At 42.1% G+C, this 576,716-nt stretch overlaps 5 protein-coding genes, 8 long non-coding RNA genes, 2 other non-coding genes and 6 pseudogenes across 36 annotated transcripts, besides 34 other annotated features; 12 read left to right on the top strand and 9 right to left on the bottom strand.

The window, feature by feature from the left end:
• Positions 1-8,273: 8,273 nt before the first annotated feature.
• On the bottom strand, positions 8,274-15,645 carry ING2 (inhibitor of growth family member 2). 3 transcript variants are annotated; one of them, NM_001564.4, is made up of 2 exons: positions 15,336-15,645; positions 8,274-10,421 (listed from the first exon to the last, which is right to left on the bottom strand). In NM_001564.4, exons 1-2 carry the CDS (start codon positions 15,505-15,507, stop codon positions 9,751-9,753), a joined length of 843 nt encoding a protein of 280 aa, NP_001555.1. In that variant the 5' UTR covers positions 15,508-15,645; the 3' UTR covers positions 8,274-9,750. The 3 variants fall into 3 exon arrangements, with proteins under 3 accessions (NP_001555.1, NP_001278888.1, XP_011530229.1); NM_001291959.2 differs by lacking the exon at positions 15,336-15,645 and adding an exon at positions 14,385-14,605; XM_011531927.3 differs by lacking the exon at positions 15,336-15,645 and adding an exon at positions 13,686-13,852.
• Positions 10,557-11,057: an enhancer, noted in NCBI's record as "H3K4me1 hESC enhancer chr4:184430799-184431299 (GRCh37/hg19 assembly coordinates)". NCBI's record gives its function as "activates a minimal SCP1, AML or CMV promoter by ChIP-STARR-seq in naive H9 embryonic stem cells {active_cell/tissue: H9 hESC(naive)}" and the evidence as "EXISTENCE:reporter gene assay evidence [ECO:0000049][PMID:30033119]".
• Positions 11,058-11,558: an enhancer, noted in NCBI's record as "H3K4me1 hESC enhancer chr4:184430298-184430798 (GRCh37/hg19 assembly coordinates)". NCBI's record gives its function as "activates a minimal SCP1, AML or CMV promoter by ChIP-STARR-seq in naive H9 embryonic stem cells {active_cell/tissue: H9 hESC(naive)}" and the evidence as "EXISTENCE:reporter gene assay evidence [ECO:0000049][PMID:30033119]".
• Positions 14,294-14,343: a silencer, noted in NCBI's record as "silent region_15830". NCBI's record gives its function as "represses an Ori minimal core promoter by ATAC-STARR-seq in GM12878 lymphoblastoid cells {active_cell/tissue: GM12878}" and the evidence as "EXISTENCE:reporter gene assay evidence [ECO:0000049][PMID:35858748]".
• Positions 14,584-15,303: a silencer, noted in NCBI's record as "silent region_15829". NCBI's record gives its function as "represses an Ori minimal core promoter by ATAC-STARR-seq in GM12878 lymphoblastoid cells {active_cell/tissue: GM12878}" and the evidence as "EXISTENCE:reporter gene assay evidence [ECO:0000049][PMID:35858748]".
• Positions 15,524-16,563: a silencer, noted in NCBI's record as "silent region_15828". NCBI's record gives its function as "represses an Ori minimal core promoter by ATAC-STARR-seq in GM12878 lymphoblastoid cells {active_cell/tissue: GM12878}" and the evidence as "EXISTENCE:reporter gene assay evidence [ECO:0000049][PMID:35858748]".
• On the top strand, positions 16,188-25,966 carry ING2-DT (ING2 divergent transcript). The gene is made up of 3 exons (NR_033995.2): positions 16,188-16,527; positions 23,034-23,143; positions 25,636-25,966. It is a non-coding gene; the product is annotated as an ING2 divergent transcript (long non-coding RNA).
• Positions 36,275-37,353, bottom strand: VTI1BP2 (vesicle transport through interaction with t-SNAREs 1B pseudogene 2; annotated as a pseudogene).
• Positions 37,251-37,751: an enhancer, noted in NCBI's record as "H3K27ac hESC enhancer chr4:184404105-184404605 (GRCh37/hg19 assembly coordinates)". NCBI's record gives its function as "activates a minimal SCP1, AML or CMV promoter by ChIP-STARR-seq in naive H9 embryonic stem cells {active_cell/tissue: H9 hESC(naive)}" and the evidence as "EXISTENCE:reporter gene assay evidence [ECO:0000049][PMID:30033119]".
• Positions 37,752-38,252: an enhancer, noted in NCBI's record as "H3K27ac hESC enhancer chr4:184403604-184404104 (GRCh37/hg19 assembly coordinates)". NCBI's record gives its function as "activates a minimal SCP1, AML or CMV promoter by ChIP-STARR-seq in naive H9 embryonic stem cells {active_cell/tissue: H9 hESC(naive)}" and the evidence as "EXISTENCE:reporter gene assay evidence [ECO:0000049][PMID:30033119]".
• On the bottom strand, positions 41,612-48,204 carry LOC124900823 (uncharacterized). Its single transcript, XR_007058411.1, has 2 exons — positions 47,971-48,204; positions 41,612-41,749 (listed from the first exon to the last, which is right to left on the bottom strand). It is a non-coding gene; the product is annotated as an uncharacterized LOC124900823 (long non-coding RNA).
• On the bottom strand, positions 71,639-76,067 carry CDKN2AIP (CDKN2A interacting protein). Of its 2 annotated transcripts, none has more exons than NM_017632.4 (3): positions 75,634-76,067; positions 75,038-75,168; positions 71,639-74,615 (listed from the first exon to the last, which is right to left on the bottom strand). In NM_017632.4, exons 1-3 carry the CDS (start codon positions 75,903-75,905, stop codon positions 73,276-73,278), a joined length of 1,743 nt encoding a protein of 580 aa, NP_060102.1. In that variant the 5' UTR covers positions 75,906-76,067; the 3' UTR covers positions 71,639-73,275. The 2 variants fall into 2 exon arrangements, with proteins under 2 accessions (NP_060102.1, NP_001304272.1); NM_001317343.2 differs by having other exon boundaries at positions 75,069-75,168.
• Positions 75,613-75,762: an enhancer, noted in NCBI's record as "active region_22184". NCBI's record gives its function as "activates an Ori minimal core promoter by ATAC-STARR-seq in GM12878 lymphoblastoid cells {active_cell/tissue: GM12878}" and the evidence as "EXISTENCE:reporter gene assay evidence [ECO:0000049][PMID:35858748]".
• Positions 76,043-76,592: a silencer, noted in NCBI's record as "silent region_15827". NCBI's record gives its function as "represses an Ori minimal core promoter by ATAC-STARR-seq in GM12878 lymphoblastoid cells {active_cell/tissue: GM12878}" and the evidence as "EXISTENCE:reporter gene assay evidence [ECO:0000049][PMID:35858748]".
• Positions 81,507-82,706: an enhancer, noted in NCBI's record as "P300/CBP strongly-dependent group 1 enhancer chr4:184359150-184360349 (GRCh37/hg19 assembly coordinates)". NCBI's record gives its function as "activates an origin of replication core promoter dependent on BRD2, BRD4, P300/CBP, MED14 and CDK7 cofactors, with strong dependence on P300/CBP, by STARR-seq in HCT116 cells {active_cell/tissue: HCT116}" and the evidence as "EXISTENCE:reporter gene assay evidence [ECO:0000049][PMID:35650434]".
• Positions 89,197-89,947: an enhancer, noted in NCBI's record as "OCT4-NANOG-H3K27ac-H3K4me1 hESC enhancer chr4:184351909-184352659 (GRCh37/hg19 assembly coordinates)". NCBI's record gives its function as "activates a minimal SCP1, AML or CMV promoter by ChIP-STARR-seq in naive and primed H9 embryonic stem cells {active_cell/tissue: H9 hESC(naive and primed)}" and the evidence as "EXISTENCE:reporter gene assay evidence [ECO:0000049][PMID:30033119]".
• Positions 89,948-90,697: an enhancer, noted in NCBI's record as "OCT4-NANOG-H3K27ac hESC enhancer chr4:184351159-184351908 (GRCh37/hg19 assembly coordinates)". NCBI's record gives its function as "activates a minimal SCP1, AML or CMV promoter by ChIP-STARR-seq in naive H9 embryonic stem cells {active_cell/tissue: H9 hESC(naive)}" and the evidence as "EXISTENCE:reporter gene assay evidence [ECO:0000049][PMID:30033119]".
• FBLP1 (FBL pseudogene 1) lies at positions 100,898-101,818 on the top strand (annotated as a pseudogene).
• Positions 101,025-101,525: an enhancer, noted in NCBI's record as "H3K4me1 hESC enhancer chr4:184340331-184340831 (GRCh37/hg19 assembly coordinates)". NCBI's record gives its function as "activates a minimal SCP1, AML or CMV promoter by ChIP-STARR-seq in naive H9 embryonic stem cells {active_cell/tissue: H9 hESC(naive)}" and the evidence as "EXISTENCE:reporter gene assay evidence [ECO:0000049][PMID:30033119]".
• Positions 112,055-112,893: an enhancer, noted in NCBI's record as "H3K4me1 hESC enhancer chr4:184328963-184329801 (GRCh37/hg19 assembly coordinates)". NCBI's record gives its function as "activates a minimal SCP1, AML or CMV promoter by ChIP-STARR-seq in primed H9 embryonic stem cells {active_cell/tissue: H9 hESC(primed)}" and the evidence as "EXISTENCE:reporter gene assay evidence [ECO:0000049][PMID:30033119]".
• Positions 113,130-113,309: an enhancer, noted in NCBI's record as "active region_22183". NCBI's record gives its function as "activates an Ori minimal core promoter by ATAC-STARR-seq in GM12878 lymphoblastoid cells {active_cell/tissue: GM12878}" and the evidence as "EXISTENCE:reporter gene assay evidence [ECO:0000049][PMID:35858748]".
• Positions 121,959-122,750: an enhancer, noted in NCBI's record as "H3K27ac-H3K4me1 hESC enhancer chr4:184319106-184319897 (GRCh37/hg19 assembly coordinates)". NCBI's record gives its function as "activates a minimal SCP1, AML or CMV promoter by ChIP-STARR-seq in naive H9 embryonic stem cells {active_cell/tissue: H9 hESC(naive)}" and the evidence as "EXISTENCE:reporter gene assay evidence [ECO:0000049][PMID:30033119]".
• On the bottom strand, positions 138,801-140,359 carry LOC100533630 (chimerin 1 pseudogene; annotated as a pseudogene).
• Positions 162,078-162,578: an enhancer, noted in NCBI's record as "H3K4me1 hESC enhancer chr4:184279278-184279778 (GRCh37/hg19 assembly coordinates)". NCBI's record gives its function as "activates a minimal SCP1, AML or CMV promoter by ChIP-STARR-seq in primed H9 embryonic stem cells {active_cell/tissue: H9 hESC(primed)}" and the evidence as "EXISTENCE:reporter gene assay evidence [ECO:0000049][PMID:30033119]".
• Positions 171,196-172,395: an enhancer, noted in NCBI's record as "BRD4-independent group 4 enhancer chr4:184269461-184270660 (GRCh37/hg19 assembly coordinates)". NCBI's record gives its function as "activates an origin of replication core promoter dependent on BRD2, P300/CBP, MED14 and CDK7 cofactors, and independent of BRD4, by STARR-seq in HCT116 cells {active_cell/tissue: HCT116}" and the evidence as "EXISTENCE:reporter gene assay evidence [ECO:0000049][PMID:35650434]".
• Positions 185,823-185,992: an enhancer, noted in NCBI's record as "experimental_76759 CRE fragment used in MPRA reporter constructs". NCBI's record gives its function as "activates a minimal promoter by MPRAs in K562 erythroleukemia cells, with activity observed for the introgressed 4:184255949 variant allele {active_cell/tissue: K562}" and the evidence as "EXISTENCE:reporter gene assay evidence [ECO:0000049][PMID:34662402]".
• Positions 191,302-191,405, bottom strand: LOC124900894 (small nucleolar RNA U13). Its single transcript, XR_007058536.1, has one exon. It is a non-coding gene; the product is annotated as a small nucleolar RNA U13 (small nucleolar RNA).
• Positions 198,277-198,939, top strand: CLDN24 (claudin 24). Its single transcript, NM_001185149.1, has one exon. It carries the CDS (start codon positions 198,277-198,279, stop codon positions 198,937-198,939), a length of 663 nt encoding a protein of 220 aa, NP_001172078.1.
• Positions 199,926-421,446, bottom strand: WWC2 (WW and C2 domain containing 2). 5 transcript variants are annotated; one of them, NM_001410864.1, is made up of 23 exons: positions 421,081-421,446; positions 326,995-327,104; positions 312,547-312,750; positions 311,678-311,754; positions 280,441-280,520; positions 275,158-275,287; positions 271,843-271,989; positions 270,710-270,783; positions 266,704-266,946; positions 260,975-261,064; positions 259,171-259,793; positions 255,596-255,725; positions 254,935-255,015; positions 254,752-254,838; positions 251,540-251,732; positions 249,462-249,623; positions 239,734-239,927; positions 237,797-237,995; positions 236,313-236,477; positions 234,644-234,736; positions 231,068-231,310; positions 208,235-208,362; positions 199,926-205,040 (listed from the first exon to the last, which is right to left on the bottom strand). In NM_001410864.1, the coding sequence occupies exons 1-23, from the start codon at positions 421,209-421,211 to the stop codon at positions 204,974-204,976; spliced, it is 3,651 nt and encodes a 1,216-aa protein (NP_001397793.1). In that variant the 5' UTR covers positions 421,212-421,446; the 3' UTR covers positions 199,926-204,973. The 5 variants fall into 5 exon arrangements, with proteins under 5 accessions (NP_001397793.1, NP_079225.5, XP_024309993.1 ...); NM_024949.6 differs by having other exon boundaries at positions 239,806-239,927; XM_024454225.2 differs by lacking the exon at positions 326,995-327,104.
• Positions 200,427-202,603, top strand: CLDN22 (claudin 22). The gene has a single exon (NM_001111319.3). It carries the CDS (start codon positions 200,485-200,487, stop codon positions 201,145-201,147), a length of 663 nt encoding a protein of 220 aa, NP_001104789.1. The 5' UTR covers positions 200,427-200,484; the 3' UTR covers positions 201,148-202,603.
• Positions 224,597-225,796: an enhancer, noted in NCBI's record as "P300/CBP strongly-dependent group 1 enhancer chr4:184216060-184217259 (GRCh37/hg19 assembly coordinates)". NCBI's record gives its function as "activates an origin of replication core promoter dependent on BRD2, BRD4, P300/CBP, MED14 and CDK7 cofactors, with strong dependence on P300/CBP, by STARR-seq in HCT116 cells {active_cell/tissue: HCT116}" and the evidence as "EXISTENCE:reporter gene assay evidence [ECO:0000049][PMID:35650434]".
• LOC124900896 (small nucleolar RNA U13) lies at positions 246,139-246,242 on the top strand. The gene has a single exon (XR_007058538.1). It is a non-coding gene; the product is annotated as a small nucleolar RNA U13 (small nucleolar RNA).
• Positions 263,746-263,805: a silencer, noted in NCBI's record as "silent region_15826". NCBI's record gives its function as "represses an Ori minimal core promoter by ATAC-STARR-seq in GM12878 lymphoblastoid cells {active_cell/tissue: GM12878}" and the evidence as "EXISTENCE:reporter gene assay evidence [ECO:0000049][PMID:35858748]".
• WWC2-AS1 (WWC2 antisense RNA 1) lies at positions 280,069-287,075 on the top strand. The gene is made up of 2 exons (NR_126473.1): positions 280,069-280,179; positions 286,783-287,075. It is a non-coding gene; the product is annotated as a WWC2 antisense RNA 1 (long non-coding RNA).
• Positions 336,483-337,277: an enhancer, noted in NCBI's record as "OCT4-NANOG-H3K27ac-H3K4me1 hESC enhancer chr4:184104579-184105373 (GRCh37/hg19 assembly coordinates)". NCBI's record gives its function as "activates a minimal SCP1, AML or CMV promoter by ChIP-STARR-seq in naive and primed H9 embryonic stem cells {active_cell/tissue: H9 hESC(naive and primed)}" and the evidence as "EXISTENCE:reporter gene assay evidence [ECO:0000049][PMID:30033119]".
• Positions 337,278-338,072: an enhancer, noted in NCBI's record as "OCT4-NANOG-H3K27ac-H3K4me1 hESC enhancer chr4:184103784-184104578 (GRCh37/hg19 assembly coordinates)". NCBI's record gives its function as "activates a minimal SCP1, AML or CMV promoter by ChIP-STARR-seq in naive and primed H9 embryonic stem cells {active_cell/tissue: H9 hESC(naive and primed)}" and the evidence as "EXISTENCE:reporter gene assay evidence [ECO:0000049][PMID:30033119]".
• On the top strand, positions 343,763-343,943 carry LOC124900923 (uncharacterized; annotated as a pseudogene).
• Positions 397,453-397,953: an enhancer, noted in NCBI's record as "H3K27ac hESC enhancer chr4:184043903-184044403 (GRCh37/hg19 assembly coordinates)". NCBI's record gives its function as "activates a minimal SCP1, AML or CMV promoter by ChIP-STARR-seq in naive H9 embryonic stem cells {active_cell/tissue: H9 hESC(naive)}" and the evidence as "EXISTENCE:reporter gene assay evidence [ECO:0000049][PMID:30033119]".
• Positions 397,954-398,454: an enhancer, noted in NCBI's record as "H3K27ac hESC enhancer chr4:184043402-184043902 (GRCh37/hg19 assembly coordinates)". NCBI's record gives its function as "activates a minimal SCP1, AML or CMV promoter by ChIP-STARR-seq in naive H9 embryonic stem cells {active_cell/tissue: H9 hESC(naive)}" and the evidence as "EXISTENCE:reporter gene assay evidence [ECO:0000049][PMID:30033119]".
• On the top strand, positions 421,504-423,682 carry WWC2-AS2 (WWC2 antisense RNA 2). Its single transcript, NR_024008.1, has one exon. It is a non-coding gene; the product is annotated as a WWC2 antisense RNA 2 (long non-coding RNA).
• Positions 422,393-422,687: an enhancer, noted in NCBI's record as "tiled region #7903; HepG2 Activating non-DNase unmatched - State 1:Tss". NCBI's record gives its function as "activates a minimal TATA promoter and a strong SV40 promoter by Sharpr-MPRA in HepG2 cells {active_cell/tissue: HepG2}" and the evidence as "EXISTENCE:reporter gene assay evidence [ECO:0000049][PMID:27701403]".
• Positions 422,393-422,687: a silencer, noted in NCBI's record as "tiled region #7903; K562 Repressive non-DNase unmatched - State 2:TssF". NCBI's record gives its function as "represses a minimal TATA promoter and a strong SV40 promoter by Sharpr-MPRA in K562 cells {active_cell/tissue: K562}" and the evidence as "EXISTENCE:reporter gene assay evidence [ECO:0000049][PMID:27701403]".
• Positions 424,033-424,327: an enhancer, noted in NCBI's record as "tiled region #13144; HepG2 Activating non-DNase unmatched - State 6:EnhF, and K562 Activating DNase matched - State 9:DNaseU". NCBI's record gives its function as "activates a minimal TATA promoter and a strong SV40 promoter by Sharpr-MPRA in HepG2 and K562 cells {active_cell/tissue: HepG2 | K562}" and the evidence as "EXISTENCE:reporter gene assay evidence [ECO:0000049][PMID:27701403]".
• Positions 425,753-426,047: a silencer, noted in NCBI's record as "tiled region #10146; K562 Repressive DNase unmatched - State 23:Low". NCBI's record gives its function as "represses a minimal TATA promoter and a strong SV40 promoter by Sharpr-MPRA in K562 cells {active_cell/tissue: K562}" and the evidence as "EXISTENCE:reporter gene assay evidence [ECO:0000049][PMID:27701403]".
• LOC105377578 (uncharacterized) lies at positions 428,303-461,923 on the top strand. 3 transcript variants are annotated; one of them, XR_007058410.1, is made up of 4 exons: positions 428,303-428,519; positions 442,913-443,026; positions 443,351-443,467; positions 447,240-447,566. It is a non-coding gene; the product is annotated as an uncharacterized LOC105377578 (long non-coding RNA). The 3 variants fall into 3 exon arrangements; XR_001741938.2 differs by lacking the exons at positions 442,913-443,026; positions 447,240-447,566 and adding an exon at positions 461,179-461,923; XR_939537.2 differs by lacking the exon at positions 442,913-443,026 and having other exon boundaries at positions 447,240-447,334.
• Positions 455,633-455,927: an enhancer, noted in NCBI's record as "tiled region #3150; HepG2 Activating DNase matched - State 8:EnhW". NCBI's record gives its function as "activates a minimal TATA promoter and a strong SV40 promoter by Sharpr-MPRA in HepG2 cells {active_cell/tissue: HepG2}" and the evidence as "EXISTENCE:reporter gene assay evidence [ECO:0000049][PMID:27701403]".
• An 18,660-nt stretch (positions 461,924-480,583) lies between the features above and the next one.
• Positions 480,584-483,038, bottom strand: CIBAR1P2 (CIBAR1 pseudogene 2; annotated as a pseudogene). Its single transcript, NR_003612.2, has one exon. The product of NR_003612.2 is annotated as a CIBAR1 pseudogene 2 (transcript).
• Positions 483,039-483,573: 535 nt separating this feature from the next.
• On the top strand, positions 483,574-490,059 carry LOC107986328 (uncharacterized). Of its 3 annotated transcripts, none has more exons than XR_001741937.3 (3): positions 483,574-483,652; positions 488,395-489,319; positions 489,427-490,059. It is a non-coding gene; the product is annotated as an uncharacterized LOC107986328 (long non-coding RNA). The 3 variants fall into 3 exon arrangements; XR_001741936.3 differs by having other exon boundaries at positions 488,395-489,677; positions 489,781-490,059; XR_007058409.1 differs by having other exon boundaries at positions 488,395-490,059.
• On the bottom strand, positions 483,594-506,687 carry LOC112268472 (uncharacterized). Of its 10 annotated transcripts, XR_007058405.1 has the most exons (7): positions 503,066-503,226; positions 502,825-502,902; positions 502,666-502,720; positions 501,856-502,068; positions 500,255-500,327; positions 485,193-485,706; positions 484,066-484,151 (listed from the first exon to the last, which is right to left on the bottom strand). It is a non-coding gene; the product is annotated as an uncharacterized LOC112268472 (long non-coding RNA). The 10 variants fall into 10 exon arrangements; XR_007058404.1 differs by lacking the exon at positions 484,066-484,151 and having other exon boundaries at positions 485,099-485,706; positions 503,054-503,226; XR_002959817.2 differs by lacking the exon at positions 484,066-484,151 and having other exon boundaries at positions 485,099-485,706.
• On the top strand, positions 491,632-492,103 carry LOC100132090 (survival of motor neuron 1, telomeric pseudogene; annotated as a pseudogene).
• Positions 506,688-534,668: 27,981 nt separating the features above from the next.
• On the top strand, positions 534,669-552,261 carry LOC107986327 (uncharacterized). The gene is made up of 3 exons (XR_001741935.1): positions 534,669-534,707; positions 547,841-547,994; positions 552,050-552,261. It is a non-coding gene; the product is annotated as an uncharacterized LOC107986327 (long non-coding RNA).
• Positions 541,706-541,755: an enhancer, noted in NCBI's record as "active region_22182". NCBI's record gives its function as "activates an Ori minimal core promoter by ATAC-STARR-seq in GM12878 lymphoblastoid cells {active_cell/tissue: GM12878}" and the evidence as "EXISTENCE:reporter gene assay evidence [ECO:0000049][PMID:35858748]".
• Positions 541,906-541,955: an enhancer, noted in NCBI's record as "active region_22181". NCBI's record gives its function as "activates an Ori minimal core promoter by ATAC-STARR-seq in GM12878 lymphoblastoid cells {active_cell/tissue: GM12878}" and the evidence as "EXISTENCE:reporter gene assay evidence [ECO:0000049][PMID:35858748]".
• Positions 542,186-542,275: an enhancer, noted in NCBI's record as "active region_22180". NCBI's record gives its function as "activates an Ori minimal core promoter by ATAC-STARR-seq in GM12878 lymphoblastoid cells {active_cell/tissue: GM12878}" and the evidence as "EXISTENCE:reporter gene assay evidence [ECO:0000049][PMID:35858748]".
• Positions 551,103-551,162: an enhancer, noted in NCBI's record as "active region_22179". NCBI's record gives its function as "activates an Ori minimal core promoter by ATAC-STARR-seq in GM12878 lymphoblastoid cells {active_cell/tissue: GM12878}" and the evidence as "EXISTENCE:reporter gene assay evidence [ECO:0000049][PMID:35858748]".
• Positions 552,262-576,716: the final 24,455 nt, after the last annotated feature.

Raw genomic sequence — 576,716 nt, 5'->3', positions numbered from 1 at the left:
ATGAACGTATACGAATTCTACCAATTAAGAAGCCAAACAAGTTAATTTATTTTCAAGGTTGAGCTAGTGGGTTATATAACCCAATTGTATTTGACACACAATTCTTGAACAGTATTGTTACTTGTTGCACCAGATTTGGTTAGGGAGGCTTTAAACACTTATACTTCTCCTCCACCCAATTGAGTAGTACTGTCTAGTAGAAAGAAGATACCAGTCCTTATGCCTGACTGCTGTCTTTAAACAATGGTACAAATGGCACCAAGACCATAGTGCTGGATATGGGAAAGTAGGGAGCTGGGGTATAAGTCCCCCTACAGTAGGATTACTCAGTAGATTTGAATATGATCCATCCTTTCATGGTGTAGTGTAGGGCAACATTTTCAAACCATTTGAAAGGACCCTACTTCCTCAGAATAGTAAGGTATTATGGGGGAAAAGTGGCAGTATTTCTCAGAACCTCTAATATGTATGTGCCTTCTGAATCTCCAAGAGGAAGAATTTTATATGCAAAGTATCCCAGCTTTCTTGGGCCAGTTAGCATTCTAGGATCCACGGAACGCTTTGGGAAACCGTAGTTTGGAACACAGTCTCACCCCAAGCCGAGGGACGTCGCCTAGTTACTACAGGATTCCTCTCCACGTTCTACATGACATGCTTTTGCAAATTATCTTTCACATTCTGCTTAAGTTATCTTTGAATTGTCATATCAATGTCGAAAGTCAGGATGTGGCAGGTCTGAGAAAATGTTAAGGAAACAAGTGGCACTGTGTTTACACTTGGGGATTATTTACGAATGCTTATGTATGGGAAAATTCCTTTCATGGCATAACAGTTGCTTCTCTTGTCCCTTTGGTAGGACAGACCTCAGTGGAGCATAACAAATAAAACAAAGATGTAAGTATCTAGTAAAAACAAAACAAAACAAAATAGTAAACCCTCTACCTTAATCCTGGATGTAAAGTAGTATAAAAATCTACTTTTAGCTACTATTTGCAACTCACTGGACTAGCCACTTGTTGAAATACTTAGGGAGGTACTGCAAACTCTCACACATAAGGTACTTTTTTACAAAAGTGCTTTACAAAGAACCCAGACTCACTCTTGTTAGCTTAAATGGATAAAAGTCTTGTTTTGAGATCTTCAAGTGACATGAAAATAATATAAATTTTTAAAATCAATTCCAGATAATTAGGCATTTAGTCTACTATTAGGAGGGGAAATCTAATTTAAAATAAATTTAATACAGTGAAGACTAAAATAGAAAGAGAATACTTTAGGCCGGGTGAGGTGGCTCACGCCTATAATCCCAGCACTTTGGGAGGCCGAAGGGGGCGGATCACCTGACATCAGGAGTTGGAGACCAGCCTGGCCAACATGGTGAAACCCCATCTCTACTAAAAACACAAAAATTAGCCAGTGTGGTGGTGCATGCCTGTAATCCCAGCTACCTGGGAGGCTGAGGCAGGAGAATTGCTGGAACCCGGAGGTGGAGGTTGCAGTGAGCTGAGATTGTGCCACTGCACTCCAGCCTGGGTGACAGAGCAAGACTTTCTCTAAAAAAAAAAAAAAAAAAAAAAAAAAAATACAAGGCCAGGCACAGTGGCTCATGCCTGTAATCCCTGCACTTTGGGAGCCCGAGGCGGGTGGATCATCTGAGGTCGGGAGTTCAAGACCAGCCTGACCAACATGGAGAAACCCCGTCTCTACTAAAAATACAAAATTAGCCGGGCCTGGTGGTGCATGCCTGTAATCCCAGCTATTCGGGAGGCTGAAGCAGGAGAATCACTTGAACCTGGGAGGCAGAGTTTGCAGTGAGCCAAGATCGTGCCATTGCGCCATTGCACTCCAGCCTAGGCAACAACAGTGAAATTCTATCTCAAAAGAAAAAATAAAAAAATTAGCCAGGCGTGGTGGCACACACCTGTAATTGCAGCTACTTGGGAGGCTGAGGCAGGAGAATTGCTTGAACCTGGGAGGCAGAGGTTGCAATCAGCCAAGATTGCGCCACTGCACTCCAGCCTGCCTGGGAAAGAGTGAGGCTGTCTCAAAAAAAAAAAAAAAAAAAAAGAGAGAGAGAATACTTTAGGTAACTCTAGCTTTTCTCCCTCTCTTAACTGGGCACAGGAAAATGTCCTTATTTCTCACTGGGTAATTAGAAAAGTGCTGGGTTGTCAATTCCACCAAGTTGCACCTTAGTCAGAATTATCCTGAAGTAACAATGACATTGATGAAGAAAATAGTCTACGCAATACTCAAACACTATAAACTCAAAGCCAAAGCTACTGCAAAGTTTTTGCTGTGAAAATTGAATTTCCCAGTCATGATTTTGCTACGGTGCTTTATAATTGCTTAATCTATGAGAATTTACTTTTTTCAAGTTGATGGGAAATGAATGTAACCAAAAAGGAAAATGTGTTCTAAGATTACAGAAGAAAATTTCTGAAATTTGGAAGATGTTATCACATCTCAGGAAGGCACAGAAAAGCAATGGAAGTCTGTCAAAAAGGCTTGAAATTGCTATGTTCTACCATTTCATATAGTTGGTAAACCACATTCTTCTATTAGAATCAAAAAGATTACTTCCCACCAAGGGTATATGATTCCATATTACTAATCTAAAACCTGAACACCTGGAGAGAAAACTAGCCAGCTGGCCTAACATCTGTTTCTGTGTGGGAAGTTTCTAAGATTAGAATACTGTATAAATAAGTTAAGTCCTCTTGTCAAACAAAGCAATTAGATCTTGCTGTTCAAAGCTAGTAGATGGTGAAACACTGCTATCTGACCACAAGAACAGGGGAGAAAAAACAATCCACATATTAAAAAAACCAAAACTGGTTGGGCACGGTGGCTCACACCTGTAATCCCAGCACTTCGGGAGGCTGAGGCAGATGGATCACTTGAGGTCAGGAGTTCGAGACCAGCCTAACATGGAGAAACTCCATCTCTAATAAAAATACAAAATTAGCCGGGTGTGGTGGTGCATGCCTGTAATCCCAGCTACTCGGGAGGCTGAGGCAGGAGAATCACTTGAACCCAGGAGGCGGAGGTTGCGGTGAGCCGAGATCACACCATTGCACTCCAGCCTGGGCAACAAGAGCGAAACTCTGTCTCAAAAAAACCCAAAAAAAACCAAACAAAAAAAACCATACATTGAAGTCAAGCACTAGATACTCTCTTAGAATCTATTTATTCTGAAGCTAGACACAGATTCAACCAAATGCTTTTCCAACACACAACAAACTAAGAGGGATACAAACTACAAGGCAGACAGTTTTAGAAGCAAGGAAGCATGAAAAACATCAAAAGCAGCCAAATTTATTTTAAAAAACACTCGGAAGCAAGTACAGAGGCAAATGGTCCTCCATACTGGAGCAAGATTTAAGAATATCACTGTATAATCACATGGTGTTGAGTCAAAGGATGAATACATTAAATGTTTGTTTGTCCTACTATACGCCAAGAAGAATTTAAGGACATATTTAAGAAGGCAGGAAAATTTTTATCCAATACAATTAAAATCTGAAAGACTACTTTTAGCTCTTATAGGTACACAGCTATCCAAAATACCAAAATATGCTGCTGCAGTAAAAATCTCATTCCTCCTGTGTTTATGACATGGACATGTTGCTTTTATCCAATTTGTAAGGAAATTGGAATTTTTGTTTTGATAATAGAGACTGCTAAATCAAGAACCCACTAGCTAGTGGATAACTGAGGAAATTAGCTGGGTAATTCTAAGGATTTTTCAGGTCTGGAATGCTGGGCCCAAGAGTGATGGTATTGCAAGGCTGGCCCAGGAAACCTCTCTCAGCTCCCAAAGAGATGCACTACCGCCCGGCTCAGGCCTGTAATCCCAGCACTTTGGGAGGCCAAGTGGGGGGCAGGGGGGCGGGGCGGATCGCTTGAGGCCAGGAGTTCAAGACCAGCCTGGTCAACATGGTGAAATTCTGTCTGTACAAAAAATATAAAAATTAGCCAGGCATGGTGGTACACGCCTGTGATCCCAGCTACTTGTGAGGCTGAGGCAGGAGAATTGCTTGAACCTGGGAGGCGGAGGTTGCCATGAGCCAAGATCGCACAACTGCACTCCAGCCTGGGTGACAAAGCAAGACTCCGTGTAAAAAAAAAAAAAAAGAGAGATGCACTGAGGAGGTGCCATTTTTAATCCTCAGATGAAAAAAGAGGTAAGACTAGAAACTCCTTTGGGGTCAGGATAATGTCACTCTAGTACCGATATAGACAATGTTGGCAAATACCTTATGAGGTTTACAGAAACCTTAATTAAGAGGCAACATCCATCTGCATGCAGCTAGACAAGTGCTGTTAAACTAAGAAATGTTAATATTGTTTTATACTGATAGTCAAGGAACTGCACTGGTTAACCTTTTGTTAAAAGTGTTTTCCAGAGTAGGATGGTAAGGTAAGTACTCAAGAAAAGTCTCAAAATCCATTTGATCACATCATGCAGAAAGACTCAATTTGGTGTTTACGTGTCTTTTACCCTTACCTAACGTTACTTACTTATCACACCTTTTAATTAAAAAAAGGATAGACTTTGGGCTCTCTTCACTGGCCATACTGCATAGCTAGTGTTTAATAACACTGTTTTTATTACATTTTAAGGTAGTCTTCTAGTTGCAGAAAGTGATACTAATTTTCCATTTGCCAAAGTGATATGCTTCCTTTTTAAAATAAATTTACATCAAACAGTGAGTTGACTTTAAAAGTACTAAGCACATAGTAGTTTTAAATATAAAATTAGAATGGTGTGCAGAAATGGCAAAATCCATCAAGATCTGTCTGTGGTGTCTGAAGTTTAGAAAGCCCTGCTTTAAAGTGTACTTACAACGCACGTGAATTAAAGCTGTTATTTTATAAACTACCCAATTAGTAAGTTTGTGACCAGGAGACCTCTTTCCTCGGACTAATGTTAAGACATGAATAACAGCCACACTTTTAGGTAACCATATATTAAATCAGCCATTTTCCAGCTGAACAAACTGCAGGCCAAAGAGGACAAGTGACCTGTCCAAGATCACAGGTTGAGTCCACATCTCTGGAATCTTGGTCCAGACCACTTCCCTCGCATTGAAATAGGAGACGATGAAGGAGCTGTGGTTTCTCTGATTGATGTAGTTTAGGCAATATAGTAAAGGAAGTCCCAAAATAACTAACTTCACTTAAAATGTATTTTGAACAACATAAAACTACTAAGTACTTGATTCAGACAGCGCTGAAGAGCCGTCTAGCCGTCTAGCTTACTTACATTAACTGCTCCTTGAAAATTTGCTCCTTCCATTTCAGGAGGGGGAATGAGGACAGAACCCCAGAGGAAGCCACCTAATAGGTATATGAAAAGGACTGGGGAGATGCAATTTTTCTGGTGTACTGTAGAGATTTCGAAAATTTGTTATTTTTTGTTTATTTTTTCATGTCTGCATCCAGGCAACAAAATGAGTAGTCAGCTCATGTGAAGTTTTGACCCAAACCTGCAGCTTGGCCACAGTCCTGGCATTCCGGGGCCATTCACTCTCCTACTCTCCCAGGTGATGCTCCACACCTCTCATTCCTACAGACTTGCAACTCCCTTCCCCATCACTTCCTCAGCTGGGAAAGTGGAAGCTATCATTTTCCCAATAACAAAGTTAGCAACCTACCTGCATATACGCCCCATTCACTCCAGAATCTAAGCTCCACAAGGTTACAGATTGTCTCATTTTGGTCACTGCTTTATCCCCAGTACAAACGATGCCTTGCAAATAGGTGCACAATAAATATTTGAGTAAGTGAATAAAAGTGCTGCCCTCCCTGTGGACATGGACAAGGCACTGCCTCTTCTGCCTACTGAGACCAGCCTCTCCTGAGTCCTGCATCCCACTCCGTCTTGCCTATTCAGTTTCCCCATCAACAGCATTCACTTGCCCCTCCTAACGGGATTCCTCCAGCATATAGTCAATCATGCCATACTATTTCCCGAATAGCTTAAGTCCTCCCTTAGCTCACCTCCGCCTCAGTTATAACCCATCTCTGTTCCCCTTTGCAAGGCTTGTCTGCAGTTGCCATCTCTATTTCAGTCCCCTTCTGCTCACAATCCAGACTCCAAACGTGCAGCTTGTTAACGACAATCCCCCCAATCTAACAGTTAGTTGTGTTCATCTTCCTTCAACAGCACCTGAATGAGCCGACGACTCCCTTCTTGAAACACTTTATTTCACATCACGGAGAGCTCTCCTCAGGTTCCTTTGCTGGCTCCTCCCCATTTTAGATGTTGGAGTGACACAGGGCTGACCCTCTCTCCTCCCCATCTACTTGGTTGCTACTCAAAATGCGGGCCCCGGCCCAGCGGCATCAGCATCACTGAGAAGCTTGCTAGAAATGCAGACCCTCGGGCCCCACGTCAGATCTCCTGAAGCAGAATCTGGATCTTAACCAAACATGCTTATTAACATTTGAGAAGCTCTAATTTCCTGAGTAATTTCAGTCACATGGCTTCAAATGCCATAGAGATGACTCTCCAAAATGTTCACCTCCTATTACCCTAACGGTCATATGCCGGGTTCCATGCTGGATTCTACTGGAAATCTATTAGGCATCTCAAACCTAAGTGCAAACCATAAATTTTTATTCTTTTTCCCCCTTCAGGCCAAAAACCCGAGTCACCCTTGTCATCTCTTTGCCTTCCAATCCCTGGGCCAAAGTTATGTTGGCTGTACCTTTAGTACACAGAGTCCTACCACTAGCCACTACTGCTGCTGCTACCACCCTAGGCTAAGCCACCAACACTCGATGTGAAGACTTCTGAGTTGCTATTAAATCTTCTGAGTTGCTTCTCCTAAATCTATTTTCACCCAGGTTCCCTATAATATTGTATACACAGTATCCAGAGTGACCTTTATGTCAGACCATGGCTCAAACCCCTCAATGGCTTCCCAAGTTTCCTACCATGGCTTCCAAGAGTCCCCAGTTCCCAGCCCCTTGTACACTGTGCTCTAATGCCCTGCTTTAGTCAACCTGCCAAGCTTGTTCCCTCCTCCCTCCCTCAAATCTTTGCCTGCCTTATTTCTGCTCTTAGCTCTAAGGATTACTTCCTTAGGGACACCTTTTTAAATTACCATAAATAAAAGACTTGCCACCCCCCCTTCCATTCATTTCCAGCCCTTTACTCAGTTTTCCTTTCACTTTAGCAATTTACCTGACATTTTATGTATCTGACTCCTCCACTAGAATGTATCGTCCACAAGCAGGGATATTTCCTTTTTACACCACAACTGCTTAAAACGGTGCCTGGCACATTAATTAGCACTCAGATGTTGAGTATTCAGGCACTGGTGGTGGAGCCACTGGGGGCAGGAGATACTCTCATGTGTGTATAAGCATCTGTATCTGCTTCAGATTTGCATAAATCTGGATGTAGATAATCCACAGCAGCTTTCAATAAGTTGAAAACTGTGAAATGTGGCAGTGGTTCCAAAACATTTCCATATATTATAATGGGGATCTTTTAAAAATTCTAATGCTTAAGCCACATTCCAAATGAATTTAGATCACAATTGCTGAGGGTGGGGCACAGATATCAGTATTTGTTGAAACTCCCAGGTAATTCCAACGTTAAGTTTGGGAACCACTGGTGTATACAGTATGAGTTGGTAACCATGATATGAGATCCAGAATACTCAACAAAAGAAATTCCAGTCCTAATGCTACGCATGCTTAAGACTTCTATTTCCAAGATGTGTAGAAAACAAAACAAAAAAGTCATAAAACTGTTTCAGATATTAGGTCTTAAAGAGAGCACACCTTCCAGGATTTTCCAGGTTCGTTTTCCCGTCAAGTCTAATCCAAACTTTGGCATTTCTATTAGGAAGTCGTTTCTTTTCTCCCATCTGCCAAGGCAGATTTACGTATGAAAAAGTGGTGACTTCTATGTAAGTCGCATCTGAAGGCTTTGGGGGTTTTGTCCATACTGATATTTTTAATGGTGTCAAGTAAAAAGCTCCATTCTGGTAACAAGGTTGTAATCACTAAAACAAAATGCCATATTCTCAAAAGGATTTCCTTACAACTCAGCTAAGTTATGGTGATGAGAAAGGATTTGCTAAATTCTTAATCATGCTGTCTAACATTTCTCACTCAAAAGGTAATAGAATCAACTAGCTCTAGTCATGAATCCAAATATTCTTAGGACAGAAGCTAACAAATATTGCACATTTACCCATCTCCAAACTCACCTTTAAACTATCTTTATACCTCAGAATGAAGGACAAAATTAATGAAAAGAGAAGTCATGTCATTATTAAAATCCTCACTATAGTGCAAATAGTAGAAATTTCCAAGGAATCTCGGAGATATTTAAGCCAACTCATTTTACAGGTGAATGACCTGACACCCAGACAAGGTGAAATGACATGCCTAAAAGTCACACAGGAGAGCTAGAAGAGAAAAAAAGCATTTTTTTTTCCCAAAACAAGCAGACAGGATTTTTCATGTTAATCAAAAAGAATCAAGATCATCAGATTAGGAAGAAATGAGGAATAAAACATACGTTACACACAGATTTAAAGAACTAGTCAATCTGCTGCCCCCAAAACCAAAACCTTCTCTAAACATATGGACATATATCCATCAAGATGCTTACCCTTCAAATATCAGAATCTTGGAAAATTCAATTTACAAATACATTAATTGCATTATGATGATGAAATAAGTTAATTAAATGTGAAAACATCAAACAGCACCAATACTAGAAGTTAAGACAGTAAATACACTATTATTTAAAATAGTCACTGATTGGGACAGAAATGAACAATAACCACTAGCAAAACCATTTAAAACAACTCTCTGACATAAAGGCAATATTTAAAGACTACTATATGCCCCTTTCCACTGATAGGCCTGTGGCTACGCATCCTGGCAGCAGGTCACATGGAAAATACTATTAATTAAGATGTATTTTTAAATTGTTCAACCTTGAGCCGTGATACTATATAACCCAAAGTTTGCCAATGTAAGCCAATGTATATTTTTGGTATGCTAACTACTCTTACCTGTCCCAATTAAAAGAAAACACAAAACAACTCCCTTATTAAGCACTAGACTAAGTATATCTACAAAGCAGCAGCAAGGCATTGACAAATGGGCTACTGACAGTGGATCAAAATGCTACTAAGCAAAAGACAGCAGCACGTACTCTCATAAGAGCACATTATTCCACATGGAATCCCAAATTACTCTTATCTCCAGTTCCTTAAACTCCTAGAAGACTAGAGATGAACAAGCCAACGTATAAATAGGACTAGGGAAAAAGCAGCTCAAATGGCATAGTGTCTGTATTTTAAAGTACCCAAGATCATTTGATGCTTAAGAGAAATCCCACTACATCTAACATTTTTTTAAGCATGTATAACTAAAATGCTAGTGAAACTTTTGTGTTTACCCAAAAAATAACATTGCAGTTTTAAGTGAAAATGAAATAGGCATGGTTTGTGAAATTTTTATAATGTTTACACCACCCTCTTCCTGTTCCCTGCTCCTTTCATCAGGTGATCTGAAGACTACCTGGTTGGAAATATTTGGTAACTCAGTGCAGAAAATTAAGGTCACAGACAAAGTACAACAACTTTTAATACACCATTAATACTAATGATTAAAAATTATTGCATAGTCTTATGCATTTACCCTAAAACATTTTCTGAAAGCAAACGAATTATATAAAAGACAAATAACCCTTTAAAATGTGGATGGCCTTTACTACCTCGATCTTCTATCCTTTTTTGTCTTTTCAGTACTTTTGTCCATTGTTTTCTCATTATCTCCCCTGCACTTTGGGCAATACCATTTCCCCTTTGGTTTATAGGTAAGTGAAACACATGAAAAGTGAAACCATTCAATTGGACACTGTTCATTGTCACATCCTATCATCTCCCCATAAGACACTTGGTTGCATAAGCAGTATGTAGGTTCATTAGGATCTATTGCAAACTCAACAGGTGAAGCTTCCCTTTCCTGCTTGGCCTTGGAGCGTTTCTTTTTCTTTGCTGACTTGGATTTCTTTTCTTTAGGTGGCTGATCATCACAGTCTTCAATCCCATTTGCCATGTGACATAAATCACGGCTTTCACTGGTCCGCTGCCTGCGGGGTCTTCTTGAAGATCTTTCTGGTTGGCTGGAATCCATCTTTGCTTTATCTGAGGCTCGTTCACTTTCAGCAGGATCTTGGAAACACTGTGAGTGTAACTCCATTTGTCTTGCCCGATTTTCCACCAATTCGAGCATTTGTGTAACAATCTGTATTTTTTCATCTCCCAATTCTTGACTATTAATTAGTGCTCTCTGGAGAAGCTGCTGTAGACGTTTCTTCTGGTTTAAATCATCTTCTTTCTTATATTTTTCGTAGACATCATCAATTTCCTTTAACGTTTCTAAAAAAAGGAAAAGAAAAATGAGAACGTTATCATGTGTTAGCAGACACAACATTTCCAAGGTAGTTATTTTTTACAGAATTGAAATTAGAACTCAAACCATGAAACCATACTCCTCTTTGGTACATATACATTAAAAACTATTTCATACAAAGACCACATTATCTAATATGAAAGTATAGTTAGAAATAAAGTAATGAAAAGAAAGAACACAAAACTAATACTCATTAATCTATATTAAAAAGAGGCTGGGCGCGGTGGCTCACGCCTGTAATCCCAGCACTTTGGGAAGCCGAGGCAGGTGGATCACCTGAGGTCAGGAGTTCAAGACCAACCTGGCCAAGATAGTGAAACCCTGTCTCTACTAAAAATGCAAAAATTAGCCGGGCATGGTGGCAGGCGCCCCTCATCATTTCAGCTACTTGGGAGGCTGAGGCAGAGAACTGCTTGAACCCGGAAGGCGGAGGTTGCCGTGAGCCGAGATCGCACCGCTGCACTCCGGTCTGGGCGACAGAGCAAAACTCCATCTCAAAAAAAAAAAAAAAAAGGCCAGGCGCGGTGGCTCACGCTTGTAATCCCAGCACTTTGGGAGGCCGAGGCGGGTGGATCACGAGGTCAGGAGATCGAGACCACGGTGAAACCCCGTCTCTACTAAAAATACAAAAAAAATTAGCCGGGCGCAGTGGCGGGCGCCTGTAGTCCCAGCTACTCAGGAGGCTGAGGCAGGAGAATGGCGAGAACCCTGGAGGCGGAGCTTGCAGTGAGCCGAGATCGCGCCACTGCACTCCAGCCTGGGAGACAGAGCAAGACTCCGTCTCAAAAAAAAAAAAAAAGGATAAGAGATGTTTGGCTAATTAATGATCAAAAGTATTTCTCATGGGCAGGAACACTGAATGCCACTTTAGTCTACTAAGTACTGTAACACCTTCAAAACAACCCTATATATAAAATGTGCAGGCTGGGGTCCAGCTCTAAAACTTGAAAAGGTTACAGGACTAGGCTACAGATTACTGCCCAACTGTGTTTACAGGATTTACAGTCCAATCAATGACTTGTGACAATGACTTGTGACATGACTCCGGAGATATAGCTTCACTTTCACATCATACATTCTTAACAAAGAAGGCATAAGCAACTCTTAGCTTCCCATCATCTTACTTTTAATGGCTCTACTTTAGCCTCACATGGGAAATTCTGAAAATGAAACTATTTCCAGAGTAGGTTCTGGTTCTGGCATCAACTGACCAAACCACTAACAAAATTACAATAAAGTCAGCACTCGATCATTCTGCCTTTGTAGATAAATCAGTAGTTGGTTCTGAGCTTTCTGAACTGCTGATTTAGTTGTATGGCACGTGGAATACACTTACTTAAATCAAGTAAAAATAGCTGAGTCACTAGAAGGTATCCAAAAATCTGAAAATATAATTTCAGATGTCACCAAAAATTTACTTAAGATTAGTTTTGCTCGAATCCGTTTTATTTCTTATTCTTACAAGATGTAATGCTATCTCAAAGAGTTCTGTCCGCATGGTATTTTTCATACCACATGGCATACTAGTTTTATATTCCAATATTATAATTATTAAAAACAGAAATGTTAGGCAAGTAGATATATACATTGGGGCTGTCTGCAAGTAAGGCACACAAAAGCAAATATTCAACAGAACTCATTAATCAGCTTCTCCCTGGAAATCGCAGGTACTCGTACTTGATGTACAACTGTCTAACTTGGAATATATAACAAAGTGCCACCACACAGTTCAGAGTACTTACACCTGCATAGCATATTTTCGAACAAAGTTCATGTCTATTCCATTTGCTTAGCTCGGCATCTAAGCAGATTTCTTAAGAACCTCATTTCCCTACAGGAAAAATAAGGAAACTGGTTCCCTCAGACACATAAAAAATTGAGGATTAAAAAAAAAAGAGGCAAACCTCTTTTCAAATATTTTGTACCTAATAATCAGGTGTTAGAGGCTAAGTACAGTATATATCATACCAGCACATTGATAGATGAGATAAAAAATTTGTAAGATACCGTATTATATAGTGAAAGAAGACAAGAAATTAACATTTACTCAGCCCCTTCTATGTGGTAAAGATTTTCTCAGTTAATCTCCACAGCAACCCCATGAGGAAGCCATCACTTCTGCTTGTGAAAAAAACTGCAACTCAAGAGATAAGAACCCCAGACTTTGAACTGTGCCAGATCTGTATGTCTGACCTCGCAGTGTAAGCACTTTCTATAAACTATATGAAAGGCACTTGAAATTAAGTATCAAAGTTTAGTTTGAAGGTTGTTATTTATCTAAGAAATTATGAGTGGGAACACTAGAATAAAAATAAAGGTTCTCTAATAACCCTATCCCATAATAAGTACTTCAATTGTGAAATTGTTTTCTTCTTTATTTCTCATTTTATAAGTTTTTCAGCAGTTCTGAAAGTGTCTCAAGTAGGTTAGAAAGAAATTTGACTGCCTATATAATTTATATCACTAAATATTGCTAGAAATATTAGATCCAAAACCAGAAAATACTTAAGCACTAGTGAAGATATAAAAAACATGAAATCTGAACCCAAAATATACATAAACATAAAACTGTGAAAGTTGAGCTCAGTAACCACGTGCAGAGTGAAAACTAGATGAGTTTTTAATCACTAATCACAAACTTCATAGAGCTAAGAATTTGTATAATCTCTCAATCTTGTAAGGCCTACTATATTACTAATGTTACCAGAGCTATTAATACCTGACAATTATAGATGATCCGAAAGATTTCCCTGTCAACAAATTATAGTATCCCTCACCAACTTCAAATAGCTTAACTCTTGTGAAAGGAAACATGTGCCTTCAAAGAAATGTAAAAACCTGCAAGCTTGCTGGGCGCGGTGGCTCACGCCTGTAATCCCAGCACTTTCGGAGGCCGAGGCGGGCGGGTCCCCTGAGGTCAGGAGTTCAAGACCATCCTGGCCAACATGGTGAAACTCCGTCTCTACTAAAAATACAAAACTTAGCCCGGCGTGATGGCAGTTGCCTGTAATCCCAGCTACTCGGGAGGCTGAGGCAGGAGAATCGCTTGAACCCGGGAGGCAGAGGTTGCAGGGAGCTAAGATCGAGCCACTGCACTCCAGCCTAGGGGACAGAGCAAGGCTCTGTCTAAAACAACAACACAAACTACAAGCTTTACAAACTTTGGTGTTATCTGAAAAACTAGAAAGGTTCCATATACAATTATTAAGCACGTATCATTTTTAGGTTACCATTCATGTTTGTGCTCCATATCTGTAGAAATCCCCTTGGACAGTTTTTATTAAAACTTAAATTGTTTGAAAACAAAGATATGCATCTACAGTAGCAGGCTCTGGAGCCAAATATTCTACATCGAATTAACTGGACGAGTTACTTGAACTCTTTGTAATCTGTAAAAGAAATATTTATATAATGGTCTGGACCCAGCGCATCAGTTTTAATTCCCTCCCCACCCCCTCCCCAAACACGGATCAGTCCTATGAATCCTATGGATTCAGAAAACAGAAACAAATTTATAAACTAAAAAACATCAGACACTTATGTCACCCAAGAAGTGGATTCCTTAGAGACTTTTAAAGTATAGGATTACTGGCGTGTCTACAAAAACAGAGAATGGGTCCAGGAAATTATCTTTAAAGTTCGTATGGCTGTTTCCATACTATGTTCAAGGTCTGTTCCTCGATTCAAGGTTATTAAGCGCAACACATTTCCCCTTTTAAACTGCCCTCCTAGTAGCACCACCGATAGTAGGTGGTAACACTGTAAGGAAGGTCGATTCTGTCCCGGGTTCCCGGGTCGGCCGGCAAAGGGTGGTTTCGCCTCCACACTTAAAGTCGGAGAAGGAGGGGCTCGGGGACGCCAGGCGGTTGCCCAGTCAACCAACCCACTTCCTCCTGAAGCCCGGAAGTGACACATGTCCCGGAACCTACGCGGAGCCAGGATCCGCGACGGTCCGAGCTGCTGATCGCCGTCCTGATCCATTGACTGGGAAAGAGGTTGGAAACATCACCGCAAAACATGCTGCAAACCCCGATTCGGACTCCGCTGGGGCCGAACCAACGCCCCCGCACAGCCCCGACTCCCTCCCCAGCAGCCAGCTCGCCACCGCCCCTCTCGCGACCAGCCATTTTCCAGGCCCGCGGGAACGCGCGCCGCGCCCCTCCCACGCCCCTCGTCAAGCCCGCAGGCCCCGCCCCCGGCGCGGGGGCCCTCCCCGCCACACACGCCCCTCTCTTCCTCTCCCGCGGGGGACCCCTCCCCTCTTAACCATTTTGCCGAAAGAACTGGGCTAGGGCTACAACGCGGGGCGCCCGCGAACTTTCCCGGGGCGAGAGAGCGGAACGGACTGCTCTCCTCCGGGCCGGGGCAGGAGCGCGGAGGAAGGCCCCCTCAGTCCGCCTCCGCGGCCTCTCGCCCCCTCCCCCCGCACGTTCCAAAGCACCCGCACTCCGGGGTGGGGGCGAGTGAGGTGGGGAAGCGCGCCCCGCAGACCAGCGGGAGCCCGGCCGCTCACTCCCTCCGACCCTTGCCCGGCTGCAGTCCCGGGCCGGGGCCGCAGGGTCTGCGGCACGGGGCGGGCCAGCGCCTGAACAAATGCTTGCTGCTTAAAATGGCTGATTCCCCTCAGCGGCAGCTGCAGCCGCTGGGTCTGCAGCGGGGGCTGACAAGCGGCCCCCACCCCCACTCTGGGGACCCCAGAGAAGTACTCGCCCACCGCGGGGCCACGGAGGGCCGCCAACCCGGTCTCCAGTCCTCCCAGTCCCGCTCGGCAGACCCTCGGTGCGCTCGGGGAGACTGTCACGGGAGAAAGGGAAGGTGGCACTCCCCCGGACAGGCTCCCCGCCACCGGCTCCCGAGGCCGGCAGCCCCGCGGCTCCTACCTTGATATTTGTTGTCCAGCTCTCGCAGCACAGACACGTTCCTCTGCATGTCGTGGGGCAGCGACTCCACGCACTCAAGGTAGTCCTGCACGTAGCAGGTGAGCAGCCGGCTCCGCTCCCCGGTCAGGAGCGCGGCCGACGAGTACAGTTGCTGCTGCTGCTGCCCTAACATCCTGCCGATCCGCGCCGTCGCCGCCGCCTCCGCATCCAGCAGCCGCACATGCACCGGCCGCGGCCGCCGCGGGCCCTCAGCTCAGCAGCCCGGCGCCGCGGGGACCCCGCAGCCGCTCGAGAGGGCACGGCCGCGCTCCCCGATCTCCACTCCCCCCAGAGCAGCCCTCACTCCCCGCCCCCGCAGCACCAGCCCAGGGGCGGGGCGAAACCGGGGCTCCCTCCTTTCTCCCCTCCCGCTCCAGGACCGGAGCAGTGGGGATCCCCTCGGCGGGGCCGGCGCCGGGGTCCCGGGCGCTGACACTTCCTGTCCCCCTCGGAGTCCCCAGATGCTACGAGTGCCGTCTCGCAGCCCGGATCCCCATGACAAGCCCGTCGCCGCCCGCCTGTCCCCAGTCACCCTCCGTGCCTCACGGAGAGCCTCCCGCTAGCCTGCCCCCGCCCCTCCGCCCGCGGCCGCCTCTGCGCCTGCGCAGCGCTCCCTGCGAATAAGGCCGGGGCCCGCCCCTACCGCCTACCGGAGGGTTCGCATTCTCCCGCCTTCGCTCCGCCGCCCGGGCGATTGGTCTGCCGGCTCTGGGCTAGCGGGGGAGGGTGTGGGGGGCGGCCAAACGGCAGGCCGCGCCCCGCCCCCCTTAAAGGGGAAGCCCGGGGAGCCAGTCTCTGCGCCTCGCGTCTGAATGGGACCCGGGAGGGGAGGCGGCTCGGTCCTTCGTGCCGTCCTCCCCGCTGGGAGGGGCAGCTCCAGCTCCGCTCGGCTCGCTCCGCCCGGCCACACCGGCTTTTTCCCCATCAGGCGGTCCGAGTGCGGCTCCTCGCGAGCCTGCAAAGGAGCAGCAGGCGGTTCCTTTTCGGACGACCTGGAGCGAGGCCTGCGGGACTGCGCGCCCCGGCGGGCGGCGTGCGGCTCCCGGCATGCGCGGCGGCTGCGTTCCCGCCGCCTCCGAGCTCGCCTGGGGCTGCCGCCCGCCTCCTGCCGGGCCCTCGGGCTCGCCCGGCACCGCGGGGCTTGATCAGGGAGGTAGGCGGTGCTCCCTCCGGCCCCCGGCGTCGTGTGCCCTGCGGGTTTCGTGGCCCTTCCCCTACGCTGGAATCTTCTGTGTCATTTAGGGGGAGGGGATGCGGGACGGCATCTGTTTGACAACGCATTGGTCCCACAGACAGCCTTTAAAAACAACTGCTTTTGGGGGGTGTCAGAACATTTAAGCACAGGACGTCGGTGAGGCTTCCTGGCGGAGTGGGGCACACGCCAGCTTTACGGGACTTTTTGCTCAGTCCTGCCCCAGGACTGCAATCGGAGGGGACCTGGGGCATGGAGGAGACGCGAGTGAAAACCTAGTCAGCGGGCGGGCCCTCGGCCCCATAATCTACGTGATCTCCTAGTGGGGTTTAATTTCGGTGTAGTGTAAATGAGATGTCAGGCAGAGGAGCTGATTTTAATTACAGATGGACATTTTTGAAAGAAATGGGTGCAAATAGAATGAATGCATGGATAATTTTAATGGAATGCCTATGTAAACAAGGCCAATTGTGAGTACTACCTTTGAGTTAAAATGTGAGTGAGTGGTGACAAATTTGGATCTTCTTAGATCCAGTTTGCAGCGTTGGTACACCTGAATGGTGACCTATTTAGAGCACTTTTGAAACAGCTGTTAATAGTAACTAGCCTTTGACTTGCAAAGAGAAATCTAGATCTTTATCTAGAGGAAATTTTAAATTTCAAACCAAAATAAAGCACTCCAGGCAATTTGACATCTTGGGACGTCAACTATTTCAAAGGACTGGGAAATTGTCTTGGGTTATTATCCTAGGACACTGAGGTTTGGGCCAGTATTAAGCAACCCAGACAGTACAGTGGATAGTATTTCTGAGAACATTCTGGGATTTTACTGTTCGTGAAATCTTTCGGCCGGGTCTTGTCAAAAAACCGCCACTGTGAAGAACTGAATTTTACTGGTTTTTACTTGAACCCTGCTATTTTTGTTTTCTCACAAGTTTGAATAAGCTGGTCTTTATCAAAGGCGCAAAATAATGTGGGGTGCCTTGTTACAGGTCAGACACCGAATGTACCTATGGATTTTATTCAGTCTGATAAGTGATCTGCAAGTAGATAAGAAATGTGTTTAGAAACTAGAAGGGGAAAAAGGCAAAGATGCAGAATACCTAGAGTACTCCAGAAACAGAGCAAGATGAGAGGAGGGATGAGCATGGGATAGGAGACATTTATAGCATTATTGTCACCTTTTATAATTCTGTTGAACAGGCTGGTAAAAAAGCAAAAACAATCCAAAGAATATTTTAGCTGGTACTGATCTAAAACTGTAAAACACTGTAATATGATAATATATGTATATGTATGAATTATTTTAGGCATGCTTTTCTTGCTATATTTATTTTAAGAGATTAATCTACGGCTTATTCTTGCCACCCCCAAAAAAAATCGCCACAAACCCTAAACCCAACTCTTGACCTTGGTTATTGAGCGCTGTCCTTCCCTTCTGAGTGGTCACTTAACTGGAAATATGGGGCCTCTTCAGATTGAATTTCTTGTCTTCTAAATGCAAAATTTAAAATCTCCCGTTCTCAGCAACTAGAAATTAATTTATGGTATTTAATCCTGTGAATAAAGCAAAAAGGCATTTTATTTGCTCTACAGTGTATTATCTACCATAAAGCAACCCTAAAAAAAAGATAAGTAACTGATCTCCCCAAATTAGTCTGGGATTACCTTGAATTTCTAAGTCTGACTTTAAGAGGTCCCTGGCAGGAAATGTGTACGCCTCCGTACCTGTCTCTTGGGGAGAGCAACAACTTCAAACTGGTTGAAAACAAACTGGCAAGTAATGGTGAAAGATTCCTAAAGATGCCTGCTGAGAAAATTCAGCTTCTGTTTGAGTCAGATCAAATAAATGAAATCCTTTTCTTTTTTCTACTTTTTAATATTTTTAAACTTTTATGGAAATTTTCAAAGGCAAAAGTAATACTACAATAAATCCTTATATACCGTCTACCCAGCTTCAACATTTAGCAACATATGGCTAAGATTATTTAATCTATAGCCCTTCACATTCCCTCACTCTTGCTGGATTTTTATCATTTTATCTGTAAATACTTTAAATATGAATAATATGAATAGGTAAAATATAATAGTTGTTTTTTGTTTGTTTGTTTTTGAGACTGAGACTTGCTTTTGTCGCCCAGGCTGGAGTGCAATGGGGCGATCTTGGCTCTTTGCAACCTCCGCCTCCCAGGTTCAAGCGATTCTCCTGCTTCAGCCTCCCAAGTAGCTGAGATTACAGGTATGTGTCACCATGCCCAGCTAATTTTTGTATTTTTAGTAGAGAGGGGGTTTCACCATGTTGGTTAAAGCTGGTGTGGAACTCCTGACCTCCAGAGATCCGCCCGCCTTGGCCTGCCAAAGTGCTGGGATTACAGACGTGAGCCACCATGCCTGGCCAAGATAACAGTTTTTTAAGCATATCCGTAATACCATGTATTCTGCCTCCCCAAATTTTCTTACTATCATTTAATAACTACACAATTCAAATTTTCCTATTGTCTCAGTAAATCTTTCACATTTGGTTTAACAGGATCCAGCAAATCCCATGCATTTTATTTGGTTACTGAGGTCTTTTCCAAACCAGTAAGAGGCAGTTAATTCCCTGTTTAATTCAGTGAAGCAGAGAGCAATGTTTTTCTGAGGAAGATATTTAAGTAGTTTAAAATCACTGCTTTAAATATGGAGAAATTCAAGAAGAAATCCTCATATGAAAAGTCACCAATTGATAGCGTGTTGTAAGAAATGTAATTGTACCTGATGCAAATAAATAAATCCTTAGTAATCTAGGAGGCTGTGTTAGAGTGTAATTTGTTCTAGAAGGTCCAGTGAAGCATCTTAAATTATAGTGAAAAACCCTAAAACTTTAAATCAATTCATTAGTACAAAAAGCAACTAAAGAAAAACCTAATAGTCCTGTAATCCCAGCACTTTGGGAGGCCGAGGCGGGCGGATCACGAGGTCAGGAGATCAAGACCATCCTGGCTAACACGGTGAAACCCCGTCTCTACTAAAAATGCAAAAAATCAGCTGGGCGTAGTGGCGGGCACCTGTAGTCCCAGCTACTGGGGAGGCTGAGGCAGGAGAATGGCATGAACCCGGGAGGCGGAGGTTGCAGTGAGCGGAGATCATGCCACTGCACTCCAGCCTGGGCGACAAAGCGAGACTCCGTCTCAAAGAAAAAAAAAAAACAAAACCTAATGGTGTGCGTCTCCACTGAACTCAGTTTTAAAGCATTAAAGCATTTTTTATTACTTTATTACATAAGTAATACACATTATTGTAGAAAAAATTTAAATAGAAATAAAAAGATATATAAAAGTCACTACAAACTGGAGATAACTCTTCTCAATATCTAAATATACTCCAAGATGTAATTCCATTTTAGCAGTTCTTTTGCTTTAAGAAAACACTTTGGCTAGGATTGAAGTACAAAGTTAGGCCAGGTGTGGTGGCTCATGCCTGTAATCCCAGCACTTTGCCACGAGGTGGGCAGATCACCTGAGGCCAGGAGTTCGAGACCAGCCTGACCAATATGATGAAACCCCATCTCTACTAAAAATACAAAAATTAGCCGGGCGTGGTGGCATGTGCCTGTAATCCCAGATACTCAGAGGCTGAGACAGGAGAATCGCTTGAACCCGGAAGGCAGAGATTGCAGTGAGCCAAGATGGTGCCATTGCACTCTCCAGCCTGGGCAGCAAGAGCAAAACTCTGTCTCATTTAAAAAAAAAAAAAAAAAAAAAAAAGGACAAAGTTAAGAAAATATCAGATTCTGTAGAAGGAATATTAGAAATCTGAGCAATATCACCCTGTACTTGGAGTTTATGTGTTAGACTGCACAGATTTAACTGGTGTATACAGTCAATCCTACTGCTTTAGATTATAGTACTATTCAGCATTTAGGATGACTACTAAAAGCAAAATATGATCCTAAAACGTTTTAACGAAGGGACCGTGTGAATGACTGGGATTGTAGTGAAGAGGAAATTCGGTATAATAAGATCTCATATTTTCATAAACAAGAAAAAAGGCAAACGTAATATCCCCTTAGCTATCCCAAAGAGAAAAAATAGCACATATGGTATACTTTGCATATTGCTGACCAGAAAAACATTCAATTTTCCCTGGTTAGTTACCATAGTTACATGAGCCCTTTATAACATCAAGAGGGGGAACTAGGTCACAGTTTTGAAGGAGTTTGAATTATGCAATTATGTTTTCTAAAAGCAGGGGAAAGGGTTTTTAATTTAGAGAAGAGAGATTTATACTCTGTTCAAAATTGAAATTTTGGTCTAATTTTGCTGGCAAAGCCTAAAAATTTGTCCAAAATTTAATAGTTGATATAGTACATATAAATTATTCAACCTATACAAATAACATAATAGCTAGATCCATAAAAATGACATATTCTGTCTTTGTAGATATCCCTTTTTCTCAATGAGCTGTTATCCAAAAATGTTTTTGCAGGTAATCAGGAAACCCAACAATTGCCTAGCGTCTGAGAGTAGCCAAACCATGTGTAAACTAAAGCCTTGAACTCTTCCGGTCTTTGAAAGTGTGAGGTAAAGGTTGGCACAGTGCCTGTCAGATGCTACTCTTTGTTGTACAGCAATTTTCCTATTGATTTCATCAAATGGAAGTGAGTGGCAGGAAGGGAATGTATTGAAAGTTGTGGTGGCACAGCCTTCACCCTTTATATATATTATTATTATAATTATTTTTACTAAGAACCTTACAAAAAAGATGTTTTTATTTAAAAAAAAAAAAAAAGGCCGGCCTTGTGGCTCACCTGTAACCCCAGACTCTGGGTGGCCAAGGTAGGAGGATCACTTGAGAACAGGAACGTGAGAACAGCTTAAGTAGCAGAGAGATCCTGTCTCTGCAAAAAATTAAAAAATTAGCCGGGTGCAGTGGTGTGTACCTATAGTATCAGCTACTTGGGAGGCTGAGGCAGGAGGATCCCTTGTGCCCATGAGTTTGAGGCTGCAGTGAGCTAGGATCGTACCACTGCACTCCAGCCTGGGCAACAGAGTGAGACCCTGTCTCAAAAAGAAAATGCATCTCAAGGTTGCATGATTTCAGATAGTTGTTTTCAATCTCATGATCACTCTAGACTCGTAATTTTTTAATGCTGAAGTTATCTTAGATCAACGATTTCTCCAAAGGAAGGAAGAGCAGGCAACAGGCAGCTCAACTGGGTAGCTGGAGGAGCCAGTGTTGCTGATGGTAGTTTATCCTAACCATCATCTATGTAAGGATGGGGAAGAGGATGGAGATCACTATTACAGATCACCTACAGACCAGCTTTTTTACAGGTGATAGTATTGGGACGCAGAGAAGTTAGCTTGCCCAGTGTCATATAACAATCCATAAAATAAGTATATACCTAAAAGTTTAAGAGTTAAACAAATAATTATCTTTTTTCTGGCTGACAATTATTGAGGGGAGAAGCAGGCCCATGGGAAAAAATTAAGAACTCGGATATCATAAAATATTTTTCTGTGAAGTCTCGCAGCAAATTTAACATCTCTGAAGGAAAATTAGAATTTCCTGGAGAATAATGTTTCAAGTAACCACCCAGTCAAAAGTACTAGAAACTGTGTATCCTTTATTCTTATTTTAAAGGATCAATGCCTTATGCTTTCAGCACTAGCTAAAGAATAGTCTTTTAAAAATGAAACTAATGCTGTCGGCTAGGTGCTTTTTGCTAAATCTATTGTTTATTTGAAGTACTTGATTATTTAATGAGGTCTTATTGGAGCTATTGTTACATTAATTGCTCTTAGCATGGTTAATCCAATATTTGATAGGTATTGATTATCTTTCATGGGTAACAGATTTTTTTTTTTTTTTTGAGACGAGTCTCGCTCTGTCACCAGGGTGGAGTGCAGTAGTGTGATCTCAGCTCACTGCAACCTCTGCCTCCTGGGTTGAAGCAATACTCCTGCCTCAGCCTCCCAAGTAGCTGGGACTACAGGCGCACGCCACCACACCCAGCTAATTTTTGCATTTTTTAGTAGAGATGGGTTTTCACCATGTTGGGCAGGTTGGTCTCGATCTCTTGACCTCATGATCTGCCCGCCTCAGCCTCCCAAAGTGCTGGGATTATAGGCATGAGCCACCATGCCCAGTAAGGGTAACAGATATTTAAAAATTATTTATTTCCATAAATTGACATTCTCTGACTGTTTTATACATGAAACCAGTATATCTCACTTTACACAATACATACATTTCTGGAAAATTGTATTTAGATCTTATTTTGCTAAATCAGGTAATTTTAAATGTGCCAGTTCTATAAAATGAGACCGAAATTTTGAAAATGAAAATATTCATTTAATACAAATAATTTATCTTATTTTATTTATTTTTCTCTGTTGTTACCTTGAGAAAACATAGGTAGTGTTCATTAACTGCAGTCTAGATGTACTTTCATTTTCTTGTTCTAACTATACTGTATATTGCAGATATTTTAGTACAACATCTTTTCATCACAGAAATGATATCTTCAGGGAAAAGACTTCGAAAAAGTGCCTGAAGTGACACAACACATGTTTTCTTCTGGTATCTGGCTAAAGTAAGTACGAAAATTAGATTAAAAACAAAGATATAAAATATATGGGGGAAAATTATATGGGAAGTATTAGAAGCTAAAAAGCTATATATTAAGGGGAAATAGAAGAATCAGAGAAAGAAATGACTATTTGAGCCATTACTGATGATGGTAGAACATTAAAATTAAAATTTAGGGACTGAGATATACAAATTTTATTTATGGAGACTATTTGTGATACTTTTTTTAAATAACAAAAAATATAGTTGCTGGCCAGGTGCAGTGGCTCACACCTGTAATCCCAGCACTTTGGGAGGCCAAGGCAGGCGGATCACTTGAGGTCAGGAGTTTGAGACCAGCCTGGCCAACATGATGAAACCTCACCTCTACTAAAATACAAAAATTGGCTGGGTGCAGTGGCAGGCACCTATAATCCCAGCTACTCAGGAGGCTAAGGCAGGAGAATTGCTTGAGCCCACAAGGCAGAGCTTGCAGTGAGCTGAGATCGCGCCACTGCATTCCAGCCTGGGTGACAGAGTGAGAGACTGTCTCAAAAAAAAAAAAAAAAAAGTGTGTGTGTGTGTGTATGTGTGTGCATATATATATGTGTGTATGTGTGTGTGTGTGTATATATAGTTGTAATACAGGGTTAGAGCAATAGCATATCTAACCTAGTCTTTGACTTGATAATTGGTATGTTGATTAAAAAATAACTTCAAAAAGCCAAGTGACTTCCTTATATGATATTACATTTAGGATATCCTAAACAATGTTAACTTTGTATTCAGATTAAATATCTCTGGAAAAATAGTCCGGCAATATCTAGAGGCTTCATTTATCCTTTTGCACATTTGTTTTTCTTTTTTTGGTATATGTATTATTTTAACAAAAATCTATGCTTCATCTAAAATATAAAAGAAACAAAGAACTGGGTGGGTGCGGTGGCTCATGCCTGTAATCCCAGCACTTTGGGAGGCCAAGGCAGGTGGATCACGAGGTCAGGAGATCGAGACCATCCTGGCCAACATGGTGAAACCCCATCTCTACTAAAAAAAATACAAAAAATTGCGTGATGTGCGCGTGCCTGTAGTCCCAGCTATTTGGAAGGCTGAGGCAGGGGAATCGCTTGAACCCGGGAGGCAGAGGTTGCAGTGAGCCGAGATCGTGCCATTGCACTCCAGCCTGGTGACAGAGCGAGACTCCGTCTCAAAAAAAAAGGAAAAGAAACAAAGAACGTTATGCACTTTCTAGAATAACAAAATGCAAATGTAATATTATCTACCAGGAAAAGAGTAGATAAGTAGATACACCAAATATTTGGATTTAGTTCACTTTTATGATAATTTTTTTTACTTATTAGTCATGTCTGATCTTTGTATACCAGCATTCTAATAACACATAAATTATTACACAAATTAAAGCAAAGAAGTACCACAGTTGGTAAATTTGAAGCTTCTGAAGACTTCTCACTTTAGGAATTAATCTAGGCAGTTTTGGCTTAGAAACACATTTTTTGTGAAAAATTTTTAGCAGTTTAAGAGAAGTTGTAGGTAGCCCTCTTCTCATTCAGTATAGCCCTCAACTTGCTGCTAAGAGCTTTAACAATTTTTGCAGGATCTCACTTGAGTATTTTAGGTTCAGATGGAACAATTCTTATCACTTTTATGAATCAGATGTTTTAAAATTCAAATTTAGATTGATGTTATATGTTAACACCGTCTATAACATCTGCCTACACCCTCGGAAGGGACCTATGAAATATTAACTAGCCAAGGAATCCTTTTCTGACTGTGGGCTTTTCTGTAGGAATGAAATCTGGCAGAAATATTTAATGAAGAGGAATCTGAACATAGCAGTTGAGAAAGAAAGATTGGGAGAAGACTCCAGATGTCGTAAAGCAAAGAGAGGATGAGGCACAGGAAGCAGCTCTTATTATTTCTGTTGCACTTTGGCTCAGAGAACTCCAAGCAATTGATTCTATCCTGAGGACATATTTTTTCAATTTGAGATATAATTAATTTGTTTTCCAGTAAAATAGATATTAGTAGATCTATGACATACAGGAAACAATCGAAAATAGAGATAAGTGGTAATAATACCTCATTACTTAAGACATCTTTTTCAGAAAATTATTCTTCAGTGTGTGGTGCATTGGCTTTCTAGGAAAGAACGGGAGGGAGAACCCTGCTGACATGAATAATGGCCTGGGGGAGAGGGGGAGAGAAGCAAGAGAAAGGAGCAGTTAAGAGGAAAATGATGTCATATGGAAAGAAGGAAATAGATCAGGGCGTCTTTAAGAGCTAATATCAATTGGGTTTAGTGTCTGTATTTAGAGGATGGGAGAGAAGAGGTATCATCTAGGGTTTTGGCTTGGGCCACAGGTAGATCTTGTTAAGGCTGTACGAAATAGAAAATCCAGGAGGTAACGCAGGTGTGTGGGGGAAATGATACAAATGTAAATCATACAAGGATATGAACCCTGTAGATTTTACAACTTTGAGCTCTATCCTTCTTAGGCCTTCTCTTCTAAGCAGCATAAACTACTGCTGCCTACATGTTGCCTGTTCATAAAGGCTGAGGCAGGGGAGTCGCTTGAACTCGGGAGGCGGAGGTTGCAGTGAGCCGAGATCATGCCATTTCCCTCCAGCCTGGCGACAGAGCAAGACTCCATCTCAAAAAAAAGAAAAGAGAAGAAAAAAACAAAGAACTTTATGCACCTTCTGGAATAACAAAATGCAAATGTAATGTTATCTACCAGGATAGAAATTGGAGGCTAGAATATGTTGGGTAGGGTAGAGAGACTAGAGGGAATGATTTAGCAATAAAATAGGTTTAAATATCTTCTCACGTGCCCAGACTTAATTAGCTTTGTATTATTCCTATTAGTAAGCCAGGAATTAGTACTAGGTGATAAGCAAGGATGTGCAGGGCCTTGTGAGGAAAAGAGTTACTGTAGCAGTTCTGGATGCTTACCCCTTGCATGTCTCCAGGGGAACCATCTTTGACCTTGGCCAACCCCTGGATTGCAATCCTTGGAGTGTTCTTTATGTTAGTGATGATGATTTTGTTGTATACACCTGGAGCATTGGACCATTCCATACTGGCTCGCCAGGTTGCGTTGCACAAACACCAAGACTGATAAATAGGCACCTGGTTTTATTATTGGGCCCCTGAGTTTTGGTTGCCGTAGCCAATTCCATAGCAGAGTATGAGTACATGAACAGCCTCCCACAAAAGCCTTAAACCCTGAGACTCAAGTGGGATTCTGTGGGCAGAGACATTCCACACGTGTCTATAGTTTGCTGAGAGAGAGACAGAATTCCTGTGTAGCTGCAGACAAAGGACAACAGAATCCTATGTTGGACCTCTCTGGACTCCACTGATACATCTTTTCCTGTTGCTTTTGCCCTGTATCCTTTGCTGTCATTAATCTGAGCCACGTATTAATATATAACCTGCTATTGAGTCTTGTGAGGCCTTCTGGGATCACCAAAGGAAACAACCATATACCTAGTACTGAAGAGATTTTTTTAAAAGCCCAATTTGTCCATCTGAGTCTTGATAGGATTCACTGAAAAAGAATAATCAACATATGTGAGTATCTGCAGTGTCGAGGTTTAAATGAAATCAAGGCTTTGGTCTTTGTCCATGAGACATTTATAGTCTTTATAGGGACATGACACATGTTAGGGAAATGCTTATAAGCATAAGTATAAATAAAAGCAAATTGGCAATGATGGCAGAATTAAAGAGAGATTAAAATTGGTAAAAATCAAGCAAGGCTAATGAAAGATGGTAGGTATTTAAGAAGAGATATAGGACTGCATTATCAAATGATAGCCATAATTTTCCCCCATATGTACTTTAGCAGTATGTAAAAACTGTAAAACAAAAAACTTTTTTCTTGGATTTTATCTGATATATTCCAGGCTCAACTCAAGTTTGATGAATTATTTGTACGGAATCTAAATTTGTACTAAATCAAAATTTAAGTGTTTTATGCAACAATTTTTTATGAGCCCTCCAGTTACGGATTTCAGCTGTGGGATAATGTTCTCATGTGTTATTATCCCAGAGACTCCATGCCAAGTCCTGTTATAATTAGTCACACCTGATAATTCCTTCAGTTGTGTGGTTAAGCTGCTCGTGTCCAAAGCAGTTTACCTGAACTACACATGTGCAGGGCAGACTCTAAGCAGCCAAGATTAAGAAGGAACTTTGAAGGTTCTGCTTCCTGTAATGGCCAGATAGCTCCTGTCAGATCAGTGTTCCTGCAAATAACAGCTATACATTCTGAACAGAATTTAAAAATCTACCAAAAGGCACTGGAGAGCAAGAAAAAGAAGGCAAATTCTGGATGGGAGTCCACACTTGGAAGAAGGAAATAGCAGTTCATGAGTTTCATCATATAAGAATGTCATTTAGCCTGGGGGCAGGCCCTCATCAGTACCATGTGGAATGACTATAACTTTCAAACTTGCAGACTTACTGGCTTGAAGAGCCAGAGGTTGGAGTCCAGGACAACCACAGGTGGTGTATGGTCTAAAGTTAATACCATGTATTGCCTTGATATCTGGTAAAATCAGGAGGCCCTTGAATGGCCTAACTACAAGTTCCTGTCCACACTCCACTCCTTAGCTCAAGGATCAGGCACATTTCCTGCTTATTCCTGAGTCACAGGTTTTAGTTCCCTGACAGCTTATGGAATTATTCATCCACACCAGTCACGTCCTCCCTCAGGAACCAGGAGCGACCTCATCCTCTTGATACTACAAAGCCTGCACCCGTGGTTGTTCTCTATTTCCAAGTGCAGGCCCCACCTGGCCCCGTGTGGAGTGGGTGTTCTCTGCTAGGCTGTGAGTATATGTGACTAGTACACTGCTGTCAGTCTCATCTGTGTAGTGTCTTGTGTTGTGTTTAGCTTATTCCCATAGCCTTACAGTAGAAATCCCTCCCTCACCAAAGAGGCGAGGAGGAGGGATGCAAACGCACAGCAATGGGAAGTAGAGGAGAAATCACAGAAAAGAGAGATTCACAAAGGAGGAGCCTTAAAGACTATATAGAAAATGCCCAAATTTCTTGCCGAACCTAAACTACACATGTGCACAGCAGACTCCAAGCAGCCCATATAAGCCTTAAATAACTGAACTGAGAAGTTTGAGTTCATCCAAGTGTCCAGGTTAGAATCTAAAATTACTAGGCATACGAAAAAATAAGAAAATGTGACTCAAAGTCGATCAGTTATCCCAGGATGAACCAGATGTTGGAATTAGAGACAAAAATTTTAGAGCAGCTGTCAAAACTATGCCCAAGGATTTAGAGGAAAATATACTCATAATGAATGAAAAGATAGGAAATCACAGAAGAGAAAAACCATAAAAAAGAACCAAAGGTTAATGCTAACATTGAAAATATAATATTTAAAATGAAATTTTTGCTGGATAGCCTTAAGATCAGAATAGAGGCCAGGTGTGGTGGCTCACATCTGTAATCCCAGCACTTTGGGAGGTGGAGGCAGGTCGATCACCTGAGGTTGGGAGTTTGAGACAAGCCTTACCAACATGGAGAAACCCGGTCTCTACTAAAAATACAAAATTAGCTGGATGTGGTGGCGCATACCTATAATCCCAGCCACTCAGGAGGCTGAGGCAGGAGAATCGCTTGAGCCCAGGAGGTGGAGGTTGCAGTGAGCAGAGATCACTCCATTGCACTCAAGCCTGGGCAACAAGAGGAAACTCTGTCTCAAAAGAAAAAAAAGATCAGAATAGAAATAACGTAAGAAAGTATCTGTGAATTTGAAGGTAAAGCAATAGAAATTAATTCAATCTGAAGATCAGAGAGAAAAATAAAATAAGGAATGGTGCCTAAGAGACAGGACAATACAAAAAGATCTAACGTGTATAGGGTTCCAGAAAGGAAAGAGAAAATGGATGCCCATTATTTGCTGCTGCCATGGCACGGGGGTACCCCTGTCCCCAAATTGCGCCCAAAAGGCAACATAGAGGAGACTGAGGAGGGGGTGGAATAGGAGCCACAAGGAGCTAAATGAGACCCATCATGACAATGGCGCCAAATGGAGATGCTCCCAAAGAACTCTGGTCTGTAGCTGGATCCATTTCTGATCTCTCCCTCTTCATGGCTCAAAAGATATACGGGTTTTCCAGAACAGCCTTGTGGATTGCAACCACTTTCTTTATACTCCTGGCTGTTCTGTTGTCTTGGAGACTAAGTCACAAGTGGAACAACAGCAGCAACTAGAAGCAGCAGTGGATACTTTCTAGGGCCTACCACGGGGCCTACCACAGGCTCTCCCTTCACTCCTGGAGAGATCTAGATTGTTACTGCCATATATGAGCCATCCTGGTGGGAGAAGTTTGAAATTCAAGTCTCTAGACTGCTGATTATTTGGACTTTTTTTCTTTTTTTGAGACGGAGTCTCGCTCTGTCGCCCAGGCTGGAGTGCAGTGGCGCAATCTCGGCTCACTGCAAGCTCCGCCTCCCAGGTTCACGCCATTCTCCTGCCTCAGCCTCCCGAGTAGCTGAAACTACAGGCGCCCGCCACCACGCCCGGCTAATTTTTTTGTATTTTTAGTAGAGATGGGGTTTCACCGTGTTAGCCAGGATGGTCTCGATCTCCTGACCTCGTGATCCGCCCGCCTCGGCCTCCCAAAGTGCTGGGATTACAAGCATGAGCCACCATGCCCGGCCGGATTTTTTTTCTTTACTTTGGCACATTGATCTATCTAAAGCAGGTCAGAAGAATCCTCCTCACAGCGTTTCACAGAGAGACTCCCAACTTTCAACTGTGCCCTCCATGCTTTTCTGCCCCATTTTTTCTCTCCTCACTCAGATACCACAGTACATCAGTGCAGAGGGCTACTCCATCTCTAGCCACCCTACCCCTTTGACTAGATTTTTCCTAACTGGTTGATCTCCTCGCTATCCCATCGTAGGGCAGGAACTGATGCTAGTGGAGGGATGTATCCTTGACCATCAATCAGAATGAGGAAGGATGTGCACATGGCATGAAGCAGACAAAATGCATTACAGCTGTAGTGTAAAGTGGATGCTGTGGATTTCTATGCATGTTGTAAAGGAGGAAGGCCAGCAGCAAATTCAGCCACAGAATGGGAACCTTGGAGGACAGAGTAGGAGATCATTTCCTCTGTGCATTTTGGCTGTTAGACTTGTACGTATGTTTTATTTGTTTTTTGAGACAGAGTCTCGCTCCCTCGCCCAGGCTGGAGTACAGTGGCGCAATCTCGGCTCACTGCAACCTCCACCTCCCAGGTTCAAGCAGTTCTCCTGCCTCAGACTCCCAAGTAACTGGGATTACAGGCACCCACCACCATGCTCAGCTAATTTTTTGTATTTTTAGTAGAGATGGGGTTTTGCCATGTTGGCCAGGCTGGCCTCAAACTCCTGGCCTCAGGTGATTCACCCACCTCTGCCTCCCAAAGTGCTCGGATTACAGGTGTGAGCCACCATGCCCGGCCTGTGTGTATGTTTTTAAAAAGCCAGTGCTCACTTTTTGTATTTAAATTTCAAAAATGAGGCTGGGTACAGTGGCGTGCACCTGTAGTCCCAGCTACTCAGGAGGCTGAGGTGGGAGGATCACTTGAGCCCAGGAGTTTGAGACCAGCCTGGACAACATAGCAAGACTTCCATCTCAGAAACAAAAACAAAAAACAAACAAAAACAAAACAGAGCCAAACCATTGAAAAGGAAAAAATAAAAAGAATATCTTTAGAGTAACCAAAGGAAAATGACATTTTATGAGGGGAACAAAGATTTGAAATGCCATTGACTACTCATCAGAATCAAGTGAAATGACATATTTAAAGTTCTGAAAAAAAAAATCAACCCTTTATCTGGAAATAATCATACAGATGAAATGAAAATATCATGCAATAATGAGGGCAAATTAAATACATTTTTACTTAAAACGTAGAATCTGTCACTAGCAGACCTGTGCTACAAGAAATGCTAAATGAAGTTCTTTAGACAGAAGGGAAATAATACCAGATGGAAACCTGAATGTTCAGGAAGGAAGGAAGAGGCTCAGAAAGGTAAATATGTGGGTAAGTATAAAAGACTCCTTTTCCTCATAATTTCTTTAAAATACGGGACTGTTCAAAGCAAAAATTATAACAAACCCTGTAATGAAATTTATAACATGGAAATGTGATGCATTTGACAGCTATAGCTTAAAGTACAGGTAGAGTGCAAGGGGCTTGTATTTTTATGTCATGTGGCACAATATTAACTTTAAAAACACTATGAAAAGTTAAGGTTGGTTATTGTCATCCCTTGGGCAACCACAAAAAAGCAACTCAAAGAGGTTTTCCTAAATTCGTCCATAGCAATAATTACATTACATTTGAATAAACTAAAAACTCCAATTAAAATGCAAGGATTGTCAGAATGCATTAAAAAGTAAGGCAATTATATGCTGTCTATCGATGATATTTAAATATAAAAACAGATAGGTTGAGAGTAAATGGATGGAAAACGATAGGCACAAAATATAAGCATAAGAAGGTTGGAGTGGCTATTTATCACATAATGTAGATTTCCAGACAAAGAGAATTATCAGGGAAAAAAGGGACTTATTTTTTTTGAGATAGAGTCTCGCTCTGTCGCCAAGGCTGGAGTGCAGTGGTGTGATCTCAGCTCGCTGCAGCCTCTGCCTCCCGGGTTCTAGCAATTCTCCTGCCTCAGCCACCTGAGTAGCTGGGATTACAGGCATCTGCCACCATATCCGGCTGATTTTTGTGTTTTTAGTAGAGACAGGGTTTCGCCATGATGGCCAGGCTGGTTGTGAATTCCTGACCTCAGGTGATCTGCCCACCTCCGTCTCCCAAAGTGCTGGGATTACAGGCATGAGCCACCGTGCCCAGTCTGGACATTTCATAATAAAACAGTCACTACATTAGAAAGATAATTGTAAGTGGGTATGTACTTAACAGCACTTCAAAATACTTGAAGCAAAATTTGACAGAATTAAACATCTCTTCTTCAGGAAGTGATAGAACATGTTTAAAAAATCAGTAAGGACATAAGAGCTGAACAAAACCATCAGTCACCTTGACCTAACTCACCTAACTGCACTCAACACCTGCAGAAGAATGAACTATAATTTTTTTTTTTTGAGATGAGTCTTGCTCTGTTGTCCAGGCTGGAGTGCAGTGGCATGATCTCAGCTCACTGCAAGCTTCGCCTCCTGGATTCATGCATTCTCCTGCCTCAGCCTCCCAAGTAGCTGGTACTGCAGGTGCCTGCCACCACACCTGGCTAATTTTGTTTATTTATTTATTTATTTATTTATTTTGTATTTTTAGTAGAGACGGGGTTTCACCGTGTTAGCCAGGATGGTCTCGATCTCCTGACCTCGTGATCCGCCTGCCTCAGCCTCTCAAAGTGCTGGGATTACAGGCGTGAGCCACCGCGCCCAGCCAAAAATGTTTATGGTGAATTTGAAATAGGATGTCCTTTTTTGATAATTGAATCATTTTTATGTGCAAAGTTAGATTTCCATTTTTTTTTTTTTTGCTGGTTAAAATAATGTAACATACATTAAAAATTTTACATATTCGAGTTTCTTTGTAATGTGATAAATAACACTTGTCCTGAAACGATGAACATTTCTCTCTGAGGGAAGTACTGAGTTTATTCTAAAGAGCAAATAAAGGCTGGCTTATAGCCAACTGTCATTCCTTAGTATCTTTAAATTCCCCAGAATCTTCTAATATACACATTCCACCTCCTACGTTGTTTGAAAGTAACTGACCAAGACACATTTTTTTCTTAAATAGCACGTTTCCCTTTAAAGTTTTGTGTGAATTGAGTTTTATAAATCCATTTAAGAAAATGATTAGGAGAGCTAAAGAAGAGTTTTAATAAATCTTTAGGTTTTTGTTTATAACACTACATTTCACTGAGTATTTTTGATTTGTTCTTTACACTGACACTGAGGTAGGCGGCTTTTCACAGATGAAGAAATAGGCTTACAGAGGCCAGATTCTAACATGGAGGTCAGATAGCTACTGAATAGTGGAGCCAGGTCTTCTGGTTTCCAATAAAAGTCCTTCCATTATCCTGTACAAATTAAAAAAATCTTTTTTTTTTTTTTTTTTTTCTTTTTTTTTTTTTTTTTTTTTGAGGCAGGTTCTCACTCTGTCGCCCAGGCTGGAGTGCAGTGGTCTGATCACAGCTCACTGCAGCCTCGACCTCCCAGGCTCAAACCATCTTCCTGCCTCAGCCTCCTGGGTAGCTGGGACCACAGATGTGTGCCACCACACTAGATTAACCTCTATTTTTGATACAGATGATGTCCCCCTATGTTGCCCAGGCTGGTCTCAAACTCCTGGGTTCAAGTGATCTTCCTGCCTCGGCCTCCCAGATTGCTGGGATTACAGGCATGAACCACTGTCCGTGGCCTAAAAGGATCTTTTATTTTTATATTTTTATTTTTAATTTTTTTGAGATGGAGTTTCACTCTTGTCATCCAGGCTGGAGTGCAATGGCATGATCACGGCTCACTGCAACCTCTGCCTCCCAGGTTCAAGTGATTCTCCTGCCTCATCCTTCCAAGTAGCTGGAATTACAGGCACCCATCACCAAGCCCAGCTAACTTTTGTATTTTTAGTAGGGATGGGGTTTCACCACATTGGCCAGGCTGGTTTTGAACTCCTGACCTCAGGTGATCCACCCGTCTCGACTTCCCAAAATGCTAGAATTACAGACATGAGCCACCCCGCCCGGCCAATTTTTTTTTTTTTTTTTTAAATAAAGATGAAGTCTCACTGTGTTGCCCAAGCTGGTCTCAAACTCCTGGGCTCAAGCGATGCTTCTGCTCTGGCCTCCCACAGTGCTGGGATTACAGGTGTGAGCCACCATGCCCAGCCAAAACCAATTGTTAAACAAGAAAAATATTTTTAAAACATCAGAGTGGAAAAGATTCTTAAACAAGATCCTCAATTCATAAATGAATAAGAGTACACCAAAATTAAATAGTTTTGTTCAAAGAAAGATAGAATAGACCATGTTAACACATGGGTAACAGACTGGAAAGAAATACAACATATAAAAGCAATAAAGGGATAAATAGCTACAAAGAACTTCTGCAGGCCGAGCACAGTGGCTCACGCCTGTAATCCCAACACTTTGAGAGGCCGAGGCAGGTGGATCACCTGAGGTCAGGAGTTTGAGAGCAGCCTGGCCAACATGGTGAAACCCCATTCTACTAAAAATACAAAAATTAGCCCTGCATGGTGGCGGGCACCTGTAATCCCAGCTACTCAGGAGGCTGATGCATGAGAATCGCTTGAACCAGGGAGGCGGAGGTTGCAGTGAACCGAGATCGCGCCGCTGCACTCCAGCCTGGGCAACAGAGTGAGACTGTCTCAAAAAAAAAACTTCTGATAATCAGCAAGATAAAACAGGAAACCCTAAAGGAAAATAGTCAAAGGCTATGAGTAGGAATTTTCTTAAAGAGATTCTCAATCTCACCAGAAGATCACTTGAGGTCAGGAGTTTGAGACCAGCCTGGAACATGGTGAAACGCTGTCTACTAAAAATACAAAAATTAGCTGGGTGGGGTGGTGGGTGTCTGTAATCCTAGCTACTCCCGACGCTGATTCATGAGAATGCTTGAGCCTGGGAGGCAGAGGTTGCAGTGAGTCAAGATGGCACCATCACACTCCAGCCTGGGTGACAGAGCAAGACTCCCTCTCAAAACAAATGTAAATAAATACATATATATACTGTTTTTATCTTTCACACTTCTAACCTAATTAAGGTTTATTTTTTATAAGTTGTATATAGTAGAGACATAATTTATTTTCTCTTCCATGAAGCAAGCCATTTTTCCATTTTCACTAAATGACCATTTCCCCTAGGATTTGTCATGCCACCCCCAGGTGATTCAGCTATCGTGCATACTCCATTCTTTTTTTTTTTTTTTTCCAAACAGAGTCTTGCTCTGTCACCCAAGCTGGAGTGCAGTGGCATGATCTCGGCTCACTGCAATCTCCGCCTCCCAGGTTTAAGCAATTTTCATGCCTCAGCTTCCCAAGCAGCTGGGACTACGGGCACGTGCCACCACGCCCGGCTAATTTTTGTATTTTTAGGAGAGACAGGGTTTCACCATGTTGGCAAGGCTGGTCTCGAACTCCTGACCTCAAGTGATCCTCCTGCCTTGGCCTCCCAAAGTGCTGGGATTATAGGTGTGAGCCACTGCTCCTAGCCCACATTCCGTTCTGTACCATTCCTGGCTCTGTGCCTTGACTCTCTCCATTCCCTTGCTCTTTCTCTATGCCCACTACCCAAAATACAGAAATTTAAAATTTTGTTGGCTGGATACTGTGTCTTTATATTGATAGGCAATTCTTTTCTCTTTTCTTTTTCAATTATTTATATAATTCTTATACATATAATAATATAGATAATTCTTTTTCGATTATATTAGCTAGTGTGTAGAGGTTTATTTATTCATTTATTTGTCAAATTGTTGCAAAAAAATCTTGATAGGATCTTTATTAGTATTGCACCACATTTATAGATTAACTTTGGAGGACTGAACAATTCTACAATGACAAATTGTCCCAACCAAGAGCATGATATTAATATCCATTTATGCAGAAGTTATCTTCTCCTTATTTATATATTTTTCTCTTTAATTTATTTGAATTTTTTTGAAGTAGTACGTGCGCATAGTACATGCAAACAGTAAAAAGGGATATCAATAAAATAAATATAGTTCTGCCCCTGACCTCAGCCCCCGCAGCTTCTCTTCCCAGAGGAAGAGCCAGTTTCTTCCCAAAAGAAGCCAGAGATTTGCTGCGCATATGCAGGCGTTTATGGATGTTATAGGATGTTAGTTGGGACCCTTCCTGTCAAAATTTCAGTAGAGGCAATGAGTCTGTGTATGTTATTTCCAAATAAACCATCATGCAAAAACCTTAGCATAGGTGCATGCGTCTTTTTTTTATTTTTTATTTTGAAACAGAGTCTTGCTGTGTCACCCAGGCTGGAGTGCAGTGGTGCGATCTCGGCTCACTGCAACCTCCACCTCCTGGGTTCAAGTGATTCTCCTGCCTCAGCCTCCCACGTAGTTGGGCTTACAGGCCTGTGCCACCTTGCCCAGCTAGTTTTTGTATTTTTTTAAAAGAAGTCATAAACAGCATTTATTACCTTGGTATATCATACTGGTCTTCTTGCTGTTCCTTCACATTTAAGTGGCTTTCCATCTTTCCTGCCTCCTCCCACAGCCTGGTTACACAGTGCATGCCTGAACTGTTAGCCCTCAGCAGCAATATGCTTATTCCATCCACATCCCTAACCTCATGCATTCACAAGGTGAAAGTTCTGGTCCACAAACCCTTCCCTACAGGAAGTTCAATGGTTGCGAAAGAATCTGTAGTAAACCAGGCCTCCCAGGACGGCGAGCTCCAGTAAGATGATGATGGAAAACAGCAGCTTGTTGGTTGTCACTTTTCTGGACATTGAACGGAGAATCTTTCGACTTTTGCTCAAGTTTTCAGTTGTGTTTATCAGTCTACTCTTGGTGCGTTCTAAATGGTCTCGTTGTTCCCCCAGCTCTTCTATGGTTTCTGAGCCAATCTGGTCAGTCTCCGTGGCAATCTGATGAGAACGTTCAATACTTTGGGTGGCCCGGTTCAGGTTTTCAGGACCTTGCAGAAGCATTGCCCTTTGAGACTGTAGCCGATTCATATGCTCATTCTCTACAGCATATATGTCATATTTCATGTCTCCTCGCCCTCCTGGTGTGGCTGTCAAAGGCGTGCTTCTCACCTCCCGATGGAGTTTGGCAAGGTCCTTCCGGTAGTTTCGAAGCTTAGACGTCATGGTGTTATGGAAAGACAGGGGTGCATAACGTAGCTCCTCCTCCATCCCTGCCAGCATTTCATTTGCTTCCTGTTGCTTTTCATCAAAATCCCTGATCGACTTATTCTCTTCGGTCCCCGCCGTCCCCAGCAGCTGCTCGGGCACCCCTTGTAGGTCTTCGTGGAGGCCGCGGAAGATTTCGTGCAGCTTCTTGAAACGCTCGGAGGAGGCGGCGGAGGTGGCCATGGCGCAGGCCGCGCTCCAGCAGCGGCCACCAAGATTCGGGGCGCTGGGCCCTCTCCTAGCCCAGCGGTCAGCCGCCCAGCCCCGTGGCTATCACAGCGACCGCCGCGCCACCGCTGCCCAGGACGAGGCTCTTCTGGGGCGCTATTTTTTTGTATTTTTAGTAGAGACGGGGTTTCACCATGTTGGTCAGGCTGGTCTCGAACTCCTGACCTCAAGTTATCTGCGTACTCCGGCCTCCTAAAATGCTAGGATTACAGGCATTGAGAGGTGACAGCGTGCTGGCAAGTCCTCACAATCCTCGCTTGCTCTCGGCGCCTCCTCTGCCTGGGCTCCCACTTTGGCGGCACTTGAGGAGCCCTTCAGCCCACCACTGCACTGTGGGAGCCCCTTTCTGGGCTGGCCAAGGCCGGAGCCCGCTCCCTCAGCTTGCAGGGAGGTGTGGAGGGAGAGGCCCGAGCGGGAACCGGGGCTGCGCGCCGCGCTTGCGGGCCAGCTGGAGTTCCGGGTGGGCGTGGGCTTGGCCCTGCCGGCCCCGGGCAATGAGGGGCTTAGCACCCGGGCCAGCGGCTGCGGAGGGTGTACTGGGTCCCCCAGCAGTGCCAGCCCACCGGCGCTGCGCTCGATTTCTCACCGAGTCTTAGCTGCCTTCCTGCGGGGCAGGGCTCGGGACCTGCAGCCCGCCATGCCTGAGCCTCCCACCCCCTCCATGGGCTCCTGTGCAGCCCGAGCCTCCCTGACGAGCTCCACCCCCTGCTCCAGGGCACCCAGTCCCATCGACCACCCAAGGGCTGAGGAGTGCTGCAGGCGCACGGACCCGGGACTGACAGGCAGCTCCACCTGCAGCCCCGGTGGGGGATCCACTGGGTGAAGCCAGCTGGGCTCCTGAGTCTGGTGGGGACTGGAGAATCTTTATGTCTAGCTCAGGGATTGTAAATACACCAATCGGCACTCTGTATCTAGCTCAAGGTTTGTAAACACACCAATCGGCACCCTGTGTCTAGCTCAGGGTTTGTGAGTGCACCAAACGACACTCTGTATCTAGCTACTCTGGTGGGGCCTTGGAGAACCTTTGTGTAGACACTCTGTATCTAACTAATCTGGTGGGGACGTGGAGAACCTTTGTGTCTAGCGCAGGGATTGTAAATGCACCAATCAGTGCCCTGACAAAACAGACCACTCGGCTCTACCAATCAGCAGGACGTGGGTGGGGCCAGATAAGAGAATAAAAGCAGGCTGCCCGAACCAGCATTGGCAACCCGCTGGGGTCCGCTTCCACACTGTGTAGGCTTTGTTCTTTCGCTCTTTGCAATAACTCTTGCTACTGTGCACTCTTTGGGTCTATACTGCTTTTATGAGCTGTAACACTCACCGCGAAGGTCTGCAGCTTCACTCCTGAAGCCAGTGAGACCACGAGCCCACCGGGAGGAACTAACAACTCCAGACGCGCTGCCTTAAGAGCTGTAACACTCACTGCGAAGGTCTGCAGCTTCACTCCTGAGCCAGTGAGACCACGAACCCACCAGAAGAAAGAAACTCCGAACACATCTGAACGTCAGAAGGAACAAACTCCAGACGTGCCACCTTAAGAACTGTAACACTCACCGAGAGGATCTGCGGCTTCATTTTTGAAGGCAGTGAGACCAAGAACCCACCAATTCCGGACCCAGCATGAACCACAGAGCCTGGCCAATAGATGCGTCTTGAGCCCCTAGTCTCCATTAAGTATTTTAAAAGGTAAATAGATAGGGAAGATGACTATAGAGATGGCTGTGCGGTGGAGTCCTCCAGCGAAAGAGGGGGCAGAAAACCTCAGGTTGGGAGGGGAGGACTTAGTGGGACCTTTCAGAAAATCTAATATGTTCACCTGTAATTAAAAAGACAGTGCATTAACCGAATCTCACCTAGAAATCAAGAAAGACAAAGAAGAGATGACTAGCTCCTGAAAAGGCAGGCACGAAGAAGGGGTCGTCGATATTTTGGGATCAGCCTACATTCCTGAGTTTGTTAGGCCCAATGTTGCTTGAGTATTTCCTGCAGATCACATGAAGGCCCCAGAGTCGGGAGCCATTTAAAATCCTGACCAAGAGGCACAATGGGACTCCATGAGAAAAATGTCCATGTGGAGTGGGCCATGGAAAATCCTATTAGTGGTGGAAATGTCAGCAAGAGGAAAATACATTGTCTCAGTCATGGGAAATACACCCATAGATTCCTAGTAGAGGCCTTTGAAGGACAAAAGCATTTACTATAGAAACACTTTTAAACTCCTGCCAGGCCCAAGGAATGAGAAGTCATTTTAGTTTTCAGATTTAAATCCCTAATGATCAACCATATGAACACAGTCCTGTTTAAGAATCATTCTCTAATAGTCATATCAAAGTCTTTTTATGGTAATGTGGAGTATTAGTAACAATAGGGCCAGACGCGGTGGCTCTTGCCTGTAATCTACCACTTTAGGAGGCTGACTCAGGCAGACTGCTTGAGCCCAGGAGTTCGAGACCAGTCTGGGCAACATGGCGAAACTCTGTTTCCACAAAAAATACAATAAAATTAGCCAGGAATGGTAGCTTGCAGCTGTAGTCCCACCTACTCAGGAGGTTGAGGTGGGAAGATCACTTGAGCCCAGGAGGTTAAGGCTACAGTGAGCCATGAGCGTGCCACTGCACTCTAGTCTGGGTGACAGAGTGAGACTCTGTCCCAAAAAACAAACAATAGTCCTCAAAGTCCAAGCCATGGTTTTCTCTACCATGCTGTAAGGTATAGAATTTTTATATTTTTATTTGTTACAGGGTCTGTCTCTGATGCCCAGGCTGGAATGCAGTGGGGCAATCATAGCTCACTGCAGCCCCCAACTCCTGGGCTCAAGCAATCTTTTGCCTTAGCCTTCCAAGTAGCTAGGACTAGAGGCACAGGCCACCACACGTGCAGAATTTTTAAATTTTATGTTGAGATGGGGGCTTCACTATGTTGCCCAGGCGAGTCTCAAACTCCTGGCCTCAATCCATCCTCCCTCTTCAGCTTCCCAAAGTGCTGGGATTACAGGTGTGAGCCACCACACCTGTCAAGTACAAAATGTCGAGGCTGTAGTTGAGAACTTTTTTTGCTCAATACAATAGATCTAAACCTACTATTGAAAGTATGGCTGGGTGCGGTGGCTCACGCCTGTAATCCCAGTACTTTGGGAGGCCAAGGAAGGTGGATCCCTTGAGCCTAGGAGTTCAAGACCAGCCTGGCCAACATGGCGAAACCCCATCTCTACTAAAAATACAAGAATTAGCCAGCCATGGCGGCACATGCCTGTATTCCCAGCTACTTGGGAGGCTGAGGTATGAGAATCATTTGAACCCAGGAGACGGAGGTTGCAGTGAGCCAAGATCATGCCACTGCACTCCAGCTTGGGCAACAGAGCGACTGTCTCAAAAAAAAAAAAAAAAAAGATGTTGACTCTCTTTTGCGATCCCTCTGCAGTCTTCTTCCATGTGGAGCCATGGAGGCCTTCCACCCTATAGGAAACACAAATTTCAGGCCCTTTAATTTGCATAAAGAAATTTCCGGCCGGGTGCGGTAGCTCACACCTGTAATCCCAGCACTTTGGGAGGCCGAGGCGAGTGGATTACCTGAGGTCAGGAGTTCGAGACCATCCTGGCCAACATGGTGAAACGCTGTCTGTACTAAAAATACAAAAATTAGCGGGGCGTGGTGGTGTATGCCTGTAATCCTGGCTACTGGGGAGGCTGCGGCAGGAGAATCGCTTGAACCCAGGAGGTGGAGGTTGCAGTGAGCCAAGATCGTGCCATTGCTCTCCAGCCCGGGAGACAAGAGCGAAACTCTGTCTCAAAAAAAAAGAAAGAAATTTTCATCTTGCCACCTACAAATCTGAAACCTGAAGTGATTGGATCTTTTTTTAATCAATACAGATAATTTCCATGCATTTATTTTTTGAAAAACTTTTGTATTATGGTGATCATTTTTTTGTTGTGGGTTTTTTTTGGGGGTAGAGAGATTATAAAAATGACATTGTTAAGGGTAGAAATTTTCAAAATAGGAACTAAAATGAATATTGAAATTCCACAGTCATAATTCACCATACAAAAATTAAGTACTTATAGTACTGTTTTGTATTTCTTTCTAGTCTTTGTTCATCAGTATCCTTTTCAGAAAACATAATTGAGTTGATAATGTATATACTAAGTTGTATTATTTATAATGGCTAAATAATATCTCATGACCACCTATGTGCTTGTTTTTATGTATTTAGGATTATTTCCTTAACAGAGGCCCCTTAAAGCAGAATTATTGGGTAGAAGCTCTTGCTACATATTAAGAATCGGGCAGATTCTGCTCCTTCCCTTCCCACTTGCTGCCCTGTGAATCATTTGGCAGTATCCACAATGGTAATTGTGTCCTTCTGTGCTTTTATTTTATACTCATTGGGATCTTGTATTTTTCTCAAATTCCTCTTTCAGCTGCAAAATCTTGTGCAAAGCCTGCCAGCTAGCACAATGGGACCCCTGCATATAGCTATGACAGCCCCACCTAAAAGAAAAGAGAAAAACGCAGGACTTACATTTTATCCATCCAGCTCTCTAAATGCATCTCTTTCTAGCAATCTTAGCCACAGAGTTACATATCAGAATTCAGGGACTAAATGTTACCAGTCTTCTACTTTGTGCTAAGTATTTTACATGTTTCATTTTATTGAACCTTCAATAGCTGTTAGATTAAATAGGTCTCATCTTTGTTTTATAGATGCAGAAATTGAGGCACAGATTTAAATAACTTGCACTAACTAATAGGTTCGAGATTTCAATCCAGGTTTGTCTAACTTCAAAGTTCTTTCTCCTACGCCAGTATCCCTTCATAGTTAAAAGAAAACTGTGGTTGGGGGCAATAGCTCACGCCTGTAATCCCAGCATTTTGAGAGGCTGAGGCAGGAGGATTGTTTGAGCTCAGGAGTTTGAGACTAGCCTGAGCAACATAGTGGGACCCCCATCTCTACAAAAAATTTAAAAAAAAAAATTAGCCGGGCATGGTGACATGTATGTGTAGTCCCAGCTACTCGGGAGGCTGAGGCAGAAGGATTGCTTAAGCCAGGGAGATTGAAGCTGCAGTGAGCTCTGATTGCACTGCACTGCAGCCTGGGTGACACAGCAAGATCTTGGGAAAGAAAAGGAAAGAAAAAAGAGAAGAGAAGAGAAAAGTAGAGGAGAGGAGACGAGAGGGAAAAGAAAGGAGGGAAGGAAGGAAGGAAAGGAAGGAAGGAAGGAAAGAAGGAAAAGAGGGAGAGAAGGAAGGAGGGAGGGAGGAAGGGAGGGAACGGAACGGAAGGGAGGGAGGGAGGGAAGGCTGTGAGCAAATGCCCAGTGGATTAAGTTCCCAAATAATATTGTAGGGGAGGAAAAACTTTCCTGTGTTCTCTTAAGCTCAGTGACTGGAGCCTGTGAATTAAACTGGCAAAAGACAAAGGCATACAAACGTATTTGATGTTAATATTTTAATTGTTTTTTATGTGCTCAAAAGCGTTCATACGAAGTAAAGACCCAAAGAAGTGGTTAAACTCGGGGCACTTAAATACCATCTTAAAAAGGGCAACAAAACGTAGAGAAGTGATAAGACCAAGGAGAGGGCAGTGGAGCTTCTAGGGTGGCAAATTCTGGGAAGGTAAAATATGGGGGAAACTCATGGGAAGATAAGGTTAATTCCCGCAGCCGCATCCCGGTACACCTCCATCTCCAGAGATAAAGGCTGTTTTTCCCTTCCTGGTACAAGAGTGGGGGATACTTTCACAAAGGGAAACTTGTGCCCTGCTTTTAGGTAGAAAAGGGGAGGACAGAGAGTGTTTCCTGCACCTGCTATTTCACAGTTGCTTTCAGTTTAAAATAATGCTTTAGCAAAGTGGCATATTTTGGGGTGCCAATTCTGAGCTTCTTATATTTATGGCTTTTTTTTTTTTTTTTTTTTTGAGACAGAGTCTCTCTCTCTCGTCACCCAGGCTGGAGTGCAATGCCACGATCTCGGCTCACTGCAACCTCCGCCTCCTGGGTTCAAGCAATTCTCCTGCCTCAGCCTCCTGAGTAGCTGGGACTATAGGTGCTTGTCACCATGCCTGGCTAACTTTTGTATTTTTACATTTTGTATTTTTAGTAGAGACGGGGTTTCGCCATGTTGGCCAGGCAGGTCTGGAACTCCTGACCTTAGGTGATCCACCTGCCTCGGCCTCTGGAAGTGTTGGGACTGCAGGCGTGAGCCACCACGTCCGGCCTATGGTTGTTCTTTAATGTGCTTCGATAAATAACTCAGATCCAGTTTCCTCTTATTCTTTGCTTTCTTCTATTACATTTTCCTCATGTTCAGGCCACTTATTCCTGAGGTTTTCCCTTTAGCTTTAGCTCTATTGCTGTGAAATTGGAACTTTAGTTGGTAGCATAAAATTATTTTCTAAGAAGATTGCTGTTGATTGCTATTAGTTGCTGTTAATTAATAAAAAGCATTGCTGATTTAGGTTCTGGGTTTTTTTGTTTGTTTGTTTGCTTTTGTTTTTGTTTTTGCTTTTGTTTTGAGATGAAGTCTTGCTCTGTCAGCCAGGCTGGAGTGCAGTGGCATAATCTCAGCTCACTGCAACCTCTGCCTCCCAGGTTCAAGGGATTCTCCTGCCTCAGTCTCCTGAGCAGCTGGGATTACAGGTGCGGGCCACCACACCTGGCTAATTTTTTGTATTTTTAGTAGAGACAGGGTTTCACTGTGTTAGCCAGGTGGTCTCCATCTCCTGACCTCATGATCCGCCTGCCTTGGCCTCCCAAAGTGCTGGGATTACAGGTGAGAGCCACCGCACCTGGCCTGTTTTTAAATTAAGAAGATTCAGGCAAATTGTTTTTGTGTTCCAACAGTAAACAAGCTGATGCAAAAGAAATGACTATTACCAAAATGGATAATCTTTTCTTACATTTTTCCTCATCCTCAGTAGTATTAAATATTCACTATATTATAAATTGCTCAGGCCAATGCCATCTAATTTTAATGTTACCGTTCGTTGCTCCTGGAAACCGACAAAGAAATCAAATCAGAATTTACAAAGACCATGAAAACGAATCATACTCACAAGTGAGACAATATATGATCATGAAAGCTGTGGGAAGAGTGTGCATCATTCAAAGCAGAGAATGGAAAGAAAGGCTGTGCTGGGTTATGGTATATTTATCTGGTTGGTACATGAAAATCTTCACTGAAGAGAATACTAAAAGGCCAAATTTTAAATGGCCAAAGCCAGGGAGCAAATTACTGCCAAACTTAGCAAAAGGGTTTTCAGCCAGTGTTGCCCTTAATGGGGTCTCAGACCACCTCCATCAGAATCACCGTCGGCACTTACTAGAAGTGCATGTTTCTGGACCTCAGCCTAGACCTAACCTGAAATCTCCAAAAATGAGGCCCCGGAACCTACGTTTTAAACAAGTTCTTTCCGGGCCTGGCATGGTGGCTCATGCCTGTAATCCCAGCACTTTGGGAGGCTGAGGCAGGAAGATTGCTTAAGCCCGGGAGTTCGAGACCAGCCCAGGCAACATGGTGAAACCCCATCTCTACAAAAAAAATCCAAAGATTAGCCATGTGTGGTGTGCACCTGTAGTGCTAGCTACTCAGGAGGCTGAGGTGGGAGATTCGTTTGAGCCCAGAAAGCGGCTGCACTCCAGCCTGGGTGACAGAAGGAGACTCTGTCTCAAAAACAAACAAGCAAACTGAGTTCCCTGTGACTCTGTCTCAAAAACAAACAAGCAAACTGAGTTCCCTGTGATTCTTTCACCAAGTGGAGAGCCATGGACGTAGTCTCTGAGCCCCCACCAGTTACTGAAAGAAGTATAGTCACCTTGTAGTCCAACAATTTTTATCTTTCTTAGTGACTAATTGTTGACAAATATTTTCCTTCAAAATTTGCATTCTTGAAATAATCAGGCATGTAAAAATCCTTCTAAAATATTCAATTTGAAATTTGTATTAATGAAATGCTTTCTACCATATTATATGACAGATTTGCAGATAGGAATCTGATACCAAATTCAGCTGAAAAAATCTTCTTCATAAAATGCTAAGACATTCAAACCATTTACTAATCTGTCAGGAAGGCATTTGAAATACAGACAACATGACGTGATTTGCTTCACAGTGAGCTGATAGTTGTTAAGCTGGGTGATGATTATATGAGGATTTGATGTATTATATTATATATGTATATTTGATATACTCCATAATTTCAAAGTTAAAAAAAAAAGCTGCCCACCCAAATGCTTTTAAAGACTCTCTCATTAAGATATGTAATGTACCTGGTATTTGTTATTACTCCCTTTGTTTTGCTAGTGAGTAGGTATTTTGCATTTGTAGTAGAGACAGAGTTTCACCATGTTAGCCAGGCTGGTCTCGAACTCCTGACCTCAAATGATCCGCCCACCTCGGCCTCCCAAAGTGCTGGGATTACAGGCGTGAAAATTAAGAAATTAAGCATATACTAACTGAACGTTTATTGTAATTGTAAAACTCAGTTAAGCCAAATGGCATTTAAAAGCCCCAGGGAATGTTGACAATTGATAAGATATTTGTTATTATTATTATTTTGAAACAGGGTCTTACTCCTTCTCCCAGGCCAGAGTGCAGTGGTGTCATCATGGTTCACTGTAGCCTCCATCTCTTGGGCTCAGGCAATCCTCCCTCCTCAGTCTCCTGAGTAGTTGGGACCACAGGTACGTGCCACTGCACCCAGCTAATTTATCTATTTATTTATTTTATGTATTCTTTATTTTCTGTTTATTGTTGGTACACCCTTGTAGAACACCGGCTAATTAAAAAAAGCTTTTTTTTTTTTTTTTTTTTTTTTTTTTTTGTAGAGATAGGGTCCCACTAGGTTGCCTAGGCTGGTCTCAAACTCCTGGGCTCACACAAGCCTCCTAGGTCAGCCTCCCAAAGTGCTAATCCCAAAGTGAGATTACAGGTGTGAGCCACTGCACCTGGCCAAGATTTTTTTTTTTTTTTGAGACAAGAGTCTCGCTCTATTGCCTAGGCTGGAGTGCAGTGGCTTGATCTCAGCTCACTGCAACCTCCACCTTTCGGGTTCAAGCGATTCTCCTGCCTCAGCCTCCCGAGTAGCTGTGATTACAGGCATGTGCCACTATGCCCAGCTAATTTTTGCATTTTTAGTAGAGACAGAGGTTCACCATGTTGGCCACGCTGGTCTCGAACTCCTGATCTCAAATGATCCGCCCTCCTTGGCCTCCCAAAGTGCTGGGATTACAGGCGTGAGCCACCACACCCTGCCCCAAGATTATTCTTATTCTTATCATTATTATTATTTTTTGAGACGGAGTCTTGCACTGTCACCCGGGCTGGAGTGCAGTAGTGTGATCTCAGCTCACTGCAACCTCTGCCTTCCGGGTTCAAGCAATTCTCCTGCCTTAGCCTCCCAAGTAGCTGGGATTATAGGTGTATACTAAGAAAGTCTTACAGTGTCCATCAACAGATGAGTGGATAAACAAAATGTGGTATGTACATAAAAAGGAATATTAATCAGTCTTAAAGAGGAAGGCAGTTTGGGAGGCCGAGGCGGGCGGATCACCTGAGGTCAGGTGTTCAAGACCAACCTGGCCAACATGGTGAAACCCTGTGTCTACTAAAAATACAAAAATTAGGTGGGCATGGTGGCAGGCACCTATAATCCCAGCTACTCGGGAGGCTGAGGCAGGAGAATCGCTTAAACCCGGGAGGCGGAGGTTGCAGTGAGCTGAGATCGTGCCACTGCACTCCAGCCTGGGCGACAGAGCCAGGATCCATCTCAAAAAAAATAAATAAATAAAAGAGGAGAGAAAGTCAGTTACATGCTATAACATGGATAAACCCTGAAGATATTATGCTAAGGAAAATAAGCCAGTCACAAAAGGACACCTATTGTATGATTCCACTTATTTGGGGGACATAAAGTAGCCAAATTCATAGAGTGCAGAATGATGGTCACCAGGGTGGACAGGGAAGGATGCAATTAGAAGTTATTGTTTAATGGGCCAAGAGCCTTAGCTTGGGAAGATAAAAAGTTCCGGAGATGGATGGTGGTGATGGTTGCACAACAATTTGAATGTATGTAACGCTGCTGAATTATATACTTAAAATGGTAACTTTTGTTATGTATATTTTACCACAATTAAAAAAAATATTGAGTGCCTGTTATGTACTAGTCAGTGTTGAAAAAGACAGTCAGGTGCCTGAGCTCATGGAGCTTCCATTCTGGTGAAGGAAATAGACAATAAGTGAGATAATTATGAAGGAAATAAAGGGGTGATTTCACGACATAGTAACTAGAGAAGGGGATATTTACTCTAGATAGTGGTGTTGGAGATGAGATTTAAGGGATAGGAATGAGCCTCTAAAGGCATTGCAGTTAAAGGATGCAGCAAGGATAAAAGTCCCGAGGAAGGGAAAGACTGTCTGAGGAAGAGAAAAGAGGCCAGGAGGTTGAAGAAGCAGACACACGGCCTGGAATCTTTTGTTGTGCAAAGAAGAGAAGATGGTGGGGTAGATCAAGGGGTTGACAAACTTTTTCTGTAAAGGACCAGATGATAAGTAATTTAGGTTTTTCAGGCCAAGAGAAAAAAAAAGAAGGAAAAATGAAATTTCCATAATGACATTGGTAGGAAAAAAGTCTGACATAGTGTCTATAATTTTGAGAGAGGAGTGGCCAGTAGTGACAATTTTTTGTTCCACTTAGGAAATGATCAGAGGCTCACCTGAACTATTATCCATCCAAAAGTGGGATTCAAAGAAGGAAGAGGGCCTAGAAATGAGAAAGAAGCGAAAAATATGTTTGTTGAAAGGTCAACATGGGTGTTTGGAAGAGGTAATGCTAATGAGGTATTCGTAAAATTGGAGGTAGGCAACTTTGCTTTTGATACCCGTTATCACCATTCCATTGCCCCAGTAAATGTAAATTCCTTAAGTGTTTGGCACATACGATACGACGTCCAATAGATACTTGTTGAATAAGGTAACTTTTTCCTTCTTTTTGATTATTCCCTGAGAAATAAGTGTCCTGGTGCTGCCCCCTGGTGGCTAAAGGATCCCTTCATTGGGAGCCCAAACCCTCCTTGGCAATGCCGTGGGCTGGGAACCATGGCTCTGTTTGACTGTATAGTTCCCCTTCCTCACAAAGGATATTAAGGATGTTAAAGGGTATCAGTGGTATAGATAAGAGAAATACGTTTTTCTTTCTTTTAAATTCTATATTTGATTTTTAAAAACTTTATCCAAGTGGGCGTGAAAGTCTTAATAAAAATGCCTACGAATAAAAGGGTTACATGGACATGTGCAAGAGTAGTTCCTCCTATTTAAAACAAACAATTCCCTTTTAGCCAAACTTCCTTTTTACAAAACCGCTATATTTAGCTTTCCTTTCTTGAGATGAATCTTTCCTTTCCATAAAATTTTGAAACAAAATAAGTAACTGGCTTAAGCCAAAATTGGGATTTAATTTTTTATTTTATTTTATTTATCTATTTAGGGACGGAGTTTGGCTCTTGTTTCTCAGGCTGGAGTGCAGTGGCGCGATCTCGGCTCACTGCAACCTCCGCCTGCTGGGTTCAGGCAATTCTCCTGCCTCAGCCTCCCGAGTAGCTGGGATTACAGGCATGCGCCACTATGCCCGGCTAATTTTGTATTTTTAGCACAGACAGGGTTTCACCATGTTAGTCAGGCTAGTCTCCCACCTACAAAATTATTGTTTCTTGATCTTTTTTGTAGGCCTGTTTAGGCGTAAAATATTACTTTTGAAATTAACAATAAAGAGTAAAATTTGCCTCTTTAAGTGGATACCTGTGCTTATTTTTGGTAGCACAAATACTGGATCCTGGGATGAATTTGGACTAAGCACCTGCAGATTTCCTTTTCAATTGAAATGAGAATTTCTGTCTGTGTTCTTCATGCTTGTTATACTGGAAAAAGTTTGCTTACGTAAGTAAGAAATTGAACATTGTAACAAAATTTTCATTTTAGGCATACGAATAGCAGGATACTCTTCTTTCACAGAAATCCAGAACTCGCCTAGGGAGAGATCAGTGAATCTCATCTTGAATGTACTATCAGACTGCAGTTTACAAAGTTCTTTCTCTCCTCTCAAAGTCAAGTTCTCAAGCTGAGTAGGTTTAAAGGAAAAGTCCCTCCGCTGGTCATTGGTGTTGAAATGGAGAGAAAACGCCCTTTCATTTTGTCCTGAAGTTCTTCCAGAAGGTTTTCAATAAGATGTGAGACTTACTGATGTCTTTCCTTGCTCATAGGGCCAAACGACATTGGAAGCATTTTAAGATTTTTTCAGCATGATTTTTTCAAAAATTCAGTTTCCTTTTAAATCCAAGAATCTCATTACTTGGAGTCAACACGTTTTCTCCTGGGGCCTGCAAGATACTTGTTCAACTAGTTTATGTGATAAAGTATTTGCTAAGTAGGCTAGTTTCTGCTGACATTCTTTATCTTCAAAGCACTAAGAAAAATCTGGCTTTCCATTTTCTTGAAAGTCCTCCTGCAAGTCACCTTTCAGCTCGAACTCTTCCTTTGTTAAGCCACCTGGTTTCTCTGTACTGGGAGATTCATGTACCTTTGTCCAGGTTTTCTTAGTTTTTAAAGCGTACTCAAGTGAACTGGGCTTTTTAAAATGTAGTTTCTCATGTTTGAGAATCACTCAGAACTTTGGTCACTTCACCTCCAAGAGTTTTTTACTTCAATACCTTTCTATAAAGAAAGTAGTGTGTTGTGACTTTGTCAGAATTTTCTTTCTTTACAAGAGGTGAAAATTCTTTTTTTTTTTTTTTTTTTTTTTGAGATGGAGTCTTGCTCTGTCACCCAGGCTGGAGTGCAGTGGTGTAATCTCATCTCACTGCACCTTCTGCCTCCCAGGTTCAAGTGATTCTCCTTCCTTAGCCTCCAGAGTAGCTGAGATTACAGGCGCCCGTCACCACGCCCAGCTAATTTTTGTATTTTTAGTAAAGACAGGTTTTCACCATGTTGGTCAGGCTGGTTTCAAACTCCTGACTTAGGTGATCTGCCCGCCTTGGCCTCCCAAAGTGCTAGGATTATAGACGTGAGCCACCACACCCAGCCAAGAGGTGAAAATTCTTATGGAACCATCCATGCGTGGGACCCTATGGTCCAGATTGTGAGCATGGTTCCTCCAAGACAGAGCTTTTGTTTCCAGGTAGGAAGACAGAACCTTAAATGTGTCTTGGCCTTGAGGTGAATTTTTACAGCAGGAAGGTTTCTTGAGATTCATCATTACTTACAGATCTTCCCAGTGCTACCCAGTGATATTTATTGGTAACGTCTGTTGACTCATCAACCTGAATAAGGAAGCTATTGTTTTCCAGTTCATTACGCAAAATTCTTCAGCATCACAGGAAAGGAATATAAACTTTTTCCTCTGCTCCTTTAGGTTCATTGTCTGGGGCACTGAAGATTAGACTGATGAAAGACAGATTAACAGGAGAAAAGACATACAAATTTTATTTGATCTTAATCTTTATATATAAGGGCCTTCCTGGAAAAGAAGTGAAGAGCCAAATAAGCAGATAGATCTGAGAGCTTATATACCATCTTCAACAAAGAGCAATAAATTGTGGAAAAGTGACAAGACAAAGGACTTTTTTTTAAGAGAGATGGGGTCTTGCTATGTTGCCCAGGTTGGCCTGGAACTCCTGGCTTCAAGCAATCCTCCCACCTCAGTCCTGAGTAGTTGTGACTACAGGTATAGCCACCACACCAGCAGGAAAAGGGTTTTAAGCTTCTAGGGGCTGCCCTCTGTGGGATCATAGACATATGGGGAAAGTAATGGAAGATAAGGGTTAATTTAGTAAGGTTGGTTTGTGCAGGTCCATCTTGGTGCCAACTTTCTGTTTTCTTCATGGTCATAAAATGTCCCTGGGAGAGGAGATTTATGGCAGTTCTCATTTCTCAGGCATTTCTGCTTTTAGTCAGATAGGGAAAGCCCCAGGAAGGTTCTCTTTGCATCTGCTAATTCTCAAATGCCTTCAGCTCAAAATAATTCATATGCCACAGTGGCATATTTTGGGGTAGCATATTCCAATCCTCTTCCACATCATGTGACATGTCATCACTATGTTGAGCTATACTGTTGAAAGTGGAACCTTGTCAACTTCTTATACTGCATCTTATCTTGTCGTTTTACTCACTGTAATTTTACATGCTGGCCTAATGAGATTCTCACCAATGGTGTGACTTTTCCTTTTTTGAGCAATTAGTCCAGCTAGTAAATAAGTTGCTGTAAGCCTTTCCACTGAATGTGATTATCTTTTCTTTTCATTCTTTCTTTCTTTCTTTTTTTTTCTTGCGAGAGCTTTCCCTGTTTGGAATTTCCAATAGTCATTTAAAAAACATCAGCACTTTTACTATTAAATGGCTGTGATTTGTAGGTAGGTTCTTTTCCAATTTTTTGGAGCCACTGCTGTATTTGTAAGATGACACTCAACATATAACAGACTAGGCCAACTTGAATTACCAGACCACCTAAAACTCATCAACAAGTAACTTTGATTGTTACTTTTTGGTGCATCCTTAATCATATTAATGCTGAATCATGAAATGACTCAGAAGGTTGTAATTAGCTTTAATCAGAATTATTCACAGGTATAAGCCTATGAATACTGCTCTTCCATTTAGTATATTTTCCTTAAAAACTGCTACATTTAACCATCAGACTTTAAAAAACACCAACAAACATGAACAGAGGGCATAATAAATATTAGACGAGAATTGCAAGCAAAAGTTAATAAGTAATAATACAGTTCACTTCTACCCTGCACAATCCATGTGTTGCAATGTTTACAGCAGCAAAACAACAGGAATGGGCAGCTGAGTCACAGTGCATTAAAATTCTTCTTTTAGAATGAAACTTTCACTCCAGTTTTCCAACGGCGAGAGCTTATTTACTGCTGTCAGTCATGGCATCCGAGAGGAGATTGGGGGACTGAGGTGATTCGGTATGCAGAGGGTGATGTCTCAGCCCACTGTGGCACATGCATTCTGGAACTCCTCTGTCCCATAGAGACTTCAAACATTTATTGTCCACCCCCCACACTGGAACATAAGGTTTGGTGATGTGCAAAAGCAGGTCATCCCTGTCCACAAACACTTAACGCTTAGTGTACTTGTGTATTTTAAACTTGATTCTTTAAAATGCTACAATTTTCTATCCACAAAGACGGATACTCTGTCAAAGGATTTTGCCTTGCAGATTTTTTCTATGTAAACAGATATATTAGTCTGTTTTCACACTGCTGAAAAAACATACCCAAGACTGGGAAGAAAAAGGCTTAATTGGACTTACAGTTCCACATGGCTGGGGAGGCCTCAGAATCATGGCAGGAGGCAAAAGGCACTTCTTACATGGTGGCGGCAAGAGAAGATGAGGAAGAAGCAAAAGCAGAAACCCCTGATAAACCCATCAGATCTCATGAGACTTATTCATTATCATGAGAATAGCATGGGAAATACCGGTCCCCATGATTCAATTACCTCTCCCTGGGTCCCTCCCACAACATGTGGGAATTCTGGGAGATACAATTCAAGTTGAGATTTGGGTGGGGACACAGCCAAACCATATCATTCTTCCCCTGGCCCCTCCAAATTTCTGTCCTCACATTTCAAAACCAATCATGCCCTCCCAACAACCCCCCAAAGTCTTAACTCATTTCAGCATTAACCCAAAAGTCCACAGTCCAAAGTCTCACCTGAGACAAGGCAAGTCTCTTCCACCTATGAGCCTGTAAAATCAAAAGCAAGCTAGTTACTTTCTAGATACAATGAGGGTATAGGTATCAGATAAATAGAGTCATTCCAAATGGGAGAGACTGGTCAAAACAAAGGGGTTCCTGGGCCCGTGCAAGTCCAAAATCCAGCAGGCAGTCTAATTTTGAAGGTCCAAAATGATCTCCTATGACTCCAAGTCTCACATCCAGGTCACGCTGATGCAAGAGATGGATTCCCATGGTCTTGGACAGCTCCACCCCTGTGGCTTTGCAGGGTACATCCTCCCTCCCAGCTGCTTTCATGGGCTGGCATTGAGTGTCTGTGGCTTTTCCAGGTGCACAGCGCAAGTTGTCAGTAGATCTACCATTCTGGGCCCTGGAGGATGGTGGCTCTCTTTTCACAGCTTTGCTAGGCAGTGCCCCAGGAGGGAGTCTGTGTGGAGGCTCTGACCTCACATTTCCCTTCTGCATTGCCCTAGCGAGGTTCTCCATGAGGACCCCACCACTGCAGCAAACTTTTGCTTGGGCATCTGGGCATTTCCATATATCTTCTGAAATCTAGGCAGAGGTTGCCAAACAATTCTTGACTTCTGTGCACTTGCAGGCTCAACACCATGTGGAAGTTGCCAAGGCTTGGGGCTTCCACCCTCTGAAGCCACAGCCCGAGCTGTGTGTTCGCCCCTTTCAGCCACAGCTGGAGGGGCTGGGACGCACAGCACTGAGTCCCTAGGCTTCACACAGCACAGGGACCCTGGCCCTGGCCCACAAAACCACTTTTTCCTCCAGGGTCTCTGGGCCCGTGATGGGAGGGGCTGCCATGAAGGTCTCTGACATGGCCTGGAGACATTTTTCCCATGGTCTTGGGGATTAATATTAGGCTCCTTGCTACTTACACAAATTTCTGCAGCTGCACTGAATTTCTCCCGAGAAAATTTTTTTTTTTCCTATTGCATAGTCAGGCTGCAAATTTTCTGAACTTTTATGCTCTGCTTCCCTTACAAAACTGAATACCTTTAGCAGTACCCAAGTCACCTCTTGAATACTTTGCTGCTTGGAAATTTCTTCCAGATACCCTAAATCATCTTTCTCAAGTTCAAAGTTCCACAAATCTCTAGGGCAGGGGCAAAATGCTGTCAGTCTCTTTGCTAAAACATAACAAGAGTCACCTTTGCTCCAGTTCCCAACAAGTTCCTTATCTCCATCTGACACCACCTCAGCCTGGATCTTATTGTCTATATCGCTATCAGCATTTTGGAAAAAGCCATTCAACAAGTCTCTAGGAGGTTCCAAACTTTCCCACATTTTCCTGTCTTCTTGTGAGCCCTCCAACCTGTTCCAACCTCTGCTTGTTACCCAGTTCCAAAGTCGCTTCCACATTTTCAGGTATCTTTTCAGCAACACCCCACTCTAATGGTACCAATTTACTGTATTAGTCTGTTTTCATACTGCTGATAAAGACATATCTGAGACTGGGAAGAAAAAGAGGTTTAATTGGACTTACAGTTCCATGTGGGCTGGGGAGGCCTCAGAATCATGGGGGGAGGTGAAATTCACTTCTTACATGGCAGCACCAAGAGAAAATGAGGAAGAAGCAAAAGCGGAAACCCCTGATAAACCCATCAGATCTTGTGAGACTTATTCACTATCACAAAAATAGCAAGGGAAAGACTGGCCTGCATGATTCAATCACCCCCCCTCCGCCGGGTCCCTCTCACAACATGTGGGAATTCCGGGAGATACAATTCACATTAAGATCTCGGTAGGGACACAACCAAAACATATCAGCATAGTAATTGGTATTTTCCTTTAATGGCTTCTGAATTTTGTGTCAAAGTTAGAAAGCACCAGCCCCCACCCCACACCATACTTCAAGATTAATTTGCTCATGTTAGTACTTTCATAGTTTTACACTTTATATTTAAGTCTTTGAATTTATCTTGGTGTAAGTTGGAGAGCAGAGATGGATCTTAATTTCATTTCCAATTTGCTACTTAATTTAGTTTTTGATTAAGCTATCTTTCTCCCACTAGTTCAAAATGCTGCTTTTATCATATTTTATATTCCCTAGAAAATTTGACTGATTTCTGAACTTTCTATTTTCTCCCATTTATCTCCTATCTTGTTATGCTCCACTACTATACAATTTTAACTTTTATGACTCCAAGGGTTAAAATATGTTTTTATTTATAGGGTTAAAATATGTTTTAATATCAGGTAGGGATAATACCCCTTCATTATTCTTTTTTTTTCTGAGTTTTCCTGACTACTTATATTTTTTTTCCTACAAACTTTTGAATCAGCTTATCTAGTATACAAATCCTCTTGGTATTTTTCTTGGGATCATGTTAAAATATAGATAAACAAACATAACTATTACACTTATGAAGTTAATTTTTGTATCTAAGAGCTTTATGTGTTTTCCTGTTTGTTGAAAAATTCCTTCTTGTCCCTTAGTATTTCAATGTTTTCTGCATGCAGATTTTAAATGCTTCTTTATCACTAAATAGTTTATTTTCTGTTGCTATTGTAAATAAGGTCTTCTCTATTATGTCTTCTGGTTGGTTATTTTTATATTCTAAAGCACCAGATTTGTATTGGTATTTGGCATTAATTTCATACCCAGGTACTTGACTGAATTCACTTATTTATTTAGATTTTTAAATTGATTATGGGTGGAAATTCTAGTATACAATTATATCTAAATAACAATGATTTTACCTTCTTTCCAATGTTTAAACATATATTTCTCTCATTGAATTTTTTTTTTTTTAAGACAGAATTTCGCTCTTGTCGCACAGCTGGAGTGCAATGGCAGGCTGGAGTGCAATGGCACCGTCTCAGCTCACTGCAACCTCCACCTCCCAGATTCAAGCAATTCTCCTGCCTCAGCCTCCCAAATAGCTGGGATTATAGGCATCCACCACCATGCCTGGGTAATTTTTGTATTTTAGTAGAGACGGGGTTTCACCATGTTGACCAGGCTGGTTTTCTCTCATTTAATTATATTGCTTTGTAGCAGGATGGGCTGCAGGCAAAACTCCTCAGACACCGGCTGAAAGAGGGAAGAGGCTTTATTTAGCTGGGAACCTTGGCAGACTTGCATCTCAAGAACCAAGCTCCCTGAAGAAAAAATTCCTGGCCTTTTTGAGAGGTGAAGCGAGCTGGACTTCCTGGGTTGAGTGGGGACTTGCAGAACTTTTCTGTCTAGCTAGAGGATTGCAAACGCACCAGTCAGCACTCTGTGTCTAGCTAAAGGATTGTAAACACACCAATCAGCACTGTGTAAAAATGCACCAGTCAGCGCTCTGTGTCTAGCTAAAGGACTGTAGACGCACCAATCAGCACTCTGTAAAAATGCACCAATCAGCACTCTGTGTCTAGCTAAAGGATTGTAAACGCACCAATCAGCACTCTATAAAAGCGCACCAATCAGCGCACTGTGTCTAGCTAAAGGATTGTAAACGCACCAATCAGCATTCTGTGTCTAGCTAAAGGATTGTAAACGCACCAATCAGCACTCTGTAAAAATGCACCAATCAGCACTTGGCATCTAGCTAAAGGATTGTAAGTGCACCAATCAACACTCCGCAAAAACACACCAATCATCACTCTGTGTCTAACTAAGGGATTAAATGCACCAATCAGAACTCTGTAAAAATGCACCAGTCAGCACTCTGTAAAATGGACCAATCAGCACTCTGTAAAATGGACCAATCAGCAGGACATGGGTGGGGACAAATAAGGGAATAAAAGCTGGCCACCCCCCAGCCAGCAGCGGCAACCTGCTCAGGTCCCTTTCCACTCTGTGGAAGCTTTGTTCTTTCGCTTTTCACAGTAAATCTTGCTGCTGCTGACTCTTTGGGTCCACACCACCTTTAAAAGTTGTAACACTCGCTGTGAAGGTCCGCAGCTTCATTCTCGAAGTCAGTGAGACCAAGAATCCACCAGAGGGAACCAAGTCTGGACACACTTTTAAGGGCTTACAACTCTATGGGGGTCTACGTGAAAGATATCCAGCAAGTGATCTATAGGTAATACACGTAGTTAGAGTGGGGGGTTAATCTTTAACCTCAGGCCTGGTCAGTGGCACCGGTTGGTCTTGCCACTGACTTCATTTCTGTTGTTTTTCAGCTTTTACTTCCTCCTTCTCTTCAGGGACAGGAAACAGTAAGAGAAATGGCGTATCTCCTCAGCTTAAGATAGTACTTGCCAGGCAGGGTGGCTCACACCTGTAATCCCAGCACTTTGGGAGGCTGAGGTGGGTGGATCATGAGGACAGGAGTTCAAGACCATCCCGACCAACATGGTGAAAACCCCATCTCTACTAAAAATACAAACATTAGGTGGGCGTGGTGGCACGCGCATGTAATCCCAGCTACTCAGGAGGCTGAGGCAGGAGAATTGCTTGAACCTGGGAGGCGAAGGTTGTAGTGAGCCGAGATCGCGGCATTGCACTCCAGCCTGGGCAACAGAACAAGACTCCATCCCCCCACCAAAAAAAAAGTGCTTATCTTGTCCATAACTTAGCAGGAGTGTTTCAATATTACATCCACGCTGTTTCCATATTAAACAGATTCTTTGTGGTTGAGATAAATATATTTCATTATGCTAACAACGTATTTGTATACTCCTGTTAAGAACTTACATCAAGTATGAATATGGAATTTTTCCAATGTCTTTGATAGCTTTTTTAGACATGAGTAGTTATGTGCTGCATGACGATGTTTTGGTAACAATGGACCATGTATACCGTGGTGGTCCCATAAGATTATAATGGAGCTGAAAAACTCCTATCACCTAGTGCTATCATAGCCATCATAACACAATGCATTACTCACGTGTTTGTGAAGATGTTGGTGTAAAGAAACCTACAGAACTGCCGGTCATCTAAAAGTATAGCACATACAATCATGCACAGCACATAATGAAAGGCTTGATAATAAAGGGATATGTTATTGGCTTATGTATTTACTATCCTATATTTTTCATTGTTATTTTTGAGTGTACTCCTGCTTTGCGGTGTCTCACGCCTGTAATTCTATCACTTGGGGAGGCCAAAGCCGGCGGATCACTTGAGGTCAGAAGTTTGAGCCTGACCTGGCCAACATGGTGAAACTCCGTCTCTATTTAAAATACAAAAATTAGCCAGGTATAGTGGCGAATGCCTGTAGTCCCAGCTACTTGGGAGGCTGTGGCAGGAGAATCGCTTGAACCCAGGAGGTGGAGGTTGCAGTGAGCTGAGATCACACCATTGCACTCCAGCCTGGGCAACAGAGCAAGACTGCATCACAAAAAAAAGGAAAGAAAGCTGTAGAATAGCCTCAGGCAGGACCTTTAGGAGTTATTCCAGAAGAAGGCATGTTATTACAGGAGATGACAAGCTGTAGGAGTGGAAGGCAGTGATACCGATCATCCTGGCCCTGTGTAGGCCTAGGCTAATGTGTGTGTTTGTCTTAGTTTTTAGCAAAAAATGTTTTAAAAGTAAAAACATAAAAAATAAAAATTTTAAAAAACATGAAAAAGCTTATAAATATGTTTGCACAGCTATGCAATGTTTTCATGTTTTAAGCTTTTATTACAAAAAAGTTTAAAAAATTAAACTCGATAAAGTAAGTTACAGTAGCCAAAGGTTAATTTATTATTGAAGAAAGAAAAATTATTGTTTATACATTTAGCATAGCCTGCGTGTACAGTGTTTATAAAGTCTATACCCATGCCCAGTAATGTCCTGGGCCCTCACACTCACTCCCCACTCACTCGCTCACTCACCCAGAGCCACTTCCAGTCCTGCAAGCTCCATCCATGGTGAGTGCTCTGTGAAGGCGTTCGTTCTTTATCTTTTGTACCATATTTTTACTGTACCTTTTCTATGTTTAGCTATATTTAGATATACAAATACTTAGCATTGTATTACAGTTGCTTACAGTATTGAGCACAGTCACATGTTGCACAGGTTTGTAGTCTAGGAGCAGTAGGCCATACCTATAGGCCAGACCATAGATCCTAGGTGTGTAGAAGGCTCTACCATCTAGGTTTGCGTAGGTACATGCTATGATGTTTGCACAATGACAAAATTGCCTGACACATTTCTCAGAGCATATCTCCATCATTAAGTGATACATATCTGTATAGAATTTTTCTTCTTATACCTATTAATAATAACAATATATTTCTGTAGAAATATACTTGGTTCATTAACTAAACACTGGAAATGTTACCTCTTTTTATATGCTCTGAAAAAATTAAAATAAGATATGGGAGTTGTCTTTTCTTTAAAGGTTTTACAGAATTCCTCTGGAACTGCTGGAATTTGAGGGGTCTTTTTTTTGACAATTTCCTATTTATTTTATGGTAATTGATCTGTTTAAATTTTTTTCTCTTCTAAATCGATTGTGGGCCCGGCATGGTGGCTCACGCCTGTAATCCCAGCACTTTGGGAGGCTGAGGCAGGTGGATCACTTGAGGTCAGGAGTTCGAGACCAGCCTGGACAACATGGTGAAACCCTATCTCTGCTAAAAATACAAAAATCAGCCAGGTGTGGTGGCGCACACCTATAATCCCAACTACTTGGGTGGCTGAGCCAGGAGACTCACATGAACCCAGAAGGCGGAGGTTGCAGTGAGCTGAGATGGTGCCACTGCACTCAATCCTGGGCGACAGAAGGAGACTCTGTCTCAAAAAAAAAAAAAATCGATTATGGTAAATGACACTTTTCTAGAAAACAATTTTATTCATTTTTATATGAGATTTCCACTATATTTGTGGTTACTTTCCTCTTATCAGTAATTTTTTTTTTTTGGAGACAGAGTCTCGCTCTGTCTCTCAGGTTGGAGTGCGGTGGCTGATCTCAGCTCACTGCAACCTCTGCCTCCCAGGTTCAAGAGATTCTCCTGCCTCAGCTTCCTGAGTAGCTGGGACTACAGGCATGTACCACCACGCCCGGCTAATTTTTTTGTATTTTTAGTGGAAACGGGGTTGCACCATGTTAGACAGGCTGGTCTCGAACTCCTGACTTCAGGTGATCTGCCCACCTGGGCCTCCCAAAGTGCTGGGATTACAGGCGTGGACCACCACACCCGGCCTCAATAAATTCTTATTTGCGTACTTGTTTTTCTCCTTCATTAGGTTAAGCAATGGCTTGTCCATTTTATTGTTTTTGTTTTGTTTTGTTTTGTTTTGAGACAAGGTCTCGCTCTGTCACCCAGGCTGGAGTACAGTGGAGCAATCACAGCTCACTGCAGCCTCAACTTCCCAGGCTCAAGTAATTCTCCTGCCTCAGCCTCTTGAGTAGCTGGGACTACAGGTATGTGCCACCATACCCAGCTAATTTCTTAAAATATATTTTGTAGAGACAGGATCTCACCATGTTGCCCAAGCTGGTCTTGAACTCCTGGGCTCAGGCAATCCTCCTGCCTCAGCCTCGCAAAGTGCTGGGATTACAGGCATTAGACACTGCACCTCGCCTATATTATTGTTTAAAAAAAGATTTCGAATTTAGTTTCCAGTTCTGTGGATTTAAAAAATTGTTCTATTTCATCAACTTATGATTTTATCATTATTCATTTCTTTATTCTGCTTTCCTTACATTTATTTTTTATTCTTCTAATTTGTATTTTCCTTCTTATTTACTTTGACTCTGTAGCTAAGCTTCATATCCCATACATACAAATATGGAATGTTTTCTATTATTTTTATTTGCTATTTTGCAGTTTCTACTTTGATTTCATCTTGAATTCCAGAGCTGTTAAGAAAGTATTTTAAAGTTTCCAGATGGCAGATAGTTTTTGTTTTGGGTGATGTTATTACATAACTCCTAATTTCGTTGCATTGTGATTGAGATTGTTGTCTGTACGTTTTCATTTTTGTGAATATTCCATGAATACTTGTAAAAACAGACCGTTGCCTTTTTTCAGCAATCATCATTTGATATATATTTGGATATATAACTGAGATCTGTTTCATTAACTGTGTTATCTAGCTCCTCTGTAGCCTTGATTTTTGTCCAGTTGATCTGTCACGGACCTTGAGAGGCGATTGAAAGTCATCAGTGCACTGAGGTCTGTTTTTCTGGTCTCTCCTATAATTTTTCCTTTTGAATATTGAATGTTAACTCTCTGCTATTTGGTGCTTAACTGTTCATAACTATTAGATGTATATTGTGAATTATGTCGTCTGCCATTATGAAGCGCTCTTCTTTGTTTTGTTTCTTACTTTTGAACCTGAACTCAACCTTGTCTAACAGTAAGAGCTCAACTCCTGCTTTGTTTTTGGATAGTTTGTCTATTTTTGGTTGATATTTTAATACTACACATTAGGTGCAAGGCAATGTTGTAAGCACTCTACACATTACCTCATTTAATATTTTTTACTTTTAATGATATGTTTTTGCTTATCCTTTTATTTTCAAACTTTTTGCGTATTTTTAATTGTGTCCCCTGAATGCAGCATAAAGTTGTATTTTGCTTTATGATTCAATCTGAAAATTGTTTTCTTTATATAGGTAAGTTTATTCATTTATACTTTTGATGAGCCACATACATTTGGTGTTGATTCTGTCCTATTTATTTTGTGCTTTCTCTTTTTACATCTTTTAAAAGATGTCACTGTATGACCTATTTTCTGTGTTGTGTGTATATGTTTTTCTTTTGAAAGGTAGGAAGATTTGGGTTTTTCCTCCCAGAGTTTACCCTTCTAAATGTGACTTTATATTGTGCCCTTAATCTCTCACTTCTTTAGAGAGTATCTATTTATTTATTCTTGCATTGTGATAAAGGAATACCTGAGGCTGGGTTATTTATAAAGAAAAGAGCTTTAAGGCCAGGTGTAGTGGCTCACGCCTGTAATCCCAGCACTTTAGGAGGCCGAGGCGAGCGGATCATCTGAGGTCAGGAGCTCGAGACCAGCCTGGCCAACACGATGAAACCCTGTCTCTGCTAAAAATACAAAAATTAGCCAGGCGTGGTGGCAGGCGCCTCTAATCCCAGCTACTCGGGAGGCTGAGGCAGAATTGCTTGAACCTGGGAGACGGAGGTTGCAGTGAGCCAAGATTGTGCCACTGCACTCCAGCCTGGGTGACACAGCGAAACTCCATCTCAAAAAAAAAAAAAAAAAAGGAAAAGAAAAGAGGTTTAATTGGCTCACGGCTCTGCAGGCTGCACAGGAAGCATGGTGCCAGCATCTGCTTCTGGGGAGGCCTCAGGAGGCTTCCTATCATGGCAGAAGGCAAAGGGGAGTCAGTGTGTCACATGGTGAGACTGGGGACGAGAGAGAGAGAGGACAGTGCCACACTTTTAAACAACCAGATCTCATGTGAACTCAGGCCCCACCTCCAGCACTGGGGATCATATTTCAACATGACATTTGCAGGGACCAAACATCCAAACCATATCAATACTATTCCCAAATTTAGTTTATTATCTTTCTCATTATTTACCTTTCAGCGTGTTTTTTAAAAACCTAAAACCCTCTATTATTTGACTCGCCAGCATTGAATGGTAAACGCTGACCTCATCTATTAAAGATGAGTAAATTTGCACACTTATTTCTACCTACCTTCTTTCTCTTTTCTGCTCCAACTTTTATTAATTATATCATTTCTACATTATCAGAAAATATAAAATTTACTTTCTTTTCTGTCACTTTAATCCCTGAGTTTGCTTTCATCTTGGTTATACTGTTAAATAAAGTTAGCCGGGCGCAGTGGCTCACACCTGTAATCCCAGCAGTTTGGGAGGCCGAGGCGGGTGGATCCCAAGGTCAGGAGATCGAGACCATCCTGGCTAACATGGTGAAACCCTGTCTCTACTAAAAATACAAAAAATTAGCCGGGCGTGGTGCGGGCGCCTGTAGTCCCAGCTACTTGGGAGGCTGAGACAGGAGAATGGCGTGAACCTGGGAGGCGGAGGTTGCAGTGAGCTGAGATCGCGCCACTGCACTCCAGCCTGGGCGACAGGGCAAGACTCTGTCTCAAAAAAAAAAAAAAAATAGAGTCAGTGATTGCTTCCCATCCCTTTGTGCTAACTTTCCCGGTCAGCTTGCTGGTTAAAACTTCCTTACTTATGCAGAGTTCATGGGACAATATCCTTGAGTTCTTGGGTATTAAAAATTGTGTCTGTATTGGAATCATCATTTGCCTGGATAAAATTCTTCTTCACAATTTTTTCTTAGTGTCTTCTGGTGCTTCGTGTTGCTATGAAGTATGAATTTACCCTGAGTTTTTTCTTATACATTACTTGAACTTTTTGCCTGGACACCCAAAGGATCCCTTCTAAAATCTATGAAGTCCAATAATTTTATTAAGATACATGTAAATATTTAGAGCTGGGCATGGTGCATGCATCTGTAGTCCCAGTTTTTCAGGACGCTGAGGCAGGAGGATCTCTTGAGCCTGGGATTTCAAGACCAGAGTGGGCAATATAGCAAGACCCCATCTCAAAAATATATATATATATGAATATTTAGTATTATAGGCCAGTTTTCCCTGAAATATGGTGTGCTCTTTCAGCATGTTGATCCTATTTTATTTTATAAAAATGTTTGAAGTATTATTGTTTGTCCTGTTCAACAATTCAACTTTATTTTTTGAGACTCCAATTATGCTCTTCACCTCCTTTGTCTATTTTCTCTGTCATTTCGCTCAAATTTTAAAATCCCAAATTGATACTTCCTTTGATCCACTTTTATGCTTTCGACTCTGCTCCTGTGTCGTCAGCAGCATCTTCTCTGCCTGTGCTTCTTCCGATCTCGTTTTCAATTCTATGCTGACTTTACTGCTTCCTCTCAGTTCCTGAGTCCCTCCAGCCTATGTTTTATGTATTCCTGGTGCTCATTCTTTCTTCCCTGAGCTACCACACTTCTGCTTTGAGCTCTTGCTTCATAGAACTGATTGCTGTTTTAAGTTGCTGCTGCTGTTTTTAATTCATGGAGTAATGTTTGGTCCCAATTTTCAGACTGTCATTGTTGGCTCATAATGTGGCCCATAGGGTCTACGAATGTGAGACTGTCCGCTGTATACCTCAGGGCTCCGCAGACTCTCGGGTTTCTGGGATTTTTTGATAGATTAAGTATTTTGGAGGACATGGGTGAAAATGCCTGATGTTAGGACAGGCACCCTGTGCTTAGGACGTGCTAGCATGCTTTGAGCCTCATTAACACTCAAGAGTGGCCAGTTTTCTCCCTGCTAAGTATTCCAGCCAGTGCCTGAAAACAGTGTTGCTAGAATACTAACAATTTCTCCTGAAGAGTGGAAGAAAACCAAAGAGCTACACCGCTACCGGACTCTCCTGAGATAGACTTTGTCTAAAAGGGCGTAATGCTGTGAGTCTGGCTCTTTCATCTCTTGAGGAGGCAGCAATTTTCATTTTCATCAGCGTGACACCCATTGGCTCTAAGTGATATCACAAGTAATTTTTTGCTAATGATAGAATAAGGAAGATTGAGTGATCTATTCTTTTTACAGATTATATCAGATTTAAAGGCACGTACTGTATTTGTGATGACCATCTGTCTAACTGTTGGAAGGAACAAAACATTACAGATTATCTTAGTGGAAACAGCTTTCCCAGGAAGGTAGTGATAACCAAAAAATTAGGGTAGGAAACTAAGAGAGACCAAGTCCACTGTAAGATAAGATTGTTGGCATCGTTCAATGGCTCTTACCAGTGGTTTTAATCGATAGACATCTGGTGAAAAAGCTGCCCATATTGGCAGCATTGGCAGCAAAGAGTTGCTTTGGCTGGATGTGATGGCAGCTTGGAGACCAGTAGAATGAAAACCACAGGAACCAGGGGGAGGAAATCCGTTGTGGGAGGGCACCAGCATCACCCTATTCTGATCAGTTGTTTGAGTTTCTGAGGGAAATCTCCTGACCATTTTTCTTTCTGAGGCACAGTGTTTGGGGAACTTGCTAGGAGAAAGACCTTGAGAATGGGGAGAGTGTGCTCCAGGACCTGGGAGTGCTGGATGGCTTTCATGACCATCTTCGTACAGCGTGGACCATGGCAAGAACTTATTGGAGGTCTCAACGGCTGTTTGTTCACCCTGAGTCATTCTACAGGACATCTATTTTGGCCTGCCCAGCACATTTTTTCCTTTTATGGTTAAAACATCCCTCTGGAAAGTCATCCCTGAGGCAATGAGAACTTTCAGGAATTCTCCCCACCACCACTACTGCCCAGCCACCCATACCCAGGTCATATGGTCTCAGTGGGGATGGCAGTCAAGGTGCCCAGCTCAGGATAGGCGCTTTAGCTGCTTCAAGGGTCTGTTGTCTAATGCCCAGGGACAGATAGGTTAACCAACCTTCATTCTGGTCCCATAGCTTTGAATTCAAGTATGTTCTTGGCTCAGGCCATGTTATCTTGGGAAAGCTAGGAGCAATAGATGAAAATGAAACTGGGCAAGAGATGGTGGGTTTACACCAAATGTTCAGAAACAAGTGATGTGATAAATTAAGGGACATTATCTATTTGTAGGAGAGAACACAAAGCAGACACTCAAGTTTTATTCCGTATCTGAGCCAACACAATTCTTCATCTGTCTAGTTCCTGATTTTCCCCCAAGGTTTGGGAATAGAAACAAAACAAATATAACATAATCTAAGCAGCCTTACATTATCTTATGTGCTTTTATTTTAGGACAGTCTTGAAATAATCCCTCCTGTAGAAGAATATGTTGGGCAAAGTAATTCATGACCAAGTATAAATAGTGCCCCCAGTATCAGCACATAACTAGCATATATGCTACTTCCAAGAAGAGTTTCTTAGAATTTATGTGCTATCAATGCTTCATAGACCTTTAATACTATTTTTTTCAAAATCCTTTCTTTAGCAGCTCTTTCCATATTACAGAACCAAATTCCTTTTTAAAGTAAGGTTTTAAAAATAAATTCACTATATACAGCAATCACAGGGATTCCAAAAAGGGCCACCTTCTTCCACAACTTCAGGGGGCACCACTCATTGTAGTAACTGATGTCTATTACATTGCTTGTGAACGGCTCCCCGTGGTGTGTACAGCTAGGTGGCTCTGTATTTAAGGTCCTGATGCTTTCACTATTTCTTACTCAAGCCCTCTTTGCTTTGCTCTCTTGGAACCTCCTAAGAAGTGATGCATTCTTTAATTACAGCCAGGGGATAAAAGAAGCAGGATCGGCCGGGCGTGGTGGCTCACGCCTGTAATCCCAGCACTTTGTGAGGCCGAGGCGGGCAGATCACGAGGTCAGGAGATCAAGACCATCCTGGCTAACACGGTGAAACCCCGTCTCTACTAAAAATACAAAAAATTAGCCGGGTGTAGTGGCGGGTGCCTGTAATCCCAGCTACTCAGGAGGCTGAAGCAGGAGAATGGCGTGAACCCGGGAGACGGAGCTGGCAGTGAGCCAAGATTGCGCCGCTGCACTCCAGCCTGGGTGACAGAGCGAGACTCCGTCTCAAAAAAAAAAAAAAAAAAAAAAGCAGCAGGATCATTGGATGAAAATTGTCATCACTCTCATCTCTGCTATATTGACACAGGTGAAATTCATGCTACACCATAGAGCAGGGGGTCCCCAACCTGCAAGCCTCCAGTACCAGTCTGTGGCCTGTTAGGAACGGGGCCACACAGCAGGAGGTGAGCAGCGAGTGAGTGAGCAAAGCTTCATCTGTATTTACTGCTGCTCGCCATTGCTCACATGACCGCCTGAGCTCTGCCTCTTGTCAGATCAGCGGTGGCATTAGATTCTCATAGGAACACAAACCCTATTGTGAACTGTGCATGTGAGGGATCTAGATTGCACACTCCTTATGAGAATCTAATGCCTGATGACCTGTCACTGTTTCCCATCACCCCCCGATGGGACCATCTGGTTGTAGAAAACAAGCTCAGGTCTTCCACTGATGGTGTATTATGGTGAGTTGTATAATTATTTCATTATATATTGCAAAGTAATAACAATAGAAATAAAGTGTACAGGCTGGGTGTGGTAGCTCATGCCTGTAATCCCAACACTTTGCGAGGCCGAAGCAGGTAGGTAATATGAGGTCAGGAGTTCAATCAAGACCAGCCTGACAAACATGGTGAAACCCTGTCTCTACTAAATATACAAAACTTAGCCAGGCATGGTGGCTCATGCCTGTACTCCCAGCTACTCAGGAGGCTGAAGCAGAAGAATCGCTTGAATCTGGGAGGTGGAAGTTGCAGTGAGCTGAGATGGCACCACTACACTCCAGCCTGGGCAACAGAGCGAGACTCTATCTCAAAAAAAAAAAAAAGTGCACAATAAATGTAATGTGCTTGAATCATACCAAAACCATTCCCTACCCACCATCCGTGGAAAAATGGTCTTCCCTGAAACTGGTCCCTGGTGCCAAAAAGGTTGGGGACCACTGTCATAGAGGTCAGGACCCTCAGGTCTCAAATGCCTGCCTCTTTAACCTCCTCCTTGACATCCTTCCCTATGAGAACCATAGTGGCAGAATGATTGCTAGAGAATGCAAATTACAGGGGAGTGTAGTGAATATTTTCAAAATAGTATCCTTATTTTACTCCATCTTATTTCTCTTGTTAATCACATACAATATTATTTTGAAACAAAAAACAAAGACAGAAAGGTGCACATATTTCTACCCCATACTAGTTTCCAAACTGCAGGTTGAGCATTCATGATAAACTCCTGCATTAAGTATATATGATCCACTATCAGTGCACATAGCTAAGATACACTAGAAATGCTTCCCGGGAACTCAGATTTTATTTCATGAGAATCATTTTTTCCTTAGCTAGTATAGAAAATTATTTAATAATATGCAAGTGGTGAAGAGTAACAGACAGCATTCCTAAGATACATCATGCGTCTCGACGCATTGGTTATATCATTGCCTCTGTAAATTGTCCCTGAATTCTACAAATAGAATGTCTAGAAAAATTTTCTAATGATTCACATCAAGTTTTCTTTAAAGTTTACTTTTTTAGAAGCTTCCTAAATAGTTGAACATAAAATTTCTCAAATTTTCCTCAAAGTGTGCATTTCGCTTACTATTTTCTGGAATATAGGAAACAAGGATCATGGGACAGCACGTCTCACTGGCATTTACATTCACTGCCCCAAATCAGAACCAAACCACTGTTCAAGTCTTCTGTAAGAACACTGGATTTGGGTCCCTGAGGTGCTGATAAAATTTTATTTTTTGGCTTACATAATTATTATATGGGCATTCAGTAATTGTTGGACTTTACATGTGTGGACTTTATGGGTTTTTGCAATTGTATTTCACAATAAAAAGAAACAAAAGGCAGCTATTTTTAGTATTACTTAAATGTTAATTTATGTAATAATCCCTTAAACCCGATCTGAGTCCCCACTCAAGTAAATTTTAATATGGCATACTACTTTAAAAAACTAATTAGTTCAACTTTGTAGTAAACTGGCAGCTTCGACCCACATCCACTCTAACACCTATTGCAGAAGGAGGCTGGCTGTTTACACTAAGCCTCCTAGTTGCTGCATCCCCTCTGCTCATAGTCCAAGGAGGTAGCTCAGAAATTGAGTCTGAGAACAGAGGCTGGGTGTGGTGGCTCACGCCTGTAATCCCAACACTTTGGGAGGCTGAGGCAGGTGGATCACCTGAGGTCAGGAGTTCGAGACCAGTCTGGCCTAGATGGTGAAACCCCATCTCTACTAAAAATACAAAAATTAGCTGGGTGTGATGGTGCGCACCTGTAATCCCAGCTACTTAGGAGGCCAAGGCAGGAGAATCGCTTGAACCCGGGAGGCAGATGTTGCAGTGAACCGCTGCACTCCAGCCTGGGCAACATAACCAGATCTGTCTCAAAAAAAAAAAGAAAAAGAAATTAAGAACCAAACGTATAATTCAGTTGTAGGGTGTGGCCACCCTCCTTTGACCAAAGTAGTTCTCTGTTTTACATACACAATGCCCCCATTTTTCTTTGAAGAAATATGGCTAAAGTTTGAAAACCACTGATGACATATTCAGAACTTGGGTTTTATCATTTTTAAGTGTCTAAGCCCTGGTACACTGAAAACAGTATAAGGAAATCACTAGATGATTCCCTCCCAAATCACCTTTTTGTACATTTGTCTCTAGCTTCCAAGTTATATACATTGCACATGATAGTCCCACTTCAGTAAAATGGTAGTCTTTAGTGTATTTACTACTTATATTGTTTAGTTTGGTTGCTTCCTAAGACCTCCAAGGATTCTGATTCTATTCAATAAAGTTTCAAATTCACAAAGTATTTCTGATTGCTTCTTAAGTACTGGCATATGTAATCTCTAGTTTTTACTCAAAATGTCCTGTATCCAACCCTTTGTGTTTAGTATTACTTTTTTTTTTTTTTTGACACGGAGTCTCACTCTGTCACCCAGGCTGGAGTGCAGTGGCACAATCATAGCTCACTGCAACCTCCACCTCCCAGGTTCAAGCGATTCTCCTATCTCAGCCTCCCAAGTAGCTGGGGTGACAGGCACGCACCACCACGCCCAGCTAATGTTGTAGTTTTATAAGATAAAGTTTCACCATTTTGGCCAGGCTGGTCTCAAACTCCTGACTTCAGGTGATCCGCCTGCCTTGGCCTCCCAAAGTGCTGGCATTACAGTTGTGGGCCACCATGCCCAACCTAGCATTACTTTTCTTTTTTCCCTTCAAAGTTAAAAGTCCATTTAGTTTGGGGCCTTGTCTACTCTTTTTCTTGCTAGATGAATAGCAAAGGAACAGAAAAAGAACTTTAAAAACTAATAATTTTCAGATAATGACTTTTAAAGGAGAAAAATCGGCTGGGCACAGTGGCTCACGCCTGTAATCCCAGCAATTTGGGAGGCTGAGGCAGGTGGATCACAAGATCAGGAGTTCGAGACCAACCTGACCAACATGGTGAAACCCCGTCTCTACTAAAAATACAAAAAAATTAGCTGGGTGTAGTGATGCACGCCTGTAATCCCAGCTACTCAGGAGGCTGAGGCAGGAGAATTGCTTGACCCCAAGAGGCCGAGGTTGCAGTGAGCCGAGATCACGCCACTGCACTCCAGCCTGGGTGACAGAGCAAGACTCCCTCTGTCTCAAAAAAAAAACAAACAAAAAAACAAAACAAAAACAAAAGGAGGAAAATCGAGAGATATTAAAATTAAAGTTGGTAGTAAGAAATGGTTCTAACTGGATGGCAACTAAGCTGTGTGCAGGGATGCCAAAGAAATATGATTGATATTTTTCTTGGGGAGGAATAGTTGGGCAATAAATGGCTTAACCCTTCATTCAACTTGAACATTTTGTTCTAGTAGAAAGTGAAATAGTTTATTCATCAATCACAGAAAATATTATTTAAAAATCATGCAGGAATGGATAACCAATGTCTAGAAAGTAGGTCAATATAGGACTTCAGCACAATTTTTGAGGACAAAGTCCACAAAGTAGTAACACAATACCTGTAGGACTGACCTGATTCCCAATTGCGGCTTGTTTTTGTTACTTTCTCACTGCTGTTACTCAAAAATCTAAACAGCAAGTAGAAATTTGTACCAAGAAAAGCTGCACTTGGCAGGGAAAACATAATTCAAATTGGAGCAGGCTCCTGATAATACATATCAAAGGCCTTAAAGTTACACATATCCCTATGACAATTATCCTAGCCAATGACAGCAGTGACAGGCTCCAAGAATTTAGGTCAAAAACTCATGACAGTATCATTCTTACAAGTCAACTAATTTTACCATTAAAAAAAAAATCTCATTCTAACATCAAGAAAAATCTTGATGTCTCAGGAAATCGTCTCCCCTCACTCATCTGAAAAAAGCAGTATATCCCATCTTGGTAGCCGACTTTATTCACTCAACTTGATTATACACTATTTTAGGCAGGTGTGTTTGGTTTTTTGGTTTTGGGGGGTTTTTTGTGCAGATTTCTTTTGTGTGTGTATGGTCTTTTTACAAAGTTCAACTGCATCCATATGGGATGATTCACTAGTTGAGGATATTCAAGATATGCAAGTATTAGAAGCATTAATAATAGAAGAGCCTCTGAAGTGACTCATTTCAAGGAGGCTTTAGAAAGATGCGGTCACTTAATCTGGTAAAAAATCACGTTCTGGGAGGGATTTTCAGAAATTTCAGCATATAGAGAAGTGACAAGGATAATAAGCAGTACAACATACTTGAGCTTGGGTTTTGAAATCAGATATGGGCTTGAATTATCTGACCGAATTACTCTGTGTAAGTTTCTCCATCTGAAAAGTAGGCCAAATGAGAAGAGCTCCTTGTAAGAGGAATAAGAATATATAAGTGAACCATGGGATATCTGCACCATGCCGGGCACTTTGAATGTATCATCTCATCTAACTGCCATGCTCTATGAGACAGCTATTAGTCCTATTTCACAGACGAAGTAAGGTTAAAAGGTTAAATTCCCAGAGGTTACATGTCTAGTAAGAGACAGCCAAGATTCACTCTCAATAATAGAATTCTAAAATATGCATTTCTCTTAAACCAGGATTCTTTAAATGTTATTAACCAAGAGCATTTTTCTAGGTTTTTAAATAGGATTATCATAAATGTACACTAAACAACTTCCTCCACATCAAAAGTCACTATAAAACATTCTCAATAACCTTCATAGTAACTTGAAACAAGCCAATTTAGGAAATTACCAAACCACCTAATTGGATATATTATATAAATTTATTTGTTCGTTGTAATTTTTTGCTTTTCTGATAATCATTATCCCACAAAATACACATTCCAAGACTGAGGAAAGTGAGGTAACTAAAAGTGCTTTCACAATACATTCATGTTATTGTGTCCCGCAATCTATAAAGGCAACCCACTTACAGTATATGGATTTTAGCTTTGGTATCCAATTAAATATCCTCAAAAATGAATCATTTTTAAAGGTTATATGGTAAAATTAAAACATCTGATTATGTAATTATGTAATTCTAGCATAAAAAATTAAAGTATCTTTTTATTCCTAGAATACAAAATAGGAATAACTGCTACATACTTAAATTGTGCTTACGTTTGATTTTCCTATTCCAACACAACTGGCCCATGAAAGGTCTTTCTTTTCTCTCTATATTATCACCATTATTGCTCAATGGGCAGTATCTAAAAATAGAATCTAGAAAGCCAGAAACCACAAAAATAACATCTTGGGGCCAGTTTGAAGCAAAGTAAACAGAATATACAATGACAGACAAACAGGCAGAATCACCTAAGACGAAAACAAAATTCCACTTCATTTTAACGAATGTAGTTAAATTGAATAGGCTCATTATCAAGAGCTGAACACGGCTCTCTGTTCTTTCCGGTATTCTAAAAGATGCATAAACACAAAAACCATCCAGTTCTAGATTTGAAAATTGAAGGGAATCGCTTTTAATCTATTCTGGCTCAGGGGATTGCTGTAAAAAAAAAAATTAAATAAAGATGTATATCACACAATTACCTGGTTGTCTAATTTATAATGACAAGTCATGGGAAGCCTATTTGCAGGAATTGGTTCTGACTTGGAGAAAAAAAACACAACTTCTTGAAAAGGTAAAATAGCTTAAAGCATTTAATATCTAAACAAATCAATCTGTTAATAGTAGTCACAAAATATGCTTAATATAGAAACCCACATTCATGTTTTTAAGAAAAAAGTGTAAATTGTATTCCACCTCAAAACATAAATTAACCCGCTTAAAGAATCTTCAGCGGTCAAAGTCATGGTGAATTTTAAACAACTTCAGAGTAAAATAACAAGTACTTTATACTGCTTTATATCTAAAAAATGCTTACAACTTCTCATAAAAATAGTTTGAAGCAACTATTTTTTCTTTTATTTTTTAACAGACACGTTCAACATTACGGGCAACATTTTTAAAACCTTAAGCTTTACAGACTTTCAAACATTCAAATACTGTGGTCCCTTTCCTTTGATGTGGTTTATTCAGCTAGAAAAGAAAACATGGTAGACAACTTAATACATTTTCACCAAATTGAAAGTAGTACAAAAATTTTAGGACTCTACCGAACTACACATCGTACCTAATGTATCATTAAAAATAGAAGACAGTATTTTCTTCAGCAAATAAAACAGCATACTAATATGCTGCTAATGCATACCTTTTAATGTGTACTGTCATTCATAAATTATTTACAACTGCTACTGTGTGAAGAGAACTAGAATGTAAATTTTCTGCAAAACTGGAAAAAAAGCAATACAAAATTTGTGAAAGCCTGTGTTTTATACTATACAAAAGTCAGTTTTTCTCTTCAAATACCAGATATTGTATGCAGTGATATTTTGGACACATTATAGTAATTCTTGAGGATGTTTTAGTGCTGGAGGTAAGTTTACAGGCCTCGATTCTTCATCAAGGAGTACTAGATCTTCTATTTCACTGCCTCTGTATTTCCTTTTACATATTTTTACCACCACCTTTTTCTTGAGAAATAACTTCAATGCTTCTCTTGATGCAACTGCTTTTGCATTTTCTTTGCTTTTTCCACAGCCAGTGCCCAAATACACAGACTTGCACCTCAATTCACAAACAATACTTTCTTGAGAGCTCTTATTTTGAGGCAGATCTGCCAATTCTTTTAGTGGGACAAAAAATACATCCAGTGTTGCTTTCAGAGCCTCAATAGCTGCATTTAGGAGCTCTCCATGATTCACATTGGGACTAAAGCCACCAACAGCTACCAACTTCCATGCCACCGTTTTATATAGTCTATTGAAAAAAGGTTGCTTCTGTTTCACATCTTCATTGGTTAACTTGCAAGAGAATTTGACAGAACTCTCACTTGACTGTGAAGTACTTTTAGAAGGCAACTGTGAGGTGCTAGTCTGAGAACTACTCTTAGAAGCCAACTGGGACACACTTGCTAAGGAAGTGCTTTTGGAAACCAGAGATCCACTGGTCTGGGAGCTGCTCTTGGAAGCTAGTAGTGATGCAGCTACCTGGGAAGTGCTCTTGGAAGTTAGCAGCGATGTATTTGTTGAAGAGCTGCTCTTGGGAGTCAGTAAGGATGTGCCTGATGAGGAACTGTTTTTAGCAACTGATGATGAAACACTTGCCTCTGAACTAGTTTTGGAAGTTAACCCACTTGAAGCTGTCTCTGAACTAGGTTTGGAAGACAATAGTGGCAATTCTACCTCTGAGCTTCCTGAGGAGCCCAACAAGGGCACCTCGATCTCTGAGCTGCTTTGAGAAGCTGAGGCTGAAGAGCCTTCCAAAGCACTCTTTTTAGGTGATCCACTTTGTTGTCTAGAATCAGTGGATTGGGTCATGTGACTATTCACACTGGATTTCAGCAAGGAAACAAATGATGCAGAACCGTGTTTATCTGGAGCTTCTGCTTCAGAAGCTTTCCCAGATCCTGCCGTTGTTACCTGAGAGGAAACGCTGCTGCTGCTTTGGCTGGAAACAGATCGATCTCCATCACTTGTAGAGCTATTCTGACTGGAGATGCCAGAGCTCCGAGCTGAGTTCCCACTCTCTGATTTGATGGCCGACCCTATACACGTTGAACTGTTTTCCTGCTGAGCTGATGCACGTTCTGTCTTGGCAGAGGTTTTTGCGTGATCTTGCTCAACTGCAGAACTGTTTTTTCCTTCTATAACTCGTTTTTTGGATGGCTCTTCTACCCCTTCTAAAAAGAAGAAAAACATAGATATGTGACTAAGAATACCTCGTACAAAACGGGTGATGAGACAAATACACATTAAAATAAAGGCACAAAGTGAAAACATTTCAAGACTAATCGTTTCTTTAAAAAGTGTGGAGTCATTAATTTCTTAAAACAGTGTTGAATAACATCATGAATGTCTAATATTAAAAAAATAACAGCATCAGACAACAGTGGACACTTCAAAATCTAAAGCAGTCAAAGCAAACTATCAAATTCAAAGCCTAAAGACACAGATATATACTTTAGGTTTAACATTCCAACTTTATTACTTATTAATAACATAAAAATTCTGGCTTGTTAAAAAAATTAGTAACAATAATTCCTAATTATATCAAACTTATGCTCTAAACTCCTATGTATGTTCACATCTATGATCTGCTAACCATTGCTACTCGATATCCCTCTTTTCTTCACCTTGGCAACCAGTTCATCTCTTGTTGTATAGGTTGGAGCATCTGTCACTTTGATGCCTTCAGCCATACTAAGTATTTTATCCATAACTTTTTGAGGGTATCTGAAAAAGAAGGAAAAGTCATTTTTAAAAAGTGTTTTTTCTAAGGTCCTACTTGTGCAAAAAACAGGCCACAGGGACTGCATTTCCTGGCTGCAATCAAGAAAGTGAACCAACCGCCAAGAACTGTTTCCTGGAACCCCATAAACAAGTGCCCCAGGGTCTGGGAGGCAGGGCACCTCCTCACTAATCTTAAATCTCGCACCCGTCCCCAAGAGCGTTGTTCCCTAACACAAGCAACCCTACCAGCAGCTGCGCCCACACCACCGGGCACACAGACGTCCGGGAATCATGTCGGCTCCTCGCAGGGACGCCCTTCTCCCCCTTAGAGGGCAGCCGGGCCGGCGGATTCCCGCGCTTCACAACTTCCCCTCCCCGCCGAGGCCGGTCCCGCGGAGGGCGCCGGGCCCCGGTCTGCAGGTGGCACACAAAACGAGGCGTGCTGGTTAGGGACGCTGCCTCACTCACCGGCACCCGAGGAAGACGTGGTTCGCCCAGGCCATGGAAAAGGAGATGAGCTGCTGCAGCTGCCGGTTTCGGGTCCCGCTCTCGGCGTCGGCAGCTTCATCCGTGCTAGCGGAGGCAGCGCCGCCAGCGGGGGCCAGGTCCCCGGCGTTGCGAAGCAAAAAATCCCGGCGGTGGCGCCAGTGTTTGTCAGTCTCGCCGTCGCAGCGCAGCGCCTCCACCCAGGCTGCCACCCGCGGGTTCTGGCTCAGGTACTCCGACACCTCCTGCGCCATGTTGGGCCTGCAGGCCGCGAACACAGCTGCACCGGGAGACAGGCAGGACTAGCGGGGCGAGCGGCCCTGTCACTGCGGCCTGCACCCGCGGCCCTCCAGATAACGCCCCTCCGCAGGCCTAAAGACCAAACAACAGCGCCCAGAGCCGCCGAACCGCCCACTTCCGCCCACCGCCGGCTTCTTCCCTTTTATAACCTCGCCGCCGCCGCGCGCCCTCGCGTTCTTCCGGCGCGAGCCGGCGCTCCCAAGACGCTTTGCGGCGCCGGGGCCGCTGCGACGCTGCGTCCCCGTGAGGCCACGGAGGGCACCCCGGGGGTGAGGTGGGCGGGCGTCGGGCGTCTCCCGCCCCACGAGGGCGGACTGCAAGTCGAGCTGGCCTGGGACGACCGAGTCTCGGCGGAACCCCGGGCGTTCTGTCCTCGCTTTGTGACGCCGCGCGCTCCTGCCGTCCTCCTCCCCCGCCGGGTCAGCTGCGGCGCCGGGAGCAGAGGCGAGAGGGGCAGGGCCCGGGCAAGGGAGGCAGCCGGGCGCGGCGGCCAAAGTCCGCTAGGGGGGCGTCCCGGGGGACCTTGAGCCGCCCGCAGCCGCGGGGCCTGTGGTCTCCGCCCTGAGACGCCTGTGTGTGAGCGGGGCCAAAACAAACAAAAGCCGGCCTCCATGTTAGAGTGTTGGGAGCTGCGTCTCGCGCTGCTTTCAGTGTGCCCGAGCGAAGCGTTCCGAGGCCGTCGGGGTCTCCGCGCCTTCAGGAGGGCGGGAGTGCCAGTCCCCTTACATAGCAGCAGTAGACAGTAAGGTCACACGAGGACCTGGCTCCGTGTTGCCGTGAGGCTTGCAGCCTTCGAAGCTGGCCCTGGCCCCGCAGCGGTAGGGCTTGTTCCCGCAGTTTATTAGGTCTCTAGTTAATCCAGGCATTGCCTTCCTGTTCTGGTCAGTAGGAAAACAACACCCCGACAACGCTCTGTCTCTAGAATTTCCTAAAATCAACAGCTTTACCACCAACCGGCAGATGTCCGGAGGTGGAGTGGAAATGTACCTATTTATCTATAGGGCCCCAAACCTCTCTCCCTGTTAGAGCTGTTTTTTCCTTCTATATATTTTTTTCCACTTTACATTTCCCACAGTTACGTACTCTAACTGCTGGCTGGCTTATTGTTACGTTTCCCATTCCAGGTATACATGCACTGTAAGATAAATACGTTAAATGATATAAATTATGAAATTTTTCTTTCAATAAATGTAGACTTTGATGTAAAAATGCATGAATCAGAATAAGCAAGCAAAAAAAGGTCACTTTAGGTAAGATCAGATAAGGTTAACTGTGTAATTTATGTGCATGCTGGAACAAAATACAGCTATTGTATGAAAACAATATTGCCCATTTTCCTGCCATACCAAAAGAAACTACATAAAAACGGAGGCACAAAGAAATTTTGAAGCTTTGTGATTTTGCTTCTAGTTTGCTGTTCTTTCCTCCTTTTCACAGATAATTGCTGAAAATCTAGAGGGGGTGGACGGATTGCAGAAATCTGGCTATTTAAAAGGTGGAGAAATTACGATTTCTCCTTTCATGAATTCTTTGGCAAGGGGACCATGGCAAGTAAAAGAAGCTATGATCGCATACCTAGATTATATATGTGCATTTTAAATCAAGAATGTTCTCACGGCCAGGTGCAGTGGCTCACGCCTGTAATCCCAGCACCTTGGGAGGCCGAGGCGGACGAATCATGAGGTCAGGAGTTCGAGACCAGCCTGGCCAATGTAGTGAAACCCCATCTCTACTAAAAATACAAAAGTTAGCCAAGTGTGGTGGCACGTGCCTGTAGTCCCAGCTACTCTGTAGGCCGAGGCGGGAGAATCGCTTGAACTCAGGAGGCAGAGGTTGCAGTGAGCCGAGACCAAGCCATTGCACTCCAGCCTGGGTGACAGAGTGAGACTTCATCTCAAAAAATAATAATAATAATGTTCTCACTTTTTTTCTTGTTGCCCTGTAGTCTTCTTCCCACTCATGGGCTTCATTGCCTTGAAAGGAGAACAAGTAGAGCCTGAATTTCAAACAATTTTTTTAATTATAATAAAAGCGATAGAGTCTGAAAGATGGAGTACTTGTGCAAAAACCAGGTGCTTGGAATAAAAGATACATGCATTTTTCTTTTTTGATTCTTAAAAAGTTGACTTTGCATATAAAGATTCAAAGACTATGAACCACAAGTAGCTGGGACTGCAGGCGGGTACCACGACGACAGGCTAATTTTTTATTTTTTTGTAGAAACAAGGTTTCACTGTTGTCCAGGCTGGTTTTGAACTCCTAATATCAAGCAATTCTTCTGCCTCGGCCTCTCAAAGTGCTGGGATTATAGGCATGAGTCGCTGTGCCCGGCCTCATTTTTTTTTAAAGACCCTCCCACCTACAGAGACAAATTCCTCTCTAAGCTGGGGGAGACGTTCTGAGAGAAAAGGTGAGAGGAGAATTTAGGTGATAACTAGGAAAGTCTATGGGAGTAGGGAATAAGATGCAGGGTGGGAAGTGTTGGCTGTTAGAAATTGCTAGGTAGATTTTGGGTCTAAGAGCAGAAGGACTTGGCTCTGCCCGAGTTTCTGAGAGAAGACAGCCCAATCGTGCCCTGAGCCTGTATGCGTTGGCCTTTAGAAATGAACATAGAAAGGGCCTTTTATAGCTTTGATAACCAACTATACAACTCCCTCCTCTGCTCCTAACACACGTGTGTATATATATATACATATGTGTGTGTGTATATATACATAACACACACACACGCATTTACGCACATATATCTCACAGGGCCTAGAGGAGATCCAAAAGGTTCCCAAGAAAGAGTTGAATGGTGAAGTGCCTACCAAGCACCAGGGTCCAAGGTGAATGAGGCTAGGGGTGGTCAGCTTGTCAGCAAAGGGAGATGCAGCTAGTTTTCAGCAAGTCATCAGACCAGTGCCCGTCAGGCCGCATCAATAGGAGAGGACCCTCAACCTCTCCTGAAATGATCAGTGTGCATTGCTTGTGCTGGTAGATCAAGCAGTTATACTCCCAGCAGAGCCCACAGGGAAGAAAGCACAAGACAATGCTAGGATGATAACCAAGCCTCACCCCACCACTGCCCTCACTAGAAATCTACTCAGAGGAGAAAAGGGAGAGAATTCTAATGAATTGAGAAAGATCCACTATCATCCCAAATTGAGTTTCAAACAAGTGACTGAGTTCACAGGATTAAATTTTCTGCTGTAAGTGGAAGCCCATTCACTGAAACTGGTTCTGTAGCATATCTCTCTGAAGACATCCAATAAAAATTCCAGCGGCAAGCTGGCTTTTCTGCAGATGGCTTTCCCATGGAGCAACATGAAGGGATTGCCCCTGTTCCTGGATGTGACTGTGGAAGCAAGAAAGCCTTTGGCAGGAAGGTCTGCATGTGGAGAGGCTTGTGAGGAGCAAATACTCCAGTTATGGCCAAGGTTATGACTTGATGTGAGAAATACTTCATGGTGAGGGGAAATATTTTATGCTAATGATGTGTGAGGACACAAATCTGCCAAATTACAGTGATAAGGTGGGATGTTCTGAAAAAGTAAGAGAATGTTTTAAGAGTGATCCCCTCTGTTAGAAGCTTTGAGAAATCAAGTAGGATGAAGATAGGTAGTAACAGTCTGATTACGGACTGGAGCCACCTGTGAGCTTGGCAAAAGCCGTTTTTACTGCAGTGATGAAGACTCCATATCAGAGTGAGTTCAGGAGTCGGAAATGGAGATATTTGGCTGTAAAGGGGAGAAGATAGAGGAAGCTGGACAGGGTCATGGGGTCAAGGTGGCTTCAATTTCAGATGGGAGTAGCCTGAGCATGTTGCCCACTGCTTGAAGGCAACTCACAGAAAAGGAGAGTTTGAGGATCTGAAGAAAAAGAGGGTAATTAGCAATTTCTGCAGACATAGGTGTGGCTGGGATCCACACACAGGTGGAGAGATTAACCTTAGGTGGGCAGACACTTCCTCTGTTTTAAAAGAAGACGTTTGTAAGTTTGGAGCTGAGACGTTGACATGGAGGCCATCTGATGGTGCAGAGAATGCTCGCAATGGATATTTTAGAGGGCAGAAGAGCAGGCTGCCTAGATGAACATAGTCTTTTTGGCCAATTTAAAATTACAGGCTGGGCGTGGTGGCTCACACCTGTAATCCTAACACTTTGGGAGGCCAAGGTGGGCAGATTACTTGAGCCCAGGGGTTCAAGGCCAGCCTAGTCTACATGGCAAGACCCTGTCTCTACAAAAAATACAAAACATAGTTGGGTGTGTTGGTACATACCTCTAGTTCCAGCTACTCAAGAGGCTAAGGTGGGAGGATCACTTGAGCCCACGAGGTCGAGGTTGCAGTGAGTTGTGATCGCACCGCTGCACTCCAGCCTGGGCGATAAAGGGAGACTGTCTCAAAAATTAAAATAAAATAAAAATATAATGTGTGCACACAAAAATGAAACATCTAAGTAGAAAAAAAGAGGCATAAATGAAAGCAAACAATCTCCCTCACTCAACCTGGTCCCACTCTGTGGACATCAGCATTCATGTCATTTCTATCTTGATTTCTTTGGGTGATTATTTTCATAACTCCAAATTAAATGCTTATACTTCCATTTCTTATTTTTTCAACTTTAAGCAGTACTTATTTCACTCCTGAATGTTGAAGCTGAGAAATCCATATCATTTACACTACCCCTTTTTTCTCCTAATTTTTGTTATCTTTTATTGTTTTCCCGTTGGCTACCTGTCATAAATTCAAATATTATACTTAATCATCATTTTTAAATCTATCAACTTCAGGCAGGTAGCTCTTGATTTCCACATCATGTAAGAAAATTCTGGAGAGACCATATTACAGATATTTAGATATTCCCAAAATATGCGTTCAGGATAAAATCTAATCTCTAGTGATAAATCGACAGCAGATGGATAATTCTGAAGTTTTCCTACTTACCTGCAGGATTTATGCCATTGTTTTTACATTAAGCCTTAACATTAATAAATGTTAATAAATTTGTTTGCTGCTGTGAGGATTAAGTAGATTGCGAAGTTATATCTTTCATGGGGGTGAGTTTCTAAAACCAGCATGTAAATGGAAGTCAGATGTGACTCCACTTTACCTTCTTTTCCTGTAGTGTCGCAATTGACCTCTACGCGGTGGCTCATGCCTGTAATCCCAGCACTTTGGGAGGCTGAGGCGGGTGGATCACCTGAGGTCAGGAGTTCAAGACCAGCCTGGCCAACATGGTGAAACCCCGTCTCTACTAAAAAAATACAAAAATTAGCCGGGAGTGGTGGCGGGCGCCTGTAATCCCAGCTACTTGGGAGGCTGAGGCAGAGAATTGCATGAACCAGGGAGGCGGAGGTTTCAGTGAGCCAAGATCGCACCACTGCACTCCAGCCTGGGTGACAGAGTGAGACTCCATCTCAAAAAAACAAAAACAAAAACGAAAAAACAGAAAGGCCCCTTGGGCATCTACTGATGTGAAGTTAGAGAACTATGGACTTTCTCTACAGGTTCACAGATTTTCGTTTGATTAATTTCGGTTGCTAGTGACAAAAAATTATGATTTAAAATGGCTTGTGCTGAAACAAAAAGGGAATTTATTGGCTGTGTTATTCAGAGTCCCGAGGGGGACTCTCCCCCGACTGTGGGATCCAGGTACTGAAACAATATAGTCAGGAAACCTGTTTCTCTTGTCTCTACAGTCTCAGGCAAGCTCTTCCTACGGAGTGGCAAAATGCTTCCTATTAGCTCACAGCATACGTTCTTCATAGCTCAGCAACTTCAGTAGCAAGAGAGCTTCTCTTTCCTGGTAGTTTCTGCCAGCGTCCTAAGGTTCTGTTGGGAGTTCTTTTGTCCTGTTGAGTCATATATCCCTTACATAAACACTATCCAGGTGTATGAAATGACTGTACAGGTCTGAGTCATGCACTCGCCCTAAGAATGATAAAATATCTGAGTAAGGTCAGTATCATGCAAGGAAAATAACAAACTCAATAAATAAAAGAATTTACACTCAAGGAAATGGAGATAAAACAATATGAATAGAAGGATGGCCAAATACCAGAAAAGATGTTAAAGAAACGATAGTAGTAAGCAGGTTTAAATGACACAAGGCAATTCTAAGAGGCACTGCTGTCAGGATGGCTTCCATTTTAGCCAAAGTGAAAAACCTTTTTATACCAATTTTTACATTTTTATATGCTGTTTCGTAGAGCCTTAAGGAAGACAATTTCATCTTTTTAGTCTTCATGTTCCTCCTCATGCCGACAAGGTGAGATATTATTATATTTTATTTTCCCATCCCTTTGTGAAGCTCTACACCTATCCCTCATCCCAGAATGTGGGGGATTTAAATCTACGAGAGAGATGGAGATCAGAGAAGAGTTGGTATTTGGAGAACTGCAGTTCAACTTCCCATAAACCAATAAACTTGATCCTGATTCTTCAGAATCATGGAAAATTTAAGCTGGAGGAGGACCTTAGAGATTGCATTTATTTCGTAGACAAAGAAACCTAGGTTCAGAGTGGTTAACTTACTGTCCAAGCTGATTATTGTCCAATGATTAACTCACAAGGTGTGGTGACTGAAAGATAAATAAGAACTGAGCTAAGACTTGTTAAATCCAGGCCAGGTACAGTGGCTTACGCCTGTAATCCCAACACTCTGAGAGGCCAAGGCAGGCAGATCAGAGGTCAGGAGTTTGAGACCAGCTTGACCAACATGGTGAAACCCCGTCTTTACTAAAAATACAAAAATTAGCCAGGCATAGTCGTGCGCACCTGTAATCCCAGCTACTCAGGAGGCTGAAGCAGGAGAATTGCTTGAACCCAGGAGGCGGAGATTGCAGTGAGCTGAGATCGCGCCACTGCACTCCAGCCTGGGCAACAGAGTGAGATTGTATCTCAAAAGAAAAAAAAAAAAAGACTTGTTAAATCAAAAAACTAAGATTATGACCACAATAATCCACTTAATTGTTGGGCCCTTTGGGAATTAGGAGCAGGAAGGATAAAAAAAAAATTGTGCTTCTTTGTACCCAGGGCTCCAGTTCATCAATGTGTGATTGCCTTGTAAATGTGAGCAGCCAAGGAAGCAGAAAGGAATGTTCCTGGAGGGATCTAGAAAGCCAGAGGAAAGAACAGCATAGAGCTTAATTTAGTGATCAAAAATATAGACTTGGGAGTCAGACATTCCTGAGTTGGAATTCTGGTTCTGCTAATTACCATCATTGTGTCCATGGGCAAATTATTTCACTTTTCTAAGTCTTCGTTTCCTTACCTGTAAAAGGGGATACCAGCACCTATGAATCATAAGAAATAAACGAGATGATGTCTATAAAGGCACATAGTTTAAATCCAATTAATGAACTTTAGAAACATTTTAGGTTTTATTTGGTAATATTGACAAAGTTTAATAATTGTTTGTTGTTTATGCAGAGAACATTTTTTTTCAAATAAATTCTGAGTATGGTAGGTACAAATCTCTGTCCATAATTTCAAGGTGTGTAAACAAATGTAGCTACAGTATTTTCCTCTGATTAAATTTTTGTTCTTTTCTTTTTTTTTTTTTTTTTTTGAGACAGAGTCTTGCTCTCTCGCTAGCCTGGAGTGCAGTGTCACAATCTCGGCTCACTGCAACCTCTGCCTCCTGGGTTCAAGCAATTCTCCTGCCTCAGCCTCCCTGGTAGCTGGGATTACAAGTGCACACCACCATGCCCGGCTGATTTTTTGTATTTTTAGTAGAGAACAGGGTTTCACCACATTGGCCAGGCTGGTGTCAAACTCCTGAACTCAGGTGATCCACCCACCTCGGCCTCCCAAAGTGCTGGGATTACAGGAGTGAGCCACGGCGCCCGGCCTAAATTTGTTTTCTATTTTAAGGTCCCATCCTACCAAATGGTGGAAACTTAATTTCAGTCACCTGAAGATTTTACTTCCTTCTGTACGAATTTGAGTATCCATTCCAGGGAGCTGACACAGTGCTGAGGCACAAAGGCAGGGTCAGGGACAAGGTGAGGCGCTCCCAGGCATCCCCTGAAATAGCCATCTTCCCACCAGGTTTTGGCCCACAAAGGCCACTGCTGCTTCCTCCTCATCCCTGTAGCAGCGCCTCTTTAGGTCAGGTGACTCTCCCTGCTGTGCTCATGCCCCTCTCAGGCACGGGTGAACATTCCATCGCCTACTGCACTGTGCTGGGGAGCACAGGTTCTCTCTGAGGCCCTCTCAGTCCACTTGCCCACACATGGCACACTGTCATTTCTAGTCTACTCCTCTGTGCCGTGCCAGGGAGAAGGGATGGATGCTCCAGATCTTGCAGCTTCGCTGGCTTCTGCTGGGAATGGGCATGGCCACCTTACTCATGGGTCCCCCAAACCTTTTAAAATTGCCATCATCCTTCCCCACCTCTCTGCTTCCCTTTCTCCCCGCACCACCCGCCCCCCCCCCCCCGCCCCACCCCACCGCCGCGTCCCCGCTGGCCAGTTGCAATTCGGCCTTGGAGGTACAGGTAGGCAGGACAAGGGGCCTCTCTTCTGGGAACCATACCAGCAGTCGAATTCCCTAGCTTCCCTCCTCACCCTTCAAGTTTTCCTTTCCATTGGATAATTTCTTATCTGGATATGAGGTAGCCTGGGTCTTCATTTGTCCTCCGAAACCTGTTATTATGCCCATAAAAGCCAGGGCATTGCTTCTCCTGCCTTCTCTTCTCTGCTGCATCTTGTAAAAGGCAATGGCCATAGAACTCCCACGCCTCGAGCAGAGGCAGAAGCAGGCAGAGGCAGTTTTAAAGGTTAGAGCCGCCCCCGGAATCCCCTGAGGAAATGAGGGAAGGAGCATCCTTAGCCATATCTGCCAAAGCCCCCTTAGGTATTAATACTACAGGCTGATTTTTAATTTTTCATAAGCAATTTCTTTAACCTTATAGAATAGATAGAGCAGCCTTGTGGAAAATTTGCAAGCTAATAAAGAATATGTGGATCAGGCCGGGCACGGTGGGTCACTCCTGTAATCCCAGCACTTTGGGAGGCCGAGGCAGGCGGATCACCTGAGGTCAGGAGTTCAAAACCAGCCTGACCAATACGGTGAAACCCCATCTCTACTAAAAATACAAAAATTAGTGGGTGTGGTGGCATGTGCCTCTAATCCCAGCTACTTGGGAGGCTGAGACAGGAGAATTGCTTGAACCCGGGAGGCGGAGGTAGAGGAGAGCCAAGATCACACCACTGCACTCCAGCCTGGGTGACAGAGCAAGGCTCCATCTAAAACAAAACAAAACAAAACAAAAACACAAAAAAACCAATACATGGATCAATGTAGTCATTCCTGCAAAGATCTTATGATTAGCTCCCTACCAAGGACTGCACCGATGAGGCCAAGGTTATAAAATATAATGGGGGAGAAATGAAGCAAAGGCGAAGAAAAGTGCTCAGCAAGTGGCCTAAACAGGAAGAATGTGCTGACAATCTTTGATGGGCCACCAAAGACAATATTTTAAAATCCCATTTTCGTCTCTTCTCCCCTTTATGCGACAGTTGGTTGAATAAGGATAAGTTTTTAAAAACCTCAATTAATTTTAAGAAAGGAAACAAAGTAAACGTTTTTCTTCCCACCAGGGAAGACAATTTTGATGTTAAACACCTCATTGATAGTGGTAATACTATGCAGTCAATTTTAAAAACGAGAACAAAAGCAGTGTTTTATTTCTCACTAGGGAAGGCAGTTTTAAACACCTTATTGAGGGTTGTACTGCCAGGCTCATTTGGGACTTGATAATAACTGCTCTTGACAAGACAATACTGAAAACACAGGGTGAAACCTACCAGCACTCAGACGAGTTTTCACTCCACCTACTAGCAAAGGCACATTTTCTCTGTTTCCTGAAAGGAGTGTTAGAGGGCAGTGCCATCCAATTATTTCCACAATGCCAAGTCTCATGGAAATGAATGCAGGAGCTTACGCGGTTGACTTCAGTGAGACTCAGTGTGGTAAAAATGGATTCCCCAGGGCTTTGATACAGAATGAAGAGTGGGGGATGTCTATTCACATTCATTTATTTTTCCAATCTAGAGTTTAAGAGGAGGAGAACACTCCTTTTATCACTGCCACCTGAAACTAGAACCAGAAAGGAAGGGAAAAGAACACGGTTATATCACCCCCAAGGCTGTGAATTTACTTCTTATCGTGGGGGAAGGCCTCTGGTGGCACATTTTAGTAAGCAAGTAGGTAGAGTCATACACTGTGGCCGAAGGCTTCAGCTTAGACTCACGAGAGGAGCTTGATGTGTGTGGACTGTCCCGCTGCTCACTGGGCGTTGGCCTGGCCTCAGTGGCCCTGGGTCATAGTATTGTGGACTTAGCATCACCATTGTGTGTCCGGAATTGGTGGGTTCTTGGTCTCACTGACTTCAAGAATGAAGCCGTCGACCCTCGCGGTGAGTGTTACAGCTCTTAAGGTGGCGCGTCTGGAGTTTGTTCCTTCTGATGTTCGGATGTGTTCGGAGTTTCTTCCTTCTGGTGGGCTCGTGGTCTAGCTGGCTCAGGAGTGAAGCTGCAGACCTTTGCGGTGAGTGTTACAGCTCATAAAAGCAGTGTGGACCCAAAGAGTGAGCAGCAGCAAGATTTATTGCAAAGAGCGAAAGAACAAACCTTCCACAGTGTGGAAGGGGACCCCAGCAGGTTGCCACTGCTGGCTGGAGCAGCCTGCTTTTATTCTCTTATCTGACCCCACCCACATCCTGCTGATTGGTAGAGCCGAGTGGTCTGTTTTGACAGGGTGCTGATTGGTGCGTTTACAATCCCTGAGCTAGATACAAAGGTTCTGCACATCCCAATTAGATTAGTTAGCTACAGAGTTTCAACACAAAGGTTCTCCAAGGCCCCCCCAGAGCAACTAGATACAGAGTGTCGATTGGTGCACTCACAAACCTTGAGCTAAACACAGGGTGCTGATTGGTGTGTTTACAAACCTTGAGCTAGATACAGAGTGCCCATTGGTGTATTTACAATCCCTGAGCTAGACATAAAGATTCTCCAAGGCCCCACCAGAGCAGCTAGATACAGAGTGTCGATTGATGCACTCACAAACCCTGAGCTAGACACAGGGTGCCGATTGGTGTGTTTACAATCCCTGAGCTAGACATAAAGACTCTCCATGTCCCCACCAGACTCAGGAGTCCAGCTGGCTTCACCCAGTGGATCCTGCACCGGGGCTGCAGGTGGAGCTGCCTGCCAGTCCCTCGCCATGCGCTCGCACTCCTCAGCCCTTGGGCTGTTGATGGGACTGGGCACCATGGAGCAGGGGGCGGTGCTCGTTGGGGAGGCTCGGGCCGCACAGGAGCCCATGGAGCGGGTGGGAGGCTCAGGCATGGCGGGCTGCAGGTCCTGAGCCCTGCCCCGAGGGAAGGCAGCCAAGGCCCGGTGAGAAATCGAGCGCAGCGCTGGTGGGCTGGCACTGCTGGGGGACCCAGTACACCCTCCGCAGCCACTGGCCCGGGTGCTAAGCCCCTCACTGCCCGGGCCGGCAGGGCCAAGCCCACGCCCACCCGGAACTCCAGGTGGCCCGCAAGCGCCACGCGCAGCCCCGGTTCCCGCTGGCACCTCTCCCTCCACACCTCCCTGCAAGCTGAGGGAGAGGGCTCTGGCCTTGGCCAGCCCAGAAAGGGGCTCCCACAGTGCAGCGGTGGGCTGAAGGGCTCCTCAAGTGCTGCCAAAGTGGGAGTCCAGGCAGAGGAGGCGCCGAGAGCAAGCGAGGGCTCTGAGGACTGCCAGCACGCTGTCACCTCTCAATTGGTTGTCTTTCAAGACAGAGATCATATATGCTTGAGTTACTGGTTCAGAGAGAGGAGATGTAATATACCCATTGGGGGATTGGGGGAAGAACTATTAGAAAAAAACTGAAAGTAATTCAAATCTAATTACTCAATTCTAAACATTTCAATTCTCTTATAACAGGGGTCCCCCCGCCACTACCTCCAACCCTGGGCCACACGGCAGGTGGTGAGCAGCTGGCAAGTGAGCAAAGCTTCATCTGTCTTTACGGCCACTTCCCATTGCTCGCATGACCACCTGAGCTCCACCTCCTGTCAGATCAGACAGGAGCGTTGGATTCTCACAGGAGTGAGAACCTTACTGTGAACTGTGCATGTGAGGGATCTGGGGTGTGTGCTCCTTATGAGAATCTAATGCCTGATGATCTGTCACTGTCTCCCATCACCCAGATGGGACCATCTAGTTGTAGAAAACAAACTCAGGGATCCCACTGATTCTACCTTATGGTAAGTGTATAATTATTTCATTATATATTACAATGTAATCATAATAGAAATAAAGTGCGCAACAAACATCATGTGCTTGAATCATCCTGAAACCACCCGCCGACCCCCCTTCCATGGAAAAAGTGTCTTCCATGAAACCGGTCCCTGGTGCCAAAAAAGTGGGGGACTGCTGTCTTACGACATCATAGATTCATGGAATTCTTTTATAGGCAGGTTCCTTGGGGGTAACTGAAGCTGTTTCCTCGTTTTTAGGAAATTTAGGAAAGACTAGGAAATTGAGGCTCAGAGAGGCCATTTAGCAGTGACTAACACAATTTCCAGGTCAGTATTGTTTCTACGAGCCCTGGTCTCCAGAAGAGAAAAGGCTAGTCAGGACTACCACTTGAAGTCCCCTAGTCGGATACAAAGAAAGGATCCAGGATCCAAGTTGATTTACAGTTAAACTCACTTGGGGAATTCACAATGCTTAAAAGGCAAGAAGAAAACAACGCAAGACTGTACATACCACAGTATGAAAAATCTTAACCACATAGCAGCACCTCCTTCAGAGCCACACTGGCCACTGCTGTGCGACTCCCTCCCCTGGCCTCCCCCTCACCCCGAGGTTTCAGCATGGAGACCCACGTAGGCCCATGGGGAGAGCTGTGTGGAGCTTGGGAACTGTATTTAGTCTCCTTCCTTCTGGGGCCTTTTACATTTAAAAATGCAATTTCGGCCGGCGCAGTGGCTCATGCCTATAATCACAGCACTTTGGGAGGCCAAGGTGGGCGTGTCACCTAGGTCAGCCGTTCAAGACCAGCCTGGCCAACATGGCGAAACCCCATCTCTACTAAAAATATACATATATTTTTACACACATATATATATACACACACACTCAAAAATTAGCCAGGTGCGGTGGTGCGTGCGCGTGTAATCCCAGCTACTTGGGAGGCTGAGGCAGGAGAATCACTTGAACCCGGGAGGTGGAGGTTGCAGTGAGCCGAGATGGTACCATTGCACTCCAGCCTGGGCAACTGAGTGAGGCTGTCTCAAAAAAAAAAAAAGAAAAGAAAAGAAAAAGAGAGAGAGAAATGCAATTTTATTCTTACGACTTTCTGGAAGCAAGAATGTGATTTTGAACATTCTAAAGAAAATTTTTATAAAGGAATGTGAGAAAGCAACAAGATAATGTTGGCTGCTGTGGTATTAAAATTCTTAAAAAGTAAAAGCACTGTAGAAATATAAGGTATATCATTCTACTTATTTTGTTCCAGAATAATATGCATGATATTAGGTTAGCTTTTTCCATAGGAGGCCATTTTTTTCTGGGTATGGTGATACCACTCTCGATGAAGCTGAGCATGAGCCTCAGTAGCTTCGAGTGTGAATATAACCTTTTTGTGAACTCTGTCACATTACTGAGTATAGAATCTGCTCCTGGATGTTTTAGTTTCTCCCAGGGTTAGCGAGAGACTTTCATTTCTTCTTTGTGCTTTCCTCACTCTCAGGAATCACAGGGAAGCTGTGATTGTTCTAGGCGTTAGTTCTTTATTAGTGCTCAATCTGCTTAACACTCCTCTTGTGTGCCGCCTTTGAAGTCTCAAGAAATCTCCTGCCTGGCAGGAAGTGCCAGAGGCCCAAACAGTGCAAAGGAAATCACACCCATGGCGGCCTCTCCAAAGTGCAGGCCTGGGGCTCAGTCCATTTCTCCTGGTCGTTCTCACAGTTCTGGATTCAGAAGGGAGGAGAGAGGCAGTGGGGGGCGCTATGCATTCCTAAGGGATTGCATTCGAGTCTGCTGACCAGGCCCTGAGCTCCCCTGAGGCCAGTAAACCTCTGGCCGGTAAACCCCTGCTCCTGGGGGGCTGAGAAAGCCGTCCTTCTTGGTGCAGACCCTACCCAGCCCTATGTCTTAAGAGTCCCTTCTCTCTGCTGTCCCACAGTCAAGCCAGCCCTGCTCTGCCTGCTCTGCCCTGCCCATGGAGAAAAGCTTCCAAGCCTACGAGGATCTCCTTCTCACCATGCCAGCTGTTTGACCTCAAGGGAGTTACTTAACCTTTCTGAGCCTTGCTTACTTCATCTGTAAAATGGGACAACAGTGGTGACTACCTCTTAGGATTGTTGTGAGGATAAAACGAGATAATCCAAAAACTGGCCAGGTGTTGTGGCATACGCCTGTAGTCCCAGCTACTCGAGAGGCTGAGGTGAGAGGATCGCTTGAGCCCAGGTGGTCGAGGCTGCAGTGCATCTTGATTGCACCACTGTACTCCAGCCTGGGCGACAGAGTGAGACCCTGTCTCAAAATAAATATAAAAAATAAATTTAAAAATGAGATAATCCTTATAAATATCTCAGCATCTTGCCTAGCATTTTGTGGATGTTTGATAAATGCTGCTACTATTAATAATAAACCATTTTTATTAGATTAAGGAATGTGTATTGACAAGAGCTGGACTTAGGAGATCACAGTGAGAAAGAAAACAAACACCTAGAACATTTGCGAAAGAAGAAATCCTTGGTGAAGGGTGTGGCCCGAGTGGTTGTGCTTTTCTCCTGTTTGTTTCACCGTTAACGTTTGTCACATGTGAATTCTTACAGCCCTCAGTGTGTCTGTGTCTATACATTTCCTTGACCTCTTCCTAAATGGTTGAAGCAGGCTGACCAAAGAGAATGGATTTGTGTTCTTGTCCCCCTTCGTCTGATAACAGTTCCTGATTTCCCCAGGATTCTGCTCCTTTCCCTCTGGCAGTCCCTGTGGTCTGTATGGGGCTGGCCCCAATCACTGGATCCAGCGGACACGTCACCCAGGCCTGGCCACTGAAAGCCAATTGTGAGACTTTTGCTGGAGCAACCAGGAAAAGAATGTGTGTATCCTTTGGATGCATAGAATGCAGAGCATGGATTGCAATCGTGAAGGAGCAGGTAGCTCCAGAACCCAGAAATGGAGAGAGCGAGGGTCAGTCCTCAGCATCTGCTCTGTGCAGGCACCGGGATTCAGCAGTGAACAAGTCTCGGTCCTTGTGAAGCTCTGGTGAAGAAAACATCAAGACATAGTGATAGGTGGGTGGGTGGATGGGTGGGGTACATGGATGGGTGGATGCACGCATGGATGGACATGTAGACCTATAGATCATTCTGGTAGTGATACGTTCTATTAAGGAGAAAGGAACAGAATAAGAACACATTAGGGGCCGGGCGCAGCGGCTCACACCTGTAATCCCAGCACTTTGGGAGGCCGAGACAGGTGGATCATCTGAGGTCAGTGGTTCGAGACCAGGCTGACCAACATGGCGAAAACCCCGTCTCTACTAAAAATACAAAAATTTTTATGGTGGCGGACTCCTGTAATCCCAGCTACTTGGGAAGCTGAGGCGGGGAGAATCGCTTGAACTGGGAGGCGGAGGTTGCAGTGACCCGAGATCGCGCCACTGCACTCCAGCCTGCGTGACAAGAGCAAAACTCCGTCACAGAAAAAAGCAACACATTAGGGCAGTACTGTTTTAGATAGTATCATTAATGATCCTATTGACCTAAAGAAAGAAATTGAGGCAAAATTAATATAAGTAGAGAGTTTATTTGAGCCAAATTTGAGGACTGCAACCTGGGAGACACAGATTGCAGTTGCCTTGAATTTATGCTCTGATTAGCAGCAATTGCCAGTAAGTTTTTAAAGAAAAAAAGAAGGGGCAGTTCTTACATTGGTTCATAAAATAACATGAAAATAAGCTACTGATTCGCTACACATTGTTCTTTGTATCACAAATTCTAGGAACAAGAAGATGATGGGTGAGGGTCACATTATATAACTTGTAATAACTTTTTTTTATTATTATGGGATATGATGAAGTTATTAAAAAGAACAAGCCGTTGTGTATGTACTCTTGTTCTGGATACATTACTTATTTATTTATTTTTATACTCAGAGATGGAGTCTTGCTCTGTCACCCAGGCTGGAGTGCAGTGGCGTGTTCTCGGCTCACCTCTACCTCTGCCTCCTGAGTTCAAGCAATTCTCCTGTCTCAGCCTCCCGAGTAGCTGGGATTACAGGTGTGCACCATCATGCCCAGCTAATTTTTCTGGGCCTGATACATTTTGCATCTTTTGCGTAGGATTGCTTTGAGTTACTTTTCTTTCTCACACCAGTGAACTCCTTTTTTGTTAAAGCTAGTTTTGGGTGGATTTCTGCCACTTGCAACCAAAGGATTTCTCATTGACATTCTGTATAGCCAGGATTTTAAAACTACGTTTTGGCTGGGCGCGGTGGCTCACGTCTTTAATCCCAGCACTTTGGGAGGCCGAGGAGGGCAGATCACCTGGGGTCAGGAGTTCGAGACCAGCCTGACCAACATGGCGAAACCCTGTCTCTACTAAAAATACAAAAATTAGCCAGGCGTGGTGGTGGGTGCCTGTAATCCCAGCTACTCGGGAGGCTGATGCAGGAGAATCGCTTGAACCCGGGAGGCGGAGGTTGCAGTGAGCCAAGATCACACCACTGCATTCCAGCCTGGGTGACAGAGTGAGACCCTGTCTTAAAAATAAAAAAAAAAAAAAAGCAAGTCATAGAAGAGGACTAGAAAATGGCAAATAAATATGTGAAAAGATGTTAAGCTTTACTAGTAATCACGTAAACACAAACCAAAACAACAGTGGGATAACTTCTTTTGCTTATCAGATTATCAAGCTTTAAAAGTTTTGCCTGCAGGCTGGGTGTGGTGGCTCACACCTGTAATCCCAGCACTTTGGGAGGCCGAGGCAGGCGGATCACGAGGTCAGGAGATCGAGACCATCCTGGCTAACACAGTGAAACCCTGTCTCTACTAAAAATACAAAAAATTAGCCTGGTGTGGTGGCGGGTGCCTGTAGTCCCAGCTTCTGGGGAGGCTGAGGCAGGAGAATGGCGTGAACCTGGGAGGCGGAGCTTGCAGTGAGCTGAGATCGCGCAACTGCACTCCAGCCTGGGTGACAGAGCAAAACTCTGTCTAAAAAAAAAAAAAAAAAAAAAAAAAGTTTTGCCTGCATCTCAGCCAGGCATGGTGGCTCACACCTGTAATCCCAGCACTTTGGGAGGATAAGGCGGGTGGATCACCTGAGGTCAAGAGTTTGAGACCAGCCTGGCCAACATGGTGAAACTCCATGTCTACTAAAAAAATGCAAAAATTAGCCTGGTATGGTGGCAAGCACCTGTAATTCCAGCTACTCAGGAGGCTGAGTCAGGAGAATTGCTCGAACCTGGGAAGCAGAGGTTGCAGTGAGCTGAGGTTGAGCCACCGCACACCAGCCTGGGCAACAGAGCAAGACTCCGTCCCCCACCCCCCGCCCCCCCCCCCAAAAAAAAAAAGTCTTGCCCTCATCCATGTTAGTGAGTAGGGAAATAGATCCTCTCATTCACTGTTGCTGGGATTCAATTACTGAAGCCTTTGTTGAAAGTATCTATCAGTGTTTATTAAAAATGTTTAAATGCATGTACCTTTCAATATAGCAATTTTACTTCTGGAAATTTATCTGACAGAAATAAGAGCAAGATGTTTTCTGATATCCATCCACCCTGCCTTCCTCAGTAACAGAGGAACCTATGATGCTGAGCTGGGCAAATGGTCACCTGGAATAATGTCATTTCCCAGCACACGTTATAGTTAGGTTTGATCTTGCACTGCCGTTCTAGGCAATACAATATACTTCCTGGAAGTAGCAGCTTCCAGGAAGTAACCTCTAAAAGGAGGAGTAATGCTCCCTGGGACTTGTTTCTTTCTTCCTCCTGTAATACAGGCTGCTGGCTGGAGCTCTGGCAGCAAGATGGGCCATGTGGGGACTTCGGAGTGGAAGCTGTGAAGGGCAGAGACGGCAAGGTAGCAGGAGCTTGAGCCCCGAATCCAGGGAGCTCCAGATCAGTTCTGACCTGACCTCCTCCAGACTTCTTGAACATAAGACAGTGAAATATCTATCTTGGCAACAAACGTGAAAAAAATGTTCAATATCACCAATCATCAGGGAAATGCAAATGAAAACCACAGTGAGATACCATTTTACTCCAGTCAGAATGGCACTTATTAAAAAGTTTTTAAAGAAAGAATTTGGCACAGATGTGGTGAAAAGGGAACACTTAGACACTATTGGTGGGGATGTAAATTAGTACAACCTCTATGGAAAACGGTATGGAGATTTCTCAAGGAACTAAAAGTAGACCAACCTACCATTCAATCCAGCAATCCCACTACTGGGCATCAACCCAAAGAAAAATAAGTCATTATGTCAAAAGACACTTGCATGCATATGTTTACTGCAGCACAATTCACAGTTGCAATGATATCAAACCAACCCAGGGACCCACTGACCAATGAATGAATACAGAAAATGTGGTATATGTATACCATGGAATACTACTCGGCCGTAAAAAAGAGTGAAATCATGTCTTTTGCAGCACTTTGGATGGAACTAGAGGCCAGTATCCTAAGTGAAGCAGCTCCAAAATGGAAAACCAAGTACCAGATGTTCTCGCTTATAAGTGGGAGCTAAGCTATGGGTCTGCAAAGGCATACAGAGTGGTATGACGGACACTGAGGACACAGGAGGGGGAGGGGGGGAGGGGGTGAGGAATAAGGAATCACCTGTTGGGTACAATGTACACTATTCCTGGGAAGGGTGCACTAAAAACTCAGACTCCACCACTACACAATTCATCCGCGTAACCAAAAACCACTGGTACCCCTAAAACTATTGAAATAAAAATAAATGAATGCAAATATTTAAAAAATCTGTCTTGGCTAAGCCACAATTATTTGGGTCATTCTTTTACTCTCCAAGCCCAGTCCTAACTAATTCGAGTGCATAAAGATTGAGGGTTGGCCCTCCATATCCCTGGATTCTGCATCCATGGATTCTACCAACCTCAGATGGAGTTTTTTTTTTTTTAATGGTGATTGTGTCTGAACTGAACATATACAGATTTTTTTCTTGTCATTATTCCCTGAACAAAACAGTATAACAGTAATTTATATAGCATTTACATTGCATTAGGTATTATAAATAGTCCGGAGTTGATTTAAACTGTACAAGAGGATGTGTGTAGGTTCTATGGAAATACTATGCCATTTTATATCAGGGAATTTGGTATCTGACGTGGGGCATTGTAGAACCAATCCTCCATGGTTACTGAGGCACAACCGTAGATACAGATAGGTTTATTGAAGTGTTGTCTGAAATAAAAAATAACAATGTGTATATCTGTTGATAAGGCAATGGTTGAGTCCATTGTGGGCCATTTGTTTGTTCATTTGACAGATATTTTTAAGCATCTACCCTGTATCTGTCACTATTCTAGACTCTGGGGTATAGTAGTGGATAAAAGGAGACAAAACTGTCCCTTCATGGAATTCACATTCAAATGGGGAACATCCAAATTATGGGATATGATGAAGTTATTAAAAAGAACAAGCTGTTATGTATGTACTCTTGTTCTGGATACATTACTTATTTATTTATTTTTTATACTTAGAGATGGAGTCTTGCTCTGTCACCCAGGCTGGAGTGCAGTGGTGTGTTCTCGGCTCACCTCTACCTCTGCCTCCCGAGTTCAAGCAGTTCTCCTGTCTCAGCCTCCCGAGTAGCTGGGATTACAAGTGTACACAATCATGCCCAGCTAATTTTTGTATTTTGGTAGAGATGGGGTTTCACTATGTTGGCCAGGCTGGTCTCCAACTCCTGGTCTCAAGCGATCTGCCCGCCCCAGCCTCCCAAAGTGTTGGGATCACAAGTGTGAGCCACTGTGCCCAGCCTGAACACATCATTTAGCTTAAAAGTTAGAGATATGCCACATTAACCTTTTATTTTTATTTTTAAATTTTCTGTACTCTTGCTAATCTGGCATCTTAAGGTGTCGCTGATCCTGGAGAAACCAACCCTCCCAGGGCTGGCTAGTTCCTACAACAGCAAATGACTCCCCTAGGAGTGCACTTTGCATTTTCATGAATCCAGAGCCCATCCCTGCCACCTCCCTCCTTTACTGACCTCTCCCAGATTTGGCCACTGTCTCTCTGCTCTAATCACACCAGGGCCAGGCACAAGCAACTAGGGTAGTGCCTACATCCGTTATTCAGACTAAACACTCCCGTACCTGCCTGTCCTGCTGAGCCTGCCTTGCCCATTTCTTCCCAGGAAAACCACAATAGAGGCTCTTGGCCAGCCTTTCCCCTCACTCCTGCTGCCTCCTGATTGACCCTGGCACCTCCCCAAGTGGCCCTGCCTGGTATAGTGTCTCCCTTCCTCTTGGGAAATGGGAGTAATAAACTATCTCTTTTCTTTGGAGACAGACAGGCTGTCGCGCTGTCACCCATGCTGGAGTGCAGTGGCACAATCATAGCTCACTGCAGCCTCCAACTCCTGGCTCAAGTGATTCCCCTGTCTCAGCCTCCTGAATAGCTGGGACTCAGGTGTGCACCACCATGCTTGGCTAATTATTTTCATTTTTATTATTGTAGATATGAAGTCTCAATATGTTGCCCAGGCTTGTCTCAAACTCCTGGCCTGAAGTGATCCTCCTACCTTGGCCTCCCGAAGTACTGGGATTAGAGGCACATGCTACCGGGCCTGGCCAAAACTGTGTTTTTAATGGCAGTTGTTTCCTGATTAGTTGGCCTCACCCTACCTGAATAATAATGAAACCTACATTTTAAAACATATAGTGTGATCCCATTTTATGTTTTAAAAATCTACAAATGCACGTGTTTACATGTGTTTCAAAAAATAAACTAAAATTCAGGGATAGAGATAAAAAAAAAGTGTTAACAGTAGGCTGGGCACAGTGGTTCACGCCTGTAAACCCAGAACTTTAGAAGGCTGAGGTGGGTGGATTACTTGAGGCCAGGAGTTTGAGACCAGCCTGGGCAACATGGGAAACCCTGTCTCTACTAAAAAAATACAAAAATTAGCCAGGCAGGTGTGGTGGCACGTGCCTGTTATCCCAGCTACTCTTGAGGCTGAGTCAGGAGAATTGCTTGAACCTGGAAGGTGGAGGTTGCAGTCAGCTGAGATTGCGCCACTGCACTCCAGCCTGGGTGACAGAGCAAGACTCTGTCCCCCACCACAAAAAAAAATTGTTAACCATAATTATGCCAAGGAAGTACATTCCAACTATTGGAGGGTGACAGGCAAAGATGACTCATTTTACTTTAGGCATTCCAGCAGTAATTGAATCTTTACAGAAGCATGTGTGACGTTTGTAAGAAAATAAAATATACATATATATGTATATGTTCCATTGCATTTCATTATTTCACTCTCCTCTCACCTCCTGCCCCTGTCATACCTGAGCTGTGTATACCTGGGGCTTCTGGCGCTGTGCCCGGCAGGTCAGCCGTCTGCTCAGCCACATGCCCCCTCTGGAGGGCAGCTTTCCCTGCATCGCTTCAGACCCTTCCCATCTTCTCTAAATGTGTTGAAATACCTAGCCTGCTGAATGCGCCTCTGTATCATTGGTATTGTGGGATTAGTGCTATTTTATTACTTGTAATAACTTTAATGGGATTGCCAGGAGGAAAGGAATACAGAATCTCGGAAGCCTGGTGATCTCTGTCCCTGCACAGGCAGTAAGTCCCTGCACAGGTGTCAGCCATCCAGCACCTTGTCCTGTCTGAGAATGTAACTGGGCCTAGGATGTTTAGCCACAGTCAAATGGTGGGAGGAATAGGCCCAGCCCTTGACAAAGACCCTCACGCTGAGATGGGTCAGGCCCTCGAAAAACGACAAATCTTCACTTGTAGGGACCACAGGGAAATTCAGTCCAGCAAACTAAATATTTGGAACCCACCTGCCTGGAAAACCGCTGGTATCACAGCCAAGCAGTTGGTGGGGAAATGGAGGGGGTTTCCAATACAAATAGGGTCCCATCAGATAGTGGGACAGAGGAGTGGGGCTTGCAGGATGGATAGTTTCAGGGAGGACATTCTGGGGTCAGGCAGCCTGTGAGAGAGAAGGAAGCTCAAGTTCAGGGGCAGGTAACCACTCCTAGGTAGAGGTATCATGCTTTCACCAAATGTTTGTGGAGCACCTTCCCTGAGGCTGCAGGCCCGGCAGGAGCCAGTGCTCATCACGGTGATGACCTGGCTGGAGCCTGGGGCAGTGCCAGAGTGTGCCTCCTGTCACAGACAGGATGCTATCGGCCACAAATCACAACGATGCCACTTCACCAGTCGTGTGACTTTCTGCTACCTAACTTCTCTGAGCCTCATTGTTCCTGTTTCAAAAATGAAAATAATGAACCCCAGCTCGTGGAGCTGCTGGAGTGTTAAGCGAATAATCCCATGTACTGAGCAGGAACTCGATCGTCCAGCCAGCTCACCTGCTTGCGCTGTGGGCCCCTGAGGTGCTGGGAGGTAGACGGGCTTTCCTGTGGAGTAACTGGTTTCCGAGATTGGCTATGAGTCCTTTGGAGACGACTAGCTCAGACTCCTCAGAGCTCAGCTGGGCCTGAGGGCAGTCTCCGGATTTGATTCAGATTATTTCAAGGAAAGGGAAAAAAAGAGACATCTGAAGCCGTTGAAACTTATCATGTCAGCCAGCGCGGTGGCTCACACCTGTAATCCCAGCACTTTGGGAGGCCGAGGCAGGTGGTCACTAGGTCAGGAGTTCGAGACCAGTCTGGCCAACACAGTGAAACCCTGTCTCTATTAAACATACAAAAATTAGCCGGGTGTGGTGGCACGCACCTGTAGTCCCAGCTACTCGGGAGGCTGAGGCAGGAGAATTGCTTGAACATGGGAAGCAGAGGTTGCAGTGAGCCGAGACGGGGCCATTGCACTCCAGCCTGGGTGACAGAGCAAGACCCTGTCTCAAAAAAAAAGAAAAAAAAAAAGAAACTTATCATGTTAACCTGCCACATACATGGAGTGAGAGAGAAACAACAATCTTCCAGGCTCCCAGGCCTTTCCAACGTTGGCAAATTCCAGCACAAATAGGGAAGGAAAATGCTGAGGGCTGTCTCTTGAAAATGAAGGGTGGATAAATAATAGTGCTCCTTTATCTGGACCCTCTGATCTCAGGATTTCGAAGACTGCTAGACAAGTACCTAGCGGCAGATAAAATTTTTCTCTATTTTCTAGATAGGTAGTTGGAGGCTCAGTTGATAGGCGGGAACAGAGCCAAGAATGCAATGTAGGTCAGATGCTTTAGAGCTGAGAAGGGGTGTCATAGATGCGTGAATGCAGTGGTTTTCAAATTTAAGTGTGTGTCCAAATACATGAGACAGTCTTTCAAAATGCATACTCCTGGGCCCTACCCCAGCAGACTCTGATTCAGGAAATCTGGGCAAGGGCCTTGGATTTTAAACCTTAATGTATGCTTTCAGGTGCTGTGTTTATCATACTCTGAGAAACTCTGGTCTAGGGAGAGTCGGGAGGCTGTGCCTTCTGTTCCGGGCTTGGCCCCAGAGGGACGAGGCACATCTCTGGGTATTTTATCCAAGGATGGAAATCTATAACAATTCTACTATCAAATTTTATCTTCTAGAGGGAAAGGCATGACAGAATACACACTCAAGGGGCTTAGGCACACTCAGTGTTTCTTTCTCTTTTTTATTTTATTTGAGACAGGGTCTCACTTTGTTGCCCAGGCTGGAGTGCAGTGGCATAATCATGGCTCACTGCAGCCGTGATCCTCCCACCTCAGCCTCCCAAGTGACTGGGTCTATGGGTGTGCACCACCATGCCCAGCTAATTTTTTTCTTATTTTTTTTTTTTTAGAGATAGAGTCTTGCTATGTTGCCCAGGCTGGTCTCAAACTCCTGGGCCCAAGCTATCCTTGGCCTCCCCACGTATTGGGATTACAGGTGTGAGACACTGCACCCAGCAAGGACTCTCTATGAGGCCACATTCACAGGTCTCAGGTGCACAGATCTTTTTGGGGGACACCAATTAACCCATCACACCTCCCCCAACTCCCTGTCACTCTAATCATTAGTAACTGCAGTGTCACTGAGGGTCAGTCTCCACTATAGCGTAACCTCACAGGCAGGAACCACATACAAACATAGGTTCTGTAGTGCCCACTGCCTGGAACATATTAGATTCTCAATTTTCTTTTCTTTTCCTTTTTTTGAGACAGAGTTTCTCTCTTGTTGCTTAGGCTAGAGTGTACTGGTGCGATCTCCACTCACTGCAACCTCCGCCTCCCGGGTTCAAGCGATTCTCGTGCCTCGACCTCCCGAGTAGCTGGGATTAAAGGCATGAGCCACCACGCCCAGCTAATTTTTCTGTTATTAGTAGAGACAGGGTTTCTCCATTCTCCATGGTAGTCAGGCTGGTCTCGACCTCTCGACCTCAGGTGATCCGCCGGCCTTGGCCTCCCAAAGTGCTGGGATTACAGGCGTGAGCCACTGTGCCCGGCCAACATACTCAATTTCATTCAATACATTTTGTTTCATTGATCTACTTGTTGGATAATCCAACAGCACTACTGTTTTATTAAGTATTTATGTAGTTTAATAAAATGCATTACTAGCATTAGCAATTATTGGATTTAGTTACTCCTCAAATTGCATAACTGCTTTTACTCCTCAAATTGCATAGCTACCGCGGCATTCTTTAAAAGACACACTGTACTGCATGGTGGCATAAATTGCTCCTCAGTACTCTTGTGTTTAAAAATGTCTTCCACTCTTTCCCACGTGCGAAAGCCCCAGACTTGTGGCGTTGTGGATTCTGGAACTGCGCAAGTCAGGGCTCACTATGAAGCCAGGTTTTAGTCCCTGTGGGGTGGCTTCAGCAGCTGAGGGGACATTGGTGACCATGGCGGTTGTGGTGGGGTCGAGGAGGCTTTGGTGAAGGCCGAGGTCCAGGTGGAGGTGAAGGAAGAGAGGGAGGAAGTGAAGGAGGAGGAAGAGGTGGTGGGGGAGGAGGAGATAGGGGAGGAGGAGGAAGAGGTGATGGAGGATTCCTTTCTGGTGGCCACCGGGGTGGTGGTGGGGTAGAGGAGGAGGAAAGCAGTCTGGGAAGAATGTGACAGTGGATCTGTATGGGCTGAGGTGTCTTCATTATGGAGGAAAGGATCATGCACTAGTCACTGAGAATCTGGTCCCTGGAGAATCAGTTTATGGAGAGGAGAGAGTCCCCACTTCGCCGGGAGATGACAGCATGGAGTCCCAAGCGTGGAACCCCTCCCACATCAAGCCAGGGCCCAGGTGCTCTCCCTCGGGGCTGCCTCAGGCACCACCATCTCCCATGTCTCTGACATCGTAGGCCCAGGTGGTCTAGTCTAGGCCATGGAGTCCTCCCACCGCTCTGGCCGTGCCTCGTTAACTTGACCAAGAAGAGGACCAACATCCTTCCTGTGAGGGAGGGTGCTCGGCAGCAGCACAAGTACCATGTGCTCATGGCCGTGGTGATGTGACTTTTGCTGACGTGGCCCTGCCAGGCCAAACCCGGACTGTGGTCCTGAATGCCCACCCCTTCCTGCCGATTGGAGGACACGGATTTCCACTGAGGCCAATTGCAGGGAGTCCACAGCCCAGCAGAGGCCGTGTTTGTGTGCGATGTGAAAAGGATGGAACAAGAGAACACGAAGCCCCGGAGCAGCTGGCCTGAGAGCCACACCAGAGAGACCAGCTTGTGGTCCTGGGAGTGGACAGGCCACCCGCCAAGGTGAGGAGCTGAAGTTCAGCACATTCCGGATTGCGATGAAGTGTGTTGATAGTGTGGCAAGGGGGCTTTCTTTTTCTTTTCTTATTTATTTTGAAGGGTGAGGGTGGGAGGGGCTGGATTGAGGGACTCACAAGGCGGGTTTTCTATTGAAAAACTCATCTGTCACGAAAACATCTTCCAGGCCAGGCATGGTGGCTCATGCCTGGAATCCCGGCACTTTGGGAGGCTGAGGAAGGAGGATCGCTTAAGGCCAGGAGTTCAGGGCCTCAATTGTTTATAAATTACCCAATACAAGCTATTTTGTTACAGCAGCAGGAACAGACCAAGACAGGACCCATTTGCACTATTTTTCGCTCTTGTCCAAGATATGTTTTCTAGTTATTTATTTATTTATTTATTTATTTATTTATTCAGATGCAGTCTGGCTCTGTCACCCAGGCTGGAGTGCAGTGGTGCGATTTCAGCTCACTGCAGCCTCCACCTCCCGAGTTCAATTGATTCTCCTGCCTCAGCCTCCCGAGTAACTGGGATTACAGGCATACACCACCACGCCTGGCTACTTTTTTTGTGTTTTTGGTAGAGACACGGTTTCGCCATGTTGGCCAGGCTGGTCTCGAACTCCTGACCTGAGGTGATCCACCCTCCTCAGCCTCCCAAAGTGCTGGGATTACAGGCATGAGCCACCTCACCTGGCCTAGTATTTTATTTAGAATGTGTGCATCTATCATAAATAATATTGGTTTCGTGTTTGTGTGCCCGCAGCAAGGTATTTGCCAGATGTGTTGGTGCCACAGTTGTTTTGACATCAAGAAATGAACTGAGGCCAGGCGCGTTGGCTCACGCCTGTAATCCCAGCACTTTGGGAGGCCGAGGCGGGCGGATCACGAGGTCAGGGGATCGAGACCACGGTGAAACCCCGTCTCTACTAAAAATACAAAAAAAAATTAGCCAGGCATGGTGGCGGATGCCTGTGGTCCCAGCTACTCAGGAGGCTGAGGCAGGAGAATGGCCTGAACCTGGGAGGCGGAGCTTGCAGTGAGCCGAGATCGCGCCACTGCACTCCAGCCTGGGCGACAGAGTGAGACTCCGTCTCAAAAAAAAAAAAAAAAAAAAATGAACCAGAAAAGCCTTCTTTCTTTTTCTGTGTGCTGGTGTGGTTGTAAAGCATGGACTATTAGTAATAACCACTTGAGCTGGCTTCACTGAGTGTGTGCAGACAGCCCATAAAAAGAACAATTGGAAATACTGCTTAGGGGTGGTATTTTGCACTGGTGGACAGACCATTTTGTTCCCAGATGTTTGCGGAGTGAAACAGATTGTGTCTCTGCCTTCCCATCTGGCGTAGAGGGTCAGCACCGCTGGCCTCATAGCCAGCTTGCCGGGATTTTGCAGGATCCTCCAGCATGCATCCATGCCATCTCCCCTGAGCTGTCTCCTTCAGCAGCACAGCCTGGAAGGAAGAGGAGAATGCAGGGCGGATAGAGATGGGCCTCAATTCAATTCCTCTGAATTGCTTCATTTGCCAGGACTGAAGGAAATGAGCGAGGCCGTGATTCAAAGTCAGCAGCATCTGTGTTTTTGAAGGCCTAGGTTGTATTGTGGAAGTGTAGAGTTTCATTGTTGGCTTTAAAAATAATGTTCACAGAGGCTCTTAAAAAAAAAAGAAGAAGAAGAAGGTTATAAGAGGCAAGGAGATTAGACTCTGAATCTAGTTTTCTTTATCTTTGTCGAAGAGAAGTTTTTATTTGAAAGGTTTTATCACCAGCAGGTTGACAGGCTACTGCAGTCACCAGCTCCATTTAGAACGGGACTGGAAAGTAATAAAAACCTCTTCCTATTTTATAGTTGCACCTGTGCCTGCCAGATGGACTAGACATCGTGAACTGTGGGGTGACTGAAATCAATGGAGAAAGGAATCAGGACTCCAGGTGACTTGTTACAGCCCCTCTCTTTTCAGCTAGAGCCTGACAATCATTCATACTTTAACATATAACATGACAAATGTATATAAGAGAAAGCGAGGAAGTGTCATTTCGTGCAATAAACACTGAACACTGTTCATTTCAATATATGGACATTTTAAACTAAATTACAGAAAGTTTTTTCCCCCTAAATTTCACCTCAGGGATTATGAATTAAATGTCATTCTGACATAGTTTTAAATGACCAGATGAAGATTATCATCAGATTGTCATGTGGCTGGAACAATACTGACATAGAAATAGTTGCTTTTTGACAGGTGGTCCGACAGTTTCCTGATTAGACCTACAAATTAGATGTCAGCAAGCCGCCCATACACGCCCTCCCTGGCCCTCAACGAAGAATGCCCTGCTTCTCTGAGATTCCAACTTCTTGAAGCTTAGAGACTTTAATAGTGAGTAACCAAGGGCCTCTGACAAAGACTCTTCTATTGTCTAACATTATAGCGCCCATGTGATATAGATCCATCTTTAGTTGCAAATGAGACTATAAGGTGAAGTGAATATTCTTAATTTTTTAATACTGTACCAATGAAGGAACAGAGTAACAAAGTCTTGTGAATTAAAAAAAGAAAAAAATCCAGCTAGGTGCAGTGACTCACGCCTCTAATCCCAGCACTTCAGAAGGCCAAGGTGCGCGAATCACCTGAGGTCAGGAGTTCGAGACCAGCCTGGCCAACATGGTGAAACCTCGTCTCTACTAAAAATACAAAAATTAGCAAGGTGTGGTGGTGCACGTACCTGTAATCCCAGCTACTCAGGAGGCTGAGGCAGGAGAATCGCTTGAACCCGGGAGGCAGAGGTTGCAGTGAGCCGAGATCGTGCCATTGCGGTGCAGCCTGGGCAACAAGAACAAAATTCCATCTAAAAATAAATAAATTGTTTAAAAAAAAATCCCTCTCTCAGTCGATCGACAACACATAAGTGAGTAATGCATTGTCTAGGCAAACTGCACCCTGGAAAGGTTCTGTTTTGGCTGAAGGACAGCTAGCAACCAGCCATGAGAAGGCGTGCACACACGGACAGCAGCTGCCTCGCAAAGACTGATGAACAGGGCAATGAAGATTTCCATGGGTTCGCGAATTCCAGAAGTATTCATGGAAAACTCCTCTGTGTCGGGCACTCTTCTAGGTGCTAGGGATACAGCACAGAACAGAACAGACACAAATGCCTGCTCTCCCGGAGGCTTTGTTCACTGAGGGATACAGACAATAAATCAGTAAGAATGTGGGGTGTTAGACAGTGGTCTGTGCTCATCAGGGAAACTAAGGAGGGAAGGGAGGGGGGCTTTAGGGGGTAGAGGTGGCAGTTTTAGCTGAGGTGTCCAGGAAAGGCCTCAAGACAAGGCAACATTTGAATAAAGACCTGCAGGAGATGGTGGGGCAACCATGAGGATATCTCTCAGGGACAAAGACCACCAAGGTTGGGGCATGTCTGGGGTGTTGGAGGAAGTGGGGCAAGAGAACCAAGAGGAGGAGGAAGAAGGGTCAGAGATGCAGCGAGGGTCCAGGTACTGTGGGTCTGCGAGCCTTGTATGGCCTTGGATTCAATTTCAGTAACAGAGGAAGCTCTATTGGAGGGTTTGGAGCTAAGGAATTCCGCGATCTAATCATATTTGAACGGAGTTGCTTGGCTTGAGTTGAGAAGAGACCACAGCAGGCAAAGGTGGAAGCAGGTGACGAGCCAGGAGGATCGTGGGAGCCAGGGAGAGAGTTAGCCGAGGGTGGATTCTGGACACGTTTTGAAGGCGGAACTGACAGAATTTGCTGAAGACTGGAAGTGGGAGTGAGAGAAAAAAGAGAAGTTGAAGATGACTATATAAAATATATCTCTTAAGATATTTTATCATATATATAGATTTTGTCTGAGCAACATGAAGAATAAAGTTATCATTTGCAAAGAAGCCCAGAGGAGCAGGGGTTTTTTGGGAGGGATCGCGGGAGGAGTTGATAGAAATGGCTGTCAGGCCAGGTGTGGTGGCTCACGCCTGTAATCCCAACACTTTGGGAGGCCAAGGCAGGAGGATCACTTGAGGCCAGGAGTTGGAGACTAGACTGGGCAACATACCAAGATGTTTAGCTACAGAAACATTTTTATTAAATTTATACATATATATAATTATATATGTGTGTGTGTGTGTGTGTGTGTGTGTGTGTGTGTATATATATATATATCTTTTTTTGAGACAGAGCTCTGTCACCCAGGTTGGAGTGCAGTGGCACGATCTCAGCTCACTGCAGCCTCTGCCTCCCAGGTTCAAGCGATTCTCCTGCTTCAGCCTCCTGAGTAGCTGGGATTACAGACACGTGCCACCATGCCCAGCTAATTTCTGTATTTTTAGTAGAGACGGGGTTTCACCATGTTGGTCAGGCTGGTTTCGAACTCCTGACCTCAGGTGATCCGCCCGCCTCAGCCTCCCAAAGTACTGGGATTACAGGTGTGAGCCATCGCGCCCAGCCTCAATTTATATATATTTTTAATAGAGACAGGGTTTTGCCATATTGCCCAGGCTGGTCAAAACTCCTGGGCTCAAGTGACCCTCCTGCCTCAACCTCCCAAAGCGCTGGGATTACAGGCATGAGCTGTACCTGGCCTAAATTTTTTAATGTACAAAAATTAAAATAAACTTAGAAATGAATATCAGGAGTTTGGGCACTTTAGGTTTCAGATGAGCGTTAGACAACTGAGTGGAAAGTCGGCAGCCGGGAGTCTGCAGCTGGAGTTCAGGGGGAGGCCTGGGATGGAGGTGTAAATTCCAGTCATCAGCGTGGAGATGGTATTCAAAGCGATCAGACCAATGACATCAATGAGGTAATCAAGGAATCTGTAGCCCTTGCTTGGGGAACGATAAAGGGAGGGGCAGAAGAGTGAAGGAGACCAAGAAAGGGGCTGCCGGGAGAGTCAGGCGGCGGCAGGCGAGTGTGGTGTCCTGGGGCCGAGCTTCTTCCAGGAGGAGAGGGAGACAGCAGGTCGGATGCCTGCGCAAAGTCAGGGAGAACCAGGCCTGGAAATTGGCCATCAGACTCAACAACACGGAGGACCTTGCTGACCCCAAGTAGACCAGATGAACGGATGCATAAACCCAAATAGAGGGCAGAGGAAAGGCTCCTGTGCCCCGGGCTGTTGTCCTGGATGTGTCCGTCACAGCCCCTGCCGCGCTCAGCCTGCTCCTGAAACACAGCTGCACCTGCGCAGAACCAGGCTGCTGCTGGCACCTGGTGTCTTATTCTGGGCCACGTGGTAGGCTTGTCATCGGCCCTGCAGGGGCCTGACCTGGAGAGCTCTGCCTTGTCCACCAGGTCACCTCTCTGAAATACGCAGAGGCAGGCTGGCAGCGGTGGAACCTGACTTTGCTGAGAGGCTGCGCAGGAAAGGCGATGAGGCAGGAGGGCTACGAGGGATCACTGCAGGATGAGGCTTCCCTTGGGCAGGAGACATAGACAATGACAAGCAGATGACAGTACAGCGGCTGCCTGGGGGCAGGAGAACTGAGAAGCATCACAAGAAAAAGAGATAGAGACAGTGGCGGAGTCAGGTGAATGGTGGGGCACTAGAGTCATTAGTTTCCAGAACCACCCACCAGCCCCAGACCCTCCAGGCTCCTCCAGATCCTTGCTCACCCATCACGGTGTGTCTGCACATGAAAGCCCCAGTACTTGAGCTAAACTCGAGGGCAAGAAAAACACCCCAACGCCACAGCGGCCACTATTTTACTAATGCAGAGCATGAGCTGGGCACGATGCGGTCACAGGGTCTTGAATTAAAGCAAAAGGACATAAACAAAACAGTGAATATCACAGGAAGACCTAGGATCACGGAGAAGGTGTCAGGATTGATTTACAGTGTGATAACTAAACGCGGGTCTTCCTGGTTGTCTAACAGGAAAGGCGTCAGTGTCTTACTGACTTCTTCCTTCCTGGCTTGACTGATCATGGGATGAAGTGAGGAGAATGACGGGAAGGCCAGCTGTTCATAGTGACGCTATGGAATGATGTTTTGCTCTTTTAGAGAGACCAGGTAGATGTCACCCTCAAACTGTGAGCACCGAGTGAGCCGGGGCCTTGGATTCCTGAGGTTTAGTGACCAGGTAGCAGGCAATTTTTTTTTTTTTTTGAGGTGGCTTTTCGCTCTTGTCGCCCAGGCTGGTATACAATGCCGCGATCTCGGCTCACCACAACCTCTGCCTCCCGGGTTCAAGGGATTCTCCTGCCTCCGCCTCCCAAGTAGCCGGCACCTGCCACCACGCCCAACTAATTTTGTGTTTTTAGTAAAGACAGGATTTCTCCATGTTGGCCAGGCTGGTCTTGAACTCCCGACCTCAGGTGATCCGCCCACCTTGGCCTCCCAAAGTGCTGGGATTACAAGCATGAGCCACCGTGCCCGGCCTACAGGCATTTTTTAAAGATATTCTGGTGTCACTAGATCTTTGACTGGGGTTGTTATTTTTGTTGAGGTCAGTGGTAAAATGTGTTTTTTTACACACTTCCTGTACAAAATTCAGAATTTGTTATCGTTCTGAGCACTGGGGTCAGCTATCAGGAAGATTCTACAAGGGATCAGGAAACTTCCCAAACGAAAGCATCTTAGTTTTCTAGGATCTCTGTTTTAGGGCACTAAAGGAAGAAGTTTCTAGATCCATTCCTGAACCATGGACATTAAAAAAATATTAACTGTAGCCCCTAGATTTTTGTTTTGTGCTATGTGTGCTGAGTTCAATACTCACTATAATGATGTTTATCTTTATTTTATTTTAATTTTTTTTGAGAGAGTCTCGCTGTGTTGCCCAGGCTGGAGTACAGTGGCACAATCTCGGCTCACTGCAACCTCTACCTCCCAGGTTCAAGTGGTTCTCCTGCCTCAGCCTCCCAGGTAGCTGGGATTACAGGCACGTGCCACCACACCCGTATTTTTAGTAGAGACTGGGTTTTACCATCTTAGCCAGGCTGGTCTTGAACTCCTGGCCTCAGGTGATCCACCCGCTTCGGCCTCCCAAAGTGCTCGGATTACAGGGGTGAGCCACTGCACATGGCCTTACAATGATGTTTATTGAACACCTGCTTTGTACCAGGTTGTATAACAATAATGGGAATGCCACATGAGTCAACGATAATGCTATTCCAGTCATGGAGTGTGGCCTAGAAACTCAGTGCCTCACAGTACAATTCGAGGCACTCACATGCTCCGCAATAAAACCACCCAGGAATTATTCTGGCTTACAGCCTATTAACTTTTACCATTGCCTTAATACAAAGAGAATTTTATTACCAATTTACCCAGAGGGTTAAATTAATATTTACAAGAGTCACGGAGGCTGGGAAGTATTGTGAAATTTCTAGATGTGCCTTGTCAATGCTGGATTTTTCTTTGTCATCTTGCGGTCTCTCAGTGGTGTTAAATTAACCTAAACTTGGCCCGAGGATGCCTCCGCACTCGAGCCCTGACATAACAAACTGCCGCCTGGCTTAGTTCAGAAACTAACTGAAAACCTAACGTAGGAGCATACTTCTGTAACTAACAGCTGAGCCTCCACTCATTACAGCAGCTGAGCTTCAGTCAACCATGGGTGGTCAACTGAGTCAACTTAGGCAAATGCCCAGCTGCAACCATTCAGCGCTAGGCTGCCCTTCCATTTTCTATCCTCTGCTACTGCCTGACCACCGTGCTGTCTGGCCACAGTGCTTTGAACCTATTCCAGTACAGGGGCTGCCTGATTCTGGAATCACAAATAAATAATCAATTAAGGTTTTCTTTTTTTTTTTTTTTTTTTTGGAGACAGAGTCTCGTTCTGTTGCCCAGGGTGGAGTGCAGTGACACGATCTCGGCTCACTGCAACCTCTGCTTCCCAGGTTCAAGCGATTCTCCTGCCTCAGCCTCTTGAGTAGCTGGGATTACACATGCACGCCACCACACCCGGCTATTTTTTTGTATTTTTAATAGACATGGTTTCAACATGTTGGCTAAGCTGGTCACGAACTCCTGACCTCAAGTGATCTGCCTGCCTCGGCCTCCCAAAGTGCTGGGATTACAGGCATGGGCCACCATGCCCGACCACAATTAAGATCTTTAAACTAAATTTGTTGTCATTTTTTGACCATTGGGACAAAAAATACTTATTACATTTCCCTTATTGAAATAGAATCAATGGGAACCCCTCCTGGGGCCACCGTCTCCCCAAAGCCTCTGCAGGCAGCTGGTCTGCTTAGCTGGGTGTCTTCCTCTTGGGCTGGGAAAGCTCTTCAGAGGTGACTGAGTGGGGCCAGTTCTGTTTTGCCCACACTCTGTGGCCAAGCTGGGAATCAGTCCCTTTAGGAGAGGCAGAGAATGGGGTGGAGACCCGGGCTTCGGAGCCCCTCTGGCACTGCAGAGATAGGGTCCAGGGATGAAGGCGCAGGGTCTTGTTCTGTGTCTTCTCAGCTGTGTGAACTTGGGCATAAGCTGAACATGTTACTGAGCCTCAGTTTCCTCATCTGTAAAAATGAAAAGGCCAAGTCAGAGGGTTGTACAAGCACTGATGAGACGATGCAGCTCATGCCACACGTTCATGAAACGCCAGCTTTTTCTCTGCGAGGCTCAGCCCTCTCTCCCCTGTGGCAGTGATCAGTGAGGAGGGGCCAGGGCTGCCCCAAGCAGGAGGTCCAGGAAGCCAGTGGGGTGGTATGGAAGAGAAGGAAGGTGGGATAGAGACAGGTCGAGAGGCCCCAAGGGATGGTTCCACAGCCCCCACTCTCGGCAAGTGGCAGGAGGCTGGGAGTAGATGACAGAGATGGTTGGCCCGGTCACTCCCCATGGAAGAATGCAAGCTTGAGGCCAGAAAGAGGCATGGGCTCTGAGTTTCTGTCGCGCCTGGGTATCAGGCTAGCACGAAGCTATTTTGTGACGTAGGGAATTTCAGGCATTGGCATTTCCCTGCTCACGTTATTATCTGAAATATAATTACCTCGTCTGACAAGTGTTTTTCAGAATGTGTCCACTGAATATCCTGTGACCTCTTTTGATCCCAGGGAGGTAGGCAGGGAAGGTGGGATCCCCTGCCTCCACCCCATCTCCCATCAGAGGAGAAAAACCCAAGATAGTGAACGTCAAGGTCCCAGTGCAGAGGCCGAGCACAGAGCCACCGAGGGCTGAAGGACAGCCCAGACCTCCTGACCCGATGCAATTCTCTCCCCTGGAGTACAGTTCTCTCTCCTGTGGTTGAAAGATCAAATCTGCAGTGAGGGCTCACCAAGGGCAGGTCACTTACACAGCACAGTTTGTTTGAACTGATTTATCTCTGTAGATATTGAAAACACACACACACACACACACACACACACACACAGCAGAAACTCACATAGCAAAGGCTTAGGCAGGTCCCCTGAGTGAGCTCTGAGCAAGCTGCTCTCTGCTATCCAGAGCCTACATCCAGACCAGTAGGGCACCAATGGGCAGGTAGGTCCATACAACAAAAGGAACAGCTGAGTAGGCCGCAGCACAGCAATAATACAGCACTAATGACAATAGTTTATGTGTCCCCAATCCAGCCTCTTACATCGATGACAATTCCCAGTTACTGAGGATTTGCCTTGTACATGTGCTATGGTTTTACAGGGTGATTCACTGAGGAATTAATCTGTGTTTTCCACGTTGTCGTTCTTGCTGTTGTCTTTGTTTCTCCTTTGCCATCCCAAGTACTGGGCTCTCCAGCCTCATGTTGGGGATTGTGTGAAATCTCTCCTTCAGGGCACAAGACAGAGCCCTTGGAGGGCAAGAGGTGGAGGGTGCAGAGTGCCAGAGTCTTGGAGACAGCTCCTAAGGCTGGCAGCGGAATAGATGTGTGCGTGCGTGTGTGTCCGTGTGTGTGCGTGTGTGTGTGTGTATTCTGCTAGTAATAAAGACAAGCCCTGCCCCACCAGCCCACACTCAGCCCCCTCAGGAAGGAGGAAGTAACCCAGAGGGCTTGGTTGGGAGGGGGCCCTGGGAGGCCTGGCCCTGCCCTCCATGGCTGTCAGTCTTAGGGACTGGGCTGGGCCGGGGTTTGGCATTACCCTGATGGACTAGAGCTAAAGGCCCAGCACTGGCTTTCTGGACACGACAGGGTTACCAACGACTCTCATGTGATCCTAGAGACAAGAAGGACACCTCAAATTCAACGGATTGAATTTCTCACCATACAGGCAAGCTGATTTAATATGATTTGGGAACATTCTGAATGTGGCACTTTTTTTAATACTCAAGTCTATGAGTAAAATTGATCACCGTTAAATGTATATCACCTCAATAAAAACTCACAACAGTCTTATGAAGTGGGTGTCATTGACATCCCCATTTAGCAGAGGAGGTTGAGCCTCAGAGGGTTAAGTAACTTGATCGCTCACAGCAGAACTTTCAACGCAACCCCCCTGCTTGGGAAGGCCACCTTCCCTGCATCATCGTCTTTGGCTAATAATTGGTTCGGAGTTTTCATTCTTGAATTTGGTGAAACCTTTATTCTGACATGGTTTCTCCTGAATTCCTTTAGGAGAAATTGAATTCATGGTCTAGCACCCACTGTATCGCCTCACTTGGTCACAGCACCTGGATGCATGGCTGTCTGGGGGAGTGGGGGACGGTGGGCACCGAGGCCTGAAGAAGACCAGGGCCCATGGTGCCTACTGGCTCCCCGCCCCAAACACCCTCCTCACCTGGGCCCCCTTTGGTCCCGTGCTGAGCTTCCTGGCATCTCCCCCCCAGAGGCAGAAGCTGTTTCCCTCCCTGACAGGAGGGCACAGAAGGGCACTAAAGGTGTCACTCATCACGTACCCCCAAGTCTCTTCCTCTCAGCTGTGCAGGGAAGGGCAGATCACGCTCAGTGTTATTTAAAAACTCAAAAAAAAAAAGAAAAGAAAAGAAAGGGAGAGAAAAAAATGAAAGAAAGAAAGAAAAAGAAAGGAAGGAAAGGGAAGGAAGGAAAAAGGCAGGAAGGAAAGAAAGAGAAAGAGAGAGAGGAAGGAAGGGAAAGAAGGAAGAAGAGAAAGAAGAAAAGAAAGAAAAAAAGGAGAGGAAGAAAGAAGAAAGAGAAAGAAAGAGGAAAGGAAGGAAGGAAAGAATGAAAGAAAAGAAAGAAAGGAAGGAAGGAAAGGAAAGAAGGAAGAGGAGAAAGAAGAAAGAAAGAAGGAAGAAAGAAAAAAGAGAGAAAGCAAGAAAGAGAAGGAAGAAAGAAAAAGAGAAAGCAAGAAGAAAGAAAAAGAGAAAGCAAGAGGAAAAGAAAGGAAGAACGAAAAGAAAGAAAGGAAAGAGAAAAAGAAAAGAAAAGAAAGAGAAAGAGATCCATAAGAGAGTTCTTTGTAACAGTTTGGTAACCTGAACAGAAAAACCTTTGATGAATTCCCTGAGAGAGCTTCAATCTTTCTCCTGTCTCTCTTGGAGGGATGGCAGCAGGTCAGCCCTGAAACAAGATGATCCGCATCAATAAAGCCCTGGTCCTGGAGGAAGGAAGTGGGCTCTGGTTTCCCCGGTGGCTATAAAAAATCGGGGCTTTGTTTCTCAGGACTGCTCTTCCAGTAGCTGTAAAGCACGGTGCTTTGCTTTGGCAGGACAAGCGCCTTCTGAAGACAAAGGGTTGTTTTACAGGCGCCGCGCTGCGCCCCGCCACCCCGAGCCCCTCCGAGCTCGCCCGCGATTCCGCCCCGAGGCCACTGGGTGGCGCCCGAGGAGCCGAGATTGCGGTTGAGGACGTCGCTTGCCGCTTCTGTGGGGCCCGACTGGGCACAGCGGTCACAGAGGTGACGCGGAAGGAGACTGCGCGGAAGGGGCGCGGGCCAGCCCCTCCACAACCACTTGCAGCGTGGATAGGCCAGGTTTGCTCTCTTTTACATAAAGAAAGAATAGAGCACATCTTTTTTTTTTTCTTTTTTATTTATTATTATTATACTTTAAGTTCTACGGTACATGTGCACAACGTGCAGGTTTGTTACATATGTATACATGTGGCATGTTGGTGTGCTGCACCCATTAACTCCTCATTTACATTAGGTATATCTCCTAATGCTGTCCCTCCCCCTCCCCCCTCCCCCCACCCCTCGCCAGTCCCCGGTGTGTGATGTCCCCCTTCCTGTGTCCAAGTGTTCTCATTGTTCAATTCCCACCTATAAGTGAGAACATGCGGTGTTTGGTTTTCTGTCCTTGCGAGTCTCGCTCTGTCGCCCAGGCTGGACTGCAGTGGTGCGATCTCGTCTCACTGCAAGCTCCGCCTCCCGGGTTCACGCCATTCTCCTGCCTCAGCCTCCCGAGTAGCTGGGACTACAGGCGCCCGCAACCACGCCCGGCTAATTTTTTTGTGTTTTTTTAGTAGAGACGGGGTTTCACCGCGTTAGCCAGGATGGTCTCGATCTCCTGACCTCGTGATCCACCCGCCTCGGCCTCACAAAGTGCTGGGATTACAGGCGTGAGCCACCGCGCCCGGCCTCCTTTTTATTTTTTTAACTGCCCCTTGAGGAGCAGGGCTACCCCATAGGCAGTGTGCCCTGGGTAGCCAAAAGCTACCCTTTATTTTTATTTTATTTATTTATTTATTTATTTTTTTGAGATGGAGTCTCACTCTGTCGCCCAGGCTGGACTGCAGTGGTGCGATCTCGGCTCACTGCAAGCTGCCCCTCCTGGGTTCACGCCATTCTCCTGCCTCAGCCTCCCGAGTAGCTGGAACTACAGGCGCCCGCCACCACACCTGGCTAATTTTTTATATTTTTTAGTAGAGACGGGGTTTCACCGTGTTAGCCAGGATGGTCTCAATCTCCTGACCTCGTGATCTGCCCACCTCGGCCTCCCAGAGTGCTGGGATTACAGGCGTGAGCCACCGCGCCCGGCCTTTATTTTATTTTTTGAGACAGAGTCTCGCTCTGTTGCCCAGGATGAAGTGCAGTAGTGCGATCTTGGCTCACTGCAACCTCCACCTCCTGGATACAAGTGATCCTCCCACCTCTTCCTCCCAAAGTTCTGGGATTACAGGTATGAGCCATCGTGCCTGGCCTACATAAAATTATTTTAAAATATTTTATAAAATTACCCTCAGATGATGTGTATAAGGTGTATATGAAACATAAATGAATTAGACTTTGATCCCATCCCCAAGATATCTCATTATGTATATGCAAATATTTAAAAATCCAAAAAACATCCAAAATTCAAAACACTTCTCGCCCAAGGCATTCTAGATAAGGGGTAATCAACCTGTTTTTGGAAAATGCTATTTTTATTGGTCTGTAGAAGACCATCTGAGTTAAGAGTTAGAGCTCAGCTGCAGGCACATGTTGCTTCCAGGCCCGTGGCCTGGCGAAGGCTTGCTGCCCCACAGCCCCTCCTGCACGCGGGCACGGAAGGCGCTAACACAGTCCTTTGATTAGGCACTTCCTTCCTTGCTTGGCTCCCTGCACCCCGTGGGTCCCTTCAGCCCCCAGCATGTCCACGGTTGCTCAGGGACAGCTCCTGCATTCTGGACCAGGAGACGGTCCAGGGACCAGGCCTTAGGGTCAGCCCCTCCTCTCAGCTGTTCTCTTGAATAAACTTGCTTAGCAACTTCATTCTTTTTTTTTTTTTTTTTTTTTGAGACAAAGTCTCGCCCTTTGCCCAGGCTGGAGTGCAATGGCACAATCTCGGCTCACTGCAACCTCCGCCTCCCCGGTTCAAGCGATTCTCCTGCCTCAGTCTCCCAAGTAGCTGGGATTACAGGCGCCCGCCACCACGCCCAGCTAATTTTTTCTATTTTTAGTAGAGACGGGGTTTCACTATGTTGGCCAGGCTGGTCTCAAACTCCTGACCTTGTGATCCGCCCGCCTCAGCCTCCCAAAGTGCTGGGATTACAGGCGTGAGCCACCGCACCTGGCCAGCAACTTCATTCTTAAAAACCAAACTATCCTAGAAACTAGAGATCTTCCCTAGCCCTCCACCTCCCCCTTGTCTGCTTCATACCTTTTCCCTTCCCTTCTCCACAAGCTTTAGGATGGGCTTGCCTGCGAGCACCCACCGGCTCTACCTCCTCCCTCCTACTCACTCTAAGCCACCCCAAGTTAGTTTCTGTCCCTTCTGCTCTTGGAACTCATGTCCATTCTCCCATATCTAGATGCTTTAGTCTCTTTTCTCTCATGGCCTCTCTATTCTACGTGATATTAATGGTCCTGATCTCCTTGAACTCCTTCCTGCCTGGGCTCCTGCAGCAATCACATCCCTTGGATTTCCTCCTAGACCCCAAACTCCCCTTGTTCCCATTGTGAATCCATTTTCCACAAAGCAACATGCTAGGTGTGGAAGGGAGCCCGCAAAAGGCCCCACGGCAGCGGGGGTAATGGGCTTGGACTTGGGAGAAAAGGTGACTGGGGCTCCTACTCCCCATTTATATTTACTAAGTTACAGCAACCGTGGTCAAGTCTCCCAAATACTGAGCAGGTTCCCAAGATCCAAGGATACGGGTGAGGAGTAGTGGGAGAGGGGGCTGGAAAGCATGAAAGGTGTGTAAAAGGTGTTCAGCGCTGGGCTTGCCGTTTGGATGCCATCTCACAGGCTTGTATCGTCTTGCCTGTGCGAGGCTGGCCAGTGGCCCCTTCCTGAGGCGTGCTGAGTGGTCAGCATCCCTCTGAGCTGCCTCAGGGAATGCTGGAACCCTGGTGTTACGGTTATCTGTTGCGGAGTAGCAAGCCATCCCAAAGCTTCACTGAAATAGCAGATCATCAGATCTGCAGCTGGGACACAGAGGGAAAGCTCATATGAGCTCCACATGGCATTGACTGGGCCCCAGGGCAGCTGCACTGGGGGCTGGAGGATCCATTTACAGGATGGGTCTTGCACATGGCTGGAAAATCAGAGTTGGCTGTTGGCTGGGAGCTCAAGCTAGGCTGAGGGCCAAGGGCCTTGGTCCCTGTCCCCGAGGGCTTTTCTATGATCTGGTTGGCTTTTCTCAGTCTAAGCCTTCTCAGGCTGGGGCTGGGTGGGAACACACACTAGAGTTGAGCCCAGAAGGTTCTGAGCATGGCTTATACCTTCTTTTCTTTCTCCATCCCAGCTTTAAGATGACTTCCCTTTGGACGTGGCCAAGCTTGCAGAGGAAAGAGAGGCTGTTAGAAATTTGATTCATTGCCTCTGCCAGGAGGGTGGACAGGAGGGTAGAAAGACGAAATGCCTGAACTTCAAGGAGTTTTTCAGCAGTCTGACACTTGCATTTGGGGGCAAGAGAATTCTCTGAGTGAAGGGAAGAGCGATGAGGGGCAGACTGAGCTCCTGAGTCAGCGTGTCTGAGCGCCCGCCCAGCTGCCTGCTTCCCAAGCACAGTTTCGACATCCTGCTGCCTCTGTCGTCCTCATGGGTACATTCTTAGTACTGGGCTGATTTTAAGCTTCTCTTTCTAGTTATTTTATTGTGTTTCAAAAGTAATGGAAATTCAGCCGGGTGCAGTGGCTCATGCCTGTAATTCCTGTACCTTGGGAGGCCGAGGTGGGTGGATCACCTGAGGTCAGGTTCCTCAGGTGAGGAACACCTGAGGTCAGGAGTTCAAGACCAACCTGGCCAACTTAATGAAACCCTGTCTCTTCTAAAAATACAAAAAATTAGCTGGGTGTGATGGCGCGTGCTTGTAGTCCCAGCTACTCGGGAGGCTGAGGCAGGAGAGTCGCTTGAACCTGGGAGGCAGAGGTTGCAGTGAGCTGAGATCACGCCATTGCACTCCAGCCTGGGTGACAGAGCGAGACTCCATCTTGGAAAAAAAAAAAAAAGTAATGGAAATTCATAGTCATGAGGCCCAGCCAGCCCAGGCATTTTCCTCTGAGGGGGAGACAAGGAAGTGAGATGTCACGCCAACTAAGGTGGCCATCTGTGCAGCAAGTCTTCAACTGAAGACACTAATTTACCTTCCAAACGCTGCCAAGCAGCTCTCAGGGTAATGACACCATCTCACTGCAGACCCAGACCAATTCTGAGCCCTTGACCTTGAGTGACACTACCTCCCACGGCTCTTCCATAAAGGGGAGAAAGATGGTGAGTCAGTAGAGTGACTCCTTCCAATTAGGAAGGTGACAAAGGACATAAATACACTAAGCACTGAGGCTGGCAGGGTGAGTGGCTTAGTGCCAACAACCACAGTGGCCTTTTACACCAATTAGGTATATTTCCTGATAGAATCTTCCTTTTGCGAGCATTGAATTAATTTCCTTTTCACACACAGTCCCTCCTGTCCCCATCAGACCAGGGGCTCCACGTGGCCTTCACCCAGGGAGAATTTATCAAGCCCAGTGAATAAGGTGAACATTTGTTTTAAAAGAGTTTCCACCCAGAGGAACACGTGACTCTGGGGATGTCACTAGAAGTCAGCTTGGGGCCCAGGAATTATTCCTTTGGAGATCCCATCTATCTCCATCAAAACCTTGCCAGATGACCTTGTGAAAAGTCTACCAAAGACTGTGATTCAGCTTCCCGGAGAAATCTCAGCCGGGAGGATTTGGGAAATTTTGTGGGCTTTTCAGCTGGACCTTGATGGATGGATAAAACCTACATAAAACCAAGAGGCAGGCACTGGGCAGAGAGGGAGGGTGGTCCCTGCGGGAAGAAGAGCAGGACATGGGGAAGGACACCCTGGCAATGAAGCTGCCCGTGGCAAGGGAAGGATGCCCACACAATTTGGGGTCTGACATCCCTAGGTTCAACTTTCTGCCCCATTTTTAAGACCTTTGGCAAGACCATCTTTGAAGTCAGTGTCAGTATCTAAGGAGGGAAGATTAAAATAACTGCCTCAACAGAGTTGCTGTGTGAGTTAAATGAGAGAACGTATGTATGCAGCTGTCTGAGGAGTGGGAGGGGTTCTGATAAGATATGCCATCAGTAGTAAACACAGTGTATTTTTGCATTTGGAGGCCAGGAGACTAGTCTGATGGGGGCACAGGGCTTGTGTTGGGAAGGAGAGGGAGGTGAGTTTACAGGGTGGTGGCGTGTAACTGTGGAATCACTCTGAATATTGGCACTGGAAGATTTTGGACACACCACTTTCCAGGTGCATAACCTGAACCCCAGATTATGTTGGAGTTCTTATCACATGACCGCTGTATTCATAATATCATCTGAATATCTGCCCTTTTCAAGAATACAAGAGCATTGAGGGCCAGAGACTGTAACTTACACATCTTTGCAAACTCCTATAAAACCCAGCACATCATACTGCTGCTCAGTCACTACTTTTTGAATGGGGGGAGCATGAGCTCATTAAAGAAATGTGGTAACTATACCAATGGCTTAGTACTCTGCAGCTCACCAGTTAATCAGATCAAAACTGGTGATCAAAACGAATCAGATGGCTGAGGTATGAACGTAGGTGAGTCAGGCGGCTGGATGAGATGGCTCCATAAAGAGCTCTGGAATTCGTTCTGTCCTGGGCACAGCCCTTATGAAAGAAACCAAAAGAAAAAGGGACTGGAAAAATATAGATAATATCCAATGCCAGCAAAGGTGTCGTTAAACAGGCACTCAGATGCGATTCTCAGTGCAGGATCAATTGGCACAAACACTTAGGAAGGCAATTTGGCAATGTGTATTCAAAGAGGTATGGCCTTTGAGCCAATCATTCCACACAAGTGGATTTATCTTTATTTTATTTATTTTATTTTATTTTTTGAGACAGGATCTCACCCTGTTGCCCAGGCTGGAGTGCAGTGGCATGATCTCACCTCACTGTGACCTCTGCCTCCCGGGTTCAAGCGATTTTCCTGCCTCAGCATCCCAAGTAGCTGGGACTACAGGTGCCTGCCACCGTGCCTGGCTAATTTTTGTATTTTTAGTAGAGACGGGGTTTCATTATGTTGACCAGGCTGGTCTTGAACTCCTGACCTCATGATCAGCCCACCTCGGCCTCCCAAAGTGCTGGGATTACAGGCTTGAGCTACTGCGCCCGGCCGCATTTATCTTTAATGTCTGAATTAACGGAGGGGCCAAGCAGGGAGGTCACCTGCATGGAAGGGAAGACCCACAGGGAATGTACAGCCAACAACGTCGAGGTAGGTGTACATGTGGGGGCGGGGTAGAGAGGACACAGTAGGGTGGCAGAATCTACATGGTTAGAGGGGGCATCTGTGTAGGGGCAGTGGAGGCAGCAGCCAGAGAAGGGTACCCAAGTCCAAGCAGTAGGATAGTGGGGCAGAGGGAATGGGAGACTGGATACATGGAGGGGGAGGACTCCGTAACTAAATATATTGAGAGTGACGGGAGCCGAGTTTCTCACTACTAGAGAGAACAGTTATAATTATGGAAAACAAGAAAACTAGATTGAAGTCTCCGGTGCAGAACTGAAAATGGGGCAATTGATGTGAACTCACAGTTGCAAACGTTACAGGTGAAAAACGCCCTCCTGGCCGGTCACGGTGGCTCACGCCTGTAATCCCAGCACTTTGCGAGGCCAAGGTGGGTGGATCACTTGAGGCCAGGAGTTCGAGACCAGCCTGGCCAACATGAGGAAATCGCATCTCTACTAAAAATACACACATTTGCCTAGAGTGGTGGCACATGCCTGTAATCTCAGCTGCTTGGGAGGTTGAGGCACGAGAATCGCTTGAACCTGGGAGGTGGAGGTTGCAGTGAGCCAAGATTGTGCCATTGGGCAAAAGAGTGAGAATCCGTCTGGAAGGAAGGAAGGAAGGAAGGAAGGAAGGAAGGAAGGAAGGAAGGAAGGAAATTGAGCACCTTTTCAATTTGCTTATCCTCCATTTTTAGTTCCTTCTCTGAAATGTGTGTTTACATCTTTTGTCATTAAGAGTTTTGGGGATATTAGTAAACTTAGCCATTCATTCCTAATAAGTATCATGAATATTTTCCCAGTTCTTCAGTTTTGGTTTGGTTTTGTTTTTTTGGAGACGGAGTCTCAGTCTGTTGCCCAGGCTGGAATGCAGTTGCACGATCTCGGCTCACTGCAGCCTCTGTCTCCTGGGCTCAGGCCATCCTCCTGTCTCCAGAGTAGCTGGGAATACAGATGTGCACCATCGTGCCTGAGTAATTTTTGTTGTTGTTGTTTAGTAGAGACGAGGACTTGCTATGTTACCCAAACTGGTCTCCAATTCCTGGGCTCAAGCAATCCTCTGTGCTGTACCGCGAGTACTTCCTCTTTTATTTTTTTTAAATAAATAGAGACGGGATCGCACTGTGTTGTCCGGGCTGGTCTTGAATTCCTGGCCTCAGGCGATCCTTTGGGAGGCCGCTGTGGCCTCTCAAAGTGCTAGGATTACAGGCCCGAGCCACCATGCCGGGCCCCAGTTCTTCAGTGGTATATTATTTTATAGCCAACCTAGGTTTAAAATTTTGTATTTGGTCGGGCTTTTCCATTTTTTCCCCTGATGTTTTCTGGGTTTTGTATCGTGCTTACAAACAGCTTTGCCTTCTCATTACTCTACATTGATGCACCCGTATTTTTGTCACGGTTTCTTATTCTCGTGCGCGTGCACAGTGTTCGATGCATTTGGGTGCTGCGTGGAAGGCGTGCCCTGCTCAGCGACAGAGCCTGGGCGCGGGCTTCCTCCAGCACAGGGGGCGAGGGGCTTGCCCTGGAGTCACTTAGCCACCGCCTGAGCTTGGGCCACTTCCTCCACCACTTCTATCTGCATTTCCTCATCTGTTAGATGGGCTAACAGTAGAACCCACCTCAGAGGAGACTCTAGAGGTCATCGTGGTGATCCGCACCAGCTTAGAGCTGAGCCTGGCCCAGAGTACATGCTGAATCTAAACGCTCAGTGTTATGTTGTGTTGTGTTGTGTTGTGTTGTGTTGTGTTGTGTTGTGTTGTGATGTGGTGTTGTGATGTTATGTTATGTTATGTTATGTTATGTTATGTTATGTTATGTTATGTTATGTTATGTTATGTTATGTGTTATCATGCACCATGATAGGTTTGAATCCGGGGGCCAGCGTCCCCGGTCCCGGCGCCTGGCAGCGGGAGGTTCTGGATGGAGCCGCAGCAGGGTTGCCCCGCGGGCTGAGAAGCCCTCCTAGCTCTGCCCGCGGCCGCGGCGGACCCGGGAGACGCCGGACCTGTGGCGGGGTGAGCGGGGGCGGGTTCACCGCAGGCGGGGCGAGGCTCGCTGCCATCGCTAGGAGGCTCTGTTGCCGCTAGGACCTTGCGATCTCCGACTTCGGGGCTTGCGGGCTGGTTCTCAGAATGCAGTCTCTCCCGGGCCCGGCGGCCTCTTCAGCACCGCGGTCCCAGTGGGCTCGGCGTGCTTTTTAAATAAAGGAAATTAAACACACACGCTCTCTCTCTCACACACACACAGAGTGCTTAAATAATTAACAAATCGAGGCTTAAGGACAGACATTTCCTGGCTTTGGCTGGGTGGAAGCCAGCCACTAAGGCGGGGGCTGGTGAGCTGCCGCCCCGGGAGGAGCTAGGGGCGCACGCCACGTGCGGGTGCTCGGGCCTGCACCCCTGCTCGGGAGACCTGGAGCGGAGCGAGCGCCCGGGCTGCCCAGGACCTGGCCGTCTGGCACTTCCTCCGAGTTTAGGGTGCGCTGAGTCAGCTGCGGGGGCCAGCGGGGGCCAGTTAGGGGTCTGCAAACCAGCAGTTCTCGGCCTGTCCTCTTTTGCTGACACTCGCAGCCTCTGCCCACGTGGTCACTGTTGCCCCAAGGTTTCTGCTGTGCCGGCCAGCACTTCCTCTTTTTCTTTCTTTCTTTCTTTTTTTTTAATTTAAATTTTGCCTTTTTGAAAAAAAGAGAGACAGGGTCTCGCTATGTTGGCCAGGCTGGTCTCAAACTCCTGGCCTCAAGTAATCCTCCCACCTGAAGCACTTGGTTTGTTGCAGCGACTGATCGCCTCTCTTCCTCTTCCCCACTTGGTTCGGATGGTAAAGTGCATCCTCCCGAGGCAGCCTGGGCTGGAAGGCTCTCCTTCAGGGGGCCCTGCCCTAATTACCCTAACTACCCTCATGTCTCACGCCTCTCTGGTCCCCGTGGCTGCCAAGCCCCCTCGGAGAACCCAAGGGCGCCTGCAAGTTCTGCCTCCTCCAGAGCCTTCACAGCGGCCTGGGGTCCCCCTCTCCCCTCTTTACTGAGCAGCAAACTTCTCTGCTCTTTCCTGAACGCCCCAGTCTAACATGCTTGGCTCTGAGCCTGCTCTTCATTTCAGTGTCCACTAAGCAGACACACCTATATGTTATGGCTGGAAACAGGCCGCATGTCTTTATTAGAGGGCAGGAGGCGGTCGTTCCTGTCTTCTTTATTAGGTTGTATATGCCCATCTCCATCGCGCCCAGAGCATCCTGCCCCGCTGAATCTTTCTAGTCGACTCTTCTCTCAAAACTCTGTGGCTAAATTCTCTTTAAAACCTGTCCTTGTCCCAGCTACTGGGAAGGCTGAGGCAGGAGATTCACTTGAACTCGGGAGGCAGAGGTTGCAGTGAGCCGAGATGGCGCCACTGCACTCCAGCCTGGCGACAGAGCGAGACTCCGTCTCAAAAAAAAAAAACCCAACAACAACAACAACAACAAAACCTGTCCTTATGCCCTCAGATAGGGTTTCTCACTCTTGCTTCTCTGCACATCCTCTGAGGCCTGTACATTCTATTACTATTATTATACTAAATTGGTAGTTATTGAGTTACTTGTCTGTTCCATTTCCTAGACTCTAAGATCCCACATCTTATTTATTTTATGATCTTAGTAAGATATCTCACTATATGGATCTTTGTATCTCCAGGACCAAATACAGTGCCTGACCTTGGGGTCTCTCTTTTCTTTACATTTAGAATCTTCCTTCCACTTCTTATACCGTACGCCTCCCCTGCCTCACTCATTCTGTTTCTAGATGTCTGGTCATGGGAAAGCCGAGCTTCTTAGGGACTGCCATGGGGAGTGTGAGACTGCAGGGATTCTCCAGCTGTTTGTGTGAGTGTTTGTTTCAAGGGCACAGCACCTAATTGATCATAGGGATCTTGTCCAGCTGTTGAACACGTCTAGAAAAACAAATTAAGGCAGAGCAGACCAGAAGTGCATTCCATCGTCAGCCCCCAGAATAGGTGTAGCACCTGTCATAAATCCCAACATGGCTCCCGGCACTTCCAGATAGTGGCTGTCCTTGTCTCTGTGCATGGGAGTTTCTGTAGCAGGAGAAAGGCATGGCTGGGTGGGAGAACGGGGTGGCATAGTTTCCTCAGACCAATTTTAACATTAGCCTAAGGAAAATATTGTAAATAACTAAGAAGGTGGGATAATGCATTTCAGAACCAAACCAAAACGATTATCTTAATTAATCAAGAAGAATTGTCTGTATGATAGATATGATGAAACCAGTCCAGGAGGAGGAAAGAACTAACTGATCTGGAGGAAGAAAGTTAGGACACAGAAAGTGGAAACAGAAACAGGAAGGAAGTGGGAAGTGTCAGCTTCTTCAATCTGAAGCAATTTACCCAGAACAAATTTAACCTGTGCTTCAAGGAACTTTCAGTGCCAAAGTGGATTTAACTACTTGTTTACAGGTTACCTATGACTTGTCCTTTGAAACCCATCTTCTCATAGGTCTGTGATATGGCATCATGAAAAACCCTCAATCAAGACACTGTGCTAGCCTGCCCATGCAGCTAGCCTGACTCAGAAGGTACTAGAACATTCTATACTTCCTCTATGTGTCATCACAGTTTCCAGTGATAGTTCTCATTTAGATAAAAATCTCCACTTTAAGCTATCAATGTTATTTTCTTAAATACATTTGTATCTTCAAATTCAACATTTTATGAGAATTTTCCTTTTGCTATGAAACTCAAATAGCATTCAAAATAACTGAAAACAGGCCGGGCGCACTGGCTCACACCTGTAATCCCAGCACTTTGGGAGGCTGAGCGGGGATGGATCACTTGAGGTCAGGAGTTTGAGACCAGCCTGGCCAACATGGTGAAACTCCATCTCTACTAAAAATACAAAAAAAGTAGCTGGGTGCTTGCAATCCCAGCTACTCGGGAGGCTGGGGCAGGAAAATTGCTTGAACCTGGGAGGTGGAGGTTGCAGTGAGCCGAAATCGCACTACTGCACTCCAGCCTGGGCGACAGAGTGAGACTCCGTCTCCAAAAAATAAAAGAAAATAAGTAAAAACAAACAAAACAAAATCAAACACCTGCCCCTTACTACAGAGCTTGCTACCTGGGAACTCATAAAATATGTTACCAGACTAGAGATGTGTTTGTTTGTTTGTACCATGTTTTGTTTTGATTTTTGCATGGATTTCCAAATTAAAAATTTTGGACATTTCTCATAAACATCAGGATGTCTGACTTCTCTTGAAAAATCGGAAGATCTTGCGTCACTGCACCCCCAGCCTGAATGGCAAAAATTGGCAGGTGCGGGCTGAGTGGCTGCTGCCCCCCGAAGCTTATCTTCAGTTTACAGGCTCTACTGGTCCTGTTGCCTATACTGCCTGTTCATTCATTTATGTAACTGGCCTGTTGCTTATCGTTGGGAGATTTTATTCAGCCAGTAATTCTCTAGCTATTTTTTTTGCCAGGTAAAAATATCCTTATGTAAATGCTTTATTTAATTGTGGATTATAAAAGAGAACATGGGTTAAGGAAAAACAAAGGTGAAACCAGGTGCTGCTACAGTTAAAATTAAATCTCTAACAGGATCTCCTTTTCAAAGCTGCATGCCTATTAATTTGCATACTCATGCTATATACATGTTCTCTCTCCTATGTTTCACCACTGTATTAATGTACTGGAATATGAATTTTTGATGAACTATAATATTCCTACATGCAAATCTGGAGGGTCGAAGTTAGGAAAAGGAACTTTCAAATTTGAAAATAAAAATTTGAGCATCGTCTATGCTTTTGAAAATTCCATCTTTATGGCCAAGAGCTATGTTTGTATTGTTGTATTGAAATATATCTTGGTTTTGTGAACGAGGACAGCATTAGAGTTCCACTATGGAATTCTCCATGTGGCACTTTCTCCTTCCTAAGGTGCTTTGTAAGGGAGCAGGGAGAATAAAGACATTTTGAAAGTCTTAGTTATTCACGGCCTTGCTCCCAAGCCAAGAATCCAAGAGACCCTGAAATTTCACATCAGCCACTTGGAATACGAACCCTAAATCTCCCTCTTACCTTGGAGAACAGTAGTTTTGCTATCTTGTACCACTGCCAAGGCAGGACTGAGCCACGTTGAAATACAACCCCAGGATTGTAGCATTTCCCCGGGGGGATACCTGAAGAAGCCCAGGCAGAAGAATAAACATGTTATAGGGTAGGGCTTGTTTTAGACAAGATCAGGGGAGGAATGCTAGCAAGATTTCTTAGTTTTCATTAATTATTTGGGGGTTCAAGGAGACCTTTTTTCCGGTCTTTTTCCATTGCTTCGCATTGGCTCAAGAGACAGGCCAGGTAGGAGTTTATTAGGACTTGGTGAACCATACCAGGTGAGCTCATGAAGCGTCAGCGGGAAGTCCTGCAATGCAGTGCGTTTGGATGTCACAAATAAAGACCCACAACATGTCCATAAGAACAACGAGAAGTGAGAGTTTCCTGATCCTGAGTTCTCCCCAGCCTTGCGCCCCCGGAGTCGGCTCAGAGGAGAGATTGACTGCCATGAGGGTGAGGGCAGTTGCTGTAAACCTTTGACGCAGGGCCAGTCCTGCACCGAGGCAGCTCTCCCGCTGGCCTGTGGGGAGTGGGTTTTTCCTCCAGTCCCAGCACAGCTGCCCCTCGGTAGACCCGGCTCTGGGCCACCTTGAAAGGAGAGCCATAATTACGGCTGTTTATTGAGAGCTGCCTCTCTGCCCAGGTGCTGTCCTGAGGACTTTGGTCCTCACCCCTAAGAGAGGGGTACTACTTTAATTGACAATCCATAGGTGAGGAAACAGAGGCACAGAGAGGGTAAGTGACCTGCCCAAGGTCATGCAGGTCTTACATGGAGGAGCCGGGATCCCAAACCATTCCAGGGAGCCTGGAATCCCAGATGGGTGGCAGGGATGGCAAGGCCTGGCTGAAGAGTATGGACAGGGAAGCCAGTGTTGGCAAAGGTCTGATGCAGTGAATAGGAGGGAGCTGGGCTTCCAAATGGGAGCTGGGCAGTTGATACAGGATCTAGGTTCCGATTGCAGAATTAAGGCCAGACTTGGGGAAGCACCACACAGGGGTTGATTATGTGCTCAGTTTTTCTCTTAGGTGAATTGTCTGCTCATATGCTCTGTCCATTTTCTTGCTGGGGTTTGCTGCCCCTCTTAACAACTTGTCCACTGTCTACTCCCTCAGGGCAGGTGCTTTTGCCTATATTGTCTGCTGTTGCACACCCAGCACATAGCAAGTACCTGGCATATAGTAGGTGCTCAAGAAATATTTGCCGAGGCCAGGCACAGTGGCTCACGCCTGTGATCCCAGCACTTTTGGAGGCCAAGGCAGGCGGATCAGGAGGTCAGGAGTTTGAGACCGACCTGGCCAGCATGGTGAAACCCCTTCTCCACTAAAAATACAAAAAATTAGCTCGGCATGGTGGCACTTGCCTGTAGTCCCAGTTACTCGGGAGGCTGAGGCAGGAGAATTGCTTGAACCTGGCAGGCGGAGGTTGCAGTGAGCCGAGATCACGCCACTGCCACTGCACTCCAACCTGGGTGACAGAGCGAGACTCTGTCTCAAAAAAAAAAAAAAAAAAAAAAAAGGAAAAAAAGAAATATTTGCCAAATGAAAGAAGAAACATTAACTCCTTGTCTGTCATTTTCTAGCTTATTGTGTTTTAAATTATTTTTTATGTGCCTACGTTTTACATTTTTATGTGGTCAAATTATCTTTTTCTTTGTACTTTCAATGTTTTCAAAGTTCTTTCCCAGCCATAGGTCATATAAGTATTTAGCTATTTTTTCCCCCTAGTTTTCTTATTGTGACCTTTTTTTTTTTTTACATTTACTGCCTTACTTTACCTGGAAAAAAATGGGCCTTCAATTTTTTTTGTATCACTATTTATTTAATAATTCACCCTTCCTTCCATTGGTTTGTCTGTTCACTCTTGTGCAAGTATCACATCCTATGTGTGCACATGTGTTTAATATATAATATGTATTTAAATATGTTTCAGTACACATCTGCCCTCATTTACAAAATTGGATTTGTTATTATGTGTTCCGACTCTAGAATTCAACCTAAAATATCAATTTAGGAATCATTATTATTTTACAATATTCACCTGAAGACAAGACTAGTAAATTGGTCAAATTTTTGACCGATTTTCTTGGGTTTCCCAGGTAGACTGCAAATAATGACAGATGTGCTGCTTGCTTTCCAAGGGTTCTAAAGCCCAGATCTGTCAGATCAAAAGCCTGTGCTCCTAACCACCACACAGAATTGCACTCTGGCGTGTGGTCTGGACCTAGAAGTGTTGTAACTGTGTGATCCTGGGGAAGTCACTTCCTGTTTTGAAAATGACAGAGTTTCATCAGTTTCTCTGACATGAATGATTGAAAAATGAACTTGGATACTCAGTGTAGCCCAGACTTACCTGATTCTGGGATTATCCCTAGAACCCAGCATCTCTTCCAAAGTCATATGCATCCGTGCAATATGGGAGGATGTGAAACTAAAAGGTGCTAGAGATGGTGCTGGCTGCACTCGCGTGTATGGACCCACACCTAGTTCCCCAACTTTTGAGCTGCATGAGGACCCAGTCATACCTCAAAGATACAACTGAGAGCCAACTTACTGAATCCTGTGTTCTCTGCTTCAAGCCCTGCAATCCCAGTTATACAGGTGATCTCTTCTTGTTATGATCTTTTTTAGGATTTGACTTTTGAAGCCTTATTTATTTATTTCTATTTAAAATCCCAGCCTCTTAAAAATACCCCAGATGTTGGCTTGTTCCCACACACCCCACATCTTGTGAGGTGCTCTCCATCTTACAGACAGAGAACACCAAGATAGAGAGAGGCTGGGCGTCCTGCGCCAGCCAAAGCTGTAACTAAGTGGGACTAGAAGGCAGGAGTCTTGACCGAGAATCAAGTGGCCAACCATGGAGCGCTGCTCTTCCCAGCTGCCATCATGGTGTAGCCTGGAGAAGTAACGGTGGGATAAGAGTGTAGTGTGCACATGCAAGTATGATTGGATACGAGTCCCCTCCTATCAATGCCTACGTTACAGAGAAAAGGAAGTGCAAGGTTGCTGACTGTCCAATAGCCAACTATGAGCAGGAAAGCCAGGTCAATCTGCAAAGGAAAACAATTACTTCAACAGTTAAGAGTTCAATAGATGACACTAATGTCACAGGCGGGACTAGCTGGGGCCAGTGGCAAGGGTGGTGAAGGAATTTACCAAGACCGTTGTAGGTAAAGAAAGGCAGATTTATTAGAGAAAGTATGAAAATATGTTGCAAGAAAGCAACAGGCAGCACGGCAGAGAAGGGGCTGCCTGCAAAGAGGCAGAGGCTGGAGGGAAGTTTTATAGGGTCGCACTGGAGGGGCTACCTGCAGAAAGAGGTCGTTGTGCCCATAGAAAGAGATCATTGTACCCAGGAGTTGTGATTAGCTGTTTCTTAGAACAATTGTTCATTGTTCTTCCCCAGCTAGGGTGCTTCTCCACCTGGGGTCCCTTCCTCTTTGTTGCTTACTTATCTTATCAGGACTCCACAACTAATTCCCCTCCAGTAAAGCCAAATCCACAGCCATTACTGCCAACCCTCATGACAAATGCAAACTGTTGACAATCAGATTGACAACAGTAAGCACTGATTATTAATGCTCTTGGAAGGGGGAGGTATAGAGTGTAACACTGTTTACACTCTATCCACCACAATTTATCTACTAACGAGAAAGAGGAAAATGATTTGTACTACTAAATTAGAAAAGACAAAGAAAAAGAAAGGAAGGAAGGGAAGGAAGGAGGAAGGAAGAAAGAGATGGAGGGAGACAGAAGAACAGGGATTAAATTGTAGTTTGATCTGGCAAATTTAGTGAGGAAATGAAGTGAACAAGATTAGATTTAACACAGATAGTCCCTGATTTACTATGGTTTGACTTACGAGTTTCAGCTTTACAGTGGTGCAAAAGCAATACGCATTCAGTAGCTCCTCCACTTACCATGAGATTACATCCAGGTAAACCCATGGTAAGTTGGAAATATTTTATATAAAAAATGCACTTTTGATTTAGCATAATGTAATCCTAGCATAAGTGTATAGGTTAATGTAAGGTAATGCACCTGGGGAGAAATAATATTCCACAGATATCTAACAGGGAAGGCTGCTGTTTAAGAAACAGCAATGTAGTTTCCTCCTTCTTTCGAAGAAGGAGTAATAGTGAGTAATTACTTAGGGTACATATGAGCCCATAACATCACCACTGCGAAAAAGGACTGATGCTGTCTTAGGCTGTATGTACAAAAGGATCTCTTAGAAAATAGAAGTGGTAATAAGTGATAAAGGAAACCCCTGAGGCCAGGCGTGATGGCTCACACTTGTAATCCAAACACTTTGAGAAGCCAAGGTGGGAGGATCACTTGAGCCCAGGAATTTGAGGCCAGCCTAGGCAACATAAGGAAACTCGCTCTCTACAAAAAAATTTAAAATTAGCCACTGTCATGATGCATGCTTGCAGTTCCAGCTATTCGAGAGGCTGAGGCAGGAGGATCACTTGAGCCAGGAGGTTGAGGCTGGAGTAAGCCAGGATGGCACCACTGTAGTCCAGCATGGGTGACAGAGTGAGACCCTGTCTCAAAATTATTAATTAATTAATTAAAAAAGAAATTGTGCCTTAATTGTTCTTGTGAGTGAACGAAGACGGCTCACCTTCCCGAAGGCGTCAGTGGCTTCCTCAGAGCCAGATGCCGCTCTCCAAGGCCACGCTTCAGTCTGGTTCCAAAGAGCATTGCTGCAAGTGGGTTGGAACGCTGGTGCCTTACCCCACATGCCCTGCCCCCTCTTGCAGATTCAGGCTTGCTCGTCCACATTCTGCTTCTGCTGGGTGTCATTCTCCTTTCCGTCCCTGCTACTCTCTCAGAATGCCTGCCCCGGGTTGGCCACAGCTTGTTCCACTTCTTTTTTTTTTTTTTTTGAGACAGAGTCTTGCTCTGTCACCCAGGCTGGTTCAGCGGTGCGATCTTGGCTCACTGCAAGCTCCACCTCCCAGGTCGAAGTGATTCTCCTGCCTCAGCCTCCCGAGGAGCTGGGACTACAGGCGCCCATCACAGCATTCCGCTAATTTTTTTTTTTTTTTTTTTTTTTTTTTAGTAGAGACCAGGTTTTACCATGTGGGCCAGGCTGGTCTCGAACCCCTGACGTCAGGTGATCTGCCCACCGTGGCCTCCCAAAGTGCTGGGATTACAGGCATGAGCCACCGCGCCCGACCTGTTCCACTGCTTTCTGTGGTTTCAGGCTGCCCCTCACTGGCCTCTTGCTGCAAATCTGCGGGCAGCTCGGCCATAACACAGACCATCGTGGGAAGCTTGGGGCTCAGGTGGCTATGGGGTCTCCGATGAACATTTTACTACAGGGCGCTAGTCCGTTTATACTTCATGTTCCTTGTTTCCTTTTTTTAATTGGTCGCAATTATTAAGAAACATTACCCTGAAAGACACACTGTGATGTGACTGTTGAGTTGAAAACAAGGACCAAATAATATTCTAAACTGAGAATCTTGCTTAACTTCTTCCAAAAGAGGTAACTCAGCCATAACAGTGAAAAATATGATCTTCTGGACTTGTTAGCAGAACAGACCACTGAGGCTTACTCTCTGATGCCTGAAGCAGTCAGGCTCCTGGAGAGTTTGGGCTAACCTGGCCCTCACCCCTCCAAACGTCATTCCCCTTCCAAAAGAGGATTTCTCAAACTCTGGGAGAGGAAAATCGCCAGAGGACTCCTCAATCCTCTGAATATTTTCATAGCTTTTACTCTGTCAGCTTTCAACAGGAGTTCTACAGGCATTTTGCGTGGGAAAGTTCTCGGTTGTGAAGGACTGTCTGGCACATTGTCGAACATCAGCATCCCTGTACTGCACACAGTAAATGCCAGTTTGTAGCCTAAGGCAGATAACAAATGCTGCCATACATTTCCAGGCACTCCCTGAGAGGAAGGTGCTGCTTATGGTTGGAAACCATTGGCGGTGCCTGGGGCCAGAGTGTGAGAGCAAACTCTCCCACGCCTTTGTGAAGCTCAGGGCTTTGGAGACAGCCTCCACCTATTTGAGGGTCCCTTCTATGATTATTGAGTTGTGGTGTATAAGCTTCCAGCGAAATGGCTAGGCTAAATACACACTCTGTAAATATTTGCTAATTAATTGTCATGTCTTGCTTATTATTATATGCTCATCGAGACCAGAAATTTCACATCCTCTATGTTGTGAAAAGCCCTAGGAAGACTTAATGCAATGCCATGCTACTGGGAAGCACTCAGGAAATATTAATTGCTATTGATGAAAGGAGCGACTACTTTAATTCAGATGCAAACAATCAAAAAGGGCTAACTCCCCTTGGCTCTGTGCCTTGACTGCATTTGGAGAGACTGATTAATATAGGCCTGCAGCTAACTAATTGTCTCTCCATCTCTGTCATGTTACCTGAACTTGGGTGCATTCAGGTCACCCAGCAGTTGTGTGGGTGGGTGAGAACATTTCTCGAGCTGTAGCCAGAGAGCCAGACGATCTGCAGCAGCGCTAGACTTGTAAGAATGGAAAACTTCGTAAATATCCCAAAGTAGTAGAGAAGAACCAGGCCAGGTCAGGCCAGGTCAGGCCAGGCCAAAAGATAGGGGCATCCCGAGAGGCTGGGGGGCCACAGGGTGAGGTATGTGTTGCAAATCCCAGAACCTGGGCATTAGTTAGAGCCAGGAAAGGAGTTGGAATAGGGTTGGGGCCAGTGGGATGCATCCCTTTCCCAGCCGCCAGACTCCTTGGAGCTCTAGTTCCACCTGAAAATTTGATCATTGTCTTGCTGCGTGCAGGCAGGATAAGATCCATGAAGAGCAGCAAGGATCCAAATTTCCATCATTCTCAGGAAGTCAGAATCCGGGGTCTGACTCCTTGCCCGTAGGTAAGGCATGGCAGGTTTATTTCCCAGGATGATCTCTGAAGTATCAGGAAAAAAGTCCAGTGCAGGACTAAAGCTTTAAAGAGAGTGAAAGCCACTGCCAGTTTTAAAACAAAAAAGAAACTGATTGTCATGAGCAGTCACGGGTTTATGGGTTTATTGATTTCTGCTGAAGATCTGGGTGACCTGGGTTCATTTGCAGATTTGAAGACGATACTCTCATTTTGTCCTACTTTTATACAAGAGATAATAACATTTGCAAATGGCTTTGACTCACCTGATCTGAATATCCTCAAATATCTGGCAAGATGAAATCATGCCTTTTTCATCTAAAGAAAAAGTAGAGGGAGTGAAGGATTGTGTTTTAAGTACAGAGTTTACCTAAAAACCAATCACCTCCCCTTCAACTTATTTCCCCCAGGTCCAAATGGCAATTCCTTTTTAATTAGCCTGGGGTGTTAAAGAAGGCTGTATTTTCTTCTTCTTTCCCAGGTGGTCAGGATTCAGTGCAGTAAATTTTGGCCGTTCCCCCGTCCTGGAGCAGAGTGACAAGAACCCAAGACAGGAGATTCGAATGACTTTGCTAGAGGTCACTTTGGGGAAAATGTTTCAAAGGCAACCCTCCCAGCAGTGAAAGCTAACGCTAGTCTTCTGTGCAACAGGTAGGCGTGGGAATATGCGAATGTGTGTGGCATGCGAATTCTTGGGAAATGACATGTCAAGGAGACCTTGTCACTACATGGAGTAGAATGAGGGTACCTGCCCCCAGAGGACTGTCCCTACTTTCTATCCCCTTAAGCCAGTAGGTTCTCTAGGTCGCCTCCTGAGAGTGTCACCAAGGTGTGCGTGAAATAAGAGGATTGTTCCCATATTTGTAGAAAAAGGAAAATGTTCTGGGCTCAGTGGTTCATGCCTCTAATCTCAGCACTTTGGGAGGCCGAGGCGGGTGGATCACCTGAGGTCAGGAGTTCGAAACCAGCCTGACCAACATGATGAAACCCCATCTCTACTAAAAATACAAAAATTAGCCGGTGTGGTGGCATGTGCCTGTAATCTCAGCTACTCGTGAGGCTGAGATAGGAGAATCACTTGAACCTGGGAGAATCACTTGAACCTGGGAGAATCACTTGAACCCGGGAGGTGGAGGTTGCGGTGAGCCGAGACTGCGCCATTGCACTCCAGCCTGGGCAACAAAAGTGAAACTCCGTCTGAAAACAAAAACAAAAACAAAAACAGAAAAAGGAAAATGTATAATGTCTTTAATTCCATTTGTATGTAAACCTAGATCACAGGCATCATTCACAGTCCAGTCTAGATTTAGGTTTTTCTAATTATTTCCTTTGAATTAAGTAAACTTGGTTTGGAATTTTATCTTTATGCCACTTAGTAGTTATGAAAACTTGGGAAAAGTTTATAAACACTCAAATTCTCCATGTTCTCATTGATAAGTGGGGGTATTAAAACCTCCCTCATAGTGCCAGGAGGGCATAAAGTATTTTGTCAGAAAGCACCTGGCCAACATCTTGCTGCATAGTAGGGGCTTGAATTGGCAGCAAGGGTTACTCTTTCTTCCCAAGCCACAGCTTCTTGCAGAGATGTGGCCATTGTCCCTGAGGCAGCACAGGGCCAGAGGGAAGGAGAAACTGCCGGACATGCTGCCCATCGGAGGCCTTCTCAGGAGCTTATAACAAAGATCTGTCATGGGACAGGGACACTGAAGAGAGTAGGCTTTCTTTTTTCTTTCTTTTTTTTTTTTTAATTTGAGATGGAGTCTCACTGTCTTGCCCAGGCTGGAGTGCAGTGGCACAATCTCAGCTCACTGCAACCTCTGCCTCCTGGGTTCAAGCGATTCTTCTGCCTCAGCCACCCAAGTAGCTGGAATTGCAGGCATCTACCACCACAGCTGGCTAATTTTTGTATTTTTGGTAGAGATGGCGGGGGGGGTTCATCATTTGGCCAGGCTGGTCTTGAACTCCTGGCCTCAAGTGATCTGCCTGCCCCAGCCTCCCAAAGTGCTGGGATTATAGGCATGAGCCACCGTGCCCAGCCTTCTTTTTTTTTCCTTAACTTTTATTTTAGGTTCAGGGGTAGATGTGCAGGTTTGTTATATAGATAAACTTGAGTCACAAGGGTTTGTTTTACCAATCATTTTGTTACCCAGGTGCTAAGCCTAGTGCCCAGTAGTTATTTTTCCTGCTCCTCTCCCTCCTCCCACCCTCCACACTCCAGGAGGCCCCAATGTCTGTTGTTTCCCTCTTTGCATCCATGTGTTCTCACCATTTAGCTCCCACTTCTATGTGAGAACATGTGGTATTTGGTTTTCTGTGCCTGTGTTAGTTTCCTAAAGATAATGGCCTCCAGCTCATCTATGTCCTCCGAAGGATAAGATCTCATTCTTTTTTATAGCTGCATCGTATTCACAATAGCAAAGACAGGAAATCAGCCTAAATGTCCATCAGCGGTAGACTGGATAAAGAAAATGTGGCACATATACACCGTGGAAAGTAGGCTTTCTGTGGTGCCACAGATCACTGGAATCTGTATATGCCCCTGGAACAGAAGCACAGCAGGCCATGGCAGTGTCATAGGATCCTTAAGGTATCGTTTTTCTAGCCAGAAACCTCTGAGGCCAGTGACACCTTTGCCCAAGTTTTGTTTAGGCCTCCTGGGCTTATTCCACCCACTTGGCCAAGCAGGCTTTGCTCAGCCAAGCTACCAGCCAGGATCACATGCCTGCCAAAGGTAAGCCAGGCACAGAGTGGTGAGGGGTGTGTGAGCGAGCAAGCGCAAGGTCCGGCCACTGCACATAGCCAGGCATGCCAGCTGCTGCAGTGGGGCAGGCAGCAAGAGGCACCAGCACAGATGCTGGCTCTATGAAAGGCTGCGGCTGGATCAGATGTAACATGAGTGGCTTCCATTGAGGGCACTCGCATCTGGACAACGGGAATGCAGTGGCACCTGGAAGCTTAGAGATTCCAGGAACCACAGAGCCCCAAAGAGGTGTCACTGCCCTGGCTTGGGGAGCCCCTAGGTCTGGGCTCCCTGAAGGGCTGCAGCCCTTCTCTCCTTCTCATCACCTGCAACATGGTGAGAAGTGGGCAGGGGGGTATGTTTCAGCCTGTTTTTGTTACAGCTCTTTCAGTTCCACCATTCAGCAGGTCCCAAGTTCTTGTCCCACGTCCAGGAAGAATGAGGTATGCAGACAACTGGAGGGTGAGCAAGGTGGAGAGGATTTTCACTGAGCAACAGAACAGCTCTCAGGAGACCTGAAGTGGGTAGCTTATTTCTGCAGGCAGGTTGCCCTGATGAGTGTCCAGATCTCAGTGGAGAGGAGACTCTGCAGTGGGTAGCTCCTTTACACAGGCAGGTTGTCTCAATGAGTGTCCACCTCTCAACAGAGAGGAGACCCACAGTGGGCAGCTCCTTTATGCAGGCAGGTTGTCCCAATGAGTGTCCAGCTCTCAACAGAGAGGAGACCCACAGTGGGTAGCTCCTTTACACAGGCAGGTCATTCCAATGAGCATCCAGCTCTCAGCAGAGAGGAGACCCGCACTGGGTAGCCCCTTTCTGTAGGCAGGTCATCCAGACTAGTGTCCAGCTCTCAGTGGAGAGGAGACCCATGGTGGGTAGCCCATTTCCACAGGCAGATCATCCCAATGAGTGTGTGAGCCTAGCTGAGTCTGGGGTTTTTATATGCTCAGAATGGAGGAAGTGTGTGCTGATTGGTCCATGGGTGGCCACAGGCAGGCCTGGAAAAGGCACCATCTGATTGGACAAATGGTCACCGATGAAGTTCTCACTCTGGGCCACTAACTTCACCTGGAACTGGCAGCCCAGCCCCCAGGCTTCAGGCCATTCCTGGCTTGAAGAAGAGGTTTCACCAGGGACCTACCCCTTCCTACCTAGGAATCTGTCTGCTTCCTGCAGCCATCAACATGCCATTGCAGCACCCAGGCTGTCTGTCACAATGGGTGCCTGCAGGTCCACACTGAGCTGCCCTCAGTGCCCCAGCCCCCTCCCATGCTCATTGGTGCCCAAAGTCTGGAGGTGACTGAGATGGCAGGGGGCTAGTGTGTCAGTGCCACTCTGAGTGCGTGCACACCCAGCTGGGTTGCGACAGTGCCGAGGCTCGGCCACAACTTTGCTCACCCCAGAGCAGGTGCCAGAAGTGGGGAAAGGCCCGGGAGTGGGAGCAGGCACTTTCAAGCCTGCAGGGGCAGGGGGCTTCCTAGGCCACTGAGAGAGCAGGGATGCCGGGGTCTGAGCTGCTGCTGGGTGGCTATGGCTGTGCCCGGGAGCATGTGCTCCTGCCCTGCCAACTTAGGAGTGGGGCCCTCACCTGCCCTAGCTCCTGGTGGCTCCACAGAGCATGCAGCACCTGCCATGCCCTTCAACACCTGCTACAGCCGATGTCCTCGCAGTGGCTGCTCCAGATGGGACATTGTCACCATCAGCAGCACCCCAGTAAGTCTGGTCAGGAGCCATGTCAAAGAGAAAATGAAGGAAGTATGAGAAAATGACCTTCAATACCGTAGGTGCTATGGTGTACCACAATATTATAACTGATGGTTTTCCCTTTCCCCATGTGCCCCATCCCCTGGGTTAAAGGTAGGGATGTGCATACTCACAGCTGAATCCCCAGTGCTTATCATGTACATGGCACTTGACAAGAGTAAGAGTGGGGGACCCAAGGAAGAGATCTGAAGCAACCAAATGGCTTTCTGTTTGTCTTTCATGATGAAATTCCAGAATGGTTTCCCTAAGGAATGAAACGTGACCAATAAACTCCCAGAATCTCAAAAAACACCAGTAAAAAGCCACCTTCCCTGCTGTCCTCAGCATTTGACACATACGTGGCCAGTGTGTGTCCTCACAAGCCTTTCCTTTGCCCTCCATCCTCTGATTCTGCTGGAGGAAGTACCAAGTGCTTTGGAGCCATGGCTTCATAACCAGGGTCCAGTTGCTCCCTCTCCACCAACAAAGAATCTTAATCTTTCTTTTTTTTTTCTGTGTTGTACATTTTTTATTGGTATGGATAACTTATTAAAGTAACAAATCTGAAAACACATTTTGCTTTTGCTGGTGGTGGAAAGAAAGTGCTATGTTGGCCGGGCGCGGTGGCTCACGCCTGTAATCCCAGCACTTTGGGAGGCCGAGGCGGGCGGATCACGAGGTCAGGAGATCGAGACCATCCCGGCTAAAACGGTGAAACCCCGTCTCTACTAAAAATACAAAAAATTAGCCGGGCGTAGTGGCGGGCGCCTGTAGTCCCAGCTACTTGGGAGGCTGAGGCAGGAGAATGGCGTGAACCCGGGAGGCGGAGCTTGCAGTGAGCCGAGATCCCGCCACTGCACTCCAGCCTGGGCGACAGAGCGAGACTCTGTCTCAAAAAAAAAAAAAAAAAAAAAAAAAAAAGAAAGTGCTATGTTAGGCCGGGTGTGGTGGCTCATGCCTATAATCCTAGCAGTTTGGGAGGCGGAGTCATATGGATCATGAGGTGAGGAGTTTGAGACCAGCCTGGCCAAGATGGTGGAACCCCGTCTCTGCTAAAAATACAAAAATTAGTCAGCCATGGTGATGGGTGCCTGTAATCCCAGCTACCCGGGAGGCTGAGGCAGGAGAATTGCTTGAACCTGGGAGGTGGAGGTTGCAGTGAGCCAAGATCGCACCACTGCACTCTAGCCTGGGCGACAGAGCAAGACTCCATCTCAAAAAAAAAATAAAAAAATTAAAAAAAAAAAGTGCTGTGTTAGAGAGGATCTAAGAGAAACCAGAAGTCATTTGCAAAAAATAGGCATATGATATAGTCTGGTAACGTAACAGCCAGAGGTACTGTTTTATCCATTTCAGTGTGCATGTTTGTACAAGCATCAGAAACCAATGACACAGATCCTAAAGCAAAGTCACAACAGGCTTATTCTGAAACATGCTGGATTACCACCACAGATTACGCAGGACACAGAGGCTGTGCTGGGGCAGGTTTTTTGTGTCTTCTGTATGGAGTTTCTGCCAGATGGGGGCTAATCATGCAATAGCTTGAGTTTTTCTTAATGTGATAAACACCCAGCATTGCTAGCACCAGAAAGTGTGTGTTCACTGTTGTGTAAGACAGTTAAACAACAGAAAGTTCCTTCATTTTAATCTGGTTATATGCCCGAATCTCTAATCAAGAAATAATTCAGCTATAGGAGCCAATTAAATTACTATAAAACATGCCTTCATCTGTAAAACATTTATTTTCCCCTCAAATGTAAAATTTAAAGTAAAATGTCGCTGTTTTTGATAGGCAGCTCCACCACCAGTCTCTGATATTGTATATCGTTCAGTGTGGGCATGGCTTTTTGTTCTGGAGGTCTCAGAAGGGATGGGCCAAAGACAATTCCAGGGTTCTCCGCATTCATAAGATTCTCGTTTTCATGGAGCGTCATTCTCTTTAGACGCGCCATCAGGGATCAGAGGGTTTCACAGCGAGCAGGTGCCAGTAGTTTCAATGCTTCATGAAGGGTTTCCAATTACTCACTAGGATCCGTAGTTTTGGCAGATTCTATAAACTTACGGTAGATATCCTGCGCAATTAGTGAAACTGGCAAATCCCTGAAGTGCAGTTTCGGAGTTCCAGTGATAATGTTGGTATCTTCATATGTGTTCACAGAAATAGCTGCTTTCTCACCATCTGTCAAAAGCTGTCTTGACATCAGTTAAGTCACTAAATCCTGATACATGGTATAGTCCTTCAGAACTGGAACTTTCAGACTCAATCTCCCTGTTGCACATGTCTGCCACCCTTGGCTGCTTAGCAGTGTGTGCTTTTGACAAGCATTGTAAGGTCACAGCTGGACACGTTGGCATGCCTCAAGCCTGGCTTCCAGTCATTTGGGACCATGTTGGGTCACTGCTTGTGAACACTGAAATCAATCCACACAGTTCACTCCCTGAGCAATGAGACCATACATGAGGATGGCACGGTATTCATGCCAGCGTGGGCCTCTCGATGCATGGACCTTGAAATTGTGAACCTTTTCATATTTTGGAATTTGCTTGTTTTCTTTCAGAGTTGCTCTCCTAACGAGTGATGTCACCCTTTTCTCCGACACCTCATCCTGGCCTATAGAATCTCACCACGTGTCTTTTTCAGGACTGGCATATATTTTTTGCAAACAGACTCTCTGTTTAAGGTTGTGCATCCTATGTGCTCATAAACTGGGTTTATCATCATCTTGGCAATGTATTCTGCTGCCTTGTTTCAATATAGAGAGTAATCAAGCCATCAGTTACCAGATTGTGGATGGACACACAGTGTTTCTTCCCAGCAAAGTGATTTCCATCGCACTAGAACCTGAAGTTTCTTGTTTGACTTCCCAATCTGAAAGCTAAAGTGTAGGGCCCTGCCTTTTGCTGCCTCTCCCCATGATGTATCTCCCTCAGCCACACTCAAGAGCTGGTCAGCTGCTTCTCCAGAGATCATGCCGTGAAACTCTCTTCCATGATACTTTGGGCTGTTTTCTCCCTTGAAAGTACAGATAATCCTTCGAGGATTAGGGTCTTCCTGTTGTAGTTGATATAAGTAAGATTTCCAAATAGGAAATCGATTTTCATCTGTATCAAACAGGGTCAGGGCCGATCTTTTTTTTTTTCCCCATAGACTCAAGAACATGGATAGCATCACAGCATTATTTGCAAAAAGACTCTACTAGAAAACAAGACTATTGCCCCAAATTTTTTCCGTTTTTGTTTTTTAAATATTGAGTTGGTCTTGAACTCCTGGCCTCAAGCAATCCTCCTCCTTTAGCCTTCCAAAGTGCTAGGATTATAGGCCTGAGCCACTGCACCCAGCCATAGCCAGGTATTTTTTTTTAAATGATTGCCCAACTTATTTTGTTATTTACTTATTTATTTAGGATGTAAGCAACAAACATTTATTTTGCGCAGTTTTGGAGGCTGGGCACCAGCAGACTGGTGTCTGGTGAGAGTATCCTCCTGGTTTGCAGATGGCCATCTTCTCACCACATCCTCACACAGCCTCCGTGAAGCCTATTTGCTCCTTCTGGAAGCTTCCCAGGGGTCTGATGAGAAAATCACTAGCATGTGTGCTATCGTCATCTTCTCTTCCTCTACCTTTTTGAGCAATTCAACAAATTCCTTGAAGGATTCAGTGATGTTAATATCATCATCAAGTCAGAGTATCTCCAATGAAATCAAACTGAAATGACCGCAGCATCTGGGAACATTTCTGACCTGCAGAAGAGTAATGCTCACCAGCTCATTATAAAGGATATTACAAAGGATCCAGATGAAGAGATGCATGGGGTGAGTATGGGGGAAGGGGCGGAGAGCTTCCATGCCACCCTCCAGGGACCTCCACATGTTCAACTATTGGGAAGCTCTCCCAACTTATTTTGAATATATTTTTGTTTTTTTGAGATGGAGTCTCTCTCTGTCACCCAGGCTGGAGTGCAGTGGCACGATCTTGGCTCACTACAACCTCCACCTCCCAGGTTCATGCCATTCTCCTGCCCCGGCCTCCTGAGTAGCTGGGACTAAAGGCACCCACCACCATGCCCAGCTAATTTTTTGTATTTTTAGTAGAGATGGGATTTCACCATGTTAGCCAAGATGGTCTCGATCTTCTGACCTCATGATACGCCCACCTCAGCCTCCTAAAGTGCTGGGATTACAGGCATGAGCCACCGCCTGAATAATTCTTTATGATAGTGCATGTATACCTGAAGGAACCATTGGATAGGCAGTTGTTAATGTTTGAAAAACAGAAGCTTACACATAGCTTACAAAAAATAGCTATGTGTAAGAGCATGTGGGGGAGTCCTCACTGGAACTGTGGTCTTCTGCAGTCCACAGTGCAGAAGCAGGGCAGGCCCAACAGAAATGTATTTGCTAGGGTCTGGGGAGCTTCCCAGAAAGGGGCTCAGCCTGGGTTTCTGCTGGAGAGCTCCATGTGCAAAGGCTGGGGAGCTTCCCAGAGACACTCATCCGGAGAGAACAAGAAACTGGCCCCAAAGAGGCCCTGAATGCCGGGGAGGGTGGAGCTCTTACTCCAGCCAGTTCCTGGCCCAGGCTACTGCACACACATGAGCCTAGAGAGAGAGAGAGAAGGTCAGAGTGAAAACCAGAAAGCTCTGCCTCCATACGCTCTATCAACTACTGGGGCTGGGCAATAGCACCTTAGGACCCACGCCTGTTGGGAACAGGCCCCCCAAATCTGGCCATAAACTGGCCCCAAAACTGGCCATAAACGAAATCTCTGCAGCACTGTGGCATGTTCGTGATGGCCATGACACCCACGCTGAAGATTGTGGGTTTACTGGAATGAGGGCAAGGAACACCTGGCCCACCCAGGGCAGAAATGGGCTTAAAGGTGTTCCTAAACCACAAACAATAGCATCAGCGATCTGTGCCTTAAGGACATGTTCCTGCTGCAGATAACTAGCCAGAGCCCATCCCTTTATTTTGGCCCATGCCTTTGTTTCCCGTAAGGAATACTTTCAGCTAATCTATAATCTATAGAAACAATGCTTATCACTGACTTGCTGTCAATAAATATGTGGGTAAATCTCTGCTCGAGGCTCTCAGCTCTCAAGGCTGCGAGATCCCTGATTTCCCACCCCGCACCCTATATTTCTGTGTGTGTGTCTTTAATTCCTCTAGCGCCACTGGGTTAGGGTCTCCACGACTGAGCTTAAGGGAGGAGACCACCCCTCATATTGTCTTATGCCCAATTTTTGCCTCCAAAGATAAAAGAAGTAAAAACTAAAAGGCAGAAGTGAAATCCACAAGCAGACAGCCCCGCGCCACACCCTGGGCCTGGTAGTTAAAGATCGAGCCCTGACCTAATCGGTTATGTTATCTATAGATTACAGACATTGTATAGAAAAGCACTGTGAAAATCCCTGTCCTGTTCTGTTCTAATTACCAGTGCATGCAGCCCCCAGTCACGTACCCCCTGCTTGCTCAATCGATCACGACCCTCTCACACGGACCTCATTAGAGTTGTGAGCCCTTAAAAGGGACAGGAATTGCTCACTTGGGGAGCTCGGTTGTTGGAGACTTGAGTCTTGCCGAAGCTCCTGGCCGAATAAAGCCCTTCCTTCTTTAACTTGGTGTCTGAGGGTTTTGTCTGCGGCTTGTCCTGCTACAAGCTGGTCTTGGCACACTCCCCTTGGAGGAGTGTGGAGTTCACTGCTCCACAGGTTTGGAACCATGAGAACTCAGGGCATCAGTGACATCCCTACAGTTGTGCCCTGGGGACATCAAGATGAGGCATGGTGCTTGGCAACACAGTGGCAGCTCTAGCAGGAAGTCCTAGAGCTGGCTGGGCATAGCGGGGACTCCTCTGTGTTAGCAGAGTTAGCAGCTCTGCTGACAAGCGTGCACTCTTGTGTTAGCAGGTAGAGGCAAGAGCCTTTGAATACCAAGTAATTATTCTTTACATTACCTCCTCCAGACATGGGAGGCCTAGGAAAACTCGGGTTCCATCACCTGCTGCCAATCATCTATGCCTTGGAAATAATGTTATCAGTAGTGGTTAGGTTTCCAAATGAGAAAAGAAAGAAGGAAGGGAGGGAGGGAGGGAGAGAAGAAGGAAGGAAGGAAGGGCTGCTTTCTCCCATAATCAATTATATATTTGTTAAACACTATACACAAATAGTTCTTTTTGTTTCTAAACCCATAAAATATATTTTGCAACCAGATAACTGGCCTGCAGTGCCTTCACCCAATCAGCCAAGCTGTTCCCCCTAATCTGAGGGGTGAATGCAGAGCTTACTTAGGGCTGTGCCCATTACCCAGTCCCTGAAATGCACCTTTACGGCCTGGGAGAGGAGGGAGGGGGTGTGGAGTGAAGAGTCCCAGCACCAAATGACGGGCACAAGGAGCAGTCAGGCAGGTACGAACTAGCTAAGGTCTATTGGGCATCTTTAGTAGGTCTCATTTGATCCTCCAAATATTCTCATCTAGAATGAGAAGAGGCTCAGAGAAGGTAAGCAAGTTGCAAAAGTCACACAGGTAGTATCAGAGGTCACCAGCCTGGAGGAAGAGGAAGGGCAGGAGCAGCTGAGGCATCTGGCAGTGGGCAGGGACACCCCGGGAGATGAGATCGCAGAGGGGGGTGGCAGAGAGGTGGGGAGTGGGGGATGGGGCAGCACCGCAGGGGCCGGGCGGGGTGGGGGTGGAAGGGGGACAGGCACGTGGGGACCCCCACAGAGCCACTGCGCTGGGGGCGGGTAAGGAAGAGGGCGTGGGGGAAGCCTGGGCACCGGGCAGAGGTGGACAGTGGGGAGGGGGAGGAGCGGGGGAGCAGAGGCGAGGAGGAGGGACCCCGGTGGGGAGCGCAGGAGTTCCTGCTGTGGTCTTTGCAGAGAGGCCAGAATAAGAGATAAGAAAGTCAAGGTGGATGGAAAAGAAGGAAAACGGATCATTCCCGGCAACGTGGGTGAGCCGGGCGGGGCGGGGAGCCGGGGTCGGGGGAGCGGGGCCTTTATGTGAAGTGGAGTCAGTCAGGCACAGAAAGACGGGCCCCGCGTGCTCTCACTTCTGTGGAAGCTGAAAAAGTGGGCCCCAGAGGGTCCACTTGGAGGGCAGAATAGCGCAACAGCAATAACACAAAAACAAAAACAAAAAGGCTGAGTTTCATTCACATTGGAAGGACGTGTGAATCGTGTGTCCCCAGACAAGCCTTGTCCCTGCTAATAAACGTGGTCAAATATTCCACTTTTATTACCTTTGAAGAAAATTACCTGCTGAATGTTTCAAAGCCTGGAGTCTCCAGGCCAATACCAATTATTGTAATTGTCCTTAAAGGATTAATTGCTTGAGTGTTTTAGTTTTTATTTTATAGAGAGGATTTCTTCTCCCGACCCCCGCCTTACAGACTATTCAATACGGGATACCAATATCCTAAGGACTACACGTTCCAGGAATTCCCTGCGGGGTTCTCAGGACCTGCCGCTAGTGTTAAAAAGATCATTAAGAGCAGAACATCTCTTCCTTCCCTGGAGCTCCTGCTAATTTGTGTTTAAAGACCTAGACTCTAGCAGAGTTCATCTTTACAGCGAGGTAATATATTATTTACGTGGACTCCAGACACCAAAACATCTATAAATTCACACATAGTTAACCTTCTTCTCCTCCTTCCTTTCTTTCCTTATTAAGCAAATTCAAGACCTGGTCTGTTACCCGATATAAAGATCTTTCAACAGCTTCACCCACAATTTCTTTAAGAGGAAAATAGAAAACAAGGGACTTGGCGATTTTTCATTTAATGTGAAGCATTATTGGCATTTTGTCTGTTGGAGTTATATGCAAATTGCAGAAGAGGAATTGGATTCCAAGGGGTAAAATCTTCCAGAATGTAACAAGGTATTCTGAAGGATTTCCAGGGATTAAAGAGTGAGCACATGAACAAAACCAGTCTAAAGGGCAAAAATGATACTGTTAACAGTATGTGAGTTCATTAACATGAATTGACAAATTGCATATCGCTAGGAATTCCTAAGCAAGGGTTTCCAACCAAGGAATAAAACTCTGCACCTGCTGTGGCTTTTTCTGGACCTCCTGCAACAGCTCAGGGACTCCCAGGCCAGCTTGCCTGAGCCTTCAGATGTCTGGGGCCCCTCAAGGTTTCGCCCCAGGCTTAATCCAGCTGAGGCTACATGATCCCTTGACTCTCAGGGACAGGAAGCAAGTGAATCTCTTAATTACACAGCAGTGAGAAACTGAGACTGGGTGTAACTGGGGAGGTCTGTTGGGATCAAACCAGTTTAAATCAAACTAGCTAGAGGAGTCAACACGAGCACTTGTATGTGAATGTTTAGAGCATTGTTAGTCATAAAAGCCAAAAAGTATTAATAACTCAAATGTCCACCAGTTGATGAATGGATAAAGCGGGTGTGGTATATTCATACGATGAAATAGTATTCAGCACCAAAAATAAATGAAGTGCTGATGTGTATTACAAGATGAATGAACACAAATTAACACTATCAGGAATGAAAGCAGAGTTACGGTTGCTACAGATCCTACATTAAAAGAATAATAAGGGAATGTTGTGAAAAGCTTTATGCCAACAAATGTAACAATTTATTATTTTTTTTTTAATTTTAAGATAGAGTCTCACTTTGTAGCCCAGGCTGGAATGCAGTGGCACAATCTCATCTCACTGCAACCTCCACCTCCCAGGTTCAAGTGATTCTCGTGCCTCAGCCTTCCGAAAAGCTGGGATTACAGGTGCCCGCAACCACACCTTGCTTTTTTTTTTTTTTTTTTTTTGTATTTTTAGTAGAGACGGGGTTTCACCATGTTGGTCAGGCTGGTCTCGAACTCCTGGCCTCAAGTGATCCACCCACCTCAGCCTCCCAAAGTGCTGGGATTACAGGCGTGAGCCACTGCACCTGGCCCAAATGTAACTATTTAGATGAAATTGAATAAACTCCTTGAATAACATAAAAACTGGCACAGGATGAAACAGATAATCAGAATAGCCTTATGTCTACTAAGGAAATTGAATTTATCAAAAACTTCACAAAGAAAACTCCAGATCCCGCCAGCTGTGGTGGCTCATACGTGTAGTCCCAGCACTTTGGGAGGCCAGGCGAGAGGATTACTTGAGCCCAGGAGTTTGAGACCAGCCTGGGCAATATAGTAAGACTTAATCTCTACTAAAAATAAAAAAATTAGCCTGGTGTGGTGGCGTGTGCCTGTGGTCTCAGCTACTTGGAGGCTGAGTCAGGAAAATCACTTGAGCCCAGAAGCTTGAGGCTGCAGCAAGCCTTGATTGCACCATGTGCTCCAGTCTGGGTGATAGAGTGAGACCCTGTCTCAAAAAAAAAAAAAAAAAAGAAAAAAGAAAAGAAAAAAAAGACAACTTCAGGTTTATATTATTTCACCGGTGAATTGTATCAAATACATAAGAAAAAAAACCCCCAAAACCTCTTTTTGAAAAATAGAGAAGGAAACACTTCCAACTCATTTTATGAGGCCAGCATAGCCCTAATATCCAAATTAGACAAAACATAAGCAAAAAAATTAGAAGCCAATATCCCTCATGAATATAGACACAAAATCCTCAACAGAATATTAGTGAATCAAATCCAGCAATATATATAGAAGGTAAATATCATGACCAAGTAGGTTTTATCCCAGCAGTGCAAAGTGGATTTAACGTTCAACAATCAGTGTAATTTATCACATTCACAGAATAAAAGAGAAACACCACATGATTATTTCAATAGATGCAGAAAGAGTATTTGGAAAAAATTCAATATTCATTTATGATTTTAGAAAATGCAAACAAACAAAAAACTACCAGCCAGATAGGAGAAAAGGAAACTCTCTCATTCTGATCAAGGGCATCTATAAAAAACCCAGAGCTAACCTCATATTTAATGGTGAAATACTGAATGCCTCTCCCTAAGATCAGGGACAAAGGAGGATGCCCAATGTCTCCATTTCTACTTGAGGTCTAGCACTTGCAATAAGGCAAGAAAAGAAAAAAAAGGCATAAGGAGCAGAAAGCAAAAAAGTAAGATAACCTCTGTTTGCAGATGTAAGTAAATTGTGGCTGTTATTTGGGATGCGGAATTGAAGATAGTCCGTGTGAATGCAAAGTCAGCCTGTGAGAACCCTCTGCCGAGGGTGTCTGAACTGGAGCCTAGCTCAGAACTTGAAAGCTCCATAAACCACTCTGCATGGAGTTCCTGCTATCACAGAGGTGCTGCACTTATGTGGGCTGAGGTTTGGGGCACTTATGGAATCCACAGTGTTTGTCCCCTTCATGGTCTACAGAATCTCATGACAGGCACCATGCAGGTCTCCCTGTGCTGTGGAAGCACTGGCACTAAATCAGCTTCCGGGCGGTTATTCTAGCCTTTCAGCTTCGTAGGCCTAGATAATGTTTTAAGTTTTGCCTCAAACAGTCATATGCATTTGCAAGTAGTTAAAAGGGGAAATTGTCTTTTATATGTATCCACACATTTTGAGTGTTTTTCATTCCTTCCTGGAAATCTGAGTTTCCATGAGATGTAATTTTCTTTTTTGCCCGAAGAACTGACTTCAGCGTTTCTTGTAGTACAAGTCTACTGGCAGTGACTTCTCTTGGGTTTCTTTGATTTGAAGATGTATTTATTTTGCTTTCATTCTGGAGTGATATTTTTAACTAATACAGAGTTCTGGGTTGAATGGTTTTTGTTCAGCACTTTGAAGACTGTACTGCTGACTGCTGGCCTCCCATTGTTTCTGACGAGCAGTCAGTGATTACTTGAATCATCATTTTCCCAGATGTCACTTTGTCTTCTTTCAAGGTAATAAGGTTTGGATCCGTGTCCCTCCCCAAATCTCATGTTCAATTTTAATCCCCAGTGTTGGAGATGGGGCCTGGTGGGAGGTGACTGGATCATGGGAGCGTAGTTTCCATGGATGGTTTAGCACCATCCTCTCTTGGTACTATATGATGAGTGAGTTCTTATGAAATCTGGTTGTTTACAAGTGTGTGGCAGCTCTCCCCTCTCTCCCTCCTGCTCTGACCATGTGAAGCACCAGTTCCCCCTTCGCCTTCTGCCATAACTGTAAGTTTCTTGAGGCCTCCCCAGAGGCCAAGCAGATGCCAGAATCATGCTTCCTGTACAGCCTGCAGACGCAAGGGCCAATTAAACCTCTTTTTTAAAAAATAAATTACCCAGTCTCAGGTGTTTTTTCATAGCAATTCAAGAACAGCCTAATACACAAGTATTTCTTTCTCTCTCTTATTTTTAGAGATAAGGTGTCTCACTCTGTTGCCCAGGCTGGAGTACAGTGGTGGGATCATAGCTCCCTGCAGGCTCCAACTCCTGGGCTCAAGTGATCCTCCCACCTCAGCTTCCCAAGCAGCTGGTGTGTGCCACCATGCTTAGCCAATTTAAAAAAATTTTTGGTAGAGACAGGGTCTTGCTGTGTTGCCCAGGCTGGTCTTGAACTTCTGGCCTCAAGCAATTCCCCCACCTTGGCCTCCCAAAGTGTTAGGATTATGGGTGTGAGCCACCATCCCAAACAAGGGTCTCTTTACCTCTGGTTTTCAGCATTTGATTATGTGATTCCTTGGCATGGAAAATATTTATTGTGGTTGAGGTTCTTGGATTTCCTCGAATCTGGAAGTTCATACTTTTACCAATTTTCAGCCATCTTTCTTCAAATTGTATTTGACCCATTCTGGAATCTTAACTACATGTATGTTTGACCTTTTGATAGAGTCCCATATGTTTCTGAGGCTCTCTCTCTTTTAAATCCATTTTCTGCCTTTTCTTTACATTAATTAATTTCTATTAATCTATTTCTGCTGATCACTGACCTGTTCCTTTGTCATCTATATTCTGCTTTAAGCCCATCCAATGGATTTTTTGTTTGTTTCAGATATTACACTTTTCTTTTCTTTGGTTTCAAGTCTTACACTTCTCTGCTGTTTAATATATTATATATTTTCTTTTGTTTTACATATTATGTTTCCTAAAAAAATAATTTCAGCTTGGTTCCTACAATGATTAATTTTATGTATCAACTTCCCTGGACCACAGTGTCCAAATGTTTGGTCATACATTATTGCAGGTGTTTCTGTAAGGATATGTTTGGATGAGATTTACATTTAAATCAGTGGATTTTGAATAAAGCATATTTTTCTCTGTACCAGTGGAAGACCTGAACAGAACAAAAAGCTGACCTCACCTGGCAGGAGGAAATTTTCCAGCAGAGCTCAAGCCTTCTTTCCCCTCAGGCCATATAGCCTGTAAATCTTTACATTTGCTTAATTTCTGCCTTTCTCTATGAGCTCATTTTGCTTCTAGATGGGTCCCGGGTTCTTTCTTTTTGTGATCCCCTTGTCAGCCCTTCTGTACTTGTAGACCTGAGGCAATCAACGCCCATCCTTCCGTGGAGCATGCCCAGCGTGGGGAAGTGTAGCTGTGGAGGAGGGCCCCACCCCTCCCGGACGTCACCTGCAGTACTGGGAGGAGAGTGAGGCCAGGGATATGGCTACAGTACCAACACCCGCACTCCACCCCATCCCAAACACCTGCACGACCAGCGCCTGCAAGCACGGAAGAGCCAGCATTTACCCCCAGCCGCATAACTTTCAGAATCCCCCGAAGTGCTTTCTGATATGGGTGGTGGCTTCCCTTTCATCATTAGTGACAGAAGGGAAACCATCAGAAATATTGTATTAATAAAGATATCTTTCTGAGCCTAGTACTGAAAACATCCATCACAAAGAAAATTAGAACAAAAAATTGCAATGCGCTATAAAACATTGCTCTTTTTGGGTCTGTGAGCTCATTTTTCTTTTGAATGGATTCTGTTTCATTTTTCTCATCATATTGGAGTCATTGCTAACTGAAGAGCCGCTAAAAACTTACATATTCCCACTCCACCCTTTCCCTCATTTTCTCTGGCTATATTTTTCTTTCTGATTCTTCTCCATGGGATTTTTAGCTGCCTCTCTTCAGCGGCCTCAACACCATCGGTTTTCCTCCACCTGGTCTTTTATCACATCTCTCTTATTTCTGAAATGTTCACTGCTCAAATGTCTCACACTTCTTAGAGTCTCCGAAAACATTGATAGCCAATAGCTCTTCCCTGCCTCGCTCCCTCTCACCTTTGCTGGATGGAGCTTGGAACAGCTTTCTTGTTTGGAGCTGAAGATAGAATTGAGAGCTCCTGATGCCTGATTTGTTTTCTTTCTACTCGACCAATCCATTTACCTGGACAATTTTACATTTCAGTTCTCAAAAGCTAAGGATGGCCAGAACTTTTTAAATTTTTAAAATCAATTATTTATTTTGAGACTGGGTCTTGCTCTGTTGCCAGGCTGGAATGCAGTGGTGTGATCTCAGCTCACTGCAGCCTTGACCTCCTGGGCTCAAGCAATCCTCCCACCTTAGCCTCCTGAGTAGCTGGGACTACAGGTGGGCACCACTGGGCCCAGCTAATTTTTGTATTTTTTGTAGAGGTGGAGTTTCACTATGTTGCCCATGCTGGTCTTGAACTCCTGAGCTCAATCCATCTCCCTGCTTTGGCCTCCTGAAGTAGAGGAATTACAGGTGTGAGCCACCATGCCCGGCCTAGAACTTTTAAAGTAGAAGACTTCTTTGTCAGAGATAGCCTTTTCTTTTTCTCTAAGAGACATTCACCAGGAAATACCATTTTTTTAATTTATAATTTTTGTGGGTACATAATAGGTGTACATATTTATGGGGTACATGAGACACTAATTTTTTAAGGACATGTGAGCAACAGTTTAGTAGGGAAGACAATCCCGCCTCTTTTCATGGGTTTCACGTGCCTGCTTTCTCCTTCACTTCTGCCAATTAGAGGGGGAGCTTCCATCCCTCTTTGATTACGAGAAAATGCCAATTAACAAAAAGGATCAATCCTTTCTAAATCCCCCAAAATAGTGAAAAAGTGTGCAACTTTATTCTACTCCAAACACCTTTTCACAGTTTCATGGGTTAATGGATCTTCTTATTGAATTATCGAGCCAAAGCTTTAAACAAAAACATCAAAGCATCCTTTACCTTATTCTTCCCTAGCCTCAAGACAGGCCAGCCTCACAGCCCACCTCCTCGTCAGAACCCTAACACCACCTGACTTGCTCCCAGTGCACACTCATCAAAACTCACCCAGCTGCAGTGGCCTCTCAGTGCTCTTCCGCCTGACACACCAAGCAGGCTTCCCCGTGCGGTGATGTCTCGCCCTCAACTGGATGCTGTCAGTTTTTCTACAGTTCACTCACTCCAGTTCTTTCATCGTATTTTGATGCTCTGCTGAGAGAATCCAAAGTTGGGCAGACGCTTTGGTTTACAAGCCTTAGTTTACAAAATCAAAAGTGTAAGTGTTTTCTAAATCCTCAGCAATCTCTCATAATATCTGAAAAGCACGTTATTTTACTTCTGATACATTTTGGTGGTTGCACGGGTTAATGGATTCTCTTATTGAACCGCAGGTTGAGTATCCCTTGTCTGAAAGGCTTGGGGGTGGGGAAGAAGTGTTTTGGTTTTTGGATTTTTTTGTATTTTGGATATTTGCATATACATAATGAGATATCCTGGGGATGGGACCCAAGTCTAAACACAGAATTTGTTTCTGTTTCATATGTACCTTATAGACATAGCCCGAAGGTAATTTAATACAATAGTTTTAGTAATTTTATGCATGAAACAAAGTTTTGACTGTGGTGGTTTTTTTTGTTTTCTGTTTTTTTTTTTTTTGAGACAGAGTCTCGCTCTGTCATCCAGGCTGGAGTGCAGTGGCGTGATCTTGGCTCACTGTAACCTCCGCCTCCTGGGTTAAAGCAATTCTCCTGCCTCAGCCTCCCAAGTAGCTGGGGTTACAGGCATGTGCCACCATGCCTGGCTAATTTTTGTATTTTTAGTAGAGATGGGGTTATCGCCCTGTTGGCCAGGCTGGTCTTGAACTCCTGACCTCAGGTGATCTGCCCACCTCGGCCTCCCAAAGTGCTGGGATTACAGGCGTGAGCCACCGTGCCTGGTCAGTTTTGACTGTGTTTTAACTGCAACCTGTCAGTCTCACTTGAGGTTAGTTGTGGAATTTTCTACTTGCGGCATCGTATCGGTGCTCAAATAGCATTGAAACTTGCAAAAATAGCAGAAGCTCCTCTTGACAGGTGTCAACGTGGGAGTTTAGCAGCTGTCCGGTGAAGTGGAGCTGTGTAGATGACCAACCTGGAAAATTCAACTCTCAATTCTGTTTCTCCTTAGTTGTACCCCAGGCTGGCTGATGTCGAGTAAAGCAGGTTGGGGATCGAAGTGACCTGGATTACTGTGATTGTGAGATGTAACTTTTGAAGTGTGAGTGTACTTAATGCTGTCTAGTATCTGTGTTTCTTCCTGGAAGGTTGAGAATCTAATTTTGGTCATTGCGTAATGTTCTTATTTATTCACACTATAAATTTTAGGATGCTTTGCCTTGACACCTAATTATCTTTAAAAGGTAGTTATTTCCAACATTTCTCTTTTCTTTATTCTGTTTTGGGGCTCCTGATAAGTAGGTATTACTCTCTGAATGCTTATGAGTGCCTTGGAAGCTGTACCTGTAATAAGACAGTGGTTTTATAGGCCTTACTTTATTTCTTTAAAACATAATTTCTTGGCTGGGCACAGTGGCTCATGCCTGTAATCCCAGCACTTTGGGAGGCTGAGGCCAGTGGATCATCTGAGGTCAGGAGTTTGAGACCAGCCTGGCCAACATGGTGAAACCCGGTATCTACTGAAAATACAAAAATTAGCCGGGCGTGATGGTGGGCACCTGTAATCCCAGCTACTTGGGAGGTTGAGGAAGGAGAATTGCTTGAACCCAGGAGAAGGAGGTTGCAGTGAGCCACGATCATGTCACTGCACTCCAGCCTGGGCGACAAGAGCAAAACTCCATCTCAAACAAACAAACACCAAAAACAAAACCAGAATTTCTTACGCTACAGCTTCCTTAGGCAGAGTGTCAGCCTTGGCAAATCTGATGCCACCACAGTGCTAACAGTTCCTTTTTTTTTTTTTTTTTTTTTTTTCCTGAGACGGAGTCTCGCTGCCCAGGCTGGAGTGCAGTGGTGTGATCTCGGCTCACTGCGAGCTCCGCCTCCCAGGTTCATGCCATTCTCCTGCCTCAGCCTCCCAAGTAGCTGGGACTACAGGCGCCTGCCACCACTCCTGGCTAATTTTTTTGTGTTTTTAGTAGAGACGGGGTTTCACCATGTTAGCCAGGATGGTCTCGATCTCCTGACCTTGTGATCCGCCTGCCTCGGCCTCCCAAGCTAACAGCTACCTTTGAGGTTGTCCTTTGTTCTGGTTATTTATCTCTGTGCAAACCCTCACCCCGAAACCTAGTGGCTTAAAACAGCAGTATATGTTTATCTCTCAGGTTCAGTGGCCTGCCTGGGTGCAGGTGATTCTCCTTGGGGTCTCTTGTGCAGCTGCCATCAGATATTGGCTGGGGCTGGGGTCACCTGACGGCTTGCCCGGGCTAATTAAGGAGGGGTCATGAATGGGTAGGAGCGACAGAGTCCACGGTGCGGGGAGTTGTTAAATAAGACCCCAGGGCCACTGAATTGCTTCCCCACCCAGGTCAGTGAGTATTTTAGATCAGACAAGCACTTCTGAATTGTCTAAAAGTATCCTCCAGACCTAACAGAAACCAATTCACTGAATAAATTGCCCGAACCAACTCACAGAACCAGCAGATGTTTCGGGTTTCCTCTGTGGGAGCACTGCTCACCGCCCTGCTTCTGGGAGATGCGGCCTTTGAGAGATGGGAGCCTGTGGCCTCCAGGTTCGCCTAGCTAGCTCACCCAGCTACCTTCCCCCGGGCCTTACCCTCCAAGCTGGGTATAAAGGCGGGACTGACCTGGGGTGAGGCAGGAATCACCAGGCCTGGGCCTCGCCTCCCCTCCCCTCCCGTCCTCTCCCTCTCCTCATCGCGCACACTTTCCCTGCAAATGCCTGCCATTCTGATTCAGCCTTTGGCATTCAGTGTGGAAGACTCGATGCTAGAAGGCTGTCTGCAACCCCTAGCTGTGTTAAGGGCTGTGGCATCCTGAATTTCTCCCGTCCCACTGCAGTGATGACACTGTCATTAATACTGTCTATTCACGTCTCAGTGTTACCAACATGACCTCAAACACCAAGCCAGGGCCTGTATCTGTCTTGTTCACAGTTGTATCCACAGTGCTTAAAACAATTTCTAGCATACATTTCGGACCCAGTAAAAACGTGTTGGGTGAATGATGTCACCCTCTAAACCCTGTAAGTGTGCATCATTTCTCCTCTTTTCAGATGGGAGCTTGAGGTTCTGGAAGGCGCACTTGCTCGAGGCTGTGCAGCTGGGAAGTCCTAGCTGTATACCAGGTCCTCTGACTTCTTGCTTCATGCTGGGGCATTACTTCCTTGTGCTTAGGGAGGCAATTCCAACTGCTGGCCCTCACAAATCAATTAGCAAGCCTTTTTTTTTCTTTTTTTTTTTGAGACAGGGTCTCACTCTGTTGCCCCGGCTGGAATGCAATGGCCCAATCACAGCTCCCTGCAGCCTCAACCTCCTGGGCTCAAGTGATCCTCCCACCTTAGCCTCCCAAGTAGGTTGAACTACAGGCACACGTCTCCACGCCTGGCTAATTTTTGTATCTTTTGTAGAGACAGGATCTTGCCACGTTGCCCAGGCTGGTCTCGAACTCCTGGGCTCGAGCAACCTACCCACCTCGGCCTCCCAAAGTGCTGGGATTACAGGCGTGAGTCACTGTGCCTGGTCTTAGCGAGCTTTTAAAGAGGACTTTGCTCTCATCTGGGGGTACTATAGGGCAGATTTCAGCTCCAAACTGCACTGGTGCTATCAGCCTCCTACATCTTGGTATCTGTTCTGACCTTTAGTGACAGACAGCAAAGACTATGGATATTTACTCTGGGTTTGATCTGAGAGAAGGTGACAGCAGAGATTGGTTTTAAACCATTTTAGGAGCTGGCTGGCTGTCGTCAGCTTGCTGGTCGTGTAACTGTATTGCTACCGTACATCTGCCTGGAGAGTTTAACATTGGGAACGTTTTTAAAGTCTAAAAATAAAAGTCCATAAACAAATCAAGCTACAATAGTTCGCACACGATTGAATCTTTTCTGAATTCCAATAATGTGTAGCCAACGCTGACAACAAGCACTGGGGTCGTGGTTTGATTTGTCCCCGCTCTGCACCCCGAGTACCTGTGCCTGGCTGTCAGCACTGCCCTTGTAAACCACCTGCCCAGGATGGGTGTATCTTTGAGTTGATTTGCTCCAGGCTCGGGATGCTGTGTGGTTCTTGCGCAGACAAAGAACCAAATCTTCCCTGTCAGAGCAAGAATGCAAACACCCCAAACCATCCGTGAAAACCTCACAAAATCACAAGGAAAATCCAATAATACAGGAACTGTGTTGAAATGAATCAAACACCTGAGACACTGTTCTTCCAGCGTGGCTCAGGATTTATCAGGTCTGCTGAGAACAGCCTCTATATTTTCTCACTGGGCCCTATCACTAAGGCCTTCCTGCATGGAAAGAGCAAAGCTCTACTATAATTAAATCAAAGAGTGATATTATTCTCCCGTGGAAGTGTAAGAATTCAGGAAGGGCTGCGGTAAGCCCTTCTGTGCTTTGGGAGGATGATTCCCACTGGCGGCAGCCCTGGGGGTCACCATCAAACTTCCTGTGCAGTATTGTTTCTTCATGGGGTCTCAGGAGGTCTGGCTCTTTCTCAGCTTGTCACTGAGCTAGAGAGGGGCTGGAAAGGGGTGGCCAGAGATAAAAATAAACAGAAAGAGGAGAAAGAGGAAGCAGGAAGAAGAGGAAGAGAAAGAGGATGGATGGTATTGTGAGAAAGATGAAAGCCCTCATCGTCCCCAGGCTTTGATTCCTCTGCTAATCCACTGTCCCCAGGGGACTACCCAACCTGAGCACGCACACAGTTCCTTTCCTTGGTGTCTCTTAGTACAAAGGAGACAAGTTGGCATTTTCAAAAGGGCATTGACAAAGAAAAGCAAAGAGGAAATAGTTACAGAAAAATGTTGGTAGCATACAAAAGTCAGATTTCCAGAGACAGAGGTCTGATCCTACCACGGGGAAATTCTCGCTCCATGGCACAGTGCAGCCTCACAGGCGCAGGGGCCGGCCTCGTGCAGCGGGTGACAGGTAGGTGACAGGGCCATCTCAGGTCAGTCCTCCATCTGTCTCCTCCTTGATTCCAAGGAAAGCCCCACCCCCTAGTGCTCTTCCCCTCAGTTCTGCTTTCCCACGTGAGGGGTCACCCTGAGGACTGATGCAATGAACTTGTTCACCTTTTCGTGGGACCTACCAACGCCCCCTCCTGGGAATGGCTTTCCAGGTCTGCAGGTCCCCTAGTATAACAGTAACTGAAATACAACAATTTATGATCTTCGTAGAACTATAAACACACGTTATATCCTCAGATACTAGGCTTCACACAGATTAGGAGCTCAAAAAATATTAGTTGTATGAATGAATGGCACTTTCTTTCTCATACTGATTTACGGGGCCACATGATGGATATGCCTGTAGCCATGGATCCATCCACCTGGTGTGGGATTTGCCAACTTTCCCAGGTTCTCCCAGAGTGGATCACTATTTAAACCCTTTGCCGCCGGGTGCAGTGGCTCAGGCGTGTAATCCCAGCCCTTTGAGAGGCCGAGGTGGGTGGATCACCTGAGGTCAGGAGTTCGAGGCCAGCCTGACCAACATGGAGAAATTTGTCTCTACTAAAAATACAAAATTAGCCGGCCGTGGTGGCGCATGACTGTAATCCCAGCTACTCAGGAGGCTGAGGCAGGAGAATCGATTGAACCTGGGAGGCGGAGGTTGCGATGAGCCGAGATTACGACGCCATTGCACTCTAGCCTGGGCAACAAGAGCGAAACTCCGTCTCAAAACAACAGCAACAACCCTTTATCCTTTTCATTCCATTTTTCCACTCACCCAAAGCCTTCCACATGAATGCACTTTGTGCAGAAAGTAAAGAACAGCTATGCATTCGTGAGAAGAGGTCCAGGGGGCAGCAGAGGCCTCTGCAAACTCTCAGTTGCAGGGGTGGGTAGTACTCAGCAGGAGCAGCACGGGAAGCAGTCCCTGCGTGGGTGGGAGGAAACGTGACGGCTGGATGCCATGGAGCATAGTGAAGTCAGGGAGGTTTAGACAAGAAAGGCTACAAGGGACCAATTTCAGCTTCTGAACAATTTGCTGCAGGTGTGACATTTAAGCATATCTTCGGGAAATTAAGCAATTAGCATTTTGAAATCATACACAAGTCTTCACTTGATTTGAAAATCATACACAAGCGAAGACTTACGTATGATTTCAGAATGTGAATTGCATTTTGAAACGCAATTAGGGTTGCTAAGTGTCTTCTTACAAATGCTCAGGACAATAGAAAAATAACCTTACCTAGTTGAATAATGAGTTGCTATTACACCGCAATGAGAATGTTGGCTTTTGGGATTGCCAGAAAGACGGGACAACGTGAGTTCGCAGGTTACCTAAAGACCTGGGGCACAGGTGCTTCCATAGTGGGTGGGGGGGGCGGGTACACATTAACACAAAGTTCCTGGAGGAACAACCAGCTAAGAAAAAGAAAAAGCATTATTATTTTTTTTTTTTTGTAGAGTCGGGGTCTCACCACCTTGCCCAGGCTGGTCTCAAACTCCTGAGCTCGAGTGATCCTCCTGCCTCAGCCTCCCGAAGCACTGGGATTACAGGCGTGAGCCAATGTGCCCCACCTGCAAGAGCCTTTTTAAAAGTGCACTGGCCAGGCACAGTGGCTCATGCCTGTAATCCCAGCGCTTTGGGAGGCTGAGGCAGGAGGATTGCTTGAGGCCAGGAGTTTGAGGCAGGCCCAGGCAACATAGCCAGGCTCCATTTCGACAAAAAATTTAAAAAATAAAAATTAGCTGACATGGTGGCACATGCTTGTAGACCCACCTACTCTGGAGGCTGAGATGGGAGGATTGCTTGAGCCCAGGAGCTGAGGTTATGGTGCATTGTGATGGAAACTCTGTCTCTAAAGAAAAAAAAGTACATTTCCTTTTAACCAAAATGCTCTGTATTTCCCCATGGAAACACTCATCACACTTTAGCGCCTTGTGTAATACCACTGGACTCAAAACCTCGAGGAGGGACCATGTCCGTCTTTGGGATCATTGTTCTGTCTCCAGTGTTCATTCCAGCTGTGCGTTAGAAGACAACACATGTGTTAAAGGGTTACTGAATGCATCCCTCTTCTAGGATGAATACATCCCAGGAAACAATTGGCTAAGTGTGCAGAAATGTCAGTCAAAGGTCATTTGACTTCATGGCTTCTAAAAAGTCTAAAAATGAGAGACTGGTTACATGAATTATGAGAATTTATAGAATAGAATACTATGCAACCATTTAAAATAAAGCTCCATATTTAATGACTTGGAAAGATATTCACAATATAGAGCTATAACACACTAAAGCCACCTATGCAACTGCACACAACTGCATTTTTAGAAAGTAAAAAAGCTGTGTAGTAGAAAATGAGGTATTTTTATTTCCTTCTCTAGGTTTCTGTATTATCTGATTTAAAAAAAAATAGACATATATTTCTTAAAAAATTCATCTTATAGTATAAAACCCAATAAAATCACTTCTATTTTGAAAAAAATATTGTAATTGTTTGTGCCATCTGGCCATTCTTCAGATATGAGGCAATTACGTGTTACACTAGTGAAAGGTGGAAAAATGGCTTCAATTAGACAAACGGGAAACTAGCACCTCATTAATTGAAGAAATTAAAAAGAAGGAACTGTGCCTACTGGAGCTCTCTTCTTTTTATCAAACAGAAAAACTGAAAAGGCATTTACTTAGTCCATGTTGTGCTGCTATAACAAATTACCTAAGACTGGATAATTATAGTAAAAACAGAAATGTATTTCTCACAGTTCTGGAGACTGGGAAGTCCAAGACAAATCTGGTGAGAGTCCAGTCTCTGCTTCCAAGATGGCGCCTTCATGCTGCCTCCTCCAGAGGGGAGGAAGGCTGTGTCCTCACAGAAGGCAGAAGGGCAAGAGAGTTGAACTTCCTCCATCAAGCCCTTTTATAAGAGCACCTAATCTCATTCATGATGGCAGAGCCCTCATGTCTCAATCACCTCCCAAATGCCATACCTGTCAATACTGTCGCATTGGGGATTGCATTTCAGCATAAGTTTTGGAGGGGACAGAACATTCAAACTATAGCAACTTTTTTTTTTTTTTACATAGTCTTGCTCTGTCTCCCAGGCTGGAGTGCAATGGTGCAATCTCAGCTTACTGCAACCCCCACCTCCCGGGCTCAAGCGTTTCTCCTGCTTTGGCCTCCTGAGTAGCTGAGATTACAGGCGCCCACCACCATGTCTGGCTAATTTTTGTATTTTTAGTAGAGATGGGGTTTCACCATGTTGGCCAGGCTGGCCTCGAACTCCTGACCTCAGGTGATCCGCCTACTTTGGGCTCCCAAAGTGCTGGGATTACAGGCGTGAGTCACTGCTCCAGGCCTATAGCAACATTTTAAAAAATAGCCAAGAAAAGAAAAGTGCATCAGGAGCTGCGTGCATCTGTTTGGACAGCCACCATGAAATACCACAGACGGGTGCCTTAAATGACAGAAATGTATCTTCTCACGGTTCTGGAGGCTGAGAATCCCAGATCAAGGCCCTGTCAGGGTTGATTTCCGGTGAGGCCTCTTTCCCTGGCTTACAGACATCTGCCTTCTCACTGTACCCTCCCACGGCCACTCCTCTGTGCTTGCAGCGAGACAGGTCTCTGGTCTCTCTTCCTTTTCTTACACAGTCACCAGCCTTACTAGATTAGAACCTCATTCTTATCACCTCATTTAACCTTAATGATAATACTTCTTAAAGGCCCACTCTCCAAGTCATGTTGGGGGTTAGGGCTTCAACATATGAATTCTGGAGGAACACAATTTAGTCTATAACGGGAGACGGAGGTGTTGATTTGGTGCCCAGTAGAGACTCAGAACAGCTAATCTGGAGATGATGACTCACAAGCACTTCTTTTCTTCTTTTTCTGATACTGACACAAAACTATGCATGATTGGGATCTGGGGTCAGCTTCCTGGATGCTCCTAACGTCCTCCAGCCCCTGGAATGTCCTTTTCCTGCCATCTTCGTGTGACTTGCTGGAGGCTCTCCAGCATGCTCTAGATACAGAAGGTTCAAGGTCTCACCAAGCCTTCTGGAGACTTACCCAGATTTGGGGGTGGGGGATACAGCCTTATGTTCCCACAATGATCTCTTGTTACAAATTCCTGCTTTTCGTGCATCTTGGTGGCCTGTGTTCCTTGGTGGCCTGAGTTCCTTGGTGGCCTGTGTTCCTCGGTGGCCTGAGTTCCTTGGTGGCCTCAATTCCTTGGTGGCCTGAGTTCCTTGGTGGCCTGTGTTCCTTGGTGGCCTGAGTTCCTTGGTGGCCTGCATTCCTTGGTGGCCTCAATTCCTCTCTCTTCATTTCCCAAGGCACTAACAGCACAAGGATTTGATGAAAGTTTAGGGCTCAAGAGGAGTCCTACGTGCTGCTCGGATTAGGCAATGACTTGCAACTAACTACCAGCTGTTCCTGCCCAGGGCCTTCTCATTCTGGCAGCGCCCCCTGCTATGTTTTCTGAGGCCTGCACTCCATTTCTAGCCCCTTCTGTTCCTCTTCTCATCTTCTAGGCCCACAGAGTCTTTTCCCTCTAGAACTGCCAGAACACCCAAGTTCTCATTACTTTACTGAACTGAGCAATTTAATTCCCTCATCTCCCACTCTCCTCTGCCTAATCCCAAGTCACCCAGACTGGACAGGGCCTTCATCTTTCCTGACCAAAAGGCCCATAAATGTTTTCTTAAGCCTATGTGCCACCTACTTTTTTTTTTTTTTTGGAGACAGGGTCTCGCTCTGTCACCCAGGTGGGAGTACAGTGGTGCAATCTTGGCTTACTGCAGCCCACACTTTCTGGACTCAGGTTATCCTCCCACCTCAGTCTCCCACGTAGCTGGGACTACAGGCACACACCACCACACCCAACTATTTTTTTTTTTTTTTTGTAGAGACCACATTTCGTCATGTTGCCCAGGCTGGTCTGGGATGCCTGAGCTCAAGCGATCTGCCTTCCTCGGCCTCCCAAAGTGCTGGGATTACAGGTGTGAGTCAACACGACTGGCCGCCTGCTACATTGAACAATGCCTTTTCCCCTAGAATGTGAAAATTCTGTAAGAATTTCCCTTTTGAAATAGTAATCTCTCCTCATTAAAGGTGCACATATATCAGACTTTGGAGGCATCTAAGTTGCTGATACTCGCAACCCTTCTGTATTTCTGTACACACATGCCTATGTCTATACATACAAAATTAGTTCTTTAAATAAATAAAAATGGGTACGTTCTTTAAGAATCTGTTCCCATTTCTGTTGTACAAGCTTTAGAGGTATGGAAGCAAAACAAGAACATATGGAAATGGTATTCTGGGGTTTAGCACAGACATTTTGTAAGAAATTTCAAAGCATCGATGTCTCAAAGCATATTTGCAAAGTGGGGACTAGAACATGGAAACCAAGAGTTTCCATTTTGGTCGCGTTGCAGCTGTGCCAGGTCTTCAGAAAGCTCAACCCGAGACCTCCAGCCCTGCCGTTCCTTGCAGATGGTCCACTGGTCCAGGCTTCTTGCTCGGCTGGGCTTTTTCTCATTACACTCTTGTGGAGAGGGCACCCCTGGGGCCAGAAGAAAGATGATGTCCTCTACAATGGCCCCAGGATGCTTATTATGATTCCTCCTCAGCTCAGAGCAAGCCATGAATAATTTAGGGCGGCATTTCAACCCCTCGTCTCCACTGGCTGTTCAACAAATCCTTTTTCTCCCTCTTTCTGCCTTTGATTGCCCTGGGAATGTTTAATAAAGCATCTGGCATTGAGTTTGTGCCTCAGCGTTCAACAAGCGCGACTGACATGACCTCAGCACATGCGTGTGCATTGACTGGAGGCAGCATAAATACCGTCTTGAATTCATGACCTGGAAGCATCATGGGCTTAGTGTGGGTACCCACGCTCTGGAGGGACATTTGTAGCAACAGCAAGAAGGCCAGATAATGGCTCCATTTAACAGCCATTCAGGACCATAAATATATTTCCTCGAATAAATCTGCTGATTACCCGCGCGCTGACTTGACAGCTCAGCCAAGTGGTTTGCCCTAAATGTTGCAAAAGGCCCTGCCACGAATCCATCCGTGTGGAGGACCCGGATAAAGAAAGACAATTGGTGGGTCCTTTTCGGAAATGATTGTACCACATGAGAAAAGAGATGGGGACAAAAAATCTCACAGGAGCAAGCATTTAATATCTGGCCAGTTGCCTCTACAAAATCATAACTACTGCTTCAGGAAAAATTGGCCACAATTCACATCCCAGACATGTGTTACGACAAATATTTTTGAGAAGACCAAAAAAACAAAAACAAAAAAATCCCCTGTGTTTTCTTTCAGATACATGATAAGGATGAGGGTGGACAATCGAATGCCGGTTTGTTACACCTTTAGGGGGTCAGGTTGTTTAAGATCCTTCAGGGTCTTCCCTTGGCTTTTGGGATAAAGTTTAAATTTCTTCCCATGGCAGAAGAGACACTTCCCGGTTCGACTGCATCCTCTTTGCCACAGAGAGTCTTTGTGATCTGTTCTAACCTTAGAGAACCACCGGCAAACGACTCGTTACCTGGAGTTTTCTCCCCTTTCCCATCCCCATCTCTCCTCACCTGGTGAAGCCTAATTTACCATTAGGAATTCAATCGATCGGTCATTCCCTCTGCAAAATCTCTGTTGAGTCCCTTCTCCTACCCCAGCCTGATTGGATGTCCGTCCACCTTGCTCCTCCAGACCCCGACGGCCAGCATGGGTTGTCTTGTGTGGTTTTCTTGCCCATCCTCCAGCTGGGAGAAGGGGCCACGTCCCTGCGCTGGATCATAGCAGGCGTTTGATGGCCATCTCTCCAACAAGAGACAGCATGCAGTGGACTCCTATGGTGTGCCAAGCCCTTCACCTGCCTTATCTCCTAGTCCTCCCAACCAGCCTTAGGGGGTGGGGACTAGTAATAGCCACAGTTTTCAGGTGAGGGAGCTAGGCATAGAAAGCTTCAGCAACCTCCCCAAGGTCAGGCATGTGGCCAGTAAGTGCTGGGGCCAGGCCTGCACCCGAGCACCTGCACTCCTGGGCTGAGTGAATAAACGCACGAGTCCAGGCATGCCAGGGAGACATCTTTCCTGTTATTTCCTGAGAGTGGAGGGTGGAGAGGAGCCCGCAGGGTTCTTGGTCACACACACCGGAGAGCAGGTGAGTCTGATGCTTGCGTTTGGTGCCGGCGGGGCAGGCCGGGGCGGGGCGGGAGAGTAGGGGGGAGAGGCTGCTCCTCCCCTTCCATGTCTTCTTGCTTCATGGACGTCTTGTCAGCTCCTTGCTGTAGGGGTAACAGTCACAGATTAGAGGAGTAGAAGTAGACTATTCATTGTCTTCAACTGTAAACAATACGCCCTACTTGTCCTTATTACTGCTACTCAAACATCAACATCTTAGAAAAAATGCCTCCTCCCTCCAGATCTTCTTCAGACTGAAACCCTATCGCAGGGGCCTCCCGCTTGCACGGGGTCTCAGCCACAAATCATCAGAGGCAGCGGCTCCACAGCTGCCCCCTTCCGGGCTCTGACGACCCATCCCTTAGAGCCAGGTGGGGAGGGAGGGAGAGGTGATCAAGAGGAATGGCGGGAACCAACCCCGGAGGGGACTGAGCTGGCGGTCAGGCTCCAGCAGAACTTGCCTTTGGTTGTCCAGAGAGAGCATGGCTGCTGGACGCCCAGGCAGGCTGCAAACCGTGCCCGTTAGACGTGTCTAGTGCTGCAGCGTGGAACGGGGCTTGGGGCTGAGTGCGCCCTACGTTTGCCTGTGGAAGATGAGCAGGAAGGGAGAAGGGAAGGCAGGGAGAAAGGAGGGAGGGAGGAAGGAAAGAAGGGAGAGAGAGGGGGAGGAAAGAAGGGAGGGAGGCAGAAAGGAGAAGGGAAGGAAGAAAGAAAAAGGGAGGGAAGAAAGAAAGGAGGGAGGGAAGGAAGGAAGAAGGGAAGGAAGAAAGAAGGAAAGGGACGATGTTGGAGGAAACCCAGACTCGGAGGATAGGCAGACTGAAGTTTTGAAGAGGTGTGGCTTAGGCCTGAGGGAAGAAGAGCCACCGGCCATGGCTAACTCAAGGTGGGCTCACATCTGAGGGTAGGCGTCATGTTTAGAATGGTGAGTTTCATTTTCAACTTTTTTTTCAACATCTCCTCTTTCCCATAGTTTGATTTTGTAAGGCCTTAGATGCATGTTAATTTTCCTGTCTGCAGGGCTTGGATTTGATGGACGGACTAGTTGCCCCACTGGGATCCTGAACGGCCCTCTCAGTGGCCCAGGGGCTCAGAGGCAGACCCCTTGACCTTAGTCCCAACTTGTGTCTACTCACTCAGCATCTCGTGGTTCAGAACTGCTTGGTTGCCGCTTGAAACATGAAGCTAGTTTACAACAGTTATGTTTTAATTTTAGGCATAATTGCTTTTTGAATAGAAGAGAATGATTCTGACATTACAGCATAGGTTCCAGAGTTAGTTCACTGTAATTCAGTTCCCACAATTTTACCACGAAGGCCTCCTAATGAGATTAAATCTAAGCATTACACAGTTGCCCATTTATTATTTTTCCTTGGCATGCCCAGATAGATGGTGATGACTAACCTGAACTCTGATTATTTTACCACAATAAGGTCAGCTCATTGAGGGCTCATGGCTGAGACCCAGAAAATATCATAACTCACTCAAGATAAGGTCTATGTCATGGAGTAAATCACAAACTCTATAGTTAGAACAACCCTCCCATGTACACTGATGTTCACTTTCAGCCGTGTTCTTAATCAGCTCTTGCACACAATGCGTTCTCTATTTGAAGGGTTTGCTGCTTTAATCTCAGACAATAACGGCCATTCACTTACTCTTGCCCGCACCTGCCTTCTCGATACTACAATTCCTTCACTGGAATCGCCCTCTCATTGACCTAAATCATTCATTACAAAGTATTTCAGACAAGCTCTCGATAACCCTGGAGTAGAGGTGGCACCTGTCTTTCTTTCATTTACAATACCTTTCCACTCCAGAAAGCTCCAGTCACCACTCAGAAAGATTTCTTTTCTCCTATGTTTACAATAAGCAGCTTTGCCTTTAGTAACAAAACCTGAGACCACCAGATCTTTGGGTCTACTTATTTATCCAACAAGGTTGATGAGAGCTGACGCGAGGAAGCAGGTATTCTACATTCCCAGTGGGAGTGAAAGGGGATAGAACATTTCTGGAGAGCAATTTTATAGTATGTAGCAAAAGCTTCAGAATAAAATCATCAATAAAATATTAACATTAAGTAATTAGCCATTACTATTAACTAATAATATTAAATAAATTATTAATACTTCTAAATTATTTATCCAAATAAGTGTATTTCAAGAAATTTCTTTTTTATGCTTAAAAATGCACATGTACAGTATGCTTAAAAACACACCCAGGAATGTTCAGAGTGTCTCCCTCTGTGGTAAGTTTACAGATGACTTTTCTTTGTTTTATTTCTACTTTCTACATGTAAAAAAGGATGGTGCTGTATTACTTTTGTAATATAAAAAAGCAAACAACAGCCACCAAAAAAGAGGGAGGGGAAAGAAAAAGGAAAGGGAGAGTGAGAAGGAAAAAGGAAAAAAAAGGCTGAATGACTGATACCTGACGTAAAAAAATAAATACATAAGTATGAAGGTCCTCGAACGTGGCCTATTTGTATATGCCGTAATTTGACCCGTGCCTCTCCCCTGATAACATGGAGGGAAACGGCACTTACGTTTCGTGCTTTCAGAGCCCGTAAGCAATCTAACTGAGTTCTGTGGATCTTTGGCCCTTGATTTCTGTCCCATCACAACAAAGAAAACAGAGCACATGCTGGCTTTGACAGAACTGATTTAATTATATTTGCTTACATGAGCCAGTCAGGGCTTGTGAAACACCATGCCTTCAGGGGTTGAAATACACCTGGCCTTTGATCACGGCAGAGTGAAAACTTCTCCTCACACTCATGTCTGCATCCTAGGAAGAAGGTTCTGATGCTTCTGCATCCTAGGAAGAAGGTTCTGATGCTGGGGTTGATGGGAGTCCCTAAGGGTTCCTGGCACTGCCCTAACCTGCTCACTCGTGGTCTCAAAGAAATTCTACTCCTTAAATAATTTCTTCTAAGCAAGACCGGATCTTCTACTCCCTTTGGCGTTCCTTCAAAACTTGTCAACATATCTGCAGGCACATAGTCTTCGTGTAGGCGTTCTAGACTAATGAAATGTTTCTGCTTCTCATTTCTTCCACCTTGGGGATTGCTGAGGTAATATTCTAACTATAACCTGCAAGAAGATCGGGGGAAGATTTTCATACACCTGCGTGGCTTTGGAAACTGGGGAAGCTGGGGCACCTCATGAACTAAAGAAACAGAAACAAACATGAGGGCTCCTAAAGCTGGAGTGTCTGAGCCATAGGAAAGAGGGTGGGGTATCGAGCTGTGGCGGGAACTTGCAATCTCCTGTGATCTGTTTTATCGACATGGCAGCCTGCAGTGGTCCACACGCACCAGCAGGGATCCTCCTCTCCCAAGGTGTGCTTTATATGTGTGGCTGTGTGAAAATTATTGAAAACCATGTTTTTGTTTTGTTTTGTTTTGTTTTTGAGACAGTCTTGTTCTGTCACCCAGGCTGAAGTGCGATGGCATGATCTCAGCTCACTGCAACCTCTGCCTCCCGGATTCAGGCAATTCTCCTGCCTCAGCCTCCCAAGTATCTGGGATTACAGGCACCCACCACGCCTGGCTAATTTTTGTATTTTTAGTAGAGGCGGAGTTTCACCATGTTGGCAAGAATGGTCTTGAATTCCTGACCTCAGGTGATCCACCTGCCTTGGCTTCCCAAAGCGCTGGGATTACAGGCATGAGCCACCGCTCCTAGCCCATCTCTCTTTTTTTTTTTTTCTGTTTGACGAGGTCTCACTCTGTCAGCCAGGCTGGAGTGCAGTGGCACAATCATGGCTTACTGCAGCCTTGACCTCCTGGGCTCAAGTGACTCTGCTGCCTCAGCCTCCTGAGTAACTGGGACTACAGGTATGTGCCACCACACCCAGCTAACTTTTAAAAAGTTTTTGTAGAGATAGGGTTTTGCCATGTTTCCCAGGCTGGTCTGGAACTCCTGGGCTCAAGCAATCTGCTCACCTCGACCTCCCAAAATGCTGGGATTACAGGTGTGAGCCACTGCATCGGGCCAAAAACCGTCTCTTAATGGATACACTTATTTCAATACCCATTAGAAGAGGAAGGCATTTAGAAGTTATTTCAGTCTTTAAATGCTTATTTTTCCACCACCATGTATAAATAGAAAGAGAAAAAAAGCTAGAAATCGTCGTCTGCCTGAGCAGAAATGCCATGTACCTCACTGGCTGCAAGTACTTGTGCTGTAGGTTGAAAGGTGACCCCTACAAAATATGTCCACTTGGAACTGTGAATGTGACCTTATTTGGAAAAAGGGTCTTTGCAAATGTAATTAAGTTACAGATCTTGAGATGAGATCATCCTGGATTATCTGGCGAGTCCCAAGCCCAGTGACAAGTGTCCTTATACAAATATGGGAAGACATAGGCAGAAGACAGAACACTCAAGAAGGCCACATGAATGAAGTCAGAGGCAGAGACTGGGGTGACACAACTGCCACTAGAAGCTGGATGAGGCAAGGCAAGGAGTGCCCCAGAGCCCGCAGAGGGAACATAGCCCCACCACTACTTCGATGTGGGGCTCCTGGGCCCTAGAACTGTAAGAGAGTAAATTCCCATTGTTGTAAGCCACAGAAGATCTCTCTTTTTTTTGAGATGGAGTGTTTGCTCTGTCACCAGGCTGGAGTGCAATGGCACGATCTTGGCTCACTGCAACCTCTGCCTCCCGGGTTCAAACAATTCTTCTTCCTCAGCCTCCTGAGTAGCTGGGATTACAGGCACACACAACCACACCTGGATAATTTTTGTATTTTTAGTAGAGATGAGGTTTCACCACGTTGGCCAGGCTGGTCTTGAACTCTTGACCTCATGTGATCCACCCGCCTCAGCCTCCCAAAGTGCTGGGATTACAGGCATGAGCCACTGGGCCTGGCCCACAGCAGACTTCTTACAGCAGATTTAGGACATGAGTACGCCTTGTCTTTATTCATTATCCATCCTTGTCAGCCCTCTGGTCACCTGGTAGGGTTGGAAACAGCAAATTGATACGTGCCTATCACTCTAGAGAGCCCTTTTTCATTAAAAAAAAGGTAGCTGTTTTGGGAATGCACGTCCTGAAATGCATTTCAGTTCCGCAAATTTACCTGTTCAACGAGTTTTCTCTTTTAAATTTCTGAATCTCAGTTTCTTTCTCACATTTCCTCTCTGTGTACTTCCCACATTTCTGTGGCACCCTGACTTTTGACCCCTGGAGAACTCCCTAAACAGCAGAGGTGACGGGAGGGGACAGGCAGTGTGCTTCCATCTGCCCAGCTACCCAGGAGCGCTGCTTTTACTCACAATCCTATGACTGGCCTCCTTGTCCATATTTTACCCTTCTCCTAAAACCCAAGTGAGCAGATCACTTGAGGTCACGAGTTCAAGACCAGCCTAACCAACATGGTGAAACCTCATCTCTACTAAAAATACAAAAATTAGCCAGGTGTGATGGCGTATGCCTGTAATCCCAGCTACTCAGGAGGCTGAGGCAGGAGAATTGCTTGAATCCGGGAAGCAGAGGTTGCAGTGAGCTCTTTCAAGCGCAAGTTACAGAGACTTAGCATGAATTACTGTAATAAAAAAAAAACAGGCAATGGCTGGGTGTAGGAGCTGATGCCTGTAATCCCAGCACTTTGGGAGGCTGAGGCGGGAGAATCACTTGAGCTCAGGAGTTTGAGACCCACCCGGGCAACATAGCCCGACCTCGTCTCTACAAAAAGAAAAACAAAGGACATGAATTGACACATAACTGGGCAGGGCCAGACTGGTGCTACCTGTAGAATGGACTAGATCCATGACTGAAACACACCGTCAAGTCTCCCCTCCCTCTTGTCTCTCATACTCTGGCTTGCCTCCTCATCTGCGTTACCTCTCCCCCATCAGGCTGAGGTTGAATGGCCATCTCTGCTCTTTCTGTCTTCTTTGTCGAAACGACAAGCATGCAAAACCCTGCTGAACCGTGCGAGATAAATAGGAAATCCATCCCGGTGGTGATACTGGAAGTGTCACCTCCAAATCCATAGGAATCAGCATGGAGAATTGCTAAGCTTCTTAGGAGAGGGACCCCAGCTCCCTTTGTCTTCTCTCTGAGTCTGCACAGGGCTGTCTTCCCATAAGGACACACTCATGTGCTCCAGCGTGCGCTCATTGTAACTGATTCCATCTGCAATGACCTTATTTCCAAATAAGGTCACCATCCGAGGAAGTGGCATGACGGACTTTAACAGAGCTTTCTGAGGCGACACCGTTCACTCCGGAACAGAGACTGAGATGCAGCTGCCTAAGAAACGCTCTGGGCTGGAATGTAAGTGAAGAAAGTGGCTTGGAGTGCTGCCACTGGGTTAACTAAGGAGAGGGCTGAAATGACCCGTTTCAGGGGACCCATGGGACACAAGCCTGATGGGCACAAGTTCCTGAGGGAAATGGAGAAGAGAAATTGGGAATTGCAAATACAGAAAAGTTGTTTTAGGAGTTGCTGTGAAGAGAGGGAGAAAGATAGGGTAGTGGCTGGAACAAGACGTGGCGCCAAGAGAGGGTGTGTTGTTTCGGGGAGGACCCTTAGCCCATGCTGATGGGTGAGAGCCAGAACAGAGCGGAGAGTGGAGGATGCCTGAGAGAAGGGGGAGGATTGCTGGAGGGGAGAGGATCTGTGCTCAAGGAAGGGGTGGTTTAGAAATGGCAGCCACAGGCTGGGCGCGGTGGCTCACGCCTGTAATCCCAGTACTTTGGGAGGCTGAGACGGGCAGATCATGAGGTCAGGAGTTCAAGACCAGCCTGACCAACGTGGTGAAACCCCCTGTCTACTAAAAATACAAAAATAAAATTAGCCGGGTGTGGTGGTGCGCACCTGTAATCCCAGCTACTCAGGAGGCTGAGACAGGAGAATCCCTTGAACCCGGGAGGCGGAGGTTGCAGTGAACTGAGATCATGCCATTGCACTCCAGCCTGGGTGACAGAGCGAGACTTCGTCTCAAAAAAAAAAAAAAAAAGAAAAGAAAAGAAAAGAAAAGAAAAGAAAAGAAAAGAAAAGAAAAGAAAAGAAAAGAAAAGAAATGCAGTATTCAGGCCTCCTCTGAGCCGTTCAAGTGCATTTAAACTGTTCAGGCTTGTGCTGAGCCGCACAGGCGGGAAATCCTTGGGTGAAATACACTGACTCACTGATGAATATGTGTAGTTTTGTTCCTGGAAATACTTGTTTCTCTGGGTTATTTCACTGTGTTGGGATAATTTTGCATGCTGTTCTATCTGGATCTGCCAGACTTCATCTGGACAACAGATGCATCAGCTACACTAAGGCCCGATCCGAGACTTCTGATGCATAAAGCATGCAACTTCGCGCACGGATGTACTTTCCATTTGAAGTACTGCTAGAGATTTGTGCCCTCAAACACGGGAATTTTGGTAAGTTCTATTTCACACCATTTCCATAAAAAAGAAATATGTTCCATTTACTATGATGTACTATGCATTCTGAAGGATATATGAAACGGGCGAGACCTTCCATCTCGACGAGGTGTTAATGAGAACAGAATCTACTGCTTACAGTTTTATGTATCTGAGGTTGGAAGATTTTCCACAGGCCAGCATCTGGTTCTGCACACTTCAAACCTTGTGTCTGTCACTCTGTAACCAGAAAGGGGTCCCGATCCAGACCCCAAGAGAAGGTTCTTGCACTTCGCACAAGAAAGAATTCTGGGTGCATCCACAGAGTAAAGTGAAAGCAAGTTTATTAAGAAAGTAAAGGAATAAGAATGGCTACTCCACGGACAGGGCAGCGGCTTGGCTGCCCACTGATTACACTTATAGTTATTTCTTGATTATATGCCAGATAAGGGGTTGATTATTCATGAATTTTCTGGGAAAAGGATGGGCTATTCCCGGAATTGAGGGTCCCTCCCCCTTAGACCATATAGGGCAACTTCCTCACGTTGCCACGGCATCTCTAAACTGTCCTGACGCTGGTGGAAATGTGAGTCAGCATGCCAATGCATTATAATCAGCATATAATGGCAGTGAGGACAACCAGAGGTCACTGTTGTCACCATCTTGGTTTGGTGGGTTCTGACCAGCTTCTTTAACACGTGCTGTTTCATCAGCAAGGTCTTTGTGACCTATATCTTGTGCCAACCTCTTATCTCATCTGTGACTAAGAATGCCTAACCTCCTGGGAATGCAGGAGGTCTCAGCCTCATTTTACCCACTGCCTATTCAAGATGGAGTCACTGTGGTTCGATTGCCTCTGACAACACTGCTTTTGGAGTTCTGGGGCCAGCCCCCATGGCCACATTCACCTTGCCATTGTGCCACAGCCAGCGTCGTCAGGCAGGCTGTGATGCCGGGCACATCAGCAAGGTAGGGAGTGGGAGGGTGACCAGCAACCTGATGCATGGGAATAACTGTCAACCACAGAGACGTTGCCCCTAACCTCAATTAAATGTAGCCCCATTCGATTTCTCCTGAGTCAAATCCCCCAAAAGCAGATGCTCCAACGCTGGCCCCCATGAGGGGAAGGAGGGTGAGGGGAAAGACAGGGAGGGAAGAGAGAGTAGCCTTGACTGATTGCAAAGTATCCTACTCGCAAATTTTAAGAAAAACATGACCAATTTGTGACCAAATTACTAGGCCCCTCCCAGGATCTGGAACGGACTCCTGCGGGTGCAGGGCCCTGGAGCGCACTTACATTAGCATCACCAAGTCCGCCTCTGGTGCAAAGAGGTGGTTTCCTGCCATAAGAAAATGGGCGCAGGCGTCCAGCAAGACCGTGGACTCCCATAGGTTTCTGGCCCTCTACCTCCAGACCGACCCCGCAGAGAAGTGTGGATTAGAGGAACTAACAAAAATAGCACGTTCTGTTTTTTCCCATTTCTCAAGGCGCTGTGGAATAATTATTGCTTGTCCCCATCCACCACAGAAATCTGCAGCAGCAGTCCAGGCCATTGGGGCCAGTGTCTGGGACACCGATATTGGGGCAGGACAGGGTCAGGAGAGGAAAGGGACGGAGGTGGAGGAAAGCAGATGGGCTCCACCACTGTGCTGGGTGTTGTACCACTCCTGCACCCTCTTCAGCTCCATGGGGAGACTGTCTCCTCCCTGTCACTTATTTCCAAGAGCCTAAAAGCTAGACAAGAGGAAAGGCGCTGTCTGGTGGAATGGCAGCTGTATTAGGGTCCTCTGGAGAAACAGAACCCCAGGCTCTCTGTGCATAGAGAAGAGGCGATCTACTGTTTGGCTCATGGGTTATGAGAAGGAGGCTGAGAAGTGCCATGATCTGCTCTCTGCCGGCTCAAGATCCAGGAATGCTGGTGATGCAATTCAGTCTGAGGCTGAAGCCCTGAGAACCCCAACCCCTGGGGCCTGGGGGCTGGGGTTGGAGGAAGGGCTCTAATACAAGCCCCAGAGTCCAAAGGCCCTAGAACCGGGAGCTCTGATGTCCAAGGACAGAAGAAGATGGATGTCTCAGTTCAAGGGGAAAGAGAGAGAAAGGGAGAATTCAGCCTTCTTCTGCTTTTGTATTCTATTCGGGCCCTCAGGAGATGGCATGATGCTCATCCACATTGGAGAGGGAGGTCTTCTTTACTCAGTCCACCGAGGCAAATGCCAGTCTCTGCTGGAGACACCCTCACAGACACGCCCAGAAATAATGTTTCACCAGCTGTCTGGGTATCCCTCAGCACAGCCAAGTTGACGTATAAAATTAACCATCACAGCAGCAGACAGGGGTGGTCAGTCAGGAGCTCTACGGTCCCCGTGTCTCCCCGCCCTGTAGCTCATCCCTCCCTGCTCCTTAGCTTCCCAAGAGGCACCTCCACTAGGATCTGGCCTTCAGCCCAAATGGGCACTCCCTGACAGAGTGGCCAGTGCCCCCGGGAAACATGAGCTTAGAGACCAAAGTAACTAGGCACCCTGCGGTACATCATCATAAAAGAAAAGCCAAAAAGTGGAACAACATATACCATCTAAAGCAGAATTATTGGAACAGGCTGACTAGGACTTTAAAATATTTATTATTTAGGGCTGGGCGCAGTGGCTCATGCGTGTAATCCCAGCACTTTGGGATGCCGAGGTGGGCGGATCACAAGGTCAGGAGATCGAGACTATCCTGGCTTACATGGTGAAACCCCGTCTCTACTAAAAATACAAAAAAATTAGCCAGGCGTGGTGGCGGGTGCCTGTAGTCCCAGCTACTCGGGGGGGCTGAGGCAGGAGAAGGGCTTGAACCTGGGAGGCGGAGCTTGCAGTTAGCCGAGATGGTGCCACTGCACTCCAGCCTGGATGACAGAGCAAGGTTCTGTCCCAAAAAAAAAAAAAAAAAAAAAAAGTATGTGTGTATATATATCATTTATTTTAATAGAAAAGGAAGATATTGATCATATAAAACAGGAACAATAAGTCATTATTTATTATTATTTACTTTATTTTATTTTTGAGATGGAGTCTTACTCCATTGCCTAGGCTGGAGTGCAGTGGCGCTACCTCGGCTCACTGCAACCTTTACCTACTGGGTTCAAGTGGTTCTCCTACCTCAGCCTCGGAGTAGCTGGGATTACAGGTGTCCACCATCACACCCAGCTTTAAGCCATTATTTTTAAAGAACTAAGGGCCGGGCGTGGTGGCTCATGCCTGTAATCCCAGCACTTTGGGAGGCTGGGGTGGGGAGGGGATCACAAGGTCAGGAGATCGAGACCATCCTGGCTAACATGGTGAAAACCCATCTCTACTAAAAATACAAAAAATTAGCTGGGCATGGTGGTGGGCACCTGTAGTCCCAGCTACGTGGGAGGCTGAGGCAGGAGAATGGCGTGAACATGGGAGGCAGAGGTTGCAGTGAGCCGAGATCGCGCCACTGCACTCCAGCCCGGGCGACAGAGCAAGACTCTGTCTCAAAAAAAAAAAAAAGAACTAAATAGAACTATGAAGTGTGAACGCATCTAGTTGAAATAAAGGGCTCAGTAGATGCAGTTTAAGGGTTTGATGTCAGTCAAGGTGCAGTGGCGGGCACTGTGGGAAGGAGTTTCCACACAGCAGCAGCAGGCAGCGGGACTGGACTCCTCCCCTGCTATGGGTGGCAGCCACCAGGCAGGTGGCCCCTGCTATCATAACACCTCGGAATCTTCACAGGAGCCAGAAATCTGCTCATCTGGCTTTTGTTGTTGCTGTTGTTTTATTTGTTTTAATGTGAATTCTCCACAATTTTAAATGTTGGCTCGATTATTAAAGAAAAAACTGGACAAAGCAAACAAGGCACGTCTGAGGGCCAGCACCACGGGTGGACTGCTGGTTTGCAAACTCCTCTGCACACCATTCTGTTGGGACGTTCTGTTGAGCCCAGTTGATTCATGATGTCTGAGCTGCTTAGAGTCCACATGATAATTCTTTTTCACAGTGAGGATCAATTACAGCATGAATTAAACCAAATGTGGCATTAGCTACCCAGCTAACACACAATAGACTACCACTGTTTAACACCTTATGTGTGACAGAGCCTTCCATGCCTTCTTTCATCTAATCCCACAACAACCCCCCAAGAGATCTGTCGCCATTTACTGTGAGCGGAGGCTCAGAGAGACTGAAATCAGAGCTGCACAGCTGTGTGCGGTGACACTGGGTCCTGCACGAGGGACAGACATGCTGAGACACAATGGCCTCTGCCCTGGAGGTGACAGCAGGACCTGGCACTCCCACCCTCTGTGTCCCCAGTGAATCAAACACATATTACAGTTTTTCTCTCAGGTCTCAGGTGTGAATCCAGATGGTTTGAAATGCTCACTTCCTAACCTGTAAAAAAATTGTAAAAGTCATTAAGAAATTTCTTAATGCATAAAACTTCACTTGCATATCATTATTGCTGGAAGTAAATTCCAAGAAAGTGGGCCCTGCCCATGAATATCAAGGAGGACATTTTGAACTGCCTGTACTGGAAATGCTGATGCAAGGGGGCTTGTGAAATCAGCAAATCTACGTTCCCAGAGCAGGAGGCCAGGAGGCCGGGCAGCCTTCGGGGTGGCTGGCTCCATGGGGTGCAGTTTCGTCAGGAACCCACTTCTCTCCACCTCTCCACTCTGCCGTCACCAGGGCTGACCTCCTCCTTGGAAGCAGGATGGCTGGGGCAGTTCTGTGTATCACATCCAGGCCAAGAAAGGGGCCATCTCTTCTCAGGGATCCTTCTAGACCTGATGAGACATTTCCTTGAAGCCCTGGGCGTTCTCATTTCCTGTTGGACAGAACTGGGTCCCAGTCCATTCTGGAACCCATCACCAGGAGGCGGGGAGTAGGCTTCTCTCAGGCTAGATGGGCCCAGCCTGACTGGGGTGAGGTTAGTTGGCCTCCCCGGGGACACATATTCAGGGAGTGTGGATCACAATGAGGTTGGGGTGGGGATGGAGATCTTTCAGGGAGGCCTCAAGGGGCGATGGGCCCTGGGCGGGTAACACACATGTCCCCGCACGTGTTGTGTGTACTCTGCATGAGTTCTGCGATGGCCATGACTGATGTTATTTCAGTATTGCACATGGCGTGGTCTGGTGCAGTGGCTCCCACCTGTAATCCCGCACTTTGCAAGGCCTACTCAGGAGGATCGTCTGAGGTGAGGAGTTTGAGACCAGCCTGGGCAACATAGCAAGACTCCATCTCAAAAAAAAAAAAAAAAAAAAAGAAAAGAAAAGAAAAAAAAAAGAAAACATTAGCTAGGCGTGGTGGTGCATACCTGTAGTCCCAGCTGCTTGGGAGGCTGAGGCGGGAGAATGGCTTGAGCCCGAAGTTTGAGGGCTTCCAGGAGAGGCTGCAGTGAGCTGTGATTGTGTCACTGCACTCCAGCCTGGGTGACAGAGTGAGACTGTCTCAAACTAAAAAAAAAAAAAGTATTATGCTTGGCATCCTGTCTCAACTGCAGATGCTGAAGGACTTTTCAGTGTAGTGGACCCTGGGGATTGGCAAAACAAACAACGTGTGTGGAAAGAGGGCAAAGTGAATAGTGATTTAAGGTGAAAACTGTTTTAAAAAAATAAAAATATAAAATGCTCACTTCACAAATGCAAATTCTGCAGAGGATACACTCTAGCGAAATGGGTCTATTCCTCCTCCTCCCCAGCCAGCCCCTGCCCGAGGCTGGGGACTCACAGGCTGTGTCCCAGACCTTGCCCTCACGGTCTGGTCCACCTGCCAATGCGCAGCACAGGACTCAGCATGGCCGGGGAACCACATGTTGCCTGGAGAGAGGCACAGACACAGTGGGAGAACTGGAGGAGGGGACAGAATGAAGCTGGGTCTGATTTCTCACATAGAAAATGGGGTTTGTGGCCAGGCGCAGTGGCTCACGCCTGTAAAACCCAGCACTTTGGGAGGCTGAGGTGGGTGGGTCACCTGAGGTCAGGAGTTCAAGACCAGCCTGGCCAACATGGCGAAATCCTGTTTCTACTAAAAATACAAAAAAAAAAAAAAAATAGCCAGGTGTGGTGGTGCACACCTGTAATCCCAGCTACTCAGGAGGCTGACAGGAGAATTGCTTGAACCTGGGAGGTGAAGGTTGCAGTGACCTGAGATCGTGCCACTGCACTCCAGCCTGGGCAACAGAGGGAGACTCTGCCTCAAAAAGAAAAAAAAAGAAAAAAAGAAAATGGGTTTGTGCCTGTTATGTAACCTTGAAGGGCTGAGAAAGCAGCCACACTCCCAAACCTCTGCTGGAGAAGGTTCTATTTGACTGTGGTCAGCTGTGGCCCCAAATCTGTGAACAACGGGCTGGGGCCAGAGAAAGTGGCATTCCGTGTAGAAATGCTACCGCGTTAGTGATTCAAGGAGGAACAATGGCCCGGAGATGTCTCCATCCTCAAGACGCTGGAGGGGTGACTGGGTGGCTCCAGTGGTGGGGAGAGTGTGGAGGGGAGAGAGGAGGGGGCCGTCAGGACACGTGGGCTGGGGGTCAGGGGGCTGTAGTCAGCCGTGTCCCGCAAAGCAGAAGTCCCCTGCTAGGTAGAGTCAGGACCAGGGCCGACTGGCACGGACCCCTCCAGGGGCGCCAAGAGCTTAAAACAAACAAGGCTGGAAGCAGCACAGCTGCGCTGCCGGCCCTGCAGGAGGGAGGGAGGGAGCCCAGGGCCTGGGTGAGGGTTGCGCGCGGCCCCTCCCAGGGGAGGAAGAGAGGAATAAAAGCCACGTGCGAGGCCACCACCAGGGAGGGGGGCGGGGGAAGAGGGTGGTGGCCGTGGGAGAAGCGGGGCGTAGCCACGAGAGCAGGGTGGGCCCCGGGGCCGGGCCGCGTGGGGTTCTCCGTCCTCCGGGTGCAGCCAGACCTGGCGGTGCAGCGGCAGCACCAGTGAGAGGCGAAGGGGGCCTGTGAGGCAAGGGGGACTTCCAGGCCCTGAGCATCTCAAGAAAACAGCCATGAAGCCCCACACCCAGGTGCCAGGTGCAGAGGCCAAGGGGTCCTGGGGACAGGAGCGGCTGATCTCCCTCAGGGTAGAGCAGCAGCGCGCCCAGGGACAGAACCGCCTGCCCTGCCGCGGGAGGGGGACAGGGACCCACCCTGGCCTGGGGCCCACAGAGTCCAGAGGACCAGGAGCTCGCCCCTGCTCCCAGCAGGAGGAAGGGAGCGGAGGAACACCCCTCCTGGGGACTTGAAGCTGGAATTGACTGAGTACTTACTGGATAGAGACCGGTTTAAACTGAGAGAGACTGTTCAAACTGGAGCAAAGTGAAAAGCTGTTACCCAGATAATGTAAGTTCTGTTCCTTGGGGGGCCCTGAAGAAGACTGGGTCAATTATGAAAATAGAGACAAAGCCATATTTCCTTGGCACACTTTGGTTATCTGCTATTAATACCGACATGCGGGTCGGGCGCGGTGGCTCATGCCTGTAATCCCAGCACTTTGGGAAGCTGAGGCGGGCAGATCACTTGAGGTCATGAGTTCGAGGCCAGCCTGGCCAACATGGTGAAACCGTGTCTCTCCGAAAAATACAAAAATTATACGGGTGTGGTGGCGGATGCCTGTAATCGCAGCTACTTGGGAGGCTGAGGCAGGAGAATCACTTGAACCCGGGAGGCGGAGGTTTCAGTGAGCCCATTGTGCCACTGCACTGGGCAACAGAGTGAGACTATCTCAAAAAAAAAAAAAAAAAAAGCTGTGAATGCCCAACAAGTTAGTTTTTTTACAAAAAAAAAACTATATATAGTGTATATTTTCCATACCTTACCTCTATTTTTTTAAGTAAACAATATATTGTGAATATTCATTGAAGCCAACACTTAAAGATCCATCACCTTTTAAAACTGTTCCAGAGACTTCCATACTACAATTTTAATTTCTTCAGTCCTCTATGGATGGAGGTTTAGATGAGGCTTATGTTTTCCCTTTTACAAAGTAATTCTGCGGTGAACATCCTTGAATAGTGATCTTTGTAAGAATGTCTTCAGAATCAATTTCTAGAAGTGGAAATTGTGGGAAGAAATGTATATGTATATTAAATTCTGAGAGGTACTTGGGACATCTTTTGATACTGGTGGAGGCTCTGGGAAGTTATTAAGAGAAGTGATAATGGAGGGTCAGGCCCCCGGCTGCTGTGGGGAAAAGAAGTATTCTCCATTATTCAAAATGTTCCTCTCCAAGAATTGGAGCATTGTAAGTTAAAAGTCTAATGAGTTGTAAGTGGCATATTTACAGAGTTTATACATTTCTAAATCCCGAACTGGATTTATAATATGATAGCAATATAGGAGTTTTAAGTTAAATTACATTTTATATTAAATTAAATTTCCTCCAAAACCCCGCACAGAATGTTTCCATAGGGCCAAGCCTGGCAAGAGTCTTTGGCGTATAATCAATCAAAGAAAAAATAGACAAGTTGGACATCATCAAAACCAAAATTTTTGTGCTTCAAAGGACACCATGAAAACAGTGAAAAGAAACTAACTGGTAGAAAATGTTTGCAAATCACATCTCTGATACAGAGGTTGCATTTAAAATATGTATAAATAATTATTCCAACTCAATAATAAAAAGACAACCGAATTTAAAAATGGGCAAAGGATCTGAATAGATATTTCCCCAGAGAAGATGCACAAATGGCCAACAGGCATATGAAAAAGTCCTCAACATCATGCATCCTCAGGGAAATGCAAATCAAAACTGCCGTGAGACTGCACAGTGACGAGGACCGCTAGAATAAAGAAGACAGATAATAACAAGTATTAGTGAGGATGGGAGAAATGGGAACCGCATACACTCTGGTGGGAATGCAAAGTGGTGCAGTCACTTTGGAAAACAATTCAGTGGTTCCTCCAAAGGCTAAACATAGAGCTCCGATATGACCCAGAACTTCCACCCTTAGACATACACCCAAGAGAAATGAAAACATACGTCCACCCACAAACTTGTACATAAAGGTTCATAGCAGCATTCTTAATAATAGCCAAAAAGTGGACACAATCCAAATGATCAGCAACTGATGAGTGGATTAATACAATGCGGTCTCCTCGTATAACACAATATTATTTTGCCATAACGAGGAATGGAGTAGTGTTACAGGCTGCAACCTGGATGAACTTTGAAGACATTACGCTAAGTGAAAGAAGTACAAAGACCACATATTGTACCATTCCATTTATATGCAATGTCCAGAACAGGAAAATCTATAGAAACAGAAAGTGGATTCATGGTAGCCTAGATGTGGGGGTAATGGGAGGAGGATGAGGGAGTGAGGGCTGAAGGGTCTGGGTTTCTTTGAGGGGTGACGGAGATGTTTTAAAATTGGTTGTGGTGATGATTGCACAGCTCTGGGATATGCTAAAAGCCATGGAATCGAACACTTCAAATGGATGAATTGTATGATATGTGAATTAGAGCTCAATAAAGCTGTTCCCAAATAGTCTTTCTTTCTCTCCTTTTTTTTTTTTTTTTTTTTTTGAGACAGAGTCTTGCTCTGTCACCCAGGCTGGAGTGCAGTAGTGCGATCTCAGCTCACTGCAACCTCTGCCTCCTGAGTTCAAGCGATTCTCCTGCCTCAGCCTTCCAGTAGCTGGGATTACGGGTGTGTGCCACCACGCCCAGCTAATTTTTGTATTTTTAGTAGAGACAGGGTTTCACCATGTTGGCCAGGCTGGTCTTGAACTGCTGACCTCAGGTGATCCACCTGCCTCGGCCTCCTAAAGTGCTGGGATTATAGGCGTGAGCCCCGGTGCCCGGCCCAAATAATCTTTTGATTGGGACCTAATCATAATAAAATTGGGAGAGGAGAATTGGTGGTCCCTGTTTCCAGAAGCTCCCAATTTGCACCAGGATTGTTGCTGATGAGCTTCTCAGCTGTCAGACCTTAAATATCCCTGATATGAGGTTGTTGCTCATTCACTTCCTCCAGCATAACTCCTTTCCATTCCACACAGCAAATGCCAGCCCAGACGGACCAATTGTCCCAGAGAAGGTAGGGGACATCTTAGCCTTCTAATTCAAATGGAAAATTTCCTGCTCCCCTGTTGTCAATTCCTGCCCGGCACTACGTGCAGCGGAGATGAGAAAAGCCACTTCCTTTGCATTCATCTGGACTGCTGTGCTTGGAGAACAGAGGAGCATGCATTCTGGCTGAGGGAGGTGTGCAAATATGACGTGCAAGTCAGAGACAAAGTGACCTGGCAAACGAATGCTCTGACAGCGCATCCCCGGCCATGTCCCAGGGATCCCATCCTTTGGGTTGTTGTCCTTCTAAAGAGACATCTGCTTTTGAAAACTGTGCTTTGTGGCCGGGCGCGGTGGCTCACGTCTGTAATCCCAGCACTTTGGGAGGCCGAGGCGGGCGGATCACGAGGTCAGGAGATCGACACCACGGTGAAACCCCGTCTCTACTAAAAATACAAAAAAAATTAGCTGGGCGCGGTGGCGGGTGCCTGTAGTCCCAGCTACTCGGGAGGCTGAGGCAGGAGAATGGCGAGAACCCGGGAGGCGGAGCTTGCAGTGAGCTGAGATCGCGCCACTGCACTCCAGCCTGGGCGACAGAGCGAGACTCCGTCTCAAAAAAAAAAGGAAAACTGTGCTTTGTAAATGATGAACTTGAGCAACGCAAAGAAAGGACCTAGTGAACATTTAAATTCAACTTATTTCCTTTTAGGCTATCTTGTTATGTTTGTAGAACACTTAAGCATTTACAAAAATATAGTTCCATGCAGCATGCGTGTGCTGCTTTACATTGTATCATTGCTTAAATATTCCAACGTTAATGCGTCAAAATGGTCCTTTCCTTGTCATTTTCTTTACTTTTTTTTTTTTTTTTTTTTTTTTTTGAGACAGAGTTTTGCTCTTGTTGTCCAGGCTGGAGTGCAATGGTGTGATCTAAGCTAACTGCAACCTCCACTTCCTGGGTTCAAGCAATTCTCCTGCCTCAGCCTCTCGAGTAGCTGGGATTTCAGGCGCCCGCCACCATGCCCGGCTAATTTCTGTATTTTTAGTAGAGAGGGGGTTTCACCATATCTCTGCTCCTGACCTCAGGTGATCCACCCACCTCGGCCTCCCAAAGTGCTGGGATTACAGGGTGAGCCACCGCACTTGGCCCTGTCCTTGTCATTTTCAATGGCCATAAAGTATTTCATGGCACTCCATAATTTGTTTAGCTCTTTCCTCTATTGTTTGTCTGGTTTGTTTCCAGTTTTATACCGTGTGCAGTTGCAGCTGCTGTGTATTTATTTGTACATATTAGCTTTTTTCTTTGAAATTATTTTCTTGTAGTGTATTCCCAAAAGTGGGATTATTGGGCCAAACAGTTCCATAGCTCTTGTTACATTATTGTCTGATCTTTCTCAAGAAAGAAAGAAAGAAAGGAACACCATAAGAAGCCATCACATATGGGCATGCTTATTTCCTGAAAGTCCTGCCAGTATTGTGCTTTATTCTTTAAAAAAAAAAAAAATTGTGCTACCTTAATAGACAGGAGATTGTTTTAAGTGACATTTCTGTCATTTCTGTCATTGCTGGGGGTTTGAAATACACCAACTTGGCATGGGCCCAGATGTCCACAGGTCTGTGTCGGGATCCCAGCCCGAAATCATGCAGCCAGCCACACCCGGAGGAGAATAAAGGGTCAACTAAGAGGCAAGCCAGCCAGTGCCCGGCTGCGGTTTCCCAACACCACGAGACTCACTGCAGGGAGCCCTGGGCCTCACGTGTGTGGGACACCCCAGATGCTCTGTGAATGTGGACTCCACATATTTGGTCCCTGGGGGGACACTGCAAGAATTGTTTCTATTAGTCTGGGGGTACAAACAGTAAGATCCTCCTTACCTTCTGGAAGGAGGTTGAGGGTGGTAGGCCCAGCTTGGATTACATGGAAGAGTGGGTTAGAATGGGGCTTTGTTTGTCTTATGGGGGTACTCTGGGAAGCTACGCAGGGACTGGGAGCTTGGCTCTGCCCCTCCTTCTCCCACTCAGGATGTGCGCTGAGGCTAAGCCCCTCGTACTGCCTCCAGCAACATCTCCCCTACAGCAATGACCTCTCGCCCAGACACAGGCGAGCTGCCTGAGTCCCAGGAGGTCTGTGCGGAGGGAGGTTTTAAGCCACAGGGTTCCCAGCTGGGTGCCCCCAGACAGGAAGTGGCCTCAGTTCCATGAACGTTTTTGATGGCGGAGATTCTCAGGGTCAGCAGAAGATGATCCTGTCTGGAGAGCTGTAGATCCACTGTTGGGGGTTCTCACCTCCCAGCCTTCAGACCTGCTGTTTCTCTGTGGGGTTCTCGCCTCCCAGCCTTCAGACCTGCTGTTTCTCTGTGGGGTTCTCGCCTCCCAGCCTTCAGACCTGCTGTTTCTCTGTGGGGTTCTCGCCTCCCAGCCTTCAGACCTGCTGTTTCTCTGTGGGGTTCTCGCCTCCCAGCCTTCAGACCTGCTGTTTCTCTGTGGGGTTCTCGCCTCCCAGCCTTCAGACCTGCTGTTTCTCTGTGGGGTTCTCGCCTCCCAGCCTTCAGACCTGCTGTTTCTCTGTGGGGTTCTCGCCTCCCAGCCTTCAGACCTGCTGTTTCTCTGTGGGGTTCTCGCCTCCCAGCCTTCAGACCTGCTGTTTCTCTGTGGGGTTCTCGCCTCCCAGCCTTCAGACCTGCTGTTTCTCTGTGGGGTTCTCGCCTCCCAGCCTTCAGACCTGCTGTTTCTCTGTGGGGTTCTCGCCTCCCAGCCTTCAGACCTGCTGTTTCTCTGTGGGGTTCTCGCCTCCCAGCCTTCAGACCTGCTGTTTCTCTGTGGGGTTCTCGCCTCCCAGCCTTCAGACCTGCTGTTTCTCTGTGGGGTTCTCGCCTCCCAGCCTTCAGACCTGCTGTTTCTCTGTGGGGTTCTCGCCTCCCAGCCTTCAGACCTGCTGTTTCTCTGTGGGGTTCTCGCCTCCCAGCCTTCAGACCTGCTGTTCCTCTGACTGGGTGCCTCCTCCATCTCATTCTTCTTGTTAAATCCTCTAATTTAAACATCAGCTTTTGCAGGAAGCTCACTCCTGACCTCCCCTTCTGGGTTAGGAGCTGCCTTCTGGGCTCCCATAGCACCCTGCCCTTCCTCTTCTTCACGCCTGTCATACTGGATCATGGTGGCTGGAACCACATTTGACCCATCTCGGTATCTGCCTTAGTACAGTACCCAGGGCATGGCTCGGTTTGTTGAGAGAATGGATGAATATGTCACAGGATGAAAGGGTGAATTAATTAACCCTTATATTTACAGTGGCCACCAGGGCCTATGGTTTGTCACAATCCTGAGTTGAACCAGATCTTTGTGAAATCTCTGAGACACATGAGCCATCCGGCTCTCTTTACTCCAGAACCACACCGTGGAGATGGCTGAGACTGACTCCCAAGTGGGGGAGAAGGGAGGTGCTCTGGGACCTGGCAGGCAACCAGCTCTATGGTTATCTTTTGGCTTTAGTAAAATTAAAATAATTTCTTCCTAACATACGTCAGGCTCTAGTTTTTTCCAGCAACCTCAGCATCCCCTTATGGAATGAGGCTAGAAAATTAAAAATAAACAAAAACGATAAATCAAAACTTTGTTGTGAGGAAGCAAATTTTCTTTTTTACTATGTCGGTCTAAAAAGCCCTTACAAAATATTCATGTATCACAATGCATTTTAGGTCCCCGAGTCCTCTCATCACCACGCTTCATTCAGTTTAATTCACACACAGTGATGAGCAGTTCCTAGATTCTGGACACATGGGGAGCCAAAGGTGGGGTTTCTTGGGTTAGGGGTGGGTGCAGAAATTCTAACCTGAGACAATCGCAGGAAATGCAAAAAACGAACAAAAAGTGAGCTGAGCTGGGAACTGTGCTGAAAGCTAAGTCTAAGAGCAAGAAGGGTAAGACAGTGGGTGGCCCAGGCCAAAGCTGTCAAGTATTTAGTTAGCAGCAGAAGAGAGGAAGAGGTGTGGGCACTGCCAGGCAGTGGGAAGCTGCACTGTCAAAGCCTTGTTTTGGCAGTGGTCACTGCAAAATGGTCTCAGAAAAGCCAACTATGTCAGGAATGGAAAGAACTTTCCAGAAAGGAAGAGAATATGGTCATTTCCTTCAAGAACTTCCTCCAACAGGAAGCAGGGACAGCAGACATATAATCAGCCATGAGTCATAGTACCAAGAATGAACTGGTAAGAACAGATGTGATTTTCCCGTCCATAACCACTTAACTTTTTACAATGATGACACATACATTGACAATATCTTTCTATTTAATAATTTAGACAAGATGCATATTAGTCTTCACTTAAGCAAGAGTTTACTTATCATGCCTTTGATATCAAAGATGGTTGCAAAAATCACTTTTAATTTTCAAAATTTTAAAGTTGCACATACTCTGTGGAGAAGAGGTAAATCAATAAACTAAAAATTCTTGCAACAATGTTGTTTTGCAGAATTTATAATTGTTTTAGCCAATTTCAGATTATTTAGAGGAATAGGTTAGGTGAGATAGAAATTATAAATTAATAGTAAAAGTAGAATCTCTTGATTCTACTATTTTCTTTTTCCCTTAAGTTGCAGCCACTTACAATTAAAATATAAGTTTTGTCAGTATATCACAACATCAAAGAAAATGGCAACTACCTATTTCTCAGGCAACTAGATATTCTATTTACTGTAATTATAATTTTCTAAAATACAAAGTTCTTCATTCTGGGAATCATAGATGCCTGGATAGCTGCAAGATTTTAATTTTATATTTTTATTTTAGTTTTTTTTAAATTAGCAATTCTAAGAATATAATGAGAAAACTTACAATGGTAATTTATATTTAATATTTTCATAAAAAGACTTTAAGTTTCTTAAGTCAGTGTTTTCTCAAACTGGGGTTCATGAGCATATTATGAAAGCCTAAAAACTATTTCTCTGTAAATTCTTCAAGTTCGAGAAACACTAACACATATTCTTATCATTCAAAGTCCATTCTTGTTTGTTTTTTTTGAGTTTCAAAACTAATGACACATTAAAGCTGTATCTCATATTTTGTAATATCTGCATGGCATTAAATTAACTCTCTGGTTGTTAAAGATTTACTTCTATGTTTATTTCTTAAAGCACTTTTGTTTTTCCACAGCAGGTCTTAAAATTGGCCAAGAAGGTGTTTTTTCTTTTCTTTGCCACAGGATCATGGTTTTTTCCATTGTTATTAAAGATTCAGGTAGGAGTTGCATGAATCCCACAAGTGAAATAAAATCTATTTATCTTTTCCTTATTATAAAGATTTATTTATCTTTTCCTGTTTGTCTTGCAGTTGCCTCACCTGAGCCACAATAGATGCGGTAGAAACGGGACACCTCAGAGATTTGATTTTGTCACGCTCTGAAATTCATAGTAAATCTCATCATGCCACTCCAATCTCTACCCCCAAATCCCTGTCCAAAGTCCACAATCCTTGGTGTGACATGACTCATTCATTCATTTAACATTTCCTGAGTATCTAATGTGTGCAGACTTGCTCTGATGGGCTCTGGATTCACAGAAGTGAAAGGACAGACGCAATTCCTGCCCACAGGCGAGAAGGACAGTGACACAAATGTGTCAATGATCGCATTTGGGATTGTTGAGGTCATGGAATCCAGAGTGACTGAGGAGCTGTGGCAGGAGGAGCTGACTGAGTTAGGACCAGGGGTTTGTGAGGCTGGAGTCCGTGAATGCGAAGAAAGGACTTCTTGGGAATAGGAAATGGTGGGGAGGAGGAATTACATTTTCTACTAACTTCAAACTGAAATTTAGCATTTTCTTTAATTAGGAATGTGGGCAATAAACCATGTGGTCTAGGAGCACCGGTATTTTGACACCAGTGGAAACTACAGATATTTTCATATTACATGGCAGTTGTTGACAATACCTTGAAATATTTACACATTTCACCACTGAGACACCATGGTACTTGGAGCCCCTTTGCTAGATCTTGTTATTTAATGTGTTAATAGATGACATCTATTACTATTTTTTTAATGTTGTGATTACTGTATTTCAATGTCATTGGTTGCCTTTGTCATCCTGTGTATTTAATTTATGCATTTAAAAACATGACTCTGAAAAGAGACTCATAAACCTCACAGAGTTGCACAAGGGGTTGATGGCCCAAAAAAGAAAGAGAAGCCCTGAGCCCAGCCCTTGCCTTGTGGCTGCCACTGGCCCCCAGCCTGGGAATCTGCTGTGGCCTCTGGGCCTCGCACATGCTGTTCCTTACCCCTGTGTTGTCCGTTCCCTCCTCTCTGCGTGGCATTAAATTCTGATGGCTCCCATCATGCTTTGCATGGACATGAAAAATTACCAACTTTGGGAAGCCTCCCTGGTGGTGCCGCACAGGCTACGTGTCCTAGCCAAGTGCTCAGTATCTTCTCCCACTCCCTCCTCCCTCACCTCACGCTTGTCACACGGTATTGCAGTTGCCTCTTTCCTCGTCTGCCTTCTTGAACGTTCTGTGAGTTACTTGACAGAGAGGACCCCTCTTCTCCATCCCTGATCCCCTGTGTGTGATGTGCTTATTACAGGAATTCAACACAAGGATACGTAATGCAGGAAGAATAGATGGATGGACAGATGGATGGATGGACGGATGGATGGATGGGTGGACAGATGAGCAGATGGATGGATGGATGGATGGACGGACGGATGGATGAGCAGATGGATGGATGGGAGGACAGATGGATAGATGAATAGGTGGATGGATGGATGGATGATGGATGGATGAAAAGATTCAGATACAGGTGCAAAGTATTTCACATATACAATCTCTTTATTCAGTGTTTCTCCTCTTAGAAATTATATTTTTCTTCCAGCGAAGGTTGGTGGGAATCTTTGTGCTGATAATACCCACAGCTCTTCTCCCATAGCAGGATTTGAGGGAAACTTGGCAAGAAACACTGCCTCTGAATCCAGCCTCCCTGCCGCAGCCCCAGGTCGAGCAGGTGGACCGGAACCACGGTCACTGACCAGGGTATCTGATCCTCTCAGTCTGAAGGAAAGTGAGAACTCAGCACAAACGCCATGGACGGTACAGTGTGGGAGGGAGCAGCCTAGAGAGAGAAGCACGAAGCACTCGCTCATGTCGGAGGAGGAGGAAGAGCGATCCATGGGCAGGCAAGCCTTTTCCATGGCACAAAAAAGAATTTTAGAAGCATCCAGTTGCATAAAGACAGGAAAAGGGCATCTGTTTCAGCCAGTGTACCACAACAAACCACCCACTCGCAGATGAAATGCACTTTCACAGCTGCCTCTGAAAATGGGTTTGAAAAACCAAATCCAAAATAAAAATAGGGACTCTCATTTATTGAGAGCTTACTATGTGTTGTGAGACTTTCCTATGCTATCCCCAGTCTCACCACGTGAATGCTGGCACAGTTACTATCACTATTTTACAGACTAGGTGACAGGCTCAGAGAAGTTAAGTCACCCGAGGGAGGCCACATAGATTTAAGTAGCAGAGTCAGAATTTGAACCCAGGTCTTTCTAATCTCAGAGCCAAGTCTTCCATTTGCATTAAATTAATCTTTAATTTATGGAAAAGTTTCATCCTCTTGAGGGAGAAATCCGTGTAATAACTCTGAAATAAGACCATTTTTATGAGTATTAGGTGGGGACTTTCAAAGGCTCTTTTACCTCAACTGGGTAAAATAGTATCCTCTTTGGGGGAGTTTGACCTGCGGGCTCTGCAGTTGGGTGGGAAGTCTGTTGATTTTGGGAGCAGCCTCTGAGCTGGAAACAGGAGTATTACAGACAACAAGGATTTTATGAAAGAGAAGGCCATGACACAAAGTCTCACTGCAATCCCATGATTTCCTTTGCAGGGGAATTTGAGAGAGAGACCTCCTTCAGACCCGGTTAGCGCACTGTTTTCAAAAAACCTGAATGGAACAACCTGTTGAGAGAGCAAAGAGCGCTTGTGTTTGTGGCACACGGGAGCCTGGCGGCCGCAGGTGCATGTCAACAGGAGACCCACGGCAGGCCTCCCCTCCACGGCCCCTCCCACACCCCAGACTTAGACATGCTGGTACTGGACATCCTGAGCTGCTTCAAGTTGGAACGTCACATCCTCCAGAGTTCCAGGCGGCACTAAAGTCTCTGGGACATGGTCAGCTGTTTAGATGGGTTCCCAGGAAGGCTCACTGTTCTGGAAAGGTCTGTAAGCCTGTGACCTGAGCTCCTTGAGGTTCAGGGGGCAGGTCTGACTGAAGCAGAGTTTTCCCTTCCCCGGCTCAGGAGGGATTTCCCACTTCTCCCTGGTGAGTGTCTGAGGGTAGTGACTCTGCCAGGCTGGGGGCCGCAGGTCCCGGAAGCCCAGGGCATGGATGCTTGTGGGTATTCAATTGATGTCTTTCCCATAGTTGGTTTCATTTAGGCATTGTATACGTATTTTCTGCCAAACTCTGTTACACTTCAAGCTCCATGAAAGCAGGGACCATGACTACTTTGTTAACTGTATAACCAGGGCCTGGCCCTGAGGCTGGCACTAGATGCCCAACAAAGGCTTGTTGAATGAGTGGCCAACACCTTACCTTTTCTACAGTTGGTCTTTCTGGTTAAAGAGAAAGAATGAAAGTGATGGGATTGACACTGTGTTCTATGGAAATGCTGCTCCCTGGAGTTGTGCAACATAAGTGCTCCAGATAGAAGGGCACACAGCAAAGCTGACTCAGGCGATGGTGCAAGTTCAATTTTTAACTTTTGTGCCCAGAAAGTCCTCATGTCTCAACTCCTGGCTGGGCCTGGGATGGTCCCAAAGTCTTCAGGCTGATGTTTCTTTAAGGTCGTCCTAGGAAGCAGGACCAGAGTCCTCCTGTTCATGAAGTCCAGGGCTCCCTGCGATGGTCCCCAGATTGGGTACATCCATGGCCCTGCCTGTGCTCCTGCTATATCTACCCAGGGCCAGGCGCTTCCATCTCTCACCTTCCCCTCTCTGCCAGCTCTCAGCATGCCTTCCAGGACATGGCTTGTGTTTGGCTAATGTTTGCATGGAGTTCAGTCTCTCTCCTGGAGAAAAGGGCAGATATTCTGATGGCTGGGGCACCAGCTGGGGCTGTGGATTCCAGCAGCGCAGCAGAGGGGAAGAAGCCCTGGAATCTGAGTCTGGAGGCCGGGTCAGAGTCTCGACACTGATCGTCAGCTCACTAGAAAATGAAGGCACTGTGATGCCTGAGGTGTTGGCTGCCTCTAGGGTTCCATGAGTCTCAGACACCCACCTCTTCAAGAGTAGGTGCCAAGGCTGTCACGGATTTGCAATGATTTTCCCATGTGTTAACTGGAAACTTAAAGGAAACATTAGCCATGAGGGTTGGGAGCTTAGATTAATATTTAGAAAGGATTTACAAATAAAAGAACCCAGTTAATCCCAAAATAGAAGTCTTTTCATTTCTATTTGCGTAGTGGGTGGAGATGGAGTCCCTGGCTAGGACATTTCCCATAACCTTCCCTGTCAAGCCCCTCTGCTGTAGCAGTTTCTAACTTTACAGCCACAAAGCCAGCATGTGCTTCCCACAGCTTCAGCCCCGACTGCCGGAGGATGCATTCAGGGTTCTGACTCTGGCCCGAGGAGGAGGCACAGTGCTTGCCAAGTGAGTGCCGACTTTTGCAAGCAAAGCCTCAGGACAAAATGGAGAGGCAACCATGACAATGGTGTCAGATCACTCTATACAGCATAAAAGATTAAGGGCTAGACTTTGGTGTGAGACAGGCTTCAATCCTTGAACCATTGTTTGGCCAACTAATTGGCTTACTTAAGCCTCAGATTCCTTATCTGTTAAATGAAGATAAAAATGGTGTCTACATCAGACAGTTCTTGTGAGAATACAGTAACACAGCTAAAGCTCTTAACCTAACGCCCAGCAAGCAGTAAGTGCTTAATAAATACTGGCTATTATTATTATGCTTTTGCTACGGTTTGAATGTGTCCCCTAAAGTTCATATGTTGGAAACATAATCTTCGGTGCAAGTGTTTAGAGGTGGGGCCTTATAAGAGGTGATTAGGTCAAAAGGGCTCTGTACTCAGGGAGGACTTAATGCTTTTGTCTTGGGAGTGAGTTATCTTGAGAGTGGGTGGTTATAAAAGCGAGTTTGGGTCCCTCTTGCCCGCTCACCCTCATCCTCTCTTGCCCTTCTGCCTTGAGCCATGGCACGACACAGCACAGAGGCCCTCACCAGATGCCAGTGCCATGGTCTTGGACTTCCCAGCCTCCAGAACTGTGAGCCAAATATGTTTCTTTTTCTTTCTTTTTTTTTCAGGTCAGATGGGTAATGTGCTGACATTGTAACAAGGTTTGAGGGTGGTACATCTCACATATGTGTGTGAGCACCCAATCATCATGCTCACGAACTACAGAAGGATCAAGCCAAATACATTTCCGATAAATTACCTAGTCTTAAGTATTCCGTTACAGTAGCACAGAACAGACTGAGACGCGTTATTCTGGCCTATGTCCCTTGGTTGTTGCATGACAGGATGTTCCCTTCACTACTGAGAGCCGATGTCTCCTTGTCTCCTGTTACTTCTTAGGCATTAGTACCTTGAAAGTTTGCCATAAAATCTCAGTTAGGGCCTCAGAAGACAGACACATGAGATAACTAGGCTTTAGAAACACTCCACCCCCACACACTCAGCTATGAAAACGGTTTGTTTCCTGCTGCTGGAAATCCACACATTCCTCCTTGCCAGTGTACACACAAGCAGAGATCAAGGGAATATTGACTAGGGTTCCCCTACTTCCTCTCTTAAATGCCACCACCCGAATCGGACTGAGGGCACCCCTGGAGTCACTCACAGCAGAGTAATTACGTGGAGGTGACATCCTGCTTATGTCTTCAGACCCCCACCCTCTGGACTGGGAGCTGCAGGGCAGCAGCAATGAGGCCTTCTGGAGGGGTCTGCACACACCCCTCTGGATCTGTCCTGGTGATGTCCTGCTGGGCTGAACCCCTCCCACCACCTGCTATCATTCCATTCACCCCCTGAATGTCCTGGGCAAAACGTGTCAGGCCACAGGGAGGAACTTTCTGCTGGTGGTTCCCTAAAGATCCTCTGATGTAGGAAGCCACTGCCTGCAAGTTTAAAGTCCCAGTTTTCAGATAAGTATGAGTTTATACTTGTTTATATATTTTTTCCTTAGAGTCTCTGGTTGGCTTTCTTTTTTTCCTCCAATGGGCAAGAACTTGGACTTTTTTTTTTCTCTTTTCTTTCCCCAAACCCTTTGATGAAAGCTTCAGGAGCATTCAACTAATAGATTGGCTGGTAATGATAAAATTAAATGATCAATTCAAGTAACCAGTAAGTGCTATAAATCCAAAAGCAGTATATATTTTTAATCACCAACATCCTAAATGTTTGTAGGCCAAGCTGGTGGTGTTTGGAGGACTGGAACAGAAAGACATAAGGGACCACTCTATATTGCAGACAAGTCACTTGAGCGAAATAGCAAAAATCAAGAGGTAGGCACCACAGGAGGGGGGTTGGTAAAATCCAGACCAGCCTGCCCTTCTGCCTCCTCCATGGCCTAAAGGCTGAGCATCCGCAGTGTGGCTGGGCTTGGCTGAGGATTCTGAGGGGTCTTAGACCTGTGCTCCGGGTAGTAAAGCCTGATAGCCCAGTTCTCAAACTCACAAGCCTCAGTGTGTGCGAGAAGAGCTGGAGGAGCTTGCTGACCTGCAGAGTCCTGCCCCCAGCTCCCGGGACCCTCCCCGGGATGTGCAATGTCTGTGCTTGTCATGGGGATGTGCAGGACCTGTCTCACACCGGCTCCAGAGAGCTGTCAATTTTTCAGGAATTCTGGGAGTGAGTTGGTAAACACAGCCATCACTGAAAATTGAATTATATAAACTTATGATATGACAAGCAAATGAACACTCCAAACATATCCCTTCCTCATTATTTTACTATTATCTATGTTCTTGAGGTTATCTATAGCTATTGTATCTAGATAGCCTCATGTAATATATTGACGTTTCAGTCAACGACAGACTGTGTATATGGCAGTGCATTAAGATTATAATACTGCACTTCCACTGCATCTTTTTTCTTTTCTTTTCTTTTCTTTTTTTTTTTTTTTTTTTTGAGACACAGTCTCACTCTGTTGCCCAGGCTGGAGTGTAGTGGTGCAATCTCAGCTCATTGCAACCTCTGCCTCCCAGGTTCAAGTGATTCTCCTGCCTCAGCCTTCCGAGTAGCTGAGATTACAGGCATGTGCCACCACACCTGGCTAAAATTTTTGTATTTTTAGTAGAGATGGGGTCTCACCATGTTGGCCAGGCTGATCTTGAACTCCTGACCTCAGGTGATCCGCCCACCTCAGCCTCCCAAAGTGCTGGGATTACAGGTGTGAGCCACCGCACCTGGCCTTCACTGCATCTTTTCTATGTTTAGATACGCAAATCCTTATTGTGTTAAGACTGCCTGCAGTCCTCAGTATAGTAACCTGCTGTATAGGTTTGCAGCCTAGGAGCAATAGGCCATACCATACAGCCTCGGGGTGGAGGAGGCTAGAGCATCTAGGTTTGTGTAAGCCCACTCTGTGATGTTTGCACAATGACAAAAATTGCCTAATGACTCATTTCTCAGCATGTGTCCTCATTGCCATAAATAGTCACCATTATATGACTGTATTATCTCTTCCTAACTCACTGCATACTCAGTGATTCCACATTGGTAGCCTGGAATTGGCCATGGTGAGAGTATTTACACCATGGAAATTGGCAGAGGTTGTAATCCAGGGCTACCAACCTGAGAGTTGCTGTTGAACATTTACCAGCACACTGCAGGCATGGGGGTGGGGAACCCGAACGTTGAGCTGGATAAGCTCCTCAGGTGGTTTCAGTGCAGAAGCTCTGCTTGGAACAACACTGTGCAGAATAGTCTCAGAGGTCTAGCCCCAGGTACTTCTGTGCTCTGAGTGTATTAGTCCATTTTCACACTGCTGATAAAGACATACCTGAGACTGAGCAATTTACAAAAGAAAGAGGTTTAATGGACTTACAGCTCCACGTGGCTGGGGAAGCCTCACAACCATGGCAGAAGGCAAGGTGAAGCAAGTCACATCTTACATGGATGGCAGCAGGCAAAGAGAGTGAGAGCTTGTGCAGGGAAACTCCCCCTTATAGAACCATAAGATCTCGTAAGATTTATTCACGACCATGAGAACAGCACGGGAAAGACCTGCCCCCATGATTCAATTACCTCCCACCAGGCCCCTCCCTCAACACGTGGGAATTCAAGATGAGATCCGGGTGGGGACACAGCCAAACCATATCACTGGGAAAGGAACTGAGGTGCTGCCTCCATGGCTCTGTAAATGACCCCATGACCTCGGGCAAGTTACTTGCCCATTGTGCTTAGCCCTATCGTCTGTAAAATAGTGATGTACCTAGTATCTACCCCCATTGTGTGATTGTGAGGGTTCAATGAGATAATCCATGTTAAAGTCTCAGAACAGTGCCCGGTATGTAGAAGGCTCTTGATAACTATTACCTATTATTATGATCTGACAAAAGAAAGTTAATTTTGTCCAGCAGATCATCTTTTTTTCTTTTATATCATTCTTTTTCTTATGATCGTCCTGCACAGTCTTTGTAGAAAATTTAGAAAATAAAAATCAAAACAAGGAAAAGAAAAAGCATCCATTTCTAGCACCCTGTGAATATTTTGGGGGGCCTTCAGCCTTCTAGTCTTTTTCCCGCACCTAAGAGATGTCATTCTTGATGCCCGTCTGGAAGGGGATGCTCTTGTTTGCTAACTCGTGAGGCTTCAGCAATATTTCCTCTCCCACTCTAGGTGGATGGTGAGTTCATTTCTTCTATTTAAGTTCATTATTCATGTTCAGACGCTCCAGGACAGCTGGTTTTGTCACCACGATGAAAGGGCACTGGCAATGGGAATGGCATCTATAGTGTTGGCATTCTATATTTACTTTCATTATCATTTAGAAGGATCCTTCTAATCAATTTAATAGACAAATATTTGCTGAACACATAGTAGATACAAGGTATTGTGCTGTGGGGGTTGTGAGGGTAACAGCGTGTCTTCTCCTTAATAACAAGCTTAATAGCATTAATAGTGTGAATTACTATTTAGAAGGATTAGAAATATTAACAAAATGGGAGGCTGAGACACAAGAATCACTTGAACCCAGCAGACGGAGGTGGCAGTGAGCTGAGATCTGCACTCCAGCCTGGGCAACAAGAGCAAAACTCTGTCTCCAAGAAAAAAAAAAAAAAGAAAGAAAAATCAAGAAAAAATAAACTATAGATTTTCTTTTAATCAGATAAAACTATGTTTAGCAAGAGGAACCCCTCATCTTCACCTATTTATCAAAGTGCCAGGGAGGCCCGCGCCTGCTAGGAGGAAGGGCGGCTCTTCCTGGCCTCCTCTCTGGATTCTGCTGCCTTCAGATTCAGCAGATAATCTTCCTGCAAGATCCCAAACTAAGCCTCCTTCTTCATTTTGTGCTCAACCTGTGGACCCAGAGTAACCTTGCTCATTGCCAGAGAAGACCCCAGCGAGCTGGGCCTGGGGAGAGATGTGTATTGATCTCCAATGCTTAAGGGATTTTTAAAGGGTAATTTTGACAATGGAGGATTTGGCTTCTCCACTGACTTCAGAATCCAAAGCTTTTACTGGACCTCTCTGGCCTCTGCTTTCGTCCTTCCTCAACCCTGTCTTGCAGGACCCAGGGTCCATGGCTCCTGTTGCCAGCTGATGAGGTGGGGGCTGCTTACAGCAGCAATCTGGCTACCATTTGGCTTGAGGTGGCCTTGTCTGTGTGGTTTTTGTACCCTATATGACGAAAGAGGCTGAGCTCCCTGCTGGCAGCCCGCCATGTGGGTGACCCATCTTGGAAAGGGACCCTCCAGCCCCCAGTTGAGCTGACGCTGCCTGGAGCAGAGACAAGTGGTCCCTGCTGAGTCCCAGGCTGCACATTCATGAGCAAAATACATAGAAATTGCCAGCTGGGTACGGTGGCTCATGCCTATAATCCCAGCACTTTGGGAGGCCGAGGCAGCCGGATCACCTGAGGTCAGGGGTTCAGGGACTCCTGTTCAGCACCCAGTGCCTGCTCAGCAGGAGGGGCTCACAACTTTTTTTTTTTTTTTTTTCAGACAGAGTCTCGTTCTGTCGCCCAGGCTGGAGTGCAGTGGCGCATCTTGGCTCACTGCAACCTCTGCCTCCCCGGTTCAGGCGATTCTCCTGCCTCAGCCTCCTGAGTAGCTGGGATTACAGGCGCCCGCCACCATGCCTGGCTAATTTTTGTATTTTTAGTAGAAACGGGGTTTCACCATGTTGGTCAGGCTGGTCTCAAACTCCTGACCTTGTGATCCGCCTGCCTCGACCTCCAAAAGTCTTGGGGTTACAGGCATGAGCCACCGCGCCCAGCCCACAACATATTTTTTTAATGCTGACAGAATAAATGAATTGGGAAGGTGCTCAGAGGTTATGCAGGTCCAACACCCACCACAGCAGAAATCCCCTCCGTGATAACCTTGGCAGGTGATAACCTTTGGCTTAGATGCCTGCAGCAGGGAGAGCTCACTACGTCACGGAGCAGCCTATTCCATTAGGTTTTTAAAAAGCGTTTCACTGTGATATTAAGAATCATCTCCCTATGATCTTTCCCACTTGCTCTCCAGGCCTTCACCACCCCGACTGCCTCCTGGAAGAGAGCTCAAGCTTGCCATATCCTGTGCACTGGTGATGAGGCCCCAGACAGGTCTCCGGCCCTCTGGATCCAGGTACCTTTAAGCACCCTGGAATGACTTATTTCAGGATGGTGGGGGCACCAATACATCCTCAGGAATTCTGAAAATTTGTAAAAATTAAGGAAGAGTTCATCTGGTGCATAGTTTTTTCTTTTTAAACTTAAGATGATAGGAAAAGCTGAAGAAAGTACCACCTCAAATCTACATCTTATGCAATCTTATCCAAAGTAATTTGGATACATCGGGATCCATGTTCTGTCTCTCCGATCTCCTATTTAGAGACACAATAGAAGATAATTTCTGATCCTGGGCTACACTCCACTGTTGCAACGTGATGGGCAGTGGTTCTACTTCTCCAGGTTAGAACCTCTCAGGGGAGTGGCTCCACCTTTAGGGACTTTTCTGTCCTGTGGGCCCATCTGATTTTATCTCCTCTGAGCAGGTGCAGGATGCCCAGGGGCCATGTGGAGAGGAGACGGTGCAGCCCTGGGAATCTGGGGCAGGTGACCTCTTGTCCTGGCCTGTGAGGCCGGTCCTGTGTTCTCTGAGGGGTCAACCCTCTGCGTAAGTATGCTCTCAAGGTGTGGCCTCAACCAAAAAAATAAACAAGATGAAGCCTCGAAGTTCAGCTCCATTGTGGCTATTGTGTTTGTACCAGAGACTTTTGTCTGGGAGCTGGCAGGAGTCTTGAAGCCTGGTGTTGCTCTGCGTAAGCTGCTGAAATGACAAGGGGACAGCTCAGCTCTGGACAAAAAACACCTCCCTGGACGCTAAGATATCATGCTTTACCCCCAAGTCCTTAACGAGGATGGAGAAAACCACAGAGTGAATGCTGGAACTGCCCGGGACGTTCCCTTCCGCACTCAGTAGCCCCCAGCATCAGCCTCAGTCCTTTTCATTTTAATCAGTCCCGTAAGCCAGCCTCTACCTTTCAAAGGAATCCGAGGAACCTTCCTGCCAACTCTGAGCTCCTGCGACACTCGAGGATGTGGGCCAGGCTCTTGTGTAGGTTAAGGAAGTCTGAGAAGAATAGAGATTATAGGAAACAGTCTACCTTTCTTTACAAGACCTTGTTTTGCATCCCTGAAATTTCAGATTCAGCTCTTACAATGAAGTCCTGTTGTAGAAAGAGCTGGCCTTTTATCACCACTTAAAATCTAATTAATCCATACTGAAGCACAAAGATTTCTGTTGTATTTTAGGGTGAGGGGTCATAGAGCCCTCTTTGTTCATCCTTAGACTTATAATCATCAAGCATTGGGGATATAATTTTACCAAATTGGAAGGTAACAGATCAAGTCCTTATCAGAAAGCCCAACTCATAGTTTTAACAGAGTCCTTCGTCCTTTACGTGAAACATTATATTCAAGAAGAACAAAAACGCATTTCAGAGTGCCCAAAGAGTTAATGACCACAGCTTATATTCCAGGCAGCATAGAACCAAGATTGTCACATTACCGTCAACCACAAAGGACAGCAGATCCTATAGGGGTGGCAAAGTCCTAAGACCTGTCGCAATGGCTTTAATCTTTAGAACAGCAATGCAATCTGTTGGACTTTTACTATCTCTCCTGGGATGGATTTTATCCATTATTACAACTTATTTGCCACACTGGAAGAACCTCAACCTGGACTTAAATGAAATGGAAAACTGGACCATGGGACTCTGGCAAACCTGTGTCATCCAAGAGGAAGTGGGGATGCAATGCAAGGACTTTGACTCCTTCCTGGCTTTGCCTGCTGAACTCAGGGTCTCCAGGATCTTAATGTTTCTGTCAAATGGGCTGGGATTTCTGGGCCTGCTGGTCTCTGGGTTTGGCCTGGACTGTTTGAGAATTGGAGAGAGTCAGAGAGATCTCAAGAGGCGACTGCTCATTCTGGGAGGAATTCTGTCCTGGGCCTCGGGAATCACAGCCCTGGTTCCCGTCTCTTGGGTTGCCCACAAGACGGTTCAGGAGTTCTGGGATGAGAACGTCCCAGACTTTGTCCCCAGGTGGGAGTTTGGGGAGGCCCTGTTTCTGGGCTGGTTTGCTGGACTTTCTCTTCTGCTAGGAGGGTGTCTGCTCAACTGCGCAGCCTGCTCCAGCCACGCTCCCCTAGCTTTGGGCCACTATGCAGTGGCGCAAATGCAAACTCAGTGTCCCTACCTGGAAGATGGGACAGCAGATCCTCAAGTGTAAGACTCCGACAAGGCCAGAGATGTATCCTGTATCAACTGTGATGACAAAGACCTCTTTGTTTTGTAGCTAAACCTGTGATGCTCACGTTTTCTCATTCACTATTTTTCTACAGTAGGTAGACCCACTTCCCTCTAAAATCTGAATAATGAAGGAAAAATCTTTTATCTAAAAGAAAATGATTATGGTAAGCATTATACAGGTAGAAGTGAAACAAGCTTCATTGATCTGGTTATTGAAATTAATGTGGTGGCTGTCCAATACAGTCAGTTTCAAGCTTTAATGTGTAAATTTCATATTAGAAAGCTTTTTTCTGTTTTTCTTTTTTTTGTTGTTGCTGTTGGTAGTCAGAAATGATCTTTAGTTTCTGTTTCCTAAAGAAAAAAACTAACAATCTGAAAATTTTAAGTGTTCTACTTTAGCAAAACCACATGCTAAGCCAACCTCAAAGTGTTATTTCCACAACAATGACCTTTTTCTTCTTTGAACAGAAGTGGTTTGTTTTTAGGATATTACCAGGCACTCAGTGCGGCAAGATTTTATGAGGCTGAAGAGTTTTCAGTACCTTGTGATCCTCTCAGATTTAAAATGGTGGCCAATCTCTTCTCTCATCCTTTCCCTCAAAACCTTCGTATTAAAAAAAGAAAAACAATTCCAAAGACATTTTTCTTGATATCCTGATATTGTCAGGTCATTTGAATAAAACCTTTCCTTTGTTCAATGAAAAATCGCTAACATGGGGATATCTACTTTAGTGGTGAATAAACAGAAATGCTGACTCCAACCTGCAGAGTCCAAATGCTGAACTTTCCTCGGCACAGAAAGCATATATAAGAAAAAAAAGTGTTTATGCACACAAGCGTGAATTTGACAGAAAGGCATGCAGATAAATAAACTAGATCTGTAGTTCAGTATTGCTTCATATGCCATGTGGTATATGTAGCCTGAGGAATTTCTGAAACGCAGGAGTGAGTTAAGGTGTAGAGAGATTTCTGATAAGATTGATTTATTTGGTTAAGAAATACTTTTCTTAAACCTATTTTTAAAAAATAACACTCAGTATTACCATAACATGCACATTTGAAATGTGAGAACTATAAGAGATGAAAATCTGACAGGTGCAGTTAGTGAAACACAAAGCAGGAGGAGTTGAACCAAAACCATCAGTTAAACATTTTGCATTTAGACTTAATTCTTTGTTAGAAAGGTTGGGAATAACATGAAAGCCATTTTAACCTTGACAATGAAAGGAGATTATCACTTAATTATATTTCAGTGACAAACTGCTTTCTGTCAAATCCAGCCCACAGGACACAAACACAATCTTGGCCACACCTTGGCATTACTGGTTGGCGGCATTATTTCCCTATCCTTTTGTGAAACCCATTCAACATGGAATCAAACAATAGCAACTCTGGCAAGAATCCTCCTATATACACAATGAAGAAATATTTCTGAGTTTCATAAGTTATAACACAAGTGTCACACTTCTTTTCACAGCAACCGAAGGGCAGGAGTTAGTTTGGCTAAAGCTCTCAGGACATTATAATGGCTTTAGTATTTAGAACTGTAGCTCAACTAGCTGGAGTTTCATTATCTTTGCTGGGATGGGTTTTATCCTGTCTTACAAACTACCTGCCACACTGGAAGAACCTCAACCTGGACTTAAATGAAATGGAAAACTGGACCATGGGACTCTGGCAAACCTGTGTCATCCAAGAGGAAGTGGGGATGCAATGCAAGGACTTTGACTCCTTCCTGGCTTTGCCTGCTGAACTCAGGGTCTCCAGGATCTTAATGTTTCTGTCAAATGGGCTGGGATTTCTGGGCCTGCTGGTCTCTGGGTTTGGCCTGGACTGTTTGAGAATTGGAGAGAGTCAGAGAGATCTCAAGAGGCGACTGCTGATCCTGGGAGGAATTCTGTCCTGGGCCTCGGGAGTCACAGCCCTGGTTCCCGTCTCTTGGGTTGCCCACAAGACGGTTCAGGAGTTCTGGGATGAGAACGTCCCAGACTTTGTCCCCAGGTGGGAGTTTGGGGAGGCCCTGTTTCTGGGCTGGTTTGCTGGACTTTCTCTTCTGCTAGGAGGGTGTCTGCTCCACTGTGCAGCCTGCTCCAGCCACGCTCCCCTAGCTTCGGGCCACTACGCAGTGGCACAAACACAAGATCATCATCAAGAACTGGAGACGAGAAACACCAACCTGAAACACTAAGCCAGAAAGGACAAGCGTCTGCTGTTCAGGAGACGCTTGCTCAACACTGGATTTGGTAGGATGTCCCGCTCTAGTCATCTCACTGTGCTTTTGATTTTTGAAAATGCATCTTTTCCTGTGGCTATTAAACTATAGTTTCTTTCCAAGACTGGTAAACCATTTTTATCTTCTAGTCTGAGACCAAAATCAATCAAGACTGAATAGTAATGACACCCATTACTGTGGATGAGTTTTCTCAATTTTAAAATAGCGATTGCACAGAAGTGGTAAATAAAACATTAATCTCTATGTATCTTTGAAGGTATTATTCATATGGAGCGGAATCATTTGGCAAATCATTTACTTATTTCAGGTGTTTAAGATAACCTAGTATAATAAGCCTGAGGTCTTGTTGCATATTTATTTAAAATGCATGACGTCTTATTATATAAAATAATTACTAGCTCTTTAGAAGCTTCAGAGGTGAAAGGTGTAGACACATCATCTCCTTCTGAATCAGAGACCTCAGTGTCTCTATGGAACCTTTTTCAAAAGGCAGCCACATTCAGTCACGCCTTCTATACTGTCAGAGGCAGGAGGGCGATCTTGGGTTTTGGATGATTCAAGTAGACTCTGCCACACAAACGTGCTTCTGCATCCTGTGTTCTGTATTTCACGGGCAGCGTTTCTGGCTTCCCAGGCACTGAGCAGCCTGTGGGGGGCACGGCAGGGCAGGACTGGGGTGTGTGGGTAGATAACCTCCTGGGACGGCTGCCTCTCTGTGGAGCACACTGCCAGCCCAGGCGCAGCGACCACAGAGCACATATTCTGGAGCCCTTCATTTTATTTGCTCAATGAAAATACTTCGTCCTTTTTTATCAGCAATACATATAGTTCCAACAAGAACTATTCATCACAAACTGCCAGCCTGGGGATTTCTTCATGAAATATTTTGTATTTGCTTGGTACATGGTTCAAGGAAACTCTTGTGTTTGTGCCAATCAGGGAAATAAACTGAACAATAAACGACACTGAAATAGAGTATTAGGCAATATGTAGCTTTGTTTTTGCTTTTTTTTTTAAAAAAAACCACTGAATTTTTTTCCACCCACAAACACATGGAAAGTGCAGAAACCAGTTAATCTATGTGATGTATTTGCATACGTTTACAAACAAGACAAATTAAAACAGAAACATGTTCAGAATTTAACCTGATTAAATATTAAGTTCAGTCCTGAGCTTTTGATATTTAAGACAATATAGATAAAGCAATAGCAAAAAATTTTAATTTATTTGATTTGCATGCTACAGAGATTTAGCTAAACTTTGTTCATTTGGCTAGCAATATTCTTTTTGTACCTGTAACACTTAAGATTCTGATATACAAAATTGTAATAATATACTGATAATTCAAACTTGAGAACTAAATATTACATTCTTTTTACCCTGTGCGAATAAATTCTACCTTTTAAAAATAGTATTTATAATATTAAAATTCATATTTGTCCATATGGTTTTGTGATCAAGTTATTAAAATGTTTTGTCACTGTGAATCATTTGGGTTAGTACAAATATGACAAGATTATTAAAAGCTGCCTATAAATACATAACACTATTGCTGACTTTTAAAGTGTAGAAAAAGGATTATATTAAAATAAGTTCATCTCTCATGTTAGAAATGAGGAAATTTTGTGAAATACAACAACCAAAAGCATCTTGGTCACAACTGCTAACTACCAGCCTGAGACAGATTTTATTCTTTAATACTTGTCTGAAACTTTTTGTATTACAAAAAGTCAACAGCTAATCTGATGAAAGACTTATAAAGCTGTAAATATTCCAATATAGTCTCTTCTGTGTCAAATATTTAAAATGGCCAGAATCAAACTATATATTAAACAGAACATAAATAAGACTGTAAATAAATAAATGAAGAAAATAAAATCGTACGGAACAACTACACATAATTCTATAGACATTTTCATGGTCAAACTAAGATGCTGAAAACAGCTCACCTTCATTTACCTCTACATTAAATAAACTTCTGTCTTTCACATTTGACCTTGACAAGGGTGAACTGTATTCTTTTTCTAGTTTTCCTTAGTCATCTAATAGAATGAACTGGGCAGCCTTAAAGGACTGTACTCAGTCAATTCACTAGGCTGGTTTTTGTTCAAAGCAGTGTCTGCCATGTCCAGTTATGTCTTCAAAGAAATTTGTATGTAAGTGTTGGGACATTTAGGAAAAAGTAATTAAAGTTCTAGGCTCAGAAGTTGCTTAATTTGAACTTCAATTCCAATAACATGAACTTTCCAAAATATATATAATTGCTTTCAAGAAAATAAAAATTCTTGCTAGTGAGCTAGTGAGCATTCTAACTGAGGAACAAAACTTTTTTTTTTTTTCTTCAAGGGGTCCATTCCTTTAAGACAATTTTGGATTTCTTTAAAAAATCTATTTTATTTGCTATATTAGATGGCTAACCCAAAATTGTTTCTTGGGTTATTGAGTAATAAGTATGGTTTAAATGGCCTAAATACTACATATTTTAAAAGCCTTGATGCTGGCAGAGCTGCACTGAGGATCTGTGTTTTTAAGAAGTGCCTGGGTCGGGTAAGGTGAAATTCTAAACTGGAGGACACATTAGTCAGTTTATCTCTCTAAACTTGTTCATCCAAAATAGGCTTTTTAATAAACAATTTAGCTTATACTTCAAATTAATAATCCCCCCACACACATTCTTCCCTTTGCCTCCCAACTATTTACCATAAATTATAGATAGAACCCCCTAAAAATGAGAGCTATGAAGTAGTTTCTACTAAATGTTAGAAATCTGCTTGATAAACTCTTCTTTGTTTTTGGCAACTTTGATTCTATCAAGACATCTTTCCCCCTCTTCTTGGTTACACCAAATGAGTGCCGATGCATTTCCCTCCACCCCTCCAGCTCTCTCTGTCCTCAGAACACAGGGCCACCACTAGGCACCATCCTTAGATTTAGGGCAAAACACTAGTGCAAGCCAGAAACTCACTTTTGAACACTTAATGCAAATTCAGGCTGAGTGAGACAAACCAGCTGCTCATTTGATGAGCTTATTTGTATCTCTGCGTGGCTGGTGTTCTTTCTTCTCCCTGCCCTCAGTGTCATGAATCCCAAGATCTTTCGTGTAGCCAAGAGTAGTGCTCCTTTGTATTCTTATTCTTATTTTTATTCTTAAGAGCACTTGGTAGTTTATATCTTAGTTTTCTTTAGAAAAATATAAAAGGACAAAAAGGAAATTGTCTTAAGGAAACCAGGTGTTCCCGCACAGGTGATGGCCGTGGACGCAGCATCCATTTCGGGCGGACTTTGGAACGCTGCACTCCAGCGTGTGCTCACACTGCCTCCAAATGGAAAGCGCTCCTCTCCTCGCCAGCGCACAGATACCACGTGGCGCTGCTGCCATCGGCACAGCCTACTCACAGGAACACAAAGGAGAAGCAAAACCACCGGCTGAACCAAGTTGTTTCTCAACAGCCGGCTCAACAGTACACATGTGGGGTACTGCCTCTATTCCATTTTTACAAAATGAAGTCCACTGGCAATGCGCACATACTGGGCAACATTTGTGTACCAGGTTATCCCATCTTTCTTATATGATTTTTTCTTTTTTAAGCATATAAAAATTACACTCAAGGTACTTTACAAATTAATGTGTTGAAAATCTGATGTGAAATAAAAGTTCTTCAAGAGTTGACAGTTACGTTACCAAAAAAAACCAAACACCAAAACAAAAACACAAATCTTCAGTCTTTTACCCTCCCTAAGAAAGTGAACAGATGAAAAAATAATTTCTTAAGTCATGTAATCACACATCATCAGCTGGCAGGGATGGGATGCTTATCTTTGCTCTGGTGAAGTAGGCAATCTTCTCCCTAGAGTTGGGGTGAGAAATAAATTGACTTATATATGATGCTAAAAATACTCTGGGACCATTAAAACAGTCCCCAAGACCTGCAGTGGCAGTGATGTCTCTGCAAGCACAGGTAGAAGCTCTTTTCCTTACGCAGAACTCCATTTAAAATCAGGAGAGCCTCTGCCTGCTTAAAGGGGGGGTATCAAGGAGAACAGCAGCTCTGGATCACGGAAGTCACCTACAGACCAAGCCCGTAAGTTCCCTTCAGGGAACTTCCAACAGAAGACAGTTTTTAAACTAGTAGGGGTTTGGTCTAGGATGGGTGTTTCCGAACTAGGTAGCAGAAGACTCAAAAGGCCCAAAATCCTACCTGGAAACTTCTCAGTAACCTCACAGAAAAGCACACAATAACAGGAAAAGTCTTTACATCGATACCATGCCGGGGCAGGGACAACCTGATGAGCGACACCACGACGCAAATGAAAGGAGAAGGAGGAACTATCTGCAAGGTAGTAACTGCCCTGGTCCCGAAGCAGCGGAGAGGCTGAGACAGGGCAGAGCGGTTTTCAGGTGAGGAGAGTGCTTAAAAAAAAGACAAACAGTGCGTCTATTTCCCTACAGAACTTCACACTGTACATGGCATTTATGCCGTCAGCACGTATTTCTTGAGGGCATATTACATGCAAGGGGCATGCTGGTAGCTGAAGAATCAAGCACTGGTTCTCCCTTGCGAAAGAACAGTCCAGATGGGGGAGGAGGTGCGGGTTAGAAACCAGAGCTGAGGTGGGGATGTTCTGAAGACTAAGAAAGGATAGAGAAGAAAAGGAGGAGTGAGAACACTATGGACACTGGAACGAGCTACTGCTGTGAACAGTGTCCTTTAAATTTGTTCAATTCATAAGAGGAAAACAAGAACAAAAAATGCCACGAGTGTAGGTGTGATGTCAGCGGAGGCCTTAAGGCGCAGCTGCTAACTGGGGTGTTTAAAAATACCTGAAGTAGTTGCCGGCACCTGCATTTGAGATATTTCACAGAAAACTGTTGATTTCTAACTTCTCTTGAAAAATTAGAAGGCCAGGGACCATCGGGCTCCTGATTCCAGGTGAAACAAGCAGCTGGGGTGGTGCCGGGCAGAACGGCCCAGGCCCCACCGCTGCCTGATCTCACCACCCCAGGCCAGGCAACGGTAGCCGTGCAAATCCCACGCTTCCAGCATGTTCTGTCTCACCCTGGTCCATCTCATCATTCTCGTCACTTCCCTGGTGATATAATATGCTTCGTATCTTAAGGGAAGCTGGGAATGTTCGTGGATTCTTTGCTTCAGGTTTCGGCAACAACTGCGAGTTGTGTGACTTTCCACGCTAGACAATGCTGCTTATTCTCTAAGTGACCACAGCACCAGGGACATGGATGGGCTCCCCTCACCTGCAGTTCTAAAACCCAAGTAGTGGTAGTCCCTGAAAGTCACAAATGTGATTCTTTAGCAGAAAAGAGGGTGGAAAAACCTCTCTACTGCAGGGTGTTGCAGAAAAATGAAAGAGCTGTGAGCCCACTAAGGCACACTGCTGCTGCCACACGGTCCGTGGCCCTGCCCTCCCGCTTGGTACCAGACCTCAGCCTGCCATAGCTGTCCCTGCTCCACCACGTGACCTAGCTTCCCCACACTTCAAAAACACTCGCTTCTTCTGGGCTTCTCCCCTTTATGCCTAAACACTTTCCAAAGACTCGTCTATACAAAACCTCAACCAAAACCAAATAAAAACGCAATAGGAACAAACCTTTTTGCTGAGCTCCCTCCGTCGGGGCTGAAACCATCTAGTGTGCTCACCAGGGATCCCGGATGTACTTTTCAGTTCTCTCCATCAATCTCCTCTTCCCACCCTCTTGCCCCAGGCTCCTGGTTCTCCTCTGACCTCTCCAGCCATTCTTTCTAGCATCTCTTTTGGGGCGAGCCCTTCAGTGATTGGTGCCCACCAGCCTCCTTTCCCAGTCACCTCACATTTTCTGGGATGTCTGGCCCATTTCCACAGATGAGACCAATGCATTGAAGATGAGCACTCCCATTTTTTAATCTCCATCCTGACCCCTAACCCTGGCTTTAGATTTTTATTTCCACTTGTCTACTGGTCATGGTTATCTCACTAGCCTGCTGGCATTGCCTGGTGTGCCATGGCAGAGGTCAGCATCCTCCCCACACCCCTGCTCCCCAGCATTCTCCATCTCGAGCGCTGGCACCACAGGGCAGCCACTGCCCCCCACAAACCTCCCATGAACCTAACTGGCCACCCTTACCCGCTTCTCCCCAGCCCACTCTCCACAATGCCTCTGATATCTGCCCTACATAAAACCCATCCCCATCATTTGGTTTTGTGCACGGAGAGCCCTGCTGGCCGCCCGTCAGAGACCACGGGTGGAAGCCTTCTGCACAGCTTCCAAGGCCTGTGCAACTTGAGCCCAGTTCTCCTGGGCAGGCTCACCAGCTGGCAACTCCCCATGCGCCAGAGCTTGGCACTGACTTCTAAGGTCTGTGCCTCTGTCCATGCTGTTCTTCCCGCCTCAATGTCCCACTCAAAACTGCCACCCCTAGGTGCCTAAGGAGCTTGCAGCCATCCTTCCATGATGGGTTCTCTTATAATCTCCTCTGCTGGTGCCCGCAGCCCCAGCACCTGCCCCATACTGACTGAGGCTCCTCCCACATCTCTCACAGGTCCCTACCTATCCCTTTAGTTAGCTCCTTCCACATGCACTGCAATGACCTGGTTACCCGCCTATCCCTGCCACAGCCTAGAGCCCCCCAGAAGAGCAGAACGAATGCACATGTTCTTAGCCTCCACATCTCAGAGCCTGACAAGGTGTAAGGTTTCTGGGGCTGCCCAAGGAATGTCTGTAAAATGAGCGAACAAAATCCCAAAGATGTCTGAGTTTTCTGTACCTTTGTATCCTGTGTCAAGATAGCCCAGTGAGATGTGCTAACAGCTACTAAGAGCTGGGGACACCCTGGGTTCTTGTGGGGAGTTAGGCTTTCATCAGCCTTTAACTCTGCCAGTCACATTTATCACCTCAGGTGCAAATGGAAAATTATATATTCAAGGTAGAGAACAGAGGACTTCTGTCTCGGATCCTCATATTAACTTTCACTGCACTGAGGTGAATTCCTACACAATCAGACCCCGTGAGGGCAACCCAAAAGCTGTCCTGGATGGGGCTATTCACCTGAAGGACTGCACCTGCCGAGGCACCTTCTGGCTCTGCTCCCGGAGCCGACACACGTCCTTGGAGACTTGCCTCATCAACTTCTCTGCATTCAGACCTTGCTTCTGCTCTTCTTTGGACTGTTCAGCCTGGAAAAGGGAATAAAAATGTAAGAAACACACAAAACACTGATTAGAAATCCCTGGAGACATCCTATGAAGCTTCAAAGATTGTGGACTAAAGTCAGGAGGGCAAGCAAGGCAGCCAGTGGGCTGGTGTCCTTTTTATCACCCATCAGGAGCCAACACCCACATGACCAACTCATGCTGTGCATATGTTGATTTTGGGGTAAGTTCATTTTAATCACATTTTAGAAATCTAATTACACAGGCAATATGTGACAATTTTACTACATCTGAAAACCTAAGAACTCTCAAAAATGAAACGGAAAATTACTCATAGCACTGTTTCCAAAAAATATCTACAGTTAAAGAATGTTTTGGGCAAATACACTTTCAACATCTTATTTATCTTTTTGACCCTTTTTATCTAACTTAGTCATTTAAAAAGCTGTTTATTTAACGTAGAATTTACCAATCAAAAAACCTGCACATGCCGGGTGCGGTGGCTCACTCCTGTAATCCCAGCACTTTGGGAGGCCGAGGCAGGCGGATCACGAGGTCAGGAGATCGAGACCATCCTGGCTAACACGGTGAAACCCCGTCTCTACTAAAAATATAAAAAAATTAGCCGGGTGTGGTGGTGGGCACCTGTAGTCCCAGCTACTCAGGAAGCTGAGGCAGAATGGCTTGAACCTGGGAGGTGGAGCTTGCAGTGAGCCGAGATCGCGCCACTGAACACCAGCCTGGGCGACAGAGTGAGACTCCGTCTCAAAAAAAAAAAAAAAAAAACCTGCACACATACGTGTATAGCTCAAAAAACTTTTACAAATTGAACACACCCATGTAACCAGCACCGGAGGAAGGGGAGAACACTCCTGCCCTTCCCGCTCTGCCCCGAGGGTTCCCAGCATTCTGACTTCTAATGTGCCTCTTTTGTCCTTGGTATAGATGGAACAGTAAACAGAGACTCTTTAGGGTGTGGCTTCTTTTGCTCAACATTATGCTCACGAGAATCATACACGCTGTTATATGTAGTTGTAACTCACTTTCCTCACTGCTATATAGTATTCCACTGTATGACTTTACTACAATTTATCATCTGTTAGTAATAATGAACATTTGGGTACTGTGCATGGACACATTTTAAAATAAAAATGTACTAATGATACTATATTAAAAGTTGTCTTTTCATTTCATTATTTCACTCATATTCATTCACCCAATCAATAAATATTTGTGGACTGTCTTTTAAGGAAAGGTGGTATAAGTTGGTGAAGAGCAAACATTCAGGTCATACAACCTGGGGTCAAATTCCATTTCTACCACTTACTAGCGATGTAAATCTGGGCAAGTTGCTTGACCTTCTGGTGTCTTAGTTTCTCCATTTGTACACTGGGAATAAGTACTTATTTCAAAGTTGTGAAGTTTAAATGAGTACATATATATGTAAAGTACTCAGAGCAGTACCCAACACATCACTGAATATACTATTTCAGAATGAAGCTATTACTGTTGCTTTTTTTTTTTTTTTTTTTACAATATGCCAGGCTCTGTACTAGGAGGCAGGGTTATAGTTGTGAACAAAACAGATGAAGTCCAGGCTGGGAGGCCAAGGTGGGAAGATTGCTCAAGGCCAGGAGTTTGAGACCAGCCTGGACAACATAGAGAGACACTCTCTCTATGAAAAAAAAAAAAAAAAATTAGCTAGGTGTGGTGGCATGTGCCTGTGGTCCCAACTACTCAGGAGGCTGAGGTGAAAGGATCACTTGAGCCTGGGAGTTTAAGGCTGCAGTGAGCTATGATCACCGCTGCACTACAGCCTTCGTGACAGAGCAAGACCCTGTTTCAAAAACCAAAACAAACAAACAGGTGAAGACCAGTGGCAGAGAAAAACAACAGCAAAGAACAGAAATTGTTTAATAATTATTAAAAATTAACAATATATTGTTTTTTTCTCAGGTTAAACCTTCGTCACATAACACTGAAAAACACAGTCTATTTATTAGAGCAGTTTTAGGTTCATAGCAAAATGGGGTGGAAAGTAGAGTTCTCATTGACTCCCTGCCCCGACTCATGTATAAACTCTCCCACTATCAGCATCCTCCACCAGAGTGTACGTTTGTTACAATCAGTGAACTTATATTGACACTTCATTATCACCCCAAATCCACAGTTTATATCAAGCTTCACTCTTGGTGTACATTCAATGGGTTTTGGCAAAAGTATAATGACATGTACCCACCATTACAATATCATACAGAGGAGTTTCACTGCTTTAAAATTCCCCTGTGCTCTGCCTATTCCTCCCTCTCTTCCCCCTAACCACTGATCTCTTCACTGGCTCTGCAGTTTTCTTTTTCCCAGAATGCCATACAGTTGGATGATGCAGTACACTGCCTGTTTAGAACGGCATCTTTCACTTGGTGTATGCATTTAAGTTTCCTCCATGTCTTTTCATGGCTTGACAGATAGCTCATTTCTCTTTAGTGCTGAAGAGTATTCCATTGTCTGGATATACCAGTTTACTTAACCATTCACCTACTGAAGGACATCTTGACTGCTTTCAAGTTTTGGCTATTATGAATAAGGCTGCTGTAAATATTCATGCAAAGGTTTTCATGTGTACGTAAATTTTCAACTCATACCAAGGAGCACAACTGCTGAATTGTATGTAAGAATCTGCTTAATTTTATCAGAAATCTACAACTGTCTTCTAAAGTGCCTGTATGATTTTGCATTTCTATCAGCAATGGCTGAGAGTTCCTGTTGCTCCACATCCTTGTCAGGATTTGGTGTTGTCTGTGTTTTGCATCTTGGCCGCTCTAACAGGTGTGTAGAGGTATCTCATTGTTGCTTTAATCTGCAATTTCTTATTGACATACGATGTTAAATATCTTTTCATGTGTTTATTTGTCATCTGCTTTGGTTAGGTGTCTGTTCAGGTCTTTTGCCGATTTTTAAACTGGGTGTTTGTTTTGTATTGTTGAGTTTTAAGAGTTTTTTGTAACTTAGATAACAGTCCTTTATCAGACATAACTTTTACAAATATTTCTCCCAACGTGTGGCTTGTTTCCTCTTTTTCTTGACAGTGTCTTTCACAGAGAAGTTTTAAATTATAACGAAGTCCAGCTTATCAGGTATTTCTTTCATGGATCATGCCTCTGATGTTGTGTTGTATATGAAAAGTCACTGCCATACCCAAGGTCATCTAGATTTTCTCCTAGGGTAACTTCTAGGAGTTTTATAGTTTACATTCTACATTTAGGTCTGTGATCATTTTGAGTTAATTTTTGTGAAGGGTGCAGAAGGGTCTATATCCAGATTCATGTTTTTTTGCATGTGAATAAATGTCCAGTTCTTCCAGCATCATTTGTTGAAAAGATGATCTTTTTTTGATTTATTTTCTTTGCTCCTCTGTCAAAGGTCAGTTGAATATAGTCAGCCCTCTGTATCTGTGGGATCCACATCCATGGATTCAACCAACCATGAATAGAAAATATTTGGGAAAAAAATGGATGGTTGCAACTGTACTGACATTGTTTTTCCTTGTCATTATTCCATTAATGACATTATTATTACTACATTATACTGTATTACTACTGTCATTAAATATAGCATAACAATTATTTACATAGTATTTAAATTATAACAGGTGTTATAAGTTATCTGGAAATGATTTAAAGTGTATGGGAGGATGTGGGTTATATGCAAATACTATACCATATTATATAAAGGACTTGAGCATCTGTGTCCATGGGGAGTCCTGGAACCAATCCCCACCAAGGATGTTGAAGGATGACTGTATATTTAAGTGGGTCAATCTATTTCTAGGCTCTCTGTTCTGATTTGTCTATTTTTTCACCAATACCACACTGCCTTGATTACCATAGCTTTACAGTAAGTCTTGAAGTCAGGTAGCGTCAGTCCTCCAACTTTATTCTTCTTCAATACTGTGTTGGCTATTCTGGGTCTTATGCCTCTCCATATAAACTTTAGAATCAGTTTGACTATTACATAATAACTTGATGGGATTTTGAGTGGAACTGCATTAAATCTATAGATTGATTTGAGAAGTACCAACATCTTGACAATACTGAGTCTTCCTATACATAAACATAGAATATTTTTCCATTTATTTAGTTCCTTTTACATTTTCTTTCATCAGAGTTATGCAGTTTTCCTCTATAGACCTTATACATATTTTGTTAAGATTTACAAGTATTTCACTTTTTGGATACTAATGGAAACGGCATTGTTTTTAATTTCAAATTCCACTAGTGCATTGCTGGTATATAGAAAAGTGATTAACTTTTGTATATTAACCTTATATCCTACAACCTTGTTATAATCACTTATTAGTTCCCAGAGTTGTTTCTGTTTGTTAGGTTTGTGGTCAAATCTTTCAGGTTGCCTACATGGACAACCATCTTATGTGCAAACAAAGACAAACAAAGACAATGCTGACGTCCTTCCCAAGCGGGATACCTTTTTTTCTTTTCTTATTGCATTAGCTAAGATTTACAGTGTGATACAGAAAAGAAGATGTGAGAGGGACAGTTTTACTCCGTTCCTAGTCTTAGCAGGAAAGCTTCTAGTTTTTCAGCATTAAGTATGATGTTAGTTGTAGAGTTTTCTACATGTTCTTTAAGGTCCCTTTTATTCCTAGTTTGCTGGGAGTTATTTTTAGCATGAGCAGGTGTTGATGTGATTCACTACAATAATTGATTTTGAATGTTAAATCAGCCTTGCACACCTGGGATAAATCTCCCTTGGTCATGGTATATAATTCTTTTTCTATATAGTTGGATATGATCTGCTAATATTTTGTTAAAGATTTCTGCATCTATGTTCACAAGAGATATAGGGCTGTAGTTTCCTTGTCTTTGCCTGGTTTTGCTATTAGGATAATGCTGGCCTCACAGAATAAGTTGGGAAGAATTCTCTTTGCTTCTGTTCTCCAAAAGAGATTGCAGAGAGTTGATAAAGTTTTTTTCCTTAATTGTTTGGTAGAGGCCAGGCACTGTGACAGACTCAGTGGCTGTCCTCCAAAATCCTACAAATTTTGATTAAGTTGTTTTTCATTTAGTTCAAAATATCTTTTAATTTTTCTTAAGATTTCTCCTTTGACCCATCTGTTATTTAGAAGTGTGCAGTTTAATCTCCAAGTATTTTGGAATTTTCCAGCTACGTTTGTTACTGATTTCTAGTTTAATTCCACTGTGGTAAAAACAGACAGTGTAAATATGTATCTTATGGCCTGGACTGTGGTCTATATCTTGGTGAATGTTCCAATTGAGCTTAAGCAGAGTGTGCCATCTGTTGTCATTAAATGAAGTACTCTATAGATGTCAATTATATCCAGTTAAGTAATAGTGCCGTTGAGTTCAACTATGTCTGCTGATTTTCTGCCTGCTGGGTCTGTTTATTTCTGTCAGAGGATAATAATGAATTCATCCACTTCTCCTTGTAGTTTTTTTTTTTTTTTTGCCTCATATATAGTTGGTGCTGTTAGTCACATAGATGTCTAAGAATTGTTATCCTGGTCGGGCACAGTGGCTCATGCCTGTAATCCCAGCACTTTGGGAGGCCAAGGCAGGCGGATCACCAGAGGTCAGGAGATCGAGACCAGCCTGGCCAACATGGCAAAACCCCGTCTCTACTAAAAATACAAAAATTAACTGGGTGTGGTGGCGTGCGCCTATAATCCCAGCTACTCAGGAGGTTGAGGTAAGAGAATCACTTGAACCTGGGAGCCTGGGTGACAGAGCGAGACTCCATCTCCAAAAAAAAAAAATTGTTACCCCTTCTTGGATAATTAATCTCTTTATTATTCATTATGTCATACTTTTTTTTTAAATCCTGGATAACTTTTCTTGCTCTGAAGTCTGCTCCATCTGAAATTAATATAGCTACTCCCACTTTCGTTTGATTAGTATTAGCATTGTCTACTTTTAGTCCATATGTGTTTTATGTTTAAAGTGGGCTTCCTACATACAAAATACAGCTGGTTCTTTTTTGATCAACTCTGACAAACTGTTTTTTAATTGGTATATTCAGACCACTGATGTTTACAGTGATTAATGAAACAGCTGGAATAATATCTACCAATTTGTTACTGTTTTCTATTTGCTGCCCTTGTTGTTTGTTCCTATGTTTGTCTTCTACTCTTTCACTGCCTTTTGTGGCTTTAATTGAGGACTTTATATAATGTCAATTTTCTCTCCTTTCTTAGCATGTCATTTATATTTCTCTCTTATTTTTTCTAGTGGTTGCTCTGGAGTTTGTATTATACTATCCAAATCCACTTCCAAATAACATTATACCACATCATGAGTAGTACAAGTACCTTATAATAACAAAATATCCCTCATTCTTCCCTCTTGTCCCTTGCATCATTGCTGCCACTCATTTCACTTATACGTAAGCATACACACACGTGTATGTAACTGAATACACTGTTGCTATCATTACTTAGAATTATTTATGTGATTAAGAATAAGAAAAATTCTTATTTTACCTTGGTTTATTCCTTTTTCAATGCTCTTCCTTTGTTTACATAGATCCATGTTGCTAACATATCATTTTCCTTTTCTCTGAAGAACTTTTAACATTTCTTGCTAGGCAGGTCCACTGAGCACAAATGTCCTTAATTTTTGTTTGTCTGAAAAAATATTTATTCTCCTTCACTTTTGAAGAATAATTTTGTGTTTGGGTACAGAATTCTAGGTTGGTTTCTTTTTCCTCTTAACAATTTAAATTATTGCATCTCACTCTCTTCTTGCTTGTATGATTTCTCAGGAAGAGTCACATATAATACTTGTCTTTGTTCTCCTGTAAGGAAGCTTTTTTCCCCCTCTGGCTTCTTTCAAAATTTTTTAATTTTTAATTTTCTGCAGTTTGGATATGCTTAGGTGTAATGTTCTGTGTGTGTGTGTGTATTTATTTTGCTTGGTGTTTTATGAGTTTTCTGGCTCTGTGGTTTAATGTTTGACATTAATTTGGAGAAAGTCTCAGTCATTATTCCTTCAAATATTTCTTCTGTTCCCTTGTCTTTCTTCTGGTATTCCTATTAAACACATTGTACATCTTCTGTAGTTGTCCCACAGTTCTTGGATGTTCTGTTCCTTTTTTTTTCTCCAGTCTCTTTTCTCTTTGCTATGCAGTTTTGAAAGTTTCTATTGACATATCCTCAAGAGTTCAGATATTCTTTCTTTAGTCATGTCCAGTGTGCCCGTGAGTCCATCAAAGTTATTTTTCATGTCTGTTACAGTGTTTTTGATCTCTAGGACTTCTTTTTGATTCTTGCTTAGAATTTCCACCTCTCTCCTTATGATGTCCATCTGTTCTGGCATATTGCCTCCTTCTTCCCTTATAGCCCTTGGCATACTAACCACAGTTAGTTTAAATTCCTGGTCTGATAAGTCCAGCATCCCTGCCATGTGTGAGTCTGGTTCTGATGCTTGTTTTGCCTCTTTAAACTCTGTTTTTTGCCTGTTAGTAGGCCTTATAATTTTTAGTTCAAACCCAGACGTAATATACTAGGTGAAAGATATTCTGGCAAACAGCCTTTAGTTTTGTGGTAAGATGGGGGTAAAGAAGGCAAGTGTTCTATAGCTCTATGAACAGGTTTCAGTCTTTTAGTAGGCCTGTGCTCCTGGGCTACGAGTTTCACAAGTGCTTCTCAGTCTTTCCCCCTCCTTAGGTGGAACAGAATATCTAGGATGGGCTGGAGTTGGGTACTCCCCTTCTTCCACATGGAAGACTAGAGGGGGCTAGAGTTGAGTATTTCCCTTACCAAAGTCAGTTAAGTTCTGACAATATAGTTTCTCCTGAGGGCAGGCCTTGCTGAAAAGAACAGAATGCTTTTGTGTGTTTCAAATGGCTACTTTTTTCCTCCCTCTGTCAGAATCAGGGCAAGATTTTTCTTCGACATCCATCGTGAGGACCCAGTCAAGCTCCTGGAAGTAAAACTAACAAAAGTGTGGAGAGCCCCCGACTTCTCATGACTGGGTACTCCTGCAGTTTTTAACTCTCAGACTTCTCTGTAGTGAGCCTCCAGCAGTATGTTAATTACAGTTTAGGTTTTCTTACCCCAGTATCGGTTCCTGCAGAGGTCACTGCTCATAGGTTCTTACTCCAGTAAGTTGTGATTCTTTGTTCTGCTTGCCTGTCTCTCCAATTCTGGGGGCAGTAGTTTGCCCTATGACCTCACCTCTCTAACTGATCTAAGAAGAATTGATTTTTCATTTTGTTCAATTTTTTTACTTGCTGTTAGATTGAAGACTTCAAACTCCTTATATGTTGGACCAGAAACCAGAAGCCTGTAGCTTTTAATGATTTCATAACATTCTACTTAGTAGCTACAGCTTAATTATCTAACAAACCCTCTACAATCACCTATTTAAATTATTTCTAGGCTGCGATGTTCACTCAAGTGGGATTTAACATTTAAAAATCTTGGTAAATGAACATGTGGCTATACTAGATTTCGAGATAAATAAATGCAGGCATGTACTATATAGTTTAAAAAAACTCTCCACAATAAGCCTACATCAGTGTATTCATATAACTGTTTATATTACTCCATTATCAGGGAAAAACTAATGTTAATCTGTACTTTGAGTTTTAAAAACACCTAATATTGTAAAATACTGAATAAAGCTTCCCTGATATAAAATCCAAATTTATGTTTATTTATCATTAAGTATTAAATAGAAAGACAATTCTTTAGCTATGTAAACAAACGGTGAAATAGAAAATAAGGCTTAAATTGTGAATGTGCTACTTGTTACTCCTCCTACACTCATATTAGAAAGTTATGTAATTCACGGTGAGGACTGTCGTCATGGGGTAAAAGGGCCACGATGACTCTGTTCCCCATTTGCTGTCCTCCACCCAAGGCACTGACTCCCTCTTGTAGGTATGCTAAGAGGCTGCCTAGTTATTAACTTAGGATATGGGTCAAGGTTTGCCTTGGTGGCTGAGATGTTTACACTGGGCCCAAAAGCTTCAGGAGGGCAAAGGATGAGTCTGTTTAACATAATTCATAAAGGCTCAAGTGCTCAATACAATTTTTGAACCAGCAGTTTATTTCTGACAACTGTCTATATTTGCAGAAGTTACTTGCAACGCTGTCTTACAAAAGGAATTAATTAAATCAAATGGTTGGAGACTTCATTATATAATACATATCCATTTAATGAGGGGGAGTGGTTTCGTCTTAAATCAATCTTGCCAATACATACTCAAAAACAGTTGTTATCTCCATCTGACAGATACACAAATCCTTTTTTTTTTTTTTTTTTTTGAGATGGAGTCTCGCTCTGTCACCCAGGCTGGAGTGCAGTGGCACGATCTCAGCTCAACCTCCCCACCTCCTGGGCTCAAGCAATTCTCCTGCCTCTGCCTCCAGAATAGCTAGGATTACAGGCGCTTGCCATCATGCCCAGCTAATTTTTACATCTTTAGTAGAAACGGGGTTTCACCATGTTGTCCAGGCTGGTCTTGAACTCCTGACCTCAAGTGATCTACCCGTCTCGGCCTCACACAATGCTGGAATTACAGGCATAAGCCAATGCACCCAGCCTCTATCTGACAGACATACAAATCTAATTTATTTGTGTCTTGAGGGACAGTGGGGTCTTACAAATATGTGAGTTGGCTTCTGTCAATTTTTTGGAAGGCTACTTTAAGAGAAGGCATTCTAAGCAAAATCTCTGCTGCGAATACAGGGTAACTTTCCTGTTCACTTTCCCTCCCAATTCTCACTGGGGATGTTGGGGAAACTAAGCTAACAGCAGTGCTTTGAGAAGCTGCCTCTTACTGTACCTGACAGAGAGAGAGAGAGATCGACGTCGACATTGACTCAGGCAAAGGTCTAAAGGTGGTGGGTAGCCTGTGCCTGCAATCTAAGCTGATGGATAGTCCCACAATTGCGATGCTTCTAGACTTGAAAAGCCAACTGCTTCTGTTATGACTTAAGCAGTTAGAAACATTAGAAGGAAATAAGACTGGTGCTGGCAAAAAGGGCAATTAAGGACCTTGTCATCCCACGTGCATCCACTGCTTCAGACACCTTTAAGGCCAGGAAATCAAACAAGGTCTTCAGGCTTAAAAGGCTCGACAAAGACAAGATCTTTGACTATGGTTCACGGCCAAACTGATACTATCAGCAATTCTCTTACTAAGAATTTATGCTTTAGGAATACTAGTGTGACCAGAAAGGTACAAAAATATGCATAAAAGTGTGTGTTTCCACATTGTTTATAATAGAAAATTTGGGAAATTGTTATTAGAATAATTAAATAACTGTGATAGAGCTATACAAATGAATGCATTAAAATAATGAGTTACAGTAACATTTACTAATATGGAAAGCTGTTCATCACATACTATTAGAATTAAGTGAGGGAAAGAAGCAAATTTCAGAACAATCTATCTTTATGACCCCATTTTTGTATAACTCTTTCAAATAACACTAACACACATGTTGCATAAAAAAATAGCTGGAAGGACATACACCAATTTGTCAACAGTGGTAACCTCTGGGAAGTACAACTCCAAGAAGGACTTCTAGTTTTTGCTTTATATAGTTCTGCATCACCTGAATTTGTTATAATAACCATGTGTTACTTAAGCATTTAAAAAAAATTAAAATATTCTCAAAGCAAAAATATCCTAAACTCACTTTAAATCTGCAAATAAAAATACTGTGGCACTTTTAGGAAAGATGAGCTTTTATGAAAACTCTTTATTCAGCAAATACTTATAAAGAAACAATTATACTCACACTACTTTATGGAAAGCTAAATAACCCACAATGGGGCATCCCTAGTACTTTGCTAATCATCATCTACTGCAATAAGTTTTGATTTTTTTTCATCACACAGTGTCTTTTTCCAGGTATTTTTTTTTACTGCCCCCTATTTCCTCTCCCTGGTTTGAAAGGGTTTGTCTATAAAAGCAGCCTATATTTGTTAAGTAACAGTTCTCTCTTGATTACTTTGTAATTGATGAGATAATTTAATTGCCAGCTGGAGCTTGTGAATTTATGTGATTCAAATACAAGGGTGACAAATGTGATATTTTAGTTACTTTGTGAAGTCCTATCTTTAGTAAATGGATAATTTTTCATTAGGTCCCAGATAAGGAACTGTTGACTTAGTACACACTGAGAAATGACTTCTATCTTGCTATGGTATGTCAAATTACTAAATTAGTAAATATACTAAAAATTTTGCTGCTATTCAAATTCTTCATGAAATACCATAAGAAAAAAAATCACTCTTAAAACAGACATCTGTTGACTGATTTAACAAGGGATATATCACGAAAAGTCAGGGAAGGAAATGAATCATGCATAGGTAAGAAAATCCAACCCACTTTTCTTACCTAGAAGTGATTTTATCAGATAGGAAATAAGACAGGCTCGCAGGATCCTGTTCCGTCTTTGCCACCTTCCACAGGAATAGAACGCAGAGGATCCTATCCCTTGCAGAGAAGTCTTTTGGCAGTCCCTCTAAGTAGTGTAATGGCTGCTGATGTTTTCAACTTCTAGCATTTCTATGGTGACTACAAAATTACTTTGAAACTTGGCTTTGTTTTATAAAAAAAAAAAGCTGACCAGGGAACACCGGAAGATATTTCCTTCCCTGCTGAGTAAGAATATACTTTACTGAAGACTGTATTTGTCTCTATGTTTTTATATTTATATCTGTATCTATACCTATATCTTTCTCCACAAATTAGGTGGCAAAACATATAGAATTATTATCAGCTGCTAATAATCAATACCAAACAATTTTGTAGGTAGACCTCAATGCTGAATACTTTTCTGTAATCATTAAGATTTTTTGAATGCAGTGTATTAATATCTTTGGCATAATTTTAAAAATAGATCTAACTTTTAAGAGTGTTAACATTTGCATTATTTTAAGCTTTACAAAAAATCTAGCAGTTCTGCAGTCTAGCACCATAAAATTTTGGCATTTTGACAGGGAAACACTCTATGGAAAAAAAAAAAAAAAGAAATTCCTGCTTTGTAAGGACCACGAGGCTCCTCTGGAAGAACCCCAGTCCTCTCTCGGCATGCTTTTCCCTCACCCAACGAATCACGATAAGATGCCGGGCTTACGAGGCCTGGGAGCCACTTGGAATGCTGAGGACTCCAGAAGGGTGTGATTCACCTCCAGTTTACATGATGGGAGCCCAACCTGCAGAGAGGCCCAGTGATTTATTCATAGTTGTGTTAAGAAGCCTAATGGAATAAAAAGCACAATCCAGTCTTAATTTACAGTCCTCAGCTTCTTGCTCTGCTTCCTGAGGGGGTTTTACAATACACGAGGACACCAAATAAGATTCTCTTTTTTATTCTGAGCTACAAAACAGACTTTGGGCCACAAAGGAGGAAGGTTAAGGAGTGTGACCCTGAGACCTGACAGTTTTCCTTGACAAGGGAGGCAGATCCAGGATCTGCTGCTGGCTTCGATTCATTGCTTTTCTGGGAGCCATATTTTTTATGGCAATTGGCAGGCTCTTTGCTCATCCTTAGGCACTTTATGGTCATCTTGCTGAAAACCTCACAAATCCCCAATACCACAGGGAAATGATGGAGATGAAAGGGCAATGTGTGAGTGTGGCAGAGTTAGTGTGTGTGTGCCATGTGTGCAGGTGCTGGTGTACCCATGTGTATGTTAACAAATGACTGTGGAAGTGAGGAGGAAGCAGGTGAGGGAAGTCAGTGGTGATCATGAGTTTCTGTCGCTATAATGAAAGGCACACAATGGAAAGTTTGTTTTTTCAAAAAACTGGTTTTTGCAAATTTCACTGGTGAGAAAAGTACACAACTCAAACAGTTTATGTATCCACAGAGTTGTTAAAAATAACGATAAAAACCCTCTGCACTAGGGAGAATCAAATCATTTTGAAAGCAGGATAAATGCACCTTGTTTTGTGAGCTTTTTTCACTATTGCTTGATGTGAAACTGCCAGTAGCAGAAGGAAGCAAAGACGGAGGGGCAGCGGGCTTGGCATCTGCTACGGGTTGAATGTTTTTCCCCCCAAAACTCAAGCTGAAATTCAATTGCCATTGTAACGGTATTGAGAGGTGGGACCTTTGAGAGGTGAGTAGGCATGAGGGCTCCACTCTCATGTGTGGGTGTAATACCCTAATCAAATAGCTTTTTTGGGAGTGGGATCTCTCTCCTGCCTCCTACCCTCCACCATGGGATGACACAGCAAGAAGGGCCTTGCCAGCTGCAGCCTCTGGATCTTGGACTTTCCAGCCTCCCGAACTGTGAGAAATAAATTTTTCTTTATAAATTACCCAGTCTGTGGCATTTTGTTATAGCAGCACAAAATGGACTAAGACAGCATAGTTTCCTACAGTGTGATAAAAAATCTGCTCTGCATAACCTGTGTAAGACTGCACTCTGAGTATCCTGATATGAAAAACTTCCAGGAATCACATTTCACCTGGGACTTCAGAATTATCAAAGTACTGCATGTACCCTAAAGGTTCAGTTCCTTTAGGCCATGCAGACTTCAATTTCCACAAATCTCTCTGAATCCTTATTTATACTGAAAGCACATTAGACTTGATCTCAAATAGATCACAAAATTCTGTAACTAGAAGGGATTCTGGTGGCTATCTACTTCAATCCTCTTAATTCATAGGTGAGTATATAAAATCCTATTAGTGCATGGGAAAAACATAAGCCACAGGTATGGATACTTTTATGGTATTTTATAAGGCTGGTTTGTTTTCATTTACCTATTTTCTGATGGGAAGAAGAAAGAAGTTGTGAGGGAAAGGAATGGGGAAGGGTAATGAGAAAGTGAAGCCACAACAGCATCTAAGATCTGACTCTGACACCACAAGCACTCATGGGTCTCCTGGCCTTGCTGTTATAGTCTCTTTTCACTTGGACCCTAAACAGGGACCTCAGGTGTATACCAATGGCTCTTTCCCTGGGTATCATCAGGCTAGCTAAAGAGTTTTGGCCCTATCTTGGGTATAAAAAGACAGCATTTTGTATATGAGGTTCAACTCCTCTGACAAAGGAGTTTTATACTGAACTGTTACCGGCATCCCCAAGATGTTCACAGTAGTGATCTAGAAAAACAATAGCTATGGCATGGAGAAAGCTGAATACAAATTATTAAGACTGTCAGGTTTACCAGCCCTTAATTTTATTTAGATGTATCTTCATGTTTTGTTAAGCTGAAATTTTCTTAGCAAGAACTAGAAAACACACATTCTCATTCTGAATAAGAGACCTCTAACATATCAGCTCAAATCCTCTTGACCTTTCCCAAATGCCCTTGCAGTCATCAACTCTGCAGGGTCTGGTGGACTTCATGAAGGTATAACTAGTGTCTCCCCTTATGTCCCTTCTCTGGCCCCTGCCATGGCCTTTCTGTTGAAGCCAACATGTGCCATGAGATTGTCTGGCAGCCATATGTGCACATGGGTAGAACAATTCTTCCTCATTTCTCCTCTGAGTTATGACTGTGAGATGTGGTTAGCATGGCCTTTGGGTGCTGGTCCCAAGGGAGCAAGCAGGCAGCACACTAGCGGCCATCTCCTCCCTTGTCTCTCTTCAGCTCCCCTGGGCTGCACCCTCTTAGTGAAGCAGTAGAACAGAAGTGTTTATCCCAGGCCAGGTGCGGTGGCTCACGCCTGTAATCCCAGCACTTTGGGAGGCCAAGATGGGCAGATCACCTGAGGTCAGGAGTTCAAGACCAGCCTGGCCAACACAGTGAAACCCCATCTCTACTAAATATAAAAAAATTAGCCGGGAGTGGTGGTGCGCGCCTGTAGTCCCAGCTACTTGGGAGGCTGAGGCAGAAGAACTGCTTGAACCCGCGAGGTAGAGGTTGCAGTGAGCTAAGATTGTGCCATTGCACTTCAGTCTGGGTGACAAGAGTGAAGCTCCATGTCAAAAAAAAAAAAAAAAGTGTTTATCTCAGGCTCTACCACAATCATAACAGAAAGATCCTTAGGATCTTCTTTCCCTCATTATCTTGGTATGCAAACTAATTTTAAAACCAACTAAGTGCTGGTTCATCAGATAATAAAGATCACAAATCCTCTAGGCTGGGTGTGGTGGCTCACACCTGCAATTCCAGCACTTTGGGAGGCCGAGGAGGGAGGCTTGCTTGAGATCAGGAGTTTGAGACCAGCCTGGGCAATACAGTGAAACCCGGTTTCTACAAAAAAATAAAATTGGCTGAGTGTGGTGGTGTCTGCCTGTGGTCCCAGCTACTCAGGAAACTGAGGTGGAAGGATTGCTTGAACCTGGGAGGTTGAGGCTGTAGTGGGCTGTGGTCACACCACTGCACTCCAGCCTAGGTAACAGAGGCCCTGTCTCAAAAAGAAATCCTCTATTAAGAAATAATTTTTTTTTTTTTTTTTTTTTTTTTTTTTTTTTTTTGAGACGGAGTCTCGCTCTGTTGCCCAGGCTGGAGTGCAGTGGTGCGATCTCGGCTCACTGCAAGCTCCGCCTCCGGGGTTCACGCCATTCTCCTGTCTCAGCCTCCCGAGTAGCTGGGACTACAGGCACCTGCCACCATGCCTCGCTAATTTTTTTGTGTTTTTAGTAGAGAGGGGGTTTCACCGCGTTAGCCAGGGTGGTTTCGATCTCCTGACCTCGTGATCCGCCCGCCTTGGCCTCGCAAAGTGCTGGGATTACAGGCGTGAGCCACCGTGACTGGCCTTAAGAAATAATTTCTAAGCAAGATCATCTATGTAAGGATGATTCTAATCATCGTCAGAAACTTACTACAAGGCCAGAATTATGCACAGGTATCATTTAGTGACTGAACAACTACAAATTAATATAAAATAAAGCACTATTTTACAAAGGAGAGTTCTAAAGTGTCACTCTTTTTCAGACAGTTTCTAACTGGAACAAGGCCTGCTTGTATCCTTCACTGGGCAAAACAAAGGAGATCTTGGCTCTCTCAAATCTTTGCACTCTTGATCCAAATTGAACAGTCCCATGATCTTCGAATTATTCCTGGGCAGTTCTGAGCCCAAGCGACCAGTTTTTACACCATCTAAGAGAGTACTGCCATGTGGGTGCCAGAAGGCCTGTTTTGTGAGCAAAATACAACCAATGTGGCATTAATGTTACCTCTACTGGCAAGGCCAACTTCACTTGGCTTTGTACACAAGTATGTTGGGTTGTGGTGACATTTTAAAAGAATCAAAACCCTCACCCAGCTATGGCAGCACCTTTATGAAGACACTGGCTCTGAGGCAGGCACAGGAAGTGACGGCACCCGTCAGGTATGTTAGCCAGCATCATTTTTAGGCGGTGCCCTGCAATAGGAATAATTAAATGCTGACAATTAGGAGATGAAAGTGAAAAATACCACCCATGTCACACACTTGGTTGCACTGAATGACAGAGATGACAGCTCCCAAAGAGGTCACTTACAAGGCAATTTAGTTCAACCTTACACTATGTCTGAGAAACATGCCTCACATTCCTATCATTATTTCTGTCACTGAGAACAGAATGATAGGTCGGTAGATAGGGACGAAAACAAACAAACAAGGGGTGTCAGGGATCTCGGCACCCTGGGAAGAATGAACTGGGCACCTTTCCTCTCGCGCTGCCATTCTTTTCCTAGATTACGCCTGTGAACATCGTATGAGATGCTGGGAACAAAAACAGCAGAAAACTGTTTCAGAACAGTCTGCCAAAAGAGTTGAGGGTTGATTTCAAAACTGTGTTGTACATAAGGTCTCTAAGAAATACTGATTTGATCTGATAATATCCCTAGACCCTGATATTCCTGAAACTTGGTCCCAGCGTCACCAAGGCACAGCTGGACCAAGGGTTCCCTGAGGACAGGGCAGGGGCCCTCACATGGCCAAGCTACGCTAAGGCCACAGACAGTGCCCACCAGTCAGATTCTCATCACGTTTTACAGGCTGTATTGATCTATTCACCAGTAAGCCCCAGGGTGAAATCCTCTATTCTAGTGGTGAGCAGGAGACAAGCAAAACTCAAAAAAGGGCTAAAATCATGGCTGGTCAACAAGATGAGCAGCTTGAATGAGGCAAAGGGGACTTCTCCAAGGTTGGATGGAACATCTTCTAAGGCAGTGGAATACCAAAGGAAAAAAAGTAGCCTCGCTGCTTCCCTAGGGAGTTTACACTCCAGGCTGAAGGAGCATAGGAGTTCGAGAGGAAGGATTTCATTAGGAGGTGTGTGTGTGTTTTTACAGAAAATATGTCTGCTCAAGTTTCCCAAGAAACTCCTTCTTAATTTTTTTTTTCAGCTGGAAACAAACACACTTCTTGACTGGCTCATTAAAGGACAAATCATTAAAATGAACATGTGTGCCTCAAACATCAACTCTTACTTGCCTGCCAGTTTTCAGAGACTCTGAGCAATGTGTCTGCCTTGATGATTTCCTTGGGTTGTTGGGTTCTAGACTCCTACTTTACATCTACTTTACCTAGAGCAAATCCAAACATTTCTTTAGTGTAGGAGAAAACAAAGGTCACTCTATCAGCCCCCAAACCTTGAACCATTCATCAACAACAGTAAAAATCTTAGCAGAATTCTACAATGAAAGACAATAAAAAAAAAACACTCAGGAAAACAGTATATTTATGGTACTTTTCAAAGAAGGTCTTCATCTTCTTTTTCAATCAGTGTTAGACATACTGTTCGGATCTGCCAAAGTCTCTCTCACTTTATCTCATGAGAAAATGTCTGGCGCTGGGGACTAGGAAGGAGCCTCTGGCTCTAGCCATGGTCACTTATACTACTGCCACACTGTCTTTCCAGAGAACACTTTAGAAACTTCACAGCTCCCCTATTACTTATGCATCACACATCAATACTCCACACAGATACCACCCTCATCACACAGCAACACTGTTTCTAGAGAGCTCTGTATTCATGCCATGACCAATCTCTTAATTTCTCCACAAATTCCCACTATTTTAGCAGTTTAATAAATTTGTAGGGCAAGTCCCTCTCCTTGTTATTCTTTTCCAAAGTACCTTGGCTATTCTTTGACCTTTACTTTTTCATTAACTGCATCAGTATCCATGAAGAACCATGTGGGTATTCTGCTTGGAATTCCATTGACTCTATGGTACATTTTAGAAAGAATTGGCCATCTCCACATTATTAATTCTTCCTCTGTATCAGCAGTTGGCAAACTATGGCCTGCCCTGTTTTTGTAAATAAAGTTTTATTGGAATGCAAATACATCATTTATTTCCATTTTATCTATGGCAGAGCTGAATAGCGGCAACAGGGATCATATGGCCCAGAGCCTAGAATATTTAACATTAATATTTAATTATAATACAATTACATTATATCATAGTATAATTTGATATAATATTTAATATATGGTCATTTATAGGAAAAGCTTACAGACCCCTGCTCTACATGGATGTAATAAATTCTCCATGAATTTGCTTTTACATTTCTTCTAAGTTTTGTAATTTTCTCTATACTGTACGGTTTATTTTTGTTAAATTTATTTCTTGATATTTGATATTCTTTGATACTGTTGTAATTATCTTAATTAAACGTCTAGGTGTTTCTGGTTGGTGTAAATAAATGCAACAGACTTTTAGATATCATTCTATTCACCCACCTTGCTAAACTCTTACTATTTATAATAACTTACAAATTTTTTAATGCATGCAATGTCACCTGTAGATAATGGCAGCTTTATTTCTTTCCAGTCTTTTTGCTACTTTTTTTCTTGCCTTATGGCACTGTTTAGGAACTCCTAATACAATGTTGAATGGAAGAATATTGAATGTCTTGTGTTTGATTTTAAAGAAAGTGATTCTAATGTTTACCTATTTATGATCACATTTACTTTAAGTTATTCTTTATCAAGGTGAGGAGCTTCCTGTCTCTAACTTACTGGGATTTTTAAACATGAAGGAGCACTGACTTTTCTCAATACTTTTCTGAATCTATTGAGTTGACCAAATGATTTTTCTCCTTAATCTGTTAAAGTAATGAATTATATAAATATATTTCCTAGTATTAAAAATTTTCTTAGACATTTTGACATGGTCAACATGTATTTTTTTAATTCACTGTTTTCTAATATTAAAAAACCTGCCAGGTGTGGTGGCTCATGCCTGTAATCCCAGCACTTTGGGAAGCTGAGGTTGGTGGATCACCTGAGGTCAGGAGTTTGAGACCAGTCTGGCCAACATGGCAAAACCCTGTCTCTACTAAAAATACAAAAATTAGCTGAGTGTGGCGGTGTGCACCTGTAGCCCCAGCTACTCTCCAGCTGAGGCAGGAGAATCTCTTGAACCCGGGAGGCAGAGGCTGCAGTGAGCCGAGATCGTGCCACTGCACCCCAGCCTGGGTAACAGAGCGAAAGAAACACTGTCTCAAAAAACCAAACCAAAGAAAACAAAACCTTTGTACAATTCAACATAGTCAACATGTACAATCTTTTTAATACAGTGTTGGATTCTGTTTACCAATATTTTTTAGTCAGGATTCTTGCATCTACACTCATAAATGAAACTGGCCTGGCCTGCGATTTTCCTTTTGATAGAATCTTTATCTAGTGTTGGCATTAACATAAAATTAGTTGTGGAAGTGTTCTCTCTTTTTCTAGTGTCCGGAAGAGTTTGTATAAAATTGAGGTAATTTCTTTTTTGAAAGTGTGGCAGAATTTGTACAAAGCATCCAGAACTTATATTTTCTTTGTGGATAGATTTTTAATCACTGCTTCCATTTTTTTTTTTTAAAGAGTTATAGGATTTTCTATCCTTTTTATTCTTTCCAAACATCCATTCTAGTAGATTTTCCTAGACGTATGTCCAAATTGTAGGCATATACTTTTGATAGTATTCAACTGTTTTTTCCTGTCACTCAGGCTAAAGTTCAGTGGGGTGATCATAACTCACTTCAACCTCATACCTCTGGTGATCCTCTTGCCTCAGTCACCAGAATAGCCAAGACTATATAGCTGTGTGCCACCACGCTCAGCTAACTTTTTTTTTTTTTCCATGGAGATGGGATCTTGTTATGTCACTCAGGCTGGTCTCAAACTCTCGGCACTCTGGCCTCCCAAAGCACTGGGAGTATGTGTGTGTGTGTCTGTGTGTTTGTGTGTATGCATTTATTATTTATTTATTTTTTAATTTTTCATAACTGATTGACAGGGTCTCACTCTGTCACCTAAGCTGGAACGCAGTGGTGCAATCACAGCTCACTGCAGCCTCTACCTCCTGGGCTAAAGTGATCCTCCCACCTCAGCCTTCCAAGTAATTGGGACCACAGGTGCATGCCACCATGCCTAGTGAATTTTTTTTTTTTTTAATTTTTTTTGTAGAGACAAGGTCTCCCTGTGTTGCCCAGGCTGGTCTCCAACTCCTGGGGTCAAGTGATTCTCCCACCTCAGCTGTAATTATTTTTTAAATCTCAAATTTACCTGTAGTTCTGTCCCTCATTAGTTTTATAACATTCTTTATTTGTATATTCTCTTCATTAATTTTGCCAGAGCTTTGTTTTTCCTTTCATTTTTTTCAAAGAACTTTTTGCTCTACTGAGCTTCTCTCTATACAATGGAGATTAGATAGCAGTCAAAAAAAATGAAATGCAATTTATGGATGAAACTTTGCGTTATGATATTAAGTAAAAAAATTTAAGTCCTATAGTTTTAGTAATTATTGATATCTAGAAATTTAGAATTTCATATCATGACACACTAGAAATGAAGAAACAACCAAAGACACAAAGTTCTGTTTGCATCTATAGTTGTAAAACTCCAATTCAGCTTTGGAAGGCTTTGACCCATAACAGTCAAAGACTGTGATGCTTCTCCATGACAGTAAAGTAGGTCAAAGTCAACCAAAAGTTTGAAATTATTGGTAATGTTGAGTTAAAAACTCAAGAGAGTAAAAATGTTGGTTATTGAGATTACAAACTAAGAGCAGGTCATTTCTGCTTGTAATTCAATCTTCCATTTCATAAGACTACCTTCCACCTGCTGTGGCCCTACTCTCCTGCAGGCTCCTGCCCACAGCCCTCCATTGTCTGGAGCCCATCTGGACCTTTACTAATGGAGAGTCCTGGGCCTCTCCCCGCTGTGAAGCTCCACTACCCACTTTAAAAGCCAGTTCAAGTGCCACCTCCTCCATGAAACCTCTCATGACTTCCCCAGGAAGCACTGCTCTCGTAGACCTGGAGTGTCTGGCTCATCTCCTTTATGAAACCAGCACAGTGCCTAATTATCCTGTATTCACTGCTGTGGCAAATGTAAGGCCTAACATTAAACTCCACACTGAGCAAACACCGGTCCTACTGAACGTGAAGGTTTCCTTCTATCAGGTGGGATAAGATAGATACATGTAATACATTTTGTTGCTTAAAGTTTTATTACTGGTGTCAGTTTGATTCTTGAAATTCATTCATTTAGTTTCTGAGTTCCATCAAGGATCAGTAGTTCCAGTCAGCTGGACGATTCACACTTTCCTGACAGTACTATACATGACATGATCAAATAACAACTCTGGGTCAAAAAGAGCAGTTTATATCATAGACAAGATTTTCTGTTAGTTTCAGGAAGTGTCTAATCCATTTTACATTCCCATCCAAAGGGACTGATAGAAAACAATGTTTTGGCATTTGTAATATTAGTATTTCAGCTATGTGGAAAATTCTATTTGCTACTACATATGGATATGAATACACAATCCTAAACCAAAATATAAATTGTACTCTTGAGAAAGTAAATCAATTTCATATGTATGCAGATTCTTGAAAATTTCAGTAGTATGTAGGTGCCAAAATAATGGAAATAGTTTCTTTAAAAATACTGTTTTTTTTTTTTTTGAGATGGAGTCTCACTCTGTCGCCCAGGCTGGAGTGCAGTGGCACGATCTCAGCTCACTGCAACCTCCACCTCCCACGTTTAAGAAATTCTCTGCCTCAGTCTCCCGAATAGCTGGGATTACAGGGGCACACCACCACGTCCAGCTAATTTTTTAAATATTTTTAGTAAAGACGAGGTTTCAGCATCTTGGCCAGGCTGGTCTTGAACTCCTGACCTCATGATCCACCCGCCTCGGCCTCCCAGAGTGCTGGGATTATAGGTGTGAGCCACTGCGCCCAGCCAAAAATACTCTATTTTTTAATCAGTGATTTCATCTTTTTTTAGTATACCTATTTGTAGGGTGAAAGGTAAGGGAGAATGTCAATAAGCAAAATGTAATTTTTCTTTAAGATAAGAATGAAAGTGAAAATTTAGTAGCATTAAAATTAGCAATGTATTTCACAATTGATGTGGTTAATGAACCTTAAAAAGATATCTATAGAAAATCCAAACAAAATGTCCCACTTATGCCAAAATTTATACTGCATTTATTTGTCAAGTCTTACGTTAAGATGGAGAACAATATGGAGGAGAAATTATGACTACTTCCCACTTCTCCTTTGGGCACACCCTCACCCCCACTGGCCACGCCCTCACCCTACTGGCCACGCCCATCCCCTGCTGCCACACCCACCTTCCCAGCTTCCTTGTTCCTTCAACATTTTTGGTTTGGAAAAAAAAAAAAAAGGGCCTATAACAGTGGGAAAAATATGTTCCAAGCTGTAGTAAAACATCTAAAGACTTATGCGCAAAACAGAAGTGTAAGTTGGGTACCTTCTACATGGCACGCTTTAAAAAAAGATGTAAGCCCCTCCGAGATGACAGACCCTGAGCTGCGTACCTGCTTCTCAGCTTGCTTCAGAAGCCTCTGGAACCTCTCATCCTCCAGCACGCCTGGTGGAAGGTCAGTCTCTCCCTGAGCTTTCAGTTCCTCCAGCTTCTGCCGCAAGTCCCTCAGCGCCTGCAGCTCATCATTGAGGCGGCTCTGCCGGGTCAGAGATGCCTGAAGGTCCAGTTCTAAGTCTAGAGATGTCCGCACTGGGCATTCCTGTGTTGTTCTTCTAAGGACTGACTGGCAAACCGTCTGGATAGTTAGAAACGGAATGACGAACACCCTGGTTATACAGGCAGTGGTTACCCCACTTCCCCTCCTTCCTGGCGCATGATGGATGGTGCTTCCTTGCACCCTAGAAGCCAGGGCCTAAGGGGCAGGAGCAACTCGCTCTGGCCCATGGCAGGTGAGTGGGAGAGACATGCCTTACTTCTGGCAGAAGGCTGTCAAGGCCAGTGTGAGAGGTGCACATTTCTGTCCCCTGCTGGAGGGAGAGCAAAGAACCACAGAGGGAGGCTCCATCAGCATGGGCCCTGGGTAAGAGCAACATGGAGCAGGACCTCCTGCCAACCTGCAGTGAACCAGTAGCTAGGCAAGAAATAAACCTTTATTGTTTTATACCACAGAGATTTTTAAAGTTGTTACCATAGTACAGCCTGGCTTACTTAGCCTGACCAACTGATTGCATGAAGCCCGCCTAGTGTAATAAATAAATACATTGCAAGACATTTCTGTTTCCTCCATTTCAGGACACATAACTCCTACCATGTCCATGACAGTCAGCCTGAATACAGCTGGACAGTGTTGCTAAGTTTTGACTATCTCCTCCAATCAGAATGCTTAAACTGAGTTGCCTTCCTTGATTTCCCATTGTGTGCTACTTACTTTCACCACTGAATCACCATGGCTCTTCCCAGGGGCAATCTTAACCTATTCATCAAGCAATAATTATTGAACATATATGAATAAATGTCTGCTGGGGCTGTGCAGGCAAAGTACTAGGAAGAGAAGACACAATCTCTGCCCTTGAAAACTTCGGCTGCAGAATGACATGAGGCCTTAAGCGAGAGGAAGCTGTGAGTGAGTGCAGAAGTGCACAGGAAGTCAGGGAAGGGGATGGATCACTCAGGGTCAGGGCACATGCACTTGAGGAAGGGATTTTAAACAAGGCTGGGTGAGAGGTGAGACTCTACCAGCAGAGGGGAACACGGAGGTATTTCTTGCCTAGATTATTGGCAGACAGAATGCAAAATAAGTGATCACTAATAAGAACTGTTACTATTTGATATGAGCGAGGAGGGACTCAAATTTGACAAGTACTCCAGTTTGAAGATCTAAAATAATGGTAGTGCTCATGCCAGATGGAAGGGAGGGGGCCTGTCTGTCCCTATGCTGATTTCAGAGCCTTAGCCCAAGTCAGAATCACTCTTATTGTGTCCTCCTGTTCTTCCTCCACATCCAGTACATACTGCATGGTCTTCTGTAACATTCTTCTTATTAGGTTCCCTTTATTCAACCTGTACCCTCTCCTCTCTACAAATGCATTACACAGTAAGAATCATCTAGACACACATTATCTTTGACTGTATTACTTACTTTTTGGAATCAGAAATCTTTCCTAGCTGTCATGCACACAGAGCCTAAGGACTCCACATACAAGAGTCTGCTGGTAAATGTTTAATAACTGGCTCTCTCTGGGAGAGAAGAAAGCACTGACTTGTAGGGTTGGCCAGTTTCTATGTGGTAAATACTCCTACCATCACCATTTTCAAGCTATGACTGTGATGTCACTGTCACTCCGATTTAACTGGCAAGAGACGAGCACAATTGGCTCTTGTGAGCCAGCGTGAGGAGGGTGCAGCACACCTCTGCCGGTCGGTACCCCTCTAACCTCATCACTCACACACTTGGCGCTTTGTTCTTCTATTCAGATGAACCTTTTCCTCATCTTTGCAGATACTTTTGTCCTCATACACCTCTATACCTTGCTTATGCTGTAATTCCTAAAGCAGAATACCATTCTCCACTTGTTCCTATCAAACCATATCTGTCTACTTTTAAAAACCATTTAAAACCATCTCCTACATATGCTTCAGGATTAACCTTTGTCTGTTTCAAGTAGTCCTAATAACTAAGTTTATCAGTAACCTAACCGTTTCTCAACTCCACTCGATTCATAAACACTTTTGGTTAATATTTATCTGAAGAGTGAAACTATCCCCTGAGAGTATGAGCTGCTTAAGAAGGCAGGTGACTTAGAAAGGAGTTGAGAAGACTTTTCATTCAAGATGATAAAAATTTAGGTGCTTTTAAGGCATAAAGTTTGGTAACCTGAAAAATCAACATTTCAGAATTTCCTGAAAATGACGAATGCTGAATAAATGCTAGCACATCTCATCTGCCTTTAGAAAAACAAAATATTCTTTTATGCCTTTCAAGTAACAAGGAAGTTAAACCAGGGGCGCCCACTGCTGCCTGGCCAGGCATCTCTTACTCTGCACATGGCAGAATGAGACCAGAGTGGCCCTGGTGATGACAATGCTTCTGATTTACCTTCCCAGCCATCATGCCTGATCCTCCCGTCCACAGTGCCAAAGCTGCTGGCAGAACCTGACACTCCTCATGCCGTGTGTCCCTGCTCCCGTATCATTTTACGCCACCTACCCACAGCGCCCAGTATCCATCACACCCCCACCCTGCCCCAAAGCTACCATTTTCTTTTTGAAATTGTATTCAAGTGTGGAGACCCCCCAACTGCTGTCAACTGAGCCCTTCTGACTCTCAATCAGATGGGCTAATTCCCTGTCATACCCGGCACAGTTGTGACAGTCCTGTGTGTGTTGTGTCCTCCTCTAGACCATGGACTCCTGAGGGTGTGAGTTCGCCGTCAACAGAGCTCAGCACATGTGGTGCTCTGTAGTCACCGAACCACACATTTTAAGCCAAAATGATCACAGTAAACAAATATTTTCCTTTAGTATTTCAGCTGTTAGCAAGTAAACAGGAATTTCTGAACTACTTGAACAGACCAACCTGTTAATTCATTTATTCTCTTAGACTTATCCTTAAGGCTCATGCAGAGACCCATGACCTCCAGGAAAATGCCACCCGAGCTGCCCACCCACATGAGTTTTAACCTTCTAAAGATATCTGTGTAAGCAAGCTACAAAAACTGTGTGTTCCTCCTTTACCAGAATGTGTGTCCTTCAGAAAAGGTACCAGGTCTTACACCCCTTCCCACAATCGCTCAAGACCTGGACATGGTATGCAGAGTCATCAGAAATGTGTTCTACCATCGTCTGATACCCCTGCAGGCTCAGAAGGCCCCTTCTCCAGAGATACTGAAACCGCATTTCCAGCCTTAACCATCACAGGTTCCACACCAATGATGAATAAATGCCCTCACACCCCCCCATCTCCATAGTGGCCATGGCATCTGCGTCTCTGTGTATCCCAGTGGCTGCATTCAGTAGGCCAAGCGCATGGAGCACTGACATTCATTCTGTAGTTCTGGAGTTTGTGCTGCACAAGTGACAATTCTGGACTGGTCCAGGGACAGTGGGACGTGGCTGAGGGAATACATACCCTTTTGACCCTCAAACTGCGGCGTTCGGTGGAGTTTCTCACAAACAGTGATTTTTTAGCCAGGGTTGAACTGTCACTGTCACTCCGATTTAACTGGCAACAAAAGATTTAAAAAAAAAATCACTGCATATCAAACAGAGTGCAAGTGGAAGTTTGGGATTGAGACATTTACCAAGTAAAGCAGGTAGTCATAGTTAAGAGTTTATTTCTTTAAGAAAATCCCCTCAAACAAGTTTTTCCTGTTCTATTTTGTTAAATAACTTCATTTTCCTAAATTACTTATTTATGTATTTTTTTTTTGAGACAGAGTCTCACTCTGTCACCCAGGCTGGAGTGCAGTGGCGTGATCTCGGCTCATTGCAACCTCTGCCACCTGGGTTCACACAATTCTCCTGCCTCAGCCTCTGTAGTAACTCGGATTACAGGCGCACGCCACCATGCCCAGCTAATTTTTCTATTTTTAGTAGGATGGGGTTTCACCATGTTGGCCAGGCTGGCCTCGAACTTCTGACCTCAGGTGTTTCGCTCTCCTCGGGCTCCCAAAGTGTTGGGATTACAGTCATGAGCCACTGTGCCTGCAAATAATCTGAATAGCTGCCTTTTGGTAGTGGCTATTAAAAATCATATGTTTAAGGTACTTATATATTTTTTGAAATGAAATTATCCTTTGTATTTTTAGCTAATACATGATATTTGTTTCTTTAAAGAAAGGTCTGCATGAAGCAGAGCTCAAGGTCAGAGTTGAGACACAGTCTGTGCTATCTAGAACGCTCTCGGCCCAGATAGCCCACACTCACTGTCTCATCTGCTTCAAATCTTTACTGAAATGCAGCCTGCTCTGAATCCTGCGTATCACCCCCAACCCCCTGCACTACTGTTGTCCATAGCATTGATCCCCTTCCAAGATACTTCATAGCTTGTTCATCTTATTTACTGCTTGTGGTCTGGCTCGATTCACAGGAATGTAAACTCTACAATGGCAGGGCTCTGGGTCTCTTGTTTCTAGATGAATCCCAAGTATTTAAGAAAATGCTTAAAAGCAGGTGCTTAATAAAAATGTGTTGAACTGAATGAATAAATTTAGAATTTAAAAAGTATTTCTAACCCAGTTTATAATATTATGTCTATCTTACTAGATAAATCAGAAATACTTCTAGAAGTAGAATTTGGCAAACTGATACAAATCTCATAATTTTCTTCACAGAACTATGGATGTGATTCAGTGTTTATAAGCATTATTAAAAGAGGATTTTTAATCTAAAATGCAATTCACAGTTCTCAGTTCAACAAGACAAACATGGTTTGAAGGACATATGATATAGAACAGAAATATACAGACCACATGTATCTCAAAAAACCACTTTATGTTTCTAAATACAGACCGAAGTCCAAATAACGTACAAATACTCAGCACTCAGATCCTTAAACTTCGCTTACTTGCCAAATAAATCACATTGGAACCAAGGAGGCATTAAATTTGATGGAAAAACAAACAAACTAAAAGGGACCATAAGCACGTGATATTCTACATCTGTTTTACAGCATTTCTAGCATTTGTCGTTGTCATGTGGACTCCCAGTGCACAGTCTCTTGTCCTTTGCAGGCCACTCCCTACCAGCAGGGAAGAAGCTGCAGTCCCAGCGCCTCACCACGAGCACTGCCACCTTACCCTGCAGATGTACTGGTTCCGCTCTCCTGGAGAAAAGGTCTGTGAGCGCACTATCACACTGCTCCTCACAAACGGATGCTGTCTAGAGCTCAGGCTGCTGCGCTCTTTGGGGCGAACTGCCATATTGTCATTAGCGGCTTCATCAGTGTTTGTCTCTTTGTCAACCTATAAGAGAAGTTAACAATTTGTCAGGAGCTGAAAGATGTGTAAACATTATGCTCCTTTCTTCTAAGAAAGAAAAAATATCTAATGTTACAACAGAGACTCATGGAGCACTATGGCCACTCCTAAGAGAAAGGCTTTGCATTACAGACTATAGTACTTCTGAAGTACTTCTGGGGAGAATTGTTCTTCAGTTTTCTACCAAGAATGGTTTTGTACTAAGTTCTTAGGAAGTTCTGCACAGCAGGCCGTGTGATATCTGTCCAACAAGCACCATAAATAGAGGTGCTGCCTCCAAAGGGTTGAACATAAAAATGAAGGTTTAGATTTAAAGTGATTCTATAAAGAATCCTATTTGGGTACATATCATCATTAAACTTTATTCAACTTTCTGATTACATTGTTTTCCAAATAAATGATAAAGATAATTAAATATAAGAAAATGAAATATACCACAAACTTGTAGGTTTAAATAGAATATGCAATTATACATGTATAAACATAACTGTTGTGAAGCTGAGTTGTATTTTTACTGGATCTTTAGAAATGTAACAAAAATAAAACCTAAGTAAAAATGGAAGTTTCTCAAAATACAAACTCAGTAGGCATAGGCAGATGTCTATTTTTTATCTTATAGGTATAATTTGATTCCAAACCTGCCTCTTGATGAAAGTTTGCTCCTTTGAGAAAGGAAGTTCTCAGGGCATAATATTATTTTCTCAGGAATACAAAATTATAATTTTCTAAACTCTACTACCAATATCCCCAGTGTGTGAGCATCCATGAAGCTTGAAAATATTTTCCCCATATGGGGTTGACAGTCTCAATACATCTCTCACTTAACTAGCAAAGTTACCTGTTTAATAACTTGGTTGGCACTTGTGCCTAAACTAAGTCACCTGTCACTTTTCTAATCAGGGCATCGCCTAACCAAAATGAACTTTAAATGTTTACTTCATGTTTGAAATGGAAATAAAACTTACTACATATACGGAACTTGACACAAGACACCCTGTTGTTCTCCTAGGAATTCAGAAAATACTTTTAATATTCACAGAATATTTATAGATTTAAAGTAACTAGCACTATTTCTCTTCTTATATATTCTCCAAATATAAGTGGAGAATATCTTGGGCCCATTTTAAAACGTTAAAGCATTTATGATGCTTCTTAGAGCCTATTCCCACATATGCCTTTCACGATCAGCTTTTGGCACAAAATCCTGACATGGAATTTACACCTAAGGAGACAAACAAGCATCTCCCTAGTCCACATGGTGCCTGTAAGGTATCAGTTTTAAGACAGCACAGCGGAATAGTCACCAGTGTTGGTATTCTAGTAGGTGGCTGACTTCTGAGGTCTTTGGCACAGTTGCTTTCTTTCCTGTTCCCGTCTTCATTCATCTCAGGCACACTAGTGCATGAACTTAAATCTTCTGTACAGCTACTGTCCTCTGGCAATTTAACTTCAGCCTCTTTTTCAGCCACAATTTCATCAGAGGCCTCTCTTAGCATTGTTAGCCTATGGTAAAACAAAAACAAAACACTTTTGGTAGGCAGGCATGCTCCATGAACACGCAACCTGGGCATGCTAAGTTGTTATCTGGGAAATAAACAGACTCACACAATGAGCCAAGCCATTTCTTTGGCTGGGGTTTTTAACTAAATGTCTCATTTAAAAAAATCCTCTCTTCACCCTCTAGTAACCTGCAGCAAAATCACCATAATGTGGTACTAAAAAGTTAAACTCATGAAATTTAACCTAACTTCTAGATATCAAAATAGACATATTCTGAAAATCACATTATAGAGTTTAATGTTAGCATTTAAAAATATTGACACTCACTATAAAATAACTTGGTATTCGTTGTTCATTTATTGTAAAATTAATCATATGACAGTGAATACAGAAATAAGGATTTTAAATCCTCATTTTATTGAGTGTACTCACAGTCGAGCAGGGAGAATCCTACGTTAAGGAAGTTTTTCTTCTGAACTAGCAGAAGGCTCATTTTTAACAAAAGCCCTGGCATGGGCTGAAGTGGCATTATAAGTGGTATAAGTGGTGCTCCAGAATATAAATACAGCTTATATGGAATATATAAAGCAGGAGTACTAGGATGGTTTAGAACATCTCATACTTTGTTGAGTTTCATGTTCTCCGAATGCAGACATTCTTTCCATTGATAACTAAATGTTCAGCTTTAATTTGATTGGTGACATAATGACAAACTGGCACAGACTAGTTAATAAATGTCTAGCCATGAAGTGAACACAAGGGGAACCATTAATGACTACTATGAGTTATAAATTCCTTTGTTTACATATTAAGAGTACTGTTTGGAAATATGTGTGAAACAACTTGTATTTTACATATATGAGAATTACTATTTAAAGATACTATAATGAACCTTATAATCACTCTCGTATTTATTTGTTTTGCAGTGCTGTGATTTTTATTCACTATGAAGGACTTTTTATAAGGACAAAGTATATCTATATCTTTTTACATCACAGTAGAAGCTCTTCCTTCCAAATGTCCATGACTGCGTTATTTATGATATATCGTGTCACTCTAAGTTTCTAAAAAGTTTTCTATATACACACATACAAATGCATGCTATATATGTATATGCACATGTATTAACAGTAGTTCAACCAAACATAACAGTATAAACAACTATATATTAAAAATTAACTCAAATGATTTCACATATATACTTAAAAAGTGAAATATTCACTAAAATTTGTTTTAAGAGAAACAGTACAATCCAGGAAGGAGAGCTCTTTATATATAAATGAACCTGGACAATAACTGTAATAACTTCCCCCTCTGCCTCCCCTTTTTAAAGGATTGGGTATGGATACAGGGAAGGACACAGAAAAAGAAGGTAAGAGTGGTAACAGAGAAATGAGTACTCAGAAGTTGTTTTTTAAATACCTGCTTTGTCTTACTAGAGCCTAAATGGTACTTCCAGGTAGTTAAAAGAAAAATAGAGTCACTTTTAAAATTATCTATAACTCTACAATAAGCTACCATACCTTTCAAAATCAAGTTTAGACTAAAAAAAAAAAGGCTCAGAAAATAGTGTTTTAAAATTACTCGAAACAAGAACAAAGAATCTGGCTAATGTTTTAACTTTGCCCATAATCTTGCCATTACTTCCTTAACTCTCTAATGACCAAGGAAAGACTTTTCCTAGCACAGCTTCCTGAAGGTGCAGTGCATTCCATCATTCTGGAATAAAGCATGAGCCTACAAAGGTTTCACTGTAAGCCGTGTAAACACATCATCTTTGAGCTCCCAACAGCAAAGGAAATAAGTGTTTAACCAGTCTCCATCTGGGCCCCTTGGCTCTTCTTGTCCTGATTCTTCTTCTTCTTCTTGTGCTAATTCTTGTTCCACAGCTAACAACTCAGCTGATGTTCTTGCAAGTAAGGCTGACACTGCATCCTGAAGAATGTAAAGCATACGGCAATTAACATAATATACTTGAAAAAATGACTTAAAAACTCAGCAGATGGGAATTTACACTTCTATCTGTAAAGACGACTCAACTCTCCTGCTGAAAACAAATATGAAAGCTGAATAAAATAGAACCCAAAACAAGCAAAACCTCTCAGATGTTTTAAAGCAATGAAGAGCAACAAAGGCAATCAGGACTAGAGGGCCAAGATCCCAGGTAGAACAGAAATATAATAAGGTGAGCCATGGCCACTCTTTTCCCTTAGCGTATTTGTCAATTCTAGTGGTGAGGTACATGGGCTAAACAGACTGTGGCTGCCTAGAACAGTGGCAGTGTCAGTAGGATATGAAGACTAAAATTGAGTTCAGGACTACCAAGGCAGTCAACTCACAAGAGGTTAGAGAAAATGAACTGTAAAGTGAGCTCAATATTCTACATGATATTCCTGTCATGGCATTTGCCATTCCTAAGCTGCCTATATGCAGAGCAAGAAGCTGAGAAACAAAGCAAAAAAAAAAAAAAAAAAAAAAAAACAGCTGCTATCAGGCTAAAATAGTAAGCAGATATTTCCATTGTCCCATTCAGTCTTATGGAGAGTAAAACTGGAATTCACATCCCCACATGATTCAGGTAAGCTACCCATATTGTCATTTGCCTTTCAGAAGAATAGAAAATCCTCTCTGGAGGAAGATATCAGTTATTCTCATACGTAACATCCAGTATTTCATTAGGAACTAAAGAGTGAAAGTCAAGAAAAACAATAGCTAAATAAGGCAAACCCACAGATGATCCATACACTAAAGGCATTGAGAGAAAAATTTAAGTTTTTATGAATAATATGCTAAAATAACTGAATGAAATGATAAAGAATTTCAGTGGTATAAACAAAAAGAAAATCACATTAGCATATCAGAGTGAAACTGCTGAAAAATCAAAGAAAAAGAAGAATCTTACAAGCAGTAAAAGGAATGATGCTCAGAGAATACTACAAACACCTCTACGCAAATAAACTAGAAAATCTAGAAGAAATGGATAAATTCCTCGACACATACACTCTCCCAAGACTAAACCAGGAAGAAGTTGAATCTCTGAATAGACCAATAACAGGATCTGAAATTGTGGCAATAATCAATAGCTTACCAACCAAAAAGAGTCCAGGACCAGATGGATTCACAGCCGAATTCTACCAGAAGTACAAGGAGGAACTGGTACCAATCTTTCTGAAACTATTCCAATCAATAGAAAAAGAGGGAATCCTCCCTAACTCATTTGATGAGGCCAGCATCATTCTGATACCAAAGCCAGGCAGAGACACAACAAAAAAAGAGAATTTTAGACCAATATCCTTGATGAACATTGATCCAAAAATCCTCAATAAAATACTGGCAAAACGAATCCAGCAGCACATCAAAAAGCTTATCCACCATGATCAAGTGGGCTTCATCCCTGGGATGCAAGGCTGGTTCAATATACGCAAATCAATAAATGTAATACAGCATATAAACAGAGCCAAAGACAAAAACCACATGATTATCTCAATAGATGCAGAAAAAGCCTTTGACAAAATTCAACAACCCTTCATGCTAAAAACTCTCAATAAATTAGGTACTGATGGGACATATTTCAAAATAAGAGCTATCTATGACAAACCCACAGCCAATATCATACTGAATGGGCAAGAACTGGAAGCATTCCCTTTGAAAACTGGCACAAGACAGGGATGCCCTCTCTCACCACTCCTATTCAACACAGTGTTGGAAGTTCTGGCCAGGGCAATTAGGCAGGAGAAGGAAATAAAGGGTATTCAATTAGGAAAAGAGGAAGTCAAATTGTCCCTGTTTGCAGACGACATGATTGTATATCTAGAAAACCCCACTGTCTCAGCCCAAAACCTCCTTAAGCTGATAAGCAACTTCAGCAAAGTCTCAGCATACAAAATCAATGTACAAAAATCACAAGCATTCTTATACACCAACAACAGACAAACAGAGAGCCAAATCAGGAGTGAATTCCCATTCACAATTGCTTCAAACAGAATAAAATACCTAGGAATCCAACTTACAAGTGATGTGAAGGACCTCTTCAAGGAGAACTACAAACCACTGCTCAAGGAAACAAAAGAGGATACAAACAAATGGAAGAACATTCCATGCTCATGGGTAGGAAGAATCAATATCGTGAAAATGGCCATACTGCCCAAGGTAATTTACAGATTCAATGCCATCCCCATCAAGCTACCAATGCCTTTCTTCACAGAATTTGAAAAAACTACTTTAAAGTTCATATGGAACCAAAAAAGAGCCTGCATCGCCAAGTCAATCCTAAGCCAAAAGAACAAAGCTGGAGGCATCACACTACCTGACTTCAAACTATACTACAAGGCTACAGTAAACAAAACAGCATGGTACTGGTACCAAAACAGAGATATAGATCAATGGAACAGAACAGAGCCCTCAGAAATAACACCACATATCTACAACTATCTGATCTTTGACAAACCTGAGAAAAACAAGAAATGGGGAAAGGATTCCCTATTTAATAAATGGTGCTGGGAAAACTGGCTAGCCATATGGAGAAAGCTGAAACTGGATCCCTTCCTTATACCTTATACAAAAATCAATTCAATATGGATTAAAGACTTAAATGTTAGACCTAAAACCATAAAAACCCTAGAAGAAAACCTAGGCATTACCATTCAGGACATAGGCATGGGCAAGGACTCCATGTCTAAAACACCAAAAGCAATGGCAACAAAAGCCAAAATTGACAAATGGGATCTAATTAAACTAAAGAGCTTCTGCATAGCAAAAGAAACTACCATCAGAGTGAACAGGCAACCTACAAAATGGGAGAAAATTTTTGCAACCTACTCATCTGACAAAGGGCTAATATCCAGAATCTACAATGAACTCAAACAAATTTACAAGAAAAAAACAACCCCATCAAAAAGTGGGCGAAGGACATGAACAGACACTTCTCAAAAGAAGACATTTATGCAGCCAAAAAACACATGAAAAAATGCTCACCATCACTGGCCATCAGAGAAATGCAAATCAAAACCACAATGAGATACCATCTCACACCAGTTAGAATGGCAATCATTAAAAAGTCAGGAAACAACAGGTGCTGGAGAGGATGTGGAGAAATAGGAACACTTTTACACTGTTGGTGGGACTGTAAACTAGTTCAACCATTGTGGAAGTCAGTGTGGTGATTCCTCAGGGATCTAGAACTGGAAATACCATTTGACCCAGCCATCCCATTACTGGGTATATACCCAAAGGACTATAAATCATGCTGCTGTAAAGACACATGCACACGTATGTTTATTGCAGCATTATTCACAATAGCAAAGACTTGGAACCAACCCAAATGTCCAAAAATGATAGACTGGATTAAGAAAATGTGGCACATATACACCATGGAATACTACGCAGCCATAAAAAATGATGAGTTCATGTCCTTTGTAGGGACATGGATGAAATTGGAAATCATCATTCTCAGTAAACTATCACAAGAACAAAAAACCAAACACCGCATATTCTCACTCATAGGTGGGAATTGAACAATGAGATCACACGGACACAGGAAGAGGAATATCACACTCTGGGGACTGTTGTGGGGAGGGGGGAGGGAGGAGGGATAGCATTGGGAGATATACCTAATGCTAGATGATGAGTTAGTGGGTGCAGCGCACCAGCATGGCACATGTATACATATGTAACTAACCTGCACAATGTGCACATGTACCCTAAAACTTAAAGTATAATAATAATAATAATAATAATAAAAAAGAAATGATGCTGTATGAACTAACAATTAAGTTGTCCTCCAAAAGCTCAACAGAATCAATGGAAGCTAGATGACAATAAAATGGTATTTTTAATACGTTCAAAGAAATAACGGCAGACCTAGAATTCTGAATATGCAGCAAAAAAACTATCCTTCACAAATGAAGTTGAAATAGATAACTAACAGGTCTATACTAAAAGAAATATTAAAGGGAATTCTTTGAGCAGAAGCAAAATGTCTCAAATGGAAGCACAATAATGCAGAAGGAAATAAAATATAACAAAAGGGTAAAAACGTGAGGAAATCTGAATGAATACTAACTGTCAATGAAACAATAATACTATCTTGTGAGATTCAAAATATATGACAATAATAGCAGAGAAGGAGGAAAGGGAATAAAATGGAGTTAAAGTCTTTGAAAATCTTTGCATTGTCTGGGAAAAAGTAAAGGAATTCATGGTAGTTTTTAATAAGTTAAGAACTCATGCTATAATCTCCAGGGAAACTGCAAAAAATAAAAGACTGCAGATCTAGTAGAGGGGAAAACGAAAATTTAAAAATAATTCAAAACAAGGAAGAAAAAGAATAAAGATGGAATTAAAAGAAAACAAATAGGAAGATAATAGGATCAAACCCAAATATATCAATAATAGCATTAAAAGTAAATGAGTTAAATATTTCAATTAAAAGATGAAGATTTTAAGACTGGATAATGAAACAAAACCAACTACATACTGCTTATAAGTAGAATACTTTAAATATAATATCTCAGAAAGGTTGAAAGTAAAAGGATGAAAAAAGATAAATCATGCAAACACTAACCCAAAAAGGCTGATATGTAGCTTTACTAACACCAGACAAAGTAGATTTTAAAACAAGAGGTATTGCTAGCAATAAAAAGGAACATTTTATAATGATAAAAGGTTCAGTTGAACAGAAAGATGCAATGCAATGCTAAAGGTAAATGCTAAATTTACTTTACCTAATAACAGACTCAAAAAGCAATACTTCTAAGTCTAAATAGACTGAAGTACAGAGATAGAATCTGTAAACAAAAAATTCCACACACAAAAAAGTACAGGACTGGATGGCTTCACTTGTGAATTCTATGAAACGTTTACAGAAGAATTAATACAAATTATTCTCAAACTCTTCCAGAAGGTAGAATGCTTTCTAACTCATACTATGAGGCCAGAATTAGCGTGATAAAAACCAAAGCTATCACAAGAATACTATGAATACAGACACGAAAATCCTGAATGGAATACTAGCAAACTGAGTCCAACAACATACAAAGGATCTACACTATGACCAAGTGAGATTTATCCTAGGAATGCAGGGTTGGTTTAATACTTGAAAATCAATTAATAAATTATATCAATTGAATAAAGAACAAAAACCACATGACCATCTCAACAGATGCAACAAAGGCATTTTACAAATCCAACGGCCTTTAATGATGAAAAGCAGTCAACAAACTTGGAAAAGAAGAGCTTTTCCTTATTCTGATAAAGGACATCTATGAAAAAGCCACAGCCAAATTCATACTTAATGGTGAAAGGCTGAAAGCTTTTCCACTAAGATCAGGACGAAGACAAGGATGTCTGCTCTTACAATTTCTTTCAATATTGTCTGGGAAGTTCTAGCCAGGGCAAATAGGCAAGAAAAAGAAATAAAAGGCATATGACTGGAAAGGAAGAAGTAAAATCACCTCTATTTGCAAACAATATGATCTTATAGAAAATCTAATGGAATCCACTAAAAAAACTATTAGAATTAATAAATGAGTTCAGTAAGGTTGCAGGATACAAGATAAAATCAACTGTGCAACAAACACTTAAAAATGCAACTGAGAAAACAGTTCCACAGTGGCTGGAGAGAGTAGGGAGGGTGAGGAGGAAAAGGGAAAGGTTATTCAACAGGAACATCAAGTTACAGTTAGAGAAGCAGAATAAGTTCTGCTGTTCTAATGCCCAGTAAGGTGACTGTAATTAACAACATTGTATTACATACTTCAAAACAGCTACAAGAAAGGATTTTGAATAGTCTCATCACAAGAAATGATAAATGTTTCAGGTGATGGATTTGTTAATTTACCCTGATTTGATCATTATATAATGAATACATGTACTGAAACATCACACTGTTTCAGTGGGTCCTCAAACTTTGTTTTAAATGATTAAAACATTTAAATGATTAAATATCTGATATAACTTATTGATTTTCAAGTGTTAAACCAACCTTGCATTCCTAGGATAAATCTCACTTGGTCATAGTATAGATCTTTTTCATGTTGTTGTATGGGGCCATGATGAACAAAACTTTTAAAAGCCCAGTTCCATTCACAATAGCACCAGAAACAATAAAATACTTAGAAATAAGTTTAACAAAAGAAGTCGCATACTGATCCTTTTGTAGTTCCTAAGTGTGATGATTAGGTTTTCATGCTCATGTGTGACATGTGCCTCCTTCAAATCTCATTAGGACATCAGCACATTACCCATCTGACATAAAAATAAAAAAGAAAAATGAAAGAAATGCAAACTTTGACTCTGAAAACTATGAAATATTATTGAAAGAAATTAAAGACCTAAATAAATGGAAATACGTCCTATGTTCATGGATCAGAAGACTTAGAACTGTTATGATGACAGTATCTTCCAAACTGACCTACAGGTCCAATTCTACCCCCATGAAAATCTTGGCTATCTTTTTTTGCAGAAATTAGTAAACTGATACTAAAACTCTTATGGAAATGCAAGGGACTCTGAATAGCCAAAATAATCTTTAAAAAGAAAAACAAAGTTGGAAGAACCACACTTCCTGATCTCAAAATGACTACAAAGCTATAGTAATCAAAGCAGTGCAGTACTAGCTTAAGTACAGACATGTGGATTAATGAACAGGATTGAGAGTCCAGAAATATAAACCCTCACACTTGATTTTCAACAAGGGTGCCAAGATAATTCAAGGTGAAAGAACAGTTTTTGCAATAAATGGTGCTGGGACAACTGCATATCCACATACAAAAAGATGAAACTGGATCCACGTTAACAACTCAAATGAATCAGAGACCTAAATATAAGACTTTAAAACTGTTAGAAAAAGACCCAGGAATAAATATTTGTGATATTAGTTTAGGCAAAGCAGTCTTAGCTATGATACCAAAAGCACAAGGATTTTTGAAAAATGGATAAACTGGACTTTTAGGAAAATTAAAAACTTTTGTGCTGTAAATAAAACCATCAAGAAAGTGAGAAGACAATCCACAGAATGAGAGAAAATATCTGCAAATTATTTATCTGATAAGGGGTTTGCATCAAGAATAGGTAAGGAACTCTTATAAGTCAATAATAAAAAAATAAACAGGCTGGGTGCGGTGGCTCACGCCTGTAATCCCAGCACTTTGGGAGGCAAGGTGGGCAGATCACCTGAGGTCGGGAGTTTGAGACCAGCCTGACCAACATGGAGAAACCCCGTCTCTACTAAAAATACAAAATTAGCTGGGCATGGTGGTGCATGCCTGTAATCCCAGCTACTCGGGAGGCTGAGGCAGGAGAATCACTTGAACCTGGGAGGGAGAGGTTGTGGTTAGCCGAGATTATGCCATTGTACTCCAGCCTGGGCAATAAGAAGAAAACTCCGTCTCAAAAGAAAATAATGATAATAAATTAAAAATAAATAAATAACATCGTTTAAAAATAGACAAAGAATGTGAAAAGACATTTCTCAAAAAAAAGATATACTAATGGCCAATAAGGCTGTGATGCTCACCATCATTAGTCATTAGGGAAATGTCAATCAAAGCCACAGTGAAAACACCACTTCACACCCACAAGAATGGCCAGAATCAGAAAGACAGATAACACATGGCAAGGGAGAAACTGGAACCCTCATACACTGCTGATGGGAATGCAAAATGGTGCAAACACCTAGGAACAGTTTGGCTGTTCCTCAAATTATTAAACACAAAGTTACTATACAACCTAACAGTTCTACTCATAGGTACCTACCCAGGAGAAATGAAAACATATGTCCACAAAAACACTTGTATACAAATGTTCATAGCTGCATTTTTCATAATAGCCAAAAAGTGGAAACAACCCAAATGCCCATCAGCTGACGGACAGATAAAATGTGGTACATCCACAATAGAATATTATGTGTGAATAAAAAGGAATAAAATATTAATACTGCAACACCATGGAGGTACCTTGAAAATATTATGCTAAGTGAAAGATGCCACAAAAGAACAAATATTGTATTATTGCACTTACATGAAATGTCCAGAAGAAGCAAATTTAGAGACAGGGATGAGTGGTTGCCTTGTAGTAGAGATTAGTGGTTGCCTTGGGGAAAGAGGTTAGGGAGAACTGGGAGTCTCTGCTCGTGCACACAGGGCTTCTTTGGCGACGATGACAATGTTCTAATATTAGACTGTAAAGTTGGTTGCACACACAACTCTGTGAATATCCTAAAAACCACTGGGTTGGGTGCTTCAAATGGATAAACTGTCACACTTTAAATGGGTGAAATGTATGATGTATGAATTATATTGTAATAAAGCTATTTTTAAGAACTTACATAAAGTGTGACCATTGTAAAAGCATTCTTAAGGATAAAACATCATATTTTGCCATTTTGTATGTGTTGTTCAGTGTCTATCACAAGCCTGGGTATGTAATCTAAAATGTACCGTTATGTTTGTTTCCCTTTCACCACCCACTACAGTGTCTACTATAGTTTCTCACACACAGTAGATGATCCATAAAACACTGTTGTTTAATTATCTGACTTCTGCTTAGGAAATGCCTTCCTCATAATCTAAAACAAACTTGAACTCAATAACAATAACCACAAATGCCAAATTCATGATGAACGGCCTCACAAAAGGCCCCTTTGTAAATTTTTTGAAGTACTACATTGAAGTATGGTTGCTGGCTACAACCTAACCCCCATTTTTTTGAGACAGGGTCTCTTTCTGTCATCCAGGCTGGAGTGCAGTGGCATGATCATGGCTCACTGCAGCTTCAACTTCTGAGGGTCAATCGATCCACCCACCTCAGTCTCCCCAGGAGCAAGGACTTCAGGCGTGCACCACTGCACCCAGCTAATTTTTTTGTTATTTTTGTAGAGACAGGGTCTTGCTATGTTGCCCATGCTGGTCTTGAACTCCTGAGCAAAAGCAATTCGCCTGCCTCAGCTTCCCAAAGTGCTGGGATTACAGGCCTGAGCCACCACGCCTGGCCTTCACAAAACTATTTAATAGAAAATACTTATGGCTATTGATGTTACAAATGAAAAGCTAACACACTGTTTTGGCTTAATAATTTCAAATCTGCAAAATATAAAAGTGCCAAATGTATAACCTGACAGTGGAATCAAACAATGTGAACACAATACATGAAAAGTATATATTTAAATTAAAAGGTTTTTTCCATGATCACTTAAAACCAGTGAAGCCCCTATGTCAGTTTATTTTTACAAGGAAGTGTGAGCAGAAAAGAGTGCTCCTTTTATAAACCATATTTGAAACAAAGCTGGAAATTAACTTTCTTTTTTTTTAGGAAGCTGGGAAAATCAAAGTTGTGAAAGGAGAAAAGGAAGGACAGTGAAAGTGATAAAAGCATGTTGGTCTCGTAGCATTCCATATTTCATATTACTTTCATATATGTATTTCATATATGTATTTCACATTACTTTCATATTATACTCTAATTTTGACTCACCAAGTCTATAGAATCTACTAACGGCTGGTTTGGTTGAAATACAGAGTCCTCATTTTCTTCATTCTTTTTGCAAGGCATTTGCTTGGAAGGAAGCAAGTTATACCATAGAGTGAAAACCTCACTGGAAAATGGTAAATCTGCCAGGCTGATCTGAGTTCCAGCCTATGTAAGTGAAAGAAAACAAAGAAAAAAAAATAAGGAAGAGAAAATAAAATGTTTAAATTAGTATTTGTTCTGATATAATAAAGATTATTGAATGAGCTTGTTTTAGGGTAAAAAAAACACAATTCTCCTGACATAAAGCATTGCTGGATTTTTTAAAACATGGGGATATGTTATATTTTCAGCTGTGACTAAGTAAGAAATAACCCCCAACCTAAAAGCTAATCCTGGGATTAGTTTGTGAGATACCATTTTGCGAAGACCTAATGACTAAGCATGCCTTTTATGTAAATGTGAAATTATTGTTATTATTTTTGAGATGGAGTCTTGCTCTGACTCCCAGGCTGAAGTGCAGTGGTGTGATCTCAGCTCACTGCAACCTCCACCTCCTGGGTTCAAGCGATTCTCCTACCTCAGCCTCCTGAATAGCTGGGATTACAGGTGCGCACCACAACACCCAGCTAATTTTTGTATTTTTAGTAGAGACAGGGTTTCACCATGTTGGCCAGGCTGGTCTCGAACTCCTGACCTCAGGTGATCTGCCTGCCTCGGCCTCCCAAAGTGCTAGGATTACAGGCATGACCCACCACACCCGGCCTCATAGTACTTCTTATAATATGCTGTAAAGGTGACTTACTCACAAACAACCCATTATCCACTGAAAAAAAAATAAAAACTCCACTTTGGTTCTTGAATAAGACATCAAAAAGCAACAGTTTTCTTTAGATACATAAGTTAGTAGAATGGCAAAAAAAGTAAAGGATAAAGGCTTTCCATATTCCACCAAATCACACATAGACAAAATCTAAATTCAATTACACTCTTCTTTAAGGCTATCAATATAATATTTATGAACTTTGTGGGAGCCTCTGACATCTATTATACTAAATATGACATCTATGATACTAAAGCCTTTCTGATAGCCTAACGAGTCTGTTAGCTCTGCTTCTTTCTAACTTTATTGTCAGACAATATCATCAGATATTTTTTTCAAGTAAAGAAAACAAGAAGAAAAATTAAGAAGAAACCTACCCCTCTTAAACTTTGTTCATCATGAAACATGTGTTTCTGTGCTTCCCACTGGACTGCAGAGAAAAGCTCAATTGGAGACTCACATTGTTTTCTGAACACATGGCACATCTCTAGATGCCTGCATTTGAATACTTATGTAACTTTACTGGGACATAATGGTTTTCTGGTTATTACGCACAACAGTGTATTAAACTCACAATTAGTTAACTGTGAAGTCTTCTGCTGTAGCATTTAAATGTCATATTGCTTTAAACAGTAACATCACATCTTCCCGAAAGCTCCAATACTGTGGTGGAGGAGAATGAGGTGAATAAGGGTACTATATAGTACTCAGTGGTCTTGCTTAATTTTAATTTGTAACAGTGAATTATGTAATTATGTGGGGATATCTTTTTGATATCTGGCTTCATCGCTTACTAGTTGTATGACCGTTGAATATATTACCTCTCTAAGCAGCTCCTTATCTGAAAATAGTGGATAATCATCCATTTCATAACCAATCTTTCATCAGGTTGTCATGAGGATTAAATGAGATAATATATACACAGCAGTCACGCAAAGCTTGGCATTGGTACTGGGAGTGGTAAGCACACTCCATGAGTGATAGCTGTCACAAAGGTAAAGTTCTTCTGTGGTGAAAAGGTAGAAATAGAAAGCAACTTTTACAGAAAATCACAATTTATAAGCAGATTTTAAAGGTCTGGAATAAGAGAATAAACAGAAACCACTACTTCAGAAAAAAATGAACAAACACTAGATGTATCCCAAGATGTTGGGCAGGTCTGTAGTGATTTCTAGGGCTGGCAAAATAGCAACTACAAAGTATATCCTCAGACCACCCAATCTAAGTGCTATTTGGTAATGGGAATTATGAAGAATCCTACCAGGCATTCTTCCCTTCGGTGTTTACTGACAGAGCAAAGGTCTACCCTCAGTGTCTTCTGTTGTAAGGCTGTTTGGGAAATGGCGACTCTGAACACATCATTGAATAAAATGGATTCTGTGGGCGGATGAACTTTTGTGCGAAACAGACAGCTGACATCAGTTGAGGAAGGAAGAACGGCAACCCTAAAATATCTGCAAAGAACAAGAATAAAATGGATTTCATAGGTACTTTAATTATACCAGATTCACAGCTATCATTTGAAATTATCTGCAAAGAGAGAAAATGAGGGATCGTGGAGTTCAAGATCAATCTAAAGTGTTGCTGCCATCACGGGTCCGTGCTCAGCTGCATAGATGCTCTGTCCTTAACCCACCCGAGCTGACTACGCCCCTGAGCATGCAATGGCCCAGCCTCCACTCACCACGAGACTGCAGCAAAGGCACATGATAGGAAAGTGAAGAGGAAGAAAATCCGTAGGGCAGACGAATTTAACGTCCCACCTGCCCCATGGACAGCCAATTCCAAAATAAGTTATTTCTGAGCCTGGGAAGGTGGGAACACACTAAGTAGATACTGGTGACTTTATCTCACAGAATCCTCATCCTGAGTATTAAACAAGAGATGCTGATGATCACCTCCCAGGAATGGAATACATTATCCTACTAGAGAAAAAGAAAGGCTCAGTAGCATATTGTTAAGAAAATTTAAAACAGATGAAACAACGGTTCAAAAATATCACTGTCTAGCATCTCCAAATTCTGAGATACGACAAACTGTTTTAAGAGTCCCGTGCTTTGTAAAATTCAGAGGAAGAGTTATAGAAAAACAATAACTTCTAATACTACCTTAAAGTGACTCTTCTGAGCACACATTGTATGAGGACCCACAATTCTTAGAAAGAGCGTGAGGTAACTTCCTTTAAATCCCAGGAAGAGAATACCGCTAAGTCTATCCCCTCCACCCCCATTTCCAGGCTTGTCTAATCTAGATTCTAAAACATGCCTTTCTCCGTTAGAAAAACTGTAATTCAAATGCAGAACTGAGGAATGTCATATTATTTTGTATTTCATATCAATATTAATTATGGAGATTCAGCAATGAAAACCTAGTGGGCCTGAAGCCCACTGCTGTTGATTAAAGAGCCTTACTAAGACACAGCTCACTGTCCCTGGGAGGCCGAAGATTCAGCAGAAGAAAATCTTTTCTGCTTGTCACAATTAATAATCAAAAAATAACTTTTGAGGTTGGGAAAAAAAAGAACAATTTTAAGAATATTTCATACTAGCTGTCATGTTTAGCAGTGTCATTATTTAGGCCAAGGCTTTTACATGTGGGTTTAAGGAAAGATTGCTATATATGTCAGGAAGGTTCGCACCAACTCAACAAGTGCCTGCACATTAGCTGGGGAGCCGAAGAGCAAATGTCTGCTCATTGGTTGGGCTGAGTATTTCACTGGTCCTACACTACGCAGGTATCACCATGCCTCCAGAAGGGACTTGGTGACATCCTATGAGGTAAGTGAGAATGACTGTGATTGGTTTAGTTGAAGTAGAGCATATTGCAGGTGCACCCTTACAGTGAGTTTAAAGAAGGTGTGTGTTCTTGGGGTGTTCTGTAGTTTTCTCCTGAAGTTGTGCATTAGTTCTCACTGTTTATTGTTTCAGTCTCTGGTAGACTTGTCTTCTCCATGATTTGCTTTACTAAAAGGCCACCAATGGCATGCTCCAACATCACAGCTTATCTACTGGTAGGGAGAAGTCACAGTTTATATCAAGCCAGTCTTCCTGGACACCGCTGACTGGTGTTTTTCATCTCGCATTTGGGAAGCAGGCTCTCTGCGTTGATCTAGGCACTTCTATGTGATGCCTGCTCTCCTCACTGGTCTCACTAATGATGTGGACAGTCCACACTTTGATTCAGGAAGTTCTCTAAGCTCACCCTCCTCCTGGAATCCTATCCTACCTCCAGCTTTGATGCTTGTCAACACATTAAAATCTACTATCTTGGCTGGGCTCGGTGGCTCACGCCTGTAATCCCAGCACTTTGGGAGACCAAGGTGGGAGAGCCCAGGGAGTTCAAGACCAGCCTGGGCAACCCAGTGAGACCCCATCTCTTAAAAAAAAAAAAAGAAAGCCACTATCTCTATTCTTCTATTGTCAACTACATAATTTCTATCTAGTTCTTTTTCTCTTAGATCCAGTTTCTTCTTTCTGATGATTATTGGAATGTTAGGAGGTGAACTTACAAGCAACTCTGTAGGAAAAACATGCAGAACTCTTTAATTTATTCTATTAAAAGTCTTATCACTAAGGAATATACTCTATCATTAAGGAAAACATTCACCTGGCTGGGTATAGAGTCTTGGGGATCACCCCTCAACAGCTCTTTTTAAATTTCCAAAGCCTTGCACTGCATATTCAAAATATTATTAAGATCCACTTCTTACAGGAAGTTTCAATGCAGAGTGGACATGCATATTCCGGATTCTACGTCATAGTGCTAAGTCGAAGTCTGGATTCTTCCTGGTACTTTCCAGCCATGAGCCCTTCAGAGTCACTGAAACTCTGATGTCAGAAAATGTGAATGGTGGTGTCTAAGACTTCCAGACTTATTTGTCATGAGATCTTTAGGCTTATCTGTCAGGAAGCAAAAAGTCTCTAAGCAATGGACTGTGTAGCATTATGTCATCACTTTGTTGGGATTCTTGGTTTGATGAAGTGAAATAACTTTAAGAACTCACTGGTCACAGGGAAGTAAATGCTTGATGATAAAAACATACTCTTACATGTAGCATGATAAAATGTTTGACTGGCAATGTTGTACAGATACATAAAATTTAATCACTACATTTTAATGTAAAAGATTAGAAAATTCCTTAAACAACAGTAGTAACAATTACACAAAAACAAAAATTTTACCCATATTTCAATCAAATTCCAACACAGCATAAAACAGTGCTTCTGGTTACAAAAAAGAGATTAAATGTCTTGGCTTCTACTCTTAGAAAGAATCAGTTGAGTAAGAATTAAAACTCAATATGTCTTCCTCACATTTCCCTTCTCATCTTTATCTGCCATTCATTTAGACATGATCAGCCCTGCTATGTCTTTTCCGTATCTTCATTTTGATGAACTGTATGATTACAGTGTAAAATTCTCTTACATGGAAATGTTTAAGTTCCTCAATTTGATCTTCGCTGATTTTACTTACACTTTTGAAGTATGAGGTATCAAGAAGGCATGAAGGTTTCGGAGCTGTGCTATAATCACCATGAAACTTGAACTTTTTGCATTGTATCTGTCAAAAGAGAGGCTAAATGAAGTCAGGAATCACCACAGGCCACTTGCCCTGCACAGATGTCAGAACTGCTCCTTTCCCACGTACATTCCTTACCTGAGTCCTATCTGAACCTGGGCGGTCTCTACAATGGCTACATCCTCTTCACTGTATGTGACATCTTCCATTTCACTAGGTCTATATGGACAGGGAGTAGATGAACAGTTAATTAATGGGGTTATCGATTGTTATGGTTAACAGTTTGCCACTTAGTGATTCTGAATGAAAATCCAAATTAACAGCACTCCTATGCCCTCCCAGTGGAACTGATCCCAGCGAAAGCTTACTGTTTCAGAGGCTCTTTTCAAGAAGAGCCCGCCTCTGGGCTTTAGGGCAAAGCCTCTCTGATGACTACTTTCCTTATTACTAGAAATATACCACACCCTTGAGACATTTCAGACTTTCAGAAATACACGTGAGAAGCTTCATGTGCCAAACAGGGTCTGGTGAATTCTTCCAATATTCCCACTAAATTCAAGGTTTTTAAATTCTAAAGAGGGTCAATTGCCTCTGGGTACACCAATCTGTTTATCGATAATTTCCATGGCTAAGTCATTTTTGATATACTGAACTTTTCAGGCACACCACTTCTTTAACGGCTAAAGTCCTTACTAAGCCAAAGAGCGGACTAATGGTAGCAGTCCATTTACAGCATATAACCCACATCCACGGCGATGGAGATTCGCTGGAGCTAAAAGCGCCCCTGCTGAATCCTTACTGTTTCACGAAAGCTTCATAGACCCCACTGTCTCCAGCCACAGACTCATCAGACACAGCAGCCGACACACAAGTGGTTTTCTCCCCAAGCAAGTGGATCACTCTTCTTTTTGGTAATGATTTTTCCACATCTATGGAGGGGAGGGTGAGAGCACTAATCAGAATGTCTTATTTGGAAAAGTTAAGTATTAAATACATACATAGTTTGGTCATGAGCAATCCAAAATAAGATTTCCTTCTGGGAGTCAAGGATGTTAATATTCAAATCTACAGCTGTAAACAACTCAAGGCACTATGACTTATAAGATTCCTGGGACGCCAGTTTTTTCAGTCATTACTTGGAAGAGAATATGGTTTTTCTTTGTCCTGAAATATTTTAAGGGAAGGGATGAATTACACAAATTCTCATTGGTCCTTAGTCTCTTTCTTTCAAGCATTCACTGCAGTGTTCATATATTCAGGAATAGGAAATGATCTATCTCCCTCAAGTGACATTTCTATCACAGAGAGAGCTTCTAGCTACTCAATGGATAAGTTTCCACCTCTTTTGGTCTCCCCTTCTCTCCACATGCCATATCCTACATCTCCTGTGCTACTATTCTAACAGAAATAAAGAAAAAATGTCTTTGACTCACAGGAACTCCTCACCAGCCAATACCATTAAAAAACTTTTTGTGCTACTGAATCTTTAGTACCAATGACCACTTAACTTTTATCTCGAACTCATATTCATACACCAGCATCCTGCAGTGAGCAAGGAACATTCATTTAAGGCTGTGCTCTGTACTGTAATGAGCTGCAAGCCTGTGGTGCTCTTTCATCCTCCAGTGAGTGAGAGTGAGCGCAGGGATCTGTATTGGTATGCATTTTGGCCCCCTTCTGAGCCGTGACTTTACATCTTGTGAAGATGTTTAAGTTTTAAGGCTTCAGATTACAGGATTGATTGCTGCATTTTCCACTTTATTTCTGGCAGTGGGAATGCTTTTTCCTTGATGATGAAGTGCCTTCTCTCCGCCCACCCCCCTTTGTGAAGGGTGAAGGTGATGACATGATTTATTGATTACCCCCAGGAATAACCACAGCAGCCTGAAATTGACTTTGACAATGACAGTGACTGACTGCGGAAGGCCTTTGCAGTTATTCCAACGTGGTTGGTGTCATCCAGCAGGGACTGGCACTGGACAGCAAAGTTTACGTAAAAGGGACTTGACTTTACCTGCCTAAGCCTCTAGAGCACTGAGGGAGATGACAAACGTCCCTGATAGGGAGCCACCACCCCACATGCAGGGCAGACGTCCCCTGAAAAAAAGTGCTGGTGACTTGAAGATAATTCATCTTTCCTTTTTTTGAGACAAGGTCTCACTCCTGTCACCTAGGCTGGAGTGCAGTGGTGCAATCTCAGCTCGTCGCAGCCTTGACATCCTCCTGCCTCAGCCTCCTGGGACTACAGATGTCTACCACCATGCCCAGCTAATTTGTGAGAATTAGCCTTTATGGTTAAATATACGCTTTCACTTGTTTTCAGACATGCAACTGAATATTATCTGCAATCAAAGCTCTTGGATGTATTTTCTCTTAGGGTAACTTTTTAACAGCAGTTTTCTAATATATGCATTTAAAAAGTTAAAAACTGTTTCACAAAGGTTCAGAGATACTGTCTCCATCCACAAACTTTTCAGACACAGCAAGACCCAAGTGTCAGGAGCAAGGCATGGGCCAACCAGACACACTTGCAAGACAGGACTCCCAGACCTCAGGGTTACTGGGTGGGTGACAGACTTTAGGCAACTTTTTCCCTCATCACTCTCTCCCCTCTTCTCCAGCATCCAGCCTCACTTACTGCCCCTCCAAATTGGCTGAATGTTAGAAGTGGTCACTAGATACCACTCCAAATACAGGAAGAGCAAAACTACCTTGAAAGGTCAAAAGATGTAAGTTCAAAGCACAGGAAGGAACGCTGGCACAGAACATTCCATTTTCTTCTCTTTCTTCTTCTCATAGCTTTCCATGGTTTACAGTAAGAACTGTGTTTAGCCAGAGTTTATTACTTATCATCATCACTGTCACAGAGTACTAATAATTACCATGAACTGTGTGCTGAGTGCCAGACACGGTTAAGTGCTTCACATGTTATCACTGCATTAAATCCTTCAGCCTGACACAAGGATTACTGTAGCAACCCCATTTTGCAGATAAGGAATCATAATCCTGAGAGATTGGGTAGTGTGCTTACCCAAACACGTTGGTGACTAAAATGTGAGTGGAGGCTTGGCTGGTTCCAGGAGTGGTATGCACCCCCTAACACACACACACACACGCACGCACGCACGCACACACACCGTACTCCTTCCCAGAAGCAGTGGTGAAGGCCCCACGCGGCTTTCTGTTTTGTTGGGGCCATTATGTACACACACCATTCCCCTGGTTATTTTCTTTGTGGTTATTTCCATAACCTGCTACTTGTAGCTTTGACATCTCCCCAGGAGAGGGCGCACAAACCACACAAATGTCTCATGGGCCCTCCCACAGGCCCAGGCCACTGACAGGGCACAGCACTTGGCTCTTCAGTATTTGAAACCGTAGAAACAAGGTGGATTTGTCAATGTCTTTACATATCTGAATTGGCCAATCAATTACTCAGAATTCTTAGGACCATACATACAAATAAAAATGCTTCTGGGAACAGGAAGAGAGCACTTCTAAAGAGCCCTGCCCTGTTTTGTGTGGTCAGTAAAACATGTAGCTGTGAACAGGACAGCTGTAGATGAGCACTGGGGCTTTTATTTCACATTTTGTCTCAAGCTAGCTCTGGAACAGATCATCCTCCTCAGACCAACAGTGATCATCTGCCAACAAGGGAAACATCTTGTGCTCTTTACAATCATATCTAACATATTCAAAGTTCCTGCTTTGCAAAGGAAAACAAACAAACAAACAAAAAAATGATATTTTTCCTGTTTCTGTCTTTTTGAATACAAATGCAGGCCTAAGAACTACAATCTCTAGTAATCCCTTCCCGGGGCTGCAACTGTTAACCTGGCCAGAAGGTGGCAGGGTAATACCATACACTGCAACCTGCTGTTTTAAATTAACTTTTCGCCAGAAAAGGAGTCTGGCTTGAAACAAAAACTGTATTTATATAGAATTCCCTGAACAATCTAAACACTGAACCTTGGTACTAATTAGCTACTATGTTAATTGCCTTGGTTTTAATCTGTTTTAGGCCAACTTTTAAAAGAAAATCCTCTTCTTTGCCTTGCTATTTCAGAACTGGAATCTACTTGGAAATATGTTCACAACATATGTTCCCAGTCAGCTACCACACACAGAGTGTCTCTGGACAACTGAGCAGGTACTAAATGATTAAGTCTACTAAATAGGGAAGGTAATTTTTATTTGATAATGAAAAATATCTAGGTATATAAATAAAAGCTCCTTCTTAAATGAAGCCAAAACGATTACTCAAAAGAAAGAGAAGGGGAATCATACCCTTTGTTTATATGGAAAAATAATGCTCCAATCATTCTCCTTAAAATCACTAACAGGGAATACATGAAAGCAAAGGGCTGCATTTACCTGCAGTTCCTTCATATAATGGCTCCCTAGCACATTCATTAAGGTCTTTATCCTCTGAAAGAGACTGGGAGGCTCCTCCTGAATCAGAATCCAGCAAAATCTGATTTTCGATGAGGCTGATATCTGCAAAATGGCTACTCAACTCACAGTCTTCAAAGTCAGCAGTGAACTGATGGAGAGAGGCATCATGAGAAGAAGACATGGGAAACGTGCCTTCCAAAACCAAGGGAGAGCCTGGAGGAGACAAGGAGGAAAGGGAGGACCTCGAGGACAGGGAGGCCACAGACTTCGGGGCCTCAGCCAGTGGAGGAGTGTGGCCTGTTGCTGCAGCTGCCACTCCACAGAGTCCACTCTGGCCAGGCTGGCTAGGGGACTTGACCACCTCGTTTTCATGGATGGTGGTGATGGGTCCAGAAGGAATGTAACCGCTTTTCTCTTGCAGAAGGAAGTCCAGTTTATACTGATAATCCACATCTATCTGATCACTTTGACTGCTGTAATAGAGTTCGGTGGAACTGAGGGAGTTGAGTGACCCTCTGCTGGAGGTGTTCAGAGAGCCCCGACTCGATGCCAGGGAACCCAGGCTGCTCCCAGATGACATGGACAGGGTGCTGGCAGAGAGGCTGAAAGACAAAAAGCACACACCATAAAATCTGTTACAAAATGGAAAACCTAATCACAATCTCTACTGGCTCCTTCAGATCTGCAGAGGGAAGAAACCTGCTAAAGAATGGAATCAATGGCCAGGGACAGAGGAACTCCCTATATTACGGCCGTGTGTCAGTTAACGACCTGGTCTAGTTCTGAGAAATGCATGGTTAGGTGATTTCATCACTGTGCAAACATCACAGAGTGTACTTACACAAACCTAGACGGTACAGCCTACTGCACACCCAAGCTATGTGGTATAGCCTATTGCTCCCAGGCTACGAACCTGCACAGCAGTTGCTGTTCTGAATACTGTAGGCAATTATAACACAATGGTAGTATTTGTGTATCTAAACATAGCTAAACTAGAAAAAGCACAGTAAAAATACAGTATTACAATCTTACGGGACCACCATCATATATGCAGTCTGCCCTTGACCAAAAAGTCATCATGTGGCACCTAACTGTATACCATGTCTATGCTTCTTCGTTAACCTTTTCAGCCTTGCTCTCCAAATACTCTTTAAGTAGCAAATCTATTCTTATTAAACATTATCCTCCTTTTGCAAAAATAAAAGGAATCAAATACCTGTTGATAAGTTTATTTGCATAGACATCTAGAAGCCACTTTGCCATTAAAAAATATTGAAAGCAAGAAAAAACAGGGCAAAAGCGTTAATGTAGTTTTTTATTAAAAAAAAAGCTTTTTATTTTTAGAGAAAAGAAGGCAAGCTTATAAAAAGAAAGAAGTCACACAAAAGACCCTTGGGTTCGCTCACGTTTCCTCTTTGTGTGTGAATGTGAGGAGTGAGTATTTTTCTCATCAATGTAAGGAAATCTATGGCTATTTTAAGGCAAAGCTCCTCCACTTTCCCTTTTTAAAAAATGGGGCAATGGGAAAAATGCGTTATTATCCTAAATGTACTGACAGCTAAAACATATCTTCTTTCTATAACATATTTCAAATGTATTCCAAATATGACACTGGGTTCATGCAAAAGAAAATGTGACTTTAAATCTGATCACTCAAACAGTAACTGTGCTACTATAATGATTTTATTTAAAGTAGTTGGAAATAAAGTGAAAAGTAATCAAAGATGAACAAGAACATGCTATTCGGAGAAAAGCTTTCCCCTCAAAAATCTGATAAGCTCACCTTTTAAGTTGTGAATGCAAATAAGTAGTTAATTTAGTAGTTTCTTCAAGTTTCTGTAGCAGCTCTTTTCTTCTCTCTTCCAATCTCAATCTAGGAAGAAAAAAAATTATTTTCAAATGATTATAACAAAATATGAAAACTAAAAGGAAAGAAAGATTCTCATTGTACAAACATTACAGATCACAAGGGAAAAATGTGAATGGGCTCCACAGACAGAAAACAGGACACCGGCAAGAAGTGTGGGGGGCAGAGCTGCACGAGCCAAGCTGAAGGATGGGGAGGGAGCGTTATGCCCCATCACCATGTCACTGAGAATTTAAAATTGCTGGTAGCCTAGAATCTTTTTAAATGGGTAAGTAATATGGTCCTTTGAGTTGGGGAAGAAGAGTGAGGAGGAAAATAACCAAGGAAACAAAAAACTAACCAAAGACTAGAATCCTGACACAGATCTGTGACCTGGGAACCCTTTCCTAAAACATTTCACAGCAACAGTAAAGGTCACCCTAAATACCGAATTTAGTAACGCTTGTTCCAACATAGTATTTAGTGATAACATTCCCAACCCTGATTTGATAAGAATTAGCAATTAAGAAACAATTTTAGTCCACAATACCATTGTGGGCTAATTTGGGCTCAACTGTTTAGGGAAGAGGATGACCTAAAAGTGATTCCCCTTCCGAGCTACAGCACATCTCATCATCCGCGTCGGACTATCATAAAATTTCATCCACATTCAACTGCAAAAGTTTTTCTTTTTTTTAAGAGTACAGCATTATAGAACTGTATACTTGAATAGTAAGTCATTTTAAAATATACCAAGTACCCAGGGGTTTATGCAACTAAGAGTCTGTGCAAGTATAGTCTATGTCGTGTGAAGGTCTTTAGACATCATGAAATAAAGTAGTTCAGAGCAGTAAGCAGCAGAATGGAATTCAGAAAAAGGGCACCTGGGTTTCTAATCTTGATTTGCAGCTTACTAGCTGCATATCCTTGGTAAGTCGCTGAATCAAGGGTCTTACTTTTCTCATCTGTAAAATGGTGACTATAATTCCCCTGTGTCTCCCTGGTAAGGCTGTTAAAGGGATCAATGGAGTAATGTATGAGAAAGTGCTTGACAGAGAAGAAAAACAAATCTGACTTGTTCAAAGCCTCAGCATGCCCTGAAAAGTGGTGATATAAAAACTAGCCACTTTTCTTTGGAGAAAAATAAAATTTCCTTAATTTCTAATCTCTTTGAAATGTTATATATGTTTTTGGCAGTAAGGAAACATGCCCATATTTTATTTATAGGTATCTATCCCTTTGATGTGTCAACAACACTATTCCATTATATGTTAAACTAAAAAAAGTAATTCTTGCCATTTTCTTTAATACTTCAAAAGCGCGATAAATTCTTAATTCATGGCTTTCAAAGGTGTATTTTTAAAAGCAGCGGTCATTTTAAAAATCTTTCAAATATAAATAAAAACTCAACGAGGAAAAAAGTAATATGAAGTAGACTAACTGAATTAAAAGTGCACAAAGGTCTGAAGAAAGCCCCAAACTCTACTAAAATCCATGTCTTCTGAAACAAGAGAAACACTTCGGAAGGAAGTTTTAAAACTCAATATTGCTTTTATTAAAATGAAGCCTTTTTCTAATGCTTTCAGGAGGCACCAGGATGACGTCAGAATGTGACCCTGAGCCACACTTTCAGTGCTGTCCCTTCTCCATCACTAGGGAGCGTCCTCAGCCTTCTCCAGGTGATGCTCGGCAGCTGCTCTTCCAGCCCTTTAATGTCTGCTTTGAACCACAGATGCCTGTCTTTGTGTTCTTGTTCACGTTTCCCACTTAGCTCCTACAATCCCAGAATGCAGACATCAGCCCTTTCTCCCTGCAGCACAGGGTGCCCTGGCCAGTCCCTCCGTTCTTGCTGGTGTTGAGATGAAACCTTCCCTGGGAGAAGCATGAGGAAGGCACTGGGGAGAGGCACAGAAACCCTCCTAGTGGGCCGCAGTTTGTCTCTGATGTTATCACCAAAGCCTCTCCTAGCGAAAGCCTGAAGTCTTCCTCAGAATCCACGTGTATTTCATGTGAAATGCTCTCCCCAACTTCCCCATAACCAGGGGTTAGAAGAAATTGCAGACATCAGCCCTCTCAAAAGGGTGCACACCTGTCTCTCTAGGTTCTTCTCCAACTCCTGCCTGTTGGTCTGCTGGATGAGAAAGGGTTTCCTCTACTTGGCCCTTAAAAGATTCCTCCCCCTGGCCCATCTGCTCCACATCCCCTTTCAAGCTGCCCTTTGTGAAGTGTGGGCCTTCACACCTGCCTGACTCTGCCCTCAGTGCCCTGCAGGAGAGAAGCACAGCCTGGTTTCTCCTGAACTCAGAATTCTGCACCTAGGGAAAATTTCATGTCATCTATAGAAGCAGGAAGTCCCTTTTCCACTCAAAACTAAGTGACACTCATGCCCCCACCTATTTGCTTTAAAAAATTTTTCAGAAGCAGTGGCAAAAACATTCAAATAATTAAGAAACAATTAAGACGTCTTGGCAATTACAAGGCAAACCCCCAACACTTGTGATAAAACAAGGAGCAATGTTAAGATCTTACCAGCTATAGGAAAGCACAGAGTTTAAGGAATTTCAATAACTGCATGGGAAGAATACGAAAGATGCATAGAAACACCTTCCCTGCATGGTTTTTTTCATTTGCGAGCAATTTCTCTTTAGGCCTGGCAATGCTTCACCATGAGCACCTCTTTCCCACCACCAGGTGGCGAGCACAGTCGCTGCCATCAGGCCCAGTGGGCGACACTGCAGCCCTGTGGGGGCAGGAACAGAGCCGGGGGGGGGGGGGGGGGGGCTGTAGGATCACACTCAGAGACTGAAAATTCATGTGCATCTAGCTCCTTCAGACACCAACGTTCAGCAATGACTCGGAATCTTGCCAGAGGTCACCCCTGAAATAATGGGAACCCCAAATATAAGTGGAAAACAGGAATATGTTGGGGAATACGGCAGGTAGCTTTGACAGTCATGTAGGTACCAAGAAGAAAAGGAAGGATTTGGGGTTGGTGGCACACAATCTGTTCTATGATGAAACTGAGTTTCACACAGCAAATCCTACTTCCCAAAAGAAGCTCCAGCCAGCCCTGCTTTGACACTGAGGAGACACTGCTGGCAAGGGCGTTCTCTTCCCTCTTAAACTCCCGGCGTCAGTGCAACAGCAGCAATGAGCAGAGCAGAAACCCACACACACAGGAGGAAGACACGAAAGGGTGAAGCCATAAGAAAAAATGCCAGAGCATGGGGGAATAGAAAGCAAAACCATAATAGCAACAGCAAAACCCAAAGCCAGACGAGGTTGTATCTACTTGGGAAAGAAAGGATTCAGTGTTCCCAATGGCAGCAGGTTCTGCTCTTCTGGACATGTGAACTACTGAGTCACTTTGAGCATCCCAGGATAGGAGTTAGAAAGCTTTAAGCTGATCAAGCAAGAATGTCTGAGTCCTTCAACCTTTGATGGCAATGTAAGTATGAGGATTTGCCTTTGGCCATAGACACTGATAAGGAAACTAGTATCCACTTATTTGGAATACTAAATGACCTGGCTCTTCCAGGTAACTCAGAAAGTCAACATACTACATATATAAAATACATGTTTCCCTTCCTGCTAACATCCAATCATGGGAGACAGGGCCATGGAGGTATCATATCCACACCACTTACTCCCCAGATGACACAAACCCAGTGGCTGGATCTCACTAAATAAATAATTTTTAAAATAAATATCTTATAGCTCCTCTTCCTAATGAGTTCAAGCCTACTGTCTCTGGTGAGGTTTGGGCTGTTCGTTAAAAAAAAAAAAAAGGAAAAAAAGCCTCCTATTTCACTGGAATTTTGAGTTACTATGTGTGTGCAAACAAAAGTATAAAGTTTAGGTACTTAGGAAAAAGTCAAAGTTTAGGTTCTCAGGAACAAATTGCTATCTTTAATGTTATATCATGAGTCATTTTTTGGAAGCTCTACTCCTAATAAAAAAGGCAAGCAAGACGCCACCTCAATAAAAACTAAGACAAACAAATATGTCTTCTTTCTCTGCCAGAACAAATCTGTTTGTAAGTCCTTCCTAGATTCACCTACTACAAAGTAGAACAGCTGAGATGGACGTGGCACATTAGACACGTATGATTATATAAAATTTTATAATATGTAAATGCTATGTAGTAGTATGAAACATCATTGCTGTTTTATACATGGGCCACATAAAAGCTACCCATTTCATCATAGCTACTGATGACTATCCGTAGCTAGAAACTTTAGGTATACAAATTTAGACACATCAGGGTAATTCAGAAAAACAACAGCAACAACAACAACAAAAACAAATTAATTCTCCCTTGCCTTCTTACTCTTTTTGTTCCTTTTGGTCTTTGTCAGATGGGGCCTTGCTTTGCCAGCCTGGCTGACACTTCCCTCAGGCTGACCGTTTGGTCAGCAAAATTAGACAGAAAAGCCAGAACAAGAAGGGAAGAAAAGAAGGGGAAATGGAGGCAAAGATGAGAATTATTAAGAGGGCAGAAGATTATAGTTCAGAGGCTTTTCCTTTTGATACGTTTTCATGTTCCCTACAGCTATGACACTGAGGCTGCGTGTTACCTTGATCAACATTTTAACCCACAGAAGTCAACTCTCCTAAAACGGTTAACGTTGGGGTGGGTGAGTCCCCATGCTAACACCTACCTGGGAATGTCAGAGACGTCTTCCTCTCTCCCTCCCCCTGCTTTTCAAATGTTTTGATATTATGTAGCCATGCAACCCTAACATTTATTGAGGACAAGGAATTAGAAGGCAAGACGCCACAATTTTTTTTTTTGAAGCAACTGGATTATGGCTGGGTGTTTTAAACTTACTTCCAGGTCACTTGAAATTATATCAATGTGAATTTCTTTCCCATCACCCTGAAACAGGCACTGCTGTTTACTGGCTGGCCTAAAGGATGTACATGCGGTCGTTCTCAACGGCTCTCTGGTCTGTCCTGAAACAGGTATCCAACCCATTCTGCCATCAAGGCCTGGACCCAGGCTCTTATGCAGATGCGTTCATGTCAAACTGACACACAGAGGTCCCTTCACTTAACATTCCAGCTGATCTGTTTTGCAGAACTGGATTTTTTTAGATGGAATAATCAACTCACACCTTCCCAGAGAAAGATGGGAAAATTGCCTAGAGTATTTTCCTTTACAGTTTCACCTGTTTCACGGGAGGGATGCAACTGACAAACAAAATGCAAGTGAGTACGTTGTGACCTGTTAGGGTATCACAGGGAGGAAGCTGTCTTTTCCTCGTGAAATGACTAGCAATAAACTTTTGCATTCCTGTGAGTAATAAAACCCAGAATAGGAAGCTTCAGTTGCTCTAACAGTCTAGATAATTTTTCTTATCGGAGTGCAATAGTTTATAGCTATTGTTATCAGACTTCATCAATGATGTACATTCCTGGTTTTATGTCAGCATTCCTTAGTTATTCAACATCTGTCACAGGTTTTGCACGTTCCTAAAACACAGAACTTATCCTGTCGGGCATTAGGATGGTGCACTTTATTGTTCTACAGAAAGTCCATTTGTGCTGTTTCTCAGTCCACTAAGAACAGATGCAATTGAGATTTCCAAACCCAGGGAAAATAGTATCCAGTTAAGACACCCCCACAAGAGTTAAGCTGCCCTATTTCCAGAAGGAAAACAAACCTCTCGGCCAGAGCTCTGCTTGGTGTTCCCCTCACAGACAGCAACTCTTCTTCCAGCCGCTGCCTTTCAGCTTCTAGGCGTTCTAATTCATCTTGGGTACGTTTCTGTGGGGTGACGAACTGAAGCTCTTTCAAAAGTTCTTCTTTTTCATTAATCAGCATCAGTTTTTCCTTCTCAATATCCAGTGCCCCAGGCCAGGCCTCACTGTCCAATTTTGACAGTTCAATTTTTAAGTTGGCCATACTAAAAAAAAAAAGATAGAAGAGGTATGCACATACTTAAAACTCCTGAGAAAGGTAAACACAGCCTAAGCCAAATTTGGTGTTGACATGCTGTCCAGATTTTCCTAACTTGACCTTACCAGAAAGAGGTGTGGTCTACTGGTGAGAGGCCGGAGTGGGAGCAGCAGCCTTGCACACCAGTCTCTGGGCCTGTCTCTGCACTCAGCTGTCACCCACTTCTTTCCCCCATCTTTAAAATGTGAGTGAGCATACCCAGCTACCTGACAAAAGGGTGAAGGCCAAGTACACAGAGGCTTCAAAAGCTGAGTGCTCTGGGCGCCACGAGAGGCCAGCTCTGACGTGTGACTGCCTGTGTAGGTGACAGGAAAGATGCCTGGGGGGTTCCCTTTAAAAAAACTGAGGTGAATGATGTCTGAGATGCCATCACTATACATTTTATTCCAATGTGTTTTAGATGCTGTCCGCTAGTAAAATGGGAACCCCAGGGCAGGCTGGACAGAGACTAGGGCATTAGTAAGTCAGGGAAGGAGAGAGCAGCAAAGAGAGCAGTGGTGTGGCCAACTGGTATGAAAGCAGTTGGGCCAGGTGCAGTGGCTCATGCCTGTAATCTGACACTTTGGGAGGACAAGCAGCACGATCATGTGAGGCCATGAGTTCGAGACCAGCCTGGGCAACATAGCGAGACCCTGTCTCTACCAAAAATATTTTAAAGATTTTAAAAATTAGCCAGGTGTGGTGATGTGTGTGCCTGTGGTCCCTGCTCCTTGGGAGGCTAAGGTGAGATCACTTGAGCCCAGGAGTTTGAGGCCACAGTGAGCCATAACTGCGCCACTGCACTCCTGCCTGGGTGACAGAGCAAGACCCTGGGAGGGAGTCAGGGGTTGATCCATCAAGGCTCCCCCATTGCCAAAGAGAAGGGGCAGGGCTTGGCCTTCTCCCGTTCACATTCTCCTTAAGCTGCATGTGAGTCTCCTCCCCATCAGTGCCCCGACTGGTGTACAAGCCATTTACTGAGCAGTCATTGCACTGACACTTTATACATTATTGTGCTAGCCCTGTGGTTGCTCTGTACACAGCTATTTGCAGGCAGCATACGGTGGACCTTCACTAGTACAGGCAGCTGGCATGACACCACTGGAGTGACAACAGGTGCTGAAGTGATGTGGACAGGGACAGGAGAAGGAGGAGGAAAATGCACCAAAGGCAAACCTCACTGTTTCCATAATTTTGCCTGACCCCAGATTTCTCTTATGTCTAGAGCTTCGTAACACATGGTAGAGTTAACATTACCCCCGACTCAGTACGAATGTCCTAACCACCTGAGTCAAATAACTTGCTACGTGGCACTGTAAAGACAATGAGGACTGTTCATAAGGTAAGCGGCACATGGTTCTTTCGACCATAACGACAAGATCTCAGTGAACTATGAACTCCACTGATGTCTGCACAAGGAATCTATGTTTCTACAGAAAAACGTTGGATGATTACTTTGGATATTGTTAACAGTACACACCAAAATACGAAAAACAGAAAAGAAATACTTTCCCATTTTCATGGGAGAACTTGTAGAAGGGAAGAGAAAAGGTGAATGAAAAACATAATCAAGAGCAAAGATGGAAGTAGATCTATACCTTTGTGCCATAAGTTTCTTGTTCTAATTAAAAATAAAATTGCATGTTAGAGTGGCACGGTGTATGCAGTGTACTTCTGATTTTCTCCCCCCATCTGCACTTATGATAGATTTAAGTAACATCAGCTATTCTTCAGCTTTAACCACAAAATCATAAACAACTGTCTCAACATACTAGAAAATTAATCATCAAAATGCGAAATAAGCATGATATTATTAGCTTCATTAAGCACATAAAATAAGGGCTGGAGGAGAAAACAGATTTCAGAGAAACACAACCTGCCTCTTTACTTAATCAGAATTGAGGAGGAAAAAGCATTTTCAACATATGCATAAGCGCTTGAGATTTACTTTCTCATCAGCATCACTAGTAACTTTAAAACAAAACCCCAAATGGCACGCCAATGCAACCAAGTGGGAAAGAACCAATGTCTGAAGTTTTGATGTGACTGAATTAACCAACTGAACCAGGAACAATAACATAATACAGGAAAAAGAGGCGCCCGTTTATTATTTGTGTCATCAGACATTAGGCAGGTCTTAAATTTTATTTTAGAAGGAGTGTTCCAAATTTGGGGAGCAGAATATGAAGAAGAGTTTTAGAAGCACCTAGGAAGAGAAATGTGATGTGAGCTCCAGATAAAATTCACTTAGAAGTCAAAGGAGGGTGAAAGTTGAAGCTGATCCATGGGAAGCAAGAGTCAAGCCCGAAAGAATGCAGGGGCTTAAGGCCCAGTTCTCCAAGACTGCTTCTGAGTAATGGCCATTCTCTTTCAGAAAAGCAGACCAAATTCATGGCTTTGTCCACAGCCCTGCCCAGGTGGACACACAACAAGGGGACCACAGGCACTATCTACCGAAAGCTGGCACATTGCCGGGCCACAAAACCAGAAGTTGATCCTCAATACTTATTGAAGGGAAGGCACTAATCTGGGCACTGAGAAGGAGATAATAAAGCCTAAACATTTTTCCCTAACCTGAAGAAATTTAGAATCTCCCAGAGAAAATTTAAAGGCATTAAAATTAGCTGAGTAAATTGCTGTTCAGATCGCCTAAGTGACTTGTTCAAGCTCACATGGTTAATAATTTGTGGAATGAAGCTTAGGTTTCTTTCAGGAAGTGAGGAACCAAGTAATATTAAGAATACAGGTTACATAGAGGTGAATATTGTATTTATTTTACTTTGTTAAAGCCTGATAACCTCTAAGGACTACGGCCAATTGCTTTTAAGTTATCATCATCACCAATAATAAGGAATATACTTCAATATCTGGTTCTCAGCTGAGCTTTTCATGGTCATGGGGAGAAACATGATAAATTCCTGTTTCTTGCAGGACGATAATGCAGTTTCTCCCAATGTCCTCCTAAATAATAACCCAATGGCATTTTAAAGCTCTTATGAGGAAAATAATGAAATCAAATGTATCAGTATAATCCTTTCCCTCATAATAAGGAGTTCTATATTATGAAAAGTATTTGAGTCTATCTACTAGATACGGATAGTGAAATCTCTTTTTTGTTGTTGTTGTTGAGACGGAAGTTTCTTATGTCTCACTCCAGCAGAATCACAAAGTAAGTAAAAGATAGCACAGGGATTAAGAAGAGTTTATGAGGTAAAAGAGAGAAATGAGAATCTCTCTTCCTTTTCCCTAACCTAAGTCGACTGGAACTGCCACCTCAGCACCTTCAAGGACATTAGCAGTAAGACTTCCCTTCAAATCAAAGGCAAATAAATCAATACTTATTTGCCTTAGAACTCCTCAACAGCTATTTAGTCCTATACCTGAACCACTGTATCATATTTCCATCAAAGCAACCAATCTTCTCACTTTTAATTGAGAGTTAAGTATTGTACCAACTCAAAGCTTCTTTTTTCTCAGAGGAGAAGGGGGCAAGTTCATTTGTATACTTCTCACTAATTCTCCCTGTTCTTTAGCTTTTGGTGGTTGGGGGGTGGAGGGCGGGGGGAAGAAAAGGTAGACCAGAGAGGAAGCAGCCCTGACATGCTAAAACCGAAGGGTGGCCTTGGTAAGAATGTATGGGGAGTGCCCAGCAGATGTCACCACAGGAGTAAAGATTAATTCTGGAAAAGAAAATGTTTGAGCCATGCACAAAACAGCTTCTCTGTCATTACCTTCTTTTGGCTTCTTCATACTGTAGGCTTAGCCTGACCTTTTCAGCTAAATTTGATCTACTTCTTACTCCAATCTAGTGGAAAAAGAAAAAGGAAAAAAGTCAATTAACTCTGCTAATGAATGAAGTAAATTGCTTTTGTTTCTGGGAAGTATGTGTAATTGAAAAGTTAAAGAAGATGGTACTGAAATCGGGAAACACCAATTTTAAAAGACACTTATTTTATTGTCTCAGTAGGGGCAAAACATTTCTTTCAATTCAAGCTCATCTGTTTTTCAAAGACTCTAACATTATTTTCTCTACACGTTAAATTCAAGATAAAAAATATCCTGATACTGTAAATACCAAGGTAAATGTGTCTGGTATCTCAGAGTTTATGAAGGGTGTACAGGTCAATAAAATTTATGAACTGGAACTAATTTTTTTGCCTTTATGAGCCTAATTTCTAGCATTTAGCTTTCAACTGTACAAAATATAAACTAAATAAGTTCAAAAATTAATTTTCAAACAGGTAAGCCCTACTGTTGATCTCTACCTGTTTTACTTTCACAGCACATATTTCAAAGCAGCATAAAAGAATATGAAAAGAAATGGGAATGTATTGAGAAGTAAATACCTGCTAATGGCATCCCAAAATGGAGAAGGTAAAATAGTTAACAATAGCCAAGCCACATTAAATATTTAAATGGCAGATATAAATCACAAATTAAACATTTTAATATAATCAATTAAGATTTACAAAAACAAGTTTTCTTATTAGTCTTAAAAGGCATGTTTTTCTGTTTCTCATTGGCCTAATGTTTATTTGAAAGGACCTACATTTCCAAGACTCTAAACGTAATAGGAAAAAGTTAAATTCTCATATGCCTCTAGCCTTTCAGCGTGTCTCTAAAGGAATATAGCATGAGAAAGTTTGAACAAAGCTACTCATATGGACAAATCCTGACATACTTGGCACCTAGATAGAAAAGATAAGGCTATGATTTTTAAAACTAATCTTACGAAAATGGAACACTGAATGCACACAGCCAGAATCCAAGTCACATATACTTCTGGTTCCAGTTCACCATCCATATTGCAATTAAGGCCCATCAAGGACAACACTGGGCCAACTCTTCAGCACAGATAACTTACATCTCCGGAAATGCTTGTTTGTGACCCAGCATCAAGGGTCTGTCTGGAGAGACATAAATGAGAGTTCACAGGACTACATCTCAAATCTGGCTCAGATCTGCCAATGTTCTGATCCAAATGAAACCGCTCCTGCAGCTTAGCAAGACTCTGTTCAGAAAACACAAAGTGTTTCATAAAGCTTAACAAGTAAGACAGCAAACCTTCCCTACCAGGTGAAATTAAAAGGAAAGAGCTAATCTCAATGGAAAAAAACAACTTTATTTTAGTAGGTACTTACCATTTTATATAATTGAAAAAATAACAGCAGGATATAATTTTGCACCTCCATACATGTGACTTTGGAAGCGAGATCATATTAAACCAGTTGTCTTATCTATCTCAAAACAGCATTTTCCTATGAACGGTATCTTTAAAATACATGCATGTCTTATTTCTAAAAATTTCATTAAGAAGTTATCTCTATTTCAATAGGAACCCACTCACTTCATGCAGCTGAAATTGTGGAAACAGAATATCTATAACATAATCTCTCATTTTAGATACAGTAAAAGAACTTCCTACTTTGAAGACTTCTTCAATTAAGCCATTGTACATCTGGACAGGACCCAAGAGATTATTTAGCTCACATCAATGTTAGGGATTAGGAAACTGAGGCTCAGAAGTTGCTAATGAGTGGCACAGGCATGGAACAAGCCCATCTGTGTGTCTACTGCATGGCACTGCCTGTGGTGACATGTTTGGCTTGGTAAAGAGAATAATCAAAAGCAAATGTGCCTGCTGTGGGCACTCAGGTTTAATAAACTGTGTTTACTTTAGAGGGAGGATATGAACAAGTGAAAGTATTGAAAAGGAAAGACTAATCTGAATTACTTAAAACAATAAAAAGGAAACCCTAGGGTAATCCTAATAAAATGATAAGAAACCATTATTATCAACAAAAGAGCCTGTATTTAATCCTGATATTTAAAATTTTCATGATTAGGAGGAATTAGAAATATCAGAGATCTGAAATTTTTTACCTAACTTTCTCTATTTTCTCTCAAAGGGATATATATACTATATACTATATATATAATATATATATAGTATATATATTATATATATATTATGTAGTATATATAGTATATATGTAGTATATAGTATATATAGTACATATAGTATATATAGTATATAGAATATAGTACATATAATATATAGTATATATAGTATATAGTATATATAGTATATATAGTATATAGTATATATAGTATATATAGCATATATAGCATATATATAGTATATAGTATATAGAGCATATATAGTATATACAGTATATATATAGTATATATAGTATATATATAGTATAGTGTATATATAGTATAAATAGTATATATAGTATATATATATGAGGATAAAACTTAAATGGTCACATCAAATAATATAGAAAAGAACAAAAAAACCTTTTAGTGACCTTGTGCAAGTCTTTTCTATTTTTCCATCTATACAGTGAAAAAAAGTCAGTGTTCTTCAAACTCATCTGTGATGGCAATGCATTCTATCAATTTAGTAGGTTGTTACTAGTATTTTTTTAAATGAAATAGAAGATACTAGAAAATAAAATCAGAGTACATCACCAGTTTAAGAGTAGGCATATTTCTGTGAAATTCATTTGGAGTGTGTATGTGTGTGTGTGCGCGTGCATGCACACCTGTGTATCTATAGGTACACACAATTGTGTGTTACTGGGTTTTGATGTAAAATCTATTTCTTACTGTGGTCAAAGAGGTTTGAAAGTCACAGAAGATATCTAAAGTTTCTTCTAACTCTATTGTCAATCTCTGCATCTACTAATTAATGTAATTTAGTAACTGAAAAGGGATCTAATCTTTTAATTTAATCAGGCCTGCAGATGAATCCAAAGTTTATAGGAAGAATGAAAGATGACCTAAAATTGTTGAATTAGAAGGTTCCAATGTAGATTTGCTCCAGTTCTATTAACTTTTTTTTTTAAAGGACCTACTACATGCATTTCTGGAATGACTGACTTAATCAGCAAGACAATTGTGGAACAAAACCAAAATACACACAAGTAAAGTCTTGCATGTGTTATATGTATGTTAAAACCACGTTAACCCAGACTGCCTGGGTTTGAACCATAGTCTTGCTACTTACCAGCTGTATGACTTTAAGAAACTTTAATTTTTCTGTGCTGAAATTTCCTCGTCTGTAAGCTGAGAATAATAACAGTGCCTACCTTTAGTGGCTGTTGTGAGGATCAAGGGAATTATTTATATGCAAGGCAGTTAGAAGAATGTCTGGCACAAAGTCAGTATTTACAATTACATGCTATTATTATTTTGTCTTTTCTATATTATTTTATATTCTTCTTGCAAGTAATGCAAAATTATATGGATCCAAGAATATTTATCTATATTCAACTAATATTTTGAAAACCAACATCAAGTAGTTAAATATGGTATTTAAATGTAGATGTTCTATTGAGAATGTAAACATCATCAGTGACTCTAACATTTTCCCATAGATGCGGACTAAATTATCCCTCAGCTAAGTAAGAACTCCAAATATACGAAATAAGAATTCTTAGTGTTTGGGATGGAGGGAAGGAGAGGAAGAGAGACACCCTTAAAAAAAAACTTGACTGTATTTGATAGTATAGATACTGAGAATACTGATCACTTAACGGCTATTTTGTGTTTTCTACACATGATGCTGGATCACTGGGAGTTAAGACCCACAGGCTGAGAAGTGAACAGGTTTAGTAAGGGGATCTATGGCCATTGGCAGCTTTGCTAGGGTAACTGTATAGGCATCCCCCAGCTGGGTCAGCACTCCCCGCCCCACCCTTAGCTGGCACCCCAGAATCAACTGGGTCGGAAAACTTTTCTAAGCTCCTCACATAGCCTCATCCCCAAAAGGCAAGCCTTCTACTTACTGATGGCAAATGATATATCCCTTGTGTATCCTGGGCTGAGAATTCTGCTTACTGGGGACTCATATGAAGTTTTCAGTGAGTTTCAGGGTGCACCAAGATGTTAATCTCCTCACATGAGCTCCAGGCCCCACCACCCACTATCTCAAAGGCCATCCAAAGGCTGCTTACAACGAAGCATACCAGTCAGTTGGAATCACTCTGCTCTCCTCCAAGGCAGCAGGCTACCTTTGTGCCTGCAACAATCTCCACAGGGCCCATTCTGCACAAATGTGGCAGAGGTAGAAGGGTCATCCAGACTCTGAGGGAGCACTTCTGCCCCAGTAAGAGTTTCTGGGGGCCTCAGAAGGTAGAAGTTTGGCTTAACAAAATGTTTTATAATGTACCTGCATCAGATCTTGTTTTTCTTTTTCTCCTGAGCTAATTGCCTTTCTGATAGATTTTAGTTCTGTTAGAATGGCTTTGGCTTCACTGAGTTCATACCCGCTCTGGCCTCCAGACATTTTTTTATCAATTCTGTGAAAAGAGAAAAAGAAAGAAAAAATATCAAAGAATGATAGCATATAAGTTAAACAGAGAGTAGGAAGTGGTTTGGAATTGTCTCAGTTGGATGATTATTTCACTGCTGACTGTCATATACCAGCAATCATCTTTTCAGGCAGTTTCTCCTCCTTTCTCTCTCTTTTTTTTTTTTTTTTTTTTTTTTAGATGGAGTCTTGTTCTGTCGCCCAGGCTGGAGTGCAGTGGCGTGATCTCAGCTCACTGCAAACTACGCCTCCTGGGTTCAAGTAATTCTCCTGCCTCAGCCTCCCAAGTAGCTGGGATTACAGGCACCCGCCACGATGCCCGGCTAATTTTTGTATTTTTGGTAAAGACGGGGTTTCACCATGTTGGCCAGGCTTGAACTCCTGACCTCGTGATCCGCACGTCTCAGCCCCTCCTTTCTCTTTTAATCACAGGCGGCTAAGATTTCTCCCATCCCTCACTTCAAACCCAGTCCATTTCTAATCACTTTTGGGCTCAAACAAACGCATGTCTTTTTGCCTTCAATCTGTTTGAATGATCCCACTGCTGGCTGAACCCAAACCTTATCAAGTGCTGATCCTGATCTTCACCCAAGAAAGGTAAAAGACGTGGGCAAATGCTTTAGCTGAAGAACACAGAGGCAAGTAAACTGCCACCTGATTTACATAATGTTTTGCTGTAATGTCTGTGCAAAACCTGGCACAGGGCCTGCAGCTTGGGAGGCCTTTAATAAATGGTTAATAAGTAAATTATTATTTATACTAGTGAGTATCCTACAATGTTTGGATTGTGTGGTTAGTTTTTATTTCTCTCTCTCTCTCTATATATATATATATAATATTTATTCTGCTTTTATGAAAGTTATGAGTCAAGATAAAATTGCTTGACTTGCTGGATGAGTTCAAACTTAGGAAAACGGCAGAAGGGCAGTAGTCATTTCTCAACTCATATTGAATAAACAGCTCTTCAATGAGCTAATTTATTATCCCTGCAGAGCTGCTTACCAAGTGTCCTTGCAGTTTACATCGTCACCTTAGGCTAGAGGATTTCACGTAACCTAATTCTTTGTGTTCGAAGGGCCTAATCGAATTACCTAATTCTTTTAAAAAAATAGTTTCATGTACTCTTCATGATCACTCTCCTGGTCCTCCCCAGCTGCCTGTGCTATCTGGGATTCATTATGAATACTGCACGAGTTCTCCTTGTGGGACATATGGCTATGCCTCTGCCCCACCCAACAACTCTATACACGTTCTTAGACATATTTTTGGTTTTATCCAGAGTCTCCAGAGAAATAGTACCTACTGAATCGGGGAAAACAGGCTCTGAGCTCGTTTGGTTTAAAACATTTAATAATTAATACTTATTTTCAATGTGAAAGGTATAATCTGAAAAAAAATAAAGCAATGCCATCTTAATCACTCTTCCAAACAAAGTCCACTCAAACAAGAGCGGTTTATAGATAATGTATTTCCCCAAGCACTGTTTTAGTAACTATCTTATGCTGCTGAACAAGCAATTAAAGACTTCAAGAACCTAAGAAAATAAAATAAACTTGATCATAAGATCATCTGATAATAAAGTACAACCAATCAAGTCACAGATTAAACACATGCACACACACACACACACACACACACACACACACACACACACACACACACACACAGTGTTTAGAATGGGGAGGGCCCCTAAAGATCCCCTAGTCACATTTCTTCCAAATGAAGAAGGCAAGGGAGAAACTTAATGCAAATTTATACCCCAAATTGCACAGACACTTAGCTAGTAGGGGAACTATCCTAAAATGACAGATTCAGAACTGGGGCTCTTATGACTACCACATTTAGAATATCTGATGGGACTAGTGAAGTACTTTGAATATCAGCTAATTCTACTTATTTGGGAAGAGATTTATCAATGGAATTTCTGACTCCCTGAAGTATTATATCCACCAACTTGGCTGAGGAAATGGCTTACTAAATAAAACAAATGATATTTCCAAATATAGCATTTTGGCATTTTCAAATGTAGCACTTTTTAACTAAAAATAAAAACTAAAATGTGGGGTTTCATAAAATAGGTAGTAATAGGGATATCTGAAATTGTGTCAAAGTGAATTTCTAAAACTCAAGTAATTTCTTCCTGTTTGTGTAAAGTCTTCAGAATTTAATGATAAAACAAATCTTTGATTCAGAAATGAACATAAACTTTATCATTTGAAAATAAAAGCAGGTAAGCTGTTTTCAGAAAAAAACCTTAACGTTTAAAAAATAAAAGCAGGACTGGTTCAAGACTGCTAATTTAAATTTCAGAGAGCTTTGAATACATGAAAATTTCTTGGCTATCCACTGCTCAACAGAATGCTAAATGTGAAGAACACAGCTCAGCTTTCACCATGGAACGTTTCTGCTCTTTTTCTTTTGCCTCCTTTGAACTTCTCTACTTTAAGTGCTGCCTTTTTCCTTTATTTCACTGTTTCTTGTTTTTCTCCTCCACTTTTCATTTCCCACCTTTTCTCTTTTGACCCTAACTTGTCATAAAATAAACCGAAGTATGAGCATCATTTGCTGACTTAAAGTATCATGCTTTTTGTTCTTAATATGAGAAAAGCTGTTTTTTTTCTTAAAATTTCTTTTGGAAGTTCTTGACTTGAGTGTGCCCTATAACTAATTTTCACTCAATATATTAGTCTCTTTTGAAAGATAAAATATGTTCACTTGCATTCCTTCTCTGGAAAGTGTATACCTTGAGAACCAAATTTTCACAGAATCTGTATATGCCTGTGACTTGCTGTTTCATCACTAGCCTGTTTTCCAATTCTGAATGCACACTGGAGGCAGCAAATGGAAACAGGCATCTTCCTGGTATCCATTTACACATATACTACACTGCTGCTTAGGCCGAAGTCAAATTTGGGACCACAAACTGAAATGAATAACGTAGAGAACAATGCCACATTTGTCTACCCAGTATAAAACTATTGTACCAAGTAAAATGAAAGCTCAAGTTTAAATTACATTATAATTCCAGATTCAACAAATATATTCCATTCTATTGTAAATAAAAGTTACAAAGCCTACAATCAGATTCTATTTAAATCTTTTCCTGAAATATATTTTCTGTCATGCCACAAATATAAGTCCCTTTATAGTATCAAGAATGTGGTTTCTTAAAAAGTCTGGCTGCTGGGTTTGATTGTTGATCATTCAGTGTTTTAGTAGTATGGTGGTTAACATTTGAATAAGAACAGCTTTATTTTGTCTATAGTTAAGATAAACAGGAGAGGTCTCTGATGTTAGATATCATATCTTTCTGCTCTCGGTTCAAGGGATTAGAATCATTCCAAGAGAATGCCTGAATTTCTACAACAAATGTCTATTGTTTTCTTGTGGAATGTTATTGACAGATTCTTAAACATGCCTTAGATTCCTATAAAAATTGCTTGCAAGCAAACTGCTTTGAAACAATACAGCATTGTTACATCAATATAACAAAGACAGCAAGTTTGGCTAACCTTTAATCCCAAATGGTGACGCGAGTTATAATTTCATGTGCCTTAAAAATGTGGAACATATGGCTAAACACGTTACGGCACTCTTCAAACTCTGTTTTCTCTCCCCACCCCCACCACGAAGCCCTGCTTTATGCTGATAAACAATTACTAAATAATGCATTTATGTCATTCTAGTTCTGCCTGGTTTATCGGGGAGCTCTGCAACCAGCTGAGGTTCTTACAACAGGGCTGGACTTGAGAAGCACTTGGGATCTCATAAAATATACCTGGCATAGAGACTAGAAACATTATTTTTCTAAGCACTCTCCAGATTATTCTAATATGCAGTCAGGTTTGAGAACCACTAGGATGGGAGCATCTGAAGGAGTATCAGGGTCATGATTCTATGCGGTAAGCAGGAAAAAAGGAGTCTGGATGATAACAGCACGTGTGAAATTAAAGTCATGCGTCTGACTGGTGGTCAAGAGCAGTGCCTGCGTATCCCAAGATATGACTAATCACCCAAACAAGAACAACCAGTTTGTTTATCTGGCCAGTGACACACAGGATCTTTAAAGGGGCTTGCTGCTTGGAGCATCCCAAATAAGAGCAGAAGGTAAAGTAAGATTCCACAGGGAAAAGGAACACAGCTGGGTACTTTCCACAGAGGTGGCGCCTGAGACCAGCTTGGCATTCCTGAGGTGCTACCACGGGAGATGCCGGGAAGAACACGAAACCTGCCTGAACACAAAACTGACCAGGGACATCCCTAAAAATACTGCACCGCACTTGGAGGCACCAAGCAGGAGGGAAGTTTTAACTCCTCTCCGTGGTCATGTGGCTGTGAAAACCATGGACTGCTTCTCTCCCATGAGAGGCCCTGTGGAGTGGAGACTGCAGGATTAGAAAGTCTCAGGTGTGCCTGTCACGGTTTGGATAGGCTGGGCCTCAGCAGCAGGGAGAACAGTGGCTTTCAGGGGCCGGGAATGCGGAAGGGATATCCTCATCCTGTGACCCTCTGTCACCTCCATTTCCACTTTACCTGGCCCAGCTTAGGGCTCTGCTAACGGCCCAGCCAACTTCAGTAGCAAACGGGAAAGGTAGAGGAACCAGGAAGTGAGGAGCGCACTCCCGCTCCTTTGCTAATAATCCTAACTTGCTCTTGCTCCCCTGCCATCTGTCAGGGTTAGACTCTAGGTCATCCCTGGGGCTGGCAGAGAGAGAGAGAGAGACAGACACGCCTCCACCCAAGGGCCCAGGGCAGCTGCAGGCTCACACAGGGGTCAAGTACAGCCAGCCCAGCCGAATGTGGAGAGGAATTTCTTGTGCCTAGTCTCTTAGCTCTGTACCACAATCTCAGAGGAGGCCAGCAAGGGTCCAGGAGATAAAGGTAAGACAAAGGCTTTTCACTTTGGTTTCTTTGGATCTCCAATGATTAATAAAAACTTTGGATCTTTTCAAGTGCATAGATCTTTCCCAAGTTTTTTTATCTGTTGGTTGATTGCTTTATTTTCTTTTGGTGTAGAGCTCTGAACTTTTTTACTTTACGTTTCTTTAAGAAATCGCTTATGTAATCTGTACTTCTATTTTCTTTGTATTCATACTAGTTAGGGAGCTTATTCTAAAGTTGATTCAGTCTTTTCATACTCACTGCTGCAATGTTTCAAAGCCTTGTTCTTTATAGAGCAGTTCCTGCTTCATCTGTGAGAGCTCTCTCTTTAGCTTTTTAACCTTTAAAGAGAAATCAACATAAACATTAATGTTTGCAGATAATTAGCAACACAGTCTACAGTTTTAAAAGATAATAAATTAGTAAACAAACACATAAACAAAGCCATGAGTTAAAGTAACATTTACTTTATCAGTTTCTCCTTCACATAAATTCTGTGGAAGGCATATTAATGATGTTTAAAACTATCAGTGATGTGTATTATTACTACTATTTACCTTCATTACCTTACTTAGCAACATTCTTATGAGCTGGACATCATCATTGTCTCCAACCAAAATGGGCAGAATAAGAACTCCAAGTCATGGCATCTCTATAAAAGTGTGTGTTTTTCCTTCATTCACTGTGCCAAGGGCCACTGCCCACCCCTCCGTTCCTCAGATGTCCTGGCAGTTCCTTCTGCCTGGAAAGCTCTCCCCAGATCTCCCGCAGTTGACTCCCTGTCCCTCCAATGCTAGCTGAAATGTTATCTTTTCAAATAGGACTTCTCTAGCCCCCCTGCCCCTGCCACGGCTCTGTTTTATTTAGACCAGAGTATTTTTCAGGAGCTGAAATTCTCCGTGTACACTGTCTGTCCTCCGTGGGAAAGTAAGCTGCAACCCACCAGCTGTATCCCAAGCATCTACAACCATGCCAAGCAAACAGCAGATGATCAATAAATATTTGTTGTCAAACTGATAAAATATATTTTTCCTGTTGTCAAATATATACTTTGGTAATAACAATTCTAAAATTGGACAGATCAGAAAAGCAGCACACGCCTGGTTTAGTCACAAACTAATAAAGGTCTTCTCACAAGGGTTAGAAACTTACTTCCATATATTAAGTTAGAGCCTTAAGTTTTTTTCTGTTGTTTGTTTGTTTTTTTTTTGAGACAGAGTCTTGCTCTGTCGACCAGGCTGGAGTGCGGTGGTGCAATCTCGGCTCACTGCAACTCCGCCTCCCGGGTTCAAGCGATTCTCATGCCTCAGCATCCAGAGTAGCTGGGATTACAGGCGCCCGCCACCACGCCTGGCTAGTTTTTGTGTTTTTAGTAGAGATGGGGTTTGACCATGTTGCCCAGGCTGGTCTCGAACTCCAGGGCTCAAGCGATCCACCCGCTTCGGCCTCCCAAAGTGCTGGGATTACAGGCGTGAGCCACCATGCCCAGCCAGAGCCTTAAGTTTTAAACACATTCTGTTGCGCAATATTTTAGAGTGCTTTTGAACTTTTATGTTGATTTATTTTACTCATTCCACAAATAGGTATTGACTCTCTACTATGTGTCTGGTGCTAGGCCTGAGTGTGAACAAAACAGACATGATCCCTGCCCTCAGGGATCTTACAGACCATGGAGCAGCCAGATATTGAGCAAATAATCAGCCAACAAAAGAAATCTTAGTAATTACCAAAGGTGCTCTAAGTTCAGGATACCTAGATATGCCAAGAGAACAGATCCTAATTTAGTCTGAGGGCTTGGGTGGAGCCTGTCTGAGGAAACAGTGTTTCAATTGAGAGGGTTAGTGGGGCTCACTTGGTAGAAGGGGTCCTCAACAGGAAGAGCTTGTGCAAAACCCTAAAGGGACAGCGGGGTGAGGGGGTATTCAGCAAACCTCTGGAATTTAAAGAATGCCACTGTGGCTGGATTACAGAGGGTGGGGGTGTCAAAAGATGGAACTGGAAAAGGACTGATACACAGATGCCACGTTGAGAATTTCTAAATCTTACTCTAAGAACAACGAGAATCAAGGAGATTAAAGCAAGACCTGCTTTATGATTTTAAATAGTCACTGTGACAACGCTGTGGGGACTGAGCAGAAGTGCCACGAGGGTCCATTATGCCAGCACTGTGGGCTGGCATGTGGGCAAGAGCCAGAGGAGGAAGATACTTCAGAGGCAGAATCAACAGGACTTGGTGATGGACTCAACGTGGAGGGTGTGGGAAAGCATGTGACCAAGATCACATCAGGATTTTGGCTTGCCAGCAGGGTGGACGAAGGTGCTTTCCTGGAGAACAGGACCAAATGTGGAAGAAAAGAGGAAGAGTTTTCTTTAAGACATTCATTTCCGTGATGCCCAGGAGACTTCAATGGCAACTAGAATATGTGGACTTGATGTTCAGAAGTGTCTGGACTAGAGATAGATAATTGAGAGTCACTGGCATAAAGATATTATTTTAGGTGCACGAGAATAAACAAGATTACCTAAAGTGGGTGTGTATTGAAAAGAGAAGAGTGTTCGAGAGCAAGCGTTGGGCATATTCATTATTCACATGTCTACTAGAGACAGAGACAAAATACACTGTGAAGTAGTGGCAAGAGATGTAAGAGGAAAAAAAAAGGGCATCCTCGAATACAAGAGAAAAATGTCAAGAGGGAGACCAGGCACTATGAGGAACAACGTGACAAAGACAAGAGCGGTGTAATACTCATGTTTGCATAGCTTTAGGCACAGTGCTTTGGACAAAGCAGATATTCAATAACATATCCGTTGAGTTTAACCTGAATGTTTATCAGTTTGTGCTTAGGTACTCGTATTTTATTAGGGAAAAGAAATACAAATAATTATGTTTCAAGGCCCAGTTTATAAATACAAAGAGAGGTATAAAGAGTGCTACTGGAACTCAAAGGAGGAAAGGATTACTTATGGCTTGGGGATGAGGGTGGAACTCCTGGAGAAGGCTACCTGAACAGGATTTTAAAGGTGGTGTAATATGAATTAAGAGCAATGAGCTCATTCGCAGTATATCACAAAAACATTTCAGTTTTAATATTAAACTATTATCATATCAAAAGAGCCACAGCAATCAGTAGCTCATTCTACATGTATTTCTATTTAGAACAGCATTTTCAAGTGCTTTTTGCCAAAAAGACAGCAACACTTTTATCTTTTGAAAAAAAAAAAAAATCAGTCCTAAAATTGATAGCACTCAAATATCTGAGCTGAAACCTGTCTTTACCATTGAAAATAGTTTGTTACAACAGCTACAAATAAAATAAAATACCTAGGAATTAACTTAACTAAAGAAGTGAAAGATTTCTACAATGAAAACTATAAAACAAGCTTGCCCAACTCACGATGGCTTTGAATGCAGCCCAACACAAATTCGTAAACTTTCTTAAAACATTATGAGGATTTTTGCTTTTTTTCTTTTTTTTAGCTTACCAGCTGTTGTTAGTACTAGTGTATTTTATGTGTGGTCCAAGACAATTCTTCTTTAAATGTGGCCCAGGGAAGCCAAAAGATTGAACAACCCTGCTATAAAACATTGATTAAAGAAGTTGAAGAGGACACACAAAAAAAGGTAAGATAGACCATGTTCATGGATTGGAAGAATCAATATTATTAAAATGTCCATACTACCCCAAGTAATCTACAGATTCAATGCAATCCCTATCAAAATCCTTTCACAGATACAGAAAAAACAATCCTAAGATTTATACAGAACCAAAAAAGACCCAGAATATCCTGAGCAAAAATAGCAAAACTGAATCACATTACCTGACTTCAAATTGTTAAAGCAAACTAAATATGGCCTAAGAAGGACTTCATACTTCTATAATTGAGACCTTGTGGATGAACTGTAACCTAGCTTAATAGTCAGACAAAACTGAAAACCTAACTTAATAGTATACACCTGTAACAATAACTGAGTGTTGGCCAATCCCAGTGGCCATACTTCAACCACTCATAGACCGCTGAATGTTCCAACTGTGTTCAAATAAGGCAAACACCAAGCTGTAACCAATCTCGCTGTTTCTGTACCTCACTTCCAATTCCTGTATATCACTGTACGTTTTCTGTCTATAAATTTGTTCTGACCACAAGGCACCCCTGGAGTCTCTGTGAGTCTGCCGTGATTCTGGGGGCCGCCCGATTCACGAATCTTTCATTGCTCAATTAAACTCCTTTAAATTTAATTCGTCTGAAGTTTTTCCTTTTTCAAAATTATACAACAGAGGTATAGTAACCAAAACAGCACACAACTGGCATAAAGACAGACACATTGACATAGAAAACCAGCAAACAAATCCATAAATATACAGTGAACTCATTTTTGACAATGGTGCCAAGAACATATACTGGGGAAAGGACAGTCCCTTCAATAAATGGTGCTGGGAAAACTAAATATCCATATGCAGAAGAATGAATCTAGACCCCTATCTCTCTCATATACAAAAATCAAGTGAAAACAGTTGATTAAAACAAGGATGATATTGAACCCATTTAGAAATAATGAATTAAAACAATACTATATCTTACTGACATAAAATAGAAGTCTTAAAATCACTTGGATTACATGAGATAAATATTACACAAAAAATCATTTGGATTATGATGATAGGTCAATTTAAATTTTTTTAAAAATTGTTTAAGACATTCTTTATCTTGAAGAGATATTAGTGCTCCCATGTTCACTGTAGCATGATTCACAATAGCCAAGATATAGAAATACTCTAAATGTCCATTGACAGATGCATGGATTAAAACAACATAGTGTGTATATACAATGGAATATTATGCAGCCTTTAAAAGAAGGAAAGGCTGCAATATGTGACAATATGAATGAACCTTGAGGACATTGTGCCAAGTGAAACAAGATGGTCACAGAGGGACAAATACTGTATGATTCCACTTATATAAAGTATCTAAAATAGGCTCATAGAAGCAAAATGGTGGTTGCCAGGTGCTGAGGTGTACAGAAGGAGAGTTGCTACAGGAAATAAAGTTTCAGTTATGCAACATGAAAATTAGTCTAGAACTCTGCTGTGCAACATTGTTTTTATAGTTGAATATATTATACACTTAAAAATTCTGTTAAGAGGGCAGATCTCATGTTAAGTGTTATTACAAAAGAAATGGAAATTCAAAAAAAATCTAAAATTGACTTGACAAAGTTGGACTCTCCTCTGTTTAGGTGATATGAGTGAAATTTTATTCTATGTTGGGTGACAATCACATAGGAAGCTAACCTGTGCTTTCTTTGTCCCCCACATTATTTAGTTTACCTAAAGTTGGCTATACGCTACTGGTTTTATACTGGGGAGTCTTCTTAATGGACAACCTGAATGATTCTTAGCTCCCAAATACCAAGATGGCATTTTATGAACTATCAAAAAGTTTGCTCCCATAAGTGAAATGAATATTTCCAAGCAGACATTATTTCTAGTTGTTTTGGTTTTATCGGTATGGTGTTAATTAGTAGTTCAACAACCTTTCTTCTTTGGAACCACTTGGCATCATTCTAGCTACTGGAGGATCACTGTTTTCACTCTTCTGTTCTCTAACCCAGCCTCAAATGTAGGACACAGAATGTAAAAACTAATGTCCTTAGATCCCAACTAGAAGATTAAGCTAATGCTGACCTAGAAGCTTAGCACAATGTAGACTCTACTAGGAAGCAATAATGAGAGCTAAGTTCATAAGTGCTTTTAACGTATTCCAGGCACTGTGCTAAATACAAATACCCATTTTCAATCCTCAAACTACACTACTAGATACAGTTTTCATTCTCATTTTATTGGTAAAGAACCCGGGACCTAAAGAGGAAAGGTAAGTAACCTGCTAAAGGTTACCCTGCTATCACAGTCTATCTAGAACCCAGGAGAACTTCTAAAAATACAATTTAAAAAGTTTTGTTATTAATGGCATGATAATACATGTAAAAAGAAAGACAAATTAGAATTGTAGCAAAATGACCTAAATAAAATCTGTGACCCTTATTCTGCCTTAGAAACTTCATTATTCCTGTATCCCACTGGAAATGAAGACATGAAAGGCCCACAATCCCCAGTGTGTGTGTTTTCTCTCACATCACTGAACTTAACTACAGCTGTAGCTAACCACCTAATTTTATTTCTGTGGAGCCAAATCTCACAACCCAGAGTGCTAAATTGGAAGCAAGAGCCCACAATTTCTGCACATTTCCCACTGTCTACACTAACTACGCTAAAGCAACTGATATTTTACATTGATTTCAGTTATTTCAGAAAACCAGGAAGATACTGTGATTAAACGTGGTAAGTAGGACTGAAAATCCAGAGCTTCTTACCACTTCTTATAATCCTAGTGTCATAGGTTTTATTTTAAAAGAAGGGGAAAGAAGATGACAATGAAGGAAAAGTAAACTCTGGAAACCTGTAGACCTTAGAAAGATCACAAGACAGACAGGTTTCAAAAGTTTGCCCTAAAAGTGAATCTTGCAACATTAAAGTTCTAACGAGCAAAATGGTATTTTACTAATGACTGCCTTCCCTTTTCACCATTTTCTCCACTGTCTTGCAGGGAGCTCCTTAAGCAAGCCAATAAAGGGCAACTGTCAACTTGCTCCTTCTGGAAATCCCTCTCCTGACTACCACTTCCACCTTACTGAAAATCCTCAACACCTACTTCATCTCTGAAGCCACCTTTAAAGAAAACAAGAAGTCAACTCCAGATAGATAGTCAAAGAATTCAGAATAAAACATTGTTTAACTTTCATAAAGCACAGAGGAAAGCAGAATCCCAGATGCTGCTAGAACCGTGTATGATGGCTAATAAATGGAATTGGCCATCAGAAACGAGATGGCTAAACACAATTATTTTTTTTAAATCTTTTGTTTAACAATAATAAAAAGGAAATAAAACAAAAGCCAATGAGAAAAATTACATAAAACATTTATGAAAATACTATCTCAAGATACAAATAACAGATAAATATTAATATATGGAAGGTCAATGCTAGATCTCCACAAATAATTAAACCAGTAAGGCTGGGCGAGTGGCTCACACCTATAATCCCAGCACTTTGGGAGGCGGAGGTGGGTGGATCACCTGAGTTCAGGAGTTCGAGACCAGCCTGGCCAACATGGTGAAACCCTGTCTCTACTAAAAAATACAAAAATTAGCCGGGTGTGGTGGCAGGTGCCTTAATCCCAGCTATTTGGGAGGCAGAGGCAGGACAATCGTTTGAACCCAGGAGGCAGAGTTTGCAGTGAGCCGAGATCAAGCCATTGCACTCAAACCTAGGGGACAAGAGCAAGACTTCTCTCAAAAAAAAAAAAAAAAAAAAAAAAAAGGTTTAAAAAGAAAAAAAAAATACACAGTAAATTACCACATGAGCCAACAATTCTACTTCAAGGCATATACCCAAGAGAAATAGAAACCTATGTCCACACAAACACTTGTACATGTAAGTTCACAGCAGCATTATCCATAATAGCCAAAAAGTGGCAAAAAAACAATTATCTGCCAACTGATGACTGGATAAATAAAATACGGCTGGACGCAATGGATCACGCCTACAATCCCAGCACTTTGAGAGGCCAAGGTGGATGGATTGCTTGAGGTCAGGAGTTCGAGACCAGCCTGACCAACATAGCAAAACCCTGTCTTTACTAAAAATACAAAAATTAGCTGGGTGTGGTGGCATGCGCCTGTAATCCCAGCTACTCGGGAGGCTGAGACAGGAGAATCACTTGAACCCGGGAGGCAGAGGTTGCAGTGAGCCAAGATCGCACCATTGCACTCCAGCCTGGGCGACTGAGAGAAACTCTGTCTCAAAAAAATAAAATAAAACTTTATTCATATAATGGAATATTATTTGGCAGTACAGGGGATGAAGTTCTAATACATGCCACAACATGAACGAACCTTGAAAACACATGCCAAGTGAAAGAAGCCAGTCACAAATGATCACACAGTATACGATGCCATTTATATGAAATGTCTGTAACAGGCACATCGGGAAAGACAGGAAACAGTGGTTGTTCAGGGCTCAGAGGATGGAGGAGGGAGGTGTGGGGAATGGGGAGAACTGCTAATGGGCACAAGGTTCCCTCTGGGGGCAGGGCAAAAATGTCCTACAGTTAGATTGCAATAATGGGCATGTAACTATGAATGTATTAAAATCCATTAAAATGTACATTTTAAATGGGTGAATTGTATGGTTTCTTAATAAAGCTGTTAAATTAAAAAAATAAACTAGCAAATGGAAATACACATGGTAAAACATCATTTAAAAATCATCTACTAATAAAGACAAAAGCATTATGTCATTACATACCAATTAAATTAGCAAACATTAAACACAAATAATAAACATATGGTCAAATGGCTTCCCATTTCAGATGCGCATCCACAACCTTTCCAGTGGTGTGTCAGGCCGACACGCTCTTTTGTCTTCATTCCATCACCTGGATTAACTCTCTTCCTTTCTCTATTGAGGCCACATTTGACTTCAAATTGTTTCTGGAAGATCCCACACCTTCTCCTGTGTCAAAACCTGTATGTACGCTGATTCTCCCCCACCTGACTGATTTCTTCATCACTGCTGTCCAGTCTTTGCTCAAATTTTGCCTTCTCAATGAGACTTCTTCTGAACACCTATTCAGAACTGCAACCAAACTGGGTGTGGTGGTGTGTACCTGTAGTCCCAGCTACTCGGGAGGCTGAGGCAGGATGATCACTTGAGCCCAGAAGTTTGAGTCCAAGCTGGACAACAATGCTGTCTCTTAAACAAAAAACCAAAACAGTAACAAAAATCCTGCAACCTGCTCTCCTTCATTCCCTATGTCCTATTCTGTAGCACTCATTCCTCGTTGAATCAATTTTTAAAAACATGAATAAAAGCTGAATTTATCAAAATGCTTTCTCTGGGACGGGCATGGTGACTCACGCCTGTAATCCCAGCACTTTAGGAGGCCAAGGCAGGTGGATCACTTGAGGTCGGGAGTTCAAGATCAGCCTGGCCAACATGGTGAAACACTGTCTCTACTAAAAATACAAAAATTAGCTGAGTGTGGTGGTACCCGCCTGTAATCCCAGCTACTCAGGAGGCTGAGGCACAAGAATCGCCTGAACACAGGAGGCGGAGGTTGTGATGAGCTGAGATCGCGCCACTGCATTCCAGCCTGGGTGACAGAGTGAGGCTCTGTCTCAAAAAAAAAAAAAAAAAAAAAAAAAAAAAGCTTTCACTGTATCTGTTGGAATAATAATTTCCCTTCACTCTGTTAGTACAGTGAATAATTTTCAAATCCTAAATTGTATATTCCTAGGATAAGCCCACCTTAGCTATTATATATAATTTTAAAATGTTGCTGTATTTAGTTTACAATGTTTTGTTTTGGAATTTTGCTTCTTTGCTTATGAATATGGTTGGCTTATATTTTGTTCATACAATCTTGTCACAATTTGATGTCAAAGTTGTGCTAGGCTAATCTTGAGGGTTTCTCTGGAATTTCACTCATGGTAATAGAGCCATTCAGATTTTTTCTATCATCTCGAATCAGTTTTGGTTAATAATATTTCAATACGAATTTAGTCATTTCACTTCAAAATTCAAATGTAATAGTATAAATTTTCTCATGTCTCTTTATTTCTTAAGCATGTGTTCATTTCCTGTACTTTTTTATTTGCTCATTTTCTCTTCTTACTTTTGAGTCAATGCTGAGAGATATGTCAATTTTATTACTCTTTTAAAAAACCAAAATTTGCTTTTGTTGATCCTTTCTATTATAGCCATGTTTTCTATTACTTTTTTTTTTTTAGACAGAGTTTTGCTCTTGGCAGTTGCCCAGGCTGGGTGCAATGACACAATCTCGGCTCACTGCAACCTCTGCCTCCCAGGTTCAAGCGATTCTCCTGCCTCAGCCTCCCGAATAGCTGGGATTACAGGCGTGCGCCACTGCGCCTGACTGACTTTTGTATTTTTAGTAGAGATGGGGTTTCACCATATTGGTCAGGCCGGTCTCGAACTCCTGACCTCAAGTGATCCATCTACTTTGGCCTCCCAAAGTGCTGGGATTACAGGTGTGAGCCACTGTGCTCAGCTGATAATTTTTGCTTTTAATTTTATTTATCTTCTTCTACTGGCTTTGGCTTATTCTGTTCTTAGGTTGACTACATTGCTCATTAAGACTTTCTTCTTTTCTAGTACAAGCATTTAAAGCTTTAAGTTTTTCTCCAACATTCATTCTATACTATTAACTAAACTACAGACTTTTTTGAATTTCCCCAGATTTTTCACTAACGTCCTTTTTTATTCAGGTCCAGCCTAGGTACCGTAGCGAGACCCTGCCACTCTTAAAAAAACAATAGGAGGCTGGGTGTGGTGGCTCACGCTTCTAATCCCAATTTAATTTGAGAGGCCGAGGAAGGAAGATTGCCTGAGCCCAGGGGTTTGAGATTAGCTTAGGCAATGCGGCAAAACCCCAGCTCTACAAAAAATACAAAATTTACCAGGTTGTGATGGAGTGCACCTGTAGTCTCAGCTTCTCAGGAAGCTGAGGTGGGAGGATTGCTTGAGCCCAGGAGGTGGAGGTTAAAGTGAGCCGGATTGAGCCGCTGCACTCCAGCCTTGGCGAAAGAGCGAGACTCTGTCTCAAAACAATAACAACAAAAACCCACCAGGAAACCACTTTATTCAGCAGTTAAGTCTCCTTAGTTGCCCCCAGTCTGTGACAGTTCCTCACTTTCTTGTCTTTAATGACCTATTCATTTATGAAGAGCACTAGTCAGATGTTTTATAAAGTGTACTCCTATTTGGGTTTGCCTGATACTCTCTCATAATTAGATTGAGATGATGGATGCTGGAAAAGAATACCACAGAGGTGACATGCCCTTCTCATCTAATGATGTATGAGTATATGCTCTCCACATGACTCATCCCTGGTGATGGAAACATTCATCAATTGGTTCCAGTGGGATCTGCCAGGTTTCTATAGTATAAATCACCTGTTTTTCCTTTCCATACTCTATTTGTCAGGAGATACTCACTGGATCCAGCCCAAATTCAAGAAGAAAGAGGTACCAAAATTAGCAGACATGTTCAAACCACCAGGGTTAAGTACTACAAAGTTGAGGGGAGATGCTTTGAAGCAATGCAAATATCCTCTTTTTCAAAGTTTTACTCACTAATTTTAGCAAAGAACATTCATATATGTTTGACCCATTATTTAGAAGTGTATTACTCTAGAGTTCCAAATTATGTAGCTTCCAGGTTTCTTAGAAGTACAACATACACACTGAAAGTAAAAAAACTTTAAGCGTAGCAACTCAGCGAGTGTCCTCGAAGTAGCAACAGCCAGGTAATGGCCAACAGCTGAAGAAACAACACATTATCAGAATCCTAGAAGCCACTCTTGTGCCCTCCAAATTACTAAACCTTCCCTTTTCCCTAAAAGTAACCATTATCTCAACGTTTAGGCCTGTAAATAGTTTTGTCTTTTCTGAACTTAATATAAGTGGACTCATACAGTGTGTACTCTTCTGTGTCTAGCTTCACCCACTCAACACTGTGCTGCTGCATGCAGTTGTGTACGTTGATTTGCATTGCTAGATGAGCTTCTACTGCATGACCATACACAATGCATTCATCCATTAGGCTACAGACACATACTTCCAGACACAGGCTACACACTACAAACACTCTACTCTAGGGTGGAGCTGCATGGTAGCAGGTGTGCATGCACACGTTCAGCTTTATTAGGAAAGGCCAGTTTCCCACCAGCAGTAAAGAGTTCCAGCTGCCCCACATCCTTAACGACGCTTCATATTGTTCGTCTTTTGGATTTTAGCTTTTCTGAAAGGTGGGAAACAGCTTTGTTGTTATTTTTTAAATGAATTTCTAACAAATTCACTACAGAGAATGTGGTCTAACCAATACTTTGAAATATATTGAAACAAGTCTAATGGCCCAAATATGGTCAGTTTTCCTGAATGTGCTAAATGTGCTTGAAAAATATTTTTGCTTCCCATTTTTCCCCACCCCAATATAGCATAGGCTCCATGTTGTATACATTAATTAAATAAAGCTTGTCAACCACGTGTATTTACCTATTCTATACTAATTTTTAAATCTGCTTGATCTATCAAATACCAAACGTTATATTGGAATCTCTCACTATGATTGTGGATTTTCTGCCAATTTTTGCTTTATATATTTTGGGGCCCACATTTTAACGGACACATTACAGACTCATGGTCCTTTTTCTTCGGTAAAGCATTTTGCCATAAAATCTATCACTTCTGACATTAACAAAGCTTTATTTACTTATTTATTTGTGTATACCAGCGTTTTTCTGTTAGGATTTGATTGGTATATCTTTTTCTTCCCGTCCTTTTAACTTTTCTGTATCTTTGTTGTTAGGTGTCTCTTTAAGTATCATATAGGTAGATTTTCTTTCCAAATCCAGTCTTTTAACCATTGTATTTTTAACTAGAGCATTTAATCCAATTACACTTAATTCTAATTATTGATACACTGAGATTTACGTTTATCATCTTATATTAGACTCATTTGCCCTGTATTTTTTATTCTTTTCTCTCCTCTCCTGCTTTCTGTAGTAATATAGTGAACAACTGATGCCATACATTACTCTCAAATTTTGTCTGAAAATGTCTTTATTTCACCTATATGTATGGAAGATGTTTTGCTGTGTATAACATTCTGGTTAATGGTTATTTTCTCATAGAACACTGAAGGTATAAGAAAACACGATTGGTATGAAAAAATAAGCTATTACTTGCTAATTTTGGACCTTTGCAAATAATTCCCCACCAGCTTTGATTTTTAATTCATTACGTGATTAATTTGTAGAACTTCTACTTAGTTTGTTTCCGTATTTTCTTGATAATTTTCATGGTATCTTCCTTACTTATATTTCCAATCTCTTTTTTTATTTCTTAAAAACATGTTAAACATGGATATTTTGTATTTTCTCTAATTTCTCAAAAATCTCAAGCATCTGAAGATCAAATTCTATTGTCTGTTCTTTTTATCCTGCCAGTTCTTTGTTCTCTGTACATCTGTGATTTGGGCTATGCGTTCATACTTTCCTACTGAAAGCACTAGTTGAAGGTGTATTACTCTGGAGAAGACGTGCATCTGCAAGTGACTGGAGGCACAACCATCTGTCACTGCTTCAACTGTCACAGCTAAGTGTTTAGCTTGGGCTTTTTCAGACCATCCAGGTAAATGTGAATTCAGGGGTATCTGATGGTGATAAATCCAACGGTCCCAATGTTTTTTTTCCTCCTTTATCTACCTAGCATTGTTGCTCTAGATAGGCAACCTTTCTTGCTGTCTTCAACAAGTAGTGGTGGTGGTGGTGGGAGGTATGCTAGGGTGGTTGGGCTGGCTGAATTTAATTCTAGTATTCTTACACTGAAGGTTTAGTGACTGTCTGAGTCCCCACTTGATGCAGCTGGGGTCTGTCACCATGAGACCAAGAAAGGGACACAATAGAAGGGAATATGCACCTAGCTTATCAAATTTCCTCAGGGCAAAGCCAGCTTTAGTGTTCTGCTTACTATTCTGAGTTCTGAACCCGGTGTACAGTCTCTATGAAATCTTTCTTTCTACCTTATCCAGACTTGCATTTATCTTCATTTATATTACATTCACAATTTTTAGTTATCACTAGAAGGAGACATACAGTGTGGACATATTGTCCACTGAATGGTTGGATAAAAAAAGTCCCCTAATGTTGGCTTTTTGGTGCTTTCTCTCTTCTCTTCTTGTGAAATCCTGACAAAGCCTGATTTGGTGTTTTTTGTTTGTTTGTTTTCTAGCTTTTAAATATTGCAGAGCTATTCTATTGTAACCATTTTAAAATTTTCATTAATTATTGTCTTTATCTCTATTTCTCCCTGTCTTCTTTCAGTTTAGTCTGTTCCTTAAGATTTTTAATGCAAAGCTTAGTTATTATTAGTATTCTTCTTTAAGCCTATATAAATTCCCTACTAAAAACTGCTTTAGTTGCAGCCTACAAAATTTATATGTATTTTTATGACCACTTAATTCTATTTCTATATTTCTATTTAATTTTGTTAACCCATGCATTATACTGAAAGTATGTGTAAGTTTCCTGTAGACCAAGGCAGGTGGATTGCTTGAGCCCTGGAGTTTGTGACCAGCCTGGACAACATGGCAAAATCCTGTCTCTACATAAAATACAAAAATTAGCCAGGCATGGTAGTATACCACCTGTGGTCTCAGTTACTTGGGAGGCTGAGGCAGGAGGATCATCTGAGTCTGGGAGGCTGAGGCTGCAGCGAGCCGTGATTCCACCACTGCACTCAGCCTGAATGACAGAGCCGAGACCCTGTATCAAAAAAAAAAAAAAAAAAAGAAAAGAAAAGAAAAGAAAAGTTTCACAGACGAGTTCTGCATTTTTCGGCTTTTTGTTATTGACTTCTAACTTAGCTGGCATCCAGGCTGGACAGTATGCTCATAATCCATTGTATTAATTTTTTAAGGGCAGCTTTATGACTAGCATGTGGTTAATTTTTATGAGTAATGGAAAGAAATCTGCATTCAATATTTGGTGGGCTCCACATACAACCATTAGACCAAGCTTATTAACTTAGTTGTTCAAATCTCCCCACCCCAATACAGCATAAGCTCCATGAGAGCAGTTACTTTTGTTTGTTTTGTTTATGCTACATCTCACTGCCTAGAATAGTGTCTGAAATGTATCTGTTCTCTGCTACATCACTTGTGTAAAACAGTGTCTGGCATACATGAAGCACTAAATAAATAACTGCTTAATGAATGAACGACTAAAGGCTTCTCATCCTGTTAGTTATTGCATTTGATTTTTAAAATGTCTTACCAGCAGGTTGGCTTTGTCTGCTACTCCCCCATTGTTTTCTCGATCTTTTCTTTAAATGTTTTGTGACTAATTTAAATGAGCTCATGATTGGACTTTTCATGTTTAAATTACTGGTCCATCTGGAATTACTTTGATACAAAAAGTAAGGTAGGGACTCACCTTTATTTTCTTTTCACCTTTATTTAATTTCTTTTAACATGGGCAAAGAGATATCCTTACACATTCACTGAATAATCCAGTTTTATTCTAATCATAAAAAGTGCTACTTTCATTATATTTTAAATTCAACAAGATGTTTCTGCCTATTTGTGGATGTTCAGTTCCATTGATCTTCCTATTTTTGTGTCACTATCACACTGTTGTAATTACTGGTAATGTATGTATTTTAAATACAGTAAGATAAGAACTTACACACAAGTTCAATTTTATTGCCAATTCAGTTGCAATAAACACTCATGCATATAGAGCATGGTCTGTAAATACAACATTTTACAAAAAGAGTTTCTTGAATAAATGTCTGATTCCAGGTCTAGTGCAAAAAAAAAGTCAAAAACATCTTTTCAGGCCAGAGTAAAAGAAAACTTTCAGAATACTAGGATCAAAGGTATGAGGAGTCAACATAAAGAGGTTCCATTATCACAAGATAGGAAAAGTTGTGGATCAATAAGCATAATAATTACAATGACCTAAAACATGTCAGTTATGTTTAAATCTGTGAGCACAAATTGATACTTTAAAACCTAAACAAATAGGCCAGGTGCAGTGGCTCACACCTGTAATCCCAGAACTTTGAGAGGCTGAGGCAGGCAGATCACTTGAGGTCAGGAGTTTGAGACCAGCCTGACCAACATGGTGAAACCTCATCTCTACTAAACATACAAAAATTAGCTAGGCGTGGTGGCACATGTCTGTAATCTCAGCTACTCGGGAGGCTAAGGCACAAGAATCACTTGAGCCCAGGAGGTAGGGGTTGCAGTGAGCTGAGATGGCGCCAGTGCACTCCATCCTGGGTGACAGAGCGAGACTCCGTCTCAAAAAATAAACAAAAAACAAAAACAAAACTAAACAAAAACCTCAACTCTGTTGGTTATCTCTGGCAGGTGCTAGACAGAGATATGGCACAGTTTATAATTTCATCTATCTTTCCAATATGAGCTGAGGATCAGTAAATAACAAACAGAAGTGGTGATGCAGGGGGAAAGTTTCTCTTTATAGAGGTATTCCAACAAATAAATAAATAAATAAGGAATGGTATACTTAGACTGTAATATTTTTGCAATCCCTAACGAAATAACAAATCTAGACGATAAATTACTACTACAATAAAAAAGAGACATGCACTTCATGATGGATATATACAGCACAACCCATGGTGAATGTCCCCGCCCCAAAAAAACTAGATCTCATAATCCTCTACATCTAATTAATAATTTACAGGAATTATAGGAACAAAGGAATTTAAGTACACCATGGGGATGTAAGATACAAAAATCAGACAGCGAGGAATTCTACAAATGACCTAGTTTTGTTTTGTTTTGTTTTAAGTTACAAAGAAAAGAGGGCGATTAAAATTAGACTTCAGCTGGGTGCGGTGGCACACACCTGTAATCCCAGCACTTTGGGAGGCCGAGGTGGGGGGGATAGCCTGAGGTCAGGAGTTCGAGACCAGCCTGGCCAACATGGCTAAATCCTGTCTCTACTAAAAACACAAAAATTAGCTGGGCATGGTGGCAGGTGCCTATAGTCCCAGCTACTCAGGAGGCTGAGGCAGGAGAATCACTTGAACCCAGGAGGCAGACGTTGCAGTGAGCCGAGATTGCCGCACTGCCCTTCAGCCTGGGTAAGACTTCTGGGTAAGACAAGGTGAGACTCCGTCTCAAAAAAAGACAATAAATAAAAAATAAAATAAAATTAGACTTCAGAAATATATTTACCAATTGCAATATATAGACCATATTTACACCCTGATTCAAAAAAGCCAATAGAAAAACAAATGAGAAACATAAATATTGATAAGGCATTTGGACAGCAATAAAGAATTCTAGTTAACTTTTCCAAAATAATAATGGCATTGTAGTTACTTTCTTCTTAGCTTTAAAAATACATGCTGAAATGTTTACAGGTGAATGATACACTATTTCAAGTTGTCATGAAAATAATTCAGAGGGTAGGCTGAAAGTAAAAGATAAAATGGATGAGATGTGACGGAAATATGGGAGAAAATTATACTATTCTCTCTACTCATGTATATTGTTTAGTATTTCCCATAATAAAGTTTAGTCATGTGTCACTTCATCAGATTACACTCTTAGAAATACGATGTTGGGCAATTCTGCTATCACGTGAATATCACAGAGTACACTTACACAGAACCAGATAGCATAGCCTGCTACACACCTAGGCCACTTGGCATAGCCTATTGTCTTAGGCTACAAACCTGTACAGCATGTTACTGTACTGAAAACTGTAGGCAACTGTAACATAATTGTAAGCATTTGTGTATCTAAACATATCAAAAGATAGAAAGGGTATAGCAAAAACATGGCATCATAATCTCATGGGACTACCATCATATATATGTGGTTTGTCATTGACTGCAGTGTCATTTATTTGGCACGTAACTATATTTTTATTATTTTATTTTTTGAGACAGCATCTCACTCTGTCTCCCAGGCTGGAGTACAGTGGCACAATCTCAGCTCATTGCAACCTCTGCCTCCCAGGTTCAAGTGATTCTCGTGCCTCAGCTTCCTGAGTAGCTGGGACTACAGGTATGTGCACCACCACATGCGACTAATTTTTGTATTTTTATTAACAGTAGAGATGGGTTTTCACCACGTTGGCCAGTCTGGTCTCAAACCCCTGGCCTCAAGTGATCTGCCCGCCTCAGCCTCCCAAAGTGCTAGGAGTGAGCCACCACGCCTGGCCACATATTTTTATATGTAAGGTAAATTTGTTCTAGTAACATGTCCAGATGATATTCTGAAAATTTCTCTCTTGTTCCCCCTCCTACATCCCCAAATTAGGATTTTGATATTGCATCCTTATATTGTTTCTATTTTTTAAAATATCTTTCATTTATTAAAATTTGTTTATATCCTTCAAAAATGTTTTATAATTTTCTCTAGATAGGACCACTATATTTCTTGATAAAAGTTAATTCTAGATATTTTATGATTTGGGTTTGCTATTGTGAATATGATTTTTTAATTTTATATATTATGAATGGCTATCATAGATATGTTAAAAGATTTTACATATATATAAAATACATATAGATTCTATTTATTAGTTCTAATAATTATTCATCTGAATCTTTTCCTCCCACATAGAAAATGGTATTTTAACCATATTTATTTATAATAAATGGCACAAATTTTAAATGTACAATATGATGAGTTTAGACAAGTATATATAATCATGTACCACCAGGACGACAACAAAATATTTCCTCACGCCTCTTTATAGTCTATCTCTACCTGGCCCCTAGCAACCACTAAACTTTCACTGTTTTTGAAATTCATCCATGTTGTATCAGTAACCTGTTCCTTTTAAATTACATTTTATGGATATATCACAATTTGTTTATCCATTTATCTATTGATAGACATTTAGGCTGGTTCCCAGTTTAGGCTAATAAGCATAAAGCTCTCATAAATATTTACACTGAATTCGTTGTATGGGTATATGCTTTCATTTATATTGGGTAAATACCTGTAAGTGTGATTGCTAGATAGTATGTTAAATATGTTTAACTTTGTAAGAAATCGCTAACCCGCTTTCCAAAAGGGTTGTACCATTTTGCATTCCCATAGCAATGTATGAGACTTCCATTTGCTAATGGCTTCCCATTAAGCACTGCTGTAGCTATACCCAATAAATGTTTATACAGTGTATTTTCCCTTTTATTTAGTTCAAAATATTTTTAAATGTTCCTCATGAGCTCTCTTCTTTGGCCAATGAATTATTGAGAAGTATGCTAATAATTTCCAAGTATTTGACAATTTTTCCAGATATATTTCTGTTTATGATGTCTAATTTAATTCCACTGTAGTTATACTCTATGCATTTGAGTCCCCTTAAATGTACTGAGACTTCTTTTCATATTCTAGAGTAAGGATTACTTTTGTGATGTTCCGTGTGCACTTCTGCTGTTTTTAAATGGTGTGTTCTATTTTATAAATGTTAATTGGATCAAGTTGGTCTGTTATTGTTTACATCTTCGACAGCATTGCTGATTATCTGACTACACATTCTATCATGTCCAACTATAATTAGAGATTTGTCCTTCACCTTGCAGTTGTATTGGTCTTTATTCCAGGTATTTGAAGCTCTGTTAGCATGTGCATACATCTTTAAGATTCTTATGTCCTTTGATGAACTGATCTATTTATGATTATAAAATCTCTAGTAATAGTCCTTGTTCTGAAGTTTAGTTTGTCTGATATTAATATGACAACTGCAACATTCTTCGGATTTGTATTTTCATGATATATCTTCTTGAATATTTTAATTAACCTATCTAGGCCTTTATATTTAAAGTAGGTCTGTTGCAGCTATCATGAAATTGGGTCTTGTTTTAACCATTCTGATAATCTTTGCCTTTTAATTGGAGCATTTAGGCCATTTATTAATACATTTAGTATATTAGCTTTCTTATTGTCATATTTTCTTCCTCTATTCTTGCCTTCTTTTGGGTTAACTAAATTTTTTCTAATGGTTCCATTTTATCTCCTTTATTGGCTTAAAAGTGTTACCTTTTTTTTTTTTTTCTTTTTGAGACGGAGTCTCGCTCTGTCGCCCAGGCTGGGGTGCAGTGGCACGATGTTGGCTCACTGCAAGCTCCGCCTCCCGGGTTCACGCCATTCTCCTGGCTCAGCCTCCCGAGTAGCTGGGACTACAGGCGCCCGCCACCACGCCCGGCTACTTTTTTGTATTTTTAGTAGAGATGGCGTTTCACTGTGTTAGCCAGGATGGTCTCAATCTCCTGACCTTGTGATCTGCCCACCTTGACCTCCCAAAGTGCTGGAATTACAGGCGTGAGCCACCGCGCCCGGCCATTTTTTTTTTTTTTTTTAAAGTGGATACTCTAGGGCAGGAATCAGCAAATGACAGCTCATCTTGTGGCCTGATTTTTGTTTTTGTTTTATGGCCCACAAGTTAATAAAGGTTTGTAAATGTTTAACTATTATCCAAGAAAAGTAGAAAAAAAGAGCAAAAATCTGCACCAGAGACTGCACATGGCCTGCTATATGAGTTTTCTGATGCTGCAGGACAAATTACCACAGACTTAGCAGCTTAAAATTAATTACAATTATTTAATAGCTCACTAGGTTCTCTGGGCTCTCTGGTCAAATTATCACAAAGCTGAAATCAGGGTGTTAGCCAGGCTGAGTTGTCATCTGGGGCTTTGCAGAAAAATCCACTCCAAACTTCATTCTCACTTTTGGCAGCATTCAGTTCCTTGTGGCTCTAGGACTGAGACTTGTATTCCTTGCTGGCTATCAGTCAAGGTTGCTCTCAGTTTCTTCCCATGTTGGCCTCTCCCTCTGTAATCCAGCAATGGTACATTTAAACCCTCTTATGCTTTGACATCTAATGTCCTCCCCTACAACCAGCCAGAGAAATTCTGTCTTTAAAGGGCTTGTGTGTTACCTCCAGTTCCCCAGGATAATTTCTCTACCACCCAGAATAATTTCTCTATCTTAAAGTTAACTCTGCCATATTAAATAATGAATCATATTCAGCCTGGAAATTATGAAAGGCATGCATACTAGGAAAGGTGGGGGAGGGGAAAACCTTGGAGGATTGGAAAATATTTTAGAATTCTGCTTACTATACCTGCAACATCTAAAATATTTACTATTTGGATCTTTATAGAAAAAGTTTGCTCTAATGTATAAAATGTGCAGTCTACTTCCAATAAAAGTCACTACTTTATGAATAGTCAAAGTGCCTTATGACAGCATCCTTCCGTTCTCCCCCATTCTGTGATGTCTTATATTTTGCTTTTAAATATTTTATAAACCTCACAACCTATTTTATTATCTTTGTTTAAATAGGCATTTTTATTTAAAGAGACTTCAAATTATTTAAAAAGTCTTGTATTTGAATATGTATCATCTCTAACATTTTTCATTATTTTATTTAGATCCAAATTTCCAGGTGGTATCATTTTCCCTCTGCTTGAAGACATTACCTTTAACATCTAATATGTTACAGCTCTGCAGGCACTCAGTTCTCTTGTTTGTCTGAAAAATTATTTTATTCTTTATTTTTGTGGTAAAATATAAATGTTAAGACTTACCATTTAAGTATACAATCATGTGGTATTAAGTGCAACCATTATCACTGGTCATTTCCTGAAATTTTTCATTGTTCTAAACTGAAACTCTGTCCCTATTAAACAGTAACTCCTTTCTCTTCTTCCTCAGCCCCTGGTAACCACTGTTCTATTTTCTGTGTCTATGAAATTGCTTATTCTAGGTACCTTACATAAGATGAATCATATTTGTTCTTTTGTGTCTGGCTTATTTCACTTAACATAATGTTTTCAAGGTTCATCCATGTTGTAGTATGTACCAGAATTTCATTATGTTTTAAAGCTTAATAATATTGCATTATATGTATATGCCATATTTTGTTGACATTTACCTGTGATGGACACATAGGTTGTAGGTATGTAATAGTTAATTTTATGTGTCAATTTGGAGGATATTTTTGGATAAGATTAATTTTTAAACTGGTGAACTCTGAGTATACAGATTGCCCTCCATAATGTGAATATACCTCATCCAATCAGTTGAAGCCCTGATCAGAATAAAAAAACTGACCTCTCTAACCTAGTAGGAATTCAACAGACTGCCTTTGGACTTCATCTGCACTGCCAGCTTTCCTGGGTCTCCGCCTGCCAGCCTTCAGACTTCATCTGCACCATCAGCTTTCCTGGGTCTCCAGGCTGCTGGTCTTTGGACTGGAACTGTACTGGCTCTCCTGTGCCTCCAGTTTGTCAGCCCATGCCGCAAATCTGGACTCGCCAGTTTCCATAATTGTGTCAGCCAATTCTTTATAACAAATATCTTCCTAGATTAGAAGATATGTATCAAAATCTATATAGATATATATCAAAAAGTTAAATTTAGAATTACCTTGTGATCGAACAATTCCACTTCTGGATATATACCCCAAAGAACCGAAAGCAGAGACTCAAACAGATACTTATATACCAATGTCCAACCTGTGTTAGTCAGTTGTTTTTTTTTTTTAAGTAATAGCTTTCCTAATAGGTGTGAAGTGATATCTCCTTGTAATTTTGATTTGCATTTCCCTAATGACTAGTGATGTTTATCATCTTTTCATATGCTTATTGGCCATTTGTATATCTTTGCAGAAATGTCTATTGAAGTCTCTTGCCCATTTTTATACTGGCTGTTTTGCCTTCAATTTAAAAGATATTTTCACTACGTATAGAAATCTAGGTTGACAGTTTTTCTTTTAGTATTGGTACTCTTAAAATACCACTCCACTATCTTATAGTTTGTATTATTTCTGATGAGGAGTCTGTTGTAATTCTTATCTTTATTCCACTGTACATAATGACTTTTTCTATGGCTACTTTTAAGATTTTCTCTTTACCATTGATTTCTGGCAATATGATTATGATGTGCTTTGGTATGATCTTTTTTTTTCATTCTGCCTTGGGTTTGTTGAATTTCCTATATTGATGGATTAATAATTTCAGTTTCTGCAAATAATTGTTGTGATTTCCTCCCCTGCTGTTTCTAGGGAACTTTAATTACACATGTCTAACTATCTGATATTGAACCACAGGACACTGACATGCTGATAAATTTTTACCAGACTTTGTTTTCTCTGTGTAATTCATTTTCGGTAGTTTCTATTCCTATGTCTTTAACTTCACTGATCTTTTATTTGGTAATGTATAATCAGCTGTTACTCCCATATAGTTATTTTATTTCTGATATTGTATTTTTAATCTGTAGAAGTTCCATTTTGTTTTTTTTAATATATTTTTTCTCCCCATTTTCACATTTTCCTTTACATTCTTGAGCATATGTATAACATGTTTTAACATGTTTGTCTGCTAATTAAATTGTACCTGTCATTTCTTCTTTTTGTTGTGGATCATATTTCCTTGCTTCTTTGCATACCTGATCATTCTTAACAGCTTTATTGATGTATAACTAGCATATAATAAAGTGAATATGTTTAAACTACATACATAAGTGTTGACACATGTATATACACATGTAACTGTCAATACACTTTTAGAATATACCCAACACTCCCAAAGGTTTCCTGATGCCCTCTTGGTAAGCCCTCTTTTGCCCCTCCACACTACTCTCATCCCCAATACACATGAAAAATTCTGACTAGATACTGGCCATTGTGAATTTTACATTCTTGGTGCTGGATTTTACTGTATTATCTTAAAGGATCCTGGACTTTGTTCTAGCACACAAATAAATTATTTTAAATCAATTTGATCCTTTCAATGTTTGCTTTCAATTTTTGTTAGAAGAAGTCCAATGCAGCACTAGCCTCAGACTAATTTGGTCCCACTACTATGGCATTACCCTTCTGATGTTTCTGTTCAAGGTTCTATGTCTCTATGCTGGCTGATGGAAACACAAACTATTCCCAGCCCTATGTGAGCTCTGAGAACTGCCCTATCACTTTCTTTCTCCAGCCTCATGGTATTGTGTACCATGGCTACTCAATCAGTATTCAGTCAAAGATTTGAGGAGACCCTACTAGAAATCTCTAGACTGGCACTTGCCTGCTCTTGCTCTCTTCTATCTCTGTAGCTCCCTTCTCTCTGGTATTTCCTATATATTCTAGCCACTTCTCCGCCAATGAACTTTTCTCTTCTGTCTCATCAACTCATGCACACCACTAGACTATGTTTGGGTCCTTCTCCTCATACTGCAAACAGTGCAATCCCAGGGCTCACTTCATCTGTTTCCTTTCAGTTAAGAATTACAGTCTTCTACTGTTACCTGAAGTCTGAAAACAGCTGTTTCCTAGATTTTTGTCCAGTTCTCTAATCACCTGCTGTTAGAGGGCAATTCTTGTGGTAGTTAATCTTTCATGGACAGAAACAGAAGTAAGCTGGATCTTTTAAAATATATCCACATGATTTTGACAGCCTGAATTTTAGGCAAAATGTCTTCTTGTTGAGCCTATTTCACCAATATCACCTTCTCTCTAAAGACACATCTAAAATTGTCATCCAGCTGACGACTCTTGAATCACACAATTTTATTCCCTTACATCTTGAAGGAGCTAAAATTCTGATGCCTTCATTAAGTAGAAGCTGAGAGTATTATGTCTACCACCCTCAGCTCTAGAAATAAATGTGCACCCGAGGCTGCTGAAGATTGCAAAACGTATGTACAATAAATAGCTATTTCATACTTTCACTGTCATGGCATCAGGAGGTTGTTTCAAAATTCAGTGTGAACATGTTAGGTCAATGTATTTATTGCGTACATGTCAAAGAAAAGTACCAAAATATAAGGAAGTGTTGGTTTGAATGTATTCATTATATCTTTATCTCATAACATTCCACAAAGCTTAGACCCTATGACCTTCAAAATATGAGCAAATGAGCTTTGTAGGCTTTATAGAATCATTTAAAATAGATCATTTATGAGTGATATTTTCCTGTCAATCCTGTTTGCTCAGATTATATATTCTCTAACAGGAAAAATTAATTGCTTTTAATATTGTAAAATGCCACAAGCATTATGGATATAAGGGCATTTAAGAATTAGGATGTATATAGATTGACATGGTAGCTTAGCTAGGTGAAGAGAAACTAAATATCTCCTCCTCAACAACACAGTGCCAGTGAATGATTTCTTTTTTAAAATACATATTTAGCCTGCAGTTTCATACCCTTCAAAGCTAGAAAAGGAGGCCAAACTCATAGAGAGTGAGAGAAATAAAACATTATAAAATCAATAAATGTGATTAAGTATTAAAGTTCACTCTACTCAAATTCTGGTATGCTTTTGAAAGAAGACACTACTGTGCTATACATTTTAATTATTTCAAGTTACTAGCATGTCATATTAGATAACACTAGTTCCTGTATTAAAGAGAATCTCTCATTTTCTTTCTGTCTTGCTTTTTTTTTTCTTGCGAATGTAAGTCAAGTCATCTCATTCCTAATTTCACTCAAAATTCACTAAGACTGTTGCACTATTTTCTAACCCAACACTAACTATAATAGTCCTCCCTTATCCACAGTTTCATTTTCTGCAGTTTAGGTTGCCTGCAGTCAACTGCGGTCCAAAAATAGATGACTATGATACAATAAGATATTTTGAGAGAGAGAGAGAGACCACATCCACATAACTTTTATTAAAGTATAATGCGATGACTGTTCAATTTATTATTAGTCATTGTCGTAATCCCTTACTATGTCTAATTTATAAGTTAAACTTTATCACAGGTATGGCTGTATAGGAGAAAACAGTATACAATGGGTTCAGTACTATCTGGGGCTTCAGGCATCCACTGGGGGGCCTGGACCATATGCCCTATGAATAAAGGGGAGCTACTGTACAATACAAATTCATTTCCAAATATCCTAAGAATAACCTTATCTACAGTTTGGTGTTACAAGTTAGCATCATTCTCTTTCAACACCCTAAAAGAAAGCAAAGTCACAGCTGAAAGAACTTGAAATGTAAGCTAAATTGTAAACACAGTATGAGAATAAGGATATCTCTCATGTCTAGTCAAGAGAGAATATTTGCGGCAATTTACATTCTCCAAAGGCATATTTCTTTTTTTTTTTTGAGACGGAGTTTCGCTCTTGTTGCCCAGGCTGGTGCAATCTCGGCTCACCGCAACCTCCACCTCCCACGTTCAAGAGATTCTCCTGCCTCAGCCTCCCTAGTAGCTGGGATTACGGGCATGTGCCACCACACCTGGCTAATTTTGTATTTTTAGTAGAGACGGGGTTTCTCCATGTTGGTCAGGCTGGTCTCGAACTCCCGACCTCAGGTGATCCGCCCACCTCGACCTCCCAAAGTGCTGGGATTACAGGCATGAGCCACCGTGCCTGGCCAGCATATTTCTTTTTATTTGAAGAATACTGATATGATTTTTGCTGTGTGAGATAATTAGCTAAAGTGTCATATTTTGATGTGCACATTATTACTTTACTCACAGTTACAAACTGAACCTTAAATTTGACTGCCATTCTTTTAAATCTGTCTCCAAGATTACAAATAGCTAAGACTGTGGATGACTTTTCTAAGCTCATCACCACTGCTAAAACGAATTCAAAGTGAGTCTATATTAACAATGTGTGAGCAGTACATACTTGAGAACAAAAGATAGTATACTGTTATTAATAACAGTGCCCCCTAGCCAGCTATGTGTTTGGAATGCGGTGCAAATAGTTTAACCAAAGGGGTCTTTGTTCTTCACTCTCACAAAATTAAAAGTTGTATTAAAGCACATGCAATGGGTACTCAATACACTTCTCAAATACATTAGTATTTCTAAAGACTTTCTTTTACATTTCTAACACTCTATTTAGGCTTAACAATAGTAAAAATGTAATAAAAATTAGCCAAAAACTTTCTCCACAAAATTTTCACCAAATTTCACCTATTTATAAACTTCGGTATTGTGTTTTTTTTTTTTTAACGGCAATTGAATTTAAAGTTTAATTTGCATGAGACAGTTTATATTTTAACCCAAGGTGACTATGGTCTAAGATCTATTCTAAATAAATAATAAATTTTGCAGTAAAACGTTTATATTCTTCTTCCTTAAAAAATGGCTATTGAGATTTTCTCAAGCAATTAAACACCAGCTTTAAAAGTTAAGAGTATCTTAATAAAAAGCACTAATGCATTCATTTTACCATTTTGACAAATAAAAATAAGGTATCGGGAAGTACTGTTATCCCATTTGACCAAAGAGGAAACAAGCCCAATGATTATCAGTACCTATGTCCATAACATAACATGAAATATATTTTAGACAGGTGCTTCTAAATACATGATTCCCAAATACTTGACCTACTAGTACTAATTCAGTAAAACAACTGAGGTACACCTGCTAATATTGTTGCAACAAAACATTAAAGCATAAAACTAGCGTTTGGCTTTGCTTTAAAAATTGTTATTGTGACCAAAAATGCAGGCAAGTCTTCCAAAACACCAAAGTGATGAGTTAATTTATTCAAGAGTTACTACTCCTACGGCATTAATTCGTGAAAGGGATTTTTAACAGAGTACGCAAACCAAGAAGGGCCAGATTATCAAAATCTAACAGACTCTGCCAAGTTACCCATCCACTTCTGAATGGCTGGGCCATTCCTAAAGTGCTACCTGGTCAAAACGGACACAGATACCAAACAGCGCACCATCTGTGCCCAAGTGTTCAAACACAGCTCAAAACATCACAACAGCAACACAGTCTGTGAGGACCAATCTGCTATGGCAGCATTTCTAAAAAGGCATTCACAGTGCCAGGAAGTATTAAACAAGCACCTAGGCACTAATGAAAGGGATGAAGCCAGTGTCATTTCTGATCTTTTATTATAGTTATGTATGAATATCTTGTCTTCTTTTTGTGAGGGAAGCACCTTCTTGAAGAGGGCGTCTCTCTCCGACTCATCTTTGTGGTCACAAGGTGATAAATATTATATATATTATACGTTATAATATAATATAGGCCTCTGATATTAAGAGCGAACTAAACCTGGCATAGAAGAAGCTTAATCTAAGAGATTCCGCTACATTAGAAGACAATTCTGGGGAATGTGACCACTTGGGATTTCCTGTGCTACCCCTGATTGGGATGAGGCTCCATTTCCTTCTAAATGGTTAGTTTTATGAGATATCCTAATATATTTTTGTTTCTAAATCTCTCCCTCAGTTTGCATATTTCTTAGCGGATCTAAGTATACAGATTAACAGCTTATTGTGGTTATTCCATTTACAGTGTGTCTTGCAAGGATAAGAACTATGAAAAGGGTGAAAATTTCAGAGGGAAGTAATAATAACTTGCTGAGAAGTGCACAGCTCGAGTATTGGAGTTTATTGAGAGTAAGTTTTGACAAAAATGTCTTCATTTCCTTTTTTGTAAGATAAGGTATCTAGCCTAGTAGATCACAGAAACAAACATATAGACACGGTACAGAGATACAGTACCAAGGCATTTGACAAACCATTGCAAGAACAGAGAATTATGGATGGACTGACAAAGTAAAGGGTCCAGGACACCCTGGAGTGGTATTTATTGTACAGTGACATAGAATGATGACTTCATAAATAAAGAAATCCAAACTAAAGAGGTTTGCTTCCAGTAAGTGTAGACAAACCTTTTTCATACTCTTTTTCTAAAAAGAAATAGAAAAATTATGAGAAAACAAACACATACATCTATTTGAGGACATTCGAGGACTAAGGCAGCAAGAACTTGTGTTAAAGATCCAAAAGAGGCCGGGCGCCGTGGCTTACACCTGTAATCCCAGCACTTTGGGAGGCTGAGGTGGGCAGATTATGAGGTCAGGTGTTCGAAACCAGCCTGGCCAACATGGCGAAACCCCATCTCTACCAAAAATACAAAAAATTAGCCGGGCGTGGTGGCAGGTGCCTGTAGTCCCAGCTACTCCAAAAGCTGAGGCAGAAGAATCCCCTGAACCCAGGAAGCGGAGCTTGCAGTGAGCTGAGATAGCGCCACTGTACTCCAGCCTGGGAAACAGAGCAAGACTCCGCCAAAAAAAAAAAAAATCCAAAAGATAAGGGAAGCTCAGTGTCATAATCCAAACATCGCACTGTTTCTGCTTTTGAGGTATTTGCCCACACAACAGAGAAAGTGAAAGGCTGGGAGCATGCAGTGACTGAGCACCTGAGACACAGAGAAGGGCTGGCAGCTGCACAGAGCTAAGGCATAGGGAAGAGACGTGAAGTTCAGCATCTATCGAACGGAAGGGGCCCTGGTAAAACACCTCAAGAGTTCAACTGGGATTTTGAAGAGCTTTGCCCTAAAAGAAAAGGGAAACTGGAAATTGACCCGCCCTTAGAGAAGGACTGAAGCCCAGGCTACAGTCAGCTCAAATCATGATTATATTAAAATTACCTGACCCTGGCCTGACTACCTAAAACAAACAAAACTAAATCCTCTCTAGGATGACAAAGTGTTCAAAAATTACACATTAATGTGCAGAATTTGGGCAAGTAACTAGAAACAATTGAAAAATAATCAAATAGAAATTCTGAGATTAAAACTTTTTTTAATTTTAATAGAGATTATGTCTCGTTATGATGCCCAGGCTGGTCTTGAACATCTGGCATCAAGCGATCCTCCCACCTTGGCCTCCTAAAGTGCTGGGATTACAGGTGTAAGCCACTGCACCCAGGTTCAAATATAAGTTTTTGAACTGAAAAATACAATGTATTTAAGTTGATGTCAATAATAAAAGAAAATCTCCAATTGTTTGAAAATTAAGCAATGCACTCATATGAGAAATCATAAAGGAAGTTAGAAAATACTTTGATCTGAATAACAATGGAAATATAAAATTCAAAACTTGTGAGATGTAGGCAAAAGCCTGTGCATAAAGTAACTTAGAGACTTAGTGCAGACATAAGCAAGTAAGAAGGGCTGAAACTGGCAGTATCCACTGAGATATGTACAGTCAGGTGCCACATGTCCACATTTCCCTGCATATAAGACGGTATGTCTCGCACTGCCTTTTCTACCATTGGATAAGTTTAGACACAAATACCACTGTGTGTTATAATTCTAGGTACTGAATGTACTTACAATATGTACTTCCAGTACTCAGTACAGTATCATACGGTACAGGTTTGTAGCCTGGAAGCAATAGGCTATCCCATATAGCTGAGGTGTGTAGTAGCCCTATGATACGGGCTTGCATTAGTATACTCTGTGATGTTCACAGGACAAGGGAATTGCCTAACAATACACTTCTCAGAATGTATACCCGTTGTTAAGTGAGCCATGGTTGTATTTTTTTAAATAAATTGTATTGTGTATATTTGAGGCTTACAACATGATGTTATGGCATACATGGAGATAGTAAAATGATTACTATAGTGAATCAAATTAACATATCCATCAGCTCACACAGTTACCATTTTTTGTCACAAAATCTACTTATTTAACTTATTTAACAAGAATCCTAATACAATACAATGTTATTCCCTATAGTCCTCATGTTGTACATTCCATCTCTAGACTTGTTCATCCCACATATCTGCACCTTTTATCCTTTGAACCACACCTCACCATTTCATCTCCCCTCACCTCCGCCCCACCCCCGAGGTCCACGGTAACCACTGTTTTATTCTCTATCTCAGTATATTTGATCTCCTTTTAAGGGTCAACATATAAGTGTTCCACATATAATGCATAATAGATATGTACATTAAGGCATAATTTTTAATAATCAGAAATTGAAATAAACTTTAATGTACATCAATATTACGAGATAAAGAATTTATGGTATGTACACAAAAGTGGAACACTATACAGCAACAAAAATGAACGTGGATCTCGAAATGCTGTTGAGCAAGGCGAGCCATCAAATTAACACATACGGTATCCAGTCTTAGGAAGTTCAAAGCAGGTGAAAAATTAACCCTCAGTGCTCATGAGGCTAGTACCACCTTAATGGAGAGGTGAACTAATGAGGAGAAATCACGGTAATAACCTAGTTCATGACCAGGGGGTATTGGTTACATGAGTTTATTTACTTGGTGAACAGACTTCAATATTCTAAAAATCAAGGATAAACAAGTTCTGGCCTTAACATCAGTTTAGTTAAAAAGATTCAGGCCAAGATTCAGGAAACACCTCTCCATGAGGCATTATGAGCACCTAGTAAAGTCTGACTTAGACTTTTAAGTTGTGGGCATCTTGAAATATTGGGTTGTCTGACAAAACAGCAACTTGGCTTAACTCTGGAGGACAAAACTCAGCACAATGAGGGAAAGCAAGTTACAAGACTCAAATTTTGATTCAATATTCTAACTGCTAACAATAAAACTGCCCAATAGGCCAGGCGCAGTGACTCACACCTATAATCCCAGCACTTTGGGAGGCTAAGGCGGGCAGATAACTTGCAGTCAGGAGTTCAAGACCAATGTGACCAGCCTGGCCAACATGGTGAAACCCCATCTCTACTAAAAATACTAAAATTAGTTGTGCATAGTGGCACGCGCCTGTAATCCCAGCTACTCTGGAGGCTGAGGCGGGAGAATTGCTTGAACCCAGGAGGCGGAGATTGCAGTGCGCTAGCCTGGGTGACAGAGTGAGACTTCATCTCAAAAAAACAAACAAACAAACAAACAAAACACTACCCAATAGTGGAACACATTGTCTCAATAATAAAGACTATCCCACACTCTGAACTTGTTCACATCAAGGTAGAAGGACCACTCATCAGAGATAAGGGGAGGAGTTTTCTACACCAAATGGAGATGAGAACTGATCACTAAAGCCCCTTCCACAGCCTTCAGACTCTATGCATATGGGTCAACATAGAACCACAATTTAAAACTTCTTACCCTTAATCTTGTAGTGGAGATCTCAGCTTTTAAAATATCGGGATCATATTTAGTACTGGATGAAGATCCTGAGAATACTTTTATAGAGAAAAAAGAAAAACTAATTATTTACAAGTTGCATAACTAGTTCTCAGCTTAGAATTTACTGAAGCTAAAAACAAGATTTATGTGCTTCTGTGAATACTTGCTTTCTAATTCCTTTATTGCCATTGATCAGACACCTAAATATAAAAAGTTATCTTCAAACCTCTACCATTTTTTTTAACTCTGTAAAGAGAAATGTCATTAAGACCTTGGTGCTTAATTTTCTTCTGGATTTTATACACACTATGTCCTCAGAGGACTATACTGCAGCAGTATATCAGAGTTTTGCATTATCAAGGAATTTATAATTTAAGCAGAACTTCTGAGCTCATCACAGCTGCTTCTTTAAACAAAGCCAGCTCCAAATAGTCAATCTGTGAGATGAGGGAGCAGTAAATCAACTCAGATGGTCAACAGAAATTACACTCTAGGTAATAGTTCCAGTTCCTCCCCACTAAAAATATTGTACAAAAGTAGCAAAAAGGGCCAAACTACTTGCACTGTTCTGAAAAGGTAAAAATTAACTCGTAAATGCATAAAAGGCAACCTGGCAGAGGCAGGTGCAGAAACAGAAGGCATGCATAACCCCCAAACAGGGATTCTTTTATCTGAAGTAGGGGTGAGAAAATCTGGGGTGTGCCCTCACCTCTCAATGGTTTTGAGAGACTCTTCCTGCTTAGGAGGGAAAAGGACTCAAAATTAAACTCCATAGAAATGTAAGTGGTCTTCTGTTATCTACAATTCAGTCTCCACTTCCAAAGTCTGAATAGCCACACTGTACTTACAGCTTGTGTGAGAACTTGACTTTTCCTTATAGGCATCATTTAATCGCACGTATTCATCCAGGGCCAGCGCCAGCCTCTGCTCCTTCACATGGTACAGTTCCTTCTGTGTCCGGAGGGCATCCTGTGCCACAGAGAGGTAGTCCTTGAGCATCTTCTCCTGTTCCCCCCTCCATTGTTTTCTTGGATCTTCTATCTGCGTGGTTTCTGAAAACATTAGGTGGAGGGTACTTTTTAGAATTTAACTTTGTTTTCCGGCTTGTTTAAGCTTTAGGGAGTAGGCTAGCTTAAGTTCTTGTATCCTCTAAGGAGTTTATTTAGCTGTGCTGGAGTGACTTCTCCAGAAATTTTAGTTTTATTTTACCCAGTCTCATCAACTTCCTTCCTCTTCCAGGTTCTGATCAACAGTGTATTCTCACTATAAATCTACCACACACAATGTTGTCAATCAGATCATTCAAGAATTCTGTGGCTCCCCAGTGCCTACAGAATAAAAGCCAAGCTATTCATTCCAGCACTCAATGCCCTGCATAAGCTGGACCCAACCCACCTTCATTCACCTAATACAGGACTGTAGACACACTGCCCTCTGCATCAGCACTAATCAAAGTTGGTCTACTCTGCAGACCAACACCAGTCCATGAACTCAGTTTTATGTCCGCAACAGTAATGACAGAAATAGAAAACATTTTGTAATCATTATAGCGATTTTAGTCAGTTATTGTTTATCTGTTGATAAATACTATGCATTTCTTTGTGTGTATACATTTTCACTTTTCCAGTAATTCACTTTTTCTTGTATTTTACAAAAATATCAGTGAGTCCGCAGTGGATCTGAAATTTAAAAATAAACAAACAAACAGAACCCTGGTCCTGTTTATACAGAATGCTCTAGCCTAAGGCCCTGGTTCTTGCTTCTGCACTTCCACAAACTACAATCAACCAGAGACCCTTTTAAAAAAAAAAAACCCAGACCAACTAGAGTTTCTGTGGATGCAACCCAGGCACGGTAGATTTCAAAGCTGCTCAGGTGATTCCATTGAGCAGCCGAGCCCAAGAACCAGTGTTCTGCAACAGCATTCACATGCTGCCTCCTCCAGAAGGTGCCCCAGCCACCTCATCTGCAAGTCAGCCCTTTATCCTCTGTCTTCCATGGCAGCTTATGCTCAGTTTATAAACTCCAAACACATTCTTTACTGTGTGGTGAAGCTACAGTAGGGGCCACAAAACATGAAGAAAAACAAAAATGAAAGAATCAGATTACCCTAAACATTTTATGTTCTCACATTTTAAAATTAACATATTTTTTGACCACATGTTGGGCCAAGGAGTTGGAGTGTACTGCTGTCCAGCATTGGGATACCATGGTGTATACAAGAGAACGGACAGTTTTGGTGATGGTTAGTGCAGGCTGGTTAAGAGCTATCCCCCTGTGTCTGCAGACATGTACTGGACCCCTCTGCTGTGAAAGAAAGGAGAGTGGCCATTTGCCAGTAGAGGAAGGGGTTGAGAATGGGACAGAGTAAATAAAAGAGGTTTCCTGGATGCTGATGTTCTATTTCTTTCACCCATCGAAATTACACAGTTCACTTCTAAAATATTTGTTAAACTATGTTATTTCAGTCTATGCACTTTTCTGTGTGTAGTATTCAGTAATACATGTTTTAAAATAAAAGTGGAATAGTTCAAAGGCATAAAAACTATGGTATTGTGACTTAAGATCTCGTCTCTAGCAGGATATTGTATCCGAGTGGACCCCACTCCCAACAACAGCAAACACAAACAGGGGATAATTTGGGACAAAAAGAAGTATGGCTTTAATACAGAAAACACATGAAGCTTGATACACAAAAGGTTAATAGAGATTTTTAAAAAACAAAGCAAAACACAAAGAAGGCCATGGTGGAATAACAGGGCCACTGTAACTAGAAGATAAAATATATGAACAATGGTTTTCAGATGTTGGACAACAGGTAGTACAGGATTGTGATCTCTGAGAGAAGGGAAATGAACCCCACGATTACCCTACATTTCTGTCTGAAAGCACTTTTTGGACAGCAGTGCAAAGAGGGGTAACTCAAGCAGAGAAAGGAGGCACTGCTGAATTGCAGGGAGAGGGAAGCAGATTTCACGGAAGCCATGACAGGTGGAATTTGTAAAGCAAAGCACAGTAGAAGCTCCAGAGACTGGAGAAGTTCCAGAAATTTGCACAGGGGTCACAAGAAGTCTGTGAGTGAATGCTGAGATGACAACGGGAAATGCACAAGGCCAGGCAAAGGACAACTGGGACGCTATAGGCAGATAAATTCCCCGAGCTCACACAGGGCTGTGACAGTTTCAAATTATGACCAGCCAGAGGAGAAAGGCCACAGTGAACATCTAGGGAATCCAGTGGAGACCACAGCAAAGTTACACCTTAACAACAGAGCTAAATAAGACATAGGGTAAAGGCTACTCTGAACCTAACCTAACAAAGCTTTGAAACAAGCTTCTAAAAGACCAAGCTGGTCAGCAAGTAACTTAACTGCCGGTCAGAAGAAAAAAAATATAAAACTCCCTAAAAGGCACAAAACCTAGCACTCAATGAAAACAACAACAACAAAACCAACTTTATAATGTCTAGCATCCACTATAATGTTACCAACATAAAAAGCACAAAAATATGGCCCATAATCTGGAGAAAAATCAGTCAATAGAAACAGATCTCGAAATGTAGAAAGGATGGAATAAGCATAATCTAGATAAAACAGCTATGTTGCAACAGAATAGAGTCCAAAAATAAACCTGCACATCTACTGACTATTGTGCAAATAGCCAGTAAGCAGATGAAAGGAGACTCAACATCACTAATTATCAGCGAAATACAAGTCAAAACTATAATGGGATACCATTGCTCACTATGTAAAATGGCTAGAATTTAAAAACTGGCAATGCCAAGTGTTGAAGAGGATGTGGTGCAATTGGAATTCTCATTCATTGCTACCGGGAATCTAAAATGGTCCAATCACTTTGGAGAACAACTTAGCAATTACCATACAACCTAGCAATCCTACAACTTGTTATTTACCCAAGAGATATGAAAATATGTATCTACAAAAAGACCTCTAAACAAATGCTCATTAGCAGCTTTATTCATAATAGACAAAACTATTACAGGTAATGGCTAAGCAAACTGTGGTATATCCATACAATAAAATACTACTCAGCAATAAAATGAAACAAAATACTCAACAGCAATATATAAGACTCTCAAACACATGTTGAGTGAAAAGATGCCAGACACAAAAGACCACATGCTGTATGATTCCATTTATATGAAATTCGGGCAAAAGTAAAGCCAATCCAATGACAGAAAGTGATTGCCTGGGCCCAGCAGTACTGAGAAGTACTTGTTACAACAGAGCAAGAAGAAAGCTCTTTTTGAGGGGATGGAAATGTTCCCTATCTTGATTATTGTGATAGTTACATGGTATACACCTGTCAAAACTCATGAATTGTATAGTGAAAATAGATGCAATTTATGTATTTGTATATAATAATAAAGCTGATTTACAGTTTATTATTAAAATATGCTTTACAAGGTTCAAATGAATGACTGATGATGACTGATAAAGAGAAATGAGGTATAATGGAACAGCAATAAAATCCTTTGCCACTACCAGCTGTTGAAAAGAGCACTGGTTAGGGAGTAAGGCCGTGTGGGTTCCATATCCACCTAGCCAGATGTGAGACTCTAAGTATTTTACCTCTCTTACTCTCATGTCTCTCGATTGTAAAAAGAGGCTGAAATATGGACGAATATTTTCTGATGCAGCCTTTGTAGCAGACACTGTTGGTGTCCTATCCTGGTATTCTCGGGTCTTTCTGCCACAGCCTGCTGTTTGTTGTTGATGGATGTCTGACTGCTCTAGAGCACTTCGCTAACTCACCTGCAGCCAATGACTGACAAGTGAAGAAGACAGAAAGAACTCCCAGGTAGGGCAAACTCTGAGGTAGAAATTGTACTTTAGAGCCACCACAATCATGTGGAGTCAGAGACTTTGCAGAAATAAAACCTTCAGCTGTTTTTTTCCCTCCACTTTCTTTCTTTCCTCATTTCCTTACTGGTTTATCCTGGGATTTCCTTCATAAACCACTTTCACTTAAATTCTTGGCTTAGGGTTTGCTTCTGAGAGAACTCAACCCAACATACCCTTGTATAATCTATGCAAATGGAAACTGAAGAAGTTTGGTCTTGGACTGTACTACTCATACCCTCCTGTGATGGCGGCTCTTAGTAACACTGTGTGTATGGGCAAGGCAGGGGAGAAATGAGAGGAAGAATCGCTCTTGAAAACAAAAAAGGAAAATAAACCTGTCATTAATAGAGAAATGTAACGGCAAGTTCTAGCAATTGTTTTCTAAGATTCTACTAGAGAACTGAATAAATACGCAGCTCTGGTTATTGTAAAAACAAAATTAGATTAAGGCACAGCCTAACTGACTCAATAAAATCATTTTTGTGTACCATTAGTAACAGTACTCTTAGATTTTAAGCCCTTGATGTCATATCATACCTGAAAATACTTCCACAGCCCACTCAGAGTTCCACAACCCCTTTCTTAGGGGTGTAGAGAGTGTACATTAGTCAGCCCAGGCCACACTGGAAATGAAAGGAGTGGATACAGAAGGACTATGGAACATATAAAAGGAAAGTGTTCCAATAAGAACCTCAGCACTTATTACTAGAAGGGGATGAGGAGGTACAGAGGTGCAGGAGGAAGAAGAAAAAAACAAAATGATATGGTAGCACTACCACCTGGGTGATAATGCGGGTACCTCAGAAGGGCTGAGGTACCCGCATTGTGAAAAACTAAACAGGAAAAGGAGGGATAACTCTTCCTTCCACCTAATACCTGAATAATTAAAATGATTCCATATTGGAATGTACATTGAGAATACTGAGACTCAGGTCATAATGAAAGTTTAAAAAAAAAAAAAAAGCAAATGAATTATTTTGAGTCCTGAGGAAGTTATAAGAATACGAATACTGGAAAAAAGAACTGAGATGTAATATCCCAGTAGTTAAGATCATAAACCCTGTATTCAGTCTAACTGGGTTCAAATTCAGGTGTGTCATTTACAAATTGTGTGACCTTGAGCAGGTTCTTAAACCTTTCCAGGGTTCAATTTCCTCCTTAATAAAATGGAGCTAATTCAGGGGGCTGTTTGGAAGATTAAATGAGATACTGCAAAATATAAAAAGCCTTTAACGCTAGTAAGCTATAACACTGTCTCTGATACTCAGATTGCAAAAGCAAAGAAATTATAAAGTCACATTCCTTTCCCCAGCCTTGACTCCAGAGAGCATCTGTGTCTAGAACTAAGGCTCCACAGATCACTCTGCACCCATGTTAACCTACCCTGGCTTGAACCAGCTGATGAAAATGGGATAGAGTCAGCTGTAACAAATGAATTATATATACATATGCTCAACACTTCCCCTCAATCTGTGCACATGGCAGCAACACCGGAGAAAAAAGAGACTTGTAACTTAATAAATTATAAAATTATATCCACTCTGCTCCCTCTTCCTTTAGTGGAATTTGCACACTCCACCACATATGTATTTATACAAGATGTCAGGGGCAGATCAGCAGATGAGACCGAAAAACAATCAAGAAAATATTTCTTCTCAAAGTTTCTTAGTATGACACATAATGTTGCACTTTCCATTTGTCAGTGGATGGTGTATTGATCATTTTTTAAAATTTTATATATTTTATGATGCTTTGATGTCTTGGGGGCCTTGCTGTCTGGGAAGAGACTGCCCCTCCCAGGGCTAATTTAATTCTTAGAGATAGCAAATGACTCCCATGAGCCCATCCTTCATATGTAAACCAACAGTCCAAAAGCCCATATCCCTAACCTCCTCTTTTATCTAACTCAGACTCCAAACCAATATTTCCCCTGCCCTACACCACCCCCCAGAGAAGATACTGGACAACTAGAGACCATTCCCATAACCCAGAGTCTGCCGAAATTATTCAACCTAGCCAATCCTAAACTTGCTCAGATTTGCCTACCCTGCCTCACTCATTCCTTCCCCAGGAAACCACAATACAGGCTCTGGGCCATGATTTCTCCTCTGCTCCTTCTGCCTTCCAACCAACCCAAGCGCTTCCCCACTATGTGGCCCAGAATGGTGTAGTATGCCCCCTTCCCTTGAGAACTATAATAAAACTTCTTTCAATGGCACTGACCTCTTCCCATCATCACTCAGTCACCTCTATAAATTAAATCCTGGGTATAATCAAAACAAGATGGGCCATGGGGCTGGCCACTATATGAACGTAAGAACCTGTTCCTGATAGATTAGAATAGAAATACTATCAATTTTCTGGAATGCCCAGGGGCATATACTGTCTTCAAAAAGCTTTGCCTGGTAATCTCAATCTTAATGCAGCCCAACGAAGTATTTCTGGTTGGCCCCAAGAGCTACAGCAAGTCAAAACCTAGAGAATAATCTGCTATATTTATTTGTTATTTGTTCGTTAATAAGTCAGAGGGCATCTGACTTGGCCCACAGGAATTTCCAGAGACCAGACTGGTTCTGTGGGTGTTTAACCTGGCCTCTAGGGATAAGGGATGACTCTAAGCTAAAGTGATTCAGGCTGTGAAGGCTGGGTCCTTTTGAGGCCAAGAGAAGCCCTGGGTGATCAACAAAATGGCCTGAGTCGGACGGGCACAGTGCAACCACTGCTTTAGACCTAGAGCTCTTGCCTCACACTCACTGGCTAAAGTTGAGCTTTCTCTAAAGTAGTATTTTAAACACTAATTTTAAAGATGTAAATATTTAAATATGCAGAAGATGTATATCTCACCTAACTGTGAAAAAAAACAAACAAACTGTATGCTAGAGCTGATGTCTAAACAAGAGATGTACAGGATGGACAGACCCTCCAGCCAAGAATCTTCAAGGACATCACCACCACAAGGCAGCCCAGCCATCTGGAGAATGTGGGAGATGGGCAGAGATCAGTCAATAAGAGTCCAAACTTCTCAGGTTCAAATATTCATTATAACTCAGGTCTCTGAATATCCTAATATTTAATACCTATATCTATTTCCAATATTTATATATGTGAGTGCAACCTGCCTCAAAGTACAGAATTCATCCTCTAACGAACATAAATGTGTGGTCTTCAAAAGTTTTCAGAACTGTAGATGACTCCCAATAATCCTCATCTCCTAGTAATTTATGCCTCTTGAGTATGCGCTAGATCTGATGGCTTGCTTCTAATGAACAGAACATAGAATAAGTGACAAGATATTACTTCTGAGATTAGGTTACAAAAGACTGTGCTGTTGTCCTGCTCACTCTCTCTCTCCCTGATTCTTCTTGGCTTTTTGGCTCTAACAAAGCAAGCTGCCCCGTTGTGAGCTGTCCTGTGGAGAGGCCCACGTGGCATGGAATGAGGGAGGCCTGTGGCCAGCAGCCAGCAAGGAAGTGAATCCTGCCAACAACCGTACGAGTGGCTTGGAAGCAAATCTTTCTCCAGTCAGCCTTGAGATGACTGCAGCCTGGCTGACACCTTGATTGCAAACTACCACAGAGACCTTGAGCCAGAGTATCCAGCTAAGTCTTGCCTAGATTCATGGCCCACAGAAACCATGAGATAATAAATATTATTTTAAACCACTAAGTTTTGGAACAATTTGTGACAATGAGATATATAATTAATAAACTAATAAAGAGATAATAAAAATTAAAAATGTATGTTAAAAATCTGAAATGTTCTTAAGTTATAATAATTATAAGATATGTACTCTCAGTTCTCTCTCAATCTTTTGAGGTTTCAGCCAATCATATTTCCCTCCATCTTGGGGACACGGTATATTTCAATAAAATACTTGTCACTGGCTAAAATGCCACGAAACACTGACTGACACTTAAATGAATAAAGGGCAATAATGATGATGATAATAAACTATCAGCATTTGTCTTGGATAGGTCAGGAAAAACACTCCAGTAGACTGGTTTAAACACCGCATATTACAAGAGAGTCAGTGGGAAGCATTCTCATTTCTGAAATACTGCACAATTCAAATATGAACTACAAAAGAGGGTTCCCAAAGCCACCTTAGAAGGCTTCATAAAGCAGGATGGTGCTTCATCTCCATCGTTGTATTTGCAGAATAGATTTGTGAAGATTATTTTTTAAATGTAAATACTCAAGTATATTACACAAATGTGGTATTTTTTATTAAGACCCAGTGGCCTTGGGAGCTCATGGCATTATAATATAATTTGCTGTTTTCTACTATATTAAAGAAGCAATATATAATACTGTCAAAATGCCCTGTACCTCAAGGGAATTCACATTCCATCAGTTTTATAGATGTGAAACTTTATAGGTAGAGAACACATGTGAATTACAAGAGCTTATCATGGAAGATAACATTAGATTCTTCAAAGAAGATTTTTTTTGTCTATAATGCATATTTCTGTTCTTCCTACTGTGCTTAGGAAGAATAAATCAAATGAATATAAGTAACTTTCCTTATCTTCCTTTTTATAAAGTATCTGCTATATTCATTTATTATTTGTTCGTTAATTTCTACAGACAATTATTGGCCATCTACTACAGGGTTTGGAAAAATAAGATAATCGGGCATGATCCCTCCTTCCAAGAAACTTACAAAATGTAGAAGAAATAGTGACATAGATGTACGCAGAACACAATTAATGCCTTGAGCGGAGAATGGCTATGTGCATGGCTAGTGTATGAGTGGCTAGTACCATGGCAGTTTAGAGACAAATGCGTTTCTTCTGGCTGAAAAGAGTACAGTTCCGTGGAACAGGCTTAATTAAAGAGGGCTTTGAAAGATTCCCGACAAAAGAACCTGGCCCGTTCCCTGCCCCAGTCAAAACCCCCGGTTACCCCAGTCACACCAGCCTTCAGCTGCACTGAATTTCCTGCATGTCTTTCCTCAAGTCCTGCTTTCCTCAAGTCCTGCTTCTTGAGACCTTTGAATCTACTTGTGGTCCTCCTTCTTCCCCACCGTCTTTTTCTCCAGCCTGGTTAACTCAGTCATCTCTTTGGTTTCAGCTTAAAGCACTTTCTCCAAGTAGATGTGGCTACACTCTTTAGAATGGAAAGGCTGCTTCTTCATGTTTCCCCATCTTCTCCTGGCATGGTGGTGGTCCTTTCCTTATTTCACTACACATTCTCATTTCTTTACCAATACCCCAAGAAGGACTAGCCTATGATCTCTTGAATGTCCAGTAAATGAATATGAAACTCATTTTGAAAGCAGTAATGTGCCACAAAAGGGTTTTATGCAAGAGCACAAAAGGAACCTTTTTTTTTTTTTTTTTTTTTTTTTTAAAGAGACGAGGTCTTATATGTTACCAAGACTGGCCTTGAGCTCTTAGGCTCTAGCGATCTTCCCACCTCACCCTCCTGAGTAGCTGGGACTACAAGCAAGAGCTACCATGCTCAGCTTCAAAGAATCTTGACTATATTCTATGAAAATCATCTGACAGAAATGTGAAGTTCTATTATCAAAAGAATTGATATCATGGTGCAAAAAATTTTTTGGTGAAAATTATACATTAAATGAAAAAGTTTATAAAACAGTATATATAATATAATCCCATTTGCGATGTAAAATACATTTAAAGCTGTGTGTGAGGTGGGGAGATTCCTTGAGGTCAGATTTAAGACCAGTCTGGGCAACACAGAGAGATGCCATCTCTACCCCCAAAAAATGAAAACAAAAATAAATTTTAAGAAACTGTGTATATGTGCATGTGTGTATCAATATGAAAAAGTCTGGAAGGATACACGTCAGAAGATTTAGAATACTTAGTTAACTCTGGGTTGTATGAACATAGATAATTTTTCTTCTTTTCATTTATCTATATTTTCTACTTTTCTCCTATATACCATTACTTTTCGTTTGTTTGTTCTTGAGACAGGGTCTCACTCTGTCAACCAGGCTGGAGTGCAGTGGTGTGATCACAGCGCATTGCAGCCTTGAACTCCTAGGCTCCAGCAATCTGCCCACCTCAGCCTCCCAAGTAGGTGCGACCACAGGTGCAAACTGCCTCCCAAGTAGTTGGGACTACAGGTGCAAACTGCAAAACACGCTGAAAGAATCTATTCCCAAAACTGAACACAATCCTTTTACATGAAGTTCCAGAACAGACAAAACTAAGCTATGGTGATAGAAATCAGAACAATGTCTGCCGCAGTAGGGAGGGCTGACTGGAAAGGGGCAGGACAGAACTTACCAGGGTGACGGACAAAGTTTGTACCTTGATGCGGGGGCAAGTTACAAAGGACTATACATACGTCAAAGTCCACCCAAAATACACGCTTAAAATCAGTGCATTTTTGTGTATGTAAATGAAACCTTGATTACTAAAAGAAAAAAAATTACAGTACAACTCTGACTCTACCAAAAAGTGATTTACTTCTGGTTGTATTAATAATATCAAAACCTTATAAACCATACCTCCTTATTTACCTTCTAGTTAGCTGCAAACATCCCTCACTGATATCTACACCCCCACTCCACATATACCCACTGGAAGGTGAATATGATCATACAACACTGATGGCCTAAAATAACTTTCACAGTCAAGGTCAAATCTTTTACTTCTAAATATTCAATAGTGTTTCTTAGAAATAGTGTTAAACAGCCAAACATTCCTTATTTCATTTTTTATTTAAATAATGAGAAAATGATGCTGAAACTATACGATGTCAGAACACAACATATGTGTGGAACAGCTGTTTGAGAAGATAATACCATTTGCTTCCTAAACTACTTCACAGGAATGTCTTGAAGATTAATGAGACAATGGACCAGATCGTTTTCAGTGGGTGAACTGTTTGCTGTCGGTCATTTGGGTACAACAGATCACCAGAATACCATTACCATTACAGCAAAATAGCAGACTTAAAATTTTATATTCTAATAGTGAAGTTTTAAAATATTCAAAATGGTGTTTTTTGACACATAATTTATACTTGAAATGTACTTTAATTCCTTTAAATAACAGAAAGCTTTTGATTGCTGAGTTAAGCAATAAAGCTCTTCTTTTTAACATTTTAAGAGTTTATCATTATACTAGTTGCCCAGCGATGAAAACATAAAAGATGCAGTCATTGCCCTTAAGAAGCTCACAATTTAGTGAGGAAAACATACAAAAAATAATATAAATGCAATATGAAAATGCTTTTTAAAAAAATCCCTATGCACCTGGTCCTCTGGAAATATCTGGATGGGGCACTCGACCAGAATGGGACGGGGACCTGTGAGGTGGAGGGGTGGGTATCAGAGAAGGCCTGTGGGAAGCAGTGGCACCTGAGCAGACTGCCCCTAGAAGGATGTGGCCTTCAGACAAAGGGAGGGCCTAGGGGCTGTGCAGAGAGTGCTCAGGCTAGACTCTACAGATGCAAAGAAAGGCAGCCAGCTGAGGAGGCACAGGGTCCTCCTAAAGGCCTCCAGTGCCAGGCAGGGCAGGAGATGAAAAAGGAGAGGCCGGTGCAAGCAGACTAGGAAGAGCCTTCTAGCAAGGAATAGAACACATGCATCTGGACTCTGGGAAAGACTTAGACAGATGTGGCAGCCAGCAGTCTGAAGGAAGTAACTGAAGTTATCACCCAAGGAGATCTGCAGCATGCAAACAGCAGAAGACTAAAGACTATTACAGAAATCCTGACAGCAGGTCCCGGTGAAGAAGAAAGAGGCAAAAGAAAGCTGGGCAGGTGTGGTCACGTATGTGAACAGTATGTCACAAAATCCAAAGAGTAAAGAGCAGGAGGGAATAACTCACAGTGGCAAGTCACAGAGACAAGACTACAGTGTTGTTTGGATTTGATAGTTTGTAGGGTGTATTAGACCCTTCTTGCCTTGTTATAAAGGAATACCTGAGACTGAGTAATTTATGAAGAAAAGAGGTTTAATTAACTCACGGTTCTGCAGGATATACAAGCACGGCCCCAGTGTCTACTGGGCTCCTGGGGAGGCCTCAGGGAACTTTTACTCTTGGCGGAAGGCAAAGCGGGAGCACCACATTATGTGGTGAGAGAGGAAGCAAGAGAGTAAGCGGAAGATGCTTCACACCTTCAAACAGACAGATCTCGTGAGAACTCACTGCAGCAAAGACAGCACCAAGGGGATGGCACTAAACCAGGAGAAATCCACTCCCACGATCCAATCACCTCCCATCAGGCCCTACCTCCAACACTGGAGATTACATTTCAGCATGAGATTTAGATGGGACAAATATCCAAACTACATCGTGGGGTCTCGGGTGCCCTCAGCAAGAACAGGTTCTGTGAGATGGTGGAGAACAATGGAGGAAGTGGAGTTCTTGCAGACTACAGCTTTCAGCAAGTCTGGCTGTGAAGGGAAGAGGAGGCAACCACAGTTGGCAAGGGATTCTGGTTGAAGGATGGTTTTGAGAGGGTGACGAAAGGGAGTTTAATGCCATCTGTTTGTATTTCTTTTGCAGTTTTGGTTTTGTTTTGAGAGTTTCCAGTGTTTATACATTAAGACAAAAGAATCATTTATTAATAGAAATGGTGGGAGAACATTTTAAAATCAGGAAATAACTAGTAAAGATACCAAACAGGAGAGAATGATGAAATAGAAAAGTTATTAAGAGGTATCTGTAGGGGTGGAGGTGTCCAGAGGAATGCCTCCTTCACTGAGAAAGAGGAGGAAGCCCTGAAGGTGGGTTTAGATACCAAAGAGTTTGTAGGTGTTGAGAAGGAGGCTAAGAGGATTTCTTTTCTCATTTTGGTACCAACAGAGCTTATTTTTGTTGACCCAGGATGGCGAGGTTGGTTTCTGGTTTCCCAAATACTACTTTAAGGAAAGAAAGCTACACAATTATTCATCTAAAATAAGCATAAAAGTGAGAGTTAAATAGTTAATACATTTCAGATATTTCACTGACTTGTTTATTTGCAATGACATAAGGGTGAGACACCGTGCTTAAAGTGAACTGAATTTTATCAAAATTAGTTCATTTCACCCTTACAGATGACATTTGGTTGTCAGTGACTGATACACAATAAAACCTGGTATATACTAATACAGTATATCAATAAACATTTATTAGAAAAATTAAAAGCTAACTTAAAAACACAATCATTGATTCTTCATAGAACTTTCAGAAACTTTCAGGGAGAGATAAATAATAGCTCTACAAAAAAGTCGCATTTCTTCTGATCATATAAAAGAGGCTGAGGTAACAACTTGTAGAAACTATTATTTGTATTTGTGTTGAACTAATAATGTACAGTATACATGAAAGCTGGTTCCCAAGCTGTGTATGACAGGTGTTCTACTGAAACAGATCACTAACCATATGTGCTCACTGGACTTCAGAGTGCTTACGCTCCTTTCTGCCCTTCCACCTCACCCGCCTGGAAGATGGTGCCTCACAGCTAATAATACAGGCTTTTTTGGCCTCTTGAGAAATACATCATCTACCTACACAAGGGCAGCTGCAAGCCATCACTAATGAGTGAGTATCAAATGAAACACTTTGCTACAGTGATACTGTTCCTAAAGATACTACAGAGTACTACATATACAAATTTTAAATATAAGAATAGATCTAAAAGAAATAAGACAATGAGGAATAAATTCATTATGTATTCCGCAAAACTTATAAAAATAAAATAATTATTTTTAAGTGAATAAGCAAAGTGAATGAGTATTGTATGCTACCATCTGAATACATTTTTAAAGGAGTAGATAGAGTGCTAGATATTCATATAAACACACACACACAAACATACACAAATATATAAAAAATATTTCAAAGTATGTGTTTTTGAAAGTCATTCACGGCCACAGTAATCCTCTGCCCTAGACTGACCATGTCAGAGATATGACAGATTTAAGAGCTGTTAAAATGAGAGGTTTTTCCCTTCCAACGACAAAGAAATCAGGAAACAGAAAAAAGGAAGAGGTTTAGGACCTTTCCCAGCTACGCTATGTCTTCCAGAGCCACTGATGCAGGCCAACCCCTCCCCAGTCCCAGCCTACAAACCACATTGTGCCAACGCCCAAGTCTTTCTGTGGCAAACACAAGGAAAGGAAGAGCCTGTCAGAAGGTGCAGTGGCCATGGAAAGAGGAGCCCAGCAGCTCTGATCCCCACAGGTTCCCAGACCTGTGCTGAAGGAGAATCCTCATTCCCCAGCAGGCAGGCAGGCAGGCAGGCACACGGGCCAGATACCCTTTCTCCCTCTCCGCCCCCATAAGGACAACTCTATGTACATGCCCCAAATACCAAGACAGGCACTTCAGTTAAATATTAGTCACTAAGAAAATGGGGTTTTGGAAATTCACTTTGTAACATGTTTATTCTTTTGTGTGACTGTAGGTTTTGGGGGATTACTTTTCTGATATGTTTGCTTTTACCAAAAAGGAAAACTTACTGTTGATGTGATCGATGTAGTAGACACCAATCTGAGGGTCAAACCCTGCTTCCCATCCCCACGGCAGCTCATCCCCAACACAATCAGCAAATGACAAGGGCTTCGTTAACCTACAACAAACCAGAATTGACACACCAGTGATTCTTTCCGTCAAACCGCATATGTCAAAATTCAGCACCCTAACCACAAGTGTCTAGGTTGCATTTAAAATCTTAAAGAAAAAAAAAAACCAAGGATAAAATACAGATGTATATATCCAAAAAAGTAGGACAAGTCGTAATACCCTTTTGAAAGTTCACTGCTTAATATTTGGAGATAAATCTATACACTAAATAAATAAAGGCATCCTAAATCAGGGAGAACGCCAAGCTGAGAGTGAGGAAGCTTGGGATCTAGCTCTAGCTCTGCAGTGAAACAGATACCCCATTAAAAAGAAAAATGTGTCCCAAGATTCAAATACTGGTATCATGAAAATCCTATCAGTAGCATGGAGACAAGATCCACATCAGGTTACACTAATTTCAGACTGGATGCCCATTTATAAATTAACTAAACATTCAACTGTGAAGGCTACTATAAGTTCTCCTTGAGAGGAAGGACAAATTTTTTTTATAAGTATCTTGTACATAACAGTCACTCAACAAAATTTTTAACTGAACCAAATACACCAAGTATTCATTCATATATCAATGTGATCTCACCTTCTGAAATTGCTTTATACTCTCTCTTAAGACCATTTTTTTCTTTAAGACGCTTTCTCTGTAGGATTTTTCTCTTTAAAACTAATGAAGAAACCACACAGTTTCCTAAGCAGAGTACAGGTTTCAGACTTAATTACAATAGATTTTTTTTTTCTCACTCTCTTGCATTTTGCTTTTGAGATTTTCCTTGGCTACTGGAGCGGCCATGGGCAGGTTAACACCACAGATGCCTTGCTGGAGTGTGGCCACCATCAGTCAACACATTTTCTAATTTAATGCACTAGCACCACTAGCATGGTTCTTACATACAAAATCTCCTGGAATCCCTTTTATCCAAAGATCTCACAGTTCAACTGAAATATAGGTCATTTTCAGAATCACATCATTCATCAGAATAACAAAGTACATCATCCACCCTTCAGAATGCTCAAGAATGATATAAAAAGGAGGAAAATTCTTTTTTTCCAGGCCTGCTCTGCAATAGTCCTCCAAGGACAAAAAACACCAGTAGATGAAAGGAAGGGTCTACTTTTCTTTCAACCTTCCTATAGCACGAAATCTCTCCTTCTGGAGATGGCTCCAAAGAAGACACTGGCCTTCCAAACCAGCTCAGCAGACAGAAGCAATAATGAGGGTAACCTGCTCTACCACTGACTCACTGTGAGACCACTTACTGGGCACCTCTTCCTACTTCAGTTTCCTTCTCTTTGAAGTAGTGAGTATAACCTCACGTACTCTCCCTGCAATTTAACTAGCTCCTAAAATAAACTCAGGATAAAAAGGAATTAACTTGGAAGAGCATCCAGGACATTATAAGTAGTCAATAAATGTCAGTGATTATTAACACAAGCACATGTGAATTCTCTCATTTATCCCTCAGAGGAATCAAGTCAGGCAGCACAGCATAGAACTGTGGTTCTTAGAATATAGTTCCCAGAAACAGCAGCATAAACATCTGGGACCTTGTTACAAATACAAATTCTGGTTGGGCACCGTGGCTCACGCCTGTAATTCCAACACTTTGGGAGGCTGAGGCAGGAGGATGGCTGAGACCAGGAGTTCAAGACCAGCCTGGGCGACACAGTGAGACCCTGTCTCTAAAAAAATAAAAAATTAGCCAGGCATTGTGGCTCATGCCTGTAATCTCCGCACTCTGGGAAGCCAAGATGGGAGCATCACCTGAGCCCAGGAGTTCAAGGCTGCAGTGAGCCATGATCGCACCACTGAATTCCAGCCTGGGCAACAGAGCAAGACCCTGTCTCTAAAAAAAAACTAAAATGATTAAAAAAAAATAATAGAAATAATACAAATTCTTGAGCCCTATTGTAGAATCAGAAACTCTAAGTCCCAGCAATGTATGCTTTCCAGGTAATTCTGCTCCACACTAAAGTGCGGGAACCACCGGCTTAGAAGTTAAGAGCTTGAAATTTGGCATCAAAGAGATCTGGGCTCAAATCTTTATTCTGCCACTTACTCACTATACAACCTAGAGCAAGTTATTAGCCTTAAAAGCCCTAGCTTCCTAATGTATTTTTTAAGGGGGTAGGAGGAAAGATTAAGTTTAGATGAGAACTAAACAGTATAACACCCGAGAAATGGTAAGCTTCAATATATGTTAGATGAGTAAAATGAATCTCAAACATGTTAAGCAATGTGCCCAAATATGGAAACTGGCCATATTTACTTTGTAAACATGGAGTGTATTTGAACTCAATCTGAGTTCAAATGCAAAACATTTTATTCTTAGAATTGTGCTCAAATTCTGTCTTCTATCAAAAACTGCCCTGGAAAATTGATTTTTCTTTTGACAAAGAGTGAGATACCATATCAAAAATTCCTACACCCTAGGACACCTCCTTGTCTACATACATGGTCTCTTTGACTACCTCAATAAAGCAACTAGATAGAGCTCTGGTGCCAGGTCACCCTCTGTATCACTGTTTGATGATTCTCTTTCATTAACTCCATTATCAATGCTGTCTAAAAGGCACATGCATCCTAAAGAAATGAAGAAGGAGAAAACACGAGAACGGTAAGTTTAAGTGCCAAAAGAGAAATATTAGACCAGTATTACCCAGGCACCAATTCAATGTGCTTAAGCGTGAGTATGACAGGAATATATTTATTACTTTAAGAATAGGAAGTTATAAAAGCTTGAGAGCATGTGCTATGATTACAAGTTAATAGTAACTTGATTACATTTGGAAATAATCCAGTTTGTTCCACTAACTGGTTAGCAGATAAGCATTTAATTGTCACTGTTCTAAGACTACAATTACATCTACAGGTATACATGTACTTGTGAACTCTGAAAAATTCAGAAGATTCCATTCTTAAAATTTTTAATATAAAAATTTCTTTGCAGAGTTCCTTCAAATATAAATTTAATACTTTATTTTCTATATATGGATAAATATATATACTTTCTCTGCACTCTATCAATAAGTAAAACCATTACATAGATATTTGTAAATATTAAAGTTTTAGGACTGAATTCTTATGCAAATTATAAAATATAAATAGAACAACATTCTCAGGTTCCAAACAAATTAAGTACCCAATTATGGTGCTATCCTGATAAAAAGAAAATATTACTATGACGTACTAAGAGGTAACACAAAGCAAAAAGAACTAACAGATGTATTCCAAAATTACAAACAATATAAATTAAAACAAATACAGTGAACGGAAATGTTAATTAACTTTTAAATTTCTTCCTCTTGTTGTGCACAAGGAATTTCTTACACATTCAAGCTTTCTTTGATGTTAAGTCAGTAAAAATGGATGGAGTTTGTTTTTGGTTGGTTCCCTGCAAAGGAGCAACAACAAGCAACAACAACAATAACAACAAAATCCTGAAATTAACTAGAGTCTTAATGCTGAATTCCAGAGATTACTCTTTGCTTAAAAAGGTCTTCCTTTGCACCATGCAAAGGAATTTCATATTATGAAGAAAACGGTAATTTACTGCAGCACTTTGCCAACGTTTATATGCAAAATTTAACTCTGTGTGGTATTTCTTCTCCTTGCTGGCATTATATCATTCTTTCACAGTCATTTAATATTTATTGTCAACTCAAATACATGTCCTACGACATGAGATGCCACACAGTGATGTATTTGTTCACTTCACAATTACATGATGGTGAGTACAAGCACAACTCCAAAAAAACCTGAGTTTGTACTAACTGCACTAAATGAATAAGCACTTAAAAAAAACATTTCAGGTTACTAAAACTCTTGCCACAATTCAGAGCCTCCCAAATGTACAGTTTAGCACACACATTAAAAGTCTTAACAGTTATTTTTACTTTGTAGCATCTGCTGTTCTCATTGTTTAGCTAACACAAAGCAGAGCGAATCCTGTCAACTGCTTATGATTACTACAGAATCTGCTCACAGAAACATCACTGAATTGCTCTAAGAGAACAGGGAGGAAGTAAAGATGTGTTTCACAACTTGAATTTTAAAGCAAGGATAAAGCACTAGAAATCTTTCCACAGTCCTAAAAGAATCTTCATTTATAATGATGTCAATTAGTTCCCTCGAAATAACTTTTTTTTTTTTTTTTGAGACTGAGTCTCGCTCTATCACCCAGGCCACAGTGCAGTGGCGCGATCTCGGCTCACTGCAACCTCCACCTCCCTGGTTCAAGCAATTCCCCTGCCTCAGCCTCTCGAGTAGCTGGGATTGCAGGCGCCCGCCACCACGCCTGGCTAATTTTTTTGTATTTTTAGTAGAGACGGGGTTTCACCATGTTGGCCTGACTGGTCTCAAACTCCTGACCTCAGGCAATCCACCTCCCTCAGCCTCCCAAAGTGCTAGGATTACAGGCATGAGCCACTGCGCCTGGCCAACAACTTCTATCTATCACTAGATAGGGAAACTAGCAACACAAAGAAACAAACAAAGGAAAATAGTAGAAAACAGTGGATGGAGGCAACAAGAAAAAAAATGGCTTTCAAGAAAAATTATACAAACCACTTTGGAAGATAATAATGAGATTCCTTCCCTGTGTGTGAGGAAATTAGCTTAAATGATTGGAAGGAAGTCATATTAGAGGGGCAGGCACGGTGGTTCATGCCTGTAATCTCAGCACTTTGGGAGGCCAAGGTGGACGGATCACCTGAGGTCAGGAGTTCGAGACCAGCCTGGCCAACTTGGTGAAACCCCCGTCTCTACTAAAAATACAAAAATTAGCCAGGCGTGGTGGCACATGCCTATAATCCCAGCTACTCAGGAGGCTTAGGCAGGAGAATCGCTTGAACCCGGGAGGTGGAGGTTGCAGTGAGTGAAGATCGGGCCATTGCACTCCAGCCTGGGGACAAGAGCGAGACTTCGTCTCAAAAAAAAAAAAAAAAAAAGAAAGGAGCAAGAGAGAGAGAGAGATCATATTAGATAGAGAGAGAGAGATCATATTAGATAGAATTTCTAGAAAACAAACATTAGATATCAGAATAGGTCACAATGGGCCACGTGCAGTGGCTAATACCTGTAATCCCAGCATTTTGGGATGCTGAGACAGGCAGATCACTTAAGGTCAGGAGTTCAAGACCAGCTTGGTCAACATGGTGAAAATCCATCGCTACTAAAATTACAAAAATTAGCCAGGTGTGGTGGTGGGCATCTGTAATCCCAGCTACTCGGGAGGCTGAGGCAGGAAAACTCTTGAACCTGGGAGGTGGAGGTTGTAGTGAGCCAAGATTGTGCCACTGCACTCCAGCCTGGGCGACACAGCGAGACTCTGTCTCAAAAACAAAACAAAAGAACACGTCACAATGGGGAGAATCATCTCTTCCTAAGATCATTTTTACCTAAAGACAAAAAAATAGACTTGGCAACATCTGGAGGCTCCAATCTAGCCTCACTCCCCCGTTCTTCCTGCCATGAGCCCTTTTGGGTGTCTGGCAACTTATATTACTGTTTACTAGAACAGTTACTCAATATTTTGAAAATCATTTTGTGACATACTAATTTTTTCAGAAAGGAAAGAAACTAATTTTATTAGTTGTCTATTATGTTCCAAGAATTATGCAAGGTTGTTTCATATGTTATCTCATTTAGCCCTAATAACAACCCTTCAAAATGGGTATTTCTGGTCTCTTTTTTTTTTATTTTTATGTATTTATTTATTGAGACGGAGTTTCACTCTTGTTGCCCAGGCTGGAGTGCAATGGCACGATCTTGGCTCACTGCAACCTCTGCCTCCCAGGTTCAAGTGATTCTCCTGCCTCAGCCTCCCAAGTAGCTAGGATTACAGGTATGCGCTACCACGCCCAGCTAATTTTTTTGTATTTTTAGTAGAGATGGGGTTTCTCCGTGTTGGTCAGGCTGGTCTCGAACTCCTGACCTCAGGTGATCTACCCACCTTGGCCTCCCAAAGTGCTGGGATTACAGGTGTGAGCCACCGCACCATGCCTATTATTATTATTATTATTATTATTATTATTATTTTGAGACGGAGTCTCGTTCTGTCGCCCAGGCTAGAGTGCAGTGACACAATCTCGGCTCATTGCAACCTCCGCCTCCCAGGTTCAAGCGATTCTCCTGCTCAGCCTCCTGTGTAGCTGGGACTACAGGTGCGTGCCACCATGCCCAGCTAATTTTTGTATTTTTAGTAGAGACAGGGTTTCACCATGTTGGCCAGGCGGGTCTCAAACTCCTGACCTCAGGTAATCCACCCGCCTCGGCCTCCCAAAGTGCTGAGATTACAGACGTGAGCCACTGCGCCCAGCCCCTATTCCCGTTTTTTACAGATTTAATTCTGTATGTGACACATCCAGAATTTTGTGTTTTATGTGAAACGTAAAACGTGTCACAAAATCCTGTGTTTTAGATCCTGTCTGTGTGCAGTGGGGGGATATAACAAGGAAAGGATTTGGTGCTTGCCCTGGGGAGCCAAGGTGAGGACAGCCAAGCAGATAACTAATTTGTCACCCTAGGACTTGGCCAGGAAAGCCCCTAGCCTGGTGCAATGGGTTAGGAAGGAGACTGCTGCTCCAAGATTTAAATGATTCACCCAGTGCTACAGAGCTGGCAGGAAACATAACGAGGTAGCCTAACCAAGATCACTTCTTCAGATTAGTTCATGTTATGTCTGCACCTGCTTGGGTCCTCAGACAATTCTCCCCTCTGTTGGTCCTAGGTCTGGTCCTCCTACAGCTGGCATGAGTTTTGTCACCTGGTACCAACGAGAATTAGTTTGATACCTCCTCCACATGACAGACTTTCAAATATCTGAACACAACTGTGTTGTCTCCCAGGTCTGCTCCCTGAGACCCACACACCCCACTCCTCTCTACATGTCTCGCATCCCCTCCTCCAGGCTAGCCTGCCAGTCTCCTGCCCTTACCCCAGCCGCTCCTCTCTACTCTGCAGTCTCATTCCATCTCTCATTATCTGATATTTATCTCTTCTCATATGGTTAATTTTTTCTCCTTCAGTCTATATTCAATGCCCCCTACCCTAAAAAACCTTTCCTCAAACCTTCTGATTCTTCTTTTGACATTCACTTACTAACCATTCCTAACCATTCCCTCATCCTAACCTAGAGGCTGTAAACAGGAGGACTTTAGGAGGCCCTATCATAGAATTTCCCTTCTGCCATCTAACACTTAATCCTACAGTTACTTCACGAATACACTCTTGAAAGACAGTATTTGTGGGTGATTTGCCTTTGAAAAAGCACATGGCTCATGCTGTTGGGTTTTGGGATCCAGATATAGTATCTGCAAAAGCTTCAATGCTTACAATATTCTATGTTAGGCCAGGCACAGTGGATTACGCCTATAATCCCAGCACTTTGGGAGGCTGAGGCGGGAGGATCACAAGGTCAGGAGATCGAGACCATCCTGTGAATGGTGAAACCCTGTCTCTACTAAAAATACAAAAAATTAGCTGGGAGTGGTGGGGGGCGCTCGTAGTCCCAGCTACTCGGGAGACTGAGGTGGGAGAATGGCGTGAACCCGGGAGATGGAGCTTGCAGTGAGCCGAGGTTGCGCCATTGCACTCCAGCCTGGGTGACAGAGTGAGACTCCGTCACCAAAAAAAAAAAAAAAAAAATCTATGTTAAAGGTCAAATTTTACATACAGCAATTATATTAATAATATAAAACACTTACTGAATGTTTATCATGTACCACACATGCTCTAATATACATAAATGTACATACATAAAACTCTGCAAAGTAGGTATACTTTTTCCATTTGAATAGCCTGGGCAGAGAAAAAAATAAACACTCCTCTCCAAATAAGCATGTGTTAGGGTCACACACACACATCTCTCCAGTCAACATTTGTACATAGGGCAGTAGTGGTTGCAAGCTCTGCCGCATAGCCCTTCACACTAAAAACCTTCACAATGTTGGCTCTGAAGAAGTAAAAAATAAAGTCTAGTTACGAATAAAAGGAAACATAGCTCATGAAAAGCAGGGCCAAAAAATTGAAAAATTACAAATAACAGGAAAAATATACATCATGGGTATGTGCCTCTTAAATTACTTCAGTATTTGGCCAAAGATCAAAAGTCGCTTTTGAAAAATACTTTCCTCTTTTTTACGTGATTTGTAAACCAAATAGCAATTTCTAGGCAAAACTGTATGCTTTATGCTTTCTTAAATAGGAGGTTATAACATGATTCCAAGTTAATTGTTCATATTGTCTGACTACTTAAGCTAAAAAAAAGTTGGTGCTAATGAGACCAACATTGTGGATTTCACCTCCCACAAGAGCTGTTTATCACAGAATCAATCTGAGAATGTTGGTTTACAGTAGCGGTTCTGAAACCTATGCGTGCATCTGATCTGACTCAACTGAAAGGCTTATGAAAGCACAGACTGTTGGGGTCACCCTCAAAGTTTCCGACTCAGTAGATTTGGGAAGGACCTGAGGATTTACATCTCTAAGTTCTGAGGTAATACTGATCGGTAAACTTCAGGGACCAGAAGTTCACCTTGAGTGCTATTGTTTAAAAGACGTAAATTAGATTGGATCCCTAATCCAACCAGGTGATGGAGAAGTGGAAAACAAGCTCAAGTTAAAAATAAACCTGAAGGCTTTACAAGTATCTCTGTTATGAAAACGATGAAATATTTAAACAGATAATGGCTTAACAGTCCTCCTATTTGGAATAGTAGACACTTCATTTAATTTTAAGTAAACATTTCCTTTCTTCAAAGGATACTTAACTAATTTGAAAATAACTTCAAGAGCAAGGCTTTCTTTATCCTTCATTTTCTAACTTATATAAAAATAGTAACAGTACTCAACATCATTAGTTATTATGGAAATGCAAATCAAAACCACAGTGAAGCACCAGTTCACACCCACTATGATGGCTATCATTAAAAAACACATACACAAAAGACACGAGTATTGACAAGGATGTGGAGCAATGGGAACTCTGTACATTGTGGGTGGCAACGTAAAATGGTGCAGCCTCTGTAGAAAATGGTTTAGCAATTCCTCAGAAAGTTAAAATGGAATTACCGTATGATCCCACAATACTACTTCTAGGTCTACTTCTAAAGGAAGTGAAAATAGGTACTCGAATAAGTACATGTGTGTGCATGATCATAGCAGCATTATTCATAATAGCCAAAAGGTGGAAAGAGCCCAAATTCCCATAGACAGGTGAATGGATAAAAAAATTGTGGTATATACATGAAATGGAATATTATTCAGCCATAAAAAAGAATGAAGTACTTATACATGCTACAATATGGATGAACCTCCAAAACATTATGCTAAGTGAAAGAAGCCAGGCACAAAATGTCACATATGGTACGATTCCACTATATGAAATAGCTAGTTCACAAACGCATAAAAAAGGAAAGTAGGTTGATGGTTGCCAGGGGACAAGGAAAGGGGTAAATAGAAACTGCTCAGTGGGTACCTTGGAGGAGGATGACAATGTTCTGAAACTAAATATAGGGGTTGGTTGCACAACATTGTGAATGTACTCAATGCCACTGAATTGATCATTTTAAATGGTTAATTTACATTAGGTGAATTTCACTTCAGTAAGTTGGTTTTCAAAAGGAGTAGCAAGTAAACAACAATGCCAAGACTTAAAGTGAATAAAATATTTTCACAAAAGATAGTAAAAACATGGGAAAATGTTAAACATCACTAATAATAAAAAGAAACGCCAAATACAATAAAATAATGAGGCTAAAATTTAAGCCTATCAAAATATCAAGTTTTTGCCTTTTTTCTTTTTTTTTTGAGACAGGGTCTCACTCTGACATCCAGGCTGGAGTGCAGCGGGACGATCACGGCTCAGCTCACTACAGCCTCAACCTCCCGGGCTGAAGCCATTCTAACACCTCAGCCTCCCAAGGAGCTAGAACTGCAGGTACACACCAACACGCTTGGCTAAATGTCTTTTTTCCGTTGTAGACATGAGGTCTGATGCCCAGGATGGTCTCAAACTCCTGAGCTCAAGTGATCCGCCCTCGCTGGCCTCCCAAAGTGTGGAGATTACAGGCATGAGTCACTGCTTCCGGCTGTTTTGCTTTGTCTTAGTGATGAAACTCACTCTGGTGAGGATGTGGGGCATCAGCTACTTTCATTCATTGCTGGTGACTTTGTAACTCGATACAGTCCTTTTAAGAAACAATTTGGCAGTGTTAAAAAAAACCATTAAAATGTTGATTCCAGGTGGGGGAAGGGAGACTGTTAGGGAAAAACAGCTAATGCATGCTGTGCTTAATACCTAGGTGATAGGTGATGGGTGATAGGTGCGGCAAGACATCATGGCACACGTTTACCTATGCAACAAACCTGCGCATTACTGCACACGTACCCCAGAACTTAAAATAAAAATATTTAAATTTTTAAAAATGTTAATTCCTTTTAACCTAGAAATACTATTCTTGATTGTGTTGCATGAATCTTGTCCCACCTCCACAGGGATCAGCTGCCACCTAAGGCATGTTACTACACTCAGACTCAGTCTCTAGGCAGGGACCCTGCCTTCTTCTCGCTCTCTAGCACAATGCCTAATGCCTACCTCATACACAGTCGACACATAATAAATGTTGACTGAATGGAAGAAGAGTAGGAAGGAAGGCAGAAAGAAAACGTCAACTACATCATGAAAGGGTTGTAATTTATTCTTTCAAAAATTTTCTATTTATACAGAAGTAATAGTATATGCATTTATTCAAATAACAACATGAAGGCTGGTATTAAGGTGTTAGTTGATACATATGTTTCCTGACTATGGAACAAGATACAAGAAAATCTTTCAATACTGCATCAAAATATTTGGTCTTGTGATTTATTTTTGCTATTATTACATTCTGTATCATAATGAATATCTTAACAGAAAACAGATTTAAGTGACAGACATAACAGAATTTATCTCAAGTATTTCAATAATTCAGCAGGTTTTTAAAGTATTTTTATGCCACGGAAGAAAACAAAGTGGTCAAACACTTTAACCTGAACCTCTTTTTCTCTCCTAAGTGCCAAGAAATGTTTGCTTGTCAGATTATTTGGTTTTGAAAAATAGTCTGAAATTTTAAGTGGCTATGCCAGCAAAGAAGGTATGAGTGTTTGAGAGAGGTAGAGAACTTAAAAAGGATTATTGTCCAAACAAATAACAGAAATCCACCAAGGCTGCCTCAATTCCCAACCTGTAGTTCAACACACAGCCAGTCAATTTCATGGTGGATAATAATTGCTCATGGACGAAGACTAGAAGAGGCTTCAGTATTCAGTCTGGAGAATTGAGCTCCAGTCAGGACAACAAAGAAATGACACATGGCACACCTTTCTGAAGGGCCACAACTTCCCTTTTGAAGAAGTTAAATGATTAAAATACACCTGTATTACTTTTATCAAAACTTAAGAAACTGAGAGGACTTTAAAAAATCTCTATAACCTCACTACATAGGAATAATCCCAGTTAACAATGTGATGTGTTTCACTCTAGGCTATGTTTTTTAAATAAATATATACATATGTAGATATAATATTATGTACAAAATATACATCATATTTTGGTATCAAACTAAATAAACTCTATGTATACTGTAGTTTTCAATGTTGACTTAAAAATATACATTTTATAAAACAGTTAATAGATTCTCATTATGAAGAATACAGAAAATAACAGGATGAACTGTTATTAAAGTCCTTGCTTCACTTTCCTGTAGAGTGACATCTACTCCAATACTTTGGTATTTTTTCAGTCCATGTATAAACTTATGTACAGTTGACTTCTGAACAATGCAGGGGTTAGAGGTGCTAACTCCTTGCACAGATGAAAATTCTCTTATAACTTTTGACTCTCCCAAAACTTAATTACTAACTGCCTACTGTTGACCGGAAGCCTCACCAATACATAAACAGTCAAGTAACGTATTTTGTACACTGTATTATATACTGTATCCTTACAATAAACTAAGCTGGAGAAAAGAAAAAGTCATTAAGAAAACCATAAAGAAAAAGAAATACATTTACAGTACCGTACTGTATTTATTGATGCTTCAAGTTTAGGTTATCTGTTTATACACCATGAATCGTCCATCTGAAATGGTGGAAACCTAAGCTGCAGACCTCAATCTACCGTAGATATCAAGCAAGTCAACATTTTCTTGTAAGGTCATTACTTTTCTCCACTTCTTGGGAGCACTTCCAGCATCACAAGTGGCACTTTGTATGGGTCCCACAGTGTACTAAAGGTTTACGTATTGCACTAAATACAATGAAAAATACTTGAGAACTGTGAGAGATCACTTTTTACTGTGATATGCAATTTACCAGAGAGAGGAAATGCTCACACAGAGATGATTAGCATCACAGGGCATTTTAAGCAGATGCTCCCAAAACTTGAGCTCACCACAACAGAAGGTGGCTATGCAATCATTACAGTAGTACACTATATACTATAGTTAATTATATGCAGTTATGATTTAATACTGCCTCTTTACATTTGTTTACATTTCTCTCAACTACAAATGGCATCATGCACAATTTGTAATGTGTGCATAAGTTTTGATAAATTTTAAAGTCTTATAATGGTGTGTATATTTTATGGTAGTAAATAATAAAACAGTCTAGTATGTACATATATTTTATGCATTCGTGCCATACCTTTTTCTTAATTTTTTTCAGTGTTTGTAGACTATGTAGTTCACGTAAGTTTTTTCAAATTGTGGGAAATCTCCCCGCCCCCGCCCCAGGCAGCCACTCATCTACTTCCTGTCCCTACAGATTTACCCTTTCTGGAATTGCATATAAATAAGATCATACAATTTGTGGTTTCTTGTGTCTAGCTTCTATCATTTGGCAAAATGTTTTCAAGATATATAATGTTATTATATAGCATGCATTAAGAATTCATTCTTTTTATTGCTGAATAGTATTTCACTCCACAGATACATTTTGCTTATCCATTTACCAGTTTACAGATATATGGATTGTTTCCACTTCTAGCTACTATGAATGATGTTGCTATAAATGTTTGCATCCCAGTCTAGCTTTTGAGAGGCAAAAAATAAATAAAATAAAATAGACTTCAAGCTTGGTGAGACTGGCCAGGTTTCAGAACATCGTTGGCATGAGTTACAGGCACAGTATTCTACGAATACTAAACATCTAAGAAGAAAGAAACGTCAGCTAATACCAACAAGATACCCTCATGAATACAAGGAAATCATGAGACAAGACGGCAAAGTGTGGAAGTACTACTTCACAGCTCAGAGGCAGGATATCTGCGTTGCAGATGCCTATGACACCAACTACTGAAAAATCTACCAAAAGAAGCCCAGGAGAGGTCAAGGAGAAGCCAGTCCGCCTGATATACAAGTAGCAAAAATATCTTTAACACGTGCAGTTCCCTCCACCTGGAACATCTTCTCTCCCTCCACTTTTCCACCATCCTGCCCCTTTTATAGTTTCACACTTAAACAGTTGTCTTCTTCTAAGATTCAACGTCCTTAAAAATTAATTCAAACATCATCTTCTTGGGGAAGACATCATGTTTTCCCAAAGCTGTCACTATTTAGTGACATTGTTAAGCTCTGGAAGTATTTTCCCATTAAAATATTTCACACGGTTTACATTTTTTAGTTGACTTCTCTGTTCAGTTCACCGAGTTCCTAGCGGTTGTTTCATCTCTGCATGCCAAACACATACATGGTACACAGTGCTCAATGTTTGTTAGAGAAAACAGTGAGTGAGTGATTTCCAGAGAGACGTTTCCTTAGAGGTCCAGATTTATCAGAGAGCATCTCCCTGATCATTCCATAGCAGGGTATCTAATGGCCACATCAAACAACTCATAAAAAACAACGCTTTAACTTCCCCCTCATGACCACTTCCCCAGTCCCATTCCTCCCCCAAATGACCTGTTTGGAAAATGGCACCATCATCAACCCAGATGCTCACCTCACAACCCGGGAGGCGGTCATCCTTGATGGCCCCCTCTCCGTCAACATCCTGTAGGCTCACCCTCCAGAACACAGCCCTATTTACAACTATTTTTCCTCCACCACCACCTCTCTAATCCAACCTATTAGCATCTCTTGCCCCGATTAACTTCCTAACTAGTTGTTACATTTCCACTCTCATCCCTCTATAACCCATACTCCACACAGCAGCTGGTGGTCTTTTGAAAATAGTTATTAAAATCTTACTTTTAATATAAGATTTTAGTTAAAAAATACATGGATATACCCTCCTTGTAAAGTATTAAAATACTGCAGACAATGCTAAGTCTCTTTGACCACCAGCTCTCATTCCAGTTCTCACACTCCTCTCTTCAGAAGTATCCACGACCACCGGGGCAGTATGTGTTCTTCCAGGCCTTTCTCTACATACAGCCTAGAAAATATAATATACTGTGCACATCGTTCTGAAGTTTACTTTTTTCATTCAACAATATAATTTATGAGGCTTTTCATGTTGCTACCTCGTTTTTAATAGTAAGTTTTTTTAAATTTTGTTTTATGTCACAGGAGCATCTTTTACAATAAGCTTAGATCACAGTTTAGCCCTTCCAGTATTGTCTGGTACTGATAGCCATTTTAATTGTATCCAAAACAACACTGTACTGAATATCCTTGAATGAGCCCTAAGTTAGATACTGACAAGTATTTTACTCAGACACAGATTCATAAAGTTAACCTCAGGAAGCACTTCCTGCTATGCAGCTCCTGCAGTAAGGGGACTTGGGGCCATGATGCCTTAGCCTTACTTGTAGTTCTCGATTATGCGCCCTGAAGCCTGCTGCTTCTGAACGGAGAGCTCAGCTAGATCAGACTGAGTCCGAGCTTCCATGCAGCAAGCTCCCTGGTGTAAAGGCACAGCTGCTGTCAGTGGAGAGTTATAAGAACTAACTCAGCCTTAATAGCTTGTGGGGAAGTATCTGGTGCTTCAGTTCCATCCTCTGATTTTTACTTTTTTTTTTTTTTTTTAAAGAGACTGGGCAGCACAGCAAGACTTCAGGGGTCTTGCTCTACTGCTCAGGCTGGGCTGCAGCCTCGAACTCCTGGGCTCAAGTGATCCTCCTGCCTCAGCTTCAAGAGTAAGCTAGGACTTACCGGTATGTGCCACTATGCCTGGCTAATTTTTTAAATTTATTTATTTATTTATTTATTTATTTATTTATTTATTTATTTGTAGAAACAGGGTCTCACTGTGTAGCCCAGGCTGGTCTCAAACTCCTGGGCTCAAGTGATCCTCCCACATTGGTATCCCGAAGAGTTGAAATTATAGGCATCAGCCACTCTCTGGCCCTGATTTTAACTTCTTTTGCAGTCTACAGCTATTGTTACATTTAGAGACAAAATAAATGAATTTCACAATAAATTTCAAAATGTTCATAATGTGAGGTTGGTGTTATTTCAGTATATCTCAACTCTTAATCTTGCCTGGATAAATGCAAGAAGAAAGTATGTTGGTTTGGCCACATGATCAATGCATTTCTGTGGGATTTACCTGAACAAATGTCCTAACGCTATAGTGATGCTGTTAGCAGGGCCTGGTCTTTAACTAAGGGATCTCTACATAACTGACCTAAATGGAGTTACCCAGCATTGACTCTCAGTGATCTTGCAGGGTCCCAAAGTGAAGAAGAAATTCAGTTAAGCACAGGCCTTCCAGAATGTGAAGATCATGGAGGCAGCTGGCCAGATTACTAGACAATTAAACCAAGTCTAACTGCTTCCCAAAAAAGCTTTAAGAAGGTAAATGAGTCAATCAATCTCGGTGCACCTGTAGCTTCTCAGGCCAGAGAAAAAGCACATGCTGGAAAGCATGCTTAACATTTCAAAGATGACTATTTATAGACATCCAAAAAATATATGCCCATGTTCATAAATGTTACTCTTTTTTTTTCTAACATCATCTAAGGCATTTTAAACTTAGATTCAAGTTTCTATTATAGTCTGCTTCTACAAAATGTTCACTTTTTTATATATAATGTATTTATTAAGAAGAGGAAACAGCCTTATTTATTCTTGAACCTTGTTAAACAACAAAGGAGCTTCTGACCAAAGGCCCTACAATTTCCTTCTTTGATTTCTTTGTATTAAATTGTTTTATATTAAATTTACAAAGGTTCTATTTTTATTGTCATAATCTGACTCTTTTGTGTTATGCATATATTTCACCAAGACCAATTTGAATTTTTTCTAAACATTTAGTGACCAATTTCACAGATCATGCATGATCCTTAGCCTTGAGATTTTTACATAATTATTTCACTTTATTCTCTAGTTGACAATGTAATACGAGCTAGAAGGAGACACCTGTTGTGGAAGTCACAGATTTACAGGTTGCTTATTACCACAGCAGAGCTGACTAATGCATGAGTCTATCTAAAGTAGTCACTATCTATCATGGCATACAGTTGATTTCTTTAATGCTATTATCATGTCTGAATTTATCTCCTTTATTGCTCTAGTCCTCCTTCCTACCTCCCCATGACTTATTTTGTCCACCACTGTGGTCCTTAGTGGCTAGAACAGCGACTGCTGCTCATTCAACATGTGTTCAATGAACCTATCTTCTGGTGACCACCACATCTGCACTGGTGACTCCTTCAACCGTACACTAAGTCACGCTTAGCTTCTGCAAGTATTTGTTTTGCAGTATTGAAAAACTCCTCCATGAGGAGGGCACAGCGTTCTGCCTGGAGTGTGAGGCCGGTGTTGCTTGGCTGCAGCTGCCATTTGCCACTGATGATCATTCTTCTCTTCCCCTGTGAGAGTAAGGAGAGGATGCAGTCTGAGTGGTTCAAAAAAATTTAAAAAAACAAAAATAAAAATAAAAGGGCTGGGCATGGTGGCTCACGGCTGTAATCCCAGCACTTTGGTGAGCCAAGGTGGGTGGATCACCTGAGGTCAGGAGTTCGAGACCAGCCTGGCCAATATGGTGAAACCCCATCTCTACTAAAAATACAAAAATTAGCTGGGCGTGGTGGCAGGTGCCTGTAATCCTAGCTACTCGGGAGGCTGAGGCAGGAGAATCACTTGAACCTGGGAGGTGGCGGTTGCAGTGAGCCGAGATTGTGCCACTGCACTCCAGCCTGAGTGACAGAGTGATACTGCGTCTCAAAAAAATAAATAAATAAAAAATAAAAAATCTCCTTATTCTGGCCCTGAGTACAACTAAAAGACAAACTGAAAGAATCACAGATTTTTTTAAGCTCCGGGGCTGGAATTTCAAGAACCAAGAGAAAACTAAGAAACGTTCCTAAGCAGCCTAAAGAATGGTACTAACATGCCACAAATCAATCCCATACCTACTATTTGCTTTGCTATTTAAACATACGATTGAATTTTTATAGCTTACATGGAGACTTTCCTTGGTGATATTTCTGTGTGCTCTCTAGCCTCTATGTTCCTCTGGCACAGCACCAGATCCTCCAAGCACTAAAAATTAGACATATGGAATGTGAGGAATGTTTGATAACTATACTAACTTCAGAGATCAGCCCTTATTCATAAACAAAAATGCATGCCCTTTGAGCTTAGACTCAAATTCAGTTTGAAGCAAGCATAAGTCATGAGGCTGAACGCTGGCAAAGTATGCAAGGTGAAGTGAGGTGGGCTGGGAAAACTCTAAATATAGTTCTTCATCACAGTGAAGACAAATACTGCTTCTTTGTTTTAATTGAATGTGCAAAGCACTGCGTGGCTAAGTTTTAGACTAGTAGCACCTGGGTTAGAAAAACAAACCATTAAAAAATAAAATGTGCTCTGTTTCCCAGTGCTTTCACGAACATCTCCTTATCAGGGCCTCATCTTTATTTATCTTTTTCTATAGGTGCTAGCTCTGTTCAAGATTAATTAAAAGCAAAAAATCAAGTACAAAAAACGATGCTTTGAGAAACTGTTCTAGTCCAAAAGAGAAATAACAACCAGTTGCAGCATGTTTACCACGATGGGATCGCAATTTTTAAGGCAAAAAAAGTTATAAAAGAATTTTTGAGGCCAGGCACGGTGGCTCACGCCTGTAATCCAAGCACTTTGGGAGACTGATGTGGGCCGATCATTTGAGCGCAGGGGTTTGGGGCCAGCCTGGACAACATGATAAAACCCCATCTCTACAAAAAATACAAAAAATTAACCGGGTGTGGTGGCGTGTGCCTGTGGTCCCAGCTACTTGGGAGACTGAGGTGGGAGGATCACCTGAGCCCAGGAGATCAAGGCTACAGTGAGCCAAGATCACACCGCTGCACTCCAGCCTGGGCAACAGAGACACTGCCTCAAAAACAAAAACAAAAACAAAAAAATAAATAAATAAGAAATTTTGAAACTATATAATTTATGCTAGATGTCAGATGATGTTAGACATGCTAGATGTTAAATGATGTTATGGAACTATTTTTTTAATTTTCCATAGGTATGATAATTATAGTCCTGTAAGAGAATATTTTTGTTCCTGGGAAATGTATGCTGAACTATTTAGGAGAGAAGGGTCATAATAGCTGTCTGTACCTTACCTTCAAATGTTACAGCAAGAGAGAAAATATAGACATAAATATATTTACCTTACATATACCATATATACTGGGAAATGTATGCTGAACTATTTAGGAGTGACGGGTCATAATATCTGTACCTTACCTTCAAATGTTACAGCAAAAGAGAAAATATAGACATAGATATATTTATCTTACATATACCATATATACTTGTAGAATATTACAGAGAGAGAGAGAGCGCAAAAGAGAGAGAGACAGAGAGAGAGAGAAAGGAGAAGGAGAAGGAGGAGAGGAGGAAAAGGAGATGATAAAATTGGCAAAAAGTTAATTGTCAGATCTAAGAGCAGGATATATACAATGGTGTCCATTCTACTGTTTTCATTTTTTCTTATGTTTGAAAATTTTCAAAATAAAAAGTTGGGAGGATAAAATTCATTATTAAAGAACTTCCAGTAAACACTACACAGATTTAATATATGTGCTTACCTACATTCCCTCTAGAAAATAGCAGAAAGGGGATTTTTTAAAAGGCATAAACACAAAAGGACAATGGGAAGGTCAGCGGATGAGAACAACAAAATTTGGGACGGTGGGAAGCAAACTGCAGCGTGGTAAGTGATTCAGGAGACATGAGAAACAGAAAGCCTAGGTTAGCAATAGAGAAAGCCCAGAAGCAGATCCATTCATACTGCAAAAGCCTGAAACGGCTCAGGAATTCCAGCACCACAGACTTCAGACGGAGGGTGTGACCATGGAGGACTTGCCAGAAGTCTGTTAAGAAGCAGTCAGACCCCCTGCCTGCCTTTGCCCAACCTGGGCAGAAACAGAAGGTTTATTCTCTAGAAAGACTTAATCAGATGGGCCGTGGACTTCCAGGTGGCTCGGACTGCTGAAAGGAGTACCTTATTAAAAACAGGGAACATTACAGAGTGTGCACACACTGAACAGCAAGCATCCCAAGCCCCATTTCCATTACTCAGTTTGCAGAACCCAGGAGTTGGGCTTACATTTGTCAGGCCGAAGAATTGGAGGGTTTTTCCTGGGAAAACTGACCAGACCAAGAGAAAAGATCTACTGACATTAACATCTGGGAGTGCCTTAACAGAAATGCTAAGCCAGATCACTGCCATATGACTACCCCACCCACTAGTAGAGAGCTTCCAAACAGCTTTTTGTGCCTCATTCTTAAATATGACTGAGAGCTGTCTCAGTAGGACAGGCTAGATAACGCTGCAATAAAAAACAATACCAAAGTCTCAGTGGTTAAAAACAACAAACATTTACTTCCCATTCAAGCCAAGTCCAAAGTGGCTCTGGATGAATCCCCGGGCAGCTGGCCCCCCGCAGTGTGGAGCATTCCACACTGCATCTTGGGTGCCTGTGGCATCTCCAATCTCAACACAAGCATCGATCATCCAGGTAGGGGAGACGTGCACATCACTTCTGCTTGCAATCCACTGGTCAAAACAAGTCAGATGGAGGCAGGGAAGTTAATCCTGTCTCCTGTGTCTGGAAGGAGTGAAGAGCCAGAATGGTTGGTATTACTTATCTCAAACGCAAAAGCTAAGAATACTAGTCCCCTAAAATGAAAGCAGAAACCAAAACAACACTGAAAAAATAAAACTGAAGAATTCATTTCTTCAGAGATATTGAAGAAAACTTCAATTAGCATATTCAGAGAGATAGAACAGGTTACTATCAAAAGAAAAATATGTGGCCAGGCACGGTGGCTCACACGTGCAATCCCAACACTTTGGGAGGCCAAGGCAGGAAGATCTCTTAAGCCTGAGAGTTTGAGACCAGCCTGGGCAACATAACAAGACCCCACCTCTACAAAAACAAAGAAATTAAAAAATTAGCCAGGCATGGCAGCACATGCTTGTGGTCCCAGCTACTCAGGAGGATGAGGTGGGAGGATCACTTGAACCTAGGAGGTCAAGGCTGCAGTGAGCTGTGATTATACCACTGCACTCCAGCCTGGGTGACAGAGCACCCTGTGGGGTGAGGAGAGGAGGGGAGGAGAGGGGAGAGAAGGGGAGGGGAGGTAAATAAATACGTACATAAATATTTGGAGAAAAGAATTTAAAAATTCCTGGAAATGAACAATATGATGGCAGAAACCATCTATTGACAAATTAAAAGATCAAGTTTAAAAAATTTCCCAAAGAGTAAGACAGAAGGGAAAAGATAAGGAAAGTGAACAACCAATCTAGGAGGTCTAATATCTGACTTGCATGAGTTCCAGAGAGAGAGAACAAAGTAAATACAAAGAGAAAAATATTATCAAAATACTAGTGCAAGAAAATTTCCCTAAACTGAATCTGAATGACACTGGTTTCTTGATTATATATGACCCACCTAGCACAATGGTTACAAAAGGCCTACATCAATGCCCAACATTGTGAAATTTTAGAACATGAGGGCAAAAACAAAACCCAAAAACTTCAGAGAGGAATCAGGTCACAAAGAGGAAACAAACAAATAACAATAACAAAAAAAAAAAAAAAAAACAAGAAACATAAAAGCATCAGACCTCTCAAACACAACACTGGAATATACAAGTCAGTAAAGCAGTACCATCGAATTTTTACTCCAAATTACTTCCAACCTGGAATTATGTCCCTAGCTAAAATATTAATCACATATGAGAGCAGAATAATGGCATCTGTGGAGATGCAAAGCCTCAACAAATCTATGCTCCCTTTCCAACGCTACTCCACCAAAACAGAGAATAAACCAAGAAAACTGGAAGACATGATATCCAGCAAATGAGCACCCAACACAGGAAAATGACAAATGAAACCTACAAGATGACAGTAAATGGAGGCCATAGGATGACAGTGTGCAGCAGTTACAATGATTAACCAGGACAAACTTGAAATTAAGAACAGAAGGTGCAGGAGGTTCCAAACCAACAGAATACACAGTGTGTTGGAATGTACTGAAAGGAGATTTATAATTCTGGCCACAAATTGGTAATAGGAATATAGAGAAGTAAGCCAATGGAAAAAAGAGATGATTATTAACTACAGAGAAAACAAAAGGAAATGCAATCATAGTACACCAGATAGGTCATCCATGAATAATATTTACATAGTCATAAAAATGTACACACAGACTACTGATTTCTTTACAAGGTGATAGAAAACACCAAGAGGATGAGGGGAGGGAGGCACATGTGCATGAGGAAGGCACAGTAAGAAAGCTGAATCCTCAACCAGGGCGGGAAGTCAGTTCTCAAAATCCAAAGCTAAGAAGTCAAGATAGATAGATAAAGTTATTTAAAAACACAGCGGCAAATACCAAAAGAAACTTTTAAATATGTAAATGTGGTCGACTGTAGAGACAGTGAATCAAGTGTGGGGGAGAGTAGTGGGTCACAGGATGCCTGTCTTTGCTTTGGGAACCATTTGAGTGTTTGTTAATCATTTACAGATATAACTTTGATTAACGTAAAGTTTTAAAATCTCCCACTAAGTTTCCAATTTTAATTTTAAAAGTCAGAAAAGTTTCCCTACCATGTTTATTTACTGATTTCAAATTTACCTCTAAAGAAATCTCATAAAACTTTAGTTACATTTGCTCAGAGATTATGTAAAGTATATTTTTCAGTACTCCAAAATACATAATATAAAAATATGAAGATATTACCAATATACACTTTTAGTATAACTAAACTCTAGTGAATCTTAAATCAAATTTTAAAACATAAATATTATACCTTGTTCTTCCAGTTTTCATTTGGAAATCCCAGTCAATATATTGTTAAAAGACACCAAATAATATATATGAAAAGTATTCTATAAAGAGTTAAAGCACAACATAAATGTTTTCACTTTTATTTTTAACCCTTGACCCTGCTCTCAATGAGGCTAATTGGAAAGACTGAGTCTAATTGGAAAGATAAGGCACATGCAGAAATGTTTATAATCTAAGGCAGTTTGTGTTAAGAACCCTGTAAACAGTACAAAGAAGAAATGAAGGCCTTTGATTAGAAAAGCTTCCTTATGGTTGCATCTGAAATAATGGATGTCACTGTAAGCTCTCATCAGTTACATTCTCTCTTCATTTTACAAAGTGGAAAACCAAATTGATTTGAAGAAATTACTTTTTCTAAATGTCATAATAGGAGACTGAGGCAGGAGGATCACTTGAAGCTCAGAGTTCAAGACCAGTCTAGGAAATATAGCGAGACTCTCTATTAAAAAAAAAAAAAAAAATTAATTAGCTAGTGTAGTCCCAGCTACTCAGGAGGCTGAGGCAAAAGGATCACTTGAGGAGTTCAAGGTTATAGTAAGCTATGACCATGCTACTGCACTCCAGTCTGGCTGGCAGAGCGAGACCCTGTCACTTTAAAAAAATATAAATAAATAAATCACAACATGATGACTATTTATTTCTCTTCCCTGTTATTTCTACCGTGCTCTCAATAAATAGTATGAAAATCAACAGAAATGCAAAATCATGTCACAAAAGTGCATCTCAGCATCCCAGGCTCCCCAGGTTTCACCTTCAGGACTTTTACCTCTCCCTGTGCCAACCCTTTGCAATACATGTTCCCAAGCCTGCTCTCCTCGAAAGTGCTTTCCTCTTTACCCCACCCACCGTCCACGTACCCCACAGGCATCCTAATGACTGACTCCAGAACTTGAGAGCTGGAAAGTTTGTCCAAGGAAGCCCCTGAAACTGTTGTCAGGTGTCTGAAGAGCATGTTTGTGCAAGGCTATGGAATGTTTTAGTTTATACACTTCGAGCCTCAGTGAGGCTGAACTGGTTAGCTGGTCCCCCATTGTGACTCTAGGTGTCTGCCTCCTGAATCTGTTTTAAGACAGATAATGGATCAAGCATGACCCGCTATTTTCTACAGTGGAAATCATTCTCTGGCCAACGGCACAATAACTGTTAATCTAATGTTCGTGTCTTTTTAAGTTAATAAGCATCTGGAATACTAATCCTCTCAGCATTATTTCTGCTATAGCTTTCTGTTCACTTTTTCCAACAAACCAACTATCCTTCAAGTAACTTGAAAACCTACTTTCCAAATAAAAGCATCCTTTGAATGATACTGTTCTTTTGAAGCTCAAATTAGTATCCATGAGAAAGTAGTGATTTACAGCAGCTTCTCTACTTAGGTAAAAGTCTACCTAATTGCTTATATTAAAGCTAGCTAGAAATCGGGTTTTCAAAAGTGTTCCTGCAATGAAAACATAATTTTACATGAATATTTACTTGATAATATAATTATTAGAAATTTAGTGATTCACTGGTTTGAGGGGAACTTGTAGCACTTTAATGCTTCTTTATGCACAGTCTTAAATCTCCAAAATTACTTGCTTCCTTTAACATATATACTATATTATATAAACAAATTAGGCTTATATGCATAAATATATTCACCCTATTATTTAGGTATCCCATGGTCATTCCAAAATCATATTTTTTACAGGGTCTCTCTGATGGCCACCCAAAAAACATAATGATTAAGAAAAACATGGCCAGGTGCAGTGGCTCACACACGTAATCCCAGCACTGTAGGAGGCTGTGGCAGGAGAATCACTTGAGGCCAGGAGTTCAAGAATAGTTTGGCAACATGGTGAGACTCCACTTCTATGAAAAAATAAAAAAAAAATTATTTTAAAAGCTTTGAGTCCGTGTTACAGCTCTTTTAGAATTCATCTAGCAGGTTTTCCAGTCTTCGATAAATGTGTAAAAAACACATGAAGCGTACTTGTCAGTCAGTCCTTCCTCAACTCTTAACAGCTTTATAGCAACACGTAAAATTTCAAGGAGCATCAATAATGATTAAGCAAAATTAAAAGTTTCATGTGCCAATGATTTGTAAGTTTATACCTAACTGATCAATTCTGTTGATTTTACAACTTCTGAATGTTTTTTAAATATGCACATATAAATTTTAGAGGCTGGGCGTGGTGGTTCACGCCTGCAATCCTGGCACTTTGGGAGGCCAAGGCGGGCAGATCATCTGCGGTCAGGAGTTCAAGACCAGCCTGACCAACATGGAGAAACCCCATCTCTACTAAAAACAGAAAATTAGCCGGGCGTGGTGGTGCACGCCTGTAATACCAGCTACTCGGGAGGCTGAGCCAGAAGAACCACTTGACCCCGGGAGGCAGAGGTTGTGGCGAGCCGAGATCGTGCCATTGCACTCCAGCCTGGGCAACAAGAGTGAAACTCTGTCTCAAAAAAAAAAAATTATAATACTATATGCCATAAAATGACATTTCATATTTAAAGAGTTTTTTAAAACTCTTGTATTCACATGCCATAATTTGAAACCCTATTTCACTGAATGAGAATGGTATCTGTTGTCCTCATTTTTTCATTTTTATCCTTAACAATTTCCACCACAGCCAGTGCATATAATGGCAATGACACCCAGGGACGGAATGATAAGTTCCATCACAGCTCAGTCAAGACGCAGACATTGATGTGGCCCCAACAACAGTCAATAATGGAGTCTCCAAAATAAAGCTCTATAGGAAAGGTAAATACCCGCTGCACAAGAAACCACAGCATCTAGGTTCTAACCCCATCTCTATGAAGAGCTTGCTGGGAGAGTTTTGACATTTAACAATCTGTCTGATTGCCAATTTTCTTCTTCTATAAAATGATAATGTTTGACTCAAAGATCCAAAGTCAATTCATGGTCTAAAACTTAATGATTTTTTTAGGTTTTGTGACATTTCACTGTACACTGTAGTAATTTATATCTTATTTTCCCACTAATTTAGAAAAATATCTAAATGATCCTTAATTGGCAATGGGTCCTAAGAATTTTGTTTTAAATCCCTGTTACCCAAAAGAGCCCTTTTTTGTATCTCGCAGTAGTTACAAGGATCTTTCTAAATCTTAAAAAAAAAAAAAAAAGAAAGAAAAGAAAAGAAAAAAAGTCAGCCGGGCGTGGTGGCTCATGCCTGTAATCCCAGCACTTTGGGACCAAGGTGGACAGATCACGAGGTCAGGAGATGGAGACCATCCTGGCCAACATGGAGAAACCCTGTCTCTACTAAAAATACAAAAAAATTGGCTTGGCATGGTGGCGCACGCCTGTAGTCCCAGCTACTCGGGAGGCTGAGGCAGGAGAATCGCTTGAACCCAGGAGGCAAAGGTTGCACTGAGCCAAGATCACATCACTGCACTCCAGCCTGGTGACAAAGCAAGACATCATCTCAAAAAAAAAAAAAAATCACAAACTTCCATGGCCAACTACATAAAATCAAGGTATCTAGTCTGGCATTCAGGATACTCAAAATTTGACCTCAACTCACCTCCCAACCTTCATTTCCAGTGATTCCCTTTCCTGTTCCCAAAGCTACAGTCAAACTAAACATGTTTTTTCTAAGTGCACCAAAGTGTTCCATCACCCATGTTTTTTGTTTATGCCATTTATCTTTACCTAGACTGTTCTCTATCTCCACTAAGCCAAGTCTTACCTGATTCTCAAAGCTAGGGGGACCATCCATATAATTTATCACACAAACTGGAACAATTTTGACCAGAAAGATGTTAATTGGAGGGGACATCAGGACATCCGGAGTAAACTGGGGCTGACCCAAGCAGACTGGGAGATATGACAGCTCTACACAAAGCCCAACTCAAATGCACATCTATCAGAAATAACCTCTCTCTCCCTTAAATCTCTGCCACACTTCTCACTTGTATCTCTTCTCACTTATCATTTCTGCATGTATTCGAGCTATGTGTATAAAAGGCTTTATTCTCCCTCACTAACCTGAGTCATCATTATCCCCACAATGTCTAGCATACGGTAGGTTCTCAATAAATGTCTAATGGGATGAATTATTTCCTAGGTATGTCTAACTCCAGTATATAAAATTAGGTTTTCTCGAATCAGTGCATGCCTTTTAAAAATCAACACCAGAGTTCACACAGAGAAGAACCACACTCCGTGGCCATATGAAAATTCTGTGTTCCTCAGAGATGTCCCATGTTCACAAACCATGGTGGTTTGTCCTGATGTGAAATTTCCATGGTGCAAATGACAAATCCATATATGACGTCATACAGGCTGGGACAGAAACCATATTGCCCAGCCACATGGTGCCTTGGTATTAACTACATGTCTAAGCTCTGGTGCAAGACCTACAGAACTCTGTGCTTCCAATTTGTGAGGAGATAGTTCAAGAAGAGCATTGTTTCAACTTAGGAGAGCTTCAGCTCTCAGGACACAGAGCTGAGAGATTACCTTTTTATCCAATAAGGTTTTGACTACCCTGGATCCCAAAGTATTTGATCTTACCTTTCTTATGATATTGACTACCTTCTAGTTATATATTCTAGACACCTGAGGGTCCAGGGCTGTAATCACTGATCTTTGTATACTTCAGAGTACACAGAATAACACACATTATACATATTCAACAAATATTGGTTGAATTAATTTCAAAAACAAGTGAGTAAATGACTTGAGATTGTTCACCAACTGAAACAAGACTTCTCATGGCCCTGCTGAAGCATGTTTCAAATATACACGAACTCAGGCCTGCTTCACTCATGTATTCCAACTCCTTTATAGGCAAAAAATATCCTGTGAGATAGATTTAATGAGGCTCCACCTTACAAAACACTATGGCTCACAAAAGTGAAGAGCACTGTCCAGAATGAGCAGCCAAGGGATAGCCAGTTCTGAAATCGAGACATTCTGCCGACACAGGAGCACTGCAATGAACTTGACAGACATGACATTTATATAAAGAAAATATTTACAAGTTTGATGGCTATTCTCATCCCTGAATGCCACGGGCTACAGCAGACAAATACCCCAAATGCCTTACCCAATTCTATCAATTTCCCTGAAATCAAGGAAGAAAAAAAAAAGCTTTCAGTATCTGTGTCTTTTAGCCACTAGTACAGATAAACCTGGCTATATCTGGGGGAGGGAGTAACATAAATGAGAGAAAAAAAGAATGTAGGACAAAATTAGAAGTAGAAAGCTTTAACTTGTATGTTCTCATTACTAACACAAGATCTCAATTTATTACATTACAGGTAGATACTAACAGTATGATATCAGTGTGGCACTCTTCATCACAAGCACACATTAAAACACTGCTACATAAATGTATCAAGTTACTACTCTGGGGACTCCATAAATGAGACACTTTGTCATCTGGAATGTCTACCTGAAGACAGACTCTTTTACTATGACAGAAAGTCTTATGAATTAAACAAAAGCATTTTTTAAAAATCAAACACTTATTTTTTGTCCAAGTGTATTTCATCACACCACATTCAAATTCCACAATGTAAGATTTGGATGAAAAAGAAAAAGTTGCATTTGGTGCCAGTTTTTAAGGTTCTTTGATTACCTATATAGTTTCTACATTCTTTGTAACAGTAATTAAATGTAAGCCTCAACGGGCTTCAGTCCTATTTGCTATGAGTCTGAAGGCATGAGAAGTATGTAGCATTTATGTAACAGGAAATATCTAAAAGCATTCTGCTGAGATTTCCTTCCCCCACACCCCCTTCCACACCCATTCCTTAAACTGCCTTCAAAAGGCCTGCTGTGTTCTCTAAAAATTAAACATTAGTTACTAAAAGAAACAGTGTACCTATTCCTCAGCACATCTCCACTAAAGTTGTATTTAGCCTGGCTTAAACAGCTTCTCAAGCCTAGCACCTGACCCTTAATGCTCAAATATTTTAATGTCATAGAGGCCAAAGATGCTTTTCTGTTGTTATCAGGGTGGAATTTAGGAGGAAAGAAGAAGGCTTCCCAACTCAGCTTTCCACTCTCCACACACCAAACCCCAGTCAAGAGGCCCTTCCAAAGCCCTGACATGAATGTGTCCCTGACACTCCAAGTCAGAAGAGGCCCTTGTACCTCTTCTACCCTCTCTAATCCCGTACTCCCTGTCCTACCCTCAAACCAACTTTGCCCAACCATGATTTGAATTCCCATGGGCATTTACCCAGTAAATACAAGACTCTGAAACAAATGGAATGTGAAATGCACAGACCCAGGAATGTTTGTGTTATGCTAGAGGTAATGATTGTTAATCCAGCTCTTAAATGAGTCTAACATTTACTATTAGTTATTAGTACCTCTGCAGCAGTACTTATTACTATTAGTTATTATTAGTTATCAATACCTCTAGTTTACTAAATGCCTAAAATGTGCCTTTTCTACAGTATACCATTGGTCATTAAAAATCCTTATGGTAACCAGAATGTGGATGTCACTTAACTGGAGGCTGCCACATGGAATTGGTACCCAGACAACTATAATTTGCCTGGTCTCTTGAAAACATGTGCCCATGTCCTCAGAAGTCAAGCGCTGCCCAAGAATACCCACAAGGCCTGGCTCCAAGGAGCATCCTCCTAACAGGTGAGCCAAGTGGGCCTAAACCCAATCCATTCCAGGACCCATACCCACAGGAAAGGACCTACTTCTCTGCTGCTGGTTTCAAAGCCATTCATATCACAGGGTTTTTCTCCAACAGTGTGAACTGTCTAAAGAGCTTCCCAAAATTATTTTTAGCTTTTTTAAAAAAGGTAGGAATTCCTTAGTTCTAATTTTCTCTGCCTTTTGAAGATCAACTCCTAATCTCTTCTTTCTGTGCCACTACTTAAAATATATATATTAAAAATATATATAAAAATATATATATTATATATAATATATATGTATATATAATATATATATGTATATATAATATATATATGTATATATAATATATATATGTATATATATATATATATGTATATATAATATATATATGTATATATATATATATATATATATATATATATATATGCGCACACCAAATCACATAATGCAGGGGACACTGACCTACGTTAAGTCATAACATTTTCCAAGTAAAATATCACGGAGCTTAAGATCATGCAATCTTACTAAATGAAATTAGAGCAGAAGGTGAATCTCTTATATGGACCTTCTTAATTGCTGCTCACAGAAATTATTTTGTCCAAAGTGCAAGAGACAATTTTAATTTCAGTTCCATTTTCTCATTATCCTCAAAAACTCTAATAGTACCATTTTGTTAAATTGAGTCAATCCCAACTGAATACAGTAATTCAAGAACTTGACTCAATTGTCCATAGGAATACTAATTTCATTTTATCTAAAATTAATATAACCTGGAACATTAAAGCTAGCCACTCCCATTAATCTTGCCACCTTATTTGATGATTCAATTCTAACTATAATTATGTTATACAATTTGAGGCACCCAATAGCTAGATCACAAATCACTTTTGTATTATGACCTAGAAAATACCCACCATCTCTTCACAAAATTGAAACTTCTGAATTAAATTTAATAATTTTGAGCACCATCCACATACAGTAACACAATCAAGACAAAGGGTACTTCCAAAGTAATTTAGCAATGACCTGTAACGTAGGTCAAGTCAAACAACCAAAATGAAAAATAAAGGAAATAGAGACGTATCCTAATTTACACTGAGGTTATGCCCCAAACACTCATTGGTAGTCAGCTGTTTCGCACTCAGGTTATTCATTTTGTCATGCCCCCAAACCAGATCACAGAAGTCTCAACCTCACAGCTTACCTAAATAAAGTTATCTGCATCCTCCCTATCATGTGACCAGTTTTTTTACTGGACTGATTTGTTGTTCTGTTCTTACTATCCCCTGTGGCTATGGGCTCTGGGCTTCTCTTCTGGTGATGAAAGAACAGATTTCTCAGCTTCCAGCTGCACTCCACTGATGGATGGCTACTCCGGCAGCCCAGGGCAGGGGTGAGCTGGCAGTGTGGGGTGTGGACCAGAAAGAGTGAGGAGCTACTGGCAGTCAACATCACCTTGGCACACTTTAAGTACTAAACATCTCCCAAGACACTTATTTTCTAATCTCTGTGTGGCCACGTGAACAGGTCTGCCTGCTTTCCTTTTACCGTCACCACTTTTTAATAGTTCCAGTTTTTCCCCTTTATGGGTTCACTGAAGAAAGTCTTACAGCTTTGCTCTACCCTCTTTTTGTCCCTAATGGAAATCGCTGTTTTATCTCAAAGCTTTTTACTGCTAGGCACTCATGTAAAAGGGCTCCTTCCTTTGAAGTCATCTCATCTCACCAAGGCACTAGAGAGAAAAACAAAAATGGAACACCAGGAAATAAAGGCACTTCTTGGAACGCAAAAGAAAGATGAATACATTAGAAAAGGCAAAGCCCTTGATAAGGCTTTGGGATTGTGGATGAGACCCTAAGGACATGCTCTAGAATAACCAAATAACCACTAACCTAGATTAACTAGACAAGGGGGAAATGATGATGCTGGAAGGGGAGGAGGGGCCTCTGTGGGAAGAAGGAATGGGGTAAGAAGAATGGCTGAAGAAACTACTATAATGGTAGTTTCTCGTGACTCAGACAACCTAAAATTCCTGCAAAAAAACCAGCTGTCAAGACAGCAGATCAGAAAAGAGGGAAGATGAAGAAATGTCAGTCAAGGAGCAGCTGGAGGACAAGGTGCCAAAGAGTAAAGGGAATACTACTAAGAGTCTAGGAAGAGTTCAATAAAGACAATAAAACGATGGTGATGTTTGCTGAAGGAAAGTGATGGCAGGAAGAGGCAAAGAACGTTTATTGTTTGGAAAGGCAGTCCTTGCTTTGCATGGTAGTGCTGCACCATAAAAATTACCTTGCAAGCTGAAATATGCAAAGTAATTTTAATAATTATGAGAACAGAGTATAATTATTCCATGACCTTTGAGAATTTTTATCAAAACGTTTAAAATTCTCTATAAGTGTATAGGCAAATGAAAAATATAGTAAAAATAGTATTTAGTATACTGCAATTTGAAACATTAGAAACACTGAGAATTAGGGTTTGTTTCTTTGTAAAAAAAAACTAATCGGGTAGTTTGAACAGGGTTTGCCTTCTTTGTTGTATAACTTACAATACAGAGCAAGTATCTTTTCTGTATCTTAACAAGTCGCAATACTCCTTCCTAAGTTTGGATTCACTATCAACAATTTTTCCTTTGTACTTTCAATGTCATGTATTATCTCTTTTAAAGTAAAGACATTTGGTAGCATCACTTCCCCTGAGACATCTCCATCCTTCCTCATTTATGCTGAAAAATCTGCCCTCACTACGTTCCTATGAGTACATATCTGAAGTCTCTCAAATGGTGGAACATTCACAAAGTCAACTACAGTTATATGTTGCTTAGTAACAGAGATATATTCTGAGAAATGTGTGGTTAGGTGATTTCATTGTGCGGACCTCATAGACTGCACTCACACAAACCTGGAGGTGTAGCCTACTACACACCTAGGCCATATGGAAAGGCCTTTCGCTCCTAGGCTGCAAACATGTACAGCATGATACTGTACAGAATACCGTAGGCAACTGTAACGCAATGGTAAGTATTTGTGTAGCTAAACATAGAAAAGGTATGTAAAAATATGGTATTTTAATATTATGGGACCACTGTTATATATGCAGTCCGTCCTGACCAAAATGTCCTTATGCAGCGTGTGACTGTGTTTCTTCTATAACTCTATGTTCAATTCGAATTCTGCAAGGTTATTTGCACAGTGTGGTAAACATTCTGCCATACTGCACACACATTACTCACTGTTACTTCCCGCTATGATGCTTGTTTTCTAATGCATGCTTTATGTCATATTTCTTCCAAAATTCAGCTACAGAAATGCATAATCTCTACTTGTAGCATTAATAACCTGTCTGAAACTCCATCTAAGATAACAGGCCTTAAAAGCTCAAATAACTCCTTGGTTCACTGGCTGGATTAATGAAGTTTCTGTTTGTAGTAAAAAGCAGATTTTCACATTTTCTTTTAAGTACTCAAGAGAACTGGGGTGACTTGCAACATTATCCAACAGTAGTAGTTGTGCTCTAAAAGTTAAAATTATTTTGCCAACCTCTGGACAAAAACACAACTGAAACAAGTCTTGGAGCAATGGTACTGTAACCCATGATCGTTTATTTGCATGCCAAATGACTGGCTGAGATGCCTGTTTCATGATTTTTTTTTTTAATGCTCTAGGATTCTCAGACAGAGAAGCATAGATTTTATTTTACAGTTACCTTTTGTGTTGTCTCCTAATAAGTTGCTCTATCTTTAACTCCTTAAAGCTACTTCTCGATCTTACATCTTCTGTGGCACAAGTTCCTGATGGAGTTGCCTTACAACTTATCTCATCAATATTAAATATTTGATGATCATTATCATCACCCACCTTAAATAATCCTTGGAATCTGGATGCAAATTTCCCAGCAGCATCCTTCTCTGTGCTACAGCTTCACCTAACAGATTAATCAACTCACGCCAACTTCTGAATGATGAAGCTAGTCTTTACTGGTAGAATTTCTTCCTCAATCTCAGTGTAATTACCATTTTCTTTCAATGTGGCAACTAACTTCAATACTTTTACCTTAATGCTAACCAAACTGATTGGGATTTTTTTTAAACGGTCTTCAATCCAAAGTGAAAGTAATACTCCACTTTAGCCATAAGCAGCTTTCTGTTCCTAGTAAAATTTAAACTAAAACATAGTGACTTGATTTTATTTTGTTTTTTATATTCACAGGACTGATTCAATATGGTTCATACCACTGCTTCATGCAGGTCTACCTCTCATCCCACATTTGCTTTGCTATCAATATTTTCAGATCTTCTAATCACTTCCAATTTCACTTCGAGCATTTATCACTTTTCATTTCTTCGCTGCACTTTTATCTTTGTTGGCTAATTCGTCTTTCAACTATTCATTCTTACAAAATGTTACGTGAGTTTATCAGTGGGTGACATAAAGAAGCAATACAACTACATACTTTGCTGTCTGTGTATGAACTGAATAACAGATTAACAGTGACAATTACTGATAGAGTTGAAAAAGAAATGAGATTTGTCACTGATCATGATGCACATTTGTTACTTATACAGGATTTGTGGACTGAAGGGCCAAAAGCAAAATCTGTACTTTACGCAGTTAATAAACTGTGGAAGGTGAAATTTCAATCAAGTTGCTGGGGGACTGGTGTCATTTAAGTAAACCATCATAACTGACATATGTGCACATCAGAATCAGGCAAAGTGAGAAATGCCTTATTTCATTCCAATACCTGCTCAAAAATTAGTTTAGGTCAATTTGAGCTAAAGATTTTCAATTCTTATTGAAATAATGAAACTTTAGGGAAAAGCAGATCCCTACACTGTGATCAAATATGGACAAATTCATTATACAAATAAGGCATATGGAAGGAGGAAAAGGAGTTATAAATTTTTGCTTTGAAATACATTACTCCACAAAATTAATGTATTGTAAACAATTTTTTTTTTTTAAAAAAAAAAAAAAAAGGTAAGTTCAGGCAGGTACAGTGGCTTATGCCTGTAATCCCAGCACTTTGGGAAGCTGAGGCAGATGGATCACCTGAGCCTAGGAGTTCAAGACAAGCCTAGGCAACATGACAAAAACTGGTCTCTACTGAAAATACAAAAAATTAGACAGGTGTTGTGGTGCATGCTTGTAGTCCCAGCTACTCAGAGGCTGAGGTGGGAGTATCACCTGAGTTCGGGAAGTCGAGTCTGCAGTGAGCCAAGATCTCGCCACTGTACTCCGGCCTGGATGACAGAGTGAGACCTTGTCTCAAATAAATAAATAAATAGATAAGAACTGTTGAGAGAAGAATCTGAGTAGCAGCAGTAATGGCAGCTGTGCAAAGTCAAACCTCCCAACACCTTCTCCAGAAATATAAAAAGACAATTTTAAAAAGCAAGAACAAGTGGGACTACATAAATCCATGCCTAGTCAGAAAACTAGAGTAATTTCAAATTACCTGTAAGTAAAAAAGTGAACATCAAATTCTAGTGAACTACTATCAGTTCTGCTGTAATATCTGTTTTAAAAACACAAAATTTGGTGTTCAAATGTGATTGATATATTAGAGAACAACTTTAGCATAATGAGAATTTTGCATTTTATGGGTATTTTCATCTGCTGAGATACTAGGTGAATGCAGAAAACTGCACCCAGCAGAACCAAGCTGGCAGGAATAATATACAAAACACACACAGGCACAAGCACACAGCACACCTGGAGCATCTGCCAGCCACCCTGGCTCACCACAGCCATTGTAAGCCACACCCATTCATCTGGTGCTAACTTTCCATCTGACATAAGATAAACCTGCCTGCATCATTTCAAAATAAATTACACGCTACAGTCTCCTTCCTATGCCCACTCCCACAAGCAAACTTCCCATCTTTTCCGAGGTAAAGTGCCATGTTTACTGGAATGTTTATGTATTTCTAATGATTTAACAGGGGTAAAATGGTGCTACAGTTTTTACTAGTTTCTGTATTTTTGTAATGTGTCATTGACGTTTTGAGCACTGTGACTTGTTATGAGCTGACTTGTGTCCCCCAAAATTCGTGCTCAAGTCCTAACCCTCAACACCATAACCTGAGGTTTGACTGTGTTTGGAAACAGGGCCCTTAAAGACATAATTAAGGTCAAATGAGATGATGTAGGTAGGCCTAATCTAGACTGACTGGCATTCTTGTAAGAAAAGGAGATCAGGACACAGACCCACAGACAGGAAAGACCATGTGAAGACACAAGGAGAAGACGGCATCTGCAAGCCCAGGAGACAGGTCTCAGAAGAAACCAACCCTGCCTACACCCGGTCTCAGACTCAGCCTCTGGAACTGTGAGAAGATACATTTCTGTTGTCTAAGCCACCCAGTCAGTGCTACTTTGTTATGGCAGCCCTACAAACTAATATATACCCCAAACCTCATTTTTTCCACAAGCGCTGTGGTTTTTATTGTGCAATTTTGCATAGCACAATGATTTTCAAGAATGCATACGCTGCATTGTAACAGAACTGACTGTATATCTCAAGTTTCTGCTATAAGCCCTAACAGGAACAAGAGTATACAGAGAAAAATGGAAGGGAAGAAATAAGGGGGTGTTAGATGTGGCCCTAAGATTGATCTAAAATCACTCCCTAAAAGACAAAGTTCATCTAAATGTGAAAATACTAAGGTGAGATGGAGGAAAGGGGGGAAGGTGCATCATCGCATACTACAGAAAAGGAACTTAAAAATACACCTTGGGACTCTAGGAGGCAGTCCCTTGGAAAGGCAACTGTTTGGGGGAAAACAAAGTAGTTAGAAAAGGAGACCTTCTTTGAAAACTGCATGGTAAAGAGAAAAGAAGAAAAGGGGAAATTCAGAAGACAGTGAAAAAAAAAAAAATTAAGTGACACAGTTGGGCGCGGTGGCTCACGTCTGTAATTCCAGCACTTTGGGAGGCAGAGGGAGGCGGATCACAAGGTCAGGAGATCCAGACCATCCTGGCTAACACGGTGAAACCCCTTCTTTACTAAAAAATACAAAAAATTAGCTGGGTGTGGTGGCATGCACCTGTAATGCCAGCTACTTGGGAGGCTGAGGCAAGAGAATCGCTTGAACCCAGGAGGTGGAGGTTGCAGTGAGCTGAGATTGCGCCACTGCACTCCAGCCTGGGCAACAGTGCGAGACTCCGTCTCAAAATAAATATATAAAAAAAAATTGAGTGACACACAAGTCCTTTCCCCTTCCCATTTCTGTAAAGCACCCAGTAAAACAACCACTAGAGGACACTGCCAGAAACCTGGCAGACATCCCTCAACAGGAGACCAAAGTTAGTATCACGGGGAATGGAACCAAGAGACATCATCATGTGCCCCCTGACATGGTATGTTGAGAAGGACACAGCGTACTTCAGCCAAAAATGCATAACCTGAATCTAATGTTTAAATATCAGACAAACACGAATTGAGGACCCAATTAAGTGATCTGTGTTCTTCAAAAATGTCAAATTTATGAAAAATAAAGAAAACTGAGAAAATCATCCAGATTAAAGGGGAACAAAAAGACATCACAACTACATAAAACAGGTGAGCCTGAATTGGATGTGGACCAGGGGAAAGAAGGCCCTATAAAGGACAGTAGGGGACAATCTTGCCCAATTTGAATAAATATATAGATCATTATAGTGTGATCAGGTAAGTGAATGCTATTGTTTTGGGGTAAAGGGTATCATATCTGCAATTTACTCTAACACAGTTCAGAACAAAAATTAATGAGTACGAGGGAAGAGATGTATGTGTGTGTATAAAGGGCGGGAAGGAAAGAGGGCGAGAGAGAGAATGACAATGCCAACATGGTAAAATATTAACATTTGAGGAATCTGGGTAAAGGGTAAATGAGAATTCTTTGTACTCTTTTTGCATCTATACTGTAAGTATGAAATTATTTCCAAATAAGAAAAAAGAGCAAAAGATAAATTGTACTTAGCTTTCCAATGTGTACTTTCTGATCAAGTCCTTAATTCATTTACTGAGAACAGTGAGGTCACTGCAGAGTAGATGGGAGAATAAATGAAGAACAAAGGTGCCGGGCGTGGTGGCTCACACCTGTAATCCCAGCACTTTGGGAGGCCAAGGCAGGTGGATCCCCCAAGGTCAGGAGTTCGAAAACAGTCTGGCCAACATGGTGAAACCCCGTTTCTACTAAAAATACAAAAACTAGCCAGGCATGGTGGCATATGCCTGTAATCCCAGCTACTTGGGAGGCTGAGGCAGGAGAATCACTTGAACCCAGGAAGTGGAGGCTGCAGTCGAGATTGTGCCACTGCACTACAGCCTGAGCAACAGAGTGGGACTCCGTCTCAAAAAAAAAAAAAAAAAAAAGAACAAAGGGCCAGGCATGGTGGCTCACGCCTGTAATCCCAACACTTTAGGAGGCTGAGGTAGGCGGATCACCAGAGGTCAAGAGTTCGAGACCAACCTGGCCAACATGGCAAAACCCCATCTCTACTAAAAATACAAAAATTAGCCAGGTGTGGTAGCGGCACCTGTAATCCGAGCTACTCAAGAGGCTGAGGCAGGAGAATAGCTTGAACCTGGGATGTGGAGGTTGCAATGGGCCGAGATCACGCCACTGTACTCCAATCTGGGCGGCAGAGCAAGATTCCGTCTCAAAAAAGAAAAAAAAAAGGAAAGAAAGAAAAAAACAACACAACGGAATTGGCAAATCACAAGTGACATCATCACATCATCTTAAAATCTCAATTCAGAAAACTTGAAAAATATTATAAACTTGTGAAGTAATCAGGCTCTGTAAAACAGACTGAAAAATCCTGATTTAAACCACCAACCTTGACAGACAGAACCGGAAAAAGGTACTACTATTTCTTCTTAAGGGGTGTCTTGGCTCAATGACTCTGAGTAGATTCTCTGTTAGCATAAGGCACTCACGTACAGAAAAGGACTGAGTGAAAAGTCAGCATTACTGTATATGACATTTTCTTAAAGTACATCTTATGACTTTAAAGTACATGTAGTCCAACCAACTGCTAACAGGGAGAATAATGGAGTGACTCTTAACATAATCTCATTCCAATACCAGCACTCTACACAGACACCTTTTTCACCCCTATACCATTATAGTATTGTCCAAATTCGTCTCCTCCCTCCAGTCACTCTACCTTTCAACCTCTCCAGCAACACTCTTCCAGATTCTTCATTCTAAAATACCCCTTCCACGTCACACTCCTTTAGCAAAACCCTTCAAAAGATATTTATAACATAAAGAATCAGGTTCAAGTTTCTTACTCTCAATATCCAAGGCCTCCTATCATTTAGTCTTCAGCTTCTTTTCCAAACTACTTCTCTCATCTCCCTTCTGCCAAAACTGGCCACTATGTCTCCGCTGACCCCTAGCACTTTGCCTGCCGATCCTCAAAGCCAAATGTGGAGCCAGCTGACTGCAGGAAGCCTGTCCTCACCACGTCAACTAACTCTCTCTCTCTCTCTCTCTCTCTCTCTCTCTCTCCTCAGAAGATGAAGTCATTAGAACTTGCTGCAAATAAATAAGCAGTATGACAGCCCTACCAAGTTCTAACTTTTCTAATTTTTTCCTTCATGTTTGAATGTCAATTATCTAACTTGTGCCCACAATGTCCCTCCTTCCTCTCATTGTTTTTATTGCTCCTGCTTTGCAGGTACGCTAGCATGTGCTTATTCTATAATACAATGGGACAGAGCAGCTGCGAGAGCAAGGCGGTGTCAAAGGAATTTAGTGCTTAAAGAAGCATGAAAGCAAAACCAGCACTGAAGGATTGTTATCTGCGGTCTGAGAGAGGGGCCAGAGTCCAGGTTAGGCAGTAGAGCGGTTCTGAGCCCAACCCACAGGTGGGCATTGTGCTTGCAGCATACTGTCATTGGCTATACGGCATATCTACTATCCTCCTAGGCGCCACAACTGCAGATAGGGGAATGTGGGGGATGGCTGCAAGAGGGTGAAGGTTAGCAAATAATGCCACCATAGACAGAAGAGTGAGCTTCATCTTAATCCGGTTAAATTATTAAAATTTATAATGAGATAAATCCAAATTTGTGAAATGTTGCCATACCTTCAGACACAGTGGTAGAGTCTCTATGCAAGATGTAGCCATTTGGTTATAGAAATGGAGATCCTGCTGGTGAACACAGAAGTCCAACACCGGGGAAATCACAAGGTTGTGCCTGACCTTTTCCTCCTCATTCAGGACAAGGGCTTGAGGGTCATCACGAGATATTCCCTGGGGATCATGGCCTTCAGAAATGGCACATAACCCAAATACAGTTTTCACAACTTAAGGTCATCACACTAACACATGTTGAGCAGGTATCGCTGGATGCTCATAATAAGCCTTTGACTTAAGGTCCTTCTATAACCCCTACTGTACAGATAAGGAAACTGAGGCACAGAAAGATTAAGTAACTTGCCTGAAATCACACAGCCAGTGAAAGGCAGAGCCAGGATTCAAATGCAGGCAGTCTGCCTGTCTCCAGAGTCCATAATGAACTCAACTACTACAAAAACACAAATGTGCTTAAAAAGATCAAATAAGTTATGCTTTCTAAAAATTAACCCAGAAATTTAATATTTGAATTGCAGTTCCTTAAATGCAGCCTAATTTAAAAGGAACTAAATGATGAATTAGATTTGGGGTTTTTTTTTTTTTTTTTTTTTTTTTTGCTTTTTAAAGCCAGCAATTCACTGTTAAAAGAGCAAGTCCACTAATCATGACTGTTTGGGCCAGGCACAGTGGTTCATGCCTGTAATCCCAGCACTTTGGGAGGATGAGGTGGGTGACTGCTTGAGCTCAGGAGTTTAAGACAAGCCTGGGGGACATGGTGAAACCCCATCTCTATAAAAAATACAAAATTAGCTGGGCGTGATGGCACACACCTGTGGTCCCAGTTTCTCAGGAGCCTGAGGTCGGAAGATCACTTGAGCCCAGGAGATCAAGACTGCAGTGAGCCGTGATTGCGCCACTGCACTCCAACCTGGGTGACAGAAAAACCATGTCTTACCAAAAAAAAAAAAAAAAAGACTACTTCTAGGGCAATAATGTTTACTAAAAACTGACATTTCAATTATTAGTTAAAATAACACATTAGTATCGTATGAATATTTTTCTTTAATAACAATATTTTTTAAATGGCACACATTTTAAATGTTTAACTATTTTAGTTACACGTATGAATTATAGTGGCTTTTCAAACCAAAATGAAGTAAACACAAATTAAATCTTTAGAACATTTCAGCCAGATTACCAAATGTATCTGGAATGTGACACAGTCTTCACATTCCTTTACCTGAGAGGCAGTGAAGCAAAGAGGACTAAGTCTAGGCTTTGAAGCCCTACTTGAATCTCCTACTCTGTAATCTCAGATAAGGTATTTAATCTCTCTGAGCTTTGGTTCACTCAGTTATTAAATGGGTATAAATAACATCAACAGCCTAAAAGTCCCAAACATAAAAACATATAAGACCATGTGCAGTGGCTCACACCTGCAATGCCAGCACTTTAGAAGGCCAACGCAGGAGGATAGCTTGAGGCCAGGAGTTCAAGACCAGCTTAGGCAACATAAAGAAACTCTGTCTCTACAAAAACTATATATATTTTTTTAATTAGCTGGGTGTAGTGTGATGTACCTATAATCCCAGCTACTGCGGAGGCTGAGACAGGAGGATCACTTGAGCCCAGGGATTCAAGGCTGCAGTAAGCTGTGTTCACACCACTGTATTCCAGCCTAGCTGATAGAGCAAGAACCCAACTCTATTATTTTTATTTATTTTTTATTTTTTTTTGAGACAGAGTCTCACTCTGTCACCCAGGCTGGAGTGCAGTGGCACAATTTTGGCTCACTGCAACCTCTGCCTCCTGGGTTCAAGCGATTCTCCTGCCTCAGCCTCCTGAGTAGCTGGGATTACAGGCACCCGCCACCACACCTGGCTAATTTTTTGTATATTTAGTAAAGACAGGTTTCACCATGTTGGCCAGGCTGGTCTTGAACTTCTGACTCAGGTGATCTGCCGCCTTGGCCTCTCAAAGTGCTATGATTACAGGTGTGAGCCACCATGCCCGGTCAAGACCCCAACTCTCGAAAACAAAACTATATGCACATGTGAACGCCTGTGTGTGCGTTTTTTTTTTTTTTTTAAGTTTCACTTTACCTTTTTTCTTTTTTTTAAGAGGCAGGGTCTTGCACTGTTGCCCAGGCTGGAGTGCAGTGGCACAATCTCAGCTCACTGCAACCTCCACCTCCTGGGTTCAAGTGATCCTCCCACCTCTGCCTCCCAAGTAGCTGGAAGTACAAGCACACATCTACATGCCAAGCTAATTTTTTTATTTTTTGTAGAGACAGGGTCTCACTATGTTACCCAGGCTGGTCTCAAACCCCTGAGCTCAAGCATCCTCCCTCCTCAGCCTCCCAAAGTGCTGGGATTACAGGCATGAACCACCATGGTGGGCTATATATTTTTAAAATGTACATAGAACAACCAGACCCAAAGGAAGAACTTAATAAACGTTAAATCCTTTTCTTTCTTACGAGAAACAAGGACAGATACATTGTCTCTGTGGATTTGTAAGTCCACACTACACTGATACTTTCCAGAATCCAAGAGACAAGCAATGTTTCTCCACACCCACTTTCAGTTACGACACTGAGGTTAACAAATCCCAATTCTAGATTCCAATGTATATGGAGGCTTATATAAAGTGTTTACTATAAAATGTAATTTTTTAAATTGTTTAGTTTTTCAGCATGGTACTGGTACCAAGACAGATATATAGACCAATGGAATAGAACAGAGCCCTCAGAAATAACACCACACATCTACAACCATCTGATCTTTGACAAACCTGAGAAAAACAAGAAATGTTGAAAGGATTCCCTATTTAATAAGTGGTGCTGGGAAAACTGGCTAGCCATATGTAGAAAGCTGAAACTGGATCCCTTCCTTACACCTTATACAAAAATTAATTCAAGATGGATTAAAGACTTAAATGTTAGACCTAAAACCATAAAAACCCTAGAAGAAAACCTAGGCATTACCATTCAGGACATAGGCATGGACAAGGACTTCATGTCTAAAACACCAAAAGCAATGGCAACAAAAGCCAAAATTGACAAACGGGATCTAACTAAACTAAAGAGCTTCTGCACAGCAAAAGAAACTACCATCAGAGTGAACAGGCAACCTACAGAATGGGAGAAAATTTTTGCAATCTACCCATCTGACAAAGGGCTAATATCCAGAATCTACGAAGAACTTAAACAAATTTACAAGAAAAAATCAAACAACCCCATCAAAAAGTGGGCAAAGGATATAAACAGATACTTCTCAAAAGAAGACATTTATGCAGCCAAAGGACACATGAAAAAATGCTCATCATCACTGGCCATCAGAGAAATGCAAATCAAAACCACAATGAGATACCATCTCACACCAGTTAGAACAGCGATCATTAAAAAGTCAGGAAACAACAGGTGCTGGAGAGGATGTGGAGAAATAGGAATGCTTTTACACTGTTGGTGGGAGTATAAATTCGTTCAACCATTGTGGAAGACAGTGTAGTGATTCCTCAAGGATCTAGAACTAGAAATACCATTTGACCCAGCAATCTCATTACTGGGTATATACCCAAGGAATTATAAATCATGCTAATATAAAGACACATGCACACGTATGTTTATTGTGGCACTATTCACAATAGCAAAGACTTGGAACCAACCCAAATGTCCATCAATGATAGACTGGATTAAGAAAATGTGGCACATATACACCATGGAATACTATACAGCCATAAAAAAGGATGAGTTCGTGTCCTTTGTAGCGACACGGATGAAGCTGGAAACCATCATTCTGAGCAAACTAGTTTGGTTTTCGCAAGGACAGAAAACCAAACACTGCATGTTCTCACTCATAGGTGGGAATTGAACAATGAGAACACTTGGACACAGGGCAGGGAACATCACACACTGGGGCCTGTTGTGGGGTGGGGAGATGGGGGAGGGATAGCATTAGGAGAAATACTTAATGTAAATGACGAGTTAATGGGCGCAGCAAACCAACACAGCACACAACCCTGCATGTTGTGCACATGTACCCCAGAACTTAAAGTATAATAATTTTAAAAAGTTTAGTTTTTAAAATCTTTTTTTAAAAAACAAACCTAATACTATATAATGACATCAACGTACAATGTAAAACTCTGATTTTGAGATTAAAATTGATGAACTTGGCTTCTGTGATGACCTTGAACTCTGTTTAAGATGCAAATCTAACTCAGACTTTGATTTTGAGATTAAAATCTATGAACTTGGCCTCTGATGACCTTGAACTCTCTGTAAGATGGAAATCTCTTCACCTATTGAAATCTCTTAAACTACTAATGGCAAGCGATAGGACCAGATGATATTTAGTAGTTTCATATAGCAAAATAAGGTTTTAAATCTGTCAACAAACAGGAATAGATCCAAAAACTGGGCAGCTGAAATGGACAGGTACAGAGTCCATTCTTCTGAAGTACTCAATGGCAGCAACAGGCTTGCAGGCCAGGACCTCTCACTCCCTGTCCAACCTAAGAACCAAGACACTGTCACTGGACCTATGCCTATCAAATGGCCCTTTCTAGGTATGTTCAGTTTCTCAACCTCAAAGAGGTCCCAGGAGAACCCCATAGCTAGTAAATCCCAGCAACCCAGAAGCCTCCTGGGTACCCTATACTACTGGGTAACAAAGAAGCAGATGAAGAGAAACCCCAGTTTATAGAAATGTTTGAGCAAACAAATGAAAAAGAAATGACTGAATGAGATCATTGTTTTGCAACCCCATATTAATTCACGGATCTAGACAGTAGATATCAACGGCTGCTAACATCTCAGACACTGTGTGCTTTCGAAATGTTCATATACATATATTCTGAATGTGAGCAAATCTCTAGATCCACTATCAATTTACAAGAAATACAAACTTGCACAATGGGGATTCTATCAGCCAAAAAAAAAAAAAAAGAGAGAAGCTATAGATTAAAAAAATACTTAAAGATTTTTTTTTTTTTTTAGACAGAGTTTCACTCTTGTTGCCCAGGCTGGAGTGCAATGGCGCGATCTTGGCTCACCGCAACCTCCGCCTCCCAGGTTCAAGCGATTCTCCTGCCTCAGCCTCCTGAGTAGCTGGGATTACAGGCATACACCACCACACCTGGCTAATTTTGTATTTTCAGTAGAGATGGGGTTTCTCCATGTTGGTCAGGCTGGTCTCAAACTCCCAACCTCAGGTGATCTGCCCACCTCGGCCTCCCAAAGTGCTGGGATTACAGGCGTGAGCCACCGCGCCCGGCCAAAGATTTGTTTTTCAAAAGAAACAACCACCTATGATATTTGTCATTTTGTCACCCAAGCATGTATTCCTAAAGAAAAGCAAGGAAATGATTGCCATAAAGGTCAGGATAATTACTTTTATGAGAAGGGGACTGTAAAAGGCTTCTGGGGTGGCTGGCAAAGTTCTAGTGTTCTGGTTGGTGTTAGGAGGGTATTCGCTTTATGACAATTCATTAAAGCCATACTACTTTGTCTTCTGTGGATTTCTATAGGTTTTATTTTTTACAATAAAAAAAAGACTTAGATGAGTGAGATTCTAAAGGTAATTCCAGATTATCCATTAAGCTAAGTATGTACTGAGGCACTTTGAGCATCAGTAAATAAGGCCCTTCCCTACTACCACTACTCCAATTACGAAAAAAAAAAAATTTGGATTTGATACTTTAAAAAGTCAAAATTCTGGCCTAAACCAATCCTCCTGCCTCAGGATTGCAGGCATGAGCTACTGTGCCCGGCTGGGTCCATTCCTAATTGCTCATCTACACTAAATGCTTTTTCTAACTCATTCGGGACACCCTGGCACAGGAAAGAAGCAGTTTCTTCTAGAAATTCCTAGTTGAATAGGAAAGTCCTTGCTGCAAGGAGCTCAAATTTGGGAACAGAAGTTGCATAGGAACACAGATCATTATCTTATGAGCTGAGAGCTACAACAAAGATATCTAGAAAGAAGCGAAGACATACAATCATTTTCTGAAATCCTGAGCCTATTTATGTCATTTATATAGTGCCACCTTTGGAGAGGAGGAAAGCCATTTCTGATTTAAGCAGAGAAATGGGGAAGGCAGCAGGGAACATACTCATAGAATTCAGTAAACATTAAGATAGCTTAACAAGAAAATCAGAGATGGATATCAATGTTCTTTACATTATATTAAAATGGGGAGGAGGACATACAAGCAGTAGAATAATCTTAAATACATTTACTTAGTTAAAATCTAAGATTCACATCTAATTTAAATAAGGTTAAACAAGCTTCCTAGACCAAGTTTACTAAAATTCACTATTCATCAGCAATGATATAAATAAGGAATAATATCATCACCAGATGAAACCTTGGATAGTTTCTTTTAAGCAGTATTTTTCATTAGTACTTTATATCCCAAAAAAACTCAGTTTTGCCAAGTCAGGTATTTGTCCATGAAGGGGAAAACGTGCGTTCCTAAGGTACTGTGAGAGGCCACAACCTCACACGCTACATGTATCTTTTGTACTCGGGAGGTAAAGCAGAGTATAAGGTTGGCTTTAATGAGATCATTTCACAGCAGAGCTGGAATTTCACAGAGTTCTAAGATTTCTTATAACCTGCTTTTTTTTTAACTACTCAAAACAAAAGGATTATTCAGTACAATCACTCTAAGTATTTATTTTATAAAGGCTGTTGCCATTCATTTTGAACAATGAAACAGAACAAAGTATGTTAGCATGTGCAAATATATACCTTACCAGAGAAAAACATGTTTTACCTTATTGTTCTTCTATCTGCCTTGATATGCTTTTATGTTTTGTCTTTATGGCATTTCAAAACACAGAACTTAAATAATGCAGACAATCCTTTGTTTTAACATCACTCAAAATCTCTCATAACAAAATTAAAACTGAAATCCTAAATGAAAAAGGCCAGAAAGTTCTGTAACATTTCAGCTTGATCCTAAGCTTTTAAAATTTCATTATTTTTCAATATTCTCTTTTATGACATTTTTAAGCAAAAAGCTGAAGGGGTTTTACCAGTGACAGATCTCTGAAATTCACTTGGTGTAACTGTCACGTTTTAGATCCTGGTGAATACAGAAATCTACAATAACAACAGAGTGATCTGAGTGCTTCTCACCCATGACTGAAGGGAAGTCTCCCTCCACTGCCTAAAGCTTCACCCTGTTGTGCAGCGACTTGTAGAGAAAATAATCTAAGAGTTACAATAAGGATTTGGCATTAACTCAAAAAACCAGTCATAACACAGACTAGCTGTGTAGCTTTGGGCAAATTACTTAGCTTCTCTGAGCCGCCACAGCCTCATAGAAAATAGAGATAGTATGACTTTTATGTCTGTGAGAAGTAAATGATGCTATACATATATATAAGCATCTGGGATAGAACAAGAACTCAAAAGTTCCTATTTCCTTCTCTTTTCAGAAAAGTTGAGACTGGAGGAGTAAGAAAAGTTTGCCTGTGATACAGTGTAAACACAGAATTGTGGTCCCAGGACCAGCAGCATTGACATCACCTGTGAGCTTGTTCATGGCTTGGGCCTCAGCTCAACCCTATAAATCCAAATCTCTGAAGATGAGTATAGGAAACTATTTTAACAAGCTTTCCAAGTGTTTCCAAGTGTTTCTCGAGAACATTAAAGTTGGAGAGCCACTGATCTTGAAAAACAAAATAGATCTATGCAGTACCCTCCCATGATTGACTAAGGATCCCATTTTCTGATCCTTGCTTACCTGTCTCCTTCTCTGTTGGTCACTCCAGATCCTTCAACTGCCCAGCTGTGCAGATTTCACTTTTGGCTTCACCAACTCATTTCTCAGACCACAACTGGTTTCTAACCTTCCTGGCAGAGTCTTTTCGTGCTGACAACGTTGTCATTGTCACATTCCCCAGCCCCAGCCCCACCCTGTCATACAGACAGACATCTAAAAGGGCTTAGTGTCCACCCAGGCTGTACGCTGCGCACATGAGCAGGCCAGCCTGTGCACACTCAATTCCTGTGATCCTTCCCCACCCTGTCCCAGAAAAGGAAGTTCCAAACATCAAGCTGCAAACCTATGGTACCTGGGCATGAAAGAACTCCCCCAAACTCTGAATTTCATACATCTCATTGTCAAAGCTTTTCCAACAAGTCAAATAAGAAATGTTTTTAAAAAACTAGCTGTTCTGTTTACCATAACTGAATCCACCCCCTACGGCCCTCATCTAGAGAGAGAGCAACTGATCTTCAGGTCCTAGTGATCCATATTCCTCCTTCTTTTTTTTCTCTGGAATAGTGCCCTCTCAAAGTCCAGTTCTACCAACACCTAAAGCCGACGATGAAAATGAAATCATGGTCCAATCTGTTTGGCTTCAAGAGGCTGGCCTCTACTAATACATGCTCACTAGTTCAATCAGAACCCCACTTGGCATGAGCCCTCAGACCTGGAGGGAGAAAGGACTGGGACCACCATTCTGGCAATGAATTTTTGCAACTGCCTCCAAAAGATAAGTCAGCTCAACTTCTCCAATGGTGGAGCCAGGATAAGCAAAAGCTGTTACTCAGACCTTCCTACCATCGATATGAGATACCCAACTAAGGAGTTTATTCTACATGTGTCATAATAAATCCTTCAAGTAGACACATTAATCAACCAAACTTCAAAACTTAAGGAATTGTAGTATCTCTGACAGGGAAGTCAGAGTAATGATCTCAAACAAGTATAAGAGATGAAGGCAGGCATGCCCCATAAACTACACAGGAAAACTAGGGTTACAGAAGAAGATTTCATGATACATAAAAACATCAATCCGAGATTATCCTTTTAGTTAAGTTCAGATCAAACAACTGTTCTGTTTCTCTGCTATTGGCTCTGGAAATATTCAATTTACAGTCTCACTACTGCTATGCAAGAGTGCTTATATACTGATGTTTTTAAGTCTGTCAGTTTTGGAAGGGGAAAACAGTTCTTCTTCCTTATGCATTTAACTTCCTGAAGAAGTTGCTCCAGCTGCTTAGCACTCCTTCTCTCTGAGGAAAGACTGCTCTGCCCTCTCCCATGTGGCTATATTGTGACCACTATGCCCAACCCATTCCCTAGCAAGCTTGCTATGTAATTATGATCTCAGTTACATAAAATATGCATGCAGGTAAATTGAAATTACAAGATATTAAGCAAACAAACATTATTTTAAAATATTGATAATATGGATAACTATTTTTAAACTCTTCTTTAATACTGTTGTTCTATCATCTTTTTAACAATAAAAAAAATAATCCTTCTAAATATACTTTCAAATAGCTCGAAAATAAATATTGCCAGGAATATTCTTTTTAAATGCCATTTATATTCACTTACTATGAGGCAGTTGTTATTCTAAATGTTACAAATGACACACATTTAACCTCTTTAACAACCCTATGAGGGCAAGAGGCAAAGAAACTTGCCACAGGGCTACAAAGTCAGTAATCTACAGTGCCAAAATTAAAACCATAGCCTCAACCATAGGCCATGCTACTTCCCAACTGCAGTTGCTAAATTGATAACGCCTTCTCTCTAACTACAGGGTATCAAACCACTCTAAAGAAGCACCGGGAATTCTATGAGCACAGCATCTCGCCTACGGCTATACTCCCTTAGGTTGTGATTTCTGTCAGACTTTGACAGCTAAACAAAACCAAATCTAACAAGGACTAAGAAAAGCAAGAAAAGCACAGTGGATTTAAGAATGCCCTAGATGTTGCCATGACACTTTTTCCCAATAGTTAAAAGTAATAATGTTTGCTTACGACATTATCTTCTAATTAGAATGCAACGTGTATGTAGAATGAACAGCGTTCTGTATATGATAAACATCATTAAACAAATCTTGTCTGTTATAAACAATGAGTATGAAAACTACTGAACCCAGAACCTCTTATTAGTAAGACATCGCGAATAAGTAATGGCATTTGGGATCATATATTTTCTCGCTACAAAAATTTCAATTAGTCCTGGCAGCCATGGACTTAATTATTACTTTCAAATATTAATTTTAATCTTCAAAATAACGATTTAGCAATGCTCCACAATTATGAAATGCCAAGCAGTTTTCTTCACCATAGTACATTTTAGTACTAATCTCTTAGCACTATAGTCTCTAAATTTGTAATTTTTTTCAACCTGCAATTGAAATTCCAAAATAGGACACTAAAGTTTTTTTTAAATAAAAAAAAATGCAGTTTTTTTAAAGTTTCAGAGTGAGCAATTATTATTTATTCATGTCAAATGGTGACATTTCACCAAACTATAATCTTACATTATCTCTGCAACCACTTCCTTTCAACACAGATACAACAAACAGCAAAGCAAAAGCTCCCCGATTCAGACTAATGAAAAACTAATAAAATCAACTCACCATTTAAAAGAAACTAACTTGATTATTTTTCAAATACTAGGTAATTCAAATGGGAGACACAAATCATTCAGAAGTTCTGAAGAAATGCAAGTGACATATCAACTGTTCCCATTTAAACAGGCTTCTGAAATACATATACCTGAAGATACTCAGAAGAGTTTATTATAATTTCCTTCTTTATTTCTCTGTATCTGTTATCTTAATTTCATATTCACTAGTAGTTTGGCCTTTCTGTTAGAAAAGAGTTCATTCTGGAATATCAAACCATACAAAGTCATCACTTAAAATACGTACCACCTTCAATTTTAGTAAAAGCTTTAAATATATTTCACTTAATATTCTAGAAGTAAAACTTAACATAATTCTTGCCTTAAAATGTTTGTGTGTATTTTTTTTTTTGCGGGGAGGAGGTGAGACAGGGTCTATCTCTGTTGCCCAGGCTAGAGTATAGTAGCACAATCTCGGCTCACTGCAACCTCTGCCTCCTGGGCTCAAGCGATCCTCCCACCTCAGCCTCCCAAGTAGCTGGGACCACAGGCTCACACCACCATGCCCAGCTAAATTTTTGCATTTTTTGTAGACATGGGGTTTGCCATATTGCCCAGGCTGGATTTGAACTTGTGAGCTCAAGCGATCCACCCTCCTCAGCCTCCCAAAGTGCTGGGATTACAGGCATGAGTCACCATGCCCAGCCAAAAAATGTTTGTATATTATTAAAAACACATGAAACTTTAAAAATGTTCACTACTTTATAGCACGTTTCTAATTATCCAAACAGGGTTCATCTATACTTAACAGGACAGAGTTGACAAATGAGTTTCATCTCTTGGCAATTCTCATCAATTAGTAATGACTTACTGCAGAAGCTGTTGAGAAGGAGTATGAGAAAGCAGATGCCATGACTGGAATGCAAATCAAGAGTACAGGGGCCACATCGACGCCATCACTGATGCAGTTTTTTTTCTGGCAAAATGTCAAAGAGTTTGGCTTTCTTCTGACCCAAGGCCATGCTTGAGTCACCTACACCCATTATTGATAAATACTCAGAAACTGCTAAGTTAATTTTAATATTATTTCAATAAAACATAATTTAAAAAGAAAATTAGTCTGCAAAAATGAGTGTCTCATTATGAATTCCAAAGCCAAATAAACATGGTGTGGGGACAGTGCTTGTTGCTACACCTTCTATCTGGTGATTCTCTTCTGACAGTGACAGAATGATGAATTTCACTGTTCATTTCTGACAGGAGATTGGATTTTCTCATGCTTCACTTCATATTGCTCATTCTGGGAAGAAAACAGCATTTTCGTGGTTTTTATTTTATATATAATTTATGGAAGGAAGTTGAACATTTGTGTTTTGCTTTACAGGATACTGAACAGTAAAACCACCCAGCCCACACCCTAATGCCCTTGGGTAACATTAGCCTGCTGCTGAATGTAAGCCAGAACATACGCCACATGGCTCTAGTCCAGGGCTTCTCATACTGGTGCAAGCCAGGAGTGTGCCTGGGGGCAAGGGTATTCAAATCCACAAGACAGACACGACACAGCTCCCCAAACCACCATTTGAAACATTATTCCAATATTAAAATAGGCACAAATATATTCTCTAAAAGAATACAAAACTGGCATGAAGCTTTAGAAGAAAACGAAAAGATTACAAAGAAGTGTTCTTTTTGGAAGGACCTATACACACTCTCTTTGTCGGGGTCAACCTTCTTTCCATTAAGAGTACTGTACTTGGGTTGAAAACTCAGCAACCCATTACTCCATTAGTGTGCATAAACTGAAAACTGACTCAGAAATTTTAACAGTTATCTTGATTTTAAAAGGGGAGGGGTGGCAACCTAATCCCTGTAACAACTTAGCCTCAAACAAAAAAGCATATTTGGGACAGACAGGAAAATGTGTATTGCAGTTAAATCTGGACCTTATTCACATTAATAACAGCAATATTTAACATTTATTGAGCATTTCCAGGCAATATAACCCCAGAACCAGGGGGTGTCACCCTTATACTACTTGTCAAGAATATCCCAGGTATGGGGCCTCTGTATTTGGTATTTCATCCCTCTGTCCAGAAAATGTTCTTTTCTCAAATATTTCCCTGACGAATGCCCATGCTCTCCTATCACTTTTCTAAAATAGCACTCCAACCCACCAAACTGCTTTCCTCAACAATTACCATAGCTTTCTGTGTTTTCTTCACAGCACATAGACATTGTGCTATGTATTTCTTTGTCTGTTACTTACTAAACACATGTCCCCTGCTATAGTCTATATGCCATGAAGGCAGAGCCTTGTCTCTGCTAAGCTTTTTGCTGTAGTATTCATGGCTACAAGCAGTGCCTAGCATACAGCAGGACAAACAGACATTTGTTAAATGAGTATTAGATAATATCTATTTAGTTAGAAATGTAAAATAACATAAAGCTGTCATGTATAATTCATGAAGATATCAGAACTGTATATCTACATAATGATACACCTCTCAGTATACAGAAAGACTGACTCCCAGGGTGTTTGTACCTTATTTTTGCAACACACCGGCACCTACAGAAATGGCAAATACTTTGAAATAAGTATTTTGGTGATACAAAGGTGAATCTAGCCACTTGGTAATAATTTTTAACTGACACTCATTAGAAGATACTAGAGAAATCATCTCGGCTTAGAGGATGCTATATATTTGCCTCCTGGGGTGGTAGTAGGGTGCTGTGGGCTGAATTATGGTCCCACAAATGTATACGTTGAAGCCTAATTCCCAATGTGAATATATCTGGAGACAGGGTCTTTAGGAGGTATTTAAGGATAAATGAGGTCATAAGATCAGGGCTTTGATCTCATAGAATTGATGTTCTTATAAAGAGACAAGGGAGAACTGACGCTCTCCCCTTCCCAAGCACACACACATGGTGAGAAAGGCCATGTGGGGACACAGCAAGAAGGCAGTCTCTGCAAGCCAGGAAGAGAGCCTTCACCCAAACCTAATCTGCTGACACCTTAACCTTGGACTTCAAAACTGTGAAAAAATCAGCTTCTGTTGTTTAAGCCATTCAGTCAGTGGTATTTTGTTATGGCAGCCTGAGCTGACTAATACCTGGAGAATAGAAATCAGATGCTCCTTAACAGCCTTGAAATCCTTCAGCTCATTCTTCTGGCTGTTCGGTACTTCCTGTGGTTTCCCACGAATTTTTCTCACCCTGTGCTACACTTATTCAGAGCACAATTATCCAATTTTACTCCCAAAATAATACTATGCAGTGGGCATGACTAGTACCCTCATTTCAGGAAACTGAAGCACAGAGAGGTTACATAGTTATTAAGCAGATTGGTGGAAATCAGGCAGTCTCACTCTAGAGTCTATGCTCTTAATTGAGTGTCTGGCCTAGAGTAAAAATTCAGTAAAGGCTGTGGCTTTTATTATAAAAACTATAAAATTAGTAGAGTGGGCACAAGTCAAGAAGGTAAATGAATTTTTCCTTTTCCATGCTGTTCTTCCAAGGTCTTATTAATAATTTGATCTAGCAGTAAAACTGTAATTCTGCTTATTAAAAATAATGCTTCTTTATATACAGTAAAAAAAATACTTGCTAAACCCAATATATTCTTTAAAGTACTGAAAAGTTCTAATAGTTTATACTCATGACTCCCACGTGAGTCAGTATCTTCCCATTAACAACACAAGGGCAAATCTGCTTTGTCTTTATCTATTGGCAGCACCAGACCACTCTCCCCTTGAAGCAGTGGTCTCAAATCTTGTGTATGAAAGAATCATTGCAATAACTGCTTGAAAAGGAAGATTCCCAGGCCCCACATCTAGAAATCCTGACTTAGTAGGTCTCGGGCAAGGCACCACAGGAATCTCCACTCTTAATCGGGAGCCCACATGATTCAGATATACGTTGGACCACCAAGGTCACAGTTTACAATGTACTCACTGTTTTAGAGTAATATTTGTTAAACATCTATCTTCCTCCCCACTGTACATTCCTGAACAGTTCTCAATCCCTACAACACAGTACACATTCATTCATTCATTTACAAGTATTTATTGAGCACCTATACATACCAGCGATGCAGCAGTAAACAAAACAAATTCCCAGGCTGGGAGCAGTGGCTCACGCCTATAATCCCAGGACTTTGTAAGGCAGAGGCAGGCAGATTACCTGAGGTCAGGAGTTCGAGACCAGCTTGGCCAACATGGTGAAACCCTGTCTCTACTAAAAATACGAAATTGGCCGGGCGTCGAGGTGTGCACCTATGATCCCACCTACTCGGGAGGCTGAAGCAGGAGGATTGCTTGCACCCGGGAGATGGAGGTTGCAGTGAGCTGAGATCACACCACTGCACTCCAGCCTCGGAAACAGAATGAGACTCTGTCTCAATTTAAAACAAAAACAAAAACAAAAACCAATTCCCTGCTCTGAGAACTAACGTTATATGGTGGCAGATGACGGGGGTAGGGCGGCACGGGTGAATGCATATGTGTGTGTACTTACAGCATAATAAACTGTATCAGTTAGGATAGGCCTGGTTATTCTAGGACCACAAACAAGTTTAAGATCTCAAACAGCAAAGTTTATTTCTCACTCACACTATCATATTCATCATCTGTCAAGAGTGGGCTCTGTTCTTTGTGGTTGCTCATGGACCTTGGCAAATGGCAAGAGGAAAAAAAGAAGTACACAATGACTGTAAGGTTTTTGGCCTGATCTACTGGTGGAATGCTGTTGACATTTACTGAGATGGAAAAGAAAGAGCCAAATGTGGGGGACAGATGGGGAGTTCATTTTTGGACATGTTTTGGATGAGGGGGCCCACTAGACATCAAAGTAGACCTGTCAAGTAGGCCATTATAGAGTCTGAAGTTTAGGCCAGCAATGTGAACTGGAGATTTCTGAGCATACAGAGGTAGAATTTAAACCTACGATTAGATGAGATCACCAAGGAAGTGACTGTCCTCATTCCGCTTACCCCATCCAAATGGGAACAATGGCTGGATTTCCAGCTTCTAGCTCCTGACTCCCAACTGAACCTTGATTAAAGGAAGGAGGCAAAAGAGTTACCACTGTGATCCTGCAGTCTGGGGCTACAAAGCAGCTGGTCCCTCCTAGATTTCTTGGCTGCTAAGAGACAGAATCAGTAATATGTTACTGATACAAACCTCCACTACAATCGACTGCCACTCTTCCAATTCCCACATCTTCTGTAAGTTTGACTAGAATTCAAGATGCAGAGTACATGTGATAGCATTCTCTGCAAACTCACCTATCCAGCTGTTACCTGTAGTACATCCCAAGCCTGACAATACATCACTGGGGCCGTGTTATAAAAATACATACGTATTTCCAGCCACATGAAGGACTAGATGCCAGACCAACAATCCTGCTTAAGACAACTAAATGTGTTACTTAAAAAACAAAAAAACAAAAAACTTGCCTTTGTCCATGAGCTAGCGAGAAAATAAAGAATGTTCAGGCCAGGAACTGAAGGAAAGCAGTAGCCAGAAAAGGAAATGGGGCCCTAAAGGAGACTTTCACCTAATTAGATAGGGTGTCCATCAGGTTAATGACTTTGCGCAGGAGTCAGCAAAGTTTTATATAAAGGACCATACGATAAATATGTTCAGCTTTGCAGACCATATGGTCTCCTGCGGAAACCACTCCACTCTGCCACTGAAGTACAAAAGCAGCCATAGATAACACATAAAAGAATGGATGTTGTTGTGTTCCATTAAAACTTTATTTACAAAAAGAAAACACCAGGCCAGACTTGGTCTGCAGACCACAATGTCCAAACCCCTGAGCTAAGCATGAGTTTTCCTAATTAGGATCTACAACCACACTCAAGAGTTTGACCAAAGTGAGGAAACTAAGCAAAACCCTACCATTAAGTTCAGATGCCAAAGAGACTAGATCCTCTTATAATGGTAAAGTAATACTCACATCCATCCCAGAACCCCAGAAGACTGCAAAAAGAAAGAGCCTGTCCGAAACTCCAGCCCAAAGGTTATAGGGGGAGGGTGAAGCCCACCTCCCCCAAGAATTCATAAAATCAATACAACTTCCAGATAGGTTTTACAGCCCAATTTTACCCTATGTGGTGGCTAAAACGAAGCAAAGATAGGAATTTAGGTGATTCCAGACTGGCAGAGCCCCTCAGCACCTAGAAAAAGTAAATATAAACCCTTTCTGAAAGAACCCATCTTTTGCCAGGCCTCAAAGGATCAATACATACAAAGTTCTATTAAAAATAAGTAACTTAGCTCACAGTCAAAAATCACTAAACATACAAGGAAACAAAGGTATCAAGAACAAGAATCAAAAGAAACAAGTCTGCGTTATCACACAGTAACAACGAAAAGTCAAGTACAGTCATGTACTACACAATGACATTTTGGTTCCATAAGACTATAGGCCAGGCACGGTGGCTCACACCTGTAAACCCAGCATTTTGGGAGGCCGAGGCAGGCAGACTGCTTGAGTCCAGGAGTTCGAGACAAGCCTGGGCAACATGGCAAAATCTTGTCCTTACAAAAAATACAAAAATTAATCAGGTATGGTGGTGCGCATCTACAGTCCCAGCTATTTAGGAGCCTGAAGTGGGAGGATTGTTTGAACCAGAGAGGTCAAGGTTACGGTGAGCCAAGATCGTGCCACTGCACTCCAGCCTGGGCAACAGTGAGACTCCATCTCAAAAAAAAAAAAATTCCAAAGAAGCTGAGAAATGCCTATCACCTAGGAATATCTTGATGGTCCTGACCCTATGCAGGCCTAGGCTAATGTGTGTGTTTGTTTGAGCTGTTAACAAAAAAAGTTTAAAAAGAAAAAATAAATAAATATTTTAAAACAAAAAAGCTTATAGAACAAGGACACAAAGAAAAGATATTTTTGAACAGGTGTACAATGTGTGTGTGTTTTAGGCTGTTATTTAAAAAAAGTCAAAAAGTTCAATAAAATTAAAGTTTTAAAGTCAAAATGTTACAGTAAGTTAGCATTGATTACTGAAGAAAAATTTTTTAATAAATGTAATGTAATGTAGCCTAAGTGTGCAGTGTTTATAAAGGGTACAGTAGTGTACAGTAATGTTGAAGGCCTCCACAGTCACTCGCCACTGACTCGCTCAGTGCAACTTCCTGGAAGTCCTGCAAGCTCCATTCATGTTAAGGGCCCTAAACAGTACTTTTTCTATGTTTAGATATGTTGATACACAAATACTTACCATTGTGTTACAACTGCCTACAGTATTCAGTACAATCACATGCTGTACTGATTTGTAACCTAGGAGGAATAGGCACCACCATATCGCCTAGGTTTTAGGTATAGGCCTAATAGGCTATAACATCTAGGTTTGTGTAAGTACACTCTATGACAGCAGTATCCAATCTTTTGGTTTCCCTGGGCCACACTGGAAGAAGAAGAACTATCCTGGACCATACATAAAATATACTAACAATAGCTGATGAGCTTTAAAAAAATTTTGCAAAAATATCTCATAATGTTTTAAGATAGTTTACGAATTTGTGTTGGGCTGCATTCAAAGCTGTCCTGGGCAACATGCGGTTCGCAGGCCACGGGTTGGATAAGCTTGCTCTATGATGTTCACACAATGACGAAACTGCCTAATAACACATTTCTCGGAACGTATCCCCATCGTTAAGCAAAGTGTGACTGTGTAAGAATTACCAAGCACAGGCCCTAAAATAAGCATGCGTACTATGTTTCCAGGAAAGTCTTAAAAATGAATAAAGAATGACCAGATTTGAAAATGAACCAATGAGATCTCCCAGAAATAAGATATAACTAAAATTAAAAATTCAAATAAGAAGTTTCACAGCAGATTAGACACAATCAAAGACAGAATTTGTGAAGTGAAAGTCGCAACTGAAGTAACTATCCAAAAGGAAGCCCCAAAAGACAAAGAAATGAAAAATATGAAAGAGGTATAGACCATAGAGTAAGTAACATTTTTCTAAATAGAGCTCCATAAAGAAGAAAGAGAGAATGGGAGAGAGGCAATATGTAAAGAGATACTATGTAAAGCCTTTCTAGAATTCATAAAAAGAACACCTATCTACAGATTCAAGAGGCCTAGTGGATCTCAAGAAGCATCAATAGAAAGCAATCTATACCCATACCTACACACATCAAAGAGAAATTGAGGAACACCACAGATAACAAGAAAATGTTTTAAACAGAGTGAGACCTGGTCTCAAAAAATAAAAGGGGAAGAGAAGAAAAGAAAAGAAAAGAAAAGAGAATAGAAAACTCATTTAAAGGAATAACATACTGTTAGCTGATTTTAAAAAACCAAAAATAAAAGCCTAAAGACAGTGGAATTGTATCAACAGTGTACTGTGAGAAAATAACTGTCAGCCTATAACTCAATATTTAGCAAAAAATCTGTCAAAAATGATAATGAAATGAAGACATTTTCCAAGAAAAATTGAGCGTGCAACCAGCAGATCTTTGACAAAAGACACTTGAAAAGGTATGCACTGAGGAAAGAAAGTGATCCCAGCTGGTAGGTTTGAGTTGCAAGAAGGTATGAAGAACAAGAAAGTGGTACGGAAGTGAATTAAACAAACATACTACATAAAACATTAATGCTCTTTTGTCCTCTCTCTCTCATGTACTCTTTCTACATGTGTATCTATATATATATATATAATTAAAGTACTGAACAAAAGTAGCATATAAATTGGGAAAGGATACTTTAAGTACTACAAGGTTCTCGACTTGTCCTAAAAGAAGATAAAGATACTAATTATTAATAGAATCAGAAAAAAGTAAATATGAACCTCATCATTTGTAGGGTAGCCACCAAAAAAAAAGCAAACCTCTAAGCTAGTAGAGAGAAAAACTAATCAATCAACTAAATAGGAAGAAAAGGCAGGGGAAACAAAAAGTACAAAATAACACAGTAGAAACATATATGAACACAGTAATAATTACAATAAATGTAAACTAAGTAGTCCAGTTAAAAGATAAAGATCAGCCAGGCGGGGTCGCTCACTCCGGTAATCCCAGCACTTTGGGAGGTCTAGGTGGGTGGATCACCTGAGGTCAGGAGTTCGAGTCTAGCCAACATGGTGAAACCCCATCTCTACTAAAAATACAAAAAAATGTGGTGGCACACGCCTGTAGTCCCAGCTACTCGGGAGCTGAGGCAGGAGAATCGCTTGAACCCAGGAGGTGGAGGCTGCAGTGAGCCAAGATCGTGCCACTGCACTCCAGCCTGGGCAACAGAGCAAGACTCTCTCGAATTTAAAAAAAAAAAAATAAAGATCATATCGGACTAGATTTTTTTAATTTAAATATATCATGTTCAAAAGACACATCTAAACAAGGAAAATAAGGAAATTACTAACTAAAAGTTAGTGTAGTTATATTAATAATAGAAACAATAGATTTTAAGGCAAAAGCATTTTAGAAATAAAAGTTATTACATAACAATAAAAGGGACAATTCAGCAAGATGTCATAGTTCTAAGTTTGCACGTACCTACTAACAAATTATCATATAAAGCAAAAATCATGAGAATTATGTGAAAAAATTCACAAACTAGAATTCATGGTGAGAGAGATGAAACAAACAAGAGGCAACAAGATAAAACACCTGAGCAATAAAATTAACAAGTGTGATCTGATGCATATATACAGAACAGTTGTCTGTAAAGCCAGAATGGTACTTCTAAATAGTTAGGGGTAAAAGAAAATGAAATAACAATTACAAACTTTGTAAAACTAAATAATAAAACTCCACATATAAAAACATGAGATTCAAGTAAAGCACAATGTACTTAGGTTTATTATCTAATAAGCATAACTTTTAAAGAGAAAAGACCATCTACTATGCTAAGCATCCCTTTTAAGAGGTTCAAAAAAAAAAAATAGTAAAATCAACCCAAAGTAGAAGTACAGAAATATTAATAATAGGCACAGAAAATAATGAAACAGAATGCAAACTATAAAAAAGATGAACAATGTCAGTGTCAAAACTTAGTTCTTTGAAAGAATAATAAAACTAACATCTAACAAAAGCAAACAAAAAGAACTACAAAAAAAAGCAAGAGAGACAACAGATGTTATATAGATTAATCATACATGAATTTATTATGAGTTACTTTATGCTAACAAATTCGGACATAGGGATGAAATGAACAAATTCCTTTAAAAAATGAAACTGAAAAAAACAGAATCAAGAAGAAATAGAAAACCTGAATAGTTTTGTAAGCAATAAAGAAACTATCAGTAGTTAAAATGCCACAACCATATGCTTTTATGGGCTTGTTCAACCAGTCAAGAAATAAATATTACACCAACAATTCCAGAGTCTAGAAAATGTGGGCACGTTTCTCAATTCATTTCATCATGGTGCATAATCTTAATGCCAAAACTTGACAAGAAAAACATGAGAAGGCGGGGCATGGTGGCTCACGCCTGTAATCCCAGCACTTTGGGAGGCCAAGGTGGGCAGATCACGAGGTGAGGAGTTCAAGACCAGCCTGGCCAACACGGTGAAACCCCGTCTCTACTAAAAATACAAAAATTAGCTGGGCGTGGTGGTGGGCATCTGTAATCCTAGTTACTCGGGAGGCTGAGGCAGGAGAATCATTTGAACCTGGAAGGCAGAGGTTGCAGTGAGCTGAAATCGCACCATTGCACTCCAGCCTGGGCGACAGGGCAAGGCTCCGTCTCAAAAAGAAAAAGTAAAAGAAAAGCATGAGAAAGTAAAATTGTAAACCAAGCTCACCTGAGAACATAGATATAAAACAAAAAAAAATCAGAACACTTAACTGGCATTAAGACATACATTTTTAAATCTCTAAAACCAGAATACATCTTAATCTATGGCATCCTATAATTATCATCAGTCATTTGAAAAAAGAAAACAGGCAGGCAAGGGGGTGTGCTCCTATAGTCCCAGCCTCTTGGGAGGCAGAGACTGGACAAAGGCTTGAGCCCAGAAGTTGAAGGCTGTAGTAAGCCAGGATCACATCACTGTGCTCTAGCTCCAGCCTGGGCAACAGAGCAAGACCTGGTCAAAAAAAAAAAAAAAAGAAAAAAAAGAAAGAAAGAAAAGAAAAAAAGGGAAGGAAAAAGGGAAGGGAAGAAGGAAGGAAAAAGGTAAGGGAAGAGGGAAGGAAAAAGAAAAGGAAAAAAGGGAAGGGAAAAGAAAAGGAAAAAAAGGGAAGGGAAAAAGAAAAGAAAGAAAAGAAAACTTAATATCCCTGAAATAGGGACCCATTTTAAATTTGGGAACAGGGGCTAATAATAAAGTATTGATAAGTCAAATCCTAGCAAGTGCAATAATAATAACAATCATTTGTGACAAATTTTGGTTAATTCCAAGAATGTAAAGTTGGCTTGATGTTAGAATATAAATTAATGTATTTAATATAACTTCTACTATTCACAGAAAAAAAAATCATTTGATTACCTCAAAAGAAACAGAAAATCGGCCGGGCGCGGTGGCTCACGCCTGTAATCCCAGCACTTTGGGAGGCTGAGGAGGGCGGATCACGAGGTCAGGAGATCGAGACCATCCTGGCTAACACGGTGAAACCCCGTCTCTACTAAAAATACAAAAAATTAGCCGGGCGTGGTAGCGGGCGCCTGTAGTCCCAGCTACTCGGGAGGCTGAGGCAGGAGAATGGCGTGAACCCGGGAGGCGGAGCTTGCAGTGAGCTGAGATCGCGCCACAGCACTCCAGCCTGGGCGACAGAGCGAGACTCCGTCTCAAAAAAAAAAAAAAGAAACAGAAAATCTTTTTATAAAATTCAACACCCGTATATTAAAAAAAAGAAACCTCTTAGCAAGCTAGGAACAGAAGGGAACTTCCTTAACCTGATAATGGGTGTCTACAAAATATCTATTTACATTGAAAGTACTCCCTGTAGGATTTAGAACAAGACAAAGATGCTCATTATTACTACTTCAATTCAACACTGTACTGGGAGTCTGAGCTAGTACTGAATGGCAGGAAAACAAAATAAAAGGATTAAGGATAAGCAAGGAACAACAAGAGTGTCATTATTTGTAAATGATATCACTGTCTTCACATATATAATCTGGGAGACTTTCCCTACCAAATATCAAGATTTGTTATCAATATTATAAAACTATAATATTGAAGACAACATGATATTGGCAAAAGAAATAAATAAAAGAACTAAAGGAACTGAACTGCAACACAAAAATAGACCCACACAAACTTGGAGACTTGATTTATAGAAGAAACTGGTGTGGAAGAGGCATCATAGCTGCTCAGTGTGAAAAGGCTGGACCTTTCAATACACAGAGCTGTGATGACAAGTTAGACATACAGGAGAAAAAAATGAAATTGGTCTCATCCTATAACCCATACTCAAAAATCAAATCCTAGTGATTTGAAGACCCAAATATAAAGACAAATCTCTAAAGCTTTGCAAAGTTCATGTAGTATAACATATTATGACCTCAGGATGAACAAAAAACAAAATGCGCAAGCACAAATGAGAAAGAAGATGGACAAATCTGACTATACTAACTTTGGAACTGCCATTTATCCAAAACTCCACAAAGACAGTTAAAAAACAAGCAATTAAGTAGAAGAAGATATTTGTAGCACATAGAACAAAGATTTGCTTCTAAAATACTTAAGGAACTTGTAACAATCAATAAAAGATTAACAAACCAATAAGAAGATGAACAATCAAGAAAAAACAAAAACCCCATCTAGGAATTTCAAAGAAAAGGTAAACGAATGGCCTATAAACATACAAAAATATATTCAACCTCGTTTTCTTAGCGGCATCATCCACAGAAGTATTTAATTTTGATGAAGTCTAAATTACCATTTTTTCTTTCATGAATCATGCTTTGGTATCATGTCTAAGAACTCTTTGCCCAACAGAAAGTCATGAAGATTTTTTCTGATGTATTTTCTAAAATTTATAAAATTATAAATTTATAAAATTATAATTTTATATTTTACATTTATATCTATGATCAGCTTTGAGTTAATTTCCGTGTAAGATGTGAAGTTTACACGGGAGTTTGTTTTCTGCATATAGATGGCCAATACCATTTGTTAAAAAGAGTAACTTTTCTTCATTAAACAGCATTTGAGCTTTTTTGAAAATCAAATGTCCACAATTGTGTGGGTCTACCTCCGGATTTTTTATTATGTCTCACTGATCTATATCTAACTTTCACAAATACCACACTGTCTTGATTGCAGTGATAGTTCACTTTATGTGTCAAACTGGCTAGGACACAGTACCCGGATATTTGATCAAACACTAGTCTAGATGTTGCTGTGAAAGTACTTTTCGGATGAGATTTAACATTTAAATAGTACATTTTGAGTCTTTTTTCAGGAGGTAGAGGAGAATGCCCAATGTGACTAGAGTGTGTATTTGCAGGGAAAGAAGAAGGTGACTTGTTAGGTACAAATCCAGAGAAGCAGACAGGACCTGGCATGATGCCTGGCACAATGCAAGCACTCAGACAGTGGCTGAATGAATAAATACGTGGACAAATGAAGAAACTGGGCTCAGATCCAGCTAAGATACCTCCTGGCTAGGTCACCTCAGACAGATTATTTAACCTTTCTAAACCTCTTTAAAAAATGGAAATAGTCACGTCTACCTCTTAGAGTTGCTGTCAAGGACTAAATAAGGTACCAAAGAATCAAGTACATAATCAGTGCCCTGTGGAAAGCCAAGGAAAGACCACAGCACTCACAGTACAAACTGAACACATCCAAAGTTTGCATCCCTTTAACTACTCTGCCATGAAGATCACAATAAACACCTTTTGTTTAGCATAAAAACCCAGCCACACATAATTTTTTTTTTAATTTTAAAGATACTTAGGAATGGCTGGGAGCGCTGGCTCACGCCTGTAATCCCAGCACTGGGAGGCCGAGGCAGGTAGATCATGAGGTCAGGAGATCAAGACCATCCTGGCTAACACGATGAAACCCCGTCTCTACTAAAAATACAAAAAATTAGCAGGGCGTGGTGGCGGGCGCCTGTAGTCCCAGCTACTTGGAAGGCTGAGGCAGGAGAATGGCGTGAACCCAGGAGGCAGAGCTTGCAGTGAGCCAAGATCATGCCACTGCATTCCACCCTGGGCGACAGAGCAAGACTGTCTCAAAAAAAAAAAAAAAAGATACTTAGGAATAAAGAAGAGTGTTATACCAAATAAGAGCATACGCTTACATTTCCAGGCAAAACAAGGGCAGGTGCTGAAAGTAGAGAAAAAGGCCAGAGACAGAAAACACAACAGCCCTGCACTCTGCTGAAGAGAAAAGAGGGAGCTGTGCTGTAAGATAAAATGGACAAGTTGTGCAGCTGGTGTAAGTGATCACATGACTGCAGACATAGAGCTATCACAAAAGCCATCAAAGACATGGATTCTAACTTTCCCTAGTAAAAGGCCAGAAATATCCAAATGATTAAACTAAATGTAATAAGTACATGGACATCTGCATAGTACCTGAAAAGAATAAAATACCCAAACATTTGATGGGTTGGTACAAATCGATTCATCTAACCTGTACATTATCAAGACTTAGAAAGAACAACTGTACAGATTCTTGGCATCAACAGTGATAAGAAACATACCACTTCATAAGGCAGCCCTTACATTCTTCAACAACTGAAGAATTGGATTATGGCTTGTTATAAGGAAAAAGATGCAGGTCTTCTTGTAGTTGTGTCCACTGGTCCTAAATCTCCCATAAATGAGGTCTGATCTTTCTTTCACAAGACAGACCTTAAAATATTTGGAGATAAGTAGGTAACCATGTTTCCATTTGCTAAGACAGTCCTAGTCCACGCCCATCATCCCAGGATAAGTATAGATAGTGATGACCTTCAGTCTCAAAGAGCCCTGGTTTGAACAATAAATTATATCATCATCCAGTCATAAGAGATACCCCTCCCCCAAAAACATTCTCTCCTTCAAGCTAACTATTCACCTTTCCACCAGCCGTTCCTCCTGTGACATAATTTCCAGTCCCTTCACCATTCTTTAAGCCGTTAGCTCTAAATGAACTCCAAGTAACTGCTATCCCTAAATCAAATGCAATATTCCAGGTATAGTGTCATAGTAAAAAGCAAAACTTATTCTTCTGATCATATGAAATCACCTTAGCATTTTCAAAAATCAGGTCACACTCTTTGCTTATGTTGAGCCAAATAATCAATTAAAACTCTTAAGTCCTTTCCCTTTATATGTCCACCAGGCAATACAGTACTTATATAATAAATCACTCAATTACTAGTATGCCTAACTAAAAAGCTAGTAAGTCTATATTTCACTGTGTTCTTCATAAGAATGTTATAAATACCTTGTTCAGATACACTACATCTACTGCATGAGATTGTTCTGGGACACATTATTTTGGAGGCAACATCTGAATGCCAATGTAGAAAATCCTGAAAACAGTTGGAGGACAAGGACAGAGGTACATTCATCCATTCATTCAATAAATACAGCTTCTCACATATGTCAAGCATTGCGCTGGCCCTGATTATACAACTGTAGCAAGATAAATGGCCCCTACCTACCTAGAATTCTGAAAAACACCCATTTTTAAGGGGTTGGAAGACACAATCAAAAAACAAGTAGAAAGTAAATGATGAAGGTGAAGAACAAGGAGGTTGTCTTATAGGAAGAGCCACAAAAAGACACATTTTGATCTTTTTAAGACAGGATCTTGCTCTGTTGCCCAGGCTAGTATGCAGTGGCACAATCACAACTCACTGTAGCCTCCACTTCCTGGGCTCAAGCAATCCTCCCCACCTTAAACTCTTGAGTAGCTGAGACTACAGGCATGTGCCACCACACCTGGCTAATTTTTGTCTTCTTCTTTTTTTTTTCTTTGAGACAGTCTCGCTCTGTCGCCCAGGCTGGAGTGCAATGGCACGGTCTTGGCTCACTGTAACCTCTGCCTTCCAAGTTCAAGCAATTCTTCTGCCTCAGCCTCCTGACTAGCTGGCACTACAGGTGAGTGCCACCACACTCGGCTAATATTTGTATTTTTAGTAGAGAGGGGGTTTCACCATATTGGCCAGGCTGGTCTCGAACTCCTGACCTTGTGATCTGCCTGCCTCAGCCTCCCAAAGTGCTGGGATTACAGGCATGAGCCACTGCACCTGGCCTTTTTTTTTTTTTTTCAGAGATGGGGTCTCACTATGTTGCCCAGGTTGGTCTTGAACTCCTAGTCCCAAGACCCTATACTTATTTCACTTAGTATAATTATAATGTACATTTCTTTATTAGATTGGATTGTTCTCATAGTTTCCTTGGAAAATGTCTCTTACATTTAAATTGGATGCATCTTATGATCTGTAAAAAGCTCTTATATAATTAGGACAGTTGGCCCTTTGTAATGTGTTACATATATATGTTTTCAATTTAGATTTTATGGATTTTTATAGTTTCATGTTTTCAATTAAAAAATTGTATTGTACACATTTAAGGTATATAATATAGATAGTAAAATGATTAATATGGTGAAGCATATGAACACATCTATTATCTTGCATAGTTATTCCCCCCTTTTTGGTGGGGGCAAGAGAAGCTACAATCTACTCATTTAGCAAAAATCCCAAATATAATGCACTATAATTAACTGTAGGCCTCATGTTGTATATTAGGTCTCTAGACTTGCTCATCCTCCCTATCTGCTACTTTGTATCCTTGAACCTACATCTCTCCACTTGCTAGCCCCTAGTTCATCCTTGATAACCACTGTTTCATTCTCCATATATATATTTGACTTTTTGTTTTTAAAGATTCCACATATAAGTGATATCAAGCAATATTTTTCTTCCTGTCGGGCTTATTTCACTTAGTATAATGTCCTTGAGGTCCATCTGTGTTGTGGCATGAACATGAATTTTTATTAATCAAATTTCCCAGTCTTTTATGCTTCTGGGTTTTATATAATGCCTCGAAAGGCCTTCTCTATTTGAAGATTATTCATCTATTTTTCTTCTTGCTTTCCTTAAGGAATAATTTTATACGTTTAATCTTTGAATCATCAGAAATATATTTTCTTATTATTTAACATGCTCAAGGTCAAACTCTTCTCCTTTCCTTTGCAAACCAATTCTGCTTTCCAGTGACATTTGTAATTCTCATGACTTTGACCCTTTCTTCATCAAAAGGTCTCTTTCCTGGCTAGGCATGGTGGCTTATGCCTATAATCCCAGCACTTTGGGAGGCTGAGGTGGGTGGATTCCTTGAGCCCAGGAGTTTGAGACCAGTCTGGGCAATACAGTGAGACTCTATCTCTCTTTAAAAAAAAAAAAAAAAAAAATTAGCTGGGCATGGTGGCTTGCACCTGTAGTCCCAGTTACTCAGGAGGCTGAGGCAGAAAGATCACTTGAGCCAGGAGGTGGAGGCTGCAGTGAGCCATGATTCCAGCCTAGGTGACAGAGCAAGACCCTGTCTCAAAAAAATAAATAAATAAAATAAAATAAAATAAACCAGTGTGTGTGCATACATAGGCCATAGAAGACTTTCCAAATCACAGTTTTCCTTCTTCATATTCACTCTACTAGGTTTGATGTAAAAACTAATCTATCCTTTGACCTGAAAGTAAAATATGTAGGTTTTGGAAAGTGCTAAGGAAACTCTGCTGCCACTTGATCTACAACAGTCCTCTCCTATTCCTAAGAACCCCCTAGTGTTATTTGCCACAAAAATGACAACAGTGGATAGAAAGAACACATACCTATCACCCAAGACATATTTAGGGGCAAGTACTAGATATTTGAGAAGCCCCATGATGCCTGCTGAGTTGAGAACCAGGATGTCATTGCATCTGATAACCTTCTCTGGCATAACAGGATCCCAGAGGACTGGCTTTAGCAACAAGCTCTCAGTAGCAAGACTGTCTTTAAATACGCAATCCAGGAAGAGAAACACTGACATTACCTCTCAAACAATCCATAATAATAACTTGTTCTCACCCAGTTCTGTCAGCAGTGGACAAAATTTATCTGAATACCCCAATGAACAAGGCAGTGGTTTCCTAGTTACTTTGAGAATAAACAGGCTCAGAGAGAGTCTGCAGAAGGAGGAAAGAATGGACACATGGAGGAACTGAACTGGGCCAGGACCAGGGTGAGGCGAGCCAGGGTCCTAAGGCACAACATTTAAGGGGCACTTGTTCTAAGGGTTATGCCATGCTGACCTTGCATCTACATGCATGGCAGAGCAAGTGCCTCCTTAAATTCTGCACCCTGGGCCTTTCCTTAGTGAGATGCTTTGCCTCACCCTAGTCCAGCCGTGGACATGAACAAGGCCAATCCTTCTCATTTCACCAACTGTGTGTGTTCATTAAACAGTCCTAAAGGCCTTCAGTGCCATGCAGCTGGGAATGAGGGATGTTTTCTCCCTTCTAACATGGAGAGAGGAACATGGGAATGAGCATGAATTCTTCTGGAACACCGAAGATAAATAAAACACCTACAGACTCAAGTAAACTCAAAGACTGTACGGAGTTTTCTACTTCGATATTAAAACAATTCCTAAAAAGGCATACTAAGTTGAGTATGAAAAGTTTTCAAAGGGCTTAATGTTATATGGGGACTGGCAGGAGCAAGAAGACTAGACAATATTATAAAACTTTAGACCCAGTATTACACAATGCAATACCAAACTAAATCTTTTTCATTTTCTCTCACAACGGAACACGTACACAACTGGCTTAAATCAAACAAACATTTAATTGAAGCAAAGGAATCCTCATGTTTTTCACTAGAAATAGCATTTTTGAAAACTTTTTAACATTCATTTTTGTAAATGATAAAGAATTTACTTAAAGTATTACAATAACTATAAGCTATAAGCAATGACAGCTACAATAACAAAACAGGACAGATGTCAGGGAGCACTCATATATAACTAGAAATATGTGCAGATAATTTGAACACAGCACCCAAAAGCAGATTTCATGATACCCTTGAACTGAGTCACTTGCAAATTGAACCTGTAAAAATCGAGGATGGACCTGCATCTTCACTCCAGGAAACAAGCCTTATTTGATATAAAAGCTTCCATCCCTGAGGCACTGCGGGCATGAAGAAGCCCTGAAGGAAAGCCTGTAACTCCAGCCCTTATTCCTGCATCGGTCCCACACATTACAAGCAGCCCTCATAGCCCCGGGTCCCCTCCAAACACCCTGGCAATGGTGAGCACTGGGAATGCTTCCTGCTCTTGGGACTATTTCTTTGGCTACACATTCCATCAGAAAAATTTAGTGTGTTTAATCATTTCCACGCTTTTGTGGAGGAGTCTGAGCTACCATAGATTCTAAGTTCTGAATAAAGAATTCAAAACTGTAAGTACAAGATAACGAAATCACAACATAGCAGGCAGATCACAAGGTCAAGAGTTCAAGACCAGCCTGGCCAACATGGTGAAACCCTGTCTCTACTAAGAATACAAAAAATTAGCCGGGCATGGTGGCGCGTGCCTGTAATCTCAGCTACTCGGGAGGCTGAGGCAGGAGAACTGCTTGAATCCGGGAGGCGGAGGTTGCAGTGAGCCGAGATCATGCCACTGCACTCCAGCCTAGGCAACAGAGCAAGACTCCGTCTCAAAAAAAAAAAAGATCTGCAAGCTGGGCATGGTGGCTCATGCCTGTAATCCCAGCAAAAAAAAAAAAAAAAGAGAAAAAGGAAAAAAAGAAAAAGCAGAAAGAAAAACTAAAAACAAAAGCATAAAGTACCGAATTAGAAAGAGTCATTTGTATCAATAAGTCCAAGAGCTGGTTACTTTAAGAAAAAAATACCCAAATAACTGAGAGGTTAGGTAACCTGAACTAGAGAAAGGAAAAAAAAAAGAAAAAAGCACAAATACATAAAGCTATAAATGAGAACAGGAAAACGATTGCAGTTACAGTAGAAAAGAAAATAATATTAAAGGATTATCCTGTCCAATAAATTTGAAAACACTGAAGATTTCTTTCCAGGAAAATGTAAATACCAAACTGACCCCTGAAGACAAGAAAATCAGCCATATAGATACCCAAACAATTATCTGCTACCAAATAGATAACTAACAGGAACTGTTTGGGTATCTATATGGCTATCTAGAAGAACAACCCCTTCCCAGAAAAAGTACAAGATCTCATAATCTATAAATCTGAATTCTACCAAACTGCAAGGAACATATTTAATTCCAATGATACTTAAACTGTTCCAAAACATGGAGAAGAATGAACGTTCCGAATTTTTTTAGGAAGTCAGCATAACATTACAACCAAAATCTGGTAAACAAGGCATCAAAAGAGGAGGAAAATAAAACTAGACTACTCTCACAAATATTCACGTAAAAATCCTAAAAAAAAATTAACAAATAGAATCCAGCTTCATATCAAAATTAGGAAATCTTTTAAATTTAAATTTATTAATAAAATTCATCATATTAATAGTGTAAAGCACAAACTATCTCTGTATAGTGAAAAGGCATGTGGAAAATTCAAAATGTATATTTAATATATGTCAAAAAATATGAAGGCCAATAAACATGTATGTCTATAACACCAAGATTTAAGAAATGATATTATGCTATATTTGCCTTCAGATTTAAAAAACAAAGAACTGTAGATATCTTTCAGGATAGACCCCCTTACACTCTTCCTTCCCCACAGAAAACCACTATCCTGATGCTGGGGTAGAGCATTCCTGTTTTAAAATCTTGACCACCTATGTATATATCCATAAATGCTATATGCCTTAGTTTTGTGGGGTTTTAAATTTTACATGAAATACACACACACACACACACACACACACACACACCTGAAACTTGCTGTGTTTCTCTAAACACTGTCACTGAGATTTGTCTATGTTGGTATTTGTAGGAAGATTCAAGTTCATTTATTTTAACAGCTGTATAGCACTCTGTAATTAAACCATAAAAATTGTTTAATACAATCTCCCATTGACAGACATTTGTATTGTTCAAAATTTTTTGGGTTTACAAATTAAGCTACAATGAACTTACTTGAACATACATGCAAGAGTTTCTCTAGGATACACAAATGGAATCCTGAGCTGAACAGGATGCAAATGTTTAACCTGACATACATTGTGCCAACGGCTCTCCTTAGTAGTAATATCAACTCACACTCCTATCAACAATGATGAAAGTTCCTATTTCCCTACATCCTCTCCATACCTGATGTTGTTAGGCCTATTAATTTTGGTAAATGTCATGGAAATGAAATGGTCTTTCATTGCAGTTTAACTCTGCATTTCTCTTACTTCTAATGAAACTGAGATCTTTCCATATATTCATTGATCACTCTGTTCTCTTCTGAGAACTGGCTGTTACTTTTACCCCATTTTCTTCTTTCTCATTTACTTATTAAAATACAGATCTTGGCCAGGCACGGTGGCTCATGCCTGTAATCCCAGCACTTTGGGGGGCCAAGTTGGGTGGATCACTTGAGGCCAGGAGTTCAAGACCAGCCTGACCAACATGGCAAAACCCCATTGCTACTAAAAACACAAAATTAGCTAGGGGTGGTGGTGCATGCCTGTAATCCCAGCTACTCAGGAGGCTGAGGCACGAGAATCGCTTGAGCCTGGGAGGCGGAGACTGCAGTGAGCTGAGATCGCACCTGCACTCCAGCCTGGGCAACAGAGTAAGACTCTGTCACAAAAAAAATAAAATAAAATACAGATCTTTATTCATTCAGGATACTAATTTTTTACTGATTATATGCAAACATTTCCCCTTTTGTCTTTAATTTATGCCTTTTGTCATGTCAGAGTTTTAATTTTATTGTAATCCACTATGAAATACAGATACCCATCCACCTATAATTTTCTAATAGCTTAAAATCTGTATCTCCTTGTTGATTTTAGGCATAAATCGATGCACTAATTTGTGTGTGTGGGAAGGCATAGGGATCTGAATTTTATTTTTTAATATACTAACAGATGGCCTATTGTACCAGCACCATTTATTAAATAATCCATTCTTGCCCCACTGATTTTATAATTTGCCTAATACATAAATAACATTTATAAATCAGTAATAAAATAGCAACTTTCCAATAAAAATAAAGAGCAAAGAATATGAAATCTAGTTCACAGAAAAAAAATGCTTCTTGGCTGGGCGTGGTGGCTCACGCCTGTAATCCCTGCACTTTGGGAGGCGGAAGCGGGCGGATCACGAAGCCAGGAGATCGAGACCATCCTGGCTAACACAGTGAAAGCCCGTCTCTACTAAAAATACAAAAAATTAGCTGGGCGTGGTGGCAGGTGCCTATAGTCCCAGCTACTCGGGAAGCTGAGGCAGGAGAATGGTGTGCACCCAGGAGGCGAAGCTTGCAGTGAGCCAAGATCGTGCCACCGCACTCCAGCCTGGGCAACAGAGCAAGACTCTGTCGCAAAAAAAAAAAAAAAAAAGCTTCTTAACAAGTGAAAAAATGTCCAACCTCACTCATAATAGGTGAAAAATGCTATTTCATTGTAGTTATAATTTGCATTTCCCTTATCTATAACAAATATAAACTATTTTGAAATATAATGTTTGACAAAGGTGTGGGGAACAGGCATAAATTCATGGGTTACTGGGAATATATATTGGTACAACCTCCATAAAGAACAATTTGAAACAATCTATCAAAATTATAAATGTATATACCTCTGACCCACCTCTATTAGATTGAGTATCCCTAATTTGAAAATCCAAAATCCAAAATACTCCAAAATCTGAAACTTCTGAATGCCGACATAACACTCAAAGGAAATTGCTCATTGGAGCATTATGAATTTTGGATTTTTGGTTTAGGGATGTTCAACTGGGAAGTATATAATGCAAATATTCCAAAATTTAAAAAAAAAAAATCCAAAATCTGAAACACTTCCGGTCCCAAGCATTTCAGATCAAGAACACCCAAACTCTATTAGCACAACAATCATCACAGAAAATTACACGTCAACAATTTAATTATTTTCCTCCACAATGTTACTTTTTTTTTTTTTTTGAGATAATGTCTCTATCTGTTGCCCAGGATGGAGTGCAGTGGTAGGATCACCATCACAGCTTACTGCAGCCTTGACTTCCCACCTCAGCCTCCCAAGTAGCTGGGACTACAGGTGCGCACCGCCATGCCTGGCTAACTTTTGTATTATTTTGTAGAGACAAGGTCTCGCCATGTTGTCCAGGCTGGTCTCAAACTCCTGGGCTCAAGTGATCTGCCGGCCTCCCAAAGTGCTGGGATCAAAGGCGTAAGCAACCCCTCCTGGCCACAATGTTACTTTTTAAAATGTGTTCTGGCTGGGCATGGTGGCTCATGCCTGTGAGCCCAGCACTTTGGGAGGCCAATGCAGGAGAACTGCCTGAGCCCAGGAGGTCAGTCAGCCATGATGGCACCACTGCACTCCAGCCTGGGCCACAAAGCAAGACCAGCCATTAATTAAATAAATGTATTTTATTGTTCACATCCAACTTATACCAAAATTAAAGAGAACTTCCCCAAAACTAAAGATAAGGTAAAATTAAATAATATTAAATATTAACAGAAATTTAGGGAATATCATGATTTTAACAAATGCTTGCATTTTTCTCTGTACAAATTTGAATATTTGAACATTTTCTTCTCTATAAAGGGAATTTTCATTTAAATTAAATGTGTAAAACAGTGCAGTATACACATAATCATTTCAAGTGACCCAAAAAGTAATTCCATAATCTCCAAGTTATTCCCCTAGTCTACAGTCTTACTCCCCAGAAGCAGCCACTAATAAAGATGCCTTGTTCAAAATGGTTCTAGTTCATAAACGTCAGCATCAATCTGTGTACATGCATTTTAACCCTAACATAATCACAGTAGAGATCTTTGTATTTGGGCACTAATACATCTTTCTTTGTTAACAATTCACAGTATTTCATTCTATATGCTATGATTTAACTAACATGAATAAAGGTGTTTTTCAATAAAATTTATATACATTCCCTTTCAGGCAGCTGACATTGAGAATGTTTAAATAACTGGTTTTCCAACTAACTGATTCCTCATTTTCCTCTACAAGGCCAAAAAGGATACCAGCTTTCCTAAATTATTAACTTAATCATAAAGTAGCAAAACATCCTTTCTATACTTGTAAAGGTAATTTTTCATCTCTACGGCTAGGATATCCCTTCTGATGTCTTGATGAAACCAGCTGTTTAAATGATTTCCATTTCCGTTGTGGGTTTTTAAAAAACCCAATAACAAATAAATTTAAGTTCTGTGAATGAACTGTTTAAGAATCATATAATTATCACTATGGATGTATATCAGAGTAAAGAACTCAGGGGTTAAAGGCTGACCACAGAAGAAATGAAAATCGTGGAAAGAAAATGAACGTAGTACTAAGAGACTTCCATGATTTACACATAAAAAACTTCCCTCAATGGGTTAAATGAATATCCATCTCCAATATACTACGTGCTCATTTTAAGTTCCCACCCATAACTCAGAATATCTTTTGGAGTTATCCTAAGTTATATCTGTGTTTTTAAAACTGACATCTTAACCAAAAAAAAGTCCATTTTTAGTTTTTAAAATTAAAACTTCTGTTTTTAAAAAACTCACTGTTTTCCAACATACATGGGCAAAGTGCATGGTTACACAGAGAAGTAAATATGAGGAGGGGCTTTATACCCCGTCTTGAAATGAGGCGCCCAGCAGGTTCTTCCAAAACCTTAAGAAGCAAGTCATGGTTTCTTCTTGCTAACTGTGTAAAGGACAAGTGCTTCAGGGTTCATTCTCAATAGTGACCTGAAGAAGAGGCGAGGATGCAGGAAGAGGACAAAGGGCATCTCTTCACTTCGTCCTATATTCTCAGTGGGAGAATTAATTACATTATCACTATATATCCTTAAACTAAGCCATTCCCAGACTCCATGCCTTTAACTGGAGAAGTAACTTCTGTAGTCCAGCCAAATTCCTAGTGCCCTTCTGGAGAGGGAATTCATGGAAATTCATCTTAACGGCAGGGCCAGTGCAATGCTCCTGATTTTCATTCAAATGGGCCAACCTGTGTCCTTCACTACCACCACTAATTTAGGTAAACACTGCTAGTTTAAATAGCACAAAGGAGTATAATCAAAAATCACACAACAGAATCAAATAGCAAGTCTAAGCAATCACTAGGAGTCAGTAAAATTCAGACTGGAGTACGGTAGAAAGCAATGAAACAAACACCATCAGGACAAAAGGAGTCTTTAAGAATGAAGTAAAGTGTTGTCAGGGGAGGATGAGAGACAGGATTACAAAAAAAAAAAAAGTTGAGATATTTCAGATAAATCATGACCCTTCTATGCAAACCACTACACACAGCTTCTTTTTGGTCACAATAGTAAACCCGGTCAGACAACTGGCTAAAAGGACTCAACGCTTGGCTACTTGGCTGCAGCCCCATAATGTCTTTCCTCATTTGAATAGCATTTTAGGAATGTTTTGTCAATGTGTCTGATGATTATTCACTTCTACTGCATTCCTCCCTTCACCACGATAATTATGGTCACAGTAACAATTTATTTTATAGACAGAACACTCACAATGCTAAATGATGACTTTTTAAAAATCTGTTAAGATTCATGTATTTGTCCACATTTTCTAAAAAAGTTAATTTTAACAATTGTTGCTCATAGCAACACAGGACAAAAGATTTTTCACATGCATAATCTAGGCATTTAATCAAAATTCACAAACTTGATCTCAAACCAAGTCAAATGTAGAAATGTAGGAAAACATAGAATCAGATACACAATATATTTCTAGCTACCATAAAGACAGAAAAAAAAAGTGCAGCAACCTGTAACAGGGATAAGGAATGTACAAATGAAAAGATTCCTCTTTAACCATAGTTTAGTGACTGCCTGTACACTTCTAGGTAAGTTTCACAGCATAAGTAAATCCAACAAAAACATGCCACACTCCCTCTGAATTTCTATCACTTCCTATTTATGAAGGCTCTTTACCCTGAATCCAAATCTAAGTAGTTTAAAGCAAACTATAACGTGGCAATCGACTGAAAGAAACTATTTTTCCTCTAAGACTGAGGCTCGACTATAAGAGTAGAGGTAAAAAAAATATCCATAACCGGCCAGGCGCAGTGGCTCACTCCTGTAATCCCAGCACTTTGGGAGGCCAAGGTGGGTGGATCACGAAGTCAGCAGTTCAAGACCAGCCTGGCCAACATGGCGAAACCCCGTCTCTACTAAAATACAAAAATTAGCCGAGCATGGTGGCACGAGCCTATAGTCCCAGCTACTTGGGGGGCAGAGGCAGGAGAATCGCTTGAACCCGGGAAGCGGCAGTTGCAGTGAGCCAAGATCGCACCATTGCATTCCAGCCTGGCACTCCAGCCTGGGCGACAGAGCGAGACTCCACCTCAAAAAAAAAAAAAAAGATCCCCAATCAAGGTCTGCGGGCTGGGCATGGTGGCTCACGCCTGTAATCCCAGCACTCTGGGAGGCTGAGGCAGGAGGATCCCTTAAGCGCAAGAGTTCAAGACCAGCCTGGGCAACACAGGGAGATGAGACCTTGTCTCAGTGTTTTAAACAAAAAAAAAAAAAGCTTTGTAATTTACATGTTTGTGGTAAAATCAAGGCTTTCTTGGATTATAGTAGACACCCAACAGGGTTTAAATTAATGAAAAAGCACTATAGAAAAGAACGTGGCCGGGCACAGTGGCTCATGCCTGTAATCCCAGCACTTTGGGAGGCTGAGGCGGGCAGATCACCTGAGGTCAGGAGTTCGAGACCAGCCTGACCAATATGGTGAAACCCCATCTTTACTAAAAATACAAAAATTAGCTGGGCATGGTGGCGGGCACCTGTAATCTCAGCTACCCAGGAGGCTGAGGCAGGAGAATCGCTTAAACCCAGGAGGCAGAGGTTGCAGTGAGCCAAGATCACGCCATTGCACTCCAGCCTGGGGGACAGAGCAAGACTCCATCAAAAAAAAAAAAAAAAAAAAAAAAAGAAGAAGAATGTGGAAGAGCTGGAACTCCACTTTATCACTTTGAAAATTCTCTATCCTTCATGATCAGTTCAACTTGTCTCGAAAAGGGAGGGGATATGCAGAAGTGTAGGTGGTGTAAGTGGCACATTTGAAAAGGAGATGGTTCCACAGAAGCCTAGATTGGGAGAAGCTGTGGGACAACACTGAACCGTTTTTAGAACCAGAGACAGGACAGGAATGAAGAGGATTTATAGCATATAGATCTCAGCCTCTAAAAGAACTGAAAACACTGGAACAAGGCAGAAATGACAGAATCAAATTAGGATTTATTTGAGCAACTAATATCCACAAGACATTGTACTGGGTATCTTGCAAGGCAGGATAAATAAATAATATTGTGCATGATTTAACTAAACAGAGCCTATAACCTAATTTGAGAAAATAATAAATTCTGAAAAAGTAATAGTTTAATTCAAGGAGTCAAAATACAGTACACATGTAGTTTTAATACAGATGCTAAAAACAGGTAGCATAAGAATTAAGCACTGGAAGATTATGTGTGGCTAAGTTGTTAAGGCAAACTTTAAGTGATGAAACTTCAGCTAAATCCTGAAGGAGGCTCTATCTTCCAAAGCCAGGGAGGCGGCCAAAGGCCTTTCCTAGCAGGAATCGAAGGCAGTATCTTGTTAGATGTACAGCTTGGAAGTCAGACAGACACGCTTGAGTTCTGCCACCACTTAACAGCTTTGTGCCCTTAGACAAGTCACTTAAACCTCTTCAGTCTCAGTTTCCTAAAATGGAAATAATAATGGTACCTATCAAAGTTTCTTTTATTCAATAGTTACTAAGAGCTTGCACAAAGCTGAGCATTGGAATACAGTAGTGAACAAGACAGACACAATACCTGCCCTCATGAAGCTTGAGATAAATATGTGAAGGGCTCTTCACATAACTTATGGTACTTGTCATCATCATCATCTTTAGCACAGTGGTGAAAAGTATAAGATATGTTCCAGTGAATGGTGCAAAAACAGACACACACACCAATGGAACATGTTAGAAAAACCAGAAATAAAGTCACACACTTACCACCATCTGGTCTTTGACAAAGTTGACAAAAATGAGCAATGGGGAGAGTACTTCCTATTCAATAAAAGGTGCTGGGATAACTGGCCAGTCATATGCAGAAGACTGAAACTGGACCCCTTCCTACACCATATACAAAAGTCAACTAGAGCTGGATTAAAGACTTAAGTGTAAAACCTAAAACTATAAAAACCCTAGAAGAAAACCTAGGAAATACCATTCTGGACGTAGGCCCTGGCAAAGATTTCATGACAAAGAGGCCAAAAGCAACTGCAACAAAAAAGAAAACCAACAAATGGGACCTAATTAAACTAAAGAGCTTCTGCACAGCAAAAGAAACTATCAACAGAGTAACCTACAGAATTGGAGAAAATATATGCAAACTATGCATCTGACAAAGGTCTGAAATCCAGAATCTATAAGGAACATAAACAAACCAACAAGCAAAAAACAAACAACCCCATAAAAAATGAGCAACGGACACGAACAGACATTTCTCAAAAGAAGGCATATGAAAAAATTCTCAACATCACTGATCATTAGAGAAATGCAAATCAAAACCACAATGAGATACCATCTCACACCAGTCAAAATGGCTATTAGATAAAAGTCAAAAGATGCTGTCCAGGTTACAGAGGAAAGGGAATGCTTAAACACTGCTGGTAGGAATGTAAACTAGTTCAGCCACTGTGGAAAGCAGTTTGGAGATTTCTCAAAGAACTTAAAACAGAACTGCCATCCAACCGAGCAATCCCTTTACTGGGTATATACCCACAGGAATACAAATCATTCTGCCACAAAGACACATGCACATTTATGTTCACTGCAGCACTAATCACAATAGCAAAGACATAGAATCAACCTAAAGGCCCATCAAGGGTAGACTGGATAAAGAAAATGTGGTACATATACACCATGGAACACTATGCACCACAAAAAAGAATGAAATCATGATCTCTGCAACAACATGGATGGAACTGTAGGCCATTATCCTAAGCAAATTAACACAGGAATAGAAAACCAAATACCGCATGTTCTCACTTATAAGTGGGAACTAAACACTGAGTACACATGGAAGCTAAAAGGGAACAACAGACATCACAGCCTATTTGAGAGTGGAAGGTGGGAGGAGGGTGAAGATCAAAAAACTACCTATGGGGATTAGCTGGGTGTGGTGGTGCACGCCTCTATTCCCAGCTACTTAGGAGGCTGAGGCATGACAATCGCTTGAACCCGGGAGGCAGAGGTTGCAGTGAGCACAGATCTTGCCACTGCACTCTAGCCTAGGCGATAGAATGAGACTGGCTCAAAAATAAATAAACAAAAACAAACAAACAAACAACCTACGGGGTACTATGTTTATTACCTGGGTGATGAAATAATTTGTACACCAAACCCCCGCAACACACTATCTACCCACATTAACAAATCCACGTGTGTACTCTGTGAACCTGAAATAAACGTTGGAAGAAAAAAAAAAAGGTATGTTCCAGTGAAAACAAATAAACCATCTTAGCTGAAACAAGGTTTCACAAAAAATATTGCCATGTCTCAAGGCTCAATCTTGGAACCTCTCCTTTTCCTCTCTTCCAGTAATCTCATCCCATCCCACAACTTCAAATACTACCTATGTATAAACCAAATTTAGTATCTCTAGCTCTGAGCTGTCTCCTGAACAAAAGATTCTATATCTGGGTGTCTACTAGATTTCTCTATTTGTATGTCTTCATAGGGGTCTCACACCTTGTATTTCTTGCATTGCTATAAGCACCTGAAATGGGGTAATTTATAAGGAAAAGAGGTTTAATTGGACCTATGACTTCTGCAGGCTACACAGAAAGCATGGCCCCAGTCACCTGCTCAGCTCCTGGGAAGAGCTTCAGGAAGCTTACAATTAAGGTAGAAGGCAAAAGAGGAGCAGGCACATCATATGGCCAGAGCAGGAACAAGAGAGAGGATGGCGGGGGGAGGAGGTGGTGCCGTACACTTAAACAACCAGATACTGCAAGAACTCACCCACTACCCGACCTCCTACCAGGCCCTACCTCCAACTAGGAATTACAAATTACAATAGTGGGGACACATATTCAAACTCTATCACACCTATACATCGGAAACAGAACTTTGGATTAGCAATCCAAATGGATACCAACCAACCACATTCTCCCTCGGTCTTTCCCTAATGGTAACTCTTTTATTCTCTCTTTTCCTCAAGCCTCATGTACCCACATCATGAGCAAGTTCTTTCATTTTTACCAAAAAAACATAGGTTTTTTAGGTAAAAGCAAATCCACTCACTGCTTCCCACTGCCAAAGCCATCATTCTAGTGCAAGCTCTGATTGTTTCTCATCCAGATTATCTCACTAAAAAAAAAAAAAAAATCTGTAATTCCTTCTCCATAGAGTAGTGATCTCTTTTTTAAAATAAGATCTTTAAAAAGAAAAAAAGAAAGGCCAGGCACAGTGGCTCACACCTGTAAATTTCAGCACTTTGGGAGGCTGCAGAGGGAGGACTGCTTGAAGCCAGGAGTTTGAGACCAGCCTGGCAACATACTGAGGCTCTGTCTCTACCAACAAACAAAAATGAGTAAGATCATCTTGCATGCACGTGCATGTGCGCGCGCACGCGCGCGCACACACACACACACACACACACACACACACACACAGGCCCCACCTTACCTCAGTTCAATTGAAAACTCTCCAATAGCTCCCAAACAACCTTAAAATCTTGATGGTCTACAAGGCATACATGATAGGACCCCTTTCTATAGGTTGGTGCAAAAGTAATTGTGGTTTTTGCATTGAAAGCAATTACTTTTGCACCAACCTAATACTTCTCTGCCTCATTTCATAAGACCCTCCTCCCTCTGTTTCTACATCAATCTGTGCTGATGGAAACGTTCTGTATTTGCAGTGGTGCAATCTCAGCTCACTGCAACCTCCGCCTTCCAGGTTCAAGTGATTCTGCTGCCTCAACCTCTCAAGTAGCTGAGATTACAAGTATGCACCCCACGCCTGGCTAATTTTTGTATTTTTAGTAGAGATGGGGTTTTGCCATGTTGGCTAGGCTGGTCTCGAACTCCTGACCTCAGGTGATCCACCTGCCTCGGCCTCCCAAAGTGCTGGGATTACACGCATGAGCCACCGTGCCCGGCGGAACTAAATTTCTAACTTAATTTTAACTAGTTTAAATTTAAATAGCCACATACTCCTAGAAGGTATCATAGTGGAAAGCACAGGGCTAGTACTTCTGTTTAGTCTTTTCTTCTGCCTAGACCACTCTTCCCCCCAGATCTTCACATGAATGGCTCCTTCTTATCCTCATAGCTCAGCTAAATGCCAGCTCCTCAGAAAGGCCTTTCCTGATCACCTAACCCAAAGCAGCTCCCACCGACACTATTATCACTTCATCTTGTTTATTTTAATCAAAGCAAATTCACTACTATCTTTAGAATCTGTTTGCCTTCCCCAAAGTAGAATATAAAATCCATGAAAACAGAGATCTCACCTATTTCATTCAACACCGTGTCCCCGAAATGTATGTGCTAGGCATATAGTGTTTCCAATAAATGTGTGACGAATAGTTTGATTGAATGAATGAATGAGTGACTGAGTGAATGACTAGGTGGTGAAGTCAGTAAAGTAAGCTGGGGACAAATTATGGAGGTTACTGGAAGAAGGAAAAGGTCCTTCAAATGCATACATTTCATTTCTATGGGTACAGGCCTCCGCCGTGTTAAGTGTCCCTGTGGGGACAGGCAATCTAAGCACAGAGCATGAAGGGGCACACACAAAGCAGGTCTCTATTCTCAAATAACTTAGAATCAATTTTATGAAAACATTAGTGATGCAGACACACACAAGCTCCTTACACATGAGACACTAGGAAATCTCTCAAGAATGCATCTACATACGTTCTACAGGCATACCTTCAGGGGTAAATGAAGGACTGAAAGTAGAGTTAGACAATCAAGTTAGTTTTGTAGTCTTTCAATCTACAATAGCAAACCAGGGCACTGATGTTATGTTAAACATTCTGCCAAGTTAAATACTGGTTTCTAGTCATGCTGTCCTATGAGAAATATCATTAGCTATGTCATTTAGCAGAAAAGGGGAAGGGAGACAAAGAAGGAAAAAAGTAAATGATCTGGCTGGGCGTGGTGGCTCACGCCTGTAATCCCAGCACTTTGGGAGGCCACGATGGGAGAAATGCTTGAGGCCAGGAGTTGGAGACCAGCCTGGGCAACATGGCGAAACCCTGACTCTACAAAAAGTACAAAAAAACTTAGCCAGGTGTTGTGCCGCACCCCTGTAGTCCCAGCTACTCCAGAGGCTGAGGTGGGAGGATCACCTGAGCCCAGGGAGATTGAGGCTGCAACGAGCCATGATCACGCCACTGCACTCCAGCCTGGGCAACAGAGTGAGACCCGGTATCAAAAAAAAAAAAACAAAACAGAAAGTAAATGATCTGTTTTTATCAAACTCAAACACTGATAAGCAGCAGATAAGAAAAGAACATATGGTATGGACAGAATTACCAACCAGCCCAAAATTACACCTAGACCAGTAAGTCAACAAAGCTGATAACCCAGTGATACTATGTACAAAGCAGATTCCACACATTCATTCACTGTCACAGTTTCAAAGAAAAAAAAAGACTGGAATTCTAATGTATCTCTATTAAAAACCATAATGCTAAGGAAAACTGCAGAGTAGATTCAAGTTTCACACTAAATGAAACTACATGCTCCTCAAATCTTGTGCAAAGTTGTCTACCACATTTTAAACTTAACTGAATATCACTGCCACTTCATACCAATTATGCAATTATAAAATGCACAACTGTCAATAAAGTATGCAACGTATTCTACAGTCCATTAGTAAGTCAGAATTTTATTTTATTTTTTGAGATGGAGTCTGGCTCTGTCGCCCAGGCTGGAGTGCAGTAGTGCAATCTCCGCTCACTGCAAGCTCCGCCTCCTGGATTCACGCCATTCTCCTGCCTCAGCCTCCCGAAGAGCTGGGACTACCAGCGCCTGCCACGACGCCCGGCTAATTATTTTATATTTTTAGTAGAGATGGGGTTTCACCATGTTAGCCAGGATGGTCTCAATCTCCTGACCTCGTGATCCGCCCGCCTCAGCCTCCCAAAGTGCTAGGATTACAGGCGTGAGCCACCGAGCCCAGCCCTGTAAATCAGGATTTTAATCAGGGGTTTGTAGCACCAATCTCTATAATTCAACGTTTACCTCTGTTGTTCACATTCAGAACTGGTGACCAACACAACCCAGGCCACACCAGAAAACAACACTGCACATGCAGCAGGAGCAAAGTTCACACCAAAGGAAAGCCTCTTTGCCTTCCAAATGTTGACATACTCATTTTCACAAAAATACCAGGGACACTTACTTAGTTAAAAGTGATTATTGTCATAACACAATGTCTATGCTTCTTTAAAATTAAATTTCCTACCTCCACTCCTAGTGAAACCAAAGTACATTAAATGTACACCTTTATTCAAATGCTCTATTGGAACTATTGTAATTCCTCATGAGCTACAGGAGTGAAAAAACAGCTCCCAATACATAACTCTGTTAGTGCATGACTACCTCACTTCTGAGCTGGCTCCATTTTGGAACCATGATTTGTTTACTGACATCAGGGCAAAAAGTATAGGAAAAATTACTGACAAAGCAAAAAAAAAAAAAAAAAAATAGCTCTACAGAGCAGTCTTTGGGACATGCTTCAAAGTGACAGGCATCACAAGGATAATATATGGAATAATTTTTTGCTTGATCATCACCTAGTAATTTTATAAATATTATCAATATGCCACAAGAAAGTCAGTATTTCTAACTACCAAAGCATAATACTATATACTTCCAACAGTCAAGTATAAACAAACAACTATGGTACTTCCAAAAATTCATTTTGCCTGTTTTTCTCATGTCCTATGTACAACTCTTCTTAAGAATTATATAGCAGCGCCTGGTATCTGGTAACTTTATTGAGTGACTGGGGTTGAGCTGTCTCTACACCACAAAAGCAATCTCTACTTTAGGCCCTGCCATGGCAAAGCCAGGTGCCCAGAGATGTCTCTTGATTTTCCATCAAAATAATCATGAGGTATACAGAATCCACAGGCTGCTACATTTGAACAGGGACCCATGAAATCATTCTTACCTTAAGAGTAACAGACCTATTTCCACTACCATTAGGTCCAGCTAATTCAAAGAACCAGTTTGGGAAACTAAGTAACATGCTGCATTTCCTTGTTTTAAAAACAAAAAAAAAAGTAACATGAGATACAAGACAGCTCCTCAAATTCAGCACCCATGTCTGACTCACCTTTGTCCCACACAGTACCTAGAGTCCAAATCCCTTGTGGAATAAATCAGGGGTTCCCAACCCCTAGCCACAGACTGGTACCGGTCAATGGCCTGTTAGGAACTGGGCCGCACAGAAGGAGGTGTGTGGTGCGAGCAAGCATGACCGCCTGAGCTCCGCCTCCTGTCAGATCAGTGGTGGCATTAGATTCTCATAGGAGAGCGAACCCTATAATGAACTGCACATGTGAGGGATCCAGGCTGTGCGCTCCTATGAGAATCTAACTAATCCCTGATGATCTGAGATCCAACAGTTTCAGCCTGAAACCATCCCTCGCAACTCCTCCAATCCCATTCTGTGGAAAAATTGTCTTCCACAAAACCAGTCCCTGGTACCTGAAAGGTTGGGGACTGCTGGCATAAAAGAATGTGCAATGATCACTAATAAATGTGCCATTTTATCATAAAAGGTTAATATTTATAGAAACATTTAAAAATATTGCTATAAAATTTTTAAAGACAATGGCAAACTCTTTCTGTAAAGGGCCAAAGTAAACATTCCAGGCTTTGTGAACCACATTTAGTCTCTGTCACATATTCTTCTTTATTTTTGTTTGTTTGTTTACAGCTTTTCATGATTTAAAACCCATTCTTAGCTGGAGGGCTAAAATGAGGCCTACAAAGCAGAATTTTCATATAAACAACAAACATGGTTATGCTTCCACCAAAGAAAATCACTTCGTTTTGTGTGACTTTTAAGAGGTCTTTTAAAATTTTATTTTTTAGAACAGTCTTAGATTTATAGAAAAAAAACCACAAAATTAGTGTGGAAAGTTGCCATATATAGTCCACACTTACTTTTCCCTGTTGGTATGGTACATCTATTAACATTAATAAAATTAACTACAATCGGGCCGGGTGTGGTGTCTCACACCTGTAATCCCAGCACTTTGGGAGGCCGAGGCAGGCAGATCACTAGGTCAGGAGTTCAAGACTAGCCTGGCCAACATGGTGAAACCCTATCTCTACTAAAAATACAAAAATTAGCTGGGTGTGGTGGCACATGCCTGTAATCCCAGCTACTGGGGAGGCTGAGGCAGGAGAATTGCTTGAACCCGGGAGGCTGAGGCTGCAGTGAGCCGAGATCACAACACTGCACTCCAGCCTGGGTGAAAGAGTGAGGCTGTGTCTCAAAAAAAAAAAAAATTTTAACTACAATCCATACCTTATTCAGATTTCCTTAGTTTTCACCTAATGTCCTTTTTCCAGCCCAGGACTCCTCCACCCCTGGGACACATTACATTTAGTCTTGGTGTCTCCTTACGCTCCTCATGGCTGTGAGGGTTTCTCAGACTTTCCTTATTGGTGAGGATCTTGACGGTTTTGAGGGGTACTGGTCAGGTATTTTATAGGATACCCCTCTACTGGGATCCAGTAGGTGTTTTTCTCAAGATTAGACTGGAGTTACTACGGTTTTGGGGGAGAAAGACCACAAAGATAAAATGCCATTGTCACCACATCACATCAAGGGTGTATCAGCAGGACTTAGTGCCCTGGATGTTCCCTTTGATCACCTGATGGAGGCAGCGCTTGTCAGGTTTGCTCCTGCCATTTTTTAAAAAAACAATGAACAAAAATAAATTTAATTCTTCACATATATAACGAGCTAAAAGGAAAAGCCTTTACATGTCAAATCATTTTGAATAAGCTGATGTATATACATTGCACATATGATTCATTACGTGACTCACACAAATGCCTCATAAAATACATCACATTTGAAATAAAGAAAAAAATTAATATATACTTTGCCAATATATTCTGCTTTTAATTCCTTTCAACTGTCTTCCCTCTGAGTGTTTAGGAAGAAGGTACCCTTAAACTGAAATATAGGAATATAGAGAAAATTTAACAGATAATACTCAAAATTTTCTTTCACTTTTTAAATGATGATTATGCACACTAGATTGTAGGCAAGCTGAGCTGGGACCAAATCTTATCCATCTTTATCTCCCAGAGTCCAGGGTACCTGGCTGGTTGATACAATAAAAACTGTTAATTAATGCATATCTACAATGTCAGTATTAAATAATCACTCAAAGCAATCAGATAGGGAGAAAAGGGAAGAGCAATGTGAGACTAAAAAAACCCTCTAACTTCTCTTACCTAACTTTTTATTGATCAAGTAAGAGTGAGAGTACACAAACAAAAAGGGGGCAGAATAGCAACAGCTATAAAAGGCTAGAATAAGGGGAGGCTTGGGCCCAACTAAGGCCATCAAAACACTACGAAGAGGGAAATACAAATCAACACCACAGTAAGATCCTACCTCACACCCACTAAAATAACTTTTTAAAAAAAAGAAAGAAGTGAGGCCAGTTGTGGTGGCTCACATCTGTAATCCTAGCACTTTGGAAGGCCAAGGTAGGCAGATCACTTGAGGTCAAAAGTTCGAGACCGGCCCAACCCCGTCTCTACTAAAAATACAAAAATTGCCCAGGCATGGTGGCTTGTGCCTATAATCCCAGCTACTCAGGAGGCTGAGGTGGGAGGATCTGTTGAACCCTGGAGGTGGAGGTGGAAGCCGCAGTGAGCCGAGATCACCACTGCACTCCAGCCTGGGCAAGAGAGACCGGCTCCGTCTCAAAAGAAGAAAGAAAAGAAAAAAAGAAAAGAGAGAAGAGAAGAGAAGGAAAGAGAAGAGAGAGACAGAAAGAGGAGAGAAGGAGAGAAAGAGAGAGAAGTGTTGGTGAGGATGTGGAGGAATTTGCACACTCATACCCTGCTGGTGGGAATGTAAAATGGTGGTAAACAGTCTAGCAGTCCCCTCAAAAAGTTAAACATAGAACTGCCATATGACCCAGCAACTCCACTTTTAGACATGTATATACTGAAGAGAACTGAAGACACACATTCATACAAAAATTGTACAGGGATATTCATAGCAGCATCATTCATAACAGCCAAAGAGTGGAAATGACCCAAATGCACATCAGCTAATGAAAGTACAAAATATGGTATATCTACACAATCGAATATTATTAAGTCATGAAAATGATGCAGTAGTACAATAAATGCTACAAAATGAACCCTGAATGCATTACACTAAGAAAAAAAGAAGCCAGATACAAAGGGATACAAATTTTACTATTCCATTTATATAAAATGTCCAGAATAGGCAAATTCAGAGACACAAAGTAGATCAGTTTTTGCAAAAAGCTGTAGAGACGGGAGATGAATGAGAAGTGAGTTCTTAATAGGTAAGGGGTCGTTTGTTTTGGGGGTGATTAAAATGTTCAGGAATTATACAGTGTTTATGGTTTCATAACAATGAATATACTAAAAACTACTAAGGTGTAGTCTTCAAAATGGTTAAAATGAATAATTTTATGCTGAGGAATTTTTTTAATCTAATAAAGATAAAATAATTGGAAAAAATCACTGAAGACATTGAAAACATTGTGAACCTATATTTTGATAAATCATTTGTATCTCACAACTTACATACACACTGTGCCTTTAAAAATCCCTTTCCTCAGCCGGGCGTGGTGGCTCATGCCTGTAATCCCAGCATTTTGGGAGGCTGAGATGGGCAGATCACCTGAGGTCAGAAGTTCGAGACTAGCCTGGCCAACATGGTGAAACCCCATCTCTATTAAAAATACAAAAACTAGCTGGGCGTGGTGGCGAGAGCCTATAATCCCAGCTACTCGGGAGGCTGAGGCAGAATTGCTTGAACCTTGAACCCAGGAGGCGGAGGCTGTAGTGAGCCGAAATCACACCACTGCACCCCAGCCTGGGCAACAAGAATAAAACTCTTGTCAAAAAAAAAAAATCCCTTTCCTCTTCTACATTATTCTGTGGTAACTTTTTCAGTAACAGGAGTTTAGAAATGCATAAAGAAGTCCAAAATTCTTTTTTTTTTTTTTTTAAGACAGAGTCCCGTTCTGTCACCCAGGCTGGAGTGCATTGGCGCAATGTCTGCTCACTGCAAGCTCCGCTTCCCGGGTTCACGCCATTCTCCTGCCTCAGCCACCCAAGTAGCTGGGACTACAGGCACCCGCCACCACGCCTGGCAAATTTTTTGTATTTTTAGTAGAGACAGGGTTTCACTGTGTTAGCCAGGATGGTCTGCATCTCCTGACCTCGTGATCCACCCGCCTTGGCCTCCCAAAGTGCTGGGATTACAGGCGTGAGCCACAGCGCCCGGCAAGTCCAAAATTCTAACACAAGATCAGTTTAACCAATTTCAATCAAGTTCATAGGAACCAGGGCATACATACAGACTCAAGCCCTATCATAAGGAATTCACAGTGTATTAGGGCTAACACTGTTTCCTGCTAATTTAGTAACTCCTGCATCGGCAAGAAGAAGCTGGCCATGCCCCTCTAAAGTGATAATCTCATTTTCCTACAGACAATTACTGAAAATAAGTAAGCAAGAGCCATTTACAAGGCAATGCAGGGCCCGGCAGTGTGGGCCAACAGACAACTTCCACGCTTTTCCTGGTGCACCTGGGCTTCCTCTGGTTAAATTTAAATACCAACTTGTTGAAGGCCACATGTCACAATGGCTGACTATGTAGATGAAGCTTAGGGATTTGCAGCTCAAAACAAATAACATATTTAAAGATAATAGTATGCCAGCACTTTGGTAGGCTAAGGCGGGCAGGTAACTTGAGGTCAGGAGTTTGAGACCAGCCTGGCCAACATGGTGATACCGCATCTCTACTAAAAATACAAAAATTAGCCGGGTACAGGGTGGCGTGCACCTGTAATCCCAGCTACTCAGGAAGCTGAGGCAGGAGAATCACTTGAACTCAGGAGGCACAGGTTGTAGTAAGACGAGATTGTGTCACTGCACTCCCGCCTGGGCGACAGAGCCAACTCTGTCTCAAAAAATAAATAAATAAAATATTTATTTTATTTAAAAAGCAATTATTGTCCTGAGTCTTCCAACAAAATTACACTGCAAGCTATGGACTATTAATGTCACTGGAGAACTCTTAGACCCTCCAATATACTAAGCAACTATAGTACTGTTCACTCCAGCAAGCATTATACCAAACTGTGTTAAAAAGAATATTTCTTTTGGAATTTTTGGAAGACAGCATACTTTAAATTAGTGCTTCCTAGAGTGATTTTTTTAATCCTCTTTTAACAACCTCTCCACACTTCAAATACTATAATCACTCAAATAATTCACAGTAACCACTTGGCACCCAGACTCAGGGCCTGCTGGAGAGGAACAATTCCAGCAGTCTATGACAATGGCAGTTGTGATTAAGACTATCAAGGTTCATTTTGTTTTCTTTGCTCTTATAAGTAATTCTCATATTTATACTATTACTCAAAATGTAGCAGCTCAATTCTCTTATTATTTTAAATATAACTGGAAAGTCAGTTGTCTCTGTTGGTGGCTATGGGTTTATTTTTTGAAAGCCCAACAGTAAGAATCTGGAAATAAGAGAGTAGCTCAATTAATATTCTTTCATTAATTTAACAAACTGTCTTCATTAACTAAATTAACCAACATTTATTTAACATACCATGTATAAAGGATTCAAAAAGCAGTAATAAGCAATCGGGGACTCCAGGAGTTTACAGTCTAGCAGTGGGTTCATAGAAATTACTTAATTTGCCAGCCTGGCCAACATGATGAAACGCCACCTCTACTAAAAAAAACTACGAAAAATTAGCTGGGCGTGGTGGCAGGTGCCTGTAATCCCAGCTACTCGGGAGGCTGAGGCAGGAGAATCACTTGAACCCAGGAGGTGGAGGCTGCAGTGAGCCAACATCGCGCCATTGCACTCTAGCCTGGGCGACAATGTGAGACTCTGTCTCAAAAAAAAAGAAATTACTTAGACTTTGAAAGAAAGACAAGGCCAGGCCGGGCGTGGTGGCTCATGCCTGTAATCCCAGCACTTTGGGAGGCCAAGGTGGGCGCATCACAAGGTCAGGAGATGGAGATCATCCTGGCCAACATGGTGAAACCCCATCTCTACCAAAAATACAAAAAAATTATCTGGGTATGGTGGTGCCTGTAATCCCAGCTACTCATGAGGCTGAGGCATGAGAATCACTTGAACCCAGGCGGCGGAGGTTGCAGTGAGGCGAGATGGCACCACTGCACTCCAGTCTGGCGACACAGCAAGACTCCGTCTCAAAAAAAAAAAAAAAAAAGAGAAACACAAGTCCAGGTGCGGTGGTTCATGCCTGTAATCCCAGCACTTTGGGAGGCCGAGGCAGACAGATCACCTGAGGTCAGGAGTTCGAGACCAGCCTGGCCAACATGGTGAAACCCCATTTCTACTAAAAATACAAAAAATTAGCCGGGCGTGGTGGCAGGCGCCTGGAATCCCAGCTACTCGGGAGGCTGAGACAGGAGAATCGCTTGAACCCGGGAGCCGCAGTAAGCCGAGATCACGTCATTGCTCTCCAACTTGGGCAACAGAACGAAAACACCGTCTCAAAAAAAAAAAAAAAAAAAGACAATACAGAGTTCCTCTGATCCTAGTCATATGCCTCAAACGGGTGTGGAGAGCCAAAAGTTAACTGTGACATCAATGATATACCCAGCTGGCACCCCCTTCCTCCCTTTTCACCCTCCCCACCCCCCAAGATTATTTTTATTCAGTTAGAAGGTACAGGTTGCTCAACATCTGACCCTTGCCATAAGCCACAGATTAGTGTCTATCAGTGGGTTTTAATGGAAAGTCACTTTGCATGGTGTGAAATCTTTCAGTTCAACTAGACAAAGTCATTGTATCTCTGGGTAACATTCAATCCAAGGATAGAAAATGAGCAAAATTCTACTGGGAGTTGGTAAAGCCAACCCACCCTATCTCTGAGGCCTGCCCACTTAAGCTCCCTACTCCTCCAAAAGGCAATGAAGCCAATCCATCCCACCTTTTTCTCCTTTGTTGAATGTAATTAAAAAAAAAAAAAAAAAAGCACCAGGCCATTTGGCCAAGACCTATGGCCTACCATAAACACCAACTGGTATGTTCAAAAGGGTCCATGGTGAGCAAAAGAAGAGGGGGTAAACCTACAAAATAACACTCGGGGAGTGGGCCCATGCAGGCAGGGTAGGGGGACAAGGAATTAATCACAAACAGGGAGATTTCCCCAGGATTAGCCTAGTCACTCAGCCTGAAAAATAAACACTGGGCAAAAAGGTTCTGCCCCTCTGTGCACTCCACCCAAAGACCCCTGAACATGCGCAAGCGTCGAGACAATTTAAAGGAATGATTAAGGACACATGCTGTAGAGTCAAGCTGTCTGGCTTTAAATCCTAGCTCCACACTTAACAAGGGCTACTTCTCTGTGACTCAATTTCCTCATCTGTAACTGGAAGATGACAGTAGTACCTACCTCACAGGACCAACGGGAGAATGAAATGAGATCACAGTTAAAGAGCTTAGCAGAGTGCCTAGCACACAATACACACTGAGTAAATACTGTCCATGCTAGTATTTCTACTATTTCCAGGGTCACTCAGTTCCTAAACTGGAATGTCAACACTACACTAATACAATTAGGCTGGGCCCTAATGGTGAGCCCACAAACACCCCTATGAAGAAGATGATATTATCCTCATTTTAGAGCTGAAAAATGGAGGTTTAGAGGGATTCAGAAACTCACGTAAACTTAGTCAATAAAAGTAAGAAGTGGAGCAATAAAAGCTTTGATCACATCCCAGCAAAGTTTGAATGACGTCATTCACCTCCAAAAGCTTAAAAGCATTTTAGAATAATGCTTCAGCATTCTGGCATGACTACCTGTTGAATGAAATTATGTTCTTATAAAATGCCCTAGCCTCCCCTACTAAATCGGCATAATTATCTGTATAATCAGAAATATTCAACAAATTCTGATAGACTATCAAAAACACAAAATTCTTTTCCTTAACAGAATAACATAAAAAATATGCAAGGTAAATCATCGTGACCATTCTAATTAAATGGCTTAAACAGTTCAAAAGTACTGCAGACCCATAGTATATCAAGTTGTTTTTCTTTCAGAATTTGTAAGTTGATCCTGCAGAAGAATCCACACACTCCTATTGGCCTGTGTAACATCTCTCTTTCCATATGTTTGGTAAGTGTGTAACAAAACTGACAGGAGTTAATAGTTACTCCAAATATACGTTCCCATCAGCTCTTACTCTATTTAGTAAGATTTAGTCACTTAATTGCCCTAAAAGAAAATATAATCAAATTTAAACTGAGTATATAATGGTGACTCTGATCTCAACAGAGTATCTTTTAAAACTCTGAGATCCAGAAATATTTGTAAGTCGTCAAATTTATGTCTCTGAATATTTAAGACCTAACAGCTGCAAGGAAAATTGGAAAAATAAAAAGCTATCTTAGTCAAAACTATTTGTCCCTATCCAATGAATTGTTTATCCAGTTTCCTGAAAATAGTTCATAATAATTACTAATCCATTAAGAGTTTAAAATAAAGGACATGCTTGACTTGTGAAAAAAGTAGTGATATGGATAGCCAAGTCATATAATTTCACTCCACTTTCTATTTACTTTACCCAGACATTACATATTCTTGTAATCCTTTCCGGTAAACACAACTGAGATAATATAGTAAAGCATGTAAACCGAAGAAGAGAACCTAGAATGCCTAAATATTTCAAGAATTTATTGTTATTTCAATTACCTGAAACTCCAAGTATCAGAAAGCAGAAAGAATTACCACACAACTGTAAAAGTCAAATATTTATACAGGTGCCTTAAAAGCCGCAGTTGGGTGCACACCATCAGCACTGACATTTACTATCTGTTAAGTAGTTTCAAAGTGCAATAGCATAAGTCAAATAACTGGCTTGGAGCGTGAAGTTTATGACAACAACTAGCACGTCTGGAGACACTGGGAAGGTGTGATGCCTGTCACAATTTTCATCAGGCCAGCAACAGGCAGCCAGGCTGCGGCAAGACCGAACCTCAGCACAGGTGCCTTTTCTCATTTCAGGAGGGAAACCTAGGCCCGTAGCTTCACGGATAATTGAACAAGGATTGTTCCATAAATTTATAATGTTATTTATAACTTTCTTGTAATTGCCTTTTAGTAGCTTTCAAAAACAACATTTTTAGGGCAAAAGTAACTGAGATTATAAAGTAGTTAGGTATTTCAGCTTCAAATTGAGAAAAGGGAAAATGTTAAATAGGAGAAGCACCTAAAAAGTATATAAAGCCCAAAGGGCCACATTCAATAAAGTTATAATTTTCAGAAATGACAAAAGTCCAAATGTCGAAGTTATCCCTGGTGGCACGTTATTTAAATTTACAATTAGGAATATCTCCTTAATGGATAATTTACAAATTTATAATTAGGAATACCTCCTATTATTCTTACAATAATTCTAAGAAATTTTAAGGGTAAAAAAAATATGGGACACAGAAACATTTGTGAACCTTCAGTTCCTGAACCAATTTAAAAAACAAAAAACAAAGAAACCAGGCTAAGCTCAAATCAGAGTGCCTCAATACCCAACGTTAATTTCACTACATCTCCCTTCCAAACACAATATGCCTGTTCCCGATCTGGGAGTCGGTTCAAGTTTTCAGGTGAAGACTAACGACAGACAGCGAAACCCCCAAACGCGCGTTTTTAAACTCTGAGGGGCAAAGTCAGTCACACCCACTAGCAGGGCCCGGCGGGGGGCGGGAGCCCCTTCCCAGCTCGGGACCTCCGGCCAGTCTGGGCGCCCCCGCCAAGAGCTCGCAGCCCAGGCTCCCGCGCCAAGGACGGCCTGAGGGATGCCACAGGTGGCCCGGAGGGCTCGTTCCCCAACTGGCAGTGAGGCCCTAGCCCACCCCCGCCGCCCAGAGGCCGAAGGTGTCCTGCAGCCTCCACGTGGGCACCTCGAAGCCTAGGGAAGTTCCTAACAGGGCTCAGGTGGCCCCTCGGGTCCGTTAGCCTGGCGCGCGGCGTCGGCCCGGGGCAGCGACTCCAGCCTTGCCTCGGGGCCGGGTCCCCGGAGGGGCGTCGGGAAGCCGGTGGGCGGAGGAGCCCGGGTACGGGCGGCTCCTCGGCCCCGCCGGAGCAGCCAGCCCCACATCCCTCCCGGGACCCCTCGGGGCACCGCGGGCCGGCGCCGCCCCAGCCCCCCGCGCGGCCGGGTCTCCGGGACAACAGCCGCCGTGTCCGAACGGGCCCGCGCCCCCGCGGCCGGCGCCCACCTGTCCCGGGGGTCGATCCAGCTGGTCCTCCTGGTGTTGTGGTCAATGTAGAAGACCTTGCCGTCGTAGTCCCTGGCCTCCTCCCAGCCCCGGGGCAGCGGCAGCTGACCGCTCCCGGCCCTCCTAGGCATGGTCGGCGGCCTCGCCGGCGAGCGGCGCCTCCATAGGTACCGGGCGCGGGACGCGGCGGGAACGCGGCTGCCGGGCTAGGCTGCCAACCCGCGACGCGGGCGCCGGCGAGGGGCTGAGGGGCGCAGGGCGCGGGGCGCGGCGGAACCACGCGCGGGAGGTGCCTCAGGAAACGCTGTTCGCGGCCCCGCTGCGGATCAGTCCACCATGTCTGCGTCGGAGCCGGCGAGCGAACCCTCCTCCCCCTCGCCGCCGCTGCCTCCGCCTCTTCCTCCTCCTCCGCCCCGTCCCCCTCTGGCCGCCGAGGGTCGCGGCGCCCAGGCTGCCGGAGCCGCCGCCGTCTGGGCTCGGATCCGGGAAGCTGCGGCGCTGCCGCGGCAGCGGCGGGCCCCTCATTTGCATGCGATTAGCATGCGCCCGCCCGCCTCATCTGCATGCGCATTCCTCGCGCCGCATTCCTGAGCTTAACCCCGCCGCTGCCGGCGTCGCCGCACCAGCTCGGACGCACTGCCCCGCGGGGCCGCGGCTCCAGGTGGGAGGAAGGCGGGCGAAGGAATGTGCGGCCAGCTCCCTCCCCTTGACCCCAGATAGCTCCCCTGGGCCAAACGCCGAGAGGTTTTAGAGTTTCTGGACGGGGAAGATTGCAAAAGTCTCCGCAACCTTCTCAACCTCTTTCGTCTTCTAGGGAAACCACAAAACTTTCGAGAGGAAAGGGGTGGCGGGCGGGGAGCTCTCCTCCGGAGAAAAAACCTCAACAAGCGGAGAGGGCACAAAGGCTCCCCACGCCGCGCCCCGAGCCCCTCCGGCACCCCAAGGGCGGTCCGGGGTGGTGGGAAAGCGCCAAGCCCTGGGAGTGCGTCGGTGGGTCCGGGACGGCGGGGCCTCCGCCAGGGCTCCTGGCCCTCGATGACCTCGGCTGAGACCGCGAGCCGCGCGGCGGAAAGCGGAGGAACTCCCGTCCGGCCCTGTAGCCGCCCGCACCGCGCCCCGTCACCCGCCGCCCCTTCGCGTCCGGGCGCTCCAGCCGCGGGGCCCCGGAAGCTCCTGGTCCCTGGCCTCCCCTGCTTGGTTCGGGGCGGTTGGCCGTGGACGCGCCCCGACTCTAGTCCCTTCCGTCCAGCCGCCCGCCCCAGGATGTCCCCCCACCGCAGCCCCGCCGTGGCCAGGAGGTGTGGGCGGCCACGCCGGAGGGACCCACGGCGGCGCCGGACGCCCGCCCTTCCTAGGCCCTGGCCCGGCCGGGGTGGGCCGGGACGTTCCCTGTTGCATAGGCATTTATTTATTCAGCAGCTACTACGTACGTGCTGGCCCGCACTGCCGAGGGACCGGACGCCTGCCCCAGGCGGGACAATGCCGGGTGCAGCGCTGGCGGGGCCTGGACGCCAAGCTTCAGGGTCCCCAGCCCCTCAGTCAGAGGGGGCGCCTCCCAGGCCCTGGACTCCTCTCCAGCCGGGTCTACACCACCGTCCCCCGTCATCTTCTTCTGGGTTACTGAGCAGCTTCTTTTAAAATAGCAACACCGAGGAAGGCCCCGAAGCCCAGTCTTGCACCTCGTGGTGTGAAGTCGTTTAATCCTGCCCGCTAATGCGTAAGGACTTTCCACCGTGTGCAGGACTCCGCGCTGGGCAGGGGCTCTCGCAGGGTTTGAACCGACCTCCGCCTCCCCTGCGGGTTCACAGGCCTGCGAGGAAGTCGCGTGAAGGAGATTCGCTACTGTGTGAGGCTGGCCTGCGCGGCGTGGGCAGTAGCTGTCCGGGGCTGGGGACAGCTTTCGGCTCCCCAGGCCATCCCGTCGGGGCATCTGCGGCCAATCTCGAAGGTGGAGAGGCTCAGGGTTGGAACAGACTTCACGGAAGGGGTCCTAGAAGAGGAAAGGGGTCGTGTTTGCCCTTAGAGCAGTCTGGGCGTGAAGCGGAAACTTTAAACCACCAGAAACTCTGGAGAGCTTGGAGCACCTGGGAAGGAGCAACCAGAGTGGGCCGGAGGTAGGGAAGGAAGGCACCCACGGCGAATTTGCCCGCTTTGACCGCATTTAGGGCGGCCGCTTGTGCAGCCAGCCTTCTGGAAGGTAGGCTTTGCGCTTGGTGAAGAGAAGCCCCCACCTCCGGATCTGTGTTCCGCCCCAGTCCATTCATCAGGAGGTGATCACACAAGTCAAGCTTCTCTAGTTCCCGGTGGAATGAGACGCCCTGGTGGGGTCTTAAGGTTGAACGTTTGAATACTGTAAAAAAGATGGGACCTGCCTACAATTAATCTCTCACACTACTGAGCGAATGTGCGTTGTTTTGGACTTCCCTAAATTGGCCCAAATGCATAGCCAACACTTGAATTGCGGTGTACTAACAACATCATTCAGCACCAAACCAAACCATTCTTATTTAAACCTTGCTTCCTAGCTTATTTATTTCCCAAACAACTTGAAAACATTTGTTATACTAAAATGTCTACATCTTACTATTAAAAAAAAAAAACCAAAGTAACACACTTTGCTGCTGCCGTAATTTTATGTCACTGAGATGAACTATTCTACAATACTTGTAATTTCAAATTTGTTAAACTTTCAGCTAAGTAGTTTTACCCAAATTCTAAAACCAGTGAGGAATCCAAAATAGCACGCAGCATTAAATGACGTTTATTGTTCCATAAATCTTCAGACTTCAAAAAGAAACGCTAAATAGACAAACAGAACTCTAAAGCAATTAAGAGACAAGCTCGCTGCTTCTTCCCCACTGACTGGCAAGGAAACATTTGGTCATACAAAAGCCATTAAAATGACGGAAAGGAGAGTTGCCACTCTCTAGCCTTTTTTGTTCTGATCAAGTTTGAACTCTGCTGTTCGGAGTTCACACAATTTACGTAGTAACAGACCTTCAGAGAATTCCTAACGGTCAAGACAATGAAATTGCATTTATATCTGTAAAAGGAAAAGAAACATGAAGATTATCCCCATTTTAGAGGTGGACACATTTAGATTTGATTTGAGCTCCAGATGATCCTTGGCAAAGAAAGATGATGCAATCCGGTGTACAGGACGCCATATTGCCCTAGCCTGGAACCGTGTTCTAGCCGCTGAAGAGCCTATTCTGTGGCTTTCAAAATGTTCTTTTCTCCTAGCTTTACGTTTTCTCTCCAGCGCTAAATCCGTGGGGATAAGCCACCATAAACAAAGCTCCCACTGTCAATGTCCTAATCTTGAGTGGCAGGAAAATTGGTAATATCAAAAATGGGAGTAGACAGTGAAAATTATTTTAAAAGATAATTCTATTATGTACAAATTTAAAAGATATCAGGTGGGCCGGGCGTGGTGGTTCACGCCTGTAATCTCAGCACTTTGGGAGGCTGAGGTGGGCGGATCACCTGAGGTCAGGGGTTCGAGACCAGCCCGGCCAACATGGCAAAACCCCGTCTGTGCTAAAAAATACAAAAATTAGTCAGGTGTGGTGGCAGGCAGCTGTAATCCCAGCTACTCGGGAGGCTGAGGCAGGAGAATCGCTTGAACCTGGGAGGCGGAGGTTGCAGTGGGCCGAGATCCTGCCACTGCACTCCAGCCTGGGCAACAGAGCAATACTCCATCTAAAAAAAATAAAATAAAAATAAAATATATCAAGCACACCTATAGTCCCAGCTGCTCAGGAGGCTGAGGCAAGAAGATCACTTGAGGCTAGGAGTTCAAGGCACTATAACCGTGCCTTTGAATAGCCACTGCATTCCAGCCTGGGCAACATAAGGAGACCCTACCTCTTAAAAAAAATGTTTATATGTAAACACACACACACACACACACACACACACACACACCCCTTTAATCCAGCAATCCCAGTACAATTATTTTCCTGTGACATTAAAGTTGCTCAAGATATACAAGGATATTCACTGAAGCATGTTTGATAATAACAAAGCCAGAAAAACCACCAGTAGCCATCGGTAAGGGACTAATTAAATAAATTATGAATTATCCATAGTTAGCAAGCATTTTAAAAGCATTAGATAAACATATATGTGCTGGTAAGGAGAGATCTCCAGTATATGTTAAGTGAAAAAAAGCAAGGTGCAAAAAGACACTTGGCTGGCTAAGTTCAGTGGCGTTACAATCTAGTCAGTTCTGGAGATGGGGCCAATCATAAAATGTAAAGAACACAGCCTCCTGTACACTTCCTTCCTGTCAAAGGAAGAACACAGATAGTAAAGGAAGGAAATTCTTATAGAGGATTAGTGCTGTCAGGGAGATCCATCAGAGAAGTATCATGAGGTAAATAATCATTAAAGAAAAAGGATGGGGAGAGATGAGCATAGACATGAGTTTAAAATGGACAGGCGTGGCGGGGCATGTTTGAGGAAAGAAACGGGTGTGCAAAGTTCAAAGATGAAGCTAGCACGAAAGAGCCCAAGACTGGCTGGAGGCATCCAGTTAGGAGGCTGTTGTGATAGTACAGGTATGAGACAGATAAGGTCTGGATCAGAAATAAGGCAATGAAGGATGAAAAGAAATGGTTTGGCAAGAATTTGCAACTGATTAGATTAAGAAGAGAGAGGCAAATAAGCTAGAAGGAGGAATCTGAGGTGAATCCAAGATTTTAGACTGTCAAAGGGCTGGAAAAAATGAGGAAGTCCAAAGGGGGATCTGAGATGCAGTTGACTTTAGAAATTAGAGATACCCAGCAGAAAGTTAAAGGTCAGGACTAAAGCTCGAAGCAAAGGTCAGGACTGCAAATATATGGCTGAATGTCTATCATCTAAAAGTCTGTAGAGAACTGAGTATGCAGGAGTGAACCTTGGGAGGGAAACATCAGTGCAAGTCAAATAGAATTAAGTAAGCCATCTATAATCCTATTTTTGGCCTTCCACAATTTGATATAATTTTATTTCTTTGTACAATGTGGTCTACATTTTCAGTTATGTGTGTAAGAATTAGTTGTTAGTGTATGAACCGTCTTCACTATGCTAGTGAGTCAGCTCTGTGTAGGACAAGATGAACTGGTTTTCAATATTTTAATATCCCTTGTTTCTTCAAGGAGATCAGGGATTATACACTTTTCAAATTCTAAATAAAAGAATGTGCTTTGTTTCTTAATCAAACTAGTGGCATTTTTTTTCTTGGCAACTGAACTGGTTAAAACAAATATCTCTAATTATTGTGATTAGGTAACCCCAAGCCGCAATTCTAAATTTTATTGTCTAGACAGTCCTTAAGAAGAAAGGCATGTGATCTTTAAAAATTCCCACTGCTGGCCAAGCGTGGTGGCTCACTCCTGTAATCCCAGCACTTCAGGAGGCTGAGGCGGGTAGATCATTTGAGGTCAGGAATTCGAGACTAGCCTGGCCAACATAGTGAAACCCCATCTCTACTAAAAATACAAAAATTAGCCAGGTGTGGTGGCGCATGCCTGTAATCCCAGCTATTCGAGAGGCTGAGGCAGGAGAATTGCTTGAGCCTGGGAGGTGGATGTTGCAGTGAGCCAAGATTGCACCACTGCACTCCGGTCTGGGCAACACAGCGAGACCCTGTCTCAAAAAAAAAAAAAAAAGAACAAAAAAGAAAAAAAGAAAAAAAAATTCCCACAGCTGGGTCAAACCAGAATCCTCAATTACCATAACCACTTCCCTTGCAGTTAATGATTACACCAACACCTTAGGCAAAAAGTCATTCCCATTTAATAATAAGGAACATCAAACAGATTCTGTTTTACCTTATTTACTGCAGGTAGGAGACCGACATTGGGCAAATTTTGTGGTTGCTAGAAAAAAAAAAAAAGAAGTGAACATTTAAAGTATCTGTCTCATTAGCAAAAAGAAGCAGAAGCTCAAATACCACGTTTTTATACATATGAGGGTCTCAGAGGGCACCTCTTGTATTCTCTGTAGGGTAGGGCTTTAGGGTGAATAATTCATGTACTTTTTTTCTTTTATTTTTTTTAATTATATAAAAAATAGAGATGGGGATCTCACTATGTTGCCCAGGCTGGTCTCGAACTTCTTGCCTCAAGCAATCCTCCTGTCTCAGCCTCCCAAAGTGCTGGGATAACAGCATGAGCCACCGCATCCGGCTTACATTATTTCTTATGTAATGAAATAATATGAGATTCTGTTTTCCTTTGACCATCTTTAATTTGCATCCTTTTTTTCTGTTCCAACTTTATAGTCTGGAAAATACCTTCTTTAAAAGACAGGATTGGGCCGGGCATGGTGTCTCATGCCTGTAATCCCAGCACTTTGGAAGGCCAAGGTGGGAGGATCACTTGAGCTCACGAGTTCAAGTCCAGCCTGGGCAAGAGGGTGAAACCTCATGTTTACTAAAAATACAAAAATTAGCCAGGCGTGGTGGCAGGCTCATGTAGTCCCAGCTACTCCAGAGGCTGAGGCAGGAGAATGGTGTGAACCCAGGAGGCAGAGCTTGCAGTGAGCCGAGATCGTGCACTGCACTCCAGCCTGGGCAACAGAGCGAGATTCCGTCTCAAAAATAAATAAATAAATAAAATAAAATAAAAAATAAGTAAGAAATCTGACCTATGTATTTCTTGAGACACATCCCAGAGAGTTAGACTCTTTTTCATTTGAAAAATGTGAAAATTGTTGAAACTTTGAAACAATAATAAAATGAGTACCTATGTATCTGTGTTCCAGATTCACCAGGAGAGATTGCCATTTCACCACATTGCTTTTATTTCTCTCTATGGAGATGTAGGTTTTTTTGCTCAACAATTTGAAAATAAATTATAGACATCATGACACCTGACTTCTAAATACTTCAATACTGAAAATAAGGCCATTCTCCTATATAACCATAATTTTTTTTTTTAGATGGAGTCTCACTCTGTTACCCAGGCTGGAGTGCAATGGCATGATCTTGGCTCACTGCAACCTCTGCCTCCCGGGTTCAAGCGATTCTCCTGCCTCAGCTTCCTGAGTAGCTGGAATTACAGGCGCCTGCCACTATGCCCAGCTAATTTTTGTATTTTTAGTAGATAACGGGGTTTCACCATAATGGCCAGGCTGGTCTCAAACTCCTGACCTCAGGTGATCCACCCACCTCAGCCTCCGAAAGTGCTAGGATTACAAGCGTGAGCCACCGTGCCCGGCCTATAACTACAATATTATCAAACCTAAGAAATTAAAATTGATACAGCAAATATTATCTAGTATACAGCTGATTATGGTTTGGATTTGTGTCCCCGCCCATATCTGATGTTGAATTGTAATTTCCAGGAGCTGGGGCCTGGCAGGAGGTGACTGGATCATGGGGGCGCGTTTCCTCTGAGTACTGTTCTGGTGATAGTGAGTGAGCTGTCGTCATGAGATCTGGTCGTGTAAAGGTGTGTGGCACCCCTCCCTTCTCCCTCTCTTCTGTTCTGGCCACGTAAGACATGCCTGCCTCCCCTTCACCTTTTTCCATAATCAATAAGTTTCCTGAGGCCTCCCCAGCCATGCTTCCTATACAGCCTGCAGAACCATGAGCCGATTAAACCTGTTTGCTTTATAAATTACCCAGGCTATATATTCTTTATAGCAGTATGACAACAGACTAATATAGAGCTCATATTAAAATCTCCTCCATTGCCTCAAGACACCCCCTGTAACTATTTTTTGTCTGTTTGTGTAAAACAGGATCTGGGCAAGTTCATCACATTAAGCTTGGTTGTCATATCTCTTCAGTCTCCTTTAATCTTGATCATTCACCTCCTTAAAAAAAAATATTTCATGACAACGACATAGAATCTAGGCCAATATCCCACAATTTGGTTTTAGAGTATTTCCTCATTAGATTCAGGTTCGCATTTTTGTTAAGAAAACTTTATGGGGAGGTTGTATACTTCTCCCTCCATCACATTGAAAAGTACGTAATGTCAGTTTTGTCTCATCATTGGTGATACTAAATTTGATCATTAAGTGGTACCTGACAGGTGTATCTGACACCATTTTAAAGGCGTCTTTTCCCTCTGCAATTAATAACTAACTGTCTGTGGGGATGGTACGGTAAAACTATGGATATCCTCTTCCTCATCAAATCTTTCATTCATTGGATTTGACATCCATTGAAGATCCATGCTTGAATTAATTATTACATTGATAGCTCCAAAACGGCAGGATTTCTTCTACATTTTTGAGCCAGCATCTTTATGTGGGGAGACCTTTCCTATCCCTTCCTGCCATTATTACTATTTTTTTTAATCATTGGGGCACTGGGTGTGGTGGCTTATGCCTGTAATCCCAGCACTTTGGGAAGCTGAGGTTGGTGGATCACTTGAGGTCAGGAGTTCGAGGCCAGACTGGCCAACATGGAGAAACCCCACCTCTACTCAAAATACAAAAATTAGCAGGATGTGGTGGTGCATGCCCATAATCCCAGCCACTCGGGAGGCTGAAGGAGGAGAATTGCTTGAACCCGGCAGGTGGAGGTTGCAGTGAGCTGAGATCACGCCACTGCACTCCAGCCTGGGCAACAGAGTGAGACTCTGTCTCAAAACAAAAAAATCATTAGGGGCTTGTCTTAGCTTGGACTGACATAACAAAATACTGTTGACTGGGTGGCCTAAAAAGCAGAAATTTATGTTCTTGAAGTTCTGGAGACTGGGAAGCCCAAGATTGAGGTGCTGGCAGATTTAGTTCCTGTGAGGGCTCATTCCCTGGCTTTTAGACAGCCGCCTTCTCATTGTGTCTTCACATGACACAAAGAAAAAGAAAGCTCTCTGGTGTCTTCTCTTATAAGGATACTAATCCTATTAGATCAGGGCCCCACCGTTATGAGCTCATTCACCCTTAATTACTTTCTTATTCCAAATACCACCACACTGGGAGGTTATGGCTTCAACATATAAATTGCAGGGGGGTGGCACACAATTCAGTCCACAGCAGGACTCATGGATTATTCTTTTATTTAGTATGTTATACTCTATTGCCATCATTTAAAAAATTCTCATAACATGTGCATAACAAAATTATTTTTTAAACCATTTTTAAGTGTACAATTCAGGGGCATTAAGTACATTCACACTGTTGTACAATGATCATCATCATCCATTTCCAGAACTTTTTCATCTTCTGCAACTGAAACTCTATACCTATCAATACTAACTGCATTCCTCTCTCTCCCCAGCTCCTGAAAACTACACTATCACTGTTTAATCATGCTCAAATGGTCTTAGATTTGGCCAGTGGGAACTCCTTTGGCCACAAGCTGGCTCCTATGTCCTTTAACATGGCTCCCACATTCTTTGAGCACTTCCTTGTCTTCTGACATGAGAAGATGTTCTGGCCGTCTTATGATTTCCCTATTCCAGAGCTGGAGTAGGTCATCTCTCCAAGGGCCCCAGTTCCCTTTAGTGGGAAAAGGTAGTTAGATCTGGGCTTCCAGGAGAACTCATTGCTATTGGAGTGTCACCCTCTTAGTAGACGGAGTTTAGACACTGTCTAGGTACATAGTATCTATCTACCTATTGAAAACCACAAGTTCACCAAATTCCTTCCATTCAAATCCAACATCTTGGCATTCATTCTAGCTTTATGATGTGGTTTGGCTGTGTCCCCATCCAAATCTCATCTTAAATTGTAATTCCCACAATTCCCACGTGTCATGGAAGGAACCTGGTGGGAGGTGATTGAATTATGGGGGCAGGTCTTCCCTGTACTGTTCTTGTGATAGTGAATGAGTCTCACAAGATCTGATGGCTTTAAAAACAAGAGTTTCCCTGCACAAGCTCTCTTCCTTTGTCTGCCACCATGTGAGATGTGCCTTTCACCTTATGCCATGATTGTGAGGCCTCCCCAGCCAGGTGGAATTGTAAGTTCAATAAGCCTCTTCCTTTAGTAAATTGCTCAGTCTTGGGTATGTCTTTATCAGCAGCATTTAAACAAAGTAATACAGTTTCCCTTCCATATTCAGAACTCTCTTCTACAACAGTGAGAAACCTGACTCTCCTTAAATTTAAAATACTTATGTATTTAGTCAACACCCTGAACATAGCCAATCTCCTGAGGCTGCCACTGCCCCCTCCCCAAGGAGATGCCCTTCTTGTACCTTCAGGCCTCCACACCTCACACCTGGCCAACCCCCTCAGTAGGCTCCCATACCTCGTACAGGCCACCCGCTTGCACAGGCACCCTCTCTTAGCACCCATACCGGGCCCCCCTGTCCTCTCATATACATGATCTCCTCATCTTCTGGGGCTCTGACACCCCACACAGGTACAAGGTACACTCCTCTATGGGGACACCATCTTCACCCTGCTTGTCTTACTCCCCATCCCTGTGGACATTTTTCGGATCCCTCTTGGGCTCTAATACCCCATGCCCAGCTGCCCCTCTGTGTAGCCCTTTTTGCCCTGTGCTGTGGTTTAAACATCCCCTCCAAAACTCATGTCAATGGTACTGAGGTGGGCCCTTTAAGAAGTGATTAGGTCATGAGGGCCCTGCTCCATGAATGAATTAATGCCGTTATAGTCAGGGTGGGTTAATTATCATGGGATTTCAGCCCAGTTTTCCTCTGTCTCCTGTGCATGCTTCTTTGTGATGCCATATATTCTGCCATGTGATGATGCAGCAGGAAGGCCCTTATCAGCTGCAGCCTCCCAATCTTGGACTTTCCAGCCTCCAGAACCATGAGCCAAATAAGTTTTTGTTCATTATAAATTATCCAGACTGGGTGCAGTGGCTCACATCTGTAATCTCACTACTTTGGGAGGCTGAGGTGGAAGGATCCCAGGAGTTTGCGACCAGCCTGGGCAACATAGTGAGACCTCTTCTCCATAAAAAATAAAAAATTAGGCCGGGCGCGGTGGCTCACGCCTGTAATCCCAGCACTTTGGGAGGCCAAGGCAGGCGGATCACGAGGTCAGGAGATCGAGACCATCCTGGCTAACACAGTGAAACCCCGTCTCTACTAAAAATACAAAAAAAATTAGCTGGGCATGGTGGCGGACACCTGTAGTCCTGGCTACTCGGGAGGCTGAGGCAGGAGAATGGCATGAACCCAGGAGGCGGAGCTTGCAGTGAGCCGAGATCGTGCCACTGCACTCCAGCCTGGGGGGCAGAGTGAGACTCCTTCTCAAAAAAATAAAATAAAATAAAAAATAAAAAAATAAAAATAAAAAATTGGCTGGGCATGTTGGCGAATACCTATAGTCCCAGCTATTCAGGAAGCTGAAGTAGGAAGATCGCTTGAGCTCAGGACTCTCCCTCTGCTTCCCTTTGTTAGGGAAGCATTTCTTACAAATTAGTGAACATAAGTCTCTCCTTTAGTTTGGTGGGGTTTTTTTGTTTTTTTGTTTTTTTGTTTTTTTTTTTTGAGACAGGGTCTCACTGTATCATCCAGGCTGGAGAGCAGTGACATGATCAATGCTCACTGTATCCTCAAACTCCTGGGCTCAAGTGATCCTCCTGCCTCAGCCTCCAGAGAAGCTGGGACTACAAGCATGTGCCACCATGCCTGGCTAATTTTTCTTATTAAAAAAAAGGGGTCTTATTATGTTGACCAGGTTGGTCTCAAATTCCTGACCTCAAGTGATTCTCCCACCTCGACTTCTCAAAGGGCTGAGATAATAATGATGAGCCACCACACCCAGCCAGAATTTCTTGATGAACTTGTTAAAATGCAGAATGCCAGGTCCCACTCCCAGAGATTCTAGTTCAGTTGATCTGAGACATTGAAATCTACATCCTCAGCAGGAACCCTGGGTGGTTCTGATTCAGGTGGTCTGAATGAAAACTCTAAGAAATATTTTCTTCTGGAATTACTGGGTCAAAGGATAAGCACACTTAATATTTTGATACATATCGCCCAACTGTCTGCCCAAAAGATTGTACCAATTTATAGTCCACCAGAAATGCATCGCAATGCATTGTCCCAAACCTTTTGATGTATTCCCATTGTACTTCCGTAATGCCCTATAGAAGTAGATGCTTAATGAACATTGGAGAGGTAGATTGTCTTTCCTCTGGGCCTCAGTTTTCTCATATTAATCAGGATCTGGATTAAATCAGTTTTTCGGAATTTGCCTGATGGGCATTACTTGGAACTCTTGTTTAAAATTTTGATTCAGGCCAGGCACAGTGGCTCATACTTGTAATCCCAGCACTTTGGGAGGCCGAGGAAGTTGGATCACTTGAGCCCAAGAGCTTGAGACCAGGCTGGGCAACATGGTGATACCCTGTCTCTAAAAAAATATACAAAAATTAGCCAGGGGTGGGAACACACACCTGTGTTTCCAGCTATTTGAGAGGCTGAGGTGGGAGTATCACTTGAGCTCAGGGGGTTGAGGTTGCAGTGAGCTGTGATCATACCACTGCACTCCAGCATGGGCAACAGAAACAGACCCTGCCTCAAAATAAATACATAAAAATAAAATTCTGATTCATGGCCAGGCACAGTGGCTCACACCTGTAATCCCACACTTTGGGAGGCTGAGGCAGGAGGATTGCTTCAGGTCCAGAGTTTAAGACCAGCCTGGGCAACAAAGCAAGACCCCTTCTCTAAAAAATGAAATAAAATAAGGCCGGGCGTGGTGGCTCACACCTGTAATCGCAGCACTTTGGGAGGCCGAGGTGGGTGGATCAAGAGGGCAGGAGTTCGAGACCAGCCTGACCAATATAGTGAAACCCCGTCTCTACTAAAAATACAAAAATTAGCCGGGCGTGGTGGCGGGCGCCTATAGTCCCAGCTACTCGGGAGGCTGAGGCAGGAGAATGGCGTGAACCTGGGAGGCAGAGGTTGCAGTGAGCCAAGTTGCACCACTGCACTCCAGCCTGGGTGACAGAATGAGACTCCATCTCAAAAAAATAAATAAATAAATAAAATGAAATAAAATAAAATAAAAAATAAAATTCTTATTCCCAGGCTCAGATTTATTACCTCAGACTCTCCAAGGAAAGGAATGAGAGTCTGTGTGTTTAACAATGACCTTGAGCTTCTCTTGAGCAAGTTCCACATTACTGATTAAATGGGTTTTATACATTTAATGTATAAAAAACTGCCCTGATTGACTCTGAATATTCTCTTCCATTCTACAATATTTTGATTTTGCCCAACTTTACAAACTTTATTTAATTAGGGACCTATAGCCATGAAACTTTAAAGAAAATAGTGCAATAACCCTGGACTTTAAAGAAAATAGTGCAGGCTGGATACAGACAAACAGAGTAGCTATAACACTCAAATGACATATGTGTGAATGATAGATTCAGAACATAACTTTTGTACCTTTGTCAAGGCTGTTTCAGATATTTTTACTTTTTTAATTTAATTTTATTTTTTGAGACTGTTTCTCTCTGTCACCCAGGCTAGAGTACAGTGGCATGATCTCGGCTCACGGCAACCTCCACTTCTTGGGCTCATAAGATCCTCCCACTTCGGGCTCCCAAGTAGCTGGGACTACAGGTGCAGGCTACCACGCCTGGCTGTTTTGTTTATTTATTTATTTATTTCTATTTTTTGGTAGAAATGGGGTCTCGCCATGTTGCCCCGACTGGTCTCAAACTTCTGGGCTAAAGTAATCCTCCCACCTTGGCCTCCCAAAGTGCTGAGATTACAGGCGTGAGCCACTGAGCCTGGTCTATTTTTCTTTATTTATTATATTGATTTATAAATAATATATACAAACACTCTTAAAATTTTAATTTGTCAGGCCCCTGTTGGCTGTTGATATTTCAGTCAAATAAATCTTTTGGTATAAACTTGTTTCTAAAGTTAATTCTTGAGCACTTAGCATGAGACGGGCACTGCTCTGAAGTGTTTACTTGTGTAAACTTCTTCAATTCTCCCTTCAGCCCTATGGGATATTCATTATTATGACTCTTTTTTGAGAGGAGAAGAAACTGAGGCACAGATAGTTTAAGTCATTTACCGAAGATCACACAGCCATTAAATGACAATGCCGGGATGAAACCCAAGGGACGAGCTTCAGTGTCTGTGTTCCTAGCCATATCGCAGTGGAGCAGTGGTTAATATGCACGATTATGAAGAGGGCACATTGTCTCCTTACTTTCTGTCTCCATTCAAAACCTAGTGATTATTACTGGCAAAAGTTTAGGTAGACCTGAGCCAGGGTTCTCACTAACACAGAAAGAAAGTACAAATAAGCGGCCGGGCGCGGTGGCTCACGCTTGTAATCCCAGCACTTTGGGAGGCTGAGGCGGGCGGATCACGAGGTCAGGAGATCGAGACCATCCTGGCTAACACAGTGAAACCCTGTCTCTACTAAAAATACAAAAAATTAGCCGGGCGTGGTGGCAGGCGCCTGTAGTCCCAGCTACTCAGGAGGCTGAGGCAGGAGAATGGCGTGAACCCTGGGGGCCAAGATCGCGCCACTGCACTCCAGCCTGGGCGACAGCGAGACTCCGTCTCAAAAAAAAAAAATACAAATAAGCAAGAGGGAAGTGTCCTGTCATACAGGATTAGGTTGGAGACATGGGTATGAACTCATGCATGGATGGATAGATAGATAGATAGATAGATAGATAGACAGACAGACAGACAGACAGAAAATGAGATATGTGTGTATATGCTTGGGTTAGCATAGACACATGAGTTTCTGAGCTTGTGTTCCTAGGTTTAGAAGCAATGCCACTCCAGTCATAAGGAGGATACCCAGCACCCAGATCTTGGTTGCTAAATACCATTCTCTAATAAAAGAAATCAGGGGTCCTTGGAAAAATGGCTGATTTGATTCTAGAGATAGAGGAGGGAAAATACAAGGTGAGCCTGGGAATCTTGCAGGCTCAGAGTAAGGAAGTGCCCAAGAAACAAAACAAGGAGGGTGCATCAAAGTCACACAGGAGTCATCTTTAAAAAGTCTATAATGATCAAAGCTGACACAATTTTGAGCAACAAAATAAATACACAGAATTGGATTATGTATTAATCAGGGTTCTGTAGAAGAACAGGACTAATAGGATAGATGTATATATAAAGGGGAGTTTATTAAGGAGTATTAACTCATATAGTTACAAGGCGAAGCCCCACAATAGGCCATCTGCAAGCTGAGGAGCAAGGAAGCCAGTTGGAATCCCAAAACCTCAAAAGTAGAGAAGCTGACAGTGCAGCCTTCAGTCTGTGGCCGAAGGCCTGAGAGCCCCTGGCAAATCACTGGTGTAGGTCAAAGAGTCCAAAAGCTGAAGAACTTGGAGTCTGATGTTTGAGGGTGGGAAGCATCCAGCATGGGAAAAAGATGAAGGCTGGAAGACTCAGCCAATCAAGTCCTCCCAACTTCTCCTGCCTGCTTTGTTCTACCAGTGCTGGCAGCTGATTAGATGGTGCACACTCAGATTGAGGGTGGGTCCGCCTCTCCAAGTCCACTGACTCAAATGTTAATCTCCTTTGGCAACACCCTCACAGACACACCCAGAAACAATACTTTGCATCCCTCAATCCAATCAAGTTGACGCTCAATAATAACCATCATAGATTATAACCCAAAACAAAATAAATGTACGTGAGTCCAAACGCATTACATAAATGAATGAATAAATAAATAAATGGGGAGAAAGGACAAATCTTCCCCACATATTTCTAAATGATACATGTAGATACTTCTCCCTCCATGAAACAAAGCCTAATCCCTTCCCTCTTGGTTGTGGGCTGGAGTTAGTGACCCATGTTTTAAAAATAGAGTAGGAGCCGGGCTCAGCGTCTCATGCCTGTAATCCCAGCACTTTGGAAGGCTAAGGCAGGCGAATCATCTGAGGTCAGGAGTTTGAGACCAGCCAGGCCAACATGGTGAAACCTCGTCTCTACTAAAATTACAAAAATTAGCTGGGCATGGTTGTGGGTGCCTGTAATCCCAGATACTCGGGAGGCTGAGGCAGGAGAATTGCTTGAACCCGGGAGGTGGAGGTGGCAGTGAGCCGAGATTGCGCCACTGCACTCCAGCTTGGGTGACAACAGCAAAACTCCATCTCAAAAAAAAAAAATTGAGTAGGGAAAAATAACTTTACGGTGGAGTAATCTGGCAAACACTACCTAATTAAGCGACGAGGTTGATATTACTAGTGATAAGTCACGTTGGTAGCATGTACCCCTGGTATGATGTGATGAGAAGGGCATTTCATCCTGATATAGGCTTCCCCTGAAGTCCCTAACTCCAGCCTAATCCTCAGAAAACATTAGACAAACCCAGAGTGAGGAACATTCTATAAAACAAGTCATGGAAGACAAGGAAAGACTGAAAAACGGTCACAGAACAGAGCAGACTAAGGAGATATGATGACTAAATGCTTTTTGGATTGGATGCTAAAACAGAACAAGATATTGATGAAATCCAAATACAGTGTGGAATTTAGTAAACAGTAATGTGCTAGTGTTAATTTCTTACTTTGACAAATGTACCATAGATTTGTAAGATTTTAGCATTAGGGAAGACTGGAGAAAGTATGCATGTGAATGGTTCATCCTACAACTTTTCTGTAAGTCCAGAATATTCCAAAGTAAAGAATTAAAAACAGAAAAATAGCTTAGATAGAGCTAAGACAAATGCTTTTTTTTTTTTTTGAGACAGACTCTCGCTCTGTCACCCAGGCTGGAGTGCAGTGGCACAATCTCGGCTCACTGCAACCTCCGCCTCCCAGGTTCAAGCAATTCTCCTGCCTCAGCCTCCAGAGTAGCTGGGATTACATGCGTGCACCACCATGCTGGGCTAATTTTTGTATTTTTAGTAGATACAGGGTTTCACCATTTTGGCCACCTGCCTCCCAAAGTGTTGGGATTACAGGTGTGAGCCACTGTGAGCGGCTTTTTTTTTTTTTTTTTTTTTGAGACAGGGTCTTGCTCTGGTGCTCAGGCTAAAGTGCAGTGGTGTGATCTCAGGTGACTGCAGCCTCAACTCTCAACCTCCTGGGCTCAAGCGATCCTTCCACCTCAGCCTCTTGAGTAGCTAGGCCTACAGGCATGTGCCACCACACCCAGCTAATTTTTGAGTTTTTTTGTAGAGACGGGGTCTCCCTATGTTGCTTAGGCTGGTCTCAAACTCCTGGGCCAAGTGCTGGGATTACAGGAGTGAGCCACTGTGCCCAGCCAGCAACAACTGCTTTTCTGTAAGATCAAATATCGTACTGGAACAAGAAATCAAATGATGTGAAATACCCCTTTCTAAAGATATTGTTGTTTTTTGTTTTTGTTTTGTTGTTGTTGTTGAGACAGGCTCTCACTCTGTCCCTTAGACTGGAGTGCAGTGGCACGATCATAGCTTACCGTTGCCTCAAATTCCTGACCTCAAATGATCTCCCACCTCAGCCTCCCAAAGCTCTGTAATTACAGGTGTGAGTCACCTCACCTGGCCCTGGCAATATCTTGAAATGTGCAAAGGCAATCATTATTTTTTATAGCAGGTAAGTTGGTCTACTACTAGGGGAGGAGGCTGCATCATTTGCTGTCTTGAGATTTCTTCCAGATCTATGATTCCAACTTAATAGGAATTTGATTTAATTCAATTTATGTGGCCAGGCGTGTGGTGGCTCACACTTGTAATCCCAGCACTTTGGGAGGCCGAGACGGGCTGATCACAAGGTCAAGAGATTGAGACCATCCTGGCTAACACAATGAAACCCCGTCTCTACTAAAAATACAAAAAATTAGCCAGGAGTGGTGCTGGGCGCCTATAGTCCTAGCTCCTTGGGAGGCTGAGGCAGGAGAATGGTGTGAACCCAGAAGGCAGAGGTTGCAGTGAGTCAAGATCGCGCCACTATACTCCAGCCTGGGCAACAGAGCGAGACTCCGTCTCAAAAAAAAAAAATTCAATTTATGCAACAGCGGCTAGTAATCTATGAATGCTAAGAAATATATGTCATATAGACTATTCTGAAATAGAGTATACTTAGTAATAATAACTTTTATTGTATTATATAATCAAACCTCATGAAATTACACTTTTTGGTACAAATAAGAGTAATGAAAAAAATTTTAACACACATAAAAATCTTTTACTAGTACTGATTCTAAATAATTTTGCTTGCTTTCCTAGTTTATTTGGACTAACAATGTCTTTTAAACATCCAACATTCTTGAGTGGCTGTTTTGCGTAAGACATTTTGTAGTATGTTAGTTGAACTGGTGAGAGTCATGGATTAAATGCTAAAAAAGATAAAAAAGAAACATTCACCGAATTATTTCAGATATAAAAACGAGGTGCATATAAATGCCTATTTAAGTATGTAACACAACACATCTGTGTACTATCCTCAGATAAAAGTCTTTTGTTTGTTCTTAAAAGTTCAGTATGATGTAGAGGAAATAAAATCCAACCGTTCAGACAGCCAAATAGCAGATGAAACAGATGGACTCTGACCAGCCATAAAGGCCAGAAAATTCTCCTGTTTTGGCTCTTAAATTTTAACAGGCATGAAAAGACCATTTTTCTCCCATTGTGATTATGATTTGCATAGCTGTATGCTTTTTCATTCTTATATACAGACCCATTAAAGTCTATATTATGAATAGCAGAATAATAATTTATAAACACTTAAAATAAATATGAGAGAGTGAGCACCACAATTAATTTGGGCTCGATGCCTAGAGAAGTCACACATTCAGATGTTCTTGACTGAGACATACACACTAGAGCCACATATTAACCAAACCTCTTGGTGGATTTCTGTTCAACTCAATGAAGGCACACAAATGTACCACAGCACTAATATTGATTCATACTGAACCGTAGAAAGATTGTCCAACTAAAATGATTTTGTAGGCCAGTATACACAAGACAATATACATGTGTGTTTGCAAACATGCAGTTAAAAGGCATAGCCATCTGATCACTGTTAGCTTTTAAACAATTTGGCCAGTGTTTGATTTTTTAGTGAAACAGCTACAAAGTTCACTTCAGCGTTTTGCTCTGGTTGCTCAATAAAAAAAAAAAGTGTTGACAAGAGATATGGTAGAGATACAACAGGGTCTTTTCCTTTTGGCAGAGGACATTCTTGGACTGTTTTGAAAAGTCCAAGGTGCAAGCTGGAAGACTCTTCTTACAAAGCTGCAAAGGGGTGATGCAGCCTCCTACCTGTCAGCCTAGTTGAGCTTTTGTTTCCATTTAAGGGTTCCTGGGGTGTGAATGTCTTTGCTACCCTGGCTTCATTGGGAATCAGTAACTCCCCTGCCTGAATGTCTCTGCAAGTGTCCAGAACCAGGACCCTTCACGTGCAGGTATAAAGAGCTGTTGAACTATGAAGAATAGGAATGGGTGGAACCCTGAATCCCACAACCCTGGTACATGGAAAGATGCAGCTAGAGAGCTGAACTATTATTCCAGAATCTACAGAATTCTCTCCCTTCTCACTTCTTTTTCTTTGAATGACACGGAGACAGCAATATCCCCAGGCATAAATTTGGAGATATGTATAAATGTGTGTGTTGTATTCCCTTTTCTCATTTCTCTTCTGGTTGTATTTCTTCTAGTGTATGTGTGCCCCACAACTTTTCTTAGGAGCACTAGGCGAAACTATAGTAGCCTAGGGAAAAAGCCTGGGCTTTGGGGTCAGACAGATCTTGCGGGATTCCTGGCTGCACTGCTTACTAGTGGGTGACCCTCACAGTCATTTTACTTTGCGTTCCCATCTTCTTATGCGTTGCATAGGAGCAAAAGCGCCCACCTCACAGAATCGCAGTGAGCACTGAGACAATGTGTCTGACATCAGGTGACAGTCAGAATTAGTTCACTTTCCTGGCTCCTGCTGCTTCTCCATCTTCTGCCCTCTAACAGTCTTGTCTGTCTTTGCCATCTCTTTCTGTTTATCTCCTTCCCCAACATGAAATTTGCATTTTCATGGCCAAAAAAAAAAAGTATGCTTTTGGCCGGGCGCGGTGGCTCATGCCTGTAATCCCAGCACTTTGGGAGGCCGAGGTGGGCAGATCACCTGAGGTCAGGAGTTCGAGACCAGCCTGGCTAACATGGTGAAACCCCGTCTCTACTAAAAACACAAAAATTAGCTGGGCATGGTGGCACGCACCTGTAATCCCAGCTACTCAGGAGGCTGAGGCAGGAGAGCTGCTTGAACCCAGGAGGCGAAGGTTGCAGTGGGTGGAGATTGCAGCATTATACTCCAGCTTGGGTGACAGAGTGAGACTCAGACTCAAAAAAAGAAGACAAGAGGCTGGGCATGGTGGCTCACGCCTGTAATCCCAGCACTTTGGGAGGCCGAGGCGGGCGGATCACAAGGTCAGGAGATCGAGACCATCCTGGCTAACATGGTGAAACCCCGTCTCTACTAAAAATACAAAAAAGTTAGTTGGGCGTGGTGGCGGGCGCCTGTGGTTCCAGCTACTCGGGAGGCTGAGGCAGGAGAATGGCGTGAACACGGGAGGCGGAGCTTGCAGTGAGCCGACATCGTGCCACTGCACTCCAGCCTGGGCGACAGAGCGAGACTCTGTCTCAAAAAGAAAAAAAAAAAAAAGGATGTTTTTAAGTAGTTTGACCTTACCAAATAAATGGAAACTTTTAAAGTTTCTAATTTAGAAATCTTGTGCCTTCAGATGTTTCAGTGTCTCTGAAAATACATGCTTAAAATGTGTAATGAACTTCCTTTTTCCGGTAACATCTCAACCCTTTTCCTAAGTTTGGGTACCGCCTGGCGCAGGAGCCTTGGTGGAAGGCGGGGAATGTCTCCAGCTAGAGGACTAGAAAGGGGATGCAGGTAGTAAGTGACTTAGCCCAGCAAATCAGAGGCTCCCAATGTGCTTCTGAACTGGACTCAGCCAATCAGATGCTCCCAACGGGAAGTGACGCAGAGACGAGTGGTTCAAAGCTGGGAGAGCGAAGGCGGCAGCAACACCCATCTGCAGGTACTGCAGGGGTCGGGTGCAGGGGTACGCCGGCCTAGCCCAAGAGGGGGGCCCTCACTCAGTCTTTTCGGAAGAGCCCCACTCACCCTCAGGCAGTTTCTTTCAGGCTTTTGTGGCTTCCTGCGCCATGCAGTTACGCTGGAGAGGGATTTAAGAAGTGAAGATAGAGACATTTTAGAGCCATTTCCCAGCTTTTGTGCCATTGTCCTGGGAATTCTTCTCTCTTAGATAAAAGTGACAGGCTACCTACCTTCTCGCAGGAATTCTCACCAGAGGGTCCTGTTTGAATTTTAATTTTAGTAACCTGATTTTTATTTCTTTTCCTCTCACTTCATTTCCGTGTATCCATGTTTGAAGGTGTGTGTGTGTGTGTGTGCGTGCATGCATCTCTGTGTGTACCTGTGTGTGTTTCTTTCTCCTCACTTTTCTCATGTTAAAGGCTAACCTGAAGTTAAAATAGTTCAAAAAGTCATCTCTGGTTAAAAACCAATAAAGCCAAAACGATAGAAAATCTAGAATTTAACAGATGCTTTTACATATTGCAAATCAAAAAACCTTTCAGTGGGCCGGGCATGGTGGCTCACGCCTGTAATCCCAGCACTTTGGGAGGCCGAGGCAGGTGGATCACCTGAGGTCAAGAGTTCGAGACCAGCCTGGCCAACATGGTGAAACCCCGTCTCTACTAAAAATACAAAAATTAGCCAGGTGTGGTGGTGTGCGCCTGTAATCCCAGGTGCTCAGGAGGCTAAGGCAGGAGAATCACTTGAATCTGGGAGGCAGAGGTTGTAGTGAGCTGAGGTAGTGCCACTGCACTCCAGCCTGGGTGACAGAGACTCCGTCTCCAAAAAACAAATCAAAACAAAAACAAACAAAAAAGGCTTTCAGTGTATAAATGCATTGTTAAATATTTTCTCATTGCATTGTTTTTTCTTTCTTTTGAGACAGGGCCTCACTCTGTCACCCAGGAGTACAGTGGCACGATCACAGCTCACTGCAGCCTTGAACTCCTGTGCTCAAGGGATCCTCCAGCCTCCACCACCACAGTAGCTGGGACTACAGGTGCGAGCCACCACACCTAGCTAATTTTTGTATTTTTACAAAACATGGTCTGGCTATGTTGCCCAGGCTGGTCTCAAGCTCCTGGGCTCAAGCGATCCTCCTGCCTTGGCCTCCCAAAGTGTTGGGATTACAGGGGTGAACCACTGCACCTGGCCTTCTCATTGCATTTTACAGTACTTTCCAGAATCACAACCCCAAATGTAAGAAACACAACTTAAATAAACACACATATTTGAAGTCATAATAGGGTTGCTCTCTTTGCTTTTTAAATCTGAGACACTTTAACCACCTATTAGTTATTGTTTATTTTCCTTTCTCTTCAAGCTGTCACATCTACCTGCGGAATTCACCTTATACCTTAGAGAGAGGCTGCAGTCAGTGACAGCTGATGGGAAATGCATCTGTTCCTTTGAGTAATTCAGCAACATCATTACTTCTCAGGTATCTGTTGAGGGTGGAGCAAGCTACAAATCGCTGATGAAATTCACTGTGTAGAAGCCGAGCTCGTGGGTTCTGCCACTTATTATCTTTGTGACTTTGGGCAAAGTGTCTCTTGGTGCCTCTGTTTCCTCCTCTGGAAAAAGACGTGCTGATGATAATAGTACCTACTTCATAGGGTGCTTGTGAATGTTAAACGGGCTAATACATGTGAAGCACTCTCCACGGAACCCAGCAGGTAGCATGTGCTGAGGACAGGCTCACCGTTGCCATTATAATGCGTATCCCTCAGTTGGCCAGTGGGGAACTTCCAGATCTAACAGCCTGGTATGGGCTGAACTGTGTCTCCCCCTACAAATTCATATGTTGAAAGCCTACTCTCCAGTACCTCAGAAAGTGACTGTGTTTTTGAATTTAGGGCCTTTAAGGTCAAACTGTCCAGGCGCCATGGCTCATGCCTGTAATCCCAGCACTTTGGTAGGCTGAGGCGGGCGGATCTCCTGAGGTCAGGAGTTCAAGACCAGCCTAACCAACATGGTAAAATCCCATCTCTACTAAAAACACAAAAATTAGCCGGGCATGGTGGCAGGCACCTGTAATCCTGGCTACTCGGGAGCCTGAGACAGGAGAATTGCTTGAACCTGGGGGGTGGAGGTTGCAGTGAGCTGAGATCATGCTACTGCACTCCAGCCTGGGCAACAGAGCCAGACTCTGAAAAAAAAAAAAGAGGTAATTAAGGTCAAATGAAGTCATGTGGGTGGGCCCTAATCCAGTATGATTGATGTCCTTACAAGAAGAGATCAGGACACAGACACACAGAAGAAAGGCCACATGAAAATATAGGGAGAAGATGGTCACCTACAAGCCAAGGAGAGAGGCCCTCAGAAGAAACTGACCCTGCTGACACCTTGATCTTGGACTGTTAGCCTCCAGAGTTGTGAGAGGATAGATTTCTGTTCTGTAAGCCCCCCCGCCTGTGGTGCTAATATCTTGGTACTTTGCTTTGGCAGCCCTAGCAAATGAATATGCTGTCCAGTCACAAGCTCTGTCCTTGCAACTGGCTCCAACCTGGGGTTCTCTGCCCTTGAACCTTTCTGATTCCCCCATCCCTCTAGATGCCCCTCATCTCCATCTCACAGCTTCCTTCGCCACTTTCTGTCCCCAGAGTGTAAAATTCCCCAGGCTCTTCCTCAACACTTTTTCTTTCTATATTTCCCCGTGAGGATGAACTGATGGCCCATTTTCATAGATCCAACTGCCACCTTTATGCCCAGGAGTCCCAAATCTATAGCTCTAGTTTTACTCCCCTGAAATCCACACAGACTTTCCAAATGCCTGCTAGACATCATGAGGATATCTTGCTAATATACCCCCCACCAAGCTCATTGTCTTTTCATCCAGATTTTTCCTCCTGCTTCTCCTCCCTCCCTTAATGCCTTTATCATTGCCTTAGTGACCCCTGCTATGAAATCAACCATTGTTTCCTTCTCTTATCACCCTCTTTCCCCTAAGCCCTATAACTCACTTCCCGAAGTTTCCTTTACTTTTCACTCTTTCCCCATTCCCCGCTACACAGACCCAGGATTCATCTCTTGCCTAATATTTTTCAATTTCTTCCTAATGATTTTCCCTACCTTGGGTTTCAGATCTCCATTTTTCAGGGATTTTTTCCCCTAAATTACAAATAATATTTTCCTCTTGAAATATCTTACTGATATTTTGTTGCCTAATTTAACAAATAAAGCCCCAAATTACTCCCACTGGCATTCGTGATTTCCATGATCTTTTAAACATCCTTTTCAGCTTGAGAGGATATATTTTGCACAAATTGTGGCTTCCACAAAATCACCTAGTACACTTTACACTGACTGCTGCCGTATCAGACTAGTGCAGAATCAGTGTAAATTGGTGATCCTACAAATAGTAATCAGAGTAATCATTTATCTTCTGCAAATATTAATAGGTCACCCTTGCCTTCTGTAGATTACAACACTTCCCTTCAAAGTAGACCCTATACAGTGAATGAAACAAAGGGGAATTCAGATTTTTTAGTAAGTGCTTTTTTTTTTTTTTTTGAGACGGGTTCTCATTATGTCCCCCCGGGCTGGAGTGCAGTGGGCAATGGGGCAATCATAGCTCACTGCAACCTTGAGCTCCGGGGCTCAAGCAGTCCTCCCACCTCAACATAAGCCACTGTCCCCGGCCAATAAATACTACTTTAAACTCCATGGAGCTTCAGCACATCTTATCCAGATCACTCTGTAGGGCTGAGGATAATGGTTTGGGGGAATGCATCCCTCATGTATCTTAGGCATATTTCTAAAACTGCATAATCACCATGGCCATTTCTGATGGCCAATGCCCAGTGCCACTCCTTGGAAAATGTCAAGAATGTAAGACTCAGGTCTGTTGCAATGAAATGCATTTCCAGTGAGGCTAATGATCCTTATGTAAATTGTTGGAATTCTTGCGTGAATAACCCTTAGCAGTAATGGCAATGAAATGGAATCTCACTTTACTTTTCTTCCTGGGGGCTTCCAGACCCTCAGGTTCACCATTGCAAATGTTCAGTAAACAGAGTGCTGAGCGTAGGTGGAAAAGAGATCTGGGTGAGGAGTGCAATTTTGGGGTTTTCCACATCCAGGAGAGAAGCAGAACTGTACCAGTGGATCCATTGTCAACCATGGAGTTCAGGAGGGGAGGGCCTGACCCTGCAAGACGCACTCGGAGAAAGAATTCATGAAAAGTGATCCCGACCTTGCAGAGCAAGCATTGTAGTTAATCACACTTAGATAAAGGAGAACAGCGTATTTCTCAGTTACGTTTCCTGTCTTCTCAAGGGTTTAGCCAGATCTCCATCAACATAGCCTAAGAACATTTTGTTTTACTTTCTAATTATTTGCTTTAAACTTTCAAACTATTTTGGTATCATTCTTCAGTATGGGCAGAGAGAAGATTTTTTTTAAGGGTTTCTTTGGGGACCATTAAATATAGTTTTTAATCTGTTTTACTTGGTTTTTATTTTAGTAATGCTCAGAGGAATATTCATGTATGAATAAGCCTGAAATAATAAAGCTTGGACTAATTGTATTTTTGGGAAATAGGTCAATTCACAGCTATAAAAAGCAAAAGGCAACATGTAGTAGCAATAGTTCTATCTGAATGTCGGTCATCTAGATTATTGCTAGCTCACACATTCCATGTGTTTTTAACTTGATATTAATGGTTAGAAATGTAGCAATGTAGTTTTTTGGGTAATTTTTGAAGAATAATGACTTCAGGTTAAAATAGGTAGGGAGTTTGGGACCCAAATTCCATCAGTAAGATTCCTTCAGCCGTCCTTCACCTGATTTGAGAAAAGTCATACAAATTCTTACCAAATTATGAACATTTGACTAATGAACATCTATCCACAAAAATCTCCTGGTGGTAGATGGGCTTCTTTCCCATCCGGGTTTTACCTGGGACAATTGAGGGGTCACGAGATCATGCTGCCACCTGGTGGTCCACATGGGTAACTAACATCTACCCTCAAACGATTTTCTCGGGGGCAGTTCAGTTCTGCTCTGTTCAATAAATCTTCATTGAGCTTTCACGAAGGCCAGGCATTGTGATCCTTACCCAGGGGACAGACCTGTCTCTAGCTACTTTTCCTTTGTGTTTTTCCATTTATAATTCAGTTTATTTAGTCTCATGCAGTTGCTTTGTTGGCACTCATATTCTCTTAAACCCTCCTCTTCCTCCTTGCCTCTCTTAACCCGTTTGGCTTCCTTAGAAATGATAATTTCTCGCCGGGCGCAGTGCTCACGTCTGTAATCCCAGCACTTTGGGAGGCCAAGGCGGGCGGATCACGAGGTCAAGAAATCGAGACCAGCCTGGCCAACATGGTGAAACCCCATCTCTACTAAAAATACAAAAATTAGCTGGGCGTGGTGGCGCATGCCTGTAATGTCAGCTACCCAGGAGGCTGAGGCAGGAGAATTGCTTGAACCCGGAAGGTGGAGGCTACAGTGAGCAAAGATCTCGCACCACTGTACTGCAGCCTGGCGGCAGAGCCAGACTCTGTCTCGCAAAAAAAAATAAAAAATAATAATAAAAAAAAGATGATTTCTCTTCTTCTTTCTCGAGTTCTGTTTGTGCAGCAGTAGTGACACTAATCACAACTTTAAAGCAAACGTGTTATGGTCTTAGATATTTTTTTCCAAGGAAAAGGAAAAGGAAAATAATACATTTCATGATTTCTCCATAAACTCGTAAAGGCCTCAAAAAGGGCCCAGAGTTCTACAGAAGGCTCTTGTCGTCTTCTCATCTGATTGTGTGTCTACATTGCTTTTACCCACTTTTCCTGAGGCACCGACATTGAACAAAAAGATTGATTCTTGTTCTTATCCATTTTCAATTTTCTGGAAATAACAAATGTTGCTTTTTACTATTTTTCATCACAAGTGTGGACCATTTCAACTCATTGTGGGTTAAACCAACTTTCTTAAGATTATTTGTGAATACAATCATTTTTAATAAAATGGTTTTTAGGGAAAATTTATTCAGAGTTCACACGAGCAGCTTAAAAGCTTTTGCAATGCAGTCCACTTCAACATGACGATTTTCTGCACTTGAAAAACAGATAAATTAGAGGCTATTTTCTTTATAATAGAAAAAAAGTGTTATTTTATAGAATAATTAATCATGGAGTTTTAAATATGATCTTCTCATTACATTTAATTGTGATTCAATTGTAAAGCATTTAGAAACAGAAGTAGTCATAAATTTAGTGGGGGTAAACACAGATTGAACCAGGAATTATCAAAGAATTTGGAAGAATTATACAACTTAAGAATTTCGTTGGTTCCAGTAAGCGCTCACATATCTGAAATATCCTTGCCTGCAGTCAAAACAATGTGAAGACTAATTACAATAAGAAATACTCAACCTTCAAATAAATTCCTACAATTCTTTGTGGAATTGCTAAATCAAAGGATATGTACATTTGTAATTTTGATAAGTACAGTAATGCTAAATTTCCCTCCATAGAGATTAAACTAATTACATTTCTATCATTTATTTTTTAATCCCCAAAGACATCATTATTTTTGTTTTATACAGTCAATGTTTGTTAGATTTATCAACACATTTAGAGCTTCCTGTGTTCTTCATTCCTTCATCATTTCTGGCTCTCCATATGGGATCATTTTTCTTTTTTTAAAATATGCCCCTTAGAATTCCCTTTAGCAAGCTTCTCCTGGTCGTAAACTCTTTGTCTTCTTTGTCTGAAAATGTCTTTCTTTGTTTCCTTCCTGAAATAATTTCAAATTGACAATTATTTTCTCTTAGCACATTGAAAATCTCATTCTTTGTCTTCCGGTTTCCACTGTGGCTGTTAAAGAATTAGGTCTCACACAGTCTGACTGTTTTAACTCCCTCTAAGGTAATTAGTTTTTTCCCCCTCTGGCTGCTTTGAAAATTTGTCTTTGCACCTTTAAAATAATTGTATTGTTTCATGTTTTTGTTTGTTTTGTTTTGTTTTAGTTCCACTGCATGTATCTAGTTGTAGATTTTCTCCCCTGCTTAGGATTTGATAAGTTTCTTAAATCTGTGGATTTGTCTTTCTTGTAAGTTATTAGTTATTATCATTTCAAATATTGTCTTTTAGTTATTTTTTCTCCTCTCTTTTTAGGACACTTATTAAATGTATATTAGACCTTCTTATTTTATCATCAATGTTTTTTAACCTCTTTTCTATATTTTTTGTCCTCTGTGCTACATTCTACATAATTTCTTCTGACCAACATCCAGTTCACCAATTTTCTCTTTAGCTCTGTCTAGCCTGCTGTTAAACTATATTTGAGTAATTAATTTTAGTTATAGGGTTGTTTGCTTTTTGGAGTTCTATTTGTTTGTTAGGGTAATTTTATAGTTCCTGATTCCCCAAAGACATTTTCTTTTCTTTTCTTTTCTTTTCTTTTTCTTTTTTGAGATAGGGTCTTGCTCTGCTGCCCAGGCTGGAAGGCAGTGGTGAGATCATAGTTTACTGCATCCTCGACCTCCTGAGCTCAAGCAATCCTCCCACCTCAGCTTCCCAAGTAGCTTGGACTATAGGCACATGCCACTGTACCTGGCTAATTTTATTTATGTTTGTGTGTGTGTGTGTGTGTGTGTGTGTGAAGACAGAGTCTCATTATGTTGCCCAGGCTGGTCTCAAACTTCTGGCCTCAAGCAATCCTCTCCCCTCAGCCTCCTAAGTGCTGGGATTACAGGCATGAACCACAGGGCCTGGCTCCCAGAGATATTTTTCAAGGTAGTCTTTTATTTCTTAATACGTAAAAACAGGTGGCTGGGCACAGCAAGGACTCTGAGGAAGGCCTGTTTCTTTTGTTTCTTTGTTTGTTTTTGTTTATTTTTGCCCAGGCTGGAATGCAGTGGTGTGATCATAGATCACTGCAGTCTCAACCTCCTCCCTCAGCCTCCCAAGTAGCTGTAACTACAGGTGCATGACACCATGCCCAGCTGATATGGTTTGGATTTGTGTCCCTGCTCAAATCTCATGTCAAATGTAATCCCCAGTGTTGGAGGAAGGGCCTGGTGGGAGGTGATTGCATCATGGGGGCAGATTTTCCCCTTGATGATCTCGTGATAGTGTGATAGTGAGTGAGATCTGTTTGTCTAAAAGTGTGTAGCACCTCCCCCTTCACTTTCTTTGTCCCACTGCAGCCATGTGGGACATGCCTCCTTCCCCTTCACCTTCCACCATGATCGTGTATCTCCTGAAGCCTCCCCAGCCATGCTTCCTGTACAGCCTGTGGAACCATGAGCCAATCGAACTTCTTTTCTTTATAAATTACCCAGTCTCAGGTAGTTCTTTATAGCACTGCAAGAACAGACTAATATACCAGCTAATTAAAACACGATTTTTTTTTTTGTAAAGATGGTGGCTTGCTGTGTTGCCCAGGCTGGTCTAGAAGGCCTAGCCTCAAGTGATCTTCCTGCCTGAGCCTCCCAAAGTGCTGGGATTACAGGTGTGAGCCACTGTGCCCAAAGCCTGTTTCTGGGAGACGTGGGATTCTTCTGATAGGTGTTTTGGCTCAAGGACTCACCATCAGTCTTACTGAACTTCCTTAGAACTGCATTGCAGCTCAAGATTCTTCCTCCTGGCCTTCCTTGTTCCCTCTCTGCTGCACAGGGACCACAACGGCAGTGTAATATAACTCTCCACTATTCCACAATTCCCTTGGCTGCCTACCCACTTTCCGGGACAGGCATTCCCCTAATAAATTCTTGCATGTCTAATTCTGTCTTGGTGTCTGCCTCTTGTAGAACCTGGACCAACATAAAGGGTACAAGGAATAATTGAAGAAAACAGATGATAAATGGGGATTTGAGGTTGCTTCACACACTGCCAGGTGGGCAAAGACGATGCTATCCTGGTTGGTAGGTGGGGTGTGAATAGTCCCTGGCACAAAGTGAGGCTTAATTACTAGAGATTTCACCAGTAATGATGTGAAAAAATGTCCCAGTGAAAGGGCCGTGGTAGAGACGCAGGCATTCAAAAGATTTGGAGGTGGGGGCAGGAAGCCATGCCTACCAAGACAGCAGAGTGGCTAGTTACTGCTACGTTGTATTGATGCCGTGCAGAGAGATAATGAGAAACTGGGACCCTTAACACATTATTCATGGTTAACTGTAGGAGGCTCAGTGGTAACTTACAAAGGGGCCCTGTCTCCTGCAGTGGAGCAGAATGAATGGAACCCACATGATCCGCTGGGGTGCATCCTGGTACGCCCTTGCCCTGCTGTAATTGTGAATGGACACATGCAACAAGCCCAGCCTTAGGAGAGTGTGATCATCAAGGGCTCACACCTCTCAGGAATGAAGAGTTGGTTCACACCACCAGGTGAGCCATCAAGAGCTGCTGAGATCATTGCTGAAGATGAGGCGAATCCCAACTGGGGAGAGGTGTAACAGCTGCAGCCCTGAAATCAGCTGCAGTGATAGAGGCGTCATTCCCCTGACACTCCTCTTTTAGGTTTCCGCTTGTTAAGAATAAATTCCCACAATAACCAAAGAGGAACTCCTCCCTGAACCCATATGGAGAAGTGCAGGACAGTACAAGGGGTGGTGGCTGGGAGATACTTCTCTCAGGTCTCCAGTTTCAGGGAGTATAACTGACCGACGGCCTCAGCTGCTCCCAGCTAATGCCCAAGCAGGGCAGGGATGCTAAGCTGGGTCTATCCCTGGGAAACACAAAACTCCTCTGATGGGCACCTTTGGCTCAGGGTTTCCCATCGGCCTTGACAAGCTCTTTTAGAACTGTACCTGCAGGGTAAGACTCTTCTATCCCCCGCTCCTTCCTTCCCTTTCTCCTTCACCTGCGTCACAGTCTGATGGCTCTCCCCATCTTCTCTGGCTTATGCCCATTTTCCTTCATTTCCTGCATTCGAGAAGTATTAGGTGTTTCCCGTAATAAATCTCTTTCTCATTTAACCCCATCGTGGTGTCTGCTTTTTTCAGCAGACTAACAGGTCTGTTATTTCTGTTGTTCTCATTCATGGTGCCTTATTTCCTTGTGTTCCTGGTTATCTTTGACTGTGTGTTCGTCACTATCATTAAACTATTAGTTAAGGGGTTTTCCCTGGGATCTGAGATGAAGGTTTTCTGCAAAAAAGATGTTCATTTGCTTCTTCTAGGCACCTGGAAATACCACTGGCCCAGGAGCACCTTACACCATGTTGTTGGCTTCAGGTCCTCTGGGATTTCTCAGGTAACATAAACCTGGGCTGCTCATCTCAGGGAGGATGAGCCCTCTCCTGAGAATATAACTCTCTTCTTAGCCTCCACCTTGTTCAGACCCAGGGCTTCCTTTCTTTTCCCTTTGTCCTCTTCAGCTTCAAAATGAAAATTCACAATTGTTAGGATCCACAGATAGCCTTTGGGCAAATGTAGCCTTCATACTCCACATACCATTCTGGGTTTCTGTTTCTCCTCCAACATTTGCAGGGTAATTCCTCATGATCAGATGAGGATTTTAAAAATATTTTATTTAGCATTTTTAGTTGTTTTCGGGTGGAAGGTTGGTGGAAATAGCACATCATTACCAGACAACAAAGGTCAGATGTGTTTGTTTTCTCCGTATGGATTTAGAATCAGTTTTGTCTGATTGCCAGAAAACAGTCTGTTGGATTTTTTAAAAACTCAAATATATTAATTATTTACAAATCAGTTACATTTACTGACATAGTCTATCAAATTTTGTGTTCACTTTTGTTTCTTGTAACTCACGTTTTTCTCCTGGGATCAGATTTCTTCCTGCTGAAGCACCTCTTTCAATGTTTCTTTTGGTACATGTCTGAAAATATCCTTAATTTGCCCTCATAATTGTGTGAAACTTAAGCTGGACACAAAATTGTGATTTGACAGTTATTTTCCTTCAGTCCTTTAAATATATGACTATTTTATTCTGGCATCTATCTATTCTTGCTGCCAATTTAATGATTAATCTTTTGTAAATAATCTGTCTTTTATCTTTGATAGCTTTTGAGACTTACTCCTTCTCTTCTTGTTGTTTAATTTCATCGAATGTGTCTCCATGGGAATTCATCCTAATCTTGCTTGTTGCTCAGAGTTCACTCTCAATGTGCAGTCACCTCACACTTGCAGTTTTTGGCTATTCAAATGTTGTTTCCCTGCCATTCTTTCCGTTTTCTTCTGGAAATGTTTGTTGGAGCTTCTGAACTATCTTTTAAAAATTTTTAATTTTGTAAAGACAGAGTCTTGGCATGTTGCCAAGGCTGGTCTTGAATCTTGGGCTTAAGCAATCACCTATCTCAGCCTCCCAAAGTGCTGGGATTACAGGCATGAGCCACTGCACCTGGCCATCAACTATCTTTTACATTTGTTAACTGATCGTTCTCTATCTTACTCAGATGTTTCCACTTGGCTTCAAGGCCCCCAATCCCCAACACAAAAGTGTTTCTAGTCTTTTTTTTTTTTTGAGTTGGCGTCTCACTCTGTCACCCAGGCTGGAGTACAATGGTGCGATCTTGGCTCACTGCAACCTCTGCCTCCCTGATTCAGGCAATTCTCCTGCCTCACCCTCCTGAGTAGCTGGGATTACAGGTGCCTGCAACCACATCTGGCTAATTTTTGTATTTTTAGTAGAGACGGGGTTTCACCATCTTGGCCAGGCTGGTGTCAAACTCCTGACCTTGTGATCCACCCACCTTGGCCTCCCAAAGTGCTGGGATTACAGGCATGAGCCACTGTGCCCAGCCTGTTTTTAGTCTTATAGTGGCATTCTGGGGCTCTTGTGTTGTAGTGATATTGAGTTGCACATTGTCTTAGTTTCCTAGGCTACCTTAACGAAGTACCACAGACTGAGTTACTTAAACAACAGAAACTTATTTTTGTACAATTCTGGAGACTGGAAGTCCAAGATCAAGGTGCTGGAGGGATTGGTTTCTCTCGAGGTCTCCTTGGCTTGTAGATGCTGTCTTTTTCCTGTGTCTACACAATGCCTTCCTCTGTGCATGTCTGTGACCTGATTTCCATTTTTTTCTGGGTGGGGGATGTTTTTGAGATGGAGTCTTGCTCTTTCACCAGGCTGGAGTGCAGTGGTGTGATCTTGGCTCACTGCAACCTCCACCTCCCAGGTTCAAGCGATTCTCCTGCCTCAGCCTCCCGAGTAGCTGGGACTACAGGCACGCGCCACCACGCCCAGCTAATTTTTGTATTTTTAGTAGAGGCAGGGTTTCACCATATTGGCCAGGATGGTCTCGATCTCTTGGCCTCGTGATCTGCCTGCCTGGGCCTCCCAAAGTGCTGGGATTACAGGTGTGAATGACCACGCCTGGCCCTGATTTCCACTTTTTTAAGGACATCAGTCATATTGGATTAGGACCCAACCTAATGTCCTGATTTTAATTTAATTATCTCTTTAAAGGCCCTATCTCCAAATACAGTCCCATTCTGAGGTACTGGGGAGTAGAACTTCAATGTATTAATTTTGGGGAGATACAATTCAAACCATAATGCACATCTAATCCTTCTGCTTGGTCAATGCTTGGTGCATTCATTTTTTTTGAGCTACTGTAACAAATTACCACAAACTGAGTGGTTTAAAACAACAAAAATTTATTGTCTCACAGGTCTGGAGGCCAGAAGTCTGAAATTAAGGTGTCTGCAGGGCCACGCTTCCTCAGAATGCTCCAGGGGAGGATCTGTCCTGGCCTTTCTAGGAACTGCCTTCCGTTATTTCAGTGTTCTGTAAACTGGCCTCTGGGGTCCCCAGGCTTTCCTTAGTTTATGGCAGCATCTCTCCAATCTCTGCCTTTATCTTCACATGGCTGTCTTTCTCAGTGTGTCTGTGTCTCTTCCCTTTTTTTTTTTTTTTTTTTGGTAAAGATGGGGTCTTTTTATGTTGCTCAAGCTGGTCTGGAACTCCTGGGCTCAAGCAATCCTCCTGCCTTGGCCACCCAAAATGCTGGGATTACCAGCATGAGCCACCTCACCTGGCCTCTCTTCTCTTCTTATAAGGACACTAGTCATACTGGATTAGGACCTATCCTAACAACTTCATATTAACTTCATTACATCTGCAAAGACCATTAACAGTCTTTGACTGTTAAGGGGTTAAGACTTCAAGGCATCTTTTTGGAGGACACAACTCAAGCCATAATACTTGGTCATGAAGGGTTTCCGTGACCATCCATGCCTTAGGTCTGCTATTTGCTAAAATATTTAGCCCTAGGTTGTGTTTGTTTTAAAATATAGTCTATTAGTAGAAAATTCGAGGTATTGTAAGGCCAACATATCAGGAGAGGACTGACATTGCAAAGAGAGCTTGTTACTTACAGTTCCCAGGAGAAAAAGGGCACACCATGCCAGGCAGGGCTATAAGGGAAACCAAGTTGCTCAGGAGGAAGAGGAAGAGAGTGGGAACTGTGGGCAGAGTCTTTTTTTTTTTTTTTTTTTTTTTTTTTTTGAGTTGGAGTCTCGCTCTGTGGCCAGGCTGGAGTGCAGTGGCACAATCTCGGCTTACTGCAACCTCTGCCTCCCGGGTTCAAACAATTCTCCTGCCTCAGCCTCCTGAGTAACTGGGATTACAGGCACCCGCCACCACGCCTGGCTAATTTTTGTATTTTTAGTAGAGACGGGGTTTCACCATGTTGGCCAGGTTGGTCTCGATCTCTTGACATCGTGATCTGCCTGCCTCGGCCTCCCAAAGTGCTGGGATTATAGGCGTGAGCCACCGCGCTTAGCTGGGCAGAGTCTTTACTGTAGTTTCCACAGGAACAAACAGGCAAGGCCGAGTAAACAGGCTTAGGATGGCTGGCTTGAATCATCTCAGTGGACTCTGGACACAGTGACTGGCCCTAGTTGCCTGGCACCTGGTCCTGTGGTGATTAGAGCAAGGGGATACTAGCTCAGAGTATGTGAGCCCAATACAGGAGGTGGTTGGGCTCTGGACTGGTTCGTTGGTATTTGAAAAACATGCTTGTGGATGAGTTGTTTACTATCTCTAAAAACTGGCTTACCCTGGGAGGAGCAGTCCCTCCAGGGTCAACCAGGCCCTGGATGTCCAAAGCATCAGAATACAGAAAATGAAAGATGTGGTTAATACAGTGTGCAGGAACAGTTTTTTCCACCCCTTTTCACATGCTAGGGAAGCTCCACCTCAGGTCCTGGCCTTGTTATTGAGCCTGGCTTCACCCCTTTATCACACCGGAATCAATCCCAACCATACTGTTCTCCTCTGGAGCTGGAGCCCATCTGGCCTTGCTTTGCAGTTCTGTTCTATTTCCAGTGCAAAGAGATAGAGATTTTTGTTTTGTTTTCTTTTTGAGTCTGGTTTCTATTTTTATATTTTATCTCTCATGACTGAGTTTTAAGAAGAGGAGTGCTTTAAAGCATAAATTCATTGCACCATCTTGACCAGATGTCTGATTTGTTGTTTGGATACTTGTGCTTGTGTTTACTTGTTTGTTTGTTTGCTAAGGTGGGAGCTGTCAGAGCATGATTATGTGATTCTGGGAAAGGCCAAATTGAGAGGAGGAGTACAGGGGATAATTGGTGCACTGAACTTCCTGAGACAGGGTGCAGAGATGGGGTTGAGGGCTCATGGGACGACACTATCAGGAGGGACACTCCCTCTAAGGGAAGGAGAAGGGCTTGGCCTTGGATCTGGGTGGCTTCTGGTTTCGGTGACAGAAAGTTGGGGTGGGCTTCACACGGTGGTTACTGCCTGTCTCTATGAAACAGGACACGAGGCTATCAGCTGAGGGGAAGAGGTGATAGGGCAAGAGGAGTGGACATTTGCAGAGAAAGATATTCTAAAATAGGAACTGACTCTTTAAAATTCTAAAAACTACCAAATCCTGGAGTTGATTGAAAATACATAAATACATTTTGAGTATTCTGCAAGCAAAATGGATTTTGAATGGCTATGTGTCATGTATGAGGAATATAGATATTTCTGTCAATATTTCAACTTTTAGTAGGTCTTTTAATGACCTAGCACTTTTGACTGTGCCTCAGAAGAGTGACCATGGGAAAAATTCTGTATTTCTTTTTCTGAAATCCAGTCTAAAGAAATCCACAAAATTTCATATGAAGGTTAGATAGCTTTAAGACTAACAGGATTTGCCTAGTTCTGGTTTTCTTGATTATTTTTATGTCATTTCTAAATTTTATTTTGGACCATTTAATAATAGCTACAGAATCAGCTTGGCTGGGTTTTAATCCTGACTGTTCTATTTATCAGCTATGTGAAGTTGAGGAAGTAATTTTTTTTTTTTTTGAGATGGAGTCTCGCTCTGTCGCCCAGGCTGGAGTGCAGTGGTGCGATCTTGGCTCACTGCAACCTCTGCCTCCCGGGTTCGAGCAATTTTCCTGCCTCAGCCTCCTGAGTAGCTGGGACTACAGGCATGCACCACCATGCCTGGCTAATTTTTTGTATTTTTAGTAGAGATGGGGTTTCACCATGCTGGCCAGGCTTGTCTCAAACTCCTGACTTCGTGATCCACCCCCCTCGGCCCCCCAAAGTGCTGAGATTACAGGCATGTGCCACTGCACCCCACCCAATGAAGTAGTTTAATATCTTTGTGTCTCAGTTTCTTCACCTGTAACATGGGCAGAATAGTAACATTTACCTCATGGAGTCATTGTAAGAATCAAACTAGATGATATATGGAAAGCACTTAGAACAGAGCCTGGTGCCTAGATAATAAAGGTTAGCTGTTCTTGTCACTTTTAATGGCTGTAAAATATTCTGCTGTATGGCTCTGTAATAATTTATTTAGCTAACTGCCCATTGATAGCTATTTGAGTTGCTTCTAATATTTTTTATTGTGATAAAAAACAAAATTTGGTGATGCCTTAGTCTGTTTTCTGCTGCTATCACAGAATACCACAGATTGGGTAATTTTTAAAGAAAAGAGATTTACTTGGCTTATGGTTCTGGAGGCTGGAAAGTCCAAGTTCAAGGGGTCATGTCTGGTGAAGGAGTTCCAGATGCATCGTAAGATGGCAGAAGGGAAGAAGGGCAAGTGAGCATACGAGGCAAAGAGAAAGGGGGCTGAACTCCCACCATAACTAACCCACTTCCATGATAATGGCATTAATCCATTCCCCGCCATTGTGACCTAATCAATTCTTAAAGGTTCTAGCTCCCAACACTGTTACAATGGCAATTAAACTTCAAGGTGAGCTTTGGAGGGAACATTTAAACCATAGCAGGTGAATACATAAAAAGGTGGAGCAATGGAATCTTATATGCCATAAACAGGTATCAACCATTTGGAAAATAGTAGGGGAATATTCTATAGAGTTGCAGATAAACATACAAATTCGACTCTTATGGATATACCCTAGAGAAACTGTTACACAACCATGCCGGAAAATATATGTAGGGATGTATATAGCAGCACTGTTCTTAGTAGCCCCAGTGGAAAGGTTCCAAATGTTCAACAAGAGTAGACTGGATAAATATGACTGTGGAAATAAATGAACTACCACAATGTGCAACTTGGGAGAAACTCACAAGCTTAATTTGAGAAAAAGAAGCAGGTTACATTCTTATAGCCCTCAAATTCATATAGAATCTCAAGGACCTCCAAATAGCCAAAACAATGGTGAAAAAGAAGAACAAAGTTGGAGGTCTCAAACATCCTAATTTCAAAACTTACCACAAAGCTATCATAATCAAAACAGTGTGGTAACTGGCATAAAGACACACATGTAGGCCAATGGAATAGAATAGAGAATCCAGAAATAAACCCTCCCATATATGGTCAGATGTTTTTCAACAGGGTGCCAATACCTGGGGAAAAGACAGTCTCTTCAACAAATAGTATTGGAAGAATTGGATATTGTCATGCCAAAAAAAAAAAAATGAAGATGAATCCTTACCTTACACTGTATATAAAAATTAATTTGAAACTTAAGTATAAGACCTAAAACTATAAAATTCCTAGATGAAAATATAGGAGAAAAGCTCCATGACACTGGATTTGGCAATGACTTTTTGTATTAACACTAAAAGCATAGACAACAAAACAAAAATTAGCTAGGTGAACTACACCAAACACTTAAAACTTCTGTGCATCAAAGGACATAGTTAACAAAGTGAAAAGGCCACCTATGGAATGAAAGAATTATTTGCAAATCATATGTCTGATAAGGGGTTCACTTCCAGAATATATAAAGAATGAAAACACAGCAACAAAAAGCAAACAAACAACCAGTTTTAAAAATGAGTGAATAGACATTTCCCCAAAGAAAACATATAAACCACCAATAAGCACACAAAAAGATGGTCAACATCACTAATCATTAAGGAAATGCAAATCAAAGCTGGGCATGCTGCCATGAGCCTGTACTCCCAGCTACTCAGGAGACTGAGGCAGGAGGATCCCTTGAGGCCCAGAGCTTGAGACTGCAGTGCACTATGATTGTGCCTGTGAATAGCTACTGCACTCCAGCCTGGGCAACATAGCAAAACCTCATCTCTAAAAAAGAAAGAAAGAAAAAAGAAAATGCAACTCAAAACCACAATGAGATACATACACATCACATCCATTAGGTTGGCTACTATTAAAAAAAAAAAACAGCTAATAACAAGCGTTGGCAGATATGTGGAGAGATTGAAATCCTTGTGCCTGTTAATGGGAATGTAAAATGGCGTGGCTACTGTAGAAAACATGGCAGTTCCTCAAAAAATTAAAAATAGAACTATCATATGATCCAACAATTCCACTTCTGGGTATATATCCAAAAGAACTGAAAGCAGATATTCAAAGAGATATCTGTACGCCAAGGTTCATAGCAGCTTTGTTCACAATAGCCAAAAGGAGGAAGCAACCAAGCACCGAGGGATGGATGGATAAAGAAAATGTGAGCGGGGTGCGGTGGCTCACCCTTGCAATCCCAGCACTTCGGTAGGCTGAAGCAGGCGGATCGCTTGAGGCCCAGAGTTTGAGGCCAGCCTGGGCAGCATGGCGAAACCCCATCTGTACAAAAACTACAAAAATTAGCCCGGCATGGTGGCACACACCTGTGGTCCCAACTACTCAAGGGGCTGAGGAGGGAGGATTGCTTGAATTCAGGAGGTGGAGGCTGCAGTGAGCCGAGATCGTGCCACTTCACTCCAGCCTGGGCGTCAGAATGAGACCCCTATCTCAAAAAAAAAAAAAAAAAAAAGTAATAAAATGTGGGCCGGGTGTGGTGGCTCACACCTGTAATCCCAGCACTTTGGGAGGCAAGGTGGGCAGATCACCTGTCGGGAGTTTGAGAACAGCCTGACCAGCATGGAGAAACCCCATCTCTACTAAACATACAAAATTAGCAGGACGTGGTGGCGCATGCCTGTAATCCCAGCTACTTGTGAGGCTGAGGCAGGAGAATCGCTTGAACCTGGAAGGTGGAGGTTGCGGTGAGCCGAGATCACGCCATAGCACTCCAGCCTGGGCGACAAGAGTGAAACTCTGTCTCAAAAAAAAAAAAAAAAGAGAAAAGAAAATGTGACACACACACATATATATATATATACATACAATGGAATATGTTTCTTCTTTAAAAAGGAAATACATTCTGACATATGCTACAACATGGATGAACTCTGAGGACATTATGCTAAGTGAAATAAGCCAGTCACAAAAGGACATATACTTTAATTCCACTAATTTGAGGTACCTAGAAATAGGCAAATTCAGAGACAGAAAGTAGAATTGTGGTTGCTCGGGGCTGTGGAGGGGAGTTGTGTAATGGTCACAAAGTTTCAGTTTTGCAAAAGACAAAAAGAGTTCTGTGGCTGGATGGTGGTGATAAGTCCATAATAAGGTGATTGCACTTAATGTAACTGGACTGTACATTTTAAAATGGTTCAGAGGGTAACCACTTTGTTGTATATATTTTACCATAATTAAAAAGAAAAAAGCAGGTCACAAAATAATACATACAATAAAATTCTACTTACATAAAATTCAAAAGTGAGCAAAGCTTGCATTCATGGATGGTAGAACTGCAAAGAAAAGCAAGGAAATTATTCTTGTAAAAGTCAAGATGAATGGTTATTCTCTCTAGTGGGAGAGGGAGTCGGGGGACTTTTGGGTGCTGGCCAAGTTCTATATCTTGATTTGGGTTGTTAGGTGGATGTTCACTTTATGACTCTTTTTAGCTGCACATATATTTCACGTATTCTTCTCTGTCCTTGATGTATTTCACAGTTAAAAAAGAAAAGCAGACCGGCGCAGTGGCTCACGCCTGTAATCCCAGCACTTTGGGAGGCTGAGGTGAGCAGATCACCTGAGGTCAGGAGTTTGAGACCAGCCTGGCCAATATGGTGAAACCCCATCTGTACTAAAAATACAAAAACTCCTGGGCGTGGTGGTGCGCACCTGTAATCCCAGCTACTTGGGAGGCTGAGGCAGGAGAATTGCTTGAACCCTGGAGGCAGAGGTTGCAGTGAGCCAAGATCGCACCACTGCACTCCAGCCTGGGTGACAGAGCAAGATTCTGTCTCAAAATAAATAAATAAATAAATAAATAAATAAATAAATAAATAAGTGTAAAGCATGCTACTGCTCTATGGTTATTCAATCAGACGATACTGTGGCAAAAGCAACTAACAGTTTTAAGGAAACCACTTCACAGCCTTCCAGTGAAACAACTCTAGGATTTCCCGTTCATTCTCCCTGGTGGGTCTGGAATTGATAGCTCTCCAGCCACCAGCATCACAGGAGCCCGGCCTGGCACTGTGGCAAGAGGTGGGAGAAGTTAAAGGAATACACGTGCAAGGCTGGTCTCTGAATTGGATCTGGGGCTTGAATTTTACTTTTTAACTATTCATGACACTTCATTTAATTCGTGAGTCAAAATCATCACGTGATGAAAGGAGCCAGTCACAAAAGGCAAGATATTGTACGACTGCCTGTATATGAGGTACCTAGAATTGTCAAATCCATAGAGACAGGAAGGAGAACAGTGGTTTCCAGGAGCTAGAGGGGAGGGAGGAATGGGAATTAGTGCTTAAAAGGAACTAATAGTGCTTAAAAAGAACAGTTCCTGTTTGGGATGATGAAAAAGTTCTGGAAATGGATAGTAGTAATTGTTGCAGAAAAAATGTGAATATACTTAATGCCACTGGATTGTATACCTAAAAATTGTTCAAATGGTAACTTTTCTGTTATGTATATTTTATCACTTTTAAAAAAAGAACAAGTGAATTTCTTTAATCTTGATTATTCAATTCAATGGGGAAAAGAAAGATGTGCTTTAACTATGTCTAACTCAAAACTCTGGTTTGGGCTGGGTGAGGTGGCTCATGCCTGTAATCCCAGCACTTTGGGAGGCCAAGGTGGGCGGATCACCTGAGGTCAGGAGTTCAAGACCAGCCTGACCAACATGGAGAAACCCCGTCTCTACTAAAAATAACAAAATTAGCCGGGCGTGGTGGCGCATGCCTGTAATCCCAGCTACTCGGGAGGCTGAGGCAGGAGAATGGCTTGAACCCGGGAGGCAGAGGTTGCGGTGAGCTGAGATCGCGCCATTGCACTCCAGCCTCAGCAACAAGAGTGAAACTTCGTGAGTGAAACTCTTTCTCAAGAAACAAAACAAACCAAACAAACAAACAAACAAAAAAACAAAAAACCTCTGCTTTGAAGTGTTTCTGGTGACCAGCCAGGCATCATCAATATTATCATACACAAGAATTTGCTGACTGCTCACTGTGGGCCTTGTCTGAGATAAATGCTGTGATTGAAGGTAAAAAAAAATGACTTTAAGAATATTATTTATTACTAATGAAGCAACTCTTGGCATTCCAAGAATTTCAAGAAAAGTATAAACAACTGTAGATTCTCTTGAGTGCCAAAGACAAAAGTTATATATCATGTCCAAAGTATGTAAAGAGCTAGATGTTCACCCTTTGGGTGCAGAGGATGGGAGGCACAGTGGTAAATACAGAGGACTTGGAGGAGGTTATTGTCATAAAATATAGCAGAGCAACAAGAGAATCAATCAATCAATCATGGTATGGTCATAGAGCGATTACTATATAGCAACCCTAATGAATGAATTAAGCTACTCACGACCAGGATGAACCAATGCCAAGGAGAAAACAAATCACAAAGCAATATAAACATCATGGTTTTATTTAAAGTTCCTTAAAAAGTTCATAAATAGACAAAGCGATTCTCTGTTGTTTAGAGTGCACACATGGAGGAGATAAAGAGCAAATAAATTACTACCACAAAAGTCAGGCGAGTGGTGACTTCTGCAGGGAGCGAGGGAGGAGGCATCAGGAGTGGCTCTGGGACAACTGCCACAGCTTTCCTTCACTCTGGTCACGGTTACACCGGCTGGCTTTATAACTAATGGCTAAACTCTACATGTATAGCTATTCTATCGCCCAAAGCAATAGTGAAAAGCACAGAGGAGCAGCTCTGTCTGCACAGGGCTGCTTTACTGAGTGTGGGAAACATGAAGGGGGATCCCATCATGTTTGCTATGGTGATTTTTCCACACAGCTACCCGGAAACTTCTATCTAAATTTTTTTTTCTTATTGTGTGTACTTAAGGCATACAACATGATGTTATAAAAATACATATATAGGCTGGGCACAGTGGCTCACGCCTGTAATCCCAGCACTTTGGGAGACCAAGGTGGGAGGATCCCTTGAGGCCAGGAGTTGGAGACCAGCCTGGCCAACATGGTGAAACCGTATCTCTACTAAAAATACAAAAATTAGCCAGGCATGGTGGTGCGCGCTTGTAGTTCTAGCTACCTGGTAGGCTGAGGCAGGAGAATCCCTTGAACCCAGGAGGCAGAGGTTGCAGTGAACCGAGATTGTGTGACTGCACTCCAACCTAGGCAACAGAGTGGGATTCTGTCTCAAAAAAACAACAATAAAAACCCACAAAATACATATATAGTAAAATAGTTACTATGATGGAAAAAATTAATAAACATATTCATCATCTCACATAGTTACCCATTCCTCAGCCCCACACTATCCTTGGCCCCATCTGGTGACAAGTACAACTATAATCTGCCCATTTAGCAAAAATCCTGAATATAACACACTTTTTTTTTTTTTTTGAGACAGAGTCTTGCTTTGTCACCAGGCTGGAGTGCAGTGGCATGATCTCAGCTCACTGCCACCTCTGCCTCCCGGGTTCAAGCAATCCTCCTGCCTCAGCCTCCTGAGTAGCTGGGACTACAGGTGCGTGCCACCACGCCCAGCTAATTTTTTGTATTTTTAGTAGAGACAGGGTTTCACCATGTTGGCTCGATCTCTTGACCTCATGATCCACCCTCCTTGGCTTCCCAAATTGCTGGGATTACAGGCGTGAGCCACCACACCCAGCCTGACAAGGGATTCTTAACCAGAATATTTAAAAAGTTGAAACAACTCAATAGAAGAAAATCCCAAGTAATCCAATTAAAAATGGGCAATCAATCTGACTAGACATTTCTCAAAGGAAGACATGCAAATGGCCAACAGGTATATGAAAAAATGTCTAATATCACTAATCATCAGAGAAATGCAAATCAAAACTACAATAAGATATTAACTCACCCCAGTTAAAATAGCTTTTATTCAAAAGACAGGCAATAATAAATGCTGGAGAGGATGTGGAGAAAGGGGAACACCTGTACACTGTTGGTTGGAATGTAAATTAGTATAGCCACTATGGACAACAGTATGGAGGTTCCTCAAAAAACTAAACATAGAATGACCATGTGATCTAGCAATCTCACTGATAGGTATATATTCAAAAGAAAGGAGATCAGTATGTCAAAGAGATATGTGTACTCCCAGGTTTATTGCAGCACTATTCACAACAGACAAGACATGGAGTCGACCTAAGTGCCCACTAATGGATGAATGGATAAAGAAAATGTGGGGTATATACACAATGGAATATTATTCAGCCACAAAAGAGAATGAAATCCTGTCATTTGCAACAACATGGATGGAGCTAGAGGATACTATGTCAAGTGAAAAAAAGTGAGGCACAGAAAAACAAATATCTCATGTTCTTACTTATCTGTGGGAGTTTGGAAGAAAAAGTAAACTCATGGAAATAGAGAGTAGAATGATGGTTACCAGAAGCTAGGAAGGGTAGTTGGTCGGGAGGGGAAGGGTGGACAGAAAAAGGGAATAGTTAATGGATACAAAAATACAGTTAGATAGAAGGAATAAGACCTAGTATTTGGGAGCATAATAGGGTGACTATAGTTAATAATAATTTATTGTATATCTCAAAATGACTAAAACAGTGGAATTATAATGTTTCTAATACAAAGAAATGATAAATATTTGAGGTTTTGGATATTCTAATTACCCTAATTTGATTACTACACATTGCTTGTTTGTTTTAAAATATCACATGTACCCCATAAATATGTATAACTGTTATGTATTCATGTTAATTAAACATAAAAGATAATATATTTACTAGTCTTTAAGTGGAAGTTGGTCACCATAAAGGTCTTCATCCTTCTCATTTTCACATTGAGTAGGCTGAGAGGAAGAAAGAGGAGGGGTTGGTCTTGCTGTCTCAGGGTTGGCAGATACGGAAGAGGTGGAGGAGGTGGAAGAGGAGGCAGGAGAGGCAGGCACAGTAGGTGTAATTTTATGGAAATGCATTGTAACTTCTGCCTGACATTTTTGCTTTTTCGTTTCTCTAAAAATATTTGCATATGATGCCAATCATTTTTCCATCATGTGTTTTAGTGTCATTGCCTATATCATGGAAGGGTCTATGTTGTAAAAGAAGTCAAAAGCAGTCTTGAATAATCAAAACCCTTCTGCCAGATCATCTAATGCCAACTTGTTTTCTGGCACTGCCTCATTGTCTGGCGCTGGTTTGGAAGCACTCACTCCATCGTCGTTGTCTGTTGATTCCTCTAGGGTGGTGTCTGTTCACTCTTGAATTTCTCCTACATCAATATCTTAAAACTTTTTTTGGAGAGGCCAAAGTGGGCGGATCACCTGAGGTCAGGAGTTTGAGACCAGCCTGGCCAACATGGTGAAACCCCATCTCTATGAAAAATACAAAAAAATTAGCTGGGCATGGTGGTGCATACCTGTAATCTCAGCTCTGGAGGCTGAGGCAGGAGAATTGCTTAAACCTGGGAGGCGAAGGTTGCAGTGAGCCGAGATCGTGTCATGCCACTGCACTCTAGCCTGGGTGACAGAGTGAGACGCCATCTCAAAAAAAAAAAAAAAAAAAAAAAACCATAACACATTTTTTGTGTTTTTTTTTGTGTGTGTGTATTTTGTTTTTATTTTCCAAGATGCATATCTTGCAACCCTTTACTCTCCAGCTTTTTTTTTTTCATATCCACAATCTCTGTCTTGATTTCCTTGATTGGCTCTGTTGTAAATTCTGTGAAGTCATGCACAACATCTGGACACAGTTTTCTTCAGCAGGAATTTCTTGTTGTGGGCTTGATGGCTTTCATGGCTCCGTCCCTAACAATGATGGCATCTTCAATGGTGTGACCCTTCCAGACTTTCATGATGTTCTCTTTTGGGGTTCTCTTCCATAGCATTGACAATCCTTTCCGTAGAGTTGCAGTGTGTAATGAGCCTTATGGTTCTTATGACCCCCTGATCTGGAGACTGAATTGGAGAAACTGTGTTTGGGGGCAAGTAGACAACTTTGACTCCTTTGGTGTTGAACTCATGAGGTTCTGGGTGTCCAGGGAGCATTGTCCAAAAGACCTTTAAAAAACAATCCCTTACTGCAAAGGTACTTCTTGACTTTGGGGACAAAGCATTGATGGAAGTAATCCAAAAAAAGTGTTCTTCTTGTCCAGGCCTTCTTATTATATAACCAAAAAACTGGCAGCTGTGTTTATCTTTTCCCTTCAAGGCTTGGGGTTTGCAGTTTTATAGATAAGGGCAGTCCTGTTTTCATAAACTCAACTATATTTGCCTAAAACAATAGAGTTAGCCTATCCCTTCTTGCCTTAAATCCTGTGCTTGCTTCTCTTCCTTACTAATGAATATCCTTTGTGGCATTTTTTTTCTTGCAGAATAGAGCACTTTTGTCGGCATTAAAAACTGATTCAGGGCGGATGTGGTGTCTCATGCCTGTAATCTCAGCACTTTGGGAGGCTAAGGCGGGCGGATCACTTGAAGCCAGGAGTTCCAGACCAGCCCCCAACATGGTGAAACCCTGTCTCTGCCAGAAAGTACAAAAATTAGCCAGGTGTGGTGTCATGCACCTGTAGCTGGGACTCCAGCTACTCGGGAGGCTTAGGCACGAGAATCACTTGAACCCAGGAGACAGAGGCTGCAGTGAGCTGAGATCACCACTGCACTTCAGCCTGGGTGACAGAGTGAGCTCTGTCTCAAAACAACAACAACAGAAAATCAACAAGAAAACTGATTCGTTCAGGTATCTCTTCTCCTCAGTGATTATCTTAATGGCATCTGGGAACTCATCTGCTGCCTGTTGGTCAATACAAGCTGCTTCTCCTGTTATGTTGACATTTTAAAAGCTAAACCTCTCTCCAAAATTATCAAACCATCCTTTGCTGGCATTTAATTCCCCACTTTTATTTATTATTATTTTTTTTGAGATGGAGTCTCACTCTGTCACCCAGGCTGGAGTGCAAGGGTGTGATCTTGGCTCACTTCAACCTCCACCTCCCGGGTTCAAGCGATTCTCCTGCTTCAGGCTCCTGAGTAGCTGGGATTACAGGCACCTGCCACCACGCCCAGTTAATTGGTGTGTTTTTAGTAGAGATGGGGTTTCACTATGTTGGCCAGGCTGGTCTTGAACTCCTGGCCTCAGGTGATCTGCCCACCTCGGCCTCCCAAACTGCTGGGATTACAGGCGTGAGCCACTATGCCCGACCAAATTCTCCACCTTTGGATCCTTCACCTTCCTTGTCATTTAACTCATCATCTAATGACTTTGCTTTTCCCCCAGTTATATTAGAGCCTATAGTCATGCCAATTTTATAGCAATCCTGCACCCACATAAAAGCTGCATTTTCTATATGAGACAAATAGGCAGTTCATAAAAAGTGCAAGTTTTTCATGCCTTCTGGTGTAGCTGTAGGGACAACTTCACAATTTCCTTCCCATTTTTTTTTTTTTAAACATGGTCTGAATGCTGGATTCATTTATCTTGAAATGGTGGCAACCACAGCTGAATCTACAGTACATATCAAAAAAATTCAAGTTTTTCTTATAATGTCATGATTTTTAATTGCTCCTTGGGAGAACTTCCAGCATTACTAGTGGCACTTCGTATGAGTCCCATGGTCTTATTCGAGGTTTATGGTATTGCATTAAACACAACAAAATATACATGAGAACCACAAGAGATCACTTTTTACTGCAACGCACAATTTACTGGCAAGATGAGCTGCCCACTTAGAGATGATCAGTGTCACACAGCATTTTAAGCGGACTTTCACAACACTTGAGCTCTGCCACAACAGCAATAGGAGGTAGCTACAAGATTATCACAGTAGTACAGTATTACTGCAGGTAATTTTATGCAGTTATGATTTAATACTGCATCTTTACATTGGTTTACATTTCTCTTGACCATGAATGGTGCCAAGTACAGTCTGTGTTTGTCCGTTTAACTTTTTATAATATATTTGTGTATACTTAAAGGTAGTAAATGATAAAATAGACTATTACACGTGCTTTATGCATTCATGACATTCCTAACTTTTTCTTATTTTTAAGACATTTCTAGGCTACACAGTTTGTCTGCAAGTTTTTTTGAACTGTCACAAATCTCCAAACATGTTTTCAATATGTTTACTGTAAAAAATTCACATAGAAGTGGAGCCAAACAGTTCAAACTTGTGTTGTTCAAGGGTCAACGCTACATTCCCGCCAACAGCATGCAAGTGTTCCTTTTCCTTCATACCCTCCCCAAACTTGTTATTTCTTGTCTTTTTGATAATGGCTATTCTAACAGGTGTGAGGTGATATGTCATAATGGTTTTGATCTCCATAATCATTAGTGTTGCTGAGAAGCTTTTCATATAGCTGTTGTCCACTTTTATGTCATCTTTGGAGAAATTTATAAATCGGGTTATATGGGATTTTTTGCTATTAAGTTGTACAAGTTCTTTATAAATCTTGGACCTTAACCCCTCATCTGTTATATAGTTAGCAAATATATTTTTTTCTAATCTGTAAATTGCCTTTTTATTTTGTTGATTGTATCCTTTGCTATGCAGAAGTCTTTTTGTTTGATATAGTCCCTTTATTCATTTTTACTTTTGTAGCCTGGATTTTACTGTGGTATTCAAGAAATCATTGCCAAGGCTTTTACTCTATGCACACTTCTGGGAGTTTTATGGTTTCATGCCTTACCTTTAGGTCTTTTATCCATTTTGAGTTTTTTTGTGTATGGTGTGAGATGAGTCCAATTTCATTCTCTTGAATGTGGAAATTCGGTTTTCCCAGCACTATTTATTGAAGAGATTATAGTTTCCCTACTGTGTCTTTTTGGTACCCTTTTTGAAAATTAGTTGGCCATATGTGTTTAGATTTATTTCTGGGCTCTCCATTCTGTTCCACTGGTCTATGTGTTCGTTTTTATGCCAGTACCATACTGTGTTGGTTACTATAGCTTTGTAATATAAATTTAAATCAGGAAGTGTGATGTCTCCACATTTTTTTTTTTTTTTCAGAATGGCTTTGGCTATTAGGAGTTTTTTTGCAGTTCTATATGAATTTTAGGATTGTTTTTTCTATTTCTATGAGGAATGTTGTTGGGATTTTGGTCAAGATGCATTGAATCCACATGTTGCTGTGGGTAGCATAGACATTTAACAACATCAGTTCTTCTGGTCCATGAGCATGGAATATGTTTCCATTTATTTGTGTCCTTTTCCATTTCTTTCATCATTATTTCATAGGTCTCATTGTACAGATTTATCGCCTCCTGGGTTAATTTATTCCTATTTTTTATGATATTGTAAATGGGATGGTTTTTAAATTTCTTTAAAAAAATTTTAATTAACTACTTTCCTTTCATCTTTCTTTTTCCTCTTTAGATGAGCATCATGATCTATGGTTTTTAAATTTTTCAGCTAAGTTGTTACTTGTGTATAGAAAAGCCACATATTTCTCCATGCTGATTTTATATTTTGCAACTTTATTGAATTTATTCATTATATTTAACAGTTTTTGGTGGAATCTTTGGGATTTTCTACATATAGAATCATGTAATCTGCAGATAGAGATAATTTTACTTCTTCCTTTCCAATTCAGATAGATTTTGTCTCTTTTCCTTGTCTAATTGCTCTTGATAGGACTTTCAGTACTATGTTGAATAGGGTGGTAAGAATGGGCATCCCTGCCTTGTACCAGGTCTTAGAGGAAAAGTTTTCAGTTTCTCCCCTTATTATGATGTTAGCTGTGGGTTTTTGTAAATGGTATTTCTTATGTTGAGGAACTTTCTTTCTATACCTAAACTGTTAAGAATTTTTTATCAAGAAGGAATGTTAAACTTTGTCAAATGCTTTTTCTGTGTCAATTGATCTGATTGTGTGGTTTTCATGTTTTAGTCTATTAATGTGATGTATCTCATTGATTGATTTGCATGTGTTAAACCAGCCTTGCCTGCCAGCAATCAATCCCACTTGATCATAATGTTTAATCTTTTTGATGTGTTGTTGAATTTGATTTGCTAATATTTTATTGAGTTCCTGGACACTAATAAGATGCTGACTTTTATGATCTAGAAAAATCTTTTCTTTATCTTAATCACAGTACAGGGCACATCAACAGGGGAGCTTTTTTTTTTTCTTTCTTTCTCCATTACTGTTTTTCTTTGGCCATAAGGGGAGACATGAACCCAATATTATCCTTTTCCAGATATGTCGATTTAGAAAACAAACAAATATGTGTGTGTGTGTGTGTGTGTGTGTGTGTGTCTGACACATAAAATTAGGACCTTTTGAGGCTGCCACTAACATATCACCAAAGAACTTATTGCTAAAGATATTCTGAAAAGCAATTTATATATTTAGTGTGTTCAGGAGTTTGTAATGTGCATTCCTCACAGGGTTACCTGGTTCATAAGGTTCTTGGGAAAGGGATTTGCCAGAACTTATACTAGGAAACTATTGGCAGCCTGCCTGTCTAGTGCAGAAACATTTTATTTCTATGAACCATTTAGTATTCTAAATGTCTATACTGAGTCCATATTTTATAATAGCAGCAACAAACTTGAAATTGAATTGTCTCTGAAACTGTGTCTACCTAAGAAAATGAAAGCTGCAATAGAAACTCATAAATGAAAAAATTATCTCCTGACCATTTTTGAGAGAATGAGAGACATATTCTGCTCAGTGTAAAAGTGGTTATTAAAGTTATTTTGAAAAATTTCATTTATACAATGTATTTTAGAATTTACTGAAGCCTTTTGGGAGAGAGAAAAGTTATACATGACGGTGTCACAGAAAAATATGATCCAAATCCAGAAAGGAAATTTTTGTAAAATAAACTGTAGATCTAAGACTTCTGGCTTGTCAATACTGTGGACCTAATGTTTTGAAAATTCTCCCCTAAAGAACTACAAATGCTAGTAAAAATAGAACAAATATTTTCTAAAATGTAAACCTGAGTGCTCAAGAAAGCATTGCCCAGAGAAATATCCAGAAATGACAACCAGAGCTGCTAGCACATGGTCTGAAGCAGCCGTAGGCGAGCGTCCCTGGAGAACAGGGACCTGGGTTTAACTTTCATGCAGGCGCAAGGAATGGGGCCTTAGGCCTACTGTTGACGGAAGGTAAGAACTGAGATCCCTGCATAAATCTGAGAACTGTGAAAGGCAATAACCTCGAAGAGAAAGATCAGCATAAATCCACAGTCCCAGCTCAAGGATACCAGTTTATGTGCATTTCTTGGCTTGGGAACACCACTACCATGTATTTGCCTTCACAGACTCACTGACAGAACCATTTGATTTTCCTCCTCAGGAATAAGATAACTGTGCTCAGAAGGAAAGACCAAGTTACAAAAATAAATAGAAAGCAAGGAAATTTATAAACTTTCGGCAAAGTCTAAAAAGCACTAACTATGTCAAAGAACAAACTCAATAATAGCTAATTTGAGGGTGTAAAAACAATGTTGTAACTAAACTACTGGAAAAATGACACATAAGGTTTTGGGAGTTTTAAAATGTGTTTTTAAATCCTAATGATGTTTGGGAAATGAGTAAGCATATTGATTAACTTTGGTTTTAAGTCAAAATACATCAAGAAAATGTAAGGGTAATTCCTAAAAGAATAAAGAGAACATAGAACTTTAAAATGAGTTGAAAATAAAAGGGAGGGATGATGAAAATGGTTAATTTACTAGGGGATGAGAAAGGAAAAATAAGAAGCAAAGTATGGAAAGAAGCACAAAAACAAGATTGCAGAAATAAATCCAATATATCAGTAATTCTAACAAATATAAATAGATAAAGTATCAGTTAAAACTTGTGTTTTAAAGATTCTTGCTGTATTCTGTTATAAGAGATATACCTACTGATATGGAAAAGTCAAAAGTAAACAATCAAAAAAGGGCAACCAAACATCTACTATCCGAAAACAAAACAAAACAAAACAAAACAAAACAAAAAATGGAACAAAACTTGTGGGCTATAACAATATTGGGCATCTTGGTGTTGAAGGCAAAAAGTATTATTGGGGATTTAAAAAATAGTTAAATGGAGGCCTGGTGTGGTGGCTTACGCCTGTAATCCTAGTACTTTGGAAAGCTGAGGCGGGCCGATCACTTGAGGTCAGGAGTTGGAGACCAGCCTGGGCAACATGGCGAAACCCTGTCTCTACTAAAAATAAAAAAAAAATTTAAAAAAAAATTAGCCAGGCTTGGTGGCATGGGCCTGTAATCCCAGCTACTTAGGAGGCTGCAAGGAGAATCCTTTGAACCAGGGAGGCAGAGGTTGTGCTGAGAGAAGATAGTGCCATTGCACTCCAGCCTGGGCAACAAAAGCGAAACTTCATCTCAAAAAAAACCAAAAAAAAACCCAAAAACTAAACAAACAGAAAACTTCTATGGCTCACAAGCAGAGAACACACATAATGTTTAGGCATACATGTAACATGTTAGGGTCACAAAGGAAATACCAATACAAAAACTTTTTAAAATTAATATTACTTTATTTGATAAATCATAATTGTATTATATTTATAGAATACAATGATACTTTGGTATATGCATACAATGTAGAATGATTGAATCAAGCTAGTTAACAAATACATCATCTCACTCAACATTTTTTGTGTTAATACAATTGAACTTTCCTCTCTTAGATATTTTGAAATATACATTATTATTGACTATAGTCACTCTGCTGTACAGTAGATCTGAAAACTTATTCCTCCTGTCTAGCTAAAACTTCGTACCCTTTGACCAGCAACACCCCATTCTCTCTCCCACTCAGCCTCTAGTAAACCATTCAGCCTCTGGTAACCACCATTCTACTCTCTGCTTCTACGAGTTCAACTATTTTTAGATCCTACATGTAAGAAAGAACATGCAATATTTGTTTTTCTGTGCCTGGCTTATGCCACTTAGCATATTGTCCTCTAAATTAATCCATGTTGTCCCAAATGACAGAATTTCATTCTTTTTTTTTTTTGTTTTGAGATGGAGTCTCGCTCCGTCACCCAGGGTGGAGTGCAGTGGTGCGATCTTGGCTCACTGCAAGCTCCGCCTCCCGGGTTCACACCATTCTCCTGCCTCAGCCTCCCGAGCAGCTGGGTCTACAGGTGCCTGCCACCACGCCCAGCTAAATTTTTTATATTTGTAATAGAGATAGGGTTTCACCATGTTAGCCAGGATGGAGGAATTTCATTATTTTTTAAAGGTTGATTAGTATTCCATTGTGTATACATATGCTATATTTTCTTTATCCATTCATCTGTTCATGGACATTAGTTGATTCCTTATCTTGGCTATTGGGACTAATGTTGCAATGAATATAGATATTACTTTGACATATTGATTTCAATTTTTTTGGATATGCACCCAGAAATGAGATTGCTGGATGACACGGTAGTTCTGTGTCTGGAATTGGTGGGTTCTTGATCTCACTGACTTCAAGAATGAAGCCGTGGACCCTCACAGTGAGTGTTACAGTTCTTAAAAGTGATGTGTCCAGAGTTTGCTCCTTCTGATGTTTGGACATGTTCGGAGTTTCTTCCTTCTGGTGGGTTCATGGTCTTGCTGGCTTCAGGAGTGAAGCTGCAGACCTTCATGGTGAGTGTTACAGCTCTTAAGACAGTGCATCTGGAATTGTTCGTTCCTCTCGTCCAGAGTTGTTCATTCCTCCTGGTGGGTTCGTGGTCTTCCTGGCTTCAGGAGTGAAGCTGCAGACCTTCGCAGCGAGTGTTACACCTCATAAAGTCAGTGCGGACCCAAAAACTGAGCAGCAGCAAAACTTATTGCAAAGAACAAAAGAACAAAGCTTCCACAGCGTGGAAGAGGACGCGAGTGGGTTGCCACTGCTGGCTCATGCAGCCTCCTTTTATTCCCTTATCTGGCCCCACCCACATCCTGCTGATTAGTCCATTTTACAGAGAGCTGATTGGTTGGTTTTACAGAAAGCTGATTGGTCCATTTTGACAGGGTGCTGATTGGTGTGTTTACCATCCCTGAGCTAGACACACAAGTTCTCCAAGTCCACACTAGATTAGCTAGACACAGAGCACTGATTGGTGCATTTACAAACCTTGAGCTAGACACAGGGTGCTGATTGGTGTATTTACAATCCCTTAGCTAGACATAAAGGTTCTCCAAGTCCCCACAGATTAGCCAGATACCGAGTGCTGATTGGTGCATTCACAAACCTTGAGCTAGACACAGAGTGCTGATTGGTGCATTTACAAACCTTGAGCTAGACACAGGGTGCTGATTGGTGTATTTACAATCCCTTAGCTAGACATAAAGGTTCTCCAAGTCCCCACAGATTAGCCAGATACAGAGTGCTGATTGGTGCATTCACAAACCTTGAGCTAGACACAGAGTGCTGATTGGTGCATTTACAAACCTTGAGCTAGACACAGTGCTGATTGGTGTATTTACAAACCTTGAGCTAGACACAGGGTGCTGATTGGTGTATTTACAAACCTTGAGCTAGACACAGAGTGCTGATTGGTGTATCTACAATCCCTTAGCTAGACATAAAGGTTCTCCAAGTCCCCACTAGACTCAGGAGCCCAGCTGGCTTCACCTAGTGGATCCTGCACTGGGGCTGCAGGTGGAGCTGCCCGCCAGTCCCGTGCCGTGTGCCTGCACTCCTCAGCCCTTGGGTGGTCGATGGGACCGGGTACCGTGGAGCAGGGGGCAGCGCTTGTTGGGGAGGCTCCGCTGAGCAGGAGCCCACAGCGTGGGGGAGTCTGGCACGTGGCAGGCTGCAGGTCTGGAGCCCTGCCCTGCAGGGAGGCAGCTGAGGCCCAGCAAGAATTCGAGCGCAGGGCCGGCACTGCTGGGGGACCCAGCGCACCCTCTGCAGCTGCTGGCCTGGGTGCTAAGCTCCTCACTGCCTGGTGCCGGCGGTGCCGGCCGGCCACTCTGAGTGCGGGGCCTGCAGAGCCCACACCCACCCTGAACTCGCACTGGTCCGCAAGCACGGGCGCAGCCCCAGTTCCCGCCTGGGCGTCTCCCCATACACCTCCCTGCAAGCAGAGGGAGTCGGCTGCGACCTCAGCCAGCCCAGAGAGGGGCTCCCATAGTGCAGTGGAGGGGTGAAGGGCTCCTCAAGCACGGCCAGAGTGGGCCCCGAGGCGCAGGAGGCGCCGAGAGTGAGCAAGGGCTGCCGGCACGCTGTCACCTCTCAGTTCTATGTTCAGATTTTTGAGGAATCTCCATACCATTTTCCATAATGACAGTACTAATTTTTATTCCCACCAACAATGCGTTACAAAGGTTCCCTTTTCTCTACATCCTCACCAATACTTACCTTTCTTCTTTTTGATAAGAGCCATTCTAACAGGTGGGAGTGGTATCTCATTGCAGTTTTAATTTGCATTTCCCTGATGATTAGTAATGTTGAGCATTTTTTTTTTCATGAACCTGATGACCACTTTTATGTCTTCTTTTGAGAAGTGTCTGTTCAGGTTCTTTGTCCATTTTGTAATTGGGTTATTTGTTTTCATGCCATTGAGTAGTTTGAATTCCTTATATATTTTGGATACTAACCTTCATTACATATATAATTTGCAAATATTTTTTCCCACTCTGTGGGTTGTCTCATCACTTTGCTAGTTGTTTTCTTGTGCAGAAGCTTTTTAGTTTGATGCAATCTTGTCTGTCTTTGCTTTTGTTGCCTGAACATTTGGGGTCCTATCCAAAGAAATCCTTGCCCAGACCAATGTCATGAAGCCTTTCCCTTATGTTATTTTCTAGTAGTTTTACAGTTTCAGGTCTTATATTTTAAGTCTTTCATTCATTTTGAGTTGACTTCTATGCATGTGTAAGATAGGGATCTAATTTTATTCTTTTGCATGTGGAAATCCAGTTTTCCCAGCACCATTTACTGAAGAGATGATCCTTTGCCCATTGTATTTTTTTGATTCCCTTGTCAGAAATTAGTTGACCAGCTGGGTGCAGTGGCTCACACCCGTAATCCCACACTTTGGGAGGCTGAGGTGGGCAGATCACCTGAGGTCAGGAGTTTGAGATCAGCTTGGCCAACATGGTAAAATCTCATCCCTACTAAAAATACAAAAATTAGCCGGATGTGGTGGTGGGCACCTGTAATCCCAGCTACTCGGGAGGCTGAAGCATGAGAATCACTTGCACCAGGAGGCGGAGGTTGCAGTTAGCTGAGATCATGCCAATGCACTCCAGCCTGGGCGACAGAGCGAGACTCTGTCTCAAAAAAAAAAAAAAAGTTCGTTGATTATCTGTGTTTGGATTTATTTTGGGACTCTGTATTTGATTCCACTGGTCTATGTGTCTGTTTTTATGCCAGTATCAGACTGTGTTGGTTACTATAACTTTGTAATATAAATTTAAATCAGGAAGTTTCATGTTTCCAACTTTTTTTTTTCAGAATTGCTTTGGCTATTTGGGGTTTTTTTTGTGGTTCCATGTGAATTTTAGGATTTTTTTCCTATTTCTGTGAAAAATGATACTGGAATTTCAGTAGAGAGCAAAACATTTTTTATCATATTGACTGCATTCTCTTACCTCAGTACAATAATTCAAAATTAATAAAAAAATAGGCAACAAAGGATATATTTCTAGAGATTAAAAAACCTTCTAAAAACTTAAAAATCAAAAAATTATAACAATGATAATTACCAACAGTAGTTGAGCTTTTATGATGTGCCAGACATTCTTCCATGCATTTTACATGTTTAGCTCATTTAATCCTGATAGGACCCCAAGTAAGAACTGTCATTATTTCCACTTTACAGATAATGAAACTGAGGAACAGTGTGATTCTGCCCAGAGGCAGAACACATCCTTTTTAACACAATCCCAAACTGCTTCTTCACTTAGAAAATAATATGTAACTGAGGCCAGGGGTGTGGCTCATGCCTGTAATCCCAGCACTTTGGGAGGCTGAGGCGGGAGGATCATGAGGTCAGGAGTTTGAGATCAGCCTGACCAACATGGTGAAACCCCATCTCTACTAAAAATACAAAAATCAGCCGGGCGTGGTGGCGTGCACCTGTCATCCCAGCTACTCAGGAGGCTGAGGCAGGAGAATCGCTTGAACTTGGGAGGCGAAAGTTGCAGTGAGCCAAGATTGTGCCACTGCACTCCAGCCTGGGTGACAGAGCGAGACTCTGTCTCAAAAAAAAAAAATAAGTAACTGAATGATCATGAGAAGTATAATATGCAGAACACATCGAAAGTGTAGTAAGTACATAGCCATAAAAAAGAACAAAACCACATACTTTGCAGCAACATGGATATAGCTGGAGGCCATAATCCTAAGCGAATTAACGCAGGAACAGAAAACAAAATACCTCATGCTCTCATTTGTAAGTAGGAGCTAAACTTTGAGCACACATGGACATAAACGTGGGAACAACAGACACTGTGGACTACTAGAGCGGGGAGGGAAGTAGGGGAAGTGGACTGAAAAACTCTCTATTGGATACTATGCCACTACCTGGGTGGTGATGGGATCCACACCCCAAACCTCAGCATCATGCAATCTACCCACGTAACAAACCTGCCATGTACCCCTTGTATCTAAAATAAAAGTTGAAATTTTTCAAAAAGTGTAGTAAGTGGGAGGTGTATAATCTCAGATGCTTGTATCTTAGTAAAAAAGAAACGACTGAAAAGTAATGACATAAACACTCAACAGAGTAAACCCCAAAATAGTAGATACAAGGAATTAATAGAAAGCATAAGTTGATGAAATGATAGAGAAGATTGTAAAGCCTAAAGCTGATTGACTGTAAAAACAAATAAAATGGAATGACTTGCAAGCAAGATTGAGTAGAAAAAATGAGATAAAGCACACACACAAATACACTAGGACTAAAATGAGTCATTGCAAAGAGGGAATAGAGGTTTTGAAAACCCTACGAGAATGCTGTTCACAACTTAATGACAATTGAAAAAAAAAGATAAAATGGACATTTTCCTAAAATAAATGTAACATATCAAAAGAGACTTGAACAGAAAACTTGCATACATCAATAATCATGCTTCCATGATTTTATCAGCAGTTAAAAATCAAACCATCAAAAACGCAATCTTACAAAGAAATGTTACATGTATAACAAATGGTTTTCTGAATAATCTAATAACTTTTTAAACAGAAAAAGAGGAATGTTTCCCAACTTATCTTATGAACACATATAATTTTGAACAGAACAATACAAAAATAAATTATAAGCCAATTTCATTTGTGGATATAGTTACAAAATCCTAAATAAATTTTGGCCAACATAGTTCTAGCAATATATAAATAAGAATATATCATGAACAAGTTGGATTTATCTCAGAGTGCAAAGATAGTTTAAAATCAGAAAATTTTGCCCTCTCCCTCTCCCCACGGTCTCCCTCTCCCTCTCCCTCTCTTTCTACGGTCTCCCTCTCCCTTTCTTTCTACGGTCTCCCTCTCCCTCTCTTTCCACGGTCTCCCTCTGATGCCCAGCCGAAGCTGGACTGTACTGCTGCCATCTCGGCTCACTGCAACCTCCCTGCCTGATTCTCCTGCCTCAGCCTGCCGAGTGCCTGCGATTGCAGGCGCGCGCCACCACACCTGACTGGTTTTCGTATTTTTTTGGTGGAGACGGGGTTTTGCTGTGTTGGCCAGGCTGGTCTCCAGCTCCTAACCGCGAGTGATCCGCCAGCCTCGGCCTCCCGAGGTGCCGGGATTGCAGACGGAGTCTTGTTCACTCAGTGCTCAATGGTGCCCAGGCTGGAGTGCAGTGGCGTGATCTCGGCTCGCTACAACCTCCACCTCCCAGCCGCCTGCCTTGGCCTCCCAAAGTGCCGAGATTGCAGCCTCTGCCTGGCTGCCACCCCCTCTGGGAAGTGAGGAGCGTCTCTGCCTGGCCCCCCATCGTCTGGGATGTGAGGAGCCCCTCTGCCTGGCTGCCCAGTCTGGAAAGTGAGGAGCGTCTCTGCTCGGCCGCCATCCCATCTAGGAAGTGAGGAGCGCCTCTTCCCAGCCGCCATCCCATCTAGGAAGTGAGGAGCGTCTCTGCCTGGCCGCCCATCGTCTGAGATGTGGGGAGCGCCTCTGCCCCGCCACCCCGTCTGGGATATGAGGAGCGCCTCTGCCCGGCCGCGACCCCGTCTGGGAGGTGAGGAGCGTCTCTGCCCGGCCGCCCCGTCTGAGAAGTGAGGAGACCCTCTGCCTGGCAACCGCCCCGTCTGAGAAGTGAGGAGCCCCTCCGCCCGGCAGCTGCCCCGTCTGAGAAGTGAGGAGCCCCTCCGCCCGGCAGCCACCCCGTCTGGGAAGTGAGGAGCGTCTCCGCCCGGCAGCCGCCCCGTCCGGGAGGGAGGTGGGGGGGTCAGCCCCCCGCCCGGCCAGCCACCCCATTCTGGAGGTGAGGGGCGCCTCTGCCCGGCCGCCCCTACTGGGAAGTGAGGAGCCCCTCTGCCTGGCCACCACCCCGTCTGGGAGGTGTACCCAACAGCTCATTGAGAACGGGCCATGATGACAATGGCGGTTTTGTGGAATAGAAAGGGGGGAAAGGTGGGGAAAAGATTGAGAAATCGGATGGTTGCCGTGTCTGTGTAGAAAGAGGTAGACATGGGAGACTTTTCAGTTTGTTCTGTACTAAGAAAAATTCTTCTGCCTTGGGATCCTGTTGATCTGTGACCTTACCTCCAACCCTGTGCTCTCTGAAACATGTGCTGTGTCCACTCAGGGTTAAATGGATTAAGGGCGGTGCAAGATGTGCTTTGTTAAACAGATGCTTGAAGGCAGCATGCTCGTTAAGAGTCATCACCACTCCCTAATCTCAAGTACCCAGGGACACAAACACTGCGGAAGGCCGCAGGGTCCTCTGCCTAGGAAAACCAGAGACCTTTGTTCACTTGTTTACCTGCTGACCTTCCCTCCACTATTGTCGTATGACCCTGCCAAATCCCCCTCTGCGAGAAACACCCAAGAATGATCAATAAAAAAAATAAAATAAAATAAAATCAGAAAATTTTGTTTATTTTGTCATACCAACAAATTGAGAAAAAATGGGAGCATCATGGGAAATACAGAAATAGCTCTTGATAAAATTCAACATCACTTCATGATAACATTTTGTTTTTACCAAAACAGGAGTAGAAGAGGACTTTCTTAACCTATTTTTTATTTCCCAAGAAAACAAAAACCTGAAACAAATTTGGCAAAATTTCAGATAAAGCCGAATAGTGGGCCCACAGGTGTTTGTAATATAATTCTCTGAACTTGTTTTTTTGTTTGTTTGTTTGTTTTTGGATCACCTGGATGTTAAATGAAAAAATAATTGAAATAATGGAGGAAGTGATAATGTAGAAAATTCATAAAATGAGACACTGATGAAAGGACAGAAAATAAATGATACCAAAAAATTAAGTGAAAGGGAATAAGATGACTATTGTTCATACCACATTTTACATGGTTAGACAATAAATATATGAAGGGTTCAAAGAAACGGACAATAGCAAAGAAGAGATGAAAATTTACAAGAAATAGAGAAAGAAATGAGAACAAAAGAAGGCAATCTAAATGAAAAGTAGAATGAAACAAAAAGGCAATTTGAAGCTAATAGAATAGATTTTTGGAAACAAGGGGTGTTAATTTAAAAACGAAGAGGAGGAGGAGAAAAGAGACAACCCTCTTCCCAGTTCTGATAATATATTAAGCAAAACACTTCTTTTCAGGGTCAAGGGTTTCTTTCCCTCACCTGTAGTAGAGAACAAATTGCTACGCTCAAGTCATTTTTTTTTTTTTGGATGTTGAAATGACTGGTGTGTAATATTTTTTAAAGCCTTCATTTTTGGTCAGCGTAAGTTTCCTTTAATTATTTTTCCATTTCTAGTTGAATTTCATTTTGAGGCTTACCATATCAAAGTGAGTATAAAGTTCTACAATTTAGTCATTGTGGATTTCATGTCATTTATGATGAAAATGGAAATGTGTAGTTTACTTGAGAAAATTGTCTTCTTCTGTAACATCTGACTCTTCATCCTCATTATCATCTGCTTGCTGATCCTTTCTTAGTTGGTAGTGGATACCTGTCCTGTTCCAGATACACACTTAGCTGACATGATCTCTGGTGAGGTGACTTTGAATTTGCTCTTACCATATCTAAACGAGATGAATAATCTGGTGCATACAGGGAATTTAGGAAAACATGTAAATCTAAATCTTCATGCTTATCAATCTTTTGTATATTCTGGTAGGCAGCTGTGTAGACCTCTAAAGCTTTGCTGTGAAATAACATTTTGATTGTGATAAATTTGGAAAATATAGTCTTTATAGCCTTTATTTTCTGCCTTTCAAAGTTGTCAATAGTTTCCTCCAGATGATGACTTGTTCGGGTTGCATCCATTGCAGCTCTTTGTAATTCTGTGTCTGCCTTTGGTCCAAAGGAAGAAGGACCAAGCAATTGGCGCAGCCCCAAACCCCTGCTCCAGGGACTCCCTTCAGGAATGAGCCCCTCAGGCTCTCAAAGAGCCACTCCTCATGTGGTTTCTGGCTGAGCTGGGCAGTAACAACCTTAAAAAAACATTTTTTTTTTTTTGAGACAGAGTCTTGCACTGTCAGCCAGGCTGGAGTGTAATGGCGTGATCTTGGCTCACTGCAACCTCCACCACTGGATTCACACCATTCTCCTGCCTCAGCCTCCTGATTAGCTGGGATTACAGGCGCCCACCACCACGCCTGGCTAATTTTTTTTTTTTTTTTTTTTTGTATTTTTAGTAGAGATGGGATTTCACTATGTTGGCCAGACTGGTCTCGAACTTCTGACCTCGTGATCTGCCCGCCTCAGCCTCCCAAAGTGCTGGGATTACAGGCGTGAGCCACCATGCCTGGCCTAAAAAACGTTTTTTTTAAAGGTCGAAATTCAAAGGATACAATAACATGTCGATCAGATGAGGTGGGTTTCGCTGACCTGTTCCTTCTACCTGAGTTAATTGCTTAGCTTCTCGATTCCTTGCTGTGAATGTTGCTTTGGGGTCATCCCGTTTCATTTTTACAATGGTTACATAAGCTTTCCAGGGTTCAACTACTTTGGCTTCAAGTCTTTCAACCTCTGCTTGTCAATAATCCTGAAGTTTGGCAAACTCATCAGCAAAGTTCATCAGGCCCAGCCTTAGATGTGGGGCCTCTGTAGCGGCATATGAGTTGATTTCATTCATCCTCGGTCCACTTTGTCTCGCAGTCTGGCAGTTTTCCGCACATAGGCAGCAAAGACTTGGCACAGTTCTCCCAAATGCTTCTCCATATTTGAGACAGCTGCTTGCAGTTGCTTGGTTTGAGCGTTCCGGTTTTCCAGTGTGCATCTCAACATCTTGCCTGGCGCACAACCAGGGGACCCAGGGGAGCCAAAGCCGGGGACTCTAAGGTGCCTGGGTGCGCGCTGGGGTGCGAGCCGCCCTCACATCATGATTCTGTGGTTCTGTGATGACTGATGACCTCTTTGTGAAGTCAGAGAGCTGTCGGCCAGGCAACATCTCTAAGTGGGGATGGAGGCAGCCATCTGCTGGTTGTAATTTTGGGGCAAAAGAACAGATAGCTACACTGTCCCCAAAATATCACACGCATGGAAGGATGTTGGAAATTAATGTTGGTAAAAAGAAAGTATATGAAAATGTCTTTATAAATTATAACATGCTATATAAGTGGCATTACAGTGATCAAAGGTAAAGCAACACATATTATAAGGATAAGATAAAATTTGATTACATAAGCACCTTAGCAGGCCTTAGGACATAAGAGGCTTCATCCATTTCTTCCTCCTTCCTGAGTGCCTGCAGGAGATGAATGAGACACAGTTTCCGCTCCCACAGAGCTTGCAATCTTTTAGGGGCAACCGGGTACTTACGCATGACGCCAGGCAGACAGTGATGAGTGCCATGAGAGCAACGGCTGCCTCCTATAGGGACAGAAAACACTTTCTCTCTACTCTCTGAGTTTTCATAATTGACTCCAGGACAGTAGGCAGATGAACAGGAGAAAAAAACATGCACATTTATTACACGGATGGGAGCAGCACGAGAAACAAAAGTGAGTACCCAAAACCCAGTGAAATTGACAAGCTTATCTACTTCTTCATAAAGAAGAGGGGATCGGGCATGTAGGCTGCTTAGGGGAGAATAAGTGCTTTTTGGGGAAGACGAACAGGCGATAGCCTATGGCGATGTCTGTGAGTGGCCCGGACCCCCAGTCTCTTCTCCTATGATACAGTGAATCTTGTCTCTGGAGGAGAAACTGAGTTCCTTTTTAGATCTATCTTTAAGGAGACAAGGAAAGTTCAGGGACAGCCCCTCCCTGTGCTTAGGGGAGAAAGAGGAGCGAGACACAAGGGCAAGAGAAGGTCAGAGAGATCTTAGTGCTGAGGCCATTGCTGAAGCCTTCCAATCTCCTCCAGTTCAAAGTACTCTGCAGGCCAGAGCGCCATATGTTCAGGTAGCTTTTTCTGAGCCCCAGCAATGGTCGGCTGTGACATCCAGGAAGGCTCTGAAGAGGACGTGGCATTCACCTGGCTCTTGAAGGACAGGGAATACTTGAAAAGAAAAAGATAGACAAAGGACTCAGACAAAAGAAATAGTTCTCTTTCTCTCACGTAACACTTGGATAACTTTGCCAGTCATCCATCCCTGCCTTGAGGGAATTGAACAGAGAGCAGGCCAATTCGGAAGAAGAGATGAAAGTCTGTTGTGGAGAGCCCCTTAAGGGTCCTTGAACATGTAGGACCAGCCAGAGGATAACGGGGTGTGCAGGTGTCCATCTAAGCACCACAGCTTAGTTGGGAGCAATCTTGGAATTCCAAGCCTCAGATCCCCACAGCCCTTTCTTCTCATCCCGCCTCTGGCAATGCCTAAACAGGAAACAATCCAGGGGAGGCACCGGCCCAGCCCCTCCCACCCAGGGACAGGCGAGAGCTGGTGTGTCAGCCTGTATCTCCACACTGGTGCCCCTGCTCAGAGGAATTGATTTATTCATGTAAAACTATCTCCATAGCCCAAAGCAAGCTCATTTATTTATCAATAATTTGAAAAGGAAAGTAGAAATCTTTCATGGGACTACTTCAGAATATTTCATAATGTTACCTCCCAAAAACTGGGGCTTATTTGCCTGGTGAGTAACAAACGACTCTCCAGGAGAACTCAGATTTTGATCAATAGGCATTGTGTTACTTGGCACAAGTAAGACACACACGGGAAGTGTTCTCCAAAGCCGTATCTTCCCAAGGGAAAGTGACAGGAGGGTTTGATGGAGTGATAGAGAAGGGAGAGGTGCATCATGGCATGTGTATGGGGGGGGGGGTCCCAGTGGCCCAGACCCCCCCTCTACATGCCATGATGGGTCACAGGTTATGATAATAAAGCTATAGCTCCTCTAGGGGAGGAGGGCTTTAGCATGGCATGAAGAAACTTCACTGGGGTTCATCTATAAGTTGCTGGGGTCTGTCAGTTGCTGGTTCCAACCAGCAAGGCGACTGCATTCCACACAGGCTGCAGGGCAAGAGGCTGTAAAACAGGCTGCTTCCTCAGGTTGATTATTCATTTCCTAAAATCCCTGGAAACCCTGTCTGTCTGCTTACAAAAGTACAGTGAATCCTTCATTTATGTGATCAGAGTTCATAGTATCTCCAGTCTGCATGCTTCGGATGACCACTCTGAACAGTGATGTTGCTTATAGAGCCAAGGTACGGAGTTCTCCCAATCTGTGCTGCTTGGTCAATGATTGGCAGTAACTTCCCCCGCCAGGTTGATAGAGAACTGCAATGGGAAACTTGCCTTGAAGAACAGATTTCCCTAAGGGAATCAGTGCTAAAGAACTGGTACATTATGAACGTGTTCTTTAGCAAAGCTTGTAAAGTATTTCAGAGGCCAAGGTGTATCAGGGTGTCGACAGGTATGAAACATGTTAAAGGTCTTGAGTGGCTGATGGTCCAGATCTTGTTAGCATCTCTCCTTAGAAAGGCAAACTCAGGGCCCACCCTACACCTCGATTTCCAGGTGATGCATATGCAGGCTAAAGTTGAAGACGTCTTGGTTTAGATATCTTTGAGAGGAAGTCGTAAGTCACCCTCCTCAACCACCTAGGAATGTTTCCTAGGAGAAAGAAAGTTGAACATTGCTATTTTTTTTACTCTGATGTTAATGTTGATATCAAACAGGTCAAATATTAATAATTTTCCTTTAATATACTTGATTCTACTAGTTACACCATTTACTTATAATACCTAATGCAATGTAAACGTTATGTAAGTAGTTGTTACCCTGTATTGTTTAGGAAATAAGGCCAAGAAAAAAGTCTGTACATTTTCAGTACAGATGCAACCATCCATTTTTTTTTCTACATATTTTTGATCCCTGGTTGGTTGAATCCATGGATGCGGAACCCCCAGATACAGAGGGCCAACTGTATATTTAAATTTAAATTAAGCTCTAGTTTGCAATATTCACACTATGACAGTGTAGTAAAAATCAACACAAAGCTGGGTGCAGTGACTCACACCTGTAATCCCAGTACTTTGAGAGGCTGAGGTGGGAGGACCACTTGAGGCTGGGAGTTTGAGACCAGCCTGGGCAACATAGTGAGACCCCACTTTCCCCCACAAAAATCAACACAATACTTCTGATTGCATGATTGTTAAAAGTAAAGTAACACCTTAAAAAAGCCCCAGCTTATACTATGTAGCCGTAAAAAATGTTGAGTTCATGTCCTTTGTAGGGACATGGAAGAAGCTGGAAACCATCATTCTCAGCAAACTATCGCAAGGACAAAAAACCAAACACCGCATGTTCTCACTCATAGGTGGGAATTGAACAATGAGAACCCTTGGACACAGGAAGGGGAACATCACACACTGGGGCCTGTTTGGGGTAGGGGAAGGGGGGAGGGACAGCATTAGGAGATATACCTAATGTAAATGACGAGTTAACGGGTGCAACACACCAACATGGCACATGTATACATATGTAACCTGCACGTTGTGCACATGTACCCTAGAACTTAAAGTATAATAAAAAAAAAAATATATATATATATATAAAAAGCCCCAGCTTGTTATATCTTATTTTCCTCATTCAAAGTCTATTCATTAAATGGCTGAGTGGGAATAAATATCATTCCTAATTTTAAGATCCAATGACAGGTAATTAATGAACTATACTATACATGATTTTCATATTTATAGACATCTGTCACTTTACATTTTGTTAGTCTTACCATATGTGCTGCTTTGTTTTAATTCCAGTACTTAAGTTTATGAACATATACTGTGAAAATGTAGCTGTAACATCATCAAATTGGTTATCAGAGTCTTTCTTGCTGATCAGCTTTCTATTTTTAAAGGGTAATTGTTGCAAATATTAAACTTATCCTAGAATCTTATTCCTCTTTTTAAAAAATATTTGCTGTGCACTTTTTTAAGTTTCTTCTATCTAGACTCGTTCTATCACCTAGGCTGGAGTGCAATGGTGCAGTCTTGGCTCACTGCAAGATTCAAGCAATTCTCCTGCCTCAGCCTCCCAAGTAGCTGGGATTACAGGCATGTGCCACCACACCTGGCTAATTTTGTATTTTTACTAGAGACGGGGTTTCTCCATGTTGGTCAGGCTGGTCTCAAACTCCTGACCTCAGGTGATCCGCCCTTCTCGGTCTCTCAAAGTGCTGGGATTACAGGCGTGAGCCACCGCGCCCAGCCCTTATGTTTCTTAAATTCAGTCTAAAAATATACCCCCCAGCACTGGATATGTGGCTGTACTTACATAATATTTATACTTGGTATCATCATTTAACATGTGAAATGTGTTAATAATTTCTAGAACTTCTGCCTGATGAGGAAGACTTTTTCGATTCCTAATCATCACTAATTTTGGTTTCACTGCTCGAGACACACTCCAGGGGTTGAGAAATGCCCTTTTAGGTTCTGTCTTTCATTGCTAAGTGCAGCATCCAAATTAATTATTGTGTATTTAGTCTGAGTAGAGTTGTTTTTCTCATTTTGAGCTTCTCTTCAATATCACCATAGATTGGGTTTAATTCTCTAAATCCATATTGGATTTGAATCAGCCCTGAAGGCAGCGACAGTACTAGACACATTTTTTTTTTTTTAAGTTTTAGCAACAAAGACAACAATCCCCAAACTATTCTTGAAAAGTCTATTTTTGATATAAATTAGGGAAAGGAGATTCACTCAATAGAGAGACTGAATATACAAAATGAGCCATGGCCAGACCATATATAAAATGCTTCTGTAACAACTGGCCCTAAATGGCCAAGATTTGATTAATAACTGACAGCTTCCCTAACTTTTGTCCCTGCTTCCAACACCAAGTATGCCCCCCTAACCAATCACATAGGATGCTCGCCTCTAGCCAGCCCGCCTGCAGCTTCCCCAGGTCATGGTCTCCATCAGGGCACACCTGATGCCTTCTCTTTTTTCTACTCTGAAGCTTTCCCACTCCTCTGCCTTCCGTTGAGTCTCTGCAACAACGCAAGTAATAGTGGGTGATTCACTTGTTGTAGCAAGCTCTGAATGAACAACTTTTCATAGTTCTCATTTGATTGGTCTTCTTTTAATTTCTACACAATGCATTAAGTGTATATTGAATGTCCTCTATAAATATGCATTCTGGTGGAGAAGGCCTAAGACCGGGACTCAACAGAGCAGACAATCTAGCTTCCCAACTGAAGGAAACAATAACTGAACAGTTTTTGAGGGAATCATATAAAATATGAGTCAGATTATCATAAACTGTGACTGATTTTTGCTGCACTATGAACTTCTTTAGGGTGGACACCATGACAAAATGCTCAGACTGACTTAAACAAAAGTGGGAGGCTACCGTTTCACACAAGTCAGATGTGCAGTTGAGTATGGCCTGACCGAGAGAAGGAATTGTGTCAGCAGGATTCTTTTCTCCACAGTGCTGCTTCTAGCTTGGTTCCCCTGCCAGGTGTTTATGGCAGCATCTCCTGACTTCAACTCCCAGAATCTCTGGGATTCCCCATCCTGGTTTCAAGATGCTGCAGAGGAAGCCCACTGCAAGCTTCACGTCTTTGGAGCAGCGAATTCAATAAAGAGTGCAGGACCCTATTTCCCAGAGCCTCAGCTAAGTCTTCATGTCCTCTTGGCTTCACTTGGGTTAAATTCCCAACCCTAACACAGTCATGTGGCAAAGGAGATGGGAAACGGTCATTGGCTTGAGCCAATGTGAACTCACTCTTGTCCCATGAAGGAAGGCACTAGTCATATCTCTTTATGCTCCAAAATTTAGCCCAGTGCTCTCAGTAAATGACTCTTTTTTATGTTATGAAAGAAAACCAAGAAGGGTTGGTTTGGTGGGAAGATGAACTCAGAGCTTTGGTAGGGAAGGAGTGAGACCCCAAGGCTTAGGTTGGGGACAATAGGTAGATGCAATCGAGAGCTCTCACTGTAATATTCTCTGGAATCCTTGAACTTCAGAAGTGGCCCACATGGCCTAATTGGAAGATAGTGGGCCCTTCTTACTTGAAGACCAGATAGTGAGACAGTGCCTTATAAGACAACATCTGTCTTCCTCAGGATCTGCTCTACCTCCACTCCCAGCCACAAAATTCATAATTAAGGTCAGATGTCAGCACAACCTAACAGGGAAAGCAGAGCCTGCTAAGGGAGAAGAGGGATTCTACACCCAAGCAGCTCAGAACCTGGCTGATGTGTACTGGCAAGAACTGGTGAGTATGCCTGGAAGTGAATCTCCATGGTGCTGGACCAAAAGGTTGGAATATAAAACTGGATAAGAGAGAGTTTCTCTATAAGGGGGCACTCCTCTTTCACTCAGAATTAGCTACCTGGCAAGGGTCCCAGGATGTGGGTCTCATACACCGCTTGGATAAGTCCTGGAAACTTGCAGAAAGTGTTGGCCTACAAAAAAATGAAGTAAAGATGGCAGAACTACCAGCACTGACTGTGGAGAAAAGAATCAAGAGGCTTGGAGAAGTGGACATGCTAGAATAGTTCTCCCACGGGAGGTCAGTTGACCATGCTCCTGGGGAGAACACTGCATGGATGCAGGTGATAAGGAATGCACTGGTGAGTTTGGAGTCCTAATTAGGGAAAAGGAGTCAAGATGGTTGGGACCAGGGTAAAGCAAAAAAACAGATAAGCTGTAAGTTTGCCTTTCTTCATGGTCCAGGACACAGAGCCATCCTGTGCAAATAACTCACCATCTTCCTGCGCCCAGCTATCACCAGACACTCGGCTGATAGAAAAATGCAAGTTAGCTCACTGCGACCTTGGCATTATCAGTACCGCACAAAGCCCTCTTCAGCACACAGCACAAGCACCATCCTATAAAATCTCCAGCAAGCTTTTGTCTCCTTGCAGTCAGCTCCTCTCTTGCTGACTTGCCCATTGCTTTCCTGAAATACATTTTCCTACTTTTTCCAATAAATCTGCCTTTCTTTACCTAAAACTATCTTGATAAATTCTTTTTACCATCTGTGCCACCAGCCCTAGGCAGTTGCTACCCATGACAGTGAGGATACCAGCACACTGAGAAACTCAGTGGCAGCTGTCTTCTGTAGGTTGGGGCTGACAAGAGATGACACTACAGAACTGATCACACAGTAGCAGAGGCCAGCAGCACTTAATCGTCAGAAGCTAGATGGCATAATAAGGACAGTAAATCTGGAATGACAGTCAGGGGAGATCCAGGGAGGTGTTTCTAGAAACATGGTGTTTCTAGGGGAAAGATAAGTGGGCAGGCAACAAGGGCATTGTTTACAGGGTATCCTAAAAATCTTAGTGCAGTTTTAAGCTCTAAAGAGAGATCAAGAATGAATGATCAGTTTAAAATAACTGAAAGTATAATTGGATTGTTTGTAACACAAAGGATAAATGCATTAAGGAATGGAGACCCAATTTTATGTGATGTGATTAGTACTCACTGCATGCCTGTATCAAAACATCTCATGTACCCCATAAATATATACACCTACTGTGTACCCACAAAAATTAAAAAAAAAAAGAATGGATGATAAGGAGGCTAAAGTCAGCCATTCCTAGCGGGAAGTTATGCCTTCTTGCCCAATTTCAAGACCTAAGCCAGTTCTCAGACCCACAATTCATTGAGTAAAGAAAAGGTCCATACGGGTCCATGAGGAAGGATGCATTCATGCAGGATATACAGCATAGCCTATGCAGTATGGATTCCCCAGTGCTCCCAAAAGAAACTACAGCCACCTATGTAGGTGCTATACCTTGGAAAGAAGGGAACACCCAGATCTTATATCCAAGGCCCTTGAATAGAGCAATATCTAAGAAGTCAAATGTCACTGTGGCCTCCCTGTTAGAGAAATGCGGGTGTGAGAAAATAAATAAGGCAGTAGGCTCAGCATGGCCATGGGCAGCAGCGGTGGTGGTGGTAGAGGTGGAGATGGAGTCCTGGATAGGAGGACTGGGTGTTGTTCCTGGGCAGTGCAGGCCAGAGTGATGATTGTGACGTTTGGAATGATACAGCATTGATAGAAGCTTATGATAAAGCCATGCTTCATTTAAGCCACCATTCACAAGAATGACATTTGTGAAACTTCAGATAACCAAATGTCACACCTAAAAGAAAACCCAAGAAGAATAAGAGCCAAAAATAGAATATGCAACTCTCTTGAAACACAGGAAAGCTGGTGGCGCATGTTCTGCCATTAGGTCAGAAGACAGCTGCCTTCACCCAGCTACATCATTGCTTCAGTTGATTGTATTTTATTTTTATTGTTATTATTTTGAGACAGCATCTTGCTCTGTCACCCAGGTTGGAGTGCAGTGGCACCATCACAGCTCACTGCAGCCTCCACCTCTCGGGCCCAACCGATCCTCCTGCCTCAGCCTCCCGAGTAGCTGGGACTTAATTTTTATTTTTCGTAGAGACAGATTCTCACTACATTGCCCAGGCTGGTCTTGAACTCCTGGGCTCAAGCGGTTCTCCCGCCTCAGCCTCCCAAAGTGCTGGGATTACGGGCGTGAGCCACCACAGCCTGAGCCACTTAGGTTGATTTTAACGGAAAAACCCATGTTGCGGTGTACACTGGATATGGAAATGGAGAAGAGCAAAATCTGCCTGATCTACTACTTTCCCCAACCTCTGAAGTAGCTAATAATATAGAATAGAACACTCGAGAGAATGAAAGTCAAGTTCCAATGGATGAAAATGAGAACTCCAGGTCTCCTGGAAATAAACCAAATAACACCAAATCAAAAGCTACTCCATGAAACTCTTTTCTCCTTCTGCCACCCCCATGCCAGGGTCAGGACTGAGACCAGGAAAGCCAGGTCTAAAATTCAATGTTCCTCCACCAGCACCCCATTTCCTGTCATGCTGGCTGCCTCCATTTCCCTCTGGACCATCAGTAATTCCTCCACTCCCACCTCTCATATGTCCAGAGTCTCTTAATGATGCTTTGCTTTGGGAAGTGTGATCATCTCTTGGTACCTAACTGGCTATCATACTGGCTATTATATGGTGTGATGGTTAATATTAGATGTGAACTTGATTGGACTGAAGGATGCCTAGACAGCTGGTAAAGTATTGTTTCTGGGTGTGTCTGTGAGGGTGTTGCTAGAGGAGACTGACGTTTGAGTCGGTGGGCCGGGAGAGGAAGACCCACCCTCAATGTGGGTGGGCACCATCCGATCAGATGCCAGTGCCACAGGTGGGAGGGGGTGGGATAACCTTGCCTGCTGAGTCCTCTGGCTGCCCTCCGTCTCCTGTGCTGGGTGCTTCCTCCTACTTCTCCTGCCCTTGGACATTAGACTCCAGGTTCTTTGGACTCTGGGACTTGCATAGTGGCTTGCTGGGGGCTCTTGGGTCTTTGGCCACAGACTTTCAGTCTGCATAGGGCTGCATAATCAGCTTCCCTGGTTTGAGGCTTTCAGACTCGGACTGAGCCACTACCAGCTTCTCTCTTCCCCAGCTAGAAGACAGCTTATCATGGGACTTCACCTTGTGATTGTGTGAGCCAATCCTCCCTGATAAACTCTCTCATAGGAAGAACTGACTCACACAATCACATACGCAATACATGATATGTATATGATATATATATATAATATTAACATAAACGGTGTGTGTGTGTGTGTGTGTGTGTGTGTGTGTGTGTATATAACCCATCTATATACATATACATATATCCTACTAGTTCTGTCCCTCTGGAGAACCTTGACTAATACATATGAGGGTTTTTTTTATGTGTTTGTTTGTTTGTTTTTTGAGATGGGTGGTGCAATCTAGTCTCACTGCAACCTCTGCCTCCTGGGCTCAAGCAATTCTCCTGCCTTAGCCTCCCAAGTAGCTGGGATTACAGGCATGCGCCACCACGCCTGGCTAATTTTTGTATTTTTAGTAGAGGCAGAGTTTCATCATGTTGCCCAGGCTGGTCTTGAACTCCTGGCCTCAAGTGATCTGCCCACCTCAGCCTCTCAAAGTGATGAGACTACAGGTGTGAGCCACCATGTCTGGCATGAGGCACCGCGCCTGGTGAGTTTCAAAATAAAAATAAAAAAGAAAGGTGCTCGCATGTCAATTAAGGAGTAATTCTGCTATGATTATAAAAGTGAATCTTACTTTTGCATACATTTTATGGTTTGTGGAAAACAAATGTTTTACAATATTTAAAAAATCGGATTGTTAAATAGTTGAAAAGTTAATGTAAAACAACATTAAAGGGATTTTGATGCCAAAACTATTAAATAAAAAATTGATCTACATCCACCCCAGAATTCTCATGGTGTCAAAGTATCATCTTACCAAAGATTTGCTGATTGGTTTTGTGGGCACAACATACGTTTACAATGAAGAGATCCTTAGGATCTAATGACATTGCATCACCAGGAGTCAGACAACCAGACATGCTTTTTCATTTGTCATGTAGTGTGCACCTATGATGTGTTCTTATCAAAAGAGTTCAACTGGAATTTAGTCGAGCTTTTAGATCTAATTTCCCATTTGCAGAAGATACTGAGGCTAGAACAACAAGTTAAATGACACCATTAAAGAAATGATCAGATAGGTTCAGAATGTGGAATGTTGTAGAGATAACTGGCCTCATTTCTTCAAAATATCAGCATTCGGGAAGAAGAAGAAGGAGGTGGAGTGGGTAACTCTTCTATACTCAAAGTTACTTAAGGCCAGGCAGGGTGGCTCAAGTCTTTGGGAGGCTGAGATGGGAGAAGCACTTGAGGCCAGGAATTTGAGACCAGCCTGGGCAACATAGCCAGAACCCATTCTCTAAAAAAATTCTTAAAAAATTAGCCAGGCATGATGGTGAATGCCTGTAGTCCCAGCTGCTCAGGTGGCTGGGGTGGGAGGATCTCTTGAGCCCAGGAGTTCCAGATTGCAGTGAGCTATGATTGCGCCACTGCCCTACAGCCTAGGTGACAGAGCAAGACACTGTCTCTAAAAAAATAAAAATAAAAGTTACTTAGGAGACTTAACAACTAAATGCAATGTGCAGTCTTTGATTGGAACCCATGCTTTTTTGTTGTTGTTGTTTGTTTTTTGAGACAGGGTCAGGCTGGAGTGCAGTGGCGCGATCTTGGCTCACTGCAACCTCTGCCTCCTGGGTTCAAGTGATTCTCCTGTCTCAGTCAGCCAAGTAGCTGGGTGCACGCCACTATGCCTGGCCAATTTTTGTATTTTTAGTAGAGATAGTGTTTCACCATGTTGGCCAGGCTAGTCTCGAACTCCTGACCTCAGGTGATCTGCCCGCACCAAAGTGCTGAGATTACAGGTGTGAGCCATTTCGTCCAGCCTGAAGCCTGGTTTTAAAAGTCATCTGTAAAAGACCTGGGCAAAGGGCCACTGAAGAAATTTGAATATGGACTAGATTTTAAATGATATTAGACAATTATTGCTAATTTATGAGCTGGGATAAGGGTATTGTAGTTTACAGAAGAATGTCTTTATAAATGTGCGTGCTGAAGTATTTAGGAGTGAAGTGTTAAAATGTCTCTAAGATATTTTCAAATGGTTTAGCAAAATGTGTGCATATGTGTGTGTGTGTCTGTGTGTGTAAAGTATATATGGCAAAATGTTAATGAACCTAATTGGTATATTTATGAATGTTCACTGTCCTATTTTTCTATTTTCTTTATGTTTAAAAGTCTATAATAAATTTTTTTTTCATAAAAAAAGAAAAGAAAGTCCTTGATAAAGTTTGTCTCTCATTGGGTCTATGCATCCTGCCACCCACAACACCGGGTGTCATTTCCTTAGTCCCAGAATACATCAGTCTCCTAAGTAAGTTTTTCATTTTTATTCTTTTACAGACAAGTTCCCTTTTTGTTTTTTTGAAACAAGCTCTCACTCTGTTGCCCAGGCTGGAGCGCAGTGACTTGATCGTTGCTCACTGCACCACCAACTTCCCGGGTTCAAGTGATCCTCCCACCTCAATCTCCCAAATAGCTGGAATTACAGGCACACACCACCACGACTGGCTAGTTTTTTGTATTTTTAGTAGAGATGGGGTTTCACAATGTTGCCCAGGCTGGTCTTGAACTCCTGAGCTCAAGTAATCCACATGCCTCAGCCTCTCAAAGTGCTGGGACTACAGGTGTGAGCCACTGGGCCCAGCAGAGACAAGCTCTTGACCACATGTGGCAACTGGCAGACAGAATCCTACGTTGGTTCCTTGACTGTAGAATAAGAACTACCATAGTAGGAAAGGCCACCTGAAAGTTCCTGAAATTACCCCCTCTGACCTTGATAGTAAATATCTCATTCAGAGAGATAGCAGAGATGGGTGCCACCCTTGAAGACTTTAATAGTTCAAAGCTGGCGGTCCTTCTTGTAACTCCATTTAATTCACCAGTCTTGCCTCTGCAAAATCTAGGTGCATCATGGCAGATGACAGTGGACAATCACAAACTTAACCCTAATTTTAGCTGCTGTTCTGGATATGGTATCCTTACAGAGCAGATGAACCCAGGTTGGGTCTGTGGTATGCAGCTATTAATCTAGGAAGGGCATTCTTTCAATACCCTTTAGGAAAGCGCATTAGTTCTCATTTCCATGGGATGAACTGCGGTAGGCTTTCACTGTCTTGCCTCAGAATATCATCCTCCCATTCTAGTTTATTTCTATGAAATTTCAGCTTTCAGGAATGACAACAAGTATTTGATAGTCTGTCAGTTAGTTCTGCATATGAAGATAGAAGGTAGACCTTGAAAATATGTCAAGCTTTTTTGCTAAAGTCTACATTCACTGCTTTGTTGGATGCTAAGCCAACAAGCTTCAGACAAAGCTGTAAGACTGAGAGTTTCAAGGTGGCAGATAGTAGCAAAGATATTCCTATTAAATTACTGGCCACAAATCACTGGAAATCATAAAACGGTTGTTATGGGTATTAATGATGTCATAAAAATTGCCCAAAGACACTGAAGTCTTCTCTGATTGTCTCTCCGTTAAATACCTGGTGTGCCTCAGCATTCAAAAGCCGAGCATGCTCCTCCTTTTCTCCACACAGCGCAAACTTAGTGGTGGCCGTTTGATTATATTTACCTGTTTCACCATTTCCTTCAACACCTAATTTGGATCAAAAGGCATCTTTTTGTCCACCAACTGTTCTCCATAATTAAAGCAGTGGATGAATTGGCATTTAGGTGTATTCTTTCTCTTTCTCTCTCTTTTTTTTTTTTTCTAAATTGAGACAGGATCTCACTCTGTCACCCAGTCTGGAACACGGTGGTGCGATCACAGCTCACTTCAGCTTCGAACTCCTAGGTTCAAGTGATCCTCCCACCTCAGCTTCCCAAGTAGGAGCATACTTTCTGAGTAGGTATGCACCAGCATGCCTGGTTAAATGTTTTTTTTTTTTTTTAGATGATGTCTCACTCTGTCACCAGGCTGGAGTGCAGTGGCACAATCTTGGCTCACTGCAACCTCCCGCCTCCTGGGTTCAAACCATTCTCCTGCCTCAGCTTTCTGAGTAGCTGGGGTTACAGATGCCTGCCACCACGCCTGGCTATTTTTTGTATTTTTAGTAGAGATGGGGTTTTACCATGTTGGTCAGTCTGGTCTCTAACTCCTGACCTCAGGTAATCCACCTACCTCAGCCTCCCAAAGTGCTGGGATTATAGTGTGAGCCACTGCACCTGGCATTTTAAAAAAATTTTTTAATAGAAAAAAATTATTTTTTAATAGGGTCTTGCTATGTTGCTCGGGCTGGTCTGAAACTCCTGAGCTCAAGTGATCCTCCGGCCTTGGCCTCCCAAAGTGCTGGGATGACAGGCACCAGCCACCGCACCCTGCCACCTGAATTCTCTTTCACTCACATTCTATGTTCATGCATAGCAGATACTCTGTCAGCTCTGATCCCAAAGCCTTTTCAGTGACAAGTGCCCTACAGCTCACAAGATCATCATTAACAAAACAAGAAAATATCTGTTTATAGAGTCTGTGCTTTCAGAGATAAATAAGATCAAAAGCCGTAGAACATTATCCCCAAGGAAAACATGTACGCTAGAAGCAGCTTCATGCCCTGTTCCTCAGTTCTGTCCAGTCTTGGTGAGAAATATCTGCTAGCAAGAGGATGTGGTAGTAAAGACTCTTTCAATTTATCTGCCATATTATTCCGCTTTCTCTTTATGCATAATATTGGCCATTAACTTTGGGGCTGGTGTTGTTTGTTTCTTAATGTTCATGTCACTGATATCTCTTACTGCTACTACCTCTTCTCTGCCTTTAGTGATACAATTGATCGGTTTCATACTTGAAAAGCGATACTTTGCTTTTATTCCAGGAAACCTCATGTGGATGCTGGAAAGGTCACTGAGCTTGTGTGAAAGTGATACAAAAGTTTGGATGGCTTTGTGCCATTATGGGACAAAATTCAATACAGACAAAGCATGAAGGGCAAAAAGTGAATGGATCACTTGTCGAACGAAATCCAATTTTCAGATATTCATGATGCTATATCCTATTCACACTTTTCTTTTCCAATGCTTGTGTGAAATCGTCACCTTCACAGATTCACTTGTCCCAACATGTAAGAGTTCCCATTCCACATTTGTGCTGGAGTCTTGTTTATTATGTTTGTGTATGGTGTTATTCCGGTTGTAGTATGTATGTTATTATTTCGTTATTGCCTTTATGCCTCAATAAACCATGTGCACCACTAATCCACTTTTGTGAAATGAAGCTAAAATGCAATGCGTGCGTAAAAATAAAAAGGCACCTTGAATAAAGTAAGCAGTATTATGTAAATGATTCGGATGCGCATAAGCCACAAGGTAGCAGACCCTACTAACCGGATAGCAGCTCCCTCCAAAATGATCAGCACAATTTGTGGCTCATGTGCAACCTCTGAACACATAATTATTTTTAGCATGTTAATGGCATTTCTTGAAAAGCATAGTTTATCTTACATTTTAAATTTATGACACGAATATGAACAAAATTGCCTCATAGCTTTCCCTCTGAGGCTGCCTGTGGGATGCATGATAGCCTTACAAGGATGACCCAGGGGGTGTGAGCCACACTGCTCTCCACCTCTTGCCTTCTCTTCTTCTTCCTCTCTTGCAAATTAAATATTTGCTCACATTTTTAAAAGTTATTTTTCATAGTTTTATTTTCTATCCTTAGTTATTTAATTCTCTGGATTTTTTTTTTTTTTGAGACGGAGTCTTGCTCTGTTGCCCAGGCTGGAGTGCAGTGGTGTGATCTTGGCTTGCTGCAACCTCCGCCTCCTGGGTTCAAGCGATTCTCCTGCCTCAGCCTCCTGAGTAGCTGGGATTACAGGTTCCCACCACCGTGCCCAGCTAATTTTTACATTTTTAGTAGAGACGGGGTTTCACCATGTTGGCCAGGCTGGTCTCAAACTGCTGACCTCAGGTGATCCGCCCATCTTGGCCTCCCAAAGTGCTCAGATTACAGGCATGAGCCACCACACCCAGCCCTCTGGACTTTATTTTTGCATATAATATAAGAATCTCATTCCTTCTCCAGAAAGTTAACATATTATCTCGGTAGTACTCATGAAATCATTTTTATTTTCTCCATTTATTTCCACTGCCACGTTGATCACACACACGTTCTTATATGCCTTCAGCACAATTTCAGGGGCGCCCTTCATGTCAGCCCTGCAGGCAAATCTCTTTTCTTTCTGTTCCACGTTTTGATCCCTTATTCTACTCTTGCATTTGCACTGCACTACTTTACTTAAGCTTAGTATGTTTTCCTATTTGGTAGTGCGAGATCCACCTAATTTCTCTTCTATTTTCACGTTTTTATTGGCTATTCTTTAGGGGATGTGCATATATTAGTGGTTTTTGGGTTTTGGTTTTCATGCACAAGGCTTTGGAATAAGCGAGAAGCACTCTACAAATATGAGACATTTTTCTTCTTGTAGTCTTATTATTAGTAATCCTATTAACAGGCAATTTTAATAAAATAGGTAACCTTTTCTCATCTGGGAGATCTCAGGTCTTGATACTGTTACTGATATAACATTTTATAAGAAGCCCTTCATATTGTGACTCTTAAGTTTTCCTAGTCTGAGATGCTGGGAACACATGAATTGATGTGGTTGTCATCCACTAATGCAACAGGCCAAATTATTTCTCCACTGGACTGTGGAGATACTGCCACTATCTATTGGCCAAAACAATTAAGATTGGACTACATATTTAGGATGCTAAAATTGCCAATAAAAAGTAAAAAAATGTAGTCAGCCTATTAGTTCCTTTGTTTCTATGACTCTAAGCAATCAATTTTTCACATTCCACCCCTGCACTGAGATAACTAACTCACAAAGTTCAGTGTGGACACCAGGGAGGCAGAACTTTAAGGTAGCATCTTATTAAAAACACACACACAGACACAAAAACCCCATGGGTCTTGCTGTGAGTTTGCATACTCTATGCATAGATTGTCAGAGCAAATATCTCAGAGATCCAGATGGTTCACAAAGCATCTTGTGATTAAGTGATCTGAGGCAAAGGACCCATCGGTGGCCTTGTATTGTTAGTAGTTAAATATGATATGGCTTCTGTAATCAGAATCCACTAAATGCAAACAGAGCGGGTACTACTGTTTGTACTTGGTGTGCCAAGTTAGGTTTCTCTGTGGACTTCAAGAGATTTTTTAAATGTTGTTTTATTATATTTGTAATTAGCCCTTATGAAGAAAGACTCTTTTAGTTTCTGCAGTGATGCATTGCAGCTTTCATTATAACAAATACCCATGACCCCTGGTGCCTATCCGTAAACAATGATAGTTACTAGCCTCATTAGTAGACTAGCAGATGGCTTATAAAGTCCTCACTGGAGTTTCAATCCATTTGCGGCTTGCAGTGCACAAATGTTTATCTTTAAACAGTATAAAATATGTCAGACGGGGTCTGCATTCTCCTTTTCATTAGTATTAATGCATTCTGATTTTAACAAGGAAAATTTCTTTGATTACACTTTTTTTTTTGTTTGCTTACTCTAACGTGAACTGATTTTCAGAATTTTTTCTGGCATCTTACCTTTTGGAAGAACAAACCAAATTCTATCAATTTCTCACTTTTGGCTTTACTCGTTCTGCAGACATTTATCTGAATCCTACTATAGGCTAGGCTAAAATACTAGAGATAGAATGATGAATACGATATAGTAGATGCTCAATAAATACTTACTGAAAATGCAATGGATTACCCCTATGGACAGTTTTGCTCTCCATGGTTTCAGTTACCTGCAGCAAACCTTGGTCTGAAAATATTAAATGGAAAATTTCAGAAATACAAAATTCATAAGTTTTGAAAGTGCATGCTGCTCTGAGTGGCATAATGAAATCTTGCAACATTGGCTCTGTCCCGCCTGAGAGGTGGATCATTCCTTTGTCTAGCATATCTGTGGTGTGTACACTACCTGCCTGCTAGTCCCTTAGCCAGCTTGATTATCAGATTGACTGTCTTGGGTATCACAATGCTCGCATCCAAGCCACCGTTATTTTACTTTCTAGTGACCCCAAAGTGCAAGAGTAGTGATGCTGGCAATTTGGATATGCCAAAGAGAAGCCATGTGAATGTGAAAAAGAGAAAGTTTTCAACTTATAAGGAAGGAAAAAACTTGTACGCTGAGGTTCTTAAGATCTACAGTAAGGTCAAATCTTCTATCGTGAAATTGTGAAGAAGGAATGAGAAATGTGTGCTGGTTCTGCTGTTGCACATCAGATTGCTATAGTCATGGCCACAGCGTGTGGTAAGCGCTCAGTGAAGGTGGAAAAAAGGCATCAAATTTGTGGGTGGAACACATGAACAGAAAACATGGTTTAGGCATTCACTGGAGGTCTTGGAACACAGGGACGATGGCTCTATTTTTCATATCTTTTGCCTATTTTTCCTATTGGATGGTTTATCACTTTTTGCTCATTTTCATCAATGAGATCATATTTTAAGTTGAGTTTTTCTTTTTGAGATGGAGTTTCATTCTGTCGCCCAGGCTGGAGTGCAGTGGCACGATCGCAGCTCGCTGCAACCTCCACCTCCTGGGTTCAAGTGATTCTCCTGCCTCAGCCTCCCAAGTAACTGAGATTACAGGTGCCCACCACCATGCCCGGCTAATTTTTGTATTTTTAGTAGAGATGGGGTTTTGCCATGTTGGCCAGGCTTGTCTTGAACTCCTGACCTTAGGTGATCCGCCTGTCTCGGCCTCCTAAAGTGCTGGGATTACAAGCATGAGCCACCGCCCCGGCCTTTAAAATTAATTTATACAAGATAAATTAATTGGTCATAAAGTATGCCCATTTTAGGTTTTTATAAACACAGGGGTGCACCACATAACGATGTTTCGATCAGCATCGGTCAAGATTATCATGGAGCCGCCCTATGCAGGTGTTTCATTTTTGTCTTTGATACCATATTTTTACTGTACCTCTTCTGTGTTTAGATATGTTCAGATACATAAATCCTTGCCATTTTGCTACAATTGCCTACAGTGTTCAGTAGAGTCACATGCTATACAGGTTTGTAGCCTAGGAGCCGTAGGGTATACCACGTACCTAGGTGTGTAGTAGGTTGAACCACCTAGATTTGCAGGTGGAGGACATGAATGGAAAATGTGTTTCAATTGACGACAAATGCGTTGTGCCATAAAGCACTGAACTTATAGGAAGCCTTGAGCAAGGGGTCCCCTGAAACAAGTGATATCAAGCCATTTACTACAAGTAAGGGATGGTTACACAGATTCAGGAATAGGTTTGGACGAAAAAATAAAAACATTACTGGAGAAGCTGCACCTGCTGATGAAGAAGCAGCTGCTGCATTTCTGGCAGAGCTGAGGAAGTTGATTAAGAAGAAGGAATACCATCCACAGCAAATCTTCAACTGTGATGAAACGAGGTGTTTCTGGAAGAAGACGCCCGATAGAACCTCTATTCATAAAAGTTCAAAGGAGGCACTGGGGCATGAAGCACGGATGGGCAGATTAACCCTGGTACCAGGTGGCAATGCTGCAGGGCATACGATAAAGCCAGGTGTCATGCACAAAGTGAAGAACGCATGTGCTCTCAACAACAACAACCACCACCTACTATGTACCCACAAAAATTAAAAATTAAAAAAATTCATGATTTAAACCCCCCCAAATTATCTGCCCATCTTCTGTCAAAATAATCAGAAAGTGTGGGTGAGAATCATCTTGTTTATGGAATGGCTTCACCGATGCTTCATCCCAGAAGTGAAAAAATAAATGGAAGTGGAAGAGTTGGAATTTAAAGTCCTGTTTGGACAATAGACATTGCACCTGGACAATTTTTTTGTTTGTTGAATTTGTTTTTGTGAAAATTAAAATGTCAAGGTTGTGTTTTTACTTCGGAGTACAACCTTTGTTGAATTTGTTTGTTGTGAAAATTAAAATGTCAAGGTTGTGTTTTTACTTCTGATTACAACCTTGTTGCTTCAGCCCTTTGTCCAGGGCATGACGTCATTTGGTTTGTCAAAACCATATACATCCACCTGAGATTTTGATCAGCAATCGAGGCAGACTCTAATCTGGACACAATGCGGTGCTGGAAATTATTCACTATCGTTGACACAATAACACTCACCAAAGCTACAATGCATGAATCGAAACCAGCAATGGTAAATGTCTGCTGCAAGAACCTGTGGAGTGAAGTCAAGAATGATTTTAAAGGCTTTCTGGGATTGAAGAAGTTAGGAAAATCACTCATGCAGAAAGACAAGTTGGTGGAGAACGATTTGCCGACCTGCTTGACAGGAAGTGGGAGAACACATTGAAGGCCATTGACAAGTGTTAAACCAGGAATTGGGAGAACTTGAGTCATCTACAGAGGAAGAGGAAGAGGAAGAAGAAACTGAAGCAGAACCAGCAATGTGGACATTACCAACATTTGCTGAAGTGTTTCAGATTTCACAGACTTTTAAAGACAAAATTATGAAATGTGATCCTTAGTTGGAATGCAGCATTAAAGTCACCTGCATGCTCACCAAAGGATTAGAACGTCTGCAGCAAAGCTTTGAAGAGTTAGGGACAACTTCTGATTACAATGTTCTTCCAAAAGTTTTCAGCAAAAAATCTTTCAACTATCCAGGATCCCCAACTATCAACATCATTGGCTCCTGACGTTCAACCATCAACACTGTCATGGCCCAGTGACCTGGACCACCTGTAGCACCTCATCCCCCTTCTGACATAACATCAGCAGGTCCGCAGTAGCCTAACACTATGTCACAATGCCAATGACATTCACCTCACTTCACTCATCACAAAGGCATTTCATCATCTCACATCATCATCAGAAGAGTGGGTACAGTACAGTAAGATATTTTGAGACAGAGAGCAAGACCAGATTCACATAACTTTTGTTACAGTGTACCATTATAATTGGTGCATTTTATTATTATTGTTGTTAATCTCTGACTCTGCCTAATTTATAGGCTAAGCTTTATCATAAGTATGTAGGCATAGGAAAAAATTGCTGTATATAGGGTTTGCCACTGTCTGCGGTTTCAGGCATCCACTGGGGGTCTTGGAACATATCCCTCACAGATAAGGAGGGACTCCTGTACTTAAGGAAAGACTGAAACTAAAATTAAAGCGGCGTTTCATTTTATATGTTTGTGCTCTCCAGCGAAATAGTACTTGAGCACTATTTCCCAAAGAGCCGTATTATTTTTGTCTATAAATAATTTCCTTTAAACTACAAAATGTTAGAAATTGGAGAATATGTTTTGCATCAGCTTAAGACTTCTCTCAATCAGACACATATGAAATTTTCAGTGCTAAAAGTTACCTAGATAAAAATAACAATAGTGACCATTAATTGAGCATTTACTATGTGCCACTGCTTACTTATGCTAAGGATAAGGATTTTATTACCTCACTTAATTCTGTAAAGTCTAAATAATCCATGGGGAAGGTACTATTTCCTCATTTTACGGATGAAACTAAAGCTTAAAAATATTAATCAAGTTGCCCAAGTTCTCCCAGGTGAAATGTGGCTGAGACTAGATTCAAATGGAGGGAATCTGACTCCAGACCCCATACTCTTTTGAACTATTATATGTTAGTCACAACAGCATTTACATCTAGACATCCGTGTGCCTACAATAGTTTGTTCCTACCCAGCATCATTTGGGAGACTGCATTTATGAGTATTTAACCATTTGGACTGCTTGGTTCAAATCTTGGTTCTATCATTTAAAGCTGTGTGACTGGCTGGGCACGGTGGCTCACGCCTGTAATCCCAGCACTTTGGGAAGCTGAGGCGGGTGGATCACCTGGGGTCAGGAATTTGAGACCAGGTTGTCCAACATGGTGAAACCCCGTCTCTACTAAAAATGCAAAAATTAGCTAGGCGTGGTGGCATGTGCCTGTAATCCCAGCTACCCAGGAGGCTGAGGCAGGAGAATTGCTTGAACCTGAAAGGTGGAGGTTGCAGTGAGCTGAGATCATGACACTGCACTCCATCCTGGGCAGCAGAGCAAGACTCCGTCTCAAAAATAAATAAATAAACAAACGAATAAATAAATAGCTGTGTGACTACAGGCAAGTGACTTGACCTCACCAGGTCTTGTTTTCCTTACTTAGAAACTGCAGGTAATTATAGTGCCCACCTCATAGGGTTGATGTGAGGATAAAATGATGTAATATATGCAAAGCACTTAAGGAGCAGGTGGCACATAGTACATCCTATTATACGAATAGCTATTACTACTATTATTCTTATCAATGTTATTAGAGAGTCCGTTGCTCCTATTTGAGCTCAATGTGTCCATAAAAGAATTCATATTCAGTGTTGCTACATCTTCTGATTTTTAAAGAGAAAATAAAACCTAGATTTTTTTTTAAATGAGGTCTCCCAATTTTTAAATGTCAACACCTAACGGAAACTTTCAAAACTCCTGAGTGAGCAAAGGAAAATGTCTGTAGGCCAAATGCAGCCCACAATGGGCAGTTTGTGCCTTTTACTGGAGGAACTGCAGTGAAGTTATACAGAATAAGGACAAGAGAATGCAGACACCAGATGGGATGGTTTCTGCCACTTGGAATAGCCTAGCGTCTCAACAGGTCTTTGGGAAATTCACTTAGCATACAGTGTTACAGACTTAACCTGGTCTGATTGGCTTGGTCCACTCTTTGTGTTGATAGCTGGTAAGAATTCTGTTAGGTACCATATCCCTCACGTATTCTCTAAAAGATGATCAATTTGAGTCGATTACTTTCAACAAAACTAAAAGGAATCAAAGAGCTGGGTGTGGTGGTGTGTGCCTGTAGTCCCCGCTACTCAGGAGGCTGAGGCGGGAGGATTGTTTGAGCCCAGGAAATCGAGGCTGCAGTGAGCTATGATCACACTGCACTTCAGCCTGCATGATAGAGTGAGACTTCATTCCTAAAGAAAGAAACTGAAAGGTGAAGAAAAGTTAACGAGATTTCCATTTCCAGAAACCGAAGCCTCGACGTTATCCACAGGGAACGTGTCGCTCAGATTGAATATACCAGTACTATAAGTTTCCTTGGAAATTTAAATGATAATATGTCTATTTTCATTTCTAAGATGGTTCTGCCAGAATGTCTAGCCTCTGTCATCATATACTACGGTCTACCCAACAACACTTAATTCTTTTAGAAATATTATCAGAAGTCGAGGTTTGTTTATATGCCAGGTCTATCAGCACCTGAGTGCTTCACAAGCTGGCTGTCAGCAGTCGCAGCAGGAATCACTCTGGCCCCGACTCGTGTTCCAGCACTGATCCAAACGCCGGTTCCAGCGGCTCTAGCAGCTGGCCAGGCATGTGCTTCAGACGATAAAATATGCTGAGACAGACACATAGTTTTGAAAAACTCAGTAGTAGTGAATGAGTATCCATGTTAACTTAAATATAAATAAGTAAATTTATAAAGAGGGATTTATAGGATTAAATAAAGAACAGTGGTGACCAGAGATGTTGTGAAAGGAAATTAAATGGTTTTTTGTGCTGGCCAGGCTTTTCCTTGGTGTTGTCCGGAAGGGCTGAATTTCCTTAGCCCTGGTTTTCCTTGAGGGAAAAACCACATGCAAAGGGTTCCAGTCTCTATTTTTGCAGAAGAATGCCACACTCAGCATTGCGTTTTTAGAAGTAATAATGTGCTCCATTCATTTGTTAATTAATTAATTTTTTTTTTTTTCAATTTTGAGATGTAGTCTCGCTCTGTTTCCCAGGCTGGAGTGCAGTGGCCTGATCTCGGCTCACTGCAGCCTCCGCCTCCCAGGTTCAAGCGATTCTCCTGCCTCAGCATCCGAGTAACTGGGATTACAGGTGTGCGCCACCACGCCCGGCTGACTTTTGTGTTTTTAGTAGAGACGGGGTTTCGCCATGTTGGCCCGGCTGGTCTCGAACCCTTGACCTCAAATGATCCACCTACCTTGGCCTCCCACAGTGCTGGGATTGCAGGAGTGAGCCACCGCACCCCACTCATTTGTTAATTTATTTGTCCAATATTTATCGGTCTCCTACCATGCCCCAGGCACCTTAGAGGGTACCGAGAATACAACAGCAAACACGACACAGTCCCTGCCCTCGTTCAGCTCAAGAGCCGGAGGGAGAGGCGGGTGAGTGAAAACAGTGCACTGAGACGGAGGATGGGAGGGGCAATCGGGGGTGCTTCACAGAGGAGGAGGCATGTTGGTAACGTGGTAACGTGGAACGTTGGTAACTTTCCGTGATAACGTGGAACGTTGGTAACGTTCCGTGAAGTCTGCATCTTCAAATGCCCCCAGCTCTGTCTAGTCTGATGAGAGAGGAGAATGGCCAGGCCTGAGAAGTGGCTTATGGTTGGAGGGGAGTCGGAAAGGGAAGGAGGATTTCTCAGAAGGAATCAAAGGAGCTCAGCCCCCTTGGTGATCCCCACTTCCTGGGGAACGGGCCTTTTCCTGGCAGTACTGTGCTGCGACCCCGTGTGATCGGGAGAAGGGCAGGGCACTGTTCCTTCCCTGTGCCCCTCCCCTCTGCCATCAGTCTCCACCTCTCTGTATTTACCTGTCTGCCCTCTCGCCCCTAAACCTCTTTTCTGTCCCCATCTGGCTTCCCTCTCCATCGGTCAGTGAGCTCTGATTACGCTGCACTCCAGCCTGGGCGACAGAGTGAGACTTTGTCTCTAAAAAAGAAGAAGAAGAAGAAGGAGAAGGGGAAGGGGAAGGGGAAGGGGAAGGGGAAGGGGAAGGGGGGAAGGAGGAGGAGGAGGAGGAGAAGGAGGAGGAGAAGGAGGAGAAGAGGAAGAGAAGAGGAAGAGGAAGAAGAGGAGGAAGAGGAAGAGGAAGAAGAGGAGGAAGAGGAAGAAGAGGAGGAAGAGGAAGAGGAAGAAAAAACGAATGATGAAGGAAAGTGACAAGATTTCCGCTTCCAGAAACCCAAGTCTTGACTTTATCCACATGGAAGGTGTGGCTCAGAATGCACTTTTCTTGGTGCGCTTTTCTTCCTAGCTTAGGGCATTTCCTTCTATTTCGGGATCCGTGGGTAGGACAGGGGCTTGTGGGGGCCCCCCTGTCTTTCACTTGGCTGTTCAGATTCTGCCATCTTCAGGAGAGGATGGCCCTGCAAGTGGATTCAATTCAGTTTCTTGGCTGCGGAGGATGAAAAAGCAAGGAGGGTCTCAGGAACGGAGCGCAGCTGTTAGGAGCGGCTCACAAGGGAGGAGGAAGATGTTTTCTCTCAGATACCCGTCCCAGCCTGTCACTGCTCTGGGTATGGGACCTGGGGGGTCAGAGATACAAATGTGTCTAGGCAGCCAAAATGTCAAGCAATTACACTGTTCCAAGGGCGGAAGGTAAATGTGTATGCCACACACAAAATACAATTGTGCTGACGGCACTTGGAGAAATGAGTGGCTATCTTAGCCTAAGCCAGTTCTCAAAATAGGAATGCTCGCTTGCTGAGAATTGGAGGAAAACCACGAATTCACTTCAAGGTATAGCGCTTTGGCTTGCCGGAAAGTTGCTGTGAGTGGGCAAGGATGGGGGCATTAGGATTGGGGGCTTGGGGTTGGGGGCAGATCTGCTGAGAGAACTAATGACTTGAGTTGGAGTGAAAACAAGAATAAAAGACTTTGTATTCAATTTCCACTCCCTTGAAACACACTACCCTGTGGGAGCCATACATAATTAATGATATTACCATGCAACAGTAGGACTACAGAGATACACTAATATTGATGAATATTTTTTCATTTTTATTGCACTTTTCAAGTATGCCAAAAAACATTAAAAGTTCATAAAAGAAAATAACTTGGCTCCATCACGACTGATCTCATACCTGCAAATGAGTCCATGGTACCACAAGCTTACTAGCCATCTGCGCTTATTGGGACAGTCCCATTTTTCACTATTTGTGGTCCCAGATGTCTGGACGTTTCGGATAAACTCCTGGGTTTGAGTACTGGCTTTTACCAGAAGGAACAGAGTCATGGGAGACTAAATCCCATTTTATTCCAGAAATACTTTGAGGAAGGAAGAAGACATGGGTAAATAAGATGCTGACTTTGTCAGCTGATGAGTATTCATTAATATCAACCGATATTCATTGACCTCTTAAGCTTAAAATTTATCACTCAAATTGTAGCTAACATAGCGTGGACTACACAATAGCTGTGCTTTTGCTAGTTGGTGGTTCTACTGCTATAGCCAACCGTGCTGAATTTTTTTTTGCTCAGAAGCTGATGTATTTGGGAGGGAAATAGCTTTCTGGCCCTTTAATAAATAATTCTAGTTAGTCCTTTCCCATCCATCCCAAATCAATAGGAAGCACAGTCAAGAGGAACCCATCATCTGGTATTGAAAGGTAGATGTGCAGAAGTCCACCCATGTGTGATAGAGACAGAATACTCAGCAGATATTTCCCAGGCTCCCCTGCAGGCTCAGCCCCTGCAGAGGGGAAGTGGATAAGCCTCATTTCTGGACTGAAGTTGCACGTTGAATGGGTAAAGCCCGTGGTCATAAGCAAGCTGGTTCAATGACATGGAAGACACAGCTGCAGTCACTGGAACCGCGATGGACTTTGTGTGTGCTGGAAATGAACCTTCATGGCGCTAAGTCACTGAGTTTTCAGACTTTATCTGTTACCCTAACATATCACTGCCTACACACACTAGTAGACTGTTTATCTTTTTTCTAAAGCAAGAAAAACCACATATCAATAAACATTTACTGTGCCCCTATTATATGCAAGCGGACATAGCAGTGAACTCCCTCCCAGAAGAGCACTTTCTCCACGGAAGTCTCTGACTCATCGTTCACTGTTCCCATGGGTGACTGATGACATCCCAAACTCTGAAGGCTGGTGACAATCCAAGTCAGGAATATCTATCACCCACTACCCACATGTGTGGAGGAAGCATTGGCTCTGATGCCAGAAACTCAAATTAGCTTTTGATATTTAATGTCATTTAATCTTGTCTGTTTACTTATTTAAAATAACTGTGACTTTCTTAGTTTTCAGTATGCATTAAAGTACATTTTGTACTTGATGGAAGATTAGTGTCTCTTGAAACGTATCATGTGAAGGAATTTTAGACTCTTTTTCTTCCCCAGTTAGGCTGCCACCAAGCCCTGCTGCTTCCATCACAAACTTTCCAAAGCACTCTCATTCTTGCACCTTCCCCATCAATGGGCTAAATTCAAAAACAAACCCTGACTTTCGGGTATATAGAAAGGAGATGGTGGGCAGACCAGAGAAAGTTAGTCACCTTTTAAAATCTCATCTGAGAGGCTTACTTACTTCATAATTCTCTTGAGTGATGTACCTGAGGGAGTCTATTATACCTTCAGAAAGAAAGAAAATGCTTTCTATTTTGTTGCTAATCTTACCATGGAACCTTAAATAAAGAATAGTGAAATTTTATTAGGGAAGGAAAGTAGGGAGAAGAGGGTGATTAATATACTCAGTTTCTCAAGTGCAAAGAAATTTCAGCGAGCTGTAAAGTTTGAGTATGTGCGTAACTTTTTATTTCCCCTTGATGTATGATTAGGTTTACTACCTCTCGATAGTAACATTTACACACCAGCTATAGTAGCAACACATTTTACATTCGTTTGCAAATTAGTTTTCAATCCAGTATGTCTCTGGAAAGGGAAGTAAAATCTTGCTAAAGAATCCAAACTAGCTCTTGTAAACCAGAATATTATATTTCTGACAGAAACTAAAGGGAAGAGAGAGAGATGAGAACTCAATATGATGGATGCTTGTTGCTGTAATACAGATTTCATTACTGAATTCTCACTACAATCTGAAGATAGAAATGATTCCCATTTTATAGATGAGGATACTGAGCCTTAAGGGAATATGGGTATTTCCTAAATTTAGCCTGCTGGTCCTGCTAGGGGCAGGTGGAGCTGGCATGCTGACACAGCCTTTCTGACCCCAGAGTTAGTGTGTTTTTCCCATTCCGCCAGACTGGCCGCGGGAAGATGCCCCACCACAGCTCCGTCTTCAAGTCATGCCTATTCCAGCTGGCTCTCCAAAGGTGTTCGGGCATGCATTTTCAATGGGTGCGATATTGTCCCCAGTGGGGCAAAAATTGGTTCTTGAGAAGAGGCAGGAATCTTTCTCTTGCTGTAAAGCGCCAATATAGTACATAAACAGATATCCAGCATGCCTGTGCTATTAACATCTCATGGAGGGGGTGATTAGGAACAAAAGTGTCTAAGAAAGGCTGGTTATAGGGGTGCTAATGAAAACAAGGTTGAGAAACACTGGGCAAAGGGAAGAGGAGAGGCCCAGGAGACGTGAGCGGCTGTTCAGTGGGTTGTTGCATCTGCTGTGGGTCTGGGACCATAATGGGGGGATGACCTGGAGCCCCAGGTGCCTCGGGTTCTTTCTCATTCTTTCTGAACATGCAAGTTCAGAGAAGGCACAGACCACAGCCAATAAGTGGAATCTCTTGCTAGATCTTCATCCCGACCTTTTGTCCTCCAGCTCCTTAGAAACTTCACTGGTAGATTTATCTCACACACGGCAATGGCAAAAAGGCTTCAAGGAAAAGCACAGTAGCTCCTTTCCCTAAGCAGCTCGGGGACACCTGAAGTGGAAACACTTTCTAGAGCAAGGATTCAAAGACGCTTCCATCTATCCAATTCACAGATCCCCCAGGGACCCTATTGGTCTGGGACATGTGTGTTGTTCCCCAACTGCTCTCCTGTAATTGGCACCAAGGGTGGGGGAAGGTTGAAGGCTTTTTGGAAAACGAAGCTAATCATTAGGTCTACCTAAAGATTCCTCCACCAAAGTGGGATGTCAGGCTTTACTCCTGTGACCTCAGGGGTCTATCTTGTCACTCATACAGGGGACTGAGGAAGTGGCTGCAATAACTGAATTCTTTTGTGTGACTTCCCTGCCCTTCACAGAGCAGAACTTAAGAAAGGTATCCTCTGGAATAACGGCACCGCTCACCTCTCATTTTAAAATTACATCAGTGGTAGTCCTAGAAGCAGGTTTTTTTCTTTCTTTTTTTTTTTTTTTAAGCAAAAACCAGAAACTAAAGAACAGGGCTCCAATATCCTGTGTCTTCTCTGTGTTGTAACTGGCCATACCGTGTTTCCACTAACTTTTGTCTCCATTTTGAAGGAGGGAGAGGGCTGTTTAAGATTTTAAAATGTGGGATAGACGAAGAGCTATGTTAATGGTAGGAGGAAAACTATGCGTTTAGGTCACTCATTAACACACTTAAAAGAAAATGTTTCCAGTGACAATAAATAATTGGATTTCTTACGGGGGACACACAATACTTCAGATAACTCCTTTCCCCTTTATCTGGGTTTTTGATGCCTGGTAGGAGGGAGCTGGGGAGAGACGCTTCACAGTGGATGGAGGGAGATAAAAGGGAAGGATCTGACAGTTGCCATTACCACCGTGCCGTATCGTTTACCTCAGCCAGGAGTCACTAACGCACCAGGTCACCCCTGGGGTTGAGGGCAAGAGGAGGAGTTTACACAGCCACGTAGGGTAGCTGGCTGGCTGGGGGCATTCATCAAAGTGTGACAACAAACATGAGAAGATGTGTTCAGGCACAGAGATGAAGATAACGGGTGCTTTCCTTGCAATGCCGCAGCACTTTGGTGGAACAGGTGCTTTAATTTTGACATCAGCTTCTTCTGAGCTTTTGAGGAGCCACACAATTAAGGGTTTAGTGAAACAGGCTGTTTCTTTAGAATTGAGCTCTTCCTGAGAATGTACTCTTTCACTAACATGTCTTCCTCTGCACCGACTCCAAATCTGAGCTGGAAATCTTTCTTTTTTATTGTGGTGAAGTATATATAACATAAAATGTACCATTTTACTGATGTTTCCTTGTACCATTCAGTGGCATTAAGTACCTTTGCATTGTTGTGCAACTATCCCCACCATCCATGTCCAGAACTTTGTCATTAGCCCCCGTTAAACTCTGTAGCCATTGAATGCTAACTCCCTATTCCTGGCTCCTCTCAGCCCTGGGTGACCACTGTTCTATTTTCTATTTCTATGAATTTGACTATTTCCAGGAACCTTATAAAAGAGGAATTATACAACATTTGTCTTTTGTGTCTGGCTTATTTCACCTAGCATCACGTCTTCAAGGTTCATCCATGTTGTAGCATATATCAGATTTCATTTTCCCCTCACTTAAAAATTGTGCTAAAATACACATGCATAAAATTTACCATCTTACCATTTTTAAGTGTATAGTTCAGTGGCATTAAATATATTCATAATGTTATGCAACCATTACCACCATTCATCTCCATTACCACCATTCATCTCCATCACTTTTTCACGTTGTAAAACAGAAACTCCGTACCCATTAAATTCCCACATCTTCTCCTACCCCCAGCTCCTGACAACCCCCATTCTACTTTTGTGTCTATGACATTGATAGCTCTAAGTATTAATACATCCTATTGGTGGAATCGCACAGTATTTTTCTTTTTATGATTGACTTAATTTGGTTAGCATAGTGTCCTCAAGATTCATTTGTGTTGTAGCGTATGTCAGAATTTCCTTCCTTTGTAAGTCTGTGTGATATTCCATTGTATGTATATACTACATTTTGATTATTCATTCATCCATTCATCAGTGAACACTTGAGTTGCTTCCAAATTTTAGCTATTGTGAACAAGGCTGTTATGAACACGGGTGTGCAAATATCTCTTTGAGACTCTGCTTTCAATTCTTTCAGCACTCAGAAGAGAAATTGTTGGATCATATGGTAATCTATTCTTAATTTTTTGAGGAACTGCCATACTGTTTCCTACAAGGACTGCACCATTTTATATTCCCACCGACAATGCACATGGTTTCAATTTCTCCACATCTTCACCAACACTTGTTATTTTCTGTTTGTTTGATAGTAGCCCTCCTAATAGGTGTGAGGTGGTATCTTATAGTTGTTTTGATTTGTATTTTCTAAGGATTAGAGATGCTAAGCATTTTTTTAATGTACTTGTTGGCTATTTGTACATCTTCTTCAATGAAATGTCTATTTAAGTTTTTTGCATTTTTTTTTTTTTTTTTTTTTTTTTTTTTTTGTGGAGACAGGGTCTTGCTCTGTCACCCAGGCTGGAGTACACTGGCGCAATCTCAGCTCACTGCAACCTCCCCCTCCCAGGTTCAAGGGATTCTCCCACCTCAACCTCCTGAGTAGCTGGGATTACAGGCATGTGCCACCACACCCGGATAGTTTTTGTATTTTTAGTAGAGATGGTTTTCACCATGCTGGCCAGGCTGGTCTCGAACTCCTGGCCTCAAGTGATCCACCCACCTCAGCCTCCCAAAGTGCTGGGATTACAGGCATGAGCCACTGCACCTGGCCTTTTTTTTTTGCCTGCTTTTGAGGTGGTTTGTTTGTGTTTTTTAAATTGTTGTTGAGTTTCAGGAATTCTTTTATATCCTGGATATTAATCCTTTATCAGATATATGATTTGCAAACAATTTCTCCCATCCTGTGGGTTGCCTTTTTTACTGTCTTGTATAGATTTTTATGCATAAAAATTTAAAATTATTATGAAGTTCAATTTTTCTGTATTTTTTCTTTGGTTGCACATGTCTTTAATGTCATATCCAAGATATCACTGCCGAATTCAATGTCATGAAGCTTTTGCTCTATGTTTTCTTCTAAGATTTTAATAGTTTTAGGGCTTACATTTAGGTTTTTATCCATTTTGGGTTAATTTTTGCATATGGTGCTAGGTAAGGCTCCAGCTTCATTCTTTGCATATGACTGTCCAGTTTTCCCAGCACCATTTGTTGAAAAGACTATCTTTTCCCCATTGAGGGATCTTGGCACCTTTGTAAAATAATTATTTGAACATAAATGTGCAGGTTTGTTTCTGGGCTTCCTATTCAATTCCATTGGTCCATATTTCTGTCTTTATACCAATACTACACTGCTTTGATTATTGTAGCTTTGTATTAAGTTTTCAAATCAGGAAATGTGAGTCCTCCAGCTTTGTTCTTCTTTTTCAAGATTGTTTTGTCAGTTTGGGATCCCTTGAAATTTCATATGAATTTTAGGATGTGTTTTTCTATTTCTACAAAAAAATGGGATTTTGATAGAGATTGCATTGAGTCTATAGATTGCTTTGGATAGTGTTGCTATCTTAACAATATTAAATCTTTCAATTCATGAAAAAGGGATATGTTTCCATTTACTTATGCCTTTAAAAATTTCTTTCATCAATATTTTGTAGTTTTCATTGTACAAATCTTTTACCATGTTGGTGAAGTTGATTCTCAAGTATTTTATTCTTTTTGATGCTATTGTAAATATAATTCTTTTCATAATTTCCTTTTCAGATTGTTTGTTGTCAGTGTATAAAAATGCAACTGATTTTTGCATGTTGAAAAGTCAACATGCAAAAGACACAAAGGTGTCTTGCTACTTTGTTGAATTAATTGATTAGTTCAACTTTTTGTATGTGGAATCTTTAGGGTTTTCTACATATAAAATCATATCATCTGCAAAGATAATTTTACTTCTTCTTTTCCAACTTGGATGCCTTTTATTTATTTTTCTTGAATGATTGCTCTGAGTAGAACTTCCAGTATTATGATGAATAGAAGTGGAGAAAGTAGACATCTATGCTTTGTTTCTAACCTTAAAGGAATAGCTTTTAGTCTTTCACTATAAGTATGGTGTTCACTGTGGATTTTCATATGTAGCTTTTATTATTTGGAGGCACTTTTTCTCTATTCCAAGTCTGTAGAGTGTGTTTATCATTAACGGGTGTTAAATTATGTCAAATACATGTTCTACATCAATTGAGATGATCATGTGTTTTTTGTTATTCATTCTGTTAATATGGTTCATTACATTGATCATTTTTTTCCTCTGTCCCCTTCTTTTTTAAAATTTTTTAATTTTATTTTATTTTAAGTTCTGGGATGCATGTGCAGAACATACAGGTTTGTTACATAGGTAAATGTGTGCCATGGTGGTTTGCTGCACCTATCAACCCATCACCTAGGTGTTAAGCTCTGCATGCATTAGCTATTTATCCTGATGCTCTCCCTCCCCATGTGGCACTAAGAAGAATGTACATTCTGTTGTTTTGGGGTAGAGAGTTCTGTAGATATCTATCAGGTCCACTTGATCCAGAGCTGAGTTCAAGTCCTGAATATCCTTGTTAATTTTCTGTCTCAATGAACTAATATTGACAGTGGGGTGTTAAAGTCTAAAGTCTCCCCTTATTATTGTGTGGGAGTCTAAGTCTCTTTGTAGGTCTCTAAAAACTTGTTTTATGAATCTGGGTGCTCCTGTATTGGGTGCATATATATTTAGGATAGTGAGCTCTTCTTGTTGAATTGATTCCTTTACCATTATGTAATGTCCTTCTTTGTCTTTTTAAATATTTGTTGGTTTAAAGTCTGTTTTGTCAGAAACTAGAATTGCAACCCCTGCTTTTTTCTGCTTTCCATTTGCTTGATAAATTTTCCTGCATCCCTTTATTTTGAGCCTATGTGTGTCTTTGTATTTGAGATAGGTCTCTTGAATACAGCACACTGATGGGTCTTGACTCTATCCAATTTGCCAGTCTGTGTCTTTTAATTGGGACATTTAACCCATTTACATTTAAGGTTGATATTGTTATGTGTGAATTTGATCCTGTCATCATGATGCTAGTTGCTTATTTTGCACACTAGTTGATGCAGTTTCATCATGGTGTCATTCATCTTTGTACTTCAGTGTGTGTTTGTGTGTGTGTGTGTGTGTGTGTTTTGCAGTTGCAAGATTTAATAGAGTGAAAACAGAGCTCCCATACAAAGAGAGGGGACCCAAAGAGGGTAGCTGTTGACAGCTCGAATGCCTGGGTTTATATCCCGATCATTGTCCCTCCCGCTGTGCTCTCAGGCGATAGATGATTGGCTATTTCTCTACCTCCTGTTTTTGCCTAATTAGCATTTTAGTGAGCTCTCTTTACTACCTGATTGGTCGGGTGTGAGCTAAGTTGCAAGCCCCGTGTTTAAAGGTGGATGCAGTCACCTTCCCAGCTAGGCTTAGGGATTCTTAGTCAGCCTAGGAAATCCAGCTAGTCCTGTCTCTCAGTACCCCCTCTCAACAGGAAAACCCAAGTGCTGTTGGGGAGGTTGGCTGATGACCGCTCTAACTGCTTCCTGCTGAACTGGGGTGTAGTAGGGGTTGTGCAGTTGAGATGTCCTTGGGAGGGGTGCCTTCAATGTCATTAATATCAGAGCAAGGGCTAGCAGGCCAGTCCAGGTGTCCACGGCAGATCTTAGTCATGGACTGCATCTGGGGCTCCATTTGAAGAACGATTGGTAGTTTTACAGCTTTGATTCTGGAAGAGACAAACTTAACAAGGAGGTTAAAGATACAGGGATTAAAATGTATGGCCTGTAATGTAGGGGATTACTTCATTGGCACAATTCACAGGCCCTGACTATCTGCTTGATAGTTTTGAAAAGGCCTGATCCAGTAAATAATAATTTGGCCATCTGATGGGTGCTATCAATGCCTAAGTGAAAGGTTTGGTGAAGGGTTTTAAGTAATTTCCATTGGTTAGCTGCAGGCAAAAGTATTTTTCCCTCTTCGGTGGCTAGCCATCCTGAGGGGAGGAAACTATGTCCTCGTGAGGTTCCCCATTCTATTTCTTCTGCTGAATATTGGGGTTTTGTTTCCCAGAGGGGATTACCCCATACTAGGGGTCCTTCTGTAAGCATTTCTAATGGAGCATCCTGCCTTGTGGCTCTTTTTGCTTTAATATCTGCTTGGTGGTTCTCTTTTATTTCCCTTTCCTTTCTGATGACCCAGGCAGTGTAAGACTGCCACCTCTTTAGGTTTCTGTACAGCCAATACTAATTTCCTAATGGCTTCCTGATGTTTGATAGGTGTTTCCTCGGAAGTTAGGAATTCCCTTTCTCTCCATATTGCCACATGGGCATGGAGGACTAGGTAAGCATACTTAGAGTCTGTATATATATTTACCCTTTTTCCTTCTCCTAATTCTATTGCCTGAGTGAAGGCTATTAGTTCTGCCAGCTGAGCACTAGTTCCTAGAGTGAGGGGATTACTTTCAAGTATTCCATTATCACTGACCACTGCATACCCTGCTTTTCGAAGTCCTTTTTCTACAAAGGAACTTCCATCAGTATACAAGTTGAGATCAGGATCAGTCAAGGGAACCTCTAGAAGGTCCCCTAGAGCAGCATAGGTTTGAGCAATTACTTGTTGACAGTTATGTTCTATCTTTTCTTCATTGTCTGGAAGAAATGTGGCTGGGTTAAGAGTTGCACAAGTGCGCAGTTGCAGCACTGGCCCTTCAAGTAATAGAGCCTGATATTTAAGTAAACGGTTGTCTGACAGCCACAAGTCTCCTTTAGCAGTGAGTATGCCGTTCACATCATGAGATGTCCACACAGTAGGATCCCTTCCCTGTATCATTTTAACTGCTTCAGATACTAAGACTGCTACTGCCTCCACTACCCGTAAAGAATGAGGCCAACCCTTTGCCACTACATCAATTTCCTTACTCAGATATGCCACGGGTTGCAAGCTTGTCCCTCAGACCTGTGTAAGGACTCCTAGAGCTATTCCTATTTTTTCTGTGACATATAAAGAAAAGTCTTGCCCTGTTGGCAAGCTTAACACTGGGGCTTGGGTTAGGGCTTTCTTTAGTGCCTGGAAAGCTGATTGTGCTTCAGATGTCCATCTTACTAAATGGGTATTGGCTTTCTGAGTTTCCTTAATTAGTGTATTTAATGGCCTGGCTATTTCACCAAACCTGGGAATCCATATTCAGCAGAAGCCTGTTATGCCAAGGAACCCTCTTAGTTGCTTTAGGGTTTTGGGATGAAGATAAGCCAGTATAGGCTGGATACGTTCCTCACTGAGGGCCCTGGTGCCTTTGGATAATTTTAGCCCTAAATATTTAACCTGCTGTGAGCAGAGCTGAGCCTTTGGTTTGAAAACCTTGTAGCCAGAGGTAAAGAGGAAAGTTAAGAGCGCTTGTGTGGCTTGACATCACAAGGTTTCTGAATGGGTCACTAAAAGTAAATCATCCATATACTGAAGGACAAGAGTGTCCAGGTATGAGAACTGGCTCAAGTCTTGGGCTAATGCCTGGCCAAATAGATGGAGGCTATCCCTGAACCCTTGGGGTAAAACAGTCCAGGTGAGTTGAGACATTGGGTTTGAAGGATCTTCAAAGGCAAACAAGAATTGAGAGTCAGGATGTACAGGGATGCAGAAAAAGGCATCCTTAAGGTCCAGGACTGTAAACCACTCTGCTTCCTCTGGTATTTGGGAAAGCAGAATGTAAGGGTTAGGTACAGCTGGGTATAGAGGGACAACAGCCTCATTGATAATCCTGAGATCTTGCACTAACCTCCACTGTCCGTTGGGTTTCTGTACTGCTAAAGTTGGAGTATTGCAGGGGCTACTGCATGGTGTTACTAGGCCTTGGGCTTTTAGGTCCTTAACAATTTTTTTGAGTCCCTGTTTGGCCTCAAGTCTAAGGGGGTACTGCCTTTGGTAGGGAAAGGAGGTGGAATCCTTTAGTTTAACTTGAACAGGATGGGCATTCTTTGCTCATCCATATTGTCCTTCTGTTGCCCAGACTTCAAGATTAATTCCTTCCTCAAGCAGGGGACAACAAACGGGTGTTCCTTCTCCTGTGTTCAGGTGTATAATGGCACCTGCTTTTGCTACAATGTCTCTCCCTAACAAGGGAGTGGGGTTTTCAGGCATAATTAGAAAAGCATGTGAAAAGAGTAATGTTCCCCAGTCACAGCTTAGTGCTGGGAGAAGTATCTAGTGACTGGCTGTCCTAGGACCCCTCGGATAGTGACAGATCTGGAGGACAGTTGTCTGGGATAGGAGAGTAAGACTGAGAAGGCTGCACCAGTGTCCAGCAGACAGTTAACTTCCTGGCCCTCAATGGTCAAGCATACCCGGGGCTCTGTGAGGGTGATGGCATGGGCTGGTGCTTGCTGCAGGCACCCTCAGTCCTGCTGCTGGATCATCTGGTTAGTGGCTTCTGACTCAGAGAACTTTCATCCCCTGGGGCAGTGGGCCTTCCAGTGATTCCCTTGACATAAGGGGCATGGACAAGGGGGCGGCTTATTTCTATTTAAACAATCTTTGTAAAAGTGTCCTTGTAGACTGCACTGGAAGCAAGCCCTATTAGGCATTCAATTTGCCCAGCTTTTCCCTTTTCCAGAGCCTCCAAAGTCCGCTTGCCTGAGGGCCATGACTAAAGCAGTGACCTTTTTTTTAATCCCGTTTGTCCCATTCCACCTGCTCCTCCTGATCTTTATTATAAAAAACTGAGGTTGCCAAGTTCAATAGGGCTCCTAAGTTTTGCTCCGGGCCTAAGGTGGACTTTTGAAGTGTCTTTCTAATGTCTGCAGCTGACTGAGTGATAAACTTATCCTTTAAGATTAGTTGGCCTTCAATAGAGTCAGGTGACAGAGAGGTATACTTCCTCAATGCCTACCTTAGTCTCTCCAGAAAGGCGGTAGGATTTTCTTTCTTTCTCTGTGTTGTAGTGGACATCATTGAATAATTCATAGGCTTCTTGCTAGTTTTCCTTAGTCCTTCTAGCACACACATTAACAAATGTCTGTGGCACCAATCACCATGTTCTGATTCTGTGTCCCAGTGAGGGTCTACACTGGGAACTGCCTGCTGGCCTGTGGGGAATCATTCTCTTTCCTCTGTTGACATCCTATCATTGACCTGACTGAGACACCAGAGACTGCCAAACTGTCAGGCTGCAGTTATGGTGGCACTTCTCTCATTTGGGGTTAGTGTCTGATCTAGCAGTAGCATTATATCTCTTCATGTCAGATCAAAGAATTGTCTTAACCCTTGTAAAACATCAATATAGCCATCAGGGTTATCTGAGAATTTACCTGGTCTATTTTAATTTGCTTGAAATCTGAGAGAGAAAAAGCTACCTGCACTCCAGCTGGGCCGAATTCTCCTCCTCCCACTGCTTGGAGGGGGCATAATCGGGGAATATAGGGACTCTTTGGTTCATTGTTTACCCCTTTGTCTATCTCCTTTTGGACCGTTTGGGTTGAAGGGGGGTCCTTATTAGTTGGGGAAGGAGTCGGGGGGATGCTGGAGTAGGGAGGTAGACTCTGAGGGCTTCCTATAGGGCATAAATCACACTTTTTACATAATAGCGAGTTGTCTCTTAATGAAAAGAAAGTTTGTACATATGTCCCTTCACTACATTTGCCTTCTCTTCTACAAAAGAGGTCTAGCTGTAAGATAGTGTTATAATATATACTTCCCTCAGGAGGCCAGGTCTCTCCCCCTTGAAGAGGATATCGTGGCCAGGCAGTACTGCAGAAGAATATAAGTCATTTCTTTCTTAGCATCTGAGGGCTAAATTGGTCCCAATTCTCTAGAATACATCTTAGGGGCGTTTTTGCCTTGGGGGGAACGTTTCCCATCTGAAAAAAGAACAGAGGGATGCCAGCACCCTTAGTCATTTTCCCATGAGCATTAGTCCTAGAGCGTCCTCTATGGTCCTAATGCTTATTCCTTTCCAGGGTGCATAACCACCCATGGACTTCTGCTTATCGGATTAGTTATGCTCACCGATGTAGCAGTCCTGCACCCTTTTCCTGCTTTTCTTGACCACAAAGAAAGGGGTCTGGGCTGCTGGATTCTAGTGGTCCTTTACCAGCATGCCCAACATTGCCTTTGTGCTCAGGGGTGAATCCTAGAGCTGGGCTGGGTTCCTAATTATTTCATAACACTTAAGGGTTATGTTTTTGCAATGGCTGGTACTGGTTTTTCCTTTCCATACTTAGTGCTTTCCTTCAGGAGCTCTTGCAAGGCAGGCCTGGTGGTGATGAATTCCCTCAACATTTGCTTGTCTGAAAAGGATTTTATTTCTCCTTCACTTATGAAGCTTAGTTTGACTGGATATGAAATTCTGGGTTGAAAATTCTTTTCTTTAAGAATGTTGAATATTGGTCCCCACTGTCTTCTGGCTTGTAGAACTTCTGGTGACAGGTCTGCTGTTGGTCTGATGGGCTTCCTTTTGTAGGTGACCTGGCCTTTCTCTCTGGCTGCCCTTACCATTTTTCCTTCATTTCAACCTTGGAGAATCTGATGATTATGTGTCTTGGGGTTGATCTTCTCGTGGAGTATCTTACTGGGGTTCTCTGTGTTTCCTAAATTTGGTCGGCCTGTCTTGCTAGGTTGGGGAAGTTCTCCTGGATGATATCCTGAAGTGTGTTTTCCAACTTGATTCCATTCTCCCTGTCTTTTTCAGGTACTCCAATCAGTCGTAGGTTTGGTCTTTTTACATAGTCCCATAGTTCTCAGAGGTTTTATTTGTTCCTTTTCATTCTTTTTTCTCTAATCTTGTCTGCCTGCCTTATTTCAGCAAGATAGTCTTCAGGCTCTCATGTTCTTTCTTCTACTTGATCGATCCAACTATTAATACTTGTTTTTGCATCATGAGGTTCTCGTGCTGTGGTTTTCAGCTCTACCTGGTCATTTATGTTCCTTTATAAACTGGTTATTCTAGTTATCAGCTCCTGTAAGCTTTTATCATGGTTCTTAGCTTCTTCACACGGGGTTAGAACATGCTCATTTACCTCAGTGAAGTTTGTTATTACCCACCTTTCAAAGCCTACTTCTGTCAATTCATCCATCTCATCCTCCGTAGAAATCAGAGATTGCTGGAGAGGTGTTGCAATCATTTGGAGAAGAGGCATTCTGGCCTTTTGAGTTTTCAGCATTTTTCATTGATTCTTTCTCATCTTAATGAGTTTGTCTAGTTTTGATCTTTGAGGCTGCTGACCTTTGGATGAGGTTTTCGTGGGGACATTTTTGTTGATGCTGTTGTTGTTGCTTTCTGTTTGTTTTCCTTTCAATAGTCAGGTCCCTCTTCTATAGGGCTGCTGCAGTTTGCTGGGGGTTCACTTCAGGCCCTATTCTTCTGTGTCCCTCCCGCACCTGGAGATGTCACCCAAAGAGGCTGGAGAACAGCAAAGACATGTGCCTGCTCCTTCCTCTGGGATCTCTGACCTTGAAGGGCACCGACCTGATGCCAGCAGGAACACTCCTGTATAAGGTGTCTAGTGACCCTGTTGGGGGGGTCTCACCCAGTTGAGGGGCATGGGATGCAGGACCCATTTAATGAAGCACTCTGACTGCCCCTTGGTGGAGGGGGTGTGCTACACTGGAAGGAAAGCACTTGTCTGGGCTGCCCAGATTCCTCAGAGCTAGCTGGGGGAAAGACTAAGTCTGCTGTGCATGTGCAGAAGAAAAGAAAGTACATTCTGTTGTTTCGAGGTCAAGAGTTCTGTAGATGTCTGTTTGTCCATTTGGTGAAATGTCAAGTTCCAGTCCTGAATGTTTTTGTTAGTTTTCTGCCTTAATGATGTGTCTATCGCTGTCAGTAGAGAGTTCAAGTGTCTAACTATTATTGTGTGGTTATCTAAGTCTCTTAGTAGGTCTCTAAGAACTTGTTTTATGAATCTAGGTGCTCCTGTGTTGGGTGCATATATATTTAGGATAGTTAACTCTTCTTTCTGAATTGAACCCTTTACCATTACATAATGCCCTTCTTTGTCTTTTTAAATCATTGTTGGTTTAAAGTAATATATAATCTCCTTCTCTATCTCTTGCAAATTTTTTAAAGTCTATTTTATCTGATATTTATATAGACACTCCTGCTCTTTTTTGATTACTGATTATATGGAATATCTTTTTTTCTTCCATCTTTTACTTTCAACCTATTCATGTCTTTGGATTTAATGTAAGTTTCTTAAAGAGAGCATATAGTTGGCTTATGCATTTTTTATTCATTCTGCCAATCTCTGTCTTTTAATTGGAGAGTTTAATCCAGTTACACTTAATTACTGATAAGGAGGGACTTCTGTCATTTAGTTATTTGTTTTCTATATGCCTTATAGTTTGGGTTTTGTTTTGTTTTTTAGATAGGGTCTCACTCTATTACCCAGGCTGGAGTGCAGTGGTGTGATCTCGGCTCACTGCAACCTTCATCTCCTAGGCTCAAACCTCCCACCTCAGCCCCCCAAGTAGCTGGGATTACAGGTGCAAACCACCATGCCTGGCTAATTTTTGTGTTTTTTGTAGAGACAAGGTTTCGCCATGTTGCCCAGACTCATCTTCAACTCATGGGCTCAAGCTATCTGTCTGCCTCAGCCTCCCAAAGTTTTGGGATTACAGGCGTGAGCCACCATGCCTGGCTAATATGTCTCATAGTTTTTTTGTCTCTCATTTCTTGCATTACTATCTTCTTTTGTGTTTACTTGTTTGTTTGTTTGTTTGTTTGTTTTAAGATGGGGTCCTGCTCTGTCATCCAGGTTGGAGTGCTGTGGCATGATCTTGGTTCACTGCAGCCTCGAACTCCTGGGCTCAAGTGATCCTTCCACCTCAACCTCCCAAGTAGCTGAGACCACAGGCATGCACCACCATGCCTGGATACTTTAAAAAAATTATTTGTAGAGCTATGTTCTTCTTGCATTGCCCAGGCTGTTCTCAAACTCCTGGTCTCAAGCAATCCTTCCACCTTGGCCTCCCAAAGTGCTGGGATTATAGATGTGAGCCACCATGCTTAGCCAAGTTTATTTTTTTGTAGTGAAATATTTAAATTCCTTTCTCATTTTTGTATATAATCTATAGCTATTTTCTTTGTGGTTACCGTGGGGATCACATTTCACATCCTAAAGTTATAACACTCTAATTTAAATTTATATCAGCTTAACTTCAGTAACATACAAAAACTACTCCTTTAACATTTCTGTCCGCATCCTATTTAATTGTGATGCCACAAACTACATCTTTATACATTGTGTGCCCCAAAACATAAACTAGTAATTATTTTAAATGCATTGGCCGGGCACAGTGTCTCATGGCTGTAATCCCAGCACTTTGGGAGGCCGAGGCGGGCAGATCACGAGGTCAGGAGATCGAGACCATCCTGGCTAACAAGGTGAAACCCCGTCTCTACTAAAAATACAAAAAATTAGCCAGGCATGGTGGTGGGTGCCTGTAATCCCAGCCACTTGGGAGGCTGAGGTGGGAGAATGGCATGAACCCAGGAGGCGGAGCTTGCAGTGAGCCGTGATTGTGCCACTGCACTCCAGCCTGGGTGACAGGGTGAGATTCTGTCTCAAAAAAAAAAAAAAAATGCATTATTTTCCTAAATTATGAAGAAAACAAAATGTGGAGTTATACAGCAAAGTTACAATAATACCAGCTCTTACACTATTAATTGTTTTATTAATATATGTATTTGTGTCTTAAATCATGTGGAAAATAAAAAGCAGAATTATAAACTGTTGTTATAATAACACTAGCTTTTAAAATTGCCTGTGTATTTATCCTTATTAAGATCTTTATTTCTTCTTATGGTTTTAAGTTACTATATAGTGTCCTTTCATTTCACCTCATAGGATTTCCTTAGCATTTCTTCCAGGGAAGATCTAGGTAATAAACTCATTCAGCTCTTGTTCACTTGAGAACATCTTAATTTCTCCCTCTCTTTTGAAAGACAGTTTTGTTGTGTATAGGATTCTTGGTGGACAATTTTTTTTCTTTTAGTACTTTGAATATATTTGCCTATTGCCTTTTGGCCTTCAAAATTTCGGATGTTAAATCTGTTGATAATCTTACTGAGCATCCCTTTTATTTGATGAGTCACTTCTCCCTTGCTGCTTTCAGATTCTCTTTTCAAGACTTTGATTTACAGCTGACTTTTAAACAAAATAGGGGTTAGGGGTGCCAATCCCCTGTGCAGTCAAAAATCCATGCATAACTTTTGACTCTCCCAAAACGTAACTACTAATAGCCTACAGTAACCCAGAAACCTTACCAATAACATAAATGGTTGATTAACAGATATTTTGTAGGTTATGTGTATTATATGTTGTATTCTTACAACAAAGTAAGCTACAGAAAAGAAACTGTTATTAATTATAAGGAAGAGAAAATAAGTTTACCATTTATTAAGTTAAGTTGGGTCATCATAAAGGCCTTCATCCTTGTCATCTTCACACTGAGTAGGCTGAGAGGAGGAGAAAGTGGAGGAGTTGGTCTTGCTGTCTCAGGGGTGGTGGAGGTGGAAGAGATGGAGGAAGTGAAAGGGGAGACAGGCACACGTGGTGTAACTTTTATTGAAAAAATTCAATATATATAAGTGGATCCACGCAGTTCAAACTTGTGTTATTCAAGGGTCAGCAGTAATATGTTTTGGTGTGGGTCTCTTTGAATGTGTGTTACTTGGAGTTCATTGTGCCTCTTAAATGTTTAAATCATGGCTTTCATCAAATTTGGGAAGTTTTCTGCCATTATTTCTTCGAATATTCTCTCTGCCCCTTTCTCTCTCTCTTTTCCTTCTCTGATTCCCATAATGCATATATTGGTTCACTCGATGGTGTTCCCCAGGTCACTTCAGTTCTGTTTACTTTTCTCCAGTTTTTTCCTTCTGCTTCTAAAACTCAATATTTTCCACTGTTCTATCTTCAAATTCACCAATTTTTTTTCCTGCCTAATTAAATGTGCCTTTGAGTTCCTCTAGTGCAGGGGTGACCAATCTTTTGGCTTCCCTGGGTCACGTTGGAAGAAGAATTGTCTTGGGCCACACATAAAATACACTAATACTAGTGATAGCTGATGAGCTAAAAAACTAATTTTTAAAAATCTCATAATGTTTTAAGAAAGTTTACAAATTTGTGTTAGGCTGCATTCAAAGCCATCCTGGGCTGCATGAGGCCTGCAGGCTGTGGGTTGGACAAGCTTGTTCTAGTGAATTTTGCAGTTCAGTTATTGTACTTTTCAACTCCAGATTTTTTGGTTTCTTTTGGAGGTTTTCTATCTCTTTATTGATATTTTAAGTTTGTTCATACATCTTTTTCTTGATCTTCTTAACATCTTCCTTTAGTTCTTTGAACATCTTTGAGATGGTTGTTTTCAAGTCTTCATATAGTGTATCTGTTATCAGGTCTTTTAAAGGGACAGTTTCTCCTGATATGTCACTTTCCTCTGTGTGTGTCATACTTTTCCCATTTCTTTATTTGTCTTGTTATTTTTTTATTGAAAACTGCATATTTGAATATAATATTGTAATTCTGGAAATCAGTTTTTCCCCTTGACCATGTTTGCTGGGTTTTTGTTACTGTTTTTGTTTTTTAAAGTGTTTTAAGCTGTCTCCATGCCAAAGATAAGCCTGAGGTAAAACTTAAGAGATTCTCAGGTCTCTCCTGAGCCTGTGCCTTTCCCTGGGCATGAATAGCCATTTTCTACAGCTTCCCATATACGCAGTTGCATTTGAATGTCCTAGTCTTTGATGTCTGGCTCCCAAAAGAGAAAAATGAAAAGCAAAATGAAGGGGTGGGGGAGAACGTTGGCTCCTTAAATCCACTGGAAGTCACTTCAGCCAGAGGAGGGGTTTGCAGCAATGGAGGGCAGTGCAAAAACAATGCCTGTCACCTCTTTGGCTGCAGCTCCATGATCAGAAATAGCAATCAGTGGTTAGAGCAATCAGTGATTAGAGCACAGATCCCTGATATTTGGAAGACATGGGCAATTGCCTGTCATAGCTCTGGAGGTGAAGGATGAGTAGCTACTATGGTGCTAAGAGCTGAAATTGGCCAAAATTAGCATCAATTTACCATCCAAGGCCTCCCCTGGAAGTTTCAAGCCTTCAATAGACTCTAGAGTTCCAAAGGGTTATATCAGACAGATACTGTCAGGGCAATTGCTGTCTAGATGGGGAGCCAGATTCCTGGTGCTTCTTACTTTGCCATCTTCCCTTTCATTACTTTTTAAAGGTGAATAATATCCCACTGTATGTATTATATATATCACATTTTGTCTATCCATTCATCTGTGGATAGACATTTGTGTTGTTTCCATCTTTTGGCTGTTGTAAATAATGCTGCTATGAACCAATGGTGTATAAGTATCTGAGTCCCTGCTTTCAGTTATTTTGGGTATATACTCAGAAGCGTAATAGTTGGATCATATTGTAATTCTATGTTTAATTTCTTAAGGAACTGCCATATTCTCCCCACTCCCATTTTTGTGCCTTAAACCTATGTTGCTTTTTAATTGAGCATCACATTAAAATATTTTTTGAGAGTAAAATGATTCTGTAGATTAAATATTTAAAATAGATTATACTTTTTACAATGGCATTGACTGCCAAATCTAGTCTCTAAAAAATAGCTATCTGGATAGCCAGTCAGCAGGTGAGAGAAACCCAGTGAGCACTGTTTCTTGTGAGACAACCTATTTCAGTGAAATAACGTGAGTAGTCTTCAGTGTTAAACCATATACAGTAAAAGAGTAGGTATCAGTAATTTAGAGTGGCCACTCTCCAAGTAAAAAATGAAATTTGCAACCAAACAAGAAACCCTATGAATTCCTAATTCAGTTAATCAATACTCGATTTCTTGAGTCTTTGTAATAGTGGTAGTTCAAGGAGACAGGAGACCTGGATTCTCACCCTGGTCTTTTATATATATATATATATTTTTATTATTATTATTATACTTTAAGTTCTAGGGTACATGTGCACAACGTGCAGGTTTGTTACATATGTATACATGTGCCATGTTGGGGTGCTGCACCCATTAACTCGTCATTCACATTAGGTATATCTCCTAATGCTATCCCTCCCCCCTCCCCCGACCCCACAACAGGCCCCGGTGTGTGATGTTCCCCTTCCTGTGTCCAAGGGTTCTCATTGTTCAATTCCCACCTATAAGTGAGAACATGCAGTGTTTGGTTCTTTGTCCTTGTGATAGTTTGCTAGGAATGATGGTTTCCAGCTTCATCCATGTCCCTACAAAGGACATGAACTCATCATTTTTTATGGCTGCATAGTATTCCATGGTGTATATGTGCCACATTTAATCCAGTCTATCATTGTTGGACATTTGGGTTGGTTCCAAGTCTTTGCTATTGTGTCACCCCGATCTTGTCACAAACTTCTTGTCTGACTTTAAGAGAGTTTTTTAGCCTCTCAGAGACACAGCTTCCCTAAGGACATTTGAGTTTTTTCTCTAAGTTAACTTAGGGCTTTATAATTCTGTGATTCGTTACTTTAATGCAATGCTGTTGTCAAATATTGATGACTCCTTCTAATTCTGGCTTCTTTAAAGAATCCAGGCCAGGCACAGTGGCTCATACCTGTAATCCAGCATTTTGGGGGCTGAGGTGGGCATATCACGAGGTCAGGAGTTCGAGACCAGCATGACCAACATGGTGAAACATCATCTCTACTAAAAATAAAAAAATTAGCTGGGTGTGGTGGCGGGTACCTGTAATCCCAGCTACTCAGGAGGCTGAGGCAGGAGAACTGCTTGAAACCAGAAGGCAGAGGTTGCAGTGAGCCGAGATCGCGCCACTGCACTCCAGCCTGGGCAAAAAGAGTGAAACTCCGCCTCAAAAAAAAAAAAAAAAAAAAAAGAAGAGGAATCCAATAATTTGGCTGAGCATGGTGGCTCATGCCTGTAATCCCAGCACTTTGGGGTGCTGAGGTAGGAGGATCACTTGAAGCCAGGAGTTTGAGACCAGCCTGAGCAACAAAGCAAGGCCTTGTCTCTACAAAAAAAAAAAAAAATGTTTTTTAAGTTAGCCAGGCATGTAGCTCCCATAGCCTCAGCTACTCAGGAGGCTGAGGCAGGAGGATCACTTGAGCTTAGGAGTCTGAGGCTGCAGTGAACTGTGACTGTGCCACTGCACTCCAGCATGGGTGACTGAGACCCCCATCTCTAAAAAAAAAAAAAAATCCAATAATTTTCAAGAAACCTGTAATAATTCCTCAGCTTTTTGTTCCTGGTTACTAGAAGCTTCCCACTCAATTATGAAGGATTTCTGGTTGCAGCAATATTTGAGCAGCTCTGCTGGGTACTTGCAACTTTGCCCATTTGCTCAGGGGTTGGGAATTCTCCTTGTGACACCTCTCTCAACATTATGAGGTCTGAAAAGCAACCTTGAAAAGAAGACACTGGAGACCTCTCAAAGGTGGGGCAGGGCCAGTGTGTGTCTGTAATAGACTCTATGAAGATACCCATTTCCCTACAATCAAAATTAAGTACAGAAAATGCGATTTCTCTGCATTTACATTTCATCTGCACAGAGTCACAGGCTACTTTCCCTTCAAAAGTATTGTGACATAAATATGATTTCTTCCATTGTTATGATAAAATAATTTGAATGTTGAGCCTTAAGTTCCAAGTTCAAATTGTTGTTTATGGTTGTTCTTATTATTGGAGTATGTGAAGATTGGCCAAATTTTTAGAGGCTGTTGGGAAAACCTGCTCATGAGAGTTTTTTATTTGCAAGAAAGGAAAAAACCACCAGTGTTAAAGTGCACTTTCTAATTAGCCAAAGTCTTGGCCAGGCGTTTACTGGCAAAAGCTGATCCGGTGAAATCTTGAATGTGCCATTCAGGTGTTTCAATTCCATGATGGGTTTATTTATTCAAAATGGCAGACTCATATTCAAGTTTTGTTTCTGGTGTTGCTTAAATTTATATGATGAGTAGTATATTAGTCCATTCTCACACTGCTAATAAGGATATACCCAAGACTGGGTAAAGGAAAGAGGTTTAATTGACTCACAGTTCAGCATGGCTGGGGAGGCCTCAGGAAACTTACAATCATGGCGGAAGGGGAAGCAAACATACCCATCTTCACGTGGCAGCAGCAAGGAGAAGTGCCGAGCAAAAGGAGGAAAAGCTCCTTATAAAACCATCAGATCTTGTGAGAACTCACTCAGTATCATGAGAACAGCATGAGGGTAATCTCCCATGTGATTAAATTACCTCCTACTGAGTTCCTCCCACAACATGTGGGCATTATGGCATCTACAACTCAAGATGAGATTTGGGTGGGGACACAGTCAAACCATATCAGGTAGTGTGACTTGAAGCCATCCCAAATTTCTGTGATAATTAAGAAAGACAACATAGGAATGTGTCCCCAGCATTAGGGAAGTAATGAGATGACTAAATAATAAAAATTACACTACTGCTGTTAAGGAGGTATTTAATTGTGTTACACTGAAATTTAAGCTACTACAAAATGTATAAAACATATGTGTATGATTTAAAGACTAGTGTACCAATATATCCATCACCCAAATGAAAAAATAGAATATTACTAGTATCTTGGAAGCCTCCATGTGCCTTTCTCCAAGCACATTCTCCCATCAGCCAGTTGAGTAATGGTTTAGATGAGAATCACCTGGGGAGCCTTTTGAACTGTATTGATACACTGATGCCAATCCTATTACACATTAGAATGAGGGGAGTCCAGGAACATGTGTGTGTATAGGTGTGTGTGTGTGTATAAAGTTTTTATTATAATATGCAGCTAAGGATAAAACCACTGCACTAAAAGAGTTCTTCTCAAACTATAATGTGCATACAAATCACCTAAAAATCCTGTTAAAATGCAGCCCATAAAATCTACCCTCTTAGCAAATTTCCAGTATACAAGACAATATTATTAACTATAGTTCTCATGGTGTATGTTACATCTATGGACTTATTCATCCTATGTAACTTTGAACCCTTTGGCCTACCCCTCTCATTTCCTTGCCCTCCTTCCACTCCCAGGAACCACCTTTCTACTCTGTTTCTATGTGTTCGACATTTTTAAAAAGATTCCACCTATGCATGAGATTGTGCAGTATTTGTCTTTCTGTGCCTGAATTATTTCAATGAGCACAATGTCTTCCAGGTTCATGTATGTTATCCCAAATGTCAGGATCTCCTTTCATTATGTGTATAGATTTTTTGGTGCTCTTACCACAAAAAAGGAACCTATATGAGATGATGGAACGTAGTAATCATTTCACTGTGTATATTTATATCAAAATGTCATGTTGTGCACCTTTAATATAAACAATTTTTAATAGAGAAAATGGAGCCTTTGAAGGATTTGCACGTCCTTTTTTAGGTTTTGTACTGAGTATTATATTTTTATTATGATTGCAAATGGTATCTTTACATTACAATACATTACAAGTGCATTACAATGTTGGTTTTTGTGAATTGATATTATTTAGCAAGCATGCTATACAATTTTACTAATTATGATAGTTTTTCTAGAGATTAATTTTCTATGTAGACAGTTGTATCACTTCGCAAATAATGACAATTTTGTTCCTTTCTATCCGATTCTTCTATGTGTCTCTCTTCCTCTCTCTCTCTCTTTTTTTTTTTTTTTTTTTGGCTTTTCTCACTTCATGGCTAAGCTTTCCAAACAATCTTAAAGAGAAAGGGTGACAGTGGATATTCGTGTTGTATTTCTGCTCTTAAAGAGAATGTTTTCAACATTTCATAATTACTTATGATGTTTTCTCAGAGTTTTTTTTTGAGGATGTCTTTTACAGAAAAAGTTATAAAAGCAGAAACACACAGAATAAAAAACAAAGTTCCAATAAAGAGAATCAACCCAGCCAAAGGCTGGGCCTTTCACAAGACTAACAAAGTGGACAAAAGCAAGATGTCTTTTATTAAAAAGTTGTTTTCTATTCTCAGCTTGCTGAATTTTTATCATGAATGGACATTGAATGTTATCGAATGACTTTTCTGCATTATTTAATTTTCTCCTTTAAAGATCTATTATAGTGGTGAGTTATATTAATTGATCTTGAATTCCCAGGATCAACCCAATATGTTAATCAACAGTGTTATCTTTAGACATTGCTACATTTGGTTAGCATATGTGTGTGTGTGTGTGTGTGTGTGTGTGTATATATATATATATATATATATTTTTTTTTTTTTTTTTTTTTTTTTTTTTTTGAGACTGAGTCTCACTCTGTTGCCCAGGCTGGAGTGCAGTGGTGTGATCTAGGCTCACTGCAAGCTCCACCTCCCGGGTTCACACCATTCTCCTGCCTCAGCCTCCCGAGTGGCTGGGACTACAGGTGCCCACCACCACGCCTGGATAATTTTTTTGTATTTTTAGTAGAGACGGGGTTTCACTGTGTTAGCCAGGATGGTCTCGATCTCCTGACCTCGTGATCCACCCATCTCAGCCTCCCAAAGTGCTGGGATTACAGGCGTGAGCCACCGCGCCCGGCCCAGCTTATATTTTGTTCAAGATTTTTATATCTATGTCAGGCTAGCCTCACAATCTCTTTTTTCATTCCCTGGAAGAAATTGAAATTGTCTGTTTCTTGGATATTTGGTCAAGCTAGAACTAGTCATTTGAATCTGTTGTTTTTTTGTGTCACAAGACTTTATTTATTTATTTAATTTTTTTTTTCGAGACAGAATCTTGCTCTCTAGTCCAGGCTGGAGTGCAGTGGCACGGTCTCGGCTCACTGTAACCTCGGCCTTCCAGGTTCAAGCGATTCTCCTGCCTCAGCCTCCTGAGTAGCTGGGATTACAGATGCCCACCACCATGCCTGGCTAATTTTTGTATTTTTACTAGAGACAGGGTTTTGCTATGTTGGGCCCAACTGGTCTTGAACTCCTTACCTCATGATCCGCCTGCCTCAGCCTCCCAAAGTGCTAGGATTACAGGCATGAGCCACCTCTCCTGGCTGCACAACACTTTTAAATTACAGATTTAGTTTTGCTAATGATTGAGATTTTTTCTAAGTTTGTGTATTAGTTTGCTAGGACTGCCATAACAAAGTGACACAGACTGCATGGCTGAATCAACAGAAATGTGTTTCCTCACAGTTCTGGAGGCTGGAAGTCCAAGATCAAGGTGTCAGCAGGGTTGGCTTCTCCCAAGGCCCCTCTCTTTGGCTTGTAGTTGGCCACCTTCTCCCCGTGTCTTCACTCAGTCTTTCCTCGGTGTATCTGTGTCCTTATCTCCTCTTATGACACCAATCCTATTGGATTATGGCCCACCCTAATGATCTCATTTATACTTAATGGCCTCTTTAAAGACACTATCTCCAAATACAGGCATATTCTTAGGTACAGGTGGTTAGGACTTTAACATATGGATTTGGAGGGAACACAGTTCAGCTCATAATACGATGTATTCATCTCCTCTAGGTTTTCAAACGAATTGTCCCAAATTTGTTCATATCTTATAATCTGTTTTCTCTCCAGCCTCTAGAGATATGTGCATATTAATTCTTAATTAGTTTATATGTCTCTCTGTTTTTGTTTCATTAATCTTGCTGTTGTCTATTTTATTAGTATTGTCGAAGGCCAAATTTTTAGCTTTGTTGATTCTCTATCTTGGAACTATGTTTTTTATTTTATGCATTTCTGCTTTTATGTTTATTTTGTTGTTTCTTCTACTTTTGGGGGAATTATTCAGCTGTTTTTTTTCTTGCTCCATAAATTGGATGCTTAGGTCACACAGTTGAGACGTCTTTTCCAGTTTAAGCATTTGAGGCTATAAAACTCACTCTTAATACCATTATATCTCATATATTTTTAATATGTACTAGTTTGTTATTCTATTTTAAATATTTTATAGTTTCCATTAGAGTCTCTCGCTTCTGTGAAATTCTTTAGAAGTGTGTTTTGTATCTCTAAAGGTATGAGGATTTTCTACCTTTTTTGCTATTGATTTCCAATGTAATTGTCTAGCGGTTAAATAATACGTTCTGAACAATGCCAACCTGCTGGAATTTATTGAGGTTTTCTTAAAGCCTAGCATGTGGTCACTTCTCTAAATGGGTAAATGTATACTTGAAAAGAATATATATTCTGAGAGAGAGAGAGAGAGCGAATCATAGATCCTGATTGTCTATTGTGCTATTCTAATTTTTAACATTATTACTGACTTAAAAAAATCTGTCTCTACCAATTACTAAAACAAATGTTAGAAAAACTTCAACTATGATTGTGGATTTGTTAATATCTCTTGTAGCTGTCAATTTTTTACTTCATGTTATTTGAAACTATATTATTAGTTGTATAAATGTTGTATCTTCCTAATGAGTAGAATCTTAATCATTAGGTATAATATATGTCTAATATTACCCAGAATTGTTTTGGTTAACATTTACCTGGCATATCTTTATTCACTTTTTTGATTAAAATACATTTTTTTTATAGACAGAGTCTTGCTTTGTTGCCCAGACTGGAATGCAGTGGCACGGTCATAGCTCACTATAATCTCAAACTCCTGGGCTCAAGCAACCTTCTCGCCTCAGCCTCCTGAGCAGCTGGGACTACAGGTATGTACCACCATGCCTCGCTAATTTTTTTATTTTTAATTTTGTGGTAGAGATAGGGTCTCACTATGTTGCCCAGGCTATTCTCAAAATCCTGGTCTCAAATCATCCTTCCGCTTCAGCCTCTAAAAGCACTGGGACTACCGGCATGAGCCACTATGCTTAGCCCTTTTTTTTTTTAATTACTGTATCCTTATGTTTTAGATAAGTCTTTTATAAATATCTTGATTTCATATTTTTTTTCAGTTTAATAATATTTGTCTTTTAATTGGCAGGTTTCACTTAACTATTTTTTTATCTATTTATATTTGGATTAATTTATTACATCTTGTTGTATATTTTCTATTTGTTGTGCTTTCTTTTTTCCTTTTCTTCTTCTTTTTTTTTTTTAGACAGAGTCTTGCTCTGTCACCCAGGCTGTGCAATGGCACGATCTTGGCTCACTGCAGCCTCTGCCTCCTGAATTCAAGTGATTCTCTTGCCTCAGCCTCTCGAGTAGCTGGGATTACAGGTGCCCACCACCACACCCAGCTAATTTTTGTATTTTTAGTAGAGATGGGGTTTTACCCTGTTGGCCAGTCTGGTCTCGAACTCCTGACCTCAGGTGATCCGCCTGCGTCGGCCTCCCAAAGTGCTGGGATTATAGGTGTGAGCCACCGCGCCTAGCCTCTTTTCTTCTTTATGAATTATTTATTTTTCCTTCTCTATTAGTTTAGAAGTTATATTGTGATGTCTATTATTTTAGCAGTAACTTTAGTTACTTAAAATGCATGGTTAACAGTCTAAAATTAATTACTAACTTTACCTTCTAATAAAAAGATACAAGTTCTTATAAGGCTATAATCCTGATCACCCCTTCCAAATTCTACACTATTTCTGTCTAGTATTTTTACTTTTCTTTTACCCTATAAACATTCTTATTGTTTTATTCTCAGTATTTGTTTATATTTACCTGATATTTGCCAGTATCTTTGCTCACCGTTCCTTGAATCTCAGACCTTCCTTTTGTAATAATTTAACTTATTCTTGTCCTTGAAATTTTCTTTCATGTGATTCTCCTAAAGTCAAGTTCAGCTTTTGTTTGCCTGAAAAGGTCTTTATTTTACCCCTTCTCTTGAAAGATTGTTTTACCAAGAACATAATTGTAGGTTGACAGATATTTTATCTCAGCACGTCAAAAATATGGTTCCACTGTCTTTTGAGTTACCTTGTTGATGCTGAGAATTCATCAGTATAATTGCCATTCCTAACTAAGTAATTCATCTTTTCTCTCTGATTGCTTTTATTATATAGTCTTCTCTTTTTCTTTGGTGTTCTGCAGTTTGGATCTTCCTAGGTGTGCATTGTTTTAATTTATCCTCCTTGTTATCAGTTGGGTTGGTTGTATATGAGATTGATATATATATTCAACAATTTCTGGGAAATTCAGCTATTTGATATCACCTTTATCCTCTCTATCTTCTCCTTCTGGAGGTCTAGGCAGCTGAGTTGTACTTTCTCACACTAACCTCTGTCTCTTCATGCATTTTTCATATTTTTTAGCTATTGATCTCTTTGTGCTATATTCTGGTTATTTCTTTAAATCTATCTTCCGGATAACTAATTTTCTTTTCAGACATGTATTATCTTCTGTTTAACTTTCCATTGAGTTTCTAGTTTCAGTGATTGTATTTTATCTCTAAAAGTTCTGCAGAGTTCTTTTCCAAAATAATCGATTGTATGATCTAACATTTCTACCAGCAATGTTCAGTGCTCTGCATTCTCACCAACACTTGGTGTGGTCATATTTGTAATTTTAGCAATTTTAGTGGATATGTAACGGTGCTTCATTGAAGCTTTAGTCTACATTTGTCTGATGACTAATGATATTGAGTATCTCTTTATGCACTTTATGGCTATTCCTATATCTTATCTTGTGAATGTGTAACATTTTTGTCTACTTTTAAAAATTATTTAACCTTATTATTGGATTGTTGATGTCTTCATATATTTTGTATACAATTCTTGGTCAGATATATGTCTTGTGAATATTTCTCCCAGTCTGTAGTTGTCTTTTCATTTTCTTAACTGTGTTTTTTAGTTCTTTTTATATTTTTTGTATTTACTAGAGCTTATATTTAATTGTGTCTTTTGAAGTATGGAAATGTTTGTTCATAAAGTCCAACTTATCAACTTTTCTTTTGTGTTAAGTGCATTCCGTGTTCTGTCTATAAAAGCTTTGCCTTTCCCAAGATTATGAAGGCTTTCTCCTGGAAAATTTATAATTTTAGCTTTTACAATTAGATATATGATTTATTTAAGGCTAGTTTTTCTCTATTGTGTGAAGTAAGGTTTAAGGTTTATTTTGTTTTCCATATAGATAACTAGTTGTTCCAATATCATTTGTTAAAAGATTATCTTTTCTCCCATTTGATTACCTTGGCACTTTTGTCAAAGATTAGCTGATCTTTTTTACATGTGGGCTTATTTTTGGACTCTGTGTCTATATATTGATACATGTCTATCCTTATATGGAAACTACACTGTCTTAATTACTGTAGCTTTATAGTAAACCTTGAGAGCACATAGAGTAAGTCCTCCAAATTTGTTCTTTTTTTTTTCAAAATAGTTTTAATTCTTCTAGGTCTTTTCATTTCTGTATTTTAGAACCAGCTTGGCAATTTATACAAAAAAAAGAGTCTTCTGGGATTTTGACTGGGATTGTGCTTATTCTGTAGATCCATTTGGGGAGAATTAATACCTTAACATTACAAAATACATGAACAAGGTACATCTCTCTATTTATCAAGATCTCTAATCTGTCGCCCAGGCTGGAGTGCAGTAGTGTGATAGGTGGCTAGCCAATTATCCCAGCACCATTTATTGAAAAGGATGTCCTTTCTCCACTTTATATTTTTGTTTGCTTTGTTGAAGATTAGTTGGCTGTAAGTATTTGGGTTTATTTCTGGGTTCTCTATTCTGTTCCGTTGGTCTGTGTGCCTATTTTTATACCAGTACCATGCTGTTTTGGTGACTACGGCCTTATAGTATAGTTTGAAATCAGGTAGTGTGATGCTTCCAGATTTGTTCTTTTTGCTTAGTCTTGCTTTGGCTATGTGGGGTCTTTTTCAGTTCCATATGAATTTTAGAATTGTTCTTTATAATTCTGTGAAGAATGATGATGATATTTTGATGGGGATTGCATTGAATTTGTAGATTGCTTTTGGCAGTATGGTCATTTTCACAATATTGATTCTTGCCCATCCATGAGCATGGGACGTGTTTCCTTTTGTTTGTGTTATCTATGATTTCTTTCAGCAGTGTTTTGTAGTTTTCCTTGTAGAGGTCTTTTGACTCCTTGGTTAGGTATATTCCTAAGTATTTTATTTTTTTGCAGCTATTGTAAAAGGGGTTGAGTTTGTGATTTGATTCTCCACTTGGTCACTGTTGGTGTGTAGAAGAGCTACTGATTTCTGTACATTAATCTTTATCCAGAAACTTTGCTGAATTCTTTTATCAGTTCTAGGAGCTTTCTGGAGGAGTCTTTAGGGTTTTCAAGGTAAATGATCATATCATCAGCTAACAGTGACAGTTTGACTTCCCCTTTACTGATTTGCATGCCCTTTATTTCTTTCTCTTGTCTGATTGCTCTGGTTAGGACTTTCAGTACTACATTGAAGAGGAGTGGTAAGAGTGAGCATCCTTGTCTTGTTCCACTTCTCAGAGGGAATGCTTTCAACTTTTCCCCATTCAGTATTATGTTGGCTGTGGGTTTGTCATAGATGGCTTTTATTATACTGAGGTATGTCCCTTGTATGCCGATTTTGCTGAGAGTTTTAATCATAAAGGGATGATCATGTGATTTTTGTTTTTAATTCTGTTTATGTGGTGTATCAAAAATTTATTGACTTGCATATGTTAAACCATCCCTGCCTCCTTGGTAGGAAACCCACTTGATCATGGTGGATTATCTTTTCGATATGTTGTTGGATTTGATCAGTTACTATTTTGTTAAGGATTTTAACATCTGTGTTCATCAGGGGTATTGGTCTGTAGTTTTCTTTTTTGATTATGTCCTTTCCTGGTTTTGGTATTAGGGTGATGCTGGTTTCATAGAATGAATTAGGGAGGGTTTCTCTACCTTGTGGAATGGTGTCAAAAGGATTGGTACCAATTCTTCTTTGAATGTCCAGTAGAATTCTGCTGTGAATCCATCTGGTTCTGAACTTTTTCTTGTTGGTAATTTTTTGATTACCATTTCAATCTCACTGCTTGTTATTGTTCTGTTTAGGGTATCTAATTCTTCATGATTTAAGCTGGGAGGGTTGTATTTTTCCAGGAATTCATCCATCTCTTCTAGGTTTTCTAGTTTATGTGCATAAAGGCGTTCACAGTAGCCTTGAATGATCTTTTGTATTTCAGTGGTATCAGTTGTAAAATCTCCTATTTCATTTCTCAATGAGGTTATTTGGATTTTCTCCCTTCTTTTCTTGGTTAATCTTGCTAATAGTCTATCAATTTGATTTATCTTTTCAAAGAACCAGCTTCTTGTTTCATTTATCTTTTTATATTTTTGTTGTTGTTGTTGTTGTTTCAATTTCATTAAGTTCTGCTCTGATCTTGGTTATTTTCTTTCTTCTGCTAAGTTTGGGTTTGGTTTGTTTTTGTTTCTCTAGTTCCTTGAGGTGTGACCTTAGAGTATCAGTTTCTGCTCTTTCAGTCTTTTCGATGTAGGCATTTAGGACTATGAACGCTCCTCTTAGCACTGCCTTTGCTGTATCCCAGAGATTTTGATAGCTAGTATCATTATTGTTGTTCAGTTTGAAGAATTTTTTAAATTTCCATATTGATTTTGTTTTTGACCCAATGTTCATTCAGGAGCAGGTTTTTAAATTTCCATGTATTTGCATGGTTTTGTAGGTTCCTTTTGGAGTTGATTTCCAGTTTTATTCCACTGTGGTCTGAGAGAGTGTTTGATATAATTTCAATTTTCTTAAATTTATTTAGGCTCATTTTGTGGCCTATCATATGGTCTGTCTTGGAGAAAGTTCCATGTGCTGTTGAATAGAATGCATATCTTGCGGTTATTGGATGAAATGTTCTGTATGTATCTGTTAAGTCCATTTGTTCCAAGGTATAATTTAAATCCATTGTTTCTTTGTTGACTTTCTGTCTTGATGACCTGTCTACTGCTGTCAGTGACGTATTGAAGTCCCCCACTATTATTGTGTTGCTGTCTATCTCATTTCTTAGGTCTATTAGTAATTGTTCTATAAATTTGGGAGTGTCAGTGTTAGGTGCATATATGTTTAGGATTGTGATATTTTCCTGTTGGACAAGGCCTTTTACCATTATATAATGTCCCTCTTCGTCTCTTTTAACTGCTGTTGCTTTAAAGTTTGTTTTGTCTGATATAAGCATAGCTAACCCTGCTCACTTTTGGTGTCCATTTGCATGAAATGCCTTTTTCCACCCCTTTACTTTAAGTTTATGTGAGTCCTTATGTGTTAGGTGAGTCTCCTGAAGGCAGCAGATAGTTGGTTGGTGAGTTCTTATCCATTCTGCAGTTGTGTATCTTTTTTTTTTTTTTTTTTTGAGATGGAGTCTTGTTCTGTCACCCAGGATGGAATGCAGTGGCATGATTTCAGCTCACTGTAACCTTTGCCTCCTTGGTTCAAGCGATTCTCCTGCCTCAGCCTCCTGAGTAGCTGGAATTACAGGCATGTGCCACCATGCCTGGCTAATTCTTGTATTTTTAGTAAAAACAGGGTTTTGCCATGTTGGCCTGGCTGATCTCAAACTCCTGACTTCAGGTGATCCACCTGCCTTGTCCTCCCAAAGTGCTAGGATTACAGGTACAAGCCACTGTGCCCAGCTGGTTCTGTATCTTTTAAGTGGAACATTTAGGCCATTTATATTCAATGTTAGTATTGAGATGTAAGGTATCATTTGATTCATCATGCAGTTTGTTGCCTGTGTACCTTGGTTTTTTGGTTTTTCATTTTTGCTTTTTAAATTGTATTTTTGTTTTATAGGTTCTGTGTGGTTTATGCTTTAAAGAGGTTCTGTTTTGATGTGTTTCCAGGATTTGTTTCAAGATTTAGAGCTCCTTTTAGCAATTCGTATAGTGGTGGCTTGGTAGTGGTGAATTCTCTCAGCATTTGTTTGTCCGAAAAAGACTATCTTTCCTTCATATATGATGCTTAATTTCACTGGATCCAAAATTCTTGAGTGATAATTGTTTTGTTTGAGGAGGCTGAAGATAGGGCCCAAAGATTTCTAGCTTGTAGGGTTTCTGCTGAGAAGTCTGCGTTAATCTGAAAGGTTTCCTTTATAGGTTACCTGGTGCTTTTGTCTCACAGCTCTAAAGATTCTTTCCTTCATCTTAACTTTAGATATCCTGATGACAATGTGCCTAGGCGATGATCTTTTTGCAATGAATTTCCCAGGTGTTCTTTGTGCTTCTTGTATTTGGACGTCTAGGTCTCTAGTAAGACCAGGAAAGTTTCACTCAATTATTCCCCCAAATATGTTTTCCAAACTTTTAGATTTCTCTTCTTCCTCAGGAACACCAATTATTCTTAGGTTTGGTTGTTTACTATAATTCCAGACTTCTTGGAGGATTTGTTCATATTTTCCTATTCTTTTTTCTTTGTCTTTGTTGGATTGGGTTAATTCGAAGACCTTGTCTTCAAGCTCTGAATTTCTTTCTTCTACTTGTTCAATTCTATTGCTGAGACTTTCCAGAGCATTTTGCATTTCTATAAGTGTGCCCAATGTTTCCTGAAGTTTTTATTGTTTTTTCTTTATGCTATCTATTTCCTTGAATATTTCTCTCTTCACTTATTGCATCATTTTTTGGATTTTCTTGCTTTGCCTTTCTCTGGTGCCTCCCTGATTAGCTGAATAACTAACCTACTGAATTCTTTTTCAGGTAAATCAGGGATTTCTTCTTGGTTTGGATCCATTGCTGGTGAACTAGTGTGATTTTTTCGGGGGTATTAAAGAGCCTTGTTTTGTCATATTACCAGAGTTGGTCTTCTGGTTCCTTCTCATTTGGGTAGGCTCTGTCAGAGGGAAGGTCTAGGGCTGAAGGCTGTTGTTCAGATTCTTTTGTCCCACAGGGATTTTCCTTGATGTAGTACTCCCTGGCTTTTCCTATGGATGTGGCTTCCTGTGAGCCAAGCTGTAGTGATTGTTATCTCTCTTCTGGGTCTAGCCCCCCAGCAAGAGAGTCCTGTGATGTGAATAATCTATGAGTCTCTCAGCTGTGAATACCGGCAGCTGTTCTGGTGGAGGTTGTAGGAGGGTGAAATGGACTGTGTGAGGGTTCTTAGCTTTGGTGGTTTAATGCTCTATTTTTGTGCTGGTTGGCCTCCTGCCGGGAGGTGGGGCTTTCCAGAGAGCATCAGCTGTGGTAGTATGGTGAGAAGCCGGTGGTGGGCGGGGCCCTAGAACTCCCAAGAGTATATGCCCAGTGTATGCCCTTTGTCTTCAGCTACCAGGGTGGGTAGGGAAGGCCCATCAGGTGGGGCCAGGGCTAGGTGGGTCTGAGCTCAGACTCTCACTGGGTGGGTCTTGCTGCAGCTGCTGTGGGGGTTGGCGGTGAGGTTCCCAGGTGATCCCAGGTCAATGGAGTTGTGTACCTAGGAGGATTATGGCTGCCTCTACTGAGTCATGCAGGATGTTAGGGAAGTGGAGGACAGCTGGCAGTCACAGGCCTCACCCAGCTCCCACGCAATCCAAAGGGTCAGTCTCACTTCCACTATGGCCCCCTAACAGCCCCGAGTCTGTTTCCAGGTAGTGGGCGAGCAGGGCTTGAGAACTTGCCCCAGGTTACCTGCCTCCCAGCTGTGAAAGAAAAGGGCTTTGGTTCTTCCCCTGCTTGTGGAGTCTGCACATCGGATTTGCACCCTCCCCCGAGTTCTGGCCAGGGGGCTTCTCATCCAGTTCAAATTGTTACAAAGTGGCCAGGCGCGGTGGCTCACGCTTGTAATCCCAGCACTTTGGGAGGCCGAGGTGGGCAGATCACAAGGTCAGGAGATCGAGACCATCCTGGCTAACACGGTGAAACCCTGTCTCTACTAAAAATACAAAAAATTAGCCGGGCGTAGTGGCGGGCGCCTGTAGTCCCAGCTATTCCGGAGGCTGAGGCAGGAGAATGGTGTGAACCCGGGAGGCGGAGCTTGCAGTGAGCAGAGATCGCACCACCGCACTCCAGCCTGGGCGACAGAGTGGGACTCCGTCCGAAAAAAAAAAAAAAAAAAAAAATTGTTACTAAGTTCAGCTGGAGACTTCCTTCTCCCTGTGACATTTTCCCCCGCGCCTCTGGCCGCCATCCCGAAGGATCCCTGTGGCGCCAGGCAGCAATGTCCTGCTTGGGGACCCAGCGAGCTCCCAGGGCCTTTCCCGTTGCTTCCTCTACCCCTGTATTTTGCTCAGCTCTGAATTGACTCAGCTCCAGGTAAGGTCAGAAACTTCTCCTGCAAACTAGACCTTCGTTTCCCCAGTGGGGGTGTGTGTTTGGGGTGGAGGGTCTCCCTTTCTCACTTTCGCAGTTTGGGCACTCACAGTATTTGGGGTGTCTCCCGGTCCTGCAGGAGCAGCCTGCTTCCTTCAGAGGATCTGTGGGTCCTCTCAGGATTGCTGGGTTGTTCTGCAGTGGTTCTGGAGCTGGAATTGATGATGCGAGGCTCCGCACGCTGCTGTCTGTCCGAGTTGGAGCTGCAATCTGGTCCTGCCTGCCATCCGCCATGATGATCTCTTTCTGACCCGGGGCATATTTAATGTCTTATTTCTATTAACGTTCTATTCATGATGATATATATTCTCTAAGATGATAAAAGCTTTCACTTTCTCTACAGCTATCCTCTCTTCTTCTTGAGCTCTCACCAGACTATAACATCCGTATTTCTACTAAAGTCTTTTCATGGCAAATTAGGCTTTTTCTAGCATGCACCTCAAAGTTCATTTAGCCTCTACCCATTATCCATTTCCAAAGTCACTTCCACATTTTTAGGTGTTTGTTACAGTGGCACTCCGTTTCTTGGTACTGAAATATGTATTATCATTATTATTATTAACAGCTTGGGCTGCCATAACAGAACACCACAGACTGGATGGTTTAAATAACAGAAATTTATTTTCTCACAGTTCTGGCGACTAGAAGTTCAAGATCAAGGTGCCAGAAAATTTGGTTTCTGGGGAGGGCTCTCTTGGCTTGCAGAGTGCTGCCTTCTCCTGTGTCCTTCTAGGGCCTTTCTTCTATGCATGTGTGGAGAAAGAGAGAGAGCTCTGGCGTCTCTTCCTCTTCTTGTAAGGCCACTAGTGCTAATGGTTTAGGGCCTCAATCTTTTTTTTTTTTTTTTTTTTTTTTTTTTTTTTTTTTTTTTTTGAGACAGTGTCTGGCTCTGTCACCCAGGCTGGAGTGCTATGGTGCGATCTCGGCTCACTGCAACCTCCGCCTTTGGGTTCAAGAGATTCTCCTGCCTCAGCCTCCTGAGTAGCTGGGATTACAGGCATGCATCACCATGCCTGGCTAATTTTTGCTTAGGGCCTCAATCTTATGACCTAATTTAATTATTTCCTTAAAGGCTCTATCTCCAAATACAATGGCACTGGGGATGAGGGCTTTCACATCTGGATTTTGGGAGGACACAATTTGGCCCAAACAGTTTTCTGTCCTTTTCCATTTTTATTTTTGGCAATTTAACTATAGGTTTATCAACTTTGCTGATATTTTCAAAGAACTAGCTTTGGGATTTATTAATTTTCTCTATTGGATGTCAATTTCTATTTCATCAATTTATACTCTTATCTTTATTATTCCCTTTCCTCTACTTACTTTCATTTAATTTGCCTTCTACAGTGGTTCCCCCCGCCGCCATCCAGTTTTATTTTCCACAGTTTCAGTTACCCGTGGTCAACTGTGGTCTAAAAATATTAAAGGGGAAATTCCAGAAGTAAACAATTCATGTGTTTTAAATTGTGTGCCATTCTGAGTAGCATGATGGAAACTCCCACTGTCCTGCTCTGTCCTGCCCAGGATGTGAATCATCCCTTTATTCAGTATATCTCAGCTTTATATGCTGCCTGCCTGTTAGTCACTTGGTAGCTGTCTCAGTTATCAGATTGGCAGATCACAGGAAGATGGATGAGTGTAGTAAAATGACATATTTTGAGAAAGAGAGAGAGAGACCACATTCACATAACTTGTATGACAGTACGTTACTATAATTGTTCTATTTTATTATTAGTTATTGCTGTTAATCTCTGACTGTGCCTAATTTATAAATTAAACTTTCTCATAGGTTTATATGTATAGGTAAAAACATAGTATGCATAGGGTTTGGTATTGTCCATGGTTTCAGGCATCCACCGCGGAAGGTGGGGGGGGTCATAAAATGTATCCCTTGTGGAGAAGAGGGGGCCACTATATTTTTAGCTTCTTATTGACTGATTTTTCTCCTGGTTTTCAGCCACTGTTTTCTGCTCTTGCATGTCTAGCAATTTTTTCTTGGATGCTGAAAATTTTGAATAGTATGTTGTTCATGTCTTGGTTTTGCTAAATTTCTTTAAAATGTGTTGACATTTATTTTGGCAGGTAGTTAAGAAACTCACAGTTCCACTTCACCTTTTGGGGCTTGTCTCAGGCTTTTGCTGGGGTAGATCAACAATAGTCCTTGCTCTAGGCCTAGTTTAGCTCCAGATCTAAAGCATCATCTTAATAATGCCCTAGACGTTAGTGAGGTTTTTCCACACTGGTTGGCATGGGGTTTTGTTTGTTTGTTTTTTGTTTTTTGTGTTTTTTTGAGACAATCTTGCTGTGTTGCCCAGGCTGGGGTGCAGTGGTGGAATGCAATCTTGGCTCACTGCAACCTTTGCCTCAGGGCTCAAGCAATCCTCCCTGCTTAGCCTCCCAAGTAGCTGGGACTACGCGCGCATGCCACCGCACCTGGCTAAGTTTTATATTTTTAGTAGAGATGGGGTTTTACCATGTTGCCCAGACTGGTCTTGAACTCCTGGGCTCAAGTGATCCGCAAACCTTGGCCTCCAAAAGTGCTGGGATTATAGGTATAAGCCACTGTGCCTGGCTGGCATGTTTTCATTATCTCCCAGCCCAAAGTGAGCTCTGAGAATTGTTTGGCTTACAGCTTCCCAGGAGACCCTTGCCAGACCCATCCATGGACATATTAATATTCAGCAATAGGCTCAAGGGAATCCCTCTGTTGATTTCTATATCTCTTTATCTGTACAGATCCTACCCCTCAGTATTCTGCCTGGCAAATTCCTGCTACTTGAGGCCCCCTTGTCTCACTTAATGAAATCCCCATGTATTGCTTGGATTCTCTCTCCCTGCAGCACAGTCCAAAAAATACCTCCAGGCAGACAGCTGAGGTGGGACTTACCCTGTTTTCCCCCCTTTTATCACATATCAAAGTCCTGTGAGATCGCTTGTCCAGTGTCTAAGTCTGATAGAAAATTTGAATTTGATATGAAGCGTTTCATACCGTTGTTCAGTTTTCCAATTGTTGACGGTAGGAGGGCAAGGCCAGCACTATTTACTCCAATATGGTTAAAAATGGCAGCGTTACAATGCCTTTTAATTCATCTCTCTGATTCTATCCTCGTAATTCTCCAATCTATTTTTTCACATACCTTCCAGGGTAATCTTCTGAAAACAGAAGTCAGATTGTGCCGCTCCTTTGTTGAAGATTCTCAGCTGGTTTCCCACCTCTCTCAGAGTAAAGCCCTAAATGCCTGCCCTTGTCTAAGTCCCGCCATTACTTGGCTCCAGGTTCCCTTCTTCATTCATTGCCGTCTTCATTGCCCCCTCCTTCCCCGGATTCACGCTGCGTCGGCCATTTTGATTTCCTTCTTGTTCCTTGAACACCCTAGCACATGCCTGCCTTCGAACCTTTGCACTTGCTCTCCCCAGTGCTTGGGTCTCTGCCTGAATCTGCCTGACTCACCTGCTCTTCTTCAGCTCTCTGCTCGGACGTCAACGCATCATAGAGCCTTCTCTGACCAGTCCATTGTAAACCACCTCAGCCCCTGCACTTGATGTTCTATTCCCTCCCCTGCTTTATTTTTCTTCATAGCGTTTCCAACCACCCAGGATATTACGTATTTGTTTACTCTCTTGTCTCTCCCAGCTAGAATACAAGTTCTGTGTGAGCAAGGACTTTTTTGTTCACTGCTATATCCTGAGTGACTAGAACAGAGTGCCTAGCTCAGCAAATATTTTCTGAGTAGTGCTTAAATGAGCCAGGAGCAATAACAGAAATTCTATTTTCAACTCAGATCCTGAATCTGAGATGACTAAACTCCCACAACGGGATTTCAACCGCCTTCCTATCATTGTAGCTTGCAGAGTAAAGCTGATTATTTCAAAGTGATCATTGGCAGAATGAAAGATTTGGCAGGGAGGGAGGAAGTAAGGGAAGGAAAGAGAGAGAGAGAGAGAGAGAGACAGAGAGAGAGACAGACAGAGACTGAGTTGCCAAGCCAAATAAACAGAAAACCCATTCCAGGATTTTCAGTATGGAGGAACTAGAAGTTGATGATAGGACTGACAGAGCCTCCTCAAAGTTGTACATATTGATGCTCAAATTAATAATAAATGTACAATCTGGTTTTTTTTTTTTTTAAGACAGAGTCTTGCTCTGTCACCCAGGCTGGAGAGCAGTGGCGTGATCTCGGCTCACTGCAACCTCCGCCTCCCGGGTTCAAGAGATTCTACTACCTCAGCCTCCTGAGCAGCTGGGACTACAGGCGCGCACCACCATGCCTGGCTAATTTTTTGTATTTTTAGTAGAGACGGGGTTTCACTGTGTTAGCCAGGATGGTCTCGATCTCCTGACCTCTTGATCCGGCGGCCTCGGCCTCCAAAGGTGCTGGGATTACAGGCAAGAGCCACTGTGCCCAGCCACAATCTTCCTTTTTTAAGACGGTGCCTTGCTCTGTTGCTCAGGCTGGAGTGCAGTGGCACGATCATACTTCACTGCAGCCCTGAACTCCTGGGCTCAACCGATCCTCCTGCCTCAGCCTCCCAAAGTGCTGAGATTATAAGCATGAAACACCAAGCCCAGGCTCCAAGTTCTCACTACAAAGTCAGGGTAGGTTGTCTTATCAACTCTTTTCGTAAACCTCATTAGGTGCCATGGTACAGAGCTCCTGTAGGATAAAGACCCCTTGCCTGAGAAGCTCCTGCCTGAGCATCCCGCTTAAGATTGCTATGTTCCAAGTGGAAAAGCTGGGAGCAGAATCAGCTAGAAAATTGTTCAGACTCAGCTTGTCTGGTATTGGTCGGTAAGTGCTACATATTTACTTTATTTGTTTTCAGTTTTCTCTTTTCCGGGTTAATTATTAATTTAATAATGGGTTTCTGGTGGGACTACCTACCAGCAATGAAAAACATTTTTATAATTCATGCATTTTCATGAACTTGCCTTTCACATATTCTATTTCAGACCAGATCCAGGTTTTACAAGCACGTTTTTTAGTGTTGATAGACTTCATAAAAATTGTTTCCTTTACAATTTTTTTCTGTCTTTAACATAAAACCCAATAAAATGATAAGACACATGACTTTGCCAATTATTCTCCACTTATTGTGAAAATTAGATTGCATTTGATCTTTAGCCAGAATATATATAAAATATGTTCTGTGATGAAATAGCATTTACTTTTATTGTATTTATAGATCTTGGTTAGAGAAAAAAACTGGATGTATTGAGTGTTATAAAGAAGAAAAATTATTAAATTATTACTTGCCAGGGTTCTTCTTTCCTACCTTTTCTGGAGGAAAATTGTCAATTCAGAATTTCTCTTATGGGTCTCAGAAGCTAGTAACTTATTGACTGCAGAAAATGGCTTGTTTTACACTTATATGCAGGAGAAATATCACCTCTTAAAAAGCCTCTAGTGTGATATATAATATACAACTTATGCAATAGCTGTAGGTAGATATAACACGAATTATAGAGATGCACAGAAATATATTTTGGGGCTTCTCTACACATCTTCAAAGATTTTTCTTCTGAGGCCCATTCCCAGGGCTTTTTGTTTAGACTAAAGGAAAGATGACTATGTGGTCTTCACTGACAGTCCTTGTGATTTATGAGTTTCAGTCTAAAGTTTAGTCTAAAAAGCAAACATGCCTTATTCTCACCTGAGCATTTGAAAAGCCTCTGTGGCATTAAATATTTATAAGTTTTTGGAGATTGAAGAAATGTATTTGTAGATTATTGCGTGAAACATGTAAACTGAGAATTCGGTTTTACCTTCATAACTTTGACATAGTTGGTGCTACAGATATTTGATGGAATTCTACTGTCTATGATAATGAAATCATGATTCAAGGTTACAGTTTGTTTAGGGCACACAGGAAGAGGCAAGATGAATCTATGCTGTGCTTTTCTGATTTGCACCCCTAAAGTTCTGCCGTGAAACTCTAGGATCAGACATTCGTTTATGTAAAAACATGTATTACATAGCAGGAACTAATCTCTTTCTAATGTCACCTTATTCCACAGAATATTAATATTAGGAAATATAGTTGCATGTGGCTTTATGTTGGATTCTGACTATCTAAGCCATTTTTGTCCATAAACAAATAAAAAGGATTTTAAGACTGTAATGTAATTTCAGCAATCCTGGAAACTTTCTAGTAATAAGAATACATATTCAAAAGCACCCATCCTTCTTGCCGACGCTCAGATAGTTTAAAAATAGTCTTCCATGAAAATCCTATAGTGTTTCAAAATGCGTCTAAGCCTAAGCCAAATGCTAGTTTGAAAAGTGAAGGTACTTCCACTTCTTTCTCTCTTTTTCTCTCTCTTTCTCTCTTTCCCTCCCTCCCTCCCTCCCTCCCTTCCTTCCTTTCTCTCTTTCTTTCTCTCTCTTTCTTTCTTTTCTTTCCTTCCCTCCCTCCCTCCTTCCTTCCTTTATTCCCTCCCTCCCTCCCTTCCTTCCTTTCTCTCTTTCTTTCTCTCTCTTTCTTTCTTTTCTTTCCTTCCCTCCCTCCCTCCTTCCTTCCTTTATTCCCTCCCTCCCTCCCTTCCTTTTTTCCTTCCCTTTTTCCTTCCTTTTTTCCCTCCCTCCTTTCCTTTTTCCTTCCCTTTTTCCTTCCTTCCTTCTCTCCCTTCCCTTCCTTCCTCCCTACATCCCCACTCCTTCCTTCCTTTCTTCCTTCTTTCCTTCCTTCCTTCCTTCCTTCCTGCCTTCCTGCCTTCCTTCCTCCTTCCTCCTTCCTTCCTTCCTTCAGGGGGAGACAAAGTCTCGCTCTGTCCCCAGGCTAGAGTGCAGTGGCACAACCATGGCTCACTGCAGTCTCAAACTCTTGGGCTCAAGCGATCCTCCCACCTCAGCCTCCAGAGCAGCTGGGATTGCAGGTACGTGCCACCATGCCTGGCTAATTTTGTTTTTGTTTTTGTTTTTTTTTTTTTTGAGACGGAGTCTCGCTCTGTCGCCCAGGCTGGAGTGCTGTGGCGCGATCTCGGCTCACTGCAAGCTCCGCCTCCCGGGTTCACGCCATTCTCCTGCCTCAGCCTCCCGAGTAGCTGGGACTACAGGCGCCCGCTACCACGCCCGGCTAATTTTTTGTATTTTTAGTAGAGACGGGGTTTCACCATTCACAGGATGGTCTCGATCTCCTGACCTCGTGATCCACCCACCTCAGCCTCCCAAAGTGCTGGGATTACAGGCGTGAGCTGCTGCGCCCAGCCTGCCTGGCTAATTTTTAAAAATTTTATTATTTAGAGAGATGGGAGCTGGTTATTTTGCCCAGACTAGTCTCAAACCCCTGGGCTCAAGCAATTCTCCTGTGTCAGCCTCCCAGAGTGCTGGGATTACATATCTGCGCCACCACATTGAACCACTTCCCCTTTTTTGTGATAGAAGAAGGAGCCTGAGGTCTCCTTGTCAATGAAGACTTGTCAAGAAGCCCTCCTGGTACCACGGGAATTAGCTCAGTTAGCCTGTGCACATGGGCGAAATCTGCTTGCGGACATGCAGGATTAAATAAATATAACGGTCAAAGAAGAAATACTGAGGTCTAGAATCAATATTTACTCGTGGTATATTTGCTTGGGAAACTGATTTTAGCCTGTTGTCACAGTAAGAGTGGCAGTGCCCAGCACCCACTTCTATGGGAGACCAGACATAGGCTTGCCAAGATGAGGAAGGAGCCATCCCCTAGAAGGCGGGTGTGGCAGGAGAGTCGAAGATTAAGTGGAGGAGCATGGCTGGGTGCCAGCCACGAGGTCCTTTTCCTTGTCAGGTAGCAGCTGCAAATCCTCCTGGCTTCTGAGGTAAATATTCCTGCAAACTGATGAATATCAGGAGCCATAGCTTCAGAGGAGGGATTTATCTCTCTGAAGATGCACTGGAGGAGGGAATGTGGGGAGAACACAGAAGAGCAGCTCTCTTCCTTTGTGAGTCTAAAGACGACTCCGTTAGGATTGCACTTCCTGCTATAGTGCAGGACACAAAAATGTGGTGAGGCCAACAAGAGAGCCGTCTAATTTGCATTCGAGTCTGAGTTCAGAGCTTGTTTTCTGGGTTGGCAGGTGACTCTCCTCCACATGTCATTCAGCAACTCAGGCTGACAGGAATGATAGAAAGACAAGTCTACGGTTAGAGATTTTCTCTTAGGCAAGTGATATGGTTTGGCTGTGTCCCCATCCGAATCTCATCTTAAATTCCCCTGTGTCGTGGGAGGGACCCGGTGGGAGGTAATTAAATCATGGAGGCAGGTCTTCCCATTGCCGTTCTCATGATAGTGAATAAGTCTCATGAGATCTGATGGTTTTAAAAACAAGAGTCTCCTTGCACAAGCTCTCTTCTCTTATCTGCTGCCATGTGAGACATGCCTTTCACCTTCAGCCATGATTCTGAGGTCTCCCCAGCCACGTGGAACTGTGAGTCCAATTAAACCTCTTTTTCTTCCCAGTCTCGGGTATGTCTTTATCAGCAGTGTGAAAATGGACTAATACAGCAAGTGAGGAGAAAATTTTACACATTATTAATATTATTATTATTATTATTTTAAGATAGGGTCTTGCTCTGTTGCCCAGGCTGGAATGCAATGGCATGATCTCAGCTCACTGCAGCATTGACCTCCCAGACTCAAGTGATCCTCCCACCTCAGCCTCCTGAGTAGCTGGGACCACAGGCATGTGCCATCATGCCTGGCTAATTTTTATTTTTTTGTAGAGACAGGGTTTCACCATGTTGGCCAGGCTGGTCTCAAACTCCTGGGCTCAAGTGATCCTCCCACCTCGACCTCCCAAAGAGCTGAGATTACAAGCATGAACCACCATGCCTGACCTACTCGTTATTTTTTATCTCATTTCTTTTCCAAGAGTGGTGTCATTTGGGCACACCCAAATAAATGGAGTCATTTACTGAGGAGGGCTGAAAAATGCCATCATCACTTGGACAGTCTTTTGAGAAAGTCTGGACTACATCTTAGGTAAGTGTTCAGAAGGGTTTCATGTACTGCTGGCTCTGAAACAGTGAAGGGCCTGAGATGTCACCCTCCTTGTACAGTCACACAGACACACACATACACAAGACACCCACGCAAGCAGAAACACTAGCCCTCTGGATCAGAGAAAATAAACACTTATTTCTTTAGAGAACTTCTTAGTGCCAATTCTTAGGAGATACATTCTAAAGTATTTTTAGACTAAAAATGTCATGATGTCTGCAATAAATTTTTTGGCAACAGCTATATAAGATACAATTCACCCATTTAAATTATACGTTTCACATTCATTTAAATTCTACATTTTAAATTATACATTTTCATTCATTTAAATTATTTACTTTTTTTGCATGTTTACAGAATCATGAATCATCAAGACAATGAATTGTAGAACATTTTCATCACCTCCAAAATAAACTTTATACCCTTTAACTATCACCTCTCAATCCTTACAGCCCCCTCTAGCCCTAGGTAGCCACGAATTACTTTCAGTCTCTAGAGACATTCATATGCTAGACATTTTATATGAATGGAATCATACAATATGTGGTCTTTTATGACTGGCTTCTTTTATTTAGCATAATGTTTTCAAGGTCATCTATGTTGTAGCATGTATCAGTATGCCATTCCTTCTCACTGATAAGTCATATTCCATTGTATAGATATACTACATTTTGTTTCTTCATTCATCGATTGATGGACATTTGGATTATTTTCACTTTTTGACTATGAAGAATAATGCTGCTATTAACATTCTTGTTTATGTTTATGAATGGTCATATGTTTTTATTTTTCCTAGGGGTAGAATTGCAGTTGAGTGTTTCTATCATGAAAGGTTGTTGGATTTTGTCAAATGTTCTTTCTGCATTTATTGAGTAACTGTGTGGTCTTTGCCCTTCATTCTATTGATTAAGTGTATTACATCAATTGATTTTTGAATGTTAAACTAACCTTGCATTCCTAGGACAAAACTCATTTAGTCATGGTGTATGATCCTTTTATATGTTGCTGAGTTCAGTTTGCTAATATTTTGTTGAGGATTTTTACATTTATATTCATAAGAGATGTTGGTCTGTAGTTTTATTTTCATGTGAAATTTTGTCTGGTTTTGGTATCAGAGTATTTCTGACCTCATAGAATGATTTAGGAAGTTTTCCCCACTTTTCTGTTCTTTTGGAAGAGTTTGGGAAGAATCGCTGTTAATTATTCCTTAAATGTTTGGTAGAATTCACCAGTGAAGCACCTGGGCCTGAGCTTTTCTTTGTGGGAAGTTTTAAAAACGTTTTATTACTAATTCAATGTTTTTGCTTATTATACACGCCATTTGAATTCTTCTTGAGTCAATTTTACTAGAAATTTATCTATTTCATCTAAGTTATCTAACTTATTGAGACACAGTTGTTCATAGTATTCCCTTATAATTATTTTTATTTCTTTAAGGTTGGCAGTAATGTCCCCTCTTTCATTTCTGATTTTAGTAATTTGAGTCTTCTCTCTGTTTCTTGATTAATCTCGCTAAAGGCTTGTCAATTTTTTTGGTCATTTCAAAGAACCAGCATTTGATTTTATTGATTTTCACTGTTTTTCTATTCTTCATTTCATTAATTTCCACTTGAATCTTCATGATTCCCTTCTTTCTGTTTGGTTTATATTTAGGATGCTCTTCTTTTCCCAGTGTCTTAAGGTGGAAGTTTAAATTATTGACTTGAGATCTTTCTACTTTTTATACAGGCATTTACAACTATAAAGTCCCCTCTAAGTACAGTTTTAACTGTATCTCATAAATTTTGATATGTTGTGTCTTCATTTCTGTTCATCCCAAAGTGTTTCATAATTCCCCTTGTGTTATGGGTTAAATTGTGTACCCCCTACGCCAAATGCCTATGTTGAAGTCTTAAGTCCCTGTGTCTAAAGTGTGACTTTATTGGGAAATCGGGTCATTGCAGATGTAATTAGTTAAAATAAGGTCACAGTGGAGTAGGGCGGGCCAGGCCTCCAATATGACTAGTGTGCTTATAAAATGGAGAATTTTGGACAGACATGAATACAGGGAAAACGGTGATTGGAGTTATTTAGCCATAAGTCAAAAAACTACCAGAAGCTGGGCAAGAGACGGTCTTGGACAGTCTTTTGAGAAAGTCTGCACTGTATCTTGGATCAACGTACAGAAGGGTTCTATGTACTATTGGCTCTGAAACAGTGAAGGGTCTGAGATGTTACCCTACTTGCACAGTCACAAAAACACAGACACACACACACACACATATGCACACATGCAGAAACACTAGAACTGTGGATCAGAGGAAATGCCCATTTATTTACTTACAGAACTTCTTAGTAGCAGTTCTTAGAAGGTACATTCTAAAGTATTTAGGTTAAAAATATCATAATGTCTACAATACATTTTTTGTAATAGCCGTATAAGATGCAATTCACCCATTTAAACTAGAATAGATCCTTCCCTAGCATCTGTAGAGGGAGAATGGCCTGGCTAACACCTTGTTCTTGAACTTCCAGACTCCGGAACTGTGAGATAATAATGTTTTTTAACTACTCAGTTTGTAGCACTTTGTTATGACAGCTCTAAGAAACTAATACTTTCTCTGATTTTTCTTCGACACATTCATTTTTATATAGGAGTGTGTTGTTTAAGTCCATGTATTTGTGAGTTTCCCAAATTTCTCTCTGTCATTGTTTTCTAACTTGACTACATTTTAGTCTGACAACATACTCTTTTAATAATTTTATTCGTTTTAAATTTACTGAGGCTTGTTTTATAACCTAGCATATGGTCTATTCTGGAGAATGAGAAGAATGTGTATTCTGCAGTTGTTGGTTGTAGTCTACAGATGAGCATTGATCTATTTGGTTTATATTGTTGTTCAAGTATCTATCTCCTTGTTTACCTCGTGCCTAGTTCTTTTTCTTTTCCTTTTTTTTTCGAGATGGAATTTCACTTTTGTTGCCCAGGATGGAGTGCAATGGTGGCTCACTGCAACCTCTGCCTCCTGGGTTCAAGCGATTCTCCTGCCTCAGCTTCCTGAGTAGCTGGGATTACAGGTATACACCACCATGCCCAGCTAATTTTTGTATTATTAGATGTAGAGACGTGATTTCACCATGTTGGCCAGGCTGGTCTTGAACTCCTGACCTCAGGTGATCCACCCACCTTGGCCTCCCAAAGTGCTGGGATTACAGGTGTGAGCCACCGCGCCCAGCCTACCTTCTGCCTAGTTCTGTCCATTATTGAAAGTGGGGCATTGAAGACTCCAAATAGTATTATTCAATTGTCAATTTCTTCCTGTCTTAGTTCAAGCTGTTATAACAACGTATTATAGACTGGATGACTTATAAACAACAGAAATTTATTTCTTACAGTTATGGAGGTTGGAAATAGAAATCAGGGGCCAGCAGGTCAAGCTCTGGATAGGGGCCTTTCCAGACTGCAGACAACTAACTTCTTGTTGTTTTCCTCAATGGCAGGAAAAGAGCAAACTAGCTCTCTGAATTGTCTTTTACTAGGGCTCAAATCCTATTCATGAGGGTTCCACCCTCATTACCTAAGTTAGGGCCCAAAGGCCCCAACTCCTAATACCATCACATTTTGGAGTTTGGAGTTTCAGCATATGAGTTATGGGGGACACAAGCATTCAGTCCATAACAGCCTTCATTTCTCTCAGTTTTTGCTTTATGTATTTTGGGGCTCTCTTGTTAGGTATATATGTTTGTAATTATTATATCTTCCTGATGGATTGACATTTTTATTATTATAAAATGTTCCTCTTTATCTCTAATAGCATTTTCTGTTTTAAAGTCTATTTTGTCTGATAGTAGTTCAGCCACTCCAGCTTTTTTATGGTTGCTTTTTAAATGGTTTTCTGTCTTTTACATATTTTTCTATCTATTTGCATATTTTCCCTATCTCTTTTAGTTTCAGTGTATTTGTATCTTTGAGTCTAAAGTGTGTTTCTTATAGACAGCATATATTTGGATCTTTTAAAAAAAGTTTAGCCCAACAATTTCTGATTTTTGATTAAGTTGTTTAGTTCATTTATATGTAATATTATTGATATCGTTGGGTTTATGTCTGCCATTTTACTTTTTGTTTTCTGTGTCTCATGTCTTTTTTGTTCTTTATTTTCTTTATCCCTCCTTTACTGCTTTATTTTACAGTAAGCAAACATTTGCTTGTGTTACGATTTAATTCCTCTAATGACTTTTTTCACTATGTTAAGCTATTTTCTTAGTGATTGGTCTAGGCCTTCTGATATATTGGTTAACTAGTCAAGAGTTACTTCAGATTCTACATGAGACTTATACTAACTTAATTTCAATTAGATATATAAATGTCACTTCTGTATGGCTCCATTCTCTTTCCCACCCTTCTGTGCTATTATTGTTATACATATTGCATCTATAAATGTTACAAACCCAACAATACATTGCTATAATTATGTAATTATAACATTTAATTATATGTATCTAATTTTTTTCTGTTTTTACTTTAAATTTTATGTATTTTAAAGAAGCTGAGAGAAGAAGGCAAGTATATATTCATAGCATCTGTTATATTAATCTACCAATTGACCATTTCTAGTTCTCTTCATTTGTTCTTGTGGATTTGAATTACCCATCTGGTGTCAATTCTTGACTCCAATATTCCCACTCACATCTTTAGTGCTGTTGTTGGCAAATACAGACTCCTTAACTTATAATGGAGTTGTGTCCCAAGAAACCCATTGTAAGTTGAAAATGAATTTTATACACCTAACCTACCAGACATCAAAGCTTAGTCTAGCCTGCCTGAAACATGTTCAGAACACCTACATTAGCCTATAGTTGGGCAAAATCATACAACACAAAGCCTATTTTATAATAAACTGTTGCATAACTTATGGAATTTGTTAAATACTATACTGAAAGTGATAAACAGAATGGTTACATAGGTGCCATCATAAAGTTGAAATATTGTGGCCAGGCCCGGTTGTTCACACCTGTAATCCCAGCACTTTGGGAGGCTGAGGTGGGTGCAGAAAAGCATTTGGTCAAGATCCATTATATGATTTTTAAAAATTTTAGCAAATTAGGAATTGAAATAATCTCCTTAATTCAAGAAAGGGTATTTTAAAAATTGAAACAAACACCACGTTTAATGGCGCAGCATTAAGAGCTTTCCCTGTGAGACTGGGAAACAGACAAAAATGCCGATTATCACCTTTCCTATTCAACAGTGTTCTGTAGGTCTTAGCCAATGCAACAAGGGAAGATGAAAAAAATAGAAATACACAATTTGGAAAGGAAAATATGAAACTGTCATTATTTGCAGACAATATGATTTTTATATGTAGAATATCTATAAGAATGTACAGATATACTGTTAGAATTAATAAGTACATTTATTAATATTGGATCCAAGGTCAATTAAAAAATAAATGGTATTTTATATATCCCAAACCAATAAAACTAATTTACAAGTTATAATTTATAATATCATCAAAAAGGAAATATTTGGAAATACATCTAAAATGTTCAAGACATATGTAAAAATCTATTGAAAATATATCACTAAATTAAATTATTAATAATTAAACACAAATGAAAACTAAATAAATTGAAGGAAATACTAGACCTATAGATTTACTGTTTATTGATGTACTTTTTTTTATAGATTATAAGACTCAATATTGCAAAATGTTAATTCTTCCGTCTAACTTATAGATTCTAAACAATTTGAATTAAAAGCCCCACAATTTTCATTGCAATTTACAAGCTGACTCTAAAATGTATGTGGACATGCAAAAGACCAAAAACAGCCAAACCCAAGAATGAGAGGAAATTATTCTACCCTATAGAAAGACCTATAACGATACAGTAATTTTTAAAATTACAGTAATTGCACTAAGTGTGGGATTGGTACAAATGGATAAATAGACCAGTGGAACATAATAGAGAGTCTGGAAACAGAGCAACACATATACGGACACTTGAATTTTATAAATGCAGAGACCTGGTGGAAAAACAGTCATTTCAATAATGGGTGCTAAATTGATTGGTTATCTACTTTAAGAATAAAAGAAAACTTCACTCTTACTTTACGCTATACACAGAAATCAATTCTAGGTGGACTGTGCAATGTGAAAAGTAAAATGATAAAAAGCTTTTAGAAAATAACATAGGAGCATTTCCTCATGACCTGTGGGTAAGAAAGTTTTTTTGGACAGAAAAGGCGATAACATTAAGTCAGATTGATAAATCGGACAACCTAATAATAAGACTTTCTGTTCATCAAAATATCTATTGAGGGAGTTTTTAAAGCTACAGAAAGGGAAAATATGTGGAATGCATATTGCTAACGAAGAAATTGTTTCCAGAATTTACATAGAATTCCTGCAAATCAAAAAGAAAAAGATAAACAACACACTAGAAAAGTGGGCACAATTTTCTATTAGGCTATTCACAAAAGAAGATATTTAAGGGGCCAAAAAATGTAGGAAAAGATATTCAACCTTATAAGTTTTCAGGGAATTGCAAATTTTAAAAGCACAATGGGATACAACCCACTGAAATGGCCAAACTTAAAAAGGCTGATGCTACCAAGGAATAGGAAGAGATATGAGCAACTATAATTCCCAAAAATGCCTGGTGGTAATGTAAATTGGTGCAACTTCTTTGTAAGACTGGCATTATCTATTAAAATTGAATATATGTATGTACTCTGTAACCAAACAATTTCACTCCTAGCTATGGAACCAACAGCAAAGCATACCCCCGTGTGTCAAAAGACACGAACAATAATGTTCTTATAACATTAGTCAGCCAAAACTAGAAACAACCAAAGCCCATCAGATATAAAATGGATACATAAATTGTGAGTGTGTTCATCTGGTTATAATTCATCAAGCTGAACACTTTATGATTTTCTATATAGTGCACATTGCTATACTTCATGTATACTTCATATGCTATACATCAATTAAGTGGGTTGTTGCATTTTTTTAAACCTGGTCTGGGGAACTGAGCAGAGTTTCAGCTGAAAGACACAAATCAGTATCATTTCAGGTCAAGTGATCAAAGCCTCTACCAATTTCACCGCATGGAAACTTAAAAAAATTTAAGACTTTTTTTTTTTTTAAGGAGGAAACAAACTCTTTTAAAGTCTGAGCCTGCATGCCGAAAGCTATGAAATGATGACAAATGATGACGTAGATCTTTGTCTATGCTCTAACATTCGGACATGATATACGATGATATTTCAATGATATTATCAATGATAACTGGGAAATATCTCAGATGAGGTTTCTGACCCTCCTTACTCATTGCTTGAACTCTTGGTTACTTTTCATATTTGCAAATTACTGCTAAGCACATACTAGCATTAAGTACATCAACATTCCTCAGAACAAATGTTAGAGCGAATACAAAACCTGTCCTCTTACCTAAAGCATATGGTTTTAACAACAACAGTGATGATTTTTCATGTACCAGAGATGAACAGTTTGGCTTCTGTCTTTTTAATGAATTCAATCTGTTCTTAGTCCCAGGCTTGTAGTATGCCTCTTTCTTTCTGAATGGCTCTCAAAAATGAAATGACAATCTGTAGATGCTTCCCTTTACCACCAAGGGTACTCATGTTTTGGAAGACATGGGAACAGATGAAAGTATTTGGTTCTAGGAATGGAAATTACAGATGGATAGAATCCCATTACAATGAGCTTCATTGGCATTTTCTGTTGAGCAATTAGCCCTTGCCTAAGTGGAAAGGCTTTCCACCACATTCTGAAGGGAGCAAGGCAAAGTGGGATTTTATTTATTCCAGAAAAAAAATTTCATATTTCCAGCCTCTTTTTCAGATAGATGTGTTCCTTTTCCAGACAAGACGCTTTTTCACGTCTAAGGCTAAGGGTGTGTGTGTGTGTGTGTGTGTGAGAGAGTGTGTGTGTGTGAGAGTGTGTGTGAGTGTGTGAGTGTGAGTGTGTGAGTGTGACAGAGAGCGTGTGTGCGTGTGAGTGTGTGAGAGAGTGTGTGCGTGTGAGTGTGTGAGAGAGTGAGTGTGTGTGAATGTGTGAGAGTGTGTGAGAGTGTGAGTGTGTGTGAGTGTGAGAGAGTGTGTGACAGAGCGTGTGCACGTGTGAGAGTGTGTGCGTGTGAGGGAGTGTGTGAGTGTGTGTGCGTGTGAGAGAGAGTGTGAGAGTGTGTGAGAGTGTGTGAGTGTGACAGAGTGTGCGTATGAGAGTGTGTGAGAGTGTGTGTGTGAGAGTGTGTGCGTGTGAGAGTGTGTGAGAGAGTGTGTGAGAGTGTGTGTGAGAGTGTGTGCGTGTGTGTGTGAGAGTGTGTGTGAGAGAGAGTGTGTGTGTGTGTGTGAGAGAGAGTGTGTGTGTGTGTGTGTGTGTGTCTGTGTCTGTGCCTACACAATATGTATTCCCGAACCTGGGCCTGGAGTATAAATTAGATATTTATTAGGGATTCTTATTTATACTTCATTACTTTGTTTAACAAATGTTTTAAAAGTCCAATTAATTTAATCTAATTTTTAATACAGCAGAAGCTGCATGCCATAAGATTGCATGACAAAGTGCTATAAATGATATAATTCATTTGAAGCAAGATTTTGTAAACACATGCACAATAAAAATCGCCAGGTGTCTCTTATTTTGTAGATGTTGTCATTAGTCAAAAGTAAGCAACATGCAAGTAAAAATACAAAAAAAGACATGTTATAAAATAGTCCACAATATTGACGGCACACCTCCTTTTGGTGGATGCTCTCAGACCTTTTAGAATAAAACATACTGAAATACCACCAGTTATTCTGTGTTCCTCTGTTCACAAAGATTCTGGGCTTGGCCAAGCTTTGCTCAAGAGCCTTTTCCTAGGCCCATCTGTGTACTTCCTTGTAAAATCCAGTTTTAGAAAAAGAGCCCTTCTAAGTAAAGTTAGCCAAAACCTCCCACCCTCCGTATCTGATCATCCTTGATATCTGATCGGGTTCCTCATCCTCCATCAGCCCCCAGATGATGTCTGATTGCCCTGGCTTGCCTTCTGCAAGAATCCTATTAGGTCAGGTTAGCCAGAATCCCCCTTACCCTGACATTTCCTCTTAGTAATTTTCTATCCACTGACCACCCCCCACCATTCCTTGGCCAAAAGTTCACTTGCCCACGCTATGTTCAGAGTCGAGGCCAATTTCTCCCCACCATAGCAAGACTCCATTGTAGCGGTCCCAAGACGATCACAATGGTCCTGAATAAAGTCTGCCTTATGGCACTTTAAGAGGCATCATTGGATAATTTTTCTTTAACACTATCATTAGTTTTACTTAGTCCTTAAAAGGCAATCTACTACTACTCAGAAGCCCAAAGAACACATGGTTTATTTTCTATTATTGATATAATCTTGTTCTCAAACTTCCAGTCTGTGTATGTAGGATGCTTGTGGGAGGAGGAGAAACGGCTTGCCAAGTAAAGCTATCTCTTCTGGTTTGAATACTCTAGTCCAGGTAAATGTTCGGGTGTTCCAAGGTTTTCCCCTTTCCCTTCTCTTCCCTAAGACAGTGTTTGGATATAGATGCTTAGTGAGGGCCGTCTCAGGGTGGTGAGGAGATGGGGGCCTCAGGTCCCCAAGCCCAGCTCCTTGTGCTGCCTTCTGGATGATTGCTTGCCTCATTGTTGATGTCTCTAGTTACCTGCTCCCTGTGCACAGATGGCACTCACTGGTGACACTTGTGGCTCATGAATTTGTGGTCTATTATTTTGGCTGACCAGGGCCAATAGACACCCCTCGCTTTGAGTCCTATCAGCTCTGGCTGGCATTTCTGGCTGCTATGGCTCTTAATTGTGTCCTCCAGAAGGGAGGAAAAGAATTTTCTCTCTACCCTTTATAGTTCTGAACTACAGTGCTTAGTTCATAGTTCCTGTAACAAAAGACAGATTAGCAAGATAAAAATGAATAGAGGTTTATTAACATGTGTACCTCATGTATACAGTGGGAAAAAAACAGAGAAGTGAATCTCTAGACTAGCTCTCCAAGAAGGAGTCTAAACTTCGGACTTAAATGCTGTCCCTTGTCTGAAACAAAGAGATGGCCAAGAAAAGCTCCTTAAATAAAGACAAGGCTTGTTACGCAGATTTCAGGTGATGCCTTCACCACTGCTCAAGAGTGTCTGGAGATCTAACCATCCTTTCCTTCCTGGTGCAGAGAGGGAGCATCCCACCAGGTGGAAAGAGGTCCTTTATAGATGTAAATTAATTTTACAGAAGAACAACTTTTCAGAGTTGAACTTATGTCTGCAGTTTCTCAAAATAACCAGCTCAAAATAATCAATGTGCCAAAGAGGTGTATTTTGGGGTGGCATATTCTGGTCTCCTCTAGTCATATTTTGGGATAGTGGGTCCCGAGCACCATCATTCCATCTGCTCTTGCTTTCTTCCTTTTCTTTCTCTCTTCCTTCCCCCATCACCCCCTCCTTCCCTTCTTTCTCCTCATCTACTCATACTTATTGGGTACCCAGTATAAGCACACACTCTACTAGGCACAGGGAATCTATAAATAACCCTGAGGACTGAACTCTGATCTTTTTTCTCCTGTCCAAATTCCTATATAAGGGGCCTGGGGAGTTAAACCCCATAAACCATAAACTCTTGTTAAACAGATTTGTTTTTCTTAAAAAGAACTTTCTTCCCTATGGAAAAATCTGTATTTCAAATTCATGTTTACTATTAAATACAGAAATCTATCTTTCCGAATGAGGTTGCTTAAGTTCCAAATTATCCTAAAACCCAGCACCCAACTGATGTATTGAAAACTCTAGGCTTGGACAGGTGTGGTGGCTCATACCTGTAATCTCAGCATTTTTGGAGGCCAAGGTGAGTGAATCACTTGAGGCCAGGAGTCTGAGACCAACCTGGCCAACATGGCCAAACTCCATCTCTACTAAAAATACAAAAACCAGCCAGGCAAGGGGCACATGCCTGTAGTCCCAGCTAAATGGATTTTAAAAAGTTAACCTGGTGTAATGTGGCTTACTTTCCAACCTAATTCTGGTATAGCATCACAGGACAGGAGCAGACCTCCTTATCTTAACTCAGGCATTCCTTTCCAAGTCTTTAGGCAAAGCTTAAATCTCTCAACCAATTGTCAACAAAAGAATCCCTAAAACCCACCTATGGCTTGTAAGCCCCTATTTCGGAATGTCTCGCCATTTTGGACTGAACCAATGTATCCCTTCTGTGTATAGATTTATGATATTGTCTGCAATTCCTGTCTCCCAGAAATGTATAAAAGCAAACTGTAACCTGACTACCTCGGGCACACTTTCTCAGGAACTCTTGGGATTGTGTAGCCCCGGACCATGATCACTCCTAATGGCTCAGAATAAACCTCTTAAAATATTTTGATAAAATTTGGTTTTTCCATCAGCCAACACTAAGATGCCTGCTCCTTGGAGCTTACATTTTAATGGTGGGAATCAGATAATGAGCAACAAGCAGAAATAAACAGATAGTATGTTAGAAGGCGATGAGTGCAATGAAAAAGAAAAAAAAATTGAAGCAGAGTAAGTGATATCGGGTGCCAAGATGCAGGGATGGGGCAGGAATAGTGTTCCATGAAGTAACTGCGACAGGCAGGAGCAGCCAGGTTTTGTGGGACCCAAAGCTTATACAATTTGAAGGGCCCTCCTCCTTAAAAAACACAAACCTGGGGCCGGGCGCGGTGGCTCACGCCTGTAATCCCAGCACTTTGGGAGGCCGAGGCGGGTGGATCACGAGGTCAGGAGATCGAGACCATCCTGGCTAACACGGTGAAGCCCTGTCTCTACTAAAAATACAAAAAATTAGCCAGGTGTGGTGGCGGGCACCTGTGGTCCCAGCTACTCGGGAGGCTGAGGCAGGAGAATGGCGTGAACCCAGGAGGCGGAGCTTGCAGTGAGCCGAGATCGCGCCACCGAACTCCAGCCTGGGCGACAGAGCAGGACTCTGTCTCAAAAAAAAAAAAAAAAAAAAAAACAACACAAACTTGGAGCACAAAATTAGTCCCTAAAGTTAATATTTGACAATAGGTGAAAGATTTATACCAGCTGAAGGGAAATCAGAGTTTTGAATATGTATTTAGAATTAGAAAAGATTGCAAGTAATTACTGTAACAATGGCATTACAGGTCCCTATGTTCTGATTAGGCAATTTCCCAGGAATACTGACATAGAAATGCTTTCTAATCATAAACTGGCCTCACCTATCCATGTTGTACAACTATGAGCAACTTCTAGCACACACAGGGCCTGTGGGAATTATGTACCCCAAAACTGAAGCTTCTCTAGCTTCCCAGATCAATGTGCCTTTGCAGCTGTGTCTCACTGAGAAGGGGTATTTGTCCAGGAGAGAGAGAGTTAGCCAAGCATATAGATACCAGGAAGAAAATTGTCGCAGAAAGAGGAAACACATTCCATCCAGAGCCTCCATCTGTGCCATAGGGGCTGCTCCATTCATGGGCGTTTTAGCAGGTGTTGGGGTGGCAAGGGAAGAGGCTGGCTAGCATCAGTTGGCTGTGCCATACTTTCTGCCTCCTTGCTGAATGCCTCTTCTGCCATGCAATGCAAAGATCTTCATAGTTTGTGTCCTCTTCCCCAGGTCTATCCATATGTATGTCTCTTCCCTAGACTTCCTGGTTCCCATTTTTCAAACTTATTCCTTCCATGTCCTTAACAAACCAGCAAAAGCCATTCTGAGAGTCCACAACCCAAAAGCTTATGCCTAAGATTCCATGTGTACACTGACCTTGAACCATGTTCTTCTCGATACAAAGGTATCACTAGGTGCTGTGTCCAGTGCTTGGCCCAGTGGGAGGACTTTTTCCTCATCACCATCTTTCAGGGCCACCTTCGGGTAGATCTGTCAAGTAGCAGTAGCCTATTTTTAGCTGGGATCAACATACTCCACTGACTCATCTTTGAGCCAGGCCATTTTTTCTCTCTGTCCTCTGGCCATCAGTGTGAGATGAGGGAGGGATGATGGTGCACATATTCTTTTCTTAGAGCTCTCATAAAATGTGCCACAAACTGGATGGCTTAAAACAATAGAAATTTATTATCTCACAGATCTAGAGGCTGAAAGTCTGAAATTAAGGTGACAACAGGGCAAAAGTCCCTCCAAAGGCTCTAGAAGAGAATGCTGTGCTTCCTCTAGTTTCTGGGGTCTTCATGTGTCTTGTGGCAGCGTAACTCCCATTTCTACCTCCTTCTCTACGTGGCCTTTCTCTTCTTCTTCTTCTTTTTTTTTTTTTTTTTTTTTTTTTTGAGACAGGGTCTTGCTCTGTCACCCACGCTGGAGCGCAGTGGCACGATCTCGGCTCACTGCAACCTCCGCCTTCTGGGTTCAAGCAATTCTTGTGCTTCAGCCTCCCAAGTAGCTGGGATTACAGGCCTGCACCACCACGCCAGGCTAATGTTTGTACTTTTAGTAGAGATGGGGTTTCGCTGTGTTGGCCAGGCTGGTCTCCAATTCCTGGCCTCAAGTGATCCACCCACCTCGGCCTCCCAAAGTGCTGGGATTACAGGTGTAAGCCACTGTGCCTGGCCCCCACATGGCCTTCTTGTAAGGACACCATTCATTGGATTTAGGGCCACCCTAATCTAGTATGACCCAATCTTAACTAATTATGTCTGCAAAGACCCTATTTCCAAATAAAGTCACAGTCGGAGGTTGATGTAGACATGAATTTGGGGGATGCTGTTCAGTATAGCGCAGGAGGGTTAGGTAGCATTGGGTCTGGGTGGCTGGGTTTGACAGCTCACTTGTGGCCTCTGTACTAGCTCAAGCCTGATCTCAAACACACTGCTCCCTCCCATCATACGGTGGAATCCTGCTGGAATCACCAACAGTATGTCTGGTGGTTTGCTGGCTCCTAAGAGGCAGTTCTGGTGTCAGCATCACTTGATGTCCCATGTGAGACACTCAGTTTTCACCAGGGTCAGGGTCCCCTAGCATGAAAGGTGCTGCTTTTCGAATGGTGTATACTTTCATCTGGCAGATGACATGGCCTTGCTCCAGGATTCTAGGGTTCTGTGCTGTATCGCTTCTACAGGGAATTTCCAGAGACTTCATGTAACGTCTTTGTCTACTGTAGATACTTCCAGAACCAAGGGATCTTCCAGGACATGAGGCCCAAGCAGCAGTCCTGTTTGCCTCCTAGGCTGAATCTGCTTCAGAGCGCTCTCTTGTTCTGGACCCCAGCCAAAACCAGCAGCACTGAGCCAGCCAATAAGTTGGTCATAGAGATGATCCCAAGCATGGAGTATGCTGCTTCCCAAACCAAAGAGGCTTACTAAATATTGCACTTTTTTCTGCATGGGCCAAGATATAAGGCGAAATAACTTGTTTTTTACCTTGGAGGGGATATTGCAACACGCCCCAGATGACTGGACTCCTAATAACTGCAGCATTGTGTGAGGCACCTGAATCTTTCTAGTCTCTCTCTCGTCCCCTGGAGCACGTGTGTCCTACCAGGGTGTCTAGGATATTTATCACTTCCAGCTTATCAGGTCTGATGAACACAATGACATCAATAAAGTAGACCAGTGGGCTGTTCTATGTAACAGCAGAACTCTTCTGACTGTATTTTCAGAAGTAACGTAGCCCTGAGACAGGGCCATAAATGTTCACTGTTGTCCATCTAAAGTGACTGCAGTCTGCTTCTGATCCTACTTCCTGATGGGTGTGAGAAAAGAACACATTTGCAAAGACAGTGATCGTCTGTTCTAGAGAAGACACTTCTGGATTAACAGCTTCCATTGGGGCTATCACCTAATTATATTTGTAGAAGTCTACTGTCATCTGTCATGAGCCATCTGGTTTTTACAGGGGCTAGACTGGTAATAAAATGGGGATATAGGCCAGGCGTGGTGGCTCATTCCTGTAATTCCAGCACTTTGGGAGGCCAAGGTGGGTGGATCACTTGAGCCCAGGAGTTCAAGACCAGCCTGGGCACCACAGCAAAACCCTGTTTCTACCAAAAAACAATACAAAAATTAGCTGGGCATGGGGGTGCGCACCTGTGGTCCCAGCTACTCAGGAGGCAAAGGTGGGAGGATCGCTTGAGCCTGGGAGGTCAAAGCTGCAGTGAGCCAAGATTGTGCCACTGCACTCCAGCCTGGGCAACAGAGCTAGACCTTGTCTCAAAAAAAAAAAATGGGGATGTAATGAAGACCACCACCCTTGTATCCTTTAAAGTCTCCGAAGATTGTCTTAATCTCTGCCATTCCACCTGTTATGTTGTGCTGTTGTTTCTGATTGGCCACCGCCTGCTATAAGTAGGATACTACTCCTCTTACTTCACAAGTCACAGAGTCAAGTGGGGATATTGCTAGTGGCTCAGTGTGCCCACCCAGGTCATGGATTCTGGAACCAGGATGATGACCACCAAATGAGTGTGAGGGAGCCCCACTGTAAGTGGGCCTAGGCTAGAACCCCATTTTTTCACATTGTCTACATATGGTCCTACTAATGAGGGGGCATGATGACACTGGCATTGTTCGCTCAGCTGACCTCTACTTTTTCATCAGCCATTCTTTTTTTTTTTTTTTTTTGAGGCAGAGTCTCGCTCTGTCACCCAGGCTGGAGTGCAGTGGCGCGATCTTGGCTCACCATAACCTCTGCCTCCCGGGTTCAAAGAATTCTCCTCCCTCAGCCTCCCGAATTGCTGGGATTACAGGTGGCCGCCACCATACTCAGTTAATTTTTTTGTATTTTTACTAGAAACGGGGTTTCACCATGTTGGTCAGGCTGGTCTTGAACTCCTGACGTCAGGTAATCCACCCACCTTGGCCTCCCAAAGTGCTGGGATTACAGGTGTGAGCCACCACGCCCAGCCTTCATCATCCATTCTTGATGCCTTTGATTGCATATGTCAAGCAATACCCTATTGGTTGCACACGCACCCAGCTCCTAGGAATGCCATTGTGTATTAGCCCTCTACTTAGGCCCCTGTGGGTAAGGGCAGTAGTATCATATACTGCCCTCAAAATCCTCTGTGCTCTGCCTAGTTGTATTAGTGCATTCTCACACTGCTATAGAGAACTACCTGAGACTGGGTAATTTATACAGAAAAGAGGTTTACTGGCTTTACAGGAAGCATGGTGCTGGCATCTGCTTGGCCTCTAGGGAACCCTCGAGAAGCTTACGATCATGACAGAGGGCAAAGGAGGAGCAGGCACATCACATGGTGAAAGCAGGAGCAATAGAGGGAGAGCGTGGCAGGGGAGGTGCCACACACTTTTAAATGACCACATCTCATGAGAGCTCACTGTCATGAAGACAGCACCATGAAGGATCTGCCACCATGATCCAAACACCTCCCACCAGGCCTCACCTCCAGCATTCGGGATTACAGTTCAACTCGAGATCTGGTTGGGGAGAAATATCCAAACTATATCATAGGCTTATTCATATCGTATGTCTATTTCTTCTTTTGTGAGTTTTGGCATATTGTGTTGATATGGACAGGAGACAGGGAAATAAATACTGGGTAGAAGAGGGCAGTTCCCCAGCCAAGGCCCTACCCCCAAGCCTGGAAACCTATGGCCCTAAATGGGAACAGGCATTCCTTTTTTTGTACCCAAAATTTGCCTTTTGGCCCACCATGCCCCCCTCTCTTGTATCCATATAAATCCCAAACCCAGGCTCCACTAGCAGATGAGCAGACAAACAGAAGAGCGGAGGAGCAGAAGAGTGGCACAGCAGAGGAGAGAAGAGAAGGAACGTCTGAACGTTGAAAGGAAGTCAGCTGGGGATGGTCAGAGAGATCGACTGTGGGACAGCCAAACTCCAGGGGAAAATCATCTTCCCGCTCCATCCTCTTTCCAGCTCCGCATCCACCCTGCTGAGAGCCACCTCCATTACCCAATAAAATCCCCACATTCACCTTCCTTCAAGTCCATGTGTGACCTGATTATTCCTGGATGCTGGACAAGAACCCAGGCACCAAGAGGGCACTGAGCTGATTAACACTTAAGCTGTCTGCGAATGGCAGAGCTAAAAGAGCACTGTATTATGCCCACTGGGCGTGAGAATTGAAGACACTCACCCCTAGATGCTACTGTGGGGTCAGAGCCCAAAAGCGTTTGCCCCAGTTCCTGCACCTGTCCATCTGTGTGCTCCCCCTCCCATAAGGGGTTTGAGTGCGCATGGTGGCCAAACAGACAAGACACAACCCTGTCACATGTCCTGTGAGGGAGGTCAGGGAACTCTCCCATTTCAGTATCTTTCAAGGAAATGGTCCATTTAATCTAAGTTATCAACTTTGTGAGCATAGAGTTGTTCATAGTATTTCTTTATACCGTTTTAGTGTCCATGGATCTATAGTGATGCCCCCTTTTTTATTTTCAGTATTAGTAATTTATGGCCTCTCTTGTTTTTGCTTAGCCTGTTTAGAAGCTTATCAATTTTATTAATCTTTTCAAAGAACAAGTTTGGTTTTGATTTTCTATATTGATTTTGTGTTTCCAATTTCATTGATTTCTGCTCTAATTTTTGTCACTTTATTATGCTTACTGTGGATTCAATTTGCTCTTCTTTTTCTTGTTTTCTAAGCCCAAAGTTTAGATTCTGATTTTAGATGTTTCTTTTTATCATTGTATGTATTCAATGCTATACATTTTCCTCTAGGTGCTACTTTGGGTATATTCCACACATTTTGAAAAGTTGTGTTTTCGTTTTCATTTAGTTCAAAATATTTAAAAATTTCTCTTGAGATTTCTTTTTTGATCCATGTGTTATTTAAAAGTGTGTTGCTAATTCTCTGAGTATTGAAATTTTTCCAGCTATGTTTCTTTTTTTTTTTTTTTCTTTTTGAGACAGGGTCTTACTCTGTCGCCCATGCTGAAGTACAGTGACAAAATCACAGCTCCTTGTAGCCTCAACATCCCAGGCTTAAGCAATCCTCCCAACTCAGGCTCCTGCATAGCAGCTGGGACTGTAGGAGCCTGCCACCACACCCAACTTTTTTTTTTTTTTTTTTTTTTGTAGAGATGAGGGTCTCGCGATGTTGCCCAGGTTAGTCTCTAATTCCTGGGCTCAAGTGATCCTCCCACCTCAGCCTCCCAAAGTGCTTGGATTACACGAATGAGCTATTCCATCTGGCCCCCAGCTATGTTTCTGCTATTGATTTCTTTCTCTTTTTTTTTTTTTTTTGAGATGGAGTCTTGCTCTGTCGCCAGGCTGGAGTGCAATGGCGTGATTTCGGCTCACTGCAACCTCCACCCTCTAGAGTTCAAGTGATTCTCCTGCCTCAGCCTCCTGAGTAGCTGAGACTACAGGTGTATACCATCATACCCGGCTAATTTTTGTATTTTTAGTAGAGACAGGGTTTTGCCATGTTGGCCAGGCTGGTCTTGAACTCCTGACCTCAAGTGATCTGCCCACCTCAGCCTCCCAAAGTGCTGGGATTACAGGCATGAGCCACTGCACCCAGCAGCTATTGATTTGTAATTTAATTCCATTGTGATCTGAGAGCAGACATATGATTTCTATTCTTTTAAATTTGTTAAGGTGTGTTCAATGGCCCAGAATGTAGTGTATCTTGTTGAATTATCTGTATGAGCTTCAGAAGAATGTATATTCTGCTGTTGTTGAATGGTCTACAGACATCAGTTATATCAAATTGATTGATGATGTTGAGTTCAATTATGTCTTTACTGATTTCTGCCTATTGTATCTGTTCATTTCTGATAGAGGAGTGTTGAAGTCCCCCACTGTAGTAGTGGATTTATCTGTTTCTCCTTGTTCAGTTTTTTACTTGTTAGGATGAAATGGCACTTCCAAACTTTTTATGTGCCAGAATGGAAGCTGGAAGTCTGACTGCTATTTCTTATCTAATATTCATTACTTATTTTTAGTTTATATATATTTTTTGAGACAGAGTCTTGCTCTGTCGCCCTGGCTGGAGTACAGTGGCGTGATCTTGGCTCACTGCAACCTCAACCTCCTGGGTTCAAGCAATTCTCCCTGCCTCCGCCTCCCGAGTAGCTGGGATTACAGGCACCCACCACCACGCTTGGCTAATTTTTTGTATTTTTTAGTAGAGACGGGGTTTCACCATATTGGCCAGGCTGGTCTTGAACTCCTGACCTCAGGTGATCTGCCCACCTTGGCCTCCCAAAGTGCTGGGATTACAGGTGTGAGCCACCATGCTCGGCACATTACTTATTTAGTGGATACAAAACTAGAAGGACTTTCTTATTTGTTGTTTCAACATAAAATACATACGATTTATATATAAGAAACATAAGATTTCTAATAAGAAACAAGATTTCTAAGGACTTTTACAAGTTTGGGTGCAATCCTTGCTTCACAATTCCATTTTTTCCTGTAAAATTTTAAGTAATTCAACTGTGTGTCTTCCACTTATGGGAATTTTCAGGATCTCAAGCCTCATGTTCAAACAGATAATACTGTAGCTTCTACATTATATATGTGGGCATGTATGTCAGTGGCAATCATAGTGCAATTTGAGTCCCCTAATGGATATTCCTGTTTTTTTCCCCAACCAACTTAGCTCAAAATTTCCACACATTCTTTTTTTTTTTCATTTTTAATATTTTAAGTTATTCTTTTACATCATCTCTTATAACTATGGCTTTCTATTTCCCACTGTCATCACCCTAGTTGATATTTAGATTCTTGCAAAAGCCTCCTACCTGGCTGGGAATTGAACAATGAGAACACTTGGACACAGGAAGGGGAACATCACACACCGGGAGCTGTCGTGGGGTGGGGGGAGGGGGGAGGGATAGCATTAGGAGATATACCTAATGTAAATGACGAGTTAATGGGTGCAGCACACTAACATGGCACATGTATACATATGTAACAAACCTGCACGTTATGCACATGTACCCTAGAACTTAAAGTATAATAAAAAAAAATTTTTTAAAAAGGACAAAGAAACATCAAATGTAAAAGAATAAAGTGTTAGACAAATGGTTAAAAAAAAAAAAGCCTCTTACCTGGCATGTCTAATTTGAATATCTGCTCTTTCCAAGTTAACCTCTCTATTGCTCTTAGATTGTTTTTTCTAAAATTCCCCTTTTGCAATGTCATTACCCTGGCCAAAATTTTCAGTGATGTGCAATGATCTCTAGTAGCAATCTCAAAACTTACTTGATTGTGTATATATCAATAAAAATATTTTGAGCATGTGCCCTAATCTATATGTTTTAAAAAAATAAATTATACATATATACTCCTGTCTATCCATATATTTAATATTAGTTAAGCTTAACTTTAAAAATAAAACTAATTATAAGTGAGAGTTATAATTTTTTTTCTTCATCCCAAAAGATCACTTAGTGTGATTCGTTTTGGGTAATGGTGTATAGGCAGAATTTTTTTAAAAAGTTATTTATGTATTAAATTTTACTTTAAATTCTGGGATACATGTGCAGAATGTGCAGGTTTGTTACATAGGTATACATGTGCCATGGTGATTTGCTGCACCTGTCAACCCGTCATTTAGGTTTTAAGCCCCGCATGCATTACGTATTTGTCCCAATGCTCTCCCTCCCCATGCTGCCCACCCGCCGAAGGCTCTGGTGTGTGATGTTCCCCTCCCTGTGTCCACGTGTTCTCATTGTTCAGCTCCCACTTATAAGTGAGAACATGCAGTGTTTGGTTTTCTGTTCCTGTGTTAGTTTTCTGAGAATTATGGCTTCCAGCCTCATCCACGTCCCTGCAAAGGACATGAACTCATTCTTTTTATGGCTGCAGAATGCTTTTTTTTTTTTTTAGACGGAGTCTCTCTCTGTCGCCAGGCTGGAGTGCAGTGGCGTGATCTCAGCTCACTGCAACCTCTGCCACCCAGGTTCAAGCAATTCTCCCGCCTCAGCCTCCCAAGTAGCTGGGACTACAGGCGCACACCACCACGCCCAGCTAATTTTTGTATTTTTAGTAGAGACGGGGTTTCACAATGTTGGCCAGGATGGTCTCAATCTCCTGACCTCGTGATCTGCCCGCCTCGGCCTCCCAAAGCGCTGGGATCACAGGCATGAGCCACAGCGCCCAGCCAGAACACTTTTTAAAAAATCACTGATATGGGTTAGCGTCATGGTGCTGAACAATCACCGCACATTACCTCATCATTGTGTCTCCTGGCCTTTGGACATTGGAGACGCCTAACTTTTTCCCCTCACTCGGGAAAAAAAAAGGAAATGTATAGATGGTAATCTCTGTAGGATTCTATTTTCCAAGATGGAATACCAAAGGAGTCAAGATTGTCTACCCTACATGCTGAAGGAATAAAGTATCTTTCCCATGGAGAGAAGCAGACTGATAATGAAAAGAAATGAAGGGTTTAAATAAGTCTTCACATGAGCTGAATAATCCAATTTTGCTGTTGAAAAAACACAGACCAAAAAGTGTTAAAAGAAGACTCTAATTCTCATGTTTTCATAACTTTATAGCTTCATAACCAAGAATGATTGAAAACAGAAGAAGGAATTGCTGTCAAAGATTGTACAGTACAATGAAGTTGTACAGTGATGTTCAGGACTATAAATGTTAGCAGGTGCATGAATACTTCTGTGACTGTTGGCTATTAGACACAAGACTGTAAATTTCTGCCTTGAGGATGACTCTGATGGTCTATAAAATGTCAGCTGATGTTGTCACAAATCAGTGGTTCATATGAATCTCAAAGATTATAGAACCTGCAGCACTTGTTATATAAATGATAAAAGAGTATTTCCTTTTTAAGTCTCCAGCTAGCTGCAGTTCAACTGAATGCAAATTAGAAAGCCTAAGTGATACCTGCAGAGTTGAAAAATAGGTTTTCAGTCTAAGTAAAAATACATTGAGAACTTAGAAAAACAGAATAAAAAAAGGAAAAACAGAATAATGTCTGTCATTGGTGGTTCTAACATAATGCCATGAGAGAACTTACAACTAGTATAGCAACTTTGTGTAGACAATTAAAAACACTTTTTGTTACTTTTTAACTTCTCACTTTTTCATTTTTTAACTGGCAAGAAAAAATTGTATGTATTTGTAGTGTTCAATGGGATGTTTTGATATACGTATACATTGTGTAATGGCTAAATCAGGCTATTTTACATATTGTGAAAGGAAAGTAAGCCTTGGGACCCCCAAATCTCGAGCCAAAGGGAAAAGTCAGGCTGGGAACTGTATCAGGCAAACCTGCCTCCCATTTCATTCCTAAATAAGATAGCTACAAAGATGAAAAAGCTACATACCTCCTTCACAATTTGTCCACAGGGAAATTTCTTGTGGGCCTCAAGATCTTTTACCCTAAAACAATTCTGTTGAATTTCACCCTGACAATGTAAATTGATAGCTTATTTTCACAGGTGTGGGACAAAGGACAGAACTCAAAGTCCCTCCGCTCACCTGAGACAAATGCATAGCTGATTGCTTCCTCTCCCCTATTGTTTACGTAAAAACGCAGATTCACCGAGCCAGACTAAGGCATAAGTAACTATTCCTCTACTCCTGTCTCACATGTAAATTGTACATACAGTAAAAGGGTGATCAAAGACTCAAAAGAAGGCAACCATTTGTCTCTTATCTACCTACAACCTGGAAGCCATCTCTGCAGACCATTTTAAAACTTCTTTTTTTTTCTTCTATGGCAATTAATCTTTGTTAAAATTGGTGCTGAGAAAAATGAATGTTTGATTATGGGTCTCACCACCAATGCTAAACTTTGATATTAATGATTATAGTTTTTTTGTTGTTGTTGTGTTTTTTTGTTTTTGTTTTTGTTTTTTGTTCTTTGAGATGGAGTTTCGCTCTTGTTGCCCAGGCTGGAGTGCAATGGCACGATCTCGGCTCACTGCAACCTCCACCTCCTGGATTCAAGCGATTCTCTTGCCTCAGCCTCCCGAGTAGCTGGGATTACAGGTGACCACCACCAGGCCCGGCTAATTTTTTAAAAATATTTTTAGTCGAGAGGGGGTTTCACCACATTGGCCAGGCTGGTTTCGAACTCCTGACCTCAACTAATCTGCCCGCCTCAGCCTCCCAAAGTGCTGGGATTACAGACGTGAACAACCACGCTCAACCTGATATTAATGATCATACTTGAATGACCCATTTCACTGAAAGTCTTCAATATACACTTTTAGTATCTATTTCCATTTAGCACTTTTTTTTTTAGCGCATATTATATGCCATGCTACATGAATACAGAGATAAAGGCAGTTTCTACACTTAAGAAATTCACAATCCAGTGAAGGACACAGGCAAGAAGATAAGTTAATATCATTATGTTATATTAATTAATGAATATCAATATCATTATATTATATACATCTGACAGATGTATAAGCAGAATAGTATGTCAGCACACAGAGGGATACCTAATCAGTGTATCCTAATACTAACAGAACAGTCTTCCCAGATGAGATGATGGTTGAGCTGACTCTTTCAAGGACAGTAGGCACCGGCTAGACAAGCCAGTGGAAGAAGGGCATTCCAGAGAAAGAACGCAGTGTGTACAAAGCCAGACAGCTGTGAGGCAGTAGAGCAAGAATTGGAGGTTAAATGCCATTCATTAAAGGGGAGGGATTGGAGGATTCTCAGTAGTGACATGACAGTATTTGCATATTTAAAAAATCATTCTGAAAATAATTTAAGGAGTAGATTCACAACCTCCAAAAGACGGAAATAATTTTGGAATATTACTAGAAATGTTGACTCATCAACCAAGTCATTGAAAGTGAAGATGGGAAAAGGAAAAAAAATTAAAAGGCTGCGTGCAGTGCCTCATGCCTGTAATCTCAGCACTTTGGGAGGCTGAGGCAGGAGGATCACTTGAGGACAGGAATTCAAGACCAGCCTGGGCAACATAGTGAGACCCCACATCTACAAAAACAATTTTTTAATATTAGCTGGGCAAGGTGCCTCACAACTATCATCCCAACTACTCAGGAGGCTGAGGCTGGAGAATTTTTGCTTGAGCCCAGGAGTTTGAGGCAGCAGTGAGCCATGAATGTGACACTGTGCCCCAGCCTAGGCAATAGAGCAAGATCCTGTCTCTTTTTTTAAAAAAAAACAAACAGGTTATAGAATCAATAAGGCTTGAGCAATTAACTTTAGGGCAAGGGATAGAGAGAAGTCTCAGGTAATCCCAAAGTTTTGGTTGGGAAAAGGATATCACCTGCTGATCAAGGGAATACAGAAGGGGGAACATTTGGGAACACAGAAGGAGGGACATGTGGGAATACAGAAGGAGGGACATGTGGGAATACAGGAGGGACATTTGGGAATACAGAAGGAGGGACATTTGGGAATACAGAAGGAGGGACAAGGGAATACAGAAGGAGGAACATTTGGGAATGCAGAAGGAGGGACATTTGGGAATACAGAAGGAGGGACATTTGGGAATACAGAAGGAGGGACAAGGGAATACAGAAGGAGGGACAAGGGAATACAGAAGGAGGGACATTTGGTAATACAGAAGGAGAGACATTTGGGAATACAGAAGGAGGGACAAGGGAATACAGAAGGAGGAACATTTGGGAATGCAGAAGGAGGGACATT

This window comes from Homo sapiens, chromosome 4, assembly GCF_000001405.40.
Source record: "Homo sapiens chromosome 4, GRCh38.p14 Primary Assembly".
NCBI lineage: Eukaryota > Metazoa > Chordata > Mammalia > Primates > Hominidae > Homo > Homo sapiens.
Note: the sequence above shows the minus strand (reverse complement) of the source record. Positions and strands in the feature narration are given on the sequence as shown.

Coding starts and splice junctions, on each gene's coding strand:
- CDKN2AIP (NM_017632.4), bottom strand. CDS start 75,905: ATGGCGCAGGAGGTGTCGGAGTACCTGAGCCAGAACCCGCGGGTGGCA. Junction 75,169..75,633: donor CACGTCTTCCTCGGGTGCCG/GTGAGTGAGGCA, acceptor CTTCTTTTTCAG/ATACCCTCAAAAAGTTATGG. Junction 74,616..75,037: donor AGGGATATCGAGTAGCAATG/GTTAGCAGATCA, acceptor TCTTCTTTTTAG/AAGGGGTAGAAGAGCCATCC.
- WWC2 (NM_001410864.1), bottom strand. CDS start 421,211: ATGCCTAGGAGGGCCGGGAGCGGTCAGCTGCCGCTGCCCCGGGGCTGG. Junction 271,990..275,157: donor AAAAACAAGATCTGATGCAG/GTACATTATAAA, acceptor TTTTCTGAACAG/AGTCTTGCTAAGCTGCAGGA. Junction 254,839..254,934: donor CAGGTTCAGATAGGACTCAG/GTAAGGAATGTA, acceptor CTCTTTTGACAG/ATACAATGCAAAAAGTTCAA.
- CLDN22 (NM_001111319.3), top strand. CDS start 200,485: ATGGCTTTAGTATTTAGAACTGTAGCTCAACTAGCTGGAGTTTCATTA.
- CLDN24 (NM_001185149.1), top strand. CDS start 198,277: ATGGCTTTAATCTTTAGAACAGCAATGCAATCTGTTGGACTTTTACTA.
- ING2 (NM_001564.4), bottom strand. CDS start 15,507: ATGTTAGGGCAGCAGCAGCAGCAACTGTACTCGTCGGCCGCGCTCCTG. Junction 10,422..15,335: donor GCTGGACAACAAATATCAAG/GTAGGAGCCGCG, acceptor TCCTTTTTTTAG/AAACGTTAAAGGAAATTGAT.